The 498,669-nt window shown below is 44.9% G+C and overlaps 7 protein-coding genes and 7 long non-coding RNA genes across 30 annotated transcripts in view; 3 read left to right on the top strand and 11 right to left on the bottom strand.

Annotated features, from left to right (window-relative positions):
• LOC123353247 overlaps positions 1-1,243 on the bottom strand; it is a 1,771-nt gene extending 528 nt beyond the window's left edge. Inside the window, exons 1-3 of the long non-coding RNA XR_006574442.1 lie at positions 1,122-1,243; positions 571-643; positions 156-279 (exon numbers count right to left, since the gene is read on the bottom strand). This is a non-coding gene — a long non-coding RNA (uncharacterized LOC123353247). The remainder of the gene's footprint in view (positions 1-155; positions 280-570; positions 644-1,121) is intronic.
• Positions 1,244-41,070: 39,827 nt separating this feature from the next.
• Positions 41,071-43,063, bottom strand: LOC123353062. Of its 2 annotated transcripts, none has more exons than XR_006574372.1 (3): positions 42,765-43,063; positions 41,610-42,466; positions 41,071-41,429 (listed from the first exon to the last, which is right to left on the bottom strand). It is a non-coding gene; the product is annotated as an uncharacterized LOC123353062 (long non-coding RNA). The 2 variants fall into 2 exon arrangements; XR_006574371.1 differs by having other exon boundaries at positions 41,071-41,324.
• Positions 43,064-43,242: 179 nt separating this feature from the next.
• On the bottom strand, positions 43,243-45,872 carry LOC123353063. The gene is made up of 3 exons (XR_006574373.1): positions 45,414-45,872; positions 44,986-45,097; positions 43,243-43,665 (listed from the first exon to the last, which is right to left on the bottom strand). It is a non-coding gene; the product is annotated as an uncharacterized LOC123353063 (long non-coding RNA).
• A 3,349-nt stretch (positions 45,873-49,221) lies between these two features.
• On the bottom strand, positions 49,222-50,846 carry LOC123353064. Its single transcript, XR_006574374.1, has 3 exons — positions 50,666-50,846; positions 50,363-50,571; positions 49,222-49,563 (listed from the first exon to the last, which is right to left on the bottom strand). It is a non-coding gene; the product is annotated as an uncharacterized LOC123353064 (long non-coding RNA).
• A 1,277-nt stretch (positions 50,847-52,123) lies between these two features.
• Positions 52,124-59,415, bottom strand: LOC123353061. 4 transcript variants are annotated; one of them, XR_006574369.1, is made up of 6 exons: positions 59,282-59,415; positions 55,382-55,574; positions 55,215-55,268; positions 54,780-54,911; positions 53,003-53,561; positions 52,124-52,453 (listed from the first exon to the last, which is right to left on the bottom strand). XR_006574369.1 is itself a non-coding variant. In XM_044993824.1 (3 exons), the coding sequence occupies exons 1-3, from the start codon at positions 55,340-55,342 to the stop codon at positions 52,216-52,218; spliced, it is 498 nt and encodes a 165-aa protein (XP_044849759.1). In that variant the 5' UTR covers positions 55,343-55,371; the 3' UTR covers positions 52,124-52,215. The 4 variants fall into 4 exon arrangements, 2 of the variants coding, with proteins under 2 accessions (XP_044849759.1, XP_044849757.1); XR_006574370.1 differs by lacking the exon at positions 59,282-59,415 and adding an exon at positions 56,316-56,357; XM_044993824.1 differs by lacking the exons at positions 53,003-53,561; positions 55,382-55,574; positions 59,282-59,415 and having other exon boundaries at positions 55,215-55,371.
• On the top strand, positions 59,413-61,117 carry LOC123353065. The gene is made up of 2 exons (XR_006574375.1): positions 59,413-59,552; positions 59,643-61,117. It is a non-coding gene; the product is annotated as an uncharacterized LOC123353065 (long non-coding RNA).
• Positions 61,118-65,986: 4,869 nt separating this feature from the next.
• On the bottom strand, positions 65,987-128,474 carry YWHAE (tyrosine 3-monooxygenase/tryptophan 5-monooxygenase activation protein epsilon). Its single transcript, XM_044993705.1, has 6 exons — positions 128,288-128,474; positions 108,297-108,496; positions 90,208-90,314; positions 88,141-88,347; positions 80,789-80,925; positions 65,987-66,986 (listed from the first exon to the last, which is right to left on the bottom strand). The coding sequence occupies exons 1-6, from the start codon at positions 128,349-128,351 to the stop codon at positions 66,934-66,936; spliced, it is 768 nt and encodes a 255-aa protein (XP_044849640.1). The 5' UTR covers positions 128,352-128,474; the 3' UTR covers positions 65,987-66,933.
• A 10,587-nt stretch (positions 128,475-139,061) lies between these two features.
• Positions 139,062-195,940, bottom strand: CRK (CRK proto-oncogene, adaptor protein). 3 transcript variants are annotated; one of them, XM_044993947.1, is made up of 3 exons: positions 195,863-195,940; positions 159,408-159,943; positions 139,062-141,406 (listed from the first exon to the last, which is right to left on the bottom strand). In XM_044993947.1, exons 1-3 carry the CDS (start codon positions 195,921-195,923, stop codon positions 141,269-141,271), a joined length of 735 nt encoding a protein of 244 aa, XP_044849882.1. In that variant the 5' UTR covers positions 195,924-195,940; the 3' UTR covers positions 139,062-141,268. The 3 variants fall into 3 exon arrangements, with proteins under 3 accessions (XP_044849882.1, XP_044849881.1, XP_044849883.1); XM_044993946.1 differs by lacking the exon at positions 195,863-195,940 and adding an exon at positions 195,500-195,844; XM_044993948.1 differs by lacking the exon at positions 195,863-195,940 and adding an exon at positions 195,500-195,848 and having other exon boundaries at positions 141,273-141,406; positions 159,578-159,943.
• Positions 195,918-200,501, top strand: LOC123353118. The gene is made up of 3 exons (XR_006574400.1): positions 195,918-196,313; positions 197,084-197,259; positions 200,402-200,501. It is a non-coding gene; the product is annotated as an uncharacterized LOC123353118 (long non-coding RNA).
• Positions 200,502-205,561: 5,060 nt separating this feature from the next.
• Positions 205,562-294,041, bottom strand: MYO1C (myosin IC). The gene is made up of 32 exons (XM_044993945.1): positions 293,867-294,041; positions 275,964-276,119; positions 275,163-275,278; positions 272,323-272,521; positions 271,416-271,496; positions 266,062-266,241; positions 265,315-265,413; positions 264,961-265,074; positions 258,384-258,455; positions 257,972-258,091; positions 257,741-257,823; positions 256,869-256,974; positions 255,166-255,246; positions 248,618-248,709; positions 238,523-238,617; positions 238,225-238,271; positions 237,822-237,902; positions 237,501-237,606; positions 233,339-233,456; positions 232,991-233,104; positions 232,742-232,818; positions 232,534-232,602; positions 232,217-232,301; positions 231,274-231,433; positions 230,038-230,121; positions 219,183-219,276; positions 219,009-219,064; positions 217,757-217,892; positions 216,204-216,274; positions 215,321-215,418; positions 208,354-208,453; positions 205,562-207,222 (listed from the first exon to the last, which is right to left on the bottom strand). The coding sequence occupies exons 1-32, from the start codon at positions 293,882-293,884 to the stop codon at positions 207,196-207,198; spliced, it is 3,135 nt and encodes a 1,044-aa protein (XP_044849880.1). The 5' UTR covers positions 293,885-294,041; the 3' UTR covers positions 205,562-207,195.
• On the top strand, positions 241,955-275,970 carry LOC123353119. Its single transcript, XR_006574401.1, has 4 exons — positions 241,955-242,223; positions 251,458-251,701; positions 265,947-265,990; positions 275,154-275,970. It is a non-coding gene; the product is annotated as an uncharacterized LOC123353119 (long non-coding RNA).
• Positions 294,042-357,076: 63,035 nt separating the features above from the next.
• INPP5K (inositol polyphosphate-5-phosphatase K) lies at positions 357,077-387,265 on the bottom strand. Of its 6 annotated transcripts, none has more exons than XM_044993700.1 (14): positions 387,185-387,265; positions 386,382-386,456; positions 380,132-380,239; positions 379,154-379,262; positions 377,076-377,192; positions 376,511-376,686; positions 374,051-374,162; positions 373,294-373,403; positions 369,569-369,595; positions 367,425-367,617; positions 364,429-364,566; positions 363,716-363,799; positions 360,904-361,008; positions 357,077-359,279 (listed from the first exon to the last, which is right to left on the bottom strand). In XM_044993700.1, the coding sequence occupies exons 2-14, from the start codon at positions 386,435-386,437 to the stop codon at positions 359,181-359,183; spliced, it is 1,434 nt and encodes a 477-aa protein (XP_044849635.1). In that variant the 5' UTR covers positions 386,438-386,456; positions 387,185-387,265; the 3' UTR covers positions 357,077-359,180. The 6 variants fall into 6 exon arrangements, with proteins under 6 accessions (XP_044849635.1, XP_044849636.1, XP_044849634.1 ...); XM_044993701.1 differs by having other exon boundaries at positions 386,382-386,459; positions 387,185-387,252; XM_044993699.1 differs by lacking the exon at positions 387,185-387,265 and adding an exon at positions 386,985-387,158.
• Positions 387,266-388,676: 1,411 nt separating this feature from the next.
• PITPNA (phosphatidylinositol transfer protein alpha) lies at positions 388,677-434,052 on the bottom strand. Of its 5 annotated transcripts, XR_006574404.1 has the most exons (13): positions 433,887-434,052; positions 423,413-423,443; positions 413,024-413,169; positions 409,516-409,607; positions 407,661-407,668; positions 406,542-406,616; positions 406,031-406,114; positions 401,578-401,655; positions 401,206-401,316; positions 394,635-394,757; positions 393,799-393,868; positions 391,483-391,620; positions 388,677-389,062 (listed from the first exon to the last, which is right to left on the bottom strand). XR_006574404.1 is itself a non-coding variant. In XM_044993966.1 (12 exons), exons 1-11 carry the CDS (start codon positions 433,904-433,906, stop codon positions 393,821-393,823), a joined length of 816 nt encoding a protein of 271 aa, XP_044849901.1. In that variant the 5' UTR covers positions 433,907-434,052; the 3' UTR covers positions 388,677-391,620; positions 393,799-393,820. The 5 variants fall into 5 exon arrangements, 4 of the variants coding, with proteins under 4 accessions (XP_044849901.1, XP_044849903.1, XP_044849904.1 ...); XM_044993966.1 differs by having other exon boundaries at positions 388,677-391,620; XM_044993968.1 differs by lacking the exon at positions 433,887-434,052 and adding an exon at positions 433,772-433,878 and having other exon boundaries at positions 388,677-391,620.
• Positions 434,053-444,506: 10,454 nt separating this feature from the next.
• Positions 444,507-492,572, bottom strand: SLC43A2 (solute carrier family 43 member 2). Of its 2 annotated transcripts, XM_044993640.1 has the most exons (14): positions 492,524-492,572; positions 489,406-489,602; positions 478,480-478,684; positions 477,228-477,283; positions 476,106-476,182; positions 465,165-465,257; positions 462,996-463,129; positions 462,512-462,711; positions 461,811-461,957; positions 455,752-455,890; positions 455,290-455,422; positions 453,012-453,085; positions 451,474-451,597; positions 444,507-449,558 (listed from the first exon to the last, which is right to left on the bottom strand). In XM_044993640.1, exons 2-14 carry the CDS (start codon positions 489,563-489,565, stop codon positions 449,397-449,399), a joined length of 1,704 nt encoding a protein of 567 aa, XP_044849575.1. In that variant the 5' UTR covers positions 489,566-489,602; positions 492,524-492,572; the 3' UTR covers positions 444,507-449,396. The 2 variants fall into 2 exon arrangements, with proteins under 2 accessions (XP_044849575.1, XP_044849576.1); XM_044993641.1 differs by lacking the exons at positions 478,480-478,684; positions 489,406-489,602; positions 492,524-492,572 and adding an exon at positions 477,758-477,800.
• Positions 492,573-498,669: the final 6,097 nt, after the last annotated feature.

Below are 498,669 nucleotides of genomic sequence, written 5' to 3'. Positions count from 1 at the left end.
AGAATGAGAAAACAATTCACAAATTCAATGACCTTAGATAAAATGCTAAACATCTCAGTTTCTAAAACAAAAGTACCTGTGATGCCCAGTGACGTGCACCCAGTGACAGACATTTCCCATCTCCAACATCACACAGAACAACAAATGACACATACTTAACTTGCAAAGTTGACATCAAATCCCCTTCCATTTTGGGAAATAAGTACTTCATGTCCCCCACAGGCATACTTCTACTTCACTTGTTCTTTGCCCAACTGGATCCCCATCTTCACACAAAACCTACAATGATAAAAACATTTCATGACACTCACAGTACACACTGACTGACACCGTGAAGACCATCTCAAACCATCTGTGATTACACACCCGGCACCTATTTCTGCATCACTCTTTTCCATTCCCCCACAAGCAAATGCAACACCAACTGCATACACCGTGACACCTTCTTTTACAGATTATCGATACTAGTATCCCAACATGTACATCCACATACATGCATCAGAAAGCGAACAAGACTTTAAAAGAACAGCACACGATACAAAACACAGAAAAATATAACCAGATACTCACTCTTTTTCCACCAGATGGGGCTTCACATCTATCCTTCTTTCACAAACTGCACCTCTTGAAGCCTCTTAAGGATCTGCAAACACAAAATAAGAATCCAACAAGGACTCAAAGTCAAACCCACAGATGATGCAACAAATCCCACCCTATTTCTTCAAACAAACCATCTATGGGAACACAGGAATCACCAGTCATGAAATTCCCTCACCCTTCCCTTGAACTGCAACTCTCAGTCCCATTACATATTTTCCACACGCACCTCCCCACCGATACCCCTTCCCTGAGGAATATCAACACATCACACAATATATTCAAGGAAAACTACTCAACATTTTAGGGCAAACACGACAACACTCTCACTAACCACCCACCTAGGTCCAACCTTCTTCTACAGAACAAGCAACAACTTAACCCAAATATTGTCTTCTCCATCTGTTGTCTCACACACAAAACTGGTGATGAACCCATTCATCATAAACCCACCTTATCTAACACAGAAAAAAAACACACTCCCATCAACAGGACTGCACTAAATGCTCTAACTTAACACTTACCTCATGGATGCAAACAGCTCCTCTGTGCCCACTGGCACCATATTTACAAGAACCCATGTAAACCAAACGGGGCACACTTGCTACAGCCCATTCCCTCAGTTCTGGACTCAAATACCCCTGTGGCACACAAACAATAAACACCAGATTATTGCTAATGCTCACAATACCACACTCCCTTTGCTAAACTAACCTATTTGACACCCTGAAAGAGCCCCAGCACATTCCTACCTACAATGAAGCAGCAACCAACTACTTCTATACATTTAAAATCAACATGCAAAATACTCACATTTACACAGTACTCATGGCCCTTTCCCAACACTGACAGGGGCCCATCGGTAACTAGGATGCTCACATCCTCCTCAGAAAACCAACACCCAATAGAGGACAGACAAACAGGATAGTGGTGATCAGTGATGCAAACCCAGTGCCATTTATGAGAGAAGAAGGGAGAATGGAGCATCTCTAGTTACAGACAGGTCACTCTTCCATCAGTCAACTTCCTCCACAGAAAACTCCCACTCCCATTCAATGAGCTGCCTCATGAACCCATTACAAACAGGCAGGCTTCGGAGGACTCCCATCCCTACAGCCTCAACAGCACACATACTTTTTGACCATCAAATCCTCCAGCAGATACTTAACTTTGACAGCCACTCCCGATCGCCTTTTCCTTTGTACATGGGCCTTCACTCCCATACATCGACATCTATACAGCAATGCAGTGACAGTCAAACAGATGTAGTCACAACCCTCCACAGAATGACACGACACGATACCAGATCTGCATGCGTCTGCAAATACAAACAAAGCTCAACTGCAAACCTACTCACAACATGCACAGCTACACAATTCAAAAGAGGACCTCAACTACATACTGCTTCCTGAAGAAAAGGAATATCTACTACAAATTACACCCCACACACACAGACAAGCACCCACCCACCCCAGACAGACACTCATCCACATATTACTGGCCCTCCCCACATCCCACCACAACAGCAGCCCTTCGCTAACTAGGATGCTCACATCCTCCTCAGAAAACCACAACCATGTAGAAGATGTATAAAGGATGAAGTGGTGAACTGCCATGCAAACCCAGTACCACGTGAGAAAAAAGAACTGAGAACAGAGCATCTCTAGTTACAGATGGGTCACTCTCCCAGCAATCAACCTTCATCCATGGAAAACACAAACTCCCTCCCTCCATACAACAAGCTCCCACCAACCCCTTACATGCCCATTAAGAACAGACACAGTTTAGAGGACTCCCATCCATAAGCCTCAACATCTCAAATACTTCTGACCATAAAAGCCGTCAGCAAATACTTAACTTTGACAGCCACTCCCAATCTCAATATCTTCTTTTCCTTGCTACAGAGGCCTTCCCTCCCATACGTCAACATCTGTACAGCAGTGCAGTGACAGTCAAACAGATGTAGTCACAATCCTCCACAGAATGACACAACACGATACCAGATCTGGAGGCATCTGCAAATACAAACAAAGCTTAACTGAAAAACCAACTCACAAAAGCACCCAACTACACGTTATGAAAGATGACCTCACCTCCATACTGCTTCCTGAAGATAAGGAATATCTACTACACATTACACTCTACTCAGAGAAGCACCCACCCACCCTACACACTCTCATCCACATATTGCTGGCCCTCCCCACGTCCCACCACGACAGGGGACCGTCACTAACTAGGATGCTCACATCCTCCTCGGAAAACCACAACCATGTAGAAGATGGAGAAAAGATGAAGTGGTGACCTATCATGCAAACCCAGTGCCGTGTAAGAATAAAGAACTGAGAACGGAGCATCGCTAGTTACTGACAGGTCACTCTCGCAGCAATCGACTTTCCTCCAAGGAAAGTGCACACTCCCTCCATACAGTAAACTCCCTAATGCACCCATTAAGAATGGCCAGGGTGTAGAGGACTCCCATCCCTAAACAAGGCTCCTCAACGGCTCAAATACTTCTGACTATCAAACCATTCAGGAGATACTTAACTTTGACGGCCACTCCTGCTCTCAAGAAGGTCTTTTCCTTTCTCCAAGGGCCTTCGCTGCCATACATCAATAGCCATACAGCAATGTCATGACTGTCAAGGAGACGTAGTCACAACCCTCCATGGAATCAGATCCTGTACCAAGTAGTCTTGACACATCTGCAAATAAAAACAAATTTTGACAGCAAACCTCAGTTATAAACTCGACTCACAAAGCTCCTAACTGCACAATATGAAAAATGACCGCACCTACATACAGCTTCCTTGAGAAGGAACACCTACTATTAATTGCACCCCACCCCTCAGAGCACCCCACCCCAAACACTCATCCACACAGAAAATAGCTACACCTCTACACACTCATGCCCCTTCCCCTTTCCCTACACCACAGGGGCCTGTCACTAACTAGGATGCTCACATCCTCCTCAGAAAACCACAACCATGTAGAAGATGGAGAAAAGATGAAGTGGTGACCTATCATGCAAACCCAGTGCCGTGTAAGAATAAAGAACTGAGAACGGAGCATCGCTAGTTACTGACAGGTCACTCTCGCAGCAATCGACTTTCCTCCAAGGAAAGTGCACACTCCCTCCATACAGTAAACTCCCTAATGCACCCATTAAGAATGGCCAGGGTGTAGAGGACTCCCATCCCTAAACAAGGCTCCTCAACGGCTCAAATACTTCTGACTATCAAACCATTCAGGAGATACTTAACTTTGACGGCCACTCCTGCTCTCAAGAAGGTCTTTTCCTTTCTCCAAGGGCCTTCGCTGCCATACATCAATAGCCATACAGCAATGTCATGACTGTCAAGGAGACGTAGTCACAACCCTCCATGGAATCAGATCCTGTACCAAGTAGTCTTGACACATCTGCAAATAAAAACAAATTTTGACAGCAAACCTCAGTTATAAACTCGACTCACAAAGCTCCTAACTGCACAATATGAAAAATGACCGCACCTACATACAGCTTCCTTGAGAAGGAACACCTACTATTAATTGCACCCCACCCCTCAGAGCACCCCACCCCAAACACTCATCCACACAGAAAATAGCTACACCTCTACACACTCATGCCCCTCCCCCTTTCCCTGCACCACAGGGGCCTGTCGCTAACTAGGATGCTCACATCCTCCTCGGAAAACCACACCCATGTAGAGGAGAACACAATGATGAATTGGTGACCTGTCATGCAAACCCACTGCTGTGTAAGAGAGAGGAATTGAGAATGGAGCATCTCTAGTTACAGACAGATCAAGCTGCCAGCAATCAATCAATCTCAATACAACAAGCAACCCACCCACCACTCACAGGCCCATTAAGAATGGACAAACTTTAGGTAACTCCCATAACTAATGAAAGCGCCTCAACATCACAAACGCTTCTGACCATCAAACCCTTTCGCATATACTGATGCTTGGAAATTGGACAGGAGCTCCCCCTCTCAACATCCCCTTTGCCTCGGTAGACAGGCCTTCACTCCCATATGTTGAAATCACTCACAAACATACAGCACCAGCATGACAGTCAAAAATAAAAATATTCACAACCTTTAATGTCACAATGCACCTTGGTACCAGATCTGGATATAGCTGCAAATATGAAGAAGGCTTATGACAAAATACACAAGGTTAAGACACAAAACTCTTACTAAATATTACAGTTTCCTCAGACCGGTCCCCACCTAACCCAAACAGAATACTTCAATTCTTCTACAACAGTCCAACACCACAGATGTGCCACTGGTACTGGATACAGGTGTTTAACAGATGCTCTATCAGAAACAACCCCCAATGTATTCCCTCCCAATGAAAATAAAAATCATAAATCAAACACACTATGAACAACCTGAAATGAAATAAAAACACATTACACAGCAATAAGACAAGGAAAACAGTACATTAACATGTCATCATTACCCTGTATCAATACTCACCATGACTAAAAACACCCATAGAAGCACCTATGCACATCTCTTTGGACCACCACAAAGCTGAATGACTTCAGGTGACAATACACCAGCTTATATACTGCCTAAGCTCCACCCCCTCCATTTCCCAGCATGCCTTAGAAGCCAAAGGCAGCTATAAATACAGACTCACGTGCCACAGAAACTCTTTAGTTCATTTCTAGCTTGACAGCAGGAAGCACTGTTCCTCTTGATGTAGTGATCAACCTTTCATCTTACAATGCGAATCTATAGAAGATTCAAACTCTATCACCAGGTAACACTATAATTACCATATTTCAGATTCCTAAAAAGAAAATGCTACCTGCAGAGAGTATGTGACTCCACGGTAGGTGCACTTGGGGGGTTGCTGAAAGAGGTATCTCAATTCCCCGAAATCAGACCCCCACACCTAAGAGAGCCCCATGCCCTAAAGAAGAGCACCTAAGTTACATACCTTTTGAATTTTTTTACTCATCCTACAGTGGGCCAGATCTTTGGCAGCATTTCAGTGGCAGCTCCTTCACTCGCTATCAGTCTTCGGCGGCATTTCAGTGATGGGTCCTTCAGTACCACGGAAGACCAGGAGCAAGTGAACAGCCCGCCGCCAAAGTGCCGCCAAACACCCAGACCACCGCTGGGTATTCAAATTGAGCCCCAAACTTCCTAAAGCTGGCCCTGCTTGCCACCCATAGCATTGCACCACCAACAGGGCAAACTGAGGCTGCACAGCAGTAGGGACAGCAGGGGACAGCCAGAGGCTAGTTTCCCAAGCCAGGAGCTCAGGGGCTGGACAGGAGGGATCCACGGACCAGATGTGGCCAGCGGGCCGTAGTTTGCCTTAAGACAGAGATGGACAATGTCACCACCCTCAGCAGCATCACAGACATAAGGGTCGCATAGCATATTGCCACCCTTGCACCTCCACTGCTGCTGCAGCTTGTGCTGCCTGGCACTCGTCATACAGCTCAAGGCCGACTTCATGCTGTCAAACAGGGGGCTGGAACTTGCCATAGCCCACAGCCCTCTGGCCGCTCATGGCTCACCAGAGGCAACATTTCATATTGAGGCAGTGAGGCAATTTTAATGATGATTCCAGGGGCTAGTTGAGCACCTGAAAACTCCAGGTTTCTTCCACATAATAATTTAAATAAATAATGTGGCTTTAACTGGACTTTAATTGAAACAGATACAATACTCCTGCCAGCTAAATCCTTATTCTTTGTATCTATGTAAGTTTACACCAATCAGGAGATAAGACAGTCCCACTTCCAAGCATCAGGTTGTCAGTTCTGGAGCTTTAACAATTATATACAAAGCTAGTGTACAAAATATGAAAATTGTGTTTCTGATATATCTGTATTAAATTGAAAAAATAAACAAACTCTGCTTAATATCCACTTAACACACACTCTGCATTTACTGCCATTATCTAGTCAAAATTAAATAAATACTCTTTAATAATGTTTTTTTTAGTGAATGGTTTTTCACTGTGCTAGTGTGTTGTTTTCTCTTTTATTAAGAAAGGAAATTAATGTCTCTAAATATTTTTGCATTTATGTTTACTTATCAAAATCACGTACATGACTCACTAACATTTGATTCCATCATGGCTATTAGTATCATACATGGAACTACATTTATTTTCATACAAGTGTTAAGGTCTTTTGCAGATATCACTAAAAATACGATTTGAAAATAAGCAACCTTCATTTGCAGTGTCTAAAGTTGTGCGTTGAAGCAAAATTTATGCTCTAGCAGGATACTATTATTTGATTGCCAGACTTTTATCATATTGTGCTCTATCGTTGTTTTAAATCATGAATTACAATTATGCCAGCCATGGCCAGGTGAGGCATTTTAGAACTCACTTCTACCTTAACTTTAATTCTTAGAGTAGTAAAATTATGAAATGCACAGACCACAGAAACAAATAAACGAAGAGTACTATAATCCTTCAAATGCACTGTACACATATAGTCTCTACTATTTTATTCTTTCAACAGAAGTAATAAAATAGTAGAGACTATAACAGTCCAACCATGTATGTGAAAGAGAGAGGCTGTGTGTGTTCAGGGAATGGGAGAAACAGCACACTCTCACTTTAAGCAGAGACCTCACTAAACAGAACGTTTGTTGAGTTCATCAGCAGCACTCAGCATCTGCTACTCATAACCCAGAGCCAACATCACAGATGCCTGGAACACCCCCACACACACCCCGAAACATCAACCCCTGCCCTCTGCACAGCAGACAAGAGGTTCCCATGACCAGCTTTGCATGGAGCTGCGCCAAGCACAGGGGCACTGATACAGAGGGCACCAGGGAGCCATGCCCCATTGCTTCTAATATCACTTTTTACAAGCCATAAGGGCAAGAAACATCCCTGTTTCTCAACAGGACAGGATTCAGGACACACCTCGTGTTCCCAGGAGGACTACTATTGATGACACCTCTCTTGTTTCTGGGGGTGGCAGTATTCAGGATACACCTCTTGTTTCTGGGGAGACAATATTTAGGAAACACCTCTTGTTTCTGGGGAGACATTATTCAGGATACACCTCTTGTTTCTGGGGAGACAATATTTAGGAAACACCTCTTGTTTCTGGGGGAGACAGTATTCAGGATACACCTCTTGTTTCTGGGGAGACATTATTCAGGATACACCTCTTGTTTCTGGGGGGACTGCAATTCACGATACATCCTTTGTTTCTGGAGGGGACATTATTCAGGATACACCTCTTGTTTCTGGGGGGACTACAATTCAGGTCACATCCTTTGTTTCTGGAGGGGACATTATTCAGGATACACCTCTTGTTTCTGGGGAGACAATATTTAGGAAACACCTTGTTTCTGGAGGGGACATTATTCAGGATACACCTCTTGTTTCTGGGGAGACAATATTTAGGAAACACCTCTTGTTTCTGGGGGAGACAGTATTCAGGATTAAACCCTTTGTCTCCCCCAGAAACAAGAGGTGTATCCTGAATAATGTCCTCTCCAGAAACAAAGGATGTGACCTGAATTCTAGTTCCCCAGAACAGAATGTGTCGTGAATTGGAGTCCCACCAGAAACAGTATTCAGGATAAACCCTTTGTTTCTGGTGGGACTCCAATTCACGACTCGCCCCTTGTTTCTGGAGGGCAGAAGTACTCATAATACATCTCACGTGCCCAGCAGGGACAGTACGCAGGCCACACCGCTTCTTCTCACAAGGAGTACTATTGATCACACGTCCCTGCTTTCTGGAGGGAACGTTATTCAAGACACACCTCTTGTTTCCAGAGGGGACAGTATTCAGAACTCACCCCTTGTTCCCAGGACGAGTAATACTGATAAAACACATGTTTCGGACCCTCTGCCCCTCCCCCACCCCCGACTCCGGGAGTCTCGGTCCGCCCCACGCGCGCGGCTGCCCCCGGGGTCTCTCCGCCAATCAGCGAGTGGGCCGGGACCCCACGCGCACCGCGACCCCCTCCGCCCGGCGCTGGGTCACGTCACTTCCGGCCCGAGGTGCGCCAGGATCGGGGCGCGACCGCTCGCTCGAGCCAAGCCTGGCCCCGCCCTGCGGACGCGGCGTCACCGGCTCACACCCAGGAAGCGGATTCGGCGGCGGCCGCCTGGGCTGGGAGTGCACAGGCGCGTGGACCACGCCCGGCGCATGCTCAGTGGCACCCGCTGAAGCCGCTGCCCCCTCACGCTGCCCTGACTAGGCCAGAAACTCCCCTGGGGGGGGGTCGCTGCCCAAATACTGGAGACCCCCCCCCCCGGGGGTCACTGCGGCAGCTGGGGGCGTGACACCCGTCACTGCCCCAGGGGGCTGCCAGAGCTCATTTTCCCCCCCCCCACGTGTGGGGCTGAGGGACACACAGAAGTCACTGGCCGATGTGACTACAATGGTCCTTCTCCTCTAGGGGGGGCAGAGCCCCCGCAGTCACTGCACCAATGGAAGAAGGAGACACACAGGGCAGCGGGTCACGGCCCGGGCCCAGGCCCAGCAGGGCGACACAGCCCGGCCTTACTGCTCCCCACAGCTGCCCAGCTTTGGGTAGAGAAGCCCAGCGGGGCAGGGCGGATCCCTGCCATATGGGGCTCAAGGTTACCCCTGACCAGGGCAGCCATAGAGAGGCTACTGACCTTGTCCATGGCTCCTGCTCAGCCGATTCCCAGTCTGGAAGCCCAGGGGGATGATTTATTGCCCTCATCACCCCTGGCAGTTAATGTTCAGCCTCAGCTGTGCCCAGCCACATGCTTTTGCCCCTGCATTTTCTATCCAGAGACCTTAATGAGCCCCATCACCATCATACCTGGGAGCAGCCATCTCCTCCCCTGGCTTGTCAGCTCTGAAACCCTCTAGGTCCCTCTCACAATGTACCATCCTTTTTCTCGTTCATCCCACTAAGTCATGGAGCCAGTACCTGGAGCATGTGTGGGGAGAGGTGGCGATGATACGCGTTCAGCTCCAGCTAGTGCAGCCCTTTTTATAGTAACTTACAATAGCACCCGTAAGTAATTGTCGTCTGGCTTTGACCAAACTGTTGCCGGCACTCAGTGCCTGAGATGGCAATGGTTGAGTTTATTGCCCGGTGTGCGCCGCTCCAAAAGGACACACCAGGATGGAGAAGCAAACAGAACTTTGTGTGGCTTTTGACGCCTATTTGATATCTCAAATAGAGCTCAAATCAAAAGCGTGCAAAACAAACAACTCGCATACCTTTTATACTTAAAACAGTAACTTGTTACAATGTTTGGTTAATGACGTGAACATTACCCACCCAGAACCAAGTCTGCCTAGCTACTAACCGGTTCATACTAGTTTCTTTCTTCTAGAAGGAGTAGCCCCTTTCACAAGAGCAACTCAGGGTCAAACATGGAGTCTGGAGGAGAGTTGGTAGACTATGGCTCAGAGCAAGAGGACTTCATCGGCTCTCATGGCCTTCCATCCTTTTAAGTTACCTGGTTTATGCCAACTGCGTCCCCAACAACCATATCTACATTTTGTCTATTTTAATTAAAATAACTTCAATCAAAATTTTAAATACACAAATTACCTTCTACACTCTCATTGCCTAAGTATGATTTTAAACATTAAGAAGGAAGGCACTGTACAGCTGCGGTCAAGCTTAGGTTCTGAGGGATTACAAATGTCGGTTACAAGGTTCATAAGATACATACATAACACAACCACCATAGACCCAGATTGGGGTGCGGGCATTTTTAAAACCACAGTGGATAAGTGATCTCAGGTACACCACCCATAGAATGTATCCAGAGTCCAAGTCATTGATTATACCTGGGGTAGGCAACCTTTCAGCACTGGTGTGCTGAGTCTTCATTTTAATTTAAGGTTTCAAGTGCAGGTAATACTTTTTCATGTTTTTTAGAAGGTCTCTCTATAAGTCTGTCTTTTACAATACAACAATTAGTTTATTTAAATAAACTAACAAGGTTTTCAAAATGTTTAAGAAGCTTAATTTTAAATTAAAATAAAATGTTGATCTTACGCCGCTGGCCCGCTCAACCCACTGCTGGTCTGGTGTTCCTTTCACCTAGGCCAGCAATGGGCAGAGCGAGGCCTGCAGTCAGGACCCCAGCTGGCAATAGTCAGGCAGCCAGAATCCCAGACTAGCAGCTTTCTGGGTGGGGCCACTGGCCGGGACACTAGATGCGGCAGTGGGCTGAACCGCTCAGCCCACTGCCGCTCAGCGGTTCCATCTGTGGGCTCCTGCCAGCTGACATCCCTGCTGCCAGACCCGCTCAGCTTGCTACCAGTCTGGAGTCCTGGCCCTCCCCACATACAGCGGGTAGCTACCTTCTCCCTGATTCTGGCCCATTCTCTTCCTCTCTCTGCACTAAGCTGAGAGTGGGAATGCACTTGGCCAGATCGTTCACCCTCATCCTGTGCTAGGAGATACAATGAGGGAGGGGGCTCAGGATTGGGGCAGGAGGTTTGGGTGTGGGGCACTTACCTGGGCAGCTTCCATTTGGTGTGAGGGGTACAGGCGGGAATGTGTGTAGGGGTGTGTGCAGGAGCTCCCATTTGGTGCTGAGGGTGGGGGTTGAATGGGGATGTGGGAGGGTGCCGGAGTCAGGGCTGGGGTCATGGGTGGGGGTGAAGCAGTCAAGCAGAAGGCTGGGTGTGTATGAGGGGGGCTCAGGGGAGGGGCCTGGGGGTGCGTGCAGAGCACAGGCCTGGTGTGTGGGGGGGGTCAGGGCAGGGGGCTGGGTGGGTGTGGGGGGGGAATCAGGGAAGAGGGCTCCCCCCACTCCTGCAGCCTCCAACCAGCTCACCCACTCAGAGCCCCATAGCACACTGCACAACCCTAACCCTAACCCTTCTGGCTGTGTCTGGAGGAGCTGCCCCTGGCGGCACATAACCCCACAGTATGCGAGCTCCTCACCCCAGGGCTCTCTGGCCACCACCAATTCCCACTCACCCGCACCTACTACATGTTCAGCGCCACCGGGCCACTGAGCTCTCTGCTCCTCCCAGCTCATGAATAGCAGGTACCGAGCCATGGCCACAGCTGGGCACCTCCTCCCGGGGACGCTCAGCAGCTGCTGCCGCTGCTGCTGCTGCTGCCAGCCTCTCCTGCCTCCATCATCCCTGCTCCCCCTTCCTGCCGCCAGGAGTCGGGTCCGGGTCCAGCAGCAAACCTGCTCCCCCGGAACGCTGCCAATCCACTATGGCCAACTATACCAAGGTGACCCAGGTGAGCTGGCCCCTCCACACCCCTGGGGCAGGGCTCCTCGCCGGGTGAGGGGACGCAGGAGCCCATGGCCAGGCCGCTGAGGTGGCACCTCTCTCGGGGGGGCGCAGGCTCTGCCTCTCATTGGCTTTATGTCCTTGGGACTCCAGCGGGCAGCAGTGTGCCATTAAAAATCCGCTCACATGCCACAGGTTGCTGACCCTTGCACTATACCAATACTAAGTACACGGGTGGGCTGAGTCCCTTGGTTTGTCAAGGAAAGAAGGAAGTGGGTTATTTCCCTGACCGGTGTTCTCAATTACTCTACCTGGTACTGACAGTGTCAAACAGCACCATGACGTCCACCATGAGAATCATCTTCTTTTCCGTATCCATCACGATGTTGGGTCACAGTTGGCTGTCCAGTACGAGGATGGCGGGGTCGATGGTGAGCTTCCCCAGGGATGGCAGGATGGCTTTCACCACCCCGTTCTGGATGGTGCTGTGGCATTACCGGCAGGCTCCGGAGTAGTGCTGACATCCACACTGGATGTGGGACAGGGTCTCATTGGAGTGGCCCCACTTCCTGCAGCACTTGTCCCGGTTGCCACAGCAGACGGCGCCGTTGACCGGTAAGTGTGTGACAAAGTGGGGGACTTTCTTGTTTGGTTCCTTGTTTTTTCCAATGGTTTGCATGCAGAGGGCGTGGACTCAGTTTCCCTAGGTGTTACTGCGTTAACAAGGTGAGGCCAGAGGGAGTTTGTTGTTACAGAGGACCAGCAAGGGAACTTGAGTCCCCAACTGATGGCCTGGAGAATGGATACCCCAGCGACTGGCAACCCAGAGGCCCAGCTCAGGAGTCCCAACCAGTTCTAGCCAGTGAGAAGACAATGGGCTGTGGAGAGAGGACCCCGGTGACGTAACAGCCAGTTCCAGCCAGAGGGGGCTGGAGGAGAGGAGAGGAGGCCCAGGTGACCCTGTTTACCTAGAGAGAAGACAATGGACAGAGGCAGGGCTTGGGGCCCATGATATCAGATGCCCAGCTGGGAAGCAGGGGGGTTCAGGACTGGAGAGACAGAGAGCAGGCAGAGCCCCCCTGGATGCAGGGTAGACTTGGATGTGCTGTGCTGAGGGAGGCCAGACCTAAGGCTCTGAGAGTTTCCTATGCTGGGTTCAAAAGCTCAATAAACCCTCCTGTGTTACGCTGGCTGAATGTCACTCTGGGCTAGAGAACAGGGTTACATCAACCCCTTCGGGGGTGAGGAGGCCCTGGCGGTCCAGAGCAAGTGGACTCCCTGAGGGGGCCCATAGCAAGAGACAGGTGTGCTAAGGCTCAGAGTGGTGCAGTTCCAGGAGATGGAGGAGCTGAACACCCAAGAGAGAGTGGACCCCTGAGAAAGGCTGTCTCACTGAAGGAGGTTCCCCCCAGAGACAAGAGTGGCCAGGACAGATAAGCATTTCCTAATGGAGCAACAGTGATACCAGATGGGGGAATGCAGAAGGCATGTTCCTCGTAGAGCGACAGTGACACTGGGTGGGCACTCCAAGTAATACACAAACCTTTTTCCTTATGAAGGGACACTGATAACAAAGCATTTCCCTCAGGCCAACTGTGGCACTCATGGTGACCTGTCACAGTAATGCACAAAGCATCAGACACACCAAACACTTGGGAAAAACAGAGAAATTGGGAATGATTTTGGCTTAATTGGCTGAGAATTGCCTGTTGGCAAGTGTTTAGCTGCTGGCTTCCTGCTTGTTTACCTTGCAGCTTGCTGCTTCTTTTTAATGCACAGAGCATTTCCTCCGTGGAGCTACAGTGACACCGTGTGGCCACGCAGGGTAATGCACAGAGCATTTCCGCCATGGAACTACAGTGACACCTTGTGCCCACGCAGGGTAATGCACAGAGCATTTCTCTCAGACCAACAGTGACACCGTGTGGCCACGCAGGGTAATGCACAGAGCATTTTTCTCAGCAGAACAGTGACACCGTGTGGCCATGCAGGGTAATGCACAGGCAAGTTCCTCCGTGGTGCTACAGTGACACCGTGTGGCCACGCAGGGTAATGCACAGAGCATTTCCGCCATGGAGCTACAGTGACACCGTGTGCCCACACAGGGTAATGCACAGACAAGTTCCTCCGTGGAGCTACAGTGACACCGTGTGGCCACGCAGGGTAATGCACGGACAAGTTCCTCCGTGGTGCTACAGTGACACCTTGTGGCCATGCAGGGTAATGCACAGAGCATTTCTCTCAGACGAACAGTGACACCGTGTGGCCACACAGGGTAATGCACAGACAAGTTCCTCCGTGGTGCTACAGTGACACAGTGTGGCCACGCAGGGTAATGCACAGACAAGATCCTCCGTGGTGCTACAGTGACACCGTGTGGCCACACAGGGTAATGCACCAAGCATTTCTCTCAGCGGAACAGTGACACTGTGTGGCCACGCAGGGTAATGCACAGAGCATTTCTGCCATGGAACTACAGTGACACCGTGTGCCCACGCAGGGTAATGCACAGAGCATTTCTCTCAGAGGAACAGTGACACCGTGTGGCCACGCAGGGTAATACACAGAGCATTTCTCTCAGACGAACAGTGACACTGTGTGGCCACGCAGGGTAATGCACACAGCATTTCCTCCGTGGAGCTACAGTGACACCATGTGCCCACGCAGGGTAATGCACAGAGCATTTCTCTCAGACGAACAGTCACACCGTGTGGCCATGCAGGGTAATGCACAGACAAGTTCCTCCGTGGTGCTACAGTGACACCGTGTGGCCACACAGGGTAATGCACCGAGCATTTCTCTCAGCGGAACAGTGACACCATGTGGCCACGCAGGGTAATGCACCGAGCATTTCTCTCAGACGAACAGTGACACCGTGTGGCCACGCAGGGTAATCACAAAATATTTCCCTCATGGAGCAAGAGTGACATGGGTGCTGTGATACAGCAGGGCCAGAGAGCAGCAGGAGGGTTGTAGGTGGGAGGTATAAAAGCCCTACAATTATCGAGGCTTTATTCCCTGTGGACTAGGGAAAGGTTACTACAGTGTAATTGGAGAACCTAGACCCAATTAAGGCCCCAACAAAGACCTAATACAATTCCCTTTCTGACTGAAGCAGGGGTGAGGAAAGTAGAGCTGAGTAGAGTTTGGAGGAGTTTTACTATTCTCTAGAGGACCAGAGGAAAGAAACCCTGCCCAAGCAGAGCACAGAGACTCCCCTGGCACATAGGACTGAGCGAAACGCTACCCAAGGGGGAGACGCTAAGCTGCCTGGAAAGCAGAAGGGGCTAGAGACACTATCCCTGCTCATCCTGACTAACAGACATTGATGGACCGACCCTCCATGGATTTGCCTAGTTCTTTTTTTAACCCCATTTTTGTCTTGGCCTTCTCAACATTTTCTGGTGAGGAGTTCCAGCCCTAATCCAACAGAGCCCCGTACCCAACGACGAAGCACACGGCCTGTGAAGAGAACTACATCGAGTACAGATGAGGAATTCCAAGCACTGACGGCTTACTCACAGCCAGTTTGGTGAGAGGCAGAATGCTGAGGACTGTTAACGTCTCCTTACAAGGATGCTCAGGTCCACTTATGACACCTTCTCCTCTGGCTAGGGCTCCTGGACAATTCCTCTGCACACTAATGAAGCCAAGCAAGAACTATCACTACACAGACCTCTATTAATGTCCCCATCCCTGCCTCCCTCCCCCAACCCATCTACATCTGCCCAACTCAATGAACAGAGACTCAGTCAACACAGAGTGACTCTAAACTCTCGCACCCACTGCCTTGCAGGATTTTCATCCCCTCCTACTTCATCCTGGCTCCTGAGACGTAGCTTGTGGGGATACACACCGAACCCGCCTGTCCGTGTCCTACAAAGTTAGACAGCACCAGGAAAGGGAAGGACAGAGCGAGAGAATGTGCTGGCCAACACAGTAGAGAAGAGAGAGAAGCACAGAAGGAAGGCAAGCAACTCACCACCTGGAGTCATCCTCTGCTCCTGGCCACAGAAATGAGCAGCCCCTGAAAATGGGGACCTTGTCTCCCTTATAATCACAGCTAGTCAGGAACCTTTTCTTACAAATTCAGCCACAGCTGACAGGGTCTCTCTACCTGGAGTCAGAGGGGCCATGAGCAGAACCCTCAGCAAAACAGACACTTATCTCACTGACAGTGGTGTCTGCTCAGCTCCCAGCTGAACAGCTCTTGCCTGGCATGAACAATGCTCACAGGCTCGCTGCTCTCACTAACTTTCCATCGCATGAGGGCAGTGGACTCCGACGTGTGACTTCATTTTCCTTGGTACTAAACCCAGCAGAGGAGAGAAAAACAAATAAAATTAGCATCTCCATCTGCAATGTCCAAAATAGTCACTTTGTGGTATTAAGGCTGGGGAAGGGACAGGAGTCTCCTGAGCAGTGTCCTGTACCCAGCGAGGAAGCACAAGGCCTGTGAAGAAAACTACAGTGAGTACAGATAAGGAATTCAAAGCACTGACTGCTTACTCACATGCAAAATTCAGAAAGCTGAGAACTATTCATGTCCAAGCTGCTCAGATCCCCTTCTGCCAGTTTCTCCTCTGTCTGGGGCTCCTAGACAATTCCTCTGCAAGGGAAGTTGCAAAAGTCATTACTACACAGCTCTAATGGTCCTTGAAATCTTGCCCTCAATCCTGCCTCCCTCTCCCACCCCATCTACATCAGCCCCACTCAATGAACAGAGATGGAGTTAGCACCAACAATCACCGCTCCACTCTACCGCTCACTACCCTGCATGATTTTCATCCCCTCCTACTTCTGCATGGCTCCCAAGACCTAGCCTGTGGGGATGCACACCTAGCACTCCTGCCCGTGTGCTATGAAAGGAGACAGCACGAGGAGAGGAGAGACAGAGTTGGCCAACACACTAGAATAGAGAGGGGGGGAGGGAGAGAGAGAGAAAAACACGTGAGGAAGGCAAGCAACTCGCCACCTGGAGTCATTCTCCTAGATGCAACTTTATGATGTGGAGCACACACTGCTCCTGGCCACAGAAATGACCAGCCCCTGAAAATGGGGACCTTGTCTCGTAACCACAGCTGGTCAGGAACATTTTCTTAGAAAGCCAGCTGCAACTATTGGGGTGTCCCTACTGGGAGCCAGAAGGGCCATGACCAGGGCCCTCACCACAACAGACACTTGTCTCACTAATAATAGCGACTGCTCCACTGCCCGCTGGACGGCTCCTGCCTTGCATCAACAATGCTCACTGTCTTGTCGCTCTCGCTCACTTTCCATCGCATGAGGACAGTAGACTCTAATATGTAACTTCTTTTCCCTTGGTACTAAATGCAGCACAAGGAGGAAAGCCAAACAAGTTACCATCCCAGTAGACAACGTCACATAGGTTATTCTTTTCACCTCTTCAACACGTCAGGGCTCCGCCTCCCCCCCATTACACCTTTAGTATTACAACTAAAATGCACCCCTTGTTACGGCACAAGAAATAATCCCTCTGCACAGCAGACTCTGGCCCCTCCCAAGACATAATCTCAGAGCCCCATACCCAACGAGGAAGAACACAGCCTGTGAAGAATAATACAGCGAGTACAGATAAGGAATTGAAAGCACTGACCTCTTACTCAAACCCAGTTATGGAGGAGGCAGAAAGCTAAGGATTGCTCATGTCTGCTTAAAAGGATGTTCAGGTTGATCAGCCTCTCCTCTGGGTAGAAGTCCTGGACAATTCCTCTGCCAGCGCAGCTGCAAAAGCCATGCATGAGCCAGCATTACACACAGCTGTGAAGGTGCGTAAAATCTCCCGTCACCTCTGCCTCCCTCTCCCATCCCATCTACATCAGCCTCAGTCAATGAACAGTGACAGTCAACAGTCTCCACTCCACTCTCACGCCCACTACCCCGCATGATTTTCATCCCCTCCTACTTCTCCATGGCTCCCAAGACCGAGCCTGTGTGGATGCACACCTAGCACGCCTGCCTGTGCGTGCTGAAGGGAGACAGCACAAAAAGAGGCAAGGACAGATTGACAGGGAGAGTGTTGGCCAACACACAAGAGGGGAGAGAGAGAGAGATGGAAACACGTGAGGAAAGCAAGCAACTCACCACCTGGAATCATCCTCCTGGATCCAACCTTTTCTGCAGAGTACACACCACTTGTGAACAGAGAAATGAGCAGCCCCTGAAAATGGGGACCTTGTCTCCCTCATAACCACAGCTAGTCAGGAACATTTTGTTACAAACCCAGCCCCAGCTAATGTGGCATCCCTACCAGGAGCAGGGAGGGCCGTGAGCAGAGCAATCACCAAAACAGACACTTATCTCATTGAGAGTGGCCGTTGTTCCGCTCCCAGTTGGATGGCTTTTGCATGGCATCGACAATACTCACAGTCTCATTGCTTTCCATAGCATGAGGGCAGTAGATTCTGGCGCGTGACTTATTTTCCCTTAGTACTAAACCCAGCACAAGGGAGGAAAACACATCAGTTACCACCTTACTCGACGATGTCTTCCAGGCTCTTCCCTTCGCCTCTCCCACATGGCGGGGCTGCGCTCTCAACCCTCTTCCCATCACACCTTTAGCATTTCAGCCAGAAAGCAGCCCTTGCAATAGCATCTGACTGTCACTCTGCACAGCAGACTCTGGCCCCTCCCCAATGTTACTCCCACAGAGCCCCATACCCAACAAGGAAGCACAAGACCTGTGAAGAAAATTACAGTGAGTACAGATGAGAAATTTCAAGCACTGACCGCTTACTCACAGCCAGTTATGCGAGAGGCAGAAAGGTGAAGACTGTTCATGTCTGCTTAGAAGGATGTCCAGACTCCTCAGCTCCATGTCTGCCACCCTCTCCTTGACGATTCCTATGCAAGCACAGAAAAAAGCCAAGCAAAAGCCATCACTACACAAAATTCAATTGGTCCAAGTAATCTTGCCCTCATCCCTGCCTCCCTCTCCCGTCCCGTCTACATCAGGCCAACTCGATGAACCATGACCGAGTCAACACCGACAGTCACTGCTCCACTGTAGCGCCCACTGCCCCGCATGATTTTCTCCACTTCTACTTCTCCATGGCTCCCAAGACCTAGCCTGGGGATGCACACCTAGCACCTCGCCCGTGTCCTGTGAAGGAAGACAGCACAAAGAAAGGCAAGAACAGAGAGACAGAAGAGGGTGTTTGTTGGCCAACGTACCAGAGGAGAGAGAGAGATCCAGAAAGTTGATTCCAGGTGGCAAGTTGCTTGCCTTCCTCCTGTGTTTTTCTCTCTAACGATTTCTGCAGAGGACACAGCGCTTGTGAACAAAGAAGTGAGCAGCCCCTGAAAATGGGGACCTTGTCTCCCTCAGAACCATAGCTAGTCAGGAACGTTTTCTTACAAACACAGACCTAGCTAACAGGATGTGCCTACCTGGAGCGAAGCGGGCCGTGAGCAGAGCAATCATCAAAACAGACACTTTTCTCATTGAGAGTGGTGGCTGCTCCACTCCCAGCTGGACAGCTCTTACCTGGCATCAGTAATGCTTGCTATCTCATCGTTCTCACTCGCTTTCCATCGCATGAGGGAAGTGGACGCTGACCCTCCACTTCTTTTCTATTGGTACTAACCCAGCACAAAGGGGGGAAACAAACAGATTAGCATCTCAGTCAGCAACGTTACATAGGTTCTTCTCTCATTTTCCGTACCCCAGACCTCCACCCATAACCCTTCTTCCGTTACACCTTCAGGACCACAACTAGAAAGAAGCCTGTTGCAACTACACCCAAAACAGCCACTCTGAGCAGGAGACTTGTGCCTTTCCCTTGTCTGAATCCCACAGAGCCACATACCCAACGAGGAACAAAACTGGAGTGACAACAGAGGAGGAATTCCAAGCACTGACCACTTACTCACACCCCGTTATGTGGAAGGTAGAAAGTGGAGGTCTGTTAATCTCTGCTTAGAAGAATGTCCAGGCTGCTCAGGTCCATGTCTGCCAATTTCTCCTCTGGCTGCTGCTCCTGGATGATTCCTCTGCAAATGCAGCAAGTAACCCTAGCAAAAGCCATCACTACACAAAATTCAATTGGTGCACGAAATCTTGCCCTCATCCCTGCCTCCCTCTCCCATCCGCTTCAGCTCCACTAGAGCAGAGATTCAGTCAACACCCACAGTCACCGTTGCAATCTAGTGTCCACTACCCTGCATGATTTCGGTCCCTTCCTACTTGTTCATAGCTCCCAAGACCAAGCCTGTGGGGATCCACACCTGCCCATGTCCTAAGAAAGGAGACAGCACAAGGAAAAGGCAAAGACAGAGAGAGAGTGACAGACAGAGTGTCTGTTGGCCAACACATTAGAGGAGAGAGACAGAAAAACGTGGGAGGAAGTCAAGAAACTCACTAGCTGGAGTCATCCCCCTGGGTCCAACCCTCTGCTGTGTAGGACACACTGCTTGTGGACAGAGAAACGACCGGCCCCTGAAAACGAGGACCTTGTCTCCCTCGTAACCACAGCTAGTCAGGAATCTTTTCCTACAAACCGAGCCACAGCTAATGACCAGTCCAACCCTGGAGGCAGGCGGGCCGTTACCAGAGACTTCAGCAAACTAGACACTTATCTCACTGGTGGTGATGGCTGCTTTGCTCCCAGCTCAACGGCATCGCCATAGCCTGGCATCAACAACGCTCGCTGTCTCATGGCTCTTGTGTGCTTTCCATCTCACAACGGGGACCTTGACTTCTCTCCCTGTGGTACTAAGCACAACACAAGAGGGAAAAACAGAAGTTATCATCGGAATCTGCAGTGTTGTGTAGGTGGTTCATCTCTCATTACACCTTTATAGATACAATTAAAAAGCACACAACCAACACTCAACATGTGGAGCTCCTTGCCAGAGAATGCTGTGAAAGCCAAGACTATAACAGGGTTCAAAAAAGAACTAGGTAAATTCATGGAGGACACGTGCATCAATGGCTATTGGTGAGGATGGGCAGGGATGGTGCCCTTAACCTCTGTTTGCCAGAAGCTGGGAATGGGCGACACAGGATGGATCACTTCTCGATTCCCTGTTCTGTTCATTCCCTCTGAAGCACCTGGCGTTAGCCAGTCAGAAGACCATATGAACGTAAGAATGGCAGTGCTTGGTCAGTCTATTGCACCTGCACCCAATACAGCAGGGGTCCCCAACCTTTTAGTGTGGCGGGCACCGGACAACTAGCCACCGAGGAGCGTGGTCACCAAACAAGCAGCCACCAAGAACCAGCGTTATTGAGAGGCACCGCGGCCGAAAATCAGCAACATTTTGGCAACAACGCTTCTTGATGACGCTGGTTCCGGGTGGTATTTCAGCCACTGCTTGTTTGGCAATTAGTAGGCAGGTGCACATAGCTGTCTCGGCAGGCACCACGGCACCCACAGGCACCGCATTGGGGACTCCTGCAATAGAGTCACACTAAAGGAGACTATTGTCTCTTCCCCTCATCATAATCCCACAGCTACTCCCACAATAGCAAAATTCTCCTCCCACACCCAGAACAAGGAGGAGAACTTTTATGAGAAACCAAACCCACCTAAAGGGAAGCAGCTGCCTGTACTCAGCCTCTACCATGCATTTACCTTAGGCTTCAAAAGTCATGAAGTGTATTTATGCAGGAGGCAGAAAGTGAGGACTGTTCATGTCTGCTTAGAACGATGGTCAAGCTGCTCAGATGCAGTTTCTCCTCCAGCTACGGCTCCAGAACAACAATTCCTCTGTAAGAACAGCTAAAAAAGCCAGGCATGAGCCGTCATTACACAGAGCACTTGCCCTCATCCCTGCCTCCCTCTTCCATCCTACCTTCATCGGCCCCCCACGATGAGACCAAGCTAACACTGACAGTCACCGCTCCACTCGCACCGACAGCCCTCCATGATTTTCGTCCCCTCCTACTCCTCTATGGCTCACGAGACATGCAATACTCACGTGCCAGTGTTCTATAAAAGGAGATGACACAAGAAGGGGGGGCGAAGAGAGAGAGTGTGTTGGCCAACACACTAGAGTAGAGAGCGAGAGAGAAACATGGGAGGAAGTCAAGCAACTCATCACCTGAAGTCATCCTCCTCGATACAAGCTTCTGCTGCGGTGGAGAAACTGTTCCTGACCAGAGAAGTGAGCCACCTCTGAAAATGGGACCTTTTGTCCCTCATAACCCACAGCTAGTGGGGAACCTTTTCCTACACACCCAGCCCTACATTACCGGGCTTCCCAACTTCAACTCAGGCAGGGTGTGAGCAGAGCCCTCCCCAAACCAGACACTTATGTCACTGACAGTAGCCTCTACTCAGCTTCCAGATGGATGGTGCTTGTCTGGGCTCAACAATGATCGCAGTCTCGCTGCTCTCACTCACTTTCCGCCATGTCATGGCAGTAGACTGACACTTGACTTCTTTTCTCTTGGTACTAAACCCAGGACAAAGGGGAAAAACCCAAAAAATTAGCATCACCGCCTGCAATGTGTTGTTGTCTTTTCATTTCACATCTCCCATATCCCACGGCTCCGCTCGCAACCCGTCTCCCATTACTACTATAGAACCCATTGTAACGGCATGCAAAATAGTCACTTTGTTCAGGAGATTCTTGTCCCTTCCCCAGCCTTAATACCAGAGCCTCTTGCCCAGTCAGAAACATGAGGATTATTCATGTATCTTTAGAAGGATGCCCAAGCTGCTCAGATCCACTTCTGATATATTCTCATCCAGCTAAGTCTCCTAGATAGTTCTTGTTTGGCTTCATTAGTTTGCAGAGGAATCATCACTATACACAGCACTACTGGTGCTTGCAATCTTGAACTCATCCCTTCCTCCCTCTTCCATCCCATCTACATCAGCCCCACTCGATGAACAGAGACCAAGTTAACACCAACAGTCATTGCTCCACTTTAGCACCCACAGCCCCACATGACTTTCGTCCCCTCCTACTACTCCAGGGCTCCCAAGACCTAACCCTGTGGCGATGCACACCTAGCATGCCTGCCCATGTCCTACAAAGGCAGATAGTGCAAAGATAGAGAACAGGTGTGTGTTGGCCAATATAGTAGGGAACAGAGAGAGAGAGACACACACACACGGGAAGAAGGCAAGCAACTCTCCACCTGCAGTCATCCTCCTGGATCTAACCTTCTGCTGCAGAGGACACAGCGCTACTGGCCAGAGAACTGAGCAGACCCTGAAAATGGGGACCCTGTCTCCCTCATAAGCACAGCTACTCAAAAAACAGAGCAATCACCAAGACAGACACACTTATCTCATTGAGAGGGGCGACTGTTCTCCCAGTTGGACGGCTTCTTCGTGGCAGCAATAATTCTCGTGGTCCCATTGTTCTCGCTTGATTTCCATCGCATGAGGGCAGTAGACTCTGATGCGAGCTCTTTTTTCCCTTGGTACTAAATCCAGCAGAAGGGGAAAAAACAAACAAGTTACCATCTCTGTTGACAATGTTGGGGAGGCTCTTCTTTCTGCATCTCCCACACAGTGGTGATCTGCCCTGAACCCTCCTCCCATCACATCTTTAGCATTACAACCAAAAAGCATCCCTTGAAACAACACCTGAAATACTCACTCTGCACAGCAGACGCTGGTCAGACGCATCAAAACTTATGAAAGGAGGAGAGCGGACTCTGACCCTCCACTTCTTTTCCCCTGGTACTGAACCCAGCACAAGGGGGGAAACAAATCAGTTACCATCTCAGTCTGCAACATGCATAGGTTCTTCTCGCATCTACCGCACCTCAGGGCTCCACCCTCAACCGTTCCTCCCATTACAGCTTTAGCACTACAACTAAAAAGCAGCCCACTGCACCTACATCCAAAATACTCACTCTGCACAGGAGACTTGTGCCTTTCCCTAGTCTGAATCCCACACAGCACTATGTTCAACGAGGAAGTTCACAGTCTCTGAACAAAACCGAAGCGAGTAGAGATGAGGAATTCCAAACACTGACCCCCTTACTCACAGCCAGAAAGCTGAGGACTGTTCATGTCTGCTTAGGATGTCCAGGCTGCTCAGGTTCCCTTCTGCAACTTTCTCCTCTGGCTGGGGCTCCTGGACAGCTCCTCTGGAAGCGCAGCTGCAAAAGCCAAGCATGAGCCATCACTACACAAAGCTCTATTGGTGGTTGAAATCTTGCCCTCATCCCTGCCTCCTTCTCCCATCCCATCTACATCGGCGCCACTCAATGAATAGAGACCAAGTTAACACCAACAGTCACCGCTCCACTCTTGCGCCCACTGCCCCGCATGATTTTTGTCACCTCCTACTTCTTCCTAGCTCCCGAGACACAGCCTGTGGGGATGCAAAGTAGCATGCCTACCCGTGTCCTGTGAAGGGAGACAGCACAAGGAGAGAGAGAGAGTGTGTTGGCCAACACACTACAGTACAGAGAAAGAGAGAGAGAAAAACCATGGGAGGAAGGCAAGAAACTCATGAGCAGGAGTCATCCCCCTGGATCCAACCTTCTGCTGCAGAGGAGACACACTCCTAGCCACAGAAATAACCAGATCTTGAAAATCTTGTCTCCCGAGTCAGGACTCTTTTCCAACAAACTGAGCTCCAGCTAATGTTAATTCCCAGCCTGGAGGCACGCAGGCAGTTACCAGAGTCCTCCCCAAACCAGACACTTATCTCACTGATGGTGACAGCTGCTCCACTCCCAGCTCGACGTCATCTGCATAGCCTGGAATCAACAATGCTCGCTGTTTCATGGCTCTTGCGCGCTTTCCATCTCACAACGGGGGTGGGCTCTTAACCTTTGATTTTCCCTCCTGGTTGTGCTTTGTAGCAACAAGAAAGAAGTCAAGGGTATCATCAGAATCTGCAGTGTTGTGTAGGTTCTTCTTCTCTCATCTCCCATTACACCTTTACAGATACAATTAAAAGCACACAACGCACACTCAGCCTGTGGAACTCCTCGCCAGAGAATTATGTGAAGGTCAAGCTTAATGGAGTTCAAATAATAACTAGAGAAGTTCATGGAGATCCATCAGCTATTTGTCAAGATGAGCAGGGGTGGTGCCTTTATCCTCTGTTTGCCAGGAGCTGGGAATGAGTGACAGCAGATGGATCACTTGCTTATTCCCTGTTCTGTTTGTTCCCTCTGGGGCACCTGGCATTAGCCACTGTCTGAAGAAAGTAGCCCGTTGCACCTGCATCCAAGAGAGAGAGACTGTGCAGAGGAGACTATTGTCCCTTCTACTGGTCATAATGCCACAGAGCTCCGTGCCCAACGAGGAGGCTCACAACCTCTGAAGAAATCTAGAGTTGTACGGATGAGGAATAGGGTGCCGTAATTGTTCACTCACAGCCAGTCATGGAGAAGAGAGAACGTAAGAACGGCCATAGTGGGTCAGACCAAAGGTCCATCCAGCCCAGTATCCTGCCTACTGACAGTGACCAATGCCAGGTGCCTGAGGGAGTGAACTTAACAGGTATATGATCAAGTGATCTCTCTCCTGCCATCCATTCCACCCTCTGACAAACAGAGGCTAGGGACACCATTCCTTACCCATCCTGGCTAATGGACTTAACCTGCATGAATTGATCCAGTTCTCTTTTAAATGCTGTTAGTCCTAGCCTTCACAACCTCCTCAGGCAAGGAGTTCCACAGGTTGACTGTGTGCTGTGTGAAGAACTTCCTTGTATTTATTTTAAACCAGTTGCCCATTAATTTCATTTGGTGGCCCCTAGTTCTTATATTATGGGAACAAAGTAAATACATTTTTCCTAATTCACTTTCTCCACACTGCTAGTGATTTTATATACTTTAAGGGGGGATATGATAAATCTCCTCTTTTCCAAGATGAAAAGTCCTAGCCTCTTTCAGCTCTCCTCATATGGGCAACGTTCCAAACTCCTAATCATTTGAGTTGTCCATCTCTGAACTTTTTCTAGTACCAGTATATCTTTTTTTTAGATGAGGAGACCACATCTGTACAAGGTATTCGAGATGTGGGTGGGTCATGGATTTATATAAGGGCAATAAGATATTCTCTGCCTTATTCTCTATCACTTTTTTAATGATTCCAAACATCCTGTCTGCTTTTTTGACTGCCGCTGCACACTGCGTGGACATCTTCAGAAAACTATCCATGACGACTTCAATATGTCTTTCCTGATTAGCTGTAGTTAAATTAGCCCCCATCATAGTGTGGGTATAGTTGGGGATATTTTTTCCAATATGCATTACTTTACATTTATCCCCATTACATTTCATTTGCCATTTTGCTGACCAAACACTTAGTTAAACCCAAAGAAGACTGTGAGATGTTTTTGAAGTTCTTCACAAACTATCTTGAGCAGTTTAGTATCATCTGCAATCTTTGCCACCTCACCTTTCTCCAGATTATTTATGAATAAATTGAATAGGAGTGGTCCTAGGATTGACCCTTGGGGAACACAACTAGTTACTCCTCTCCATTCTGAAAATTTACCATTTATTCCTACCTTTTGTTCCCTGTCTTTCATCCAGTTCTTAATCCATGAAAGGATCTTCCCTCTTTTCCAATGGCTATTTTATTTACCTAGGGTCCTTCACCAAAGGCTCTTATCAAAGGCTTTCTGGAAATCTAAATACACTATGTCCCAAAATAGTCACTTTGTTCAGGAGACTCTTATCCCTTTCCCAGCCTTAATCCCAGAGCCTCGTACCAAACGAGGAAGCACACAGCCTGTGAAGAAAACTACAGCGAATACAAGAGAGGAATTTAAAGCACTCACCTCTTACTCACAGCCAGTTGTGCAGAAGGAAGAAATCTGAGGACTATTCAAGTCTCCTTAGAAGGATATCCAGGCTGCTCAGGTCCAGTTCTGCATATTCTCGTCCGGCGAGGGCTCCTAGATGATTCCTCTGCAAACTAATAAAGGCAAGCAAGTACCATCACTACACAGACCTCTATTGGTGCTTGAAAGCTTGCCCTCATCCCTGCCTCCCTCTTCCATCCCATCTACATCAGCCCCACTCGATGAACAGAGACCAAGTTAACATCGACAGTCACCACTCCGCTCCTGTGCCCATTACTCTGCATTCTTTTCATCCCCTTCTACTTCTTCATGGCTCCTAATACATAGGCCGTGGGGATGCAATCCGAGCACGCCTGCCTGTGTGCTACGAAGGAAGACAGCACAAGGAAAGGCAAGGACAGACAGACAGACAGAGAGAGAATATTGGCCAACACAGTAGAAAAGAAAGAGAGAAACATGAGAAGATGGCAAGCAACTTTCCACCTGCAGTCATCCTCCCGGATCTAACTTCCGCTGCAGAGGACACACTGCTACTGGCCAGAGAACTGACCAGCCCCTGAAAATGGGGACCTTGTCTCCCTCATAACGACAGCTACTCAGGAACCTTTTCTTACAAACCCAGCCCCAGCTAACGGGGTGTCCCTACCTGGAGGAGCAGAACCCTCAGCAAAAGAGATACTTATCTCAGTGATAGTAGTGGCTGTTCTGCTCCCAGATGGACGGCTGCTGCCTGGCACCAACAACGCTCGCCGTCTCGTCACTCTCACTCGTTTTCCATCACAAGGGCTGTAGACTCTCACGCATGAAGTCTTTTTCCTTCGCACTAAAACCAGGGGATAAAACAAGTAAGTTACCAGCTCAGTTGGCAACGTCTCGTAGGCTCTTCTTTTCGCCTCTCCTGCACAGCGGGGCTCCACCCCCAACCCTCTTCCCATTACACCTTTAGGACTACAAGTAGAAAGCACACCTTGCAACTACACCCGACAGAGTCGCTCTGCACAGCAAACTCTGGCCCCTCCCCAGCCTTAATCCCACAGAGCCCCGTACCCAACAAGGAACCACATGGTCTGTGAAGAAAACTACAACAAGTACAGATGAGGAATTACTCACTGCCATTTAAGCGGGAGGCAGAAAGCTGGGAACTATTCATGTCTCCTTAGAAGGCTGTCCAGGCTTCTCAGGTCCACTTCTGCCATATTCTCGACTGGTGAGGGCTCCTGGATGATTCCTCTGCAAACTAATAAAGCCAAGCAAGAACTATCACTACACAGAGCTCTATTGCTGTGTTTAATCTTACCCTCATCCCTGCCTCCCTCTGCAGTCCCATCTACATCTGCCCCACTCGATGAACAGAGACTGAGTCAACGCCAACAGACACCGCTCTACTCCACTATCCACTACCCTGCAGAATTTTTGTCCCCTCCTACTTCTTCACAGCTCCCGATACACAGCTTTTGGGGCTGCACACCTAGCACGCCTGCCCGTGTCCTAGGAAGGGAGACAGCACAAGGAGAGGAAAGGAGAGAGAGAGAGTCCATAGGGCTGATCAATGGATATGTTCAGTAGGCAATTTGGGGTCTGTGCATCAGTGGCTTAGTTGTATGATATCTGGGGGTTGCAAGGCCCCAGTGTGGCTGGGAAGGGTAACAGGAATTGGAGAGGGAAGCCTGGCTGGCTGTGGGTGGCATGGGGAAATGTGGTGCGGGGGAAGTGGGGCCCAGCAAAGGAGAAATAGGTTGGAGCCAATTGGGGTTGAGATGTAGGGATTGGGTGTCATGGAGGATGTTGGGGTGCCCTGAGATGGGGAACAGATAGGGTTGATTGGAGGGCCACATGCAGGGGGCAGACTGGGGTTGGGTGAGTGGAGTGCTGGCAAGTCTGGGGATGCCGGAGCAGGTTGGAGGAGGTTGAATGGGTCCCGGTGGGGGGCAGGCTGGAATGCACTGAAGCAGATGCTGGGTGCATTACCTCGAGTGGCCACCTGGTGTCACTAAGTATTTTCCTCCCAGAGCAAGAGTGAAACCTGGTGGCCAATCCAGATAACTCACAAACCATTTCCCCTCATCAAGGGACAGTGACAACGAGGGGCCACTCGGGGTGAATGCACAAAGTATTTCCCTCATGGAGCAGCAGTGTCAGTGGGTGGCCTCTTGGGAGAATGCAGAGAGCATTTATCTTATGGAGCAAGACACACACCGGGTGGGCCAGGGCTGGCTCCAGACCCCAGTGTGCCAAGCGCATGCTTGGGGAGGCATGCCGCGGGGGGTGCTCTGCCTGTCGCTGGGAGGGCAGCAGGCAACTCTGGTGGACCTCCTGCAGGCATGCCTGCGGATGCTCCACCGGAGCCGCGGGACCGGTGACTGCCAGCGCGCCCCCCGCGGCATGCCACCATGCTTGGGGCAGCTAAATTGTTAGAGCCGCCCCTGGGGTGGGCACTCTGACTACTGGACAAAGCATTTCCTTCATGGAGCAACTGTGCATCACCCTGCGTGGCCACACAGTATCACTGTTGCTCCAGGCGTGAAACGCTCTGTGCATTACCCTGCGTGGCCACACGGTGTCACTGTTGCTCCACGCAGGAGCTGCTATGTGCAATACCCTGCGTGGCCACACGGTGTCACTGTTGCTCCATGAGCGAAATGCTCTGTGCATTACCCCACATGGCCACACGGTGTCACTGTTGCTCCATGAGCGAAATGCTCTGTGCATTACCCTGCGTGGCCACACGGTGTCACTGTAGTTCCACGCCGGAACTGCTCTGTGCATTACCCCATATGGCCACACGGTGTCACTAGTTATTTCCCTCATGGAGCCACAGAGACACTAGGTCAGGGGTCAGCAACCTCCGGCAGCCGCGTGCCAAAGACCTCACGGGAGCCGATTTTCAATGGCACGCGGCTGCCTGCCGGGAGTCCAGGGTGCCATTAACAATCCTGCCAGCACGGCAAGCCGCAGGGTCCGCGCTCCCAGGCTGGAGCACCGGGCCGAGCGCAGCAAGGCGCTGGCCCCTCCCCCACCTTCTCCCCTCCCCCAGATCCCTGCTCCCGCACGCAGAGCTCTAGGGCTGGAGCTGCATGCTCCTGTGGGGCAGCATAGGCTGGCCCTGCTTGGAGGCTCATGGTAAGGGGATTTGGGGCCCGGCCGGTTGGGTAAGGGGAGGGCAGTCAGGGGACAGGGAGCAGGGTTGGTTGGATGGGGGTGGGATCCCGGGGAGTAGCTAGGGGCTGGGGTCTCTCGAGGCGGCAGACAGGGAACAGGGGGGTGGATGGGGCATGGGAATTCTGGGGTCTGTCGGGGTGGGGGCTGGATAGGGGTCAGGGGACAGTTAGGGTGGGGGGGTGTCTCTGGAGGAGGTGGTCAGGGGACAAGGAGCTGGGGCGGTTGGATGTGTCAGGAGGCAGGGGTGTGGAGGGGGTTCCGGCAGGCAGAGAGCAGGGGGAGGGTTGTACCGATCAGGAGTTCTGGGGGTCCTGTCAGGGGTGGGGAATGGTTGGATGGGGCATGGGAGTCCGGGGGTCTGTCTCGGAGTGTGGATAAGGGTTGGGGCAGTCAGGGGACAGGTAGGGGGTAGGCTCCTAGGGGGGTAGTCAGGGGACAAGGAGCAGGGAAGCTTAGATAGGGGATAGGGTTCTGGGAGGCAGTTAGGGGCAGGGGTCCCAGGAGGAGGTAGGCAGGGGACAAGGAGCGGGGGGGGTTGGGGGTGGAGCGGGGGGCAGTCACCCAGCCCTCTGCCCTGAGCCCTGACCCCCCCACACACACATGCACACACCCAGGCCCCTGCCCTGAGCCCTGTACCTCCCTCATACACACCCAGCCCTCTGTTGACTCCTTCATCACCACCCCCAACCCCAGCCCTGACTGTGGCACCCCCACACATACCCCACCCCCCGGGCCCTGACACCTGCACGCCCCTCACATGGCCCCAGTCCTCTGCCCCGACTCTTGCACCCCTGCACATCCCCACCCCGAGCAACAAACGGGAGCTCCTGCACCTCCACTCACATTCGCACCTGCACCCCTCACACCAAATGGGAGCTGCCCAGGTAAGTGCCCCCACACTCAGACCACCTGCCCCAACCCTGAGCCCCCTCCCTCATTCTAGCTCCTGGCAAGACCCTTCAACCCCAGCCTTGTGCTCGGTCCACTCCCACCCTCAGCTCTGTGCAGAGAGAGGAAGAGAATGGGGCAGACCCAGGGAGAAGGTAGCTACCCACTGTATGTGGGCAGGGCCCCACCACCTGCTGGCGGCCTAGTGGAACAGACCCCCAGACCAGCAGCGGGTTGAGCAGGCCAACGGTGTAAGATCAACATTTTAATTTAATTTTAAATGATGCTATTTAACAAGGTTTTCAAAATGTTTATTTTACAATACAACACATTAGTTATATATATATATATAATAGACATAGAAACTAAAGAGACCTTCTGAAAAACATTAAAATGGATTACTGGCACGCGAAACCTTAGAGTGAATAAATGAGGACTCAGCACACCGCTTGTGAAAGGTTGCCAACCCCGATGTAGACAATAACGCTATTTCACTCCAGTGTCTTCCTAAATGTTAATATTGCTTTTTTGATCTTTGAATCACAGCTATAGCAATAGACAAGACCCGAGCTAACATTTACCCTTCTATCTCTAACAATGCAGGCTGCATTTCAAACCTCTATTCCTTTACAGATCTTCCTAACCAGTCTTTAAAGTTCGGCCATGGGTCAAGGTCAGTTTGTGAGTTAATTAACTCTTGCTGGCCCCGTCACCTTACAATGAGATATTACATTACACGCAGATCACCACAAGGTCTCTGTGGCTTTGAGCTCCTTAGGACCTAGCCTTTAAAATGCTCTTTGCCACTGACCAATCCCTGTGAGAAGGGTGCAGGTCTCCCCTTTCTAGCTCCTCTTGGGCCGCTGCCACTTGCTGGGCAATGAGACCACGCTCTCCTGAGGGAACGGAGGTCTCTCCTTTACAGCGCTTTTCTCTCTGCCCCATTCGAACGCCCCTGGCTTAACGACCACCCTGTAAGGAAGGTTTGGGTCTCCTTTGCCAAGCAAATTAAACCACAGGTCACTTTGACCCGGCCGGCAAAATGACTGCCCTGTAACCAGGGTGTAAGGTCTTATCCCTCGCACGCTTAAACTAGAGGAGCCTTTTTGTGCCTGTGGCTGAGCGACACCCCACCCCTTGAGAAGGCTTGAGCTTCCGTTTCTCTTAGGCTGTGGCTACACTTAGCACTTCAAAGCGCTGCCGCGGCTGGGAGAGCTCTCCCAGCGCTGTCTGTACTCTACCTCCCTGTGGGGAATAACGGACAGCGCTGGGAGCCGCGCTCCCAGCGCTGGGGCTTTGACCACACTGGCGCTTTGCAGCGCCGCAATTTGCAGCGCTGGAGAGGGTGTGTTTTCACACCCTGCTGCAGCGCTGCAAATTTGTAAGTGTAGCCAAGCCCTTAGTGACAGGAAATTCCCCCACAATTATTTCTACTGGACTTTTTTGAGATTTGAAGTGAAATCTTACTTGCGACCTATCCAGGTCAGATGCAACATGGTGTGGCGAAGGGGCAGCTGTAAGGGGATGGGGGAGGCCGTGGAAAATTCGCCCCTTTTCTCAAAAAAGCCAAGAAATGGCCCAACCATGTAAACGTCACAAAGTCTGGAAATGAACAGGTGAGGTGGGGGGCTCCTTTCAGACCCTCACTTCCACCTCATCCTTCCTCAAGTCCTTTTGCCCTGCCCAATTTACACCGCTCAACCAACCACAACTTTGACCCTTTGTTTTCTTGTGCACAAGAAAGACACCGTCGCACTGATGAGTGTTCAAATGTAGACATTCGGACAGCTCCCTCAGCTGTGTCCAAAGTCCAGGCCTTGTGTCTCTTTGGAGATAGACAGAGGAGATTCCTAGGGCTACGTCTGAAGGGATTGATGTGGCTATCCTTTCTGAAATATGTTGATGTTCAGGTATTGTAAGCACATGCGGTGGTATTCAGAGCCAGCTCGTGTGTGCACCTAACCCTACTAACAGGACTGTGTCACAAGGAAGAGGGGTCTTTTCTGGTAAAGGTTAGGGAGCACAAAGTTATTTTCTTGGTGAGGTAGGAAGGTAAGTCCGGAAGGGTGTCGCTGAGAGATGGAGGATTGATCGGAAAGGAGACACTCAGCAGGATCCCTCCCTTACCTGTTCATTTCCAGATCTTTTCACATTGGGGACTTCCCCCTGCCCCCACCGAGTTTAAAGGAGGCGTATTTTACTAAAGAAAGGGTGACCGCCCTGTAAATAGGATTCAAGCCCCTTTTCTCCTGTCTACATTGGCCCTCATAATGGCACCCAACACAGTCACTCTGCAGAGCAGATTCTTGCCCCTCCCCAGCCACAGAGACCCGTACCCAAGGAGGAAGCACACGGCCTATGAAGAAAACTACAGCAATTACAGATGAGGAACAGCCAGTTATGCAGAAACCCGAGGACTATTCATGTCTCCTTAGAAGGATGTCCAGGCTTCTCAGATCCACTTCTGCATATTCTCCTCCGGCGAGGGCTCCTGGATGATTCCTCAGCAAACTAATAAAGCCAAGCAAGGACCATCACTACACAGAGCTCTATTAATGTCCTCATCCCTGCCTCCCTCTCCCATTCCATCTACATCCCCCGGACTCAATGAACAGAGACTGAGTCAACATCCACAGACACTGCTCCACTCTAGCGCCCACTATCCTGCATGATTTTCATCCCCTCTTACTTGTTCATAGCTCCCGAGACCAAGCCTGTGGGGATGCACACCTAGCACTCCTGCCCCTGTTCTATGAAGGGAGACGGCACAAGGAGAGGCAAGAACAGAGACAGAGAGAGAAAGAGAGAGTGTTGGCCAACACACTAGAGAAGAGAGAGAAACACAGGAGAAAGGCAAGTAACTCACCATCTGGAGTCATCCTCCTGGATCCAACCTTCTCCTGCGGAGGACACACTGCTTGTGAACAGAGAAATGACAAGCCCCTGAAAATGGGGACCTTGTCTCCCTTGTATCCCCAGCTAGTCAGGAAACTCTTCTGACAAACCAGCCCCAGCTAACAGGGTGTCTGTACTTGGAGTCAGATGGGCTGTTAACAGAAACCTCAGCAAAACAGACACTTATCTCACTGACAGTGGCATCTGCTTGGCTCCCAAATGAACGGCTCTTGCCTGGCATGAACAATGCTCACAGCCTCGCTGCTCTCACTCACTTTCCATTGCATGAGGGCAGTAGACTCTGACATGTGACTTATTTTTCCTTGGTACTAAACCCAGCAGAGGAGAGAAAAAACAAACAAATTACGTGACATTGCAGATGGAGATGCTAGTCTCTTCATCTCACATCTCCCACGGCTCCGCCATCAAACCATCTCCTATTAGTACTTTACATCTGCAACTAGAAGGGATCCATTGTAACTGCACCCAAAATAGTCACTTTGCTCAGGAGACTCTTGTCCCTTCCCCAGCCTTAATACCACAGTGTCCTGTACCCAGCGAGGAAGCACAAGGCCTGTGAAGTCAACTACAGTGAGTACAGATAAGGAATTGAAAGCACTGACCTCTTACTCACAGCCAGTTGTTCAGAATGCAGAAAGCTGAGGACTGTTCCTGTCTGGTTAGAACCATGTCCAAGCTGCTCAGATCCACCTCTGCCAGTTTCTCCTCCGGCTCGAGCTCCTGGACAATTCCTCTGGAAGTGCAGCTGCAAAAGCCAAGCATGTGCCATCTCTACACACAGCTCTAATGGTACTTGAAACGTTGCCCTCAATCCTGCCTCCCTCTTCCACCCCATCTACATCAGCTCCACTTGAACAGAGACCGATTCAACACTGACAGTCACTGCTCCATTCTCGCACCCACTACCCCGCATGGTTTTCATCCCCTCCTACTACTCCAGGGCTTTCAAGACCTAACCTGTGGAGATGCACACCTCGCAGGCCTGCTTGTGTCCTAAGAAGAGAGATGGCACAAGGAAAGGAAAGGACAGATTAAGAGAGCGTTGGCCAACACACTAGAGAGACAGAGAGCAAGAAAATGAGAAACACAGGAGGAAGGCAAGCAACTTGTCACCTGGAGTCATCCTCCTGGATCCAACCTTCCGCTGCAGAGGACACACCGGTACTCGCCAGAGGACTGAGCAGCCCCTGAAAATAGGGACCTTGTCTCCCTCGTAACCACAGCAGAGCCTTCACCTAACAAGACACTTATCTCATGGACAGTGGTCCTTGCTCCACTCCCAGCTGGATGGCTCTTCCCTGGCATCAACAATGCTTAGAATCTCCCAGCTCTCGCTCCCTTTCCATGGGATGTGCGGAGTGGACTCTGACTCTGCACTTGGTACTAAACCCAGCACTAGGGGAAAAAACCAATCAGTTAGCATCTCAGTCTGCAATGTGCATAGGCTCTTCTTCCCCCCATCTACCACACCTCAGGGCTCCGCCCTCAACCCTCCTCCCATTACAGCTTTAGCACTGCAACTAAAATACTCACTCTGCACAGGAGACTTGTGCCTTTGCCTCGTCTGAATCCCACAGAGCACTGTGTCCAATGAGGAAATTCAGAGCCTCTGAACAAAACCGGAGCCAGTACAGATGAGGGATTCCAAGCACTGACCGCTTACTCACAGCCAGTTGTGCGGGAGGCAGAAATCTGAGGACCATTCATGTCTGCTTAGAAGGATGTCCAGGCTCCTCAGGTCCGCGTCTGCCACTTTCTCCTTGAGCTGCTGCTCCTGGACAATTCCTCTGCAAGCGCAGGAAATGAGCGAAGCAAGAGCCATCACTACACAAAATTCAATTGGTGCAGGTAATCTTGCCCCTCATCCCTGCCTCCCTCTCCCATCCTATCTACATCAGGCCCACTTGAAGAGTGACAGTCAACATGCACAGTCACCCCTCCACTCTAGCGCCCACTACGATGCATGATTTTCGTCCCCTCCTACTTGTTCATAGCTCCCGAGACCTAGCCTGAGGGGATGCACACATAGCACTCCTGCCCATGCCCTATGAAGCGAGACAGCAAAGAGAGAGAGTGAGAGAGAGAGAGAGAGAGTGTGAGTGTGAGTGTGAGTGTTGGCCAACACAGTAGAGTAGAGTAGAGAAGACAGAGAGAGAGAAACAGAGGAGGAAGGCAAGCAACTCACCACCTGGAGTCATCCTCATGGATCTAACCTTCTCCTGCCGAGGACACACCGATCCTGGCCAGAGAAATCATCAGCCCCTGAAAATGGGGACCGTGTCTCCCTCAAAACCACAGCTAGTCAGGAACCTTTTCTTACAAACCCACCCCACCTAACGGGGTGTCTCTACCTGTAGCCAGGTGGGCCATGAGCAGAACCCTCAGCAAAACAGATACTTATCTCAGTGATAGTAGCAGCTGTTCTGCTCCCAGATGGACGGCTCCTGCCTGGCACCAACAACGCTCGCAGTCTCGTCACTCTCACTCGTAAGGGCAGTAGACTTTGACATGTGACGTCTTTTTGCTTGGTACTAAAACCAGGGGATAAAACAAGTAAGCTACCGTCTCACTCAGAAATGTCTTAGGCTCTTCTTTTCCCCTCTCACGCACAGCAGGGTTCCGCCTTCTACCCATTACACCTTTAGGACTAAAAGTAGAAAGCACCTCTTACAACAACACCCAACAGAGTCACTCTGCACAGCTGACTCTGGCCCCTCCTCACCCTTAATCCCACAGAGCCCTGTACCCAACAAGAAACCACACGGTCAATGAAGAATACTACAGTGAGTACAGATGACTCTGAGTTCAAAGCACTGAGCCCTTACTCACAGCCAGTTATGCAGAAGGCAGAAACCTGAGGACTATTCTTGTTTCCTTAGCAGGATGTCCAGGCTGCTCAGGTCCACTTCTGACATTCTCATCCGGCTGGGGCTCCTGGACAATTCCTCTGCAAACTAATAAAGCCAAGCAAGAACTGTCACTACACAGAGCTCTATGAATGCCCTCATCCCTGCCTCCCTCTCCCATCTCATCTACATCAGCCCGACTCGATGAACAGAGACTGAGTCAACACTGACGGTCACCGCTCCACTCTAGCGCCCACTACCCTGCATGATTTTCATCCCCTCCTACTTCTTCATAGCTCTTGAGACCTAGCCTGTGGGGATGCACACCTAGCACTCCTGCCCGTGTCCTATGAAGGGAGACAGCACAAGGAGAGGCAAGGACAGAGACAGATTGTTGGCCAACACACTAGAGAAGAGAGTGAGAGAGAGAAACACAGAGAAAGGCAAGAAACTGATATGGGCCATGAGCAGAACCCTCAGCAAAACAGACACTTATCTCACTGGCAGTGGCGTCTGCTCGACCCCCACATTGACGGCTGTTGCCTGGCATGAACAATGCTCACAGGCTCGCTGCTCTCACTCACTTTCCATCGCATGAGGACAGTAGACTCTGATGTGTGACTGCTGGGTTTAGTACCAAGGAAGAAGTAAAAGGAAGAAAAAAAATATATAATTACCATCTCCGTCTGCAATATCACGTAGTCTCTTCATTTCACATCTCCCGTATCCCACAGCTCCGCCCTCAACCCATCTCCCATTACTACTTTACAGCTGCAACTAGAAGGGACCCATTTTAACTGCACCCAAAATAGTCACTTTGCTCAGGAGACTCTTGTCCCTTCCCCAGCCTTAATCCCAAAGAGCCTCGTACCCAACGAGGAAGCACACGGCCTATGAAGGAAACAAGAGTGAGTACCGATAAGGAATTGAAAACACTGACTTCTTACTCATAGCCAGTTATCCAGAATGCAGAAAGCTGAGGACTGTTCATGTCTCCTTAGAAGGATGTCCAGGCAGTTCAGGTCCACTTCTGCCAGCTTCTTCTCCAGCTGAGACTCCTGTACAATTCCTCTGCAAACTAATAGAGGCAAGCAAGCAAGAACTATCACTACACCAGTGGTTCTCAACCTTTTGTACTGATGATCCCTTTTACATAGAAAGCTTCTGAGCGTGACCCTCCCCTTATAAATTAAAAACACTTTTTGTATATTCAACACCATTATAAATGCTGGAAGCAAGGTGATGTTTAGGATGGAGGATGACATTTCACAACCCCCCAAATAACAACCTTGCGGCCCCCTGACAGGACCAAAACCCCAGTTTGAGAACTCCTGCACTACATAGAGCCCAATTAAGGCACTCTTCCCTGCGTCGCTTTTGATCTGTCTTAGCCCCACAACACCAACAGTCATCGCTCCAGTCTCGCACCGACTGCCCCGCATGATTTTTGTCCCCTCCTACTTCTTTATGGCTCCCGAGACACAACCTGTGGGGGTGCACACCTAGCTCGCCTGCCGATATCCTAAGAAGGGAGACAGCACAAGGAAAAGCAAGGACAGATTGAGAAAGAGTGTTGGCCAACACACTAGAGGAGGGAGAGAGAGAGAGAAACACGAGGGAAAGGCAAGCAATTCACCACCTGGAATCATTCTCCTAGATGCAACCTTCTGCTGCGTAGGACACACTGCTCCTGGCCAGAAAACTGAGCAGACCCTAAAAATGGGGAATCTTCTTTCTCTCTCAAAACCACAGCTAGTCAGGAACCTTTTCTTACAAACACAGCCTCAGCAAACGGGGCATCCCTTTCAGGAGCAAGGTGGGCCGTGAGCAGAGCAATCACCAAAACAGACACTTATCTCATTGACAGTGATGACTGTTCCATTCCCAGTTGGGCAGCTTTTTCAAGGCATCAATAATTCTCGCAGTCCCATCACTCTCGCTCGCTTTCCATCACATGAGGGCAGTAGACTCTGACTTGTCACTTCTTTTCCCTTGGTACTAAATCCAGCGGAAAAACAAGTCAGTCACCATCTCAATTGGCAATATTGGGTAGCCGCTTCTTTTTGCCTCTCCCACATGGTGGGGTTCTGCCCTGAACCCTCCTCCCATCACGCCTTTATGACTACAAGTAGAAAGCACCCCTTGCGACGACACCTGAAATAGTCACTCTGCACAGATGACTCTGGTCAGACACACCAAACCTGTGGGGAAAGCACGTAGAAATTGTGCTTCTTTTTGGCTTGTAACTTATTGCTTCTTGTAGCTTTTTGCTTCCAGCAAGCACGGACAAGGAGGAGCAAAGGGGACGGCTAGTTGAGGTGCACAGCGGGCCCACCACAGTCCCAGACTGCACGCCAGGGGAGATCTAGTCATTGAGTGTTGGGGTTCTTAGGGATTGGCTTGTTTTGGCCTTGTTTTCAAACGGGTTTATCTTGATTTTTGGCTTATTGTCAAAGTCGGGGTGCTTATTTCCCCAGTGAAAGTTAGCAATTGTGACTCTGGTCCCTTCCCCAGCCTTAATCCCAAAGAGCCCCACACCCAACAAGGAAGCAAACAAAGTGTGAAGAAAATCACAGCAAGTACAGATGAGGAATTCCAAGCACTGACCACTTACCCACAGCCAGTTATGCACGAGGCAGAAAGCTGAGGACTGTTCATGTCTCCTTAGAAGAATGTCCAGGCTCCTCAGGCCCATGTCTGCCAATTTCTCCTCCGGCTGCTGCTCCAGGACAATTCCTCTCCAAGTGCAGCAAATAAGCCAACCAAGAGCCCTCACTACAAAAAATTCAATTGGTGCGTGAAATCTTGCCCTCATCCCTGCCTCCCACATCAGCCCCACTAGAGCAGAGACTCAGTCAACACCCACAGTCACCGCTTCACTCTAGCGCCCACTGCCCTGCATCATTTCGGTCCCGTACATGTTCATAGCTCACAAGACCTAGCCTGTGGGGATGCACACCTAACACACCTGCCCGTGTCCTACGAAGGAAGACAGCACAAGAAGAGGCAAGGACAGATAGAGAGAGAGAAAGAGACAGAGAGAGTGTGTGTTGGCCAACACATTAGAGGAGAGAGAGAGAAAACGGTGGGATAAAATCAAGAAACTCACCAGCTGGAGTCATCCCCCTGGATCTAATATGCTGCGGAGGACACACTGGTCCTGGCCAGAGACATGAGCAGCCCCTGAAAATGGGGACGTCGTCTCCCTTGTAACCACAACTAGTCAGGAACCTTTTCTTACAAACCCAGCCCCAGCTAACGGGGCGTCCCTACCAGGAGCAAGATGGGCTTTGAGCAGAGCAATCACCAAAGAAGACACTTATCTCATTGAGAGTGGTGGCGGTTCCGCTCCCAGATGGACGCCTTCTGCGTCGCATCAACAAAGCTTGCAGACTCATCGCTCTTGCTCTCTTTCCATTGCACGAGGGCAGTAGACTCTGGCCTGTGACTTCTTTTCTCTTGCTACTAAACCCAGCACAAGGGGGAAAATCAAATCAGTTACCCTGTCAGTCAGCAACTTTGGGTAGGCTCTTATTTTCCCCTCCCGCACACAGTGGGGCTCCGCCCTCAACCCTATTCCCATTACACCGGTAGGACTACAAGTAGAAAGCACCCCTTGCAACGACAACCGAAATAGTCACTTTGCACAGCAGACTCTGGTCACACACACACCAAATCTCAAGGGGGAAAATAAAACATAGAAATTGGGCTTGTTTTTGGCCTGTAGCTTATTGCTCGTTGTAGCTTGCTGCTTCTGGCAAGCAGGGGCAAAGGGGGGAGAGAGTCAGGGGTGCACAGTGGACCCACCACAGTCCCAGATTGCACGCCAGGAGAGATCTAGTCATTGAGTGTTGGGGTTCTTAGGAATTGGCTTGTTTTGGCCTTATTTGAAATAGGATTAGCTTGATTTTTGGAATATTGTGAATTCAGGGTTCTTATCTACCCAGTGAAAGTTGGCAAGTATGACTCTGGGATTAAGGCTGGGGAAGAGACCACAGTGCCCCATACCAAACAAGGAAGGAAACGGCTTATGAAGAAAATTACAGTGAGTACAGATGAGGAATTCCAAGCACTCACTGCTTACTCACAGCCAGTTAGGCAGAAAGCAGATACCTGAGGACTGTTGAGGTCTCCTTAGAAGGATGTCCAGGCTGCTCACATCCACTTCTGCATATTCTTGTCCGGCGAGGGCTCCTGGATGATTCCTCTGCAAACTAATAAAGTCAAGTAAGTACCATCACTACACACAGCACTACTGGTGCATTTAATCTTGCCCTCATCCCTGCCTCCCTCTCCCATCCCATCTACATCCGCTCGACTCGATGAACAGAGACTGAGTCAACATCCACAGACACCGCTCCACTCTAGCGCCCACTGCCCCGCATGATTTTCATCTCCTCCTATTTGTTCATAGCTCCCGAGATCTAGCCTGTGGGGATGCACACCTAGCACTCCTATCCGTGTCCTATGAAGGGAGACAGCACAAGAAGAAGCAAGGACAGAGACAGAGTGAGAGACAGACAGACAGAGTGTGTGTTGGCCAACTCATTAGAGGACAGAGAGAGAGAGAGAGAGAGAAAAAAAACATGGGAGGGAGTCAAGAAACTCACGAGCTGGAGTCATCCCCCTGGATCCAACCTTCTGCTGCAGAGGACACACCCCTCCTGGCCAGAGAAATTACCAGCCCCTGAAAATGGGGATCTTGTCTCCTTCATAACCACTAGTTAGGAACCTTTTCTTACAAACCCAGACCTTGCTAATGGGGTGTCCCTACCAGGAGCTGAACCGTGAGCAGAGCAATCACCAAACCAGACACTTATCTCAGTGATAGTGGCCTCTGCTCAACTCCCAGATGGACTGCTCTTGCCTGGCATGAACAATGCTCACAGGCTCGCTGCTCTCACTCACTTGCCATCGCACAAGGACAGTAGACTCTGACGTGTGACTTCTTTTTCCTTGGTACTAAACCCAGCAGAGGGGAGAAAAGCAAAAAAAGAAAATAGCATCTCTGTCTGCAATGTCGCGTAGTCTCTTCATTTTACAGCTCCTGTATCCCACGGTTTACACCTGCAACTAGAAGGGACCCATTGTAACTGCACCCAAAATAGTCACTTTGCTCAGGAGACTCTTGGCCCTTCCCCCACCTTAATGCCAAAGAGCCTCATGCCCAACGAGGAAGCACACGGCATGTGAAGAAAATTACAGCAAGAACAGATGAGGAATTCAAAGCACCGACAGCTAACTCACAGCCAGTTATGCGGGAAGCAGAAAGCCGAGGACTGATCGTGTCTGCTCAGAAGGATGTTCAGTTTCCTCATGTCCACATCTGCCAACTTCTCCTCTGGCTATGGCTCCTGGGAAATTCCTCTGGAAATGGATCTGCAAAAGCCAAGCATGAGCCATCACTACACACATCTCTATTGATGCTTGAAATCTTGCCCTCATCCCTGCCTCCCTCTTCCAGCCCACCTACATCTACCCCACTTGATGAACAGAGACCAAGTTAACACTGACAGTCACCCTTCCACTCCTGCGCCCGCTACCTTGCACAATTTTCGTCCCCTCCTACTTCATCATGGCTCCCGAGACCTACCCTGTGGGGGTGCACACCAAGCACACGTGCTCGTGTCGTACGAAGGGAGACAGCACTAGGAAAAGCAAGGACAGAAAGAGAAAGGATGTGTGTTGGCCAACGTACTGGAGAAGAAAGAGAAAAAAAACACAGGAGGAAGGCAAGCAACTCGCCACCTGGAATCAACCTCCTGGATCCAACTTTTTCTGCAGAGAACACAGCGCTTGTGAACAAAGAAATGAGCAGCCCCTGAAAATGGGGACCTTGTCTCCTTCAGAACCCACACCTAGTCAGGAATATTTTGTTACAAACCCAGTCCCAGCTAATGGGGCGTTTGTATCTGGATTCAGGTGGGCAGTGAGCAGAGCAATCACCAAAACAGATACTTATCTCATTGATAGTGGCGGCTGCTCCGCTCCCAGCTGGACGGCTGTTGCCTGGCATCCAAAATGCTTGCAATCTCGTCGCTCTCACTCGCTTTCCGTATCATGAGATGAGCCGACGCTGACCCTCCACTTCTTTTCTCTTGGCCCTAAACCCAGCACAAGGGGGTGGAGGAGAAACAAACGAGTTAGCATCTCAGTTGGCAACATCACATAAGTTCTTCTCCCATTTACCGCACCCCAGACCTCCACCCATAACCCTTCTTCCGTTACGCCGTCAGGACCACAACTAGAAAGCAGCCTGTTGCACCTACACTCAAAATAGCCACTCTGCACAGGAGACTTGTGCCTTTCCCTCCTCTTAACCCCACAGAGCCATGTGCCCAACCAGGAACAAAACTGGAGCAAGAACAGATGAGGAATTCGAAGCACTGACCACTTACTCACAGGCAGTTATGTGGAAGGCAGAAAGCTGAAGACTGTTAATCTGTGCTTAGAAGGATGTCCAGGCTGCTCAGGTCCGCATCTGCTAGTTTCTCCTCCTGCTGCTGCTCCCCGATGATTTCTCTGCAAGTGCAGCAAATAAGCCAAGCAAGAGCCATCGCTACACAAAATACAATTGATGCGTGAAATCTTGCCCTCATCCCTGCCTCCCTCTCCCATCCCATCCACGTCAGCCCCACTAGAGCAGAGACTCAGTCAACACCCACAGTCACCGCTCCACTCTAGCGCCCACTGCCCTGCATCATTTCGGTCCCCTACTTGTTCATAGCTCACAAGACCTAGCCTGTGGGGATGCACACCTAACACACCTGCCCGTATCCTACTAAGGGAGACAGCACAAGGAGAGGCAAGGACAGAGAGAGAGAGAGAGAGAGAGACACACACACACACACACACACACACACACAGACAGAGAGTGTGTTGGCCAACACATTAGAGGAGAGAGAGAGAAAAATGTGGGATGGAGTCAAGAAACTCAACAGCTGGAGTCATCCTCCTCGATCCAACCTTCTGCTGCGTAGGACACACTGTTTGTGGACAGAGAAAAGACCAGCCCCAGAAAATGGGGACCTTGTCTCCCTCGTAACCACAGCAGGTCAGGAATCTTTTCCTACAAACCGAGCCCCAGCTAATGACAAGTCTCAGCCTGGAGGCAGGTGGGCCGTTACTGGAGTCCTCCCCAAACCAGACAGACACTTATCTTACTGATGGTGACGGCTGCTCCACTCCCAGATTGACGGCATCGCCATAGCCTGGCATCAACAACGCTTGTGGTCTCACAGCTCTTGGTGCTTTCCATCTCACAACGGAGGTGGGCTCTTACCCTTCACTTTTCTCCATGGTACTAAGCACAACAGAAGAGGGAAAAACAGAAGTTATCATCGGAATCTGCAGTGTTGTGTAGGTGGTTGTTCTCCCATCACACCTTTATAGCTCCATGGAGTCATGAAGAATCCCCTAGCTACCACCTGAGCTGGAACAAGAGCTGTACCAGGGAAAGAATTGTGCCCAAGCCTGGATGGGGTCCAGTCTGAGGAAAAAAAACTTACTGAAGCATCTCTGAGGGCGAGATTATCTGTGTTCAGTTTGATTAGACATAGATTTGCGCTTTTTAATTCGCTTGGTGACTCACTTTGTTCTGTCTGTTACTCTTTGGAACCACTTAAATCCTACTTTCCGTATTGATAAAAATCACTTTTTATTTATTAATTAACCCAGAGTTAACCTGGAGGGGGGGCAAACAGCTGTGCATCTCTATCAGTGTTATAGAGGATGAACTATTTATGAGTTTACTCCGTATAAGCTTTATGCAGGGTAAAACGGATTTATTTGTGTTTGTACACCATTGGGAGTTGGGCATCTGAGTGCTAAAGACAAGCACACTTCTGTGAGCTGTTTTCAGGTAAACCTGCAGCTTTGGGGCAAGTAATTCAGACCCTGGGTCTATGTTGGAGCAGATGGGAGTATCTGGCTCAGCAAGAGAGGGTGCTAGAGTCCTAAGCTAGCAGGGAAAGCAGGGGCAGAGGTAGACTTGGCACATCAGTTGGCAGCTCCCCGGGGGGGGGGGGGGGTGTGTCTGTGATCCAACCCATCACAGGGGCCGTCACTGCCCAAAGTTCTATTGGTGTGAGAGATGCTGCCCTCCCTCTCCCACCCACCGTACATCAGCCCCACTTGATGAACAGAGTCAGAGTCAACTCCCACAGTCACCCCCACCACTACCAATGGAGGATCTAGTACCCATCATGCTTCTCTTCCTCCTGCCAATGCCCCAGTGGGATGCAGGCTCTCCAGCCCTAGACTGTGAGCATCCACCATTGCCCATGTTCTATGCAAGGAGACAAGGAGAGAGACAGAAATAGAGCGCGCACATGTTAGCCAACATATGAGAGCAGAGATACACGTACAGGAAGGAGGCAAACCCAGCACCTGTAGTCACCTTCCTGGCTCTCCACAAAGAGTTATCGCACTTTGGGAAGACTCCATAGCACCTGACAATTCCTTGAGAGGGCACAAAGGATTCCCCCGAGCTTATCGTGCCCCCGTGAGATTCTGAGACCTTTCCTCAGGGGCCCTCCCCATACTCACAAATTCTCTCCACTGACAAGAGTATTTGCAGCCCTCCCTCAATACTGAACTTCAGCAAGTTTCCATTTGCTCTTACTCTGCAGATCATTGTCCGGCTTCCATCCCTAGGGATGGGCTCTGGGTGGCTGCTCCTTCTTTGGTCTCTGCCACAGGTTGGCCGATCTTTCATCTGACCAATCTCAGTACGACTGAAAAGAGAAAGAGAGAACACTTGTAAGCTAGGTCACCACTTGTGCATGGAAGAACAATGGACACACGTCACTGGCTGCTGCTCCCTCCTTCTCTATTCTTCTTCAGCTTACCCAGGGCCTAAAATACTCACCACTCCTAAGGAGCTACAGCCCTCCAGGAAAGGGACAATCCCAGACCACTGCCAGCCACAGGCAGAGCTGGACCTTCCCCAGGACCCATCCCATGGATAGGAGAAGCATCTCTCTGCTCTCCATGAGGCACCTCACTCTGCAGATACTGGATACAGAAATATCATTTCACAAAAACAAGCACCTGCTCCTCGAATATCACGAGAGCACTCCTTAGCTCCACTGCCAAGTGAAACATCTAGATTGTGCAGGTCTCGTTCCTCCAGATGCTTCTCCTCTGTCTGGGGCGGCTCCATTGGCCTTGAGCGGGCCTCTGCAAGAACAGCAAACTACCTATGGAAGAGCCATCACTGTCCAACATGCTACCGTGCTAGATATTTTACAATACCTGCCTCCACTCTCGCACCCACTACCTCACATGATTTTCATCCCCTCCTACTTCTTCCTGGCTCCCGAGACCTAGCCTGTGGAGATCCACACCTACCCGTGTCCTATAAAAGGGAGAAAGCACAGGGAGAGGCAAGGACACAGACAGAGAGAAAGAGTGTGTGTTGGCCAACACAGTAGAGAAGAGAGAGAGAAAGAGAGAGAGAGGGAGGGAGAGAAACGCAGGAGGAGGGGAAAGAACTCGCCAGCTCGAGGCATCCCCCTGGATCCAACCTTCTCTTGCGGAGGACACACTGCTTGTGGATGGAAAAATGAGCAGCCCCTGAAAACGGGGACCTTGTCTCCCTCGTATGCACAGCTAGTCAGGAACCTTTTCTTACAAACCCAGCCCCAGCTAACAGGGTGTCTCTACCTGGAGTCAGATAGGCCATGAGCAGAACCCTCAGCAAAACAGACACTTATCTCAGTGACAGTGGCATCTCCTCGGCTCCCAGATGTACGGCTCTTGCCTAGCCTGAACAATGCTCACAGGCTCGCTGCTCTCACTCACTTGCCAGCGCATGAGGGCAGTAGACTCTGACGTGTGACTTCTTTTTCTTTGGTACTAAACCCAGCAGAAGGGAGAAAAAGAAAAAAAAATAGCATCTCGGTCTGCAATGTCGCGTAGTCTCTTCATTTCACATCTCCTGTATCCCACAGCTCCGCCCTCAAACCATCTCCCATTACTACTTTACACCTGCAACTAGACAGGACCCATTTTAACTGCACCCAAAATAGTCACTTTGCTCAGGAGACTCCTGTCCCTTCCCCAGCCTTAATACCACTGTGCCCTGTACCCAACGAGGAAGCACATGGCCTGTGAAGAAAACTATAGCAAGTACAGATAAGGAATTGAAAGCACTGACCGCTTACTCACAGGCAGTTGTTCAGAAGGCAGAAAGCTGAGGACTGTTCATGTCTCCTTAGAAGGATGTCCAAGCTGCTCAGATCCACTTCTGCCAGTTTCTCCTTGGGCTGGGGTTCCTGGACAATTCCTTTGCAAGGGCAGCTGCAAAAGCCAAGCATGAGCCATAACTACACAGCTCGATTGGTGCTTGAAATCTTGGCCTCATCCCTGCCTCCCTCTTCCATCCCATCTACATCGGCCCCACTTGACAAACAGAGACCGAGTTAACACCAACAGTCACCGCTCCACTTTAGCACCTACTGCCCAACATGGTTTTCGTCCCCTCCTGCTACTCCAGGGCTTCCAAGACCTAACCTGTGGGGATGCACACCTAGCACACCATGTCCTAAGAAGGGAGACAGCATAAGGAAAGGCAAGGATAGAGAGAGGGTGTGTGTTGGCCAACATACTAGAGAACAGAGAACAGAGAGAGAGAGAGGAGGAAGGCAAGCAACTCTCCACCTGCAGCCATTCTCCTGGATCTAACCTTCTGCTGCAGAGGACACACTGCTCCTGGCCAGAGAACTGAGAGTCCCTGAAAATGGGGACCTTGTCTCCCTCATAACTACTAGTCGGGAACATTTTCTTACAAACCCAGCCCCAGCTAACGGAGCATCACTACCAGAAGCGAGGGGGCCATGAGCAGAGCAATCACCAAAATAGACACTTATCATTGAGAGTAGCAGCTGTTCCACTCCCAGTTGGACGGCTTTTCCGTAGCATCAATAGTTCTCGCGGTCCGATCACTTTTGCTCACTTTCCAACGTATGAAGGGAGTAGACTCTGACGCCTGATCTCTTTTCCCTTGGTACTAAAGCCAGCACAAGGGGAAAAAATAAGTTACCATCTAAGCAGGCAACGTCGCATTAGCTCTTCTTTTCACCTCTCCCACCCGGCGGCACTCCGCCCTCAACACTCTTCCCATGACACCTTTAGCATTTCAGCCAAAAAGCAGCCCTTGCAACAGCACCTGACAGTCACTCTGAACAGCAGACTCTGGCCACTCCCCAGCTTTAATACCACAGAGTCCTGTACCCAATGAGGAAGCACACGGCCTGTGAACAATACTAGAGCAAGTAAAGATGAGGAATTAAAAGTATCAGTTTTAAACAAACAATTTAATACTGTAACCAGTAATGATGGTTGTGAAGCTTGGTTGAGGTGGGATATTTCCCAGGGAATGCCTTACTGCTAAATGATGAACTAGCACTCAGCTGAGCCCTCAAGGGTTAACGCATTGTTGTTAATGTAACCTCACACTCTACAAGGCAGCACAAATGGAGAGAGGGAGGGAGGGGAGACAGCATGGCAGAGAGAGACAGAGACACACCCTGTGTGTGTGGGGCGGGGGGGGCGGGAGACTGAGAGATGCACATTGCCCCTTCAAGTGCGCTGACACCACTTTAAGGACATTGCCTTTTTAAGTAGTTCAGGAAGTTGAGACAGCAGCTGCAGGCAGCAGGCTCTCTCCACCCTGAGCCCTGTCCTGTCCCCACCCTGCTCTAGATGGAGAAGGGGACGGGGTAAGTGGGGGGCAGGATTAGGGAGAGGGGGACACCCTGACATTAGCCCCCCTTTCCCCTCTCCCCTGCACAGCAAGCAGGAGGCTCCAGGGAGCAGCTCCAAGGCAGAGGGCAGGAGCAGCACATGGCAGAGGCGGGGAGGACAGCTGAACTACCGGCAATTGATAGCCTGCTGGGTGGCTGCCGCTCAGGGAACTTAGGGGGGCGGGGAGCTGATGGGGGGCTACCGGTCCACCCTGGTTCCAAGCCCCCACCAGCTAGCTGAAACGGGCTGCTCTTCCTGCAAGGACTGGATAAACCAGGCAGCTACCAAGCAACGTTATAAGGGAGCATTGCGCAATGTTAAACGAGCTTGTTCCCTAATTGATCAGCAACGTAACAACGTTAACCGGGGCGACTTTAAGTGAGGAGTTCAGTGCTTTGAACACAGTATCGCTTACTCACAGCCAGTTATATGCAAGGCAGAAAGCTGAGGACTGTTAATCTCTGCTTAAAAGAATGTCCAAGCTGCTCAGGTCCACATCTGCCACCTTCTCCTTCGGCTGCTGCTCCTCCATGATTCCTCTAGAAGCGCAGCTGCAAAAGCCAAGCATGAGACATCACTACATACAGCTCTATTGGTGCGTGAAATCCACTCAATGAATACAGACCGAGTAAACACTGACAGTCACCGCTCCACTCTCGCACCCACTGTCCAGCATGCTTTTCATCCCCTCCTACTTCTTCATGGCTCCTGAGACCTAGCCTGTGGGTATGCACAGCTAGCACCACTGCCCGTGTCCTATGAAGGGAAACAGCACAAGGAGAGGCAAGGGGGGGGAGGAGAGAGAGAGAGAGTTGGCCAACACATTAGAAGAGAGAGAGAAAAAAAACACAGGAGGAAGGCAAGAAACTCACCAGCTGGAGTCATCCCCTTGGATTGAACCTACTGCTAGCAGGGCCGGCTCCAGGGGTTTTGCCACCACAAGCAGCCAAAAAAAAAAAAAAAAAGCCGCGATCACAATCTGTGGCAATTCAGCAGGAGGTCTTTCGCTCCTAGTGAGGGACCCTCTGCCGAACTGCCGCCAAATACCTGAAAGTGCCGCCCTGCTCAGGAGTTGCCACCCCAAGCACCTGCTTGATAAGCTGGTGCCTGGAGCCAGCCCTGACTGCTAGAGAGAAAACACCATTTATGGTCAGAGAAATGAGCAGCCCCTGAAATGGGGACCTTGTCTCCCTCCTAACCACAGCTACTCAGGAACCTTTTCCTACAAACCAAGCCCCAGCTAACGACAATTCTCATCCTGGAGGCAGGTGGGCCGTTAACAGAGTCCTCCCCAAACCAGACACTTCTCACTGATGGTGATGGGTGCTCCACTTCCAGCTCGACGGTATCTGCATATCCTGGCATCAACAATGCTTGCTGTCTCATGGCTCTTGTGCGCTTTCCATCTCACAACAGGGGTGGGCTCTTACCCTTGACTTCTTTGTCTGTGGTACTAAGCACAACACAAGGAGGGAAAAACAAAAGTTATCATCAGAATCTGCAATATTGTGTATGTTCTTCTTCTCCCATCTCCCATTACACCTTTATAGATACAATTAAAAAGCACACAATGCACATTCAATTTCTGTATCAGAGGGGTAGCCGTGTTAGTCTGGTTCTGTAGAAGCAGCAAAGAATCCTGTGGCACCTTATAGACTAACAGACGTTTTGCAGCATGAGCTTTCGTGGGTGATGCCAAGGCATCTGAAGAAGTGGGTATTCACCCACGAAAGCTCATGCTGCAAAACGTCTGTTAGTCTATAAGGTGCCACAGGATTCTTTGCTGATTCAATTTCTGGAATTCCTGGCCAGAGAACGCTGTGAAAGCCAAGGCTATAACAGGTTTCAAAAAAGAACTACGTAAATTCATGGAGGATCGGTCTACCAATGGCTATTGGTCAGGATGGGCAGGGATGGTGCCATTATCCTGTTTGCCAGAAACTGGGAATGGGCGACACAGGATGGATCACGTCTCGATTCCCTGTTCCATTCCTTCCCTCTGAAGCACCTGGCATTAGCCACTGTCAGAAGACAGGACACTGGGCTAGATGGATCCTTGATCTGACCAAGTACTGCCCTTCTAATGTTTGTATGTTGAGCAGCCTGTTGCACCTGCACCCAAGAGAGTCACTATGCAGAAGAGACTATTGTCTCTTCCCCTGGATGTAACCCCACAGCTACTCCCAAAATAGGGAAATTCTCCTCCCACACCCAGAACGAGGAGGAAAACTTTTATAAGAAACCAAACCCACCTAAAGTGAAGCAGCCGCCTGTCCTCAGCCTCTACCATGCATTTATCTTAAGCTTCAGCCGTGCTGCTAAAAGTCGTGAAGTGTTATGTGCGAGGCAGAAAGCTAAGGACTGCTCATGTCTGCTTAGAAGGATGTTCAGGCTGATCAGATCCACTTCTGCCAGCTTCTCCTCGGGCTGGGGCTCCTGGACAGTTCCTCTGGAAGTGCACCTGCAAAACCCATGCATGAACCATCAGTACAAAAAGTTCTATTCATGCATGAAATCTTGCCCTCATCCCTGCCTTCCTCTCCCTTCTCATCTACCTGAGCCCGACTCGATGAACAGAGATGAGTAATCAGAGTCACCGCACCACCTCAGCACCCACTGCCCCTCATGATTTTTCTCTGGTCTTCCTTCTCCATGGCTCCCAAGACCTAGCCTGTGAGGATGCACACCTAGCACCCTGCCTGTGTCCTATGAAGGGAGATGGCACAAGGAAAGGTAAGGAGAGAGAGAGAGAGACAGAGAGTGTGTGTGTTGGCCAACATACTAGAGGACAGACAGAGAGAGAGAAAAACACGGGTGGAAGGCAAGCAACTCACCACCTGCAGTCATCCTCCTGGATCCAACCTTCTACTGCAGAGAACTCGCCGCTCCTGGCCAGAGAACTGAGCAGCCTCTGAAAATGGGGACCTTGTGCCCTTCGTAACTACAGCTAGTCAAGAACATTTTCTTACAAACCCAGCCCCAGCTAATGTGGCATCCCTACTAGGAGCAAGGAGGGCCGTGAGCAGAGCAATCACCAAAACAGACACTTATCTCATTGAGAGTGGCGGCTGTTCCGCTCCCAGTTGGACGGCTTTTGCACGGCATCGACAATACTCACAGTGTCATCGCTCTCCTTCGCTTTCCATCGCATGAGGGCAGTAGATTCTGGCACGTGACTTATTTTCACTTGGTACTAAACCCAGTACAAGGGGAGAAAACAGATCAGTTACCACCTTAGTTCATAATGTCTTCTAGGCTCTTCCCTTCAACTCTCCCACATGGCAGGGCTCCGCCCTCAACCCTCTTCCCATTACACCTTTAGCATTGCAACCAAAAGCACCCCTTGCAACGGCACCCGACAGTCACTCTGCACAGCAGACTCTGGCCCCTCCCCAGCCTTAATACCACAGGGCCCCATACTCAACGAGGAAGCACACAGGCTGTGAAAAATACTACAGTGAGTACAGATGAGGATTTCAAAGCACTGACCTCTTACTCACAGCCAGTTAAGCAGGAAGCGGAGGACTGTTCATGTCTCCTTAGAAGAATGTCCAGGCTGCTCATGTCCACTTCTGCATATTCTCACCCAGCTAGGGCTCCTGGATGATTCCTCTGGAAACTAATAAAGCCAAGCAAGTACCATCACTACACAGAGTTCTATTGGTGTATTTAATCTTGTCCTCATCCCTGCCTCCCTCTCTCATCCCATCTCTATCCGCCCGACTCGATAAACAGAGACTGAGTCAACATTGACAGACACCCATCCACTCTAGCGCCCACTGTCCTGCATGATTTTCATCCCCTCCTACTTGTACATAGCTCCTGAGACCTAGCCTGTGAGGATGCACACCTAGCACTCCTGCCTGTGTCCTACGAAGGGAGACAGCACAAGAGGAGGCAAGGACAGAGAGAGACAGACAGACAGAGAGTGTGTGTTGGCCAACACAGAGGAGAGAGAGAGAAAAACATGGGAGGGAGTCAAGAAACTCACGAGCTGGAGTCATCCCCCGGGATCCAACCTTCTGCTGCAGAGGACACACTGCTTGTGGACAGAAAAATGACCAGCCCCTGAAAATGGGGACCTTGTCTCCCTCGTAACCACTAGTTAGGAACCTTTTCTTACAAACCCAGCCCTAGCTAACGGGGTGTCCCTACCAGGAGGTGGGCCGTGAGCAGAGCAACCACCAAACCAGACACTTATCTCACAGGGAGTGGTGGCGGTTCCACTCACAGATGGACGGCTTTTGCATCGCATCAACAATGCTCGTGGTCTCGTCACTCTTGCTCGCTTTCCATTGTGTGAGGACAGTAGACTCTGACACGTGACTTCTTTTCTCTTGGTACTAAAACCAGCACAAAGGAGGTAAATAATTAAGTTACCCTCTCAGTCGGCAATGTCGGGTAGGCTTTTTTCGCCTCTCCCACACAGTGGGACTCCGCCCTCAACCCTTTTCCCATTACACATTTAGGACAAAAAGTAGAAAGGACCCTGTAATCGTTCGCACCAGGGCTCGACCCTCCTGAGGGCAGGTGGGGAGCCACACCGACTCACTACACGTTCTCTGTTAGAAGGGCTGAGCAATAGTACACAGTTCAAGGGAGCTCAGGCCCTCTGGTGCAGGGGCTGAGCAGCAACAGGTTGGTATATAGGACCAGGTCCTTACACCTGAGCGTTGGGTGAGGGGGAAAACTGCCACCCGTGAGTGGGGTGGCAGAGGGGACGCAGGCCCACCCACTCCACTGCGTCTCAGCCCGGGGCCCTAGCAGCGGCTATCACCGCTGCACGTCAGTGGGTCCTGACCGCAACACACTGACATAGGCTCGTATGTGTCTGCAGCCTGACTGGGGTCGGCTACCCCCGGGCTACTTCCAGTTCCCCCCTCAGGGCCTACCTCGTCCATGGTATCAGTCCCAGGCCAGTCCACCAGCATAGGTTCCTCTCGACTGGGGCTTGGTGGCAGGTCCGGCAGCTCCTCAGGGAAGTCCAGCCAGGCGGGCTCAGGCGGCTCCTCCGGGTAACAGCAGGGACAGGGAGGCTCCAGCGGCTCCTCCTCGTAGTGGGCGTGGGGAAGCTCCAACGGCTCCTCCCAGTAACGGGCGCAGGGAGGCTCCGGCGGCTCCTCCTCATAGCGGGCGCGGGGAAGCTCCGGCCAGTCCGGGCAACTGCCTCGGGTCCCAGAGGTTTCCTAGTCGCGAGCTCCTGGCGGCATGTCTGCTCCCTGTGGTGGCTGGGCCCTGACTGAGCTCCGGCTGCCAGCTTTTCTACTTCCTGTCCCGCCCCTTGACTTCCGGGGGCGGGAACAGGCGGTGGTGGCTCCGCCCACTTGGGTGTCTGCAAGGGCACTCCCTCTGCTGGGGAGGAGGGGAGCCACACCAAGTCACTACAGACCCCTTGCAACAACCTCCGAAAAAGCCACTCTGCACTGCAGACTTGGCACAGAAATGCCAAACCTGCAGAAAAATATGCAGCAATTGGGCTAGTTTTTGGCTTAATTGGCTCGTGAGTTGCTTGTTGGCTAGTTTTTGGCTTGTAGGTTGTTCCTTGTTGTAGCTTCTTGCCTTTTTTTTTTTTGATCGGCTCCCAGCAGTCGGGGGCAAGCAGGAGGAAAGAGGGGAAGAGAGTCCACAGCGGGCCCACCGCAGTCCCAGACTGCACACCAGGCAAGATCTAGTCACAGAGCTTTGGGGTTCTTAGGGATTGGCATGTTTTGAAATGGAATTAGCTTGATTTTTCGCTTAGACTCATAGACTTTAAGGTCAGAAGGGACCATTATGATCATCTAGTCTGACCTCCTGCACAATGCAGGCCACAGAATCTCACCCATCCACTTCTATAACAAACCCCTAACCTATGTCTGAGTTACTCAAGACCTCAAATTGTGGTTTGAAGACCTCAAGTTGCAGAGAATCCTCCAGCAAGTAACCCGTGCCCCATGCTGCAAAGGAAGGCGAAAAACCTCCAGGGCCTCTGCCAATCTGCCCTGGGGGGAAAATTCCTTCCCGACCCCAAATATGGCGATCAGTTAAACCCAGAGCATGTGGGCAAGACTCACCAGCCAGCATCCAGGAAAAAATTCTCTGTAGTCACTCAGATCCCACCCCATCTAACATCCCATCGGGCATATTTACCTGCTAATAATCAAAGATCAATTAGTTGCCAAAGTTAGGCTAGCTCATCATACCATCCCCTCCATAAACTTATCAAGCTTAGTCTTGAAGCCAGATATGTCTTTTGCGCCCACTACTCCCCTTTGAAGGCTGTTCCAGAACTTCACTCCTCTAATGGTTAGAAACCTTTGTCTAATTTCAAGTCTAAACTTCCTAGTGTCCAGTTTATATCCATTTGTTCTTGTGTCCACATTGGTACTAAGCTTAAATAATTCCTCTCCCTCCCTAATATTTATCCCTCTGATATATTTATAAAGAGCAATCATATCCCCCCTCAACGTTCTTTTGGTTAGGCTCAACAAGCCAAGCACTTTGAGTCTCCTTTCATAAGACAGGTTTTCCATTCCTCTGATCATCCTAGTAGCCCAGGAAACTGCTAATCTGGTCCCTTCCCCAGCCTTAATCCCACAGAGCCCTGTACCCAACGAGGATGCACATGGTGTCTGAAGAAAAGTATAGCAAGTACAGATAAGGAATTCCAAGCACTGACCATTTACTCACAGCCAATTATGCAGGAGGGAGAAAGCTGAGGACTGTTCATGTCTGCTTAGAAGGATGTTCAGGGTGATCAGGTCCACTTCTGAGAGTCTCTCCTCCGAGTAGGGCTCCTGGACAATTCCTCTGCCAGCGCAGCTGCAAAAGCCATGCATCAGCCAGCATTACACACTCAAACAGATAGTCAACATCAAGAGTATCCACTCCACTCTTGCGCCCGCTACCCTGCATGATTTTGGGCCCCTACTTGTTCATAGCTCACAAGACCTAGCCTGTGGGGATGCACACCTACACCCCTGCCCATGTCCTACGAAGGGAGACAGCACAAGGAGAGGCAAGGACAAAGAGAGAGAGGGACAGAGAGACAGAGTGTGTGTGTTGGCCAATACATTAGAGGAGAGAGAGAGAGAAAAACGTGGGAGGAAGTAAAAAAAAACTCACCACCTGGAGTCATCCTCCTGGATGCAACCTTCTGCTGCGGAGGAGACACTGTTTCTGATGACAGAAATGAGCAACCTCTGAAAATGAGGACCTTTTCTCCCTTGTAAGCACAGCTGGTCGGGAACCATTTCTTACAAACCCATCCCCAGCTAATGGGGCTTCCCTACCTGGAGCTAGGGGGGCCCCGACACAGAGCTTTCACCAAACCAGACATTTATCTCACTGACAGCGGCATCTCCTCGGCTCCCAGGTGGACGGCTTTTGCGTGCCATCAACAATGCTCAGAGTCTCGATGCTCTCACTCCCTTTCTATCGCCTGAAGGCAGTAGCCTCTGACGCATGATGTCGTTTTCCTTGGTACTAAATCCAGCAGAAGGGTGTGGGGGGGGGGGGAGAAAAAAAAAACGTTAGCATCTCTGTCTGCTATGTTGCGTGATAGTTCTTGGTTGGCTTTATTAATTTGCAGATTAATCATCCAGGAGCCCTAATTGGACAAGAATATGGCAGAAGTAGACCTGAGCAGCCTGGACATAGCCGCATGAGCCCTGCCACTTCCCCAGGGCTCTGGCGGCTATTTACAGGGCCGGGGTGGTGGAAGCAGGGGAGACCTGGGCCCTTTAAATAGCCTCTGAGCCTCAGGCTGCTGCTGCTATCCCGGTGGGGGAGGGAGCACTTACCATACAGGGTGGGCTGTACCCCCTGTACCCGCACCCCCTGCCCACGCCAGCCCCTGCTGCACCCCCTGCCCTGCTCACTGCCAGCTCCTGTCTGCAGCCAGCCCCGCACCCACTGCCCTGCCCACTCCAGGCCCTGTCTGCAGCCAGCCCCGCACCCCCTGCCCTGCCCGCACCAGGCCCTGTCTGCAGCCAGCCCTGCACTCCCTGCCCGCAGCCAGCCCTGCACCCCCTGCCCTGTCTCCAGCCAACCCCTGCCGCACCCCCCGCCTGAAGCCAGACAGTCCCTCACTGCTCTGTCTCCAGCCCTGCCAACCCATGCTGCACCCCCCCCGCGGCCCTGCCTGAAGCCAGCCAGCCAGCCCACCCCACACCCCCGCCTCCAGCCAGCTCCACATCCCTTGCCCTGCCTGCAGCCAGACCCTACCTCCAGCCAGCCTCATGTCCACTGGTGTCCTGCAGTTCCCAGGGCAGCAACCCTGCACACCTGCTTCAATGAGGGGGGACAGGGAGCAGTTGGGACCCACACATGTGCACAGCTTAGGGTGACCAGACAGCAAGTGGAGGGTAATAAGATCCTATATAAGAAAAATACTCCAAAATCGGGACTGTCCCTATAAAATTGGGATAGCTAGTCACCCTAGCACACCCCCCAGGGAGCAGCAGGGACCCACACATGTGAAACAGAGCTCATTTCTAGTTCAGGCCCATCTTTTTAAAAAAGAACTTTAGGTAGGGTTAACATACATCCATATTTTCCCAGAGATGTCAGGCTTTTTGGTTCTTAAACTGCAGTCCAGGAGGAATTTTTAAATTTAAAATTAAATTTTAAATTTGATTCCTGGAGCTCTGTCTGCGGGCAGCTCAGGGAGGAGGAGCCAAGGCAAACTCAGAGTCTGCCCGGCAACCAATAGGGAGTGAGATGCCCTCCCAGGGGGTTCAGGAAGGGGGAGAAGCCATTTGGAAGAGGCTGGAGCCAGCGAGGGCCAGGGCAGGACTGGCTGTGTGGGGAGCTGGGGAGTCCCAGGCCTGCAGGCAGGTTCCCCCTGAGAACTGGCCTCTTGGGACCCAACCACAGATCCCCCAGCTGGGTTTTCCTTCCCCATGGATGATTCCCAATTTGTAGCGTTTGCTGGGAAATTTCCCTAGCCAGGCTGGGTTCACCTCCAGCTCCCTGGTGAGACCAGTCCCCACATGGTCAGCGCTGCTAGTCCAGGGAAGCTGCCCACTGAGTGTGTGACTGGAGGCTGGGCAGGAGGCTACAGCTTGGATGTGAGGGTAGTTGTATAACCTACACCTTGAGCCCTGCACCCCTTTGTGGTGAGGGGAGATCCTGGGACCAACGCAGCCTGACTCCTGTCTGAGGAGGATCCCTGCCAGCAGACCGCAACCCCTCTGCAGTGACTGAGGAGTCCAGAGTCATCTTCAAACCTGAAGGTCATTCATGGAGTTCGTGAGTGCACTGTCTTTAGTTAGTTAGTCAGGGAATTTGCTTTGGGGAAACCTCTACTCCCTGAATTGTGTCCTCAAGCCAGGGAGTAAGGGTTTGAGGATTTTATAACCTGCTGCTTATTACACCCTTGGAGGGATTCACCACCCCCTCCCGCTTGTGGGTCCTTTGGGCTGTACTGAACCCTGTCAGCCACACTGCTAAACCACTGCAGAGAATTGTATAGGTCATCAGCAAAGTACGTGTACCAACAGGACACTGATCTTACACTTGTTACATCAAGTCACGCGTATTTTAAGTGTGGGCACCGGCGACCCTAAAAATAGTGTTTCGCCCTGTTATGTTGTATTTGTTGCCTATTTAATATAATTGTTGTGTTGAATATATTTGTGTGTGTTGTGTTATTTCCTGGAAGTCTCCAACTATCTGGCAAGTAAGTGGGGATTCCTCTGTAGTTAGAATTTTCCGCCCAAGCTGCCCTGGTGACCCTGCCAGGCTCCAGGAGCGAGGGGGGTGGAAGCACTGCCAAATATTTTCATCTAAAAAAAGAAAAAAAGATTCACCCTGCTGAGTGGGTGGCGGGATCCAAAAGAACCATCAAAACCTGTAAGCGGATTGCCATTAAAGGAGGTAATCAAGGGCACTACATAGGGTCAGGCTTTTTGGTTCTTAACTTGCTGTCCGGGATTCCTCCCAGGAAAATACGGATGTATGGTAACCCTATTGGTACAAAAAATACATACTGTGGCACATCCCTTAAATCAGAACTTTTTAGGAACCAGTTGCTAAGAAATGAAAGGCTTGGTTTTTTTTGTTGGTTTCTTTACATTTAAAGTCATCCCTGCCAGCCTGCAGAAAATGTTGGAATTGGGCCCCACACTTCCTAAAGCCTGCGTTGGGTGGGAGGGAAGTCGCGGAGCACTGGGTGTGCGGGGGGAGGGGACAGGGGCAGGCTTGGGGTGCAGGGAAAGTCGCAGCGGGCTGGGGGTGTGCCGGTTACAGAAGGTGACGGTGGGCGGGGAGGGGGGGGGGAGTCACGGCGGGCTGGGGTTGCGGCGGGCCGGTGGAGGGGAAGTCGCGGCGGGTTGGGGGTGACGGGGGGAATCGCGGAGGGCTAGGGGGCAGGTTAGAGAAAGTCGCAGCGCGTTGGGGGTGCAGGGGCCGGTCTGGGGGTGTGGCGAAGGTCGCAGTGGGCTGCAGGTGCAGCGGGCGGGCTGTGAGTGTGGGTTAGAGAAAGTCGCGGCGAGCTGGGGGTGCGGGGGGGCGAGGAAAGTCACGGTGGGCTGGGGGTGCCGGCTGGGGTGCGGGTTAGAGAAAGTCGCGGCGAGCTGGGGGTGCGGGGGGTCGGGGAAGCGTTGGGAGGGAAGGTTGCGGCGTGCTGGGGCGGGCAGGTTATAGAAAGTCGCGGCGCGCTGAGGGTGCGGGGGGACGGGGAAGGTCGGGGGGCTGGGGGTGCGGGGGGGGACGGGGAAGGTCGGGGGGCTGGGGGTGCGGGGGGGGGACGGGAAAGGTCGCGGCGCGCTGAGGGTGCGGGGGGGGGGGACGGGGAAGGTCGCGGCGCGCCGGGGGTGCGGGGGGGACGGGGAAGGTCGCGGCGCGCTGGGGGTGCGGGGGGGACGGGGAAAGTCGCAGCGACCTGGGGGTGCGGGAGACGGGGAAGATAGCGGCGCGCCGGGGGGACGGGGAAGGTCGCGGCGCGCCGGGGGTGCGGGAGGGACGGGGAAGGTCGCGGCGCGCCGGGGGTGCGGGGGGGACGGGGAAGGTCGCGGCGGCCTGGGGGGGCGGGGGGGGACGGGGAAGGTTGGGGGGGTGTTGGGAGGGAAGGTTGCGGCGCGCTGGGGTCACTGGCTGAGACGTGCCGGTACCAAACATGCCGAAGGCGGAGGCAGCACTTTGAAAACTACAACTCCCAGGGCAGGTCGCTCATAATGGCAGCGACTCACGCAGAACGAAGCCGAGTTCCCTGGTTACCGCGGTCGGTGATCAGACCGCTGATATCACTTCCTTTTCCAAAAACTTCCGTTTCCGGCCCCGCTCTGCAACCGGAAGCTGTATTGCCGAGAGCGCCGGGTCCCGCCCTGGCCGCTGCGAGTAGCGAGCAACGGACCCCGCCTCTCTACGGTGCCGCTGATTCCGCGGTGGCTGATGGGAGTTGTAGGCCGAGGCACACTACAACTGAGGACAGCTTCTTACTTATTCTGCATCCCGTACAGGGTAACACTATTCCAGTCCAGATTTTGGTATCTTCATGGGCTAATTGTTAATATTTACAGTATCTTTGTTTCCATTCCACTTTCTCCTCAGGTTGCTCCTCGTTTGAATTCTCGATGATAAAATTTGTCAGCACGAAAGGATCTGTTCCTCCGTCAGTCTGGATTGCCTTTTATATCAGTGGCTGGAAGTACTTCCCTGCAGTTTTTTTTGCTGCTTTGCTCATTTCCTTTAATAGTTACCAAAGAACTGCACTTCCATAAAACAAAGTGAAAACAAAATATAATCTGAAATGACCAAAAAAAGAGGAGGGAAAAAAAAAGCACCTTCTCTTACTGGCAACTGCCAGGGTCTGAGTTTGTTTTTACAGCTGGGGCTCATAAAAGTCATGAACATGGCTCTGTTCAGTAGGAGTCAAGGTTGTTGTTCATGCAGAGACCAAGCCCTGAAGTGAAATTACAAACTTTTTCTGAGCTGTCATATGATGTACAAAAGCATGATCCTAAGAAATACAAAGTAGCAGATCTGTATTGTCCAACTCAAAAGTGCCATACTTTATCAGAGAACAATTTATGCACAATTTTGCTTTGTTGCTTTCTGAAGCTTTGTATAAAAATAGTAAGAAGCCATATGTAAATGAGTAAAATTCTGTAAATATTTTTTTAGCTCAGTGAGTGAGTTGCACTAAGAAAAGCGGAGCTTCTACGGGAACTTTTGAGACTTTTAAAAAACAATTATGGAAGGTAATGTAGCAAATGTACTCTTTTAAAGCACCTATCTTTCCTCATATGGATCCTGCTTCCAAACGTGGTGCACCCCCCAATGCTGTAGTGCCTGTTTCTTATGCCCACCTTCCCAACATGTGCATGCATGTGTGGAAAAGACTGCAGACACACACAGCTCTCTTCCCCCCCCCTCCCCCCATGCCTGAAAGAACCCTCAGGTGTTTATTGGCTCTGGCTACATGCCTTAGTAGTACTAGTGAAGGATTCACAAGTGACCTGTTCTGCTATAAAATTATACCTCCCCTAAAGCCCCTGGTCTCTCTGCCCAAGTTGCTATGTGCTGCAGTTATTCAGCAGTGCCATAGGTAAAATCCCTACACATCAGCAGGGGTAGTTATGGGTTTGCATTCTCAAAATAAACACAGACCTTAGAAATAGCCTTCCACAAACACAGTTTTAAATGGAACCAGCTTGGCCACATGGTGGCTGCACTTTGTGGAATCCTTGCCATTAAATTCCATGCTATATCATTTTACTCTATAGCTAAGAGTGAACTGTGTATGTTAAAATATTCACCAAAACTGCACAGGGGGTAGGGGAAGGAAGAGTGCTACTGAGGCAAATAGAGCTAAATATGAAAAGGTTGGTTTTTTTTTAAATACATAAATTTAGGAGGAAAAAGCTTGGAGGTGAACTGCTTTCTAATAAACAGCTGCATCACAGTAAGCTGCAACTGCCACAGTTAAAAGTCTACTGGTAGTGCAAAGCACCATGTACTTGCCTTCTGTGGGGCAGGGTCTACCAGCTGTAATCAGGGGGCAGTGGCACGCACCCCTTTAAGCTCAAAAAAACCCCAAACATGCTGCCACTGGTATGCAATGAGCTCACACTAATACTTTGTTTTTTTTCCCCTACTTCTGTGTGTTATCAAACACTGCATCAAGCCTGGAATGCTGTACACCCTGTAGGGTATATACTATATTAATGCTGTATACACTGATAGAATCCCTAAAGTCTGCTAAATAATTTTTTTTTATAACCAAAAAAGATGAGGGTTTATTTTAGTTGTTTTATTTTTTAGAAATATAAAGGATATTCAACAGGTGAACAACTGTGTTTATTGTTAGCAGCTACCCTAAAAACCAATACAATTCTTACCTTCTAATGAATGCTGTGCTTCTAAAAGTATCATCATCGGGCAAGCTTGTGCCTGAAGCTTAAGTTTGGTCATTAGTGGCAGTTATTTGACTGGTGAAGGCAGAAGTTTAGTAGAACACCAATGAGCCAAGTCCTGCTGTTGGCCATTGCATACCAATACTGCACAAATATAAATGCTGTCTCCGACCCAGTCCCATCAGGCCTTTGACTGCTGGAGGCAAAGCACCCAAGAAGAGATGTCAATTTGAGCTAAGTGCAGATGATTAAGGTGTGGTCTATACTAAAAACTTAAGGCAGTATAAATATGTGACTGAGGGGTGTATTAAGTAAGTCCACATGCCTCAGCACTAGTTATACTGATCTAACCCCTCAGCTGTAGACAGTGGTACGTCAATCAGAAGGCATCTCTTATCATGCAGCTACTGCCACTTGGGCAGGTGGTGGACCTCTGCCAACGGGAGAAGCTCTCCAAGCACCGTAAGTAGCATCTTCAGTAAATACTGCAGTGCAGACAAACACTAAACTGTAACTGAGGCAAGGTCAGATGAGGAATGAAAAATGTGTAAGATCACTTTTCTAAAAATGCTAAAACTACATATTGGAAATTCTGCTTAACTAAAGGTATATCCAACATCAGTGCTTTTAACTCTGAATATAAACAAGCTCATAATAGCTTGCAAAAGCAAGCTTCTCATAGGAGAAAGAATTTAGTCTCCCATCCCTTGGAAACAAGGACTGAGACACAATCCCTTTTAGATGATAAAAAGGGATTGTGCTGACATAAGACTTACTCATACAAGACAGAATGCTAAAAGTTCAAACTCAAAAAAAACCACAAAAAAACAAAAAACGAAACATAGCCCCTTGTTCCATAGCTTACACTTTGGGTAACTGATCATTCTTAGAGTTGTGAACTGATAATTGTTTTCTCACAGACATATTTCTCATACAGTCCTGCAATGAACTGAGAATACTAGTCACTAGCTTTAACTGGGAAAAAGACCTAAAATAATTTCTAATAAAATTTGCATGTAACAAAAATTTATGTCAGGGTATTTATGACCTGACCCATTCGATAAAGTGGACTCATCTGACCAACATACATATTTTAGTACAACCAATACCAACATTACACATCCAGACTATTCCAACTTACATGATGAAGCACTACAGGCTGCCAAACCATAACTTAGGCCTTGTCTACAATTCAGTTTTGTTGACAAAAGTGGCAGTGTACACACTGAAGTGCTCCTCCTGATATAACTCCACTGCTCCACCAACATCATAAAACCCCCTCAATGAGCAGTATAGTCTTTTTGCAACTATGACCACGTCTACACTAAGTCAAGCTAGTTTGTGGAAAATTAAAGGTAACAAGATGGAGTTAGTTTGGCATGAGATGGGCAAACCAAATGTCCATGGCTGCTTCACTTAGTCAGAACAGAGGCCATTACCCATACTCTAGTTAGAACATATTCAGTATGTACATTAGATGTAGATAAGCTTCTTCCAGGTCCACTGTGTTAGTTGATGAGCTATCAGCTTGAATACTTCATTCACAATGTGCTGACTTAATACCTTGTAAGTGTTACCACAGGAGCAAACATTTGAAATACAGGTAATTAATAAACTTCAGATTTAAATAAAAATGATGAATACATGCAAGTAGCAATCATTCAACAAATCATAACTTTTCCATAGACAACTTACATGCCATACTTTTGTTGCAATTATGTAACAGTGGTAGCAACAACGATCTACATTGTCATATTTTAATCATATAATGTCACTGTCAGTCCACACTGCTTTGGATCATTATCGAGCAGAACCAGTCATCAGCAGTGGATGCATGTCCCCTGGAAGGGTAGTTGAAGCATGAAGGAACATATGAATCTTTAATGCATCTGGCACATAAATATCTCGTGAGGCCAACTACAACAGTGCCATGCAAATGCCTGTTCTCACCCCTTCAGGTGACATTTTAAACACGATGCAGGTAACATTATTTCCCACAAATGTAAACAAACTTGTTTGAGAAATTGGCTAAACAAGAAGCAGGGCTCACTGGACATATAGGCTCTAAAGTTTTACATTGAGTGCACTTTTTTTTTAAACTACACAATTGTAAGTTCATGGTAAAGAGACTGCGCTACAGTACTTGCATTAGGTGAAATGAAAAATACTATCTCTTTTCCTTTATTTACAGTGCAAATTTGTAAAAGTGAGCACTCTACACTTTGAATTCTGGGTTATAACTGAAATCAATATATTTGAAAATGTAGAAAACATGGACAAATATTTGGTATTATTGTTTTACAGCGTGATTAATCGCACGCTTAATTTTTAATCGCTTGACAGCCTTTGCATAGGAATGTTCTAACTCTGGAAAGGGCTGGTGGGAGACCTGCAGATAGTTCTGAGGCCACCGAGCAGCTACTGACCCTGCACTTCTTGTTCTAGGAAACACTTGCAAGGAGGTATTTTCTCCCCCTGTACTTCATGGGCTGCTTCAATTTGCCATTTGACCTGTATTTCTTTCTATAGCATCTGGCAGGATCCAGGTTTGTTAGTTTATTTTTCTGACAGAAAAACTTCAGCTTCTTTTCATATAGTTACCATCATATCACTAAGATGGCCAGGAACCTGCATCATCTGATCCAAAAACTGTCATACAACGGCCCTGTGCCCCCTGCCCCGCCTTAGAAAGGTTGAGGAACCATACTTGCAATTCTGTCTTCCCATGTAAGCATTGCTTGTGAAAGCATTCAGGGGAAACCTAGGCTGTCAGATGACAGATCGTGGTTGTTTTTATGAAGGAGGGGGCTGACAATATCTGGCTAGACATGGCTGCCTGGAAAGGGCCTATAGAGTGAGGAGACCACTCCTTCAGGTAAAAATCTCCCCCACTTAGAACCACTGAGGCCCTGACCACCAGGGATATTTTCACTACTGAAGATAAATGTGGCTATCAGGTTAAATTCTGACTGGTGCCCACTAAGGAACTGTCTGGCCTCATAATATGGAGGTCGGGGCAGACCAGTAGAAATAAATAAGAGATGGGCTGAGGCCCCTTAGTACCTGCCAGTTCTTCCACAGCTGGAGCTGCTGTCCCTTTCATCACTCCGTAGTCAGCTGCTGGGGGTAGAAGGTGGTGGAGACAACACCCTGCAACAGAATCTGGGAACATTGGCATTAGGACATGGTGATCAGCAGCTGCTGCTGGTCCCAACCAGATATTTTCCCAGTTCTTTCAGGGTGGTATAAAATCCCTATCCCATTATTCAGTCTTTTCAGCATGAATGATATTGGATACATAGCTATAACCTTTGTCTGGGGCAGCTGCAGACCTCCTAAGCATAGTTTCACAATACACAGTTCACTCTTCTGAGTCTAGCTCACCTTTTTAAAATATATATATTTTACGATTTGATTCTCTGTGGAGGTGAGCAGGGTAAACTACGCTATTTATTTCCCCTTTGGCAGTTTGCCTTCTCATCCTGCTTCAGCAGAAGGAGCAAAAATGGACTCCAATGCTCTGAAAATGTTTCAAGTGGCTAATGCTCTCCCTGTTCTCTTTTCCAATCCCCTGCCTCTTTTCCTGCCTGAAGTGAAACCCTACCCAAACTGGGCTGCTTCTTACCCAGTGGAGCTACCCTCTCCCAACCTGCCTGGCAGGAGGGAGAAAGGGCATGCGGAGGCCATCCACTTGGGCTGGGCTGAGGAAAAATTACATCCTATCTGCAGAACCAGCTAAGCTCCCAACAAGGGGAGACCATGAAAAGACCCTTCCTTTTGCCTCTGGCTTTTCTCGCTTTACTCCATCCTCAGAAGGGGAAGTGCAGCTGAGGGGACAGTCTCACCCAGAAAAAGCAAACAGCCCTGGGACACAGCTGGTTAACATTACTGAACCACATTTTAGTTTAAACATCTGAAATACAGTTTGGAATTTTTCTCAGAACACTGTGGCAGCAGAGAGGTATGGCTGAGCCTGCCTGCTGCTGCTGCGACAGCAGAAAAAAATGGAGAGAACTTCTGGAGGCAGGGCAATACCCCACAGCCAGTGACTGACAGGTCTGGTTCTGCCTCCAAGCTGCACGTAGGCTGAAGAACCCCATTGTAACAGATCTGGCAGAAACAATGAGCACTTTAACATACAGCCTGTGTTAGATACACTAATGGCTCCAGTTCTTTAGAAAGGGGGACTAAGTTTCAAAAGTGATCAGCAATTTTGGGTATTCAACCACAGACACCTTAAAGGGGACCTGATTTCAAAAGGGTCAAGTTGGGCACCCAAAATCTAGTAACTTGTGAAAATCTGTCACATAGTATAGAAACAAGCTCCTTAAAAACTCAGTGAGAACTTCGCTCCTGTCTGAATTTCTTTACCAAATACTTCTGTTACTAGTGTTTAAATGTAAGCTATCCTGCATATATATTTTTATTCCTATTACCCTTCCCGCTCCTTTGATATATTCAAATTTTCCTGCTACTTGTAACGTATGAACGTCTAACTCTAGCTAAATTCTGATCCAAGTATAAAAGAGGAACTCACAGTAATATTTGGCATTTTTTAATTTAGGTTTGTTTTATTTAAGTTTAATGTTAATTCCATGCTGTGTTTCAGTAAGAACAATACAGATTCTGTATCTGTGGCTCCAGTCAGATATCCAGTAGTACAAATTAGCTTCAAGTTACACATACTGAACAAAAGAGGTTGAGCGAGCGAAGGGGGGAATAGGGATGGGGAAGGGGAAAAAAATATTGAACACACATGCAGGCTTTTCAATGCCACCTTCAATGCTAACCTGCTTTGAGGAAAAGTAAAAAGTAGGCAAGAATGAGCAGCCACGGATTGTTGAACTGTTACCAGCACCAAATTTTTCAGCAACATTTCAGCAGTTTGGAAACTTTTTTTTTTTAAAACAGTAAAATCACTACAATAAACGTTCCAATGCAACCTGAAACTTCAAGCTAAACACCCAATTAAGTTTAAACACTGGTATAAAATTCAGTTTAAACAATTATAAAAAAGGAAAAATGCCATCACATGCGCCCTACAGTGCGATAACAAATCTCTCCCCTAGAAGTCTAATGGCTTTCAGATGTAATATTCACTTATAATAATAATTGTCACATCTGGCAGAAGACAATACAGTAATGCTGAAAAAATCTTTATGCAGTCCTGTTAGTGTCTTAAAGAACCTAAAAGCTGGCACCAGTAAAATCCACAGAAATTCACTCTTGCCTTTAAGAACTTTTAAACTGTGTAAAAACAAAAAAAACCCCAAACCCCCCCAAAAACAAAAAAACAAAAAAACACCCCCAAAAAAATAAAATTAAATTAAAAAAAAAAAGGAAAAAAAGAAACCCAAGAGGGCAGGAACCTAAAGTCTGAGACCCAATGTAAAAGTCAGATTTGGTGGTTCTCAGAGTGACACTGAGGGATTTGTTGGGGAGGGTGGGTGTGGTCAGAGATGGGTTCTCTTGTTGGCCATGGTGTCTCACTGGTTTTCATCTTCCACATCCTGCAGCGCTTCTTTATTCTGTTCTTCACCTACAAAAGGTGTAAAAATGTAGTCAGCTGCTTCATCATTTCTATACAGGAAACCTACAAAGTTGCTAACATCTTGACATTGACTATTTTCATGCAGTTTAATCATATATAGAACATATTTATAAAACCAGTTTTAATGCAAAGTCCTTCCAAAGAAAAAGTTCTGCACTCCAAGCTTGCCACGTTTTTTAAACACTGAATTATGCCACAGGCTATTAGTACATGTTCCCAGCTAGGACAGAGCCATCCAAGAACCAATAAACTGACAATGAAAAGATGCACATATCAAACTAGATGCTCTCTAAAAAGGCACAGCCAAGTCAAAATTATGGAATAACTGAAAATCAACACAAACCTAGCGACGACTACAACCACACAACAGATCAAATCATACTTCCCTAATAATCTAACTTTTACTGTTAAAAAATGAACAATGTTGACTTAAATGAAGAAATGGTATTTAAAAAATGAAACATCTGCCACTCATTTTGCTTAGGCCTGATCTACATTTGGAAGTTTAGTTGGCATAGCTCTCATTTAGGTGTGTGGAAAAAAATCCACCATCCCCAATCAACATAGCTACGTTGGCAAAAGCCCAAGTGTAGATGCATTTCCTCTGGCAAAGTGTCCTTTTGCTGATATAGCTTATTTTGTTCAAGGAACTAGTATAAGCTATTCTGACAAAAGAACTGTTGCCTGTAATGGCAGCATCTCCACTGGGAGAGTTTATGAGGATAGCTATACCAGGCAAGCCCCTTCTAGTGATGAGAAGGCCACCTCAGTCTCAGTGCTACAGTCAATTTTGCAAAAGAGCTCCACTGAAGTTGCACTGTATATTAGTGTTACCAATCAAAACTGGTATGAATACAGTTTCCAACTTTGCAACTCTAATGCAGAAAAACAAGCCAAGAATCCTGGACCTGAAGTTATTAAAGACGACATTTTAGGCAGATTCTCTCTCATGCTTCTTGTTTGATGTCAATTAGTTTGGAGCTATTTACCTGGGCTGCAACATGCAGTGAAAAACCAGCTTTTTCATCTGAACTGTTGCCTCAATGAGGTCTAAACAAGTTGTCCCTTCCCACTCCCCCAACTAGAAGCATGCTTGCCATTTGTCTATGCCTTTTCCTGAAATCCAATGGAACTACATAAAGTGAACAATTCTTAACATACGAAAGCTAGTCCTGCAACATGTGCATGGGTCAAATCAATTGAAGTAATTCAGGTACATTTTTTCTATACTACTCTTAACCACAATGAAATAGTTCTGCCTCCAGGAGACAACATATAAACAGGACTGTCCATTCAAACAATTTGCTGTAAAAACCAATCAAATCAGTCAAATGACTTTTAGCTTCCAATCAAAATGCCTGCAAAGGGCATCTCCAGGATTAGCACTAGGTACAATGTAAGGGAGATTTTGGAAGATATAATTTATGGCGAACAAAAAACCTACCTGTACAAAAAACACCACACAAAATTATATGACAGATCAACTCAATTTAAAGAGCAAAACAGTAGAAGACCTAGCCCAGGAAGATGGTTAATATGTACAGAAGATCTGAGCATGCTCTCACAGGCACACTTAAGCAAATACTATATAACAGACTAAAGTGAACGTACTTTTCATGCCCACGTATTCTTAATATCTATCCAGTCCAGTTACAAAAATGCCTAGGTCTATTCAGGTCAGTTACAGCTGATGCTGCGTAGCGGAGACAGGTCATGAATGGGTAGAAAAGTGCTTAGCCCTGGACTGGAGTCAGATACAAGCAATTTATCAGCTGCAGGATAATAGTATGCAAAGCATTATTAGTGACAAGAGGAAAACTGAAGGTGAAAAACTTCACTGAGCCATGATGAGGACTTACAAAGTAGAGTTTTTAGGAAATGAACAGTTGGACTTTCCTTTAGGAATCTACATAGCAGGAAAGAAGGGGAAAACAGAAATCATATGAAAGACAAGATTACAAGCATGAAAATAAATTAACAGCTTGGATATGACACGTGGTTAAAAGATACGAGATGGAGAGCTGTAGAAGCCCAGTGACAGCAAATTTGTTAAGGAACAGGGATACAGAACCTACAGAATTCAATCAAAAGTGAACAGAATTAGTTAAAGCCAAACTAGAACTACAGTTTTATTGGGTCACTGATTTACCAGATAAATTAGTAGTTATATAGTAAAATAAAGTCCTCCCTTTCATTTTTTTAAGGCAATTTCTCACATGTACACAAACAGGTGCATATACATTATGCTTTTTGTATACATCAGTACACATCAGTGCCCATATTAAATGGGTTCACAAGCAATAGGGCCATACCACATTCATGGCCATGAAAAACACATCATGAACCGTGAAATCTGGTCTTTTTGTGCTTTTACCCTGTACTATACAGATTTTACAGTGGAGACCAGCATTTCTCAAAATTGGGAGTGCTGACCCAAAAGGGAGTTGGAGTTGCAAGGTTATTTTAGGGTGGCAATGCCATACTATGCCACTCTTACTCCCACTACTCCTGGGGGGATTCTGCACCAAAACATTTAAAATTCTGCAAATTTTATTTGTCAAAATAATGCAATATAATCACACCAGTTTCAACTGTTTTGGTAAGTTATTTAAACTACAATACAGAAAAAAGTCACAATAACTATTCAGCATTTCCTAACACATGAAAGTTCCAAATACTTGGTAACTAATACCCTGCATTCCAGTTACAATCCCGGATTTTCATTTAAATCACATAACAGAACACCAAAGAGAGGAGAGAAAAAAAAAGTAGAATGTCATTTTAAATTGCTCAGACTTTCACACATGAAAGTCATACAGTTTCGCTGATCATTCTCCTGTACCTAGCTGGGTAGTTTGGAAAGTGCTTGTTTCTGATTGTCCTGACATCTTATTGACTACTTGGTAAATATTTTATTTTGCCCTCAAAAGTCTTTTATTAAAAAAAGGGTAAGTAAAAATCTAACCCCATTGTGCCACTTTGGCACAGGAAAAAAGTGAGAAAGTGCATAGATCTTCCTAGCGGATTCCCTTGCTGACATTTATAAGGCTTTACATCACCCTGGCAATGTAGGGGCCTTAACTTTTACAGGTTTTATGCTCCTGGGTGAATTGACTGAGAATGGGAACAGTTAACTAACCCTAGGATAATTAATGTTACTATGCAGAAAGGCTGCTACATTTCTGCCACAGAGACTGGAGATAAATTAACCATCAACAGCAACATTAACAAAAAGTGTTGGTGGGTATTTGTTTTGTTTTTCTCAACACACATGCTATTTTCTTTACTGAAAATTGATTGTTTTTAAGTTAACATGATAGTAATATTAAGTGTTTTTTTCAATTCTCAAGAAGTGACATTTTACTAGGCAGGCTGCTACATTTCTGCCTGGGGAGAGAGTTTTCCTCCTGCCTAAGAAAAAATCCTACCTTCCTTCACGCCCCTCGAGCCGCATTATCAAGCGAGAGGCACAGAGTCTCTCTCGCTTGTTGGCCAGCCCCTCCCCGAAGGTGATCAATGTCTCCCCACAGGCACGCACACCCAGACCTCCTCCCCCTGCAGTGATCTGCATCTCTGCAGCTGCTCCAGGCACGCTGGAACAGATATGCTGCCTGGGCGGATAGGGAAGAGACGTGTGTCTCCCCTGCAGATTTCTTTTACATTTTTCTGCATGGGAGGCACAGAAATATGTGGGCCATATGAACTGAATTCTGTCAGTAGTATCCTGTGCTGCTGCCTTCAGAGCTGGGTGGCCAGAGAGTGGTGGCTGATTACTGAGGGCCCAGCTCTGCAGGCAGCAGCGCCTCTGCCTACAGAGCTGGGCTCCTGGTCAGCAGCTGCCGCTCTCCAGCTCTGAAGGCAGTGCTACCGCCAGCAGCAGCACAGAAGTAAAGGTAGCAGTACTGCAACACCCACCCCCAAATAACCTTGAGACCCTTGCCCCCCACTCCTTTTTGGGTCAGGACCCCTACAATTACAACACTGTGAAATTTCAGATTTAAATAGCTGAAATAATGAAATTTACAATTTTTAAATTCATGTGACTGTGAAATTGATCAAAATGAAGTGTGAATTTGGTAGGGCCCTAATAATCAGATACTACCAGTCCAAACCCCCCCCCCCCCGATTTTACAGAAGTTCTAAATTTAGCATAGTTACTAAAAATTGCATTAATATTAGAAAAATCAAAGTCAAAGAAAGAGACCTTTATCAATAACAATATTTCACATTAAACTGGGCTCTAGGGGGAGGAGGGAGGCCCCACAGCTGGGCTCTGGGGAGTTGGGGGACTGCAGGTGTCTGGGCTCCAGGGGCCCCATGAAGCTCCCTCCAGAACCCCCCAACTGGAACTGGGTTGTCATGGGGATTTCTTTAACTCTCTACTCCTGGGGGAATCTTTTTTGATGCTATGGGTGTTGACATACTTGTTAACATATTTTGAAATAAATTACCAAAATAATTGAAACTGGAGTGATTATATTGTGTTATTTTGACAAAACATATGCATAATTTTGAAATGTGTGCAGATTTTTTAATTTTTTGGCACAGAATTCCCCCAGGAGTATCCTGTTTGAGAGTACCATTTATGCATCCCAGGATCATATTAGCTCTTTTGGTCACAGCATCACATTCAGCTGATTATCTACCATGACACGCTCATCTTTTTCAGAGTCACTGCTTCCCAGGAGAGAGTCCCCCATCCTGTAAGTATGGCCTACATTCTTTGTTGTAGAACACATACATTTAGCCATGTTAAAACACACTGTTTGCTTGTGCCCAGCTTACCAAGCAATCCACTGAATCAGTGACCTGTCCTGTTCATTATTTACCACTCCCCCAAATTTTTGGATCATCTGCAAACTATCACTGATGATTTGATGTTTGCATCTAGGTTATCAGTAAGTGTTTAATAGCCTAGGGCCAAGAACCAATGCCTGTTGGACCTCACTAGAAACATCCCTTTGATGATTCCCCATTTATAATTACATTTTGAGACCTATCAGCCAGTTTTTAATCTGTTTACTGTATCCAAAATTAATCTGATATTCTAGTTTTTAAACAAAATGTTGGGCAGTATCAAGTCAAACATCTTACACAAATCGAAGTCTATAATATCCATAGCAAGCCTAATTTTCAGGAGGTGATTAATGTAACATTTTTCTCCCATGCGGTTCTGAGTAGCAACCTCACATCCCAATGATATCTATTGCTCTGCTCACCAAGATGATCAAAAAAGTGAAGGTGTATTGACTGATAAGGCATGATCTCAAGAAGCATCCAGTGTGGTTGTTACTTGCCTATGGGGGAAGGTGGGGGGGGGCCGCACATACTAGTAACTGTATTGTTACATATTCTAACATACTAGCTATCATCACTACAGTGTTATTTCTTTTTACAAAGATTAATCAGTCCACTAGTCAAATTCCAATTTTGTAAATATAGTTTGCTGACCTGAAATTTCCCATTATTTTAGTTAGAATTGTGAAGATAATTTTTCAATAGTTTATGAGCAGACAAGTGGTTTTCAGATATCCTGTTTAATAATAAACACCAGGAAAGCAATGAGATTAAGTTGAAAAAGGGAAAAAAAGTCAGTTGGAACATCAGGAAAAGCCAACTCTACTAGGGCATGGAGCCAAGGAAGCAGAAGCCCAATACTTGATTAGGACAACAAAAAATGAATGCTTGAATGAATAATTTGCATTGGCAGGGAGAGGAACAAAGTGACCTACGATAAATAGTTTTTCCTATCTAATTTCTATGGATTCTACTGAACACATTTTAATGAACTTGCATTCAACTAAGCACAGCTACTCAGAATGAGACACAATGCACTGGTACCTCACGGTAGCAAGGCAAACTTCAGTGCATCACTGACACTAATCCCACTTGGTTTCATCAAAGGGCAACCACCATACTAAAGGAACAATGATTTTGAGCATCTAATCAAAGGGATGACTGCATTTACCACTAAGTGTAGTATACTATCTGTACAGATCCATAAACTTGAACATGGAACTTTCTGCACCAGTTGAAATGCTGTCTAGAACAGTGGCTTTCAACCTTTTCTCATTTGCTAGACTCCTAAAAATTTCAAATGGAGGTGCGGACCTCTTTGGAAAGGTTACAGGTTGAAAACCACTGCTCTAGAAACACATAGGAGCACCATGTGTGCTCCCTTGTGAAACCTGAAGTTTGGACCGAGGGTTACATTTGGGGGGGTGGGAGGGAAGAGTCTGTGGTTCCTTTCACTTACTCAGAAAATGTCAGACTTCAAGGAAGTAGGAACAGAAGGTGAGTAGTCTAGATCTCTATTAATGATCTAGCCCAATAAATTAAGGTTACCTACCTGTAATTTGAGGTTCTTTGAGATGTGTGGTCCCTATCTGTATTCCACATGTGGGTATGCATGAACACCACGCACTTGAGACTGGTAAAGTCTTCCAAGTAGCATCCTTTGGTCCACACCTGTGCCCTGGTTCTCCTCGTGCTCTACACTGAGGGCATAAGGGAAAGCATGAACTGGTCACCTCTAATGTTCCTTCTCTACCAAAAATCTAGGTATGATCCAAAGCAGAGGGGAAGGAGAACAGGTAGTGGAATACAGATAGGGACCACACATCTCAAAGAACCTCTAGTTACAAGTAAGTGCTGTTTATTTCCTCAAGTCCTGGTTCCTATGTGTATTCCACACACAGATGAATGGCAAGCAGTACTCGGAAAGGGGTGCAAGGATGCAGGCAGTATAGACGCCTGTAACAATGGAAACCCCAAGGTTGCATCAGCAGAAGAGGCCTGGACCAAAGCATAATGTCTTGTGAAAAATACAGCTGTTACTCCTGGTTGCCCCCTTAAAAATGTCCAGCATAGGCACATCTCAGAGAGATGGTACTGATCCTGCCTGTGCTCTAGTGAAATGCTCCCAGGTAGGGATATCCATCAACTGATAGCAAAGGAGAATATAGCCAGAAATCGATTTAAGAGTTTGAGCAGTAAGAGTCTGAACAGCCAGTGGTTGGTCTGCTACAGCAACAAATAGTCTAGGTGATTTCTGAACAGGTTTTGTTCTTTGCAGGTTGAACACTAGTGCTTGTTCTGACACTGAAAGAATGAAGCCTCCTCTCCTCTCTAAAAGCACGAGGCTTCAATAAGAATATTGGTAAGTGAATTGATTTGTTTATGTGTAACTCAGAAATTACCTTCAGGATCAATTTTGGGTGGAGGCCAAGGGGTAACGTCTCTTTATGAAATGTAGTGACTGGGGCAGGTTGGCCCCAATTGACTCCAAGCTCACCTCTCCCTCCTTGGCTGACAATGGCAACCTGGAAGGCAACTTTCATAGACAGATGGGACATCAAGCACAGGGTCAACCAACAGTTCAAAAGATGGTCCAGTAAGTGATGAAAGTAGGAGACTGAAGTAGTAAGTTCCCAGTCACACCCTTTAGAAAACTGGTGGTTAACACATGAGTAAAAAATAGAATAGCCATTACCAGAGGATGAAATGGACTAATTCAGCTAGGTTGATATCCAGTGAGCTAACAGAGAAACCAGATGTCTTTAGAGTGAGAAGGTAGTCTAAAACTGCAGAAATACCTGCTGACCCTGATACTGATTCTGTTGCACCCACATAGAGAAGGGTGATTTTAAGGTGTTGCTGCTTTGATCTTTCCATGGCTGCTTGTTCTACTAGGAATTGGGGACAGGGTGCGAGAACAAGAATACTACCCCTTTTACAGACACAAAATAATATTTTTTAGCCCTTTTAGGGGTAGGAGTACATATTGTCAGTGTATGCCTAGCTGGTTCCATAACAGCTTCATTCACCAGGAGAGCTACCCTGTTGGGTTCTGTGGACTGCAGGATATCCAAAAGCTTATACTGTGTATCTTGGACTTCTAATGGAATGTGAAGTTCTGCAACCACCCTCTGCAAGAGCTTGATAGTACCTATGGTAATCTGGTGGGGATGGTGAAGCTCCTCAAATAAGGAGGGGGGTATGCCTATTGGTACCAGCTCATCATCTTCCTCTTCCATGTACTCCTATAGAGTTGGGTGCCATTGTCTAGGAGGAGAGGGATTATGTGACTATCTAGTAGAGCACATGTATCTAAGGAGTTGTGCATAAGGATCCTCTGGACACCAACAGGGCCAGTAAGAAGGATCAAAGGCTAGTTGAGGGGGCCCCAAGGCATTGGGTACCAGCAATCTCCTGGAGGGTGACCCTGCCTGGGCAGAGGACAGGTCCAAGAAATACCTAGGCGGGGGGGAGGCAGAAGGATGTTTTATCTTGACATCCGTTTCAGCCAATGGGAAGGCTGGATCCTGCTTCATTCAATACCACCATCAGAGCTGGTGAGGAAGCCCTGGCTCACAAATGGATTAGGAAAGTAATTCTTTCTCCTTGAGGTTGTATCCTCTTCTGGGGTTTCCCTGAGAAGGACTGGGCACAAAAGTAGAAGAGATTGTGGGTCCAGGAGTGCAAAGATATATATACTATCCCAGAGGATCTCAGCCAATCCAGGGGTACAAGGGTCCCAGTTGTTGGTTCTGTCAGATCCCATGCCATGTCAGACTTAGTGGTCAGTGGGTCTTTACAGGGTCAGTCCAGTACCAAGGAGAAAGAAAGAGCACCTCAGTTGGAGCTTTTGGTTGTTACAGTTGTCAGTCCTTCAGCTAGTTAGAGGTCACGGCCAGCACTGGTGTTTGTTACCAAGGTTAGTACCACTGGAGCTTTACTCCTGCACATTTTCCCTTCATGGTTGGGACCTGTGTGCAAAGGCTCATCCAACTTGTAAGAAGTTAGAGAGGGATCCTTCTCTTCAAGCAGGCTTATGGGGGAAATCTGATTTTATGCCTGTGAAAGGACTCCCTAGTTTCATGAGGAGCCCAAGAGACAGTCTGTAGATCAATCTGATCCAGTCTTTGCTCCAAAGCTCATGTTCGGAGGGTGTGCTGTTTGAGGACCACAGCTGAGGTAAATGGGGAATCTCCGCCAACTGTATGTCACTGACAGTCTCGTGGCTTTCTCCCTGAGGAACTTCTTCACTCAGAGCTCTCGTCCATCTCTGCTCCGGAATGGAAAGGAGTGACAGAAACTGTGCCTGACTGAGGTATGAGCAAGCTGAAGGCACCAAAGGTAGTCACTAACAAAGAGCAAGGGCAGGTGCCAGTTACTGAACTCCAGAATTTTGTGCATAGTGGTACGCCCAAAAGTGGGTACAGAAGGTCCCCAGGGTGAGGACAAACGCAGCTACAGTAAAATAATATAAAAACAGTAAAACTATACACAATTATATTTACAGGAATGAAGACAATGAGAGGATAGTTCCAGATACAGAATTCCAGCTCAGGCCATGCGGTGGTGGTAAGGAGGAACTGAAGAGGGAGCCAGTCCACACCTCCCCTTATAGCCTCCGTGCAGAGCATGAGAAGAACCAGAGCACAGGGATGGACCAACAGATGCTACTTGCATGATTTTCCAGCCCCATGCACACGGAGGCAAGTACTCTGAGGAAAAAAGATTACTATCAATAGAACAACCTTACAAAGTTCAATATTAGAAGCAAGTTCGCCACATACCAAGAGACAACTCAAAGTGGCATTGAACCCTGCTACAACAGATGCAAAACCTGCAGATATCTCTATAGTTACAATGATCAATACTGCCCCACAATACACCTTTCAATATTAACGGGTCCTACACATGCTTATCACAACATGTGGTATACCTCATCCAGTGCATCAAATGCCCCAACAACTATATGGGTGAAACCAGACAATCACTATGCTCTAGAATGATCTCACACAGAAAAATTATAGAAGACAAAAACCACTATCACTGGTGAGTGAACACTTTTCAAAGCGATCACTCCATACCTAACCTTTCAATACTTCTCCTCAGGGGAAACCTGCAGAACACCTTTCAAAAAAACAAGCCTGGGACTTGAATTCATAGCTCTGCTAGACACAAGAAAACATGGATTTAAGAGGGACATTGGTCTTATGGCTCATTACAACAATTTAACAGACCACACCAACTACTACCCCTTAATTATCCACTTCAAACCCTTTATGGATAACAATCTAACCCCTGATTGCCCACTTCATTTCAAGTGACCAACTCCAACACATTACGCTTTCAGTTTATCAATCTGTCCCAACCTGTATTTAGCTCAGACATACTGCTTCCTTCCCTTGATCTAAAAAAAAAAAAAAAAAAAAAGCCCTGTGGCTCAAAAGATTGTACCCTCCAACAAACACTTGAAAATAGGAATCTGGCTAGGATACCAAGATAAACCTCTTTAATCCTTGTGAAAAGAACAACTAATCAATGCTCTACACCCAAGCACAATGCTGTTGGGGCACTCAATTTTTTATTTTTAAGGGAATACCACCACCAAATTAATCACTACCACCACTGCTAGTAAATAAGACCGTCAAATCAATTGCAATTAAGTCACACGATTAACTCAAAAAAATTAATCGTGATTAATTGCAGGTTTTAATAGCCCTGTTAAACAGAATACCAATTGAAATGTAATAAATATTTTTGGATGTTTCCTACATTTTCAAATATACTGATTTCAATTACAACAGAATAAAAAAAGTACAGTGCTCAATTTATATTTTTATCACAATTATTTGCACTGTACAGATGATAAACAAAAGAAATCGTATTTTTCAATTCACTTCATACCAATCTCTATCGTGAAAGTGCAACTTACAGATTTTTTTTTTTTTAATTGCACTCAAAACCAAAATAAGGCAAAATTTAGAGAGCCGACAAGTCCACTCAGTCCTACTTCTTGTTCAGCCAATCGCTAAGAAAAACAACTCTGCATTTATGGGAGATATGCTGTTCGCTTCTTATTTACAATGTCACCTGAAAAGTGAGAACAGATGCATGGTACTTTTGGAGCCAACATTGCAAGGAATTTACATGCCAGATATGCTAAACATTCATATGCCCCATCATGCTTCAGCCATCATTCCAAAGGACATGCTTCCATGCTGATGACACTCATTAAAAAAATAATACATTAATTAAATTTGTGACTGAACTCCTTGGGGGAGAACTGTAGGTCTCCTGTTTTACCCGCATTTTGCCATATATTTCATGTTATATGAGTCTCGGGTGATGACCCAGCCATGTTGTTCATTTCAAGAACACTTTCACTGCAGATTTAACAAAATGCAAAGAAGGTACCAATGTGAGATTTCTAAAGATAGCTAAAGATGCCAGTAACAGAAGCTTGATTTTCTTTTTTGGTGGTTCGGGTTCTGCAGTTTCCGCATCAGAGTGTTACTCTTTTAAGACTTCTGAAAGCATGCTCCACACCTCATCCCTCTCAAATTTTGGAAGGCACTTCAGAATTCTTAAATCTTGGGTCGAGTGCTGTACCTATCTTTATAAATCTGACATTGGTACCGTAACATTGCACCCCATAATGTTTTATAGAAACATGCTTATGAGTGTAAATATGACATAACTGGAATATGTTTTACGCTAGATATGCCATGTAACGTATCTTTGCAAAGGTTACGTTCCACTGAATGTATTCATCCTATTCGTATGCATGTATCATTTTTATATCTGAAGTTATGAGTGTTGGCTCTATGTTTGTATTTAAAGTGTTTGCTGTAGGAAGTACCTAAGGCAGATTTGGTCAACATAGTGTGAAGGGGTTATTCAAGGAATTGGGAGTACTTAACTAACAATGGACCTTGAGACACACCAATCCACATCTGAGCTTTCTTGGGAACTTTCAAACTAGCATATGGGCAATGGCATCAGCCTGTAAAGAACTGAGTCATGCATAGACATGTGACTTGACCATATGACTCCAAAACTCCATCTTGTAGCTGTGTTTCTACACAGGGAAGAGGGGGGTTTCCACCCACAAAAGAGATACTATGTAAGCCCCTGCAAACATCTCCATTTTGTCTTCAGCTGGCTCAAGAGATGGCCTCTCTACCCTAAAGAGATGCCTGAAAGAAACTGGAACAAAGGACAATAACTACAGGGGTGAGAGTGATTGCTGAACCCAGACTAGGAGGAAGTCTAGTCTGTCAAAGAAGCTTATTGGAACATCTCTGAGGGTGAGATTTACCTGCATTTAGTTTCCTACTGTATTAGGCTTAGACCTGCATGTTTTATTTTATTTTGCTTGGTAACTTCCTTGGTTTGGTTATTACCTAGAACCACTTAAATCCTACTTTTTATACTTAATAAAATCACTTTTTGCTTATTAATCCAGAGCAAGCAATTAATTCCTGGGGAAGAAAACAGCAGTGCATCTCTCTCTATCAGTGTTAGAGGGTGAACAATTTATGAGTTTACCTTGTATAAGCTTTATACAGAGTAAAATGGATTTATTTGGGGTTTGGATCCCATTGGGAGCGGGGTATCTGGGTGTTGGAGACAGGAGTACTTCGTAAGCTGTTTTCAGTTAAGCCTGCAGCTTGTGGAGGACGTGGTTCAGACCTGGATCTATGTTTGTAGCCAGCTAGCGTGTCTGGCACAACCAGGCAAGGTACTGAAGTCCCAAGATGCCAGAGAAAACAGGCTTAGAAGTAGTCCCAGCACATCAGGTGGCAGTCCCAAGGGGGTTTCTGTGACCCAACCCGTCACAGGTACCTTCTTTGCATTTTGTCAAATCTGCAGTGAACGCATTCTTAAAACATGTGCTGAGTCATCATCCAAGACTACTATAAACTTGAAATCTATAGCAGAATGTGGGTAAAACAGAGCAGGAGACATACAATTCTCCCCCCAAGGAGTTCAGTTGCAAATGTAATTAACACCCTTTTTTAATGAGACTCATCAGCATGGAAGCATGTCCTCTGGAATGATGGCCGAGGCATGAAGAGGTATATGGATCTTTAGCACATCTGCCACATAAATATCTTGCAGACACCAGCTACAACAGTTATACATTGTTTTGTTTGAGTGCAGTTATGTAACAAAACTAAATTTGTAAGTTGCACTTTCACTAGAGATTGCACTACAGTACTTGTATGAGGTAAATTGAAAAATACTATTTATTTTGTTTTTATAGCATAAATCTTTGTAATAAAAATATAAAGTGAGCACTGTACACTTCGTATTGTGTTGTAATTAAAAACATCTGAAAATGTAGAAAACATCTAAAAATATTTCAATAAATGGTATTCTATTAACAGCGCAATTAATTGTGCGATTAATCGCAATTATTTTTTTAATTGCTTGACAGTCCTACTAGGAACATTTACTCATTCCTCCATGAATCCAAATGCCTATGGAGATATTAACGCTGACCTGAAGAGGAAAAATAGGAGGCTTGTGTTTTGAGGTTGGTTGGTTTGTTTTAAAGTGTAGAAAAACCCTGAATAATGGTGATAGTAGGGAACTTAAGGGGGAAGGGAAAGAAGACTGGTCTTCCTGCTAGACTTACTTATTAGAAGTTCAGGTTTATGGACTATGGACAACTGGAAAGATGACAAGCACCAAGGAAATTAAACCTGATTAAATGAAAAATAACTTCTGTCCTCAAAAGGGTTATTGCTGAAACCAAATATTTTAATTTAACAGGGAGAAAACCTCTTTTAAGGATCCAACATATCATCCAACATAAGAAGGGAAGATAGAAATTCGCTATTGTAAGCTGTAAGGAAAACACAATCAAACAAAAAAGTTCACAAGTCCAAATCCACCCCACACCTACATGCTTGCAGGTCCCCTTTAGCTTAACTTGCATTTTTTTGGGAGATAAAGGGTGGAGCAGCATTTTAGAGCAGATGTCTACTTACCATCACCCTGCATATCTGAAGTCCATAGTGTCAGGTTATCACGTAACAACTGCATGATAAGTGTAGAGTCTTTATAACTTTCTTCACTCAGTGTATCCAGTTCTGCAATAGCATCATCAAAAGCTGCTTTTGCCAACCTACAAATATCAGATTAATATGTAAGATGTCATAAAACAAACACCTATAAAGGTATCTAGCTTAACTTGTTTCATTGAACAAACAAGATTTTTTTAGTTCAGTAATGAGACCACAGCTACCAGTTTTGGGTAAAATTTTCAAGAGCACCTAAATACTTAAGAGCTTACGTCCCATTGACTTCAAAGTCACTTGGATTCTATGTCACAGGATGACACTGGGCCTTTAATAAGGTAAGAGCCAATGCTCCTGTGCCTCATCAGCTAACTCCAATTGAGCTTAAAAGAGGGTACCTAGGACCTAAGGAGAAGAGACCTAGTCAGTGAGGGCTCACTTAAGAGCACCCACTGAGTCAGCTGGGAAAGGGACAGGTGAGCTGCCAGACCCAGAAGACTGTATGTGGTTCCTGGGAGAAGACTCAAGGCAGGCACGCAGCAAGAGAGGTTTGTTGGTTAGCATCCCTGATCCAGGGCTAGATGCAAGACAGCAGCAGAGGGAGGTGCTTGCTGGCTCTAAGAGAGCCAAAGGCAAGGGTTGAAGACAGGGGAGCAGCAGAGAAGCTTACTTATTGACATCTCCACACCAGAAAGCTGGATCCAAGGGAACAATGGGAGGGCCGGAGGAGTGAAGGATGCTCCTAAGGTAAAGGTGAGCTATCAGCAGAGAGGTTGTGGGCATTCCCACTGAGAACAGTGGGGTTGCCCTCTAGCTGGAAGGGCTGATGTGGCTGTCCTGGCAGAGGGGCAGAAGAGAACTGAGAGTCCAGGTGTGGCTGAAGACATTGGTGTAGGATATACAAGACATTGAGGGAGAAGGTGTCTTGGGATTTTAGTGACTACTTGCACTGGGGTGATAAGTGGACTATGGGTTGGGATATTCTGGACCATTTGTACAATGTTATCATCATAAACTGGTTCCAAGGAGGGCTGTTGAAGCAGGACAGCATGAAATGGAGTTACTCGGGATTCTGAAAGGGGAACTGAGGCAGGCACACAGGTTGTGCCATGGCCTGACACACAAGGGAGCTCCAGCCGGGGCCACCCTCTTACACACTATACCCTGCAGTTTACTGAAAATAAAGATACTGCTTCCTTCTTCATTAGATTTAATGGCCTTTAATTAAAATTGTAACTGCTTTAAGTTAGGGATGTCAATTAATCGCAGTTAACTCATTCGATTAATTCAAAAAATTAATCCGCTGATTAATTTTTTTAAATCGCACTGTTAAACAATAGAATACCGACTGAAATGTATTAAATGTTTTTGGATGTTTTTCTATATTTTCAAATAGACTAATTTCAATTACAATACAGAATACAAAGTGTACACTGCTCACTTTATATTATTTGTTACAAATATTTTCACTGTAAAAATAAAAAAGACAGTATGAGGAGAATTGAAAAATACGCCTGTAGTGCCACCTTTTATCGTGAAAGTGTAATTTACAAATGTAGATTTTTTTTTGTTACATAACTGCACTCAAAAACAAAAAGAACGCAAAACTTTAGAGTCTACAAGTCCACTCAGTCCTACTTCTCTTTCAGCCAATCGCTAAGACAAGCAAGTTTTTTTTTTTATGTTTACGGGAGATGATGCTGCCAACTTCTTATTTGCAATGTCATCAGAAAGTGAGAAAAGGTGTTTGCATGGGACTTTAGTAGCCCGCATTTCAAATAGGGATGTAAATACCATTCATAAAGTTAACTATTTAAACGATTAAAAAAATTTCCTTTAAACAGTTAACCAATTAAAGGGCCAGCTGGCCAGGGCTGCGAGGGTCAGGCAGCACTGCTCCAGCCAGGTGGTGCAGCTGTGGCCCCTCTGGCCGGCCCAGAGGTTAATGGTTAAGACAGGTTAACCAGTAGACTAATGCTTACTGGTTAACATTTTACATCCCTAATTGTAAGGTATTTACATGCCAGATATGCTAAACATTTGTATGCCCCTTCATACTTCGGCCACCATTCCAGAGGACATGCTTCCATGCTGATGATATTCGGACGAGGTATGGAGGAGCATGCTTTCAGAAGTCTTAAAATAGCAACTCTCCGATGAGAAAACTACAGCACCTGAACCACCAAAAAAAGAGAATCAACCTTCTGCTGGTGGCATCTGACTCAGATGATGAAAATGAATGTGTCAGTCCGCACTGCTTTGGATTGTTATCTACCAGAACCCGCCATCAGCATGGACGCATGTCCTCTGGAATGGTGGTTGAAGCATCAAGGGACATATGAAACATTAGCACATCTACCACGTAATTATCTTGTGAAGCCAGCTACAACAGTGCCTGCAAACACCTGTTCTCACTTTCAGGTGATACTGAACAAGAAGCGGGCAGCATTATCTCCTGCAAATGTCAACAAACTTGTCTGTCTGAGCAACTGGCTGAACAAAAAATAGGATTGAGTGGACTTGTAGGCCTCTAAAGTTTTATTTTTAAATGCAGGGGGTTTTGTACATAATTCTGCATTTGTAAGTTAAACTTTCACAATAAAGAGACTGCACTACAGTACTTGTATTAGGTGAACTGAAAAATACTATTTTTTGTTTTTTACAGTGGAAATATTTGTAAAAAAATATGAAGTGAGCACTGTACACTTTGTATTCTGTGTTATAATTTAAATCAATATTTGAAAATGTTGAAATCATCCAAAAATATTTAAATAAATGGTATTCTATTAACAGCGTGATTGTGATTAATTTTTTTAATCGCTTGACAGTCCTACTTGAAGTATTTATCCCTGAAAAGTTCAGATTTTTACAAATTAGTTTACCACTCTCTGCTTTGTCACTTTTGTTTCTCCCAAATAAATTAAATGAATCTGGACTCCTTGAATGCTCGCCAACTCTTGAATGACTTAAAAGATGCATAAGGCAGAGCCCTAACACTGGGTGAAGTTTCAAAGCTTCTCTTCTGCGCCTATGTGGTTAATTTATTAGAAAGCTTTTCAACTTATATACAGCAGAAAACAAGGAAACCCAGCATATTGCTCATAAGAACGGCCATACTGGGTCAGACCCCAAAGGTCCATCTAGCCCAGTATCCTGTCTACCGACAGTGGCCAATGCCAGGTGCCCCAGAGGGAGTGGACCTAACAGGTAATTGATCTCCCTCCTGCCATCCATCTCCACCCTCTGACAAACAGGCTAGGGACACCATTCCTTACCCATCCTGGCTAATAGCCATTAATGGACTTAATCTCCATGAATTTATCCAGTTCTCTTTTAAACGCTGTTATAGTCCTAGCCTTCACAACCGCCTCAGGCAAGGAGTTCCACAAGTTGACTGTGTGCTGTGTGAAGAACTTCCTTGCATTTGTATCAAACCTGCTGCCCATTCATTTCATTTGGTGGGCCCTAGTTCTTGTATTATGGAAATAAATAACTAACTTTTCCTTATCTACTTTCTCCACATCACTCATGATTTTATATACCTCTATCATATCCCACCTTAGTCTCCTCTTTTCCAAGCTGAAAAGTCTTAGCCTCTTTAATCTCTCCTCATATGGGACCCGTTCCAAACCCCTAATCATTTTAGTTGCCCGTTTCTGAACCTTTTCTAGTGCCAGTATATCTTTTTTGAGATGAGACCACATCTGTACACAGTATTCAAGATGTGGGCGTACCATTGATTTACATAAGGGCAATATATTCTCCATCTTATTCTCTATCCCCTTTTTAATGATTCCTAACGTCCTGTTTGCTTTTTTGACCGCCTCTGCACACTGCAAAGATCTTTTTCCTGATTCGTTGTAGCTAAAATTAGCCCCCACCATAATGTATAGTTGGGGTTATTTTTTCCAACGTGCATTACTTTACATTTATCCACATTAAATTTTATTTGCCATTTTGTTGCCCAATCACTTAGTTTTGTGAGCTCTTTTTCAAGTTTTTCACAGTCTGCTTTGGTCCTAACTATCTTGAGCAGTTTAGTATCATCTGCAAATGTTGCCACCTCACTTTTTACCCCTTTCTCCAGATCATTTAAGTTGAATAGGACTGGTCTTAGGACTGGCTCTTGGGGAACACCACTAGTTACACCGCTCTCCATTCTGAGAATTTACCATTTATTCCTACCCTTTGTTCCCTGTCTTTTAACCAGTTCTCAGTCCATGAAAGGACCTTCCCTTTTATCCCATGACAACTTAATTTACCTAAGAACCTTTGGTGAGGGACCTTGTCAATGGCTTTCTGGAAATCCAAGTACACTATGTCCACCGGATCCCCCTTGTCCACATGTTTGTTGACTTCTTCAAAGAACTCTAATAGATTAGTAAGACACGATTTCCTTTTACAGAAATCATGTTGACTTTTGCCCAACAATTTATGTTCTTCTAGGTGTCTGACAATTTTATTCTTTACTATTATTTCAACTAATTTGCCCGGTACAGACGTTAGACTTACCAGTCTGTAATTGCTGGGATCACCTCTAGAGCCCTTTTTAAATATTGGCGTTACATTAGCTATCTTCCAGTCATTGGGTACAGAAGCCAATTTTAAGGACAGGTTACAAACCATAGTTAATAGTTCCGCAACTTCACATTTGAATTTTCAGAACTCTTGGGTGAATGCCATCTGGTCCCAATGACTTGTTAATGTTAAGTTTATCAATTAATTCCAAAACCTCCTCCAGTGACACTTCAATCTGTGACAGTTCCTCAGATTTGTCACCTACAAAAGCCGGCTCAGGTTTGGGAATCTCCCTAACATCCTCAGCCGTGAAAACTGAAGCAAAGAATCCTTTTAGTTTCTCCACAATGACTTTATCATCTTTAAGTACTCCTTTTGTATCTTGATCATCCAGGGTCCCTACTGGTTGTTTAGCAGACTTTCTGCTTCTCATATACTTAAAGAACATTTTCTTATTACCTTTTGAGTTTTTGGCTAGCCGTTCTTCAAACTCCTCTTTGGCTTTTCTTATTAAATTTTTACACTTAATTTGGCAGTGTTTATGCTCCTTTCTATTTACCTCGCTAGGATTTGACTTCCACTTTTTAAAAGATGCCTTTTTCTCTCTCACTGCTTCTTTTACCTGGTTAAGCCATGGTAGCTCTTTTTTTAGTTCTTTTACTGTGTTTCTTAATGGGGATCGGGGGGGAAGGAGGGAAATACATTTAAGTTGGGTTCTAATTTCTGTTTAACCCCCTCAATTTTGCATAGTTCCCCTTTTTTAAATTAAATGCCACAGTGTTGGGCTGTTGAGATGTTCTTCCCACCACAGGGATATTAAATGTTGTTATATTATGGTCACTATTTCCAAGCGGTCCTGTTATAGTTACCTCTTGGACCAGCTCCTGTGCTCCACTCAGGACTAAATCGAGAGTTACCTCTCCCCTTGTGGGAACCCGTACCAGCTGCTCCAACAAGCAGTCATTTAAAGTATCGAGAAATTTTGTATCTGCATTTCGTCCTGAGGTGACATGTTCCCAGTCAATATGGGGATAACTGAAATCCCTCACTGTTATTGAGTTCTTTATTTTGATAGCCTCTCTAATTTCCCTTAGCATTTCATCATCACTATCACTGTCCTGGTCAGGTGGTCGATAAGAATATAACATTAGGGATCTATTATTAGAGCATGAAAGTACTATCCATGGAGATTCTATGGAACATGTGGATTCACTTAAGATTTTTACTTCATTTGATTCTACATTTTCTTTCACATATAGTGCCACTCCGCTCACTGTATGACCTGTTCTGTCCTCCTGATATATTTTGCACCCCGGAATGATTGTGTCCCATTGACTGTCCTCAGTCCACCAGGTTTCTGTGATGCCTGTTATATCAATATCCTCCCTTTATCACAAGGCACTCTAGTTCACCCATCTTATTATTTAGACTTGTAGCATTTGTGTACAAGCACTTTAAAAACTTGTCACTGTTTACTGATGTGTCCGATTCTTTATGTGAATGTTTCTCGGCTGATCTGGCCCTTACATTTTCCTCTTCCATTCTCTGCTCCTGACTATAACCTAGAAAATCTCTATCAATAGACTCTCCTCTAAGAGAAGTCTCTGTCCGATCCACGGGCTCCTCTGCAGCAGTCGGCTTTCCCCCATTTCCTAGTTTAAAAACTGCTCTGCAACCTTTTTAATGTTAAGTGTCAGTAGTCTGGTTCCACTTTGGTTTAGGTGGAGTACATCTCTCCTGTATAGGCTCCCCCCATCCCAAAAGTTTCCCCAGTTTCTAATGAATCTAAACCCCTCCTCTCTACACCATCGTCTCATCCATGCATTGGGATTCTGAAGCTTTGACTGCCTACCTGGCCCTGCGCATGGAACTGGGAGCATTTCTGAGAACGCCACCATAGAGGTCCTGGATTTCAGTCTCTTCCCTATCAGCCTAAATTTGGCCTCTATGACATCTCTCCAACCCCTCCCTATGTCATTGGTACCTACATGTACCACTACCACCGGCTCCTCTCCAGCACTACACAAGTCTGTCCAGATGCCTCGAGAGATCTGCAACCTTCAGGCAGGCAAGTCACCATACAGTTCTCCCAGTCATCACAAACACAGCTATCTATGTTTCTAATGATCGAAATCTCCCATTACTAACACCTGCCTTTTCCTAGTGACTGGAGATCCCTCCCCCAGAGAGGTAACGTCAGTGCAAGAGGATACCCTAACACCATCTGGAAGGAGGGTCCCAACTATGGGAAGGTTTCCTTCTGCTCCTGTTGACTGTTCTGCTTCCCTGGGCCTTTCATCCTCCTCAACAGCGCAGGGGCTGTCTGACTGAAGGTGGGACAATTCTACAGTGTCCTGGAAAACCTCATCAACATACCTCTCTGCCTCCCTTAGCTCCTCCAGTTCCGCCACCCTGGCCTCCAAAGCCTGTACGTGGACTCTGAGGGCCAGGAGCTCCTTACACCAAATACACACATACACCATCCGCCCACAGGGCGGGTAATCCATGCTGCACTCAGCGCAATAAACTGGATAGCCCCCACTCTGCTGCTGGGCTTCTGCCTGCATTGTCTCCTGCAGCTACCTAGCTCATGAAAGGGCTTTATTTAAATCAAGAAGTTTTGAATGTAGTTTAGTTTACAGGTTTTAAAGAACAAGTGAACCTTGCCCCCTTCCAAACTCCCTTGCAAAACTCCCTGTTAGCAGTCCCTAGTGTAGTTATTCAAATTTACAAGCTATATGTGCTACACTGTAGCTGGTTTTATATTTTAAAGAAGCCTTCCAGTCTTCTCAGACATTACTTACCTGCAGGCACGGTCAGGGGAATTAAGAATTTCATAGTAGAATACAGAGAAGTTGAGAGCAAGACCTAAGCGTATGGGATGTGTTGGCGGAAGTTCTGTCATTGCAATATCACTAGCTGCTTTATAAGCCACCAGGCTATTCTCTGCAGCCTCCTTCCTGTCATTTCCTGTGGCAAACTCAGCCAGGTACCTGTGGTAGTCCCCTTTCCTGAAAGAATAAAGAGCACAGATTCAGGATTCCTTGATTTCACATTAGCTGTTGAAAAAAACAGTTAATGTTGATAATAATTGTACATTAATAAATTGGTATAGCATGGGCATTTGCTATAGATATATGTCTAGAAAATACAACGTACGTGCTTTTTAAGAACGTAAGACAATCAGCCATGAAAAAAAATGTAAATAAGCAAGTCCTGTGTCACTTTTTGAAGTAACTAAAACCACACTACTCCTAAAAAACACTGAATATGTTTCACTGAAGTTCAAGTTACTGAGAGAATTTTCGAGTCCAGAAAGAAGAGAATTCCACCATTAGAGAAGCCACCCTGGACCTTTTTACAAGTAGCAGGAAATGCTTGATAACACGAAATGGGAGACTCACCCACTGGTCAGTATCATACACAGAGGCCTGATCAACACCCTATGTGATACAGTTAGGTCAACCTAGCCCCTACTGTAGATGCAACTAGATCAATGAAAAATTCTTGTGTTGACCTAGCTGCCACCTCTCCATGGAATGGATTTATTACAGCAATGGAAAAACCCTCCCTCCCATCACTTTAGCAGAAGTCTACACTACAGTGCTCAATTCCTTCTCGGTGATGGATAAAGATTCAGGTGTCCATGCTGACATTAGCTACCTCTGATGTCACAAATGTTCTGATCTATCTACATATTCTATTAGGAGTGGATGGGTCTGCCCTTAAGTGGTTTCATTCCTCAAGCTCAGAGGGTAGTAGGAGGCTATCCCTGGGGCTTACTTTGTCATACTTCCTAGTCAACATAAATGAGGCCATTAGGACGGTTAGTAAAGAGATCAGGCTAAAAGTTCCTTCACAATATGCTGATGACACTCTTATCTAGCTCCATCTCATTCAGTTCAGATTACCTCAGATACATATGTAACATGATATACTACTGAGTATTCCAGACAGTCCATGAAGATATATGAAAACTATAAGTATAAAACACAAATAAATACAGTAATAATGAACTTCCCTAATTTTTGCAATCCACTTAAGCTTGTAGCAAGATGCCTCCACCCCAGAAATGCACCTCAGAAAGGCTATGTGGATGGGTAAAAAGAAAATGGATAGTGAATGAACACTGGAAAAATTAAAATTAATTTAAAAACTAAGTGAAAGTTTACAACAATTAAATTACTTACAACTATAATAGAAAAATACCACACAATTCTATACATCTATATTTAAGAAAGTTTGCATGGTATTATATAGTTTTTAAGAAAAAAGTATATCAGAATTAGCAACTATCATGATGGGTATGCACAAGGGGCTGAACTTAAGTTAGACATGCAATTTTAATGTTGGCATTCCTTGATTTAAATATTTAGGTGTGTTCTATTAACCTAGTTTTTATATATTACACACATTTTACACAGAAAGCACTGAATGGTTCAATGGGTTGCTAATGGGGGTAAATAGCCTTTCATTCTGTATCACTTGTTCAAGACCAATTACAAGTGTATAGTAATTAAAATTTGTTTCCACTTGAGTGCTATTTGGTTATCTGAATACATTTCCTCTAGTTGGCAGGCATCCATGAGAAAATGTACCATCACAATTAGTCACTGAGCCTCTTGGTGTTCAACACAAGGACTGACTGGGCACAATGACCAAACCATCATCTTATTTCTTGAAGTAGGCAAAAATGGTAGGACAGTGTGGAGAGAACTACGTTTCCACTCTATATGCAGTACCTATTCCATGGCTGTAAAATTTTCATCTCCATAACTGTTAATCTGGCACATTTACCAGTACTGATTTCACTTCAATATTTTATGCAAACTATAAGGATAGCACTTGCCCAAACCCCACAAGTCACCTACATTTTATAATAGAAAACCTTGGACTCGCCCGTGTTAGCTGCTGGAATGAGGTGTTTGTCCAGTACATCCAGAATGTCGCAACAGATTAATTTCAGCTCGGTCTCAACCTGGGGTGGAGGGTGGGGAAGGAGGAGGGAAAAAATAAAAGCAAAGATTAGCAAAGAAGATGTAATAGTATAAAGGGATACAAGAAATATTTAATCCCAAATGCTAAAAAATAGGAAGAATAATCCAAGTTAGATAGGAACTAGCATGTGTGTATGAGAGTCCAACTTCTTGCTGCTTTTACAGATCCAGACTAACACGGCTACCCCTCATACTCAACTTCTTTTGGACAGTATCAAAAGACCGTAACGTCACCAAACAGTCAAAATGAAAAAAGAGGGGAAAGAAGATGCAGAAGTTCTTAACTACAGCAAAGTCATTTTCCCCAATATACTTTATCTTATTTTTCAGTTTTTAAAACTACCTCAGGGCTGGTCTTCTCTGGGCACAGGTATGCATTTTAAAAGTTGTAAATAAATATTAACTAGATTCAGGGAGACTCATCACATAATGCAGTAGTTCTCAACCAGGAGTCCGGGGCCCTCTGGGGGGCCACGAGCAGATTTCAGGGGATCCGCCAAGCAGGGTTGGCATTAGACTTGCTGGGGTCCAGAGCAGAAAGCTGAAGCCCCACCGACTGGGGTTGAAGCCCAGAGGCCTGAGCCCCTCCACCCAGGCCTGAAGCTGAAGCCTAAGCAACTTAGCTTCATGGGACCCCATGTGGCATGGGGCTCCAGGAAGTTGTCCTGCTTGCTGCCCCTTAACGCTGGTCTTTGCTTTTATATGCAGAAAAACAGTTCTTGTGGCATAAGGTGGCCGTGAGTTTTTAATAGGATATTGGGGGGCCTCAGAAAGAACAAGGTTGAGAATCCCTATCGTGACAAACAGTAACTAGGCAGTTAGAAGGCTGAACTCTGACTATATTGGACCAAGGCAGGAAGTAAATTCTAGAGTCAAGGTCCCTGCCACCAACACTAGGGGTATGGCTACACTTGCGAGTTAGAGTGCATTAAAGCAGCCCAGTGCGCTCCAACTCACAACGCGTCCATACTGGCAAGGCACGTAGAGCGCTCCTAGTACTCCACCTCAGTGAGTGGAATAACATTTGATGTGCCCCTGCTGGAGCACCACGGCGCCAGTGTGGATGCCCTGATCTGTTAATGTGCTCTGATTGGCCTCCAGAAGCATCCCACAATGCCTGTTCTAGCCACTCTGGTCATCAGTTTGAACTCTACTGCCCTGCCTTCGCCCTCAGGTGACCAACCGTCAGACCTGCCCTTTAAATTCTCTGGGAATTTTGAAAATCCCCTTCCTGTTTGCTCAGCCAGGCGTGGAGTGCTCTCAGCAAGTCTTTCCAGGTGACCATGCCTCCACGTCCCAGGCAATCCCCAGTATGGAGCAATGGCAAGGTGCTGGGCCTCAGCAGTGTTTGAGGGGGAAGAAGCTGTCCAGTCCCAGCTCCAGCCATAGGGTTCAGTATAGGGGCCCCCTGCACCTCTTGGCTCTCCCCAAGGCACAGAAACCCAGAGGACAGTACAGCCATGAAACAAAGAGTCCCCCTTGACCCAGTGCTTACTCACCATTTTGGGGATCCTATGGGTTGTGTGTGCTCGGGTTGGGACAGGCAAATTATGCTATTGTGTAGACTGTGCTTGCTTTCCTTAAGTACAGGGGAAGCACTGCTCTGTCTGGTGTGAACAATGCTGCCTCTAAGTGTTGCATTTTGCCTTTACAGATGCAACCGTCAGATCTCAGCCGTCTGTGTTATCACTGGCCGAGAGACTGCAAAGAATCAGGAAGAGGCCAAACAGAAGCAAAGATGACATGCTGCATGAAGTAATGCAGCAGTCACTTAACGAGAATCTAAAAGCACAGGAGTGGAGGGAGAGTGAAAGGAGGATCTGCCAGCAGAATGCGGATCGCTGGCACAAAACCGTGGAGCTCCAGCAGCAAAGCACAGATTGACTGATAAGCATAATGGAGCACCAAGCAGACTTGATCCAGGTGCTCGTAGCCATGCAGGCGGAGGACTACTATGCCCACTCCCCTCTGCAGCCCTTGTCCCAAAACTCTTTCCCTTGTGCCCCCATGTCACCTCCAACCCACTTTCCCCAACATCCAGGTTCTTATCGCCACCAGCTGCCTCCAACACCTGTAGCTTCACCACCCAGCCCTGCAAACTATGACCCTTACCCACTGCACTCAATCCCCATCACCATGCAGTATAGCCATCCTGAAGTGCAGCACTCATTGCACAGCACTCCAGATAGGAAGGCTGAGTATGATAATAGGACATATGCAAATCTGTGATTGTACCGTTCCGCACCCCATCCCCTTGCCTTGTTTCCCAAGCAATTGGGTTTCTTTTCAATAAATGGATTTTTTTGGCTTTGAAAACATTCTTTATTGTTGCATAAAGTAAAAGATACCTTAGCCCAGGAAAGCAACAGGCACTGCAATTCAGCGTAGCAAACACAGATTCCTACTAACATTGGATCCACTGCACTTCACTCCCATGCAGGGCACCAGATTACTGTTAGCTTTCAGCCTCAAATTGCTCCCTCAAGGCATCCATAATCCCTGCAGCCCCACACTGGGCCCCTCTAACAGCCCTCCTCTCTGGCTGTTCAAATTCAGCCTCCAGGTGTTGAACCTCCAAAGTTCATGCCTGAGAGCAGCTTTCACCCTTCCCTTCACAAATGTTATGGAGGGTACAGCACGCGGATATAACCGCAGGGATGCTATCATTGGCCTGGTCCAGCTTCCTATACAGAGAGTGCCAGCGGCCCTTTAAATGGCCAAAAGCACACTCCACAGTCATTCTGCACCAGCTCAGCCAGTTGAACCGCTCCTTGCTGCTGTCAAGGCTCCCTGTGTAGGGTTTCATGAGTCATGGCATTAAAGGGTAAACAGCATCTCCAAGGATCACAATGGGCATTTTGACTTTACCCATGGTGATTTTCTGGTCTGGGGAAAAAAGTCCTGGCTTGCAGCTTCCTGAACAGGCCAGTGTTCCGAAAGACGTGTGAATCATGCACCTTTCCGGGCCAGCCTGCGTTAATGTCAATGAAACACCCACAGTGATCCACAAGTGCCTGGAGAACCATAGAGAAATACCCCTTCCGATTAATGTACTTTGAGGCTAGGTGGGCTGGTGCCAGAATTGGAATATGCATCCCATCTATCACCCCTCCAAAGTTAGAGAAACCCATTTGTGCAAAGCCAGCCACGTCATGCATGTTACGCAGAGTCACGGTTCTTCTTAGCAGGATGCGATTAATGACCCTGCAAACTTGCATCAACACAAATCTAATGGTAGACTTTCCACTCCAAACTGGTTAGCGACCAATCAGTAGCTGTCTGGAGTTGCCAGCTTCCAGAATGCAATAGCCACTTGCTTCTCCACCGTCAGGGCAGCTCTCAATCGTGTGTCATTGTGCCGCAGGGTGCAGGCGAACTCATCACACAGTCCCATGAAAATGGCTTTTCTCATCTGAAAATTCTGCAGCCAATGCGCATAATCCTAGACTTGCATGACCACTACTCAGTGCTTGTTTCCCGAGCCCAAAAGCGGCGTTCCACGGTGGTGAGCATGTCCGTGAATGCCACAAGCAATCTTGTGTCGTATGCGTTACTCGTGTCAGTATCATCGGAGTCCTCACTGTCAGTTTGGATCTTAAGGAGTAACTCTACTGCCAAACATGATGTGCTGGCGAGACTCGTCAGCATATTCCTCAGCAATTCGGGCTCCATTCCCGCAGACCAAAAGGGAAGACACAGCGCACAGAACAAAGAATGTTGAAAGATGGTGCCAAATGTGGATGGAAGCAGAGGGATTGCTGGGATGTTAACCAATGCATCACAGGGCATTGGGACAGGACCTAGAATGCCCCGCACCCTCTGCCCCCTTCCCACAAGCCACAGCACCGTGGGATAGCTGCCCATAATGCCGCTGCAAGTGCTGCAAACGTGGCCATGCCAGTGCGCTTGCAGCTGTCAGTGTGGACAGACTGCAGCGCTTTCCCTACTGCGCTCCCCGAAGGCTGGTTTAGCTCAAAGCGCTCTACATCTGCAAGTGTAGCCATACCCTAAGATGTTCAAGTCTACCAAGTACTTTGAGAGAATCAAAATTCAACTTTTCACAGGTACATGAGGGAAGAGATGGTAACAAGTAGCTAGTACCCACATCATACATGCAAAAGTCTTTAAAAAGTCTTTTTAAAAAGTCTGCAAAAAGGACGTTACACCAGTAATTGTGTCTCTGGAAATATTTTGCAAGATCATCTAGACTGGTCTTAGAGATGCCTTTTGCGAGACTGGCACAACTCCCCTAGCTCTTCCCCCTTTTTTAAAAAAAAAAAACCTTTATTTTATTAAAACCACAAACTGGCAGATAGCTGTAATGAGGAATAGCACAAGCCAGCTACCCTACTGGTCATCTCATGGCACCCTTTTAGGTTATAAACACCTCCCTCAAAGGATTCAATAAATTTCTACAGATTCTTGGAGCTTTGCCTTATAAAGAAAAGCCAACTGAAGAGGAACAAGATAAAAAAAATATGCCAAAGGGCAGAACCAGATGCAAGAGAAAAACAAAGCCAAAAAAGGTAACCTGTGAGGCATGTGACTATTAAGAGACATCCCAAAAGAAAAGAATAAAGCAGCAACAGGCAGCACTAACAAAGCAAAGACCAGCAGTGAGAGCACAAGCTACCAAAAGTTACTGTATTTAAACTAATTATTCAAATGTAATAGTTACAAGACAGTCTGCTATGACCACACCATCTACAATTCTTCTGAATTAGAACAGATCTGTAAGGTATTTTCTTTGTGATTATATACAAATCAATTACAAACATCACAAAGCAAAGACTATATTTTCTTTATTTTGTGATGTATTTATTGGGCCGATTGCAGGGCTGGGTGGCCTTGCAATATGATTTTACTCCTGGGGGAATTCTGCGCCACTGCGCAATGCGGAAATTAATGTGCACGCAGAATTTCCTTTCCCCCAGAGAAATGGGCTGCAGTGCTGCTAGCCACCACTAGGGGCCACTGGACCTGGCAGAGCCCAGCTCGCACATAGAAGACACTGCCTGGGGGAAGGGGAGGGAGCTAGAGGGTTCCTGGCAGCTGCAGGAAGACGACACTGCCTGAGGGAAGGAGAGGGCAGCACACAGGAAACTCCATACAAGCCTGGGAACAGGCTGTTTCTCCCTCTTGATACCTAGGGGAGGAGGGGCAGAGAAACAGGAACTGGGTTGTCATAAGAATCTGTTACTCTACTCCTGGGGGAATTTGTGTGTGTCTCTGTATTGTTACAGACATACTTGCTGACAGGTATTTTGAAATAAATTACCAGAATAATTGAAACTGGCATGATTATGCAGTGTTATTTTGACAAATAAAATTTGCAGAACTTTAAAATATGTGCAGAATTAAATTTTTTGCCACAGAATGTCCCCAGGAGTAATGATTTGAAGGTTGACAAAGCTAGGCTGTGGAAGTCCAAGGAGGAAAGAAACTCTAAAAGCTAGGGAATCCTTGCAGAATCCAGCCTACTTTGAGCCCAGTGCTGCTTATACTATGAACGCCCTTCCCCGCCCCACCCCCTGAAGCAGCTCAAACATGAGCAAAATAAGGGAAGTATTGGTTGCAAATCTGAAGGTAGAACACAATTTAGGTGAAAGTGATCATGAAATGATGATTTCATAATTCTAAGGAAAGGATGGAGGTGAGAGCAGCTGAACAGAAACAATGGACTTAAAGAACGGTTACCTACATTTCGTAACTGTTGTTCTTTGAGATGTGTTGCTCATGTCCACTCCATTCTAGGTGTGCATGCCCACATGCACAGTTGTCAGAGACTTCTGGCTTTAGCAGTATCCGTAGGGCTGGCTGTGGCGCCCTCTAGAGTGCCGCACTCATGCGGCAATATATCAGGCACCACCAGCCCTATGCCCTCTCGGTTCCTTTTTGCCAGCAACTCTGACAGAGGGGTAGGAGGGTGGTTAATGGAATGGACATGAGCAACACACCTCAAAGAGAACGGTTACCTACCTGTCGTAACCGTTTTCTTCCAGTGCTTGCTCATGTCGATTCCATTCTAGGTGACTCACAAGCCGTATCTATGGAGGTGGGCTCCAACTTTATCATTTGGCAGCTTGCAGTACTGCTCTACCAAAGCATCCTCCTGGGCCTGCTGGGTAAGCGCATAATAGGACGTGAAGGTACGGACCAACTACCAGGTGGCCGGCATACAGATGTCCTGAATAGGCACGTGGGCCAAAAAGGCCACCAAAGAGGCCTGCGCCCTGGTAGAGTGGGCGGTGACAATCGCCAGGGGCGGGACCTTTGCTAGATCATAGCAAAAGCGAATGCAGGCAGTTATCCAGGAAGAAATTCTTTGAGCGGAAACAGGTTGACCTTTCTTCCTGTCGGCCACAGTGACAAACAATTCCATCAACCTGCAGAATGGCTTGGTCCTTTCCATGTAGAAGGCCAGAGCCCTCCTGATATCTTTCTGAAGCTGCATAAGTAAATGTCTCGGCTCGAATAAAACAGACTACTTTAGGAAGGAAGACAGGGTGTAGAAGACTGTGCAAGCGGTTCTGAGGTGAGCGCCTGAATCTCAGATACCTGGCAGGCTGACACCTCTGTGATCAGGAGTGCAACCTTCTAGGAGAGCAACAGGAGAAGGAGAGAGCAGGAAGCCAGAGGTTCGATGGGGGGCGGGGAATACCGGTGAGCCATGATAGCACCAGATTCGAGTCCCATGGAGGAACAGGATCCCAGACATGCTGGTAGAGGCGCTCCAGGCCCAAAAGGAATCTGGCTGGGATATCTGGAGAGAAAACTGACCTGCCTTCAAGCAGTGGGTGGAAGGCCAAAATGGCCGTTAGATGGACCCTGGTGGATGAGAGTGATAAGTCCTGAAGTCTGAGGTGCAGAAGATAGTCTAGAATGAGCTGCAATGGGGCTCTCTAAGGACAGACCCCCTTATTCGCCTCCAACGGCTTCTCCGATGCCGCCTGGGAGGAGTATGGTGCCAGCCTAACAGGCACCCCCTATAGGTTCCAATACTGTCACTGGGCAAGCCATTGCCCTTCACCCAATGCCAGTGCTGCAGACGCCTTGGCGAGCTCTTGGCTGGGAGATGATTCGCCTCATACAGAGGAAGGGCTTGAACTGTCCCTCTGACCCAGACCACTGCCCTTCTGGTGGCCAAGGCGGGGCCATGGAAGCCTGAGTCTGTAGACTGAATCTTGTGGGTGACCGGTATGGGGAAGGCGAGGACCGGTGCCTGCCCAAAGAACTGTACCAGGGCCCCAGCCACCGGTGCCGCAACCAGGAACAATCTCCAGTTGGAGGGGACCAACCCCTAGGAGACCTGCAAGGTGATGGTGACCAGCGCATTAGCGATCTCTGACAGGAAGACCGCTGAATAGAGAATTAGGGGATCAGCGTCACGACTCTGGAGTCCGGTGTCTTGTAGGCGGAGACTGCAGTATCTGAGATCTGGGCCTCCTGACTGGAGACTGGTGTTGCAGTACTGGGGTCCTTGGCAGTGGCGAAGGGGAATGACGCCTGTGGTCCGGGGATGTTCAACTGCCTTTAGGGGCGGACCCATCACCAGCTTGGTCGTCTGAGCTGGTATCTTGCCGGGATCCACCATATAGCCAGGTGTCTAGGGTGCCGGTCGGCCTAATTGTTCTTTGGCCGACAGACCCCCACCTCAGGTGCAGATAGACCTGCAATGGGCCCCTACCGCTCCTGGGAGTCAGGTCCCTGGCTGGGCTAGAGGGTTCCACCAAAGCAGTAATCCCCCTCCCCCCAAAGAGCCTCCGTTGCAGGTATGAGGCCTAGCTCAGGTCCTTTGCCCGAAATTTCCTTGCGTGGTGCCTGCAGACCAGACTTAGACTGCTTCTTCAATACTGGTGAGGGGGAATGGTGCCGGGTGGATCCTGGTGACACCGGAGTACTGTGCGTGGAGTCCAAGGGCTCCCATGTTGGGCGCAGAACAGTCTCCATGAGGAGGGCCATTAGCCAAATGTCCCGCTCTTTTTTAGTCCAGGGATCAATGTTTTTGCAGATCCGGCACTCGTCTTTTCGATGGGACTTCCCCAAGCACTTCAGACAACTCTCGTGAGGGTCACTGATGGGCATCGGCCAGCTGCACTTAGAACACAGCTTAAAGCCTCGTGTGCCAAAGTACCTGCTTCTCGTCAGCTGGCTCAGTCCCTTTTTGCCTTGGAGACACAGGCTTGGGCAAAGTAAAAGCCTTCACGCAGGGTCTGGCTGATCCTCCTCTCAGTCAGCCCCTTGCTGTTTTACTCCCCTTCTGAGGACAGAGTGCAGTCTTCCTTGCTGGAAGAGGGCAGAGCCTTGCTGCACCTATTTGCTGGCAGCTTCTCTGCTTCTCTCACTCCCCCCCTGTTTCCCTGCCAGGGAGGGTTTAAAAAGGTCACCAGCAATTGGGGCCAGCTGAACCAAATTAGTTCCCTGGTAACCCCTGTTCCAGCTGAACCTAATTTCTCACAGCTGTCTCTCCTCAATGGATAGGGACAAGCCTTTTAATCCCCCTGGGACTAATTCCTACCCCCCCCCCTTTGTAGCCATTTGGCCTGGGTTTGCCACACTGGGGAGAGGGGCATGCCCCACTCCAGGACTCTAACTACTAAACTACTACTAAAACACTTAACAGCTAACTAATCACTGACTAAATAACAAAGGAGAACAATCAGAACAGTGAAGAACTGCTAATGCTCTGGGTAAGCAAGACCAGGCGCTCCAACCAACCGTCACAGGTGGTAAGAAAGAACTGACAGGGCATAGGGCCGGTGGTGCCCGATATACTGCCCCATGAACACAGCACTCCAGAGGGCACCACAGGGGGCCCTACAGATACAACTAAGGCAAATATCTCCGATATATCTGTGCACGTGGGTGAGCACACCTAGAATGGAATCGACATGGGCAAGCACTCGAAGAATAGATGTAACTCAGAACAAGGTCCTATGGGAAGAAAACCTAAGGAAAATAGGAGTTCAGAACAGCTGGCAGTTTCTCAGAGAGACAATATAAAGGTACAATAGCAAAGACAGAAAGAACTGTAATAAGAAGCCAATATGGCTCTATCGGGAGCTCTGTAGTACCCTGAGGAATCTTATAAAAAAGTGGAATCTTATAAAAAGTGGAAACATGGCCAAATTGCTAAAGATGAATACTACAGAATAGCGCAAGCATGAAGGGACAAAATCAGAAAGGATAAGGCAACAAGAGGAGTTACATCTAGCAAAAATAAAGGGAAGTGCAGGCTTCCGTGAGCAGTAAATACATCTGAAGAGGCTTTTAGAGGAAAGACAATATGGATAGCAAGCGATCAGCTGTTGTGACCTGCACAGGATATGCCATGTGTGTTTCTCTCCCAGAGGACAGAAGCAACTTCGTCTGTACAAGTGCAAGCAGGTCTCCATATTTGAAGAGAAGGTTAAAGGACTAGAGACCCAAGTACCAACCCCACATTACATCAGAGAAAACGAAGACTGTCTGGATAGAAATCAGCAATTGATACTGCAGGCATAGCATGCTGAAGAATCAGAGAGGGCAGTGCAGACCAGGGAAGAAATTTGGCAGCACGTGACCTTCAGAAGAAGGAAGAGGAGAACCCATGTACCACCAATGCAGATAGAGGTAAGAAACCGTTTTCAGGCGCTCTGCACTGGTACTACGGTGGAGAATGGTTTGGAAGAGTCATCTGAGGGAAGGGATCAGAAGGAGACCCCATCGACCGAAAGGCATGAGAAGCACTGTCCTAGGGCGGGGGTTCCATGACCACCCCTCCCAAGAGGAGGAGATGGGTGGTGGTGGTCAGGGACTCCCTTCTAAGAGGGACAGAGTCATCCATCTGCCATCCAGACTGGGAAACTCAAGAAGTGTGCTGCTTGCCTAGAGCTAGAACTCAGGATGTGACTGAGTGTCTGCCCTTAGACTGAGATGACTTAGACCAAGGATGACCTTGAGCATTGCAGACAACGTGGCTCTGGGAAGAAGGATAAAGGAGTTTGAGGTGCAAGTCATGTTCTCATCCATCCTCCTTGTTGAAGGAAAAGGCCTACGTAGGGACCACTGAATTGTGGAGGTAAATGCGTGGGTGCGCAGGTAGAGAGGGCTTTGGATTCTTCGACCATGGGATGTTGTTCCAGGAAGGATCACTAGGAAGAGATAACATTTACCTCACAAAGAGAGGAAATAGCATCTTCGCTGGCAGGCTTGCTAACCTAGTGAGGAGGAGAGCTTTAAACTAGGTTCGCCAGGGAATGGAGACCTAAGCCCTGAGGTAAGTACAATACCGGGAGGAAACACAAGGAGGAGAGTGCAACAGGGGAGGCCTCCTGATTCATACTGAGAAAGCAGGGCAATCGACTAGTTATCGTAGGTGCCTGTACACGAATCCAAGAAGCCTGGGAAACAAGCAGGAAGAATTGGAAGTCCTGGCACAGTCAAGGAACTATGATGTGATTGGAACAGAGACTTGGCGGGGCAACTCACATGACTGGAGCAATGTCGTGGATGTGTATAAACTGTTCAGGAAGGACAGCAGGGGACAAAAGGTGGAGGAGTTGCACTGTACATGAGAGAGCAGTACAGTTGCTCAGAGCTCCAGTATGAAACTGGAGAAAAGCCTGTTGAGAGTCTTAGGATTAAGTTTAGATGCAAGAGCAACAAGGGTGATGTTCTGGTGGCATCTGCTATAGAGCACCAGACCAGGAGGATGAGGTAGATGAGGTTTTCTTCGGACAACAGAAGTTTCCAGATCACAGGCCTTAGTTCTCAAGGAGGACTTAAATCAGCCTGACATCTGCTGGGAGAGCAATACAACAGTGCACAGACAATCCAGGAAGTTTTTGAAGTGTGTTGGGGACAACTTCCTGGTGCAAGACCTGGAGGTACCAACTAGTGCTCCTCTGCTCACAAACAGGGAAGAATTGGTAGAAGTAGAAGTGGGTGGCAAGCTGGGCAGCAATGACCATGAGATAGTTGAGTTCAGGATCCTGACAAAAGAAAGAAAGGCGAGCAGCAGAATGCGGACCCTGGAATTCAGAAAAGCAGACTGACTCCCTCAGGGAACTGTTGGGCAGGATCCCCTGGGAGGCTAATATGAGGGGGAAAGGAGTCCAGGAGAACTGGGTGTATTTTTAAAAAGCCTTATTGAGGGTACAGGAACAACCATCCCAATGTGCAGAAAGAATAGCAAATATGGCAGGCAACCAGCTTGGCTTAACAGAGAAATCTTCAGTGAGCTTAAACACTGAAAGGAAACTTATAAGAAGTGGAAATCTGGACAGATGATTAGGGAGGAGTATAAAAATATTGCTCGAGCATGCAGGAGTGAAATCAGGAAGGCCAAAGCACAACTGGAGTTGCCGCTAGCAAGGGATGTGAAGGGTTACAAGAAGGGTTTCTACAGCTATGGTAGCAACAAGAAGGTGGTCAGAGAAGGACCCTTACTGAATGGGGGAGGCAACCTAGTGACAGAAAATGTGGAAAAAGCTGAAGTACTCAATGCCTTTTTTGCCTCAGTCTTTACAGACAAGGTCAGCTCCCAGATGGCTGCACTGGGCAGCACAGTATGGGAAGGAGGTGAGTAGCCCTCAGTGGTGAAAGTACAGCTTACGGACTATTTAGAAAAGCTGGACATGCACAACTCCATGGGGCCGGATGCAATGCATCCGAGGGTGCTGAGAGAGTTGGCTGATGTGATTGCAGAGCCATTATCTTTGAAAACTTGTGGCAATTGGGGGAGATCCCAGACGATTGGAAAAAGGCAAATATAGTGCCCATCTTTAAAGAAGGGAAGGAGAATCCAGAGAACTACAGCCTCATCTCAGTCCCTGGAAAAATCATGCAGCAGGTTCTCAAGAAATCCATTTTGAAGCACCTGGAGAAGAGGAAGGTGATCAGGAACAGTCAACATGGATTCACCAAGGGCAAGTCATGCCTGACCAACCTGACTGTCTTCTATGAGATAACTGTCTCTGCTAATATGGGGAAGCGTGGACATGATATACCTTGACTTTAGCAAAGCTTTTGATATGGTCTCCCCCAGTATGCTTGTCAGCAAGTTAAAGTATGGATTAGATAATGGACTATAAAGATGGACAGAAAGCTGGCTAGATCGTTGTGATCAATGGCTCGTGATCAACAGCTCAGTGTCTAGTTGGCAGCCAGTATCAAGCGGAGTGGGAACTGGGCCTATTTAGTCTGCAGAAGAGGAGAATGAGGGAGGATTTGATGGCAGCCTTCAACTACCTGAAAGGGGGTTCCAAAGAGCATGGAGATAGGCTGTTCTCATTGGTGGCAGATGACAGAACAAGGAGCAATGGTCTCAAGTTGCAGTGGGGGAGGTCTAGGTTGGATATTAGGAAAAACTATTTCACTAGGAGGGTGGTGAAGCACTGGAATAGGTTACCTAGGGAGGTGGTGGAATCTCTATCCTTAGAGGTTAAGGCCTAGCTTGACAAAGCCCTGGCTGGGATAATTTAGTTGGGGGTGGCCCTGCTTTGAGCAGGGGGTTGGATTAGATGACCTCCTAAGGTCTCTTCCAACCCTAATCTATGATTCTATGACAGTCCACTACTTAGTGGAGAAGAATAGCTAATTGCAGAAGACATCACAAAGACAGAGGTGTTTAGTGCCTATTTTGCTTCAGTCTTTACTAAAAAGCTTAATTATGACCCAGTGCTTACACCGGGGTCCCCAACCCGGTGCCTGCGGGGGCATCTAAATGCACCCATGTCCTGGCTGGCAGTCGAGCATCCACCGAAATGCCGCCAAAATTCGGCGGCAACGCCTCTGGATGACGCCGCTTACCGCCGACAAGTGACGTCATCCAGAGGCGTCAATGCCGAAATATCGCTGAAATTTGGCATTTCCGCAGATGCTCGACCGCTGCCACGGTCCTTCGTCTGGCACCTGCCAGACGAAAAGGTTGGGGACCACTGGCTTACACAATTAATATTAATAATGGGGAAGGAGCACACATCAGAATAGAAGAACAGATTAAAGCCTATTCAGATAAATTATATGGATTCAAGTCAGCAGGACCTCTAGGAAACTTAAGGTACTAGCTGAATTGATCTCTGAACTCTTAAAGATTATCTTTGAGAATGCATGGAGGATGGTTGAGGACTGAAAGGCCCAGTAAAGGCCAAATGTAGTACCTATCTCTAAAGAGAAACAAAGAGGATCAGGGAAATTATAGTCCAGTCAGCCTAACTTCAATACCTGGAAAGATATTGGAACAAAATATCAAAATCAATTTGCAAGGATCTAGAGCAGGGGTGAGTAAACTTTTTGGCCTGAGGGCCACATCGGGGAATAGAAATTGCATGGCGGGCCATGAATGCTCACAAAATTGGGGTTGGGGTGCGGGAGGAGGTGAGAGCTCTGGTTAGGAGTGCAGGCTCTGTGATGGGGCTGGGGAGTTTGTGGTGTAGGAAGGTGCTGGGATCGAGGGGTTTGGAGAGCAGGAGGGGGATCAAGGCTGAGTTGGGGAGAGGCTCGTGGTAGAGGCTCTGAGCAGAGGCTCTGAGCGGCGCTTACCTCAAGCAGCTGCCGGCAGCAGTGGCCTGTCCCCTCTCCAGCTCCTATGTGTGGAGCGGCCCCTGACCCTTGGAGCGGGGCCATGCGGCCCCATGACCCGGCGCCAAGCCGACATAGTTTGCCCACCCCTGACCTAAAGGGTAATTGGGTAATAAGTAATAGCCAAAATGGATCTGTCAAGAATGAAATCACCTCAAGCAATCTAATTTTCTGCTCTGACATGGTTACAGGCCAAGCGGATAGAGGAAGCAGCGAACATGACATATTTTGATTTTAGTAAGGCTTCTGACAGCGTACCTAATGACATTCTCATAAGCAAACTAGGGAAATGTGGTCCAGAAGACATCACAGTAAGGTGGGTACACAACAACTGGTTGAAAAAACCATACCAAAAGAGGAGTTAGTAATCCACTGTCAAACTGGGAGGACATATTTAGTGAGGTCCTGCACTATTCAATATTTTCACTAACAACTGGGATAATGGAAAGGAGAGTATGCTTATAAAATTTGTATACGATACCAAGCTGGGAGGGACTGCAATCACATTAGAGGACAGGATTTGAATTCAAAGTGACCGTGATAAACTGAAGAATTAGTTTGAAATCAACAATATGAAATTCAATAACAACTGCAAAGTACTACACTTAGGAAGGAAAAAAAAAGCACAAATAGAAAATGGGGAATAACTGGGCAGGCAGTAATACTGCTAAGGATCTCAGGGTTACAGAAGAACACAAATTGAATGAGAGCCAAAAATGTTACTCAGCCACAGGGGTATCTCATGTAAGACACAGGAGGTAACTGTCCTGCTGTACTCAGCATAGTGGGGTCTCAGCTGGAGTACTGCATCCAATTTTGGGTTCCACCCTAAGACAGACTGACAAACTGAAGAGTCTAGAGGAGAGCTACAAAATGATTAAAAGCGTAGAAAACTTGTCCTATGAGGAAAGACTAAAAAAATTGGGCATGTTTAGTCTTGAGAAACGACACTTAAGGGGGAACCTGACAACCGGCTTCAAATATGTTAAGGGTTGTTATAAAGAGGACTGAGCAAATGTCCTCCATGTCCACTGAAGGTAGGACATGAAATAGACAGTCTGCAGAAGGTTAGATAGGGGGTGGGGAGAGGAGGAGGAAAGGAAGGGAATGTCAACTAACTGTACAGGTAGCTCTGGAATAGGCTTCCAAGGGAGGTTGTGGAATCTGCAACAAAGGTTTTTAACAACAGGTTAGACCAGGGGCGGGCAAACTTTTTGGCCTGAGGGCCGCATCGGGTTTTGGAAATTATATGGAGGGCCAGTTAGGTGAGGGGGTCGTGGACTGGCCCCCACCTCCTATATGCCCCCCCTGATTCCTGCCCCATCCAACCCCCCATTTCCTGTCCCTGACCGCCCCCACAACCCCTGTCCCATCCAACCACCCCTTCTCCCTGTCCCCTGACTGCCCCCCGCCATCCCACCTACTTCCTGACTGCCCCCCAGGGACCCCGCTCCAAGCAACCACCAGGGATGGTTTAAGTACATTTGATCCCATCTCACAGCAGCAGGATGATAAAGGTGACCTCTCAAGGTCCCTTCCAGACCTACGTTTGGATTCTATAAGAATTTGCTATATTATGGAAGAGCAGTGGGGTCTTTCTATAGTTAAGACTGAACAAAGCTTTCTGTTTAATGACCAATTTTAAAATGCGCTCTAAAATTCACATGCACATTCAGATTATTTTGAATCTTGCTATACCAGCTGAGAGGTCAAGGCACATTTAGTGGAGCAAATTTGGGTCACTTGGGACCCACTTGGCAAACCCTATAGCATGTTTTTTGGGGTTTTTTTTAAACTGTTTTGACCACAATTGGGAACACACTGAATGGCAGCTACAAATTCATCACTGGACAGCTCCTAAGCTCATCTGGTATCCCACACCAAGATCCAGCTTCAAAAGCAGAATAATAAAGTTTACAGATCCATAAAGAAGATCCAAAGTAACACGCATGCTGATCTTAGGGTACGTCCAGACTACCCGCCAAATCGGCAGGTAGCGATCGATTTTGCGGGGATCGATATATCGCGTCTCATCTAGACACGATATATCGATCCCCGAACGCGCTCCCGTCGACTCCGGAACTCCACCGGAGCGAGTGGCGGTAGCGGAGTCGACGGGGGAGCTGCGGACGTCGATCCCAAGCGATGAGGACGGGAGGTAAGTCGAGATAAGATACTTCGACTTCAGCTACGGTATTCCCGTAGCTGAAGTTGCGTATCTTACCTCGACACTGCCCCCCAGTGTGGACCAGGCCTAAGTAACAAAATTTAGTACACATGTAGGAGCTCGCATGGAAGAGGAGAGAGGCAGTAGCAAAAATTTCAAATAAAAGGCAACATTTCAGAGCACTCTGAATTCACAGGAAGAGTTAGACTTCAAGGTCATTTGGTCAAGGGAGTTCCTGAGATGCAGTCCCTCCTAAATGTGCTGCCTTAAAAATTGCATTTTTTTTTTTAAATTAAATACAAAGTTATGGAAAAAACACTGATCTTCATAAAAATTACATTGCTGAAATGACACTGGTCCCAGTCATTCAATGGTATCAAGAACCAGTTTAGAAACCCAATATTTCAAAGGTTATTTCACTTCAGTGGTTGTAGTAACTTTGCTTACAAACAGTCCACATCACTCACTGCAAGCTACTGTTTGTTCAGGAACTCTTTTGAAAGGCATTCTGAGAATTTATCTACAAAAGAAAGTTGCAGTTTCATTTAAATCAGTTTCTAAACCTATTTAGTTACATGGGGCTCCAATGTGGCATATGGCCTTTGGGGCTCCCCTCACAACTCCCTTGCTGCATCTAGCTGGTAAACGCATTCCTCACAACCACTCAGCACTAATTTCCCTCCCTCCACCCAATACTCCCTTCCAGCCCAAACAGGAGGCATGGAGAGACCAGGAAAAGGGTGGAGCTGGTAGTTGAGCCTAGGCTAGGCTAGGACTTTTCAGCTTGGAGGAGACTAAGGGGGGATATGATAGAGGTATATAAAATCATGAGTGATGTGGAGAAAGTAGATAAGGAAAAGTTATTTACTTATTCCCATAATACAAGAACTAGGGGTCACCAAATGAAATTAATAGGCAGCAGGTTTAAAACAAATAAAAGGAAGTTCTTCTTCACGCAGCGCACAGTCAACTTGTGAACTCCTTACCTGAGGAGGTTGTGAAGGCTAGGACTATAACAATGTTTAAAAGGGAACTGGATAAATTCATGGTGGCTAGGTCCATAAATGGCTATTAGCTAGGATGGGTAAGAATGGGGTCCCTAGCCTCTGTTCGTCAGAGGATGGAGATGGATGGCAGGAGAGAGATCACTTGATCATTGCCTGTTAGGTTCACTCCCTCTGGGGCACCTGGCATTGGCCACTGTCGGTAGACAGATACTGGGCTAGATGGACCTTTGGTCTGATCCGGTACGGCCGTTCTTATGTTATGTTCTTATGTACATAATGCCATGCCATCAACAGCTCTAAATATATGCTGGACAAAACGTCACGCTGTGGAACCTCACATGCAAGTGTCTTCAAAGTAGATAAGCCTGGCACTATTGTCTAGGACCTTTCAGACAGAAGAGTCACCCAAGAGCGGCCCTTGTCAATTCATACAATTACAGAACAGACACCTGCAGTATTAAATACAAGAGAGACTAGGAGATCCAGAATGTCTCATTAATCCCAGCAGATCAAACATCACAGTTGACAACTTTCGCTGTACAAGACCTGATCAAACCAGTACCTTGCTTTCCCTTGCGTTGCAATGCCAAATTACTAAAATGGCCTCAACATTTCCCCACTAGTAGTCAATAAACTACCCCACCAAGTCTAAAGCTCCTTTAAGTGTCAGACTGAAATTCATGTAGAAAAACTTTCTCCCAGAGAAGAAAATTCAAATTCACAGAGACAAGAGTATCCTTAAAGCAATTGTATCTATGAAATAATTGGAAAAGTCACAGGGAAAAAAAAACACCACTTCACTGTCACCAGGTGCAAATCAACTGGATTAGCGAGTCATCACAGTTCTGCTTTGTTTACAGCACACCAACAGCAGAAGACCTCAAGAAAGCTAACTGAAACAGATCCACAATTTGGAACACAACATCTGACAAGAGTACTCTAAACAGTCTTCTCTTCTGCTTCTGTCATGTGTCACCTGTATATCACAGCAATTTGGAGGAGGAAGAGGGTGTTTAGGCATCACAATATTGAGGGAGCAAGACAACATGCATTTGATTAAACCATCAGTAAAATGTTTTTGTCAGCCAAGTATTCTCCCCGGGAACCCATTGGAACTCAACGAGGATTCATTAGCCCTCAAGGCCAGACAGTCAAATGGTATTTTGCCTTAGCAGAAGAAATTTTTTTAAATCAAGTACATAATTATCTCACTAACTAGATCTTACCATTTGTCGATATTCCCGAATCATTTTTAGTTTATCTTCTCCACCTTTGTTTTCTTCTTTCTGTTCAATGCTGCTGATTATTCTCCATGAAGCTCTTCTAGCTCCAATCACATTTTTATATGCAACAGATAGAAGGTTTCTTTCTTCCACTGTCAACTCCACATCCATTCCAGCCACTTTCTTCATTGATTCAACCATTTCTGGGAGGAAAAGGTTACTAAATTAGGCATATTAAATAGTTTCCCCACAGACTTCTGAATTGCTTATTTACTTTATTCCTTCTCACAACCAAGATTTTCAGGCCATTCAGTAAAAGATTAAATTTTCAGAATTATGCACTGATCTTCATTTTTAACAAACTGGACTCAGTCCTACCCCTCCACCTGTGATTCCTCATCTTTCAGCTGACAGCTGCGAACTTAAGACAAGCAACTCTAAAAATATTAGACAAATTCCCATGGTAACACCAGACCACATTAAACCACTGAAATCTTCTGGGCAGGGATCAGGTCCACCTCTTTGTATAGTGCCATGATCCTCATTGGTGCCTGAGCACTAGTACAATATAAATATTAAAATGAATTAAAACATTCTCTTATAATGTTAAAGCTTCAAAATCAAACCCTCAAAAGTTAGGACATGCCAAAACTAATGTCTATGCAACCATATTCTTCCTGTTTGTACGTATTAGGATCTAGTTATTACAGGATCACATAGTATTTTTTCCACAGAATACCTACCTCATTCAGTGCATGGAATGTACAGTGTCCACTGGACAGCTAGTTATTCAATATTTCTTTGTAGCCTTGTGATTCATTGTATGGCTACATCCTTTCCTTACTGAACACCATTTAAACCCTACACAGAATACAATACAGAAATATGGATTTTCCTATGATGCTCATTTTGGAGTGTGAATGCTTTAAAAATATGTGAATTTATCTTTACAACACTCCTTAGACAAGAGGATATTATCCCAGTTTTACAGTTGAGAAGCCAAGAGAAGGCTGAGGTTGTCAAGCATCCACTAATTTTGGCTGCCCAACTTGAAACATCTAGTGCCTAGTTATTTTTGAACAACTTCCAATTTCTGCAATAAATGAGGCTGGGTCAGCCGTAGTTCTCAAACTCGTATAATAATAATAATAATAATAGGAGATATACCTATCTCCTAGAACTAGAAGGGACCTTGAAAGGTCATTGAGTCCAGCCCCCTGCCTTCACTAGCAGGACCAAGTACTGATTTTTGCCCCAGCTCCCTAAGTGGCCCCCTCAAGGACTGAACTCAACCCTGGGTTTAGCAGGACAATGCTTGAACCACTGAGCTATCCCCCCGCCCCCCTCCTTTTTGATTGGGATTGCCTTTTGTGTCTGTAGTAGTTTACACCCCCAACTGCCGGTACATATACCAGCACCCAGCTCTAGAATAGAAGGGTGGCAATGTTAAAAGTGATATTGATCAATATCAAGTTTTGCAGCAGACTTGGCGTCCTATTGCCACTTTTACTTCTGCACTACTACGGCCATCTCAGGGCTGACAGCTGGAGCCCCGCTACTTTCCAGTGCCGGATGGGGGGGGAAGACACCCACGCCTAGGTGGCAGTGCTCCAGCTGTCCTCTTTATCCCAACCTAACACATGTGCACGTCCCTTCCGCATGAGCCCCAGACACCCAGAGCTCTTAAAAAAGCACAAAGTTCGCACCTCCCTTGGGAGGCCCTCCCCATAGTTTGAGAACAGCTGATATACAGAGACCTCAGCCTGCTTAATACCATAGAGTATGTCTACACTACGAAATTAGGTCAAATTTATAGAAGTCAATTTTTTAGGAAGCGATTTTATACAGTCGATTCTGTGCGTCCCCACTAAGCACATTAAGTCAGCCGAGTGCGTCCACAATACTGAGGCTAGCGTCAACTTTCAGAGCGTTGCACTGTGGGTAGCTATCCCACAGTTCCCGCCACCCATTGGAATTCTGGGTTGAGCTCCCACTGCCTGATAGGGCAAAAACATTGTCATGGATGGTTTTCAGTACATGTCAGTCGCACCTCCCTCCGTGAGAGTAACGGCAGACAATCATTTCGCGCCTTTTTTCCCTGCACAGATGCCATACCATGGCAAACATGCAGCCCACTCAGCTCAGCCGCAGTTGTGTCCTGGGTGCTGCTGGCAGCAGATGGTACAATAGGGCTGCAAACCATCATCACACTTCTGCTGCCACTCTGCTCTCCTGCAGACGCCATACCATGGCAAGCATGGAGCCCGCTCAGATCACCGCGACAGTTATGAGCACTGTAAACACCTCACACATTATCCTGCAGTATATGCAGCACCAGAACCTACAAAAGCAGGTAAGGCGGCAACAGCAGCACAGTGACGAGAGTGATGAGGACACGGACACAAACTTCTCTCAAAGCACAGGCCTTGGCAATTTGGACATCATGGTGGTAACGGGGCAGATTCATGCCATGGAACACCGATTCTGGGCCTGGGAAACAAGCACAGACTGGTGGGACCGCATAGTGTTGCGGGTCTGGGATGATTCCCAGTGGCTGCGAAACTTTCGCATGTGTAAGGGCACTTTCATGGAACTTTGTGACTTGCTTTCCCCCTCCCTGAAGCACAAGAATACCAAGATGAGAGCAGCCCTCAGTTCACAAATGAGTGGCGATAGCCCTCTGGAAGCCTGCAACGCCAGACAGCTACCGGTCAGTTGGGAATCAATTTGGAGGGGGAAAATCTACTGTGGGGGCTGCTGTGATCCAAATAGCCAACGTGATCACTGAGCTGCTGCTATCAAGGGTAGTGACTCTGGGAAATGTGCAGGTCATAGTGGATGGTTTTGCTGCAATTAGATTCCCTAACTGTGGTGGGATGAGAGATGGAATGCATATCCCTATCTTGGGACCGGACAACAAAAGGGGTACTTTTCAATGGTGCTGCAAGCACTGGTAGGTCACAAGGGACGTTTCACCAACATCAACGTGGGATAGCCGGGAAAGGTACAGGACGCTCACATCTTTAGGAACTCTGGTCTGTGTGAACCGCTACAGCAAGGGACTTACTTTCCAGACCAGAAAATAACTGTTGGGGATGTTGAAATGCCTACAGGTATCCTTGGGGACCCAGCCTACCCCTTAATGCCATGGCTCATGAAGCCCTACACAGGCACCCTGGAGAGTAGTCAGGAGCTGTTCAACTATAGGCTAAGCAAGGGCAGAATGGTGGTAGAACGTGCATTTGGATGTTTAAAGGGACGCTGGTGCAGTTTACTGACTCCATTAGACCTCAGCAAAACCAATATTCCCATCCTTATTACTGCTTGCTGTGTGCTCCACAATATCTATGAGAGCAAGGGGGAGACGTTTATGGTGGGGTGGGAGGTTGAGGCAAATCACCTGGCCGCTGATTACACGCAGCCAGACACCAGGGCGGTTAGAAGAGGACAGCAGGGCGCGCTGCACATCACAGAAGCTTTGAAAGCCAGTTGCATGACTGGCCAGGCTACAGTGTGAAAGTTCTGTTTGTTTCTCCTTGATGAAAACCCGCCCCCTTGGTTCACTCTACTTCCCTGTAAGCCAACCGCCCTCCCCTCCCCAATTTGATCTCCGCTTGTAGAGGTAATAAAGTCATTGTTTCAAATTCATGGATTCTTTATTAATTCGTCACACAAATGGGGGGATAACTGCCAAGGTAGCCTGGGAGGGGTCAGGGAGGAGGGAAGCACCGGGTGGGGTGGCGGAAGAGGGGAGGAGGAAAGGACAAGGCCACACTGCACTTCAAAAACTTATTGAATGCCAGCTTTCTGTTGCTTGGGCAGTCCTCTGGGGTGGAGTGGTTGGGTGGCCGGAGGCCTCCCCCCCACCACGTTCTTGGGCATCTGGGTGAGGAGGCCATGGAACTTGGGGAGGAGGGTGGTTAGTTACACAGGCGCTGCAGCGGCGGTCTGTGCTCCTGCTGCCTTTCCTGCACCTCAAAATACAATGGAGTGTATCAGTTTGATCCTCCAGTAGCCTCAGTATTGCCTCCTGCCTCCTCTCATCATGCTGCTGCCACCGCTCCTCTTGATCCCGCCTCCTGTCCTCGCGTTCATTTTGTGTTTCCCTGGACTACGATATTGTTTGCCGCCACACATCTACTGAGCTCTTTCAGTGCGGGAGAACTGCATGAGCTCAGAGAACATTTCATCGCGAGTGCATTTTTTTCGCCTTCTCATCTGCGCTACCCTTTGGGACGGAGATGATAGTGGTAGCATTGAAACATTTGCAACTGCAGGAGGAAAAAAGGGAGAGTTGGGTTGACCATTTAAAATGGGTTGGCCATTTAAAAGGAGGGGATACGGTTTTCAGGTTAACATGCAGCACACCACCACCACCCCCACCCCCGTATGGCTAACAGCGGGAATGATTTCTTTTCAGCCACGGGCACACAGCCCAGCAGGCGCAGGCACGGCCACTTCTGAATGTCTCCTTAATAATATTCCCCTATTTCCACCAGGTGACCGTGAATGATACCACTCTCCTGAGGATCACAGAGAGAGATAAACGGATGTTGCCTGACGGCATTCCAGTAGCTTTACTGGCTGAGAATTCATCCCAAGTCTTCAGGGCAAATTAATCATTAAACATGCTTGCTTTTAAACCATGTATTATATTTACAAAGGTACACTCACCAGAGGGGCCTTCTCCACCTTCGAGGTCCAGGAGCCTGGGTTTGGAGGGTAATGTCTCCAGGGTGATAAACAGTTCCTGGCTATCGGAGAGAACGTTTTTTCCGTTTGCCTGCTGTGCGTTATCATCATCTTCCTCGTCCCCAAAATCCTCATCCCTGTTGCATGAGACTCCCTTGCAGGAGTCCATGTACAGGGGTGGGGTAGTTGTAGGGGCACACCCTAGAATTGCATGCAGCTCATGATAGAAGCGGCATGTCTGGGGGTCTGACCCGGAGTAGCCATTTGCCTCTTTGATAGGCTTGCCTGAGCTCCTTAAGTTTCATGCAGCACTGCTGCGAGTCCCTGTTACAGCCTCTGTTCTTGGTGCCCTTGGAGATTTTTTCAAATATTTTGGCACTTCGTCTTTTGGAACAGAGTTCTGATAGCATGGATTCATCTCCCCATACAGCAATCAGATCCAGTACCTCCTGTTTGGTCCATGCTGGAGCTCTTTTGTGATTCTGCGTCTCCATGGTCACTTCTCCTGACGAGCTCTGCATGGTTACCTGTGCTGATCAGCTTGCCAGGCTGGCCAAACAGGAAATGAAAAGCCCCACGAACTTTTGAATTTTCTGTGTACCTGGCCAGTGCATCTGAGTTGAGAGTGCTGTCCAGAGCGGTCACAATGGTCACACTCTGGGATAGCTCCTGGAGGCCAATACAGTCAAATTGTGTTCACACTACCCCAAATTTGACCCGGTGATGTCAATTTCAGCGCTAATCCCCTCATTGGGAAGGAGTACAGAATCTGATTTTAAGACCGCTTTAAGTTGACAAAAATGGCTTCGTGTGAAAGGATGCAGGGTTAAATCGATCTAGCACTGCAAAATTCAACCTAAACTCGTAGTGTAGACCACAGCATAGTAAACATACCATTAAAATCCTTTAAAACTTTTGTTTAAAAAAATAGTTAAAGCATTTAAAACGTAGCATTAAATAAGGCTCTCATTTTAACAATATCCCTTATTCTCTCTCCTTTTAGCTGGAGAGAGTTTTTAGAAGGAGAACCCCCGTTTTACAGTCTTAGGCTATGTCTACACAGCACACCTTACAACGGTGCGGCTGTGCCACTGCAGCCGCACCATTGTAAGGTGCTTGCGTGGCTGTTCTTTATCACCAACAACAAAATAAAACCCCAACGAGGGGCAGTAGCTTTGTCAATGGGAGCATGGCTCCGGACAATGAAGCACTGTCCACACCAATGCTTTTCGTCGCTAAAGTTTTGTCGTTCAGGTGGGTCTTTTTTCCCCCCCCACACCCCAAGCAACAAAAGTGCCAGTGTAGACATAGCCTTAAATCAGGGGTTGGCAACCTACAGCACACATGCCAAACAAGGCATGCAAGCCGATTTTGAGTGGCACGCTGCTGCCTGCCATGGTCCCGCCCACCGCTCTCCCCTGTGGGGGCAGGAGGCAGAAGCTTGGTCCTGCAGCAGCCAAGCTTCCCCCCTCCCTCACTTCTTCCCCAGGGTGCTGCTTTCCTGCCCCTCCTCCTCTCTTGCTCTGTGCCAATCAGCTGATGGCCCTTGCGAGGGGGAGGAGGAAGAGTGGCAGCATGCTCGCTGCTCCATAGAGGCAGAAAAGAGGTAGGGACGGGGCCTTGGGGAAGGGGGTAAAACAGGGCATATCCCTTCCAGCCCCTGCCATGAGCCGCTCAGGGCAGGGGGCTGGAAACACCCCCACGAGCCGAACACCCCAGCCCTCTGCCCTGACCCCCCCACACATCCCCCCAGCCCTCTGCCCTGACCCGACCCCCCACACACACCCAGCCTTCTTCCCTACACCCCCCCAACACACAGCCCTACACCCCCCACACCTCCACCGCCCTGACCCCCACACACACCCATCCCTCTGCCCTGACCCCTAAACCCCCCACGCCCCCAGCCTTTTGCCCTGCACCCCTCACACCCCCAGCCCTCTGCCCTGACCCTTGAACCCCCCCACACACCCCAGTCCTCTGCCCTGCACCCCTGAATCCCCCCACCTCCACTGCCCTGACCCCTGAATCCCCCACCCCACACACACAGCCTTCTGCCCTGACCCCTGAACCCACCCCCAGCCTTCTGCCCTGCACTCCCCACAGCCCCCTGCTCTGACCTCTGAACTCCCACACACCCCCAGCCTTCTGCCCTACACATACACCCCCAGGTCAGGCATCCCAGCCGCCGGCCCTGCGCCAGCCGGCCTAGGTGAACAGAACTCCAGGCTGGTGGCGTAAGATCAGCATTTTAAATTTAATTTTAAATGAAGCTTCTTGAACATTTTGAAAACCTTGTTTACTTTACATACAACAATAGTTTAGTTATATAATATAGACTTATAGAAAGACCGTCTAAAAACGTTAAAATGTACTACTGGCATGCGAAACCTTAAATTAGGCGTGAATAAATGAAGACTCGGCACAGCACTTCTGAAAGGTAGCCGACCCCTGCCTTAGATAGTAACAAGATGGTAATAACTGTCCTTTTGTGGAAAAAAAGTTAGCTAAGATGAGCTGGAGTTGCTGCTAATTTTAAAGTCCAATCCCATTTCATCTCAGGTGGTGTTTGGGATTCAGCTGGAGCTGGTAGGGGATAGCAAAGTCATCTGGATTCCTCTCTGGGGTCCAGTCTGGTCAGGACATCACTTAGGATTAGGACAAAAAAAAGTCCAGGAGATGGTAGAGGTGGCAGCCATGATGAAGCTCACTTCAGTAGTCTTCATCTGTTCTCACCCTTCTGCCTTTCCCCCCAAAATCTCTCTTTAAAAACCCAACAAAGGAGTGATGGACAAAATAATGAGGGGACGAGCTATTCTATCCATCAGTTAGGTTTAATATCTGACACCAATTTTGGTTAATTAATTTTTGGTTCCACATATTCTGTTTTTACCAAACATGATTTCAACATAATCCTTGAATTTTATCAACATGGCCTTTTTCTATTAACTAATTTAGTCTGTCTGGTTTTCTTGCACCAGTTTATAACATGCATTGTTGAAAGCAACAAGACATTTTCCATCAATATTTATTATTACAGGTTATTGTAGCAACTTATGAACTTGCACATACAATTTTTACAATTGAGTTTACAATTATGGTAAATTTGTAGGCTCAATAATCACAAGAGGTTCCACAAACAGCCTCATTCACTATATAACCCTGATTCGTTCCCTGAGCACCATCTACCTGTGCACTTAAGGAGAAAGGATTCCGTGGAAAAATAGAATGTAATCATAAATTAACTACTGCACTACAACACTTATGCACAAGAGGGCCAAATTAAGGTTGCACAGAAATCTGACATTTTCTAGCTTTTGATTGCTTGACTTTGCAATCAAAGATACTTTAAAATTGGGGGGGGGGGGAGGGTAAATATAAATTCCTACTTTTAAAAAAAGGCAAAACAAATTCCATCACATGGAACCACACTGATTCCCATGCAAGCCTACATCATGGTTGGTACCTTTTAGAACCACAGCCCAGACAGTTAACAGGGTAACTGATAACAGGAACAGACTTATCTTGTATGTGGACTTCAGTCACTATGGTTATGTCTACACTGCAATTAGACACCTGCCGCTGGCCCGTACAGACTCGGGATCACGGGGCTTGGGCTAAGGGGTTGTTTAATTGTGGTTTAGACCTCAAGGTTCAGGCTGAGTTCTGGGACCCTCCCACCTCGCAGAGTCCTAGAGCCCAGGCTCTAGCCCAAACACAAACATCTACACCACAATTGAACAGCCCCTTACCCTGAGCCAGGTGCCACAGGCCAGCCAGAGGTGTCTATCTGCAGCATAAACATAAATCCTAGGAGGGGGATAAGAGACTTTGCCACTGGCTTTCATAGCTATCTGCCAACAGCAAAGGACTGTTGGGACTCAAGAGTCCTGGGTTCTAAATCTAGGTTCTGCAGGGAAGTGTATTCTAGTGGCTAGACTTCTGCTGTCTCCTGCAGATGCATCCCCAGCCTGTTCCATCCTGTCTCCATACCCCTGCTCCCATTGCCACCACCAGCAGCCTGCCCCAGTGTTACCCTCCCCACCTCCCCTTTCTACAATCAAGCAAGACAGACTATCTACTCATTCTCCATGCCAACCTGTCACCAGCTAGGGGAGCACAAACCATAGCAGCATTGTCTCCTTCCGGTCAGTTACCAGAGCAGCCCCAAGCTGGAACATGCTCAGATGCGCCATAAGGATGATGAATGTTCAGTCCAGTCTGCATGCAGAAATTGTGTTGATATGGCACATGCTCAGTGCAGACAGAATCCTTGGAGACTAATGCTACCAGTCCCGAACAAACCTCTACTAAGGATGTGTGCACTGAGATTTTCAGAGGCTTACAATTTAACCAAATTTGGGCAGATTGTCACCTGGATAGCAAAGGCATTTTCCTAGCAGTAAGGTGACCCCCGTCAAACTTCAAATCCCTACCTGAAAGTATGGAGGGACTTGTGCTTTTAAATTAATCCACTGTAAGAATTTAACATAGGAAAAATATATTTTTCTGTGACCCCTTTCTCAGAAATAGCTTAACCGTTTTGTTGAAACGTCATATAGTATGGAACATTCTGGCCCAAAGAGCTGAAATTCAGCAAAATTATAAACTACAAACAGGGTCTTCAAACAAACATTTGACAACCTTAACTAGTGGCAGTATTACGAAACTATGATTATAATATGTAGTTTTTGTAGCTTGTGTGAGAGATAGGTTCCATAAATTATTTTGCTTTTGATTAAAGAGTGGCTTTAACTCTGACCAAACAGTTGATTTCTAAGCTTGTAAAAAAGGCATCCTAAAATATTTCTATATTCACTTCTAAGTAGAATCATCCAATATGCCTTAGTATTTCTGACCACTATAGGTACATAACTATGCAAGGCATTCTGCCCTCCAAAACACTGGGTCTTGTGGACAGAGACCACTACTGGGGTTCAGCCCTGCATTCTAATCCCAGCTCTACCATAAACTTGCTGTGCGATCTTGGGCAAAGTTAGCTAACATTGTTGTGTCTCAGTTTCCTTATCTGTAAAATGGAAATGCTACGTGACACCCCATAAGCGTGATGAAACTTTAATTTTTAAAATATGGCTTTTAAGATCCTCAGATGGAAGGAACTAGAGAAATGTTAAGTGAAACTTTTTTACAACCTTGTCTAGTGCACATACCTGCGACTGTTGCGGGGCTCCTGCGCTTTACAACACTTCAGCCAACTTGCAATAAGATTTGTCAGCTGTTCACTGATATGGTATTGTCACCCATTTGCTGCACTTTATCTATGATTAGGTATCAACACTGACAGTCAAGCCTGCTATCCCCAGGTTAGCATGATCAGCATCAACTTGGTTCTGTCCTAGCAAATTTTCTTCAGAGTCTTAGGGGGCCAAAAGAAACTGACAAAGGCATATAGGAGAGATCTTTCCTCCAATTCAAAAGAATGGCATTCAATACACAATGCAGGTCCCTGTCTGTTCTTGAGCATGACATCACATTTACCAGTTGTGAGAAATAAACTTACAGCCAGAGTTGATTCCACATGACGAATAACTGACGACACACTAAAGGTTTTATCAGCCACTAATGGTGGCCTGTACTTTTCCAATGGGATCAACTATAGTGCTTTTTAGCACAGTTAGGTGAAAAGTGAATAGGGTCTTAACATTGAACCTGTCCCACAAATGATCCTCCCCCCCTCTGTCCAGATTTCCAGGACCAGGCATAAGAAATGACATGTCATGCCAAAATAAGTTGGGACAAATTAAACAGAAAGAACTGGTTTTTATAAATCATGATGCAGGTTCTCTTACCTTCAAATCTGTTGCCTGGATGCAGCTCTGCCTGACACTGAGACCACTAAAGGGAATTATGACATTTTGTTCTCTGACAGAGGAGACACTGATTTTCAGAATGTGCTTCTGTGAATAACTGCTATAAAAAAACAACAACTTAACTTTACTCTGTTTTCAGGTTCCTCAGGGACCCATCCATCTTTGGACTGAAGAGGCCTGAAAAGCCTTGAAAGGGAGATCACAAGCCTTTGCATGGGCCATGAAGGACAAATCCAAATTCCTAACCCAAATGGGTCTTCATAAAAGCCATGGCCAAAGCAAAGGAGCTGGATACAGTTTGGTCCTTTATAAGATGCACCCAGCATATGCCCCGACACCACCTTCTAACCTACTCCAAGAGGGATTCACTAACTTTCTTCCCCATTCTCCCCCAGAATGAGTATGGCCCAGGAAACAGCCTTTATCCACAAAAGTTAAAAGGTTCATGAGAACTCAGTAATTGGGCACATTCTGAGTCTGATATGCAGAGGACTAGACCGTGTGCCCCATTATATCCAGCTGTTTTGATTCTGTTGAGGATAAATCAAACCTGGATTACCTGAATTACCAACATTCTGGTAAGAGATCAAACCCTTCTTTGGAAACTTGTACAAAGGGTATAAGAGTCACCAAGCCCCAAACTTCCTTTAGTTCCTAATTCCAAGCACATCCTTTGAATCTCAAATGCAGAGGAGGAGGGGAGAGGGACGAGAGAGAGACATCATTTCTTTAGGCTCTCCAAACCTTAAAAAACTATTAATACTGCTTAAACAACCAGCCACCTAGTGGGAAGTTTCTGTGATTTTACAAATATAGATGTGTCTTACCAAGAGAAATACAAAGATTTAACGACCTAGCAACCTGACAATCAGATTAAGCAATTCTGGTCCGGGTAAAAAACCTGATCTTTATAGCTGATACAAATAGTCTGGGCTCAGTGAAAAACAGAAGATTTATTTTCTTCAAAGTGGCTAAAAAACTGAGAAATGTACATGGGTGAACCCAAGTTGGCATAACCAGAATCCCTCACCTCCCGGGGCTCTAAAACTACCAGATTTTCCTAAGAACTTCTAGTTAGGCAAGGGGGGCAGGGAGGAGATGACTATATGTCCTGTTGAAGCTGTTCCACTTGGGTTAAATATCTGAAAAGTCACTAGGCCAGAGAGAGAATTATTCTACTGCCTGGTGGTTAGGGAACCCACTTCAGAGGGTCAGAGACCCAGAATCTAGTCCCCCACCACTCCAAGGACTCTACACAAAGAGTAACAGCTTCAAAAGGAGAGAATGAGGGAGAGTCCCACATCAGAATATCCCATAGCTCAGCAGCTGGAAGAAATTACTTATTCCCTAACAACAGGTTACAGCAGACAAAATCTAGACCGCCCCCCAAACACAAGAAAAAATTCTTAGACAGTCAATGAATTCTGCAAATTCAAAAAGGTACAAATCTATTACATTAATAGCAAACGTGAATGGTTCAGCTGCAGCCCTACTAGAGTTGTTAGGGTTGCGAAAAAAAATTACACCTCCCCTTCCCCCCGCCCCTCCCTCAAGACCCACTATGGAAAAGTTGGAAATTTTGGGGAAAAATTGCAAAGCAATTTATGAAATATTCTCTCAGAATTAATAAGGAAAAAATTAGGGTAATTTTTAAAATGATGTTATTGCAGCCCTTCAAAATCCTATTAACAACTGAAATATTTAAAATTAATAAACTGTTTCTCGAGAGACAGTTTTTTCTGGGGTCCCCTCCCCCCATTATTGTGTCAGGTCAAGTCTTTTATTATATTTCTGAACCCAAAATATATAACTTTCATTTTAGTTTACAATATTGAGGATTTTTTTTGGTCAATATTTTGTATTTTTCCCCATTGTTAACAGCAAAAAAATACACCTAAGTACCTTAGTATCAAATGTAAAGAACAAGCAGAAATTAAAAACAGCCACCTGGGTGAATTTGGTTCTATCCCTACTTCTGCCAGACTTCCTATGTGATAATGGACAAGACACCTCAACAGAAAGTTTGCATATTCACTACTGATTATGAAAGCAATGAAAACTCAATATGCCCAGCTCTGGCAGTAAGACTGAAGAAATGTCCACAGGGGTATCAGGTAGGGGGTGGTCCTGCCTCCTAACCCCACCCCTCTGCTGATTCAGTATATGGTCCTGGACAAGTTACTTTGCCTCTCCATCACAGTTTCTCAATCCATAAAATAGATACAACATTTACTCACATACATTTCAAGTGTTTTGTAATAATGAGTTAATGTCTGTATGGTGCTTTGTATATATGAAGTCCTATGAAGATGCTAACTATTCTGAAAAATAAGGTCCTAGGTGTCCCAAATTGGGAAATAATTAGCAAGGAATGCAAACTTAGTAAAGACCAAGTTATGGCCTTATGTATCCCTGTGGCTCAAGTCCCACCCTGTTAAATGGGAATAAATACTCTGCTATCTCGCAAGAGAGTTGAGAAGAAATATTCACTGATGTTTGTGAGGCTCAGATCTGTGAGGATCACAGACTAGCCACGAATAAATAAATAACTGTATTTTCACTGTAGCATTTGGATGCTGTGAATAAGGTATTGGCCTAACCACTGAACAAGGATTCAAGGAAATACTGAAGAGCTGCCTTATTCCCTGAGCACCATCCATCTTGTAAGAGAATGAGGCAACGATCCTGTGGGAAAAAAACAGTCTGTGATCACATAATTAAACAATTTTATCATAATGCATATGCAGAAGGGGGCAGATTTAAGCTTGCACAGGCAACGGTAAATCTGGCATTTCCTAAGATTACAGTACTTGGCTATGCAAACTAAACATGCTTCCAGAGTAGACTCTAACTTTACATACAAATTGATTTTTAAGGCCAGACTGGATCATTATTTTCATCTAGTCAGAGTTCATGCATAACAAAGATTGTAGAATCTCACTAGTGAGTCCTGCATCACCACCATAACTACTGGGTAAGCTACAGCATATTTTTTAGAAAGACATATTGATTTAACGATTTCAAGTGATAGCAAATCAACCCTCCACACATTGTTCCTTTGGTTAATTCCTTTCACTGTTACAAGATTTTCACCTCATTTCTAGTCTGAATTAGTCTAGTTTCAAGCTCCTGGATCTTATTATGACGTCTTTGTTTGCTAGATTAAAGAGCACACTATCAGAAATCTTTTCCACATGTAGGTACTTACAGACCAAGATCAAGTTACCTCTTAACCCGAAAAGGGCATTAGCCCATTTTACACAGAAAACACCAAAACTGCCATACCAGATCAGACTAGAAGTTCATCTAGTCCAGTGGTTCTCAACCAAGAGTCTGGGGCTCTCTGGGAGACTGCAGATTTCAGGGGGTCTGTCAAGCAAGGCCAGTGTTAGACTCGCTGGGGCCCAGGGAAGAAAGCCAAAGCCCCACCACGCGGGGCTGAAGCCCGGGGCCCTGAACCCTGCCACCTTGGGCTGAAATTGAAACCTGAGCAATTTAGCTTTGCAAGGCCCCCTGTGGTGTGGGGTCCTGGGCACCAGTCCTGCTTGCTACCTCCTAATGCCAGCTCTAGCTTTTATAGGCAGAAAAAAGTTGTCGTAGCACAGGTGGGCTGTGGAGTTTTTAATAACATGTCAGGGGGGGCCTCAGAAAGAAAAAGGCTAAGAACCTCTGATCTAGCCATCTCAGAAAAGGGAATTAGGGAACAAGTACAGTTGCCTAATTAGGGAAGAAGGAAAGTTATTTTTCTGACGTCCCTTAAATAGGAATCAAGAACACAACATAAGTATGGCCATACTGGGTCAGACCAAAGGTTCATCTAGCCCAGTATCATGTCTTCAACGCTGGCCAATATCAGGTGCCCCAGAGGGAATGAACAGAACAGGTAATCATCAGCACTGATCCACCCCCACCCCCACCCCCCATTCCCAGCTTCTGGCAAACAGAGGCTAGCGACACCACCCTTGCCCATCCTGGCTAATAGCCATTGATGGACCTATACTCCGTGAACTTATCTAGTTCTTTTTTGAACTCTGTTATAGTTTTGGCCTTCACAACATCCTCTGGCAAAGAGTTCCACAGCTTGACTGTGTTCTGCGAAGAACTTCCTTTTGGTTGTTTTAAACCTGCTGCCTATTAATTTCATTTGGTGACCCCCTAATTCACATGTTACGAGGAGTAAACACCACTTCCTCATTGACTTTCTCCACACCAATCGTGATTTTATAAACCTCTATCATATCCCCCCCTTAGTCATCTCTTTTCCAAGCTGAAGTCAGTCTTATTACTCTGTCCTCATATGGCAGCTGTTCCATACCTCTGATAATTTTTGTTGCCCTTTTCTGTACCTTTTCCAATTCCAATATATCTTCTTTGAGATGGGGCAGCTACATCTGCACTTAGTATTCAAGATGTAGGCGTACCATGGATTTATATAGAGGCAATATGAGATTTTCTGTCTTATCTATCCCTTTAATGATTCCCAATATTGTTAGCTTTTTTGACTGATGCTGCACATTGAGTAGATGTTTTCAGGGAACTCTCCAAAATAACTCAAAGATCTTTTTTGAGTGGTAACAGCTAATTTAGACTCCACCATTTTATATGTATAGTTGGGATGTTTTCTAATGTGCATTATTTTGCATTTATCAACATTGATTTTCATCTGTCATTTTGTTGCCCAGTCACCCAGTTTTGTGCGATCCTTATGTAACTCTTCGCAGTCTGCTTGGGACTGAACTATCTTGAGTAGTTTTGTAACATCTGCAAATTCTGCCACCTCACTGTTTATCCCTTTTTCCAGATCATTTATGAATACGTTGAATAGGACTGGTCCCAGGACAGACTCCTGGGAGACACCACTATTTACTTCTCTCCATTCTGAAAACTGACAGATTTATTCCTACCTTTTGTTTCCTATCTTTTAACCAGTTACCAATCCATGAGAGAACCTTCCCTCCTATCCTATGACAGCTTACTTTGCTTAAGAGCCTTTGGTGAGGGACCTTGTCAACGGCTTTCTGAAAATCTAAGCACACTATATCCACTGGATCCCCCTTGTCCACATGCCTGTTGATGCCCTCAAACAATTCTAGCAGATAGGGTGATTCTCCTTTACAAAAAACATGCTGACTCACCCCCAAGAAATTATGTTCATCTGTGTGTCTGATAATTCTGTTCTGATGGAAGGTTTTTAAATGGACAACCTACCCTAAATTCTCAATTATTGAGGGACAATCTTCACTCATTGATATATTTTGCTTTCCACAACCAAATCTCTGTATAAACTTTTCATGAGTGATGTACTCAAATACTTGGATGCCAATATCTAAACTGTATTGTTAATTTTATTCACCTAAATTTGGGTTATTGCTGATTATGCACTACATGTATGTTATGACTTTTAAAACATGCTTTGTATTTGTGGATAATCTAAGCCCTATACTCAGATGTACAGTCTTTTCTTACCCTGTGTACTATATAATTTTTTAACATTAGTTTTAACCAGTTTGCCCAACACTCAAGTCAGGCTTACTGGCCTATAATTGCCAGGATCATTTCTGGAGCCCTTTTTAAAAATTTGGCATCACATTAGCTATCCTACAGTCATTTGGTACAGAAGCTGATTTAAATGATTGGTTACAAACCACAGTTAGTAGTTCTGCAATTTCACATCTGAGTGCCTTCAGAACTCTTGGGTGAATAGCATCTGGTCCTGCTGACTTATTACTGTTTATCAGTTTGTTTCAAAAGCCCCTCTAAGGACATCTCAATCGGGGACAGTTCCTCAGATTTGTCACCTAATGGGATGGCTCAGGTTTGGGAATCCCCTCACATCCTCAGCCATGAAGACTGATGCAAAGAATTCATTTAGTTTCTCCACAATGGCCTTATTATCCTTGAGTGCTCCTTTATCATCTCCACTGTCCAGTGACCCCACTGGTTGTTTAGCAGGCTTCCTGCTTGTAATATACTCCAAAAAAAATTTTGCTATTACTTTTTGAGTCTTTGGCTAGCTGGTTTATACAGTAATACATGATAGTTTATATTGCTTCCTTTTTTTTTTTAAATTCTTGCTATTATCTCTCTGTATGATGTTCTTACCCATATATTCCATTCATTTTTTAATCCTCCTAAGGTCTTTGCTTCAGTGATATTCTTAAATATTTATTATCTTCACAGGACACTTATGTTCAACCAATATTGAACATTTAAGAATGGTCTTAGTGTAACACAATAAAGCTTCAGTTTGACACACAACTAAACAAAGTTAATATGTAAAATGAAGAAACAGCATTACGTTAGACAAAGCAATCTCATTGCCTGAACAAGGTGTGTCTATTACAATGACAATTAAAATTTAACAAAAACTACAACTTCTGATTTTAATAAATCCACCTTGATTGTGGCTAAGTCAGCCAGATCTCATTTACAAGCTGTTTCCCAAACAATGTTTTGTATAAACAATGTCACTTCAAGTAGGTTATTCTTTACTTTGAGGCAACAGCTTTAGACCAGCGAGAGCATCCAAGGTATGCAAGGACTGGCCCACGTTGTGTTTTACTATTTACATTACAAGATGCATTGTTTGGTAAGCAGTTTATAAAAATAGCAGGGGACAGCATGCTTTAGTAGAAAGGGCACAAGACTTGGGAGTCAGGAAACCTGAGGTCTCTTCCCAAGTTTGACACTGATCTACTGTGTGATCTTGTACAAACCATTTTCAAATCCTTATGCCTCAGTTTCCCCATCTGTAAAACTGAAAAGATACTTACATTTCAAGATCTATAGATAAAAAGTGCTATAGAGATCTAAATATTTTAGAAGTCATTGCATTTGTCCTCATGACAAATCAAAAAGACTGTCTACTTATTTCATCATCTTTTTGCATTGTTGATATCACCACAATACTTGATATTGCAATGCAGGTGCATGTGTTCCCAACATATGCAATGAATATGCCAAGGTAAGCACAGATACAAAAATGCATTTCTAACGATGATTTTAACCTGACATCGTTCCTTTAATTTATTTTACAAAGCCATTCCAACAAACTGCTTTGGACTCTACAAATGTTGCATTCTAGCAAAGCCTGATTAACAGAAAAATCTCATTACCAGTCATACCACTGCGTGCGTAACCCTTCACCTCTTGAAGTAACCAGTTCTGCTTCCTTTTTCCTGAACAGATATTCACAGAGGCACAAAAAGTAGATGGTGAATCTTCTCACCAAAAGGCAAATCCTACAAATTAATATTCTAATTGTCAGGAGGGCTGGTTACTTTGCACTGCAAATGCCTATAGCAGAATTTGAAACGTTACCAGACACTAAGAGGAAAGATGTACCACCAGGGAAATGCCATGCAGAGATGCATACCTCAAAAAGCCACTGAGAAGGATGGAGAAATACCTACCAGGGTGCTGTTCACAGACCCTGCTTGGGGCTCCAAATTGGGCCTGAGCTACACAAGTTTTCCCAGCATAGCTAGATTGTTTAGGATCATGAAAGGGAAAATAAAAAAATAAAATAAAAAAAATCACACCCCTAACATACCTAGCAAAAACCCTAGTGTTGCCAGTAAAAGCCCTAGTGTTGATTTAGTTACCAGCAAAGAGTGCTTTTGTCGATATATGCTACATCTACACTGTGATTTGCCAATATAACAGGTAACCTAGTATTGTCAACTAGGCCTTATGTAGACAATGTTTTTTAAACCCTTCTCTAGCTACTGGAAAGAAGAAATATCTTAATTCTGAATTACTCTAGCACAGTGGCTCTCAACCTTTCCAGATTTCTGTACCCCTTCCAGGATTCTGATCTGCCTCACTAACAGCCAAGTTTCACCTCACTTAAAAATTACTTGCTTACAAACTGAGACATCAAAATACAAAAGTGTCACAGCACACGATTACTGAGAAATTGCCTACATTCTCATTTCTACACACAATAATAAATCAAATTGAATATTTTATTTACATTTCACTGTATAGCATATAGAGCAGTATAAACAAGTCAGTGTATGAAATATTAGTTTACACTGACTTTGCTAGTGCTTTTTATGTCGCCTGTTGTAAAACTAGGTAAGTATCTATGAGTTGATCTAGCCCCTGGAAGACCGCTGCTACCCCCAAGGATACACAGAGCCCTGCCTGAGAGCCACTGTTCTAGCACTCCCCCAAGCCTCATGGCTATTCCAAAAGGTAAACATTTCCTTGACTTATCACTTCTTATGGCTCCATTTTGTGTCCTCCCCTGTCGCCCCAAATATATCCTTCAGTGCTATTGCTAATAGTAGTAGCTCCAGAGAGAACCTGACCTAGTGCTTGTCAGTTTTACTGCCCCTCCTTCTGAACAGCAGTAAGAGTAGGAAAGATCCTGATCAATTTTTGTCCTGTCACTTGAGAAAGCTATGAGCAACAACTAAGGCAACAGAGCCAACTGATCAGAAAACCTGTATTCTTTAGGTTTACACTACTTTCACATTCAGATTGTTTTTACTCATAAGTGACAAATTAATTTAGTTTTAAATTAGAGGCAAGGGTTTAAAGCAAGCATGACAAGCAGATTTTTCAAATGATGCCAACAGCATATATTACCTAAGTGTAGGTTCAGGAAGAATAGCCTTAGTGCTCAGAGATATTTAACACCTTACAAATATTTAAATCAGCACAGCCCATGAACTTTAAAGAAAAAAAAAACACAAGGCTTAGGAATTTTCCCCACCTAAAATACAGTAATTTTAAGCATAAGGCGACAGACTAATAAGATTTACATTTACTTCAGGCAGGGAGAAGTACACTGTATTTAATAAACTCCATGGCGTATGCCGGGGGAGTAGAGAGGGTAACAAAAAATCAATCTAAAAAGACACATCGTCAAACTATGGTGGGCAAAAAAGGGCGAGGCACCTTCGAGGGCCAGGTCTGGGAAGGAGGAATGAAGGTAAAGAAGGGCCCACCAAGGGCCAGAAACCCCGATCACGAGGGGGAAGGGGTGTCCTGGACGTTGACTGCGACGAAGTGACCTGGCCCCGACTCCACAGGACTCAACCACTCCGAACCGGCCCTCTTTAGCCCACTGCTCAGCAGGGCTCCAGTAAGAGGAACCACCTCTGCCCGCGCTAGTGACGGCACAAGAAAGGACACAGGGTCTCTTTGTCGGGCTCCATCGAGCCGAGAAGGGGACGGGTCCCCACCCCCCCGACTCGCCCTTCCCAGCCACCATTTTATTCCCCGTTATTGTCGCCGCCGACCCCCGCCACAACCGAGCCGAGACACCACCCACCAGGACTAGGCCGCCCGTCCACCCTAGTCCCTTACTCCTGGCCCCTCCAATCCCGCGGGGTAATCCCAGTCGCCATTTTGTTCGTGCCCCCCTCCACCGCCTCTGCCCCCCTGCCCAGCCGCCGCCATTTTGTGGCCGCTCCCTCCCTTTCCCCCGGCACTACCCGGCCCGCCCGTCCTCCCGGCTCTCACCATCATAGCGCTCAGCCTGCTCAGCTAGCTTAGCTTGGTACACAAGGTCCTCCCGATCGTCCATGTCCACGAGACGGGGCGGCGACGGGGACTACACGGGGTGGATGGAGGCTGATGAGTCCGGGATGCTCAGCCACTACCAGCTCACTGTTCTCCTGGCAAAGATGGCGGCGGTAGCACCGCCTCCTGCTATATCCGGGTACTTCCGCCAGCTAACGCATGCGCATCGCGCATCCACCATGGCAACAGCGGCTCCCTGGCAACCGGCGGGAGGAGAGAGACTCAGGGGTGGGGTCCGACGTGACGTCACGTCTCCTGCGGCTGCCAGGCCCCGGAAGCGTGCGGGAAGGGACCTGTGGCTGGGCTATGAGGGGTAGGGCCCTTGGCACTGTGATGGCGGTGTGAGGGTGAGGGGCTGCTGGCACTCTGAGGATATAGCGGTTGAGGATCCCCTGGAACTGATATATGGCGGAGGGGGTGATGAGGGGCCTCTGGTGCTCCTGGGAAATGAGGGAGAGAGGGGGTCCTGAGGTGTTAAATGGGAGTTTAGGGGCCCCTGCACTAGGATATAGTGGGTGAAGGGCCCTTGGCAAGGATAATGGCGAGTGAGGGGGCCTGTGGCACTAATGAGAAATGGGAGGGACAGGGGCCTGTGGCACCCAGATATGCGGGGGGCTGAAAGGCCCCTGGCACTGAGCGGGTGGGTAAGGAGGGGTAAGGATTCCTTGGCAGTGGGTTGTGGGTTTACGTGATACATACCTGTAACTACAGTGACCACTGAGACTACTGATTTATACCAACACCCTCATTTTTACTAGAAGCAGCAAAGAATCCTGTGGCACCTTATAGACTAACAGACGTCTTCGGATGCAAGAAGTGGGTATTCACCCACGAAAGCTCATGCTGCAAAACGTCTGTTAGTCTATAAGGTGCCACAGGATTCTTTGCTGCTTCTACAGAACCAGACTAACACGGCTACCCCTCTGATACTCATTTTTACTGTTCCCTTGTCCCCTTGCACCCATTGTGTGTTCATTCACGCATCATCAGGGATCTACAACCCATCCTGGACAATGATCCCACACTTTCACAGATCCTGGGAGGCAGGCCGGTCCTCGCTCACAGACAACCTGCCAACCTGAAGCATATTCTAACCAGTAACTGCACACCATACCATAGTAACTCTAGCTCAGGAACCAATCCATGCAACAAACCTCGATGCCAACTCTGCCCACATATCTACACCAGCGACACCATCACAGGACCTAACCAGATCAGCCACACCATCACCGGTTCATTCACCTCCACGTCCACCAATGTAATATACGCCATCATATGCCAGCAATGCCCCTCTGCTATGTACATCAGCCAAACTGGACAGTCTCTATGGAAAAGGATAAATGGACACAAATCAGATATTAGGAATGGCAATATACAAAAACTTGTAGGAGAACACTTCAACCTCCCTGGACACACAATAGCAGATCTTAAGGTGGCCATCCTGCAGCAAAAAAAATTCAGGACCAGACAGACTTCAAAGAGAAACTGCTGAGCTTCAGTTCATCTGCAAATCTGACACCATCAGCTCAGGATTAAACAAAGACTGTGAATGACTTGCCAACTACAGAACCAGTTTCTCCTCCCTTGGCTTTCACACCTCAACTGCTAGAACAGGGCCTCATCCTCCCTGATTGAACTAACCTCATTATCTCTAGCTTGCTTCTTGCTTGCATATATATATATATATACCTGCCCCTGGAAATTTCCACTACTTGCATCCGACGAAGTGGGTATTCACCCACGAAAGCTCATGCTACAAAACGTCTGTTAGTCTATAAGGTGCCACAGGATTCTTTGCTGCTTTTACAGATCCAGACTAACACGGCTACCCCTCTGATACCATTCACCTAATTCTAGGCATTTCGTCATAGCCCTGGAGCTCTGTGGGCCGACAGGGAATGTGTGTCTGTGTTACTCATTTACAATTAGAGAGACAAGGTGGGTGAAGTAATATAGTTTAGTGGACCAATTTCTGTTGGTGGCTATGTCTACACTAGCACCTTTGTCAGTATAACTTATGTTGTAAGATAAGTTACACTGACAGAAACACCAGTGTGGACAGAACTTTGTTATCCAGAGATGCTCTCCTGCTGAAAAAGCTATTGGCGATCATTGGAGGTGGTTTAATTATGTCAATGGGAGAGTTCTCTGCATCAGTTCAGCTGTGCTGCTGTAAGCTCACTAATGTAGACATGGCTGGTGAGAGAGACAAATTTTCAAGCTTACCAGAGGCACAGCTAGGCATTTTAGTGCCTGGGGCATGCAAGCATATTTGTGCCCCTTTCCAGTTTTTTTTCATAATTTCTGCCCCCCGTAGATTTGTGCCCTGGATGGCTGCCCAGTTTACCCTACCCTGGTTATGGCCCTGCAGCTTACATAGAGCTCTTCTTCAGGTCTGAGGAAAAAAATTCCCAGCATCTCTTCACAGCTAAATGCAAGGTGGAACAAATTGTTTTGCATAAGTAGGTAGCACATATTGTAAGGGGTCATTCAAAGAAAGCAGAGTAGTCTGTTCATATCTTTGGAGTCATAGGACAAAAAAGGGGGGTTAGTGTGTTACAGATTGTTGTAATAATCCAGAGTCTCTGTCCACTACATTATTTTTAGTATATAGAAAAGTAATTAATTTTAGATCCCAAGCTCATATTTTGAAAGTGTTCAGGTTTCTGTGAGGATGAAAACTGATAGGACTGCCCTCATAGTTGTGAAGAAAACCTTGAAAATGTGACCCAGGGGTCACATAAGGTTTCAACCCTAGAATGCAAATAAAAAATTCCAAATTTATTATTTGTTTTTAATATAATGATTTTGGAGGGCCTGACTCATGATTTTTCAATGCTCAGTGTTCGCAATGCTAAGGTTTTGAGAAGGAAACTTATAGCACTGATCAATTTAAAGCAAACGCAATAATTTTTTACTTTTTCATAGCCATATCTTAAAAAGACTTTCTCATGGACATCTCCCCTCTAATTTGTAATTAATATCCCTGTGGCAACTACAACAATTGTTTCCATGAAGAAATAATATTAGAAAAGTATGTACAGTTTTGTTTTTATTAATAGATTATAAGGGCAAAAAGAGACCACTGTGATCATCTAGTCTGACTTCCCACACAACACAGGCAATATGACTTCCTTGAATTAATTTCTGTTTGAATCACAGCATATCTTTTAGAATAATTTCTAATCTTGATTTAAATATTTCCAGTGATAGAGATTCCACCACAAATGTTGCTAAGTTGTTCTAATGATTCTGTTACAAATTTGTGCCTAATTTCTAGACCAAATATATCTAACTTAAACTTTCGGTAATTGGTTTTTGTTATGCCTTTCTCTGCTAGATTGAAGAGCCTTCTATTATAAAATTTCTGTTCACTATATAGGTATTTATACATTGTATCACATCACCCCTTCACCTTCTCTGTCATAAGATAAATGGGTTGATCTCTTTTAGTTTTTCACTAGGAAGTATGTTTTCCAGCGCTTTAATCATTCTCATAGTTCTTCTCTGAATTCTCTCCAATTTGTCAACATCCTTCTTGAATTGTGGGCATGAGAATTAGACATGGTTTTCAAGTCAACTACAGTAACTCCTCACTTAAAGTTGTCCTGGTTAATGTTGTTATGTTGCTGATCAATTAGGGAACATGCTTGTTTAAAATTGTGAAATGCTCCCTTCTAATGTCGTTTGGCAGCCGCCTGCTTGCAGGAAGAGCAGCCCATTGCAGCTAGCTGGTGGGGGCTTGGAACCAGGGTGGACCGGCACCTCCCCTATCAGCTCCCCACTCCCTTAAGTTCCCTGTGCAGCATCTGCCCAGCAGACTAGCAATTGCAGATATCCCTCCCCGCAGTGCCATGTGCTGCTCCTGACCTCTGCCTTGGGGCTGCTCCCCAAGACTGCTGCTTGCTGTGGCAGGGGGAGGAAGAGGAGGACTGTCAAGGTGTCCCCCTCCCCCCTGCTCCTGCACCCTGCTTACCCCATCTTCCACAGAGCAGGGGGGACACAAGACAGGGATCAGGACAGAGGGAACTTGCTGGCAGCAGCGGCTGAGGTCTCAGCAAGCTGATCTAATTAACACGGCAGTGTACTTCAAGGTGAAATGCGCAGTTCTCTCTCACACACACACAGTGTGTGTCTCTGTCTGTGATGCTCTCTCCTCCCTCCATTCCTGCTGCCTTGTAGACTGTGAGAGTTAACCCTTGAGGGCTCAGACAATTGCTAGTTGATCATTTAGCAGTAAGGTGTTCCCTGGAAAATATCCCACCCTCTGACTCCTCCACTTCAACCAAGCTTCACAATCATCATCACTGTGTACCAGTATTAAATTGTTTGTTTAAAACTTATACTCTGTTTGTGTGTATGTATATGTGTATATATATATATATATATATAGTCTTGTGTCTGGTGAAAAAAAATTCCCTGGAACCTAACCCCCTCATTTACATTAATTCTTATGGGGAAATTGGATTAACTTAACATTGTTTCACTTAAAGTCAAATTTTTCTGGAACATAACTACAACGTTAAGCGAGGAGTTGCTGTACCTTACAGAAGTCTAAGTATATTACAGCACCTCTATTACCTAAATTAACCAAATTGTAATCTTGTAAAAAAATATATATTAAATTCATCTGACAGGATCTATTTTCCATAATCCATTATTGATTGACCTAAATTATATGACTTTCCTTTAAGTCTTTATTAACCGAATTCCGCATCTGCTGCATCATTATTTCACCTGGAAGCAATGTCAGGCTGACAGGCCTATAATTACCCAAGCATTCTGTTTACCCTTTTAAATATTGGCACAACATGAGCTTTCTTTCAGTCTTCTGGAACTTCCCCAGCGCTCCCAGACTTACTGAAAATCAACATTAATGGTCCAGCAAACTCATCAGTCAGATCTTTTAAAACTGTTGGCTACAAGTTAGATCTGATGATTTTAAAATGTCTAGCTTTAGTAGCTGCTGTTTAACATCCTCCTGAGTTACTGCTAGAATGGAAAATGTTTGATTCTCATTTTATGATATGGCTATATCATTTTTTTCCAACACATATAGAACAAATATTTATTGAACACTTCTGCCTTTTGTGCATTATTGACAATTCTACCATTTTTCATCGCGTAATGGACCAATGCTATTGTTAGGAGTCTTTCTGTTCTTAATATACTTTAAAATACTCCTTATTGTCTGTAACTCTGATGGCTATTGCTTCCCTTATACATTTTCTACAATTCCTAGCTTTGAATTTCTATTAATGACTATCAACTTTCCCTTTGTTCCATTTTTTTTAGATGGAGAGAGTGCGCAGCTGTCACTTCCCCACTAAGCCAGATGCTTTTTGTAACCAATGCTGCCTTCTTTCTTGTGTGGGTTTTGAGACATTTAGTAAAATATTAATAAATGATTTCCAATTATAACATTTTTCTTTTTAAATTCTCTCACCCAGCTGATTTGTATCATAATTGTTTTGAGCTTTTTGCAACTGGCCTTTCAAACCACTATGTGTGTGTAGTTATTCATATATATATATATATATACACACACACACACACACTAGGTGTCACCAAATGAAATTAATAGGCAGCAGGTTTAAAACAAATAAAGGGAAGTATTTCTTCACACAACGCACAGTCAACCTGTGAAACTCCTTGCCAGAAGATATTGTAAAGGCCAAGACCACAACAGGGTTAAAAAAATAACTAGATACATTCATGGAGGATAGATCCATCAATGGTTATTAGCCAGGATGGGCAGGAATGGTGTCCCTAGCCTCTGTTTGCCAGAAGCTGGGAATGAGCGACAGGGGATGGATCACTTGATGATTACGTTCTGTTCATTCCCTCTGGGGCAATGGCACTGGCTGCTGTCGGAAAACAGGATACTGGGCAAGATGGACCTTTGGTCTGACCCAGTAGGGCCATTATGTTTACATATATAAAGCTACCACTAACTTTTCAAAATTCTTAGTCTGTTTTAGTACCGGCTGCATGAGACCCCCGTGGAATCCCCTATGGTTACTGAGCTTTTTTTTAGTACTTGTTAGTTGTTATAGATAGGTGATTAAGGAGCTGGTCATCCTGTTTCCACATGTGATTTGGTGGTCTGTAAAAGACACCAAGTAGTACCATATCTTGTGCTTTAATCTTGTAGTGATGCAGAAATAGGTAATATTTTTAACATAGTGCCACTCCCCTCATCCCTATATGCTCATTGCATCATTCTTAAATAGGTTATAACTATTGATTTTTTTATTTTGCATTCATATGGATCATCCCATCATGCTGATATATAGGCTGAGAATGCTGGTAGCAAAGAAATGTAGGCTGAACTTTTTGCTGAGGCTTCCACATATGTGGATATTTGCTTGCTCAGATGAGTTTGTGGTATGGACTAGCCTGGTTTACTCCACTGATAAAGGAAAACAGTGGTGGTGTGAGTAAGTAGCAGGCGACACTAACATTCCTGGTGAAGGAGTTGGAAGGGAGGCAGACTTCGCACACAGAATCCTTAATCTGTCCTAATAGGAAAAGTCACCAGTTTTCAGTTACTGACCATCCAGTTAATTTGAAGTCGCCAGCCATTTGTGAAATACATTATCATACTCAAGCTATCTATTATGGAGAACAGTGAGCCTCCGTCATTATTATTAATTATTATTATTAGATGGAGGTAGAGAATCAGGAACGCAGTGCTGCTGTAGTCCAGCAGATGGAGGCAAAACTCAAGAGGAAGGGGAAAAAAAATTAAACTCCCTTCTTTACCTCTTTCAGGAGTCTGATTTGTCTTGTGTACTCCCAAGTTTCACTTCACTTAAAAATGACTTACTTACAAAATCAGACATAAAAATACAAAAGTGTCACAGCACACTGTTAACTGAAAAATTGCTTTATCATTTTTACCATATAATTATAAAATAAATCAATTGGAATAAAATATGTTTACATTTCAGAGTATAGTGTATATAGAGCAGTATAAACAAGTCATTGTGTGAAATTGAAGTTTGTACTGACTTTGCTAGTGCTTTTTATGTAGCCTATTGTAAAACTAGGGAAATATCTAGATGAGTTGATGTACCCCCTGGAAGACCTCTGCGTACCCCAGGGGTACGTGTACCCCTGGCTGAGAATCACTGCCCTAGGATATGCTTGCAAGATTTTTAAACAAGGGGCTCTCTTAAAATATTCTACTGCACTTGTTGATACACAAAACACTCCCTGGGTAAGATACTCTCCCTCTCCCATAAACAAACAAACCCTAGTTCCACTCTTCTCCTTCCCATATTGATCAATCTTTTCACCACTTTCCTCTCTAGTTCAGTCTGCTTGGTAGCTGCTTCTCACAGGCAGTAATAAGTAAATGTTCCTGCAGTTTGTAGTTGTAGGGTTGGCATCAGATCCCTTAGGTGGTGGGCTGAGAGGGCCCTTTTAGCGATTTAAAGACCAGAAAAGACCATTACATTAATTTACATTAATCTGCCAGTCGTCATGTCATAGAATTTCAGCCAACAAATCCTGCATCAAGCCCATAGCTTCTGGTTGACCTACAGGATATGTTTTAGAAAGACATCAAATTCTGGCTTAAGGATTTCAAGTGATATATGCTACTACATTCCTCATTAATTACTCTTTAAAAATTGTGTTTTATTTCCATTCTGAATTTGTCAATCTTCACCTTCAAGCCACTGGATCTTGTTATGCCTTTGTTTGCTAGATTAAAGAGCCCTGCCCTCTGCTATCAGAAATCTGCTCCCCATGTAAGTATTTATAGTCTGTAATCAAGTTCCCTCTTAACCACAAAACCTTAAGATCCATATATTTAAGCTTACAAAAAAGGTTAAGATACTAGACTGGTATTTGAGATCTGGACTGTGATTTTGGTTCTGCCCTAGGCTTCCTAGGTAACCTTAGACAAGTTAGATTTTGTGCCTCAGTTTCCCCATTTGAAAAAAGGGCTAATATTTCCCTAAATTCAGGAGCATTTTGAGAAGAGCCATTAATGTGCACACATTTCTCAGTGAAGCTTCCATGCAAAATCTGTAATTACAATAGTGGGGTGGACTCCCTTCAACAATATGCATTTTACTTTAGCTAGATGCTACAGCATCTAGAAACCAAGAGTATAGGTCACACGTATAGGATAAAGGACCGTATGTTGGAACCTATTGATTCAGAAAAGGACTTATAAACCAGCTAAACATAAGCTCTCTGTGTGACATGGAGGCGAAGAGAACAAATACTGTCCTTAGATGTATAGGCAAGGGAATAAGAAGAAGAATAATCAGGAATGGCTTATTACTACTGTATACAACATTAGTGATGCCATTCTTTGTGCACTTCTGGAAGTACCTGGTGGAGGGGTGGATGTATTTGTGGGGAATATTTGGTATGTCCTCCATATACACTCAGAGAAGTGGTGGGCATCCTGCAGCCCGCCAGGGTAATCCGCTGGCAGGTCGTGAGACAGTTTGTTTACACTGACGGCAAGCACGGCTGCCGGCAAGTCCCAGTGGCTGCAGCTTGCCATTCCCAGCCAATGGGAGCTGCGGGAAGCAGCGACCAGTGCAGCTCGCGCCGCTTCCCACAGCTCCCATTGTCTGGGAAGGGCGAACCACGGCCACTGGGAGCTGCAGGTGGCCGTGCCTGCGGATGGTCAATGTAAACAAACTGTCCTGTGGCCCGCCAGCGGATTACCCTGAGGGGCCACAGGTTCCCACCACTGCTCCAGAGGCACTGATTGGAAAGCTCTCCATGCAATAGTGGTGTGGTAATAAATGAGTATACTCAGAGGGTTGAAAATATCAAACACTAGCCATAGGCATACATTGAGCGGGGGGGGGGGGGAGTTTTCTGCCACCTCCCCTCAAATATAGCCAGTTTGTGCCCATGCCTTGTCACATTGCTATATACAGGGCTAGCCTAAGGATTCGAGGGGTAAGAAGATTAGTAAAATTATTCTTTAGTATACCCCCTATATTTGTTTCATAATTTCTAAAAGTAAATTAAAGAGTCTGAATTTTCCTAGTGAGCCTATTCAGATTGCTAAATTATTTATGTGCAAGACTGAGAATTATTGCTAGAATATTATATCTAAGAATTGTAAAAGTTTTTTTTTATTATGGGAGAAATTTTGCATGTGATTTTAATTTCTGCATGGAAAATAAGCATTAATATTTTTCAGTAAGAGTTAAGACTACATTCAGGGTTTTTTAAATGAATCAATCACCTTTTTTTCAGAGGCCTAAGTATTACTTTTCTTGTTAATTAAGTTTACTCAAAGCTGACGTTTATCAACTTCTCCCAAATGTAATGTTGAATAGCCTCTTTTGGGTGAGGACATAATTGAGTAAACTATTACTGTAGAGACAATCATATTGTCCCCTTGCAAATTTATATTTACACCATTAGAAAATAAATGAAAAACTTGCAAAGACAGCTGCTCCAAAATTATACCAACCCAATTTTTTGACTATATTTTTTTATTTATTTCACATACTATGAACATATACATTACATGCTACAAAAAATAAAAAAGTAGATTTTAACTGTCAAGAAAGTGTATAGTGTTATAATACAATGGCACGTTCATATATTTTTACTTCAAATTGGTTTGTTTAGCATCTTTCCCCCAAAACCATTAAGAACCTGAAGTGTTTTTACTCAAATGATTAGAAATATTTGCATTAACAAATACAATTGAAACAGATTAACCAGATCATATATTAGTATAAAAGTCTGGGTTTTACAGAAATGAAATATACATTAAAAAAACATAGCAGCCAAGTTGTACTTCGTTTAGTGTGATATAACGTGTAAATGCACTAGGAGAACACAGTGTAGTTGAGCGTTCTACTTTTCATGGTGTATTTCTAGAAACCATTAGTATTCTCGTTCTAGCACCTGCCTATGCACAATAAACCCAAACACTGACAGAGACAACTAAAACTTGTATGACTTCTAACATTCTTACTAATGAGTTTGGGTTTTTGGAGGGTAGGGGGGTGTGCAAAAGAGGGAACAAAGGCCACAAGACGATTCCATCTACATATTTATGAATTATTTAGTTTTATCTATCCTGCTTTAAGACATTGGTGAGATAGGTTTAATCAGTATCTTGTACAAATGCCATCTTATCCTGTAGGCCTGTATCTGATGAACAAACATATTTAATCTGAAAACTTAGTAATTAGTATAGTGGGGGCTGAGAAAATCTGTTTCACAAGAACTTATGCTTCTAGAATAACAGCAGGTATTAAGACTTTTGTAGGGATGATTGTTTTTCTGCTCTGCCAAAGTCTATAATAAAAGTAAAGTATTTGCAATTATATGGTCTTCACAAAAACATAGCTACATAATAATACATTTGTATTTTTAGTTTAAATGAATGTATAGGGCATTTATTTAGCAATTACAATTTCCTTATATCCCCTCCATATTAAAAAATAACCTGCATACCAAAATCACATTTTCTTAAAGACACTTTACCTACAAAAAGTTGGGGAATGGAATCTTGTAGACATGACTATGGATATGCAGGATGATTAAATTATGATTGGAAGAATCAGCTGAAGTTGACTAAATTGTATTGCCTTACTGAGAATATTGAACGTCTTTCCTTTATTTGCAGCAAAGAATCCTGTGGCACCTTATAGACTAACAGACGTTTTGCAGCATGAGCTTTCGTGGGTGAATGCCCACTTCGTCGGATGCATCCGACGAAGTGGGCATTCACCCACGAAAGCTCATGCTGCAAAACGTCTGTTAGTCTATAAGGTGCCACAGGATTCTTTGCTGCTTTTACAGAACCAGACTAACACAGCTACCTCTCTGATACTTTCCTTTATTTATGCTTCTTTTGTGATATGTGAAGAAAAATATATGCATCTATCAGCAATTAATCTATATGTATAGATATCGTATTTAGAGACTGCCTGTATCAAGTATTCAATTCCTGTAGGTAGCAAGGTCGGGGAAAAAAGTATGACTTAGATGTAAAGAAACGAACATTTTACCAGCCCATTATTAGTTTATCTTTAAGCATTTTTAAGCACATTCAGCACTAACTTAGAAGCACAGTATCAATTCAAATTAGATTAGAAATGCCGTCACTTAATTACTTCTGTCCGTCAAGTAATTAGCACAAAAATAGATGAGTTGTAAGTTTTCTACAGAGGGTTTAGTAGTACTTTTTAAAAAAATCAGTTAGGATTTCTCTATGGTAATCTGTCCCCACTACCTGAAAATTGAACAGACATACTGATCAATTAGTTCTAACATAAAGCAACTATGTAACAGATAAAGGAAAAGTATTACTGTTTCCAGTATGTAATAGTTTTTAGGTAAAATTTAATAGTATTCTATTTTATGGGAACCATGCCTCTCAGCAGTAGCCTCTGTGGTGGGAACTAGCCCTTGAAGCATTTACAACTGTTCAGAGACATTCTAGTGGTATTTAACTACTTGTACATGTCCAAGGTGTTTCAATTTTATACCATTTAGAAAAATCCTGTTTACAATGTAGCCACAAAAGATACAAAATAACTTTGAATATATTGGTCACTAGATTGCTGTATTTGGAGAACTTAATTTAAGATACAGGCAATGGATAGTTACCTCATTGTTTTAATTTACAAACCTTACTGTATCCATTCTGATTTTAATGTTAAAGAAAATCAGATAAGGATTAGTAGAAAAAGTTGAATATTCAAGTAGTGCATAATATAACCTAGCCAATGCACTGATTTTTATCATTTGCTATGAAGTAGTATACTCTATTATGCCTTTTTATAATCAGTCCAGAAGCACACAAGTATTTCTATTAGTTTATTACAAATAAAATCTTCTCATGAATTCACTATCAAATGCTTTACAGATGGAAACAAGCAGAGCAGTCCAAAAAGTTATTTTAAAATAAAGGTAATGTTTAGTTTTGTTAGTTCAAGATATTTGACACTGATTTACTCTAGCCAATGACTAAGACTATTCACTAAGGATAAAGGAGTTATGAAATTGTCCCAATGTAATTTAATTTTCTCTCTTACAACTGGCTAATGTGCTCTGTGTCACTTTTTCAGAGCAATGCTGCATATTTTATTACACTTATGAATCAAATACTACCTTGAAGCTATGTATTAATGAGTAAAGTGCTATGCACACATTTGTCAGCACTGGTATGGAGGTCTACAATTCCTTAAAACACGTATTTGTCGGTAAAAAATATCAGGATGTGTTAATATAACATCTCAACTTGAAGTTAAATTAGCTACTAGCAAAGTTTGAAGCAACAGTACTGAAGAAACCAATCTCTAGTGTCCTCAAACTCATCTGAAGACGTGGAGGAAGATTTGATTTCTTATTTACTATTGAAGTGTTAGATATCTGTAAGTCACAAAGCTATCCCAATGTATGTTCTACATCTAAAAAGATTATTTGCATGGTGCAAAACATTATGTAGACTTGTTAGGGCAAAGAAAGTTAGAACGAAAACAAAGGCAAAAGCTCCAGAATTAACTGTTTGTGAAATTCCTACCCATATGTTGAATTTTCTAAGGTTGATTTGCATTGCCCGTGGAAGCAGCAACATAAGCAATGGGACTTGAGAAACCTAAAAACTCTAATCAACAGATGTATTGCTGCTTTCTCCACCTGCTGCTGCAGGTAAGGTACGGTATGCTCTGTACATGAACATATGCAGGCATTACAACCTACAATCATGTACTAGTTCTGCCACTTGACACACAGGTTATCTAGTTTCGTACCCTGAATAAGGAAAGGTGGTGTTCTGTCCCGGGGGTTGCAGGTATCAGAATGCTTGTATAAGTAATACTCCTTTCGACATCTGTAGGAACACAGTCTAAATGGCAGCTGCAGTGAAACACAGACAGATTGTTCCCATCTGTAAGCAAAACTGTTGAGCCACACTCAGCTGAAGTCCTCATCAGGATTCTGTTGGTCCAGCAAGCGGACATGCGTGAATGGAAAGTGACCACGTTTACCATTACACTCTCCTTCCCATTGACCACTCACATTAATCTTTGTGACCTTGACCAGCTCACCGACCTGCAGGACAGGAACAAGTAAATGGTTATTACATAGTGCAGAAGAGTATTTAATTCCTTGTTAACCTCATTTTGGTAATGTTTACACTTGTACTCTTCAATTAAAAATGCTTACTTGCTGTCTCAAATAGTCAATCTTTGGCAGAACAGCCTAATCCAAATTATTAAACTCTTGAAGAAAGCAGAAGAGCAGAGAGAGAAATGCAGCAATGTGTGGATAGAACACTACCTACAATATAGAGTCTGCAACCCTGCACCAGTCTCTTTCAGTGTGTTCTTGTGGCTTGACAAATCAGCCCTCCTTTTGTGGTAAATTAATTATTGCTGAACTAACACTAGATGCTTGCGTTTCTCCTGGGTGGGACCAATAACTGAACATTACTATGTTGGAAACATAACAGCTGTTTAAAAGAGAGACATCTCAAATACAACTGAAAGGTTGAGCAAAATATTTAAAGAAATAATAGGTCAGATACAACAGCCCCGCTCAGTGTCAACAATTCCTCAAAGGAGTGTTGCAAGACCCTGAGCACAGAAATAAGTGATAATGGTAGCTATAAGAGTATAGTGGTGAAATTCTCTGGTTTGGGAGAGCAAGTTAAAGGTATTACATGTTAGTAATAATAGTAATAAACAGCAGCATTTAGAGCATCTTCCATATGACTGAGCACTTCACAAACATTAAGACTTGATCAGTTGTATGGCAAGCATTATCCCCATTTGACAGACAGGAAAAATACCGAGACCTATTAGGTGACTTGCCCAAAGTCATACAGTAAGTTGGTATAAATGTCAGACTACATTCTAGGTCTATATTTTACCACATTCCAAAATTAATCACACTTTAAAAAGTTCAGTGTTTGAACAAGTCATTTCCTTAGTATTTTACTTTAAGTGTTGCTCAATTAATATTAGAGAGATAAGGTGAGTGAGGTAATATCTTTAATTGGACCAACTTCCTTGTGACCTTTACCAGCTCACCAACCTGCAGGACAGAAAAGTATCTGATTCCTTGTTACGCTCGTTTTGGTACTGTTCATGCTGGTACTTTTCTATGAAAAGTACTTACTTGCAGTCTCAAACAGCTCTAAAGCGTGTCTCTCACACCAACAGAAGTTGTTCCTTGTCTCTCTAATATCCCGGGACTGACACGGCTACACCTACACTGCAGATCAATAAATATAGCAGATACTTGATTACATAGAAAAATCTATAATTAGAAGAATGTAAGTTGATTCCAAAGTTAAACCCTCAAGAGTTAGGTAACGCCAAATGTAAGGCTGCTTGTGGAACTTTATTTCTGCTCACTTGTGCATAGACATTATGACAGTCTTTTAAATTAAATGATTGCCAGCACATAATTTTTTCCTCAGTACTCACCTAATTCAGTACACTGGATGGATGATTCTCAGAGAATGGGGTAGATGTTTAAGACGAGAAGGAACCTTTAAAATTATCCAGTCTGACTGCTACATGTGGACCTATGTCCTATTTATTGCATATCATCCAAATGCCACACTGAATATGTCGTTATTAATTTACTCATGGGCTCATCTATGGTGCTTATCATCATATCTGAGTGTCACAAACAATAATTAATTTATCTTCATAACTGCTCTGTAAGACAGAATATCAATATTCCCAATTGACAGACAGGAAATCAAGGTACAGGGAGATAAAGACAAGAATTTGCAAGTCTCCACTAATTTTGTGTGTCCTGGTAATTAGGGATAATTTTTTAGAGCAATTGGAATTGTTATAACAGCTTATATGTTCAGAACACTGTACAGATATTAACTAATTAATAGGGCTGTCAAGCGATTAAAAAAATCTCAATTGTACTGTTAAACAATAATAGAATACCATTTATTTAAATGTTTTTGGATGTTTCTACATTTTCAAATATATTAATTTCAATTACAACACAGAAAACAGTGTATAGTGCTCACTTTATATTTATTTTTATTACAAATATTTGCACTGTAAAAAACAAAAGAAATAGTACATTTCAATTCATCTGATACAAATACTGTAGTGCAATCTCTTTATCATGGAAGTTGAACTTACAAATGTAGAATTATGTACAAAAAATAAACTGCATTCAAAAATAAAACAACGTAAAACTTTAGAACCTACAAGTCCACTCAGTCCTACTTCAGCAAATAGCTCAGACAAACAGGTTTGGTTACAATTTGCAGGAGATAATGCTGCATACGTCTTGTTTACAATGTCACCTGAAAGTGAGAACAGGTGTTCGCATGGCATTGTTATAGCCAGCAACGCAAGATATATATGTGCCAGATGCGCTAAAGATTCATATGTCCCTTCATGCTTCAACCACCATTCCAGAAGACATGCGTCCGTACTGATGACAGGTTCTGCTTGATAACCATCCACAGCAGAGTGGACTGACACCTATTAATTTTCATCATCTGAATCAGATGCCACCAGCAGAAGGTTGATTTTCTTTTTTGGTGATTCAGGTTCTGTAGTTTCCGCATCGGAGTGTTGCTCCTTTAAGACATCTGAAAGCATTCTCCACACCTCGTCCCTCTCAGATTCTGGAAGGCACTTCAGATTCTTAAATCTTGGGTACAGTGCTGTAGCTATCTTTAGAAATCCCACATTGGTACCTTTGTGTTTTGTCAGATCTGCAGCAAAAGTAGTCTTAACATGAACAACATGTGCTGAGTCGTCATCTGAGACTGCTATAACACGAAATATATGGCAGAATGTGGGTAAAACAGAACAGGACACATACAATTCTCCCCCAAGGAATTCAGTCACAAATTTAATTAATGCATTATTTTTTTTAACAAAAGCAAAGAATCCTGTGGCACCTTATAGACAAACAGACGTTTTGCAGCATGAGCTTTCGTGGGTGAATACCCACTTCTTCGGATGTATTCACCCACGAAAGCTCATGCTGCAAAACGTCTGTTAGTCTATAAGGTGCCACAGGATTCTTTGCTGCTTTTACAGATCCAGACTAACACAGCTATCCCTCTGATATTTTTTTTAACAAGCATCATCAGCATGGAAGCATGTCCTCTGGAATGGAGGCCAAAGCATGAAGGGACATATGAATGGCAAGTAAATACCTTGCAATGCCAGCTACAAAAGTGTCATGCAAATGCCTGTTCTCACTTTCAGGTGACATTGTAAATAAGAAGCAGGCAGCAGTATCTCCCGTAAATGTCAACAAACTTGTTTGTCTTAGCAACTGGCTGAACAAGAAGTAGGACTGGGGACTTGTAGGCTCTAAGTTTTACATTGTTTTGTTTTTGCGTGCAGTTATGTAACAATAAAAAAATCTACATTTGTAAGTTACACTTTCACGGTAAAGAGATTGCACTATAGTACTTGTATAAGGTGAATTGAAAAATACTATTTATTTTGTTTTATCTTTTTACAGTGGAAAATATTTGTAATAAAAATATAAAGTGAGCCCTGTACACTTTGTATTCTGTGTTGTAACAGAAATCAATATATTTGAAAATATAGAAAAACATCCAAAATATTTAATAAATTTCAGTTGGTATTCTATTGTTTAACAGTGCAATTAATCACGATTTTTTAAATTGCGGGGTTTTTTTTTGTTAATTGTGAGTTAACTGCGATCAACTGACAGCCCTATTAATTAATCTTCTACAACCCTGAGTATCAGATGCGCAAGCATATTTATCCCCATTTTACAGATGGGAAAATAGAAAGAAAAAGACAGACAACCTTGACCAAGGTGTCACAGTGATATCAGTGGCAGAGACTCAGGACCTCCTGACTTTCAACTCTGTGCTCACGTCTCCAAATCAATTTACTACCAGAGTTTTTGAGTATCTAGAGCTTCCATGTATTTCAGCTGCAGTTGTTGAGCATTCAGCCATTCTGAAAATCACTGTGTAAGTGTCTCCAGTTAGACTCAGAAAATGAGTAATACACTCCGTCCAAAAAATTCTGGTAAATTGACTTGACCACCATCACAGTGGAAGTCTGTGGCTGAGGGAGCAATAGAACTATGTTCTCCTGGGTGGCATTAATCTACCTTGTATCATTCTTCCTGCAGTCCCCTGCATCAAACTTTTTTAGAGCAAGTGAAACTGGGAGCCATGTGCCACAGGCTACACAACTCTAATTAATTCCCTCAGCACTGCCCAGACAACCTGAAGTCTGGCATTTCCTAGTAACACTGCTTGACTTTGCAACCTAAACAATTTTAATCTGATTTTTTGTATGTGATTTCTTAGATTTTTGTTTTGGCCATTCTTCTCTTTTTAAAAAGGGCATAACCAAGTTCTATTATATGCAACTCACAAATCCTACCCCCCAATCCCCAAAAAATATCATGCATCAGCAGTAGGGTTTGAGCACAAAGACTACAGCACTGTTGAACATGCTTTACAAATGCTAGATTAGTGCTATTTAACACTTTAGCCAAGCACTAATATTTGGCACACTGACAGACAGTGTCAGTAAATGGCCGAAATTTGGGTCTGGTTTCTACTTGCACTTGTGTAGTCTGTGGGTATGTCTACACAGCATTTTGGAGCCTGCCCACACAACAAAGTCTCACAACCTGGGTTGACAGATTTGGGTGAGCAGGGCTCATGACAGCACTCTGAAACTAGCTTTATAGACAGCACTCTGAAGTTGCAGCTCAGGCTCTGAACCCTAGGGAGAGAATGGGCTGAAGAGACCAACCCACAATTAAAAAGTGCTGTCTATATAGCTAGTTTTAGAGCACTAGTCAACCCAGACTGAGAGGCTCACTCTCATGGGCAGGGTTCCAGAATGCTATGTAGACATACCCTGTAAGGGTTTGCTCAATAAAAAAGGTTGTGAAGGACACAGCATTGTTACTACCAGTTGGTAAAATTAGATTAGCATTAATGGTCTTCTGATTCCCTGTACAGTTTGTTTTCCTGTGAGCCAGAGGTAATTTGACTGTGTAAGTACAGAAGCCATGGCAGTATGTAGATAGACATGGATGATCCACTTGGCTGTGTTCTATCCAGAGTTTTTAGTCTGTGTGTGCACTACTAATGTGAAAAACCAGGACAGTGCATGCACAGTGACATGTGAGTTGAAGGGGTTTAGCAGCAAACCAAAAACAAGCTGTACCTTGAGAAGCACAGACAGGCAATGGCCAGTTTTCAACAGCTTATAAGTCTGTCTAATGTGAACAGATTTTCATGAGGCCAACAAAAGCCATCTCCTTACCCCCAAGACTATCTTCCTGCCAAATTTAAGTTTGCTCCAACCCATGGTTGTATTAGAGTTCTTTAGATAAAAACTGTAAGATTATTATTTTGAAATAATGGAAAGCTTTAGGTACCCTACAAAAAGGGTTGCTGTTGCTTCCCCTATAACCAACCCTGGATATTTTTCTACTTCATATAATTAGTGACAGAATACCTATGTTTGGGAGTTCAAATACTCCTGAACAGCCAAAGGTGGTTAATATTTTTTTCCTTCAATCTTTCATCAATTATCTGCTAATAAATTATTAAGCTATGAATACTTAACTAACACAGCTTACAAATTTTTTGACCTAGAGGAATATATCTTGGCCAAGTTTACTAGCTCTGTAGCTAAGCCAAAATTCAGTGAGCCAGGCACTCTGAATCTATGAGAACAGATTTGGACTCATGATATCTGCAAAAGTTCTCTACCAATAAGGCTGCTTTAAAGTGATGCTTTGTCATCACAGCCTTGACAAAGGGGATTGAATTCTCCATTGAAATTACCTTGCCATGGGTACTTTTTATTTAAGGCAAGTTTATTTAAGCTCTCCTAATGGCAATCCTTATCAAAATTAGTCCCAGGACTAACAGTAAATAGGAAGTTGTTTCTAGACCAAGCCAATTTTGAAATAGTACTTATTCATTTTTTTTTATAAAAAAGTCAGAAATTAAACTATCCCCTTTTTCAAAGTCCAGCTTCTACAAATTTCCTTGTCTGATTGAACTGTCTACAGGACAACTGAACCATCAAATAAGTCAGACAAAATTTATTGCTCTTTAGGGAATGCCGAGGGCACAGCAGATGCAACAGTGCTAGATTTTGTATTACTTAATGTTGTGCCACATATGCACATGGTGGTTTATAGAAGAGAGAAAGATGGAATTCATGCCTCCCCTGGAGATTACAATCTATATTTAAATTAAAATGAGATCAGAGGAAAAAGGACTAGGAGTGCATGAACAGAAATAATATGACCATTTGGCCACAGAGGCACCTTGAGGATTTTGTTGTTGTTTTATTTTTGTAATGTGACTAATAAAGAAGTTTCCATGAAAAGCACATTTGGAAAAAAATCCACTGATCTATTTGCCACAGGCAAACAGGAAGCTTTCCATGACCAATCAGGGCTCCTAACTCAATTGCTGTAGAATTTAAGTTTAAGAATTATATATGTCTCTTTGCTGCTTCTATAGCAGTCAAGGCACTAGAACTGTGGCACCTGGACTTGCTGGTGGGCCACCTTCAACTCTTTAGTAGCAGCCTCTTGCTGTTCGGTATCTCATGTTTTTCAAGCCCCGGATGTAATTGTAAGGCTTTAGTTACATTGTCTTGGCTAAGAACACTCAGGTGAATTAAAATTGGCTTAAAAGACTTGACAATGAAAAGCACTGAATTGGGAAATGGGAAACAGAAGAGAGTGTGCATCTAGTGAGATGCCATACTGATCAAAATTAGAACTGGATTTATTTAACTACTTAATTAAATGATCCAGAAGAGGAGGTAAACAGCATACTGCTGCAATTTAAAGATATGAAACTGAAAGGAGTTGAACACCAGAGAGGTCAGAGAATAATAAGGGACCTAGTGATTAGAAACAGGGTAAAAGCAAAAAGATTAATTTTGGAAAAATGCAGTTAGGGAAAAAAAATCTGAACCCCCTAATTAGCAGGAATCTAGAAAAACAATAATATTGACCAACACCTAGAAATGACAGTGCATAGCAAATTGCACAAGGGTTTACAGTGTAATATGGCTGGGAGAGGGGGCAAGAGTCCAGAGGAATGAGCCAAAGCTATTGAGCATGTGGAAACATTGATCCAATTTGCTTGCCCTCCACATAGATCAACACAGTTCACTTACAACTTTTGTCAGATGAAGTGCATACGCAGGCAAACAGAGTACTGATACTAAGAAATCCACTTTGAGTCCATCCATTAACAGCACAAAGACTTCTCACAATAAAAGCAGAGAACATATTCCTCCATCATCACCACAGCATAAACCATGGCCAGCACAGCTATCCTGTATAGTGAATTGCCTAATTAACCCAGACTGAATAATCCCAACATCAAAGGAAAGAGCACTGATCATACTTTACAGAAAAGAGCAACCAAATATGAGAGGAATTCATTATTAAAGAAGAAAACTTTAAACCAAACCAGAGTGCATTAGTCATTTAACCATCTGTGTGGAGTATGATCAAAACCTGAGAAATATGTGAGCCACCAGTATAAAACAGATCCATGTCCTGCACTCCCATTCTGCCTAGTGAATGCAATAAAGAATGCTGCCCACTTCTAATGAAAATCAAAACACACTTTCCACAGAAAAGCAAGCCTACAAACATTGCTGAAAAATGAAATATTCTGCCTAGCCCTCAGGAAGCTAATACTATTAATATGTATTATTTGTATTGCAAAAGTGTCAAATCACAGCCTCATTGTGTTAGGTCATGTATAAACACTGAGTTTATAATCTAGGTATAAAATGAGAATAGCTGGTTCCATAATAGTAGATGAAGGAAACCTCTCAATTTCTAGTCAAAATCATGAAGAGATAAGACAACTGAACTCCAACAATATGCAATAATGTCAACATCCAGAATGCCTTGCACACATGCCATCTCTGGATCCACATGCTGAACCTGATTGTTGGTTTAGAAGTGGGCATGGTACATAAATGGTTTTGCTTTCCTGTTCTTACTGCCAGCATCTCCTAAAAAGGCAAAACAAGGCTGATGAGATGGTAGAACAATATAACCACTTGTTGACCAAAACAGATATGTTGGCCCCAATTTGGCAAGCACGAGACAACAGGTGGATGCAACAATGCCAGACACAGAAAATCTCAATTGCTAGTAAAAATCATTGATAGATTAGACACAACCAGACTCCAAGAGCATGCAACATCTGCCAACATCCTGGATTCATTGCAATTAGGCTTCAGACTAGGATACAGCCCTAATAGCATTAAATGATGACCTATGACAATGAATACAGGGGGAGATTTTCAAAGGCACAAATGGTGGTTGCTGGTCAGATTTACAAAGGTATTTAGGCACCTAACATTGCAGACAGGCATCTAGTGGGATTTATTGGAGTGTCTAGTCATATTATGCAACCAACCTCAGTATTCTAAATCCTACTAGATGCCTGTCTGCATCATTAGGTGCCTAAATACCTTTGTAAATCTGGGGTTAGGTGGCCTAACTTCAAATGACTTTGAATAGGAGTTAGGGACCTAACTTTTATTTGTGCCTTTGAAACTCTCCTCCAGTGACCATAGGTCAACATTCATATACTTAGTCTTTAATGCATCTTTCAGGACAGTTGACCATAAGGTGCTGGTGACCACCATGCATGGTGGCAGACAGTACAGAATTACATATTCTCTAACAGGACCCAGAGTAGTAATGCCAAAACCTTCACCTCATGAGGCCCACAAGGATCTTTCCTCTCCTCTCTCCCCCCAAGGATTTCTCCTCTCTTCCCACCCAATATCTACATAAGAGTTGAAGAGGCAAAATATCATGTGCCTCATTACCAGCAATATGCTGGTGACATTCAGCTGTATGTCATTTTCCATAGAAGCAGCCAATGCTATGACTAGGATATCATAACATCTTCAAGAGATCAGTTTACGTTGGTCTTACCTGAGTTTAGTTTAAGCAATAGTAGTTAGGGAAAGGGGAAAATGTTTCAGAGAACTAACCAAGACGCTGATCTTCCCCTTCCCCAGAAAGCATCTAACCCCTATTCATCAAAATGGTACAAAGCCTCAAGTCCTGATCAGCTCATCACTAGCTCAAGATACCCATGAGGTATCAGTGGTGAAATATGCCTATTTCTACCTTCAGCTGGCTAGTAGAACTTCACACCTACCTCCTAGATGATGATCTGGCCAAAATGATCCATGTATTCATCACCTCCAGACTGAAATGCCACAACACACTATGAGGCAGATACAGTACGTTAACGCTGCTTTCATTAGCAAATGACATTTTTCCAGAACAGCCGCTGAGAGCTTTAAAGCTCCTTTGCCATCTAATGCTGCCATTCCATCTGGGACATTTCAAGTTACTTTATGTATAACTTTGTCTGGGAATAGTGTTCCACCAGTTATAAGCCCTGATACCAGACAGTTCTATCAGTCTTTCACCATTCTGATTTTAGAAACCAAGTTCAAGCTTGCCCATTGCTTTATCCACTCTGTCATCATCATCCCCAATGTTGACACTAAAATCCACCATTATTAAGCAAATGTCATGCTTGGGAATATTGTCAGAGTTTGTTGGCAACTGTAGAAATGATCATTGATCTTACTGTAGTTGTCTGTTGGTGCATAACACTGTATAATTGTCATACTCGTATCATGTTTGAAACATAATCTGCTGTTAATCAGCTCCCACTCTCTCTGATTCTTCTGCTTTGGAAGTCATAGTTAATGCTATTCCTGAGCGCTAACCATCTTGCCTTCCTGATTACACTGACATTTTAAAAAATGTTTTTTATCAGCTCTTGGCCATTGAGATTAATTTGCTTCAAGAATTTCAAAATTGTGTGTCCCCATTTCTTTCATCACCTGCACAGCTTTTGTTGTTTCATCCATTGTTGTAATGTTCCAGAAACCTACTTTCAGTTTATTTTGCCTTTAATATAACAAAGGTTTTACCAATGTGTTATAACCAAGTGTTTCCATAGATTACAATATTTTCTCTGATAAGGTTAAATCTTCTGTTTTAGATGTGACAGTGTACGCAAATTTCAAAAGGGATAATTGGAAATGAAGTGAGAGTGCTGAAGAGAGACAATTCAGAGCCCACCACACTGGAACAGAGGTGGTTTGCATCTCTCCTACCCTGGGACTGCAGGTTAGGGTAGCCCAGTGGTTCTCAACCAGGAGTACGCGTACCTGGTGGGGTACACAGAGGTATTCCAGGAGAAACATCAACTCTTCTAGATATTTGCCTAGTTTTACAACAGGTTACATAAAAAGCACTAGAGAACACAGTACAAACTAAAATTTCATACAGAGAAAATGAGACAGTAAGTAATTTTTCAGTAATGGTGTGCTGTAACCCTTTCATATTGTTATATCTGCTTTTGTAACTCAGCAGTATTTAAGTGAGGTGAAACTTGGTGTGCACAAGACAAATCAGACTCCTGAAAGGGGTACAGTAGTCTGGAAAGGTTGAGAACCACTGGGGTAGCCTTGAAGACATTGCAGCATCTGGTGGTGAATGAAGGACTAGAAGCACCGGGAAACAGATGGAGCAAAGGGCCACCCTCAGCCATGCCCCCCACTTTGACCTCCTGCCACTACTAGTGCACTCTCTGCACTGGGGGAGGCATGGAGACAATGGAGCCAGCTCTGAGCTTGTCAGAGTCCCACTGCACTGGAAGTATTCTCAAGGGGCTTTATGGCTGCTTTGCAATCCCTCTGTGCTGGCATAACCTGAAAAAAGGGGCTGTGGGACACCAGTAAATACAGATCAATAATTAAATTCTAGGTAAAATATACTACAAAACAGATAATTTGGTTTGTAAGTTTTTATATTATAAATCTTGCAGAATAACTAGCAATTTATCTTGGTACTTCCCCTGCCCCCAGAAGTCTCCCCTGGCCCATTCCTCCCAAGATTGTACAATATATGAAAATGAAAAAGCCTCTTTAGTGCATTGTTATATATTTTAAAAAGCTACCAGAGTCAGTAAAGAAAGAATTATGGTTCCCAAAGCAAATTTAACTTGTCCCTCTGGCACATATGGAGTACTACTGTACACAGTTAAGAAAAATAGTTGTTCTGGTTTCGACACCTTCAATGAAGGTTATCAAAAGGGGAGATTTCTATATTTTAGTATTCTTTGTCACTGTTTCACTATCTCCATTTAGTGAATGGAGCTGTCTCATTTGGATGTGACCTATCAGTAATACTTCCAATCTCTTTAGATTGATAAAGCAAAGTAAGATTGAAAAAAATCTTCACCTCATTGGAAAACAGGCATAATCAGTTTCCAAGGTATTACAATAGCTTTTAATTTTTTTTTTTTAAGTTAAATTGTTAACTCTCAACCAATCAAAGTTAGAGCTTCTTAAATCAGTTTCAAAACTTGGCATTCCAATGCTTTGTTTCAAACATTTGACAAAGTCTGGTAATGCACAAAATAAGACAGGTTAATTTAAATGCTCTGTTTTGCTCAGACGCCCTTAAAGAACGGTTTTACAGAGAGTTTATCTATCCCATTAGTGGAGAATTGGGAAACATTTATTTTTATGAAAGAATATGTGCAACTCAGTTTTCCCTCTCACCTTGTATTGTTCACTGCTGGGTGTAAAGAGGTTAATTTCCTTCTTGAAACAAGACAAGCAATGCAGTAACTGAAGGGAAGTCACTGAACAGGAATGAACTATTAGGAACCTATGTCTCTAAGGGTAATTACTACACATCTCTAGACAGGTAAACAAGTTTGCAGAAGTACTGCACCTTGGGGGAAACTGCATATACTGGTTTTGACCCAGTTCAGGAGGCCAAGAAGACAAAGAAATGAGAACTGTATTTAGTGGTCAGTCTGCTATGAGTGGGCGGCGGGAGGTATCACTCATTGGATCCGAGATCTAACATGAAACTGTAACCAACTGGAGCAAACCTTGCTGAAATGGTTTGATGGGTTTTGAAACATACCAGGGTCCCCATGTGGCAGACTGCTGACACCTAGTAAGACTGGAATATATACAAGCTGTTTTTTGTTTTCGAGACATGTTTTCTCTAAATAAATACTTTGCTTCATGAAGTCTGGTTGGCCACTGATTAACCCTGTCACAGCCCATGGGAGGTAGCAGGAAAGTAGTTGCTGAACTTAAGTCAGACTTGCTAAAGCAGTGCTTCTCAAACTTTTATACTGGTGCAATCCTCTGAGTACGACCCCCCCTTATACATTAAAAACACTTTAATATATTTATCACCATTATAAATGCTGGAGGCAAAACAGGGTTTGGGGTGGAGGCTGACAGCTTGTGACCTCCCCATGTAATAACCTTGCGATTCCCCTGATGGGTCCCGATCCACAGTTTGAGAACCACTGTGCTAAAGTGATCATAGTGAGCTGTAGGAGGAAATTGCAGCCTAAATCTCTTGTCTGGAGGGAGAAGAATGCAGGTTCCTGCTGCAAAAAAGCTAACGACTAGAGGCCTGAGAATAGTATCCTCAAGGAGGCCACAAGGTCAGAGGTGCAGTTACCCCAGAACTTTAACACCATCTTCATTACACCAGCTGTAGCTGTTACATTTTTACAGCAAAACCCTGGCATTTACCACATAATGATCTCCACTGACCCAAATATAATGAGAGTTACACAGAGTCCCACTAGCGCTGCATACAGGATCTATACAAGGCACACCCTTTGTAACAAAGTAATGATGAAGAGGGGATGAAGGTATTTCAGGATCATTTACATCGTTAGTGAGATTCTAAACCTTCATTTCCTTAACTATGTTTGAAAGTGAACATTTATGCATATCAACATCGCTTTAATTTTACAACATCTGATACGTATACTAGATCTTTCTTCCAATATTCAGTATATGCTTTGTCAGGGTATCATTTCCTCCAGAAAGCAGCTCTTTTCTTGGGCTTTTCTAAAATACACTATTTTTAATCTTATGGAGGCAGTACAAAAGTGCTATTCATAGTCTGGATCACAAATAGAGGGCTTGAAAAAGCCACTTGCCTGGGGCAAGCAGAAAATTTTCCCAGGCAGCACTGTCAGCCTCTGCAGAATCAAAGCTTTCATTAAAAAAATTAGTCTCTTGCCCTTACGGCTATGTGGAAATTTTTCGAAACATTAATTGAATATAAGTCAATGGAGTGCACAGAGTAGGTGTATGACCAGGGTAGGGTACAGATGCACAAATAGTGTACAATGTATACTGTAGAGAAAAGAGAAAGATTTAAGGAAATGAGAGGAATATGGTACTAAGAGACAGAGGGGGGAAGAGATCAAGACAAATATTTGGGAGGAGGTAGAGTGCACAGGGTATAGGGAAAAGAAACACACAGTGGAGACAACTCAGTAAGATACACACTGATCTATTTGAGACAAAAAACATTGTATGGAGTGAAGCCAGGAAGGGGGTGGGGAGGGGGTGGGAGAGAAGATCTACCAGAGCAAAAGAAATGTAAGGGCAATTTTTTAAAAATCAGAATTGCCAATAATAGAGAAAAAACAAGAACTATACTATTTTTATTTCTTTAAATTGTGAGGGAAATGGCAGAATTGGTATTTTGCACCCTCATTGGTAGGGTCAGCCCTTGGGCTAATAGATGTTTCACAAATTTTTCAAGCCCTACATACATGATAGTTCAAATGTAAATAAAATAAACTAGATGAAGGTACTATAAAATGGATGCACAACTGGTTGAAAAACCATATTCAAAGAATAGTTATCAATGATTCGCTGTCAAACTGGGAGGATGCACAGGGGTTTGTCCTGGGTCCAGTACTATTCAGTATCCTCATTAATGACTTGGATAATGGAGTGAGAATATGCTTATAAAATTTGCCAATGACACCAAGCTGGGAGAGGTTAGAACTTGGAAGTACTTTGGAGGACAGGATTAGAATTCAAAATGACCATGACAAATTGGAGAATTGGTCTGAAATCAACATGATAATATTCCGTATAGATAAATGCAAAGTACTACACTGAGGAAGTAAAAAATTAATGCACAAATACAAAATGGGGAACAACTGGCTAGTCAACAGTATTGCTGAAAAGGATCAGGGGGTTAAAATGGATTACAAATTGAATATGAGCCAACAATCTGATGAAAATTCTGGGGTGTATTAACAAAAGAGTTGTATATAAGACATGGGAAGTATTTGTCCTACTACACTCAGCACAGGTGAGGGCTCCGACGGAGTACTGTGTCCAGTTTTAGGTACTATGTTTGAGGAAAGGTGTGCACAAACTGGAGAGAGTCTAGAGGAGAACTACAAATATAATCAAAGGTTTAAAAAACCTGACCTATGAGGAAAGGTTAAAAAAACTGGGCATGTGTTAGTCTTGAGAAAAGACAACTGAGGAAGGACCAGTCTTCAAATATGTCAAGGGCTGCTCTAAAGAGGACAGTGATCGTTTTCCATGTCCACCGAAAGGTAGTAGGACAACAAGTAACAAGCTTAATTTGCAGCAATGAAGATTTAGATCAGATATTAGGAAAAGCTTTCTAAATAAGGACAGTTAAGCATTGGACTAGGTTACCAAGGGAGGTTGTGCAATTCCCACCATTCAAGGTTTATAAGAACAGGTTAGAAAAACCCCTGTCAGGGATGGTCTAGGTATACTTGGTCCTGGCTCAGCATGTGTGCAGACTAGATGATCTCTGGAGATCCCTTCCAGCTCTACATTTCTAGGAGTCTATGAAAAAGGGAAAAGGGAATCGAATCTTAGTTAAATCCTTAACTTGTTAAGCACAATCAGTGTAATCCCCACCCCACATTTTAAACAGCTGAGTCTCTAGGGGGTACCTACTTGAATGGGGTACTCACCCATGCTTGCCTGGAAGGGGTTAATGTAGGATAAAAAGGGGGCCAATTAACCAGACAGGCCACAGCTGAGGGGAATCAGGCATTTTAGTAATTCCCTGACCCATAGGTGCTGGAACTAGGGGTGTTGGGGGTGCTGCTGCACCCCCTGGCTTGATGTAGTCTTCATTATATACAGGGTTTACAGTTTGGTTCAATGGCTCTCAGCACCCCCACTATACAAATTGTTCCAACACCCCTACATTGACTGAATAATGAGGGAGCTCAGCTGAGGAGGAACGAGTGGTCTGGATTTATAAAGTTGGCAGCCGAGGGGGGCTGCAGGGAAGTAGCCTACAGTCACTCCATGGGAGGAAGGAACTTTGGGGTTGACAAACCCAGAGGAGGAAGAGCCAGAAGGTTAGGAAAGGCCCAGGGAAGAGGCAGTAAGGTCCAGAAAGGAACAGACCTTACCTGGTGATTAGAGGATCTCTGAGCTGGAACTTGGAGTAGGGGGGCAGACCCAAGTTCCCCTACCAGCTACTGGGGAAGTGGCACTGGCTGGACAGTGAATGGGAAGACTGCCTGTGCCCGTTCACAAGAAGAGACTTTGATAATCCAGAAGGGGAGGACACATCTGACTTGGCCAGAGGGCTGAGCCATGAACACATAAGCATCTTGCCTTGCTGAGAGCCAGGAAGACAAGGCAGGGTGTGTGGTGAGAGATGGAAGAGGCACTGGACCTAGAATCAGCTAATCTCCAGAGTGACCCAGCGGAGGCACAGTAGCGATGAGCAGACCCTGTGACACTATGACTTCATGGCTTTAGTTAGGAAAGAAGATTGCAGCAGTTCTCAAACTTTAGGTCGGGACCCCAAAGTGGGTTGCAACCCCATTTTAATGGGGTTCCCAGGGCTGGTTTTAGACATGCTGGCCAAAGCCCAAGCCACACCGCCCAGGGCCAAAGCCGAAGCCCAAAGGCTTCAGCTCCAGGTGGTTGGGCTTAGGTTACATGCCCCCCCCTTGCCTGAAGCCCTTGGGCTTCAGCTTTGCCCCCTGCCCAAGGCAGTGGGGCTCAGGCGAGCTCAGGCTTCGATCCTCTCCCCTGGGGTCATTTAGTAATTTTTGTTGTCAAAAGGGAGGTCGCAGTGCAATGAAGTTTGAGAACCCCTGTGCTAGTAGTATTCTCTAAAGGCATTTGGAACAGGGGAGAAAAGGTCTCAGTGGAATTTCACTTCCTTACAAACTGTGGCAGACTGATAGGTCATTTATCATGAAGGGATGAGTGTCCAATCCCATGAATTCAACTACTGGAAGACCTGGCCAAGGCACCTGCAGGTAATTTGCCCCTTATAAATGGACTGCACAAGACAACCTACATTTCCAATGCTTTCTAAGGGAAAATAAATACGGGATTGAAAGTATTTATTTTCCCTTAGAAAGCATTGGAAATGTAGGTTGGCAATCAACACAGCAGCTTTCTGTTACCGTACATTTAATTATAACATACATTTTCTTAATTCTTTATAAAGGTTACTTACAAGCTTTAACTTTGCACTGGAATTTTCTGTTAAATGTGAACTAAACCTAAAGAGGGAAGTCCAAAAATGTGTGCCAACTGTACCCACTAATAAGGCTGCTAGAGATATTGGAGGATATGGTGTCACTCAACACATAATTTAAAATTTCACTGAACTTTGGACAAAAAACAAAAACAGCTGCTCTTTTTGGTTTGCTAGAGATGCCACAAAATCAATATCGGAGCTCGTGTACATCTGGTACCTATGATATCCTATAATGCATCATTCTGGGCCATCTCCAGTCAAGCTAGAAAAGTAAACAATTTTAGGGCTTTATGAAATTCTAAAAAATAAAAACTATGTGCTGAGTGTCCCTCAAAAGCCTGGAAAAATTGTTTGTGTGTTAATTCTAGGGCACATTTCTTGATTTACTCAGATTTTTATTTTAGCTTTCCATTTCACCTTTAAAGCATAAATGCAATAGCATATATAGTAACAAGTTACATGCGTGCACCCTGGTTACAATATCTTTAGGAAACAAAGTTTTGGATTTTCCAGGTTATACATCTATAATCTGATTAACACCACATTACTTCTGATGTTGCTATGACAGCATTATTAATAATGTTGTAATTATGTACAGCGTCCACATCACTGAGGTATTTAGGTACATTTTAACAAGATAAAACTAAATTATCACAAGAATGGGGAGCGCTTCCTCTGTGCCTCCTCACAGAAACTGTCTCAGCTTCCCTGAAAGAACCCAAGATGGTGGACACAGGAAGCAGATTAAATAAAGAAAATCCAGAGATTGTAGTTAAAGGAAAGCCTAGATAAAGAGATGCATTTTACATGCCACCCTGAGAGGAAAGCCTACCACTGAGAATGCCCTGCTCCCAATTCCCTCAAGCTTCACTTTAAGGATATCTAGTTGAAATGTGCCATAGAGTACTCCTATTTCCTTGGCATCTCATTTTAAAAGAAAAAAGAAAAGAATGCATGTATGACTATTTGAATGTACAATCAAAAAATGATTCAGCGCTTTAAGGAAAAGTGGTGATGCATCAAGAAGCATCCTGCATCCACTCGTCCCAATGCTTTCCACGTGTAGAGTTACCAGACCACATGAAACACAGGGAGGTATTGAAAGAGCAATCACCTAAAAGGTGCTCTTATTTCAGTGTGTGATGTTCCAGATAAACCACATGCATGCATGATCAGCACCATCTCAGTGTGTTATTAAAGGAGATCATACATGAATCCTGCCACAGAACCATTTGTATTATTAAATTGGAGATGTGGGAGAGAAGTCAGCATGCCCACTTAGGAATGGAAAGAGACTGTGCCCAAGTATCCAAACTAACCAGTTTATGAACTCTTAACTTTGTTATTGGAAAAAAACCTCAGAAGCATGAAGTGAATAAGAAGAATGTGGATGGGGAAGCGTTGCTATATTAGTAATGCTTTTAGTGAAATAGGTTATTTGTTCAGTGAATACAATACCCTAAACATTTTATAATATAAATTATCAGAACCTTCTCTAGTCTAATAGGTTTAAAATAAAGTCTCCACCCAAATCATTAAACTAGTTATTAGTTTTACATCAAGAGTAATATTACAATGCTTTCTCCCACTCAGCATTCCTACAAAGGCTATGTGTTTGAAAGGGAAATCCCTTGAACAAATCTCTTCTTTCTAATTTTTGCCCATTATGTACCTCCAAAGCCAAGGCTGTCTTGTCGTAGGCATTAGGGACTCGCTTCTGGATAACCCGGGCATAAATAGGGCCATTCTGAAGGTTAGGGAGCGGAGTGTTGATGCTGGGTTGGGCATAGGGCCCTGGCTCCGGCCCTCCCAGTGGCTGTGGGTGGGAACTATCCTGGTTACCTCCAATCAGAGTAGATACTGAAGCAGAGGAAGGTCTATACTTCTCCACGTAAGGAACAGGTATCATTCCCCTCTTTCCATCGCTGTCTTCTGCATTCCACCATTGCTCTTCAGGCTTATCCCGGATTCTCAGTATGTCTCCTTTCTTAAATGGAAGATCTTCCTCATCATTTCCATTAAAGTCAAAGAGAGCTCGCACATATTCAGCTTCTTCCTGCCTCAATATAACTCCACTATTCTGCTTGGATTTGGAAACAGGTTCTATCAAGGTTGTAGTGTCCAAATAATGTATTTTGTAGAATTCCAGTAAAGATGGTAATGAATCAAACTCTTGGTCACCTATTCGGAATCTGGAGGGATTCAACCCTAAAAGAAAATGGCAGCACATTATTAAAGAGAATATAATAAAAATGTGACAAGTTGAAATTTAATCTCAACGAAAATTATTGAAGTTTACAGATGAATAATTTGATGCAGAATTAGGCACTATACTTCAGGGTAATGTTGTTCATTGTATCTAACCTAGTTAGTGATTTGTATATATGCATACATGGAAGAAAACTGAAGTTTGATTTGTTAGAATAGTGAAGTGAACAGTATCCTGTAACTTCCAGAATGGGGAGGTAGAGTGTGTGGATTTTATTCAGATGGAATGGGATCTTATTTTTAGAAGTGAAGTTTGTCAAACTAGGAAGGTGGGGTTAGGCAGACTAGAACAAAATTTTAGCAGTGAGCCAGTTATGCTATAGTTAAGATTAAGACCAGCTTTCTGTCAAAGCTCAACTCTAAGTGCTTGACTCCTGTAAAATTTAATGACCACTTAACACTGTTTTATACCACCTAAACGCTTGCACGCAGGATGCCACCTAAACCTATACTTTCCCTTACCCATCTTTAAATCCACAGACTGCTCTCATATCCCTTCTTACTATTGACCAGACCCATGGAAAGTCAACCCCATAGCCCTGCCACTGACATACCCTACACACCTCTCCATTGAAATGATGCAGACTGGAATCTCAAGTTACACATTCGCCTCTTTCATTTGATCCTACGCATGGGGGCATAGAGCCAGATACCCATATATCAAAATCACACCTCTGCATTCCTCAAACAAATCCACAGATCTCCTTATATCGCAAATGCACCTCTAACAATCGGCCCCACCTATTGCTTCCACTATTCAGTACCTCTATATCTAGAACACTGAAAGCAAGTGGCCTGCACGTAGACAATTGCCAAGGGCTCTTTCCAGCTCCAGAGGGGCAGAGGTACGGTTGCATGGGCACTTACCTTAACTTCGTATTTCCTTGTTTTCACAAGTTTGAGTTTTGCTGAACTTGATGTTCTGTGTTAATGAAGATTTTTACTATTTAATAAGTATCTGATTTTCACTCCCAAGTTTATTCTGAAGGAAGTGAAGGAGTTTTGTTTCTTGTGTGTGTCTTCGACCTACCACATCTATAAACTCAGCGACATTCAGCTTTTCACTTGGGACGGTACAGGATTTTAATTTCCAAAGTATAAGACATCTGTGTATTTCATATAGAATGCATTTTAGGTACAAGCCCAAGATAAAGAAGGAACAGTGCAGTTTTTTTAGCCCTCTACTTTCACAGCATCACCGTCCTGAATGTTAAATCAAGAGAGCAACGTTGCAGTTATAGTTAGTGTGTTTTTTGACCAACTACTAGTAACTAAGGCCTTGTCTACACTGCCACTTTACAGTGCTGCAACTTTCTCGCTCAGGGGTGTGAAAAAACCCCACATCCCTGAGCGCTACAAATTTCAGCGCTGTACAGTGGCAGTGGAGACAAGGCCTTAGTGTGTTTTTTTTATAGTGCTAGGAGAGCTCTCTCCCAGCGCTGGTACCGCGACTACACAGCCACATTAAAGCACTGCCGCGGCAGCCTTTTAACATTGCTAGTGAAGACATGTGAAGATGGTGTTTGAAGACGGATACTAAACACTACAATGAGTTTTTAGCAGCTTGGCTTTGGAGCAAACACAAATGAGGCTATTCTTCCTTTAAGTGTATTTTTTTTTATCAAAGTCAAACACCTATACAAATCAATGTAGCAATATAAATTTCCAAAACATGTGCAACAAGTGCATTAATCTTTTACTTCTAATTTCTCTTAGCATAAGTCACCTTCTTCATATTTGTCAAATGGCAGGTGAGTTATAAACCATCATATCAAATGCATCAACAGATATCCCACACTACTATACATTATGAATGATATACAAGTGATGAATTGCCAATCTTGGTTTCAGTCGTCCAGCTGTCTATTTCTCTTTTTTCCTGGTTTTATGTTCTTCAATTTATTTGGAAAACAATAAGTCTGATATTCCATATATTGTATAACCAGTTGTTGTGGGAGAAATGGAGACAAAGAGATTCACACTTCAACAAGTAATGATGAGGGGTAACGAAGGAGAAACAGTCATACTTCAAGATCTTAGTCTTGTCCATTTTCCTTCTATCAAAAAAGAGTTGCTTACCTTGTAAATCTGTTTCTCCAAAGAGGATCTCTAACAGAACTCTTGCTCATGGGCCTTAGTTCTTTAGTGCAAGGCTAGAAGAACTCCCCCTAACTCTTAACACATTTTTGACCATCAAGGGCAGCATTACCAGGGTGGATCATTGGCTCAGGCTGACTTCCTGAATATTCCAAGTAGTTCCTTCAACTGAGCAGGAGATAATGCTCCCAGAAAGAAAAGCTGATTCAAGATGATCAACTAGCAAAAAATACTATCAGAGAAAAAGTATATAATAAAATACCTCTCAGAATTATGGGATGAGGTGTTTGTGATGAGAGGATTCACCTAGATAATATCTTGAGAGAAGCAAAATTATAAGGTACACTCAATCAGTCCAGGATTCACATTCCAGCAGACTAAGAAGCCCAAGAGGTGTCCACAAGGAAATGTAAGCAAATGAGCAAAAAGAACATGACCAATGCCAATAGGGCAGAGAAAGAGGAAAGAATGAATTAAGATACCTCTCAAAACGCCTACATAATATATAATCGTAAGTATAAATTAGCTAACTGAAAGTAAGGAACATCCTATAACAAAAAAAACCTTTTTTGGTGGGGTGGGTGGTGAGAGTTTAGCCTCCCTTACCTTATAACGGGGGAAAGAAGGGGACACACATGACTTTTTGGCCAGAGGGCCACATCTGGGTGCAGAAATTGTATGCAGGGCCATGAATGTAGGGCTGGGGCAGGAGGTTGGGAGGGGGTTTGTGCGGTGTGCAGGAAGGGGCTCGGGACAAGGGGTTGGGGTGCGGAAGGGGCTTGGGGTGTGGGCTCCAGCCCAGGGCACTTACCTCAAGCGGCTCCGGGGTACCAGCGGCGCGCAGCAGGGCTAAGGTAGGCTGCCTGCCCTGGCCCCATGCCGCTCCCAGAAGTGGTCAGTATGTCTGGCAGTGGCTCCTGGGGGTGGGGCGGGGCAGACGGCTCCGCCACGCACTGCCCTCACCTGCAGGAACCATCTGTGAAGCTCCCATTGGCCGTGGTTCCCCGTTCCCGGCCAATGGGAGCTGCAGGGGGTGGTGCCTGCAGGCGAGGACAGCGCAGAGCCCTCTACCCCTCTCTCCCTCAGGGGCCGCAGGGATGTGGTGCCGGCCGCTTCCGGGAGCTGCACGGGGCCAGGGCAGACAGGAAGCCTGCCTTGGCCCCACTGTGCCATGGGGCTGGCAATCCTGCGGACCAGATTGAAAACCCTGAGGGGCCAGATCCGGTACACAGGCCATAGTTTTCCCTCCCTGCCTTATAAACAAGGTCTGGAAAATAAAGAACCAAAAAAGAGGATTCCTTCTTGTGGCCACATTCAAGCAACAATGTTTTGTAAATGTGAGGAGAGAGGGCCATGTAGCTGCTTTGCAGATGTCTGTGATAATTTTTTTTAAATCTCCCTAGCAAGCTGTGATGGGAGCCCAGATATGCCGTTTTAATTTCAGGCCAACCAGGTCACAGCAGTATGAAGTACAATCAGGCATCCACTTCGACATGATCCTCTACGGTGTTGGTACCAAATGAAGCAAAAATTGTGTTGATTTTCTTATGGTTTTAGTCCTCCCAGGGACATTTTAAGATCAAACATATGGAGAAAGGTCTCTGTTGCATGGGCAGGCAGGTGTGGGAAGAATGTTGGCAGGCCAATAGGATCATTAGTGTGGAACTCCAATACCACACTGGAGAGAACTCTAACTCTGCAGCAACACCACTTTATCTCAGGAAAGACTGGTATAAGATAACTTGGCCATTAGACCAAAGTCATTGCCACCAGCAAAATGACTGCATGTAAAGAACTTAAGCTCACAGGAAATAAGTGATTCTAAAGAAACTTTGATAAGCTTTGTCAGGGCCACATTAATATCCCATGACCAAGGGCTTTTTAATGGGGGGTGGTGCTGAGAGATTTCTACTAAGGGACAATAAACTGAAATAGATGTGACAGATTGACAATATCCTAGATTATCCTGAACAAACCTTATGGAATTAAGATGAAATCTATTAATTAAGTTAAACCTCACTGAATTACAGTTAATATCTTTGGGGGACATTGTACTAAAAATGCGTTGTTAGGACATTGTACCTACCTTCTCTAGCAGGGAGTGGGGATGCTAATGTACTTTCCCTACATTATCAGCCTTGGAAGCCACCCACCCAGACAGATATGTGTATAGTAGTTTAAACTGGGACCAACAAAAAAAAGGGTGTGGAGATAAATAGTCTGTTTTTTAAATTGGCTCATGGGCTTCTTCCTGACCCAGCAAATGGACAGGACCCCTGGTCCACAGAGCGCTCCAATCCTTATGGCAGGGTTGGAAGGTCTGTGCCTGCCAGACTGCATGTTAGAGTTGTGTAGGTGTCTTTATAATTATTAATGTTTTCTCCTTAAGAATAAAGTAGGTTTGCATAGAAAGAACTGTGTAGAACTTTAAAAACTTCTGAAGTTATAAGTGTAGAACTTATAACTAAGGCTGTCAATTAATCGTAATTAACTCTCTCAACTAAAAAAATTAATCGCAATTTAAAAAAAATTAATCACGCTTAATCGCAGTTTTAATTACATTGTTAAGCAACAGAACACCAAGTTAAATTTATTACTTTTTTTGATGTTTTTCTATATTTTCAAATATATTGATTTGAATTACAACACAGAATACAAAGTGTACAATGCTCACTTTATATTATTTTTATTACTAATATTTGCACTCTAAAAATGATAAACAATTTTTTTTTAAATTCACCTCATGCAAGTACTGTAGTGCAATCTCTATTGTGAAAGTGCAAGTTACAAATGTAGAATTTTTTTGTTACATAACTTCACTCAAAAACAAAACAATGTAAAACTTTAGCACCCATGAATCCAGTCAGTCCTACTTCTCGTTCAGCCAATCATAAAGACAAAAGTTTGTTTACATATACAGGACATAATGCTGCCTGATTATTTACAATGTCATCTGAAAGTGAGAACAGGCATTCACATGGCACTTTTGTAGTCAGCATTGCAAGTTATTTACGTAAATTATTTATATGCTAAACATTCGTATTCCCCTGCATGCTTTGGCCACCATTCCAGAGGACATGCTTCCATGCTGATGATGCTCATTAAAAAAAAAAATTAATAAAATTTGTGACTGAACTCTTTCGGGGAGAATTGTATGTCTCCTGCTCTGTTTTACCTACATTCTGCCATATATTTCATGTTATAGCAGGTTCGGCTGATGACCCAGCATATGTTGTTTCTTTTAAGATAATTTTCACTGCAGATTTGACAGAACACAAAGAAGGTACCAATGTGAGATTTCTAAAGATAGTTATGGCACTCAACCCAAGGTCTAAGAATCTGAAGTGCCTTCCAAAATCTGAGAGGGACTAGGTGTGGAGCATGCTTTCAGAAGTTTTTAAAGAGCAACAGTCCAATGCGGAAACTACAGAACCCGAACCACCAAAAAAGAAAATCAACCTTCTGCTGGTGGCATCTGACTCAGACAATGAAAATGAACATGCATTGGTCCCACTGCTTTGGATTATTATCAAGCAGAACCAGTCATCAGCATGGATGCATGTTCTCTGGAATGGTGGTTGAAGCATGAACAGAGATAAATCTTTAGGGCATCTGGCACGTAAATATATTGTAATGTTAGCGACAACAGTGCCATGTGAATGCCTGTTTTCACTTTTAGGTGACACTGTAAACAAGAAGCGGGCAGCATTATTTCCTGCCAATGTAAACAAACTTGTCTGTCTGAGCAACTGGCTGAACAAGAAGTAGGACTGAGTGGATTTGTAGGCTCTAAAGTTTTACATTGTTTTATTTTTGAATGCAGTTGTTTTTTTTTTTTTACATAATTCTACATTTATAAATTCAACTTTCATGATAAAGAGATTGCACTACAGCACTTGCAATTGGGGAATTGAAAAATACTATATATTTTCTTTTATACAGTGTAAATATTTGTAATAAAAATAAATATAAAGTGAGCACTGTACACTTTGTATTCTGTGTTGTAACTGAAATAAATATATTTGAAAATGTTGAAAACATCAAAAATACTTAAATAAATGGTATTCTATTATTAACAGTGCGATTAATCGTGATTAATTTTTTTTACTCACTTGACAGCCCTATTTATAACTGTAGCTATTACACCTGTTAACAGTTTCTGAAAAGAAAGCAAACAGGTATCCTTGGGCAACTTATCTGTACTGGGAAATACACAGAGAACACAAGAAACTGTTCAGCCTAGAAATACCCTGGTCAGAAGGGAGAGGGACAGGGATCCACTCAAAACAGCCAACAGCTGGGGAGCTGGAAGCCTGAGTATGGATGTCCCTACTGGACCACTAAGCAAAAATACAAGTGCAGTTGCCCTGAACTGTCTGAACCTTATGACAAAGAGCTGCAGAGTCTAACTTCTGCTAGGGTACAATAAACTGAAATAGCTGCCAAACTTATCTGGATAGAGGTCATTTTTAAGTTGTACTCAAACAGATAAAGAGGGTAGTCAAACATTTTTGCACAGGACAAGTAAAAGGGACCAATTGGGCCTGATTGTACCACATGGCAAACCTTTTTACCTCAAGCTGTAGATGGCCTCTGAGATGCCACAACATAAGCCACCTAGAGTCCATGCTTATGGATTTCTATCCTTTCTAGCCAAACTAAACAGAAGGCTTTCAAGTTACGATAGAACAATGTGCTCTGCTGAAGTGATGATTTAAGGCCAATGGCATTAGATTTGGCCACCTGAAACACAGTTAAGAACTTTCTGTCTGTGGGCCAGTTAGAGGGGACTATCTGGATCAAACCTTTGTCACCCCTAAGGAGACACTGATTTGGAACTCAAAAGTTCTGGGTTCAATTCCTGTTTCTGCCAATCTCTTTGTGTGATCATGGACAAATCACAAACATTCTGGGTCACATTCTGGCATCCTTAGGTCACATCTACACTACAAACTTTGATTGACAAGTTATGTTGGCATAAAGCCATCACAGTTAGCATATCGCTTGCGCGTGCACATACTTGGTTCCCTGCACTGACACTTCACATATTCACCAGGTGTGTGTGTCAGTGCAGTGCATGGTACACCAGGGTAAATATCCCAATGCGAAACTTGCCATTGTCTGGCACACTGCCTTTTGGGAAATTGGTGAGGCAGAAGCAAGTTGCACAGGAGTAACTTGGAGCAAGGGGTCAAATACCCATCATGCAACTTCCTCCATCCCATAATGTCACCCGTATCCCATAATTTTTCATCTTTTTAAAAAATCCCACAAAGCCTTGCTGCATTCCCACTCTCGCCAACTCTGACAGAAGCATGAAGCCCGAACAGCTCTGCACTATTGTCATGACTGTTGCAAGCAGAGGATGAATGATCCTCTGGTATTTGGAGAGCCATACTAAGAACTTCAGCATTGGGTGACATGAAGATTTTGTGGAGGACAGTTTGCTGTGTGATATAGCAAAAACCAATTCAAGGATGGTGGTGGCATTCACAGAGCAGCTGCAGACCAGGAAGCGCTGCTTCTGTGCCCAAGAAGCAAGCACTGACTGGGATCACATCATGATGCAGGTTTGGGAAGATGAGCAGTGGCTGCATAACTGTCAAATGCAAAAGACCACATTCCTGGATCTGTAAGCCAAACTCACCCCAGCCCTCTAGCACAGGGAGACTAGAATGATAGCTGTACTGACAGCTAAGTGAGTGGTGATTGTTTTCTAAAAGCTTGCAACACCAGATTGCTACCAGTCAGTAGGACATCACTTTGGACTTGGAAAATCTACAACGGGGGCCATTAATGGCCTCCTGCTATGCAGGACTATGACTTGCAGTAATGTGCAGGACATACTGGATGGATTTTCAGCAATGGGGTTCCCAAACTGCAGTGGGCACATACATCCCTATTTTGCTAACAGCTCATCTTGCCATAGAGTACATCAACAGAACAGGCTACTTTTCTAAGATTATGCAAACATTGGAACGCTCCACTGCCCTCAGCGCTGGCTGGTCAGGGAAGGTGCATGATGCTTGCATCTTGAAGGACACAGGACTGTTCAGAAAGCTGCAAGCCGGGACATTCTTTCCTGACTGGCGGATTACTGTTAGTGATGTTGAAATACCAACAGTGATCCTGGGGTACCTGGCCTACCCCTGGCTTGTGAAGCCACACACCAGCCACCTTGACAGCACCAAGAAGAGATTCAACTACCGGCTCAGAAGGTGCAGAATAAGAGATGAATGCGCTTTTGGTAGACTGAAGGGATGCTGGGGTTGTTTACTCAAGACTGGATATGAGTGAGAAAAGTATCCCAATGGTTATAGCTGCCTGTTGCATTCTGCTGTGCATTCTGCAATATCTGTGAGGCAAAGAGGAAAAAATTGCCGCTGGGATGGAGGGCAAAGGTGGAGTGGCTGTCTGCTATGTTTGAACTGCCAGACACAAGGGCTATTACAAGAGCTCAATGTGGAACTATGCAGCTGAGGGAGGCCTTAAAAGAGCACTTTAATACTCAGCCACAGTAAGATGATATGGGCAAACGTGCTCTATCTGCCCTGGAGTTCTGGTGGCTATTAGGAATTGTGTGGTGCTTGTTGTACATGTATGAATATAACACTGTTTGTTAATGGGCCTATTAATTTTCCAGTGCTGCTTGTACATTTACAATTATTACACTGTGTTTTTGTCACTGATCCTATAAGTTTTGTCCACCTGTACAACAAGTAGTCAGTGCTTTCAGTAGTGCTAGGCATTCTGCAGCATATGATGTGAAGTAATAAAAATTAATTTACCAAAAAATATTTTTTATTGAGAACCGAAACCAGTGTAAAAAAACCCAGGGTACAATTAAAAAAACAAATACAATAAAAACTTCTGAAATAAATTAACAGAACTTAACAAGGAGACAGAAAATTCATGTCCTTTTCAGTTCATTTTGGCTACACGTGCCGTAATAGTGACTCTCATGCATCAGTTTATGTGAAGCTATGGTTCTCCTAACTGTCCACCAGCATGGAGTGGTAGGGGATATGGATGCATCCCCTGATGCTATGTGGAAAGTTGGTGGGGAGAGGTGTAGAAAGGTGCTAAAATGGAGTTCTCCACGGACTGCAAAGGGAAGTGAACTCGTGATTGTTGAACCTGTAGGTCAACAAGAGTCTGCAGCAGTGTTCTCTCTAATTTTTCCCACACATGTACAGAATAAATGTTATGTGAGACACATCACCTTCATATTGGTGCACATAACAAAATTCATGTTGTGGGGTGGGGCCAAGGGATTCGGAGTGTGGGAGGAGGCTCAGGGCTGGGGCAGAGTGGAGCAGGGCTGGGTGCAGGGGTGTGAGGGCTCCAGCTGGGGGTGCAGGCTCTGAGGTGGGGCTCAGGGCTGGGGCAGAGGATTGGGGTGTGGGGGGGATGAGGGCTTCAGCTGGGGGTGCGGGCTCTGGGGTGGGGCTGAGGAGCTCAGGGCTGGGGTGCATAGGGTGAGGGCTCCAGGATGGGGCCAGGGATGAGGGGTTTAGGGTGCAGGAGGGTGTTCTGGGGCGATGGCAGAGAGAGGATTCCCCCCAGCTCTCTCCCCCCACAGCAGCTCCTGGGTTGGGGGGGGGGGAGAGGCAGGGGAGAGGCACCTCTCCCCACCGCAGCATCTCAGGGGCTGGGGCCGTGGGATAGGCACCCTTCCCCCGGCAGGTCTGGGCTGGGGCTGAGTTGGGGGAGGGGTGCCCCGGTCATGGCAGGTCCAGGGCTCAGTTGGGACCGGGGGAGGAACACCCCTCTAGGGTGCCAAACCCATAGAGAAAATTAGCAGGTGCTGCTCAGCAGCACCCACCAGCAGCCAAGCTACCCCCACCCCCCAGCGCCTCTCACCTGCCAGAAGCCCTGCTGACCAACTCCTCCCTCCCGGCACCTCCCACCCCTGCGAACAGCTGTTTCACAGCATGTAGGAAGCTCCGGGAGGCGGAGAGAAGAGCGGGGAAGGGGCACTCTCAGGGTAGGAGACAGGGCTCCATCCTGGAGCCCTCACTCTCAGGGTAGGAGACAGGGGTTGGGACTTGGGGGAAGGGGTGGATTAGGGGCAGGGCCTGGGGCGGAAGTGGGGGTCGAGTACCCCCCACGGTTAGAAGGGAAATCGGCATCTATGGTGCACCCCTCCCCTGGCCATGGCAGGTCAGCTGGGCAGCGCTAAACAGGCTGCTGCATGGCCACGCAGCTTACAGGGAACTTAGGTCTGCAGCATTTGTGTTTGCTGATGAAGGCGGCCCATTATGTCCTGGTACATTTCCTTCTCCTATCCACTCTTTCCCTCTCCATACTGTCTGCAAAATTCACCCTCCAGGCCCTCTTTTTATGATCCGATGCAGCACTAGCTTGCAGGACCTCTCTGCACATATCCTCTTCTTTCTCCTCTTTATCATGGTCTGATGTTCCATGGGTGTGTGGGGGGGGGGGGACCTCTCAACACCACAACAGCAGCAGCTACAGACAAAACATACAGAGGTATTCTATGTATAGCACAAGGAAAAGTGAAAGTTAAGTTTCATAACTCCCTTCCCTTGGCTTCCCTAAAGTTTTAAATGAGACACGGTTATTGACACTTCAGCCTGGGAGTGCCTGTGCACAACATCACTCACCAGCCCCAGCCATGGAGAGTGTGGCCAAGCAGAGGCATTGGAGGGGAAGGGAATTCAGTTGTACAAAACAAAATTTCAGCCTCTGTTGCCCTACACTTATGCCCATGGAAAAGGCATTGAACATTGGCACTATTTTCCACAGACGGTGATAATTTTAGCTGATATCTCACTCCTGAGGGTAACATAGGCACAGACAGCACAGCTGCTGCTGGTGTACTGAAGCCACCTGGCCCCACATACACTAGCCTTTGCTGCAATGGTGATTGCCAAAGTCATCGCCGACTGGTATGAGGAAGTATCTTACCATAAAGAGTCCTGTGGCATCTTATAGACCAGGGGTCAGCAACCTTTCAGAAGTGTGCCGAGTCTTCACTTACTCACTCTAATTTAAGGTTTCGCGTGCCAGTAATACATTTTAATATTTTTAGAAGATCTCTTTCTATAAGTCTATAATATAGAACAAAACTATTGTTGTTTGTAAAGTAAAGAAGGTTTTTAAAATGTTTAGGAAGCTTAATTTAAAATTAAATTAAAATGCAGAGCCCCCACAGACTGGTGGCCAGGACCTGGGCAGCATGAGTGCCACTGGAAGTCAGCTCGCTTGCCACCTTCGGCACGCGTGCCATATGTTGCCTACCCCTGTTATAGACTAACAGATGTATTGGAGCATAGATGCATAGGCTTGCCTCATAACCTAAGACGTGCAGAATGCAATGCCATCCACAGCCTCAGAAACCATCCTGACATTATAATCCAAGAGGCTGATAAAGGAGGTGCTGTTGTCATCATGAACAGGTCTGACTACCAAAAGGAGGCTGCCAGACAACTCTCCAATACCAAATTCTACAGGCCACTTTCCTCAGATCCCACTGAGGAATATACTAAGAAAATGCAACATCTACTCAGGACACTCCCTACACTAACACAGGAACAAATCAACACACCCTTAGAGCCCCAACCGGGGTTATTCTATCTACTACCCAAGATCCACAAACCTGGAAATCCTGGACGCCCCATCATCTCTGGAATTGGCACTCTCACTGAAGGACTATCCGGATATGTGGACTCTCTATTCAGACCCTACGCCACCAGCACTCCCAGCTATCTCTGTGACATCACTGATTTCCTGAGAAAACTACAATGCATTGGTGATCTTCCAGAAAACACCATCCTAGCCACCATGGATGTGGAGGCTCTCTACACAAACATCCCACACACAGATGGAATACAAGCTGTTAGGAACAGTATACCTGACCATGACACAGCACAACTGGTTGCTGAACTCTGTGACTTGATCCTCACGCACAATTATTTCAAATTTGGTGACAATATATACCTCCAGACCAGTAGTATCACTATGGGCACCCGCATGGCCCCACAATATGCCAACATTTTTATGACTGACCTGGAACAACGCTTCCTCAGCTCTCGTCCACTCATGCCCCTTCTCTACTTACGCTACATTGAGGACATCTTCATCATCTGGGAAGGAGAGCCTGGAAGAATTCCACCACAATTTCAACAGCTTCCACCCCACCATCAACCTCAGCCTGGACCAATCTACACGGGGGGAGGCCCACTTCCTAGCCACCACAGTACAAATAAGTGACCGTCACGTTAACACCACCCTATACCGAAAACCCACCGACTGCTATGCCTACTTTCATGCCTCCAGCTTCCATCCCGGACACACCATATGATCCATCGTCTACAGCCACGCACTGAGGTACAACCGCATTTGCTCCAACCCCTCAGACAGAGACCAACACCTACAAGATCTTCTCCAAGCATTCTCAAAACTACGATACCCGCACAAGGAAATAAGGAAACAAATCAACAGAGCCAGATGTGTACCCAGAAGCCTCCTGCTGCAAGACAAAACCAAGAAAGAAACCAACAGAACTCCATTGGCCATCACCTACAGTCCTCGGCTTAAACCTCTCCAATGCATCATCAGTGATCTACAACCCATCCTGGACAATGATCCCTTGTTTTCACAGACCCTGGGAGGCAGGCCAGTCCTCGCTCACAGACAACCCGCCAACCTTAAGCATATTCTCACCAGCAACCACACACCGCACCATAGCAACTCAAACTCAGGAACCAATCCATGCAACAAACCTCGATGCCAACTCTGTTCACATATCTACACCAGCAACACCATCACAGGACCTAACCAGATCAGCTACAACATCACCGGTTCATTCACCTGCACATCCACCAATGTTATATACGCCATCATGTGCCAGCAATGCCCCTCTGCTATGTACAGCGGCCAAACTGGACAGTCCCTACGTAAAAGGATAAATGGACACAAGTCAGAAATTAGGAATGGCAATATACAAAAACCTGTAGGAGAACACTTCAACCTTCCTGGCCAAACAATAGCAGATTTTAAGGTAGCCATCCTACAGCAAAAAAACTTCAGGCCAAGACTTCAAAGAGAAACTGCTGAGCTTCAGTTCATCTGCAAATTTGACACCATCAGCTCAGGATTAAACAAAGACTGTGAATGGCTAGCCAACTACAAAAGCAGTTTCTCCTCTCTTGGTGTTCACACCTCAACTGCTAAAAGAGGGTCTCATCCTCTCTGATTGAACTAACCTCATTATCTCCAGACTGATTCTGGCCTGCATATTTACACCTGCCTCTGGAAATTTCCATTACATGCGTCTGACGAAGTGGGTATTCACCCACCAAAGCTTATGCTCCAATACATCTGTTAGTCTATAAGGTGCCACAGGACTCTGTTGCTTTTTACAGATCCAGACTAACACAGCTACCCCTCTGACGCTATCTTACCATAGAGGAAGAAATAAGGCTGACATCCCTAGAAACCTTCAGGAAAGGATTGCTGAGTACCCCCACAAAAGTTTAATCGAGATCTCTCTGGAGAATTCCAGGAATGTCTGTATACATAAACTGCTCCACATGCCATCCCCTGTTAAATCTATGGGGCAATGAACAGCAGATAACTCTACCTGTCTTTTTTTTGGACAGTTACCACTTCTAGTATGAGTAAATTAATTAAATGTCACTACTTGGGTCCTAGTAAGTTGGGATGGGGCATCATTTGTATATTTAAACACTGTAATGGGAAATGCATTCACACACTTACCTGAGGTTCCTTCCCCTGCATTAGACTCGCCTGTGCTCAGCTGCTGGGACTGACTAGACTGCAGTCGAGTCTCCTACAGATCCTGGCTTGAGGCTTAGCTCAACCTTCAGGTCACATGTCCCTCATCCCCCTCGCTGTTCACAGCAGGGGTCTGTCTCTCTGGCTCCACCAAGGAATCCACGATACTCTGCAGTGTGCTGATGAGGTCTCCACCAAGTCTGACATGAAGCTCATTGTATAAGCGGCAGATCTGCACCTTGGCACCAAATCAACCGTTGGCCTTCCTGACCTTCTGATATGCCTGTTGTAGTTTCTTGGCTTTCACGTGACACTGCTGTACCCCTTCTCTTGCATCCCCCATGCAATCTGCTCATAGATGTCCACGTTTCTACATCTGCTCCATAGCTGTGCCTGCACAGCCTCTTCTCCCCACTGGCCCAAAAGATCCAATAACTCCTGTCTACTTCAGGGAGGAACACATCTGGAGCATGTAGCCAGCGTGGTCGGTTGGGCAGCTGCACACAATAAGGGAGGGCTGCAAGGTGTGTTCGCCAAGCTGGGCAATCAGGAAAATGCATTTAAAAAATATGCCGAGTGGCTTCCATTCTCTGTATCCCCTGGGCAGTGGAGTTCACAACTGTGACCAGAGGGGGTCAGTGTCAGGCATTGTGGGACAGTTGCTGGAGGACAGTCTACACTTGCAGTACATCAACCACAGTATGTCAACCATGGCTTAATGCCATTCAGGGAAGTGGTTTTACTGCATCGCTGTACTGGGGCATATACTTTGCAGGAAACAAATTTAAGCATAGACACATGGACAGGTAGGTTGACGCTAGGCTGCTTACATTGACTTAACTTTGTAGTGTAGACCCGGCCTCTCTCACACTGAGTAACACCTAATTCCACGAGTGGCCCCTCTGAAATCAGTGCAGGAGTAGAAGGTGGAAGAACTGTATCCTCGAGAGCAGTGATTCTAAGGGTGTGTCTTCACAGCAGTTAGCTCAAATTATAAATCTAGTGTTACCCCTAACTCCTGTCCACACAAAAAAATTTCTAACTCGCGTTAAGTGGTGCTTTAAACTCCAGCTAGAAAGCCTTTGGGGATGTGTTAATGCTCTGGCGATGCTGATGCTGGAGCTAGTAATGCAGTGGGGATGCAACAGCCTCAGTTACAACAATTCATCAGCCGCTAATCCAACAACTGTGCTGCTAATTAATCACTCTGTGTAACTCCAGTATTGTTTTGAAGTGTGTCTGCAATAACTCAAATAGTACTAACTCAAGATAACTGTTGATGTGAAGACAAACCCTAGGAGGATATAAAGGTTATTGTAGATAACCAAGAGAACATTAGCTCCCAGTAAAATACGGGGCTAACATGATCTTTGGACAATTAGAAGAGAAGTGATAATACCTTTGTATACAGCACTACTGAAAAACCTACCAGAATATTGTATCCTTTTCTAGCACACATTCTTTCGAAATAATGTTGAAAAACTGGAGAAAGATCAGAGGGGAGCTACCAAAAAAAAAAAAAAAAAAAGTGACTCTGGAAAACACTCTTTGCAATGAAAAACTTAAGCTAAATAGCTTGAACTGCTTATCAAAGAATAGGAATCCTCTAGTTCAACCACAAGTTGTTGAGCTTGACAGAGTTTACTTACATGCCAGGGAAGAATAATTCCCTTCACTAATAGGTATTATTAGGTCAAGTTCTATGGCCCATTTGATACAGGAAGTCAGATTAGATTAACATATAGTCCCCTCTCTGGCCTTAAAAACCTATTAAACTTTTAAAGTGTTTACTACTCTTAAATACCTCACAGAGGTTGTACTGAGGATAAATTGATGTGTGAGGTAGTCTGATATTATCGCAAGGAACAAGAACACCAAAGGAAACATTTGTTTGGAGATGTAAAACAATTATCTTCTGGGTCTGTTCCTGCCGAAGCCAGTTCCAGTAGCACATTGCCCTCATCTTCTGGTGGAACAATACTCAGGGAGGGAATAATGTGGGGGATAGGGTGTCAAGCTACCAAGGTAAGCTTGCTGCCAAAGGAGATAGCTCTTGGGTAAAGTTCCAGCATGAGGCTACTTAGAGAATGACCCTCTCACCTTCCCCCACCACCTCCAATCCAGTGCTGAGTGCCACAGGACTCTTTGCTGCTTTTAGGGAAAGAGTAGTTCTCTAGCTTCCTCCTCTCACACCCTAATCAGCAGCACTGTCCCGCAACTCCTTCAGCTGGCTCATTTGGTCAAGACATATAAAAGGCTGAATTTTTTCTTAACTAGTTATGACGTCTCAACTTGGCCTCTGTCCTGTTCATGAGGTCAGAGCAGCAATCCAAATCTTTCCCTTTGATCAGGAAGTGGAGGCATGGGCTGAAGACAAAAAATTATCTAGAATTTAACAATTTATATTTTTTGTGGAAGGGATGAGAGATTATGTGGGCGAGATGTTCTAGTAATCTAAGCACAGGTCAGAGCCAGAGACCCTTCAACTCATCTCTCAGGTTGAGACAAATTCTCTTTCTGACAATGAACAAATCACTTCTGAGTCAGTTTCCCCAGCTGTAAAATGGGGATAATTACTCACAGGAGTAACGTTGGAAGATTTATTTATTTATTTATTTGGTAACACTTCCTAAGTCTGGAAACCCATTCTGGGGTAAAATACTTACCATTCTACTTCATTTTCAGAGTGTAGTCAGAAGGCATAACAACCCTTAAAGCAGCCCATTCTCGGTCTCTTTAGAGTTCATGTCATTCTCTTATTACAGAAGGGCCAACTCTGCTATAGATAAGATTAACAATATATTTTTGTTTAAAGAATGACAGGTTTTGATTGCTTGGACTGCCTTGAAATTTGGTGTGCCTCATGGGAGCATGGGATAGGGTTACTGATCCAAATTCAGGGTCATATGAGCAAGAGGTCCTGCGTACCCAAGGGAGCGAGGCAGGAAAGGAAGGCCAAAAGAAAAAACAAATAAAAACCCAAACCAGCTTTTCCTCAAGGTTGACAGATTCTACCTTTTTTTTTTGCCCAGATTTGGGGATCAAGCCAGGGCCCAGCTCCTGGCACAATGGTCTCAATCACTCCACCTTTACTCCAGCTAGAGCATAGCACTCACTACCCCTCTGAGAGAACAAAATTTAAAATATTCAAGAAAAGAGTTCATCTCTTTAAATAGGTACAACCCTAATTTTCCCATAGCCTCATGCATCCAATGGACTATATTGTACATATACGGACAGAGTAATCAAGAGGCTTTCTAGTCTGCCAATTTTATCTGCAGCTCAATGGCTCAAAGGAACAAACAGCAGCCAGTGAACCTGCACTACACCCGATCAGTCTCAGTTCAAATCTGACCTAGACCAGAAAGGTCTGTAGGTATGTCGTTAATATCTGCTGGCCAGGGGGTTATTTTAAGGAAATGTAGTTTGAATACAGCAGATAATTCAGAAGATGCTAAAAATATTAAATAACCAACCTAACAGCTTTGCCAATGCAGAGTTAAGTCTGTCAAGCAATAGCTCATGCCCTCCAGAATGTAGAATTCAGCAAAACCCAAAACTTGTGAAAACTAAGAAATACAGTTAAGAGTTAATGTACACCCCATACAACCATAACTCTGTCAACCTGGAAAGAACCAATGGGAATTTTCTGCACAAACTCCAGCTGCATTCACTGTGTTAGATGTAGCAGTATTGAATGGTGGAAGAATTAGCTGGACTGGCTTGGAAGAGCTGGTGACCCTCTGAGGCCTTGGCTACACTGGCGCTTTACAGCGCTGCAACTTTCTTGCTCAGGGGTGTGAAAAAACACCCCCCTGAGCACAGCAAGTTACAGCGCTGCAAAGCGCAGCTCCCAGTGCTGTATGCTAAACCCCACGGGGAGGTGGAGTACCTGCAGCGCTGGGAGAGCTCTCTCCCAGCGCTGGCGCTGCGACCACACTCGCACTTCAAAGCGCTGCCGTGGGAGCGCTCCCGCGGCAGCGCTGTACGGCTGCAAGTGTACCCATACCCTACATGTGTGAGAGAAAGCTTCTCTCCCTGACCCCACTGTGTGTGATCGAAGGAAAGAGGTGCATGTGTACATTGAGAGATCCAGTATCCTTCATTTCAACACTGTATTGTGTAGGTTGTGTCAGCAGTGGGGCACAGAAATCTTCTTGCTTTGCCATGGGGATTTGTCAGCAGTTCAGTGGGAGATGAGTATGGTGTGTGGGTTTAATGAAAGGTTAGTGTGTGTGTATAAGGATGAAGGGGTTGAGAGAACTGTAAGATTTAGTAGACGTGGTGTTCTTTCTGTATATGAGTGTGGGGAGCGCCTGTTCAGCACAGGACAAAGGTGTATGGGCATGTACCTTAACTCTTTATTTATTTGTTTTCACAAGTTTGAGTTTTGCTGAACTTGATGTTCTGAAAGGGCACACAGTACTGCCAAACCACCATAAATCTGTGTTAATGAAGTTTACCATTTAAATATCCTTAAAAAAAAGGGGTGGGGTGGGGAATGACAGTGGTCATAGACACTTTTAGTTTTCATGTAGGTGTGCAGTTCTCTGAGATATTCCTGTGGACAAGTAATGAGAACACCTAGCTCTTACAAAGCATTTTTTAATCAGTAAATCTCAAAGAGATTGCAGAGATGGGGAAACTGAAGCACCAAGCCGGGTGAAGTGACTTGGCCAAAATCACCCAACAAGCCAGTGGCAAAGCCAGGAATACAGCTCAGGTTTCTGAGTCCCAGACCACTATTCTTTTCACTAGGTTACACAAATGCTATGTGATTAATAAGAGCCACCCCCCCCCACACCTGTGCAATTTTTTTGTAGTAGAATGGGGATAACAGTCATGCTTTCAAATGTCTGTAGTGAGTAGTTGCTAATGAAACCGGTGAGAAAAAACTCAAACATCTGTGAGGAAGTGGGACTGTTCTTTTCTCTGAATACTGTGGGGGAGGAGGGGGGGGCCTCAGTTCCTGGCAGACCCTCTGTCGCCTGGCAACTAATGGCCAGGCCCTTCCCCCCCTGCAAGGGGATGCTAAAGATGTGGGAGAACAAAGAGGTCAGGTGACCTCCTGGCCCAGGAAAGGAACTCAACAGAGGAGGAGGGGCTGGAGGGGTTTTCAGTCTGGAGCTGGCTGGGGACGAGGAGTGAAGTGCAGATGTGGGGGTCTGGCTCACTGCCCCCCAGAATGGACCTGGCCGAGAGGTCCGGTTCACAGTACCTACAAGCTCTGTTTTAGACCGTGTTCCTGTCATCTAATAAACCTCTGTTTTACTGGCTGGCTGAGAGTCACATCTGACTGCAAAGTGGGGGTGCAGGACCCTGTGGCTTCCCCAGGACCCCGCTGGGGCGGGCTTGCTGTGGGAAGCGCATGGAGGGGCAGAGGATGCTGAATGCTCCAAGGAGAGACCCAGGAGGTGAAGACGTGTGAGCTTCTTGCCCTGAAAAAGTCTGCTCCAAGGGAGAGGAGGCTGGACTTGTGGGGAGCAGTTCCAGAGCATCGCCCAGGGACTCCGTGACATTATCCATGTCCCAAGAACTTGACAATTTTATTATGTGGTGGTTATAGTAACTTTAAGAATAGGAGAAAAAAAAACTGGTGTTTCTCTCTGCCCCCCCCCCACCCACTATTCCCCCACAACATATAGCCCGCCTGCCACCGTTTCCAGTTCACCCTCCCCTTTCCATCCCATTAAGCTATCAGTGTTTTAGAAGCCTGGTGTACACAAAAAAAGTTGTGGGGGAAGGCCTTTGTTTAAGGAACACTGCACAAATGACCCCCAAATTTGGATCACTAATTCTACCCTACATCCCAAAAAGCACAGCAGATGTCAAGACAGATCAGCTCACATGCAGATTTTGGAACATTTAGAAATGCTGTTCTTTAAAAAACTCACTCTTACCACTCTGTTATAATATTTATGAAACTAGTCATCAGTGACTGCTTTTCTATATGCATATCTCCACCACAGGATAATCCTGAAGGCATAGGAGGCTCAGAGACATCTGACATAGCCCATTGATCTTAATGTGATAGTCTCAGTTGAATGAGACCTGGTCTACATCAAAAACTTAAGTCAACCTACTATGTTGCTCAGGGGTATGAAAAATCCACAACCCTGAGCAACGTAGTTAAGTGGATCTAACCCCCAGTGTAGATGAGACCCTGCCGCACGTCCTGTGTAGATGCAAGCAGCACTCCGGAGCCTGGCGGCACCGCCACAACGCCATCCAGAACCGACTAGTGAAAGCCATCCCACCGTCCCTGGGGAAGATCACCGTCGACTCCACCATCCCCGGGACAGACTGCCGACTGCGACCCGACATCGTCATGACGGACGCAGAAAAGAAGAAGGTCCTCCTGGTAGACGTCACGGTCCCTTTTGAAAACTGGTCACCTGCCTTCCACGAGGCCTGAGCACAGAAGGAGTCGAAGTATGCCCCGCTGGCCGAGACTCTGAGAGCCCAGGGCTACGAAGTCCAGGTACACGCCCTGATCGTGGGAGCCTTGGGGTCATGGGACCCCCGCAACGAGCCGGTTCTGAGAGCGTGTGGGATCGGTCGACGCTACGCCCGGCTCATGAGACAGCTCATGGTGTCCGACACCATCAGGTGGTCCAGAGACATTTATACCGAACACATCACCGGACACCGCCAATACCACACTGAGTAACTGAGACAGCCGACCAGGGAAATAACCCACTTCCTTCCCTGAGGGACCAAGGGACGCACCCCACCCATATACCTATCCGCTCCACCGATACTGACTTGGACTCCTTATTCATTCCATGGGTGGCGAACCCAAGCCCACTTATTCACTGACACTTTACAAACCCTTGCACCCCAATCTGGGTCTATGCCGGTTATGTGATATGTATGTATCTTTTCATCCTTGCAAACGATATCTGTAACCCGCCATAACCCAAGCCTGACCCCAGATGTACAGTACCTTCCCTCTCAACCTGTGTATATTTCACTTTAAACATTTACTTTAATAAAATTTTTAAATCCCTAGGTCAATGGAAGATTTCTTCCATCGACCTAGCTACTGCCTCTCGGAGAGATGGATTACATATACTAGCAGGAAAATCCCTTGCACTGGTGTAGGTAGCATCTACACTGAAGTGCAGCTGTGTCACTGTAGTGTTTCAAATGTAGACAAGCCTTGAGAAAACACCCCATGAGATATCTGAACTACTCCATTAATCTCAGTGGGTGTTCTGATTCCCAGATATGCATCAAGCATGTTCATTCTCGCCTCAGTGTCAGCAGTCTGTTTTTGGCCCATGCACCCACTATGCCAGTTGTTAGCTCCCCACCCAGAAGGAGAGGGCTTCCCCAGATCTTGGATCACTTGGGGAGCAGGGAGATGGGCTCAGACACCCCCAGAAGGGCAGGGACTGCCCTGACTCCAGGTCAAATGAGGGGGCAGGTGGAGGATCACCCCCCCCCCCGAGGGGCAGCAAGTCCCCATATCCTGGCGCACGCGCGCGCACACACACACACACACACACACACACACACACAGGGTGAGGAGCTCAACCTCCCTCTCTCCCCCGCCCCGCCCCCACAAGTCCTGGCACACACACAGACAGTGAGAAGATGGGGCTGACAGGAGTTCCTGACTCTATTCTCCCTGGTACTCATCCCCATATGCTCCCTTCTCTCTCTCTGTGTGTGTGTCTCTCTCTCCCTCCCCATCACCTGAGCCCCCGAACCCTACTCATCTCCCCTACCACTCATCCCCAAAATCCCTGTCCCCTTTATGTAGTGCTAAACCCCTTTCACCTCTATTCCTCCCAGTTCTCCACTCTAAAATGCCACTCCCCTGCCAGTAACCATTTTGCATATATAATTTAAAAATATATACATACTTTTATTACTGCCACCAAAAATACCCCACCCCCTCCAACCAAGAGACAGATTTTAGCAATATGCCCTCTGAGCGTTTCCAGACTTTTGCCTGCAGCGAGACTCCAACAGACAGTGGCTAGCTGGGTCTGGGTCAAAGGACTACTGCTTATTCTCAAGCCATCCAGCTGGTGTGAAACTTTCAAGGCTAAAAACCTTGTCTGCCCACACATGCTCAGTGGAATCTGTTTGATGCAATGCCACACACTTCAAATGCTGATGTGCCTCACTAAAGAACTACTCTTTGGCTAATAACGTAATTTGATTTCCCCCAGAAGGCTAGTGGGTGGCATGTACTCTGTTGGGGTAACTTCCAAGCATTTGAGACCCTGGTATAATAGTCTCAGCCCTGGTTTAAGCTCTAGCTATGCACAAAACTCACTGCCAAACATGTCCGCTTTAAGAGCAGCTGTTTTTTCCCCCGGGGGCTGAATCTCAGGAACCACTTGTTCGAATGGCCCCAAATTTGGTTCACCGACCAAGCTCCATGCCTCCATGAGGCAGACAAAATTTCAAAGCAATCTGAGAAAGTGTGTGGATTTTAGAGCATTTAGAAGAGTCTAGTTTTAAACAGACTGCTTGGTCTTCATCTTACCTATACTGGAGCTGGTGCTCTACTATAATTTTTTAAAAGAAAATAAATACACATGCAAATGTGTGCTGCAAGGGGGATTAGGGGGCTGAAGAGTGTTGAGAATAAGGAGCAGAGATTTGAGGTTGCAGTGAGGAGAGGGAGATAAACAGGTATGGGTGGTAGGCCTGGGAAAGGGGTTGAGGGCTCAAATCAGGGGAGTGAAAAAGGTGACATGGAGATGGGTGGCAGTGTGAATAGGAAGAATTAGGGTACAGGGCATGTGGCAGCCCCACATTCTCCCCCCTCATGTGCGATCTGCAAGGTCCTTGCCCTTCGGGGGGCGGAGGGGGGAGCCCCTCTCCCTGCCTCTTGTGCTAGGTTTGGTCATTTTACGGGTCCAAAAGTAATTGGTCAATTGACTGGTCAAACACTGGTCAATATTTAAAGCACTAATTTATTAGAACAGTTTTAAAAAAAGGGTGTAAGACTTCATGGTCTCCAATAGGCTTTACCTTAGAAAGATATTTATTCCTAATTACAACCAAAAAGTTACTTAAGTGAGTTATTTTAACTCCAAAAATAAGAAAAAACCAATAAAATTAAGTTCTAAATAATGAACGAATGCAACATGATGCAATCAAAACAGTTGGCCTCCGCTTACATTAGGGCATTCTTGCTGAACTACTTGATGGTGCTCAAATAGCTGGTCAACAGATATTAATTGATCAGCTTGCCAAGTTAGTTTTATCCTTGTGTCAGGAACTGAAGACTGTCCCTCTCTGGGCTCTGAGCTCCTCTCCCAGCCCCACATGGGGAAGCCAGGATCTGGGGGGACCACAATGCCATCTAATGCTATACTTTCACGTATCCTTCTTGAAATCCACGGGCTACACATTTCCCACTTAACTGCTGACCACCCCCGTGACAGGGCTAGCCCTGTGCCTCACTGCTGACACAACCTACATAATGCAGCACTAAAATGAGGCCTACTGATTCTCTCTTCCACCTCTTTCCTTTGATCACACATACAGAGGTGGGGGGATGCCCCCCTCCAAGAGAAGTACACCCCCCCCCATATTGCCTCATATCACAATCACAGCTCTGTCAAGCTGCTCCAAATAATCCTTCTACTACTCACTACAGCTATAACTATTACAGTAAATGCAGCAGGAGTGCATGCAGATAATTCCCAGTGGCTCTTGCCAGCTGCATGGAAGGAGAGTTAAGGTTGTGCCGGCATATACCTTATCTCTGTATTTCCTGAAGTTAAGAATATTTCTACTAGAAGCTCTGTCCTCTGTCCCATTGCTTCCGTCCCTTCATCTACATTGATGAGCATTTTTTGAGACGGAAAGGAAAGTCCTTTTGGGACCCCAATTTTTCAGTTTCACTTCCTGTCCCATTCCAAAAATGCCACCACATTCTAGTGACCTTGCCTCAGGCAAAGAAGGCTGTTTTCAGTTCCCTTCATGTTCCAACAGCCACCTTGCTATCATCCAGAAGGGATAATTGAGAGTGATGAAATACACTTTCCTGCTGCAGGACTTGTAACCCTCGCCTGCCTAGAATCTGAGTGTTCCACAAGAATATGCATTGCAATCAAATCATGTACAGTAAGCCCTTATATAACACAGCTGTTACATTCCTAGAAAACCGTGTGTTATATAAACTGAAGAATAAATGGGAAAAATAGGGCTTACGTTCCCAGGCATGACAAAGCTGATTTTTTTTTATTTATTACCCTAAAAACTATGAATTGGTGACTTGCTGAAGACAATGATCTAGGTGATGGCTGGGGAATGTTGTTACTGTGGTGAGGATGCAGCAGTAGTGGTATTTTCTGGTTCCTGCTCAGCTGATGATTGGGATGCTGAAGTTGATGTGTCTGTTGACTGGTGTGTAGAGGGCATGATGTAGTCAGTGATGAGACTCTGCTTTGCCTGACTCAGCAATGACTTGGTACAGCTCATGATAGGGCCATTTGCACGTTAGGCTCTTGTTCGTATTTGGATCTTCATCAAATTACTTATGACTTTTTCTATGATTTGTAAATTTTCCCTTAAATATCCTGCTGTGAGTTTTTGTTCCTTTTGCTCGTCTTCACTTTCATTGTCGGTGGCCTCATGCATCTCCACTAACTCCTCCTCAGTTAGCTCCTCCTGGTGTGTGTTTATCAATTCTTCCACTTGAGTTTCCTCCAGAACTGAGAATCTCTCACCCCCAACATTCCCGCCATCTGCATTGTCTCCCTTACCTCCTTTTGTACTGTAGAGAAGCCAGTGAAATTATTCACCATTGATGGCCACAACTTGTTCCAACAGGCGTTGATGGTAGGAACAGTGACCTCATCCCAGGACTCCTAGATCCCTTCAATTGTGTGTGTGATGTTATATGAACACCAGAAGTCTGGTATGCCCATTTCTGAGTTTTCCTCCAACGCCTCTAGCATCTTCTTGACAGTTCAGCTTGTATAACATTTAAATGTCTTGATTACGCCTCGATCTAAGGGCTGCAACAATTAGGTGGTGTTTTGGTGGAAGGAAAACAACCCTGACATTTTCATTTGCACCCTGTAGAGCTTCAGCAGAGTGACCTGGGGCACTGTCCACTAACAAAAAAATCTCGAAAGATGGTTTTGTGACTTTAAATAAAGTTCTACCAGAGGCATAAAGTAAACCATTCTGTAAACAGTTTAGATCTTACCCAGGCTTTTTTGTTAAACCAGCAAACCAACAAGAGAGACTTCCACTTGCCTTTTGAGGCACAGGGTTCTCAGCACGGTAAACAAGCATTGGTTTCAGGGTAGATAAAAATCAAGATTTTTTTATTTAAATCAGATTTTTTGATAAAATGCTTTTTGAAGAAAAAACCTATCTAAAGATAGTTTTATTAAGATACATTATAGTTCAAAGATATCTCATCATGGAATAGGGATTATTAATTCTAATTCTATAGTATGAGACAATATATTCATGTAATGTTTAAGAAAACTTTTGTAAATGAGGTCCAATAGTTCATGGATTAGGGAACCCAGTTAGTTTTGCAGTTCTCAAACTGTGGGTTTGCATCTCCAGAGATAACATGCTTGTTAACGGCAAAAATGTTTTTAAATAAATAATAGAGGTGAGAAATAACAGACCTCAACCCTATTGTCCCTCTGCAAATTTGTGTACACAGAGTCAAACCCTTACCTCTCTCTAAAAGTGCAAAGTTTCAAGAAGTTCAATGAACAGAAGATTGTTGAGGGCAGAACAGATCTGGACAAGGAGAAGAAGTCTGGAGATAAATGTGAGAAGGGAGGGACAGGCAGGAGAAACAAAAGTGAAACTGTTTGAGCAGCATATTCCAGAAGTCTTGAGATCTTTCTGAGTGTAGCCTTCATTGATTTGAGATCTACCATACCATTCTCTCACTAGAAGGGAAAACCTATAATGGCAGCAGGCCTAAAAGAGACTCAGTTTGGGAATAAGTACCATTCAAGAAATATGTTTGCTGATGATGTTTTAAAGAAAGTCAAGCCAGCGAACTGGCGGAAGTCACTTAAGCATGTGGAGTCAGACTGTTGAAGTGATAATCTCACTTTTAACAGAAGTAGCTTCTTCTGCTGGTGTAGAAAGAATATTTTCTTCCTTTGGACTAATTCATTCCAAATTGAGAAATCATTTGGGACCTGAAAAAGCAGGAAAGCTTGTTTTTCTTTGCCAGATTATGAACAGGAAAACGAATCACAGAATCATAGACTTTAAGGTCAGAAGGGACCATTATGATCATCTAGTCTGACCTTCTGCACAATGAAGGCCACAGAATCTCACCCACCCACTCCTGTATCAAACCTGTGTCTGAGCCATTGAAGTCCTCAAATCATGGTTTAAAGACTTCAAGGTGCACAGAATCTTCCAGCAAGTGACCCGTGCCCCATGCTGCAGAGGAAGGCGAAAACCCCCCAGGGCTTCTGCCAATCTGCCCTAGAGGAAAATTCCTTCCCAACCGCAAATATGGCAATCAGTTAAACCCTGAGCATGTGGGCAAGACTCACTAGCCAGACACCCAGAAAAGAATTCTCTGTAGTAACTCAGATCCCACCCCATCTAACATCCCCTCACAAACCATTGTGCATATTTACTGCTAGTAGTCAAAGATGAATTAATTGCCAAAATTAGGCTATTCCATCATACCATCCCCTCAATAAACTTATCAAGATTAGTCTTGAAGCCAGATACGTATTTTGCCCCAACTACTCCCCTTGGAAGGCTGTTCCAGAACTTCACTCCTCTGATAGTTAGAAACCTTCATCTAATTTCAAGTCTAAAACTTCCTGATGGCCAGTTTATATCCATTTGTTCTTGTGTCCACACTGGTACTGAGCTTAAATAATTCCTCTCCCTCCCTGATATTTAGCCCTCTGCTATATTTATAAAGAGCAATCATATCTCCTCTCAGCCTTCTTTTGGTTAGGCTAAACAAGCCAAGCTCTCTGAGTCTCCTTTCATATGACAGGTTTTCCATTCCTCGGATTATCCTAGTAGCCCTTCTCTGAACCTGTTCCAGTTTGAATTCATCCTTCTTAAACATGGGAGATCAGAACTGCACACAGTATTCCAGCTGAGGTCTCACCAGTGCCTTGTATAACGGTACTAACACCTCCTTATCTCTACTGGAAATACCTTGCCTGATGCATCCCAAGACCGTTTTTTCACAGACATATCACATTGGCGGCTCATAGTCATCCTGTGATCAACCAATACTCCGAGGTCCTTCTCCTCCTCTGTTACTGCCAACTGATGCGTCCCCAGCTTATAACAATAGTTCTTGTTATTAATCCCTAAATGCATGATCTTGCACTTTTCACTATTAAATTTCATCCTATTACTATTACTTCAGTTTACAAGGTCATCCAGATCTTCCTGTATGATATGAAGGTAAGACAACTGAGTTAGTTGCAGAAGCCAGTATTTTAAGTTTCTCATGTTGACTTGGCTGACAGGCAATTTAACTTCTGGTATTTTTTTTTTTTAAATATTTCATGTAACTATTTTAGTTAAAAACAATTTTAACAAAAACAAACCTGATTTTAAAAAACTTGAATGTTTAACTACATTCAAAAATTCATATGCTTGTTTTGTTAAAATATTATATGTTTGCTGTTGAAGAAAAAAAATCCAGAAAATGTAACATTGTTTTAGTTAAATAAAACAATTAAAATGTCTGTCTGGTGATATTCTCCTCCTAATACAGCATGGAAAGAAAATCTTCCAAATATTAATGATTAACCTGTTGAATTGGAGATATTTATGAAGTCAGTGGGAGGTGAACTATCTGATTCAATTACCTTTGGTAAATGAAATAACCAAACAATCATTCATTTTCTGATATAGCTGTAAAACTAATCTGAAAAGTTTTCAAAATAAATCACTTTAAAAATGTATAGTGTGTACCTTCTAAAAATGAAACCTACATCTATCTCTGAGTTGTGAAGAATATGTACTAAGGTATAACAACCAACAAGAATGCACTTTTATGTAGAAAACCATGATTAAATCGAGTCTTCCTGACTAGTGATTTAACTCAAATCCGCCCTGATTGCTTCACACTTACAATCCCCTGACGCATTGGCACAGATCAGCTTTAAATCCTGGTGCTGAATGCTCCTTCTGGGTGATGTAGGATGGCATTTGTTTCCAGAACAAACTTGTTTCATCAGCATTAAAAGCCTGCTGGGGCTTATAATAATGGTCCTCAATAATTTTTGCTAACTCAGCAGGGAAGAGTTCTGCTGCTTGGTGGTCAGCTGATGCAGATTCCCCCGTAAACATCACATTATGGATGTTAAAGCGCTTTCTACAAATTATCAAGCCAGCCACTACTAAATGACATTCCTTTGAATGGTTCACCTTCCTTCTCACACATGGCTGCATACAATTTCCATGCCTTCTCATGAATGACTGTCCCACAGAGTGGTGCCCATTTCTGAGTCAGATCTTCAATCCATGTGTTCAACAAAGTCTCTTTTTTATTTAGCTGAACATGTGCCCTCGTCATCCTCTTGATGGTAAGAATAGCATTACCTGCAGCCATAACATGCGTTCTAATGCCATCTTCGCCTTCCTAATGGTGCGAATAGTAGATTAATTCACACCATACTCGTGACCAACCGCATTGACTCGGGCACCAACACAGGGCTCGTCCAGTATCTCTATTTTCTTAGCTAAAATCATTGTTTCCTGTTTCTTATCATTCTCTTCTCCTCACTTTCTTTAGGACTGCTACTCCTCTTAGGTGGCATGATGAATGCAAATGATAAAGGTGGTCATGATAGAATATCCAAAAATTTGGTAAAATGCAGCGTCAACAACACAAAGGCCGCGGGTACAGCTGGACCGAGGAGGGAGCAGAGTCGATGGTTTTCTCACCTGACCTGGTGGACAGGTCCATGGGAGCACGTGCTATATAAAAATAGGGCGCGCAACATAAAAATGAATCACTAAATGAAAAACGTGTTATATCAAAAACACGCTGAATAAACGCACGTTATATAAGGGTTTACTATAGGTATATTTTGCTTCCTTCTACTCTCCCACGTGCTTCTTCTCTATTACCTTCTATAGCACTTCCCTATGGGTGCCAGGAGCTCAAGCAAAGCAAACTCATGCAATCTTACATACAAAACAAAGATACATACAATTAAATTAAGCGCTTCTTGGCTTGTCTCTTGTATTCATTAAATGGAGCATCTCTTGTCACTGTCCAGCAATAGTCTGCAAGCATTGATGGGCTCCATTTGCCCTAATAGCGTTTCTCCATTGTTGCAATGTCCTGGTGAAATCGCTCGCTGTGCTCATCACTCACTGCTCCGCAGTTCGGTGGAAAAAAATCTAGATTAGAGTGCAAAAAATGTCTCTTTAGTGACATGTTGCAACCAAGGCTTTTGTATGCCTTGAGGAGGTTTTCCACCAACAACCTGTAGTTGTCTGTCTTGTTGTTTCTGAGAAAATTTATTGTCACTAACTGGAAGGCTTTCCATGCCGTCTTTTCCTTGCCACGCAGTGCATGGTCATATGCATCATCTCGAAGAAGTTCACGAATCTGAGGACCAACAAAGACACCTTCCTTTATCTTAGCTTCACTTAACCTTGGAAATTTTCCACGGAGGTACATGAAAGCTGCTTGTGTTTTGTCAATGGCCTTGACAAAGTTCTTCATCAGCCCCAGCTTGATGTGTAAGGGTGGTAACAAAATCTTCCTTGATTCAACAAGTGGTGGATGCAGAAGTAACAATTGCTGGTATGATCTGTTGGCTCTCTCCACATCATTGGCACTGCAAAAGGCATAGATTTCCTTTCCTGAAGCAGTGAGAGATAAAAAGACTTCCTTTAAAAAGTGGAAGTCAAATCCTAGTGAGGCAAACAGAAAGGAGCACAAACACTGCCAACTTAAGTGCAAGAGTGTAATAAGAAAAGCCAAAGAGGAGTTTGAAGAACGGCTAGCCAAAAACTCCAAAGGTAATAAAATGTTTTTTAAGTACATCAGAAGCAGGAAGCCTGCTAAACAACCAGTGGGGCTCCTTGACGATCGAAATACAAAAGGAGCGCTTAAAGACGATAAAGTCATTGCGGAGAAACTAAATGGATTCTTTGCTTCAGTCTTCACGGCTGAGGATGTTAGGGAGATTCCCAAACCTGAGCTGTCTTTTGTAGGTGACAAATCTGAGGAACTGTCACAGATTGAAGTGTCACTAGAGGAGGTTTTGGAATTAACTGATAAACTCAACATTAACAAGTCACCGGGACCAGATGGCATTCACCCAAGAGTTCTGAAAGAACTCAAATGTGAAGTTGCGGAACTATTAACTAAGGTTTGTAACCTGTCCTTTAAATCGGCTTCGGTACCCAATGACTGGAAGTTAGCTAATGTAACGCCAATATTTAAAAAGGGCTCTAGAGGTGATCCCAGCAATTACAGACCGGTAAGTCTAACGTCGGTACCAAGCAAGTTAGTTGAAACAATAGTTAAGAATAAAATTGTCAGACACATAGAAAAACATAAACTGTTGAGCAATAGTCAACATGGTTTCTGTAAAGGGAAATCGTGTCTTACTAATCTATTAGAGTTCTTTGAAGGGGTCAACAAACATGTGGACAAGGGGGATCCGGTGGACATAGTGTACTTAGATTTCCAGAAAGCCTTTGACAAGGTCCCTCACCAAAGGCTCTTATGTAAATTAAGCTGTCATGGGATAAAAGGGAAGGTCCTTTCATGGATTGAGAACTGGTTAAAGGACAGGGAACAAAGGGTAGGAATTAATGGTAAATTCTCAGAATGGAGAGGGGTAACTAGTGGTGTTCCCCAAGGGTCAGTCCTAGGACCAATCCTATTCAATTTATTCATAAATGATCTGGAGAAAGGGGTAAACAGTGAGGTGGCAAAGTTTGCAGATGATACTAAACTGCTCAAGATAGTTAAGATCAAAGCAGATTGTGAAGAACTTCAAAAAGATCTCACAAAACTAAGTGATTGGGCAACAAAATGGCAAATGAAATTTAATGTGGATAAATGTAAAGTAATGCACATTGGAAAAAATAACCCCAACTATACATACAATATGATGGGGGCTAATTTAGCTACAACGAGTCAGGAAAAAGATCTTGGAGTCATCGTGGATAGTTCTCTGAAGATGTCCACGCAGTATGCAGAGGCGGTCAAAAAAGCAAACAGGATGTTAGGAATCATTAAAAAGGGGATAGAGAAGAAGACGGAGAATATAGTATTGCCCTTATATAAATCCATAGTACGCCCACATCTCGAATACTGTGTACAGATGTGGTCTCCTCACCTCAAAAAAGATATTCTAGCACTAGAAAAGGTTCAGAAAAGGGCAACTAAAATGATTAGGGGGTTAGAGAGGGTCCCATACGAGGAAAGATTAAAGAGGCTAGGACTCTTCAGCTTGGAAAAGAGGAGACTAAGGGGGGATATGATAGAGGTATATAAAATCATGAGTGATGTTGAGAAAGTGGATAAGGAAAAGTTATTTACTTATTCCCATAATACAAGAACTAGGGGTCACCAAAAGAAATTAATAGGCAGCAGGTTTAAAACAAATAAAAGGAAGTTCTTCTTCACACAGCGCACAGTCAACTCGTGGAACTCCTTACCTGAGGAGGTTGTGAAGGCTAGGACTATAACAATGTTTAAAAGGGGACTGGATAAATTCATGGTGGCTAAGTCCATAAATGGCTATTAGCTAGGATGGGTAAGAATGGTGTCCCTAGCCTCTGTTCGTCAGAGGATGGAGATGGATGGCAGGAGAGAGATCACTTGATCATTGCCTGTTAGGTTCACTCCCTCTGGGGCACCTGGCATTGGCCACTGTCGGTAGACAGATACTGGGCTAGATGGACCTTTGGTCTGACCCGGTACGGCCGTTCTTATGTTCCTTTTCCTGTGCAACAAATCTTCGCCAGTGGTTGAACAAGTGTTGCAGCATATGTGTGGGGCCCACCTCTTGTCCTGATCTCCAATTCTGCAGCCAAAATAAAGGTGATAGGCTTTCTTAACCATAGTGGTTATACTGCGCTTTTGTGATGCAAAAGTCACTTCACCACAAACATAGCAGAAGTTATCTGCACTGTTCACACAAGTACGAGGCATCTCCGCTCACTTTGGCTAAACAGAAATGTGTCCCTTTGCAAAATCAAACACTGACAAATAAGAGAGCACGACACTGTATGATTTCTAGAGCTGATATAGGGCAATTTGTTCAGCAGAGTGATGTAAGCTTCGTTATGATTGCATCATCCATGACTTCTAGGAATAACATGATGCAATTCATATCATGTATGATGCAATACCAGCTTCATTACCTTTATTACCTTTATTAATGAGTTCTTTACTAGTTTTTGCAATACCATTCGCTCTGTCTCAGCACATGACCCTTCTGATCCCAGTGACTCCAACAAATCAGGTTTTTGTTCTCCAGGCCTGTTTTAGATAGGTCTTAAGATGAGGTAAACAAAATAATGTGGTATAAGAGATTTGCATCTATTGATATAAAAATATTCTCTCCACTTTTCAAAGACATCCAAGCATGTAATGTTTGCTAAAAAAATCTCTATTATTTAAGTTAGAAGTACAGCTATTGCAACATCAGAACCATTACAGCTAAAAAGAAAAGGATCAGAAATATTGGTAGCATAATCCTATTTTCTTACTCAGAAGAGATTAGTAGTCCTGAACAGTGTTCTAATTACACACGAATTTGCTGGGGCAGGAGAGAGGAAAGACTTAGGATATGTCTACACGACAATCAGAGGTGTAACTGCAGTACACGTAGACACCGATCATAGCTAGATCACGTATGACTAAATGTGCTGCGGTCATAACTCTGACCACGATGTAGACATAAGTGTCTGACCTCCAAGACCCCAATCTTGCAAATTCCTACAAATGCATGTAGTGTCATCGAGTCAAAAGAAATTGCTCACGTGTAATGTCATAAGTTCCAGGCAGTGTTGTGCATGGATCTCTCTATGTAAAGGTTACTTGATTCCTGAAATTATGGTCTGGATTTTCAAAAACACCTAAGTGATTTGGGAGCACACACTGGCATCCATGTGCCTAAATCACTTGGACATAATGGAAAATCCCAACCTATACTCTGTACCCTATCATACTCTGCCTCTTTAGAGACAGAGAGAATCTTTGTGAAATGGGTACATTTGCTTCCCACACTGATGAGTAACACCAGAATGGATCATTATGATAATCTATTCTGTCCTACATAACACCAGCCATAACATTTCACTCATTAATTCCTGAAACAAATCCAAACCTCGTATTCAAATTAGGGCACATCTTTTAGACTTGACATCTTCCAATTTTGACTGAACACTATCAAGTTATGGAGAATCCACCACATCCTTTGTTAAATTGTTCCCAAAATTAACTATCAGCGCACACAAAAAATTGCACATTATTTCCAGTTGAATTTGACTAACTTTCATCCGCTAGCACTTATTATGCCTTTGGACGTGTCTACAAAGGGAAACATTCCGCTAGATCTAAGCCAGGGATGGACAAACTATGGCCCCATGGTACTCCTGGAAGCAGCCGGCACCACGTCCATGCAGGCCCAGGGAGGGGGAGAGGAGGGGCGGGGACGGAGACACACGGACGACGGACAGAGTGCTCCGTGCGCTGCCCCCCGCAGCCCCCTTTGACCAGGAATGGGGAACCACAGCCAATGAGAGCTTCGGGGGAGGTACCCACAGGTGAGGGCAGCACGCGGAGCTCTTTGCCCCCCCACCCCCCAAGGGGCCACAGGGACATGGTGCCGTCTGCTTCTGACAGCAGCGCAGGGCCAAGGCAGGCAGGGAGCACGCCACCGCCACCCCGGAGCCACTCCAGGTAAGCAGTGCCGGGCCAGAGCCCACACCCCGAATCCCTCCTGCACCCCAACCCCTTGCCAAGTCCTCTGCCACACCCAACACCCTTCCTGTACCCCAAACCTCTGCTCTGAGCCCCCTGCTGCACCTCACATCCCTTCTGCACCCCAACCCCCTGCCCTGAGCCCTCTCCTGCACTCCCCCCTGCACCCCTGACCTGAGCCCCCTCCGGCACTCCACACCCCAACGCCCTTCCCTGAGCTCCCTTGTACACCCCTGAGCCCTCCTCTGCCCCAAACCCTTGCCCTGAGCCCCTTCCGGCACACCGCACCCCCTCCCACACTCCCGCCCTACATTCATGGCCTTGCATGCAATTTCCCTACCCAGATGTGGCCCTTGGGCCAAAAAGTTTGCCCAGCCTGATCTATGCTGATGTAACTCCCCCACATGGACACTCTGCTCTGGAAAAAAGGAATTATTACCCCGCTTCCAAAGGTACTTAAATACCAGGTTCAATTCATCTTGTAACCTTTTTCTTAAAATTAATTAAGAGACTTCTGAAGTCTCTTGCTGGATTTCACGTTTACCAGACTTCAAAATATCCCAATTTTTTGACTGTTTCTAATTTTTCAATATCCTTTTTGGAGTGTAGCCACCAGAACTGGATGCATTCTAATAATGGTTTCAGTGATGCTCCATACAAAAGTAATATCGTATTGCTCAATATTTCCATTTATACATCCAAGGATCACATTATCCCTCTTAGCAACTGCGCTGCATGCTCATGACTCCTAAATTCAGAAGCACTGCTTTTGGATACAGTCCTCCATCCTGTAAGTATGACCAATGTCCTTTGATTCTAGATGTCTGATATTGTTTAACTGTATTAAAATACAGTTTAACATTTATATTTTCATACAGCAGATTTTAATCCATTCTAGAATTCATAACATCTACATATTCTCCAAGTATGAAAGGATAAAATAAGGGTATTTGTGCTTAGTATCCACTTTTAACATCTCACTTAAGAGAAATTACTCATTTATTTAAACAGTGGGAGCACTTAAGTTACTAAATTAACATATTTCATTTTCAGACTAATCAGTCACTTGAGATTTGAAATTAAATAATGGAAATCTTGGGTTTTCCCTTATTCAAGAGAGAATTTTAAAATGTCATTATTCAAATCCTCCAAGTCTCTAATGTGCCAATTGTTCCCAACTGTTTCATGCAAATCCAAAACGTAAAACAACAATAAAATTTCAACTTCCTCTGAATAGGTGGTGGCAGTTTACTCTTACATACCTGGCTTATACATAATGATTGGAAACCTGGATGGAAGTCTAGACGCCCCCCATCTTGGTCAGTGTCCATATATGCACTATTTTAGTCCTCCAAATACCGTCCATCCCGATTTTAACGCTAGGAATACTGCAGGTCATGTGTCGGGGGATGGGAGTCCTGGAGCCGCTCCCCAGTAACGAAGGACCCCAAAATTAGAGGTTCCCAGTACGGAACCAAAAGACAAACACGAACGCCACAGCCGGGCCTCAGGAGACTGAACGCCACTCCGGAGTGGGCGGGGGTAGGGGCAATGGGGCTCTTTGGCTGGTGCCCGCGGGCTGCCCGCTGTTTCGGGAGAAACTGAGGCCGCGCTTTCCCCAGCGCAAAACAAAGTCGGATACAGGGCCAGGCTGCAGCAACAACCCCCGAGTCAGACAATCAAAGCAGCCCCTCTCCCTAGCCCGGCCCGGCCCGGCTCCGCTCACTCACCTGGGGCCCCGGGGCCCTCGCCGCCAGGTCTTCGGCCTCCCGCCGGCCCCAGGCTGTTCACGATGTAGTGCGAGACCCGGGAGCTCTCGGACACCGACAGCACGAAGTCCCCGGGGATGGTGCCCGAGTCCCTCACTAGGAAGGTCCCGTGGCGCTGCCCCTGCAGTAGCGACACCGCCTCGGCCCTGCTCAGCCTCCCCCAGTACCAGCTCGCCCGGTCCTCGGAGTCGAACTGCCCGGCCATGGGGGCCGCTACCCCGTGGGCAGCACTAACTCCCCCTGCGGGCCACAACCACCCAAGGCCCCCACTCCGATCCCAGCCCCGCCACCCAAAATGGCGGCCCCTGTGCTGACCTCACCTACCAGACGTGACGACACGAGCTGAGCCACTGCGAGGCAAAAGTCGACAATCCGGAGACGTCATATTTCTGCGCGGACGGCACGGCCATTGGGGGTCATGAGGGGGCAAAAAGGACGCGTTTCGTATTTTCACATGCCCCGTGGAGACAGAAATGCCAGGTTCCCCTGAGATGAGCGCGCGCACTGAGCAGCCATTGGCCGAAGGTCATGGAATAGGCAGAATAGCGCTCCCGAGGAGCCGCCATAATGGGACGGTCAGGGATGGGGAAAATACAGCGCTGCACAACCGCCATTACAAGAAGGTCAGAGGCAATCGGTGGCAGTTGAAGGCAGGTACTGAGATGTGGGTGGAGGCGTGCCCCAGTGCGGGCTAAACCGCCACTGAACAAGGAGAGGGCCTCCCTCGGCTTCTCGACATACCTAATTGGGCTGGCGGCACCGCCATTTGGAGAAGGTCAGAAACATGACATAGTTTCAAGTATCAGAGGGGTAGCCGTGTTAGTCTGGTTCTGTAGAAGCAGCAAAGAATCCTGTGGCACCTTATAGACTAACAGACGTTTTGCAGCATGAGCTTTCGTGGGTGAATACCCACTTCTTGCATCTGAAGAAGTGGGTATTCACCCACGAAAGCTCATGCTGCAAAACGTCTGTTAGTCTATAAGGTGCCACAGGACTCTTTGCTGCTTATGACATAGTTTGTATAAGCTGATTTGCCATTGGCTGCAAGGAAAGCGCCACGCCTGCGTGGAAGCTTGCGTTTGCGCCCCTCCCCCTCACTTTTATAGTTATCACCCTTTGAAAAGTGTTTGCTCAAGCTTGACCCTTAGGTGAAGTTCTTTCTTTCTGAGAGCAAGGAGACATGGAGTCTGGTGTAGGAAGGAGGCTTTGTGCTGTTTCTTTGCCCCTGGGGATGCTGAAATTCTTCTTTCTTCCCCATCTTGTCCTCTGTGGCCTTTGTTTACAGATGATATGTAATTTGAGGAAACATGACAGGCCTGCTTGGCCAGTGCTACCTAATCAGGGCTATATGAATTGGAACATGTGCCTTTAACACCCTACAGGGGGATTTCATAACTTTACACAGAATGTTGCTATGTACATTTCAACATGATAGTGTTGATCAGTGAATTATTACTTTTCAGCAGTTCCCTCACAAAGCATATCTGTCTGTGTTGCACACAGCAGTGGTGGCCTAGCTTATAGGTGTTCTCTTTCTTTTTTCAGTTCCTATTAACTTTGGGTAGATGAGAGAAAGGCCAGCCTTCTGGCAGAGACCAAAAGGAGCTGCCACCCTGAGACCATCCAGGGAAATGAAAACCAGACAGTTACCTGTGGAGTAAGAGCAAATAGAAGTTTGCTGAGTATTGAGGGAGGACTGCAAAGACTCTTGTCAGCATGAGGTGGGTCTCTGAGAACAGTCCGTTGAGTCTATGTGAGGCATGATAAGCTTGGGGGAGTCCTTTGTCCCCTCTCAAAAAGTCTATGGAGTCTTCCTGAAGTATGGTAACTATGTGAAGAGCAACTTGACTAACCAGACATGCCTCAGTCCTCAACTCTTTTCCTTCTACATCACTGGGTGAGCATCCCTGGTCACACCACTCTAGTCCTCCTCTCTACCATCTCTGGCTTGCTTCAGAGGATGTGAGCAGGGGGACCCGAGAGTAGCCCTTGGCCCGTGTGTCTGCCCACCAGGGTGCACCACTCAGGGCAGGTGGAGGGTCCAGGGCTGATGTGCTCTGTCCTGGGTCCTGCTCCCTGTGGTCTGTGCTGGCTTCATACCTGGGCCCCGCAACCTGGGAGGCTCTTATGGACTGTGAACAGTCAAAGGGAAGTAGGGAGCTGAGGAGCAGCTGCAGACCTGGGACCCCAAGCAGCAGGAAGACAAGATGCAGAAGCTCTGTGGCTGCCTGTACTATGACATCAGCTAGTGCAGCAACTGCTTCACCCTGCCCAACTCTGGCTTCTGGCCTCTGACATGACCATGGGCCAGGGCCTTGGAGGAGAGGAGGCAGGGCTGGCACTTCACTGAGGAGGAGTAGGGGGTAGAGCCACAGCAAGGGGCAGGGCCTCATGGCAAGGGGGGTTGCAGCTGGCATCATTTTCTGTCTCACCCCCCCACACATCAGAAATGGCTGGCTGTGCCCACTGCTGACCACGTGATGTTACTGATTTTTTTCTGAGAAACACCCTGTGCATTACTTTGACTGGCCACTTGGTGTCACCGCTGCTCCATGGAAGAGACAGTTAATGCATTACCCCAGACTAGCCTACAGTGTCACCGCTGCTCCTGAGTAAACAGTCTGTACATGACTCTGACTGGCCACCCACTGGGTGTGTCTGCTGCTCCAGGGCAGATGCAGTCTGTGATTTACCCTGACTGGCCACTGGGTGTCACTGCTGCTCCAGGGAACACCACCAGTGTAGTATCTTGACTGGCCTCTAAGATAAATGTCTGGTAAAGGCTGAGTACAGACTCCTGCTTCCCTCTAGCTGCAGCTTGGTTTCTAATAAAAGGTTTCCTGCTCATTCTGGGTGCAGGGGGAGAATTTCCCCATCTTGGGAGTAGCTGATTTCCCAGGGCAGGGTGGAGCATGTTCTCCTGAGCAGAAGCCTGGAACTAGGAAGGTGACTACAGGTGTTGAGTTTGTTCTTCCTTTATGACTTCTAAGGTGTTGGCCGATGTGTGCGCTCTCTCTCTTTGCCTGTTGGGCTACAGCCTCCCTTCCTAGACATGGTCACCTGCATGTGTCCAGTGGTGATTGAGACATAGATGTGTACAGCTCTCTGTGCAGATCTACTGGGAGGGGCGGGGGACGACAAAGTTTCCAAACTGCTGAAATGTTGCTGAAAAATTTGGTGCTGGTAACAGTTCAACAATCCGTGGCTGCTCATTCTTGCCTACTTTTTACTTTTCCTCAAAGCAGGTTAGCATTGAAGGTAGCATTGAAAAGCCTGCATGTGTGTTCAATATTTTTTTCCCCATCCCTATTCCCCCCTTCGCTCGCTCAACCTTTTTTGTTCAGTATGTGTAACTTGAAGCTAATTTGTACTACTGGATATCTGACTGGAGCCACAGATACAGAATCTGTATTGTTCTTACTGAAACACAGCATGGAATTAACATTAAACGTAAATAAAACAAACCTAAATTAAAAAATGCCAAATATTACTGAGAGTTCCTCTTTTATACTTGGATTAGAATTTAGCTAGAGTAGACGTTCATACGTTACAAGTAGCAGGAAAATGTAATATATCAAAGGAGCTGGAAGGATAATAGGAATAAAAATATATGCAGGATAGCTTACATTTAAACACTAGTAACAGAAGTATTTGGTAAAGAAATTCAGACAGGAGCGAAGTTCTCACTGAGTTTTTAAGGAGCTTGTTTCTATACTATGTGACAGATTTTCACAAGTTACTAGATTTTGGGTGCCCAACTTGACCCTTTTGAAATCAGGTCCCCTTTAAGGTGTCTGTGGTTGAATACCCAAAATTGCTGATCACTTTTGAAACTTAGTCCCCCTTTCTAAAGAACTGGAGCCATTAGTGTATCTAACACAGGCTGTATGTTAAAGTGCTCATTGTTTCTGCCAGATCTGTTACAATGGGGTTCTTCAGCCTACGTGCAGCTTGGAGGCAGAACCAGACCTGTCAGTCACTGGCTGTGGGGTATTGCCCTGCCTCCAGAAGTTCTCTCCATTTTTTTCTGCTGTCGCAGCAGCAGCAGGCAGGCTCAGCCATACCTCTCTGCTGCCACAGTGTTCTGAGAAAAATTCCAAACTGTATTTCAGATGTTTAAACTAAAATGTGGTTCAGTAATGTTAACCAGCTGTGTCCCAGGGCTGTTTGCTTTTTCTGGGTGAGACTGTCCCCTCAGCTGCACTTCCCCTTCTGAGGATGGAGTAAGGCGAGAAAAGCCAGAGGCAAAAGGAAGGGTCTTTTCATGGTCTCCCCTTGTTGGGAGCTTAGCTGGTTCTGCAGATAGGATGTAATTTTTCCTCAGCCCAGCCCAAGTGGATGGCCTCCGCATGCCCTTTCTCCCTCCTGCCAGGCAGGTTGGGAGAGGGTAGCTCCACTGGGTAAGAAGCAGCCCAGTTTGGGTAGGGTTTCACTTCAGGCAGGAAAAGAGGCAGGGGATTGGAAAAGAGAACAGGGAGAGCATTAGCCACTTGAAACATTTTCAGAGCATTGGAGTCCATTTTTGCTCCTTCTGCTGAAGCAGGATGAGAAGGCAAACTGCCAAAGGGGAAATAAATAGCGTAGTTTACCCTGCTCACCTCCACAGAGAATCAAATCGTAAAATATATATATTTTTAAAAGGTGAGCTAGACTCAGAAGAGTGAACTGTGTATTGTGAAACTATGCTTAGGAGGTCTGCAGCTGCCCCAGACAAAGGTTATAGCTATGTATCCAATATCATTCATGCTAGAAAGACTGAATAATGGGATAGGGATTTTATACCACCCTTAAAGAACTGGGAAAATATCAGGTTGTGACCAGCAACAACTGCTGATCACCATGTCCTAATGCCAATGTTCCCAGATTCTGTTGCAGGGTGTTGTCTCCACCACCTTCTGCCCCCAGCAGCTGACTACGGAGTGATGAGAGGGACAGCAGCTCCAGCTGTGGAAGAACGGGCAGGTACTAAGGGGCCTCAGCCCATCTCTTATTTATTTCTACTGGTCTGCCCTGACCTCCATATTATGAGGCCAGACAGTTCCTTAGTGGGCACCAGTCAGAATTTAACCTGATAGCCACATTTATCTTCAGTAGTGAAAATATCCCTGGTGGTCAGGGCCTCAGTGGTTCTAAGTGGGGGAGATTTTTACCTGAAGGAGTGGTCTCCTCACTCTATAGGCCCTTTCCAGGCAGCCATGTCTAGCCAGATATTGTCAGCCCCCTCCTTCATAAAAACAACCATGATCTGTCATCTGACAGCCTAGGTTCCCCCTGAATGCTTTCACAAGCAATGCTTACATGGGAAGACAGAATTGCAAGTATGGTTCCTCAACCTTTCTAAGGCGGGGCAGGGGGCACAGGGCCGTTGTATGACGGTTTTTGGATCAGATGATGCAGGTTCCTGGCCATCTTAGTGATATGATGGTAACTATATGAAAAGAAGCTGAAGTTTTTCTGTCAGAAAAATAAACTAACAAACCTGGATCCTGCCAGATGCTATAAAAAGAAATACAGGTCAAATGGCAAATTGAAGCAGCCCATGAAGTACAGGGGGAGAAAATACCTCCTTGCAAGTGTTTCCTAGAACAAGAAGTGCAGGGTCAGTAGCTGCTCGGTGGCCTCAGAACTATCTGCAGGTCTCCCACCAGCCCTTTCCAGAGTTAGAACATTCCTATGCAAAGGCTGTCAAGCGATTAAAAATTAAGCGTGCGATTAATCACGCTGTAAAACAATAATACCAAATATTTGTCCATGTTTTCTACATTTTCAAATATATTGATTTCAGTTATAACCCAGAATTCAAAGTGTAGAGTGCTCACTTTTACAAATTTGCACTGTAAATAAAGGAAAAGAGATAGTATTTTTCATTTCACCTAATGCAAGTACTGTAGCGCAGTCTCTTTACCATGAACTTACAATTGTGTAGTTTTAAAAAAAAAGTGCACTCAATGTAAAACTTTAGAGCCTATATGTCCAGTGAGCCCTGCTTCTTATTTAGCCAATTTCTCAAACAAGTTTGTTTACATTTGTGGGAAATAATGTTACCTGCATCGTGTTTAAAATGTCACCTGAAGGGGTGAGAACAGGCATTTGCATGGCACTGTTGTAGTTGGCCTCACGAGATATTTATGTGTCAGATGCATTAAAGATTCATATGTTCCTTCGTGCTTCAACTACCCTTCCAGGGGACATGCATCCACTGATGACGACTGGTTCTGCTCGATAATGATCCAAAGCAGTGTGGACTGACTGTGACATTATATGATTAAAATATGACAATGTAGATCAGGGGTCTCAAACTCAAATGACCCCGAGGGCCGCATGAGGACTAGTGCATTGGCCCGAGGGCCGCATCACTGACACGCCCCCTTGCTGCCCCTGGCCCCACCCCCAATCCACCCCTTCCATGAGGCCCCGCCCCTGCCCTGTCTCTTCTCCACCTCCTCCCCTAAGCGCGCGCAGTTTTAATAAATATATACACTCAGTAATGCACCTCACTCAAAGGACAAAACACGCACTTAGATTTACTGCCTAAGGCTCTGGGAGGGAGTTTGGGTGGGGGAGGGGGTCTGGATGCAGGCTCTGTGCTCGATGCAGGCTCCAGGCTGCGGCAGGGGGTGGGGGTGCAGGCTTTGGGACGGAGTTTGGGGATAGGAGGGCTGTGGGGCTGAGAGCGAGGGGTACATGATGCAGGAGGGGGCTCAGGGCTAGGGAAGAGGGTTGGGCTGTGGGGTGAGGGCTGTGGATGAGGGGTTCATGATGCGAGGGGGCTCAGGGCTAGGGAAGAGGGTTGGGCTGTGGGGTGAGGGCTGTGGGTGAGGGGTTCATGATGCGAGGGGGCTCAGGGCTAGGGAAGAGGTTTGGAGTGTGGGGTGAGGGCTGTGGATGAGGGGTTCATGATGTGGGGGCGCTCAGGGCTGGGGCAGAGGATTAGGGTGCGGGGGGATGAGGGGTTCATGATGTGGGGGCGCTCAGGGCTGGGGCAGAGGATTAGGGTGCGGGGGGATGAGGGGTTCATGATGTGGGGGTGCTCAGGGCTGGGTCAGAGGAGTAGGGTGCAGGGGATGAGGGGTTCATGATGTGGGGGTGCTCAGGGCTGGGCTGAGGATTAGGGTGCGGGGGGAATGAGGGCTCTGGCTGGGGCTGAGGGTTTGGGGTTGGAGAGGCTCAGGGTAAGGGAAGCCTGCCTTGCCAGTACTGGCGGAGGGCAGGCACTAGGACCCTGCACCCTAATCCTCAGCCCCAGCCAGAGCCCTCATCCCCCCGCACCCTAATCCTCTGCCCCAGCCCTGAGCGCCCCCACATCATGAACCCCTCATCCCCCCGCACCCTAATCCTCTGCCCCAGCCAGAGCCCTCATCCCCCCGCACCCTAATCCTCTGCCCCAGCCCTGAGCGCCCCCACATCATGAACCCTCATCCCCCCGCACCCTAATCCTCTGCCCCAGCCAGAGCCCTCATCCCCCCGCACCCTAATCCTCTGCCCCAGCCCTGAGCGCCCCCACATCATGAACCCCTCATCCCCCCGCACCCTAATCCTCTGCCCCAGCCAGAGCCCTCATCCCCCCGCACCCTAATCCTCTGCCCCAGCCCTGAGCGCCCCCACATCATGAACCCCTCATCCCCCCGCACCCTAATCCTCTGCCCCAGCCAGAGCCCTCATCCCCCCGCACCCTAATCCTCTGCCCCAGCCAGAGCCCTCATCCCCCCGCACCCTAATCCTCTGCCCCAGCCCTGAGCGCTTCCCTTCCCCCCCCCCAGCCCGGCCCCGGCGGGTCCCGCTTCCCTTCCCCCGGCCCGGCCCCGGCGGGTCCCGCTTTCCCCCCCCCCTTACCCGAGCGCGTCTCCGGCGGTCCCGCTCAGAGCCGCGTGGCGAGGGGGCGGGGCTTGGAGCTCCACGCCGAGCGCAGCGCTCAGCCCAGAGCTCCCAGCCCCGCCCCCTCCCCACGCGGCTCGGATCGGGGCGGGGCTCAGGGGCTCAGCCGGAGACTCGGCGCTCTATGCGCCGAGGCTCCAGGAGAGGGGCGGAGGCGGGAGCCTCCGCTTTTCTCTTGGGGGCCCCTGCGGAGCTCCCCTGGGGAGCTCCGCGGGCCGCAGGGAAGAGCTCCGCGGGCCGCATGCGGCCCGCGGGCCGCATGTTTGAGACCCCTGATGTAGATCGTTGTTGCTACCACTGTTACATAATTGCAACAAAAGTATGGCATGTAAGTTGTCTATGGAAAAGTTATGATTTGTTGAATGATTGCTACTTGCATGTATTCATCATTTTTATTTAAATCTGAAGTTTATTAATTACCTGTATTTCAAATGTTTGCTCCTGTGGTAACACTTACAAGGTATTAAGTCAGCACATTGTGAATGAAGTATTCAAGCTGATAGCTCATCAACTAACACAGTGGACCTGGAAGAAGCTTATCTACATCTAATGTACATACTGAATATGTTCTAACTAGAGTATGGGTAATGGCCTCTGTTCTGACTAAGTGAAGCAGCCATGGACATTTGGTTTGCCCATCTCATGCCAAACTAACTCCATCTTGTTACCTTTAATTTTCCACAAACTAGCTTGACTTAGTGTAGACGTGGTCATAGTTGCAAAAAGACTATACTGCTCATTGAGGGGGTTTTATGATGTTGGTGGAGCAGTGGAGTTATATCAGGAGGAGCACTTCAGTGTGTACACTGCCACTTTTGTCAACAAAACTGAATTGTAGACAAGGCCTAAGTTATGGTTTGGCAGCCTGTAGTGCTTCATCATGTAAGTTGGAATAGTCTGGATGTGTAATGTTGGTATTGGTTGTACTAAAATATGTATGTTGGTCAGATGAGTCCACTTTATCGAATGGGTCAGGTCATAAATACCCTGGCATAAATTTTTGTTACATGCAAATTTTATTAGAAATTATTTTAGGTCTTTTTCCCAGTTAAAGCTAGTGACTAGTATTCTCAGTTCATTCCAGGACTGTATGAGAAATATGTCAGTGAGAAAACAATCATCAGTTCACAACTCTAAGAATGATCAGTTACCCAAAGTGTAAGCTATGGAACAAGGGGCTATGTTTCGTTTTTTATTTTTTTATCTTTTTTTTGAGTTTGAACTTTTAGCATTCTGTCTTGTATGAGTAAGTCTTATGTCAGCACAATCCCTTTTTATCATCTAAAAGGGATTGTGTCTCAGTCCTTGTTTCCAAGGGATGGGAGACTAAATTCTTTCTCCTATGAGAAGCTTGCTTTTGCAAGCTATTATGAGCTTGTTTATATTCAGAGTTAAAAGCACTGATGTTGGATATACCTTTAGTTGAGCAGAATTTCCAATATGTAGTTTTAGCATTTTTAGAAAAGTGATCTTACACATTTTTCATTCCTCATCTGACCTTGCCTCAGTTACAGTTTAGTGTTTGTCTGCACTGCAGTATTTACTGAAGATGCTACTTATGGTGCTTGGAGAGCTTCTCCCGTTGGCAGAGGTCCACCACCTGCCCAAGTGGCAGTAGCTGCATGATAAGAGATGCCTTCTGATTGACGTACCACTGTCTACAGCTGAGGGGTTAGATCAGTATAACTAGTGCTGAGGCATGTGGACTTACTTAATACATCCCTCAGTCACATATTTATACTGCCTTAAGTTTTTAGTATAGACCACACCTTAATCATCTGCACTTAGCTCAAATTGACATCTCTTCTTGAGTGCTTTGCCTCCAGCAGTCAAAGGCCTGATGGGACTGGGTCGGAGACAGCATTTATATTTGTGCAGTATTGGTATGCAATGGCCAACAGCAGGACTTGGCTCATTGGTGTTCTACTAAACTTCTGCCTTCACCAATCAAATAACTGCCACTAATGACCAAACTTAAGTTTCAGGCACAAGCTTGCCCGATGATGATACTTTTAGAAGCACAGCATTCATTAGAAGGTAAGAATTGTATTGGTTTTTAGGGTAGCTGCTAACAATAAACACAGTTGTTCACCTGTTGAATATCCTTTATATTTCTAAAAAATAAAACAACTAAAATAAACCCTCATCTTTTTTGGTTATAAAAAAAATTTATTTAGCAGACTTTAGGGATTCTATCAGTGTATACAGCATTAATATAGTATATACCCTACAGGGTGTACAGCATTCCAGGCTTGATGCAGTGTTTGATAACACACAGAAGTAGGGGGAAAAAACCAAAGTATTAGTGTGAGCTCATTGCATACCAGTGGCAGCATGTTTGGGGTTTTTTTGAGCTTAAAGGGTGCGTGCCACTGCCCCCTGATTACAGCTGGTAGACCCTGCCCCACAGAAGGCAAGTACATGGTGCTTTGCACTACCAGTAGACTTTTAACTGTGGCAGTTGCAGCTTACTGTGATGCAGCTGTTTATTGGAAAGCAGTTCACCTCCAAGCTTTTTCCTCCTAAATTTATGTATTTAAAAAAAACAAAAACTTCTTCATATTTAGCTCTATTTGCCTCAGTAGCACTCTTCCTTCCCCTACCCCCTGTGCAGTTTTGGTGAATATTTTAACATACACAGTTCACTCTTAGCTATAGAGTAAAATGATATAGCATGGAATTTAATGGCAAGGATTCCACAAAGTGCAGCCACCATGTGGCCAAGCTGGTTCCATTTAAAACTGTGTTTGTGGAAGGCTGTTTCTAAGGTCTGTGTTTATTTTGAGAATGCAAACCCCTAACTATCCCTGCTGATGTGTAGGGATTTTAACTGCAGCACATAGCAACTTGGGCAGAGAGACCAGGGGCTTTAGGGGAGGTATAATTTTATAGCAGAACAGGTCACTTGTGAATCCTTCACTAGTACTACTAAGGCATGTAGCCAGAGCCAATAAACACCTGAGGGTTCTTTCAGGCATCCGGGGGGGGGAGGGAAGAGAGCTGGGTGTGTCTGCAGTCTTTTCCACACATGCATGCACATGTTGGGAAGGTGGGCATAAGAAACAGGCACTACAGCATTGGGGGGTGCACCACGTTTGGAAGCAGGATCCATATGAGGAAAGATAGGTGCTTTAAAAGAGTACATTTGCTACATTACCTTCCATAATTGTTTTTTAAAAGTCTCAAAAGTTCCCGTAGAAGCTCCGCTTTTCTTAGTGCAACTCACCCACTGAGCTAAAAAAATATTTACAGAATTTTACTCATTTATATATGGCTTCTTACTATTTTTATACAAAGCTTCAGAAAGCAACAAAGCAAAATTGTGCATAAATTGTTCTCTGATAAAGTATGGCACTTGTGAGTTGGACAATACAGATCTGCTACTTTGTATTTCTTAGGATCATGCTTTTGTACATCATATGACAGCTCAGAAAAAGTTTGTAATTTCACTTCAGGGCTTGGTCTCTGCATGAACAACAACCTTGACTCCTACTGAACAGAGCCATGTTCATGACTTTTATGAGCCCCAGCTGTAAAAACAAACTCAGACCCGGGCAGTTGCCAGTAAGAGAAGGTGCTTTTTTTTTCCCTCTTCTCTTTTTTTGGTCATTTCAGATTATATTTTGTTTTCACTTTGTTTTATGGAAGTGCAGTTCTTTGGTAACTATTAAAGGAAATGAGCAAAGCAGCAAAAAAAAAAACTGCAGGGAAGTACTTCCAGCCACTGGTATAAAAGGCAATCCAGACTGACGGAGGAACAGATCCTTTTGTGCTGACAATTATCATCGAGAATTCAAACGAGGGGCAACCTGAGGAGAAAGTGGAATGGAAACAAAGATACTGTAAATATTAACAATTAGCCCATGAAGATACCAAAGTCTGGACTGGAATAGTGTTACCCTGTACGGGATGCAGAATAAGTAAGAACTTGTCCTGATCTAACAAACTCAGCCAGATTCTGTAAATCAGAAAGCAAACGCAACAATTTGCCCATGGAGAAAGTCAGGATTTCTTAAATCTCAGCCAGACTCCCAAAAGTTTAACTCAGCAGTCTGGCACGTCACTGGAGGAAGATTTGCTTTGCTTGTTCCATGTGGTAGAAACCGAGTCCACAAAGTTGTTCTAATGGGCAAATGCTAGTGGACAGTCCCATAGGGTTGAAAATCATAAAATATTTTGGGATATAGCATAATGTAGGCATAAGAGCAAATGGGGTCTCGAGGGGACTATGGAAGATGTCCGTAGCCCTGAAAAGGGATGCTGGTTTCAGTGGCCTGGCCAAATTCCAACCAGTCTTCTGTTTTATGTGAATAAGTAACTCCCCTTTCGCTTGCCCTTCTCAAACCTCGATCTGTAAGGCTGCTAGCTTAGATAGTTCCACCTTAGGACTTATTTCCCTTCTAGGACTGACCTCTTGGCCAGTCTGAAAGTGAGATGGAGACTTTGGAACTTTTCCCTTTTAGATTCAGTGTGTTTGGACTTATCTGTGACATGGTAGCACAGGGGAACAAATCTGGAGGAGTATGACAAGAGGTCTTGTTCAAGCAGCAATATGGCTATTTCAGTCCCAGAGAGGAGCTGAGATTGGGTTAAAGGATTGTTTCTTACTTCTGCTCTAAAATCAACAGTTTCTAATGTGGGTTTGGAACAGATAAGGTGGGAATAGTAAACTGCACCACTGTAGCTAGAGACGCAGCCTAGCCAAGTCTGAACAGTTTCTGGTAATTGCAGGAAAAGAGGTGTGCAGCCCTCAAACGACTCAGAATGGGAGAGAGGTTGCAATGCAAATGCTTCCCGCATTGTGTAGAGAACTTGACGCACATCAGGGGTGCTATATAAAACAAAGACGATCATAATTTAAAACCCACTTTTCTAAACACATTTAGATTAATTACTTTCCTTCTCAAGCTGTGCAAACTCTTACACCCGAAGACACTTACCACAGCAAGGTGGCCATTTTTGGCTTTGGCTATGAGCAGTTCAGATCCTGAAGTAAAGTCAATTATTCCTTCTTTGCCTTGCCCAGTTGTAAATTTTATGCTGAAAGAAACAGGAAGAGTCCTCACATGGTACCTTAGCTAAGGGGAGGTCTACACTTACCACGCAGGTCGACGCGGAGAGTTCGACTTCTCGGAGTTCGAACTATCGCGTCTAATCTAGACGCGATAGTTCAAACTCCCCGCGCGCTCCGGTCGACTCCGGAACTCCACCACTGCAAATGGCGGTGGCGGAGTCGACCTTGGAGCCGTGGACTTCGATCCCATGGCGTCTGGACGGGTGAGTAGTTCGAACTAGGGTACTTCGAATTCAGCTACGCTATTCGCGTAGCTGAATTTGCGTACCCTAGTTCGACCCCCCTTCTTAGTGTAGACCAGGCCTAAGTCCCAACTTGTTCATGAACAGTATAATTGTGGCTATTTTACTGGAAATGTTTATCTGTCTCTGAGCACAGCAACACTTGGCTAATGCTACAGTACAATGCAAATACTTCACAAAAAACAGTTACCTGCCTCTCATAACTGTTGATGTGTTGCTCATGTCCGTTCCATGTCAGGTGTATATGCTCATCACATGCACTGGTGCCTGAAGTTTTTCCCCCAGTGGTATCTGGAGTCGCGCATGTATGCGCTGGTATAAGACACTGCTGTGCCCCTCTCCTCAGGTCTTTCTTGCTGAAACTCCGACAGAGGGGAAGGAGAATACTCATGTCCATTCCATGACCCAACACATCTCAAAGAAAAACCAGGTGCCTACTTTCATAACTGTTGTTCCAAGTAGGTGTGTGCATGATGGGCAGAAGGTTTTTCCCAAGCAGTACTCATCGGGTCGGCTGTGGAGCACCCAGGGGCGTATATAGGGCCCTGCTGACCTGCCGCTTCTTCAGTTCCTTCTTGCCGGATTACACTGACAGAGGGGAAGCGGGTGGGTCTTGGAACGGACGTGAGCAACACATCTTGAAGAGCAATAGTTACAAAAGGCAGGTAACCGTTTTTTCTTCTTCGAGTGATTGCTCATGTCAATTCCAAGTAGGTGACTCCCAAGCAGTCACCAGGAGGAGGGGCCAGAGTTCGGACTTGTAGACTGAAGCACTGGTCTACCAAACATGGCAGCATCTCTAGCCTGCTGTCTGGTGGCATACTGCGATGAAAAGATGTCCTGACTGGGGGCCTGCGCTAGGAAGAGGGCAGGAGTAACAGGAGGCACCCATCTCAGTCCTCCGGTCAGGGCCAGGGCTCAGCTAAGCAGCCTTCAAGCTCAGCGCCAAACTTTTGAAGGTGCGCCCAAGGATGGAGCACCAGTTCAATGCCCGGATCCTGCTCCTCCCTTTGTGAACCGTCTATCCCATTTCTACCATGCCTGAGCTCAAATAACCTCTGACCACTGGGTCCTGAGCTCAGTAGAATTGGAATATTCTCTCCAATTCTGTTCCCTGCGTCCCTCCCACCCACCCTCCCCCGTGTACAGGCCGAACCGGGACCATATAGATAGTCTGGTCACACTCTCTCCTCAGGTTCTCAAATTCCTCCAGTGGTGGTTCGATCCACAAGCAGGCAGTGATCTAGGACAAAATTCTCTGAGATGACACCGGGAAACCCTTCATCCTGTCAGCCACCACAATGAAAAGTTGAATAAACCTGCAGAAGGACTTGGTTCATTCAAAGTAGGCCAGGGCACATCTTATGTTCAGAGTATGCAAATGCCTCTCCTCATTGGAATTTTGTGGCTTTGGGAAGAACACTGGCAGGAAGATACCCTGACTGACATGGAACTGCAATACCACCTTTTGCATGAAGTCTGGGTTGGGGCGCAGTTGGACTTTGTCCTTGTAGAACACCGTAGAAGGGGGTTCTGAGGTCAGGGCCTTAATCTTGGAGATTCATCTCGCCAAAGTGATGGCTACGTGGAAGGTGACCTTCCACAAAAGATGTAAGAGAACAGGATGCAAGGGGCTTGAAGGCAGGACCAGTGAGCTTGGTGAGGACCAGGCTGAGATCCCATTAAGTAATCCGATCATGGACCTGCAGAAAGAGTCTTTCAAGGCATTTAAGGAATCTGATCATCCTTGCATGTAAGAAGACTGATCTACCTTGGATGTGAGAGTGGAAAGCCGATATGGCTGCCAGGTGCACCTTGACTGAGTGCCAGACCTTGGTGCTTTAAATGGAGCCGGTATTCCAGAATGGATTGTAAAGAAGACTGAGTTGTAGAAAAGTTCCATTCAGATGCCCAGCAGGTGAACTTTTTCTGCTTATCCAGCTAAGTCACTCTGGTGAAGGGTTTTCTGTTTCATAAGAGACCCTGCTGGGCCTGCGTGGAGCAGGCCTGTTCCTTGAAGCTTAGCCATACAGCATCCATGCTGTCAGGTGCAGGGAGGCAAGGTTAGGGTGTAGTAATTGCCTGTGGTCCCACAAGAACAAATCTGGGTGGTTGCCAAACATCCAAGGGGCTGCTACCGCTAAATCCATGAATGCTGGCGAGACCATGCCGGGGCTATCATAATGACTCGTGCTGTGTCCGTCGTGATCTTCAGGAGGACCTTGCTGATAAGTGGATTGGTGGGAAGGTATACATTCTGCCCATGACAGAAGAAAGGCATCAGATAGTGAACCGCTGTCAAGACCTGGCAAGAAGCTAAACTGGTGGCATTTTCTGTTTTGCCTCCATTTGAGGAGTTCCCCACCTCTGGAAGATGGTCCTGATGACCTCTGGGTGAGGGACCACTTATGGTGAGAGAAGAAGGACCTGTTGAGGCGAGGTGCAAGGCTTCCAGATGGATAGCGTGTTGGATACAGAAGTCTCACAGGCGAAGGGCTTCTGGGCAGAGGGCCAATGATCGCACTCCCCCATGCTTGTTGACGTAGAACATTGAAGCTGTGTTGTCTGTCAACGCTTGCACTACCTTGCCCGAGCACTAGGGAAGGAATATTTCACAAGCCAGATGGATGGTCCTGAGCTCTATAACATTTATATTTAACAGCAGCTCCTGTTGGGACCATAAGCCTCGAGTCCCAAGAGACCAAAATGGACTCCCCACCCCAAGTCCGAGGCAACTGACACCATAGGCCGTGGGGTTACAAACAGAACTCCTCTGGTTACATTGTGCAGGTTCGATCACCATGCAAAGGAGGTAAAGTATTTGCGGTGGAATTGTGAGGACCTTGTCCAAGTGATGCCTGACTGGGGAGCAGATGGACGTCAGCCACATCTGCAGTGGTCTGAGATGCAGTCTTGAATGTTGAACCACATAGGTGCATGCTGCCATGTGGCTTAGCAGTCTGAGGCATACCTGGGCTGTGGTGAGCGGATGGGTTGTGACTTGGGCAATCAGATCCGACATTGCTCAGAATCTGGCTTCCAGTAAGAAGGCTCTGGTGTGAGTAGAGTCGAAGACTTCTGTAAACTCTGTCCTTTTCACTGGCAACAGTGTTGATTTTTGTTCATTTATCAACTGGCCCAGCGCTTGGCAGGAGGCTTGGACTACGGACCTGTGCTCTTGTAACCCTTGATGAGCCAACTGTCAAGGTACGGGTAAATTTGAACACCCTGAGGTCCGAATGAGAGCACTGCAAACTTGTAATGCAGGGGTTCTCAAATTGGGGGTCGGAACCCCTCAGGGGGTCACGAGGCTATTACACGCGGGGGGGGGGGGTCGCAAGCTGTCAACCTCTACCCCAAACCCTGCTTTGCCTCCAGCATTTATAATGGTGTTAAATATATATAAAAGTATTTTTAATTCATAAGGGGGGGTCGCACTCAGAGTCTTATGTCAAAGGGGTCACCAGTACAAAAGTTTGAGAGCCACTGTGGTAGTGAATCTGCCCGACTACGAATCGTAGGAGCTTTCTGTTCCCATGGAAAATAGAAAAGTTCACATCTGTTAAGTTGAGACGTACACGTCTCCAGGATCCAGGGAGAGGATGATGGAGGCCAAAGAGACCATGCAGAACGTCAACTTCTTGAGATATTTGTTGAGACCTCGCAGGGCCAAGATTGGTTGTAGACCCCCTTTGGCCTTCCGTATCAGAAAGTAGCAGGAGTAAAACCCTTTCCCTGTCAGTTCTTTTGAAACTTCCCATACAGCCCCCACCTACAGGAGGGTTTGTACCTCCTGGGCAAGAAATTGCTCATAAGAAGGGTCCCTGAAGAGGGAAGGGGAAGGGTGGGAGGAAGAAGGGTTGGAAAAAAATTGGAGGGTGTACCTCACTGCTATGGTTCTGATCACAAATTGATCCACCGTTATAGTGGCCCAAGCAGGGAGGTAGGGCAAGAGACCATTTGAAAAGAAAAGGGTGCTTGGATCCTGGGTTGTAGACTGGGAGGTCGCCCTTGGGGGCACACACAAAATATCTGCTTATTTCCCGGTGTGTATTGGGGAGAGCCTCACTGGGTGAATGCGGCCAGTGCTTCTTTCGGTAGGGCTCTGACCTGGTCTGGCCTACAAATCTCAGACTGCCGGGTTTAAATCGCTTCCTTGCAGGCACAGGAGTATAAAGGCCCAGAGAGCGTAATGTAGCCCTAGAGTCTTTCAGACCATGCAACCTGCTGTCCATCTGTTAAGAAAACAGGCTCAATCCATCAAAAGGGAGATCCAGAATGGACTGCTGGACCTCTGCAGAAAGGCCTGAGGCTGCAGTCACGATGCCCATCTCGTTGAAATGGCCAACACCACTGTTCTGGCTATGGAGTTGGCTTTGTCAGAGGCCTCCTGGAGGGAAGCCCTCACCTCAGTCTTGCCCTCTTCATGTATGGCCAGAAACTCCTGCCTGGATTCCTGTGGCAATGAGTCCACAAACTTGGCCATGGATTGCCACACATTGAAATCATACCTCCTGAGCAGGACTTGGTGATTCGTGACACATAACTGGAGGCTGGCGGTTGAATAAACTTCTTTGCGGAAAAGATCGAGCCTCTTTGTGTCATTTTTGGGGGTCAAACTGGTTTGACCCTATCTTGCTCATTGGCAGCAGACAACCAAGGAACTCAGGGAGGGGTGGAAATCAAGATACTCAAAGCTCTTAGCAGGGACATAGTATTTTCTCTCTGCATGCTTTGCAACGGGACAGCGAGGCTAGGGTTTGCCACAAGACCTTGACCAGTTTTACGACATCCTCGTGGACAGGCAGGGTGTCCCTCGATAGGGCCACTGCAGCCAAGATGTCAAACATGTCAGCTGGTTCTGACACTCCTCCGCTTCCCGTCCAAGATTAGTGGCCACATGCTTAAGTAGTTCTTGGTGTGTCTTAAAATCATCCTGTGGCACCACATATGATTGGCCCATCACTGCCTCATTGGGTGAGGAAGATGAGGAGGCTAGAACTGGGGAAGGGACTGACTCTGCTTTCCTGGCTGGCGCAGCCTCATCCAAAGCTAGTGGAGGCTCCTGAGTACCCTGAAGCAACCCCTTGTCTGAGTCAGGCAGGAGACAGTTGTCGACTGTCCTTCTGATGCCCCAGGCAGTGAGCATTGTACCTGGGACTCTGCAATGGGGGGAATCCCCCCCCCCCCCAGATGCAGAACTGCCAGGGTGCAGACCACTGGCTCTGGGGCCATGTGCTTGTTGGCAGCCCCAGGGGAAAACCTGGTGGCACTGCAGAGTGTGCCTGGCTGCTGTGACTTCCTCATCCTCGGAGCCCAAGGAGAAAGGGTCTTCCCTCGGTAAGCAGGTCAGTGCCATTGCTGCTTCCATTTCCCCACCATACCAGATGGTCCAGTGCTTCACACTTGGGGAGCGGTATCGCAGCCCCATATCAGGGTGCCAACATGTCTGGCGATGGTGCTCGGGGGAATCAGCAACAGTATTCTGGAGATTGACGCCTCAAGCTTGGGGACTGGTGCCAGGGCTCCGGTGACCGAGAGTGGGACAGTGAGGACCGGCACTGTGGCTTCAGGGACTGGTGGCGAGTTTCTGGGGACTGATGGTATGCCTCGGGAAGCTGGCACTGATTGGTGATTGTCGCCATGAGTCTGGGGACCAGCGCCGAGAGTCCAGAGATTGGTGCCGAGGACTTGGGTGGGTCTCTGAAGACCGGTAGCACAGCTCCAGAAACCGCTGGCGTGAGTGATGCTGAGTGTCGCGGTGCAGGGGAGCAATGCCGTGACTATGGGGATTGTCGCAGTGCCCCTAGTGCTGGCTTTCCTCTAGAGAGGACACTTATTTCAAGGTGGTGGTGGCACGGGCACTCTCATCCTTATGTCCCACTCCTTAGTGTACGGCTTGAATCCTTTTCAGATTCTACACCTGTCGTGCATGTTGGTCTCCCCCAGGCACTTAAAGCAGCTCTGGAGGGGATCGCTGATTGGCATGGGCTTCTCTCACCGCTCACACAGTTCGAAGTCCGGGGACATGGGGCACACCCTGTCCCTAAGCTAAGCTCCTTCCAGCACTGTCACTGGCAGCAAGAAGGAATTGAAAGGATGGGGAGGAGGGCAAGGGCGACTGGCGGTGTTCCTTACACTGACGCATATGTGCACAACACCAGAGGGTGCTGGAGCTGGCCCTATGGATTCCACTGGGGGGGAAATTTCCGGCACCGGTGCATGTGGCGAGCACACACACCTGACATGGAATGGACCTGAGCCAGCACTCGAACTGTGCTCCTTATTGTAACTTATTTTACTTAGATGTATCTAGCTAATATTACAGGCTGCATGTTACCACAGTGACTCATCACTCTGTCAGTGACAGAAAAGTAATGATGTCATAGCTACCATGATAGTCAGTACAGCTACAGTTGCATCATGCAGCAGTGACAAGTGATCTGTTACTTCAGTGAGAAAGTAATTAGTAACATACAGTTAGTTAAGGAGGTTTTGAAGTCAATTATTTGTTTAGATTAACTGTAACTCTTTTCACTTCCCAACAAGGCTTGAACAGAATACCGTATTCAGAACAAAAAAGGAACTCACCTGCCTTGACTGACGTTGACATTATCAATTTTGTCAGCACTCATGGCAGTTTTGGTTAGTGTCTCAATGACATGATCACTTTGTAGTACAACATCTCCCTGAAAAAAGCCATAAAAGATCTTTGTAATCACTAATTTTCAACATTTTATTTCAGTGTATAAGAGCCCAGAATTATCCCCAAGGGCCTGCAGGATATAGTCTGTATTTGTATGAGCTTCACTTGCTGGAGAAGTCCAGGACATGTATATCATAATATAAATCTCCTGATACGGACTTAAACGCTTATTTCTGCTGCTGTTAGTAATAAGGCCAAGACATAGAACCAATCCATCCAGCAGGGAACCCATAGGCACCGACTCCATGGCAGCCAAGCTCCCCCACTCCTCCTCCCTCCCCCCCCCAAGCGCACCACATCCCCGCTCCTGTCTGCCCCCCCTCCAACAGGTGTTTGGCAGTGCTTAGGACTTTCTGGAAGGGAGGGAGAGGAGTGAAGACATGATGTGCTCAGGGAAGGAGGCAGGAGTGGGGACTTGGGGATGGGGGGTGGAATTCGGGCACGGTGAGGGTGGTGCAGGGGTGGAGCCAGGGGTCAAGCACCCATAGGGCAGAGGGGAAGTCAGCATCTATGAGGGAACCCATCTCCCTAGTAAAGGACACTGACAAAAAAAACAACCCAACCCAATTAGAAAGCAGTGCTAAATCAAAAGTAAGGTAGATCTAGGTACCACCCTGCATTCTGTCTATTTATATCTTCTCTATAGCGCTTCTGAATACTCCCTCTCTCCTTCTCCCCGAAACTCAGGACCTGCAGCTGTTTCATACAGTTTGGGATGTTCAACACTTATGGATAGTGAGACAGTGAATGACACAGATGAGGTTCTACCTTCTGTTTGTTATCCTCACAGCGCACATGAAGCACAAACAAACTGTCACTCAAGCTGCTCACTGAGATTCCTGCAAAACAGAAATGCTGTTTGACTCCAACATATTTTGATGCCTACACAGTCTGAATACTAGTTGTCCTTGTGAAGCCTGAACTGAGTACAAAGGACTCCATCAATTTTCCAAGCATTTTAGAAATTTGTCATGAGTGTGACAAACAAGTTATATGGTGCCCCAACTGGAAGAGAACGAAACAGCCGCTTATTGTTCTGTCCCTATCTCCCAATAATCACTCAGAAACTAAGGCTTGGCCCAAAATGTAAACTTACATTAAATATAAAAATATATTAATGGCGTTGCTAAGTTTGAGAATATAAAACAAAAGTCAGGAAATGCCAAAGTTATCCCTGTGAATGAGGACTTCACTGAGGACATATGCCCCAGAGAATGTTACAAGAGAACAGACCTGCCATCCTCTCCTTAAGATGGAGATGAAAGGGAGACTGAATCTAACCGTCTTTCCTCTGAACACACCCTAATGGGCCCACCCAGATAACTTGAAGTATGCAGAAATTCTATTGTACGTAGGTTTTTATACTGTTTTCATCACCATAGTATCTGATCACCTTCCAGTTGTGCATTAACATCTCATGTATGATTCATTCTCTTCCAGGTGTAGAACTGTGTGCGGTATAGCATTTTGTTTTAAAAGGATTTGGGTGTGTTTGGTTTTTAATAATGATGGGGGTTAGAAGTGTTTCAGATTAAAATCTAAGATGCAAACATTTTGCAGCCTGAGATTAGGACATTCAAATTAAAATAACCTAACTTTCACTGAAGCATGCTCAGCCCTGGAATGATAGGGTCTTGTGGGACCCAACCCCCTGAATTGGTGTTGCCCTTGAAAACTTTTTAAAAATGTTGACAACTCTGTGACTCTGTGAGGTCAGGACTGGAGCAATGCAGTGGTGACTTCCTGAACTGGATGAGAAAGGAGGAAAGGGGACTTGCAATAATGCTGCAGACTGCAGTGTCTGGGACTGTAGGGAGTTTTGGAACTAAGAGGGGGAAGGGGAGTGGGAGTAAGTAGGTCTGAAGAGATTTCACAGACAAGGTAAAGTAAAGTGGTGACCACAGTACATCAGCCAAGGGCTGACCTGGGTACAAATTATTTCTGAGTAATATTTGTTAGCATTTTTCTAGAGTATTCTCACCAATAAACTTTAAACGCCTGAGGCCTGAAAAACTAAGCAATGTCCCAAAGAGCTGAGGGACTAGCACTGCGCTGGCTGGCGTTTGGAGACCGTGACACTCCCATGTAGCAAGTGTACGTAGTTGATCAATTCTGGAATCATCCCAAAAATCACACTTGTACAAAGAATATTTACAGTGCACACTAGTAGGGGCTCCATTTTGGCAAATCCCAATTTTAGGATATTAAAGTTAAAAAGCTACTCTATTAACACTGTCTTCTTATGTACAGACATCTGGAGTCTTCGCCCCCACCTATAATCATTAAGTGAGCAAAAATCATGTGTCCTGCAATTGCCTTACCTGTCAGATTGGCATAGTCAATTCGTTGTTTGATTTTGGCTTCTTCAACTATGAAGATGGCATTCTGAGTGAGAAGTAGCTGCCGCACTCTTGCCTTGTATCCTTTCCGGTCATACTTGACCACAGGAACTGCATACTGAAACAAGTGTTATGATTGCCAAAAGTAACGTCTTGCCCTCCAATGTAGAAAGCACTGACTAATCAGTTTATGGGAGTCAGAGCCCTGGTCTACACTAAGGTCGGGGGTCGAACTAGGGTACGCGAATTCAGCTACGTGAATAACGTAGCTGAATTCGAACTACCCTAGTTCGACTGACTTACCCGTCCAGACGCCGTGGAAGCGAACTCCGCGGCTCCAAGGTCGACTCCGGCAACTCCTCCTGCCGCGGTGGAGTACCGGAGTCGACCGCGGCGCTTCCGGGGTTCGAACTATCGCGTCTAGATCAGACGCGATAGTTCGAACTCCGAGCAGTCGAACTCGCCGCGTCGACCCGGCAGGTAAGTGTAAACGTGGCCAGAGAGACAAGGGTGGTGGTGATGGTGAGGTAATACCTTGTATTGGACCAACTTCTGTTGGTGAGAGAGAGAAATGCTTTTGAGCTCATACAGAGGTCGTCGTCTTCAGGTCTGGAATTTGATATCTTTCATTGTTATATATAATCCCAGGCCTGAAGATGAGCTCTAAACTCAAAAATTTGACTCATCAACAGAAGTTGGTCCAATAAAAGATATTACCTCACCCACCTTGCCTCTCTAATATCATGGGACCATCACGGCTATAACAACACTGCATACAGTTTATGGGGGAGGCAGACAAGCATTCTGGCTTCTATTTTCAGGACTGCCTATGTGATTTAAGCTGGTCCTAACCCATACCTCAATTTCTCCACCAACAAGAAGATAATACCACCCAGTTCACAGTGGTGTTGAAAGGCCAAATTTAACTCATGGTTATAATGCATTTTGGCCTACTCTAGCCCCTTTCACCTAGTGGATCATCTCCACCAACAGGAAAACACTCTTTTCAATTCCAAATTCTCCACCATAATCCAAATTTACACACACCTCAAAACTACAATTTTTCCAGTTGGAACATTACCACCTCAGCACAGAGTTATCATCATAGATACCCCCTAATTTAATGTAGAATTCTTAATACATCATGCCAGGAAATCCAGACACTTGGTAAAGAGTTCACTTCCACTGAATCATTGCAGAAGCTTCACAGTAATCACAGGACACAAAGTCTCACCTTGATTGTTTCATTTCCTAAAACCTGAAGGACTTTAGGGTTTATCTCTTCGGTGCCTAAAAGAGAAATCAAAGAGAAGGTCAGGAGTAACACTATGGCAGGAAGAGAAATGAGTAGAAAAGAGAGAGGAAAAAGTACAAGTATTCCCTGTTCAGGTTTCTGAGTGCTACTCACCAAGTCGAGTGTTGATGAAGAGTCTGGGAACACTCTGAGGATAATTGTCTTTTTTACCCTTAAACATCTCACTTGCAACCACTTTCTGATCTAACTGCAAGGAGAAAAAACAAACAACAACAAAAAAACAGACGTTTTCTGGATCTGTGTAACAGAATAAAATTCTCTTTAAATATAGACCAATAGCTATCTCCAGAAGCTCCGTAAAGGAGAGCGTCTTAGATTTTAATGCCAGAAGGGGCCGTTATGATCATATAGTCCGATCTCCTGCATAATATAGGTCATAGAATTGCAACAAGTACTGCTTGTAGTAAGCCCATAACTTCTGGTGGTGATGCAGCATATCTTTTAAAAAGACATCCAAGCTTGATAGAAAGCCTTCAAGTGAAGGAGAATACCGTATCCCTAAGTAAATTATTCCAACAGTTAATTAATCTTAATATTAAAAATCTGTGCCTTATATCTAGTGAGAAATTATTTGGCTTCAGTTTATAGCCATTGGATCTTTTATGCCTTTGTCTGTTAGATTACAAAAATCCTCTTGTATTGGCAATTTTTCCCCATGCAGGTACAGTACTTAGATGCTGATCAGGTCACCTCTTAACCTGCTCTTTGTTAAGCTAAACAGTTTGAGCTTCATTCTCTCATTGTAAGGCACATTTTCCAGACTTCATTCTTCTATTTTGTCCTCATCCTTTTTTAAGCTTGGCCACCAGAACTGAGCAGAGTATTCCAGTAACGATCCAGTTAATGTTGTATACAGTGATAACAAGAACTCCCTACTTCCGCTCAATAGTCCCCTGCTTATATAGCTAAGGATAGCAAGTCTTCTCTTATCCACCACACCACAGTGTGAGCTCATGTTCAGCTGGTTATGCACCATGACACCTACGTGTCTTTCAGAGGCACTGCTTTCCTGGACAGTCCCCAGTCATATAAACATAACCCACATTTTTAGTTCTTAGATGTATGACCTTGCAAAGTAACAGCTTTTGCCATATAAGGACTGTAGCAGGGTGGACCTCTGCTCCTGCCATGAAGGGGTTAAAAACAGCCCTGGGAAAGGGCAGTGGCTAGAGAAAGCAGCCTTTAGGCTGGGCTGATTGGGGAAGTGGCTGCAGCTAGGGCCATGCCCCAAACTGAGCAACAGGGCCTTATAAGAAGGCCTGGGAAGCCAGAAGCCCAGATAGTCTCTCTCTAGCTATAGAGGGAGATGGGCCTGGCTGCAGGGAGCTAGACCGGGTACCTGAGTGGAGCAGGGCTGGGGAAAGGCAGAGGAGCTGGGGAGCTCCAGCCTGGAAAGCCCCAGGATGCGGCCTAGCATTGGGCTAACGGGTACTGGGGGTTGCAGAGGGCAGCCCAGGGGCAGGCCAAAGCAGCAGGTCCAAACCCTCCTTGCCAGTGATGAATAGGCTGATATTGCAGTCTGCCCCAGTGCGTGGGGCTAGACAATGACTGGCAGTAGCCATATACTGAGGCATACACTGAGGGGATAGTGGGTGGGGGTTCCCTGGGGAGGGGAGACCCTGAGAGAAAGGGGTTACTGCCAGGGGGCAGCACCCCATGTAAAAGGGCACCAGGGTCCTGGGAGGGACACAGGGCCAGAAGACAGGTGGATCACTGGCCTGCAGAGGGCACTCTGGATACTGGACTGAGCTAATTCCCCAGAGTTACCGGTAGGAGGCGCTGCAGGGGTGAGCCCGACCTGTTACACGGACAAATAGAACATTACAAACTATTATTTGTACAGCACCCAATGGGTATGTGTACACTGCAATAAAAGATTTGCAGCACGGCCATGGCTGGCCCAGGTTAGCTGACTCAGGCACGTGAGGCTCAGGCTGCAGAGCTAAAAGTTGCATCACAGCCATTTGGGCTGGGGTTGGGGCCTGGGCTCTGAAACCCTGAGGGGGAAGGGTCTCTGAGCTCAGGCTCAGGCCCAAGCCTGACCGGTGACACTGCAATTTTTAGCCCTGCAGCCTGAAACTTGCAAGCCCAAATCAACTGACCCAGGCTCTGTGACTCAGTAATACATATGTTTTGTTGCAATGTGTGTATACCTTAAGTATACTAAATACTTTATAGATGAAAAAGATGAAAGTGTCAGTCCTGAGGGATAGCCATTGCTAACTAGTTGGCAAAAAACCAGCATTCCGTTCAGCTTGCCAAGGCCCAAGTGGGAGATCTAGCACAGAACAAGGAACAAAAACAGCCACGCAGAGACTTTTAAATGATGTGGCAATAATTTAATGCAGGCAACAGCATTGTCAATAACCTAACTTTCCTGATGCAGCATTTTTGCTGCAAATCATTTAGAGGGCTAACTGTTAAAAAAACATTGTAGATAAGCCATGTTGCCTAACTCTCATAGTTCAAAAGCACATCTATAAATAGAGCCCTACCACATTCACAGTCCATTTGGGTCAATTTCACGGTCATAAATTTAATGATTTCAGCTATTTAAACCTGAAATATCATAGTGTTGTAATTGTAGGGGTCCTGACCCAGTAAAGGAGTTGGGGGGGGGTCACAAGGTTATTTTTTGGGGGGGAGGGATTGTGGTAATGCTACCCTGACTTCTACATTGCCGTTGGTGGGGGGCACTGCCTTCAGAGCTGGGCAGCTGGAGAGTGGCAGCTGCTGGCATGGAGCCCAGCTCCAAAGGCAAAGCCTCTGCCAACAGCAGTGCAAAAGTAAGGATGGCATGGTATGGTGTTGCCACTCCTACTTCTGTGCTGCTGCTGGCAGAGGCACTCCCTTCAGGGCTGGCAACTGGCCAACAGCCACCAGTCTCTGGCCACCCAGCTCTGAATGCAGTGCAAAAGTAAGGGTGGCAATTCCGCGACCCCTCCCCCCTCCCCGAAATAACCTTGTGACACCCCACCCCCCTGCAACTCCCTTTTGGGTCAGGACCCCCAATTTGAGAAACACTGGTTTCCCCATGAAATCTGTATAGTATAGGAGAAAGGCAAACGACCAGATTTCACAGTCTGTGACGTGTTTTCCATGGCCGTGAATTTGGTAGGGTCCTATCTATAGTCTCCAAGACAAAGATGCCTTTTTTTTTTTTTTTTTAAATAAAGCAAGCTACTGAGAACAATATTTTGAAGATCTGTGCAAACTGGCACAGCCATATTTACAATAACCAGCCATTCCCTGCACAATTCGGTAGTCAGATGTTTTCAGAGATTTGTAGCCAGCAATTTTAGTCGCAGTCTCCTCCTCTAGGAATTTGCCTCCTGTCATGTTTTACTAGGTGTGCTTAGTGTTTTAAGGGCCTTTGTAAGGTATGTAACTAGAGCTATGTAAATATAAACAAACTGTATTTAAATTAAAATATAACATATTTAGGAGATATTCTAGCAATGTCTCACATGTTTAATATAATTATCATTATCTGCTTTCACAGAGCTATTGCATGCTATTATTCTCAGTGACTCAATATATCAATATGAATTTACATAGATCTTTTCATGCAATCTGGAGAGCTGTTGGACTGGAATATTGCTCATTCACACATCTGATTTGCATAGCTTTAGGAGTATTGTGGAAAGGGAAAATGACTAGCCTTGCTATTCTGCATCTCTTGTAAGATTATCACTCCTGAGTTGTGTGTGTGCGCGCGCGCACACGTGTGTGAGAGAAAATACAATGCTACCAGACACTTAGAAGAGCCATTCCTTTTCTTCTATCCCTACAGCTTCATCCATTTTCTCAAATCCATTCAAAATGATTCTATCATCTTCCTACAGAATTGTTTTGACTATATTGTACCCCCCTAATCCTCTGGTCCCTTGTGCTTCCCTCCCCATGATGCTGGGGGACACTTGAGGATATTATGGATACTAATATTGTAAAATTGCAATGAGTTGTTCCAGATGCCATTTAAGATATCTGCAAAAATGTTATAATTTGCCAGATATGATAATCTCATTTGTATGTTTATATCACCTTTGTATTATGAGTTATAGATATGTCTGTCTGTCTGTCTTCCAAACCTGTTCTATGCTTCTGGGTGACACCTCCAGACAGTTTGGCATCTGCAGCACTGCCTAGCCTGCTTGATGGCCCATTAAGGACCATTAGCTGACCCACTGAGAGAAGGCAGATCCATGTTATGACTCAGACAGACATGCCTATGGACAGAATTCTAAGGTTTTGAAGCCATGTGCTGGGCAGCTTGCGTTTGAAACAGAGGAAGCACAGGCTGCATGGCAAAAGACTATAAAAGGTAGCTGCATCTTCTCCATTTTGTCTTCAATCTTGCTTACCTCACCTCTGGAGGAACTTTGCTACAAACTGATGCTCTGAACACAGAACTGAATGACCTGTCCAAGCTGTGGATGTGATCCAGGGGGACTTTCAAGCCAGACTCACCTAGGAACTTTATATATGGACTTTGAAGTCATTATATGTATGTAACTGCTTTACCATTTAACATCTCTTTTCTTGTTCTTTCCCTTTTCTTTATAATAAAACTTTAGTTTTGGACACTAAACTGGCTGGCAGTGTGGTATTTTGGGTAAGAGCCAAACCTATACTGACCTGGTAATGTGGCTGACCCTTTGGGGTTAGAAGAATGTTTTTGTATATGTAAGCAGAGTTTAAAGTAACTTCTCACTGTACTGGATCTAGGTACTGACTGGGAAACAGAGAACTGGAACGCAATACAGGGGACTGTGTGATTTCTTCTTTGCTTCTTGATAACCAGTGTGGGAGATCAGAAGCATAGTTTCATAGAATATCAGGGTTGGAAGGGACCTCAGGAGGTCATCTAGTCCAACCCCCTGCTCAAAGCAGGACCAATTCCCAACTAAATCATCCCAGCCAGGGCTTTGTCAAGCTGGGCCTTAAAAACCTCTAAGAATGGAGATTCCACCACCTCCCTAGGGAACCCATTCCAGTGATTCCCCACCCTCCTAGTGAAAAAGTTTTTCCTAATATCCAACCTAAACCTACCCCACTGCAACTTGAGACCATTACTCCTTGTTCTGTCATCAGGTACCACTGAGAATAGTCTAGATCCATCCTCTTTGGAACCCTCTTTCAGGTAGTTAAATGCAGCTATCAAATCCCCCCTCATTCTTCTCTTCTGCAGACTAAACAATCCCAGTTCCCTCAGCCTCTCCTCATATGTCATGTGCTCCAGACCCCTAATCATTTTTGTTGCCCTCCGCTGGGCTCGTTCCAATTTTTCCACATCTTTCTTGTAGTGTGGGGCCCAAAACTGGACACAGTACTCCAGATGAGGCCTCACCAATGTCGAATAGAGGGGAACGATCACGTCCCTTGATCTGCTGGCAATGCCCCTACTTATAGAGCCCAAAATGCCGTTAGCCTTCTTGGCAACAAGGGCACGCTGTTGACTCATATCCAGCTTCTCATCCACTATAACCCCTAGGTCCTTTTCTGCAGAACAGCTTCCTAGCCATTTGGTCCCTAGTCTGTAACAGTGAATGGGATTCTTCCATTCTAAGTGCAGGACTCTGCAGTTGTCCTTGTTGAACCTCATCAGGTTTCTTTTGGCCCAAGCCTCTAATTTGTCTAGGTCCTTCTGTATCCTATCTCTACCCTCCAGCGTATCAACCACTCCTCCCAGTTTAGTGTCATCTGCAAACTTGCTGAGAGTGCAGTCCACGCCATCCTCCAGATCATTAATGAAGATATTGAACAAAACCGCCCCAGGACCAACCCTTGGGGCACTCCACTTGAAACCGGCTGCCAACAAGACATGGAGCCGTTGATCTCTACCCGTTGAGCCCAACCATCTAGCCAGCTCTCTATCCACCGTATAGTCCATTCATCCAGCCCATACTTCTTTAACTTGCTGGCAAGAATACTGTGGGAGACCGTATCAAAAGCTTTGCTAAATTCAAGGAACAACACATCCACTGCTTTCCCCTCATCCACAGACCCAGTTATCTCCTCATAGAAGGCAATTAGGTTAGTCAGGCATGACTTGCCCTTGGTGAATCCATGCTGACTGTTCCTGATCACTTTCCTCTCCTCTAAGTGCTTCAGAATTGATTCCTTGAGGACCTGCTCCATGATGATTTTTCCGGGGACTGAGGTGAGGCTGACTGGCCTGTAGTTCCCCGGATCCTCCTCCTTCCCTTTTTTAAAGATGGGCACTACGTTTGCCTTTTTCCAGTCATCCGGGACCTCCCCGGATCGCCATGAATTTTCAAAGCTAATGGCCAATGGCTCTACAATCACATCCACCAACTCCTTTAGCATCCAAGTCTCTGTTATTCCAATCACATCATAGTTCCTTGACTGTGCCAAGACTTCCAGTTCTCCCAGGCTTCTTGCATTTGTGTCTAGGCACTTAAGATAACTCGCTGATTGTCCCGCTTTCTCAGTCCGAGACAGGAGTCCTCCCATCTTGAGCTCTCCTGCTCGTGTTTCCTCCCGGTATCCCATTTCCCCACTTACCTCAGGGCTTTGGCCTCCTTCCCCTGGTGAACCTAGTTTAAAGCCCTCCTCACTAGGTTAGCCAGCCTGCTTGTGAAGATGCTCTTCCCTCTCTTCGTTAGGTGGAGCCTGTCTCTACCTAGCACTCCTCCTTCTTGGAACACCATCCCATGGTCGAAGAATCCAAAGCCTTCTATCCGACACCACCTGCGTAGCCATTTGTTGACTTCCACAATTTGACGATCTCTACCCAGGCCTTTTCCCTGCACAGGCAGGATGGACGAGAACACCACTTGTGCCTCAAACTCCTTTATCTGTCTTCCCAGAGCCACGTAGTCTGCAGTGATCCACTCAAGGTCATTCTTGGCAGTATCATTGGTGCCCACGTGGAGAAGCAGGAAGGGGTAGTGATCCGAGGGCCTGATGAGTCTCGGCAGTCTCTCTGTCATATTGTGAATCCTAGCTCCTCGCAAGCAGCAGACCTCTTGGTTTTCTCGGTCGGGGCGGCAGATAGATGAGACAGTCCCCCTGAGGAGGGAGTCCCCAACCACCACCACCCTCCTCCTTCTCTTGGGAGTGGTGGTCGTGGAACCCCCATTCCTAGGACAGTGCATCTCACGCCTTCCAATTGGTGGAGTCTCCTTCTGCTCCCTTCCCTCAGATGCATCATCTAGTCCATTCTCCGCATTAGTACCTGTGGAGAGAACATGAAAACGGTTGCTCATCTGTATGTCCACTGCTGGTACATGGACGCTCCTTTTTTCTTCTGGAGGTGACATGCTGCCAAACTTCTTCACCGTCCCTCAGTCCCCTCCGTGCAGCCTGCTCCGATTGACCGATTGGGGAGTTTAACTTCAGTGTTACCCACCAGTCTTGGGATTATCTGTTCTCCCTTTTGTAGCCTCCCCTGGCACCCCTGTTCAGAGCTGGTTTATCACTGGCCTTTAGCTTTAAGGTCCTCTACAGCCTAACTCACCTCAATTATCAATCCTTATGCATTATTGAGCCGTTGACTCCCAGCTCTCATCTGCTCATGACGTCATCCTTTACCCCAATTTTCTTTTTTCAGTTCTTGAGATCTGCTCTTGAAGCCCAAATGAGGAAAAAAATTGAGTCCATTTTCACTGACAGTGCCCTCAGTGCAGATGAAACAGATGGGATAGGGGATGAACTTCTCTTCCAATAGTCTGCTTTGTCTGTTGGAGTCAGAATCTTCATGGTAAAGACTGGTTCCATCAGTAAGGGAAACTGCTGGTTTGGGAGGACCAAAATATCCTCTGGTGAGATACATCTCTCTACCCTTCTTGAAGGGCATGGAGTCTTGACTCCCCATATTTCTGGAACTGGTGTGGGAAGGGTTTTAGTTATCAGTGATTCCTTATGGGACTGAGGTGGTACCGATGATGCACTGGGCTTCCACAAAATAGTCGTTAACCAATACCAACAGTTCCAGTGCTTTGGATCCCCGTGTTTACTTGTGGTTGGTACCAGAGCTGGTGCCATTGTTAATGCTGAGGCTGGTATCTAGGCAGTCTTGGTTTTATGAGCTTTCTGGCCAGGGCCATGAGGCTCAGGAACTAAGTCTTTAAGACCTGGTCAGACAACATGGATGTGTTGCTAGGATGTGTGCTCCTGGATGTCTGGCAGGGTCTCTCATTGCACACTCCATTATATGTTTCTTAAACCAGAGTTCCCACACTTGCCGAGTTTGGTTGGATAAGGAGTGGCAAATACTGCACTTTGCAGAGATGTAGCATTCTCCTAGGCAATAAAGACATTGGTGGTGCTTGTCATTGACCGAAGAGGAGTGAGGGCAGAAGAGACAGATTTAAAAAACCTAGGCATAATCCAAATTCCATACTGAGGAGGCAGGGGAGGCTTCCTGGGGTGGGGAAGGTATTAACTATCTACATTAAGGTCTGGTCTACACTTGGGGGGGGGAGGTCGAACTAAGGTACGCGACTTCAGCTACGCGAATAGCGTAGCTGAAGTCGAACTACCTTAGTTCGAACTTCTTACCTGTCCAGACGCCGCGGGATCGAAGTCCGTGGCTTCCCCGTCGACTCCGCCACCGCCGTTCGCGGTGGTGGAGTTCCGGAGTCGACAGGAGCGCGTTCGGAGTTCGAACTATCGCGTCTAGATTAGACGCGATAGTTCGAACTCCGAGAAGTCGAACGCTACCTGTCGACCCGGCCGGTAAGTATGGACGTACCCTAAGTAAACTAACACTAAAACACATTTTTAACACTGTATTTACAGGTTGAAACCAAGGATCCGTTCTGGACACAAGGGTTCTGACTCAGATCATGTGGTGGTAAGAAGGAACTGGAGAGGCAGTTGGGTTGCATAACCCCTTGTTCCCTTAACGCAGAGCATGATGAAAGCAATGGTGACAGTGTCGAGCAATGGATACTGCTGGAAAGAATCCTATCTCAGATTTGTAGAGCACATGTATATCCCACAGTGGAATACACATAGGGACCAGCACTTGGAATGAAACTAAAGGTTTGTGTAGACAAGTCCAAAGTCAGGAAATGCAAATGCTAAGGTGCTAACAGCAGTGGTCATTCAGTTATATTGCACCTATTTAATATTTTCTGCGCTTTATTTATTTGGGTTATATATGGCTGTTTCTACCCTAGGACTCTCTTCCCTAATTGACCTGAGTTACCATACCTCAAATTGCTCCTCAAAACAAACTTCTTCCATGAAAGCATAAACTTCCCAATGAAAGACTATATCAAAATACACATGCATCAGGGCAACCTAAATTTTGAGTACTTCACTTTGCAACCACAATGTTCTTTTAATGTAGTTTTTGGGAATTGATTTCCTAATTGTTTTTAAAAGCAAACTGAAAACCCCACCAGAAATTACAGCACATGGAACTGTATTAACCTCCAGCTTCATCAGCAGCAGGATTTGGGACCCTTAGATCCATAGCACAAAACTCTACCACTTGAGCTGATGAACTAACTAGTAGCAGCAGTAGGCTGTTATCCTCTAGGTGGACTAGCCACTAAAAGATGATGAGACAGTTGTGAAACTGACTCTCAGTGGGCATTTGATGACAGCTTCTTCTTCACAAGATGCCCTCTTTCCCTGCTGCTTCTAGCTACCCTCTTGGGACTCCTGCCCTCTCCTCCTCTGATCTTATCTGCCTCCGCCCCCCATTCAACTGCTCTCCAATGCCTCATCTCCTTTCTCCTCTATCAATCCCCCAGCCCCTGCTTCACCTTAATAAATAATGTTAATTAAGAAAAACTGCTAGGCCCCAGATCTGCAAACGTACTTAGGCACCTAAAACCCAGATTGGGTTCCAAAATACCAGGTTTAGGCACCTAAATCCCAGTTTTAGCGCCAGTGCAATCCACAAAACTACCACCAAACTGTGTACGTGCCTAAACTCACTCAGCACTTAGGTACCTAGGGAACCTGGTTCCCTAGGTACCCATGTTTCTGCCTCTGGGATGCTCACTGCTGCCTCCCTCTAAGTGCCCAGACATCTAAGCCCCAAAGTGATTCATAAACTGGGGGAAGATAAGCGTTTGGCTGCCTAAGTCACTTGTGAGGCCCGATCTGGTAGGTGTGCTCACAGGCTGTCTACCAGATCAGGTTTCATTCAAAATCTGGCTGCCGGGGAAGGAGGTGATGGCGGAGGAAGCTGCAGCAGCACCTACCTTATAACATCTAGCCCAGTGGTTAGTAAATAGTCATTTGGACAAAGAAAGGGAGAATACCTCTGTAGTCCAGTGGCTAGGGCACGCACTGGGGGTATGGGGGTGGGATACCCAGGATCCCGTTCTGCTGCTCCAATCACTTGTTCATCACTTGTTAACAGTGAAACAGCTTCAACAGAAGAGGTTGAAGGAGCCTCACATCACAATATCCCATAGGTCAGAGCACCCTCCTGAGAGCCTGGAGACCCCTGTTCAAATCCTTTCTTTCTCTCTGGCAGGAAAGGAAGACTTGACCCTGGGTCTCCCATATCTCAAGCAAATCTGCTAGCCATTGGGCTAAAACTTATAAGGTGGGCACCACCAATCCTCCCCACTTCCCCCTTTTGTGTGGAGCACAACAGGTGCCTAACTCATTCCCACAAGACACTTTAGGTGCCTAAGCCACCTGACTCCAGGCAGTTTGTGGATCACTGATCACTAAGCAGAAATAGGTCCCTAAATCTGCTTAGGACTCCTCGCCCCTGCCCCCAGTTTGTATTGCCCATTGGCTAGTTTATGTGGCTCCCTACCTAGTGTGGTAGATCACATTCTAAGGTACCCATCTCTACCCGTTCATTATATAGGGAGCCTAGGTTTCTAACTTGGCTTTGTGGATCACAGTGCTGTGTGATTTTTCTGGGCATCTAAGTGCCTGTGTGGATCCCACCTCTTGTTCTTAGCAATACTTGAGAGATCTGGTAAGTATCGTAAGTGTCCTGCACCTGCTGTTTCCATTCTGGGCTGATTCTCTTGCAGTAGCTCCACACCATGTTTTGCATACACAGTTGTCTCAAGAGCTGAGATACCTGAAGAAATAAATGGTAAGTGAAGATGGCTTTCAGTTGAACAAAGGCAAAACAATTCTAACAGAGCAGAAGGAGAGAACAGAGAAGAGATATGAATGCAGAATATGCAAGGCTGAATTTGGACAATTCATCTTCAACACTGTATGTTATTGCAGAAATATTTTTAAAATTAAAAACAACAAGTAATCTATTGCCCTGTGCTGAGACAGTTTGTCACGCATTGTACTCCAACCAGATTGTTTGGGCTTGGGGTTGGGAATTTTCCTCCTCACATCCTCCAGCCTATTTTGGAGGTACCTATGAGCCAAACAAGGCACACACAAGAATCTTAAGGGGCCAAGAAGATCCACTCCCAGGAACAAATTTTTTGGAAAATGTCATGAAAATGGGGCCTTTAGATAAGATTTTATGGGATTATATTGCAGCTCAGTGAACTTTCAGGTGGAGAAAGCATGTATCCACGGCACTGTTACCTTTCTGGGTTAGAGGCCACTCTTCAAAACATAAAATAATATACTGGACAGGAAAACAAAGTTTAATTACTTTCTTTATGGGTAATCAAATACCATTCCATTGCTTTTCAGCCCAGTTTAACCATTCAGGCAAAAGCCATTTAACTCAGAACAAAATGGGTAAAATTGTCAAAAATGCCTACAGAAGTCCCTGAGGTGTTTTTGAAAATTTTATTCTGAGCTAAATGATATCTGTCCAACACTTAAAATATTAAGACACTTAGGCATTTCTGAAAATCATACCCAATGTGTTAAAGTGCAGTTCTACTTTGAAAAGTTGCTTTTTAACAATGTCATAATTGGATTCCATTTTTAGTGTCACTTACTGACCTCAGTAATAATTATACGTAAAATAAATTAAATAATCAACAGTCATTTCATTTTTGTAATTTCACAAAGATGCTCAGTATACACGTTAACTTATGTTTTGGTTGTTTTTGCTGCCAGTTCTGCTAATTCAGTGTAGAATGAGAGTCAGACATAGTTCTTTCTTTCTCACACATCACCGCTACTAATGAAGGTTCTACAGGTTTCACTCTCTCAGTGACGTGTGTGACCCAGGGCCTTCAATAACTAAAACTACAGTGCAGGACTCTGTCTATGCAAAGTAGTCAACTCCTCCTCTTTTTCTTCTGCCTACCTCGCAGAGTGATGGAGGGGGAGTTGGCCATGATTTGTCCAAAACATTCTTTGGTAAATTGCGTTTGAGGTTCATCAAAAAGGAGTAGCGAATGTAATCTAGGAAGTATTCATTCTCTGAGCAGCGAGGGTAGTTCCGGTAAATAAAACCTTTAATAAACCTGAATGGGCAGAAGAAGGGAGATCAGTAACCATTATGGATGGGTTTGATACAGATTATTCAACTAAAGAATCTAAGTGTCTTCCACTCTAATCATCTATGGTTCTACAACAAACCTGTTTAACACCAAGACTTCCTATGCCCCCATTACTGAAGGCAATTGACTATAAACAAGAAATTTAGCATCTGCAGGGAAAAAAAACAAATTAATTGGAAACCGTCAGACAAACAGAAGACACACTTTGCAAAGGAATGGGAACTGGGCAGGGATCTGCGAAGAACTGAGAACATGTGCTCTATAAGCAACTCCCAGGGCATATAAGGTTGAGAGCGGATAGTACAAGGAAACTGTCCATAGGGATAGAGGATTCAACATATATAAAAAATGCAGGGGTAATGTTTCAGTTCCCCTGTTGCACTGGAACCCAGTTTTAGAGGTTTGTATTAGAGATCTGTAATCAGTGCTGTCATATAGGAAAAACAGTGCTTGTTTTCAGCCACCATACTCAAACTTCACATCATAGTCCTGAGTGTATGAAAATAACTACAGATCCACCAACTTCTCCATTCCACTGAGGAACCAGAATCCTTGTGTTATTGAAAACAGGCAAATTCCCACATTTCTTGAGCTTTGTTCAACAAATGTGTTTTTTTTTAAAAAGTCACAGAAACTACACTGAGAAGACAGTTTATCTTCATCTGTTCATTTTTAGAAAATAGGTTTTGAGAATCTCCGTCTACATTACAATCTATGTGACAATTTTTTCTTTTTTTAAAAACATACCGTCTAATTGTCTCCACTGCCCACTTTTTCTTGGCGGCTTTTCGGCGTCCCTGGGTTCCACGCCACCATGACTGGATAGTTATTGCTGAAGACAATAAAAACAAAAGGCATTACATTGGACAGAACTCCTTAATTCCATATAATCCAAAATATTCCCCTGTACTCTATGCTTTCTGGCTTTTTATTTTTGCATCTCAAACTCAGATCAATTTCTGTTCCCCTTTCCATCCATCCCCTTGCTAGAAACAGAATACAGGCTTCGAACTATACATGTAATTAGCCATAAGCTTATTCAGTTTCCCCATGCCCTCACATACCTGAATGTTTCATGTGCAGGAATTTCTGTCGCCAATAGAAGCCTCTCCATGTGGCCTGGATTTTTGTGGCTGAAATTGTAAAAGAGACGAGCTCTCTCTTAGAAATAGTGGCCAAGGTTGGGATTCTGACCGAGAATAGGTAAATTCAAAAAACAAAGCACACTGATAGCTGTCTCCTAAACCAGCTGGTTAAATGTGTATGACTTACCAAGACTCTGCTTCCGTATCTCCAAAGCATCTTCTGTTGCAAACAAAGTCTTGGGAAAACGAATAAAAATCTTTGTTCTGGAAATGGAAATGTACGATTATGTGTAAGAGGCCAGAGGGACCTACTTCCTGCCCTCACTGTCCCCTTGGGGCTTCTGCTCTCTCCTCCACCCTCTAGACATAGGGGCCATATTTAAACCCAGACTCCCTATGACTCACAACCAAATTAGGGAAGAAAGAAATAACTGACCGGCCCATCTTATACTCTTCCTGTTTGTAGCCTAGATGTTTCACAAGCACAGCCACTCCATCATGGGGCCGCCCTTCCCACGTGGGCCATGTTTCTGAACAGAGTGATTTGTACCTGGAAATAAACAGGTGAGAGACTTTATAATGAGAAGTAAATTGGAGTACTTCTGCAGGGTACAAAGCGGGAGTCACAGTGCCTCTCCCTCTGACAGAGATTCATTTTGGTAACCAAGGCCTTTTAGTTAAACAGACTACATGTTGTTTGCTGTAGAGAAGCTTCCTGTTCTGAACACATCAGTGCAGAGATAGTGAGGGAGAACAGATTTGAGACAATTACTGTAAATCCTACCTCTGCAGGAATATTTCATATTTCCGGCGATAAGCAAAACCAGCTCTGCGCACTCTCAGGTTCTCCATCAGTCCTAAGTACTTCACTTGATGTCGGATTAGAACTTCATCAAACCGACCTAGAAATCACATTAATGGTGGAAAATTATCACATTACACTGTCTTTCAATCTGGAAAAGGGTCCTTCAGTCTGGAAAAGGAACTGTTCTGGTATCAGCTCTTCGTAATCACTCTGCCAACTAACCCACTAGATAATGACTAACTTTGCCATCAGGAACTCAGCCAAGGTATCAACTAAGTGAACATTCCATTTGCCATGCAAAGTCAGCCTTCCTCACTCATACAGTACTAAGAAGTTCTCCTCATATATAATGGCTGAATCCAAGGCTGAAAAGCTCAGTACCAGTTGGGTAGTGTCATTCTTAAGAACTCCAGGGACCAGGAGGAGACTTGAAGGCTGGTTATGTAGGATTGCCAGGTATGTGGTTTTCAACCGGAATGCCTGGTCGAAAATGGACCCTGGTGGCCCTGGACCGGGCCGTTAAAAGTCTGGTTGGTGGTGCAGCAGGGCTAAGGCAGGCTCCCTGCGGCTCCCAGAAGCAGCGGCATGTCCCGCCTCCGGCCCCTATGTGTAGGGGCACCCAGGGGGCTCCAACACACTGCCCCGACCCCAAGTGCTGGTTCTGCAGCTCCAATTGGCGGGGAAAGGCGGCCAATGGGAGCTTCAGGAGCAGCACCTGCTGATGGGGCAGCACGCAGAGCCACCTGGCCACACCACCGTGTAGTAGCCAGAGAGGAGACATGCTGCTGCTTCTGGGAGCTGCCTGAGGTAAGTGCCTCCCATAGCCTGCAATCCCTCCAGTGCCTCAACCCTCTGTCCCAGCCCTGACCCTCCTCCTGCCCTCCGAACCCTTTGGTCCCAGCCCGGGGCACCCTTCTACACCCCAAACCCTTCATCCCCAGTCCCACCACAGAGCCCGCACCCCATCCCCTTGCCCCAGTGCCCTGATCCCCCTCCTGCACTCCAAACCCCTCAGCCCCAGCCTGGAGCTCCTTCTTGCACCCCAAATCCCCCAGCCCCACACCAGAGCCCACATCCCCAGCTGGAGCCCTCACCCCTCACCACAATGCCCTGCCCCAGCCCAGAGCCCCCTCCCGCACCCTGAACCCCTCATTTCTAGCCCCACACTGGAACCTGCACCCCAGAGCCTGTACCCCCTCCTACACCCCAACCCCCTGCCTCAGCCTGGAGCCCCCTCCCATACTCTGAACCCCTCGGCCCCACCCCTCAGCATCCTCCCACACCCCGACCCCCTGAGTTGGCCCAGTGAAAATGAGCAAGTGAGTGAGGGTGGGGAGAGTGAGCGACGGGGGCGAATGGAGGGAGTGGGGGTGGGGCCTCATTTGGAGGGGAGGAGCCTCACTGGAGGGAACTGGGAGGGGGCAGGGCAAGGGTGTTCGGTTTTGTGAGAGTAAAAAGTTGGCAACCCTATGGTTATGTTGAGCTTTATTATAGGTTGTTCAGTAAAATTGTTGAAAGAAAGCACAAAACAGATTCAAAGAAATATAAACAGCTTGTTGGAGCTAAAAGAGCTGCTAAATAGGTGGTTTCAAGGCTTCTGGTAAGATTACAGATTTGTTACAGCAACACATTCAAACCTTTCTATGGGGACAAACATATTCACATATGAATCATGTGGAAATCTGACAATGGACAAGGCTTCGATTTCTTTGGACTTTTCTCAGGAGCACTGGGCAACTTACACAGCTCAGCATGACAGCAATCCTTTTAGTGTGACAAAGACTGGCGTAACATAATCATCACCACCACCACCACCACCACATTACCCAACCAAGGTGGACTGATTTAAATCACCAATTTTAATCATTTAAACCAGCAAGCAGGTAACCATGATTGATATATTTGATTTTAATAATGTTTTGTATTTGTACTTTTTAGTTATTGATTCTCATTAGCTGGTAACCATTAAAAAATGTTATTTTCAATAAACATTAATTTTGGTGCTTTTTTGTTGTTGTTTTTTTTTTGCTAGTCCCAAGGATACAATCTATACACACACATTATTTAATCAGTTACATAGCTTAACTTATATTTATTTACATTCTTAATTTTTACATTTTTAAAATTATGTTAGAAAATGGTAAATGATGCATTTCCTATCTATTAAATGCTTAATGTTTTACCTGTGATTTGTGTCAAGCTCAGTTTGGATGGCAATTCAAATTCAACGGAAAAATGCACAAAAAACAGCATTTTAATTTTTTTAACAAAATTACCTTTGGATATATACAAAAAAACATTTTTATTTTATTTTATTTTTTTAGCAAAAACAAGTTTTGCATTTTAAATTACCTGATTTATTAAACAAAGGAAGTATTATTTGTAGTGAGTGAAATGAACTGATTGTTTCTGGTCACCACGTCCTTCAAGATGTTAGAACTAGATGATCTCATTCTCTTTCACCTAGTTTTATTCATAGATTGGAAGAGGAAAACATGCTTTCCTGCTTTTTTCTATTCCCGATTGGTTTCTTAATTTTTAATCAACTAGTCATTGAACTGAACTAGCTGAATAAACTGAATGAAGAAAATATTTTCTCTTCACCTTCAGAAGAGGCTACTGCTGTCCAAAACTGCTTTAGCAATTCAACAAACCCTGGTTCCAGGGGCTTAACCAGTGACTTCCTGTAGTTCAGTGGTTGAACCCTCTTTAAAACTTGGTAGCAATCATGTATTGCTTAATAACATTTTTTGTATTTAATTTAAATTTTAATTTATCATAAATTATGCTTTGATATAGGTTACCAGTTTTAAATTTTATTTTAAATAGATTTAGTTTTAATAAACAAACCTGTATGATTTAAATAAAAAATAATCAATTTTTATCCACTATCTCACCAGCACTGGCATCCCCATCATCACCACCACCACCACACATGGAGGTTTGAGGATTTATCATCACATCATTGGGTCTTCTATTTCCTAGACATTCTGACAAGACTACACAAGAAGGGGAAACTGGATAACATCAACATCTCTCTAGCTATATCCTGAATAATTGTTGCAAAGAGTCACATCTCAGAACTTAGCTTATTGAACTGGTCACAGCAAACAGCAATTCTTGCCTGCCAACAGTACCTAACTGGGCCACAGGCCATGTGCTGTGCCTATGATCTTCCTGTAACTGAACTGCAAGCACCAAGAATAGAAGTTGCATTTTCCTATCTGTTGCTATTCTTTTCTCTCTTCCCCTTTGTGTTTTTGACATGTTTTGTCTTAAAAAGAAACAGCTTCAATGACAAAATATCAGAGATACCACCTGAGATGGATTCTCTCCTCAACAAGGATACTTGATGCCATTTAAGACTTCTAAGCAAGAGTTTCCCTTTAAAAGATGCTATGACAATGGGAGAAGGGAAAGAGGGAGAATAAGAAAGCTTGTTAAAAATGAAGAATTTAATTATGTTTCAATTTTTCAACTCTGACAAGTTTTAATGGTTTTCCCTTTTATTTTTATATATGTTTAATACATTTTATTGAGCATTTCTTGCTTGGCACCAAGCAAAATAAAGTCCCTGGAAATAACACCCAAACTCAAATTACTATTAATATGATGACAATAAACAGGCAGCAACAAACAGCAAAGCTTAAAAAACAGATTAATAGATTTTAAGGCCAGAAGGGGGACCATTAGATCATCTTGTTTGACCTCCTGTATAACACAGGCCATAAAGCAACCTAATAACTATTTAGGATTCTTATGAGACAGGAACTAGGTACAGAATCAGAATGGAGAGGCTGGGAACGTTGATGATGGTCATTCTACATCCTGATAGCACTTCTCCAGTGACTAAGTCATGGGTACGATGAGGGCAAGAAAAGAACTGATCATGAATACAGAATAGACACAAGCTTGTCTCTTTCACCAACAAAAGTTGGTCCAGTAAAAGATACTACCTCACCCATCTTGACGCTCTACAAATTAATTATTTTATCTTAGCGGAATTTGGACAGCATCTTTACCTGATCTCTGCTCCCAAGTTATAACTCTTGGTGTGAATTTCCTACACATTCCTAAAGACTGGAAATTTCCTGAAGCAGCATACAACAGAGAGAGAGAGAGAGAGTCACTAAAACCTTACCAGCTTGTTTAGCATCATTAGGTTTAATGCAACGAATGTATGATGGCTCCTTGGACATCAGAATTTCCATTAGTTTGGACAGACTGTTCTTAAACTGAGTTGCCGCCTAGAAGAAAGAAGAAAGACTCAGATATGTAGTGACTGATTATGACTAGTTTTTGTGACACTGCACCACACGCATAAGGCTAAGAACAAACTTTTCAGTATCAAAGCTTTAAACATCATGGAAGTCCTATTTTATACCACAATCTTAGAGAGAATGAGACATTATCTTCAGCATTTGGAAACGACTATGCTTCAGTCCAACTCTTGTGTTCTTACCGTTTCAGGTCTCTTTTTATCTGTCAACTCAGTCCTCTCAAAACAATTATTTATGATGGGATTCTCTGAGCTGCACATGGTCTAGAAAGAAACAGCAGAGGACAAATGCATTAAAAAATTTTAAAGGCAGACTGGACAAAGTACTAGAATGTATATTTTTGGGAATTGGCAGGGGAACAGATGAGACCCAGTTTGTCTTTTATATCTCTAATTTCTATGATAAACACCAAAGATAAAACAAATTCTGAGACCTCAGGTTTTTTTGCATAGTGTAGCCATGTGAACAATACATCCTGAAGACTGAAAGGTCCAAGACAGAGATACCACCTTCACAGCCCTCTCCATTCTCAACTTGATCCTTTACAATGCTCCACAAAACAGGCAGTTCTCAATCGACACTCACCTCCTTCAGGTTCCGAAATAGAAGGTCATTGTTTTTATCCAGAAAACCTAGAGAAAAACAAACAACTCAATCTGCTGTGGCTGTTTCATGGGAAGTCCTCCTCCGTAAGGCAGGACCTTGAACTGGAAAAGTAATTTGATTAATCAAATTACATATTTAGATATTGTGTGAATGTATTAATCTAAACAACAGGAGATAGGAGGAGAAAAAGGAAGTGTAACTGTCTGAAGTGGGGGAAAATGGGGATGAAAAGTGACCCTGGTGTCAGGCAATGGTGTAGTTGTTGTGTAACATTTACCTGTGACACTGTAGGTGACCTCTCCAGCATAGTGCAAGAGACGGAACTCTTCTCGGCCTAGAGACTTCCGAGTCTTCTGGTCAGCCAGCTTATGTCTGGGGAGAAAGCAAAAAGGCTTAATGGGGAGAAGATACTAGCCTCAAATAGGATTCATCTACATGTACTACTGATGCTAAGTACAGAACCATCACAGCTCTTGGCAGAGGGATGGGACCGGAGGAAAAAAGGTAATCCGACACTGTTTCTCTCTCTAGGAACAGCAATACTAAGGTAAATGGGAGCCACAGACCAGCAACTATCACTCCAGTACCAGAAAAAATATTTGGACTTGTTCCAAAGGGATAAGTGATTAACTTTTTAGAAGAAAGGGGATCAACTCTGTGTGCATGTGAAATCGCACTGGAGACAGCAGGCCAGAGACCTGAAGGTTTCTGGCAACAGAGATTAAGTTATCAGGGAACCCACCCTGGGAGGTTGTCACAAGGATGATGCCATTCAGACCTTGAATTGAGAATATGAAAAGGTTCAGGGATGACTGAAAAGACCTGGCTTATTGGTGTTGCAGTTTTTTAAATTACCATTCTAAAAATTTTAAGCACGGGTTAGACAAACACTGTCAGGGATGGTCTAGATAATACTTAGTTCTGTCATGAATGCAGGGGACTGGACTAGATGACCTCTCAAGGTCCCTTCCATTCCTATGATTCTATGAAATGGAGATAAAGCAACCTGAAGGGCAAAATTAGGGACTGCAAACCCACAAAATTTGTGTGGAGGCCGTAGAGATACTTTATTAGAGTCAAAGAAGGGGCAATATCCCAGAATGTCAACTAGAAAGCAGAAAGCCACGGTGAATGGTGCTATATAAAAAAACCTAAGGAAGATTCATTACAATAGCAGCAGCATTGTTTAAATCTCACTAAAAATCATACATTTCCAGTCCATGCTCTACTTATTCCTAGTCTGGACTCTTGCAAGAGTTTTCTGGCTGATCGTCCTGAACTGTTTCTCTGGTTTGCAAACTATTTAACATTCATCGGTTTGTCTGGATATTTATGCTCTCCTGACTCCTGTGTTAAGACTTTATTTAGTGATTGCATTGTCTATTTTTGAAATAGAGGATTAAGTTAAAAACTTCTTTAAAGTTCTTCAGATTTCTTGTTATCTGAGGAACCTGACTAACAATGACCTTTAGTGTCTGATTTCTCTTGTACCTACTCTGTTTTTGTAGGCCTCTCTCCTGTATGAAATGTGTACGGATGATTATCTCAGTTCTTTCTACATTTCTGTGTTATAAGTAATTTTATTTCTTGTATTTGTTTACTGTATTTATGCTGCTTGTTTTTTTATTGTTGTGTTATAAAGGGAAAGAACAAGCTGAAGACTATTTAGATAAGTTAGATCTATTCAAGTTGGCAGGGCCTGATGAAGTATGTAGGGTATTTAAGGAAGTACCTTAATCAATCTCGGAACAGTTAGTGATTATTACTGAGAACTCATGAAGGATGGGTGAGGTCCCAGAGAAGTTCAGAAGTGCCTATCTTCAAAACTGAGAACAAAGAGGAACAGGGAATTATAGCCCAGTCAGCCTAACTTCAATACCTGGAAAGATACTGGAACACATTATTAAACAATCAATTTATAAGCACTTAGAGGATAATAGGGTGATAAGTAATAGTCAACATGGATTTGGAGAAGTCCTGCTAATCAATCTAATTTTCTTCTTTGACATGATTTCTGGTCTAGTGCATAGAAGAGAAGCTGTAGTTGTGATATATTTTGATTTTAGCAAGGCTTCTGACACAGCTGCACATAACATTCTCATAAGCAAACTAGGGAAATAGGTTTAGATGAAATTACTATAAGGTGGTTGCACAACTGGTTGAAAGACTGTTTTCAAAGAGTAGTTATCAATAGCTCTTTGTCAAACTCAGAGGATGTATCTAGTGAGGTCCCACAGGAGTCTGTCCTTCGTATGGAACTATTCAACATTTTCAATAATGATTCATTAATTATTTGGATGTAGACTATGCTTATAAAATTTCTGGATGACCCCAAACTGGGAGGGGTTGCTAGCTCTTTGGAGGGCAGGATTAGAATTAAAAACTAATACAAAATGGGGAATAACTGGGCAGGCAGTGGTATTGATGAAAACAATGAAAAGGTGCAGCAACTGTGGTTCTTTGAGATGTGTCCCCCTGTGGGTTATCCACTTCAGGTATACATGTGCCTCTTGAGCCTTTGATTGGAGATTTTTCATTAGCAGTGTCCATTCAGCCTGTGCATGCGCTCTATATAACCTTATGCCATGCTGCAACAGTATATAGTGCTGCACGGGCGAACTGCCCTCAGTTCCTTCTCTATCCGAATGTCCAACAAAAACAGTCTGAAGCAGAGGAGATAGTGAAGCACCCGGCAGGGGACACATCTCAAAGAGCCACAGTTACTACACAAGGCGAGTAACCTTTTCTTCTTCTTGAGTAGCATCCCTATGGGTGCTCCACTTCAGGTGATTCCTGAACAGTATACTCACAAGGAGGAAGCTTTAGAATCAAGTCCAAGACTGAAGACAGTACAGCAGAACCAAGTGCTGCATCAGATCTACAGCATGGACCGAGGCATAGTGTTTAGAAAAAGTACCCACTGAAGTCATATAGCAGCTCTGGATATCTCACACACTGGAATGTTTTTGAATAAAGCTGAAGAAGTTGATTGCGATCTGGTAAAGTGTGCTATAATCCTCTGGGGAGACAAACCACTGGCAGCACCACAGCAAGAAATAATACACTCAGAGATCCATCTCAACAGTCTCTGTGAAGAGATCATGGACCCCTCTGATCCATCTACAATGGAGACAGAATCTAGGTGATATCAAAAATTGTTTGGCCTTGTCCTGTTAAAAGGCCAATGCCCATCGTACATCAACATATGAAGGGAAGTCTCCCACTGAGATTTATGTGGTTTAGGAAAAAATACCGGTAGATGAATAGACTAAGATGTAAATTTGACAGCAACCTAGATAAGAACTCTGGGTGCAGTCATAGGGAGACCTTGTCCTTGAAAAATACAGTAAGTGGGAGATCTGCGATCAAGACTACAATTTCTCCAATCCTGTGGGCTGGTGTGATAACTACTAGAAAGGATGTCTTAACAGATAAGTGAAGCAAGCAGCAAGCTGCCACAGGTTCAAACGGAGGTCTGATAAGGTATCCAAGTACCAGATTGAGATCCCATGTCAGAGTAGGATCCTTAACCTGGGAATAAAGATTCCCCAGACCCTTAATAAACCTCAAGAACAGAGGGGGAGAAAAAATAAAAAAAAACCTCTAGTGGAGAATGAAATGCTGGTATTGTGGCAAGATTAACAGAGATAATTGATAAAACCAAATTTTTAAATCCGCCAGATAATTCAAGTTGGCTGAGAACAAAGAAGATTCAAGCACAAGGTAGTGACGGTGACACTAGTGGTTGAACATTTTCCAAATCTGAAGGCAAGTAATATGAGTTGGCTCCCTTCTACTGTTTAGTAATACTTGTTGTAATGCTGTTGAGCAGGTGGATTCTAATCCTGTGAGCCATCTAGGAGCCATGCTTGGAGACAGAGGACCTCTAGGTTGGGGTGAAGCACGACTCACATCCTGGGAGAGAAGATGAAGAATGGTCAGAAGCTTGAGCACCAGTTGGACACAGAGATGAAGCAGGTAAGGCTAACAACCTTGCCTTGGCCAGGTCAGTATTACGTGGATAACCTTGGCCATGTCCTTGCCTGATCTTGTTCATCACGCTTAGAATTAGTGGTGTCGGAAGGAATGCACAGAACAGGCCCTTTGTCCAAGGAAGCAGAAAGGCATCTTCCAAAGAGAGGTGACCAAGGTCTTGTCTTGTGCAGAATTAGGGACACTTCCTGTCACTGAATGTAGTGAATAGTTTCCGTGGAAGTCCCACATCTGGAATATCCCATGAAGGATTTGAGAGTCCAACTCCCATTTATAGTGTGGTGAGAAGCGCCTCCTGAGCACATTGGCTGTGACTTTCTGGACTACAGGAAGGTAAATGGCTGAGATCTAAATTTGATGGCCTACACATGAGTACCATAACTTTATAGCTTCAGCACACAGGGAAGCGGTCTTGTTCCTCTCTGTTTGATGATACAGAACATGGAAGCCGCATTGTCCATAATGATTCTGACTGATTTGCTCTTGATGAGGGCTAGGAACTGAAAGCAGTCATTTCTGACTGCCCTGAGTTATAACAAGTTGATATGGAGGCTGGTTTCCTGAGGTGGCTGTACTGCCAAGTTGTGAGTGTGCTGAGGTGTGCTCCTAACCCTAAACAGTATTGTGCCCATTGTCGTAGTTAAACCTGGGCAGAAGAAAGGGATGCCCATGCAGACATTAAATTGATCTTTCCACCAATACAAGGAGTTCCCAGTCAGTTGGGAAGTTTTCCCTATGATTTAATCTAAATATGCTATGCTGTAGTTTGAACCCATTGCCTCTTATCCTGCCCTGTGTAGCTCGAGAGAACAATTTTCCTCCATCCTTTTTTATGGCAGCCTTTCAAGCATTTGAAGACTGCTATCATGTCTCCCCCATCTCCTCTTTTCCAAACTAAACATGTGTCTTGTATTCAATCCCTTTGATCATCTTTGTTGCTTGACTCAGGATGTAGAGAAACTGGAAAGGATCCATTCTATAAAGTGATGACTAAATTGGACACAGTACTCCAGCTGAGGCCTAACCAGCAGCATTGAGTAGAGCGATACTATCACCTCCAATTACTTGCATTTGCTTTTTTGTAACAGCATCACATTGTTGACTCATGTTGAGCTTGTGATCCACCACAACTCCCATATCCTTCTTAGTAGTGCTGCTGCTGCCGCCAAGCCAGTTATCCCCCATTCTGTATTTGGTTTTTCCTTCCCTAAATGTAGCACCTTACATGTGTCTTTGTTGAATTTCATTTTTTATCTGCAGCCCAGTTCTCTAAATTTTATCAAGATCCCTTTTGATTTTTAGTTCTATCCTCCAAAGTGTTTACAATCCTCCCACTCCCAAGCTTTTTGTCATCTGTAAATCTGATCAGTAGCATACTCATTCCTGCATCCAGATCATTAATAAAGATGTTAAACAACACGGGACCCAGAACAGATCCCCGGGGAACCCCACTTGAGACATCCTTCTAATCTGATATCATTAATAGTTATTCTTTGTGGTTGTTTAACCAGTTATGTATCCACTTAATGGTAGTTCCCCTGAAAAAACGGTTATTCACCTTCTTGTAACTGTTTTTCTTTGAGATGTATTGTTCATTCCAATCAGGTGTTTACGTGCCGCGTGCATGACAGCTGGGAGATTTTTTGACCAGGGGAGGAGTGGAGCCTCGGTGCTGGGGATCGGTGCCAGCTTGGGGACTGGAGCAGCTCCCCTGCAGAGACCCCATTGTTGGTGGTCGATGCAGAGGGGATGGCCTTATGGCAGACATTATCCCCAGCTTGCCTACAGAACGTACTGGGCCTGGGATCAGTGCTGGCAACCTCTCCCTCCTAGGATGTGAGGGTGGTGCCCTGAGTGCCAACAGGTCCACTGCTGAATCGAACATTTCCAGCATGGAGAGGAGCTGTATGTCCTTGCAGTTGCGGCCCGGTGAATGGCGCAGGTCCAGACTCGACTGCACCCCTCCTGGGGCAGGAGTCAACGGGAGGTGACTGAGTGCCTGATGGGGGTTTGCTGGTTAAATGATCCTTAGACCTAGCTGGGGAGTGCACTCTATCTGCCTTTTTCTTCTGATGGGGCACTGGGGAGTGAGAGCAGTGCCTCACCAATGCCTCCCCGTGGGCGGAGCCGTGGCCGAGGGTCTCTGCACCCTTCCTCGGCACCAGTTCTCTCAGTGACGGTGCCAGCGCATTGCGCACCAAGGATGCGGCGCTCGAGGCTGAGTCAGGCGCAGCGTGCTCAGACTGGAGCCGAAGAGCTGCCTCCGTAAGTAGGACAGAGAGGTGCTGCTCTCTGCCCTTAAGGGTCTTGGGGCGAAAACCCTTATAGATTTTGCAGCAGTCTCTGAGATGCCCCTTGCCTAGACACTTAAGGCATGACGAGTGCGGATCACTTCTTGGCATAAACCTGCCACAATCCGATCACAGTTTAAAGCCCGGGGACCGAGGCATACCACGGTGCCAGGGAAAAACGTCAGGGGGAAAGACCCCCAAAGGAAACTTGTAAGAAAACCTACACTAAACTATAAAACTACTATGCTGCTAAATCTAACTATGTACACGAGGACAGAGATACTGCAAAGCATGCACTTGTTGAGGCAAGAGCAGTAGGGAGTTCCAGATAGCCGTCACAAGAAGGAACCGGGTGGGGGTAGGGTCAGCGGGGCCCTATATTGGGTGCCATGAAGGCGTGACTCCAGGGGGCACCCAGGCCGACCCTCTGTATACTGGTAGGGGGAAAAATCTTCCGGCTGTCATGCACACAGCGCGCACGCACCTGATTGGAATTGACATGAACGAGTACTCAAAGAAGAACCTGTATTTCTCCAGTTTATTTACGAGCATGTCATGTGGGATTGTGTCAAAAGCCTTGCTGAAGTCCACTTGTACTATGTCCACCGCATTCCTCCTATCCACCAAACCAATTACCTTGGCAAAGAATGAAATCAAGCTTGCTTGGCAAGATTTGTTCTTAGCAAATCTATGCTGGTTGCTAGTGATCACCCCTTCATCTTCCATATATTTGCAAATTGAATGTTTTATATATTGCTCTAGTTAGCTTCCCAGGTAGTGAGGTGAGGCTGACTGGTCTATAGTTCCCTGGCTCCTCCTTTGTCCCCTTTTTAATGTGGGCACCACATTAGCTTTCTCCAGCCTTCAAGGACCTCTACTGTCATCCATGAGATTGTAAATACTATTGCCAGTGGCTCTGAGATTTCTTCAGCTAATTCCTTCAGCACCCTGTTTGTGTGAAGACTGAAGCAAAGTAGGCACTGAGCAGCCACGCCTTATCATCATCTTTGGTTACCAGTTCACCTTCTCCATTAAGCAGCAGACCCACGCCATCCCTGATCTTTCTTTTTTGTCTAATATTTGTAGAAGCCTTTCTTGTTATCTCTAACATTTCTTTCCAGTTGCAACTCATTCCTTGCCTGGGTTTTCCTGATTTTATTCCTACACGCTCATGTTATTCTCATGTCCACTTCCTTAGTGACATTCCCCTCCTTCCATTTCCTATATGTATCCAACTGGGTTTTTAGATATCAAACTCTTTTCTCTGCATAGGAATTACTTGATGCTGAACTTCTAGTATTACATCTTTTAGGAACTGCCAACCCCCTTCAATTCCTTTTCTTCCTAACTGGTCTCTCTGTGGAGCCATGCCTACTATTTCTCAGAGTTGGTTGAAGTCTGCCTTTCTGAAGTCCAGTGTCCTTGTTTTGTTGTTCACATGTCCTCCTTTCCTTAGCATCTTGAATCCTGTCAGATTATGGTCACTTCCTCCCAAGCTCCCAGCCACCTTCGCATTTGCAACTAATTCATCCCTGTTGGTCAAAACCAGATCCAAAATGGATAACCTCCTAGTTGTTTCCTCAACTTTCAGATATCCCCTACACATACTAAGAACTTACAGGATATATCCTATAAGTATGGCCTACATTCTTTCTTCCCAGTTTTACACATTTACGCATAATAAAACACACATTGTTTGCTTGCACCCCGTTTACCAAGTGATCCAGATTATTTTGAATCAGTGACCTGCCCTCTTCTTTAATTACCACTCCCCCAATTTTTGTGTCATCTGCAAACTCAGTGATGATTTTATGTTTTCTTCCAAATAATTGATAAAGATATTAAACAGTATTGGGCTAAGATTCAATCCCTGCAGGACAGCACTAGAAACAGACATGCTTCATTACAATTTCCTGTTGACTGTTACATTTTGAGACTTATCAGTTAACCAGTTTTTAATTTATTTAACGTGTGCCATGGTAATTTAATATCGTTCTATTTTTTAATCATAATGTCACACTGCACCAACTCAAAAGCTGTACAGAAGTCTAACACTATTACTTTTATCAGTCAAATTTGTAACCTCATCAAGAAAAGATATCAAAGTAGTTTGACAAGATCTATTTTCCATTAATCCATGTTGATTTGTATTAATTCATTACCTCTCTTTAGATCATTATTAATTGAGTCCCATATCAATCACTCCATTATCTTGCCTGGGAGCGATGTCAGACCAACAGGACTATAATTACCCGGGTCACCCAGTTTATCCTTTTTAAAAATTGGAACAACATTAGCTATCTTCCAGTATTCTGGAACTTAACCAGACATATTGAAAATCAATATTAATGGTCCAGTGAACTTCTCGGCTACCTCTTTTAAAGCTCTTGATGCAAGTTATCTGGACCATCTGATTTTAAAACATCTGAATTTAATAGCTTCCGTTTAACACCCTCCCAAAATACTAGTGGAATGGAAAGACTTATCACTGTGTGAGATTGCATCAGTTGTTTCTTCCCCCAAATACAGAAAAGAAACATTTATTTAACATTTCTACCACTTCCGTCTAGTAAAGGACCAAAATCATTATCAGAATTTAAAAACACCTTCTTATTGTTCTTTATTATGCTGGCATGTGTTCTCCTTGTGTCCCTTGGCTTCCCTTATCAACCGTCTACAATTCTTAATTTCTGATTTATAGTCATTACTACCAACTGTGTGCGCATGTGTGTGCGCATTTACAGCTACCCTCACTTCCCTTCTAATCCAGGTTCTATTTTTAACCACTATAGCCTTCACCCTTGATCATGGGATTGTGGTTTTGGGGCATCTAGTAAGGTGTTCTTAAATTATTCTCAATCATCATTCATATTTTCCTGATTAAATTCTTCCTCCTAGTTGATTTGGTCCATAATTGTTTTCAGCTTTGTGAAATAGTCTAGATAATACTTAGTCCGGCCTCAGTGCAGGGGACTGGACTAGGTGACCTACTGAGTTGTCTTTCAGTCCTACATTTCTATGGATTCCATTACCACCTTTGGCTGTATTAGTCTTCCAACAGATATCAAGGAAATTAAAAGCCCCCATTAATACTAGCTCATGTGTGTTAGCTAATCTTGTTACCTATTTGAAGAATATCAGAGGCGTAGCCGTGTTAGTCTGTATCCACAAAAACAACGAGGAGTCTGGTGGCACCATTTATTTGGGCATAAGCTTCCGTGGGTAAAATACCCACTTCTTCAGATGCATGGAGTGAAAATTACGGATGCCAGGATAAATATACTGGTACAAGAAGAGGAGAGAATGTGTCAGTAAATTTATGCCTGCATCTGTAATTTTCACTCCATGCATCTGAAGAAGTGGATTTTTTACCCACGAAAGCTTATGCCTAAATAAATCTGTTAGTCATTAAGGTGCTACTGGGCTCCTTGTTATTTGAAGAATGTCTCATCCACTTCCTCTTCTTGATTTGGTGGTCTATAACAGACTTCCACCATAACATCACTACTATTCTTTTCTCTTTTTAGCCTTATTTTTGTTAGTTATACCCACTTATTCTGTTATCTTAACTGAGGTTATGTCTACACTACCATGGTAAGTTGACCTACACTACGCAACTCCAGCTACATGAATAACGTAGCTGGAGCCGACATATCTTAGGTCAAGTTACCGCAGAGCCTACACCGCAGGGGGTCGACGACAGAAACGCTCCTGTTGACTTACCTTACTCTTCTTGTCGGGGGTAGAGTACAGGGGTTGACTGGAGAGTGATCTGCTGTTGATTTGGTAGGTCTTCACTAGACCCGCTAAATCTACCACTGGTGGATCAATCTCAGAGAGTCAATCCCAGCTGTAGTATAAACCTAGCCTTAGAATCTAAGCTCTTTGGGACAACAAATATCTTTTGCTTTTATGCACTTCCCAGCACAACGGGGCCCCACTATGACTGGGACCTCTGGGTGCTACTGTAATACAAATACAGCAATAGGTACAGCAGAGACTGGGTATATTTAAAACCCATTAGCTTTATTCTGTATTTTGTCCCTCCTCATAAAGACAAAACTAGCAACAGCTACTTGAACACTCACGTGAGAAAATGAGGATGGTCCTTCACCGTTTCCTCCAGCTTCTCCAAAAATGTCATGTCTGTGGCATCCCCAGGTCTCAGACACTCCTCATCCTGTATAGCAGGGAATCAACACACACAGCAATACAACAAAATGCACATGTTCAACATTTCCTTCTACACATGTCAGCATGCAAGCCAGATCCACCCCCATCGGACTAAAATGGTGCCCTCCATTTGGTTTCTCTAGCAGTTTTCTGTCTTGTACTAGAGAGGCTGCCTAACTCACTCACATAATAAAGAACTGCTGTGCTGAAAAGGAGAAGTTTTTTCTTCTTGGAGACTAGTTAGACTTTTAGATTCTTTCCAGCCAGCAGATGAAGACAAGTACACTTTGACTTTTGGTGAGAGGTCGTCTCCCTGTATACAAAGAACATGCCTACTCCCACAGCTCAGTTGAGTTTTCAAGAGCAGCACTATTCAAATATGACCATAAAATGAAATCAGATCAAGCCCTGTAACTCTAATCTATGCACAGAATTGATTCTAAAAAAGAAAGGAATTTAGACTGGGTTAGGAAGTCTCACAGATAGAAACTGATTAGGTTTGCCCTTCAATTTTCTGTGCTAGTTAAGCAAGAATATATGATATTATTATTTAGAGCTAGTATTACAGCAGTGCCCATAACTGTAATAAGTGCCCCATTTTGCTGAGTGTTGTAAAAATACACAAAAAGACATGCTTCCTGCTTCAATTGCTGACAACCTAAGAATACAAATGACCTCCAAAGGGAGAAGAGTAAAACAGTTAAATATATACAGTTTCTATACACATTTACATTTTTTTTTTGTTTTTATAAATAGATAACGCAAGATCTACTTATCCTCAACTGCCCCTAACCTACCTATCACTAGTTCGCTGGTTGCTTTGCATTCACAACAGCAATACAGGAGGGGGTTTAGCATCCAACAACAGCCTGCAAGATGCTCCTACTGAGCCCTGCTTAACTGGCATGAATACATTATTTATAGTGTTTAGAGAATATATCTGCAGCAAAGCCCTGATAGTTGCTTCACAAGTTTGCAGTGCAGGGTGATGCCACTGAACTAGTAGAGCACCCTAAGGCAGCTCAGAAGTGCTCTAGGATTGAAAATACTGGGTACAAGGATGCCACCTGAAGCAAGCCTGTTGTCTTGTTTGTTTCCTTTTTGGGGATGGAAAATACAGACCCAGTGAACACACATTTGCCCTGGGGTCTTCTAAAAAAAATGGAGGGTCTTGTTCATTTTAGAATTAAGAAGTTCACTGCCCTCAAAGGAAAGATCTGTGATTGTTATTTGTTCCTCCCTGGGGATTCCCTAGGACTAGAGCCAGGGAGACCACATCATTGTCACCAGTATAGCCACAGTACACCCTGTGCTGTCAGACACATCCAGTGACACCTATAGGGAAGTGTGGGCTATCAAATGCCCCTCAGTCATGATGGCTCTCAGCTCCTCTCAATGGTCCTGAGGTAGCTTGTCCGGAACTAAGACAGCTTATCCCAGCTCCAGTGGAGAGGAGAGGGTGATAATTAGCCACACACACATCTGGTACCTGACTAATGAGTAAACCTTGCACAAGATACGGTCTAGTTTCTTTGTGTCCGTCTCTAGGAGGTATTTGTTATTTTTGACCTTTCCTTGACAGCAGCCACTACAGGCAAATGTGGTACTGGGAGGGAATAAAAGTATTCAAATCCCTTGTAAGGGACATGGTACCTTCTTTCTGCTAGCTTGGGTGTGACCAGTATCATGGCTGGTGTATGCCATACGTCACCTGTGGGCTCCAATGGTCTTTCATTAATTGGCATGGGGAGCCTGTTGGGCAAGGAAGGGTGCAAGATATCCAGGAGCTCGTGGGACTGCTGCTGCATTACTTCTAGAGGTATCTCCACTATCTCTGCCATGTGTCTAATGAGCTCTTGGAATAATTTAAGACTATCCACTGAGGAAGACTTAGAGGGGCTTACTGCCTCATCAGGGGAGGATGAGCTCACAGCAGGAACAAGTTGTTCTTCCCCTTGTGGTGGTTGTTCCTCATCATTTTCCTCCTCCTCACTTCTTTCCAGGATCCGGGTCTTCACTAATTGGCCTGGCTGGGATGGTCCATATTGTGTCTTTGAAGGGGGGGGGGGGGTGTCTAACCCTGCAAGGCGCAGATGATGCAGGCTTACACAAATACGACTGTACACCCCAGTGTGTCCAGTAAGGACAGTGTTGATAGAGTTATAAGTACTGAGGTGGGAGACACACAGGAGGGTACCAAGATAAATGTTTCTTATGAGTCCAAGTCTTCCCCTACTTTCCTTTGTAGACTCCTCCCTCAAGTACCTTCCTGATTCCCAGTATGGTACCCCAGGGGGAAGGCGAGTGGGTGGGAGATGTGTCTAGATGGGGATGAGGAGAAAGAGTACACTTCCTCCAAGTGAGGGACCATTCTATCCAGAGTGCCCTGCATATAAAGGGAGAAGTTGGTACTGGAGATACCTCCCTGACTTGCTGTACCAACAGTGCAGTAGTTGGTGGCTTAGATATCACCATCCTCAGCCTCTCTAGGAGACACAGCTGTAATATCAGGCCCAAAGTCACTTGGTACTCTGTATGCTTTGGGTACCAAGACAGTAAGTATTGCTGGGTACTGAAGAACACGGTTCTGGGTACTGAGAGAAAGAACAGTCTGCAGATATGGTAGGTACAACTGGGACTCTCTTAGTAATCTGTACTGGGGCACTTCACGGGACCTTTTCAGACTTTTGGCTCTTAGGAGGTCGAGCCTGAGATGAGTCAGAAGTCTGATGATGCTTGTGTCTTGACTTGCCAGGCATCTGAGAAGGAGACATTGGCTCATCCCTTCTCCCATCATTCCTGCCCATCGGAAGACAGATGCCAGAATGAAGATGGATAACTGGGGTCTCTTAATAGATATGACCCAAGAGCTCAGGGTGGAATCTCAGCTCACCAGGCCACTAATGGAGAGGAACTGATCAGAGGACCATAGACTGTTTTTTAGCTATGTCTCAGTGTTTGAGAAGGCGTTTTGAACTCTTGAAGAGGAACAACTTCAGGTGGGCTTCTCTAGCATTCTGATTGTGCTTAGAGAAAGACGATATAGGGAATATTGCTTGGGGATATGACCCTTTCCTAGGCAGAGCAGGCACTGGGAATACCAGTTTTTATGCAGCACTGAAACTTAATGAGAGGCGGGTTTTGAACCCTGATGATTTAGCTTCTGCCATATTGCTAGCACCTTTTTTTTGGGGGGGGGGGGTAGGAGGGTTGGTATATGTCTACCTACACTGCAACTTATTTTATATATAATTTTTCTTAGATATTAGCCAACAGGCAATAACTATATGAACTAACAAACAACTAAAGTTGCTAACTAACACCAGCACAGTGCATAGGAAAATGGACACTGCAGAAGTTCTATCTCATTGCCACAAGCGGTAAAAAGGAACTGAGGAATAGTTGGGCCTGCTCTTCCCTTTATGCCTTTGGGCTGGGGGGGACAATCCAGGACATCTAGGGTGCAGGTACTGCCCAAGTGGATATTACTGACCTAAAGTATCAGAGGGGGAGCCGTGTTAGTCTGGATCTGTAAAAGCAGCAAAGAATCCTGTGGCACCTTATAGACTAACAGACGTTTTGCAGCATGAGCTTCCGTGGGTGAATACTCACTTCGTCGGATGCAAGCTCATGAAAGCTCATGCTGCAAAACGTCTGTTAGTCTATAAGGTGCCACAGGATTCTTTGCTGCTTTTACTGACCTAAATAATCTAATCTTCCATTTATGGGACACGTGCACCAAGAGTGGAACCCATGTGGAAAATCACTCGAACCTGCAGCAGGAGCTCAGCAATGTTGTAGCCTGGGTTTCCTTGGCTCCCCTCTCCCATCCCAGCTGCTTCGGTGGGAGAATTCCTCTCCCATCTTCACAGAAGGAACAACAGCTAGGTTTGGGGAGCAGAGCCAGGCAAATTCATTTTGCCACTTAGTTAAGCTGCCACAGTGGCTGCTCTCTCTCACTGCTGCTGGAAGCAGGAGATCAAAGGTCAGGTGGCTACTTTGGTGGTGGCTCATTTTGCTTCTTCGGAACTACAGAGACTCATAAACTTTAAGGTCAGAAGGGACCATTATGATCATCTAGTCTGACCTCCTGCACAATGCAGGCCACAGAATCTCACCTATCCTCTCCTGTAACAAACCCCTAAGCTATATCTGAGTTATTGGAGGTCTTCAAATCACGATTTGAGGACCTCAAGGTGCAGAGAATCTTCCAGCAAGTGACCTGTGCCCCACGCTGCAGAGGAAGGCGAAAAAAGTCCAGAGCCTCTGCCAATCTTCCCTGGAGGAAAATTCCTTCCTGACCCCAAATAGGGCGATCAGTTAAACCCTGAGCATGTGGGCAAGACTCACCAGCCAGCACCCAGGAAAGAATTCTCTGTAGTAACTCAGATCCAACCCCATCTAACATCCCATCTACACACTGCTATGGCTGTATTATTTTTACAACCTGAGAGTCGGGATAGAGAAATTAAAATTAGGGCTGTCAAGTGATTAAAAAAATGAATCATGATAAAAAATAAATTGCAATTAATCGCACAGTTAAACAATAATAGAATACCATTTATTTAAAATATTTTTGGATATTCTCTACATTTTCAAATATATTGATTTCAATTACAACACAGAAAACAGTGTACAGTGCTCACTATTTTTTATTACAAATATTTGTACTGTAAGAAAGAACCAAAAGAAATAGTATTTTTCAATCCACCTAAGTACTGTAGTAGAATCTCTTTATTCATAGATTCATAGATTCTAAGACTGGAAGAGACCTCGAGGTCCCTTATAATTAAAGTTGGACTTACAAATGTAGAATTATGTACAAAAAACTGTATTCAAAAACAAAACAATGTAAAATCTTAGAGCCTGCAAGTCCACACAGTCCTACTTCTTGTTCAGCCAATTGCTCGGACAAACAAGTTTGTTTACATTTGCAGGAGATAATGCTGCCCGCTTCTTGTTTACAATGTCACCTGAAAGTGAGAACAGGTGTTTGTATGGCACTACTCATATGTTCCTTCATGCTTCAATCACCATTCCAGAGGACATGCGTCGATGCTGATGACGGGTTCTGCTCAATAACGATCCAAAGCAGAGAGAACTGACGCATGTTCATTTTCATCATCTGAGTCAGATGCCACCAGCAGAAGGTTGATTTTCTATTTTGGTGGTTAGGGTTCTGTAGTTTCTGCATCAGAGTATTACTCTTTTAAGACTTCTGAAAGCATGTTTCACACCTCATCCCTCTCAGATTTTGGACAGCACTTCAGATTCTGACACCTTGGGTCGAGTGCTGTAGCTATTTTTTAGAAATCTCACATCACTCCAATTCTCCCCCAAGGAGTTCAGTCCCAAATTTAATTAATGCATAATTTTTTTAATGAGCATCATCAGCATGAAAGCATGAAGGGGCATACAAATATTTAGCATATCTGGCACGTAAATAACCTGCAACGCTGACTACAAAAGTGCCATGCAAATGCCTGTTCTTGCTTTCAGGTGACATTGTAAATGAGAAGCAGGCAGCAGTATTGCCTGTAAATGTAAACAAACTTGTTTGTCTTAGCGACTGGCTGAACAAGAAGTAGGACTGAGTGGTCTTGTAGGCTCTAAAGTTTTACACTGTACTCAAAAATAAAACAGTATATAAAAAAAATTATCTACATTTGTAAGTTACACTTTCATGATAAAGAGATTGCATTACAGTACTTGTATAAGGTGAATTGAAAAATACTATTTATTTTATCATTTTTACAGTGCAAATATTTGAAATAAAAAAATATAAAGTGAGCACTGCACACTTTGTATTCTGTGTTGCAATAGAAATCAATATCTTTGAAAATGTAGAAAAACATCCAAAAAAGAGTGCTCTTGACTATAGGTGCTCTGCTCAGAATCCCCCTCCCCCCCAACAAACAGACTCTCTGCAGGACACTCTTAGACAGCCAGTTTAAAGGTGTGTGGGGGGGTGGAGCTTTGGTGCATTCAGACATTTGTTTTCTGTTGATTTTTTTTTTCTTGAAGATTCTTGCTTCTTCTATACTCTCAGATGTGGTTAATGAGAAATTTATTTGTGCATATGCATTGTATGGCATTATAGCTATACAGGTCTCAGTATTACCCCAATCAAAATATAAGTTACAACATTTTTGCTTCAAAAGCAACTTCTATCTTATTCAGTGTAAAGCTCTTAAACAGTATTGTGTGGTTAGAAATGCCAACAAATGCAAAAACATGCATGGAAGACCGTTATCCTCTGGGTCTACCACACATGGTTCATACTTAACACTGGGCTCTACTCACTTCTCTACCTTCCTCCGCAATCCTCAGACTCCCCACTCCCACAAACAACCTGTACACCAGCCTCCACTTCCTTTTCACCTACGACTAGTCACTTCCCATTATGCTCCTAAATATCTTCAATTAAAAATATATATAAATAAATACAGGTTTGTCAACTCACCAAAATAGAAATTATGCCTTTGAATTTCTCTTCCACCAGATCACAAATGATTTTGTTATTGAAATACTGGACAGGTTCCCACTGCCATTCACAAAGAGACACACAATTAAAGACTGATTAAAAGGTCTTGATTCTGCACTGGAAGGAAATAGTCTTAGTGATCAGTGTATATCAGAGAATAGAAAATATTTAAAACACAGTCTTCCTGAGGCCCACATGTCAAATATGAAAGATATATTTCTTTCATAAATATACATTTATTTTTCCGATCCCTGGGTTTGTTTGCTTTGCCAGAGAGAGGGTGAACATCTTTGTCCCATCACAGTCAAAAGGAAAGGGGAAACCTATGCAACCACGCTCTTTATTCTGAAATATGGCTGGAGTGGACAGTGTCCCTCTCTAGAAGAAGTCTATCTTAAATACACTAGGCAGTCGCAACTAGAAATATAAAAGCTTATATTATGGAACTAAACTAATACAGAGCTGGGATTGTTGCTCCTGCTGTGCATATGCCACACAAAAAGACTGACTATTCCTGAAACCAAACCCCCTAAAATGAAATATTTATCTTTGTTCCAGGGCGTCACTGAGTCACGTCATCACAGTTTCTCATCTTTCATTCAGATTTGTGAAAGGTAGTCTCCCTAACTCAAAGGGCAGCCGATCTCTGTGGTTGCTGCTCTGAAAAAGGTCTCCAAATTCTGAACGCAAGATTCAAGGGAAAGAACCTCTTCAGAAACTGGGAACCAGGCCATTCACAAAATATATTTAGTTGGTGGTAGCAACAAAAAGGTGAGGGAGGAGCAAAGAAATTTCTAAAGGGCTGTCTTACAGCATCCCTATTCTCCTATCCATCTGGGTTCTTCTATAGCACCCATCAGTGAAGCATCTGAGTGCCTTTTAGCCAGCACCAGGTACCTGCACTGAATCTCCAGACAGTAAGTAAGCAGAGAATCCACCACAGACGCTTCTGCTATTTCTTGATTATATGACTGCAAGGATCCCAACAGTAGCACATAAAGGATCAAACACAACTCAATCACCATTCTGCCCCTCTTACAAGTCTGGCTTGGAAGTCTGAAAGGCAGGAGTTTGGGTTTTTCTGAAGCAAGGCAAGAAGAAAACAGTAATTTTCCAAAAATAAATTGGTAGGATCTACATTTTCTGGCAGCAAAATGCCAAAGGGCCACAATGTCACATCACATTCTTGACAGGACAATAATTTATGGACTAATTTTGATGTTTGATAGCCTCAAAGTTACAAATATCATAGCTGTGAGCAAAACTGCAGGACTTTCAGTGCCAAACACACAGCTTCTAACCTAGCAAGCTAGAAGACAACTTTCCTTAGCTGAGAGCAGCATTAAGATTTTTATGCATTGTCTAGACAAAGGACTACAGAACAAGATAATCACTAATACTGGAACAGGACTAGTTCTAATCTGAATGGGTTTTGTTTGAATAAATGCTTTCACCTGTGGGCAGGTGATTGCATGTGCAGAAACAGAGCCCAGTTTGAAGCCCCTTTGGTATGAACCAGTTCTGGTGGATCACACACAGACAAATAAGGTAAAAATAAATATTTACTTCCAAATTCTTGGTATACATACTGTAAGTTATTTTCAGCTCCCTTTAATTAACTGGCCTCTCCCAATAGGAGATGCTACAGAGGAAACAATACAAAAGGAGGTCTTAGCTCTTACCGCTATGCCTTCTGACTCGTACTCCTCTTGTTCTGATTTTAGTGTGAGTTCTATGAAGAGCTGCTGCAGTTTTTCATTACAATAATTAATACAAAACTGCTCAAAGCTGTAAACAATCAGAAAGAATTAGTTACTCCCACACTGTATTGTCAGTAAAACAAAGTCTGCACCATTTTGGTCAGGCACCATGCATAATCTGGGTACAAATCAAGAGATCTAGAGACTCATATGAACTCTACAGAGATGAACCAATTAATAGTCAGATTTGCCCCAGAAGAGAGAAAGAGCCATCAGAGGTAAGCAAGGAGGAAGGTGGGTATAGTATATATAAATAAGAGCCTATCTACACTAAAAATCCAACAATGGATATCTGCCATAGTTAGGTTACAGGCTCCAATATAATTCCATAAAATAATTCTATATAGTGCTCTCTTATTCACACTACAACAAAAATGAGTTAGGAGGACACCCCAGACCCATACCACATAACTGCATGCAGGTGTGATTACAGCTATCGTGTAGATAGGTTCCAAGATGGGCAAAAATCAGTTTTGCATCCTTGAAACATTAAGATGATAAATAGTAGTGAATGCTGCGTTCTAGCAGGGTTCCAACTTGGCACAGAGGTCCCTATGTAGAGAAGTTAAGACTAGGCCTCTCGCTCAGAAGGTGTTTGCCTACTACTAGCAGCTATTTTGTTGATTTCCTAAAGTTGACATCTAATCTCATGTTACATAAATCTCTCCTATTAAAGAAGTGTCAGGCATGGGGAAGCCTATTATTCTAATGTTGAGGGAACGAAACAAAATAACAGGATTAAATCAAAGGAAACAAGGTTATTCAAAGTTCAAAGACACTGAAGTGAAACAAACCTATTGTGCTGGAAAACCTCAAATCCATAAATGTCAAGCAGCCCTAGAACTGTTGCACTCCTCCAACCTGGGCATTCTGCCCCCTGTAACAAAGACACAGAATACTCTGTCACATTTGGGGTAGCTTTAATCATTAGGTTCAAAGCAGTCGTGAACCTCCACTGCTATCTTCCACTTAGTAGCACAGTCGTATAGCATGATCACGGGAGTGCAAGTGAGAGATAAATGTACCTTGTAGGCAAGAGACTTGTTAATCTTATTCACTAGCCAGGAGAAGGTGCGCCCATATACTGCCTTAGCTAGAGCATCCCGTGCATAGGCTGCCTGCTCCAGATTCAGAGGACTGACCAACTGTATGTGGAAGGAGAAGAGACAAATTCAAATAATAAGTCCACTGACTGATGCAATCTTCATAACACAATACTAATAACTAGCTGTGCACACATCACAATCTCCCAGAGGTACTGATTACTAGTCAGTCACAAGTAGGTTACATGAGACCAAGAAATACAGAGACAGTTTCCTCTCAGACCTGTGAGAAATCTGCAGCCGGAAGGAGAACCGTTTCACCTGGTTACAAAGAAGACCATATTAGTTGGCTGCAGTTCTGGATGTCTCCCAGTTTGCCAGCTCATGTTCTCACCTCTTCCCCTTTTGCTATGATCGTCTTGTGGATCAGTGCTTCCCGGAGCACAGAGCCCTCAACCCCCAGGAGCTGCAAACCACCAAAAGAAAAACTCAGTTAGAGAAAGTATTATTAATTTCACATCTGTTTGAGAGACATTAGAAACTTTAGACCCCATAGCTAATCAAGTCCTGCTCTTCACTGATTAACACATCCTGTCCACTGCTGAGATTCACTCCTCATTCCTGGCACATGCACTCAACAGTAAGATAGGGTGACTGGCCATTACTGGTTTACTAGGACCATTCCAGCAGAGTGCACAGAAAAAAATCTGTTACACATGTTTCGTAACTGTTCTTTGAGATGTGTTGCTCATGTCCATTCCATTCTAGGTGTGTGCGTACCCACGTGCACAGTCAAGAGACTTCTGCCTTAGCAGTATCCATACGGTCAGCTCTGGCACCCTTTAGAGTGCCATGCTCATGCATCGGTATATTAGGTGTCGTCAGCCCTATGCCCTCTCAGTTCCTTGAACAATCTTGCCCTGCAATTGGGACCGAAAACCTTGGCAGGCCAGGTGAACTGCCCTGAGCTCCTTGGCTTTTATGTGAAAGGAGAAATCAACCCCTGACCAGCAGCCTTGAGTACTGAGATTCTCCCAGTGGGCTCCCCATCTGAGGTCCAAAGCGTCGGTCACCAGAGTCAGCAACGTGGATGAGCCCGTAAAGGGAACTCCCTGCAAGACCAACACAGGGTCCAACCACCATGCCAGAGATGCCCGAATGTGGTTCAGCCACTTTGACTACCAAGTCTAGGTTGTGTCTGTTGGGGATGTACTCTGATGCCAACCACGCCTGCAACAGCCGGAGATGGAGTTGGGCACATCAAACCACGTAGGTGCAGGCCACCATATGACCTAACAGCCATAGACAGGTATGGGCGGTGGTAAGGGATCATCCCTTACACAGGATATTACAGCCGACATGGCTTGGAAGCAGGACTCCGGAAGGAATGCCCTTGCGGGGTGCAGAACTGCCTCAATGAACTCTATCCATTACACTAGTACAAGGGTTGACTTTTGCGTGTTGGCTAACAGGCCCAAGTCACGGTATGTGGCTCACACCAGATCAAGGCTGCTCTGCACTTGATCCTGTGATCTGCTCATGATGAGCCAGTCATTGAGATAAGGGTATACCTGAACCCCCCAGCATCTCAGGTAAGTGGCTACTGGGGCCATGCACTTTGTAAAGACCTGCGGGGTCGAGATGAGGCCAAAGGGAAGCACCGTAAATTGGAAATGGCACTGGCCTAAAGCGTAGGAACCATCTGTGTCCCAGGAAGATCGAGACATGGAAATAATCATCTTTCAAATTGAGAGTGGCATACCAGTAGCCCAGATCTAGGGAGGGTATCATGGAGACCACGGACACCATGTGAAACTTCAACTTTTTGAGGAATATCTGGAGCCGTAGCAGGTCCAGAATGGGACGTAGACTCCCTTTTATCTTTGGTATCAGGAAATAACGGGAGTAGAACCTCTTTCCCCTTCATTTCCTGAGGGACCTCCTCCACTGCCTCCAGTTGCAGTAGGTTGTTTACCTCCTGAACAAGGAGTTAATCGTGAGAAGGTTCCCTGAAGAGGGATAGGGAAGAGGGGGGGGTGGGAGGGAAGGGCGGCTGTAAACCGGAGGGTGTAGCCTGATAACACTATGTCCAACACCCAGTGGTCCAAGGTGACCTTCGACCAAGCTAAACAGAAGGGGCAGAGGCAGTTTAGGAAAAGGGAAGGGCAGATCCGATGCGCTGACTAGTGCGTTGCTCCTGAGCACACCCTCAAAACAAGTGCTTTTGGCCCCCACAATGTTTCACTGGGCCAGGCTGCACAGGAGAGCAGGAAGAGGAAGGTCAGCGGCAGGTAAACCCTGTATCTTTCCTTCTTGCAGGCCCCTGCCAAGACAGCCACTGCCTTGGCAGCAGAGGAGGCTGGAACGGCGGCCTGGAAGCCTGAGGCGTATGCATCCCCAGTGAGCGGAGGGTAGCCTGAGTGTCCTTCAGGCCATGCAACCTCACATCCATCTGGTCAGAGACTAGTCCGACACCGTCAAATGGGTGGTCCTGAATTGAGGCCTGCATCTCCTGGGACAGGCCAGCAGTCTAGAGCAAGGAGCTGCACCTCGTGACCACCACCAAGGCCACCACCCGAGCAGCTAAGTTGGTTGCATCCCAGGCCATCTAGAGGGAGCACCGGCTTGCCACAGTGTCTTCCCTCCACCAGAGACCCAAACTCTTAGGCTGCCTCCTGGGACATGGAGTCCTTGAATTTTGAGGAGGGAGTCACACAAGTTAAAACTGTAACACCCCAAGAGGGCCTGGTGGTTTGTCACCTGAAACTAGAGGCTGGTCATGGAATAAATTTTGCGACCAAACAAGTCCAGTTTCTTTCCCTCTTTATTCCTGAGAGTAGAACTGACCGTCCCCTGCTTATCCTTTTCATTGGCTGCCAACATGACCAATGACACCAGGGCAGGTGAGTGTACAGATATTCAAACCCCTTTGTGAGACAAAATATTTTTTTTCTGCCCTCTTGGAACTGGGTGGAATGGAGGATGGGGTTTGCCAGAGGGTCTTGGCAATGTTCAGGACCCCCTCGTACACCAGGAATGCCACGCAAGCAGGGGTGGATGTGGAAAGCACGTTAAACAATGTGTCCTCTTGCTTCACCATTTCCTCCTCCTTGAGGCCCAAGTTCTCAGCCACCCTGCGGAGCAGCACCTGATGCTCCCTGAAGTCATCAGGTGGACTAGCCCAGGAGACTCCTGCCACTGCCTTGTCTGGGGAGGAAGAGGACTACCAAGGGAGGTCCCGGGGTGTCATCACCCACCAGGGAGAGAAGTCTTGGGGTAGGCACTGGTTCTTCGCCCGCAGCGCCCCCCAGTGCATCCTGCACCGATCCCAGTGTTGTTGGTGCCGCTGGTGCCGATCTGGGCTTGTCCGATGAAGCGATCAAGGAGCTTCTAGCAGCTTCCTCCAGCTGGCCAGGGAGCGTCACCCACCGTGGACATCCTCCCAAACCGCCTCATTCCACCTGCATTGGCATAATTGGTACCCGCAAGGCGTTCCAATAAGGCCATTGCCTCAGCCACTGGCCTTGCTGCCAGGTTGGCATTGCCGCAGCTGATGCACTCTCCAGAGCCCAATTGCACTACTATCTAGGCGAGGGGCTGAACTGCTTCTCTGAGCCGGAGAAGTCCTCTGTCTCTGGTGACCAGGTCTTTGAAGCCTGGGTATGGGGTCTAACTGTCTCCGCGGAGGACAGGTGCCAGGAGTAGGGAGAGCGGCACCATGCTGTGGAGCGTCCCCAGGGTCTTGGTGACTATGACTGATGGCGCGATGATGACCGGTGCAGACTGTGGGATGATAGTCTGTCCCTGGGTGAACTCCAGCGTGAAGGCGGAGACCAGAAGTGCAGGGCAGATGACTCGTATCGGCGAGCCGGAGACCTGGGTTGATGTGGAGACCAAGAACGTGGCAACATAGGGCTCTCCCTTGGTTCCGGAGACTGGCAGCGCTCGCTTGACTAGTGCAAGGCCTTTCCGGCGGGCTTGCACTTGTAGGGAGACTTAGTCAGATCCAACGCCACATGCGGGGCCAGTTGCAGCAGGAACACTCTATGCTCTTCTGGTGCCAGGAGCTGAGCGGGTGTTGACTGCACCGTCAGTCTGGGTTCCCTACCCCTCCCCAAAGTTGGTAGTGGGTCCCTTTTGGGGGAGGAATTCCCCGAGGCGGAGCCTCCTTGCGGGTCCAGATTTGGCAGGTGGCCCAAGCTTGGTCCTTTGCCCAACAGCCCCTGATTAGGTTTGCTCAGTGTCATCTTCTTAACCTTCTTCTTCGGAACCGGCGATGGGGGCCAGTACCGGGAGCAGCCTGGTGCTTGGAGGTGCACTACACTCCGAAGCACTGGGTGCTGGGTGCTGCGTTGGGCTGGGCCGGCTCACAATCTGGATGAAGGGCAGTCTCCATCAGAAAGGCCCTTAATAGAATGTTGCACTCTGTGTGTCCTGGGACGAAAGTTCTTACAGATGCGACACCTTTCTTTTATGTGGGATTCCCCCAGGCACTTTAAACAGCTACTGTGCGGGTCACTAACAGGCGTAGGCCTGTTGCAGTCAGAACAGGGCTTAAAACCTGGAGACGGGGCATGCCCCACTTGGGGCAAAGTCCTGTGCCCCTTCCATCCCCCCTCAACTGACTGACAGACACTTACCAGGCACTTACTAACAACCAATGGAACTATTTACAGTTGGAATAGGAGGTTTAGAGAGAGAAAAAAAAATGCTGACAACTTGGGAAGCAAGTAAGAGAATGCTCCAACTGACCACTACGGGCAGTAAGAAGGAACTGAGAGGGCATAGGGCCGGCAGCGCCTGATATACCGACGCATGAGCGTGGCACTCCAGAGGGCACCACAGCCGACTCTACGGGTACCGCTAAGGCAGAAGTCTCCGACAATTGTGCACGTGGTGCGCGCACCTAGAATGGAATCGACGTGAACAAGCACTCGAAGAAGAACTAATGTCACCATCCTTTTCTCTCAGTCCAGATAGTCAAAACACTCACCCAGACTTCATTATTTCACAATAACCACATCCTCTCTAGCTGTGAGATCATCTTCCTCACCTATTGCTATGGCCACATCACTCCCACACTCTGAATCTTTTCACTGGTTTCCCATCTTCACCATCAATACCTTTCACAACTTGCTCCTCCCTCTTCTCCTCCTCTCATCTGTTACTGCATCACCCTTTAGTCTTTCTGCCTCCTCTGCTCTAGCAATGATATCAGCCTTATCTGCCTGTTTGTCAGTTTTTCACACAAACACCTCTGTGCCCTCTTCCTGGCCATCCCTTACACATGGATCATACTCTCTGATCTGATCAGTAAGGCCACTATCCTCTCCTCCAAATCCCTCTCTGCTGCAACGCCTACAAGAAATAATCTAATCAATGTGGACCAAGAAGCAAATGGGGAACGTTGACAACTTATAAATGTTTTAATGCAAATACATATAAATATTGTTTGTCATTGACTGTATCCCGTTTTTTCCCCCACTCTCCACATGTCAGTTATCTTAAATTGTAAGCTCTTTGGGGAAGGAGGGTATTTGTATTGCACCCAGCACAGACACAACAATCCTAATCAGATCATCAGGACACTACAACAGCAGGAGCAGGCATGCCATCTATTTAGTGGGGGGAAGGGTAGAGTAAGAGAAAGCTGAGGGGGTGTTACAATAGGGGGAGAAAGCCTTATCACAGCAGCTAGGAGGTTGGGAGCAGGGTTATGTAGCTCAAACACCCACCCACACTGCAAATAGGTGTCTCTGGGGCTGAAAGGGGGAAGAGAAAGAGAGATTGCTTCTCTCTCTCCCAGCAGCCAAAAGAGGGTTTCTGGAGAGAAGGTATGTTCCAAATTTAATGAGAAGCCTACTATAGCCTAAGGTTGACATGAAAAATGAAGCCCCTGAGTGGGATCTAGGAACAGAATACTGTCAGGAACCCCTGAACTTGGGAGTGTATATTAGGTTCTCAACTGGGCAATGCTCCAAGACAGTAGAATATCTGTTTATGGGTATCAGGACTATGGTAAAATTCCAAGGCCGTGCATATGGATGCATAGATAGGCATGGGGTGGGCAGCAGAAAAACAGTGAATAAGCTAGAAAAGAAAAGCAAGATATTTAGGCCAGGTTTACACTACAAAGTTTTGCCAGCATAGCTATGCTGGCAAATCCCCGCATGCAGACACAGTTTACACTGGGGAAAGGAAAAAAAAAAGAGTCCTCCTTATTTATATAGCTTATGTCATTCGGATAGCTATACCAGCAAAACAAATCCTTTTGCTGGTATATACTGAGCCCCCACTAAAAGGCATTACCAGGATAACTATACCAGCAACAGCTCTGTACTGTAGACTAGCCATTATAAAGGGGAGAAGAGTCAGAAAATAAAGGGAGGAGGTAGAGAGCACAATAGGGGAGGGGAGGGGAGAGGAGGAAATATCTAACATAAGCAAGAAATATAGTGCAAGTAGGGCTGGTCAAATGGTACTTGAGGAATGTTCATGTAATGAATGGGAAAGGAGTCATGAAACTATTTATTCAGCAAGAAATATTTTGCTGTACTGCTGCAGCTCACAATAGGTCAAATACTACTCAGCAAATATGTTAATCAACAAACAAGATAAAATATGATGAATAATATATTCAGAGAATATTTATTTTGCATTTACTAACAAAATATATGACTATTAAGGATTATACACAAACATTACATAATTATGTTATTTCTATAATGGCAGAGAGGCATAAACTTGGAGAAAGCGCATGGAAGGTATTTTTCACACAGGCTAATAGGAATTGGGTAAAATTTTAAACCTCTGACCTTAATTATTTCATATAGAAAAGTGACTTTCAATTGATTGCGTCCCTTTAATAGTGTCAAGATCTAATAACTACTAAATCTTGCCCTGGAGTAATACAACAGCAACAGAACCAAGTACATTAGTATATGGGAATGTCTCCAAGGGATTATACTCACCCTGGCCAGATATTTAATCTGGTTCTCTGTGGTCACCTGAGCATTGCCCTGTTCATTGGCAGCAAACTGCACATTCCCCAGGTGTAACACACTAGCTACAATGCTCAGCAAATCCTAGTACAAGAGAAAGAAGAAATAATGGTCAAGAAGATGGGAATCAATATGGATTAAAGCTTAGTTGCGATGGGGGGGAAGAGGGCAGTTTCTTTACATGTCCATCAGTAGGAGATATTTTTACATTTAGCTTTCTGCAGGGCACTCATTCAAAGGCTGCCTCCTGGCAGAAAGAACTAACTGAAGTAGGACAGTCCTCTAAGGGGAGAAGACTCAGATGCACTTCAAGGCATTTCTTACCTCTACCTCATTGTCGTTGAAGTTGATGACTGACAGGGCCCTTCGCACAACCTTCCAGTCGTTTTTATCATTGATGGAACTGACCCTCGCACACTGACCCTAAAAACACAGATTTTGAGATACAGTAATCCTTACAGCCTGACACATTGTACATACAGCCCACATAGTTCTATCATGTGTTGATTGTTACAGAAGGGGCCATCTCACCAATATCTTTATAACTCTGTGAAGTAAGGGAAAGATACTGAGAAGTAATAAACCAGGGGTCGGCAACCTTTCAGAAGAGTCTTCAGTTATTCACTCTAATGTAAGGTTTCGCATGCCAGTAATACATTTTAACGTTTTTAGAAGGTCTCTTTCTATAACTAAACTATTGTTGTATGTAAAGTAAATAAGGTTTTAAAAATGTTTAAGAAGCTTCATTTAAAATGAAATTAAAATACAGAGCCCCCCGGACTGGTGTCCAGGACCTGGGCAGTGTGAGTGCCGCTGAAAATCAAGCTCGCATGCTGCCTTCGCCACACGTGCCATAGGTTGCCTACCCCTGTAATAAACTAAGAATTACATCTATCCTATAATACAGGATAGATAGAAACTTTCTGGGTGAAACTAATGATCCTATCTCCTTACAGATCAACACTCTGATCTCTCCTTCAACATCAACAAAGTCTATCAGGTAAGGAGAGTTTTTCCCTTTACTGAACATGCAAACCAAGAAATTAGCAAACTGCAGGACCCTGTTCACACCTTCACTAGATAATGGTACTGTTGTGGGTTCTTCTCAAGGCCCAGACGCCTCAGTAGGTCATCTTCCCCTCCCTCTAGCAGCTGGTAGAAGATGTGAAAGTTCCTCTCGCCATGATTCTGATGGACAACACGAGATTTCTCCAGTAGGTAGTTCAGGATGTGACCCCCCACAGGTGCCCCCTAAACCAAAGAAGATAAGCTGAAACATCCTACTTCTTAGATGGCAGAATATCAAAGACAAAGAGTTTGGAATAATGGGTCACAAAAAGTAGAAGTAATCTTTGTCATGTAATAGCATAAACTAACAAATACTGAGTGTGAGTTTGAGCTCTTGGATTTCCACAGAGTAGATCAAACACAAAGTATTAGAGAATAAAACTCAAAATATAAAACCATTACACAGATCAATATTACAGCTCACCTTGAATGTTGTAAAAGCAACAAAGAATCCTGTGGCACCTTATAGACTAACAGACGTTTTGCAGCATGAGCTTTCGTGGGAGAATACCCACTTCTTCGGATGCAAGTGGTGGAAATTTCCAGGGCAGGTTTATATATGCAAGCAAGAAGCAAGCTAGAGATAACGAGGTTAGTTCAATCAGGGAGGATGAGGCCCTGTTCTAGCAGTTGAGGTGTGAAAACCAAGGGAGGAGAAACTGGTTCTGTAATTGGCAAGCCATTCACAGTCTTTGTTTAATCCTGAGCTGATGGTGTCAAATTTGCAGATGAACTGGAGCTCAGCAGTTTCTCTTTGAAGTCTGGTCCTGAAGTTTTTTTGCTGCAGGATGGCCACCTTAAGATCTGCTATTGTGTGGCCAGGGAGGTTGAAGTGTTCTCCTACAGGTTTTTGTATATTGCCATTCCTAATATCTGATTTGTGTCCATTTATCCTTTTCCTTAGAGACTGTCCAGTTTGGCCGATGTACATAGCAGAGGGGCATTGCTGGCATATGATGGCATATATTACACTGGTGGATGTGCAGGTGAATGAACCGGTGATGGTGTGGCTGATCTGGTTAGGTCCTGTGATGGTGTTGCTGGTGTAGATATGTGGGCAGAGTTGGCATCGAGGTTTGTTGCATGGGTTGGTTCCTGAGCTAGAGTTACTATGGTGCGGTGTGCAGTTACTGGTGAGAATATGCTTCAGGTTGGCAGGTTGTCTGTGGGCGAGGACTGGCCTGCCACCCAAGGCCTGTGAAAGTGTGGGATCATTCTCCAGGATGGGTTGTAGATCCCTGATGATGCGCTGGAGGGGTTTTAGCTGGGGACTGTATGTGATGGCCAGTGGAGTCCTGTTGGTTTCTTTCTTGGGTTTGTCTTGCAGTAGGAGGCTTCTGGGTACACGTCTGGCTCTGTTGATCTGTCTCCTTATTTCCTCGTGCGGGTACTGTAGTTTTGAGAATGCTTGGTGGAGATTTTGTAGGTGTTGGTCTCTGTCTGTGGGGTTAGAGCAGATGCGGTTGTACCTCAGTGCTTGGCTGTAGACAATGGATCTTGTGGTGTGCCCGGGATGGAAGCTGGAGGCATGAAGGTAGGCATAGCGGTCGGTAGGTTTTCGGTATAGGGTGGTGTTAATGTGACCATCAATTATTTGCACCGTAGTGTCTAGGAAGTGGACCTCCCGTGTAGATTGGTCCAGGCTGAGGTTGATGGTGGGGTGGAAGCTGTTGAAATCGTGGTGGAATTTTTCCAGAGTCTCCTTCCCATGGGTCCAGATGATGAAGATGTCATCAATGTAGCGTAGGTAGAGAAGGGGCGTGAGTGGACAGGAGCTGAGGAAGCGTTGTTCCAGGTCAGCCATAAAAATATTGGCATATTGTGGGGCCATGCGGGTGCCCATAGCGGTGCCACTGATCTGGAGATATATATTGTCATCAAATTTGAAATAGTTGTGTCTGAGGATAAAGGCACAGAGCTCAGCAACCAGTTGTGCTGTGGCATCATCAGGGATACTGTTCCTGGCAGCTTGTATTCCATCAGCGTGTGGGATGTTGGTGTAGAGAGCCTCTACATCCATGGTGGCCAGGATGGTGTTTTCTGGAAGGTCACCAATGCATTGTAGTTTCCTCAGGAAATCAGTGGTGTCACGGAGATAGCTGGGAGTGTTGGTGGCATAGGGTCTGAGTAGAGAGTCCACATATCCAGACAGTCCTTCAGTGAGAGTTCCAATGCCCGAGATGATGGGGCGTCCAGGATTTCCAGGTTTGTGGATTTTGGGCAGTAGATAGAAAGCCCTGGCCGGGGCTCTAAGGGTATGTTGATTTGTTCCGGTGTTAGTGTAGGGAGTGTCCTGAGTAGATGGTTCAGTTCCTTAGTGTATTCCTCAGTGGGAACTGAGGGCAGTGGCCTGTAGAATTTGGTGTTGGAGAGTTGTCTGGCGGCCTCCTTTTGGTAGTCAGACCTGTTCATGATGACAACAGCACCTCCTTTATCAGCCTCTTTGATTATAATGTCAGGATGGTTTCTGAGGCTGTGGATGGCATTGCGTTCTGCACGACTTAGGTTATGAGGCAAGCGATGTTGTTTTTCCACAATTTCTGCCTGTGCACGTCCAACAGGACTCCACTGGCCATCACATACAGTCCCCAGCTAAAACCCCTCCAGCGCATCATCAGGGATCTACAACCCATCCTGGAGAATGATCCCACACTTTCACAGGCCTTGGGTGGCAGGCCAGTCCTCGCCCACAGACAACCTGCCAACCTGAAGCATATTCTCACCAGTAACTGCACACCGCACCATAGTAACTCTAGCTCAGGAACCAACCCATGCAACAAACCTCGATGCCAACTCTGCCCACATATCTACACCAGCAACACCATCACAGGACCTAACCAGATCAGCCACACCATCACCGGTTCATTCACCTGCACATCCACCAATGTAATATATGCCATCATATGCCAGCAATGCCCCTCTGCTATGTACATCGGCCAAACTGGACAGTCTCTAAGGAAAAGGATAAATGGACACAAATCAGATATTAGGAATGGCAATATACAAAAACCTGTAGGAGAACACTTCAACCTCCCTGGCCACACAATAGCAGATCTTAAGGTGGCCATCCTGCAGCAAAAAAACTTCAGGACCAGACTTCAAAGAGAAACTGCTGAGCTCCAGTTCATCTGCAAATTTGACACCATCAGCTCAGGATTAAACAAAGACTGTGAATGGCTTGCCAATTACAGAACCAGTTTCTCCTCCCTTGGTTTTCACACCTCAACTGCTAGAACAGGGCCTCATCCTCCCTGATTGAACTAACCTCGTTATCTCTAGCTTGCTTCTTGCTTGCATATATAAACCTGCCCCTGGAAATTTCCACCACTTGCATCCGAAGAAGTGGGTATTCACCCACGAAAGCTCATGCTGCAAAACGTCTGTTAGTCTATAAGGTGCCACAGGATTCTTTGTTGCTTTTACAGATCCAGACTAACACGGCTACCCCTCTGATACTTGAATGTTGTGTTCACTTCTGGTCACCCCACCATAAAAAAATTATACATGTCTCTTGACATGGATTCCATCCTTGCCTCTAATAATGTTGTTACTTTTCTCTGGACCTTTCCATTTCTGCTATATTAGAGACAAGGATGGAGTCCATGGTCCAGAGATATTTAAAAGCTTAGGATGATTTCTGTCTATCTAGGTTTTACACTATGTTAATTCTCATGGCATTGTGGTATTTAGTTTAGAAATGAAACAAACAAAATACACAAGATGAAGCTATATACATTAACTCTACACAGAAAACTAAGGCTGCCTCTACAATCTTAATTCTGTCTCTTTGTGCATATTCATAGTCTTTAATTTCAGGATCAAATGCTTTCCCCCCCTACCCCCTCCCACAGGACCCCAGCATCCTCCATATTTTTTTATATATCTGTATATATAAAAATGGAGGTGATTTAGTTAATGCCATGTTCTAACATAGGCTAAAATGGAGCAGAGATCTTATTTTTCTCTAAAAGTAGGTGGTTCTCTGTGGTAAGATTTTTCACTGGATTAATTTTTATGCCATTTAAACTGTCTATGTAGTTTTGATTTGGTTTCTCTTAATATATATTTGTAGTAGGAAAACTTTGAATCTGGGCCCTGGCTGAAATCTTGCCTGGGCTGTCCTACTTTTCACTATGGACATATTTCCTACAAAACACTGATTAGCTATTCATAGCTTGGTAGAGAGGTGGCCCTGAAGAGAAAGGATGCAATGGGAGGGTTTTCTAAAATGTTTCGGTTAGGGTCATCTTTAGCTCTTATTTGCATTATAACTGAAAGTTTGTGAGCTATGCCCACAAGTATGATTCGTTGTGGATGGGACACACACAAAACCGATAGATAGCACACCAAACCTTCCACATAACAAGCTACACTTTTCTGTCAGAGTTTACCCTACAACAGAGAACGGTTCATGCACAGCTGCTGGCGGATAAAATATTCTCCTGCCACACTTCTACCTTGTCTCTCTAGTATCTCAGGATCACCACAATACAACAACACTGCAAACACACTTCTACCTCCACAGGTCTTCCTCTCTTTCCTCTCTGCCAGTAATACCCACCACCAATTAAACTTTAAAAAACTCCATGGTATTAATACATACACAAAAATTTGCTGGAAGCTATGAGGGTTGCTGCACACACCACATACTTGAAACAAACCCACAAAGGCAAGGGAAGGAGAAGTTCAAAACCCTAACAGTAAATACCCTCTACTACTCCACTCACAAGCACTCACCTTACCACTGCCACTACAACCATACACTGCAATCTTAACTCTTCCCCCCTAGGGATACAAGCCTTTCATCACCTCCTTTAATAACCATTGTGCACACAACCCTTTATTAAACTACCCTCTCCTCAGCGCAACCAACTACTGCACTACACATCCACAATCACTAGGGTTGGGAAAAAATAGCTGGTAAAAGTGTTTGTGAACCAGGATGAAAACAGGGCAGTGTTATGGTCATGGTGCATCGTCTGTGGTGCACAATAGTTGTGGTAGTGGTAAGGTGAGTGCCTGTAGGTGGAAGAACAGAGTCTCTGTAACTTTTGGTTTGACTTTTCACTTTAACTTTTATGTTTGTGTCAGGCATGCTGTGCCTGTAGCAATTCTAGCTGCTTCACAATGAAATGTGTGTATCTATCTATCTATCTATAGAGAGAGAGAGAGATACACAATTATAAATCTGAACAACTCTAGAAAACATTTTGTACCCAAACTTTTCTGAAACAGTAGACTCCATTCACAAGAGGCTAGGGTTTTTACTAAACCTGAACTGTTGATGCAGATCTCAATATCTATGTGCTTGGGCATCCGAGCAAGGCTACAATGAAGTATATAAAACAGATTTTCACCTTGTAATCAAACTGCACATCCATGTATTTCCCAAATCGGCTGGAGTTATCATTCCGAAGGGTTTTTGCATTTCCAAATGCCTAAATTAAAAAGATACCAGATAAAAAAGTAAACAAGCTTCAAAAACAAGGAAACCACAAAATAGGGCATTTTAAAATATTTTTCACAAACCTGCCAGTGGCTCATTTACTGGCTTACAGACACAGGTCTGTCTACCCCTGAGTGACATATATGTTTTGCCAGCATAAGTGGTAGAGTGCACAGCGCTATGTCAGCGGGAGAAGCTCTCCCGCCAAAATGGCTATTGCTGCTCTTTGGGGGTGGTTTAATTACGTTAACAGGAGCGCTCTCTCCCATCAGCATAGAGCAGCTACATGAGAGATCTTACAGTGGTACAGCTACCCCACTGTAAGCTCTCTAGGGTAGATATCTCCTAAGAAGAAAGTAAGCAGCTACCTGAGTTCTGATTGTTTGAGCTGTATGCATACTGCAAATGTAAGATTACCACCTTGCATGGGGCTGTTAAACCACTCCTCTCCTCCTTGCATAGATTTATCCTAATCCCACTCCATTAGGAAAATGTGCCACTCGAAGGTGTCTTGTTAAAGCTTCTTCCCTCATCACCAGTATGACTTCATAGGAACTCATTAGCCTGCACACAATGGTCACAGACATCCTAGCCTTGCCCAAACCTGCCAAACTTCTCCCTCCCACAGGCCCACACCCAGAACGTTGTTTTGAACGGATGGTGGAAACAGTAAAGGGAACTGTAAGGATTGTACAGAACTTGACACTAGAGGTCACTATAACACCAGAAAAATGCAACACCAAATACGCATCTGTGGTAAATCAGGGGACTGAGTTGCCTACACAATGCCAAGTTTCATATCCTGGACTTCAAATTACCTCTAAGACCGGATTGGACTGTAGGAGGCGATCTTTCACTGTTTCAACTTGGTCACTGGCTGGACATGTCACTGCATAGTACTGCAGGATTTTCTTGGTGGCTTCAGTTTTTCCAGCTCCACTCTCCCCAGATATCAAGATACACTGATCCTTCCTCTCAATGCGAAGGGAACGGTATGAGTTGTCAGCAATAGCATAACTAAGGAACAATGATAATTGGAAATTAAGTCTGCTTTCACAAACATGAAAGGCAGAGAATCCTCAGTTAGGCTTTTAGAGTATCCATACTGTCACAATCACAACCAGAAGATATGCCAATTCCAGCCCAATATTCTAACAGTACAAAATCCTAGAAAAGATGGTTCTTTGAGAATAGCGTTTATATGGATTGAGAAACGACTGATCCAAAGCTTCTATAATTATTGCTCACACCAGTTTTCTGGAGTACCTTCAAGTCTTGTTTAAATCAAGATGGATCATAGAATTTCAAAACACATTCCTTGCAAAGAAAGGAGCATTAGCGAGCAACAATTTCTTCTTTTGCTACTTAAGGTTTTGCTTTGTAAAAATGTAATTTATTATAGTTTATCAAATTCCTCTCCCTTCTCTATCCAAATTCCACTTCTGGGGCATTTCCCAAATCAAAACAGTTGAATAAATGTAAACTGTATTTTAGTTTTAGAGTTTGCCTCTGGACTGCATATTCTTATGTATGGGGTTTATAACCCCCTTAAGTGCAAGGGAAAGGCTAAGAGTACTGCATACCTATTTTGTGATGCATCTCATTTATTTAGGGATGACTGCTGTCCACATCATTATTCACAGTCTCTGTGAATCCATGAACAATATAATAGGTATCACAACTTCAGTTTCAAGTCTCCTCTCTCCCCCCGCCCCTTTGCATGGTGCCTCATTCTTATTTTGGATGGGGAAATTCTAGCCAGGATGCCTCAAGTGTTTTCCCATTAACTCCGATAGCCCATAATTTGTCTTTTCCTGGGTAGTACAATGGTAGGTGCTTGGAATGGTAGTACAATGGTAGGTCTGGTTGGGGAGGCGTCCCTCCCTGCTTGGCTGACCACTGCCCTACTGTGAGGTAGAGGTAAAGCTTTACAAACCCAGCTCTCTATATACATAAATTCATAAACACAGCGTGTATACCTATCTCATAATGATTATTAAGTTCAGAACATTACAAGCCTTCATAGAAGACCTTATCCAAAAATTTTATACACAATAACATTGTACACAACCAGCTGATTAAATTGTTTACTCTTGGGAGATCAGACCCCCCATTCTCTCTTTGGGCCTGGACCCTGATTGTCACAGAGACATGCAGCATTTCAAGTTCATTGAGATAAACCTTTTTTTCTTTTCAATGACTAGGTACTACAGACTCCACAGATAATCTGACTCTCAAGTGTTCCCACTAGCTTTAAAGTATTTTGATATTTGGATAGCAAGGTAGAATTGTTTTCATTTTATAGAGCCCATTTAAAAAAAAAGCCTCGGAAAAATGGTCTGAATTGCTGCTAACAGTAATCGATGAAACAGCACACAGTCCAATGCTTAAAATGAGTGTTTCCCACAACATTCAAAAATATTCAAATTATTTTCTGTGCAACAAAAACACCCCTAAAGGAGTTGGTTTGGAAATACTGTCTCGTATATCAGAATAGTGTTGGCAGTCCCTGCACTTAGGATTTACTGAGCTGTACAGTTACAATTTCTCATGAACTGGTTGCAATGAGGGCGAGAACTTTTTTTATTCTTGGACTGTTTGAAAGAGTAGTACTTTGCAGGGCACATCTTCCCTGGTACAATGTATAACTGAATAGAAGCAGAACAGGATAATGCTCCAATATTTAAAGGATTTGTTTAGTGCTGACAGAATCCTCAATGTTGTACACTGCAAACAAATAAACAGCCCCTGTCCCAGAAATGTTACATTCTAATTAACATATGTATAGACAGGATTCTGGATCTTCCCAAACAACCATGTTTCTAGCACCACCTCATCATGCTTGTAACATACTCCCATCTCACTTGAACTGTTGAGTCACCTGCCAACAACAGGAAACAGCCCAAATAGTTCTCCCTGTCTCTTCAAAGGTCTTTGGAAGAAAGAGTCTTCAAGAGGTATCTCAGGATTGGGCCCCGGCTCGGCGAGCACTTTGGTTAGCTAGGCTCACTCAGCTGTGTCCTCTCTCTCTCTTTTGGTCTGACAGAAAAATTCAGTTACGTTCAAAAATAACTTTCAAGCTTCAAAAATCTTTTATTTTAAGTAGGAAATTGGGAATGTTCACCAGGCCATGTAAATAAATACATTTCTTGTTCCAACGGGCTCATGGTATCTTAGCAACAAGGGAAATACCAGATTAATATTGGTCAAGCAGTGACAGAGGAGGTAGGAAAAAACCCATCACACACACACACACTTTCCCCCAGTTTAGTCATAAGCTGAATAAGCTGCTTAGCAGCAAGGGAAACTTAGAACCAGATCATCTAGACACTGAATAACCCTGGAACAATGAGGTCTGTGATCCTGCCTAGGCTTGATCAGCAGCTCAGATTCCTCTGAGTCTCAAATCATTTGGCCAGGAAGGAATTAAACTCCCTTTCCAAATAACACTGTCAAAGGTAACTCACTCTCTCTCTCTGGAAAGAGAAGCAGGAATAAAACAGCCAGACCCCACCCTTTCTAAAGGTCTCTTTTGCCCCCACTCCAGTACTCTGTTTGGAAGATGGAAGGGAAAAAAAGTCTTGCTTTCTGTATTCCAGTATTAAACAAGCCAGGTGGGAATAGCACAAACCGTATTGTTTACCCACAGGCCACTCACAGGTGAGGAGAGACTTCGTAGAAACTGACGCCACGGTATCGCTCCATGTGTTGTCTGCTGTAGATTTCCAGATCCTTGTATGGATTTACTGACACCAGAACTGAGCCAATGTATGTCTGAAAAGAGCCGAAAGGAAAAGCATTACATGAAGGCTAGCATCTGTTTCTACAAGAGCCTTCAGAATTACTTTGGAACCCCAGATATTGTTACAGGGCCAGCTTGCAACAAGGGCATTTGGCATGCTGCTTACCGCTTTGAAGAGAGTGACTTGGGAGTCTGAAGAAACAACCTCACAGCTAGTAAATGTGGGAATACAGAACTTGTATTGGATGGGTCCCTTTTACTGAAAATGCTGCACTTACATCCTTTAGTGACTGCTTTAGTGCTTTTGGACATCCCAGCAATGCAACTTCAGTTCTGGGTTATTTTTGACCATTCATTAGAATATTTGGGATCAGAGCTAAGCCTGGGTTTGTTACGACCACAACAGAATAGCTTTATGAAGTCAGAAGAATACAGTATGTGCTGGATTTTCAGTGGTGCCGGGCACTCAGAATTTCAGTTGAAGTTAACTGGAGCTGCAGATGCTCAGCAACCTGAAAATCAGGCCCTATCTATGCCAACATGTCAGTACACAGAACGGGTCTGAGAAACAGGATCAAGGGCTATAAAAGGGGAGCTGGTGGACACCACCACATGCAGATCCCACACCTGCAGAACAAAATCACTATGTCCAGTTTTCAGAGCAAATATCCAAATTCTAGTCAAAGATCAGCACTCTGGCTGCTCTCTGCTACTCACATAGATCAGATTCTCCTTGAATCGTTTACGTAGGTTTTCAATAAAGGCTGCTTCGCTAGTGAAGTTCTCTAGCAGGACAAAATCCTGAACCCCCACACGGTCACGGGCTGTCAGAGCACTCTCCATTGTCAACCGGATACCGTCACTCCCTGCTGCCTGCAACCAAAACCAGTGAAATCAAAAGGCTGAGACTTTCACGACACACTGAGCACTTTGCCCACAAACCACAGACACAGGACCAGCATACAAACAAGGGAAATAAAGCAACCCCCATTAATAAAGCAACCCCCCATCCACTTCACACTAGCAATGGCCAGTTTTCCAGAAGACCAGGCAGCTTTGGGAGAAAAAGTTATTGCCAAAATTCCAATCAGTAATAAAGCAGGATCAAATAAACGTCACAAGAACAATGATTGATACTTTGTTCATTCTTGAAAATATTTATACTGGTTGATACACCACTTCCAGGAACTAGTAAACAGTGCTGAGATTAAGTATTCTTGTCAAAGAATTAAACTGAATCCAGATCTCCCCAAGGATCTTTCAGTAAGACTGAGTCTGAACTGCTTTCCTATTTCCATACCCTGTGGTAAAGGACCTGCCTTGAGGTAAACAGCCTTTCATGGAGCAGTAAATGCCCAAAGTGCTAACACGTTGGCAGCTCTAGTCCAGGCACCTTTTCCTGATTTCTGACAACAGCACAACTGAAATTATAACAAAGATCTATAAACAATAATAAATATGAGAAAAGGGATTTCTTTTGCCTCTTTTCACATCATTAAGCTAGTAAGACCGCTCCTTCAAACTCACTTACATATTACTTCTCTCTCCTCAACTGCACTTACCTCTTCTTCTTCATGCTGGCGTAGAAAGTACCCATCAGGAATCAGAGCCCTTTTCTCCTGCATAAATAACCTCATGCCCTGGACATCTATATCATACGGAATGGAAGAGACCTCAGTGCAGTGCCCTAACCTGACTACAGTTTGATGTACACAATAACATCTCACCAATACAGTAGAAACCCTTAGAGAACACCCCCTTCATCAATAAAATTGCATCCCTCCCTTTCAGATTCCCCAAAAGAGGGAAAAATTAAGGAGAAGCACATATGGTTCTCAGATTTTCAACCTGCTTTCTGCTCTGAGTCTCTCCCTTTCCTGTTTCTGCCATTTCAGTAAGAGCTGTGGAGGGTAAATCTGTGTTTTGGACGAGCAATAAATATTGTGAAAGCCAACACACACCAGTTTAATTTTGGTAGCATCCTTCACATCAATTGTACCACAAAGCGCTCTAGAGCTCTACAATATAGATACACAATGAGAGACTTACAGGCAGCCAAGGCACATTTTCTGTTGAGGTTGAATGAGATGGAGGGCTCAGGAAACAGATATAGGGAGGATGTTCCAAGTGCCAGGACACAGAGAAGAAAACTCTCACACTAACAGTGGCCAGATTGTGTGAGGAAAAACAGGCAATCAGGACTAAATAAGTAGAGGGAGCAGCACAGAGACAAGTTCAGTAACTCATCATTAATGAGCACTACACAGGCACAATCAACTGAACTCTTTCACATGGGAAGGGACCACTTTTAATGGGGGGTGGCCTCAAATCTCAAAACTGACTCTCCTGGGCAACTGTGTTAAGAAGAAACTTATATTGGATTATGAATTGAAAACATTTCCCTATCTATGGTATTTATGTGGCTACCATCTCTGTAGTAACTGTGGACCTTACAATCTTTAACGTATTTATCTTCACAACACCCAGGAGAGCAGGGGAACTTAAGCAGAGAGAAGCTAAGTAACTTGCCCAAGGTTATATAGGAAGTTTGTGCGCTCTGTGCCCCCTTACTGCACTGCCTGGAGCACAGGTGGCTGGTGGTGCTACAGCCACGCTGCCCAGCTGGAGTTGGGCCATGCCACCACCGCCACCACGCAGCACAGAGCACCAGGTCAGGCCGGGCTCTGCAGCTGCGTTGCCCCAGGAGCTCACAGGACCGCCGCCCAGAGCATTGTGCCGGCAGTAGAGCGAGCGGGGGAGTGGGGACAGCAGGGGAGGGGCCAGGGGCGAGCCTCCTGGGCCAGGAGCTCAGGGGCCAGGCAGGATGGTCCCGTGGGCCGGATGTGGGCCGTGGACTGTAGTTTGCCCACCCCTGCTCTAGAGTAATACCTTGCAATTTTTAAACTGAAGTGTCACTACAGGGAGGAAGTAGTGGGCATCACCTCCACAACTACATCCCATTGCTTCACTTGCAGCCCCAGCAACAGCTGTAGTGTGAGCAAAGCTCTGAGCACCCTTTGATCATTATTAAATAATATAGAAAAGAAGAGCTGGAATGGACTGAAAGAGGTCATCTCGTCCAGCCTGCTACATCTGCAGAGCCCCCTAGTGCAGATGCAGCACATACCAACAGGAGTTGTCTCCCCAATGATATTCACAGTGCCAACAGAGGAACTCTGTAGGCATAGATGCATCCACACTGTGGTTTTTGCCAGCACAGAAGTGTCAGGTAAGGGATGTGGGTTTTTTTCCCCCCACACTCCTGACTGACAGCTGTGGCACCAAAAACTGTGTGACAGAGAGAAACTAGAGAAATTCAAACTGTAAATAAGGCATAACATATTTAGCAGTGACTGCAATTAAGCATTGGAACAATTTACCAAAGGTGGTGGTAGATTCTCTATCACTAACCATTTTAAAATCAAAATTGGATGTTTTTCTAAAAGTTCTGCTCTAGGAATTATTTCGGGGAAATTCTATGCCCTGTGCTACACAGGAGATCAAACTAGATGATCACTATGGTCCCTTTGGCCCTTGGAATCTATGAAACTCTTAGCATATCATAGGTTCTACTTTAATACAAATAGATAAGTATATAAATAATGATACTATAAATATCTAATGTAGGAAACAATCCTATATTGGCCCTTGCAAAATCAAATAGATCGTACCCCCACTGTTTTTTTTTCCAATCTCCAATGCCCATTAATTTATTATATTTTAATTTGATCTACTTCATTAAATGTATTCCCTTCAATCGCTTTCTATCTGACCTCAAGGATGTGACCCCAACTCCAGTTCTGCCAAATTCGTATTTCCATTACTTCTAAACTTCCTTTTATTTGCATTTTAGGCTGTTACTATTAGGGAATAGGAGAACGGAGATAATCTCCTAGGACAGCTCAAGACACACCTAGCTTAACAAAGAGAAGGATAAGGGATGATTTGCTCAGTCTGTAAGTACCTACACGAGGAACAAATGTTTAATAATGGGCTCTTCAATCTAGCAGACAAAGGTATAAACACAGTCCAGTGGCTGGAAGTTGAAGCTAGACAAATTCAGACAGGAAATAAGGTAAATTTTTAACAGTGAGGATAATTAACCACTGGAACAATTTATCAAGGGTCATAGTGGGTTCTCCGTCACTGACAATTTTTAAAATAAAGATGGGATTTCTTTTTTTAAGATATACTCTTGTTCGACAGAAATTATTTTGGGGGAGTTGTCAGTGTTGTACAGAAGGTCAGACTAGAAAATCACAATGTTCCTTTTTGGCCACGGAATCTACAAATACCCAAATCCACTTTGCTATCTGACCAATACTTAAACGAAGTATTTGGGAAAATAACTACGAAGTTAGTGGCTAGTCTGAAAAAAGTCACACCAGCTGGCTTCCATTCTGCTTATATACCCCAGAATTCATCAGTCACTTGTATCACCACTACCGGGAACTACCCTGGAGCAGATTCCTAAGGGGACCCAAGCAAGTCACAGCAGCCCCTGGGTCACTCTCTGCAGTAATAATGCAACAAGCCAGGAATGCAGGGCTTTCCCGCTGAGCCAACCTTACCATCAGGTGCTACAGCCCTGGACAAAGATGCAGAGCTATTTTTGTTGACTCACACTGCCAGATGGGTCCTATTACCTCCATCCCAAGATATAAGAGGGTCTGGAGTACACCTCTGGGACAGGGACTAATGTCCTGCAGGGGAAAACCCTCGCAGCAGCAAAACTCAGCAGAAAGTTTAGGTTAAGGTTTGTGTTTTGTTATTTACGTTAACAAAGACAATCCCTCACAAAGAGAAAAGTTTGGCCCAAATCCACTATGTGCGGCCTCAGTATGCAGCACAACACATACACTGCTGCCAACTCATGTGATTTTATTGAGTCTTATGATATTTGGTGTCCCTCTTGAAGCTCCTGCCCTTTGAGACAAGTGATTCTGAGAGACTTTCAGCTTTCATTAAGAAAAATAAAAGTTTCTATCCTTCCTGGCTGTGGAGAAAGACTCTGAAGCCAGAGGGCAAATGTAAAGAATCTCACCAAAAAAAATTTTTTTTGGTTAATTCTTGTGATTTTTAAGTTGATTTCATGATTTTTGGGAGCTTGACTCTTGAGTTTTGAAAAGCTGGGGGTTGGCAATTCTGCAATCAACCTTCAAATCCATTCCTCCTGACCAATCCTCTATTGCAAAATGCCTGAGTCACATAAACCAATTCCTCCACTCTCCCCAGCACATTGAGCAGCTTCTTTCAAGCTGGTGGGAGGAGGACAAAGGAATCGGCCACAGACTCCAGCTCCTATGAGCAGCTGTCAAAACAGGGACTGCTGCATTGGGGCAGGGGGAGGGGGTAAAATAGGCCCCAGTCAAGGCCACCCCTTCCCCATTACCCCTCTACCCACCCATTCAGAGCTATGCAAGAGACCCCCCCACACACACACACACAACTCTGGGTGCACTAGGACCCAGGTGGTGCCTCCCCTACTTTCCTCCCCCCTGGGCTTTGGGGGGGGGTGTGTGTATGTGTAGGGGGGGGAAATGTTGGGAGAAGCCAGCCAGTAAGAGCAGCTGCAGAAGCAGCCAAGCAGGGAGGTTCAGAGAAATTTCTGTAGTTTTGATTGGATCTTCTCTGACCTGTACTGATTAACTGTTTGCACCAACCCTCCGGTTCCTCTACAGTCTTTTCATCTTAACTTAAGGGGATCTGCCCCCCTTCTCCCCTATCCTGACCCCTTGGTGCCCTTTCAGTGTTCCCTCTTCCTTCCCTTTTCTTTCAATTTACCTAATTCACTTCTTACTAAACCCATCAAAAAAATTTGTGGAATTAACACACTGTTTGCTACCATCACATTCTCCGTGCTGCTTGTGTGTTCTCCCCCCTTTTCCCTCCCTGAGTCTATCTGGTCTATTTCAACTGTAACCTCTTTGGGGAACAGGGCTGTGGTAGATTCTCCATCAGTGGAAATTTTTAAATCAAAATGGCATGTTTTTCTGAAAGATAGGCTCTAGCTCAAACACAGCTATGGGACTTGAGGCTGGAATTAATACAGGGAAATCCTATGGCCTGCGTTATGCAGGAGGTCACCTAGATGTCCTTTCTGGCCTTAACATCTGTGTCTTTCCTCTATGGCAGGGGTAGGCAACTTATGCCATGCGTGTGAAAGGCGGCATGCGAGCTGATTTTCAGTGGCACTCACACTGCCCAGTTCCTGATCACTGGGCCGGGGGGGCTCTGCATTTTAATTTCATTTTAAATGAAGCTTCTTGAACATTTTAAAAACTTTATTTACTTTACATACAACAATAGTTTAGTTATATATTATAGACTCATAGAAAGAGACCTTCTAAAAAGGTTAAAATGTATTACTGGCACGCAAAACCTTAAATTAGAGTGAATAAATGAAGACTCGGCACACCACTTCTGAAAGGTTGCCGACCCCTGCTCTATCGTATCATCTCACCTACTGACAAAGCAAAACAATGGAATTCAAAGCAAAGACTGATTCTAAATCTGAAGCTACCTTTGATGAAAGTCCTGTTCTCTGGTTGCCTGCTTTCTTCTGAAAATCACTGTTTACCCCTTGTAACTTCCTATATACACCTCTACCCCGATAGAACGCTGTCCTCGGGAGCCAAAAAATCTTACCACGTTATAGGTGGAACCGCGTTACACTGAACTTGCTTTGATCCGCTGGAGTGCGCAGCCCCCCCCCCCCCACACACACTCCCCGGAGCGCTGCTTTACCGCATTATATCCGAATTTGTGTTATATTGGGTTGTGTTATATTGGGGTAAAGGTGTATTAGAAAAAAAATAATTGGGACACTGTTGGAAACGGTATGTTAAAGCCACGTGTCAACATCAGGTGAAAAAACAGTCTGTATGGACATGTAGTTCAAGTGCCTTTCCATTGTAATTACAACTTTGGTGCTGAGTGTCCATCACATGGTTCCCATCCACACTGGCTTCACTAACAGCATCCTTGCAACATGGCGCAAGCAGAAACATTGTCCAGGCTTGCTCTGAAGTGGCGCAAGTATACTGGATATCACTTGTTCAACAATGAGAGCATTTCTGGGAGCGGCCAATACATATTTTTCAGGCATTGCTAGTTTTTACTACCACCACCTTAGGTAGCAACAATTCCCTAGTTCAAAGATCCCAAGCATCTAGAAAGCTCTGCTTCAGCACTTTCACTGCCCAAAGATTATACTTGAGCTGAAGTGACAACTGTTTCCACAAGCCTGGTTCTTGTAAGGATAGATATCGTGTTACAAGTATGGCAGTGACTATGCTATTGAGATGTCTTCTGGGTATGGGAGGGACTATGCTAATCTCGATTCTGGGCCTCTCAGTTTGCCCTGTGTGAACTAGAGGAGGGTTTCCCCAGAAATCCAAGCAGTCTCAGTCTGATTTTACTGCCTGTCCAACTAATAGAGCACTCTGTGCCTTCTTTCTCAAACTTGCCTCCTGAGTGCTTACTGGAGATTACAGGTGTTTGTTACCATCCTTTTGTGGAGTTGCAGAGCTCACAGTTGTAGAATTAACTTTCTTTTGAATTGATGATTGTGTATGATCATAGAGGAGCCATTCCCACCTTATTTTAACCCACTCTATGCTTCTAATCTCTTCTCCAGAACAGTCAGTACAACAGTGGCTCAGAGCCAGAAAAGCAAAGCAGTTACTATTGAAAGATGGGACTGAGCCAATGCAATTAGCAAAGCAGCCTACTTCCACAGGCCTTTTCTTCTCCATAATTATACTTTGGGAGACTCTGAGCTGGTGTCAATTGGTGTAGTTTCATAGAGCTATGACTCCTTTACACCAGCTGCGACTAAATGATGGACTATAATGGATCAGAATTTGTCTCCTTAGAACTTAGTTCCTTTGAATACAATATAACTTGAACACATGGTACTGCCTGGCATGGGCTGATAAAACATCCATTTAGGTTGGCTCACTAAATCCTTATATAGTGTTTTGGGGCAGAACCATTTTATTTTTAACTAATTTTAAATGTTGACGTGTGGTAGACCTCCCACAACTCAAATGAAAAACAGGGCCTTCCAAGCGCTGCATGACAAATTCACAGAGCATTTTTTTCAGTGACCTTTTTTAAAAAATAGTTTGAGCTTCCCCCGTTTGACATTTTTCCCTGTGAGGGAAGAGGATGAGATTCTCTTTTAAATGGGTAAATGTAAGGATGATATGATCTGGTGAACATCCAGTCACTAACTGCCTGAGGGCAGGGGCTGTACAATGCACTAATACCTTGCCCTGGGTACAAGAGTCTTTTCTTTTATACCAAAATTTCCAAACAATCCCATTTTCGAGTTTACACAAAAGGGTAAATGAGCTAGAAATCATAATGAAGCATTTTCAGTGTCACCCCAGTGCCTTGGCCAACCCTCTGAGTTTGTGAATCACTTGGGAACCCTCACAATAAATGGTGTTATATAATGTAGAAGAGACTTTAAAATCACCAGTCTCACTCAAAGCTCAACAGGATTTGTGCTCCTAAATCTCTTAGGCACTTCTGAAAATCTCCCCTGTAATATATTATTACCTCACACCTCTTGGCTGTCTTTTGCTTGTAGTTTTTAAACTATCTTTAAAAATGTAGTGTGGTTTGAAGCAGAGCTTCTCAACCTGCTGGGCACAACTGCCCAAGGAAGTCACAAGGCGAATGGAGGCTAGGGGTATTGCAGGTGGGCAGAAAAGTGTTGGTCTTTAAGCTCTCCAGTCCCAGTACACCCTGGCTGCTTCTTTTAGTTGTCTCCTCCATTGCACCAAAAAAATCACTCTTTTTCTTGCTGTTTGGGTGGGAGTCAGCTTCTGGAACTCCCTTTTCTGTCTCGGGCTTTTATGACTAGTAGTACGGTAGTATCTGAGCACCTCACAATGGCTATGAATTTTATCCTCCCAATGCTTCTGTAAAGTGGGAGAGTGCTATTCCCATTTTTACAGATGAGGAACTGCAGCCAAGCCCCCTCCCCTGAGCTACACATCCTGGGGACTGCAGCAGGGGTCGTGCCTGCCCTGCACTCACCAGCAGCAGGAAGTGGCACGGGGGGGAAGCTGGAGCCCAGCATGCAGCATCCCCTTGGCAGAAGCTGGGGCTCCCCTGTTAAGCAGACACATCAATCCCTCACCCTGACAAGCCCTACCTCCCTTGCATCTGTACCAACCCAATGAGCCCCCCCCAGACACCCTCCCCACTAAGCCCCAACCACCTGCACCTGGACCCCCACCCAAATGAACCCCACCTACCCTGCACCTTGACCCCTCTGCTGAGCCCAAAACACCTTCACCTGGATCCCTGCAGAGTCCCATTACCCCTGCACCTGGAAACCCCCAATGAGCTTCTGTGCATCCAGATCTCTCACTGGGCCACCCGCACCCAGACTGCCCCACAGAGAACTCTCCTACCCCCACCTGGATCCCCCCCCACTAAGTCCCTCTGCACTGGGATCCTGCTGCCGGGCTGAGCCTGCTCACCCCACCAGCTGCGCCTGGCACAGGGGGGCAGGGCCCCAGGGTGTTTCTGGGGCAGGCCTGGCCCTTGCACTGTGTCAGGGTCAGGTGCAGCCTCATTGCCGAGTCCCTGTCCCGTGGTGGGCTGGGGGGGGGAGGAGGCTGCAGGGTAATCTCCCACCCCGTGCAGCCAGTGGCCTGTGCTCCCCACTGCCGTGTTGGAGCCTCCACATTTATTTGACAAATAAAATTTGCAGAGTTTTAAAATACTGTGCACAGAATTTTTAATTTTTTGGTGCAGAATCCCCTCAGGAATATGGGGTGCTGTGCAGTTGTGATGGTGGGTCTGTGAGGAAGATGGTGGACAGTGGGGAGGTCTATGGATGGGGAGCACTGGGCAAGCAGTGTGGTGTGCAGGGTGCTGTGCAATTGTGGTGGGAGGCCAGTGAGGGAGGTCTCTGGGAGGGGTGGGGACTGGGCATAGAGATCTGTGGTGGAGGTCTCTGGGCAAGGGGGCACTGGGCATAAGGGGGGGGGTGCAGGCCTTCCCTCCAGGGGAAGGGACATGCTGGCAGCACAGGACTGGGCAGGCCAGTGTGCGTCTGGCAGCTGCAGGGTTGTAAACAGTGCCCTCCTGCTGGGCTGCGTGGAGCGGGGCTGCTCCCGCTGCGCCGCTCCCGCCATGCCGTGCCTCATTGCCCCCAGCCCGCCCTTCACTCTGGAGACTGACCATCCTGCCCCCCTGCACCTTGACCCAGGGGGGCCCACAAATATGTTTGGTGCCAGGCCCACAACAAATTAATCCAACCCTGACTTGGGTGACAGCTGCATTGTAATTGGGCACCCCAACATGACTATTTATAATGTAGGTAATGCGGCCTAATTGTGCTTGTTGTGTCTTTGTACCAAACTCCTGAATCCAAGGAACCAACATGGCTACAACATTGCAAAAAGCAAAAGCCAGTGTGTTACTAATTAGATGGTCAGTGGCTGGTATGGGAGAGAGGGCTCTCTGACAAGACAACATGTTAATGTCTTATATAACAGTACCCTGCTACTGAACATGTGAGTAGTAGCTGAACTGCCCTGAAGCTAACTGTGCACAAATAATTATTTTTACGATAATAAATCTCATTCTATATATGTATTGTTTGACATTTAAGCAGAGAGAAAAAACTAAATGAATATTCAATTCTACATTTGAATATCAGGGTCTGGAAGGGACATTTAGAACAATGCTACCCCTAACATGGGTAAGCCACTTTAAGCAAAGGACAAGAGAAAAATCAGAATTTTAACAAAAACAGCAAAGAATCACTACTAGCACAGTACAACTGTGTAACCTTTAACTCACAGAGAAGTGAGTATGTCAGTGGCTGCCTCACTCAAGGATTGTTTATAAAATAATTTTCTCTTTTTGATTGCTTTATAGTAAATATTACAGGAAAGGTAACTCTTGGAGCTGGTGTTCTAGAGGTTATTGCTGGGAGTTTGGGGAACAGTGGCTCATGCTCAGAATATGGTCTTCTCTCCCTGATGTTGCCCTCCTGATTCACTCACCATTTCTTTAGAATTTACTTCCACACTATGCTATTGTTCTGAAAAATGTTTGAGGGGGAGAGGAATGCCACTCCTTTGACTGACGCCTTTAAGCAGTTTAATTTCAAGGGCCCTTCATATTTTGACTATTAAATAATAAAGGACCATAAGCTGGAACAGTTTAGAAATACTAATGACACAGTAGAGGGAAAAAGAGCCTTACTTTTGTCCTAGTAAAGTTTGCTGTAACATCTCTCCTGGCAGCTTTTGCTTTTAAAACTGAAGATGTGGAATTCCTGTTATTCCAGCTATCTAAACTTCAGATTCATTCAATCCCCTAAAATGCAAAGTAGAACAGGAAATGCTGGCAATTAAATCATGCTGTGTGCATTTTAAATATATATTACATGTTTGTCACAGGGACTTGAAGCAGGGAGAAGGGAGAATCAGAAGCGTAGAGAGAAAGGTATGTCATTGAATAATTCTGCTGGAGTTTGAACGTTGCAATTTATTACTACTCATACAGTACCAGAGATGTATTTGAAACTTCTTGTGTTTGACAATAAGGTTCCTGCCCCAAGTAGTTCATAATCTAAATGAGAGATAACAAAAAAGCAAGGTAATGCTGATTTTACAAAGGAAGTGGATCATATACTTTGTTCCATGTTTTGTATGTTGCTTTATTTTCTTTTTTTAAATGTCAGAGAGCAAGTGTAGATAAACATGGAGCAAAGATTAACAATGGAAAGTAAAGCAGTTTTAAGAAAGAATTTTAAGGATGAGAATGAGTCTGTTTATTGCATAGAAGGGATACTCATATTTCAGTCAGCAAGCTAAACAGAAAATATCTGTGAGAAAAATGAAATGGGCAAACCAGAAAGAGATCAGGGAAACTTACAGAGCCAACACAGTGGATTTCTATATTTAGGGAGCTGGCATTTTTGCTCTTTACCAAGTGGCACCAGCTGTGTAAATCAGTTAAAAAGATGCTGCTAGTTCCAGTATCCACGATGATTCCAGTATCCAGCATCTCTGGGAACGGTTTTCCAACCAGTTAACAGTTATCAGCTGTTCACAGTCAAGCTGGAAAGGCATAATGAGTGGGATCGGTCCTGGGTCCGGTTCTGTTCAATATCTTTCTAAATGATTTAGATAATGGCAGAGAGTAGACTTATAAAGTTTGCGGACAATACCAAGGTGGGGGGAGTTGCAAATAGGTTTAAAATTCAAAATGATCTGGATAAACTGAAGAAATGGTCTGAAGAAAATAGGATGAAATTCAATAAGGACAAATGCAAAGTACACCACTTAGGAAGGAACAATGAGTTGGACACATACAATATAGGAAATGACTGCCTAGGAAGGAGTACGTGGAAAGGGATCTCGGGGTTACTGCAGATCACAAGCTAAATGAGTCAACAGTGTAACTGTTGCAAAAAAAGAAAATATCATTCTGGGATGCATTAGCAGGAGTGTTGTAAGCAAGACACAAGAATTCTTCCACTCTACTCCAGACTGATTAGGCCTCAACTGGAGAGTTGTGTCCAGTTCTGGGCACCACATTCAGGAAAGCTGTGGACAAAGTCCAGAGGAGAGCAAAAAAAAATTATGAAAAGGTCTAGAACATATGACCTATGAGGAAAGATTGAAAAAAAAATGGGTTTCTTTAGACCTACTTCTATGATTTTATGGTGTTACACAAAGCTCAAGCCATGGGTCTGTGGATCCCATGGCAACTTCACAGAGTTCTTATGACAAACATGAGAAAGCCAGAACATCCCCTTTCACATCACTTTTATATGAGCTTTGTAGTAGCTTCCAGGTCAGGCAGGGAGGAAGGAATAAGAGGAAGACCCTGCTCTAGTGAAACTTTTACTGAGGATTATACACACTAACTTCATGGCATCCATTCTCATCCCTTCCTACCATATCAACTCGCCACCACCAAAGCATCCTGATCTAATGCTCTGCTGTACCTTTTGATTACTGGCCTCCAAACATTGCTCTGTTCCCCTCTATAAACAACAATGCCCTTTCACCCCAAACGCTGTTGCATCACATTTCATTATAACTACTGCCCTATGCCCTCTCTCATATGGACATCACTAACCTCCTAGCTGGACACTGCCCCAATTCTCCAGCCCTACACAATGATCTAACACTATTATGTCCTTCAGAGATAGCAATACATTCCATAATAGAACCAGCATTATAGCACACCTTCCAGTGGATATGAAAAGCTCCTCTACATCTCCTTTCTTCTTATGGAGAACATCAAACAACATCCTGACAAGCATTAGATTAGCGAGTATCAGCTTCCTCACTGCACACTCATTGCTATGAATAGCCTTTTACATCGTACCTCTGGGAATCCTGCCCTGTGTGTCTACTGGTGGGGACATGCCTTCTGTCACTCAAATTGCCCCTCTGCAAGAAGAATCCCAAAACCAAACCTCTAGAGCTCAGTCTTCAGATGCCCAGTTCATACGCATGGGGAGGGATTAGGAAGGCACTACCAGGATTCAGCACACCTTCACTTAAGAGCCCACTTTGGTCTCAGAGGTCTTATCTACACAAGAAAAATCAGTATCCAAATTACAATAAATGCCACCAAGACTGCAGATGTATTGATGATAGCAACAAAATAAGTTCTAGTGTAGATGAGACTCAAGTGGTTTTATCACCATATCACAAAATCTGCTCTGAGCTGTGTCAGAATGATGGTTAGAACACCAAGGGCCTATTTATGCTGTTGCTCCCAACAATGGGCCTGCACTGGGGCTAAAGAAAAATAGGAAGATAGGAATTGCCTTTCTAGATCTGACCTGGATCCTATCCAATCCAGTATCCTGCCTCAAGCCTGGTCTACACTAGGCGTTTAAATCGGTTTTAGGAGCGTAAAACCGATTTAACACCACAACCGTCCACACTAGGAGGCACATTATATCAATTTTAATGGCTCTTTAAACCGGTTTCTGTACTCCTCCCTAACGAGAGGAGTAGCGCTAGTATCGGTATTACCATATCGGATTAGGGTTAGTGTGGCCGCTGATCGACGGTATTGGCCTCCGGGCGGTATCCCACAGTGCACCACTGACCGCTCTGGACAGCAATCTGAACTCGGATGCAGTGACCAGGTAGACAGGAAAAGCCCCGCGAAGTTTTGAATATTTCCTGTTTGCCCCGCATGGAGCTCCGATCAGCACGTGTGGCGATGCAGTTAAAAATCAAAATAAAGAAAGAGCTCCCGCATGGACCATGCGGACGTGATCGCTGTAAGGGCAGGCAAATCGGTTCTATCAGCGCTCCGTTACAGAAGACGAAATTCAAAATCATTTTTTTAAAATCTCCAAACAGACGCCATAGCAGGGGCTCAGCGCACTGCTGCGTGACAAGCGTAACGGAAAGCCAAAGAATCAAATGGACGCTCATGGACTGGAGGACTCAAGCTATCCCACAGTTCCTGCAGTCTCCGAAAAGCATTTGCATTCTTGGCTGAGCTCCAAATGCTTCTAGGGTCAAACACCGTGTCCACGGTGGGTCAGGGCATAGCTAGGCAATTTACGCACCCCCCCACCCACCCCCAGAAATGAAAGGGAAAACAATCCTCTCTTGACTCTTTTACATGTCACCCTATCTTTACTGAATGCTGCAGATAGACGCGATGCTGCAGCCGTCAACACTAACATCCTCACTCCCCCCCCCGCCATGGGTGGCTGATGGTGCAATACGACTGATACCCGTCCTCGTCATCAGTCTATTGGCACATGGGGCAGTGCAAAAGGGCTGGTAACCATGCCGACTAGCATCAGTGAGGTCAATCAAGGGCGCCTGGCCCTAATTTTTCCTTGTAGATGGTGCAGTATGGCTGGTAACCATCCTCATAATAGCAACAGGGGGCTGAGCTCCATCAGCCCCCACACTTCATGTGTAAAGAAAAGATTCAATTGCCCCTGGACTAGCAGAGGGATGCTGGGCTCCTCTTCTCCACACTCCTTACTGTCCTGTCTGGACTATCATAGCAGCTGGAAGCTGCCTTCCACTCATTTCTCACTAATAAGTCACTGTGTCTTATTCCTGCATTCTTTATTAATTCATCACACAAGTGGGGGTGCAATGCTATGGTAGCCCAGGAAGGCTGGGGGAAGAACGGAATCAACAGGTGGGGTTGTTGCAGGAGCACCCCCTGTGAATAGCATACAGCTCATAATTTCTGTGGGATCTGACACAGAGCAGCTGTGCTCTCTGGCTCTATGATACAGTGGTTCTCTAGTACACTTGCCCATATTCTAGGCAGGACTGATTCTATTTTTAGATACCAAAAAGGAGGGATTGACTCAGGGAGTCATTCCCAATTTTGGCTTTTGCGCCCCTGGCTGATCGGCCAGGGGCACTTATGACAGCAGCAAATGGCACAGTGCAAAAGGACTGGTAACCATGACCATCTTATTACCAATTTATGGTATGGTAGATGGTGCAGTATGGCTAGTAACCATCTCTGCTATCATGCAAAAGCAAAAACATGCTTCTGTGTAGCGCTGCTAAATCGCCTCTGTGAGCGGCATCTATTACACATACGGTGACAGTCACAAAAGGCAAAACAGGCTCCATGGTTGCCATGCTATGGCATCTGCCAGGGCAATCCAGGGAAAAAAGCCGCGAAATGCTTGTCTGCCGTTGCTTTCCCAGAGGAAGGAGTGACTGACGACATTTACCCAGAACCACCCGCGACAATGATTTTTGCCCCATCAGGCACTGGGATCTCAACCCGGAAGTTCCAAGGGGCGGGGAGGCTGCGGGAACTATGGGATAGCTACGGAATAGCTACCCACAGTGCAACGCTGCAGAAATCGACACTAGCCTCGAACCGTGGACGCACACCACCGATTTAATGTGTTTAGTGTGGCCGCGCGCACTCGATTTTATAAAATCTGTTTTACAAAACCGGTTTATGCAAATTCGGAATAGTCCCGTAGTGTAGACGTACCCTCAGACAGTGGCCAGTAACAAATGCCTCAGGGGAAGATGCCTAACATTATGCAGATGTTAGGATAATCTGCCCCCACATTAGGTCTCCTCCAAATCCCTAACAGTTAGGGATTGGTGTAAAATCAAAACCATGAAGTTTTTAATACCACTTTCAACATCTGTTAGCATTAAATATGACTACTTTGAACATTCTTATCCATGTAAATATCCAATCACTTTTTCAATCTTGCTATGTTCTTGTCTTCAACAACTTCCTGTGGCAATGAGTTCCACAATCTAATTATGTATTGCATGAAAAAGTATTTCCTTATATCAATTTTGTATTTGCCACCTTTTAATTTAATTGACCGTCACCTTTTTCTTGTGTTATGAAACAGGGAGAAAAGAAGTTCCCAATGGCCATTAATTATGTTATATATTTTTGTCATGACTCCCCTTATTTGTCTCCTGTTTAAGGTAACAATCCTCGTCTTTTCAATCTCTCTTCATATGCGAGTTTTCCAGGACCTTGATCATTTTCACCAACCTTCTCTGAACCGCCTCTAATTCTGCAAATACTGAGAATAGACTGAGTTTGGCTGGCTGCTGCTTCTCCAATACAAATGCTAATTTTAAACATAAGAACAGCCCTACTGGATCAGCCCAACTGCCCATCTATCTTGCCCAATATCTTGGCTTCTGACAATGGCTAGTACCATATGCTTCAGAGGGAATAAACAGAACAGGGCAGTTTTGAGTGATCGATCCTTGTCATCCAGACCCAGCTTCTGGCAGTTGGAAGTTTAGTGGCATCCAAATAACTCGCCATCTTGGCTAATAGCCACTGATAGATCAACCTATCCTCCATTAACATATCTAATTATTTTTTGAACTCAGTTCTATTTTTGGCCTTCACAACATTCCATGGCAACGAGCTCCACAGGTTGACTGTGCATTGTGTGAAGAAGTATTTCCCTTTGTTTGTTTTTAAAAGGCTGCCAATTAATTTGTGTCACATTCCCTCTCTCCTCCATCACCACTGCCTCTGCCAGCTTCTCCTCCCCCCCAGACTGTGCAGGGAGAGTCTGACAGGAGGCAAGCTGTAGAGATTGTCAGTGGGGAATTGTATTCATTGCCCATGCCACAGACTGCATACTGTGCGTGAACTTTCCCCATCTAGATACCTAGAGCAGTGGTTCTCAACCAGGGATACGTGTACCCCTGGGGGTATGCAGAGGTTTTCCGGGGGATACATCAACTCAACTAGATCAGGAGTACTTAAGGTCCCCTTAAAGACTAACAAATTTATTTTAGCATGAGCTTTCGAGAGTCTTTAAGGTGCCACAAGTACTCCTGTTCTTTTTGCGGATACAGACTAACACGGCTGCTACTCTGAAACCTGTCAACTAGATCAGTGGTTCTCAAACTTCTGTATTGGTGACCCCTTTCAAACAGCAAGTCTATGAGTGCAACCCCCTATAATAATTAAAACCTTTTTTATATTTAACATTATAAATGCTGGAGATGAAGCAAGGTTTGGAGTGGAGGCTGACAGCTGACAGTAATAATCTTGCAACTACTGGAGGGGTCACGACCGCTAGTTTGAGAACCCCTGATCTAGATACTTGCCTAGTTTTACAATAGGCTACATAAAAAGCATTACCAAAGTCAGTACAAACTAAAATTTCATACAAAGACTTGTTTATACTGTTCTATATACCATACACTGAAATGTAAATACAATATTTATATTCCAATTGATTTATTTTATAATTATGTGGTAAAAATAAGAAAGTAAGCAATTTTTCAGTAATAGTGTCCTGTGACACTTTTGTATTTTTGTGTCTGATTTTGTCAGCAAGTAGTTTTTAAGTGAGGTGAAACTTGGGGGTTTGCAAGACAAATCAGACTCCTAAAAGGGGTACAGTCGTCTGGAAAGGTTGAGAGCCACTGACCTGGAACATTCTAACAGAGTCCTGCAGCACCCACAAGGGGCAGTTCAAGTGCAACACACAGCCTGTGGCTTTGGTGGTGCCCCAACCCATTCAAAACCACTCTGACTTGCCTCCTATCAGAACCTCGCTGCATAGTATGCACTTGTGCCATGGGGGTTGTGAAGAATGCACCAGGGGCGCCCCTCCCCCCCGTGCTATTTGCTGTGTTCGTAAGACCCGAGTGGTGACACACACACTTTATATACATTACATGTGTGTGATTGTAAAATTACTTGATTTAAACCTAAATTAGTAATTTCATAATTACATCTTTAAAAAAAACCAAGTATTACTGAAAGTTAGTAAGGGTTGGCATCTCTGGGACATCACACAAACAGCACTCCAGAACATGATGCATATGCCCTTCCCAGAACCCCAGCACATTCCTGTCTCAGTCTCTTCCCACCCTCTGTACCCCCACATACACTCACCTGCTTAAAATATAAGCCCCCAACCTGCCTTGCTTTTCTTCTCCTCATCTCAAGCACTCACACTTAACTTTCCAAGAAGAAGTTTTCCATTTTAAAGTGTGTAAAAACACAGGAACTTCCTGCTGAAACCCTGAAGAATTCTCTCCATTCCTCTCAGGCTGGACACACATTAGCAAGACTGCAGAAGAACACAGCAGTTAAACAAATCTTACCGCAGCCCTGAACTTCATTTCTGATCCTTTTCAGCTCACAAGTCACTGTCAGAGAGTCAGTTACGCTGTCTCAAAGCGAGAAATCTGAGGACAACTCTCTTCAATCAGCTGCCTTTTTTATTTTTAATGACATTTTTGGTACTGTCAGGAACCACTCCTGTCTACCCAACTCCTACTGGAGCCTGCTAAAGAAGGCGTTGTATAAGAAGGAGAGTGAGCAAAAAAAAACTCTCCTCCCCTTCTAAACAGAAAGAGAGAGAGCCACATAGATCACAAGCTGAAGCTCAAGATAAAAAAAGCCTGCTGCCTGTATGTAAAGCACAAGCTGTCTAATGACAGAGAAAACGGAAAGAAAAGGAATCAAAGAGGCTGGAAACCTTGGGCCAGAGCCTACAACCGAACACCACAGGAAAAAAGCAAAGACAGCAGCCATATGTTCTGCTGTGGCAAAATTTGCACAAAAAGGCAGCTACAAACAGGAACATCAAGTGGGCTACACTGAATCAAACTCAGGGCTTGGCTACACTTACAAATTTGCAGCGCTGCAGCAGGGTGTGAAAACACACCCTCTCCAGCACTGCAAATTGCGGCGCTGCAAAGCGCCAGTGTGGTCAAAGCCCCAGCGCTGGGAGCGCGGCTCCCAGCGCTGTCCGTTATTCCCCACAGGGAGGTGGAGTACGGACAGTGCTGGGAGAGCTCTCTCCCAGCGCTGGCGCTTTGACTACACTTAGCGCTTCAAAGCTCTGCCGCGGCAGCGCTTTGAAGTGCTAAGTGTAGCCACAGCCTCAAATACACTGACCTGCAAGTCCACAGCAAAGTTCCAGTGCCTCAAGCTGTAGCTCCTCTCATGACTCCAGCAAACCAAAGGAACCATTACAGGAACTTGGTGGTAGGAAATGGTTGATTTTCTTGTTTGTCCTTGCAACAGTTTAGCACATGTACCCAGAAACATTCGGTTCCAGAACAGGTGTGAAGCATCCACACCTGAAGCTCCTTACAACCAGAGTTGCACCAGTGTATGCTAGCACACCTGCAGCACTTATCCCATAATGCCCAGTATTACTGCTGGCAGCAGGGGCTTTTGGATAACTTCCCAACACGAGGCACTTCATTATAGCATGGAGTTATGAGTCCCCCTACATTGGGGCAGTTGCAAAGCTCTACATTTCCTGGCCATGCTGGGGAGAAGTCACAAGATGGCAACAATTCAGCACGATCAGAGCGTGAAATGGTCTCAGGTATTGCAGCCTTCTGCACTGTGCTGGCATGGATGAAACACACTGCACTCCAGCTATTCTGGGCCCCAGGTAGTCATACAAAGCTGCTGTAATTTAGGGCAGACTTGGAGCTATCGTAAGCTGTGTTGGAGGAGGCCAAGCAGTCTCTTGAAGGGGATCAACTCCACACTGAGTCAGGAGAGTTGATGTCCCTTCTATCTAGTCTTCCATAACCAAAAGTATTTAAAGGCAATACAATTTTCCAGCCATACAATTTGATTCACAGCAACAATGCCAGGAACTACAGGAGTTTCTCAAAAAGTGATGAGTACTGGGCGGTATGTCTCAGAATCCAGATAACTGCAATCTACACAAACCATACTGCCGTGAATTTCCCTTTTTTATTGTTTCATGACTATCCCTCTCTTCAAAGAGCTCACAACATGGGGTGCTGCAGCTATACACTATCTGGGCAAATTATTAAAACTGAAGGAGCACTTGCACATGCCAGGTGCTATCCACGCACAGAGGAAGACAAAGTCCTTGTCCTGAAATCTATAGCATGTCAACCTACTAGACTGACAAGACAGCCTTCATTGACTGAGCCGTTGTTCAGAGTCCCAATTGAAGAGATGTGTGCTTCAAATGTCTTGTATGCATCTACACAGAGGGACTTCTACTCTGACCCAAATGAGAACCAGTTTGGATTCCCTGGTATTCTGCAGAAACCACACCCTTCTTTGCACCTTCAGGTCTGATAAACTGAGGCTATTCCTGGTGCCCTGTGTTGTCTATTAAAACTTCTCCGAGATTAGCCACCAGTACTGGCCAGTTTCCAGGGATTTAGGGAGGCCAACAGGGGTACCCAGTCAAAGCCCCTCACTATTCAGTGACTGTAAAGCTTGGGAGGAGAGTTGGCAGGCAGAGCTCAGTGCAGGATAGAGGGGAGACAGTAGTAAAGATAAGTTGGTTCCCTTCCCTGAGGATACTCTTAGGAATAGAAGTGAAGATATGTTCATTCTTCAGTCATTAGGCTGGTGATTCTCATACATCTGAGGATCTAAGGTCATATTCTAGCATTACTGTTCAAACCACATTGTATTTTTCATCTGTGAAGTACTGGCATGTGTGTCTAGGAGCTGCTGAGAGACCATTAAGGTTTATAGCTTGTTAATAGGCAGTGATCAAATGCCCTTACTAGCAGGCTCCTCATGGAGAGGAGCAGAACCTGGGGGGAAAAAAATCTAAAGACTTAAAGTTTCTTACCCAGTGGTTAGTCCACCTTAAACTTCCATGTACTCCAAGCATTTCAGCTCCAAAAGGTAAAGGAAATTCCCCATTTCAAGTCTTCATTGCTGCTGGCATCACCTCAAGTCAACCCATGTAAAGGTTTTCTTCCCCCCCATCTTCCCAGTAGCAATATGTACACCTTAGATTTCCATTATAAGCTCATCTTGTCTTATATGAAATAGGGTTGGACACGGATAATACTTGGATAGGGGACATCTTAAAACCCAGATAATTGTGGAAGAGGTGTTAGCTGTTTGGTGTGGCACTATGATCATACTGACCCAATCCCACAGTCTGCAGCTAGGAGGCGTTGTACTGTTGCAAGTGCCGTCTTTTAGAGGAAACAGAATACCAAGGCCCTGAACATTTGTGACAAGGATCCTATGGCACTTTTGAAAAGAGTTGGGGCATCAGCCCTGGTGTCCTGGCCAGATTCTAGTTTGAATAATTACACTGTCTCCCTTATTTCCCCCTACAGTTCTAACTGGCTGCAAGTTCTCTTTTCACTTCTTGTCCTCAACTTCTATGGAGTTATGGTGAACTGTTAAACAACTGCTGCATCCCACTAAAAAGCAAGCTGTGTTTCAGCAGTGGGTGAAAGTATTCCTATAGATCAGAAAAGCTTTGTGATCCTGGCTGAGAGGCACTATTTAAAATATGCCATTCTAAGTCTCATGTTTATTGTACTCTGGCTTCAGAAAACACTGAAGTACACTATGCTATACTGACATGTTGACACAACCAACATCCTGGCTCCTAAGCAGCCCCCTGCTTGAAAGGGCCTGGTATGTTTACAATTGGAGTACTGTAGTTAACCTCCCTCAATATGGAAAGTGACTTGGCCTTTAAAATAAGGCTCAAAACTAGAGAGCGAGTGTATTAGGAATTTGTTTAAAAGAGCTGCCCAGTTAATTAAGGCTGCTTCTTCAGATCACTTCTGCACTATACCAAATTTGTGTCTGGTGTGTGTGTGGGAAGGAGCATGGTTACAATAGCCTGGATCCCTGAAAAAAATGTAGAAACATTGATCAGTTCTGCAGCATAGAAGAGACCAAACCATACACAAAAATTTTGCTGAAGCTTTGGACTTTTGGTGCTGTAGCTCAACTCAGGAACACAGTTAAAACCCAGTTGAGTTCAACTTACATTCCAAGAATAAACCATGTTTTAACCATGTCAGGTGACCCCTGCATTATAACAGCATACTCTGACAAGATTTATAGGGTGGCTGGCACCTGAGCCTTTCAGCTTTTCTATGGACCTTTCAGAAGAGAGTTAATTCCCATTAGCATTTTTCTAAAAATGTGTAATTCTAGCCTGGATTCCAACCATGGAAGGAAAGAGACATGCAATACATGTGGGGAATTACACATCTGCACCACAGGTTATTAGGTTATCGGGCACCTCACACATAACAGCTTCCCTCTCTTCAGAAAAATCCCACTTTATGAACAAAATTCTGCCTCAATCTCACCAAGATACTTGTGCCACACCTCAGGACTAGACCATCATTATCACTCTTTATTATAGTCGCATTAGAGGCCCCAACCAAAATCAGGATCATATTGTGCTAGGTGCTTTTCATACACATACCAAGGCACAATCTCTGCTTATTGATTCAGAGATTCCAAGGCCAGAAGGGACCACTGTTGTCATCTAGTCCGATGTAGCACAGGCCACAGAACTTCCCAAAAATAATTTCTAGATAATACCTTTTAGAAAAACATCTAATCTTGATTTTAAAATTACCAGTGATGAGAAGAGCTTACAGTCTAAATAGACAAGACAGACAAAGAGAGAATGGTAGTTTAATCACCATTTTACAGATCATCAACTTGAAGGCTAGAAAGATCGATTAACCCTCTCAAGGACAAAAATGGAAGTCTGGCAGAGACAATAACTGAACCCAGTTTTCCACACATCCCAGTGTAGTGTCTTAACCACACGACCATCCTTCCATCAGCAAGTGTATTGTGCTTCTGGGTGAGATGTGGATTATAAACTCTGTGAGCAGGAAGACTGCATTTTTCTTTATGTTTGGACTGTGCCCAGAACACTGATGGCACTAAAATAATTAACAACCATCACCATACCTTCAGTGCAATTCACCTTCTGGCTTTAAAAGCACTGACAATGGATGGAAGAACAGCAACTAGGTGCTAGCAGGCATATTACTGAAAGGAAAAGAGTCCAGTACAGACCATAGACTACAGGTTGATTTGAGACAGTGCAAGATAAATCAATAAAAGTGATCTGAGCAGTGTTAAGCCACATTGAACCATGTTCCACATTCTTCAGACTAACATCCTCCCCTTCCTACTGCTCTGCATCTGCCTCTAGTTCACACAAGCAAGCTCTCAAAACATCTCTCCACAGTTGCCAAAGCCCTGATCAGGACAGAACAGGCAACATTCCTGTTTTGAGGCTAGAAGACTGCAAAGGATATGATCAACTCCTATGGGAGGGGAACATAATCCTATCTTTGGGGAAGTTGGAGTTAGGAGAGAACCAACTGAGGGTAGATAGGAGGGGTCAGAAAGCCATACAGGTAAAATGCCTTCTGTTTAAAACATGCTGACCCTTGAGCAATGTGGCTCAAAGGCAATCCAAGAAGTTTCTTCCTTGCCAGCTAGGTGGAGGTCAATGACAATCTGTGCCTGGTGCTAAGGCTAGATGGAGGTTCCATTGCTACTAAAGGCAGAGATGTGAATCAACTTTTCCAAGCCCCTTCACTCAGTAGTGATTCATTGAAGCCTTGGATGAGAGCACTGGGACTGTTCTGCTCACTACTGATAAGCAGTGAATTCCCTGCACGCAAATTCACATTCAAAACAAGGGAACAGGAAACTCTTCCTGTGAGCCCTGTACTGAAAGGCTCAGAAAGCAGAACATGAACTGCCTAGCTGCCCCAGCAACTGCTGGCTCTAGAACTGCCTAGCTGCCCCAGCAACTGATGGCTCTATTTAAATTAAATAAATAAATGAATCTGAACCCAGTCCCATTAAACTGGCTTTGGCAAAGCATTCATCTTCTCCTACATTCAGGATTCCAGGTTTTGCTATACAATATGAATCTGGGAGTCTAAGATAATGCCTTTAGTATATTCTGTACACAATACTTCATTAGCAGAGTGATGGGTTTCATGGTTAAAGTACTCAAAAAAGTAAGGAGATGCCAAGTACAGGACACAGTTATAGGTTCATGTACCATTTCTGACATAATACAATTTTTTCAATATTTTTTGCTACAAGTTCTGCTGCCTTAAAAATGCAAATACATGTAAATTCCACAGTCTGAAAGTATTTGGCTAGATGCTATCAGAACCAACCCATCCAACACAGGCTAGGAGGGCTCCAAAAGGAAGGCTCCCTCCAGCATGTCATAGGAATTCTTTAGCTGGAGAAGATAATAGGTCTCTTCATCAACCAAAAACATTCTTAAGGTGCCCTGTGCTGCATACTTTAGGTGATCCAGAGTGGTAACAGCACCTTGACTTTCTAAAGTAACCCAAAATAGGGCCCAGATGCTGTGAAGGACATCTAACTCACCACTTACAAAAACTACTCCTGTCCTCATGTATGGTTGAAACTAGCAAGAACACCTGACCTCCATGATAAATGAAATCACCAATGCCTCCTTCACAGAAGGCAACTGAACACCAGTTGTTGGCATTACTGATGTGCGTTTCTAATAGCGCTTTCCACAACCAACCCCTGAGAATCCCATTCTTCCACAAATAAATATGCATACTCCAGGAATCCTAGGCTCAGAGATATACATCTTTAGACCTTTTCCTCTTTCTCCTGTTAGGGGATCAACAAGCATGTGGACAAGGGGGATCCAGTGGATATAGTGTACTTAGATTTTCAGAAAGCCTTTGACAAGGTCCCTCACCAAAGGCTCTTATACAAAGTAAGCTGTCATGGGATAGGAGGGAAGGTTCTCTCGTGGACTGGTAACTGGTTAAAAGATAGGAAACGAAAGGCAGGCATAAATGGTCAGTTTTCAGAATGGAGAGAGGTAAATAGTGGTGTCCCCCCCAACGGTCTGTACTGGGACCAGTCCTATTCAACATATTCAGAAATGATCTGGAAAAAGGGATAAACAGTGAGGTGGCAAAATTTGCAGATGTTACAAAACTACTCAAGATAGTTAAGTCCCAAGCAGACTGTGAAGAGTTACATAAGGATCTCACAAAACTGGATGATTGGGCAACCAAATGGCAGATTAAATTCAATGATGATAAATGCAAAAGTAATGCACACTGGAAAACAATCTCAACTATACATATAAAATGATGGGGTCTAAATTATCTGTTACCACTCAAGAAAGAGATCTTGGAGTTATTGTGGATAGTTCTCTCAAAACATCCATTCAATGTGCAGCGGCAGTCAAAAAAGCAAACAGAATGTTGGGAATCATTAAGAAAAGGATAGATAAGAAGACAGAAAATATCATATTGCTTCTATATAAATCCATGGTACGCCCACATCTTGAATACTGTGTGCAGATGTGGTTGCCCCATCTCAAAAAGGATATACTGGAATTGGAAAAGGTTCAGAAAAGGGCAACAAAAATGATTAGAGGGTATGGAACGACCGCCATATGAGGAGAGATTAAGAAGACTGGGACTTTTCAGCTTGGAAAAAAGACAACTAAGCGGGGGATATGATAGAGGTTTATGAAATCATGACTGGTGAGGAGAAAGTAAATAAGGAAGTGTTATTTACTCCTTCTCATAACACAAGAGCTAGGAGTCACCAAATGAAATTAATAGACAGCAGGTTTAAAACAAATACAAGGAAGGTTTTTTTCCCCACACAACACATAGTCCATGGAAATCTTTGCCAGAGGATGTTGTGAAGGCCAAGACTATAACAGGGTTCAAAAAAAGAAAAGTTCATGGAGGATAGGTCCATCAATGGCTATTAGCCAGGATGGGCAGGGATGGTGTCCCTAGCCTCTGTTGCCAGAAGCTGGGAATAGGCAACAGGGGATGGATCACTTGATGATTACCTGTTCTATTCATTCCCTCTGGGGCACCCGGCATTGGCCACTGCTGAAAGACGGGATAGTGGGCTGGATGGAGCTTTGGTCTGACCCAGTATAACCGTTCTTATGTTCCTTACGTGCTGTTCAGCATTCAGATACCAAGACACTACGCGCCTTCGAGAAAAAGGCACAGATAAAACAAGACAATTGTTACACTGAGATTTAAATCTGGCTACTGCACATACAGAGCAATTGTGTCCCTACGATACTTCGGTTGGAAAACAGAAGCTGGTCTGACCTAATAAACCTGAAGAACTCGGTACATCCTTGCTTCCTACTGAATCAATAAAACAGGAGTTGCATGACAGGCACTAATCATGTCTATCAAAACAAAAGTTCCACTCCTTTATAAATTGTCTCCATACAAAATTACAGGGCTGAACAGTACATCTCCCATGTAATCCATCACTACTAGAATGTGACTATTCTATCCCATGTATCACCAACTCTTGCTTAAATGTCACCACACTTGTGGTTCAGGGGATTGCTACCAAACTGCAGCCAAATCTGATGCCTGTTCAAATAACTTAATAGAATGTCCCAGTAGCACCACTCATTTTGAACCCTGCAGTAATTGCTGCACCAGTCTCAATAATAAAGAGCCTAAAAATAATTCAGTGTTTTCTTTACCCTACTTTATTGCAATGTTGGGTGGCTCCCCTGCTTAATCTGAGGCATTATTAGAAGAATTATTTAAAAAAAAATCATTAATACGAACAGTCTGACCCAGTTCAGCTGATGTGCATTCCTCACAAGTGACTTTTCTCAACAGTCCCTCCCAGTGGCAGGACCTAATCTTCCTTTTATGGGGAAAAAATGTTTTCACAGGAAAAGTTAAGTGTCCAAGGTTTGTGCATATGTCAGTACTTTCAGCAGCCAATTGCTTCTCTAAAAACACATTCTGTCTGCACACACAAAACAGAATCCATTCCCTCCTCATTATGAAGCAGCTCCTCTCTTTCTCCAAATGCTCTTATAATCATCACTCGCTTCCTGCACAGGCTCCATTCTGACACAGGCAAGGGTGGAACAGGCCCATCTTGCCATGTCATCTGTGGCAACAAAGAGGTGAGTCAGTTTTCCAAATCGTTAGGAAAAGACTTTGATACCCAGAGAAAGACAATAGTTGGCTGAGAAAAACCGGGCACATTTTACAGGGTGCACACACAATGCTTTAAGTTTCAGCATATGTGACTGAGTGGAAGAAACCTGCAAGAATAGGAGCTCTATCTTTCTAGAAACGGTAATAGTTTTTAAAGGGACTGGGGCCAGAAACTGAATTACAATGAAACCCCCCTATCCCATGGACATTAGACATGGAGTGTATGAAAAGTGCTGCTAGCCCTGCATTTCAGATGAAGGAAACAGGATTTCCCTCTGCTACTCCCCCAACAAGATCCCAGGGAGATGTTTCTAATAATAGGAAATGACTATATAAGGCCAGATCAGCACTAAAACTCTTTGCAATTTGAAAAGAAGAACAAACAAAACAGCGGTGAGGAGGGAAGCAATTCTCAGAATGGGGTTCTTCACACTTCGCTATCCTCCAAGAGTAATATAGGGTATTCTGGCAACTCCCCTCACCACAGCCAGGAGAGGGTGGCATTGGAGCAATACTCAACTTGTGGCTATTCTAGATGTCTCAAATTCAATCAGCTCTCCTCTCCAGAGCAAGAAACACTACTCCCACAGCCCAAATGTATGCATAGCAGCACAGGGAAACTAGAATAAACTGACAAGAGCTGCTGTGCTTCCTCCCTGGATAATAAGGAAAGAGAAAGGGCACACATGCAAAATGGAATCTCAAAGCCGTAAAATAATCCTTAGATGATGGCCTTACACTGCATTGTGTGTTTGAATTGTGCTGTAACATTTGCTTTATACACACTGGCAGGACCACTCCACAATTATTTTTCTCCCTGGGACCCCAAGGAGAGAGTCCTTGTTGGCTCTGAAAGGTACCAACGTCCTGCAGACCTCCCAATGGGAGGAGCTGGCATTAGAATAGCTGAGAACTTCGCTCACTCAGTGCTTCCACATAATTGAATGATTTGTAGGCTCATGCTAAGCAGGTTAACAGTTCAGCAATTACATAGTCATCGTCTATATAAAGAGTTATGTAAATTTCACAAAGATGTCAAAACCAAGTTGTTCTCTGACGCTGTAATTGTAGCTGAAGCAACATACATCTCACACAGACTGTCTGAGATGCAAAACCCACAAGCCCAGTTAAAGAAAGACTGTCCTTTGGCTCATGCAAATTAAAGGGAGTTTCTACAATAAATGCCACAAAGCACTGCTTTGCAGGATGCGATCGAACAGGAATGTTCCACTATAGTTCCTGGCGATGGGTTTTAAGTTCCATACTTGCTCTTGTCTTGGGATAAGGCCATAGACTTTCCATTGTAGCCAAGGCCTGCTGAAATAACACAAGCTGATGTAGTACCTCAGATACCACGATAATAAACAAAATATAAACACCAAGACAAGATAGGCACACATCCCTGAGCTGAAGCAGTCAGCTGCACCTAAGCATAGTTAGGTTCAGAGACTTAAGAGGATGGGCGACTCTAGTAAGAGAAACAGGAGTACTTGTGGCACCTTAAAGACTAACAAATTTATTATAGCATGAGCTTTTGTGAGCTAAAGCTCACTTCAGAGAGCTTTGCTGACCAGAAGCCAGAATAGAGTTCTGCAGATAGAAGTGCTGCTTTATGTCATGTTTCTAGTTTACAGATTCTCTTCCAGCAGCTGAACAATGTGACCATGCTTTGCTGGTCTATATTCCTTTGGTTGATCAAGTCAGAATCCCCAGAAAGGATTGTTTTTTGTTTCCATTTAACCTGGCCCACTGTTGGAATCTTCACCTGCTGCTCAAACCTTAGCCCGAACACAATCCTACACATCTAAGAAAGGGTCTGCTCTTAAAAGTGTCTTATGCCTTTCCACTCATCTAGCATTTCCTTCCTGATGTTTCATATTCAGCTTATAATTGAGGACTCTATGAGTCCTTAAAGAGTTCTAAACTGCACTTGAGTGCTTGTCTTATTATATATTTGTTTTTGGGAAGAGTTTCATATCTGTTCTGAATGACATACTTTGTCATGAAACTTGAGCAAAACTCACTCCAACCAGATTTCTGAAGATAATAACCTGGACTTAATTTTTCCTAGCCAATCTAGATGCTTGATTGAGCAACACCCACTGTATGATTATTAAGAAATGGTTCAGAAAAGCAACCCAGGCTGGTGCTGTTTGCAGTCATTAGCATATGAAAGCTAATTTATTTAAGAACAAAATAGTCTTGGGACATTGACAATGAACAGAGAGTGTAGATAAGCAGCTTCTTGTGTACACAGTGACAGATTGGTACAAAGTCCCAGCTCTAGTCCTAATCCCTAAAATTGTTGCCTTCCCTACTGATGTTTGGTACCGAGTCTCAAGAGACAGTTAATAAGTTGTTTGTTCAGTTCCAGAAAGTCTATTCCTGGAGAAATGATAGATTTGTGCTGTGCCTATATCAAGAGAGATCATCAACATGAGAACAGCAGATGAGAAAGCAGAGATTAACTTCAACTGCCCCAACCAAATGTCACAGAGGCAAGGCCTTGTGCATCCTGCAATTTCTTGGACACACAATTTGCTGAGGACGCTGTCCCTTGATGCAAAGTTGTGCAGCAGAATCTCAGTTTTTGCTTTTTTTTTTTTTTTTAATGTTTCTATCCCCTTCTGATTCCAAAGAAAACATGAACTGAGAGTAACTTATAAACTTATATAGCATTGTCTGCCTAAGTCTGTAGCCAGTCTGAAACACTAGATCTGAGTTGTGAGCTGCCTCATTCATTTCAGTGGGTTAATCCTGAAATCTAGAGAGCCGTATTTAAAATGTCAGCACTATTAACCATTTTGTCGTGGATCACTGTGAGACAACCAGCTGCTGGGTTTATTCCAGAATTTCAAGCTGTCGTCTGCACCTTTCCAGGTATCAAAAGACATAACTGGCCACTACCCAGCTGCTCAGCCTCCAGCTTCTCCCTGACAGCTTCATTAATCCCGTTGTGCATTGTCTATTACAAAATTCTTTGATACAATGAACAAATGGGGGCAGCATAAAACAAACTGAATTTGATATAAAAATAAATAACAGAGGCCGCAGAACTAACTTCTTTCCATTTAATAATTAAAATTGTTGGGTTTTTTTTTTTTTTTTTGTTACTTTGGATTAAGTTGCTGCTGAATTTCCAGTTTGGAACATTTTTGTCATATGAAAATGAAAGCTCAAAGCCCTGAATCAGAACCAGGTCTAGTGATGAATACTGGGAGACCAAGATTCAGATAAGGGTGGAACTCAGAACCATGTCTGGTACAAATTTGCTATGAGGACACTATCCCTGTGGAAGATAGTTAAGTCTCAGGGAGCACATCTGTTAGCGTTGTCAGTATCAGATTTCAAGTATCAGAGGGGTAGTAGCCGTGTTAGTCTGGATCTGTAAAAGCAGCAAAGAATCCTGTGGCACCTTATAGACTAACAGACGTTTTGGAGCATGAGCTTTCGTGGGTGAATACATGCATCCGACGAAGTGGTTATTCACCCACGAAAGATCATGCTCCAAAACGTCTGTTAGTCTATACAGTATCAGGTTTAGATCCCACATTTGAGGATAGCCCGTTTTGATGTACTGCAGTACTTTTAGTGCACAGCACACTGTAGATTTATACCCTGGTTTACTGCGCAGAAAATGCTCATGTAGACATGCCTTTATGCTAGCATAAAGGTGCTTATATAGGTACAATTTATACTCCTAAATCTTGGGGAGGGGGCAAATATACATTACATGCATCTTTATACCAGTATAGTGGCATGCATACTAGGGATCTGTGCCACTTTCGCTAGAAACCAATATAGTTAAGAGACAAAAACTGTGGCCAGGTCTACACTCAAAAGTTACAGTTGACCCAGAGATGTCACTCAGGGATGTGAAAAATCCACACCCCTGAGTGATATAGTTAACCCGACTTAAACACCAGTACAAACAGGGAGAAAAACCCCTCCCTTCGCTGCAGAGAGTGTCTATGCCAAAGTACTAGCATGACACAGTGCTGTGCAGCAGCTGTGCTGCTGTAGCATTTCAAATGTAGACAAGCCCTGTGTGTATATCAGTCTTATGAAAGGGAGATTTGCAAATTTTACTGCGACTTCTCATTTTGATGCCACAAGTGGGTGGCTTTTGGAAATACTACACCTTATATTTATCCCCAATCAAAATGGGGCCAAGCCTAGCAGAGACCATGAGGATAATGAGGGGGAGCCACGCTCCGGGAGCCCAGAGAACATGAACTAACATAGTCTGAACATCTGCACAATCTACTAAGCAACACCTCATTTTGTTGATTCATATGGGCAGAACTTATAAGTATACCACCACCTTTCTTCCCAACCCCAACTCAACTCTTACTAGCCCAAAGTGGAACAATTGTTATGACCTGATTCTGTTTTGTTACATCCTTCTGACTGCTTGCAGAATTATTGGGATCAGTGAAAAGGCATACAGAAGCCCTTTGCTCCAGTCTATTAGGAATACATCTTTCACTGAGATTCTGTTTACCACTCCGGAACAAAACCGAAGGCAGTTTGCATTGGTGCTGGTTGCAAAGGAGCCCCTGACTCTTGAAAAAGTAAGTCCATTATAAAAAAGTAAGGGCGCTTGTATGGTGACACAGAGGAGAACTGGATTGTGTACCCAAAATGAATCTCGAGCATCCAATAATCTGTGGTAATTCCACACTATGCACTAAAGAAATGGCCCAGTCAATCACCAAAAGGAGGAGAGGAAAGGAAAATAGAGAAGAAAGTAAAGACTGACACTCTGGCAGGTGAGGAGAGCATGTAGGTAGCAGATATTGCAGTTAGGCTCTCTGAAGTGCCTTCTTTTACCCTGTTTCTTCTGCTGTTTCTGGAGGTTCTAGACAGGAGGGTAGAAGCAATGACATGAAAGTGTTGTCTGAGGTAACACTACTTCTTCTGATCAGGCTGAATAAGCCCCAGAGATCTCAACAGTGGATCTGGGTCCTTCAGTTTCTCATAGGCCTCAACCATCTTTCATACTGTCCAGGCCACCAACATGTAGGTGGCAGTCCCTGACAATAGTGACCTCTTCCCCAGGGCTACAGAATCTCCTCATAGAGCTATATGGAGAATGAGCACTCATGAATGTCTGGGCTCTAATACTATGCAGGTGAACCTCACAGCCCATCACAGACAGCAGCAGAGATAACAAAGGGAGTCCTCAGAACCCTCACTACAAGAGCAAAGAGGTGGCATCACTTCCCAGACCTGAAGATGCACAGATTACCAGATCCCTTTGGGGAAGAATGATAGGTCAAGAGAGTGTAGCACATCAGTGTTTAGGGGACCTACATTATACCACCCCCCCACCCCCACCCCAAGGAAGAGACACCTTGGGAGTCCTAGAGGCTAGAATGATCACCCAAGTGCTCCCTGGATCAGTGACGGTGTCTTTTCTTCTTATGGGCAGCGCTTTGGCTCCAGCATGAGATCACTACATGCTTTTTTTCTTCTTGCCATTGTTCTCAAGTACAGAGGAGAACAGGACTGAATATCTCTTTTTAAAGGAAAAAAAGTGAGACTGATAGATGCCCAGGAGATGGACATGATAAGACTCAGAACAAACAGCCTCATGGTTTCTTCAGTGCTACGGGAAGTCCTAGCACAAACCGGGTTCTCTCACCAACTAATTTCTGCCAGAGAGAAGGATTTTTCTGACAGAATTTGTGGCACCAAAGATGGCTCCATGTTAGCTTGTATCTTCTCTGAAGCAGGTCTCTTCAGTGCCAAGGAAATCTCCAACCTCAGAGGGCCCTGCACTGGCCTGCTCCTGTCTGAAGCAGGGTTTGTTTGGTTTTTTTAAGCCAAGGAAGTTTTTGGAACCAGTGGGGTCCCAGAACTGAACTCCTTTCCTGAAATGGCTCTCTCCCATGTGCCTGTCAGACTGCAAAGGGTCCAGTACATTTGTTTTTGTGCCATAGGTGCCCCATTTCCCCAACGTGAACATCTTCAAAACCAGAGGAAAACAGAACTGCTGCTGATCTGAAGGCAGATTTGGGATCCTAGCATATAGTCTCTGTTGTAGGCAGTGATAGGTTTTTCTCATAAGAGTGAATCTCCCTAAGGCAAATTAAGTTTTGGATGTGTGCCTATGACTCCTGGAACACAGAGGGGCAAGAAACAGTCTACTTACAACTGGTCTTTTTCCTCTGGATCTTTGAGACCTGCATTAGCCATGATATTGCTGGTGCCAAGATCTGGGTCAACCCAAGTCTAGTAGTGCTGCAGTCCAAAAACCAGAAAGTCTAACTAAAGACACTAAATACAGAAATTTTCAGGGAGGGGGGAGTAAATCCTACCAGCCCTAGAGAGAGGGTCCCTGCACACACAGCTAATGGTAGAAAGGAAGAAGCTGAATTAGAAGGGACCATGTGCCTCTTTTTAACCTCATCTCTTAAGTTTCAGTGCTGTACGAGGGTGCTCATGTGGAAAACTAATTTCTAAACAGTTCCCAAAGCTCAGATGTACATGTACCATAAGCAGTGCCCTGGGTATTCTGCAGAATTCATTCCTTGCTTCAGAATTTTAGACCAGAAACTCAGCTTTCATTATTAAAAAATTATGCTTCTCGCCCTTATGGTTGCAGAGATAACCTTGAAAAATATGACCAAGTGTAACCAATCCAGTATTACCTGCTTGAGTCTGCAGACAACCTGAAACAATAGCTACAAGTGGTAGAAACGCCCCATGCATCACAACCAGGGACCCATAGACTCAGATTTTGCAAATGTGGAATTTGGCATTTTTCCAAAATGTAATGGTTTTTACTATTTTGCTGTAGCCAAGAACCCTATTTTTTTTGTTGTTCTTTTTTCAGTCTCCCTGAACTATTACCAAGACCTGCCTGCAGCTGCCCATTATGCTCCAGGTTTTCCCACAAGGGGAAGTTTTAATAGGATTTCAAAGCATGCTCACTGAACTATGGAACTAGGCACCATGGGGATGGAGAGCCAGACCTGCAGTCCAGCTTGCAGTCAGGGAGCTATGGGAGCCAATAGCACAAGCTGGTGAACTGCGCTGCCTGCAGAAGAGTACAGCAGTTGAGGCCTGGGGAGCAAGAGAGATGAAATGCTGAAGCTGCCCATAAGTTCCCCTCTTCCCTGGCATACAACAGGGGGAGAGAGGAAAGAGGTCTGAGCTCAGTCGCCTGGACAATATTAAGGGAGCCAAGGCTTGGGGAGAGGATCTAGCTCCCTGGAAAACAGGAAAAATAAATCTTTGAATACAGTTACTGTTGAAAATAATCAGACAAAATTTTACATCAATGAGTATTTTCAACCATAAGTCATGGCTGTGTGTGTCTATGTAGGGGTATGGGGGATGGGAATCATGAGTATTTCATGACAAATAGGATAAATTAATGCTGCCATGGAATACAGGGCTGTTGCAGTGGAATTTATTCCACTTGTGCCACGACTACATAGGGCTCTGGGTGTAAGTGTGAGAATTGCCTCTGCATGTTCCCAACCCCCGCCCCCTGTTGTTTTTGGAACACAGTATCTCTGAAATATCTCCAGATTTCCAGCACAATAGCGCAGTGTATCAGATACTTAGTCACTTGCTGCAAAAAAAATACCTGGTGAAAATATGATTTTTATATTAAAAACTCTGCTTCATGCTGGACAGAATACAAGGTGCAAAATGTGCTAGTGCTGTATTAAGTATACAACAGGTATCAGAACACACAAAAGATATGAGCAGTTCTGAAGACAATCCTTTAATTACATAGGAAAATGTCTTCTTCTAGACTTCATATTAAATCCATAAATAAGCACTCCAGGATAGAGACAGCTTTACTATTTGCTTGTAGTACAGGTGTGGGCACTCTACGGCCTGGGGGCCACATCCAGCCCTTCAGACGTTTTAATTTGGCCCTCAAGCTCCAGCCAGGGAGCAGGGTCTGGGGCTTGCCCCGCTCCATGAACACTGGGGCTAGGAACCGTGGCCAATGGGAGCTGCAGGGGCGGCACCTGCAGACGAGAAAGCGCCCAGAGAGGCCTGGTCGCACCTCCATGAAGGAATGGGGGGGGGGAGAGAATGCCGCTGCTTCTGGAAGCTGCTTGAGGTAAGCGCCGCCCAGAGCCTGCACAAAAGAATAAATGGACACAAATCTGACATCAGGAATCACAACATTCAAAACCCAGTGGGAGACACTTCAGCCTTTCTGGCCACTCAGTGACAGACTTGAAGGTGGCAATTTTGCAACAAAAAAACTTCAAAAACAGACTCCAAAGAGAGACTGCTGAACTTGAATTAATATGCAAATTAGATACAATTAACTCAGGCTTAGACAGAGACTGGGAATGGTTGGGTCATTACACTAATTGAATCTATTTCCCTATGTTAAGTTCTCCTCACACCTTCTATGGGTCATCTCGATTATCACTTCAAAAGGGTGTTTTTTTTTCTCCTGCTGATGATAGCTCATCTCAATTGATTAGACTCTTCCTGTTGGTATGCATACTTCCACCTTTTCATGTTCTCTGTATGTATCAATATCCCCGTCTGTGTCCCATTCTATGCATCCGAAGAAGTGAGCTGTAGCCCACGAAAGCTCATGCTGAAATAAATGTGTTAGTCTCTAAGGTGCCACAAGTACTCCTGTTCTTTTTGCGGATACAGACTAACATGGTTGCTACTCTAAAACCTATCAGAAGACAGAATACTGGGCTAGATGTTCTCATGTTCCTAATTGGAGTTTTTCCATTTACTTCAATTAGGCAAGACTAAGCACTGGACTCACCTCACCCCTTTAACCTACTCAGGGAGAAAAGGAAAGAATGAGAAATCTGAGGGTTTGGTTCAGTTGGAACAAAATTTCCTATATGGCTAGAGGTAAAAACAAAAATGAATACATTAAATTAAATTTTAAAAAAGGACAATAGAAAGCTCTAATAGTTTATGTTACCTGGATCATTGAAGTTCATCACTGTGAATTGTGATAATGTCACTGGTAATTAAAACAAATGGCAAAGAGAAGCCTCATCAATTATGGGGGTGCCACTTGGAGTTACACATGCTGCATAATAAATGAGCCACACAGGTGAAACATGACAGCTGCTCTTCATAGTGCCAGTCTCCCCTTCAGAATTCTCAGTTATAGCACTGGCAGCACATTCTCTCACTTCAATGCTTCCAGACTGCACTTTCCCCCCAAATATTAGCAGGGTAAAAGGGAAGTATGTTTTTTCTTATACACAATGTCATGAGGAGAGGCTGAGGGAACTGGGCTTATTTAGTCTGCAGAAGACGGTGGTAGATGACAGGACAAGGAGTAATGGTCTCAAGTTGCAGTGGGGGAGGTCTAGGTTGGATATTAGGAAAAACTATTTCACTAGGAGGGTGGTAAAGCGCTGTCACGTGATGGAATCTCCATCCTTAGAGGTTTTTACGGCCCGGCTTGACAGAGCCCTGACTGGGATGATTTAGTTGCGGTTGGTCCTGCTTTGAAACCTCCTGAGGTCTCTTCCAACCCTAATCTTCTATGATTCTATGGTAGTACAGTCTATGGTCAGAACAGAGGACTAAGTTAGGACTCCTGGGTTCTCCTCCCTGATCTGTTACTGACCTGCTGCGATATCTTGGGTTAAATCACTTAACCTCTGTGCATCTATCCCTCCCTTAAAATAGGGAAAATATTGCTTGTCTACTACAGGGCTATTGTGAGACTTACATATTTGTAAAGTACTTTGTAGATACTTGATACTGGTAGGTTTTCCTATGGTTCTACAGAAGAATAAATGTATTCATGTAGACATCCGCTGCAATCCTAACATAGTACTGGCAAGGCACTGCTGAGAGGAAGCTCAATACTAGAGATACTGCTGGGGGGGGGCGGAGGGAGGAATAGTCCACAGGTACACTCAGTCAATTTCTGCTTGTTACAGTTTCCTATGTCTGGATGAACTATTTATAGTTCATCATTAAATTTATGATGGCAGCAAACAGGCTAATGTGTTAAAATGTAACAACTGTGTTACACACATGAAAATATACCTCATCCATTTAATATCAAATATTTATAGTACAGTATCAGTCAAAGGCCTCAAATAGACTCAGGACCCCACTGTGCCGGGTGCTATACAGACACTTATGGAAACATGTTCCCTTCCGCAACTAGCTCACAATCCAAGGGGGGGGGGGGAGAACCACCTACTGTGAAGGGTGGGATGGTAAGAATAAAGTTACCATTAAACATACACAATTTTTAGATAAATAAACAACACTGTGCAATTCCTCTTCCAATAACTATAAACAAAATACCAGTTATTCCCCATTACCCCTCACAGCATCATTAATTGGCAGAAATGGGACTGGAGGAGAAGCTAAAGGACTGAGTACTGTACATATTAGTGGGTTTCTGAGGTCCTGTAGATCCTCCCCTTAGGCTGGGGGGGTGGGGAGGAGATCCTTTAGCATTGGCCAGGCTTCCACCCGCCCGGTTCCCAGAAACCCAATAGAACCTGTACATAATGGGCTGCCTAAAAGAAGGTGCGGAGAGGTTTGTATGACAAACTAACATGATGAAGCGGGCATCATTTGCAAAGCGGGGGAGACAGGGAAGGTGTTGCGATAAGAGACAAGAGTGAACACGCAAGGAGGGGCAGAGATATGAAAGGCCTTGAAGGGAAGGAAATGATGCTTGTACTTGATGTCTTGAAATGGGGAGACAGTGGAAGGATTCAAAGGGTGGGTGGCGAGGGGGGAGTTCAGAGTCCCTGTGTGACAGGCAAGGAAGAGGATCTCAGCAGCTGCACTTTATATGGATGGGAGAGAGGCAATGTGGGTGTCAGGGAGTTACGGATGCCTAGAAAGAAACAAAACAAAACACAAATTGTAAACATTTTGTGAAGGAAGCAGCAGCAAGATTTGGGCACCACCCGGAAGTTGGGGCAAGAGAGTCAGAAGTGACCCTCCCCACCCCCCAACTAGGGGCCTGATTGACAGGAAGAGTAGATACAGATATCATGGCAGTGGCTACTGACATTTTTACTACCCTCAGTGGTCCCCAACCTTTTAGTCTGGTGGGCGCCAGATGAAGGACCGTGGCGGCGGTGGAGCATCCGCCGAATTTCTGTGGCGACGCCTCTCGATGACGTCACTTGTCAGCGGCAAGAAGCATCATCGAGAGGTGTCACCGCCGAAATGCTGCAGAAATTCAGCGGCATTTCAGCGGATGCTCCACCGCCAGCCAGGACACGGGCGCATTTAGATGCCCCTGTGGGCGCCATGGAGCCCGCGGGCACCGTGTTGGGGACCCCTGATCTAGACAGTCCTGAAAGGGTTACACAAAATGGTGCCTAACATACCAGTGGCTGCTGGCGTCTTATCGACACTAGAGCTCCTACCAGTAGAACAGCAGGAGTGGGAAATTTTAGGGTAAAGGTCTGGCACAGATGTAGCCTTTGGGTTACAGACGGAGCCGACAGCCCCCATTTCCAGCTTGTCACAGCAAGCCTTTCTTGAAGTCAGCAGCATGGAATGAAGGGAATCTGGCATCAGCGTCTGTGTGTGCATGGTTCATGCACTCAGGGGTGGAGGGCTGACTTTAATCATACTTTCCACAAAGGGGGAGGAGTGGCAAAGCACAGTAAGCTGATGGGCGTTTTCTGTGTGTTCAGAAATTCCTCCTGTTTGACTTTATCCCAGCCGGCTCTGGTTCCCCTCCAACAATATATATTGGAGGGGGAAGGGAAGAAACAGCACACAGAGATGAAAAGTCAGACAGGGAGTCCTTCACATTCCCAGGATTCCTTTCATATGTAACAGGCAATCGGAGGAGACCACAGGTGTCTGATGGTCTTACAAATTCCACATTCTGGGGAATTATTGGGATAGAAAATGGATCACAAGATCAACCACATACAAACTCTAAACCTTCTGCACAGTTTAATCCAGAAAACCTACTGACTACTGTATGATCAGTAACCTTCTAAAGAGCACAAATAAAACAGCCTCAGTGCCTTCTACATAGGTGTGGGGGCTGCAGAGTCAAACACTTCAGCAAACTGAACTTGGGCTCTGTGTAGAAGTAGCCACTTGGAGGCTTTATTTTATGAGATGGAATAAACAAAACCTAAATCTTGCACATCTTAAACAATACAGTCAAAGTCTAGAAAATACCTAAATCAGAACTTGCTTTCCAAACAGATGGCCAAGCTCAGTGATCACTAGTTAAGGGGCTCTAAACCATGTGTCCACCCATGCGACTCCAGGCCCTTGAGTTGTCTTACCCCTCCCTACTCCTAGGGTTGCAAACTGTCTAATCCAGGGGTGGGCCAACCTGAGCTTGAGAAGCCAGAATTTACATTGCCAAAGAGCCACAGTAACACATCAGCAGCTCCTCATCAGTTCCCCCATACCCAGCGCCCCCCCCCCACACCAGCAGCCCTGCGAGTAGCGCCTCCCCCTCCCTTCCCACACCTCCCGATCAGCTGTTTTGTGGAGTGCAGGAGGCTCTGGGAGGGAGGTGGAGGAGCAAGGGCACTGCAGGCTCAGGGGAGAGGGCAGGACCTGTGGTAGAGCCAGGTCTCAGCACATTGGAAAGTTGGCACCTGTAGCTCCAGCCCCCGAATTGGAGCCTATACAAGGAGCTGCATATTAACTTCTGAAGAGCCGCATGTGGCTCTGGAGCCACAGGTTGGCCACCCCTGTTCTAATCAAACCCAAACACCCTTGCTCCGCAGTGCTCACACCATCCTCACTCCCTCCATCGCTCGCTTTCCCCCACCCTCACTCACTTTCACAGGGGCTAGAGCAGAGAGTTGGGGTGCGGGTGGGGGCTCTGGGCTGGGGCTGAGGGGCTCGGAGTGTGGGAGGGGGCTCCAGGCTGAGCCTGGGGCAAGGGTTTGGGGTGCAGGAGGTGTGGGGTGCAAGCTCTGGGAGGGAGTTTGGGGGATGGAGAGGGCTCAGGGCTGGGGCAGGGGATTGGGGTGTGGGAGGGGGTGAGGAGGGAGTTTTGGTGGGGGAGGCGGCTCCAGGGTAGGACAGGGGGTTGGGGTGCGGGGTGCAGGCTCCAGCCAGAAGGCGTTTTATCTCGGGCAGCTCCCAGTCAGTGATGCAGTGGGCCTAAGGCAGGGTCCCTGCCTGCCCCGGCCCAGCTCCACTCCCAGAAGCAGCTGGCACAACTCTGCAGCCCTGGAGGGTGGGGGCTCAGGGGGCTCCACGTGCTGCTCGTGCCCGCAAGCGCCGCCCCCACAGCTCCCATTGGCTGCAGTTCCCAGCCAATGGGAACTGCAGAGGTGGTGCTGGGGGCAGGGGCAACGTGCGGAGCCACCTTCGCCCCTCCCAAGAGCCACACAGGGACATGTGAGCTGCTTCTGTAAGCGACGTGGGGCCAGTGCAGGCAGGGAGCCTGCTTTAGCTCCTCTGCGCGGCCGGACTTTCAATGCTAGCCACACCCTTAGACAAGCCCTTAGAAAATACAATCCATCCAGGAAGTATTTGAATTACTTTCCCATCTGCGCTTCTCATCGGCACTCCAGCTCATCCCTCCTGGTATTTACTACAAGCAGAACTGATCTTTCCAAAGTAATGTCCAGGTTGTGCAAATATTTCTTTCCACTGATATGCCCTAAATAGCAGCGCCCCTCCTTGATCTACACCAATGAGATATTTTTAGAGATGCTGCTTATCTCAGATGGCAGACAATTAGTATTTTAGGCAAAAATTCACTTGATGACACAAAGCCAACTTAGCTGAAGCCTCGGGGGGGGGGGGGGGGAAACAGGCACACAAAAGCATCTTCTGAATTCTCATTGCTTTAGCTTGAGCACACAGCACATTCTTTGTCCCACATTGTACCAAGCAGAAAAATCCTAAGTGCGGCTCACTCTGAGCTGAAAAAGGTTGAATAGCACTAACTGCCAGGTAAACATGGTCAACAACTGAGATTTGGAAGGAGCCTCTCACATAATCCAGTTGGACATAGAATACCATAAGCATACACTGACACTTGGCAGGTGGTCTGGTTTAGTTTAAATGGGATAGACCCATTATCCTCTTTTCTCTGCTCTGTTAATTTTCAAGTAGGGAAGAAAACAGGGAAGGGGCACTACGCTTCCATTCTGCAGTGCACCCACATTCTGGTAACTGCAACTGGTCTCTCCAATCACATTTAACTATGCTCTCTCCAATTTGTTCTCACTTCCTTCATTACTCTCCTCATATCAGGACACTACTCCCCAGCTCAGGCCTGATCCACACTCAAAACTTAAAAATCAACCTACCTATGTTGCTCACAGATGTGAAAAATTTTGCCCCTGAGCACCACAATAAACCACTCCCTCTTAACCTTCACAGCTTCTAGAAAACAAAACAAAAGAGTGGTCTGCCTTGCCATCCAAATTCTTAGCGAGAGACATAACTTCTGGGCAGGAGGATCTGTAGGCATTTCTTCCCCTCCCAGTACACAGAAGAAGCAATTCTGAACTATTTGCAAGGTGCTTGGAACAGAAGACAACCTGCTATTGAACACTGGAGATAGCAGACAGAACAAGGTTTTTCTCTTTCTAAGGGCAATTAACAGCACTGCAACTTTCTCGCTCGGGGCGGGGAGGTGAAAAAACACGTCCCTGAATGCAGCAAGTTGCAGCTCTGTAAATCGCCAGTGTAGACAAGGCACCAGCACTGGGAGCTATGCCCTTCGCTGAAGTGGGTTTTTTAGAGCTCTCTCCCAGCGCTGCGCTGCGACCACACAAGGCATGTTAAAGCACTGCTGTGGCAGCGCTTTAGCGTTGCCAGTGTAGATTAGCCCTGATTTATAGGATTCTATGGAAATTCTCTAATAACCTTTAATACCTCTGACTGTACAATAATATTTTGTTTTTTAAAACTGCATTGTTGGTCACAGCAACAATTGCTACAACTAGAAACTTCCACTGCAGAAATATAGGTTGTAAGGTCCACTGTTTAGTGTTTTAAATATGTATCAGTTACTTTTATTTTAAACAGAAAGTTGATTACAGAATGGTGCTCTGTCATTTTTGAAATTGCTCATTTTAGTTATGAAAATTAAACATCTCGCTGTTGAAAGTTACTTCCTTGAGTAAACACTGATTCAGTGCAGAATGTACAATATAAGATTAATTAGTAACCATTAGCAAGTTTAAAAAAACCCCAACTCATTGCACTACAGAGAGAAATATTTCAAAATGGAAAAGAATTTCCCCCTATTTCTATGGTTTGCAGCTATTCTATTTCAATGAAATAGAACTTCTTAGAGGTTAAACAGAACAGGGTCTCACTATTATGCTATAGGAAACTGATTTATCTAAATTTTTAAACTTTGAATGACAATCATACTAGTAAAGGTCAAACACCTGACTTTTCATACTTTACTGTTCTCTACTCCTGTCAGGCGCTCTGGTGTTGAAATGCGTCAGTACGTATACTTCCTTTTTTGACAGAAATGTCCTGTTTAAGTTAAATAGAAGGTAGTCATGAAAACTCCAAAGACAACTGTTAAATTCTTAGTTAATGGAAATAAAGAGTAAAATTGATTTTTAAAGTGAGGTAAAGCCGTGGGACACTTGCTGCTTTCAAGCTCTGTTGTGTTTGTTTAGATAACTCTGCTCTTTTTACCTAAATGGCCAAATACACTTAGGCCTGGTCTACACTAGGCGTTTAAATCGGTTTTAGGAGCCTAAAACCGATTTAACGCCACAACCGTCCACACTAGGAGGCACCTTATATCGATTTTAATGGCTCTTTAAATCGGTTTCTGTACTCCTGCCCGACGAGAGGAGTAGCGCTAATATCGGTATTAACATATCGGAATAGGGTTAGTGTGGCCGCAATCGACGGTATTGGCCTCCGGGAGCTATCCCACAGTGCACCACTGACCGCTCTGGACAGCATTCTCAACTCGGATGCACTGGCCAGGTAAACAGGAAAAGCCCCGCGAACTTTTGAATATTTCCTGTTTGCCCAGCGTGGAGCTCCGATCAGCACGGGTGGCGATGCAGTCCGAAATCAAAATAAAAAAAAGAGCTCCCGCATGGACCATGCGGATGTGATCGCTGTAAGGGCAGGCAAATCCGTTCTATCCGTTCTATCAGCGCTCCGTTACAGAAGATGAAATTCAGAATCCTTTTTTAAAAATCTCCAGACAGACGCCATAGCAGGGACTCAGCGCACTGCAGCGTGACAAGCGTAACGGAAAGCCAAAGAATCAAATGGATGCGCATGGACTGGAGGACTGAAGCTATCCCACAGTTCCTGCAGCCTCCTAAAATTATTTGCATTCTTGGCTGAGCTCCAAATGCTTCTAGGGTCAAACACAGTGCCCGCGGGTCAGGGCATAGCTTGGCAATCTACTCACCCACCCCCACCCACCCCCAGAAGCGAAAGGTAAAACAATCCTCTGACTCTTTTACATGTCACCCTATCTTTACTGAATGCTGCAGATAGACGCGATAGTGCAGCACTCAACACCAACATCCTTGCTCCCCCCCCCCGCCATGGGCGGCTGATGGTACAAAAGGATGGAAATCCATCTTCATCATCAGCATAAGCTGATCGTACAAAATGATGGAAATCCATCCTCATCATCAGCCTCAGCTGATGGTACAAAAGGACTGGTAACCGTCCTCGTCATCAGCCTATTGGCCCTAATTTTTTCTGGTGGATGGATGGTGCAATATGGCTGGTAACCATCCTCATCATAGCAACAGGGGGCTGAGCTCCATCAGCCCCCACCCTTCATGTGTAAAGAAAAGATTCAGTTGCCCCTGGACTAGCAGTGGGATGCTGGGCTTCTCTCCTACACACTGCTTAATGTCCTGTCTGGACTATCATAGCAGCTGGAGGCTGCCTTCCACTCATTTCTCACTAACAAGTCAGTGTGTCTTATTCCTGCATTCTTTATTAATTCATCACACAAGTGGGGGGGACAATGCTACGGTAGCCAAGAAAGGCTGGGGGAAGAACGGAATCAACAGGTGGGGTTGTTACAGGAGCACCCCCTGTGAATAGCATACAGATAATAATTTCTGCGGGCTCTGACACAGAGCAGGTGGTTCTCTAGCACACTTGCCTATATTAGGCAGCACTGATTCTATTTTTAGATACCAAAAAGGAGGGATTGACTCAGGGAGTCATTCCCAATTTTTGCTTTTGCGCCCCTGGCTGATCGGCCAGGGGCACTTATGACAGCAGCCAATGGTACAAAATGATGGAAGGTACAATATGGCTAGTAACCACTCTTGGCTTTTGCGCCCCTGGCTGATTGACCAGGGGCACTAGCAGCAAATGGTACAAAAGGACTGGTAGCCATGATCATCCTCAGTTCCAATTTATGGAAGGGTTTGGATGGTGCAATATGGCTAGTAACCATCTCTGCTGTCATGCAAAAGCAAAAGCATGCTTCTGTGTAGCGCTGCTGAATCGCCTGTGTGAGCGGCATCTAGTACACATACGGTGAGAGTCACAAACGGCAAAAAAAGCTCCATGATTGCCATGCTATGGCATCTGCCAGGGCAATCCAGGGGAAAAAGGCGCGAAATGCTTGTCTGCCGTTGCTTTCCCAGACGAAGGAGTGACTGACGACATTTACCCAGAACCACCCGCGACAATGATTTTTGCCCCATCAGGCACTGGGATCTCAACCCGGAAGTTCCAAGGGGCGGGGGAGGCTGCGGGAACTATGGGATAGCTAGGGAATAGCTACCCACAGTGCAACGCTCCAGAAATCGACGCTAGTCTCGGACCATGGACGCACACCACCGATTTAATGTGTTTAGTGTGGCCGCGCGCACTCGATTTTATAAAATCTGTTTTACAAAACCGGTTTATGCAAATTCGGAATAGTCCCGTAGTGTAGACGTACCCTTAGGGGCAGATCTTCAGCTGGTGCAAAGTGCGATAGCTCCATAAAAGTCACAGCAACTCAGTATTTGTGAAACAATGGCCTTCCTGGACTCTTACTATCTCTGCAGCTGTTCAGCTGTTCCAAACACACCTTATCGTAAAACAACAGATCTATACCCAGTGTTGCCCTTTATAAGGGTCAAGCCTTGGGCTAGATGCAAGAATACTGTTGCTAAATGAAGACACTCAAATACCTTTGGTAAACTGGTGACAGAAAGGTCTCATCCACACTATGGCCGAAATAATAATTTTATGACCAGTTAGAGGCATGGTCTCTTTAATCAGCTGCAATTTGCAATATTCAGCATGCATCCAAACAACAGGTTGTCTGCCATCATAATTGTGTTTTTGTGTTCACTCCTAGCATTCTGTCTGTCTTCCTAGGAAAATCTTTTGCAGTGTCTTGGCAGCAGCTGCCCATGCCAATACTATGCAGGTTTTGTTTTTTTTCCAGACAACCTCCACTTTCTGCCTAAGATTAGGGGATTTCTTAGGCAAAACTCATAATTCCTTTGCCACAGAAGTCTTAGCATCTAGGTCTTCCAGTCACTGCAAGCTGCTGCTTTTTCCACCTCCTTCATTTTAGTGCCTAGAAGCCAAGTAGGGCAGAAAGCAGCACCCCAGATGCATCCCAAGGTGCCATCTGACAAGAAGGCAGAGACAAGTACAGCTCTACCCCGACATAACACTGTCCTTGGGAGCCAAAAAATCTTACCACGTTATCGGTGAAACCGCGTTATATCGAACTTACTTTGACCCACCGGAGCGCTGCTTTACTGCGTTATATCCGAATTTGCGTTATATCGGGTCGCGTTATGTCTGGGTAGAGGTGTACTAAAGTTTGTGTTCATACATTGCTGATTTGAACTACAGGGAGGGCAGAAAATTAGCCAGACTGAGCTCTATCTGCTGGTGGGCCAGTGTTGTGAAGTCCAAACTGATAGTGACCAGCCAAGTGCACTTTATGAATGGGTGTGTGAAATGAGCAGCTGTCGCACAGAAGAAAAGCTACCTATGACAGCCGTCCTTAGTGGAAGTGTTCCCAAGCACTCTAGAGACCAGCACTCTCTGGCAGATGATTTTGGTATGGGGAAGACCACAGTGAGCCAGAGCGTATGGACTGTGTAAACTGCAATAGAGCAAGTGTTATTGACCGGAGTGACCAAGGTAACTAATGCCCCTGAAATAATGGAGGGCAGCCTTGGAAGAATACAGAAGCTTTTTTTTGCCACCAGAACATGATACAGGTGACATAATGACAACAAAGACTGCTGGAGTTCTGTCCACCAGTAGCTTCTGTCATAACACAAACTTTGTCAGTGTAACACCTAACTTTGCTGTCTCAGCATGTCTGTGTCAGTACATTCTGGAAAATCTGGGAAGCTATCCCACACTGCCTCAACAAAGGAAAGAGTGCCCAGAGGACATAGCCAATGCATTCCGGAATGTCCTACAGCAGACAGAGCCAGAAGGCTCAATCAATCCAGTTACTGAGGCACAGTGAGGGTGGTCCCAACACTCCATAACATAAGAGTGTTACGCTTTGTTACACAAAGAATCACATATGAACCTAGACCACTGGAAAGGGTGAGACAAGATTAGCTGCCGTGGTTACTATCACCATACTAACTATGTTTGTGATTAGACACAAATCATGTTTAGAGCCTACCATGTCACTAGTTGGTTACAAACAGTTAAAAACCACAGTGTGGACAGGACTTAAAGAAAAGAAGACTAACCAGATGCAATGCAACAAACCTGGAGAAAGACACTTTGCTTGACTTCAGTCTACATGTCCAGGTTTGTTGTAGAATGCAGATACACCACATTGTGAAGAAGGTCCAGTCCCAAATGACTGTACATAAACAGTAATTCTGCATAGTCTCAAACACAGGTTTCCAAACATGAAATTAACATAATTTGAGTAAGGCACAAGGTGGGTGAGGTAATATCTTTAATTGGACCAACTTCTGTTGGTAAGCGAGAGAAGTTTACAGAGAGCTGTTCTTTAGGTGATTTGAGTGAGTGAAGCCATGTTATAAACTGGTTTCACTGCAACTACATTTCAGCTGTATATAAATATGGTTTTAACTGTGATTGTCTGCCACGTGAAAACAGGATCTCAGAGTGCCAATCCCACTGCTCACACCAGCATGGAAAGTTTCCTCATTTGCTGTCATCTACTGAGAGGGATATTAAAGCAAGTGCCTCTACTTCTTTCTTGTCGGTGACATACTGGAATTTCTATCCCAGATATCAGGCTATCCTAAAGGAGGCATTGGCTGTTTTGAAAAGTGCCAATTATCTTCTCATTCTTCCAAATGGGGAGGCAAGGTGCACTAGGTTTTCAAAATTTTCCATGCTGTGACCCCATGTTCCAACAGAGCAAAAAAAATTCAGAACCTCCCATCTAGCCATAAAAGCAGGGATATGGTTGTGACCTCTCTGGATCAGTTCACAATTCCCAGGTTGAGAAACCATGAATGGACTGGAACTCACAAGACTTGGGTTCTATCCCTGGCTCTGCTATGGACCTACTGGGTGACCCAGACTTCACGTTTCCCATCTCCACTGAGCACACTAGCGCTTATGCTGGCGTAATTCATGTCACTTGGGCGGTGGAATATTCACACCACTGAGCGACATAAGTTTTGCAGACATAAGTGGTAGTTTAGACATCGCCTGTGCAGAGTAAGGCTATCACAAAAACATAGGGCTGTACCCAAGTATCTAACACTGAGGGGGGGAGGGGGGGGAGAAATAGCCAAACACTAGATGTGAGAACAATCCACTCTCTCCAGACTGCTGTGGTGCTATGTTTACCTCTAGACCAGGGGCAGGCAACCTGCGGCACACGAGCTGATTTTCAGCGGCACTCACACTGCCCGGGTCCTGGCCACCGGCCCGGGGGGGCTCTGCATTTTAATTTAATTTTAAATGAAGCTTCTTAAACATTTTCAAAACCTTATTTACTTTACTTACAACAATAGTTTAGTTATATATTATAGACTCATAGAAAGAGACCTTCTCAAGAGGTTAAAATGTGTTACTGGCACGCGAAACCTTAAATTAGAGTGAATAAATGAAGACTCGGCACAGCACTTGTGAAAGGTTGCCGACCCCTGCTCTAGACACACTGCTTGCCACATCAATCTGAGGCTTTGGCTACACTTGCATTTCAAAGCGCTGCCGCGGCAGCGCTTTGAAGCGCTAAGTGTAGTCAAAGCGCCAGCGCTGGGAGAAAACTCTCCCAGCGCTGTCCGTACTCCACCTCCCTGTGGGGAATAACGGACAGCACTGGGAGCGCGGCTCCCAGCGCTGGGGCTTTGACTACACTGGCGCTTTGTAGCGCCGCAATTTGCAGCGCTGCAGAGGGTGTGTTTTCACACCCTGCTGCAGCGCTGCAAATTTGTAAGTGTAGCCAAGCCCTGAGAACTTTACTGAGTCAGTCCAAAGACACTGAAAACTAAAAGCATGTGTCATCGATCTGTAGTGATGGAGGGAGTTGCCCAACCAAAGCCTCCTTAACTATAATAGCGCAACACTGTCCATACCAGTTCCCAGGTTCATTGTCTTTTTGCAAACTCATAAAAATACAAAGTAACTGCAGTCACATTACAGGAGAGAAGATTAAAATCATTAAAATAAGATGCACCCTTTCTGCAGACTAGTCAGATATTTTCCTTAAATTACTGTTATTTACAAATAATCATATCCACTTATGTTGGATTACGACTAGGGCCCTAACAAATTCATGACCATGAAAAATGTGTCACGGACCATGAAATCTGGTCTCTTGTGCGCTTTTACCCTATACCGGGGTAGTCTATTATTTTTTGTCAAGGTCCAAATTTCTTGGTCAAGGTATAATCAAGTTCCAGACTCCAGAGAAAAATAATTAAAAAATATAAATAATAAATAATAATAATAATTACATTAAAAGATTTTGGGGTCCATTCAAAAGCATCAGGTAGTCCAGATGTAGCCCATGGTCCGCCTATTGACTACCCCTGCCCTATACAATACAGATTTCATTGGAGAGATCAGTGTGTCTCTAATTTGGGGTCCTGACCCAAAAAGGGGTTGCAGAGGGTCACAAGGTTATTTTAGGAGGGCTGCAGTATTGCCACCCTTACTTCTGCCCTGCCTTCAGAGCTGGGCAGCCAGAGAGAGGCGGCGGCTGTTGGCCGGGCATCAAGTTCTGAAGGCAGTGCCTTGCCAGCAGCAGCACAGAAGTAAGCGGGGCAATACCACACCATGCCATCCTTCTGCGCTGCTGCTGGCAGCAGCTCTGCCTTCAGAGCTGAGCTCAGGGACAGAAGCAGCTGCTCTCCAGCTACCCAGCTCTGAAGGCAGCACTGCTGGCAGCAGTGCAGAAGTAAAGGTGGCAGTACTGCAAACCCCACCAGTGCTTTTATGGGTCAGGATCCCTACAATTACAACACAGTGAAATTTCAGATTTAAATAGCTGAAATCATTAAAATTTACGGTTTTTTAAATCCTATGACCATGTAATTGACCAACCTGGATCATGAATTTGGTAGGGTCCTAATTATGACTGTGAAGTGGGCAGGCAGCATTGTGCAGCAGCTAAGGCTCTGAACTGGGAGCCAGGACCATGGATCCTATTCTTAGCTCTGACACTAACCTGTTGTCAAGTTTCAGAGGGGTAGCCGTGTTAGTCTGGTTCTGTAAAAGCAGCAAAGAATCCTGTGGCACCTTATAGACTAACAGACGTTTTACAGCATGAGCTTTCGTGGGTGAATACCCACTTCTTCGGATGCAAGAAATCTTGTTGTGTAAATCTTGGACAAGACGTGCCTCAGTTTCCCCATCTATAAAATAGGGCTAATGATACCAACCCTCAAAGCACTGTACAAAGAAGATGTGTATACAAACTGCTAAACAAGAGCAAAGTATTATTATTCCAACATAGTTTAAGACCCTTCCAGAAAAGCACATTTTGTCACCAAGGCACACAATGGGAGCCATATAATTACCTAAAATCACACACACACACACTCTCTCTCTCTCTCTAGGATAATAAGGAATAAAACAAAGCTTTTAAAGTTACATGGCATTACCACCTTTGTTACAGCAAATGCAAAATCAGCTTCTTTCTTCTGCACTCAGCCACACCCATCTCTTAATCATCCCTCTAGATGATTTTATTAACAGGCTATCTAAGACTCACACCAGGCTCCTGAAGAACAGGTCCTCTTGGGGACTTCACTTTGTTTTAATTAAAACAATTTAGGGTGTTACAATATAAACAGAATAATAATGCAATCTGTAAAACCAGGTGCCACAAGTACTCCTGTTCTTTTTGCGGATGCAGACTAACAGGGCTGCTACTCTGAAATGCAATTTGTAACATTTTGGAGTGAATTTTTTTGCTGATTATCTGAGAAACATACCATGAGGTTATTATTATTATTTTTTTAATTCTACACTGGAATTTTAAAGAATTAACCAAAACATTCTCAATTTAGGAAATGGTAGACTGGCAATTTTGCCTGTTGCCTTCAGCTCCATACCACTCAGAGAGTTTAACGGTCTGAGGAACAATATCTTTCATGTTTCAGAGCAGCAGCCGTGTTAGTCTGTATCTGCAAAAAGAACAGGAGTACTTGTGGCACCTTAGAGACTAACACATTTATTTGAGCATAAGCTTTCATCTACAGAAGTTCACTCTCAGCTTTCATGTCTATTACCCAGGACGCCTCTCTCTGAAGCAGCACAAAACTCAATCAAAGAAGGCGTTACCTCGACACCACACAGGCATCAGGTGAATACACACACACTTCTTTTGAGAGTAAATGGGACACACTGGCTGGCTCTCCGAGGCTGGGGGCTTCTCGCACAGTACATTCCCCTCCTCCTCAGGGCGACTGGGGCGGGTGAAGTTACGCACACCAGGGACTCGCTCGGTGTAAGGGGCTCACACACACACACACACACCCTGCCCCGCTTATTCCCTCGCCTGCAAACGCAGAAAGTGAAACTTGGTCGCTAGGTCCCGCCTTTCCCTGGAGCCTCCCAGGATCACTAGCGAGGGGCCTGCAAGAAGCGCTGCTGACTTCACGCCCGCCCAGGGCCGGGCGATGGGGTCTCTGCGGGCAGGACAGCCCGCCCGCCCGTCTCACCTGTAGGGTCGGGATCGGGCCCGCCCCGCGCGGGAAGCAGGCGCCTGGCCCGGCGGCAGCGGAGGGTCTCGCGAAGAGCGTGTCACGGCCAGCTCCCCTCGGAGCCTGCGCCCGTCTCGCTCCGGAGCATGCGGAGAGCGCGCGGTGAAGCCGCTGCCCTCACTCCGCCCTCAGCGGCGCTGGGCGGGGCCCGAGCCGGAGCCGGAGCCGGGGCCGCGCGGCCCTCAGCCCGGAAACGTGGGCAGCAGCGATTCACGGGGGCGGGCGGCCCCGTGCAGCCAAACCAGCTCCAAGTGCTTCACTTACCCGCCGAGCCTAGCCCAGGCGGCCTCCCGCCGGGCAGCGCTGAGTCTCCGCCCTCCAGCGCGCCGGGTCGCTGCTGCTTTCCTAAAGCGGCTGGAATGTCAGAGGGCAGAAGTCAGGCGCGAGAAGGAAATACCTGCCTGAGCCCCACCCCTCCACCGCCTCACACACCTTCCTGCGCGGACTAGAGCCTGCCAAACGATGGAGCCCCTGCCAGCCCGCCTTCCCCCCAACCTGCCAGTTCTAGCTCTTGCCTCCTTAGTAGCAAGGAAAGAGCTTGTTTACACTGGACAGACTATATAAAAATCGGGCCAACACGGGGTTCTTCTACAAAGTTTAGTTCAATTAATCAAAATAACCTCTACTGACCAATCAGACTTATCCTAAACTGGGCTACATTTTACACATCTTACACTGTAAAAATGATAAATAGTATTTTTCAGTTCACCTTATATAAGGACTAGAGTGCAATCACTTTATCCTGTACATGCAACTTACCAATTTAGATTGTCCACTCAGTCCTACTTCTTGTTCAGCCAAGCGTGAAGACAAACAACATTGTTTATATTTACGGGAGATAATTGTGCCTGTTTATTTACAATGTCAGCTGAAAGTGAGAAGCCTTCCCATGGCACTTTTGTAGCCAGCATTGCAAGGTACCTATGTGCCAGATATGCTAAACATTCATATGCCCCTTCATGCTTTGGCCACCATTCCAGAGGACATGCTTCCATGCAGATTATGTTAATGAAAAAAATGCATTAATTAAATTTGTGACTGAACTCCTTGGGGAAGAATTGTATGTGTCCTGCTCTCTGTTTTACCTGCATTCTGCCATATATTTCAAGTTATGGCAGTCTCAGAGGATGAGCCAGCACGTTACTCATTTTAAGAACACTTTCACTGCAGATTTGACAAAACACAAAGAAGGTACCAATGTGAGATTTCTAAAGATAGCTACATCATTGGACCCAAGGTTTAAGAATCTGAAATACCTTCCAAAATCTGAGAGGGACGAGGTGTGGAGCATGCTTTTAGAAATGTTAAGAGTAACACTCCAATGTGGAAATACAGAACCCAAACCACCAAAAAAGAAAATCAACCTTCTGCTGGTGGCATCGGACTCAGATGATGAAAATGAACGTGCTTCGGTCTGCACTGCCTTGGACCGTTATCGAGCAGAACCTGTTATCAGCATAGACGCATGTCCTCTGGAATGGTGGTTGAAGCATGAAGGGACATATGAATCTTTAGTGCATCTGGCACATAAATATCTTTTGATGCCAGCTACAACTAGGGTGACCAGACCGCAAGTGTGAAAAATCGGGACAGGGGGCGGGGGTGTGTTTGTAATAGGAGCCTATATAAGAAAAAGACCCAAAAATCAGGACTGTCCCTATAAAATCAGGACATCTGGTAACCCTTTCTCCAACAGTGCCATGTGAACACCTGTTCTCACTTTCAAGTGATATTGTAAACAAGAAGCAGGCAGCATTACCTCCTGCAAATGTAAACAAACTTGTTTGTCTGAGCAACTGGCTGAACAAGGAGGAGGACTGAATGGATCTGTAGGCTCCAAAGTTTTACATTGTTTAATTTTTGTGCAGTTATTTTTTTTGTACATAATTCTACATTTGTAAATTCAACTTTCATGATAAAGAGACTGCATTACAATACTTGTAATAGATGAATTGAAAAATACTATTTCTTTTGTTTCTTTTTGACAGTGCAAATATTTTTAATAAAAAACAATATAAAGTGAGCACTGTACACTTTGTAGTGTGTTGTAATTGAAATATATTTGAAAATGTAGAAAACAAATATTTAAATGGCATATTAACAGAGCAATTAACCATGAGATTAATCACAATTACATTTTTTTAATCACTTGACAGCCCTAATTTTCAGTAAATTTCTTATCTGTTCTGCAATGAAGATCATACAGTACAGGGTTTATATATGAGAACTTTGAGAACAGAAGCCTGGGTGAAAGGGGAGGTGCTGACCATGCTTCTTTTGCTTGGTTTGTTTAAAAGGAGAAAAAGGATCATTTTAAAATTTTCTTCTCACAGAACCTAGCAAAGAGCTACACAAACTGGCTGCCTGTTGATGATGTTGCTGTACCTACCATAATCTAGCCTCCATAGCCACCATCAGGCTGTTTTTCCTACCAGTCTTGGGCACTTCACTTATTTCGCATACATAAGAGACAAGCAGTGAAGCAGCATCACTGGTCCAGCAGATACCAGACAGGACTGGGAGTCAGGAGACTTGGATTCTATTCCCAGATCTGACACTGACCTACAGTGTGATCTCAGATAAGTCACTTCACTTCTCTGTACTTCTGGTTTTCCCTCCATCCCTTTGTATTGTCTATTAGGCTGTAAACTCTTTGGGACAGGATCAGTTTCCCATTCTGCATTTACAGAGCATCTAGCACAATGGGGACCCACTCTGAGTTGGGACTGATGACACTACTATAATATAAACAACATGAGCTTATTTATTAAAAAAGACTCTGTTGGGGAGTGCTCTCATTCTTAAGTGTACAGACAAAATTTCTAAGGAGATGGAAAAGATAGTTTTACCTCTTCTCCCCAGTATCAGAGGGGTAGCCGTGTTATTCTGGATCTGTAAAAGCAGCAAAGAATCCTGTGGCACCTTATAGACTAACAGACGTTTTGCAGCATGAGCTTTCGTGGGTGAAAGGCATCCGAAGAAGTGGGTATTCACCCACGAAAGCTCATGCTGCAAAACGTCTGTTAGTCTATAAGGTGCCACAGGATTCTTTGCTGCTTTTCTCCCCAGTGATTCGTTACTGGGCATGAAGCATCATCAGGATAAACTTATGGTAAGCCCCCTGGGCCAAATCAAGCTTTAGTGTAACTTCACTGAAGTCAATGGGAGGAATCATCCCCTTACATTTAGGTGGCCATCAGCTGTTTGGAGCAATAGGGATCTTCACTCACCTCCCCAGCACGTTACATACACACACAGATGTGAAGTGCACATAAATCTTAGTGGGGGAAAGAAATATCTTCAAATTCCATTCACAAACCAAGCTCCACCTACTTGAGATGCCACATACAAATGTATTTTGAACATTGTAATCTATTGTACATTCTGCTGAGCTCCTCAGGCACAATGCCCCCCTAAGGAGCTTAGATGCCCTGCTGGGCCCTGTTAGGCACCGGGGCTTGAGTCCTTCTTGATTAGGGGAAAAAAAATAAGCAGTGGCAACTTCCAAGCAGGGCTGGCTTTAGGAAGTGTGGGGCCCAATTCGAACAGTTTTGACAGGGCCCTGGCAAGGATGACTTAAAAAAAAAAAAAAAAAGTAAAAAAAACACATGGGGCTTGTACTCACCGGGTGGTGCTCAGAGTCTTCAGCGGCACTTCAGCGGTGGGTCCTTCACTCGCTCCGGGTCTTCGGCGGCAGGTTCTTCACTCGCTCTGGGTCTTTGGGGGCACTGAAGGACCTATTGCCGAAGTGCGGCCGAAGACCCGGAGCGAGTGAAGGACCCACCGCCGAAGTGCCGCTGAAGACCCGGAGCGCCGCTGGGTGAGTAAAAATTAAAAAGGCACCTCTAGCCAGGGAAGGGATTCTCACTGGGCGCGGGGCCCTCTTAGGCGCAGGGCCCGATTCGGGGGAATTGGTGGAATAGGCATAAAGCCAGCCCTGCTTCCAAGGACCTGAAGAGGTCTGTGGAAGCTTGAAAGTGTCTCTCTTTCACCAACAGAAGTTGTTCCAATAAGAGATTTTAACCTCATCAACCTTGTGTCTCTAATAGCCTGGGACCAACATGGCAACAACACATCACTGCAAAGCAGCACACACTCCTTTTGCTCAAGTGAGCTGTCGTCCATAGATTGTGCACATCTTCATAGATATACCTCTTTTCCTCCATGATTTGATCAGCAGTGAAAGAGTTAGTATTGGGCATTTAAATTAACACCTAATTGAAATTAATTGTGCAATTTATCCCTTTCAGAGCTTTTGCTTCAGAATCTCTGCCCACTGAGGCAGACATCACTGCATCAGTTACACCAGTGGTTCCCAAACTGTGGGTAAAAGACGGTTACTCACCGTAGGAGGCACTTAGAAGATCTCTTGTCGGCAGCGGCTTGTGGCCGGCCGAGCATTAGAACACGCTGTGGACCGGGCATCGGACCCGGCACCGAGTGAGGGGAAGGGGATAAACCCCGACCCCTGTAAAATAAATACACTATACTATTCTACAAACAAACAGAGTTAACTACTCCTATAAACAGAACGAGAGAAAACTACGAGTAGCTAGGGAAGTGGAGGTCAGCTAAGCTGTGCTCCACTGTTCCAACGGCCGTCACGGGCGGAAAGAAGGAACTGAGGAGCGGACGGGCCGGCTGGGGTATATATCCTGCGCTATAGCGGCGCCACTCCAGGGGGCGCCCAGCTGGCCCGCCGGAGTTGCTAGGGTAAAAATCTTCCGAAGAGCCGTGCACGCGCGGCGCGCACACCTAACTGGAATGGATAGGAGCAACACATCTCGAAGAACAACCCCATTTCAGCAGAAGGGGTCACAGCAATCCCTAGTGTGTGGAGGATGCCATTTTGCTCTGGACAGTGTGACCTTGCATGTAGAGTGTGGGGGATGACATGATGCATGGACAACGCCATTTTACTTTACAAAATGGCACCCTCTGCCCAACACAACCTTGTATGCACCATATGTACAAGGTCACACTGTGCAGAGGACATCATTTTGTTGAGGAAAATAGCATAATTCATGCAGTGAATTGTACATATGGAGCATGCAATATCATGTGTGAATGGCGCCATTCTGTAGAGCAAAATGGCATCTTCCACGCTGTCTGAGGTCCCGGCTGGAAATACTTCTTTAAAATGGGGATGTGCTGGCAAAAAGTTTGGAAACCTGCAAGTTAACCTACAAAATGTGACTTGAGTGTTTCTTCACAATCAGAGCAGATAAAGGCTAAAGGTCAAATCACTGGTACATTCCATATGGTCAAACAAGCCAGTTAAACTGGTTTTATATCTGATTTGCTTCACTGGAAAGTGGGAAACAGTGTACATATGAATCTGGCCCTTCTTAAAGTTAAAGTTTAATTTCTGGAGCATGAGATGAACAAATTAGCATCCAGGAGCCGCTGCTCCCAGTCCCCTCCTCCCCCCGTTTTAGCAATTTAACCCATCCCACTCAAAGCCAAAAAGAGAAGCCAGAAATACTGATCCCCAACGTTCCACCGTTGTCTAGCACTTAATTACGGAACTTGCTTGCAAATGATGCATTGTATCCCCTTCTAGCAGCTGATGCAGAGACAGAATAACTGACCGCTATTGTTAATCGGCTAACGATTACTCTTAAAACAAGTGGTAGCAGTATGTGCAGAGAATCTGAAGAGCCCAGAGGTTCAAACTCTGCTACAGCCCTATGAAAAAGATAAGTTTGCTGTGGTATGTGCTAGAATTTGGGATTGTGTTTGGGTTTGTTTTTTTTAATTATCTAGATCTAAAATAAAAGCAGCAAAAAAACCCTACAAACCCACTGAATTTGAATAACATTAGCTTGCAAAGTCAAACACTCAAATTGCAAGAAAATGCCAGAATTAAGATTGTCAATGCAACCTTAATTCTATCTTCTTGTGTGTATACATTATGATACAATCTGCTTCAATTAGTGCACAACATGGACAACAAGTGATGTAGGATTATTCAGTGGGTGAGGGTATCAGATGTGAGACTCCTGTTCAAGGATGTGTAGTGAATTAGGTAGGGGATGAAAAGAGAAAACAAATTTCAATTTTAAACATCAATGCTCTTGCACATAAATTTCTGGCCTGGGACCCAGAAGAATTGGCTCTATTCCTATGTCTACCACAGACTTCATGAAAGTAGGCAAGCTGCTTAAACCCAAATTTTAAAAAGTGGCCACTAACTACGTACATTTTTCTGTGTCCAACTTTAGATACCTATGGCCTGATTTTTAGAAGCACTGAACACTCATCACTCCAATTTAAGTCAATCAACGGGAACTCTGGCTGCTCAGCATCTCCGAAAAAAATCAGGATCTACAAGTTGGGAGCACTCCTACATTAGTACACACTTGAAAATTTACCTTTAATTTTTCTGTTTCAGTTCTTTCATAGTGGTGTCATGAAGATTAATTCATTAGTGACTGTGAGAGACACTTACTAGGATGAGCGGCATAGCAAAGCTGGTGAAGAAATTTAAAAAAATCTTATTCAGTGCAGGGTTTGGGTGATGTGCAGTAAATACAACATGGGACCACATACTGAATAAGGGTAAAAGAAAATATTGAAGAGCTGCCTTGTTCACTGAGAACTTCCCATTCTTTGCATTGAATGGGGCAATGGTCCTTTGGAAAAGATCAGAGAAGAATCATAGAAGATGAGGGTTGGAAGAGACCTCAGAAAGTCATCTAGTCCAACTCCCTTGTGACGTTATCTAATTAAAATATGACCATGCAAAGCATTCTTGCTACCACTGTTATATAACAATAAATCTTATACAAAGTGTGATGTATGGCCAGAAAGCGTTAAGCATCCTTCAACCATTAGAGAGATGTCAGAACAGTATGTAAATATTAATTAAGGCCATTCTATGGTAGATAGGCTAGAACTTTGAAATGCAAACCTATATTGTTAGAAACTAGAGGTAATACTAATTGTATGTGTGTACTCATATCTTGTTCAATACTAGTCATGTAAACAGACAGTTCCTGTCTGTCACTATAGATATTGATTCAGAGATGAAAAGGACACATTAACATTTAGATGAACTTAAATATAGTAACATCACTGTGTTCATCTCTTTGAATTGTACAGCAAATCACCTGAGAATCATGAAAAATGGGTAAGTACCTTATGTTAATCTGTGTAGATAATTACAAAAGCCCCGACTTACGCAAGTGTTCCATTCCATTCCATTCTTAGAGAACTCCATGCTAGGAGCTCCCTACTCCCTCCCCAACATTCCATATGGCATAATGGGCCACATCCTTACTCCACACGGGGCGGTGGGGGGGACAGCAAGGAAAACCACAGCTTCACATACGCCAGATATGGTTCTCACAGGTCAGTGTGTGTGTAGGCACACAGGACTATATTTATGCACCAAAATGGACAGAAGCATTTTCTGCCTTTCCAATTTCAAAGTCCCATTCCATTAAGTTATGCTTAAAGTTTGTATTGCATTGCAGAAAAACAATATACAAAAAAACAGGCACTGATTTTGGCACTCAAATTCCTATTTTTGGAGAATAAAATTACCTTTATTAGTTCACAACACACACTGCAGAATGCATAGCCATACTCAAAGTACACAGTATGTGTAAATGTACAAGTGCCACACAATTCCTAGCGGAACCCAAAGCATCAGGCCTAGAGAACAGAACAGTACCATCGCTGATTGCTAAAGTGCTCTATCAAAGCCTCTGTCAACCACAAGACTTAATGTTGAGCTCTTGTAGTGGCTATTATGTCAAACTCAGCAGAGAGCCACTCCACCTCTGCACTCTATCATGGCAGTAACTTTCCCCCCTTTTGCCTCACATATATTATGCAGGACCCAACAGTCAGCTATAACCATGGGGACATTGTTCTTACTGAAATCCAATCTAATGAATAACCACAGCCAATGCCCCTTCAATCTACCAAAAGCATAGGGATTTCTGGGAGACACTAGGGGGATGATGGCTGCACAGTTTACAGCTCTCTTCACAACCTTCTAAAATCCATCAGCAGCTGAATCACTTTCTCCATCTAATTTTCATCAGATATTATTCTACAACTATTTTCTTTTAGTTTAATGCCATTACAGTTGCTTCTCAATCTCCAGACTTTCTACAAAATCCTAAAAAGCAGAAGCTATTGGAAAGCCATCTTTCAGCCAAGACAGCTGATAAGGGAGAGGCTGCCCCTCTGAGACTAGATGAAATTATGGACTGGCTAAAATAAATCTCAAGTGAACAAATTACCTTGACAAGAATATCTGAAGATATAACAAATCAAAAGTATTACCAATACACATCAAGTTAATTTGCAAGGCTTGGCATCAAGACTAGACGAAGTTGAGAACAGAATCTCCTTGCAGTGCGTACAATGAATATAAACAGGAAAGGACTATTCAACCCTGAAAAAAAAGGTTAATGATCTTGAGGGAAGATCAAGGAGAACTATCTGAGAATTGTGGGTCTCCCAGAGGGTCTGGAAAAAGGAAGGTCTGTGAAATTTTTCTGCACCATGCTGCTCGCGCTTTTTTTTCTGCACCCAGATCAGAACTTAGACATTGAAAGAGCCAATCACTCACTTGCACCAAATCTCCTCACCATAATTATAATATTTAAAAAATATAATACTGGTGGATTCAGTACTTAATAATGAAATCAGGTCTATCAATCTCTGATAATACACAAGCGACATGAGAATTTTTCCCTCCCGAGACACACTGCTAACCAATGGAAACAAATTTAGCCAGTGCACTGAACTGTTCCTTGAACCTCCATTTAAGATTAATCCAACAGAAAGTCATATGGAGGATGCATTGTATCCCTCTCCAACTGTTCAAAACAGGTCCAACTAGTCAGACAAATGTTGACATAGTGATTCAGCAGGTGCAAACTTAATGCATATGCTCTGGGAATGCTCTTATACCCAGATATTTTGGGCAGAACTTAACTGCAAAGTTCATTTTTTCCTATCAGATGCAATTGTATTACAAGCTAAACATGTACTTTTAAATCTAATGGACGTTAATTGGAATAAATCTGAAAAAAATGTGGCTAAGCAGAGTCCTGGTTCACGACTGGGGCTCCTAGATACTACAATAATGCAAATAAATAACAGTCCTGCCCTGAAGAGCTTACAGCTGTAGAAGAAAAGTGACATACAAAAGGTGAAAAGATACTGTCAAATGTACAATTTTATATACACATACAAACATTTAAAATTATTTAAAATTAAAGTGCCAACTATCCTGATCTACCCCCAAAGTCGTCATTAAATCAGCTGATTTATTAAGTATTGTGGCAGAGTGAGTCTTGAGGAAGAATATGTAGAAGGAAAAGGTTTGGGCTTATGAATCGATTCAGAGAAGGTGTTCCATGCATATAAGTAGCTTGGAAGAGAGTACAGAAAATTTTGTGAGAGCCAGATAGCACTGTGCTGTGTCACTCACATGTCAGAGGCGACATCACTATATCCCACCCTGTGTCAAAAATAGCATTATGTTCCCCATGTCCTGACTGCACTATACCACATGCTGGAGGCAGCATCAACTACTTGTGTGCACCATGCAGGATTAATCCTTCACGCCAACAGAAGTGGCACCTTGTTGGCAAGTTGGACCTTCTTTTAAAAGGGTAAATAGACATTCTCGTGTAAAAAAAATGCAAACAAACCATGGGTTGAAAATTAGTTCAGATCTTGGCAGGTAAATTTTCATTTATTTTGTTATAAAACAATTTTATTTTGCCATTTAAAAGTCATAGTGATTTAGGAGCTCTAGTCTAAAGGCTTTCCTTTTCTCTTCTAGCTAAACTCATAGCTTTAGTTTAAAAGGATCTGTATTTCTTCCTTAAAAACAGTAGGAATTGTTTATGATGTAGACTAGAGTGAAGATCTGGTTCCAACTGCAATTCCATGTGTTCTAAAAAAAATGAGCCTCTTTTTCAATTGTTGGCACACACAAATTTCCACACTTTAGGGTCAGGTGATGACAATTTCTGTGTGTGGCTACCTGGTTCTCATCTCGTCCCTTTTTATTAATTCCTAGTTTGCCCTATGGTTCTCTTCCAAGGTTGATTTTAGTTGCATATCTCCAGGCTGCCATTCATGGAAAGGCCACTTCAATTTTTCATTACTTGGCATTTCTCCCTTCAATATGGAATCTTGTTTTATAGGGATGGGGAATGAAGGGACATAAGACAAGGAACTACATAAGAGTAATTGTGTTTTTTGTATTCATCCTACTCCCATTCCCTAATATATTATTTGTATTATCACAGCACTAGGAGCTCTAGTCCTGGCCCAGGACCCCATTTTACTAGGCACTTTCTACACACGCATCTCATTCTTGTGATTTCAGTCTTTTTTTGGAACGACTGAGGAGAAAGACAGAGCTTTACAACACACTTCCTGTGAGTGAAAGTCTTTTTTGCTTTTGTTTCTTTGTAGATGGCGCTATAAATGTGTTGTCACAAATCTTGTTTTGTATGATGAAGAAACAGAACAATGACAAGTAAATGGATTAGTGTGGGGTTTTTTTTTTTTTTTTTTATTACTTAAGACTAAGGACAGGTTCTTCATAGCACACTAAATCCCTCTTCTCTTACCTCACAATGAGAGCATGTTCCCCATAACATCTACACCTGTATTCCCAAACAATGAGAACAGATTCCCAATCTATAATGAAGGCAGATTCTGATACCCCAAACCACAAAGTCTTCGTGATTCTCTCAATCCCTGTTCTTTAAAACCAAGATCAGATTTTCCAGAATGCTTTCAAATGCTGAATACCCTTGTAAGAGTGTGTTCTCCAAAATACTTATACCACAAAAACAGAAATCATAACTTCACCAGCTTTTAGATCATGAGTTTCCCACATATTTCTAAATTGATTATTTCATCTCCAACTAAAAGAATTCAAGGCAAGCAAAATAATGTAGACAAGAAAACCAAGACAACAAAACTGGGTACTTACATGATCAGCTTTGTTTACATGTAGGACCTACCACACCCCATATTTGTGTTTTCTTTTTAAATGCTTATGTATATTTTGTAATGGTGAAAGTGTTAGACAGACAACCATAGAGAGTAACCACAGAACCAGTACAGTGCTGGTCCAAGTTGATCCATACTGTCTGCCAACAGGCCTCATCCTTATTATGGAAGGACCTCCATCTCTCTTACTGAGAAGCAAGTTCAGTCGCCATGACAACAGAATCTTTTGCAACTGCCAGAAAGAATGACATCAACCAATCAGCCATCAGATTGTAAGACAGGGTGTAAAGGCCCTACCTGATCACTAGCAAGCAATGAGTTAACTCCAGCCCAGCTTCACTTTCTCCATGTACAGATACTAGGGGAAAGGTAAGGAGGCAGAGCTGACTGCAGGCCAATGACGAGGCTACAAGAAACTCTATAGACCTATAAACTCTAGCAGCCTACATCATTTCATGGTGAAATAGTGAAGCTAAACACTGTGAGAACCATTTTATTTCCACAACCGTTCAGCATAGCCATGCTAACAAGTCTGGGTTTTGTAGAAAAGAATATCATGCCACTCACAGCACCCTCTTCAACTGTTGCTGTACAAGACTGCCGAGGCACCTATTCTATAATTCCTGGCACAAAAGTTTCTCCATAACAGATGCTTTTCTCAAGTTAGCAAATTATTGTTTTATGCAGTTTTAATTAATATTTTAAACTTTTTTTAAATAGCTGAACTAACAGCTTTTCTTTTGTATCCTCTCCCAAGATGTAGGTACGTACCTATCATTCAGGCGAAGGCCTGAGTGAACCTCTCTCTTTGGGAGAGACCATCCAGTCCAGCCAACATCCTCTGCTGTCACACAGATGGTAATCAAGTATCAGAAGGGTAGCCATGTTAGTGTGGATCTGTAAAAGCAGCAAAGAGTCCAGTGGCACCTTATAGACTAACAGATGTATTGGAGCATGAGCTTTCGTGGGAAAATACCCACTTTGTCCGTAATGCAATTTGCAGGCCATTTAAAAGGAGGATGGGAAAGACTAATGGTGTCTGCACTGCAGCATGACGTTCTGGCAAGCCAGAGGTATAGGATTTCTTATGGGGGTCAGGGAAGTTTTACTCAATGAATGTTTGTGCAATCTGTAAGGCAGTTATGCTCACCAGTTTTCATATGGAAGTTTTAAATTGCTCAGTAAAATGGTAGTGAAAGGAAACTGGAGTAACAGACTATGCTTGCTTCAGAATGCAACTGCTTAGCACAAAGCACTTGTGCAATCAGTATTGCAAAGATATTTAATAACTGCAACACCAATCACAGAAATTTAGAGTAAAATCAAGACCTGGGTAAAATAAAGTTTGAATACTACACGTAGGGAAATGGAAAGTTATTTTTACATATTACTGCATACAGAGAGGTATTAAGACAGAAAGGATGGTCCAGCGGTTAGGGCATTAGCCTGGGATATGAGAGACGGGTTCAGTTCTCTGCTCCACCAAAGGCTTCCTGTGTTACCTTGGGCAAGTCACTTATCCTCTTTGTGCCTCAATTTCATCTCTGTAAAATGGGGATAATTGTATAGAATCATAGACTCTCAGGGTTGGAAGGGACCTCAGGAGGTCATCTAGTCCAACCCCCTGCTCAAAGCAGGACCAACCCCAACTAAATCATCCCAGTCAGGGCTTTGTCAAGCTGGGCCTTAAAAACCTCTAAGGATGGAGATTCGACCACCTCCCCAGGTAACCCATTCCAGTCTTCACCACCCTCCTAGTGAAATAGCTTTTCCTAATATCCAACCTAAACCTCCCCCACTGCAACTTGAGACCATTGCTTCTTGTTCTGTCATCTGCCACCACTGAGAACAGCCTAGCTCCATCCTCTTTGGTAGTTCCCTACCTCACAGGGTTGCTAAAATCTTTAATGTATTTATTCTCATAAGGCACTCAGATACTATGGTAATGGGAGCCATACAAGCACCTAAAATAGACAGGGACATATGTACGTAGCTGCATTTAGGTATGAAATTATTTGGCTTAAATGACTAGAAATAATTCAAATCATTCACAATTGTGTCCTGAGTAGCTCTAGACTGTACAAACAAAAACTAATACAGAATTGTAAAGGAGTGAAATGTCAATTTATTTTAGAAGCGAGATTTATTCACTTGAAAGAAAAACACCCTATAACTAGGTGCAGTGTATTCTTAATCCAGTAAAACTGACAACTGCAATTTCCTACTCAGGGCATACCTTGACAGTAAAGGAAAAACAACAATTTGTTACTTGACCTTCAGAAATCAAGATAAAATTATGCTGTAGGCTTTAACCTTCCTGAACTGCCCATTTTATTTTAGGTCCTTTTGTGAAATTTACACAGATATTAGAAAACTGAATACTTTGAATACAGTCTAAATACAACAAAGATGTTCTGTTCACATGGAAGCCTAAAGAATGAGAGAGAAAATATATTTTGTAACTTTTTTAAAAACAATGCAGAGTTTAAATGCTCTCAGGAACATTTAACTCTACTTGTGTGTTGAGCTATAGGTAAAAACCCACCCAACACTGACTCTCCATTAGCAATGCACATATACACAGGATTCTAAACATAATTAAATGAAGTGGTCATGAAGTAACTAGATCGGAAACCCAGTTCACCAAGATGCTGACAATTTTCATCTTATTTTTCTTGATACATTGTTCTACCTCTATCAGGAGGTAGCCCTGTTAGTCTGTATCCAAAAAAACAACAAGGAGTCCGGTGGCAACTGAAAGACTAACAGATTTATTTGGGCATAAGCTTTTGTGGGTAAAAGTGAGGTTTTTTTACCCACGAAAGCTTATGCCCAAATAAATCTGTTCGCCTTTAAGGTGCCAACGGACTCCTTGTTGTTTTTGTGTTCTACCTCTATTTTCCACTCTTTAGTATTTACTAATTTTTGGATTAAATTTCTGACATTAATCCAGTGGCAAGATGGGCAATGAATATCTAAGAGGCTGGACAGTATTCTTTTTAAAACTGGTTTTCTTCCTTTCAGTTATTTTATAAATCCATTCCCAAATTCTAATGCACCAACTAAGTGCTCCTGGGCCATACCAATTACAAATCATGCTAAGTGTGGTGTACTCATACAACACTGTTTTGAACACTTCTGCCATTTCCTTAATTCTCAATTACACTCTTCTTTTATACTGCTGCCGAGTTTAAAAAAATTCTATTTAAAAGATGGTCACAATCATTCTAATTAGGAGTCTTTGCAGTAGCCTCATTAGCCTTCTGACATTAACTTTTCTCCTGAACTCAGAACAGTGGTGACTAGATTGCTCATTTTGAAAATAACTAACTCCAAAGCAAGAAGTGAAAAGAGAACAATAAGAAACACAGGCTTACAGTCTTGCACTCTCCATTCTGACTGACCACACGGATGATTTCTCCTGTGGGAATGTACTCAATTTGCAGTTCCATCTTTCCAGAACTAAGTTAGTAGATTTCTCTGTCCTTTAGAAGAGGGTGCTGACATCAAGGAACAGCAACAATATTCTATGAAACAACGGACTGAGTAGGTTCTTTGGTCCAGAAGTCCTACTGTGAGCGGAAGAGCTGAATCCTTGTATTTACACTAAATGTAGGTGTGAGCTCAAACTACAATTAAGTTCAAGCACTAGTTTCCACTAAATTCTGGATTGTTACAGTGAGTCAAGACAGTTCCAGGAATCATTAATTTATGTCCTTGCTTGTTGCTGTTAACTCTAGATGTTCCATTTCAGACCCAGAGGACATAGAAAAGTCAGGTTGCTATGGCTGGAATTTGACAGATATTGGCACAAAAGTACTGTATAGTAGACTTTGTAAGCACTGCCCTGAGATTTTATGCAGGAAAGATTCTCTGTGTTGGACTGTGAGATATTGGATTTAAAGAGATGGTGCAACAGAAAATACCAACTATTCCCACTGTAACTCCAGCAAGTCCTTCAAATTACTATAGAACTAAATTGTTATTAAGCTCTTCATTGTTAACTAGTTCTGACAAAATCAAACATAGCAGTCACCATTAAAAAAAAAAAGAAAAGAAAAGTTACCCCACAGCATTTCTTACTCTAAGTACAAGGTAAAACTGTTGGCAACCATCATATATACCGTTGAGGCATCTATCACTGTTGCACCTGGCTGTACTTTACTCCCTATTTTGGGGATAACGTTTAGAAATACTGCAAATGACCCCTCACCTTTTAAGCCTCTAAACAGATATCCTGAGCAGACCAAAGAAAGAATACCAACCAATAGGCTAAACGCTGGATATTTCAAAACCTGCTGTTGGTAGATGTATCGACTCTCAGTAGCCATATTTGAGCCCAAACACTTGTTTTCAGAGGAAGGTCATTCCAGATGAGGAGGATTGCTACTGAGAATACTTGAATCCTAGAACATTTATAAATATATAACACCTTAAATGTCACCCACAAATGAAAGGATTAACAAGAAAAGAATGGCACAGATGATCATTCCATTGCCGGTCTGAGAACAAATAGTTTGTTGCTTGCATTGGTATTTCTTGCCCTTGGAATTATTATTCTATCTGTAGGTATTATGTGACAGGAAAGATTGTTCTAGGCCAAGAGGCATTTCCCTGGTCATGCATTTTTCATTCTACCTTCAAGGTTGTTTCAAAGGATAGAAATTATTGGTTCCTTTTCCAGAGCTATTTCCTAGGATAAAAATCATTGCTTCATCATGTCTCCAGCTGGGGACTGTCCTATTCCCACAACCATAAAGCAGTGTCTAATCTATCCTTCCTATCTAGGTACTTAAATATTCATATATTTGTATGTGAAATCTAGTTTGTTTCTCAGATCTTCAAAGGAATAATTTCAATTATATGCATAAAACTTCTGGATCTCAGTAGCAAACAAGAAAGGGTAAACAGAAAAACAGAAGAGGAAAGTGAAAAAGTTAGAAGAGGACTGAGAACAAGGAAATACAAATAGGCAAGAGGAGAGACTCATAAAAAAGGTAAAATGTCAAACAGAGGAGAAAGGGGAGGCCATGCATTAGACCTTAAAGGAGAAGCCAAGGTTGTAGCGAAGCAATTGTTTACTACACTGAAGTCCTCACCACTACTTGTGTGGGACTGGCATAGTCAGATGCATGCACTGTTGTAGCCATGTCAGTCCCAGGATATTGAAGAGTCAAGGTGGATGAGGTAATATCTTTCACTGGACCAACTTCTGTTGGTGAGAAAGACAAGCTGTTGAGCTTACATAGAGAGTGTAATCAATCACAAATAGTCAGATGCAGTCAGTCAATTTCAGGTCAGAGGAATGGCCGGCAATTAAAATTATCTTAAATTTTTATTCTTGTGGAATGTCTCTCTTTCTTCCTGAAATTTCCTTGTGACTTCATATTTTTATTCTTCCGGCATCTCCCTGTTTCCTTCCCCTCTTTGCTTCTCTCCCGTTTTTATCTCTATGTCTGAGATTTCCTCTATGACTTCAACGTTTTCCTCCAGTACCATATAAGCTAGAGAGAGGAGCCAAGTTTCCCTAAACCAGTTTTCCTGCTTTTTCCTCTGTTTTCTGGTTTCACTATATACATTACCTGACATTAAGTTGTAGTAGACCTTGTGGTAGAAAGAAGGCAGGACTCTGTTACAATCAATGTACATGGGATTTTTTTTTTTTCAAACTGAGGCTTCTGGACAGACAAAACCTACAGAGTTCTCCCTGGCAAACTAGCTTTTACTGTAACTAAACACTGCTCGTGTTATCAGACAGGATATCCCTAAGCATCGGGATGGACAAAGCAGTTACTGAAAGACTGGGGACAACTCTACGGTACTCTGTACTACATTCTGATTTCTAAGGTTTGGACCTTTCCCCAAAATGGCAAGATCCAAGAATGTGGAGGGAGAGGGAAGATGAACTATATCTAAATAACTAGCCTCAATTACTTACTTTAAATCCTACTTTCCACAGAACACAATGGACATCATTCTTCTCCAAGAGAGAGAGCTGGAGAGAATGAGAAGTTGAGGAAACAGAAACAAGAACATGAAGTAGTACTCTATGTTAATGCATAGAGTGTGAGCTACAAGTCTGTTAAAAGCAAAGTAATCACTCACTGATGAAAGAACAGGAGTACTTGTGGCACCTTAGAGACTAACAAATTTATTTCAGCATAAGCTTTCGTGGGCTACAGCTCACTTCTTCGGATGCATAGAATGGAACACAGACAGGAGATATTTATACATACAGAGAACATGAAAAGGTGGAAGTATGCATACCAACTGGAAGAGAACTCACTGATGAGTTCTTCTGTGACCTTCATATACTGTTATTCTGAAAACAATTGCCTCATTTCATTCACTGTAAGGTAGAAAATCTGCCATTGCCAGGGTACAAAAGGATGATTTGAAATATTCCTGGTAGTCATGCAGTTCTGTGTCTCAAAAAAAGCCACCACGGAGTAATTTCTCCCTCAAGGAAAACATAATAATTCAAGCTTTCTTGAACTGGCCCTTCCACTGCAGCATATTAATTAAGGGCAGGTTCATCCGAGTGTCACTGCTGCAGGAGCAGAGAAGGAAATAGTGGTGGTGCAGACAATAGCCCTTATCAGAGTGTATTTTTAGGATATAGAAAACACACAATACATCTCAGAAGTATTTCCTGTTTACACACAGCTGTACTATGTATGTCCAGAGATACATTGTTTATCCTGAAGTCAGCTGAGAATTAGAAATTTCCAATGTGGATGCTAAACAAGGATAAGCTTGCTGAAGTTCCATGGTAAACATCCTTCCTATTTTAATAGAAAACAAAAAGTGTTCTCTGACAACGCTGACCCATGAAGAGCTGCCCACCTTATGGACAGAAGTAGTAAGTGGCAATTTAAATTTAACATGCAATAAATTAATTTACTTTAAAATATATGTCAAGATACAACTGCTTCTTTGCAGGGAGAAGACAAAATATTCTTACCTCTTAAATCAGTGGCTCTCAACCTTTCCAGACTACTGTACCCCTTTCAGGAGTCTGATTTGTCTTGCAAACCCTCAAGTTTCACCTCACTTAAAAACTACTTGCTGACAAAATCAGACAAAAAAAAACAAAAAAGTGTCACAGCACACTATTACTGAAAAATGGCTTACTTTCTCATTTTTACCATATTATAAATCAATTGGAATACAACTATTGTACTAATTTCAGTGTATATTATATAGAGCAGTATAAACAAGTCATTGTCTGTATTCAATTTTAGTTTGTACTGACTTCGCTAGTGCTTTCTATGTAGCCTGTTGTAAAACTAGGCAACTATCTAGAGGAGTTGATGTACCCCCAGGAAGACCTCTGCGTAAGAGAACTGTTTTTATAACAATCTGGTTTAACTTTGTGATTTAAGACAGTGGTTCTCAACGTGGGATACACGTATAGAATACATTTATTCTAAAGTTAATTCAACAACTTAAATGGCTTAAGCATTTTTACAAAGAACATGCCAAGAAACATGGCTGGAGTCAAAATCTCAATTATTTAACAAATAAAAGGTAATTGTGGTAAAGTGCTTTGGGCAAGGATCTAAGTAATCAAACCCTCCCTCCTCCTACTCTTTCTCCTCTTTTGAAATGAACTGCATCTGACTCTTTTCTCCATCACCCCTCCATGTTATTGTCATCTACCATCCACGCAACTCCTCCATCAGCCGTCTTCTCTGATTTTGACTCCTGACTCTCTCTCTCTTCCTCTCATCAATCTCCCATGCTCATCTTTGGTGACTTCAGCTTCCATGTTGATGATCCATCGGATGTCTTAGCTGCACATTTCCTCACCCTAACCTGGTCATTAGACCAGCAGCCTGGTTCAACTCTCCCACTCACAAAGTTAAGTTTCCCCTCTCTGATTACCTGGTCTCTTTCAATATCACCCATCAACTTCCCACTCCACCCCCAAAAAACACACTGCCTTTCTGTGACTTCCACTCCCATCAGTGTTGATGATGTCTCATCTGCTCTCAGCCCTCTCCTCCCATCTTCCATTGATATGGTTGTTGATTCTGTCCATGCTTCACTCTCCTTCACCCTTAATTCTTTTCCTACTTTCCCTCATTGCAATTTCTGCACTGCCAACATGCAGCTCAACCCCAACATCCACTTCCCCCACTCCTGCTCTCACACTGCAGAACCTTTCTAGCAGAGATCCCATGATCAGGTTGACTTCCTGCACTACAAATACATTCTGACATCTTCCTAGCTGAACAATTCCACCCTCACAATCCCAACACCTTTTCACCACTTTTGACTCACTCCTCAAACCTTACCCCCATTCCTCCCTTCATTTGTCTCTCCACATAAGATCTTGACAATTTTTTCCAAGAGAAAATTGACAATACACAGCATTGACCTCCCTCTCTTTCTCTCCTTCTCCCATCACAGATGCAGTTTTTTTGAGAGCTTTCCTCTTCTTGCTGACCCCTTCCCAAACCATCTCCTGATCTCCCTCATGCCCACTCTGATCGCCTCCCTAACTGCACTTAACCTCCCCGCTCTCCTTTGGCTCTTTCCCCTTACAATACAAACATGTTTTAGGCCAGGGGTAGGCAACCTGTGGCACGCGAGCTGATTTTCAGAGGCACTCACACTACCTGGGTCCTGGTCACCGGTCCGGAGGACTCTGCATTTTAATTTAATTTTAAATGAAGCTTCTTAAACATTTTTAAAACCTTATTTACTTTACATACAACAACAGTTTAGCTATACATTACAGACTTATAGAAAGAGACCTTCTAAAAACGTTAAAATGTGTTACTGGCATGCGAAACCTTAAATTAGAGTGAATAAATGAAGACTCAGCACACCACTTCTGAAAGGTTGCTGACCCGTTTTAGGCTTTGTCTACACTACATAGCTTTTAGCAACACGGCTGCATCGCCACATCTGCTAAAAGTTGTGCGGTGTAGCCGCTGTTTGTTGTCTCTCCCGCCGACAAAAAACTTCCATCCCCAATGAGCAGGCTTAGCTTTGTCAGCAGGAACACACTCCTGCTGACAATGCACTGTTCACACTGGCACTTGTTGCCGCAAAACTTGTGTTTTTCCGGGGAGAGGGGAGGGGTTTAACACCTCTGAAAGACAAAAGTTGTGTCATTCAATTGCCAGTATAGGCATAGCCTAAGTCTCTCCCAGCTTTTAACAAACAAACAAACCACACCCTTGACCCAGCTTGCCTCTCCCAACCACCTTCCTCTTTTCACTTCTAAGGGCTTGGCTACACTGGAGAGTTGCAGCACTGGTGGTGGCTTTACAGCGCTGCAACTCACTCACCGTCCACACTTGCAAGGCACTTACAGCACTGTATCTCCCTGGCTACAGCACTGGCTGTACTCCACGTCTGCCTGGTGCTGCAGCGCTGGAGTGCCAGTGTAAACAGTGATTAATCTTACTACGCTGTAACTGACCTCCGGAATTTTCCCATAATGCTTTTAACTAAATAACTCTTTGTTTTGTTATGATGCCTCTCTTTGTTTTGTTGTGAACTCAGGGCTCCCGGAGCTGCTTATCTAAAAAACAAACACAGCTACTGTTTGCTGTGAATGAGGCAGGCAGGGGGATGAATGTCCACAGCCTAGTGTTTGCTTGAGGAGAGAAACAGCACGGCGGGGGGGGGGGGGGAGGGAGGAAGGGAGTCAGCTGGAGCAGCTGCTTATCTGGTCTGCAGGCTATTTGAATTTAAGAGTGAATGAGGGGTCGGGGAAGTGGTCAGAATTTGCAAGGCAGGGAGCATGAACGAGGAGGTGAGAGGAGCCGAGGGCTGCACTGATATCGCCTTGGGCAAACTTAAAAGAAAGGAAGGGATCGGAACTTGCAAGGCAGGGAGCTGACACACAGTGTCAGCTCCAAAAATCCACTCTCTCCCCCACACGCTCCGTCACACTCCACCCCACCCCGCTCTTTTGAAAAGCACGTTGCAGCCACTTGAACGCTGGGATAGCTGCCCATAATGCACCACTCCCAACACCGCTGCAAATGCGGCCACACTGCAGCGCTGGTAGCTGTCAGTGTGGCCACACTCCAGTGCTTTCCCTACACAGCTGTACGAAGACAGCTGTAACTCCCAGCGCTGCACACCTGCAAGTGTGGCCAAACCCTAAGATCATTGAAGGTGCTGTTTACAATCACTGTCTGGAGTGTTTCTCTCCTCCAAGTACATGCTAGACCCTCAGGCTTCCTCCCTTTGTACTCCATCGAAGCCACTCTTGCCAAAGTCTTTACCTCTTTCTAGCAAAACTCAGAAATAGTTTACCATCGTCCCCACAACCTGACAGCCATCTTCCACACTGCCGCCCATGCTCCTTTTCTGGAAACCTTGTGTCTCTGGCCTCCATTACTGGGTCCCTTTCTGATTTTTCTCCTACCTTTCTAATCACTTCTTCAGCATGTACTTCAGAGGATCCTCCTCACCGGCCCCTCCAGCTTTCTATGCAGGTTCCACAGAGCTCTGTCCTTTATCTCTGGGTTCTCGCATCCACAAACACAAATTCAGCTATCAACTCTATGCTTACCACTCACAAATCTACTTCTCTACTCCAGACTTCTCTTTTCCTGTCCAAACTGAAATCTCAGTCTGTCTCTGACATCTCCTTGTGGATATGCCATCAGTTCAAATTCAAGAAGGCTAAAACAGAACTAATTTTAGCTTCCTCTCCAGCCACCCAAGTCCTCTCAGTTACTTATTTTCTTAACCACCATTCTGCCCGTAATCTGGGTGTTATCTTCAACTTGGACCCCTCTATAGCTCCTCACATTGAGACTACATCTAAATCTTGCAAATTCTTTCTGCAGAACATCTCTAAGATAAAGGTAATAACAAAATGTTTTTTAAGTACATCAGAAGCAGGAAGCCTGCTAAACAACCAGTGGGGCCCCTGGATGATCGAGATACAAAAGGAGTGCTTAAAGACAATAAAGTCATTGCGGAGAAACTAAACGAATTCTTTGCTTCAGTCTTCACAGCTGAGGATGTTAGGGAGATTCCCAAACCTGAGCCGGCTTTTGTAGGTGACAAATCTGAGGAACTGTCACAGATTGAAGTGTCACTAGAGGAGGTTTTGGAATTAATTGATAAACTTAACATTAACAAGTCACCGGGACCAGATGACATTCACCCAAGAGTTCTGAAAGAACTCAAATGTGAAGTTGCAGAACTATTAACTAGGGTTTGTAACCTGTCCTTTAAATCGGCTTCTGTACCCAATGACTGGAAGATAGCTAATGTAATGCCAATATTTAAAAAGGGGTCTAGAGGTGATCCCAGCAATTACAGACCGATAAGTCTAACGTCAGTACCGGGCAAATTAGTTGAAACAATAGTAAAGAATAAAATTGTCAAACACCTAGAAGAACATAAGTTGTTGGGAGGGGCAGGGGGGAACACGAGGGGGACGGGGATGACAACCCAACAGCTATCACAAGACTTGAAATAAAATAATGAAAGTTGGTAACACTGAAAAGCAAAGGAAAAAATTAAGCTCATACAGCACTGCAAGGCCCACTGCCTGTCAGATGGGGATCTCCCCTTGATCTTCAAGTTTGGGCTACTACAAATAGGCTCTGAAACTACTTGTAAACCCCAACCCCTAGATATTCCACAGTGCAACCACCAGCCTTCCAAGTAGGGTGGGCCAATAGCAGCACAGCTGCATGTGCTCTGCTCTCTGCACTAGCTGCCAGTAAACTGCAGGGTGTAAAAATCAAGGTACTGGTTTCTGTATATACAAAGCCGTAAGTCCAGATTTCCTGAGATCTTATCTCCACCTCTGACCTCTCATACAATCTAAATACAATCTAAAGAACACCAATGCAAAGTCCCAAGGGTATTCTTGAAAGCAGGCTCTATGCCTCTTGAATCTGTTTCTTAGGGAAACAATCTTAAACAGGAAACTGGCCACTTTTGGAAAAGCTAGAGGATGCATCTATTTGACCAAGCTTTCCTGATCCATCACAATATGGAAAGGAGGGTGGCTCTTTATCTCTCCTAATAAGATTAACATCTCAATTTAAGATTTATAAAGGTACTCATACTGCAGTGATAGGCACACTATGAATGTATTATAACAAAATAGTGTTGGGCTTTGCAGGAGCTCATAGCTATGGTACCTGTCACTCATTTATAAACAATAAACATCCTCTATACCTACATACACCTCTACTTCGATATAACGCTGTCCTCGGGAGCCAAAAAGTCTTACCGCATAAAAGGTGAAACCACATTATATCAAACTTGCTTTGATCCACCGGAGTGCGCAGCCCCGCCCCTCCAGAGCACTGCTTTACCACATTATATCCGAATTCATGTTATATCGGGTCGCGTTATATCGAGGTAGAGGTGTATTGTGCATATAGTTAGGCTATGAAAAACATACTCTATTACTTTAACCTTATCCTCCTGGCCCCTTTGCTGGTCTCTCTACCTGTTATGTCTGCTCTTTAACAAAGATAGTCCCTGTCCCCAAGAGTCATTTACTATACATCTGTATAGCATCACTGCACAACAGAACTCTTACCTGACTTGGGTCTCTACATGCTATTCCAATACAAACAATTTTACCACCACCTTTTAAAAATGCTCCTGTATTTATTAAATATAAGAATTGTTGTAATGTCCATCTAGCCTGGTATGTGTCTCCAACAGTGGCCAATTTTTCTTCTGAAAAGTAATACTGTACTTTATTGTGCAATGCTGTACCATAACGAGAAGCTTTCTTACCTCAGCCAGTGATCAATTTATGCCCTACTGTATGATTGCTCAGTTTTAAAATTCTAAGAATTATCTGGTGTGCAGATACTTTGTTATCTTTCATTTTGTTGGGTGGTGTGTGGTGGAGGGGAAGAGGAAGAGGAAGAGCAGCTCATAAAAACTGTCAGAAAGGTATAAAAGCTTCCTTATACTCCGAAACCCATACACATTTTTGGGTCAGCTGAGCTTGCTCATGAAACCTTATTGTTGCCCCGTTTCGACCTGATTAGGTAGGCAAAGTTTGGGGCCCTGGGTGTGTTCCAACTGGGAACAGAAATTGGTGATAGTAAATAAACAAAACTGCATCAAAGAATGTACAATGTCCTGTGTTTGAACATGGAGGGAATCAAAGAGCAAGAAACAGCTTGTTGTGGTCACACCACCAAGAGCACTCTTTTAGCCTGCACCACAACACAAAAACTGCTTCCCAGGTTTCTTCCAGGGTCAACCATTTGCTGTCAGCTGCTTGTTTAGGCTCTCTCTCTCTCTCTCTCTCAGGCTATGTCTACACTACAGACTTTACAGCAGCAGTCTTCTGTGTAGCCACTCAGTGCCAACAGGAGAGCTCTCTTTGGCATAATTACACCACCCCCAATGAGCAGTGGTAACTACATTGGTAGGAGAGTGTCTTCTGCTGACACAGCGCTGTCCATACCGGCACTTTTGTTGGTGAAACTTATGTCGGTTGGGGAGTGGTTTTTTTCCCAGACCTGACTGACAAAAGTTTTACTGACAATAGTGCTAGTGTAGACACAGCCTCAGTCTGTTCTTATCTGACCCTCGTTTCTGATCTCTCTTCCACCACCCTCCCTACACCTGTACCCAAAACAGTCAGTCAAAATCTCCTGGGCAAGTTCACAAATCTCTTTTGTTTCAGGTGGAGCTTATGGTTATGTTACTAAAAGGGGGAGTTCACATCTAACAATTGCCATGGGTTTTAACTCAACCCATTACAAGATTTCACCCAGCTCAAACATTATTTTTGGCGTTTCCTAATTTGAATGCTTAACAATGCAAACAATATTCACAACAGGTGGGTTTTGTTTTTAAAGAAAAAAATCCATAATTTTGTTTTCTGGCTTGACACCATTGGGACCATATATCCTCTGCAAGGTACAATGAAAACTGAAACAAGGGATTCCTGTGGAGCCCTTGCTTTATTCAATACGTGTCTTATGCAACTGAAACATTATGTCAAGTGCATAGTTTTTTTATCAGGTAAGCCAGTATGCACTGAATGAAGCAAAGCTTCTATGTGCTCTTTACTACAAAGAGAATGAGACTGTTCTTTAACTGCATGTCATATTGCTCAGTTAGCCATGTATCCACATACACCCTTCCTTTGCTTAGAAGAAAGTAAACAGTGTTTAAAAAATTGGACCCTGGGTGCAAAGAATGCATGAAATTAAATTGTCAACTCTTCTCATAAGTCAAGCAAATAAACCAGTTTTCAGCTGAACACTCAGCATTTCTGACTAAAGGCTATTTCACTGCCAGCTTTCTAACACCAGCTTATTCAGTATTAGAGCTGCTAAAAATAAAATATTTTTTTAAAATGGAAAGTGAATTTTTGTTTTGCTACTACTCACTCAGGTGAACTGTTTTTGCTTGGGAAAGTTAGAGATTAAATTCTGGGTAGTGACCAGACCTGGAAAAGTTCTGCCTGAAAAATGAAAACTAAGTTGTAGGCACATGACATTAAGTCACCCATGCCCTTCAAGGAATCTTAGCAAACTTCTCCAACAAAGCAAAGCAAAACAAAACAATAGTGGACAGAGAGTTCATAGTCACAGGAAGGTGAGTGAAAACTGATGCTTATAAATGAAAGGCTTAGGCAAACTTAACTGTAGCTGTCACTAGCATTCTGACTATATTTACCATGCAATCTGGAGAAAAAATATGAAAACTAGGGCCCGTTGGCTGTGCGGCACGTACAAAACATTACTAGAGCTTGCCACTAGCATGGTTAGAACATTGTTGCATAAAAACGTGTGTCTGTCTGTACAACTTCTGAGATGAAAAAAGCTTCTTTGATAATTTAGTTTTTCAAGGAAGGACATTCCCTCGCTGCAACTTTTTTTTTTTAAAACCACACACTTCCATCAAACACATTTCTCCTTCTTGTTCAAGTCTAAGAGCATGTCTACACTTACGAGTGCTACAGCTGCAGCACAAGTGGTGAAAATGCTCTCTGCTGACAGGAGAGAGATCTCCCGTTAGCATAAAAATCCACTCTCGCAAGAGGCAGACACTACATCGCCAGAAGAAGCTCTCCTACCAGCATAGGGCTGTGCACACTAGCGCTTACGCCAGCGTAATTTATGTTGCTCAAGGGGGTGGTTTATTCACACTCCTGCGTGACAGAAATTATGTCAGCATAAGATGTAATGTAGACAGCTCTGTAGTCTAAATGTTACCATGGATGGGGACTAAGGGAAAAGACACCATCCCTTCTATCTCTAATATCAATAATTTATTAGCATTCATATAGGGACTCATCTTCAAGGTGCTTTTACAAACATTTATTCAAACTTCTTCCTCTCCTTGAGCCAAAGGAGAGCCTCCTGCTCTCCATTGACAGTACCTCCCCCAGCAGTGAGCCTGGAAGCCAATGGCCCCCAAACTTTTCATGGTCATGCCCCCATGCACCCCCCTGGAAGTCAGGGCTGCAGCTTCAGGGGTGTGTGTGTGTGGACATGGACAAGTGGGCTGAGGCTGGGCCGGGAGCAGATCCACAGCTCGGAATTGAGGCCAAAGTAGCGATGGGAGCGGAGCATGAAAGGGCGGTGCTCCCTCCCCACCGCCCTGTGGGGCTGGCCTGAGCCTGCTATGCCCCCCCATAGGGGGTGTGCCCCAGTTTGGAGAGCACTGCTAAGCAAAAAGCAACTTCCTGCCCCCATGTGCATCCTGCTCCACTCCCAGCTGTTCACTCTCCATTAAGCTGCCCACTCCCTTCTAGGGGTTTCCCAGCCAGAGAAAAGGACAAACTTCCGATATACAACGGACAGAGGGCTCAAATCCAGAGGAAGGTGAGGACTGACTGTCTCTGGAGCGCTGATCTATCGCCACCTTCCCCTAGCCACAAATCTGCCCCCCGTCTGCCACTCTAACCCATACTACTCATGAAAGTGTGGGTAATTTTTTTTAAATCAGGCCCTAAATGTTAGTCCTGGAGTGGTATTTGTAGCAATTTGGCTCTAAAACAGCTGTATCCTGCATTAGAGACCACACTAAAGTACTTTCCTCATTTAAAAAAACCCCCTGAAACTTCAAATCAAAGACTTCTCTTCTACAGTCTGAAACAATTTTTCTGCCTATTTAAGGAGCAGAACAAATGAGCTCAGTGATGCCACCTTGTGGCTTACTTCTCTTGTTGATCATTAATAAATGCTAGAAATTGAAAATGAAAATTGTATTGGTTTGCAGTCAATTGACCTCAACAAATCTGGTGTATGGCAGAGATGGAAACACTTATCAGAGATTGGATTACATTCACAATTCTAATATGCACTTATACTATATTAAGTACAAGTGGTCTGTTTTACAGACTCTTGCCAGGTTCTATTAAAAGAGTAATTTTATTATAAGGCACACAGTAATTCATGTTACATCACATCTTTATAAAATCCTAGAGATTATGGAGATTTTCTTGTTAAATAGGAACAAAATATTAAAACAAGATCGGATCAAACTTTATAGACTAACCAAATAATATATATGTTGCATATTGGTCTATCTACACTCAACTTCCTGTAACTTCAATAGGATTCCAACCATATGTACATTTTAATACTTTTAGAATTGTAGTAATTCTGAAAATCTCAGAAAGAGAATGCAACTATAAAACAATCCTAGCACAACATTAAGTAGACTTTAAACTACTGTAACACATTGATCAATTCTGCATTAGGAATCAGAGCTAGGTTTCATGATGGGCAGCTAAATGTATAGCAGTGGTAAAATAAGATGTTATACAACATATAAAATATGGGAGGTGAAGATGCAGAAACTGTCATTATATGAAATGACATTAGATCCTCATCTTGTATTACACTTAGTTGGCCAACTTATCTCAAACAAGACATACCAGAAATAGAAAAGAGCCAATGGGAATGGAACGAGGAGACAGCAGGGTTGGAGATTTTTATATGAAACAAAATTAAAATGATTGGGACTAAAGTTTGGAAAAGTAAGGAAATATGTTGTCTGCCAGTTGGGCTCCTATTGATCATGTATAAGAGGAGGGCAGTATGAAATCAGAAAGGCAAAAAAGCACCGAGAGTATTTGGAAAAAAAACCCAAACACAACCAAACTTGTAACTAATGAGCCATGTGCCATTTGTATTAGCCAGTTTTGGATAAACAAAATACCACAACAGGCTATATATTCCAGCAATTTCTGAGAGTTAGGGTCACCTTATTTTCATCAGATAGAATTATGAGGTAAGCAATGTATCTTTCCCCAAAGAACTGTGAATTATCCAGGTTTTTTATTATGTTTGAACTTACATTTAAGATCTGAAAATCTTAAATGTGCTTTCATCTTCTCCCATACTAGCTAAGAAGGTATTTTACTCCAGGTTTGCAAGATGTTGTCTACAGAGCGTGAAAGACTTAAGTAAGCCTCATCCATGGGCCATTTCTTCTCATACTTACTGATCAGAAGTTACATCTAAAGTCATCAATCAGCAAAGTTCCGAAATCTGTTAGGAAATCTGTTCAAATCTGAATGTATTACTTAGGGCTTGTCAACACTTAAAACTTGTAAATCCTGTAACACTGTAATGCTTAGTGAAGACGCTACATAGGCTGACTGGAGAACTTTTCCCGTTGGCGGCAGTAGCTATGTTGACAGGAAAAGCCGTTCTGTCGACATAGCACTATCTACACCTGGGGTTAGGTTTGTATAACTACGTTGATCAGGGGTGTGGATTTTCCATACCCCTGAGTGACGTAGTTACAGCAACATAAGTTGGTAGTGTAGATGAAGCCTAAGACTTCTATTTCACTAATTTATAAAGTTTTGGAAGGGGATTAAAACAGCTGCACAGTATACGGAAGCCCTTTATGATGCTATTTAAAGAAAAGTTTCCTGAAAACTACCCTATTTCCTTCAGGGATTCAGAAAATTCAAACACCACCACCACACCAGGTCAAATGTATTCCTGATATAACCAGGGATAAATCCAGTGAAGTAAATGGACCTGTCCTTGGGTTAACTAGGGCTGAATTTGCACATACTTGCCACCCACATGGAGTATATACTTTTTCTGTTGAACTACCAGAGACCTTCTTGCTGACTGGACTTATCCAGAACTTCGAAGTGCTACAAAACCAATGACACTAATGTGTGTAAAAAACACCTTTCCCCTAACTCAAGGTTTCTGATAGAAGAACGCTTCAGCCTTATGTGGAAGACCAGATTAAAATAGTTTCCTTCTGCCTACAACTTGCAGTCTGAAATTCAATACTACTCAACAGACCCAACCCACTCCAGGCAAGCGCCTCTTGCTTTTGCTCTATATATCCAGCATTCTAAACATTTTAAAGTTTCATATGATTTTTGTACTCAGACACCCTTATAGTTGAAGGACTTTCTGGCCCTTTAGGATCCAGTTCAGAGGGAGGGACATTAAATACAGAACTCCTTCAAAGGGGAGAATTTTATTTCAAGATGAATCCACTTTCTCCAAAGGAGAATTACATTACCCCTTGGGCCCTTCTTTGGAATGATTCAGTCCCTTACAGTGTATTTATTACTACCCCTCTGCAGCATAATCTCTTAAAATACAAGTATCCAACTGCACACCAAAAATGGTTATCAAAGGTTTGTGTGAAAATCATTACAATACAGGGGAGAATTTCCCCCAGGTTCCCCCCCAAAAAATCAATCTTCAATTGTTTAAAATACAAGAAGTGATTAATGCACTTCATGGACTCTTCATTACCAAGACTCATTTCAGACAGACACGTGCAGTGCATTAAAGTAAGTGGATTTAAAAGCCATTTCTAAATATTATACAAGTAAAATTAGTATTTAAGAAAAAATTAAATTCCACCAAGAAGCTGCATGACACTGGTCACAAAATATTCTTTAAAAATCCTTTAGGGATCAAGGTAACAGACAAAATTTAGAATTAATTTGCTACTGTATGTACAGTGCCTAACAAAGGAATCTATAAAAGTGATACAAAGCTCCTCACCAAGATCCCAGCATATTCAAGTCTTATGTAGTTAGTGGATAAAGATCTTACTGTTGGAAAAGCCCACAACAGATGTGATTTCAATCAGAGTCTTGTGACATGAAGCCCTAAATTTATAAGGAGCACCTTCCAACTCCAATAATTGATCAACGGTCAGCCCTCAAGTGGTGTTAAGAAGCAGGGGGTGTTGGGAGCCGTGTAAACTTACCTGTGTCAGTGTTCAGCTCCTAAAATATCCACAAAGATGCCCACAAATTGAATGTGTGTCTGAGCAGCAGAAACTGGATTTTGGTCCCTGCCCTATCACCAGCTGTGGTCGGGAATTTGAAGAACTCAGTTCCCTAGTTTTTTATTTTCCCCATGAACCTCCTCATGGAAAGCATGAAAACAGATTTATACAATCAATTTCAAATTCAGAAAAAAAGAGCTTAAAAACTACAGTTAGTTTTGTGATGCAGTAGGGGCATTTAGTATATTTCTATTGAAAACGAAAATTTTGAAAAAAGTTCTCTTTAGTGTAAAGCAATTTTCACACAACAATTGTACAAATAGGACAATACAACATACTCTCATCTTATAGCAGACGATCAACATTATTACATTTTTCATGTTTTATCCTTAAGAGCTGTATTAATTCTTGTGCTGGCATACAATATCTTCCACCCCCACACTTGCTGCTGGCAAGTGAACAGTTCCCAGTGCCAAAGCATTAAGTTCCAACACCTGAAACCTCAAAAACTAGGTGGTCTTTAATCCAAAAAGCTCTTGACAAGCTAACCAGAGCATTCTACATGCTGCTGTTTCCAAAGCTTAAAGCTAAGGCCTTCTTAACCCAGAACATCTTATACACCAGCCATAACTACAGCACCTTAAGACAGATTCAATTACCAGGGAATTCACTTTCTAATTCCAAAGGCCATGTCTACACTAGCGAGCTTACAGCGGCACAGCTCTACCGATACAACTGTGCCGCTGCAAGATCGCTCATGTAGCCCTCTATGCCAACGGAAGAGAGCCCTCTCATCAACGTAATAAAGCCACCTCCATGAGCGGGGGTAGCTATGTTGGTGGGAGCAGCTCTCCTGCCAACATAGCACTGTCCACACCAGCATGTCTGTCATTGTAATTATGTAATTCAGGGGTGTGTTTTATACAAATTTAAATAAATTATACCAACAAAAGTGGTAGTGTAGACAAGCCCTAAGATAGCTAGCCAAGGCTTCAAGACTATGAGCAGGAAGGAATCCATCCTGTTTCCCCCACCCAGTCTCCAAAAATATATACACCAATGTCTTTTGGTTCTACAGCTCCTTTTCCTGATCTGAGTTTTGTATTTTCACTATTGCCATTATATACAATGCACTGAGAGATAACTAACATCAATTACTTATCACAAGTTTGTATGTTGCTGAAGTTGTGTACCCCCTGTAGAAAGCAGAGAATGGCAGCAAGGAATCACAACAAGTACCCTTTACTGGCTCTGCGATCTAAGGGTCTATGGAGATTTATGAATGGCCTCCAAAAGTTTCATATAACTTTCATACCCCTTCCTCCCCAACAAATTAATTGCAATAAGATAACAAACCATCTATTTTTTTTAAGCTTCTTTTAATATAATTTAACAGCTGGAAAGGAGGAGTTAGCATCATGTGACCAGTCAGCTCTTTGCCAATAAGTGCTCCATGGACCACAATTTGAGAACTATTTTAATGTCATTAAGCAACAGCATTTAAAAACAAATTTATTTCTGAAACCACATGATACTGGATTGACTCCAAGTTGCCGGCTGGTACAAAAAGGTCTTTCTTGTCCATGGGGGTAATAGGCAAATTCCTCTATGATTTTCATTACCAATGAAAGAGGCATCAGAAATCAAGTAAAAGTTTGGTTTGCTGGATATGTACTTGTCTTTAACATTTCGAGCAGGAAAATTATTCAGAAAGATTATTATTGAAATGTGAGGCAGAACGTAAAAGGGGTCAAAAGTCAAAGGAAAAATCCATGTGACCCATATACGTTGTTTTCATATTACTTCTGTTGCCCCATAGTTGGTTGCTTCCAAAGATGATATTTGCTAACATTTATTCATCAAATTTAAAAAATACTTTAAAATAAACTCAATCATTGTATATCTAATAAATAACACTTTGTTTTAAAAATAATTTCACTTAAATTCTAAAACACTAAAAAAAAAAAAAAATCAGTCAACTGCATGGTTCCTAAAATATCTCCTACAAAAAGCAGGAAAGCAGCAGACTTGGAAGCTGCTGCAGAATGCAACTACTTCAGATTAAATCACTGTAATAGAGAGATTTCCACTATGATCTCATGTTGGCCAGCACTGATCAGGAGCTGTCATTAGTGGTCCTGCATGGAACCAGGGCTCTAGAGAGTTACCTCCTATGGTGACAACAGAAAGAGTCATTTCCACAAGAAATTACTTTCTATAAAGCTTTAAGTCTATGATCTGAACAGCCCTACCTGTGGGACCCTTTGCACTGCCTGACTCCATCTCCTACAGAGGAAGGTCTATAATTGCTAAGACACAGGGAAGGTAAGCATCTCTGACACCTGAATCAATATCACTAAGTTCTGACTTCAGAACTCATCATATGGCTTGGGACTGTGAGGTTTCTCTATGCCATTGATGTTTTCCTGTGCCAGTTCCTTCTCTGCTGATCTCCTGCTTGGCTGAATCTAAAAGAAAAGGAACATGTTTTTAAAAGTTTACATTTGACACACATTTAGGAACAGTGTTACTCTAACAGTCAATATACAATTAAATGAATTAGATGTCCCACACAGACTTCCTCAGAACTGAGACAAGTAGTACAAATAGATTCTATTTGGTGATGAATGTTTCATTGACGTAACTATTTGAAAGTATAGGGAAAACTTTAAACTTGCGCACTAAGGCTCTGACTATATAACATGAAAAAAGCAAAGGCATGCCAAACAACATTCTTGCTTGAGTTTGCCAGACCTATACAGTATGTTGTGCCTACACACAACTGAGAGCCACACTGCAAAAGCAGATTGTATTGGTTGGTTGGAACCCATAGGAAATCTTTAGCTCACATCCAGCTGATGTTGCTGCAGTCTGCAACATTTTCTCCCTGATATGGGCAGGAAGCCACAAATGTTGCAGATTCCCCAATTCAGGCAGTCCTCTTCACTAGAGCCCTGCGCGGATACAAAATCTGTATCCGCATCTGATCCGCAAACATGGTCCACGGATATAAAGCGGATATCTTCAGATCTGCAGGGCTCTACTCTTCACTCCATCCCACAATGTAGTACTTTGAGTTTGAAAACCTCCCAAAAGCCCCTGCTCCCAAGAATAGTGCTGACACTGATGTTTCAAGCATCCCAGAGTACACAGCCCCAGCTGAAAGACAGATTACATATGGATATGTCAAAATGATTCTGGCAAAGAACACTGGTTTAGGGACAAGCAAGAAACAGCCATTTCATGTAGTCTACACACTTGCAACATTTTCCTCAGATAGATAGCCTGCTGTTTATGTTTCAGTGTACCTGTATTTCTACAGTCTGTGAGGATGGGCCACCTCCTCCGAGATGAACAAAAGAAAGGTCAGAGGTACAATGAATGCCTGGAGATGCAACTAAAAAGACCAGTCATCTGGAAAACACTGCTGTAGAAATGTCCTATAGGAGTAGTTAAGGGGAGCTGAGTGATGACCCGGCAGTCAGAAACCAGGTAAGTCTTTGAAAATCAGGTTAAATTCCCATCTTTCTGTGGGCCAGGCATCTAGGTGACAGAAGGCCTGAGGTTTCATGAACTGGAGCCTGTGTGTGTGAACCAGTTGTGCCTTATTTTGCTATGACATTCAGATAGAATAGATACTCAGATTGCTTCTAGGCATTAGTACCTTTCTTTGCTTGAGGTTTACCACTACATTTCCCTTTTACATCTCACACAATGCACAATTAACCTGTGGAACTCATTGTCATGAGGATGTTGTGATGGCCAAAGGTATAACTGGGCTTAAAAAAAAAGAACTAGGTAAGTTCATGGAGGACAGGTCCATCAATGGTATTAACCAAGATGGTAGAGGATGTAACCCCATGCTCAGGGCAATCCTAAACATCTGATTGCCAGAAACCAGGAAGGGAAGACGGGTGGATCGCTCCAAAATTGCCCTGTTCTGTATACTCCCCCTGAAGCTTTGTTGGAGACAGGACCATTGGTCTGATCCAATATGGCAGTTCATATGTTTTCCACAAACATCCAGCTGCACATACTAGGAAAGGCACACAAAACTCCTTCAGCATTATCCAAAACTCCAGAACATTTTACCTGGAAGGGCTGGCTCATACCAGCTATAGACTGCATATTATGGCTATAATAACAAAGGAGAAACTCTCCTCCTGCATGGGGGATCTCATCAGCACTGATGTAAACCTGTCAATATGAAAGAAGGAAGATAACCATCAGCAATTCCACTGACAAAGCAATTAATAAAAAGCAGCCTTTACCATCCACTAGAACTAGATCATAAAGCCTTTACAACAGATCCACTGTATACATGTAAATGAGGGAGGGAGAAAAGGCAGTTCTTAACACTTCATTCAGGGGCTAGAACTTTCTCTCTTCCAGGAAAGCACAAAAATGCTCAGTCTTATTATGCTGCAGGTTTCCGCAAAGGCTTCTCTCTCCGCTCATGATATGCCAGAGAGATGAAGTCATGGGCTGCCACTCATTACCTCACAATCTGTATTTTGGCTCAACTTTTTGTACGCTGACAATCTCCCACTCAGTAAGACAAGGTGGGTGAGGTAATATCTTCTATTGGACCAACTTCTGTTGGTGAGAGAGACCAACTTTCAAGCCACACAGAGCTCTTCTTCAGTACTCCAAGCATCACAGCTAAATGCAAGGTGGAACAGGTTGCTTAGCTTAAGTAGTTAGCACATATTTTAAGGGACCATTCAAGGTAGAGTGGCCTGTTAACAACTTTTGTCCTACAACTGCAGAGGACTGGGGTAGTAGGTTACAGATTGTTGTAATAAATCATAAATCCAGGGTCTCTGTTCAGCCCATGATTTTTAGCCCTGGTCTACACGGGGGGTGGGGGGGTGGAGAAGAGAGAAATCGATCTAAGTTACACACTTAGATTGACTTACCAGGGTGTCTTCACTGCAGTGAGTCGACTGCTGCCGCTCCCCCATCGACTCTGCCTGCGCCTCTTGTGGCGCTGGCGTACAGGAGTCAACGGGAGAGCTCTCAGAGGTCGAATTATAAATATAAACTGACCCCCGCTGGATCGATCGCTGCCTGCTGATCCAGCGGGCAGTGAAGACATACCCTTAGTGTCTAGCAGAGTTATAACTTTAAGCTCCCAGGCTCATCTTTTGAAAGTGTTGCACTGGTTTCTTTTGAGGATGAGCACTGATAGGTTATAGAGCGATCACGTTGTGAAAAGGGTTTACCCACAGAATAGGATGTTTTTGCCTTTTATCATTTTCCTCTAAGAGTTCATTCAAAAAGTGTAGAGATTGTCTGGTTTCACACACGTCATGTGTGCACTGGATGAGGTATGCCACATGTTATGACAGGTATTTTTAGGATCCATGGGTCTTGAAAGGTGTGGTTTGCATTGGTTGTTCTGGCATGGTATGGTGAGGCTTGGAGTTGGTGTGTCCTGATCTGTGGGGAGTTTGCTTCCGATTATGAGCTTGGAGAGGCTGGCGGACTGTCTGAAGGCCTGAAGAGTGGGTGAACACTTTTCACAAAGCAATCGAGACCTATCAGTCTTCATCCACAAGGAAATCTGCATAATACTTTCAAAAGATGAGCCTGGGAGCTTACTCTGCTAGACACTAAAAATCATGGACTGAACAGAGACCCTGGGTATATGGTTTATTATTACAACAATCTGTAACCCACTAACCCCCTGCTTTTGTCCTACAATTGCAGAAGTGTTAACAGGCCACTCAACCTTGAATGTCCCCTTAGAATATATGCTAACTACTTGCAGCTAAATGCAAGGCAGAACAGATTGTTTAGCACAACACTTGGAGTACCTTTCCCAGACCTGAAGAAGAGCTCTCTGTGGCTTCAAAGCTTGTCTCTCTCACCAGCAGAAGTTGGTCTAATCAAAGATATTAACTCACCCACCTTGTGTCTCTAATATCCTGGGACTGACATAGCTACAACTACACTGCATATCTGTAAAAGCTATATAACTATCCTCACATTTCACAGATCTTGAAACTATCAGTGACCAGGGACACCAGAAAGTAACTGATCAAGACCTGCCTTGGCACTGTCACCTAAGCAGCTCCTTCTTTTCAGAGGTTCTGAGTATCTACTGGAGTGTTGGACTGGAAAATCTGATCAATCCGTCCACTAATCCTGCACCCTCAAGATTGAGAATAAAAGGAGGTCTACTTTATTTGCAATTAATTTGAACCTCTATTTAATCTGACAAAACCTCTGGAACTAAATAATTTGCATGAAAAAATAATACAGCTTTCACCCTTATTTTGATCACTTTTAGAACAGTATTACTAGATAGCTTTTATGAAACAGTGATTAAATTATCTAATAAGAGGCCAAAATTCTCAATGAGAAAAAAGGACCAAAGAAGACTACAACAATAAGCAACATTAGTGGGACATTTATTGATGCGCTATGACTAAACCATATGATATCTATACTGTAATGAGCAAACCTAGCAGTCATGGAGGTAAAGAGAGTCAGCCATTTATTCAGAGATAGAAGCAGATTTATCAAAATAAAACCACAGTACAGACAACAGTTCTCTATGCAATGAAGAGTCATTTCAGTAGAGAGGGGAAGAAATAAAATAAAACACTGTCTTGGCAGCACACTCAGTCCTGGGAGAGAAGTAGGAACAGAGAAAATGTGTTGCATCACTTTGCAAAAACCCTAATAAAACTAAGTTGGAGTGGTTCAGATGGGCTACAAAGACCTACTCCATTACCAGCTAGCATTCCTTCAGTTGAAGAAAGATTACTCTTACAACAGAGCCTTGAAAATGAGCATGGGGGAAAACAACAGAGGCAGGAGCCCTTGAACCCAAAGGTATTAGAAGCCCACACTAAAAAAAAAAAAAAAAAAAAAAAAAAAAAGGTAATTCCCTCACTTGAGTAACATCTTCACTGGATGAAATTTCATCATCTTTTACCCAGGCATAGGTCACATAGTCATTCACATGCCTGAATGTCACCTGCAGGGGAAGACAGAAGTCATCAGCTCTCTAAAATGTAAAGCAAGACAAACTGGGGCGACATGGAACACCTGAGAGTAAGGTATCTGCTCTTCTTAGTATATATTACTATAATTCTAACCAAAAGCCATTCATTTTAAAAATTAAACTACTTTCAAAACATGCGCTGAGCATTAGTTAGCAATTTATCATGTGAGAGAGAGAGAGATTTCTGTACCCTAATCTCTCTACCTTCTTCCTTCCATTTCTGTTCTCCTTTGCTACATTATACCAGCAGGCAGGGGCACTTTGGGGAAGGGATCATTCTTCACTATGTCTCATACCTAGAACATTTTGCATAAATAATAATTTATCACACTTTACAAAATATTATTTCTAGAGATGTTAAAAATCATTATTTTTCTGTCCACCTAGGCATGTTACCAAATAAATAATAATTCAAGAGTTGGTTCCAGGCATACTGAAACTATCAGCAACCAGTGACACTAGAGAGTAACTTGCATTTTAGGTCTCTAATCAACAGAAGCATGCAATGCCAAATGAACTACTTCCCCATATCCAACCCCCATCTGCATTACTGCAAAGGCATTTTCCTTCTGCAGAGAGGCATGATAGTCTGGTAATGTCACCTGGTAGAGCCCAATCCAGTCCCAGGTACTGCTTGGAAATTCAGATACTGTGGAATAGCTGATTAGAACATCCTGCGCAGCATTCCACTCACCCTCAGGATTCAGAGTGACCAATGGAGTGGAAAAAAGAGGTTTTATCTAGACAAAAAGGAAGATTGTTTTAAATAATGCATCTCTTTATATCCATCAGTTAGGCCTGGTCTACACTGAAAAATGATATTTACCTAGTTACATTCCTTAGGGGTATGAAAAATGAGTTAGGTCGACCTACCCCCAGCATAGACTCAGCTAGGTTGACAACAGAATTCTTCTGTTGACTTAGTTACCACTTCTTGGAGAGGTGGATTAATTACAGAAAAAAGCCTGTACGAAGTGTCTATGTTGGCACAGCTGTGCCACTGTAGCATCTGTAGTGCAGACCAGGGGTTCTCAACTTTTTTCTTTCTGAGGCCCCTCCAATATGCTATAAAAACACCAGGCCCAGGGAACAGAGGGGAAGGTGGACGGGCTCTGGCATATTTTGACTTCTACTGGGGGAGAGGGAGGAGAAGGGTCTGGCGGGGCTCGAGCCAGCTCTGCCCCATGGGGCCAGAGGAGGGAGCCCCACCTCCACTCCCAACTCACCTCAGTGGGCCATGTCTGGGTTGGGGAGGCGCAACCAAATATTATAACTCAAAGGTGGGGGGAGAGGATCAGCATAAAGTTTGAAAACTATTCAAGGTGCAGGCAGGGGTAGCTAGGAGCTGTGTGCAGTGAGGAGGTAGCTCAAGGAGCAGGGAGATGGATAGCTAGAGGCTGTATGAAGGCAGGGGGGGTGGCTCAGGGTGCAGGGAGAGGGGTAGCTAGAAGTTGTGTGCCAGGAGGGCCCCCCTGCAGTCACTGCTCCCCAAAAGCTCTCCAGGCCACAGAGCTAGGTCCCTCCTCTCAGGCAGCTCTTACCGGCTGTGCAAGAAGTCAAAGGGGGCTGGAAGCTGAGGAGCAGCCACAGCCCTGGGCACCAGCAGCAGGAGATAGTGGAGCACCATGGCTGCCTACTCCATGGCACCAGCCAGAACAGCAGCTGCCTCACTGTCCAGCTTCAGCTTCCCACCTGCAACCTGGCCAGGGGGCGGGGCCTTGAGGGGTGCTGAGCTTTCCCCGAGACTGTCCCACTCTGATTAAAGCACTGCAGTTTTGGAAGGGGTGGGGGCAATGTCCCCTCATGCCTGCCCCAACTCCTCCCACGGGACTATGGGACCCCCTGAAACTGGCTTGCAGCCCCCCAGTTGAGAACTGCTGGTGTAGACTAGCCCCCAATATTTTGCCTTTAGTTCTCAGCAACATCTGTTGTGGGCCCTTAGTTGCTTAAAGGTAAGGAGAACATTTGACAGGGTAACCAGATTGGGGGGGGAGGGGCAGAAACAGTAGACATCATATAGCTGGACTTCAGTAAGGCTTCCGATAGTCTCATGTGACAGTCTCATAAGCAAACTACGCAAATATGGTCTAAATAAAGTTACTATAAGCTGGGTTCACAACTAAATGAAACACTGTTCTCAAAGAGTAATCATCAATTGTTTGCTGTCAAATGGGAAAGACATATCAAGTGGGGTCCCGCAGAGATTTATCCTGGGTCCAACACTGTTCAGTATTTTAATTTACAATGTAGATGATGGAGTGAGAGTGTGCTTATAAAACCTGGAGATGCGACCAAGTTGGGGGAGAGGGGGGAGGGAGGAACCTGCAAACACTCTGGAGGACAGGATTAAAATTCAAAATTATTTTGATGAATTGGAGAATTGGTCTGAAATCAACAAGATGAAATTCAATAAAGACGAGTGCAAGTACTATACATAGGAAAGGAAAATTAAACATACTTATAAAGAAAAAGGGGAAATAACTGGCTATGCGGCAGTATGGCAGAAAAGGATCTGGGGGTTATAGCAGACCACAAATTGAATATGAGCCAATAGTGTGATGCTGATATAAAAAAGGAAAATGTCATTTTGGGATGTATTAACGGGAGTTTCATATGTAAGAACAAGAAATAACTGTTCAGCACTATTCAGCAGTGAGGAGGCCTCAGCTAGAATTCTGTGCCCTTTAACAAAAAAGTGAACAAACTGGAGTGAGTCCAGAGGAGAGCTACAAAAATAAGAGGTTTAGAAAGAATGACCTGTGAAGAAAGGGAGAAAGAATTGGGCATGTTAGGTTAGAGAAGAGACAGCTGGAGGGGAGGAGGAGGAAGGATGATAACAGTCTTCAAATATGTAAAAAGTTGTTATAAAAAGGACAGTAATCCATTGTTCTCCATACCAGGGCAAAACAGGAAGTAATTTGCTTCGTTTGCAGCAAGGGAGATTTAGGATGGATATTAGGAAAAGCTTTCTAACTAAAAGGATAGTTAAGCATTCAAACAGGTTACCTGTTAGAGGTTGTAGAACCCCCATCACTGTTGAGACCAGGATAGACAAAATTAACTAGGACCTCAAGTGGTCATCTAGTCCATCACTCCACAGTCAGGGTTGGTCTAGGTATACTTAATCCTGCCTGACTGTGGAGTGATGGACTAGATGACCACTTGAGGTCCTTCTCAGCTCTACATTTCTATGATTATATTCAGGAGCAAAGGCTTAATAAAAGTTCTAGAATCCCTGAAATACCTACCTCACTCTGTGTGATTTGCCTCTCAGGAAGAGGAAGCCATTAAGGAAGAGAAATTCTCAACCTGAGTCATGAACCTAAAAGTCTGAGGATGAAGAAATCTTTGCTCATTTGTAAAAAAAAAAAAAAAAAGCCAATGCAAACAAATTCTGTAATCCATAAGAAAATATCTGTGTGACTGCAACCAGCAGGGCTTCATCTTGTTGTGTTTGTCTCATTTCTGCTTATGACTTACATAAAAAGATTCAGAGAATTAAATTTAATCAATTAGGATTAATTTTAGTTTTGCCTTTAAGATGACCATTTGTTAATGGGGAGATATTGGCTCCAGAATTATAAAAATGGAACAATACCTGAAGCCCAAAGGTTCCTGTAACAGGTTTGTGATCACTGATGCCATAGCTCATGTGACTGATATAGTTATTCAGGGTCACAGAGATTGTCTGCTCTCCTTCAGACAAATCTCCATCCTCTGATGAATGCTGGGAGAGATTCTTCACCCTCCAAAGAATTCGATCTGTCCATGCTGGCTTCCGTTTCTTCCCACTACAAGAGTATAAGCAGAGTGGATGAAAGGAGAAGAAAAAACAGTGGCCAGAAGCTACAATGTTATGTAACTATATAACATCTATTCAAAGTTGATCCAAAATTGTCAAAAATTATTACAACATTCAAAGCAATCACATCTCAACTTCATTTTACAACTCTGCTCTAGCATGCACTACAGCCAGACCCATGATTTATTTTATTTCAACTGAACTCCACTGTAAGATCAGCTTTCATGGGTCCCTCTAACTGGAAAGAAATAAAATGAAGGAGTGTGGGATTGGATTAGTCAGTCAGTTTCATACAGGAAATGATGCTTTCTCCTAGAACTCACTCCAAGAACATGCAAGAATCTACAGTTAATGCAGAAACTGTCCTGACCTCAAGCCAATGGCCATCCTTGGGGAGGGTACAGCACCCGTCAGAGACTTCCTGCCTTTTGCTGAGCTGTGTCACACGTCGAGTATTTTTTATATATTCTTGGTTCCAATATTTTTAAAAGAACAGGAATAATTTTGTATTAATAGCCATCTGGAGAACTTCACTGATGCTAATTATGTAGCTAGTAGCTTTTCCATACTATTATCACCTGTTATGTAGAAGAGAGACAGCAATGGATTCTGGCAAGCTACTCCAGTGTGTTATAATGATAGCATAATTTCTGTAGTTGGTATACAAGCTTTTCCCTAATAAAATGCTTTATAACATCAAGTAGAGGAAAGTTTGTCTACAGGCAGCAGATTCTTGCATCTAAGTAGCTTGCAACCACATGTCATGTCAAAACTGCAACCACTATGGTTTGGAGTTTCCTTTAATACCATATATCAACAACAAGAGAAGACACGAGCCTTTCCGGATTCTCACTGTGATGGGAAGACGACTTTAAAGCAACAGGCCTCTGTATGGATATATCACTTCACAGTGAAATGGAGAAAAGATCATATCCTATGGAAGAGGAATTAGAATGCATTGCATTGAACTGAATTGAATTACAAGGGTTAAAGTAGCATGATGCGTAAGGAAAACTGTCAGTTTGACAACTTTCGACAAACTACCATAAACCAGAGGTACTGCTCAGATTAAAATTCAGCACCCTTTCCCCTCCCTACATGCAGGTCTGACTCACCTTAAATGAGAAATGGAAGGATTTTAAGTGATTAAGTAACTGTACATGAGGGAACCAATCCCATGTATTCCAGTAATAATACAAACTGACAGAAATCTTTAAAAGCTGCAGTATGTCTGCTCTGCTGTGCAAGGCAATACCAAAATGAAGAGCCTAAATACAAAAAGTTAATACACGGTCTCCTTTATCTGATGATATGGAATAACCACATAGAGAAGGGAAGCTCAGAACATTTCCACCACTATCCAGAACAATATAAAATATATCAATCCATTGAAAGATAGTGGTTGGCTGGTTTAAAGCATCCTTTGAGAACATACTCAGAATGCAAAAATGTCTGCCTGTCCCCGACCTTAGGTGAATCAAAAAATCTCAATTAATATTAACAGAAATTGAATGCACACATTAGAGGTGTTTAAGTGAAGTAACTTGAGTTACAAAGAGAGAGTTTATGATATTCATATTTAACAAACTAATGCCACATTAATTACTGTGTCAAGATTTCTCAAGTTGCATAATTACTTATATTTGTTGGTTACTGAATTTTACAGCGGCTTACACTACTGCTATCTGTTCATGCTCAGATAAAGAGCCTAGTGCTTTCAGTCCAGACTAATAAATTAAGATTAGTCTGAGTGATTCTCTTGAAGTGCTACAGCAGAGAAGATGATACTACAACTTTCAATTAGATTCAGGAAATTCCTGCAGAAAGTCAGAAGAAATCTGATTTTCAAATATTTCACAAGAATCAAATCAAAATCTCTGAGCTTTGTTTTGATTCTGCAATATCTACAATCTAAGAAAGCCAGAGAGTTTTCTTCTTACTTAAACCAAAACAGTGTCTTCTGCCCCCTGAAAATAAAGATAAAGATAAGTATAAGACTCCTGATGGTCAGGAGCTAATTTCTCCATTGCAATGTGCCCTGCAGATCTTGTAAATATTAAAGCAATTGGGAAACAAATTAAATTCACAGATTAAATATTTTACAATCTTAATTTAAAAAGCTGTTTCAAACATACCTTTATGGACGATTTAAAGCAGTGGTTCTCAACCAGGGGTACGAAGGCAGTACACTAGCGAAGGCACTAGCGAAGGCAGTACAAACTAAAATTTCATACAGCCAATGACTTGTTTATACTGCTCTATATACTATACACTGAAATAAGCAACACAGAGTCCTGTGGCACCTTACAGACTAACAGACGTATTGGAGCATAAGCTTTCATGGGTGAATACAGTCTATAAGGTGCCACAAGACTCTGTTACTTTTTACAGATCCAGACTAACACAGCTACCCCTCTGATCCTATACACTGAAATGCAAGTACAATATTATATTCCAATTGATTTATTTTATAATTATATGGTAAAAATGAGGAAGTAAGCAATTTTTCAGTTAACAGTGTGCTGTCACACTTTTGTAATTTTTATGTCTGATTTTGCAAGCAAGTAGTTTTTAAGTTAGATGAAACTTGGGGGTATGCAAGACAAATCAGACTCCTGAAAGAGGTACAATAGTCTGGAAAGGTTGAGTGCCACTGATTTAAAGCAACTGAAAACTTCCCTGCAGTGTCCCAGCAGTCCAGGAAAATAATGGACTGCAAATGTGAAGTATCATAGATTAATTTATTAAAAGCATCAGGCCATTTGTTTCTCCCCAGAACTTTGCAAGGCAACATTAGTCTCTGATGACAATTTATAGGCCTAGTTTGGGCTTTAACAAAGTTAAGTGATCAGACTTTTTGGCATGCTGAACAAAGATAGAAACTGGCTAAGAAAAGGAAAATAGGATTTCAACTGTGGAAAGTCCCAATGTTCTCCGCTATGTCCAGTGTTTGATATATTAATCTGGAAAAGTGGGTAAACAGTGGTGTCAAAACATGCTGATGACAATTATTTTGGTTAGTCAAAACTAGAGACGGGTAATGAACTATAAAAAGATCTAACCAAGCTAGATGAACAGGCAACAAAAAGGCATTTGTTAACATTAAATTTTACCTGCAGGGTAATGTACATTTCAAGGAATAATATAAACTACTCATACACCTTAATGGGTTCTAAAAGACCTGGGGAAAAACTTGGGCATCATAGTGTGGCAAAAGTCAAACAGCAAAAAAAGAGTTTTCATGTATAAAAAATGAGTGAGAAAAATACCACAAATATTACAAAGCCATTACATAAATCAGTGTAATGCCCTCAAAGGTACAACAAGATCCAGTGGCTAGCAACTGATGCTACAAAAATTCAAACAGGAAAGTATGTGTAAATTTATTTTAAGTGTAGCTGTGTGTAATTAACCATTAGAATAGCTCACCAAGGGATGTGATCAACTTGAAGTCTTTTAATCAAGAGTTGATGTCTTTCTAGAAGTTATACTGTAGTTCAACCATAAATTACGTGTCTCTATTCAGGAATTACTAGTTGGATGGAGTTCTACGGCATGTCATATGAAGATCAGATTAAATGATCACAGTGACTCTCTTCTGAACTTAAAAATTGTATCTGTGAATGCCATATTGAGCTCTGATAACTATCTCACAAAGCATAGTAGAAACAAAAGAGGGGCAGAGAAAGGCAACAGATGATTACAGGTATGGAGAGAATTCTGATGGAGAGGGTAAAAAAATTGGGATTGTTTAGTTTAGAGAGGAGACGAAGACAACAGGACATGACAGAAATACACAGACTGAATGGTGATATATCAGGAGGTCCTATTTATCTTCTCATTATAGAAATGCAAAGGGACATCCAATTAAATTGAAAGGCAGAAAATTTAAAACGCATAAAAGGAACACACACATAATTAACCTGTGGAACTTAGCCACAGGATACCACTGAAGCCAAGATCTTAAAAGGGCTTCATGAAAGGATTAGAGATTTCTAAAATCATGATTGGTGTAAAGGAAGTAGATAAGTAAGTGTTGTTTACTACTTCTCGTAACACAAAAGCTAGGGGTCACCAAAAGAAATTAATAGGCAGCAGGTTTAAAACAAATAAAAGGAAGTATTTCTTCACACAATGTACAATCAACCTGTGGAACTCCTTGCCAGAGGATGTTGTGAAGACCAAGACCATAACAGGGTTAAAAAAAGAACTAGATAAATTCATGGAGGATATGTCCATCAACCCAGGATGGGCAGGAATGGTGTCCCTAGCCTCTGTCTGCCAGAAGCTGGGAATGAGCAACAGGGGATGGATCACTTGATGATTACCTGTTTTGTTCATTCCCTCTGGGGCACCTGGCCCTGGGCCACTGTTGGAAGACAGGATACTGGGCTAGATGGACCTTTGGTCTGACCCAGTAGGGCCATTCTTATGTTCTTATATGGATAACAGAAACATTCACAGTTGTATTAGATAAGGCACTTCTTGTTTTTTTTAATGGGATATAAATTCATGTTTTAGCAAGTGTCGGCCACTAAATTATGGGGTTTAGGAAGATAACCTGCCCACAGAGAAAGCATTTCATAGCTTTGTGCTCTGAGGTTTCTTGACTCTTCCTCTGAAGTATCTGGTATAGGCCTTTCCAAGAGACAGGATGATGACAGTAATGTTATGTTCTTATGAAGTAATGAAAATCAGTTCTCACATTCAGATAAGAAAAAAAAGCTAAACACATTTTGTTTTAAGAAGTAAGAAAATGGGTTCAAAATAGGAGTGTCTCAACCGAAAGGATATTCTTTTATTAAAGAACAAAGTTGGGCCCCTGAAGACAACGCTTTTGAATAAAAAGATTTGGTGCCTACATTGTCCATCTAGCCCAGGGGTTCTCAAACTGGGGGTCAGGACACCTCAGAGGGTCATGAGGTTATTATATGGGGTGTCACCAGCTGTCAGCCTGCACCCCAAACCCCGCTTTGCATCCAGCGTTTATAATGGTGTTAAATATATTAAAAAGTTTTTAATTTATAAGGGTGGTCGCACTCAGAGGCTTGCTATGTGAAAGGGTCACCAGTACAAAAGTTTGAGAACCTCTGATCTAGTCCTTCCAAATGCAAGCCCAGGCCCACGTTGCCACTCCCATTCCCCTCATGTGACATGGAAACACAGCTCTCTTCAGTCAGAAGAGTTCATTTATTCAGCATTGCCCATTAAATAAACCAGATAAACGAAGGGGTCTAATAGCCTCATAGTCAACATGGGCGGCAGATATTGAAGACCATGGAAGGCTGAGCTTCCACAAACAGCCTTGCATGGCCCCACCCACCCGGTGCTCTAGGGCTGGAGGGGGCGCACCACCTGCCCACCCACTCGGTGCTCCAGTGCTGGGGCCACAACACCCGCCTGGCACTCTGGGGCTTGGGGCGCTCAGGCAGCCCAGGGCTGGCTGGGGAGGGAGGTCGTCGCTCTGGACTCGGGCAGGAGGGGTGGAGCCTCTGGCAGAAGCAGTGGGGCCTCCCCGAGCCTAGGGTTCACCCACTGCCCATGATAGTCAACAAGCAATTTGGGACAAATCTAAGACTGTTTAGTTGATCAGACTGATATTTACTGAGGCACAAGGCTTATCTCAGACTGTTCCCTGCCTGAAACAATATATTGTGCTTTTTACCTTGTGTCATACACATCAGAGTGAAGGTCAAACTTGTAAGTGGGTTTAAACTGCAAGGGACCCTCTATAAATTCCTGGAGAAAAGCTTCCTTCTTCTTTGCCATATTTAACTGTAGAAATAAAACAAATGTTATAAACAATGTGTTATAAAGAGCAACTTGTAAAGATTATGTTTAAAATCAGAGATTAAAGAATCATTCATGAAGGAGATGACAAAGCATCTTCTAAAAAGGATTCAAAATTTTACACAGTGCAACACATCTTCCAAAGAAAAGGCAGAGGGGCTCCTTTGCAACTGATAGAGCCTTTAAAGTAATCTTTCTAGAAATACTGAAGTAGTTATTCTGAACTGCAGATATGCTAGGGCCAGCCCACTAATATTTTAAATGACCTCTTGGGGTGCAGGGAGAGGGAGACAGACAGAGACAATAGGACAATTTACAAGCCAGTAAAGTTCACTGAAATCTTCAGTCACCACTGCACCAGAGTCAGAATGAAACAGCAACAAATATATACAAGTTAAGTAGGTAATATTTAGGACTGAAATGCAAGACTTCACAGCTGTACCAGTCCCAGTAGGGAATAAGTTAGGAATAGTAGTGGGAACTCAAAGCTACTCTAACTTGGCCTCTCTGAAGGGACCCTGTAGTCCCTGTAGGAACTTTGACAGAAGATGTGAGAGCAGAAGCACCAGTGTAAGCTATTTTTTAGCACATGTCAGCACTAGAACCAGCAGAACATTAAAAGGGGACCATACCTGGTCCTTTTCCCATAGTAGATTGTACCGGCTATTGCTTATTGACTCTCGGACAAAATGTATCCCATAATCTGCTATCCGGAAGTTTAGATCTCCAAACCAGAAAAGAATGCTATTAAAAAAAAAAAAAAAGTAGTAAGCGTTCATGGTTTCCTATAAACTTTTTTTTTTTTTTTTGGAGGGGGGGAAGGGGAATCATGACTATAGGGAGATTACAATAGAATGTTGAAAAATATGCGTTATTCCATTGCTTAGATACTTTTCTTTATTTCTAATCTAAACACCACAAACAAAATCTTCATTTAGTAACAGTTAAGGTTACAGAATGTCAAATCCACCAGTCCAAAACTTTAAAGGGATGGTAATCAAAATTAAAGGGAAAGTTTCCTACATTCCTTGCCATTTTCAACACTGCCTACTACACAACAAACTCCAGCACTCCACAAGGCCTATACTTCCAATTTCAACAGGTACCAATACTCATGGGCAGTGGGTATCAAAGGCAGGGGAAGGCTCAGCCTACCCAAACTGCCTCTGTGGCCCCGCCCACACTCCACCCCCAGGTCCCCTCCTGCTTCCCACTGGGCCCATGTCTCTTCTTTCTCATGTGGTCAAGCCCCAGGCCAGTGGCACTGGAACTGTGTGGTGTGGGGCCATAGCCCCCACCTCTCCACCCTGGTCAGACCAGCATGGAGCACAGCTGGGGAGCCCAGGTCGCTGTGGAGTGCCGCAGCAGCCCCTCCACCTGCCCAGGCAGCCCCAGGCCGAGTCCCCGTCCCCAGATCCGCCCCAGGCAGGCAGAGGGTCCACAACTCCACACCAGCAGCTCTCCCCAACCCAGCTTCAGCTGGGGGGGCTCGGAGCTGCAGCCCGGCCATGGTAAGAGCCACATGTGGAAAGCTGTGAGGAGCCGCAGACCCTCCATCTGTCCCGGAGGGGCAGGGGCGGCGACAAGAAGCCCAGGGGCAGAAACACAGGCCAGGGGTTGCTCTCAGCCCGCTACACCTCAGGCTGGCGGAGGGTCAGCTGCAGTTCCCCACATCTTCCTGCCCAGCTCTTATCATGGCTGGGCTGTAGCTCCGAGGCCCGCCTCCCCCAGCCAGAGCTCCAGACAGGGGCCTGCCTTTGCCTCCACCTCGGGCTGGGGCCCCTCCCCCCTGCTCACTTTTGGGAGGGCTCCAGCACCCTTGCCCCAGGCTGAGGCTAGTGGAGGCAGGCCTGTAGCTAGGGACCCTGGGCGGCTGGAGCCAGTGCTCGCGCTGCCCACCCACCCAGCGCTCGTGGCTGTGCTGCCCGCTCACCCAGGACTCCAGGGTGGGAATGGGGTGCACTCAGCTGCCTGCCTGCCCACTTGCTGGGCGCTCCAAAGCTGGGGGGGCCATTCTGGGCTCCGGCAGGGGAAGGGCAGTGGGCCACGGGCAGAAGGGGCGGGCCAGCTGGGGGCTAGCCTACCCAAGCCCATCGGTCACTCACCACCTGTGCCAATACTCCAGTTTCATCAACATTTTGTGCTAGACTGCAAGTTTAATGGCACCTTCAACAACACTGAGGCAGAGTAACTTCCAAATGTCCGGTATATGTGATAATAAGCTACATCTATCTGTTGATACCAGAACATCTTCAGGCACTGTTAAGGTTTTGCACTATAGCGCAAGTTTGATGAACCTGGAGTACATATTGCTTTTTTTAATTTGTTGGAGATGAGAAATGAAATCCTCATGGAGTAGATTATTGACAATGTTGAACACAATACAAAAGAAGCACGGAAATGAGCCTTTTCTTTTCATTTCTGAAATTCCTGTAAAATTAAAAAATAAAAACCAGGACTAGTGGCCTGAAACAGATAGTGGAATATTTGCCATTTGGGGATTGGTCCTGCTTTGAGCAGCGGCTTAGACTAGATGATCTCCTGAGGTCCCTTCTAACCCATATAATCTATGATTTAGATTAGAAATCTGAGAGACAGTATAACACCCAGGGCAATTAAGTAATAAAATAACTTGCCAAGAACTGGTGGATGGAGGCTCCATCAGTAGATGTTCTAACAAATCCATTTAGGTAGATAAAATGGCAAAAATAGAGCAAAATAGAAAAAAAAAAACCTCTACTCAGAGAGAAAGGAGAATCTCAGCATATATGGGTTTATCTTCTAAAGGCCTCCAACCACTAGAAAACTATATTACTCAGACTAGCTAACTAAATACTATTTGAGATTAGCAGAGAGTACAATCCTGCACTACAAGCCTCAGATCTCCAGGAGATCTTTTCCAGCTCTTTCCGTTTGAATTCAAGGAACACATCCACTGAAGAGACATTTAAAGTAAAAGTGTGACACGTGGAAGAAGTCCTCAGACAAATCCCTACTTAAGAGAATGTTGTGGAATGAACCTATGACAGACACAATTATCTCAGAAATGGGGAAGAAATAATACTGTTCTAGAACTTGGGTGTAACACTCACTCATGGTCTAGAATATTTGGCACATTCTCATCTTCAAACTGCTGCATTTCCAGAATTTTCTCAAAGTCATCCAGTCGTTGCTCAGCATTCTCAATGTGAGCAGGCAAATGGCAATTCATGAAGCAGATCATATGACCATAGAGGGACATGCGAATGGTGACGCCTCCTTTGTTCCCCTGAAGTGGAAAAATAACAGCGCTCTTTGAAGTTATGGTCAACAGCTGCAAATTTATCCATTGCTACAACATTTGTAATTTCAAACAGTGCTATTAAGGAATAAATATTTGGGTTTTGTTTTAAATTTACAAAAGCAATATTCAGTAGCCATCATTCAGAAATCTCTCAGCCAATAGACTGGTGAAATTCTGTGGCCTGTGTTATGCCGGTCATACTACGTGATCATAACTATCCCTTCTGGCCTTGGGGGTGAGGAAGGGGGAAAGGGGGAAGAACCTATACAAGTCTCTAGTACATTTATTGCCAAAAAACCCAAAAAACTCCCTAAGAAATCCACATCATGTAGTCATGCAATAATCCATGCCATCAGCTCTCAGATATCCTTTACCCAATATCCATAAAGGCCTGTGCGCGTGTAGTGAGTGTGAATGTCCCGTATGAAGGGGATATGAGCATGCTTCACAAAGACCAGCAGAAGGAGTCCCTGCATTCGAACGGATGAGAGCTGCAAAAGATGAGAAAAAGGCCACAGTCAGGTTATATGGAGTACTTGGGATACCACAAATACTGGAGTCTGCTCCTCGGGCCTTTAGTTGGAGAATGCCACACCCAAGGTCGCATATTTCCTACAGCAAGTCTGACCTAAAGTTTATGGTAAAGCACACACTGAAGAGCTTCTGAAAGTGCCATTGACTGGAAATTCTAAGGTAATCTCAAATTAAAAAGGGAGTTCTTTTGCTGAATTAAATATTAAACTGATCAGTACAGTATTCCTTGTTACTTAAACTGAAAGTAAATACAATGCTGTCCCTAAAATTTTAATTTTCAAATGTATTGTAGAATTTTGTGCTGAAAATGCCTAATTGTATTGTAGAACGTATCAGAGGGAAACTGGATGTTTGGACAACTGAGGGTTGGAGCTTTTGGCACCTACGAAGGTGTGAACATTTAACTAGATATTTCTGCTGAAATAATCAGAGAAATTAGTTCATGTGAACCTTTAAAAAGATTGGGTGCTCAGCACTTTCTAAAAGGCAGGACCCATAAGTGCTTCTCAAGATGGACACCAAAAATTGACACTCCCAGTATCACTAGTCACTTTTGAAATCTCCATTCCAAAGAGATTCAGACAGACAACTCTAAAGGACAAAATCTTTTTCTTGAGCTGGTATTTTTCGTGAGTCCACGTCGAGTGTTTCATATTACTAAACTCTGTGAATATCTAATCCCTGCATCCTGACCCCCCAATGTTTCCACTTTCCACACCATTTCCAAGTGTGAAACTGGAGCTGTCTATTAGAAGTGCTGTCATATTATAGTAACACAACACTTGCAAAGATTTCCTAAAGCTGGGTTTACACTGCCACTTTCAGCAATAAAACCTCAGTCATTCAGGAGTGTGAAAAAACACACCCCTGAGCGACAAAAGTTTTAGCGCTGAAAAGTGCCAGTAGTGCTTTATCGCCAGGAGCCGCACTCCCGTCAATAAAGCTACCACCCCTCATTCGGGGCGGGGTTTTTGTTGTTTTTTTTAAAATCACCGGGAGAGCTCTCCCCTGGCGATAAAGTGTGTCTACACTGCCCACGTCACAGAGCTGCTGCAGCAGTGCTGTGGCGTCCATGCTGTAACATGGGCAGTGTAGACACAGCTTTCACCAGCAAAGCTGCGCTTAAAACTATTCCCTCAAGCAAAACAAGCTATACTAACAAAAGAAGTTTTGCTGAAATAACTGCCCCTGCACTAGGTTTTTCTACCAACACAGCTATATTGGTCAGGGATCAGACCCCTTCAGACCTGACTAATACAGCTATACTTGCAGAAGCCCCTAGTATAGGCATAGCCTGATCTCAGAATACTGAAAACTGTCATATTTTTCATACAATTAAAGACCAAATATTAATCTTTTTCTGCCTCACTAGCCTACAGCTACTATCTGTAACAGTACTCATGCTTAGAAGGAACAAATCATGTCATTTCACTCAAAATCTGAGGCCACACACGGCTGGAGTTTTTAAGTCAAGAATAAGTTTTGCCAACTGCCCCCGCATCCCAGCGTTGCCGGATGGTTACAAATGCTATTTTAAAAGCTCAACCTCTAACCGACAGGTGTGTAATGCTAGGCATCTGCAGAACTGACTATGAGCAGTGCAAATACCCTTCCTCTTGCAAGGAAGGTTTAGTTTACTGAATGTTACTAAAGCTATGATGCCCACGAGGCAAATAAGGCACTGTTTCTACTTTAAGATGTGTTGAGATTCCATTGACTTCAGAAAGCGCCTGTGCCAACAAGCCAGTAGGTTACAAGTCTAATGGAAAGACTTGTGTATACAGATAACTATCAGCATCTGTACAAAAATACTCAGTACCAGTTGCCAAGGTGTCTCCTTACTACCCACAGTAATCAGAGTTTGGAGAGAAAAATAATGAATGGAGGGTGCTAACCATTTATAGAATTGAGAAGTTACCTTGATATAACCCAAAGGAGAGAATACAGTCATGAAGAAAATGCTCCACGGATCATCAAATGCCAAGTCAGAAAGGAAATTTATGATCTTGGAGTTCACCTCCTGTAAACTGAATACAACAGGGTTACTCATATATTCTGGGCTCAATCTAATCCATACTTTTGGCAGAGTCCTCATAAGTTTTAGGAGCAAACAGGTAAGACTAATACCATGACATCCTAACAGACTTTCCTAAAAGCAGTTATAATGTTTCTTATTCTTACCCATGCATGATACAATAGGCAGTGTAATCTATCGGTGGTGCTAACTTTTAAAACAGGAAAGTTACAGGGTCTTAACCAGAGCCCTGACTTATGCTCAATGTCAAAATTCATGACAAATACAGGGTGACAGAAGGTGAAGTGATAAACGATACCATTACAAGGTGTTGCTGCAATTTAGCTGAAGGACAGAGAAGTGGGTGAGTTGACTACAGGGTGATCTGACAGATCAGAACCCCACTGGCACTGCCATGGGGTGACTGATGCAAGGACAGAAACACCTTGACTGACACAGTAGGCAAGGAAGATTCTGCTCAAACACTTGGCTCGCCTTGATTTCTTTAAAAACTCTGCCCTGTAAAGTGTTGTCAACAACTGCCAGTGAGGTAAGAATTTTTAAAATCTGTAGATGTTTGAGTAAGTGAGCTTGTATCAAGGGACATAAGGCCTGTAGTTCTGCTACATAAAAAGATTCAAGATGCGAGTCGGGGAAACAAGCAGACAGTTCATCACAATATGCTCCTAATTTCTATTCACAGTCACTAGCCCCCAGCCTTTAGACTTCTGCATTTAGTGATATTATGATCCAACGCTTCACCTTTCACAACCGTCACAGTAATTATGGCTGTTCAAAAGAATTGGGCAGTTATTGAAAAAAACAAATTTTGGCAGTAAACGTGCAGAGAACTGACCATGGTGTCCTTTATCACATACCTACCCGATAACATACATATCCATACTCGGTCCCTGTGAACTGAGCTGAAGTAAGCTAGTGACATCAGGAGGAGGAGAAGCTGTGCCCACATTCCAGGTTACCAAGTGTAGTCTACATATTAAAGAAAAAAAAAAAAAGAAGAAGACAAAATTGAAGTCTAAACAGGTGAGCACTTTTCCACTGCAAACCTCCCATATGTGGGGGAAAAAAACAAGATTTACAAATAATGACAAATTGAAAAGTATCAGAAAAGCTATTTACTAGCTACACAAAAATTTAACAACTCGCCAATCAGAGAATGAAACCTGAACTCTTGACACTTGTCTTTCAGCTTTTTCCCCCAAATCAGAAAAGCCTCATCTAGCGTGCGAGAGACTTCCTCATGAATCTCATCATCTGAGCTGATGTCCTCCACACAAGCCATGAGTTGTGCCACTCGTTGTCGAAGCTGTAAGCGACCACTGGACCCTGTACTGCTGAAACTTGCAGAACGGCTGCGGAAGGGGTGCAGGCTTTCTAAATCAAACAGGGAGAGGGATGATGAATCCTGAAGCGCATCTTCACTATTCAAGGACGCCATCTGGGCAAAAGAGCAGCACAACTATACTCCAAAGTGCCAGCCACATTACCCTTCAAATCCTGAGTACAGGAAAACCCTCAGTGGCACACTCACAGGGTTCTTCAGCTCAAGTTTTAACTCATGTGAAATTCAGCATTATTCCTAGCAAAAACGTATAGGTGCATTCTTTCAGTAAAGCTGAAAGAAATACAGCATTAAGATCAGTCACACACTACTGCTTCTGACAAAAGCTGATGAGTCCTGCCCCACCTCACATACTAACTCACATTTCTTCCTAACAGATTTAACTCTGTTAAGAGCTTGAGGTTTAAGAGAATTTATTGCTGATGTGATTTGAATCACATGTTTCTTTCGGCAGTTAGAAGAAATGTAATCTCCAACTTCCAGGCATGTGCACTACTCAATTCTATCTGAGTAAAGCATAAAAAGCCACAAAGATCCTAGAGCTTCTGATGAGGGATTCCAAAAGCACAGACCTGCCACCTAACTTTTCAAACAGTATCTAATACTGTACACAGTTTTCTGAGAAAGGATTTTCCATTATTATTATATTGTAGGTGGTCTTTAAAACACTAAGCTGCTAATTTCCACCTACCTTACATTCTTATACAGTATCCATTACAAAAGTATCTGAATAACTTACAATCTTTAATGTAATTATCCTCACAACATCTCTGTGATACAAGGCAGTACAGTAGAACCTCAGAGTTATGAACACCTCAGGAATGAAGGTTGTTCGTAACTCTGAACAAAACGTTATGGTTGTTCTTTCAAAAATTTACAACTGCACATTGACTTAATATAGCTTTGAAAGTTCACTATTCACAAGAAAAATGCTGCTTTCCCTTTTTTTTTTTTTTTTTAAGTAGTTTAGTTCTGTATTGTATTTGCCTTTCTTTTTTTTTTGGTCTCTGCTGCTGCTGATTGCGTACTTCTGATTCCAAATGAGGTGTGTGGTTGACTGGTCAGTTCGTAACTCTGGTGTTCATAATTCTGAGATTCTACTGTATTATTCTTCCCACTTTGCAACTGGAGCACAGAAAGACTGAGGTCGCACAGGAAGTCTTCGGAAAAAGCAGGGAATTGAACCTGTATCTCCTCACTCTTAGGGTAGTGCCCTAACCACTGGAATATCTTTCCTCAATGAAAATTTCCCTTTGAAATGTTATACTGAAGTTAGCCAGAAGCTACAGTAGAATAAGCTGATACCGCAGTAAGTGATGGGCCTTTCATATATACTACAGTTCACCCTCTACTAGGGAAGAGATGGATTACCTGAGAAAACTCTCCAAATTAGCATTCAGAAGGAAAGCCAGATGGCAGTGAAGATACAGAGCCAAAAAACTATTGAATACAAAAGTTCAAGGAGAAAATATCAGCAAATATTGAGGAAAATTTAATTAGATGATGTCACTAGACAAGAGAAGAAAAGGGCTGACAGCCTGAGGATCCACACCAAAAAATGAGAAAATATGAGGTAAAATAAAATCAAACAATTCGAGGATTAAGCATTCTGGTGAGCTATCACTGTAGGACAAATTTCAGAGTAGTGAAAATGTAGCTGTAGAAACGGAATGCAAAAGGCATACCACCACAGGGCATTAGGCAATCCCAGTGGACTGGGTATAATTCTCTATAAACGCTTAGCACTTTATAACTCTCTATCAGCATTAACTGATCCTCAACAATCACAGTGAGTAGGTATGATAAGATCTTCACCTGACTGACATCACAAGTAAGTTCTCTTGCAAAATAAAGAAGCTACTCAAGGTACTCTGTTGATCCAAGCACCTAGTGATGTGTCAGAACACTGTTCAAGCCAGGAGAACCCTATTTTAGACATTTGGATCACGGGGCACGGTATTCCCCAGAAATGAGCCCTTCCCAAGCATGCTTTCTGCTTGACACTGATTTACAATAAGTTCCAGAAGACTGGAAGAAAGCTAATGTTGTGCCAATATTTAAAAAGGGTAAATAGGAGGATCTCAGAAATATAGGGCTGTCAACTTGACATCAATCCCAGGCAAAAAAATTGAATGGATGAGATGAGACTTGGTTAATAAAGAATTAAAGAAGGGTAAATATAATTAATGTCAATCAACATGGTTTATGGAAAATAAGTCTAGGCAAACTACTTGATATTTTTTGATGAGATACAAGTTTGGTTTATAAAGGTAATAAAGTTGCTGTAATATATTTAGACTTCTGTAATGCATTTACTTGGGACTGAACAACATCTTGATTAATAAACTAGAATGATACAAAAATCAACATGGCACACATTACATTGATTAAAAACTAGATAACTGACAGATCTTAGAACGTAATTATGAAAGGGGAATCATCAAGCAGCTGATGTATTTCTAGTGGAGTCTTGCAGGGACTGGTCCTTGGCCCTAGTTAACATCTTTATTAATGACTTGGAAAAAAGCAAAATAATTTCTGATAATGTCTGCAGATGACATGAAGTGGTTATAATGAAGAGAATAGGTCACTGATATAGAGTGATCTGCATCACTTGGCAAACTACATGAAGGCAAACAATGTACATTTTAATATTGCCAAATGTAAGGTTATATATCTAGAATGAAGAATGTAGGCCATACTTGCAGGAAGGGGGTCTCTATCCTGAGAAGCAGTGACTGTGAAACAGACTTGAGGGGTCATAGTGGACAATCAGCTAAACATGAGCTTTCAGGGCAACACCGTAGCAAAAGGCTAATACAATTGTTGGATGTATAAACAGGGAACTATTGAGTAGAGTAGGGAGGTTATATTACCTCTGTATTTGACACTGGTTCTGATGTCCACAAGGATGACGAAAAATTGAAGAGGGTCCAGAGAAGAGCCACAAGCACCATTAAAGGTTTGGAAAACATGCCTTATAGCAACAAATTCAAGGAGTTATATCTTAGTTTGCCAAAGAGAAGGAGAAGGAGTGCCTTGATCACAGTCTATCAGTACCTATATTGGGAACAGAAATTTGATAATAGAGGGCTCTTCAATCTTGCAAATAAAGGTATAACAAGACTCAATACCTGGAAGATGAAGACAAATTCAGACTAGAAATAAGGTGCAAATTTTTAACAGTGAGGGTATCTAATCATTGGAACAACTTAACAAGGGCAATGGTGGATTCTCCATCACTGGTAAGTTTTAAATCAAGATTGGATTCTTTTTCTAAAAGATCTGCTCTAATTCAAACACAGCTGTTAGATTTGAAACAGGAATTAATACAGGGAAGTTCTCTGTCCAGGGTTATGCAGGTGGTCAGACTAGACCAGTGGTTTTTAACCTGGGATCCACAGACTATGTCCAAGATTTTCAAAGGGATCCACATCTCCATTCGAAATTTTTTAAGGATCTGCAAATGAAAAAAGCTTGAAAACCACTGGAGTAGATGATCACAATGGTCCTTTCTAGCCTTAAAAAAAAAACCAAAAAAAAACCAAAACATATGAATCTATATGAACTTCCAAGACTGAACAATGCTGCTTTTTTTTTTTTTTTTTTTTTTTTTTTTTTAGAGAGCACCCAGTCCTATAAATTCTTGTTAACTACCTGACAGCAGAGAAACTGAGTTAGAAATATTTATTGCTATAGTGCCTTCCTCATAGCTCTAGACAAATAGAGCACTCTGGCAAAACTTTTCCACAATCTATGATGCCTTATCGTCATTTGATTTATTTCTAGTAACTAGAATTTCCTTTATTTCCCCTTAATATGTCTACAGAAATCAAACTGTGAGGGTTTTTTAAAAAACAATTATTTAACTTATATATTAATAGATTTACTCTAAGATCACATAAGCAGTCATTGGTGCCCTAGCTTTTCTCCTGAAAAGACTGGCAAATGGAAATCCTACACGTCCTCAAAATGCCTCAGTTGCTTGGTTCAGAGGGAAGAGGACATATCTGGGAAACTTCACAAAGGGCTTAATATCTTAGTCAAATCCCAGTTTAAGTTTTACACCCATTTTCTGTATTTCTTTGTCTATTACTGACAATTACCCATAGTGGTTTGTAAACAGAAGCTTTCTCCATTCACTGTCAAGTCCATAGTCCAGTGCTTGAGACATCACAATTCAACCCCCCAGAAGCCATTATGTTAAAAGCACTGGCCTGTAGCAAAAATAAAGTCAGAGACTCATTTAACTCCTTCCCTTTGTATTTGCCAGTGAAGGGAAGAATTTTGGTTTCTGGTATGTTGTTCTGAATCTAAACAAGTACAGCAGATTTCACTCTCTACATTAAAAATTAAGAAGTGGGCCTTTTTTAATTAGAAAAAAACCTGTTAAATAGTCAAACAATGTTCAGTTCTCCTGTCTGAAATTACTCAAGTTCCAAAAGTTTAAAAAGTAGAAAATCAGCTTTTCTTCTTTACTCTATGTGACTATGCAAAGTTGGTAATTAGTATAACTCCTTGCTAATGAGCTGGGACAGTCATCACATGCTTCAGTAATTACAAGCCATTATATAAACTTTCAAGGGCTTTTATTTAAAAAAAAAAAAAGATCTAATCAGGGATTTCAGCAGGTCATGAGATCTTCTAATCTCTTCTTTAAGAAGGGGAATAGTCCATATATTACTACAGCTGTAAGGTTAATTCTCACTGCTGACACAAACCACTAAGCTCCATTAGTAATAGCCACTAATATTGCAGCTGCTGCATAAAATTAAGCAGTTTTCTGCACTGAAGCAGCAACTAGTATGAACGAGGGAGGTCTTCAGAACACAAACATATACCAGCCCCTGAACCCTGGAAGAGCTGGCTCAACAAAGTGCATGAAGACAGATGAAGATAATGGGTGAAAGAATGAAGATGACCCCTGTCACAGATCTACAGTTTTTAAACAGTCTCTTGGAGGAGCCCCTTTAGGGTGTCAGACCCCCAAGTGGTCTCACTCTTCCTTCAAGGTAGGCCACACAGACTCACCACGTCCTAGATTGAGCTACTGGGTTCCAGCATTCCTGCTGTATACTGTAAGCTCTGCTCAGCAAATCTAACCAAGACAGACTCCTGGTAGAGAAGACTTGTATACTCTTTTGAGACTAATGCAACCCAACCAGTATTTGCAGTCACAACCAGAACAGAACACAGCATTCAAAGTCCTTAGGTTAATACAAAGAAATAAAAGTTATAGCACAGTCCACTCTGGTCAAGTCACAATTCACCAGTCAAGCTGTAGTGAACTCCATTTTCAGGCTCTGGTTCCCTCTGACTTCCTTCCTCAGGGTATGCCTAAACTTAAACCACAGCAGCTGGGCCACTGTAGCGCTTCAATATAGACACTACCAATGCCAACCGGAGAGGTTTCCAGTGGTGCAGGTAATCCATCTCCCAAGAGGTGGTAACTAAGTCAACTGGAGAATTCTCCCATTAATCGAGAGCTGTGTATACTGGGGGTTAGGTAGGTTTGACTGCACTGCTCATGGGGATGTGGATTTTTAACGCCCCTGAGCAATGTAGTTATCCCGACCTAATTTTGTTCTGGCTACCCCAGCTTAGTCTACCCAGAGAGCAAACAATTCTCTTCCTCTTCCCCCCGGGAAGCAATATAAAGTAGGAGGAAACTCGGGCACAAATAGACTTCACAAACACATTACAAAAAAATTCCCACTTCTTCATCAAAACCCCCAAGTTTTGATGGAGCTCAATCCAAAACTCGCTTACCTGAGATTCTTCATGATCTCTAAATCAATTGGCTGGGCCAGGCCCCTGGGTTCCATCCTTGCCCTCCTCAAAGACCTGCTGGGAAAGTAGGAGCTCTTGTCAGGAAATGGGTATGTCAGCAGGCTGAGTGCCAGGAACCAACAGCCCAGTGGGATCCCAGGGTGCCCTCTCACCAAAAAGAGTTTGGTCCCCTTCCTTCCACATACCTATACCAGAGGTGTGTCCCTGGGCCCCTACTCCCCTCATCAGTAAACCAGACAGGAGCCCCGAGGTACTGCAACCCCCTGAAAACCCAAATATATTTATTTACTTACATGGGGGTGTCCCCGAGTTCCCCCCCGAGGGTATCCCTCCCCCCAAGGTATATATGCACCCAGGGGGACAGTTGTCCCCAAGCCACCTGCGTGCAGGGGAGATGGAGGGTCATCCCCAGTCCACACACAAGTACATGGGGGAGGGAGTGAGGGTCATTCCCAGGTCGCCGCCACCACACCACACCACACCCCTACATGGTCGGACAGGGGTGTTCCCTAGCCTCTCCACGCCCCCCCGCCCACACGCCCGACCGAGGGGGGGTCCGGAGCCCGCTCCCCCCGCGCGCACATCCTCCGAGGGGGGTCCCGACTCCGTAGGCCCTTCTCGAGAGGCGGGGCAGGTTCCTTGGGGGGCGGGGGCCCGCCCCAAGGCCGGGCCTATCCGGGCGCCTGGGCCCCCGGGCAGCGGGACCCGAGCGCGGCGCAGCGGGGGCCGCAGCCGCCCCAGACAGGCGCTTTCAGGCCAGCTCGGACTCTAACCCGCCGCACCTGTGGGCGGAGCTCCCGCCGCTGCTCTCCTCAGGCCGGCGGCGCTCGCGGCAATGCGTCCCGGCCTGCGACGGGTCCCGCTCGCACCCTCCACCCACAGCCCACGTGAGGAGGGGGAGGCCGCTGCCTGCCAATGGGAAGATGGGGGCGGGCTTCCCTGCAGGCTGGAGGAGAGGGAGCGCAGATCACGTGACACAAACAGAGGCCAACGTGGGCGTAGGGTGACCCGATAGCAATAAATCGGGACGGGGGGCGGGGGGTTTAGAAATAGGCGCCTATAGAATAAATATCCCCAAATATCAGGACTGTACCTATAAAATTGGGACAGCTGGTCACCCTACATGGGCATGACCGGGGAGTAACCTATGGAGCTCTTTGCCACTTGACAGCAAGGATTGCAAGCTAGGGTGACCAGCTGTCCTAATTTTATAGGGACAGTCCCAATATTTGGGGCTTTTTCTTATATAGGCACTTATTACCCCCCACCCCATCATGATTTTTCACACTTGCTCTTTGGACTCCCTGTTGCAAGCCACTCCACTCCCACTATGGCCAGCAGGTATTGGCACAAGAGTCCAGGGGCTCATGCTGCCCCCTTCCTCTGCCACAACTCGCAACAGCCCCATCCACAGAGTGCGGGCTAGATGGGCCACTGGTCTCCAGGAGTCCATAGGTAGATTAGAGAGGAAGGGCTTTAGTCCCCACCCCCACCAAGAGCCTCCACCCCAAGTAGGAATCCTGGCTTGACAGCAATGATATTTCACCATTTAAAATAGACAGGAAGAGCTTGCTCTGCCCTCCTTTTTCCAGAATTTTTTTCCCCTTGAGTAAGTAATCTTTAAACCCCAACAAGACACCCACCATAAACTTGTCTCCCTTTTCCAAAGACCCCAGCTCTAGTCTGAGGATAGAGCTGCCACACCTGCAGGGGTAGGGCTAGAACACCCAGAACATTCACAGAAAAGAGTGGCCCAGGCCCAACCACAGCAAGAAAATAGGCCTGTGAAAAATAACATAAATAATGCCCAAGTGACATATGGTCACTCTAGAACTGACAGAACCCCTACTTTAATCTAATTTTTATGCTGCCCTTACTCCCTCTCAAATACCCACTACACCAAGATTAATATTAAAGACCAGCAAGTTGTTCACATAATGGACTTAAGTAACCATTTAATATTTTTACCTATGTCTTCTCTCTCCACTTGTTTGCTGCATTACAGCTATTAGATTGTAAATACAGGTAACATGGTCAGATTCTTATTTTACATCAGTTTTACAACAGAGTAATTCCATTGACTTCAGTGGAGTTACTCCTGATTTACATTAGTGTGAGATCAGAATCAAGCCTTGTTTGTTCTGTAAGGAATCCAGCAAACTGTAGGTCCTCTGTACATAATTCTATAATCATTAGATTTTACACAATAGCATATGCATGTGGAATATTAGACCCACATAATAAGGTATAAAATAGACAACGGACTCCAAAAAGCTCTGTCTAAGATTTTATTCGATTTGTTTCCAATATGCCTGTATTGGAAGATTAGGAGACAAAAAGGCACAAACTCACATTAAAGAAACAAGATAATCTAATTAATTCTACAAAGTGTATGTTGTAAAAGGAATAGCACTATGAACCAATCAAAACTTGTCAGGGAGTCCCAGCAGGGGCTGTAGGAGGATAAACCCAGAAAGGTGCAAGTGTGCTGGGAGTACAGAGTGTCACTGTGGCCTCCATCAGGTAAACTCCAGCTAAAACATCCCAGCCCATGGGCCTCTCCACCAAGGCACCTGCTTCCGATCAGAACTGCAGTGTTTAAAATCCAACCAGGGCACCCGGTTTGGATCTGAAGAGAATGTGACAGCACAACGATCCCCCTAGAACAAACAAACATCCAATCATTAACCCCTCCGGGAGTCATCAGGTTTTGGGTTCTTGCCAAAGCCAATGCAAGAGATATACAGCACACGAATACAATCAGTGAAGATTGTTACATTTCGCTATGCTCTCACTAGTGGGAACCAAGGATCAAGACTGCCCTTGAGAGAGGTGTCTACAGGATCTCTCTATCCCAACTTTGAGGAAAACTTTCACTCTGGATAAACGTGAATTTTTTTTTTTAAATCATGTATTTAGCTTGCAGTTTCCTGCATTTTTTCCTGGTAATTACTGCTAATCAGGAAAGCTTTGTGTTTAAATACAAGCTTTCACCCTCATACACAATCTTTTTCTGATCCCGTCTTTATAATGTCACAATCTGTTTCCATGGAGATGAAATGTCAGCTAGAAAACCTCTTGAATATAATATATATATATATTAAAAAAAAGTATCTAAGAACAATCATGTTATATATTCTCAAGTTTTCCCCAAGTGTAAGAATCCCTCCTTAAACTCTGCTACTGACAAGATGTTAACAAGTCAATGCGTTAATTCTCAATTAAAATATTCTAGATTGAGGGAACTCTAGTAAGGGGCGTACACTCCTGGACTCTGCTTCTCAAACCCCTAGAGAAATAGTGCCACAAAAACAACTTTCCTGGTCCCAAATAGTCTTGAAGATTAAGGTTTAATATCTTAGACTATTATTTAATAATGAGCTGGTTTTACTTCTACTTTGTGAGTATGCTAAAATCCACGTCCCAAAAACCCTCTGAGGTCACTGAGAAGGATCAGCCAGAGTCACCAGTACGATTCAACAGAGCTTATTGCACTTAGACATCTGTAAGGCAAAAGAACAGACTCACCCAAAAAAAAAAAAAAGGGGGGGGCATGGAGAGAGGGGGAATAAACTGCCTCTTGACTGAAAACCAGCCTCTTCCTCTAGAGCAAGCCCTGTGCATCTTTCTCCTACACCGAAAACAATTCATCCCCGCACTTTCATTCAGCATGGCATGGGACTGATTCAGAATCTACTATCTGATGGAGGTTTGTAAGAGGCTGAGTACAAGTCAGGCATAACTGCATGAAGCCAGCATTATTTAAAAAAAAAAAAAAAAGTGGGGAGGTGGAGGTGAAAGTGGAAATGGTATCATCACAGCTGCCTTTGGCATTTACATTTCACTTTACTTCAACCCAATACAGATAAAGGGAATGAAGTTTGATTACATAGCTGCTGGCAGAAGCAAGCCAAACACTGGCCTCTACCAATCAGCCAGGAAAGCCCTTGTTTCTCCTAGTCATGTTTCCTCATGTATTTAATAAAGTAATGTTTGTTTGATTCTGTCCAGCTTATTTGTCTAAAACTGAGATACCACCATAAGGACACAGACTAAGAATGAGTCCTGGAGCTGTTTTCTGCCATTTAGCAACATCCTTTGCAACCCTGGGAAATTGCAATTATTTTGTGCAGAGATTGCTTGGCCTTACATCTTGTCTTTTCGCAGCACAGAAAGGCAAACTAAGTTCTAGCAATTTCATAATGGGGAGTATGCAGAGAAGTATTATTGCTGAACAGCAGCACAAATCCAGACATCTGAGCGTGATTGGATATGGAGATTATTTATGCCTATCAGCATCACAAAATTCTGCTTGTCCTGGGACACTCATTTTCTTTTGATGGGCGATCAAAATAGCGCTAGTTTTACAAATTATGAGCAATCATAATAAAGGGCAGTCCAGTAGATTGTGAGATTCATCAGGTAAGTTATCATAACAATTTTAAAAGGCTGATTTATACACACAACTATAGAACACCAACATAGTTCCAAGGGCCAAAGGAAAGACACCTATCTAGACAAAAGATGGATTCAAGGTCTCAGCATTCACACATAAAGGGACTGAACAGAAGGTATCCTTTAAGTTGTGTGTGTTTAGACATACCAAGTAATGCTGTTGCAGTGGCCACATATGGTGGTCTCTTAACAGCAGACTTGACCTTAGCAACACAGGTGCGTGTTGGAGCCTGTATGCCAGTAATATCGTGACCTTCGGAGCAAAAGTCAGAGTCTAGAATTCTGTGGAATAGTTTTGCACTCTAAAATAAATACTGACAATTCCCTCTCCATAAATGGACACTCAAAGAATGGTGAAGGGCTGGGACTGGACAAAGGCAGCAGTTTATCCCAGTTTTGAAAACAAACTAAATAAATCTAAATCACCACATCACAAGACTAATTCAGCTAAAAATGCCACTTGGAAATCAAACAGGGCCACATGGAAATTGGTCTGAACACAATGAAAAAAGGAGGGAGGAGTCATAAATACAGCAATCTATAAGTCACACGTCTTCAAGGAGCTGCCTCCTTCACATACGTGCTAACATTGGAGTGCTTAGTACCAGACTGTCTATTTGCTCACAATATTAAAGGGCATCTAGAATTAGCTATGGGAGATTTAAAATCGCCTGCCGACTGGATATAGAAAGGCTTGATCCAGAGATGGTCCATTGGTCAAGAGGGTGGAGTCTCTGGGCCTTCCTGCTGACTGTCTTGCAAACTAGGAGAAAGAGACAACAGTAAAACATTTTAAAACCATGTCTGAAATTAAATGTGCCAGTAAAGGTGCAATATTGACAGCCCTGAAGGAAAAGTCCTTCATTTAGTCACAGACTGAATCCAGCATAAGCAGTGGCAGGACAGGCTACTCCATTCTGTCCCATCAACAAGCCTCGGATCCAACCTAGCGCAGAGTTCAATCCAGAGTCTATCTGCAGAGACTGCCAAAGAGGACAATTTATAATATATTTATCTAGCACCTTTCATCCCAAATAACCTATCGGACAAGGCTACCAACTCATTTCCAGATGGAAGGAGAAGCTGAGTATGGGGTTAGGTAACGGACAGGAACTGAATTTAACTAGCAACTCAATCAGGGGCTAGTGGAAGGGAAGAGGGAGATGAAAGTTGAAGCTGAACCAGAAGCCCAGAGACTGAGCCTGCAACTCCCAGATCAGCCAACAGGTAGTATGGCAAGGGAATAGGAGAACATTCAGGCAGACACAGCAGAAAAGGGAACACAGGGCCACCAGGGCCCAGTGCCATATCCCTCCATGGGTAACCCTTTGAAACAGCCAGAATAAGGGAGCCACACTGCACCGGAAATTCCTCCGATGTTAGTGCCTTTAAATTTCTGATCTTTCTACAGAATGGGAACCTTTCCTTCCTTCCCCTCACTAACTCCCACCGTAGAAAAAGTGTACAAAACAAAAACCTACCCAAAACTTTTTTATTAAAAGTGAACAAAGAAAAGATTGTGGAATTAATATGATGCTGGAGAATATTCTCTTCAGTTTGCTTTTACATTCTTATCCCTTTCCCTGAACCTGGGTCTGTCTTGTCTATTTTGATTGTTTGCTCATCAAGGCACAGACTGTTTTCTACTCTACATGTGTATGGTACCCAGAACAACGTTGAGCAAAGGGAGGTAGAAGATTTTCAGGAGAGGTATCAAGGAGGTAGGGTAGGAGGTTAGGTTCATTATTTTAAGGAAGGAAGGGGGAGGGCTCATAGGAAAAAGAATGGCAAAGCTATGATTTTAGCTGGCTTGAATTTTTAAAATTTAAATTAAGATGATTTGTAGCTATGGGTTGGAACAAAACTAATACGTCTCCAAAGAAATCAGGAACAATTTAAATATTAACAAAAAGAGTGAGATTAAGAAGATATGCCTATCATCTTCCTGGCCATTTGGCTTGCATGTTGAACATCTTTCCCTTTGTCTATCTTACCTTTTTAGACTGTATGCTCTTTGGGGAAGGTACTGCATCTTGCTCTGTTTACAAAGCACAGAGCACACTGTGGGAGCTACTGCCATCTAGATAAATAATGTACAGGCAGCTTGTATAACCTTCTACACTTTTTCCTCTTGATCAGTAGTGCCTTTCAGACATTTAGCTTCCACCATTTTCCCACTAATATTGCTACAGTCATGGATAAAAACATCGCTTCCTATCCCACAGCCACTCAAGTTTGCTTCATGTCAGCAGTTCAGAAGTATAAAAAAAAATTGTCCCCATCACCTGTACATTTCCTAGAGCACTGGCACAAAGTTTGGCCAACAAGGGAAAATTGAAATATGCAAATGCTTGCGTCTCCAAGGATCAAAGCACTACAGTCAGCGTGTCCACAGTGATGCACACAGACAAGACAAAAACAGAAGCTTCAAGAAACATCTACATCTTCCTTCTCTGACCTGTGACTATGGATGCTGCCCCAGGCCTTTGTCCATTGATGAACATTGTTCCTGGGCACAATCCAGGCCAATACACCCTCAAATGTCCAAAAGGGCAGGGCTGCTGGACTCAAGCTCATTTATTAATTATTTGGGACTCTTGAAAAGGCCTGTAACAGGGTATGCAAAGTGATGGGTACATTGCACAGAAATGAGGCACCAGTGTAACTTTGTGTTTGCTGTTCTAATACTTAATAAAGTGATGCTTTCCTTAACACTTTCCTTATGCTCACAAACAGTTTAAAATAATTCTGAAACAGTACAGTAAACTCAGCTGGCATAGTGAAAAGTGTATTCATTATCAGGCAAAGTGAGCAGCTCTACAGATTTCTGACTCGCACAATTTCTGTACTGACTCCTTGCTGACCTGAATTGATTTGATTTTTCCTCTAAATGGCATTGAATGTCACAACAAAATGTGTGACAGATACTCTGGGTACATACAGTGCACAAGGAGGAAGCCACGTTAGTCATCTGCAGCTGTCATTCCTTTCACGGGGTCTTTTTCTCTCATCTGAAAGAAAATAAGCATCTTTAGCTATTTGTTCCAACATATGCTGGTAATCGGCTTCCCTGTCAGCTCCACATCAAAAACGGGTGTGAGAGTGAGAGTTTCTCGGCCTCAGAGGTGAAGTCTCACATCCCTGAAAACTGTCCTAATTTAAAGCAGTGTGTAAACACAAGTTGTGCAGGTCCTGAAACCATTTCTGGCAAAGCTACAGCCCCTTTTAGGGCTCTATTATCCAAAGGGCAAAAGGCACATGGTACTACAATTAAGTAAATTTTGAAGTGTGAAAAAATTAAAAGGAATATTCATTATAAGTGTAGGTTTGGTGCTGGAGTTTTCATACATTTCTCAAAGCACCCCTCCCTTTAAAAAAACAACCAAAAAAAACCCAACACACCCCGTACCCAGAGACTGATTTTGCCGATAACTTACTGAGACTCATTGAGCTGAACATTCATTAGGGTAACAAGTAAGAAGATATCTTCATTTATTTTAAAATAGTCAGTAACAGATCTTCTAAATTACCAATGAAACCAATAAAAGAAGTTGTCCCATAGCAATACAAGGAGTCTGTGCTAACCAGGAAGCCAGAACTCAAAGAAGCTGACTCTACAAGTCAGATCCAACTACCTAAACCACCATAAGCAGCATGACCTGTGTGGTAAGTGAGCGCATTGCATACCATGGCAGGGCCTTCTTTTCCCACCCCATAGTGGGCTCAGAATACACAGATACTGCCTCACAGCCCACACCTGCTCTCTTCCCCACTTACCTCATCCAGCTGTTTCTTGGTCTCCTCCTCCATCCTGCGAATGTCCTCCATAGTCAGATCAACCCACTTATCAAGCCAGCAAAACAACTGCCGGTGGAAATTTGTGAAAAGACGTTTCTCTTGCTGCAAAAACAAAGATGAGGGAACAAACGACTTAAAAAGCTCAGCAAAAAGAATCCTACACAATTCAGCATGCAGCACAATATGTTTACAGTCAGTTAATGTGCATTGTCATAAAGATGTGTGCACTGGGAATTGCTACAGGTCTAACCTCAGAGCTTGCCATTTTGTTTTATAAGGGAATGGGATCATTTTGCCTAGCATAGGAAAGTTACAGGGGGAAAAAGAAAAAATCCAACTATTTCTGGTTCATTATAATCGAAATGCCCCTGTTAGAGAAGCCATGGATGTTGTGATTTAGTGTTCTAGATTTTTAAAATGTCCATAACTGGATCTTTTTGTGTTCTTGCATACAGCCAGGGGTTATGCAATAAGGTTTACAGTGGAATTGACTCAGTCTCTTGAGACTACATAATAGGCTTAAAAGAGAAGGAATTAATAATTAGTGTTAGTGATTTGCCATGCAGTTATGGACTCTGATTCCTCTTGTTTAATTTGGAAGTCCATCAGCAGTGTCAGATTAAAGAATTTTGGGGCCCTGTGCATTATGAGAACTGCCCACCCCCCACACCTTACCGGCCCCCAGCACGGCCCCCTCTGAGGGTGGGAGGCCCTGGTGGGATGGATTGTTGGGTCCTTCCCCCTGCGGGGTGTGTATGTGTGTGTGTTGGAGAGCAAGCCCACCCCACACACACCCCGCAGCAGTGCCAGTCCAGTGGGGCTGGCTTGGCTCCCTCCTCTGATCCATTAGCTCCCGCTACTGCATCCAGACAGGGCCCTCCACCTACAATGCCCCGCCTCCTTCCTGGCCCTGGGTTGGTGGGGGTTTTTTTGGGGGGGGGGGGAGGAGGGGTGCCCTGCACAAGATGGGGACTGTGCACATCTGCACCAAGTATACATTGACTAATCCAGGTCTGCCCATCAGATCACTTCCATTCCTGGTGTAAGAGGCATCTGTTCAGTCATTTTGCCTTTATGTTCCATTCCTTCCCTCATTCTCTGCTGTGTCTACTTAGATTATAAACTCTTCTGGACAGGGATGTTGTTATTGAGTTTGTTAGGTATCACACCCACTCTGGGTTCTTGATAAAAAAGCAGCACTGAAGAACTGCATTGACTCGCCCTCATCTACCTTCCTGCATAGCTGCTGCAACTGGAGACTTGACAATTCCTGCCAAAGTCAATGGAAACATAACGGAATCACCCAATGTCTTGAATCCCCAAAGAAATGCATCTTTTCCAAGTGCCCCATCCAGTGACCTGCAGCTGAATTTTCATTCATGAGGGTAGGAGAGTGCAATCCATTGATCGCACGTGTGTGTGTGTGTGTGTGTGTGTGTGTGTGTGTGTGTGTGTGTGTGTGTGTGTGTGTGTGTGTGTGTGTGTGTGTGTGTGTGTGTGTGTGTGTGTGTGTGAGATTAAGTAAGCATTCCAGGTTTGTTTTTTGAACAACATTGGTTCCAAAGAAAAAGTTATGGCCTGGGCTTCAGGACTAACAGGGCAGGACAGGAGAATCATACTAAACACACTATTGAAGTAAGAGTGTGGGATTTTTTAACTCATCCTTGACCAGTTACAAGCACCTGAGGTTAATTTTAACTGCGCCACGGGGCTGTCAATCCCACGGGCTGGACTGAAAGCCATGAGGGGCCAGATCCGGCCCGTGGGCCGTAGTTTGCCCTCCCCTGCACTAAGGCAATGGAGACACTAATGCCTTACAAACATATATTATGTTTCTAGTCAATTTCACAATTTGGTTCCTATGCTTAGCCCAATTGCAATGTGTAGTTTATAAACAGGGCAAGGGAAGACTTCTTGAAAATATCTTTTTTTTTTAATTTAATAGGCATTTCCTTGATCTTAGGTTTTATAAAAGTAAGCTTTTTACAGGAACCTAAATAATACATCAAATTTGGCCTGACTTTCATTTAAAGCTGCATTTTGTACAGATGATTCTTTTGGGAGTATTAAACACTTCCTGCTTTTTTAGATGTGAGCAATGTGCCTCTTAGAGCCAGGCTAGCATCTAGACTGGGGTGTGAGTCAAAACAAGGAGATGGCTTAAAAACCAAAGAGCAATATATGTTTCCATTAAATACTATTTTCTGCTGCTCATTAAAATTACAGAATTTTGATTTTTTTTAATAGAGGAAGTGATTTATTTACATTTAATAGTGAAGATCCACATTGTAATCATGATAAGAGACTCCAATTTCACATGCAATTGTTGGAGGAGAAGTCTCTTGGCTTTGTAATTCATGGCATGTGAAGCTTGCATAGATAGCCCATTAATGGCAGGTCCTAGAGACACAGTGCTTAATTGGTTTAGTTTTCAGACATATAACCAGGATCATAGAAGGTGTTCCTGGGTACTCTGCCTAGAAGGGCTATCATATATGGCATCATAAAGAACTTAGTCACACCTACTAATTCACTCAAAAAGAAGTGGGCAGTTGAAGTTTCTTTTAAAGGGCCACAGTTAACTGAAAAAAGAAAAACAAAAACGGTTACCTACCTCTCATAACTGTTGTTCTTCAAGATGTGTTGCTCATGTCCATTCCAATTACGTGTGTGTGCACCACATGCATGGTCGTCAGAACGCTTTTCCCCTAGCAGTATCTGTCGGGTCAGCGGTGGAGCCCCCTGGAGTCACATCTTCATGGTGTCGCATATAGGACCCTGCTGATCCATTGACTCTCCAGTTCCTTCTTGCCGGATTACTCCGACAGAGGGGAAGGCATGGGTTTGGAATTGATATGAGCAACACATCTCAAAGAACAACAGTTATGAGAGGTAGCTAACCATTTTCTCTTCTTCTAGTGCTTGCTCATGTCAATTCCAATTAGGTAACTCCCAAGCCTTACCTAGAAGGTGGGGTCAAAGTTCATGGAATCAATGATTGAAGCACCACTTTCTCAAATGCTGCACCATCCCTGGCATGCTGGGCAATAACATAAAGGGAAGTGAATGTGTGGACCAAGGACCACGTTGCTGCTCTACACATCTCCTGGATTGGGACTTGGGCCAATAAGGCCGCCCAGGACACCTGGGCTCTGGTGGAATGCGCTGGTCAGTGCGGAAGCTGGGGCCTTCGCTAGGTCGTAGCATGCCCGTATACAGGACGTGATTCATGATGATATCCTGTGGGATAGGGCAACCAGATGTCCCGTTTTTAAAGGGATAACCCTGGTTTTGGAGACTTTTTCTTATATAGGCGCCTATTATCCCCCACCCCCATCCCGTTTTTTCACAGTTGCTATCTGATAACCCTACTTTGGGAGGACACTGGGAGACCCTTCATCCTGTCCGCCACAAAGACAAACAGCTGGTTTGACTTGCAAAACAGCATTGTCCATTCAAAATAAAAAGCCAATGCCTGCCAAACATCCAGGGAGTGGAGCCTCTGCTTGCAGCTGTTACCGTGTGTCTTCGGGAAAAAGACTGGGAGAAATATGTCCTGGTTGGGGGTGGAAATTTAATACCACCTTTGGGAAGAATATCAGGTGTGGTCAAAGCTGCACTTTGTCCTTGTAAAAGATGGTATAAAGCGGGTCAGATATGAGGGCCTTGAGCTCGGACACTCCTGGCTGAAGTTATCGTGACCAGGAAAGCCACTTTCATGACAGATAGAACAGTGAGCATGTCAGTACGGGCTCGAACAGAGGCCCCATCAGCCTTGAGAGTACCAGGTTAAGAGCCCAAGCAGTGGCTGGCTGCCAGGATTTGAGGATATAGCCTGTCTAGTCCTTTAAGGGGCCAGCAATGCCCCTCTGCTATGTACATCGGCCAAACTGGACAGTCTCTAAGGAAAAGGATAATGGACACAAATCAGACATTAGGAATGGCAATATACAAAACCCTGTAGGAGAACACTTCAGCCTCCCTGGCCACACAATAGCAGATCTTAAGGTGGCCATCCTGCAGCAAAAAAAATTCAGGACCAGACTTCAAAGAGAAACTGCTGAGCTCCAGTTCATCTGCAAATTTGACACCATCAGCTCAGGATTAAACAAAGACTGTGAATGGCTTGCCAATTACAGAACCAGTTTCTCCTCCCTTGGTTTTCACACCTCAACTGCTAGAACAGGGCCTCATCCTCCCTGATTGATCTAACCTCGTTATCTCTAGCTTGCTTCTTGCTTGCTTATATATACCTGCCCCTGGAAATTTCCACTACTTGCATCCGAAGAAGTGGGTATTCACCCACGAAAGCTCATGCTGCAAAACGTCTGTTAGTCTATAAGGTGCCACAGGATTCTTTGCTGCTTCTACAGAACCAGACTAACACGGCTACCCCTCTGATACTTTAAGAAAACGTTGCACCATCGGGCTAGCAAAGACGGAGTGGCTCGCCTCTCCTGGGTGAAAAGCCAAGATGGCGGCCAGATGAATCTTTATCGATGAGCGTGACAAGCCCTGCAGTTTCAGCTTTAGCAGGTAGTCCAAGATAAAGGGAATTGAAGATTGCGTTGGAGGGATGCGGTTCTCTGAGCGTGCCACTGTCCACAGTGCTGTCTCCTCCAGGACACATAGGAGTCCACCTCAGAGTCGGACTCTGAGGAATCCAAGCATGGTGACCAAGGCAGCACGGTGCACAGGATCAGTGCCGGGGAGAGGGACAGCGGTGACACATCATTTCCGGTTTATCCCTGGACAGCATGGGTGGTCTCTGCGGCACCCGAGGCTTCAGGTCGGCGATCTCTCACGCTGGTCGGGAGTGTGTGGCCCCATCAGGGCTATGAGATCCGTGGCTGCCTTGAAGGTCTCTGGTGTGGAGGGAAGGTCTAAATCCTCCACTTGGCCCTCCGCCAGACGCACTGGACTTAGCAGGCCCCTCTTTGGGCCCGGAGTCAACGGTGGTGGCTGCTGGACCAGTGGGAAGCAGTGGCCCAGCACAGGTCGCACTCCTTTAGTTGGTTCACACTCAAGTGCTGTAGAGGGGGAGTGCCCCCTGTCCATCTTCCTGTGCTTCTTATGTGGCACAGGCAACAGAGTGGTGCCGCGATTCTGCCCACAAGGCAGCCTTCAACGCCGGGGAGTGCCAATCCTGAGAGTCTCTGACCCCAGAGTCCTTCCTCTGCACCGCATCTCTAAGAGAAGCCAGTGCACTGCACCCTGATGCCAGGTCCATGGGGCTCAACTCCGACTGCAGCTGCAGGGTTGCTTTCATCAGCAGCAGCTTCAACCTGTGGTCCCTTTCCTTCTTGGCGCAGGGGCAGAATCCCCTACAGATCTTGCACCTGTCCGTTTGATGGGACTCCCCCCAAGCACTTTAGACAGGTTGTGTGCAGATCTCCACTTGGCATTGGCTTCTGGAAGACCCCGTCTGGTTTAAATCCCTGGGGCCGGGGCATGCCCCGGCCCCAGAAAAGGGAAGGAAAATGGGGTAGAAAACTCCCGGTAACAAGGGTTCAAACTACGCTAACACTAAAACTATTATATTAACTATTTGCAGGTAAATATACAAAAACAACTACTAGAAGATCACTCGAGACAAGAAAAAAAGAGAACGCTCCAACGACCGTCACTGGTGGTAAAAAGGAACTGGAGAGGCAGAGGGTCAGCAGGGCCCTATATACAGCGCCATGAAGGCGCGACTTCAGGGGGCTCCACAGCCAACCCAACAGGTACTGCTAGGGGAAAACCTGCCGACAATTGTGCACGCGGCGCGCACACACCTAATTGGAATCGACATGAGCAAGCACTCTAAGAACAACAAAATAAATCACAATGATCTGAAAGATTTCCCCCTCACCATTGTTACAGTAACACTTGGTGTCACAACTAAAACACAGAAAGTTATTTTTCAGTTGGTTTGCTTTGTACATTTGACATGAGTTTGCATATAGTCAGATTCACTGGGTCGCTGATGTATCTGGTAAGTTTCTCCTTTAGTTTGCTGTATGAAAGCGCCACACAGCAATAAGGGAAGAAACTAATCTTACGAATTCAGAAAATGTATCTGTAAAAAACACAAGAGCTGCCGGGGGACTCAATCAGGTGTAGTATTAGAATCAATTTAACTCATTTTTTTAAATGAACAAGATTTCAAGTGAAGGGTGTCTTTCAGGTGAGAAGTGGGATCAGGTAAAATGATGTGCTGAACTGACAGGAAGTGGGTTTCCACAAGACTTGTTGCAGACAGAGATGAATTTCTCCATTTTCCTTGCCACCCCACATCAGCACCAGGTTCAGGGCCGGATTAAACTTTTGTGGGCCCCAGCATCCGGACTGTGGCTCTGCCCCCCGCTCAGTCCTGAGGCCCTGCTTGCGCTGCGCCTGGAGGCCCCTCCTCTACTTGGTCTCTTCCCTCCAAGGCCCTGCCCACTGCTCACACAGGGGGAGAGGAGGTGGAGAGGAGAGGACCGAGCAGCGAGTGGGGCCTTGGGGTGGGGTTGGAGAGTGGGGCCGCAGTGCCATTAAAAACCCAGTACTGATCCGTTTCACTTACCTTCTGTATAAAGTTCTCAACTTTATTTTGCAGACCCCACCACTTGAACTTGACTGTTACCAGTTTGTAAGCACACATGTACGGACAATCTGTCTGTTTCCCCAGCTCTTTCTGCAAAGATACAAGGATGTTCATATGACAAGCTGAAATCAGAAACTCTGGAGGAAGCTTTTTCTGGGACAGGACCCTCAGAACTAGTAGCCCACTCATTCAGTACACATTCATAAGACCCTCCACTGACACAGATGAAGACAATACCTCCTCCTTTGTTTATACAAATTAACACCCCGAGCTCCACACGCCTGACCGACCCCGACAACCACACTCCAGTCACAAAAACAGACATGATGTGCTGAGGTCTGTGATCCACACCTTCCAGTTGGGGCCCAGAGGCCCACGTCCAGTCTTGACAGATTTAAATTTGGCTGGGTCTTCTTCCTGCTTGTAATCCTGTTGTAAATATAAACATGTTTAGCCATAAGAAACAAATCTTGGAGGAGAGGTTAATGTCTAGAGTAACTCTAAGCCCTTCTCAAGACCCACTTTTTCCATGAAGCCTTTAAGAAATTGGCAAAGGGAAAAAAAAAAAAAAAGCACTCCCCCATGCTGTACATTAGCCCTAGCTGAGTAAGAGTACTATAAAATTGATGTTACCTTTGTTACCCCTACCAAATCCACTAGTACATTGTGTCTGATACTAGTTTCTAAAGTTTTCAAGACAGGGTTCACGTTATCACCTATAACGTGAGGCGACTAGAACACATGGCTGTTGTAAGAAATAACGTACATAGCACTCTGATGCAGAGATACCTTGTGTATTTCTAAGCATCAGTATCAGTCAGTGCTATACAAACAGCATCACCACTGTACTCATGTCAGAATGCACTCCTTCTCTATGATGCAGGGAAGTGTAGATGAAGACACTTTGTTTAAATCCCTATTTTCAAGGTCAATCTTCCAAACCAATTGCTTTGGGATTCAAGTTCCTTATTACCCAGCCAAGAGATTAATTTAGAAACTAACTCCAAATTTTTTTATTTTTAAATCCCATGATTTTTTGGGGGACCAATTAATTATTTTAAAACACTTGGTGTTGGCAATACTCCCAATGAGACAAACTGCAAAAAAACCAGGAAATTCAAATTTTAAGTATATTTAGGAGCAGAAGAGCAATTGAGATGTGGCACCTTCTTACTGAGACTTGCTCTTTGTGCATATTACAAGTAATAGCTACAGACTTTGGTGACCAAAAGAGCCTTTACTCCTGGCATCACTGCAGAGCCAATACAGCCTGAGAGAGCAAGCTGAATTGTTCTGGAGCAACAGACTAGTCCAGTTCTATTCAGAGATCCAAACTGTGCCCTGATTTACACAAATGTAACCCCATTGGAGATATGGAATTAAACCAATATCACTCAAATCAGAGTTTTGCAGTAGGTTTATTACTAGAAATAATGCACAAACCACAATGAAACTTCAGTTGCATTCTGATGCCAGTCTAAATTAGAGAAAATACCTTTCTTTACTCCAGTTGAGTCACTAAATGGGGAACCACACCATGCCATCTTTACAGATACTTTTCATTGCAGAACTGAACCTTAGGTTCCTACAGTGACTAAGGGTAGGTTTACACTTACCGGCCGGGTCGACGCGGTGAGTTCGACTTCTCGGAGTTCGAACTATCGTGTCTGATCTAGACGCGATAGTTCGAACTCCGGAAGCGCTGCGGTCGACTCCAGTACTCCACCACGGCAAACGGCGGTGGCGGAGTCGACAGGGGAGCCGCGGAGTTCGACCCCGCCGCGTCTGGACAGGTGAGTAGTTCGAACTAGGGTACTTCGAATTCGCTATGCTATTCACGTAGCTGAATTTGCGTACCCTAATTCGAACCCCCTTTTTAGTGTAGACCAGGCCTAACTCTTCCTACAATTGGATATTAATTACATGATTACACAGTACAAATGTAGTAACATAACATGGTATGTCTGTGCATCTAAGTTACAGAAAGAAGGCCGTTTAAACAAGGTAATGCAACTTATTTACAGTCTTACTGATGCAGCATAGAAAAAAGTGCAGTTATTTTGTATTCTATTGCTTTCTGAATAGCATGTCACCAACAGTGTTGGAACCTTATAGTACACTAGATTTAATCAGCATATTAGTAAAACTTTAGGCTGGATATTGAGGTGGAGCATTATCTATGGATTCAGATATTGAGTTTCCTTATTTATACAATCACAGAGACCTGTTAAAGTGGAGTTAGTTTAAAAGTGAGGGTCAGGAAATGTTGCGGTAAGCATTGCACATGATTTGGATTCTTGTCTTTCTGGATTTATTTGACATACCATATTATACATATGGTATATACCATCAGAAAGCAAATGAGAGAAAGGAAATTAATGGAAATGATTTAAAGTGCATAAAACTTGGGAAACATTTTGAAAAATGTTAATTTAATGTTCACAACCATAAATTAATGGCCGTGATGCCAACGGGTGGTAAACAAATCACTAGCTGCCACAGTATTTGGGCTAGTTTAGACCCCTTCCCACGCCAACATACATTTCTGGGGGAAAAAAAAAAGGAGTACATGGGTCAAAGTGTTTAACAGTCTCCTCCTCCCCCCCACCCCACCCCCATCTTCCCTAATGCCCATGCAGTCCTCTTCTCTTGCTCAATATCACTCGTATTTCAAAATACCCAGATAAATGTCCCTCAAACACCTGTTCAAAGAATGCTTTGCATGTGTAATTTCAAGCCTCGGATGTGACAAGTCATTTCTGTGAATTACACTTGGAAGGTATGTGGGTGAGAATTATGAATTTTTTTTGTGCATGGTACCAGAATGTGTGTACACACACACACCCCTCTGATACGTAGATACAAGCTATAATTCCATGGAAGGGTTCTGGTGACTAGACAAGCCATGAAGGCAGAGCTCATGGAGATTTGCTGCAAGAACCCTGAGATGGAATTGATTTGTTATTACTGTAATTTAAAGGCCCTAAAGATCTGAATATTGTCCATTTCAGAATACTGCATTTGTTATACTGAAACAAAAACAACTTAATTCTCTTTAAAAGGTGAAGATACTGAAAAAAAGTTAATGTGAGGCATATAGCACCAGCCAACCAACCCCATAACCTTATTTTGTGAATTTCTTCCGGTCTCGCCTGTTCTCTTCTCCATTGTCTATTTTGTGCTGCTTTGAAATCCAAGCTCTTCAAGACAAGGACAATGTCAGTCCTTGCTAAGCAAAGTGCTATGGCCAACTACAATGCTATATACAGAGGAAGAACACTTAACTAGGCATTTCTACCAAGCCCACCCTTGTAGTATCAAGGCACTGGATACAAAATTAAGAGTTACATCAAAATTGTCCATAAAGGACTCAACTGTTCTCCACAGTTTGCTTTAGCCCTCTGCCACGCTGAGCCAGCAAAAGTTAAGTGACAAGCAAGCCTTGTGACCTGAAAACAACCCACAAAGACATATTAGAAGAGTACTGAAATGGTAAACAGGGCTATTCCTTGTAGATAGTTAGCAAAGGCATGTTAAATAGACTGGAGCCCTTGATATGTAGGCCTGTATTGTTAGAGAATTAGAAGTAGGTACTAATTGTATTTGCTTGTGTTTACCTATATCTTGTTAGAAGTTTGACAATTATCTAATTAGCTTATAAATGCTAAACTTCTGTTCCTGTCTATGATATTTCATTACTATATTCCATTGATTCAGAGATCAAAAGGGGATACTGACCGTAGACAGAACTTGTGGTGTAATAATATCATTGTCTTTATTGCTCCTTGAAGTTTGTAGTAAGCTACCTATGAACTGTTTGAACAGTTAATTGCCTTATGCTAATGAATACAACTAGTTATAGAAATAGAGATTTACTTCAAAGCAACAATGTACATTACTTATTCTTGATCCACAGAATGCCTGCTGTGATTATTTGCTGCCAAGAGGCTTATCAGCTGAACTTCAGTTATAAAGGAACTTTCGGGCCTGATCCTTACTATCTCAGATCTGCTTAACACTTCATCAGGGAAAGTCTAAGTCTAAATCACAAGACTGGGGTCTCCAGGTCTCTTCTGGATTAGCACTGCAATTCTCATGGAAGAATTTGAACAAAACTATGCACACGGACTGCCTATTGGACTATAACCTATTGAACGGGTTCTAAAAGGATTTTTAGAAATCAGCAGCCTCACCATCTCTGCTATGAAACTGACACAAGAACATTATTCATATCTGTATATATAATGATCTTTTACCCACAGTAACTTTTCTTTTTAAATAAATCTTAGATTTAGTTAATAAGGATTGGCTTTAAGCATGCATTTGGGTAAGATCTGAAATATTCATTGACCTGGTGGGTAATTTGTCCGATCTCACAGGATTGGTAGAACTTAAAACTTTATTTACCATATGTAAAGTAACTCTCACTATATCAGACTGGGCTGTCTGGGTGGGAGCCAAAGGATGAATTGGTTAAACGGAACTGTGTTTTAACTTCTTGGTAACCATTAAGGTGTTACAGAAGCTGCTTAGTTACTGGCTTGGTGAAATCTAATTATAGAATAAACCACCAGTTTTGGGGATCATCTGCCCTATGCTTTCCAGTTTGCCCTGATCAAGCATTCTGAGTATAGCCCCTCCAGCAACCATGGTCATGCCCCCATTAAAATAAGTCTCTCCTTCCCTTCTCACTCCTTGTCCAATTATCTGCAGGGTCATGCTAATTTTCAGAAATGAGGTTTGCATCAATCTTCCTTTTGTAATATTAATGCCATCACATGAAATACTTTATCCACCAGCATACCTTGGAGAGCACTTGGTTCCGATCTGCAATGTCTATATAAACTGCTTCTACATTCTTCCATACGTCTGGCTCTAGTTTATGAACCTGCAGTAGAAGTGGGAGTCAGATTTGTAATTCAAACCATCTACACATCATTCCCACTCCAAGCTAGAATGGAGAACAGAGATAAAAGATCTGAGCACCAAGCACCCACTACCAGGGGTCAGAGTTGAGGGCTTCATCAGTTAATGCTGAAACATAAAATCAACTAAAGAAAAGAGTAATTCAGAAGTGAAGATTCAAAACCCAACAAATTTCTGCACAAGAGTACAGTTTTAATAAGCATCCATTCCCACCCAGAGCAAGCAAAAGGGAGTCTAATCATAAGGGGCATAGTCTCCTTGCTAACCTGACACGAGGTATGTTAATCCCAGGAATGCGAAGAGAACAACAACAACACTGAATTCAAAAACAGGACAAGCAACAGATCTAGCCATTTAATGCCACAAAGTTCCTCACTGAAAGCACTTACATTCTCCTGCATTCCAAGGTCTGGTTTGTGCCAGGTTTCAATTTTGATCAGAAAGTCATCTTTCATGTATTCATTCTGCCATAAAGAAAAATTTTGGTTACCTGTTGGGATCCAAGAGACTAACATGATCTTATTGCTGATTGACCGATGTATAGCATCAAAGTTATCAAACAGCTGGTCCCAGGTCTAGGACCAAGGTTAGAATGCAGTGACAATGGGATTTCCGATTTCTATTTGTATGTACATTTCTGAAAGCGCCCATCACTGGTGGCCAGGTACAAGATTAGGTCAAAGCATAAGTTGTCCATACAATACACTTAAGTCTGATACCCAGAGCATTGGAGCTTGCTATCTATTTGATTTACAGGGTGTTTTTTTTTTTTTTTTTTAAAGAATGGAATGAAGACTCAAGGGAGGAAGCCTGTTTAACAGAAGTAAACCAGACACTGCCAAGTACAGCTTTGACTAGATGGTAGATGTGGAAGAAACAGGGCAGAAGTTGGCTTTTCAAAGACAAAATGTGGATCCAGAACTGGATTCAAACTGTCCTTGGAAACATGCACCTTAGTCTGCAGGTAAGCACTGAAACCAGACAGTCCAGTGTGCAGAGCTTTCATCACAGCTACTTGAATTTCTCCACCCTTAGGAGCAAGAGACGTCAGTTTCAAACAATGACTGATATGATAGGAAAAGAGGAGCCACTATATAACTTTGGTGGTTGGGGTGGGGTGAGTAAAGACTAGTGAAGCACTTGGTATATAAAAGGAGCTAAGGAATTCAGAGGGCAGGTTACTCATGGGATCATGTTGCCCAAAGGCAGCAGGACTGGATAGACGTGCTCTATGTTTGCTCCACCTATCTGCCACAATGGTTTGTTCTGAAAGATGCAACGTCAAATGCCACTTCAGTAAATAAAGAATCATCTGTGTCATTTAATGCATCAGTTTGTGAGGAGATGTTGAGACTCAGTTCCTCATCCATGTAACCAGCTAACTGAGAAAGTAGCAACTCCACTAGCTCAGGTCAGAGACTTCCCTATACATATACACAGTGCCTTGTTCCAGACAGATTTACACACACTTCCAAGCACAACAGATCACTGATAAAAGCAATACTTACTGTAATAACTGCTCCAAGAAACCAAACACATGAAAAAGAAAGAGATACATTACATTAATGAGAAAGAAAAGTTAATAGTTGCAAACCACTTCCACCCAATATCAGCAAGAAGGGGACAAATAGTTTGAGCACTGGCCTGCTAAACCCAGGGTTGTGAGTTCAATCCTTGAGGGGGCAATTTAGGGATCTGGGCCAAAAATCTGTCTGGGGATTGGTCCTGCTTTGAGCAGGGGGTTGGACTAGATACCTCCTGAGGTCCCTTCCAACCCTGATAGTCTATGATTCTATGAATTCTGGAGAGTGCTCCTAGGCAGCTGCCAGCTTCATTGAAGGAAGACATCCATTTTTCCTGTCAGTGTCTATAGTCTATCAAAAATAAACTTGCTCCACTCAACTCAAAACCTTCTATAAATTCTCACACATGGTGAAAGCCAGAGCACTACTAATTATGTGCTGCGACTGTTTGCTCCTGGATTTCATCCAGCTAGATGAGAAAATGGAATAAGTTTGATCAGCTGACTGCATTTTACCAATCATTCTTCACCTTGCAGATAAGCCTCTCTCCAGTTCTGCAACTGAATGAATGCCAGATTTTAAGCCAATGCAGACCTCATCACTCCTGCATGTGGTAACTAGAGTCTTTGCCCTCTGCATCTCTCCTGCTTGTGGTAATCAGACTCCTTGGATAGCAAAGCTCAATTATTCATCAGAGAAAAATCAACTAAAGATCTTGTAACAGCCATAGACAATTCTATCTTGTGCCCGCAGGGTCTGTCAGTATTTCCATTATAAAAATAATGATTTCCACTGAGTTAGAACAAGGCTCTAAAATTTGACACTAAAATGTGATTCACAAGGTCTCCACTAAGGAGAACATTTAGTAAACCCAATACTTTAGAAAAAAAATAGCATAAAGAGTAACCCCAAATATTACATAAACACAAGGAGATCAAGTTACTGTGGGAACAATAAATGAAGAATAGATGATTTGTCCATTAAAGTTCTCAACCATAATGTTGCAGCAATACTTTTTCCACATGGATTTAAAATATTCTATCGCATAAGAGTAAAAAGGGATGGTGTCATCTTCACGATCCACCTCAAGTAGATTCCAGGGCACCATCCCGAAGTTCAGTAGTAGATTAACTCTGCATTTGCTGGCTGAGATTTTGTATTAAAAGTTGCACATTATTGCTTTTGCAAGGAGACCCATAAAACATGCTGCTCTAGTGGCAATACACCAGTATCTAGCTGTACTTTCAGTTCCAGCTTCACCACCTTTGATCTATCCTTACTACTGGAGGGACCACTGGGACAATGATGATACTGTTCCCTTCAAACTGCACTAAGCAAAAGATAACTATGTCCTCTCCAGCTCCTCTCTTATACCATCTCCTTCAAACATCTGCACCAAAGTACTTCCATTGCACTGGAGCACATAACAGTTTCTCTGTCATGCATTTGCTGCCAAGCCACTTGAATGACCTCTCACAGTTCTAGTCATACTGTGGTTCTCCCACTACCAAGTTTATTTCTCCAAACCTGCAGTATTAGGATCACATCCATTTCTTACTTCTGCCCCTTCTCACACCCTGCCCCTAACCAATCCCCAGGCTACTTAGGATTCCCTGTTTATTAGCAGGAACTCTGTACTGCCACTGTACTGCTCTGCCACTGTCAGGTAGGGACATTTCTTTTAACAGTCCCTTAGCTCTAAATTCTCATTTTCCCAAACCACAGGAAGGGGTTCTGGACTACAGACTGCAGACAGCAGCCAAATCAAACTAACTGCCCCTCTTTGGGTTTAAAAAAAAAAAAAATCATCCCCATGGTCCAGAACTTCCCCAGTACTCACCAGTCCTGCAGTATGGATAGGCATTCCATGCTTTCTCATGTATGTTCAGGGCTCCTTCTGGGGCCAGCATTCTCACAAATGACGGCACTTTGCTGCAGTTTGTGGGGAGAAGGGGAGAGAAGCAAGATAAAGAGTTTTTATATCCATATTCAATTGACTGTGACTCAGACACTGCTTGAGACATGCAACACACCCATCCTGAAATACAGACCCCCATGCCCTGCATGTGTTTCCGTTTTCAAAATTATCGTCACTAGGTTTGTTCATTGTTCTGTTAGTAGGATGCTCAGACAATGGATAAATGCATATGGGCTAGGTGCCAACCCTTCCCTGCCTTGTACAGGGGAGCAAGGGCACACCTGATGTTGAAAGCAGGCTGACAACTTGGAAACATTTTTCTACCCAAGCTTCACCACCACAATGCTGGATAACAGGGTTATAATTAATGATCAAAACCACTATGGGTTCTAGATTTCCCAAGACAGCAGCAGGGCGCAGAAAATGTCTGAGTTTGTCCACCACACTTTGGCCACAGCAGGGTCTACAGGCTGCTGCAGGAAAAGATTTTACACCTGAGAGTCTCAAACTTTCACAGTATGGCCCACATCCTAATAAAGAGTCCTGTGGATGCCTCTCCTCACAACATTTCAGTCACAATCTCATTTTCTGTAAGGAAACATCCCAGTGACAACTAAGGATAGTAAAAAGTGTTTTATCACTGTTTTGCCTGTTTTGAAAAGAACAGAAAGACAGCATTATGTAATTTAATTTCAAAGCCCTCTTCCTATCTGCCTGTGACACAGAGGCCCATTTGTGGTTCACTGCGTTCTCAGGCCAGACAGACAGACAGACAGACAGACATACTCACTACACCTAATACACGGCTGTCAATCTGTAAATGAAAAAAGGTGATATGTAAGATATCACTGGAAAATTAATAACTCACTTAATATTCTTGTATGAGGTACGCACATAGTGTGTACAAAAAGCTACGAATATGTACTAGAATTATATTCTTAACATATGTTTGGCAAGCAATGCATAAGCTCAGTATGCCCTAGACAAAGATGTGTGTATGTGTCTGTCTGCCCACCCTGGTCGTCAGGCAGAGACAGTGAAGGTCTATCTAGAGAGTACACTTACAAAGTTTGCGGATGATACCAAGCTGGGAGGGGTTGCAAGTGCTTTGGAGGATAGGATTATAATTCAAAATGATCTGGATAAACTGAAGAAATGGTCTGAAGAAAATAGGATGAAATTCAATAAGGACAAACGCTAAGTACTCCACTTAGGAAGGAACAATCAGTTGCACACATACAAAATGGGAAATGACTGCCTGGGATGGAGTACTGCGGAAAGATCTGGGGGTGATGGGATCACAAGTTAAATATGAGTCAACAGGGTAACACTGTTGCAAAAAGAGCAAACATCATTCTGGGATGTATTAGCAGGAGTGTTGTAAGCAAGACACGAGAAGTACTTCTTCACCCACGCTGATTAGGCCTCAACTGGAGTATTGTGTCCACTTCTGGGCATCACATTTCAAGAAAGATGTGGACAAACTGGAGAAAGTCCAGAGAAGAACAACAAAAATGAGGAAAGACTGAAAAAATTTGGTTTGTTTAGTCTGGAAAAGAGAAGACTGGGGACATGAGAATAGTTTTCAAGTACATAAAAGATTATTACAAGGAAGAGGAGAAAAATTATTCTCCTTAACCTCTGAGAATAGGACAAGAAGCAATGGCCTTAAACTGCAGAAAGGGCAGTTTAGGATGGACATTAGGAAAAAATTCCTGTCAGAATGGTTAAGCACATTGGAGACTTTTAAGAGCAAGTTAGACAAACACTTGTCAGGGATAATGATTATCCTGCCATGTGTGCAAGGAACTGGACTAGATGACCTCTCAAAGTCCCTTCCAGTCCTACAATTTTATGATTCTATCTACATATAAGCTAAACAAAGCTATCAAGCAGGGGAGAAGACAACATGGCATCTACACCTCAGTAGGCAAGAGAAATTTTATCTGGGCTACAAAGATGGGGGTCTGAACCTCAAATAAGTAATTGAATCTACTGATTGTAAACAATATTACTATATTAAAAAAAATCAAGTAAGGTCTTTTCTCAAAGCTAATGACACACTGGTGATTAATATTATTGTGAAATGTATGTATTAACAAGATAGGAGGAAATATGAATTCTTAAGAGGTTCCCTCCCAGACAGAAAGGAATGTAGTTGTCTACTTGTCTCCAATTAAACTAAGCAAGGTATGACCAAAAACAATGGATGCCTTATTTCCATACAAATCAGCAAAGGGATCGGAAGTCCACAGGAAAGGAAGAATAACATGAGGTCATCCTGAGTCTGGGGACAAAACAGTAAGTTTAGGAAGCTATAAGTATTTAAGAGAAGCCATCTTGGCATCCATCTCTGGACAGACACTGAGACCACAGCTGTAGCAAGCTAAGAAAGATGGGTCCTTCAACCAAAGGGGCTGAAGGAATTGAAAATTAGTAAGGACTCTGAACAAAGACTGTAACTTGTTAAGTTAAGTCTTAGCCATTAGAAAGCTTATTTCTACTTTTGTTTGTTTGTAAAGCTAACTTTATTTCTTCTACAGTACTTGGTATCATTTAACCTTCAGTCCGCTTGTTGATACACTTGTTTTATTTTTACAATAAACCAACTCCATGTTGTGCTTGAATGAAAGGATGTATTTATCCCCAGTTAAATTACTAAGCTGTAATGTTTTTTCTTCTCTTTAAAGGAGCAAACAAATTTAATATATCTCTGAATGCTCCCAGAGACAGCTGATCATAGCAGAGCACAAGGTTTTGGGAAAATTTGGGACTGGGAGTATGTTGGGGTCACCTCTGCAAGAAGTAACCAAGGAGTAAGGCTATTGTGTTATAGGCAGGCTGATGGGGTCAGAGCGGTGAACCAGGGCTGCATAGCACACACTCCGGATACTGCATGCTTGTATGCAGTCTGGAAGCATTCTTACACGAGAACCACACCACACAACTCCTCACTGGTCTGGATTTCAGCCCTGAGAGTGACACCTCTAGCCCCATCTCTTCTGTTCCTTTCCACCACCTTGGTCCTCTGAAGTGTTTGTCAATCTCATGCTGATACCCTGGTACATGTTGCTCCATCACCAAGTCCTCCTCTCCCCTGACTCATGCTACATGACTGCCTATTTTCTTTTTCTCCCTTTGGCGTTACTCCCCTGCTCAAGAGCCCAAGGCCCAGTGATAGCTCTGAACTTCTCTTGTGATGGTGGGCGAGTTTTAGTCCCACTAGTAACTCTTCCAGTCCAGGAAGCAGTTCCTAGGTTCTTCTCTTTCACTACAACTGCAAGCCCTAGCAGTTGCTGTGAATCTATGAAAACCTGCATGATCTCTAACCTGTGTAGTAGTTTTCTAAATTGTATCCTATTTATACAGTTCTCCTTACCCTTTGATCCCACTCACAGCTGAAAATAGGCCATTTCTCCATCCCACATACCTCTGTAAGTGGTAGATCTTGTGTGTGTACTGACCACGTTCTCCATCTCTCTCGTAGGGTTCATTCATCAGAACCTCCACTCCTTCACCTCCACCAGTTTCATTTTTACTGGCTTCTGCCACAGAATACAGCTGTCCCACTTGATACTGAAGGAGTTAAAGACACATTATTGCAATAGTCATAATTTAGATGGTGTCAACATAATTAAACTGCAAGAAGCTGGGGACAAAATAAATGAGATTTGTGTCCCACTCCTAACATACAACCATGTCAAGTATCAACCAAAATATAAGCATTTGGAGAATGGGTACCACTTTTATATCCATTTCCATCTAAGCATAATTTCACTCATGACTTCTCTTAGGAACTTAACAGATCGCTCTCAAGTGTACAAGAAGGAGAATGCATACAACAACAGTGATGTTATCCTCCAACCTCTGCCTCAAACTCAAAGAAACCCAATATGTGGAGAAATTTACAGAGGAAACCAGAAGTGGAAGATGAATGGGTGTTTGGCTGCCATTTACAAAATGTCAGGAAGACAACAGCTCTGCAGTAGTCAAACCCACTCATTTCTATTCACTGTGTATAAAACCAGATAAGATGTGTCTGCTGTTCAGGTGACATGCATAACACACACTCCACTAGTTCCCAATAGGCTCTGACATGTATACAGCACTTCGTTGTGAAGGATCCCAAGGCATCCTACAAAGGAATTTTCATTATGTGTTTACCAATTAAAGCCAGCCTTCTGTGGGTGGCTTCACTATTGCAGTCTCTATATCGCTGGCATTCCTGACACCCATCTCACTCCTCCCAATGTATCCAAACCTCTGCTGTAAAAACCTTCTCTCCTGCCAGCATCATAGCCATTTTCAGAACACCCTTTAGATCCATTCACTGAATGTCTATTTGCCTGCTGAACCCAACCCAAGCTCCCTGCTCTCACCTTCCAGGTCCTCCACAACCTAGCTCCTCCCCTCCTCTGCTCAGTTTACTCCCACCCACATTTTCTCCTTCAGACCACTTCAGTTCTTTCCCAAAACTCACTTCAAAGAAAGCCTCACTCATGTTTAATTGAACAAGTTTTAGCTTCCCAAATGACCATATGATTCATATTGCCCTTGTTCTCTTCCCCACCACGCATATCATCATCTTTTGGCTAGAGGGTTATAGTTCAAAATGGTTGAATTTACCCCAATTACATGGGCCCATTCCTTATTACACCTTCTATAGGCAGGCTCTTTCTGCACAACACCCTCCTCCTGGCCTTTGGCATTACACTATCATGTAGGACACAGAGCCTTAAACATCCAGCAACATTCCTGCCCAGATCTTTGAGCCTCTTGCAGACACTCAAAATGTTATAGCCTTAGCCCTCTTTCTCCATCAGTACTGGCAACTAAATTCAACACTACTTTACACTATACAGCTTTTCATATAAAGTGTCTCCCAAATGCTTTAAAAAGAATAGCAAAAGGAAATTCAGAAGGATAGGGGAAGTAGAACAGAGGTTAAATACGATGGAGTCATAAGAGGGGGGATGTTCTGGGTGACAGGAGCCATAAAGGGATAGGCTCTCTCACCATCAGTGGCATGACTATATACAGAAATGGAGAAGATGGAATGATCAGACTTGTCAAGAGAGATGTGATCAGGTGAAGCAAATCCATGAAGGATTTTCCAAACTTGATCCTGAAGTGGATCTGGGAACCAGTGGAGAGGTCTGAAGATTAGGAAATAAGAGTATATAGTCTGAAAGGGGATATTTAAGATGTGGATGGAAAGTATCAGAAGCAAAGGAGTGGTTGACCAAAGCAGTAAATGTAGAGAGCCTATTTGAAAGGGAACAAAAGGTAGTCAGCAAAATGCTAGGTAGACCAAAAAACATTAGCATCATAGCTGACGTGCGCATTAAAAAAATAAATCTAAATGCAATGAAACAGAGGGATCCACCCTGCCCACTCTTCCCTCACCTAGACAGAGCACTGTGTAGCAAGTAAGGAAAAATTAAATTCTGAAGAAAAAGGAATAGGCATTAGTCATCACTCTGTATGCCTAAACTAAGGCCTAGTCTACTGTAGAGCACTGTAGTTGGGTCAACTTAACCCCTGGTGTAGACACAGCTACGTCAACAGAAGGTATCTTCTATTGACTTAGCTACTGCCTCTCAGAGGTAAATTAACTACATGTCAAATTAACTTCTGTCAATGCAGGAAGTGTCTACACCATGGCACAGCGCCAGAGCTGTGCTGCTGTGGGTATACATACCCTCACACAAAATAAGCAGGGTGCTGATCAAAAAGCCTACAAAACCAAACTAGTAGTGAGAGTGTAGCATTCTTGCTTCCAGGTCCAGCAACAGCTGTTTGAAAAGAAGTATTTCCATACCTGCTAAGTTCTGTTACCACAGCATCTAACATAAAATGCAGCCCATATGCATTGCAGGCTTTTTCCATCGAGTATTAACAGAACAAGAACAAATTTAGAAAATAACAGCAAAGATCTGTTCCCAGCAAGTGAAAGCTGATGGTGTGCCAAGGGCAGCGGCGGCTCCAGGCACCAGTGCTCCAAGCACATGCCTGGGGAGGCAAGCTGCCGGGGGGCGCCCTGCTGGTCCCTGAGAGGGTGGCAGTCAGGCAGCCTTCGGTGGCTTGCCTGTGGGAGGTCCGCCGGTCCTGCGATTCGGCGGCAGGTACGCCAAAGCCGCAGGACCGGCGGACCTCCTGCAGGCATGACGCTGAATCCGTGGGACCGGGGACCTCTCGCAGGCAAGCCGCTGAAGGCTGCCTGTCTGCCGCGCTTGAGGCAGCAAAAAAGCTAGAGCCACCCCTAGCCAAGGGTATGTCTAGGTCTCCATCCCTTGGGTAGCTGGGGACGAGTCAGAGAGCACACCAGAGCGGATCTGCTCAGGTTCAGGCTCACTTCCCAATCCCTTTCAGCAGCACATTTAGCAGAATCATTTGACTTTTTAGAAAGCCTCTGCATAGAAGTGTGCCAGAATAAAAACATTTCTGTAATGATTTCTCTCCCCACTCAATCAAATGGGAAGTTCAGTCAGAGCACTGCTGCATATGCACAAGATGTTGCACTGAGTTGTGCGAACACTTTACTTCTGAAGTAATTCTGGGCTGCTCCCTCACTGCCACCAACAAACTGAGTCTCATCGCATATCAAAATGCTCCATCTCCTGTCTTTTCACACACTGCATTCCTTGTGGTTTCCTATGGCTGACCCATACAAGCAGAACACAGTTCTCTCCAACGGAGAACTCAGTGGAGTTATGAATCAGGAGTTTATTTCAGAGAAGAAGAAGAATATTGTATTTCCTTTGCAAGAGAAAGTGTCATCAACTCAGTGACCCCAGCACTAGAAAAAGGAGCAAACAGAATGGCTTTGTCCACTCTGCAGTGGGTCTCTGGGAGGTACAAACTAATCCCTTTTAGTAACAGTCTCTCATTCATTCATTCATTCATTCATTCCACCTTAGGTATACAAGACAAAGTGCAGGCCCTAAGAGGATCGGCCCACTAGGCTGGCATCTTCACCCTTTAATCTTCCCTGATATTCCTGATCCTTTAGTCCCATTCATACAAGGGTAGGACTTCCACATAAATTTGTCTGTTAAATAAGGGGAATGTTAATAGAAAGACAGGCTGTGTCCTCCGAAAGTCTGAATCCTAGAACTGCTGGGAAGAGTAGACATGACATACAAACTTGCTTTTGGAACTCCTGAGAGCTCTCTCTTGACTTCCACAGCCACCCCACCACAGGGTCTGTGTTGTAAGGCCTCTCACACAGAGATCAGAGTCCACTCTATTAGCAGAATTTCATGGATGAGATAGGAATTCAACACAGCAATCCCTCTGGGGAAAAAAGCTGTTCCCTAGAAGCAGCTTAGAACTCAATACAGAAATAAAAGAATCCTTTGTGTTTGGCAAGCTCTTTCCCATGTGAGAAGAACAAGGAGGCGGTAGAGAACTTGTATACACACCGCTCTAATCCATAACAACGCTTTAAAAGCAGCAGCTGGTCAGACACCCACACACAGCTGGCCAAGTCCATGCACCCAATATTGCAAATCTCAGAAATTGAAAGAGCTCAAACAGCTAGACAGATGCTGGTCTGAGGTGCCCAAACCAAGGGGAAGGATTCATAGAAAGACGTGATAGGATAGCTTGTCCGCTCCCTGATAATGAAATACTGTTCCTACCATCCAGATTTTTTTTTCCAGTCTACATTCAGCAGGCTCATGGTCCAATAGATCCACAATCTGAAAGCTTTTCCTGATATTCAGCCTAAATTCTCGCACTTTATTCATACTTATAGTCCTTGAATCATCCTAAGTTCTTCACCACAATTGGGACTGCTCTCTCTTCAGTATTTGTAGGTTGTCACATTCTCACCTTAGTGTTCACCTGGCCAAGTTATTTGGTATTCAGCCGTTATTCTTTCCTCAGAAGCTACAATTCCTCTGGCCTCCCTGATCATTTGTTGTTTTCTCTCAACTCCCTCCAGTTTGTCAAGATCTTCCTAATAATGAGGTACCCTGAGGAACACAATATCCCAAGTGTATCACATCAGAACCATATAGACAGAAACTCTCTCTTCCCTAGCCCAGGCCACAATGCCTCAACATCACATCAGCTTTTTTACTGCTATATCACATACACTGACACCGGCCCTCAAGAAGCAGTTAACACACTGGGTGTCCAGCTGCCAGGTGTTCCAGGATAGATTTCCATCTATTAAACTGAAGTTGGAATTAAGTTCTCATCTCATTAGTCCATTTCTGCTTCAGAACTGACATAATCACAAAACCCATAAACAGTATCATGTGTGTCTAGTCAGAGCTTTGTGTATAAAAGTGAATCTACAATAGCAATAAAGGTGTAGTAGTTAATATACCCTACTTCCTGCAGCCTGGAAACTGAATCCTAAGAGCAGCAAACAGCCCACCCAGCATCCTCTCCCCCAGGATTGGAGTGGGTAGTCCACCGACCTTGTCAGGCATGAAAGACAGGGTGCATTCCTTCACCTGGGATTTTCAGAGGCATGGTAATCATGTTCACTCTTCTGTGGCTTTGAACATCAAGTTCTTGTAAGCAACAAGCATAAAATGGGCCCAGATCCCATGCCTTATCAGCTGGGCTAGATTACAGGAAACAGTTCCTGCCAATGGTGTCAGAATGTGACACTCATTGTGAAGGGGCTCCCTCACAAGGGATAGGATAGTGGAGGTCTATCCCAAACCAACATTTAACTGGGCAATCCAAAGACTCACCAACTTTATATTGTCTGAGACTTCCTATTCTCCTTTAGGGCAGCAAGGAGCCAATGGGGAGAGCACCCCTTCTGCTCCTCACATTACAGGCTTCTAAACAGCTTTATAACTGAACTCTTTGGAATTCTGGATTCCTTCACTCCAAATCAACAAGGCCATTCAAGAGTTGACTGCAGGGCATCCTCAGGCTCAGACGACAACCTTCTCAGACACAAAGGGTGCCCAAAAGATACAAGTCTTTACATTGCCTGGGGTCTCTACTTTCTACACATATACAACCTACATTTCTAAACATTCATAGCACTGAATAAATCAGCAAGGGGAGGAATAAAACACCAACAACAGATTCACTTTACCCTGATGAAGCTGAATTCCAGTATCAGAGAACTTAGAGAAGCAGAAGCCTGTTAGGTTCCAGCCAGTCCAGTCTCCTGGGGGCAAGGGTCAGAGAGCATATTCTAGTGCTTTGGCCCATCTACTTTGGGATGATCTGGCTCCCCCCAGACAATTCCAGGGCTGGAGTCACCTCACTGTCAGGAAGGGTTTCCTCACATTCAGACTACATTTTCCTTTCATTGATTAAATTCCTTTGCTCCTAGTTATAGCCCCTTGGATGCTCCTAAATGACTCCCCTTCCATCTGGATGTTTACATGTTTTGGACACCTGCAGAATTGTATCTCCTGCCACTCATTGCTGATTCAAGATATATTGCATAATTAACTCTTTTCATCTCCCCTATAACTCATTCTCTCTGCCCCTGACTACTTCTGTTGCTTTTCTGAGTGCTCTTCAGTTTGGGAATAAGATGCCAAATGTTGAGGCAAAATTCTAGATGCAGTCACATGCCAACTGCCTTTCACAGAGGCAGGATTTCAAAGACTTCAACAGCTTTACCTTGCACAGATGTCACCCCGGAAGAGAACAGAGGACGATTCTGCTCACCATTTATTAGTTCAGACAAACAGACTTTTTTCTTTCTTTTGTAAACTGCTTGAAATACTTTCGCCTGCTGTGATCAGCTCTCAACTGCAGGACCAGAAAACACTCAGCATCACCCCATTTGACCACATGGCCAAAATGTGCATATGGGGGAGGGAAGAGAAATGTGTGCCCTCTTGGGCTGGCCTTTAGGGAGAAGAGACTAACATGATGCTGCTTTAGCCTGGAGGGGAGAAAAAAGCTACTAGAGGGCAACAATTCTGTTTTTACTACCAGCCATGTTTTCAAAGGAATGTGCTACATTCAGCCCCAGAGAGTTATGGTCAAGATTAGAGAGGAGCACAAGAGCACCAAAAGGGTTGGATTTATTACAGTAGTGACCAAATGGATGGGGCTGCTGCAGTGAGCCAGTTCTTCATTGGTTATTCAAGCAAAACTCAAAGCATGTGTCTCTCCAAACCTGTAGGTGTTTCATTCAGAGAAAGGAAACATACAAAGAGCATGGTGCTCACAGCTCTCTCATCAAAAGGCATTAGAAAGTAAAGTAAACCCTGGACCTTGATATTTCAAATGAAAGGTTTCTAGTGAGGCAGCAACAGAGAAATATATCCCAAGAGGGGTCCAGGCCTGGTGAAGCATCTGCTACTGACATGCTTTGGGGCTAGAATTTTCACTCCAACTCCTTGGCCACTTTGTGAATGTGAAGGTAGGTCTCTGGAAAAGCATTTATTCCCTGGCAGAATTTCTCTACAAAGAAGTGGTGCTGAGAGCACAAGGAGGGAGGGAAGATAAAAGAGGGGTGCAGTCTCAGAAGCAGGGGCGGCTCTAGATATTTTGCCGCCCCAAGCACGGCATGCAGGCTGCCTTCTGCGGCTTGCCTGCGGGAGGTCCCCGGTCCCGCGGATTCGGTGGCACGCCTGCGGGAGGTCTGCGGGACCAGCGGACCCTCCACAGGCATGCTGCCGAAGGCAACCTGCCTGCCGCCCTCGCGACGACCAGCAGAGCGCCCCCCGTGGCTTGCCGCCCCAGGCACGCGCTTGGCGTGCTGGTGCCTGGAGCCGCCCCTGCTCAGAAGACAAAAGTCCAGGGAGCAGTAACAGTTAGTTCTCCACAGCTGTCTAACGGCCAGTGAAGAAATAATCAGATCAGCATATCCATTATAAACACCTATTCTCAGAATTCCATCTCCCTCACCCGTTAAAACTTAATATAAACAAAGCCAAAAATTGGGATGTAATTTTTACAAGATCTGGAAAAGACCTGCTCAGCTGCAAGTTCCATGAAGTGTAGATTCAGTGATCACTCTATGAGTTGGATTAAATGAGAGGGGGACTTCTTCAAATTTTCACTGCTATTGGTCTATAACATGGATGCAGTGCTTTAGGAATTTTAGGGTTTGTTTTTTTTTAAATGTAACCTAGCTATTTTGTTTAGAAATATGGTTTACATCCAAAGGGAGTTCCCTATGCAGACTTGCAGTCTTCCAAGAAAAAGCGAAGTACATGTTGGGCCCAGGAAATATATTTGAAAATAATTAGATAAGAATTTTCAAAACCAAGATACTACAAGTACTGCCTAGATACTACTACTACTGCCTAGATACTATAAGTTCATAGCAATAATTGTTTAAAATGCAAGTTATTCCTTCCCAATGAGAAGTGTCTTCTCTAGGTCCATTAGACTATTAATGTTTTTGGTGTAGAGACAGCCTAACTGTGAGAGCACAATGTCAGGACTAAACATTAACATACTACTCTTAGGTAGACATGTATCAACCACATATCTTGTGCATTTCACCATGCACACAGCCCCAAAATCTACATTGGGAGCATAACAAATTTTTGACAATGGATGTCTCAGTGGGTCGCTTTAGCTAGTGCTGACAGTGATTTAACTGCTAGAACAGACAGGACAAAACTGCATTCAGGACTGTTCCAGTAATCATGTTCTTGGAGAAGGGATTTGTCTCAACTACAATTAAGCCATTTTCAACATTACTGTGGGGCCGTGAGGGCAGGCGAAGGGAATGAAAAACAGAAGGACCCACTCAGACAATCATTGTCAGCAAAGGGCCATTTTTCACAGTGTGAATAGAGCCATAATACTATGCTGCTGTATACCTGAGAGCCAGTTCACGGCTTCAGCATTTACCTGAGCGACTCATGAGCTGCCACTCAGTGCTTGTCTACTAACATGATGTTAAATGCCGATACCCTGTCTAGACTAGGATTTAAGATGTAGTAGCACACATTTATGCTAACATCACACCTAAAATCCTAAACTAGACAAGGCCTGAGGCTTTGTCTACCTGGGCAAAAAGGTGTGTTTTTCAGTTAAGGGTACGTCTACATTTAAAGCGCTACAGACACACAGCTGCGCCACTGTGTCACTTCAATGTAGACACTCACTACAGCAATGAGAGGGGATCTCTCATTGCTGTGGTTAATCCACCTCCCTGAAAATCTTCTTTTGACCTAGCACTGTCTACACTGGAGGTTAGGTTATGTAGCTACATCTCTCAGGGGGGTGGATTTTTCCTAAATTAACTCAATTGATTTGGATTAACATGACTGAAAATCCTTTTAACACCTACACAAACACAGTTTAATACTTCGTTTGAACTCAGCAAGTTGTAGTCTAGCGTCTGGTCTACACTACAAAGTTAGGTCAATATAAGGTAGCTTATGTTGACCTAACTGTAAGCATCTACACTAAAACTTAGGTCCCACTGATGTAACTCACCCACCTAAGTGAGAGGCATAGCGCTTAAATCGATGTAGTTAGGGTTGATGCAGTGTCAGTGTAGACACTGCATTACTTAAGTTGACTGTTGCTGCCTTTCAGAAGCCATCCCACAATGCCTCACACTGGCAGTTAAATCAGTGCAAGCACTCCTGGTGAGGATGCACACTGCCGACACAAAGAGCATAGTGTGGATGTGTAAAACCACTTCAATTACTGTATCAGAGGGGTGGCCGTGTTAGTCTGGTTCTGTAGAAGCAGCAAAGAGTCCTGTGGCACCTTATAGACTAACAGACGTTTTGCAGCATGAGCTTTCGTGGGTGAATACCCACTTCTTCGGATTCAATTACTGTGGCAGCTGTATGTCGATGCAACTTAGGTCAACGTAATTTTGTAGTGTAGATTTGCCCTAGGTGGAAAACTTACGGATTGTCTACACAGGAAAGTTATACTGGTATAAACTAAGGTGTGAAATTAAACTGATATACACTATTATTTCAGACTAACTTAACTAAACTTTTTTTGGGTTAACTTAAACCCCTTCCAAAGCGACATAAGGTAAACCAGCAAGCAAGCTACTGTTATTCCAGAATAAAAATGTCCACCCAGGGAGTTATACCAGTATAATCCCCCTATTAGTTTAAATTCACCCATGAGTTTATGTAGATTTAACTGGAAAAATTTTCCCATGTAGACATGCCCTTAATCTGAAATGTGTTACACTGTGTCTACAAAGATGGTAAGTGTGTTTTCAATCAAATTAAACTAATCTGACTGAACATTTCTTGTACTGTGAGGTTTAAAAATCACAACAGTTGGTCATGGTTGTCTACCATATGGTAGACAACAAGATTGACCATAACAAACTGACAATTTTAAACACAACAGTCCGCAACTAAACTGAATTTTTAACATTGTTAGGTAACACATTTTAACACAATTAAATTTTCTACTGTAGACAAACCCAGATTAAAAGGAACCTCAGAGATTTATTAAAGTTTCCTCACCTTAAAAGAAAAATGATTATATTAGACAAAGAAGGAATCTGTGCTTTGGAACAATCTGGCAAATCTAAGTTATCATTAACTTCTCTAGGAGTTGTAATTCATGGATCTGAAAGCACTTTACAGGAGGAGGGACAATATCATTAGCTTCATTTTAGATAAGATGGGAAAACCCAGGTACAGATAAGTTAAATTATTTGCCTAAAAATCACAGACTGTCAGCAGAAGAGTTTGGTACACAAAACTGACTCCCAGCCCTCAGTCTTAATCATTGGATCATACTGTTTCAAGATAATCCTGAAGGTGGATGCATTTCTTTCTTGCATTTCCTGACTTTTGTTGGCTGGTCAATCATAAGCTTAAACACTGTTTTGTTTAAACAAAAGGCCTGAAAAGGAAGCGGCAGGAAAAGGACTTACCTCCTCCACAGACACAGGCAGAATGACACGACTGCAAGAGAACACAAAACAGGAAATGAACTGCAGCCCTTGTAACCTGCACCACTTAGAACACACAAACATTTCACACTGCAGACATAGCAACACTTGTTCCTGGCTGCCTCCAGAACTCTGCTAGCTTGGGTTTATCTGTGTGATATACCAGTTTCCTTCTAACCTACCACAGTGTCTTTCCCAGAGCTTGCTGCCTTCCATTGGTTAGGTAACTCAAAACATGGCCTTATACCAAACCCATAAATGTAAGTGAAATAGCCTAATAGTGATCTTTGTATAAGCATAAGGGCTATCTTCTCAGAGTACTTCATCCACCACTGAATTCCAACAGCTGGTTAACAGTGTACAGTAAGACTAGACAGTAGGTTGCCAAGAAGCAAATAAAGGTTCTAGGTATAGCAGGCTATACTGGGGAGAGGTATTTAGAGAGACAGTGTAATTATCTACATACACTCCAGCCCCTTAACCTTGCAAGACATTTCACAGGCTTTCTAATAAAGCAGCAAGGACCCTGGTTTTGTCTCATCCAGTAGACAGCTACTCCAGTACAGCACACCATGTGTCACTGCTAGAGCACTGTTTCAGTGCTGAAGGAAGAGTGACCATTATGATCACAAACACCACTTCCTGTTGTACCCTCTGGTTTCCTTGGAGGTCTCCTATGAAAAAACTGATCAGGCTCAACTCTAATTGGGTTGTAAGATCTGATAAATGTGGTAATAAAAGCGTAGTAAGTGAACAAGCCTCACAGAGAGCTGGCTTCCCAATTCCTCCCCCATAGTCCCTCTCTTAATAGGTGATGAGCAAGTATCACAATAACTAATAAATAAAATAATCAGAATAAGCTCTTAGGGCTGGTCCACACTAAGAAGGGGGGTCGAACTAGGGTACGCAAATTCAGCTACGTGAATAACGTAGCTGAATTCGAAGTACCCTAGTTCGACCTACTCACCTGTCCAGACGCCGTGGGGTCGAACTCCGCGGCTCCCCCGTCGACTCCACCACCGCTGTTTGCAGTGGTGGAGTACCGGAGTCGACCGCGGCGCTTCCGGAGTTCGAACTATCGCGTCTAGATCAGACGCGATAGTTCGAACTCCGTGAAGTCGAACTCACCACATCGACGGGGAAGGTAAGTGTAAACCTACCCTTATATAGCACTTTTCATCAGTAGATCTCAAAAAGCTTTACAAAAGAGGTCAGCCAGTATCTTCATCCTCATTTTACAGATGGGGAAACTGAGGCAAGGTAAGATTAAAGCGACTTGCCCAAGGTCACCCAGCAGTCTGGTAGCACAGTTAAGATTAGGACCCAGGTCTTTTGAGCCCCAGTCCAGTGCTCTATCCCCTAGACCTCACAGCCTCCTTATTAGTTCTTCTGTTCCCTCTATACCAGGGGTCGGCAACCTATGGCACGCATGCCACAGACGGCACGTGAGCCAATTTTTAATGGCACGCGACTGCCTGCTTGGACTTGGCGTGCCATTAAAAATCCTGCCCGGCGCAGCAAGCCACGGGGTCCGCGGTCCCAGGCTGGAGCACCAGGCTGAGTGCAGCAAGCCGCCGGCCCCTCTCCAGCCTTCTCCCCTCCCCTGGAGCCCTGCCACCGTGCACACAGAGCTCTGGGGGCCGGGGCTGCGCGCTCCCGCAGGGCAGCGTTAGCTCCACGGGGAGAGAAAGACGCTCTCCGCTCACCTGGAGTCCTGCCACTGCGCGCGCAGCGCTCTGAGAGGCAGGGCTGTGCGCTCCCGTGGGGTAGTGTATCTGGCTCTGCTTGGAGCCTCAAGGTAAGGGGTCTGGGTCTGGGGGGGGGGGTGGATAAGGGGTGGGGGCAGTCGAGACAGGGAGCAGGGTGGGTTGGATAGGGGGTGGGATCCTGGGGGTGTGTGTGGCTAGGGGCGGGGGTCTCTGGAGAGGGGAAGTCAGGGAGCGGGGAGGGAGTGGATGATGCATGGGAGTTCCGGGGTCTGTTAGAGGACAGGGGGTGGATAGGAGTCAGGGGACAGGGAGCAAGGAGGCTCCTGGGGGGCAGTTAGGGTGGGGGGGTCTCTGGAGGGAGTGGTCAGGGGGCAAGGACCTGGGGGGGTTGGATGAGTCGGAAGTTCAGGGTGGGGGGGCTGTCAGGAGGCAGGGATGTGAAGAGGGGTTGTGGCAGGCAGGGAGCAGGGGAGGGTTGTATGGGTCGGGAGTTCTGGGGTCCTGTCAGGGGGCGGGGAGCGGTTGGATGGGGCATGGGAGTCCCAGGAGTCTGCCTGGGGTTGGGGGTGTGGATAAGGGTTGGGGCAGTCAGGGGACAGGTAGGGGGAAGGATCCTGGGGGGCAATCAGGGGCAAGGAGCAGGGAGGCTTAGATAGGGGATGGGGTCCTGGGGGGGCAGTTAGGGGCAGGGGTCCCAGGAGGGGGTAGTCAGGGGACAAGGAGTGAGGGGGTTGGAGGTTCTGAGGGGGGCAGTCACCCAGCCATCTGCCCTGAGCCCCGCCCCCCACCCCCACCCCAGGCCCCTGCCCCTGTACCTCCTTCATACACACCTAGACCTCTGCTTGACTCTTTCATCTCCCCCCACAACCCCAGCCCTGACTCTGGCACCCCCACACATCCCCAGCCCCCCCCTCTGCCCTGACACCTGCACGCCCCACATCCCCAGCCCCCCACACCCGATGCACACCCCACATCCCCACCCTCACCCTGAGCACCAAATGGGAGCTCCTGCACCCCCCACCCCCCCCCACATTCCAGCCTGCACTCCTCGCATCATATGGAAGCTGCCCAGGTAAGTGTCCCACACCCAAACCTCCTGCCCCAACTCTGAGCCCCCTCCCTCATTCTAGCTCCTGGCCAGACCCTTCACCCCAGAGCTGTGCTCAGTGCACTCCCACCCTCAGCTCAGTGCATAGAGAGGAAGAGAATGGGCCAGAACCAGGGAGAAGGTAGGTACCCACTGTATGTGGGCAGGGCTGGGACCCCAGACTGGCAGCGGGGTGAGTGGTCTGGCAGCCAGGATCCTGGCTGGCAGGAGCTGGCGGATGGAATCCCTGAGCGGCAGTGGGCTGAGCCACTCAGCCCACTGCCGGTCTGGGGTCCCAGCAGCCAGCCCCGCACAGCCCGCTGCCGGTCTGGGGTTCTGGCTGCTGGACCCTTGCCAGCTGGGATCCCGGCTGCAGGCCCCGCTCAGCCCACTGCTGGTCTAGGTGAACAGAACCCCAGACCAGCAGTGGGCTGAGCGGGCTGGCAGCGTAAGATCAACATTTTAATTTAATTTTAAATGAAGCTTCTTAAACATTTTGAAAACCTTGTTTATTTTACAATACAACAATAGTTTAGTTATATAATATATAGACTTATAGAAAGAGACCTTCTAAAAAATATTAAAATGTATTACTAGCACGCAAAACCTTAAATTAGAGTGAATAAATGAAGACTCGGCACACCACTTGTGAAAGGTTGCCAACCCCTGCTCTATACTAATAAATATTCAACTCAATCATTGGGGAGCTGGCAAATGTATTCAGGTTGGTGAGAACAACACTTAAGGGATCTAGAGCAAAGAACAGAATAACCTGCAAAAAGCATAAAGAGACCAGTAATCAAGAGAAATTTGAAGGGGGTCTGAGGTTTCCTGCTGTGGTCACAATTTCCACAGAACTGCTGACTACACCTGGAATTCCCTCCCTTGCCCACCCACTCTTCATTCCAATTCCTCCTTCCAGGATGCCCACCAATACCAGCTCGCTTCAGTAAAAGCACAGTCACCTATACATTAGGTGCTTAAAGAAAAAGGGGTGTGCTCTAAATTCAGACCATCCTCTGGGTCTCCTAATGCACTCTCTCTCTAGCCTGAGTGGTCTTTCTATTCAGATTGTAAAATCTTTTGGGTAGTGACTAATATAAAGGTAACTCTGCATTCAGTAAAGGATAAAACAGAAATGACAGCTGACCTGAAGCACGGACAGATTAAGGTCACATAAATATTTTCCAGAATATAATAAAGCACCAAATTAAGGAGTTAAATACAAATAGGGATATGGTCAAAAATAGTAACTACAGATATCTATATAGGAATGAAAGACGCTTCAAAACAAAGATAGATGAACTAGAATTGCCTGGTAATGGAATAGGAGCTTGACAGAATAAGCATTACTGAAATACGATGAGATGACCACAAAACAAAAGCCCACCACCCTTAATTATGACCTGGGACAATCATATCTGATTATAAACTATACAGGAAGCCAGATTAGGTCAAAGGTGGAGGAATAGCTTTATACCTAAAATATTCCAAAGAATCTAGAAATCTGACTGGAGAAGACCTGTACAGTAAAAAATATAATGTATAAAAATCAAAAGTCATAAATATACTAGCAAGGTAATACCACCAGCCTCCGGATCAGGAAAAGAATATTGAGTGCACAGTGTTGAAGGACACCAAAGAGGCAACCAAATCCAATAAAGTAGGAATAGTGTATTATTCCAGCTACTCATATAGAGAAGCAATTTCTTATTACCTTAAAAGTGTGCTTCTTGGAACATAACAGACTATCCTTGACTAAGTCTTAAATTGCATGCAGGAGTTAATCCAAGTTGTAACCACAGTTTAACCACTAAGTAATTATATTGTGGTCACTATTAAGTGTAACATCATTGGGGGAGGCATTGTACCAAAAATTAGCACAGTGACAAAACTCCAAAAGGGTTTCTAAAAAGTGATGATACTAGTCAAAAAGATCCAAAAGGTCAAAACAAATTAAGCTAAAATCCTTAGATTGATCAACCATAACAGTCAAAGAGCATACATTCCCCGCCTCTCAAAAAGGAATCAGGAATGAAGAAACCCACCACACCATGATTGAATAGCAAGGTTCAAGAGGTTTTTCAAGCCAAATGTGTATTCTTTACTAAACAGAAATCCAACTTCAGTGAAACCAACAGAAAGGAGCACACTATGGCAGGTAAAAGTAGAGAGGAAATTTGAAGTGGTAAGAGGAAATTTGAAGAGCTAATAGTCAAAGACATAAGAAAGACCAACAAGAAATTATTTTATAGCTCTAGCAGAAAGCTTGTGAGAGTCTGTGAATCTGCTGTTTTGTCAGGGAGAGAAGGGAACAATTAAGGAGAAGAGGACATTGTAGAGAAGTAAAGTGATTTCTTGGCATTACTCCTCACTACAAAGGATGGTGAGGAGCTATCTGTTCCAACCTACTCTTTTCAGGTAATAGAGAAGTGCTGTCAAAGACTGAGGTATCAAAAAAAAAAGTACTGAGACAAACTGATCAATTAAAGCACAAGGCCCTAGACCCAGATGGTACATACCCAAGAGGTCAGGAAAATGTTAAGAATTAAATAATGACTGAATATTTTTATTAGCAGTGCAATCTCTTTAAAATCAGTTATTACATCAGAGGAGTGGAAGGAAGTAAATGTTGTACTTATCTTTAAAATACCTACTGGGGTAATGGTGGGACGATAGACAGATGAGCTTCACTTCAGTACAAAGTAAATTGACTGAAATAACTAAGCAGAACTATGAAACATATAGAAGCACATAAATAGGGATAAGCCAGTGCAGCTTATGTAAGAGAAAAACTTGTCTTTCAAACCAAATAAAATTCTGTGAGCATGTCAACAAAATAGTGTCTAAAGAAAAACTGATTATCTGGCCTTCCAAAAAAATTGTGGATAAAGCCACTCATGACATCTATTAAGGAAATTAGTATAAGGCATGAGGTAAAGTACTATGATAAATTAGAAACTGGCTAAGTGATAAAAAACAAAGTAGAGTAAATGGTCAGTTTTAAACATGGCAAAGAGCTGACACCAGAGTATCCCAACATTCCTTAACAAGACAAGTGTTGCACATATTTGTTATCCAGATATGGGGGGGAAGTGGTGAGCAGGCAAAAATTTGCAGTGACACAAATTAAGCTTAGTCAAAACTAAAAATGACTGCAAGGACCATCAGAAGAACTTAAAGATAATTGAATAGGCAGGACAGTGACAGATTGAATTTAGTGTTGAAAATGCAAAGTAATGTATATTGAAAGAAATAATTTGAACAATTCAGTCACATTACTAGCTTCTAAGGGCTTGGCTACACTTGCAAGTTGCAGCGCTGGTAGAGGCTTTCCAGCGCTGCAATTACACCCTGTCCACACTTGCAGGGCACAACCAGCGCTGCAACTCCCTGGCTGCAGCGCTGGCTGTACACCCAGGTCTGCTTGGGGTATAAGGGTTGCAGCGCTGGTTCTGCAGCGCTGGTCATCAAGTGTGGACACTCACCAGCGCTGTTATTGGCCTCCAGGGTATAAGGAGTATCCCAGAATGCTTTTAACTAAATTATTCCCTTTGTTTTGTTATGCAGCCTCTCTTTGTTTTGTTGTCAATTCGAGCTCCGGGCTCCGTGCACCTGGAGCTGCTTCAAACATAGCTCCTGTTTGCTGTCATTAATCTGTAGCCTGGTCTACACTAGGCGTTTAAATCGGTTTTAGGAGCGTAAAACCGATTTAATGCCCAACCCATCCACACCAAGAGGCCCTTAATATCGATATAAAGGGCTCTTTAAACCGGTTTCTGTACTCCTCCCTAACGAGAGGAGTAGCGCCAATATCGGTATTAACATATCGGATTAGGGTTAGTGTGGCCGCTGATCGACGGTATTGGCCTCCGGGAGCTATCCCACAGTGCACCACTGACCGCTCTGGACTGCAATCTGAACTCGGATGCAGTGGTCAGGTAGACAGGAAAAGCCCCGCGAACTTTTGAATATTTCCTGTTTGCCTAGCGTGGAGCTCCGATCAGCACGGGTTGCGATGCAGTCCGAAATCAAAATAAAAAAAGAGCTCCAGCATGGACCATGCGGACGTGATCGCTGTAAGGGCAGGCAAATCCATTCTATCAGCGCTCCGTTATTCTGAAATTCAGAATCATTTTTAAAAATTCTCCAGACAGAACCCGGAAGTTCCAAGGGGCGGGGGAGGCTGCGGGAACTATGGGATAGCTAGGGAATAGCTACCCACAGTGCAACGCTCCAGAAACCGACGCTAGCCTCGGACCGCGGACGCACACCACCGAATTAATGTGCTTAGTGTGGCCGCGCGCACTCGATTTTATAAAATCTGTTTTACAAAACCGGTTTATGCAAATTCGGAATAGTCCCGTAGTGTAGACGTACCCTGTAACTACTGTCAACAATGAAATGAGATAACCCCCTGCAGGGGTTGAGTGTTTGCTTTGCTTGAGAGAAACGGGGGAGGGGGCAGAGGGGGGAAAGGGAGTATGTTGGATGCAGGCTGTTTGCAGTTAACAGTAAGGGGGTGGGAAAATTCTGATTTTGCACAGTGTCGGTTCCAAAAATCCACTCTCTCTTTCCCCCCCCCCCGGTCCCTGTCACACTGCCCCACACCCCCCTCTTTTGAAAAGCACGTTGCTGCCACTTGAATGCTGGGATAGCTGCCCATAATTCATCACTCCCAACAGCACTGCAAATGCTGCAAATGTGGCCACACTGCAGCGCTGGTAGCTGTGAGTGTGGCCACACACCAGCGCTGGCCCTGCACAGCTGGACAACCAGCGCTGCAACTACCAGCGCTGCAGATTTGTAAGTGTAGCCATACCCTTAGGTAGTTGTAACTACTCAAGGAAGAGATGTGAGCATTACAGTGGATCGTCAACATGTAGCAGCAGTCAAAAGAGTACTCAACATTTTAGGATGTATAAGGAATGGGACGGAAAAATGCTACGTTTGGTCCCAGTCACCCTATCTCAAAAAGGATGTCACAGAAAACAGGTGGTACCGATGGGCAGCAAAAGCTAGAGGGGCCAGGGAAAGTTCCACATGATGAGAGATTGAAAAGATTGCTTGTTTGGTTTATAGAGCAAACAAATAACAGGTATGATTGGGGTATACAAAACAATTAATGGACTGAAGAAGGTAAACTGGGTGCTCCATTTCCCCTCTCTAATGATACAAAAAGAAGGGCCATTGAATTAAACTGAAAGGCAGGATTTAACAAAAGACAGGAAAGTATAAGTAGTCTGCTGAATTCATTGCCACAAGACAGAAGCCAAGACCTTAGCTGGATTCTAAAACGGATTAGTTATTTATATGGATAATGGCCCAGATCCTCAAAGATATTTAAGCACCTAACTCCCACTGACTTCTGAGGATCTGGGCTAATGAGGAATATCTACACTTACAAGATTAAAAAGAGAAGGCTTGTAAACCCTCATACTTCAGGTATAAGCCAACCTTTGATAGTGGATAAAAAAGAAACTGTCCCTATAAGCAGTTTATTTTTTTGAGTCCAGTACATGGATTCTTTTTCTTACACTTCCACTGAAGCATCTGGTTGCAACCACTATCAGAGACAGGATAGAGGACAAGATGGTACACTGGCCTGACCATAAGTCTTCCTTTGTGTCTTGGACAGAACAGAGTTCACTAATAGCATTTTAATAGAGCTATCCAAATAGCAATGACAGTCATCTGTACTGTGGGAAATCACAACTCAGTTCAGGAACACTCAACCATATCTAATTAAGAAAAGCTAAAGATGGTGCAGAGAGGTTACCAGTTCTTGAGGGGAAACTTACATCATAAGGAGAAACATACTAGAAACAATTAGCTTGACATATTCAATACCAAAAGGGGAAAAAACAATTCAAAGTTTCCAGAGTTAATCCAAAAAGTATTGGAAAGGTAGAAGCTCTCCTAATGACAGAGAAATGGTCAAATCAGAGTCACTGTAGGGAGAGGAGTCCTTGTGGCACCTTGGAGACTAAGCCCTGGTCTACAATGGGGGCGGGGGGGGTGTCGATGTAAGATACGCAATGGGAATACTGTAGCTGAAGTCAATATATCTTATTCCAACTTACCTCCTGTCCTCATGGTGCAGGATCGACGGCCGCAGCTCCCCCATCGACTCCAGTACCGCCGCTCGCTCTGGTGGAGTTCTGGAGTCAATGGGGAGCACGTTCAAGGATCAATATATCGTGTCTAGATGAGACACGATATATCGATCCCTGATAAATCGATCACTACCCGCCGATCCAGTGGGTAGTCTGGACGTACCCTAAGGTGCCACAAGGACTCTTTGTTGTTTTTGCTGATACAGACTAACATGCAGTGATGAGCTGGAGCAGGTTCTCACAGGTTCCCAAGAACCAGTTGCTAAAATTAGACCTCCATGGAGAACCGGTTGTTAAAGGGCCAGGGGGTGGGCAAAGAACTCCGGTCTGCGGGCTGGACCATCCTGTTGCTCCCAGGATTCCCAGCTGGGGAGGCTGAGGCTCCCCCGGCCCTTCCCCCGCTTCCCCCCAGCTGCAGCGGGGCCAGCCACCGGAACCAGCTGGGCAGCTCACCTGAGCTCCTGAGTCGTCCTGCTGCTTTGAGCTGCCGGCAAGGTAAGGGGGGAGGGGGCTGCAAGCTCTAGGGCTGCCGGGGGGGGGGGGGCAAGTGTGGCAATTTGCCCCAGGCCCTGCAGGGGCCCCCGGCCCCATGGGTATGTCTCCCCCCACCCCGGCCCCTCCCCCACTCCCCCCCCTTAAATCAGAACTTTTTATAGGGAACCGGTTGTTAAGATTTTGGCAGCTCGTCACTGCTAACATGGCTACTACTCTGAAACCTGTAGGGAGAGGGGCTCTCTCAACAGGCCAATGCTGGATCCCTCATTCTGCTGCTTATATTACAGCTGCAGGACCTGTCTATTGTCTTCAACAGTCTCATGAATTTAAGCTACCCTCAGCTCTACAGCATATATCTCAAAGGGACTTATAGTGTTATAGACTCAAATATCCACACAGCAAGAACACAAACTCTGTACTGATTTAGTGACCTTCCCCTTACCCCGCTCCCCAAGAGGGGCAGCAGCATGCCGTTATAGTGAGCTGCTGTCCCCAGATCCACACTCACACTCACACACACACACGCGGGTACGTGTGACGGGTCCGCGTCACGTAGGTGTATTACATCACCGGGGCTCCCTGAAGCTTCCGTGCCAGTGTCATGAGCGCAGCAAAGCGCTGAGCAGCGTCCACAGGCATTTCCCCCTCAGAGCCCCCTCTCGGCTCCATCCACAGGGCCCCGCGCCCCGGAAGCCACCATTCGCTACGAGGCGAGCGGGCGAGGAAAGGCCACGTAACGGGAGAGAAACGGAGCCTCCCGCGGGTTGCCGGAGCGATCCGCGACTCAGCGAGCGCCGGCAGACAGGCCCGGCACTGCCCCCGGCTGCGGCAGGGACCCCGACGCGCTGCCGGGCCAGCCAGAAGGGACGCGCCAACCCGGGGTCGCCGAGCACAGCGCCCCTCACCCTGCCCCGGCCTCGCCGCTAACCGGCACCTGGACTCGCGGACATGGGGGAAGGGACCTGAGCGCGGCCCCCGGGCTCCCTACAGCCCGCGCTAGGGACGCGTGTGCAGCGCAGCGCCCGCCCGGCTCCGCGGCCCGCACTCACTACTCCTTGATTAGCACCATGGCGGCCCCGCCGCCGCAGCGTCTCCCGCCCGCTCCGGCTCGCGCTGAAGGTGACAGGCGCCTCCCGGCAACTCCACTGCGAACCGCACCGCGCGGGGGGAGCGGAGCGTTTCTGCGGCAACCACTGCGTCACGGCGGCACGCAAAGGTGCTGCCTTCGTCATCGCGTAGGGGCGCGATCCTCCGCATTGCCCCGCCCACTCACAGCCCACCTTAAAGGGGCAGTCGTGGGCGGGGGTCCAACGCGCATGTGCGCGGGGCGGTGCCTGGGTAGGCGGGAAGGCAGGCGGGTAACCGTCTCGCGCTTGGGCGCGGGAGTCGAAGCTCGAGCGCTAGCTGTACCCAGGGTGTCGCTTTGCCCTGATGGGCCCCTAGCCTGGCCGGGCGTGAGGAGAGCCGGCCTCACCCCTCATGGCTGCGTCGCTCAGCCCAGAAGGACGCGCGGAGGCTACGGACAGAGATGGGAGCCGGAGTCCGAGGTCAGGATCAACTCTAGGTTAACCAGGGACCGGTTGCTCCCCTCAGGGCCGGGCTGGCCCCGCCCAGCTTCCCTGGGGCGAGGTGGCTGTGCTGGGACATGTGCCAGGGCACTCCCATGTAGCCTGGGTAGCCCAGTTTTCTGCTCCTCCGAGGGGGCAGCCCTATTGACAAGTATGGACCTTCCCTCTCCTGCCTCCCCTCCCAGCTCAGCTGGCGCACAGGCTGGCTCCTGGCTCCCTGGTCATTAAGTAAACAGCAATTAGGATAACTTTGGAAAGAGTAACTGTATTTAATATTTTAGTATCATGTTAGCTGCAGTATCAGTAACCCCAAGCATTCAACCAAAAAAAAGCCCAAGAAATCATCACACTTGGGTCGGGGGAAGCCAAACTCGGGGTATTATTTGCTTGCTGGGTTTTGAGCTTTTAGGTTACACTTGGGGTCATGCTTTTCCAGCATGTCTCCACAACCAAGAGGGCTAGAAACTTTTTTTTATTTAAATGAATGCTGAGATTCTCACATTCCCAATAGCTGGTGTGTTAAGAAAAACAGCAAATATCAGTAGAGTTGTCAGCACTGTAGTAGTCACTGTGAAAACTCCATGTTAAGCAACCACGTACCAACTGCCAGATCCACAAAGGGAGTTAGGTGCCTAACTGCCATTTTAAGCACCTGAGGCCAAAAGTTTACTTCTCCAAACTGTCCACTCATCTTGCCCAACTCTATAGGTGCCTGAATTCTCCAGCTGCCTAAGTTTTCACTGGTAAAGTCCCCTCAGTGCCTAGGGTCCAATATGGTAGGTGAGGTCAGAGCATGGCTAACTTGCACAAAACACAGAGGAAGTGCTGGTAGTGCTCTCTTTATACCCAGTAGCCTAGTGCAGTGTTCTTCAAAGTAAGGCATTGGGTCGCTCTGGTCAACACTGCCGACCAGGATGCTAAAAAGTTCCGTCAGCAGTGCTGTCCATCTAAGGCAGGCTAGTGCCTACCTGTTTCCACACTGCTGCTCCCTGGAAGCAGCCAGCACCAGGTCCAGCTTCTAGGTGGGGGGCCATGGGGCTCTGTGTGCTGCCCAAGCACTGGCTCTGCACTCCCATTGGCTGGAAACCGGCCAATAGGAACTGGAGGGGGTGGTGCCTGCAGGCAAGAGTCATGTGCCTCTGCCTAGGAGCCAGACCTGCTGCTAGCCACTTCTGGGGTGCAGCAAGGTCTGCAGTGCTAGGATAGGCAGGAAGCCTGCCTCTGAACCCCAGCTGTGCCGCTGACCAGATTCACCAGAGGTAAGTCCATGCTCCACCCCATGCTCCAATCCCCTGTCCCACCCCAGAGCCTGCATCCCTAGTTCAGAGCCCTGACCTCCTGCATCTCCACCCCAGTCCTGAGCCCCCAAAACCCAGAATCCCTTATTGCACACCAAACCCCTCATCTCTGGCCCCACCCTAGAGCCTGCACCCGAGCCCTGACCCCTTCCTGCACTCCAACCCCCTGCCCCAGCCCAGAGCCCCCTCCCACACCCTGAACCCTTCATTCCTGGCCCCAGCCTGCAGCCCTGACCCCCTCCCACATCCCAAACTCCTCATCCCCAGCTCCGTTGGGTTGCGGGCATCAACAATTTTCTTCAACTGAGTCCCCAGAAAAAAAGTTTGAAAACCACTGGCCTAGTGGTTAGTATTCATGTGAGAGATCCAGGTTCAGAGCTCTACTGTGCCTGATTTGGCACAGAGACTGGAATCTGAGTCTTCTACCTAAATGTACTAACCACTAGGCTGTAGAGTCATTCTTACTCACTCTGGCCCCATGACTATCTAAATGTTTATACAAAATGAAACCACTTCAACAGGAACGAGTCTCACTATACAATACCCTATGTGCCCGTACTTAAGACACTCGTGGGAGTTGTGAAACCTGGGTTCAAGTCCTGTTCCAAATCATAAATGGTAAGGATTTGAACCTGGGTCTTCCACCTTTAGGAGTGTTTTATTGAATGCAAGGGGGTGAGCACCACTTCCTTGTCTCTCTCGCACACTTTAATTTTTGTTTGTTTTTTTTGTTTGCAAGAAGGGGGTAACTTGGCTTAGGCGTGGAACTCCACAAGAGGATTCACAGCTATGAATCCTGAGCAGAGATGGATACCCCCCTCTGTCCGAGAGTTAGGCATTTAAGTCCTTTTGAAGCATTTCCTACTGATTATCTTAAATAGCTGCCTGCTCAGCTTGCTGGCTTCTGTGAATCCCAGTCTTAGGTGTCTAACTTTCCCTCTGCATTACATGGGGAGCCTGGGTGCCTAACTCAGGGCTGTGAGTTCCATTGGGCAGCAGGGCACCTAAATCCAAGTATTGCAATGCTAAGCCTAAATCCGCTTTGTGAATCTAGCCCGCACATGCACAGTTCTTTGAGCGCAGCCTTCTCTCCCTGCATGTCCACAAGAATCCTTTTATCAGGAATACTTTCTGTGTTTGTGAAAATCTTCAAAATGGAAGTAATGCAGTAGAGTGTCTTTGCAACACTGTTTAGAGTACAAAGTATCCTGAGCATTATTCATAATGCGGGAGCTAACTATGGCAACTTGGCATAAAAATCCAGAGTATAAATCCATAGTAATGTATATACAAATAGAACTTTCTGGTTTGTCAGTACCCATTTTCTTCCTCACAATAAGATAAATCCTTGTGGGAAGACAAGAACTGCCATATTCGATCATACCAATAGTTCATCTGTTAGGGTATCCTGTCTTCAGCAGCAGCCAGTACTAGCTGTTTCAGAGGAAGGGGTGGGAAAAAAAAACTTCTCAGAATAATTTCCCCCCACACACCTTGTCTCCTGATATCTGAAACATGAGGTTAAATATAGTTTCCAAAATTTGTTAGCATTAAGTATTATAACTCTGATGGTGTTTGTTAACCATATAACTTCTAAGAGGAAGAATTAAATCAGAAAAATATGAAAGATAATTGGGAATCATTTAAGAACACCTTACTAGATGCCTAAGAAGGCCATACTGTTTAAAAAAACTGAATTAAATTGGGGATTTGAAAGTGGATTACATATAACAAATGGAAACAAGGAGAAGCTGATAGAAATGAATATAAATCAGATGTTAGGAATTGTAGAAAATTGATGAAGGAAGCAAAAGGATGCAAGAAAAAATCTATGACCAGTAGTTAAAGACAATAAGGAGGGTTGTTTTAAAGATATTGGAAACAAAAAGAATCCTGATAATGTTATTGGTCCATTACTAGCTGGGAATATAGAATTATCAATAATAATGCAGAAAAGGCAGAAGTTTTCAATAAATATTTGTTCTCTATTTGAAGAAAAAACATGATAGTCTCATCATATGGTGATAACACACTTTCCCTTTCACTAGTACCTCTGAAGGATATTAAACAGCAACTGCTGAAGTCAGACATTTTTTAAATAGCTAGTACATGTAAGTTGCATTCAGGTGTTTTAAAAGAGCTGCCTGGCCCAGTCTAAAAAAAACCAACTATATTTTGTAACCAGTTTAGGAGACATCTTTCTCAGCATAACAAATACTGTTTGAGATGTCTCCATGCTGTCAAGCTGCCTACAGTGAATCAAGAGCATGATTTCTAATCTCAGGGCAGATTGTTAAGAATCAGGACACAAATCCAAATGTGATGTGAGTTCTATATTTAGATTTCACTCCACAATGATCAGGTGTAAACTCAGGCACTATAAGAGCCTTAACGTGAAGTTGCTGACAGTCCCCTGGAGTACTCCAATCTGTCTTGCCTCCCAGGCGAGTCTACCTTTGTGATAGATGGTCCCTCACCAAGAATCACAATAATAATTTGGTTACGCCCAGTAAGGCTTTTGATACTGTCTTGCATGACCATCTCATAAACAAACCAGGGAAATACAACCTAGATGGAGCTACTATAAGGTGGGTTCATAACTGGTTGGAAAAATCATGCCCAGAGAGTAATCAGTGGTTCACAGTCATGCTGGAATGGCATAACGAGTGGGGTCCTGCAAGGATCAGGGCTGGGTCTGGTTCTGTTCAATATCTTCATCAATGATTTAGATAATGGCATAGAGCGTACACTTATAAAGCTTGCGGATGATACCAAGATGGGATGGGATGCAAGTGCTTTGGAGGATAGGATTAAAATTCAAAATGATCTGGACAAACTGGAGAAATGGTCTGAAGTAAATAGGATGAAATTCAATAAGGACAAATGCAAAGTACTCCACTTAGGAAGGAACAATCAGTTGCACCCATATAAAATGGAAAATGCCTGGGAAGGAGTACTGCAGAAACGGATCTGGGGGTCATAGTGGATCACAAGCTAAATACAGTAACTCACTTTAAAGTCATCCCAGTTAATGTTGTTAAGTTGCTGATCAATTAGAGAACATGCTCATTTAAAGTTGCACAACGCTCCCTTATACCATTGTTTGGCAGCCGCCTGCTTTGTCCAGTGCTTGCAGAAAGAGTAGCCCATTGGAGCTAGCTGGTGGGAGCTTGGAACCAGGGTGGACTGGCAGCCCCCCATATCAGCTCCCCGCTCCCCAAAGTTCCCTACGTGGCAGCCGCCCAGCAGGCTATCAGTTGCTGCAGTTCAGCTGTCCCTCCCTACCACTGCAATGTGCTGCTCCTGGGAGCCTCCTGCTTGCTGCATGGGGGGAAAGAGGGGTGCTAATGTCAGGGTGTCTCCCTCCCCCCTGCTCCTGCCCCCCAGTTACCCCTCTCCATAGAGTGGGGGGGGGAGGGGAGGAGAGACAACAGGGCTTGGGATAGCAGGAGCTTGCTGGCAGCAGCTGCTTTCTCAACTTGCTGATCTACTTAAAGGGGCTACTTAAACTGTGTACTTAAAGGGGCTATTCACATCTCTCTCACACACAGGATGTGTTTGCCTCCTACCATTCTGTCTCCACTCCCTCCATTTGTGCTGCCTTGTAGAATGTGAGGCTACATTAACAACCTGTTAACCCTTGAGGGCTCAGCCAAATGCTAGTTCATCATTTAGCATGGGAAATATCCCACCCTCTGACTTCACCACCTCAACCAAGCTTCACAATCATCATTACTGTGTGCAGTATTAAATTTTTTGTTTAAAACTTAGTGTGATATATATGGAGTCTTTTGTCTGGTGAAAAAAATGTCCCTGGAACCTAACCCCCCTCCCCATTTACATTAATTCTTATGGGAAAATTGGATTTGCTTAATAGTTTTGTTTAAAGTCACATTTTTCAGGAACATAACTACAACATTAAGCGAGGAGTTACTGTATAAGTCAACAGTATAACACTGTTGGGGAAAAAAAAGCAAATATCATTCTGGGATGTATTAGCAGAAGTATTGTAATCAAGACACAAGAAGTAATTCTTCCACTCTAATCCATGCTGATTAGGCCTCAGTTGGAGCATTGTGTCCAGGTCTGGGAACCACATTTCAGGAAAGATGTGGACAAATTGTAGAAAGGCCAGAGAAGAGCAACAAAAATGATTAAAGGTCTAGAAAACATGACCTATGAGGGAAGATTAAAAAAAAGGGGGGGGGGTTGTTTAATCTGGAGAATTCAAAGCAGAGGGGACATAACAGTTTTAAAGTACATAAAAGTTTGTTACAAGGAGGGGGGAGAAAAAGTCTTCCTCTTAAACTCTGAGGATAGGACAAGCAATGGGCTTAAATTGCAGCAAGGGCAGTTTATGTTGGCCATTAGAAAAAACTTCCTGTCAGCATAGTTAAGCACTAGAATAAATTGCCTAGGGAGGTTGTGGAATCTCCCTCATTGGAGATTTTTAGGAACAGGTTGGAAAAACACCTGTCAGGGATGATCTAGATAATACTTAATCCTGCCTTGAGTGCAGGGGACTGGACTAATGTCCTCTCAAGGTCCCTTCCAGTTTTATGATTAGAACCACAGTCTTTCAGGGTGAAAGAGTTTGGCCTGAAAAAGGGAGTCCTAGCCCCTGTCACTCCTCAAGTGGCCAGAGGGATCATTGTTGAGGCAGCAAAGCCCTCTCACAGGGGCTAACCTTTTATGGAAGTTAGGGGTGTAGTAGAAGGACTTATTACTTCAGACATCTAGGCTGGAGGGAAGCAAAAACCTTATCTTGGAGTCTTATAGGCAGGGGTGGTGTTTTAAGGTTAGCAAATTGGGCCTTAAGGACAATTTACCAAATTGATTAATCTTGGAGTGTCTACACTAAAAATTAGGTCAATTTTTAGAAATTGATTTTATACAGTCGATTTTGTATGTCCACACTAAGTGCATTAAGTCAGTGGAGTGTGTCCTCACTACTGGGGCTAGCATTGACTTACAGAGCAGTGCACTGGGGGTAGCCACAGTCTCCGCCACCCATTGGAATTCCGGGTTAAGCTCCCCATGCCTGATGGGGCAAAAACATTTTCATGGGTGGTTTTGGGTACATGTTATCAATCGCCCCTCCCTCTGTGAAAGCAATGGCAGACAATCGTTTCACGCAAGCCACCAGGGCGATTAGAAGAGCACAGCAAGGCACGCTGCACATCAGAGAGGCTTTGAAAACCAGTTTCATGACTGGCCAGGCTTTGGTGTGACAGTTGTGTTTCTCCTTGATGCAAACCCACCCCCTTTGTTGATTTTAATTCCCTATAAGCCAACCACCCTCCCCCCTTCAAAATAAAGTAACTAGTGTTTTGAAACCATGCATTCTTTCTTTATTAATTAAAAAAAAAAAACAGACAAGGTAGGTGGGGTTGGGGAGGAGGGAAGGACAAGGCCACACTGATTTTTAGTGTGGCTGCAATAAGCAAACTTTGAATGACAGCCTTCTGTTCCTTGGGCCATCCTCTGCAGTGGAATGGCTGGGTGCCCAGAGCCTCCCCCCCGCGTTCTTGGGCATCTGGGTGAGGAGGCTATGGAACATGAGAGGGAGAGGAGGTGGTTATATAGTGGATGCAGCGGGGGTCTGTGCTCTTGTTGGCTTTCCTGCAGTTCCAAGAGATGCTTGATCATGTCCGTTTGCTTCCCCATTAGCCTCAGCATCGCATCCTGCCTCTGCAGTTTTTGTGCTCACAATTCTTTCCTGGCCTCTGCCACTGAATGCCTCCATGCATTAAACTGTGCCCTATCAGTGCAGGAGGACTGCATGAGCTCAGACATCATGTCATCGTGAGTTTGTTTTTTCAACCTTCTAATCTGCAATAACTTCAGGGATGACGATGACAGGGGGAGCATAGAAACATTCTATGCTCTAGGATTCTGGGGGGGGGGGGTGGACTGTATGGTCACCTGCGCTGCTGAGTTCGCCATGCCGACCAAACATGAAATGAAATTCAAAAGTTCTTGGGGCTTTTCCTGTGTACTTGGCTAGTGCATCGGAGTTCAAAGAGCTGTCCAGAGCAGTCACACCTGAGCACTCCAAGATAGCTCTCGGAGGCTAATACCATCGATACTATCCCAAATTCAACCCAGCAAAGTCAATTTTAGCGCTACTTCTCTCAACAGGGAGGAGTACAGAAGTCGATTTTAAGAGCCCTTTAGGTTGACTGAATGGGGTTGGTTGTGTGGATGCGTTCATTTTTAAATTGACCTAACATGGCTAAATTCAACTTAACCCTGTAGTGTAGGCCAGGCCTCTGGACCTTTCAAAGGGCCTGCAACAGCAGTGATACCTTCAAACTATGAAGCAAAACTTCAACTACTACAGGGAAGATCATTGCATTCCTCTCATCCAGTCACCACACAGCTGCTACATTAAAATGAACTGGTAAATATCTAAAGTCTAGTTGGGGGGGGGGGGGGAGAGTATATGGTAACAGGCCACACCTTTCTTCCAAACGAAATCATGCTTTCCTCTCCCTTCAGATGAAATAGGGTCATCTTATTTCAGCCTGGTGGGGAAATTTATTACCTACCATAGTCTTAGTTGGATGTTACCTAGAAGAAACTCAACATAAAACCAGCCTCCTGTGTTCTCAAAACTTGTATGTACTAACCCCGGCCTTTTGTGAAGCCCACGCTCGTAAGCTGGAAAATATGCTCCCCTGGCTGACACCCTGAGAGCGAAGGGCTATGAGGTGCAGATGGATGCCCTGCTTATCGGAGCCCTGGGCGCCTGGGATCCCTGCAATGAGCATGTGCTTCGGGATCAGTCGCCACTACGCACGGCTCATTTGGCGCCTCATGGTCTCAGACACCATCCAATGGTCCAGGGACATCTACACCGAACACATCACTGGCCACTGACAGTACCAGGAGGCATGAGCCAGAACGACATCGTGCATCACCTACGAGAAAGGGACCAAGAGACTTTTTTCTGTTGGACCATATGAACTAGAACCATAAACTCACTGAACATTAAATCTCACCAAATGAGGGTCAATCCATCCTCACTATCGTATCCACTCATACTCCACACATGAACATAGCCATTATATGAACATCATACCCTCATATCTCAATGTCTGTACTTTGACCTGTTAACCTTTTACCCCCAATCAGGGATATTGTAGATTATGTATTCCTTACACCAGCTGATCTTAAACTGAACTTCGCACCCCTTGATAATCTGTACGTTATTCCCTGATAACCAGAAACTTCTACACTTAAACTCTGTACCGTTCACTTTTTTAAACATCTTAATAAAGACTACAAGAACCACACACAACTTACACTAATTTACCTAACCACATTAGCCTTCCAAAGTAGTGATACAGATTTACAAAAGCTTCAAGTAAACAATGAATGTGTGGGGGGTGATTTTGGCAGTTAAAAAGCTGGGATCAAAGCAGTGCTAAGAATTTTTTTTGTTTGTTTGTTTTAAAACACACAAGAACGTGGGGAAAGCAGTACTAGAGCAAAGTCAGAGCATGGGGTGAGGCAAACAAAGTTCTGGCCACTCTAAAGCCCAGATGGATTCTGCTACTTGGCAGTTGAGATTCTAGTTCCTACAAACTCAAGATACTGCTGCAGATTAGTCTGCACGAGATATCCTCACACCCTCCAAAGCCAGCACACAACACTTTAACCCAACACTCAGCCATTAGCTCTGGAATCATCTCAACAACAGCAACCTTCTATACCACAGTCACAAATGGTAGAAGGCCAGGATCCCATTTAAAAAAAAAAAAAAAAAAAAAAAGATACTTACACATCCCTCAGATTATTCTATTTTTGATCCCAGTCTTCTCACTAAAGAAAGTTACTGTGCTAAAGTCTGCAAGCTGGGGCATGTAGCTGACTATCAGTAACTATTCTCAAAGTCTATCTGTTTATGCAAAAACCATGACCTCATCCTGCAGCCAGACCCAGTGAAATAAAGCTATGATTTAGAATATCTTCTATAGAAGCCAAGTTTATGATGTTAAATTAAAAAAAAAAAATGCATGCAGACTTATTTATGAAGGTACCAGCCTTCTAAAGTACAGGGCTCTGTTACGTCAGCTACACAGAAAATTGTCCCACACAGTAATGATTTTTTTATTTTAATTAAAAAGTACCCAAATACTTATTCTTTTTAAGAACATATAGCAGTAAAGGTATGAACTACATTTCCCATTTCCTTCAAGAAGGCATTAGTTCCAATAAGGATTTGGCATTCAATGAGAGAAAACACAAAACAATTGGGGGTGCGTATGTATTTAACCTGTATCCTATTTCAGCATAGGGGAATACAGACAAAGAATTGCCAGAGCTAGAATTTTGCAGAAATACTGGGGTTAACAATGCATACTCTTGCAAAAGTTGTCATCTCACTTACACGGAGGTCAGGACCAAGTCTGCGTCTGATCTGAAAAATGGTACCTTGAGCAGAAATGTACCCAACAGCACCAGGCTCAGTCTGATGCAAACCTGACAAATTATTGCTAAACAAGAATCTCTCATGTTTCTGGGTGGGGAAAGAAATTGGGGCCCTAATTCCCATGTGTTTTTGTGGTTTTTAAGCTTAATTTTCTGTTGGCTTTGGGGTGGGGCTTTTTGCATTTGAAGTCTGGTGTTTTTTCATTAGCTTGACAAAGGATGGACAAGTGGCTCTTTGGTTAAACTGCAGTACAATCCATTTGTCAGAAGGTATTGTGTAATGTCCTATGCTTACATCTCCCGCCTCTCCCCCCAAGAGATCAAGGTGTTACCTTTATGATGCTCAGCCTCAAAAAGACTATAGTGATTAGTTTAATACCATAATTTATTATTTAGAGTACTGTAATAATACACATCACTTTACAAACACATAAGATGACACAGACCCTGCCCCAAGGAACATATGGTATAACTCAGACAAATACAAAAGGCAAAGAGGAATGATCACAGCACTGGGAGGGGATTAATGCTTCAAGGTGAAGAGAAGAAGTAAGTTTAGAGGAAGTAAAGGAAGGTTTGCTTGGCACATGGGAAGTTGTTCCAAGGGGAGGGGGGGGGAGGACAACAGAAAATGATTGGGTGGAGTGCAGGACAGTGGGGGTTGAAGTGTGCACAGAGATGGGGTAGATAAGAATATGTATCTATAAAAGCAGTCACTGTTTCAATTAGTTCCACAGAAGCGAATGTTGTGAAGTTTTCATTGAAAGGTGCTATTTTACTGCCACTTCCCAGCAGAAGCACCTAGTGATGTAGAATAATAAATTCATATTAACTCTGCACTTCTAGATTGGAATACAGATTCATGTGGATACAGGCAGCCAAGAAAGTATCACTGAAAGGTGTAGCTACAAAAATATTGTAAATATCTGCTTTGTCCTGCATTCCAATGTTTGTCTCTGTATTCTGTCTCCTAAACTAGTCAGCTTGTCAAAATGGAAGCTTTCTACTTTACTGATGTTGTTTTAATTATAATCTCATTATTTTGCAGTTTTCCTCTAAAAGACCTGTGGAGTAGAGGCCACTCTCACTATGCTGGGGGCGGTTATATTAATTACTGCAAAAGTGTTTAGGTCAGAATGAATCTTTCAGCAAAGTTTGCCTTTGTTTTCTGCAAATATCCACTGGCCAACCAGTTATATATTAAGGCCTGTTTTCCATACAGCTTTTGGATTTTTAGAATCCTAAATAAAAAGGCCAATCATATGCAAAAAAGTACCCATATCAATGCCGGAACCACCCCAAAATGCATGCACACTTTCTATACAGGCACCCCTTAAACACAGACTCTCAGAGACAGCCACATCATTGAAACAAGCATTTGCAGACCAGCTGTGGGCCAGTCTTCTGGTTGCAGACATACAGGGGACATACACTGATGAGATGAGCTGTCTCTTTTTGGATTGGAAGTGCGTGGAGTTGTGAGTGATGCACAGAAAGCATCTGAATGCTAGAAAACTTTTCTAGCAATTGGAGATTATGAAATTGATGCAACTCATTTGCCAGAATTTCAACATTAATGCATTTAAAGGACCTGTGCACATGTATTAGGGGTTCTTCTCTGGATCATGCCTCTGGACACACTGAGGACAAATACCTCATTAAACTCACTCTGCTGTTAAGGAAACATGTTCATGGGCAGCTTTATTTATGATAGCAAGACATGTTAAGTAGGAAGTGTCCTTGCAGAATACACATGATATACAGGAAAGGACTATATTCACCATTGTAGGGGTGGGAATATTTTGGTTGTCCGGTTAGACCTTTACATAGACACAGAAGTCTCTTGTTTCTCAGCACTTATACCACTCATCACCATGGCATCTTAGCCCTTTACAATATTAAATATTATAAAGCATCTTATAAAGCCAGGTTATCAAACAGTTGGGGCCAGATCTGGTCCAGGTAACTAATTAATGAGAGCCCCATAACTAGGTTCTCCACAATCTCAGTTTAATTTTTTGGTAAGTTATGTTTCTAACCTACATGAGGGCAGAAGTAACCTTTCACCTATGAACCAATTGTAAGGCATCACCACAATGCCTGCCTGAGGCTGCAGAGACTATGAAACAATGACTCTGGCATTAATTCCTCTGCCTTCTATTCAAGTGAATAGGGTATCAGTTCTAAAGCCTAGAGATCACACATCTATGTCAACATTAATGATTGCATTGCTGGAATAGGAGGGAATTAGGAGTTGCAATTAGGGGATGTAAATGCAGGAATAAATGTTTAGTTATTCCATAAATGCTGTATTGTCCCAATTTCTGTGTGAGCCTCCCACAAACATCAGTGTGGTCTCTGCTGCGGAACAAGGGGAACATGCCCCCTGAATTTATATCCTAGTCCCCTTACCATGATTAAACATAGAATCTTGGGCTCTCCTAATGAGTTTGAGACCCCAGTTAATAAGGTTTCCATGCAACTAAGCTGTAAGGTCATGCAGCTGGCAGGCTGTGATTCTCAGACTGTCTGCAATCATAAGGCATGGAACTAAGGATTCTGCTTGCAATTTTCAAAAGCACCTACTGACTTTGGATGCTCAGAGCCAGTTTAAAAGGGCCTGTTTTAGGGAGGGTGGGTGTTCAACACTTTCTGAAAATTAGGCCCCTTTAAACTCTCTCATATTGGGCATCTAAAATCACTAGTCAGTCACTTTTGAAAATTAGGTCTCTGTCTTTACCACATTATTCTCTAAAGCTGATGGAGTAAGCTGACTGCAGTTCATGCCACAATTCGGACTCAAAGATTTTACTAAAATTCTGATGCATTATGTGAGCTGATCTTTCCTTGTTGCGTAAACAGTCCGGGAGTGAGCAGGTGTGCAATATCAGAGCAGTTAGGTGTAGCAACACTTGGCAATACAGAATGCAGAAATCTACAGAAAACCATCCAGAAATACTCTCATTACAAGGAAATTAAATTATTGCTGGTGTGTCTTCCAAGCATGTATGTACTTCAGATTTTTCTCTACCGTTTAATGCCTAAATTGCCAAGTTGAGCTGTACTCCCTAGTTGTTGCTCGACACAAGGAAAAGAAGCTGAGAAGGGCAGTAAAATATCTCCAAAGCTCCTCAAACTTGTAAGAAGCCACCAGAATAGAATAAAGTAATTTTGCATTGATGCAGTATTACAGCATAAGACATGGTTGCTTTTGAAGTGTGACAACTGATAAAGGCAACAGGTAAAAACCCACAAATGTTTAAAATATACTCTTTAAGTGGCAGGAATCTATTCAAAACAAGCAAGCAGCTCTGAAATAAATGTTTTGTCATTGTTTTGTAAACAGCTTATGGGATTTTACAATACAGTAACACCAGAGGGCGCCGCTGCTCAATCATTATGCACAGGCAACCTAACTAGCGGATGAGTCTGTTAAGGATTCTAACAGTGATTCTTTTCCATGGTGCCATTTAGAATGCCTGCAGAGCTTCATCTTTAAATGGAAAGGGCTTGGGTAGTCTGCTCACCTGAATGTTTTAATTTTGTATAGCAAAGATGTTGGCTTTCACTCTGACAAACTCCCCTTCTTCCCCCTAGTTCCAAAGTCACTTCCGACAGAGCATTCAGACGCACCATTGTTTCTTAATCCCAGTTTGGAGTTACTGGACAGTGACAGCAGAGTCTTGTGCTTTTCCTGCCTGGTTTAGAGGTGAAGTTCAAGAAATTCTCTCCCCTGTCCCAGGCATTGGAGATACTGTAAGACTGAGAAAGCACCACTACTGCATTTGCCGTAGAACACCAGACTCAGGGTTTTCCATAATCTCCCCACTATCACAATCACTAGCTCAGCTCTGCCACTAGGAGTGTTAATGCATACCAGCCAGTGGCATTTAACCAGTGTTGTGTAACCCTGCTCAGAGCAGGTTGAGATGGAACACAGGCAGCCTGTCTGCACTAGTGCTCCCACCATAGAGCTGAGTCACTGATAGCAATAGCAGGAAGGTTATGGAAAAACAAAGTCCAGTGTAGACAAGGCCTAGGAAAGACATGGCTAGAAGAGATAAGGAGGCCAAAAATTCCCTTTGTATTCTCTTCATTTCTGAGCAGTGACCTCCTCAGGTACCCCCAGTCCACTTTTCTGTGAAGTCTACCCAACCCACAGTCAGTGATCTCCATCTGTCCTGTCCAGAAAGAGCACAGACATCCTAGGAGGCTCCTCTCACACTGCCAACCAGCAACTTTTTGGTCAGTTACAGTTAAGCTGGTGTTCAGCAGTTCAGAGCGATGGATTCTCTCAAAGGGGGCTGTTCTCTGAGCACAGGATGTTAAGAGGCTACTGCTGTGAGGTACTGCTGAGATTTAGTGAAATTTTCTCACCATGTCAATCTTCCATGTGGTCACAGGATCCAGTTACTACATGCAAGTCCACTTCTGCACTGTTGATTCTTTTCAACAATAAGACAAATCAACAAAACCAGCACCTAGAAACAAAGTTGTTTTGCACCATAGGACCCAGTTTTGAAAAAGCCTTTCAGCTCTACTCAAAGATTATCTCCACACTACCAGCTGCTGCTCCTCTCCCAGGGTCACTGCAGGGAGAGGAGAAGAAAGGCAACACTTCTTAAAGCACTTCAGACAAGGTCCAATTTCCAGCTGAATGGTTCAAGACAGCAGGCATCTTACCATATAGAGAAAGCTTACAGGCAGGGGTAGAGGACTCTCCGGCTGCTGGAGTGTGAGGAGGGGGAAGAGCAGTCAGCTGGACCCTTCGTTCTGGCACATGTGGCAGAATCCATTGCTCACTAACCATCTCTTTACATTATATGGAGAAAAAGTTTGAGTTCAGCCTCAGAGATTAGTGTTTAGCAATGAACTGAAAATCTACTTCTGCAAGACACAGCAGGAAGTCCCCTTTCCAGTGTGCACAGCACAGGGATTTCAAGCAAGGGACTAGTGTCCTGTAGCCAAGCTTGGTAATGGTGAGTAAAATATTCTCCTGCAGCCAAGACAGTGCCAGTTAGGGCAGGCTTCAGCTCATTCAATTTGTGATCTGTGTAGCTTTTAGAAAAGGAAAGAAGAGGGAGGCCTCCTCCTGGCATGTGTCTCAGAAACATACTCAGTCTTCACTCTAAGCCAGCAGACCATGCTGTGTGAAGCTGGCAGAGCATGGAGATAAGGATCATGACTTGGGCCAGAGGTAGACCCATTGAAGTGGCAGGGGAACTCGTGAAGAGGAGGCTCTGTTTGAAGCACTGGCTTAAACAAAGGCTTCCTCATTGGGAGTGCCATTGATTTTGAGGAAGAGTTTGGCATCATCACTTTTCTGCTGTTTCTCTCTTTCTAGCCTGTGTTTATAGCAGATCAGATAGACCGGCAGGCAGAAGCCCAGCATACTCACTCCAAGAAGCCCCACGTTCACCTACAAGGGCAGAGACAAGCAGCATTAGATAGGTAGGAAAGAAACAATCCAGTCGCGCGCACACACGCGTGCCCCCCCTCCCCCAAAAGCTAGCCCCAGGGCCTCATTATTTCACTCACTCATGTTGGACGTGAGAGATGCCCTGCTCAATACATCTGCAACAGCTTACATTTTAGTTATACAGCATTACTAGCAGACTCTGCATAGAGAGCTACTGGCAAATGCTGCAAAAGCATGTCAGTCAGTGCCATGTTTGAAGAATTTCTTGCTAGACAGAAAAGGCAAGGCAGAGCAGTCACAGCCATGGCTATGACAGACTTCAGCCAGTCTATAACACTGACATTTTCTCAGTCTCTCATGCTCATGGGAAGGAGAAGGGGAAGAGGCAGAACAGAGACTGGGGCTATTCTATGCCAACACTGCTGGCCCTGCAGTTGAGTTAAGTACTACTGGAGTACACACAGCATCTGTAGTGGTGGTTTTCCTAAGAGCTGGCTGTCATACTCAGGAATTAAGCTTCGTCCTGTCTAGTTTGACTCCAACTCACTCATGAGACTGCTTGCAGGCTTCTTCTTCATTCCTGCACCTCCAACAGAGCCATGTAATCCTTCTGATGCAATCTATCCTTGCCCCTTCTAAGCAGCTCTGCTTCAGGGCTTTAAGCAAGTTGCCTGATACAGGGTTGGTGAGAGAGACCACACACAGCCCCCATCCTGGACAGGCACCTGACCTTCACAACTCAAGATTAGTACAAGCAGCAACCCAAAACTCAGTGCTCACTGGAAATACTGAGGCTTGCAGCTCACTGGCGAGAAGTTCTGCTGCACTCGCTATCAAAGGGGGAGAGAGAGAGAGAGATTCCCACCTAACAAACGATCTCACTACACCTGCTGCACATGAACTGGTAACAGAAACTAATGCTGCAGCTTCCCTTCCCTTCCCCTTCTTAGGTCCTTTCCATTCATACTGGTGGCTGTGGTGTTTCAGTGCATAAATAAATAATGAACTTCTAGAAAGAAAAAAAAAATACAGCCTGTCTTCTTGAAGGCATTTAGGGCAGCCAAAGACAAAACGGACAGGTCCAAAAGCATACAGAATTCGTAACACATCTGAGAGCTGCTGAATAGCCTCTAGAATACCTCCATCTGCACAGGAAAGGAACATCTCCTGGAGGGCCCATCATCACTGCCAGCACTCCCAAAGGAAAGACATCTGATTCCTCACCTTTATTGAGCAGAACCCCTTTCTGCAGACTTACTCCTGACCTCTCAAGGAGAACATGAGCCCTATGGCCCTACAACCAGGTTTCCTAAGGCTAATGACAGACCCCAGCAGAGCTGGGTCAGCAACCCACACCAGTCTCATACTGCTGGAAGTATGAACTGGATTCTCCTCATCCCCATTTCCCATATCTTCACTGGTCAGATTCCAGCACTCACCGCTACTCGTATAAAGAATCATCTACCCTGGAATGCCCAGGCACATGGCATCAGCCAAAACGATGGCTAGATTTAACACAGGGCTCATTAACTTTAACCACACATCTTACTAAAGATAATGTGAGTTAAGAGAAGTTTAATAAGGCATAGTCTGGTCTGTGCAGGCATTAATGAGGAAGGAATCTATAAAACATACCCCAGAAATAAACAGCATTGCACTTGGGTGGGCAGGTTGCCTTCCTCTAGGGCAGTTATTGGTCACAGTCTGAGGCGACCAGTGTACTTCAGGACCCACAGTCAAACATCAGTGCCCACCCCTAGATAGCTGATCACAGCATAGGTCTGTGCGTAGAATCCCCTTCATTTTGGTTGGTTCTGTTGAAAAGGAATCCCCTCCCCACAAATGAAAGTGGACCCCACCACCAACCCTTCATGCTAAGTTTGGGGCAAACTATATTTACTCTTTCCTCCCTTACCCAAAGAGGGTCTCCTTTCAATGGTCCCATCATTGCCAGGAACAAGGGCTGCTGCAGAAGAGCAAAGAGGGCACTGACCAAAGACTGCAGTCCCGTCAAGCTGCCAAACTGCGTTGAGGGGTATCTGTCGACGCAGAAAGCAACATAATTACCATACCCCACCTTGAATCTTTTGTGCTGCTCAGGGGACCAGACTGGGCATCTCTCCCAGCTCAGCTGTACAGAACTCAGGAATTTCTCCTTGTGTATGAATATTATGTGTTTTAAGATTGGCATTTAAGGCGATGCGATTCAGGGGCCAAGTGTCTCTTCTCTGGATTATTCTCTACCTGAATTTTCAAATTTAGGGGGTTTTGTTTGTTTTTTAAACACACAAAATTGCAGATTAAACATAGTGCCATAATCAGCACAGGCCAGTTGTATTCTGTAACTCTTTGGAGTGCTTCTCAGTACCCAAAGGAAACAAAAAAGAGGGAAAACAATAGTTTTTTGTAGGGGCTTCTTCAAATTGTACATCCATCTGAGCCAGCATCTGAGGCTAGGCCATCAGTTTCATTCCCACAGCTCATCTGGGCACAACAACTAACTCACTCTGGAAATCACCAAAACCCTGTACAACGGGTTAGCATGTGCCAGACATGTTTTCCTATTTAGAAAAAAAGTCTGATCCTCTGCCAAGTTCAACTATGTTGTTGATTGGAAAGTTGCTGAGTAGTAGATATTACTTATGAAAAGCAAGTCTTAGGACAGGTTAATGTCTTTGTTTTTCCATGGTTGTGCAACTTTTAAATTTGACACTTAGGAAAAAAAGAGGTGGGGTTGGACAAAACTAACATCTTAAAAAAAGTTATCTACAGCAAAGGTTATTGATCTGTTTGTCCATTAGTCCAAGAGTTCAGGTCAGAGGAAATGGATCTTCCCATTGCTCAGAAAGTTTTTTTAGTTTTGGAAGAGAACACTGATGTATATATATTGAGAACTTGTATATGTTGGATACAGAATGGATGGTCCACTCTACTGGATAAAGGTGCGTAGGCCTCATTAACTATGTGTTTATTTTGAGCAATGCTCTGACAAGCTGATAAATGTCTAGAAACAGCTCCATTCTCAGAGCAGACTAGCTATGTGCCTCAGAAGTCAGAGTGCCCTGACCAATATTGAATCAAGACATGTACCTGTACTTACACGTACTCATAATTAGGGAAAGTTAGCTAAACATTTCAAGCTTTTTAACCCATATGGTGGTGAAGCCAGTTTAGGATGAATTGCACCTGAGGGCCACATTAAGCATATCTGTGCTTGTTTCACTGCAATAAGTAACTACAGGTCAGCATTAGGCACAAGCAAGGAAAGTAATCACCTGGGACACTGCAGTCCTGCTGCCAAGTCCTATGGTGACACAGAGTAAGCCATAAGTGGACTCGGTTGTTCCCTCTGACAGCAGGATCTCACCATCATGTGTCCCTTCCACCCTGGGTCTTTGGGTAATCAAACCCTCAGGCCAGTCACATGCTGTATATGAGCAAGGTTAGACTTACACAGCTGCATAGAGGCCTCCCACCGCTGAGTGGATGAATCCTCTCACTATCGTGTGCAAAATGAAGGAAAGGATCTGAAAGAAGCAGAAAAAATGCTGAATAGCAGTCTAAAACCACCACTCCACCTCTGTCCCTGCTGCTCCTCCAGTTCCAGGAGAGGCTTAAGCAGCTCCAGAAACAAAGCCCCCTTCACATACTAGGGTCAGCACAAGGACACAGACTGTCTGAGACGATGGCACATTGTGCTTTCTGAACCTGACTTATCTTTTTCTCCTGAAAATTGTTACGTCAGCTGAGATGTTGACAATTGCAGCAGAAGAGCAATCTCTTTTAGAGGTTCCATATAATAGGAGCATATGGATTACACTCGTGGATCTAGCTAGCTAACATGGCCTGATCTGATCTACTTCAATGTGCTTTAGATCAGGCCCCTGGTACCCACATGGCTGAGTGGCACCTAAAATTAAGCTCTCTCTCTTCCCCCTCTATTCAGTCAGAGCTGTGGTCCAGCTAGTCAATACCTTCTTCCCCAATGCTAAGAAACAGGACACCATGCAGTTAATCTTCTGTTAACATCATCATGTTTGTACCCTAGAATGTACCCTTTCACCCCAAGTTCCTAACGCTGCCTGGAATTTGTTCCCAGTTACAGTTCCCCTTTCTGCCAAGGAGTATATCCCACACTTCAGTCTGTCTGCAGAAGGGAGGTTGCTGTTCTGAAAGCGTATCCTCGGGTTTTAAAATGGTTCAGGCACTTGAACCATTACTGGAAATGCCAAAGTTGAAGACAGATCTGCATGCCTGCTCTCTCCTTAGCTTTATTCACTCACTTCCAGCTTGATCCTCTCTAACAGCTTTGAGAGAAAAATGAAAAAAAAAAACATTCAGTGTGTGCAGGGGGGGTGAGGAGAGGAAAAGCTGGCATCCTCCCAGTGCATTTTGTGCTATAGAAATGTGGGGCTGGATGGAAACTCGAGAGGTCATCAAGTCCTGTCCCCTGATGTCTCATACCTCTGCCAGGTGCATACCACAGGCCAAACATTTACATATGTATAACCCCACAGACACTAAAGGGCGTAACGGAGGACAACATTTGGCCCACGACTTGAACTGTGGAGTCTGTGCAGGTATCATGCTGTTCTGCTTTACAGATTTTCTAGGAATCTCCTGCTTATCTGTAGCTCAGGCCTGGATTAACAAAGGCACTACTGACAAGAGCTGGTGCTCTAGGCCTAAATCTCAGGGTTTATTTATTTATTTTACATGAAAGTGTGTGTGTTTATAGTCCTCATACTTGTAAAGGCCTGAAAACAGGAACACAGTGCAGACCAACTCAGTGGCATCTGCCTGAGCCTGCAGAGTGCCCAAAGCAACAGCTCTAAAAAGGTGTTAACTGCCCCCATACCTTTAACTGGATTATCTCTGAAACTCACTGGACTGGGGGGCCCTGCCAAGACTAGCCCAGCAGAGGACTCTGCTTGGAGATGCATCTCTGCCATTAGCCCCCTCAGTGTTGCCAACTCTAGTGATTTTTCCTAAAGCTCCAGCTTCTGGACTCAGATGATTACAGGGAGTCTCAAATTTAATTTAAATATAAAAGTAAGTTTCTAGCTTTTGTGGTTAATGAGAAAAGCTAGTAGAGTGGTTTAAAACAGAGTTACAAGTAGTAAACACTGGGGGTCTCTTTATTTTCCTTCTAGTTTTTGGAGTCTCTGACTCAGGATTTTTGAATGTGGTGTCCAATGCTGCATCATGGCTCTACTGGAAGAGCCCACCCACCCACCACATAAACGTAGAGCCATGCTGTAGCCATGGCATGGGGAGTCTGGCCACAGCAGTGGGGCAGAGCCAAGGGAGACCCAGTTGTCTTAGCCTGTCCTTATTCTATATTATGTTCTAATTTATCCAAGACAGTTTCATTGCACATTTAGCCCAGGAACCATAGGCACCGACTTCCCCTCTGCCCTAGACCCCACCCCCACTCTACCCCTTTCCCCAAGCCCCTACTCCACCCCACCTCTTCTCCTCCCCCAAGCATGCTCCATCCCCACTTCCAGCCCCTGCATTCTGTTTTCGGTGAGCAGGAGACACTGGGAGGGAGGGGGAGGAGTGATCAGCAGGGCCAGCGGCAGGGGAGAGGTGCTGGGGAAGACAGGGGAGCTTGGCTGCCGATGGGTGCTAAGCACCCACTAATTTTTCTCCAGCCCTGGAGCACCCACAGAGTCGGCACCTATGCGAGGAACCTTGCAGTACACCACTCCTTTTGTGAAATACTCACCTGCAAAGGCAGGTTAGGAATGAGACAGGTAATTCCAAATCCAACTAGTAGTATGTTGGTGAACACAAAAGCTCTTGTGGCATTCAAAATCTTCTGAATCTGGCGATCACGTTTTTTCTTTTTTTTACCATCTCTGGCGGGAAAGCAAGGAATATATAACAAAGGCAGTGCAGCAGCTACTAGAACTCACAACTAGGAACCTGAGAAGTCAGAGGATACAAGAAACCAAAATCCCCACATTGGCATACCCAAGTCTTGGCCTGTACCTGAGACTCCAGCCTCATCTACAAACAGAAGTTGCATCATTTAACTAAAATAGTTTATGGCAATCAATCAGTTTAGTTAAATTGGTGCAAATCCCTATATGGACTCATAGTCATCAATTTACTACAGAATTAGATCTTTTAGTTTAATTGGGTCAGTTAAAGATATCAGATTGGACCTGCAATGTGTGCTACCTACTGATTAGCATCATTCTCATCAGCCTGTTCTGAACCATCATCACATTCCTTCAGCTTCCAGTCCATGATGTATCCAATCATGGGGGCAGTCATCAGGCAGAGCAGCTGCAACACCCCAAAAACAGAGGTGTAGAGACTCACTGCAGAGAAAAAAAGACAAGATGTCAAAGTCCCCCAATGGGACTCAGCAGTAACAGAAAACAGCAGCAGGTCCCATTTCATAACAATTGGTCATTTTATCCACTCAGGCCAGATCATTGGTAGCCTCAGACTAGGGGGATGAGGGTGTTGTCTTATTTATTGCTCGGAGTCCCAGATCAACTGTAGCCCAGCAGGCAAAAGTGTGTTACACTGGATTTGCCACACCTGTCCACTCTAGCCAGGGATATATATCATCATTTCCAAGAAGAAGTAAAAACTCTAGCGGTGGCTAGTTCCCAGGAAGATGGCACCTGGAAGCTGGCTAATTTACAGGATAGAGCAGTGGCCAAAGAGTGGCACTATATGCAGCAGAGAGGCTTCTGACTGCGAAGAGTCTGCTGACCCTGGTCTGAGAAGGAGTAAGTCCCTGCCTGCCAACCTCCAGCCAGGAATCTTCTCCCCTCCCTTGCCCTGTGATTCTAGCTGTGCCTCCCTCAGCTGCTGGTTTCCAATTCTGCCCTAGGGCTAAGAACTAGTAGGGGAAGTCATCAGGGCAGGTAGGACCCACTGTGGGAAGGTAATCATGTTTTTTTGGAAGACAGGCCAGGATGAAAAAGCTAGCTGCCTGCTGCATGCTTAGGGAGGGGGCTTGTTTTGGTGAGGGAGAGGAAGGTGGGAGGAGCAGGGGAGGAAGTAGGATTCCTAGCAAGGGAAGGGCCCAAGGGTATCTTCTCCCTAAGGGCTAACTGTCAGAAGAGTAATTAGCAGAGACTGGTAATTACCTCCCTGCCTATCACTGTTTGTTAGCCACAGAAAGACCAGGATCAGGGATGGGTTTAGAGAAGGGAAGAGTTTTAATAGCCAGTGGTCAGCAGTCACAGGAGCCAGGACCCTCAGTACTGTTACTGCAAGGTTCCCCCAAAGAAACACTTAACAGCACTGTATCTACATGTTTGTTAGACACACCATGCAGCCAAGCATCACCGAAATACAGGAAGGAAGGGAACGTTAGAAATGTGCTTAAAACACCCAGCTTACCTGTATCCATCACTGCATCAGCAAAGCAACAAAGCAGCAGCAACAAGAGAGCAAATGTGGAAAAGCAAAAAGAGATTAGCAGCAGAAACCCCAGAAGCCTACTATACCCACCAGGACAGACAGAGAGGCACAGATAGGAAATGAGCTCACAGAGCAATTGCTTCATGCCACAGCAGAACCTAAAATATAAAGAGCTCCCCAGCTAACCGAGAAGAGTTTACAAGCAGCATTGTGCAACAGCTAGTGTAGGCTCAGGAGGAAACGCTGCTGCGTCCAGTTCTGGTGAGTCACTGGGGAATATTCTCCACAATGCTCTCCCTACCCCTCCTCGCCACATATCATGTGATTGCGGACTTGTGCATGACACAGAGGGGCTGATAAATCAGAGCCAGTGCAGTTCTGGAATAAGGATGAAGAATCTGAAACTGCCCACTTCAGCACTAAGTGCCCACAACTGCAAGCAGAACAGGACTAAGTTCAGTACCCTCCTCCCTACATGTCTCCATCACAAAGAAATACAAACATGTGCAATGCCCATGAGGCATGCTGGAGGCATTGGAGCGGAGAACTTAAACCCTTCTTCTACCCTGTGTAAAAAGAGCAGAACTCCAGCTGCCCCTCATCTCCACCATGCTCAGGAATGTTTGTAGGTGGGGTCAGCACCTGGCACACTGTCTCCAGGGATCTGCCTAGGATGCCAGGAGTCACTGCATTTGTCATCATTAGGACAAAGTAAGGAATCTGCAGCTCCAGTCTCAAGCAGACACACTGCTAGCCCTCTAGCACAGGGGTTCTCAAACTGGGGGTCGTGAGATTACTACATGGGGGGTCGCGAGCTGTCAGCCTCCACTCCAAACCCTGCTTTGCCTCCAGCATTTATAATTGTGTGAAATATTTTTTTAAAAAAGTGTTTTTAATGTACAAGGCGGGGTCGCACTCAGAGGCTTGCTGTGTGAAAGGGGTCACCAGTACAAAAGTCTGAGAACCACTGCTCTAGCAGATGTGTCCTTACTGGATCCACAGGCACTTTCACACCACAGCATCCTCCTCCAGCTAAGACAACAGGGTTTGAAGGAGTATCACCCTCCCAAAAGACTGAGCCATCTAGCAAGGGTTTTAATAAGAGGCCAAGAAGTTCACCCCATGGCCAAGAGCATTTCCCCCATATCACGCCTAACCCTCTCCAGCCTTGGCATCTAGAGACGAACTGTGGGGACTGGTTAGGAGAGGGGAGAGAGAGGGAGAGACTGTTCTCTTTGGTCCTGCAGTTGCTCCAGACAGGATAATAAATTAAAACTGGGAGCCCTCTCTCAAAACCCACTTCTACTCAATACCTACAAGAAAAGGCTCAGCAAACGATGGCAAGCCTTTGAGGGGAGGCAGAGCTGCATATAATTGTACATACATGGGAATTGTCACACACACACTTTCATAAATCATAGTCTTAGACTGTGAGCTCCTCAGGGCAGGAACTATGTGCACCTCTGTCCTTTTGCAGTACTCAACGCAACGAGCCCCCTGACGAGCTTTGGGGTGTTACCACAATATAGTTAATATTACTTCTATACCACCATGGAAAAAGATGGCACTTTTCGACACAGACAGGCAAATTTCCTGCCTCAGACACCACAGGTGTGGAGAGAAGTGGACAAGAGGACCGTGCAAGTCACTTAGGAGGTTACTGCACTCATGTTTGCTCTCTTATCTCTTAGAACATAAGAAGCTTTGAACCCACTGCTCTGTCCAGCTGCAGGGAGGTTTCAGTCAGGTCTGAGTCAGCAATAAATATATGCAGGAAGTATCAGTGTCAGACTGTAGCTTACTGATTTTACCCTCTATCTCTAACCATCACTGCCTACACTACACTCGGTCCTGTTCAGGGCATCCTCTTGAATCTGAAAACATTTGGAACCACCATTGTTACAGGGTCTGTTCTGTGAACAGACCACAGTATGTAAAAGCAGCAGGAAAGGGTAAGTAATTAATAAGTGTATTTGTCCAGCCCTTCCCCTAACCCACATGACAAACTAGGGAAATGTGGTCTAGATGAAATTAAGGTGAGTGCACAACTGGCTGAAAGACCATCCTGAAAAAGTAGTTATCAGCAGTTCACTGTCAAACTGGGAGGGCATATCTAGGGGAGTCCTGCAGAGGTCAGTCCTGGGTCCAGTAGTAGTCAATATTTTCATTCAATCACTTGGAATAATGGAGTGGAGAATTGCTTATAACATCAGCAAATGACACCAAGCTGGGAGGAGTTGCAAGCACTTTGAAGGACAGTGTTAGAATTCAAAATGACCTTGACAAATTGGAGAATTGGTCTGAATTCAACAAGATGAAATTCAATAGAAACAAGTGCAAAGTACTCCACTTAGGAAGGAAAAAAAAATTCAAATGCACAATTACAAAATGGGGAATAACCAGCTAGGTGGTAGTACTGCTGAAGGGGATCTGAGGGTTAGAGTGGATCACAAATTGAACATGAATCAACAATGCGATGTAGCTGTGGAACAAAGGTTAATATTCTTGGGCGTATCAACAGGATGCAAGACAGACACAGGAGCTAACTGTTCCACTCTACTCAGCACTGAGTACTGTGTCCAATTCTGGGTGCCACACTTTAGGAAAGATGTGAACAAATTGGATAGAGTCCAGAGGCGAGGAACACTTCCACTCTACTCAGCACTGAGTACTGTGTCCAATTCTGGGTGCCACACTTTAGGAAAGATGTGAACAAATTGGATAGAGTCCAGAGGCGAGGAACACAAATGATATAAAAGGTTTAGAAAACCTGACCTATGAAGAAAAGATTTTTAAAAATTGTGCCGGATTAGTCTTGAGAAAATAAGATGGAGGGGGGACCTGATAACATAGTTGAAAACTGTAAAGGGCTGTTATAAAGAGGACTGCGATACATTTTTCTCCATGTCCAGGGAAGGTAGGACAGGAAGTAATGGCCTTAATCTGTAGCAAGACAGATTTAGGTTAGCTATTAGGAAAAGGTTTCTAACTCTAAGGCCTGGTCTATGCTAAGGGGGGGGTCGAACTAGGGTACGCAAGTTCAGCTACGCGAATAGCGTAGCTGAACTCGAAGTACCCTAGTTCGACTGACTTACCCGTCCAGATGCGGCGGGGTCGAACTCCGCGGCTCCAAGGTCGACTCTGCCACCGCCGTTCGCGGTGGTGGAGTTCTGGAGTCGACCGGAGCGCGCAGGGAGTTCGAACTATCGCGTCTTGATTAGACGCGATAGTTCGAACTCCGAGAAGTCGAACTCACCGCGTCGACCCGGACAGTGAGTATAGACCTACCCTTAGGGTAGTTAAGCTCTGGAACAGGCTTCTAAGGGAGGTTGTGGAATCCCCATCACTGGAAGTTTTTAAGAACAGGTTGGACAAAGTCCTGTCAGGAACCGTCTACATTTACTTAGTTTTGCCACTGTGCAGGGGGTTGGACTTGATGACTTCTCCAAATCCCTGTCAGCCCTACATTTCTGATTCTAAAGCACATTTCTACACCTCTGCATCCTTCTCAGAGCTCTTCGTGTGAACCAAGCAGACACAACTCAGACAATGCTAAGACTTCGGACCATCCTACTGTTTTCCTGATACTATGGAAACTCTAAAGACAGCAACTAGCACGCTGGGTCCAGGCTACACCACAGGAGAAATCCAGAGGGTGGCACAGAAACAGATACCAGGTCTATAGGACACAACCCATTTCTCAGCATTTTAGAGTTTTATCTGTTCACTTGAACCATTACAGGGTCCAAATAAGAGTTGTACCAAGAGAATAAATCAGAAATTGTCACAAAAACTAACACTCATGCTTTAAAAAAAAAAAAAAAAAAAAAAAAAAAAGTTGGGACTAAACATAAAACCCAAACTAACCTCAAGCAGTAAAACAAGCAAAATGGAGGAGAGTAACAGTGAAAGAAGAAATGTTAAGTGAGTGAGAAGCATGGAGCCCATTTTGGGAAAGGCATCCAACCCTGGGAATTCTCCTATTTAGTGTTTAATGTCTATGTTGCCTCTTGAGCCAGAGGAGAGAGCGAGCCAAATGCTACAGTCTGTCAAGCACTGGACTAAAGAAACAAAGCAATTCATGGAATGCTGGGGCATTCTGAGTTTCTTGCATTTATTCTCCTCTCCTCCCCTAGTGCCTCATGACTGTTTTGAAAGAGTGCCTCTTGATTTATCAGCTTCACAAAATTCCAGATTTAACAAGTTCAAACCAGATCTTACTGCACAAGACAAAATTGGGCTATATTTTGTTTTGCAATTCTGGGTACTTTCAGTAAGTAAACTCTAAACTAATGTACTCTTTCCTGTTGGCTTTCTTCACTGAAATCAGGCACAAACAAATCCCAGAACAGAAGCTGCCAGTCAGCCTCCCAGACACACAACAGTATGCACAAGGCTATCATGACATCATTTCCCCTCAGTGCTTTGGATTGAGTCACAGGAGAGAAGTATCTGCAGTTGAACTCAGCTGCTCTGTATTTTGTGCTTGCTCGTGATAAAAAATACCCAGTGGAGCAGGTTTTTATGATGGCCCTCCCCTGACCTGCCAAACTTGGTAACCCCTGCTTAAGGACACAACATGGAAAGTATTTAATACAAGCTTGGCTAAAAATAACTTGATATTTGAGCGTTCACCTTGTTATTTGACATCTTGTTGCCCCTCTGCTTTTAGCAGGTTCCAGCCACCCATCAGACCATGACAGCAGCTGTCAGTTACACTCTGACCACTGAGCTGGTGACAGGCAGATAAACAGAATGGCATCTGGTGACTAATATGAAACTATCATCCCCGGTAGGTGAATGGTCAGGATCATTTCCCTGTTTCAAGGGAAGAGGTGAGAATTCTGGGCGTTACTCTACCTGTCTCCAGGTCTCCCTCCACAAGGAATCCCAGGATATTGTTCATGGCCCCCATGTAGAAAATGAGCCGCAGCTGAGTGACGCACATGGTGATGAGGCTGAGTAGCAAAATTGGGCTGAAGACACTGTGCATAAAGGACGGAGATGCTGCAGAGGAAACATGAGAGAGTCTCTAAAGAAGGCAGCCTCTGGTAACAGTTATTAAACAGACATGACATCAGAACAGACTGGATTGTTTAGATCAGTAGTCTTCTACTGGCTACATTACATAAACACAATACTCTAGGGACAGTCCAATGGGGAGTTCACACCAGTGACTAACTTGTGCAGAAGGGACTCCCTAAAAAAGGGATCATGTGGGGAGGACAATGATGAGTAGGTATAAGAATTTAGCACGTCAGTCTTTAGCTATAGCAGTTCACACATTATGTACTATGTAATGTTCACCAGCACCCAGACATCTGCCAGGGTGGCAACATATGCCATCAAGGTACGTGCATGCATCTGGGGTGGGGGAGGGGGCTATATGTGCCTGAACATACACTTATCTGGACACATTGGTTAAATTCACCACATGCAAGGCCCTGCACAAGGCTGAAATATTGCTTAGCTCCTATTTTGAGGAGTTAAGTGGTGCACTCACCTTGTGCTGGCCCTTTGCACTAGGGTGAATGTCACATGCACCAATCCAGAGACAATACCTGCATCGTCTGCTTGACATTTCACTTCCAGGTCCACTGTTGACAGACAGAGTTTGTTTCCCTCTTGAGCTACCAGCTCCTTGGGGTTCTTCATTGAGCTCCCCACACTCAGACGACGTCCCACTGTGGTCACCTGCTTGTAAAACTGTTTCCCTGTAATTTTGTGGTCAAATCCCAGCCAGCTGAACTTGATCTTCACTCTGTGTGGGCAGAAGGAAAAAAAAAAAAAAGAGTGAGAGCTGCAAAGCAGGGCTGAGATTCGTGGACTGATCTAAGGATACTGGAATCACAGGATGCAGGAAGGCTGACTATGGATTTCCAGATGTTGATTTTAACCAATAAAGAGCCTGGGACCCACTTACCAAAGAGAAACCTCCCTCTCCCTCTCTGAAGCAGCTGATGCGAGCCTCTCTCAGAGATTGTACCCCATGACTGATCCAGTCCAGCAATGTCTACATTCCTAAGAGCAGAAGGAGACACTTACGTGTAGTCCATGTCTTCTGGTCCTGGGAACGGCTCCAGTGGCCAGTTGAAGAAACAGTTGAAGAAAACTAGTCCTGCACAGGATGCCCAGACAATCAGAATGAGGATGAAAGAGACACCAAAGTCATATATAACCTGGAATTCACAACAGAATAATATCATTAGCACGTAAAATATCATATGCTCTAGTGTTTGCTGAAGTAGATTTGGGAGTAAGGTGGAGGGGAAAGCATGTGGCATTTAAAAACAGGGTTGCACAGTGACATCTAAGGAAGGAAGGAATTCTGCGACATCATGTAAGCACAAAAGTTTTGCACAAATTTATGCACACATCTTTATACAAGACATCAGTACAAGAAAACAAGGAGCTTCTACTGAAATTGAAACCCAGCTCTGTCAGAAACAATACAGTAACTCCTCACTTAAAATCATCCTGGTTAAGGTTGTTTTGTTGCCTATCAATTAGAGAACATGCTCGTTTAAAGTTGCGCAATGCTCCCTTATACCGTTGTTTGGCAGCCGCCTGCTTTGTCCAGTGTTTGCAGAAAAAGCAGCCCTTTGAAGCTAGATGGTGGGGGCTTAGAACCAGGGTGGCAGCCCCCCTATCAGCTCTCCGCTCCCCTAAGTTCCCTGTGTGGCAGCCACCCAGCAGGCTAGAAACTGCTGGGCAGTTCAGCTGTCCCTCCCCACACTGCTGTGTGTTGCTCCTGCCCTCTGCCTTGGAGCTGCTCCTGGGAGCATCCTGCTTGCTGCATGGAGGGTGGGGTAGGGGGGAGAGGAGAAGGAATGTCAGGGTGTCACCCTACCCCCCTGCTCCTATACCCTATCATGACAGGGCTCAGGACCGAGGGAGCCTGCTGGCAGCAGCAGCTATCTCAACTTGCTGATCTACTTAAAAAGGCAATATATTTAGAGTGAGGTCAGAGTACTTAAAAAGGCAATGCGCGACTCTCTCCCACACACACACACACACACACACACACTGGGTGTGTGTGAGAAAGAGAGAGTCTCTCTCTCTGCCATGCTGTCTCCCCTCTCTCTATTCGTACTGCCTTGTAAGAGTGTGAGGCTACATTAACAACAACTTGTTAACCATTGAGAGCTCAGCCAAGTGCTAGTTCATCATTTAGCAGCAAGGCATTCCCTGGGAAATATCCCACCCTCTAACTTCACCGCCTCAACCAAGCTTCACAATCATCATTGCTGTGTACAGTATTAAATTGTTTGTTTAAAACTTATACTCTGTATGTAAAATACAGTCTTGTCTGGCAACAAAAATTTCCCTGGAAATTAACCCCCCCTATTTACATTAATTTGCTTAACAATTGGATTTGTTTAAAGTAGCATTTTTCAGGAATATAACTACAATGTTAAAAGAGGAGTTACTATACAGTCATTTGAGAAGTTACATCTAGATCTTCTTAGGAAACCCATTAGGAACTTTGCTGCATGGCTGGTATAACTTGATCTGACCTACTGTCCGGACCCATCAGAGTCTTGGATTTATATAAGCTAAACCGTATTAATTTTGCCTCTGTGGATGAAGCTATGTATTAAATAGCACAGATTTATTGGCTCTCCTTCCCTTTCAGAGCTCTCCACAAAACTCTATAATTAGTCTTATCACTATCTGAAGGTAGACAGACACCTCCAGATAATAATCAAAAGCTGATATTTTATTACAATTGGTCCCATGGATTCCAGGATTTAAAATTTATATTTTTCAACTCTAGAGATTGCTTATATCACTAAAGGTGGAAAAACGTTTGTTTCTTTAACACCACTATAATCCTATGACTTGTGCACTTTTCACTGAAAACCATCTCAGAACTTCTAAAAACCATCCTGCCCAGTTTATAGCCCTATCTGAGGTACTATCTGGCCTCCATTATCATAGTATCTGAGCACCTCAAAATCTTTAATGTATTTATCCTCCCAACACTCCTGTCAGGTAGGGTAGGGATATTGTCCCTATTTAAAATACTTGCTCAAGGTCACACAGGAAGTCTGTGGCAGTAGGGAAATGAACGCAGGTCTCACATATCCCAGGTTAGTACTCTGTCCACTGGACCATCCTTTCTAATGACCATCATGCAACATGGAGTCCTAAGACAGCAACATCAGAATTGCTGAGACAAATTTGTCAGAGCTCAGGATTCCACATCCTCACCTTGATTCCAGGAAAAGTGACAGCTGAGGAAGCGTAGGAGCCAATCATCAGAGCAATGAACGTGGAACGAAGGTCACCAAACATGTTGGGCAGCTGAAGGGGGAGTAGGAGGAGAAAAAAAACAAAACAAACTTGTTGAAACTGTAATATGGAAGAAGGAAGAAAGTTGCCTTGAGAAGCCCCTAGCACCAAAAATTTTGCCTCTGGATCTAGGAAACAGAAGAAATGTTAATTATTCAAGAATTTATCTGGCTTTCCACAACAGTACACTGGGATGCAATGACGCTGTGGAAGTGCTCATCTGCTCTGCTGCCTTTAGTGTTCCCCCATCAGGGCTTGCCTACACAGGACAGTTTACCAGTATGATTATACCAGTATGTCACACAAACTGGAAAAGCACTTTAATTCCAGAATAAGAGTGTCCATACAGGGAGTTATACGTATATCACTAGTTATACCAGTAAATTTCCCCGTGTAGAAAAGCCCTCAGTAACCAGCTTGTAAACCAAAAGAGACATGGCCATGGCTGCAGCTTTTCTTGCTGCCTTTGGCCTGGCCGAGAATCTCTTCCCTGGCTAGAGGTGCCTTTTTAATTTTTACTCACCCGGCGGCAGTCCGGGTCTTCAGCAACACTTCAGCGGCGGGCCCTTCAGTGCTGCCGAAGACGCAGAGCGAGTGAAGGACCCGCTGCCGCTGAAGACTCGGAGCACCACCTGGTGAGTACAAACGCCGCAGCAGGTGGTGCCTTTCCCCCGCCCCCCATGTCCACTCCCCGGCTTTGCCCCAGGCCCCCTGAATCCTCTGGGCGGCCCTGATTAATAATACCCCCAACCTCTAACAAACAACCCACAGGATACTGATCTCCACTGCTCACTTCCCTATTTCTCATTCTTCTGCATCCTACCTGCATCACGGTCCCTCCAACTCTACACTTTCTACAATGCCACAAATGTTCATAGATCATAAAGCTAGAAGGGACCACTGCTCATCTATTCTGATCTCCTGTATACACTGGCTGTAGGACTTCACTTAATTCCTGCTTGAATTAGAGGATATCTTTTAGAAAGATATGCTATCTTGAGTTAAAAATTGACAGTGATGGAGAACCCACCACAATCCTTGGTAAATTGTTAATTATCACTACTTTAAAAAAAATGCACTTAATGACAGAAAAGCAAAGAAAATGCAGATGCAAATGCTGCAACACCTTATGCTGATGGGTTTAAGATTCTGCCCACCCTCATCCCAAATCCTACCCTGGATCAGTGTCGTCTAATGTTTTTAGGTTGCTTAGGTACCCAGGTAAAAGGGCATGACTGGGTTATAATTTTTCAGACCTATTTTCTTCAGCAAGTTGCACTGAAGCCCAAGCTCCCATATCTAACCAGGCCCCAATCTTCCTCTTTGATGGTTCCTGCAAATTCATACATTGCTACAGGTCCTCTTCCATGTCATTAACATACAGCAAATAGCAGCTGGGACAAAGCTCAGCATCTTAGCACACAACTGGGCAGGACAAGTATCCAGATACAATTTACTTTTTTTAGAATCTACTTCACAAAATGTGTCCCACTCCAGGAACAGCAGGAGAGCTATGGAGAAGAAACACCACCAATATTTTCAATATCCAGAAAGGGATGAGTCCCCATACCTGTGAGCTTGGATTAAAAAAAATAAATCACTCAAATCAGAGGGGTGCTGGGAAGTCTCTAAAATTGGTTCTTTCCTGCAGCTTATAAACAGGCAGAACTTCTGCTCCAAGTAGAGCAGCTTTTCCAATTTTCATCTCAAAATGAGTTCAGGGATTAAAATGGCATCATTAGCATGTTAAACAGAGGCCTTAGTTGACATCCACAGACACATACAGTTGTCCACTTCTAAAACTGATAAATAAAGCAATATTATTATTTTATTTGCTGTTTAGGGACCTTGCTGAGCTGGGAAAAATTTGACTGAACCTGAAGAGACCAGTTCTCACAAACACGTGCTACAATAGGAAAACAAATCAATTTTTCCCAGTAATAAGGCAGGTATGCCAGTCTGTGTAAAAGCAGGATCTCCTGCCTGTTTACATTTTAAAGTACTCCTAAAGGTAGTAAAAGGTAATAATTGGAGATATACCAATCTCCTAGAACTGGAAAGGACCTTGAAAGGTCATTGAGTCCAGCTCCCTGCCTTCACTAGCAGGACCAATTTTTGCCCCAGATCCCTAAGTGGCCTCCTCAAGGATTGAACTCACAACCCTGGGTTTAGCAGGCCAGTGCTCAAACCACTGAGCTATCCCTCCTCCTTCCTGTAAGTGTTTCTCAGGTAGGAACACTCTGGAAGTTCCATCTGGCTCAGTTATTTGTCATGGTTATTTCTCATTACAAACTTTCGTATGGAATTCATCTCCAGGTCCTTGAATCATCCCAGAGCAGAAGCAGCAGTTATGATGTTTAGAGATTTAGGCCAGGCCTACATTACCACTTACTTTGGTATAACTTATGTTGCTCAGGGGTGCGAATAAGCCATTTCCCTGACCAACGTAAATTACACCGACCTAAGCACCTGTGGGAATAGTGCTATGTTGGTAGGAGAAGCTGCCACCTCTCATGGAGGTGGATTTATTATGTTGATGGAAGAGCTCTCCCATCAGCATAGAGCAGTAGTCTCCCACCTTTTTATGCACAAGATCACTTTTAATTTAAGTGCAACCCAGGATCTACCCCACCCCTTCCTCCAGGCCCCACCCTGTTCACTCTATCCCCCCCACCCTCCATCTCTTGCTCTCCCCTACCCTCACTCACTTTCACGGGGTTGGGGTTCGGGAGGGGGTACAGGCTCTGGGCTGAGGTCAAGGGGTTCGGAGTGTGGGAGGGAGTTCTAGGTGAAGCCTGGGGCAGGGGGTTGGGGTGGAGGAAGGGGGTTGGGGTGCTGGCTCTGGGAAAGGGCTCAGGATTGGAGGTTTGGGGTGCAGGAGGGGGCTCAGGGCTGGGGGTTGGAGTGTGAGAGGGGTGCAGGCTCTGGGCTCCCACCAGGAAGCACTTACCTTGGGCAGCTACCGGTTGCTGGCGCAGCGGAGCTAAGGCAGACTCCCTGCCTGCCCCGGCCCCACACTGCTCCCGGAAGCAGCCAGCATGTCCCTGTGGCCCCTGGCAGCACTGCCCCCAAAGATCCTATTGGCCGCAGTTCCCAGCCAATGGGAGCTGTGGGGACGGTGCTTGCAGGCAGGAGCAGTGCATGGAGACTCTTGCCGCCTCCCAGGGGCATGCTGGCCACTTCCAGGAGCAGTGAGAGGCCAGGGCAGGCAGGGAGCCTGCCTTAGCCCTGCTGCACCGTCAGACTTAGCGACTGGAGATTGCGATGGACTGTCAGAGGCTCCAGGACTGACCAGTTGATCACGATCTATGGGTTGGTGACCACTGGCAAAGAGCATCATCACCAGACGTGCTGCAGGGCACCACGTAGCACTTCTAGTGTGGACTAGCCCTTACTGTACTTTTGGGGAATCCTGAGAAAACAACTCGGCGGCAGCAGGGTATGCTGCAATGTTCTACAGTAGGACATGCCCACACCCAGATACCTGCATCCAGAACAGCTGTCAACCTACTGTCTTAGAGAGGCGTGCATTGGAAACATAAAGCGATCTCTTCCCTGGCATGAAATTGCAACTCTGGGTGTGGTGGCCTAAATCTGCACCACAACACACTTGTCACACTGTAACCTCTCTGTCTTACTCTTACAGTGGTTCCCAAACTGGGGTTCGTGAACCCCTGGGGGTTCACAAAATGTTACAGGGGGTTCTCAGGGAAAAAATCCCTAATGGTGGACAGAGCTGTCCCTAGGGACCCCGGGCAGCATGGGGCCAGCAGCCCGGAGCCCCTGGACTTCCACAAGCTAAGCAGATCAAAGCAAACATCTCTATCACACTGAGGAGATTTAAACTTCAAGACTCCTTATAAGAAATGGAAAGGGAGGTGGATATTTTTTGCTGTTTTTTTAAATTAAATAGGCAGCTAGTGTTGTTTTTTAAATTATTATGAAGAACAAGTTGAAGCTTTGTTGTAACGTGCGTTGTTTGCCTGGACTGCTCAAGACCTGAATGCCTGTGTAGGAGGAACTCTTTGAGTTGGCTTCTTAAATACCTTCCTGCTGTTTCACATCTGATACTCCTTGATGAAACATAGAAACCTTGTCTTATAACAGGCTTATTCAAAGCGATACAAGCTACAAAAGTGAGATCTTGGAAGAGTGTTGCCGTTTTCATAATGTAATAAAAATACTGTAATGATAAATAATAAATAAATAATGTGTAATAAGCATGTCATAAAAAACAAAACTGTATTTCCAAGCTCACTGCTTTTATAATTTATACTCAAGTAAAGGAGAAAATCCCTGGAAATATTCATTTTTAGGAGGGGGTTCGCCAGACTTGACATTTTCGTGAAAGGGGTTCCCAGGTTGTTAAAGTTCAGGAACCACTGCTCTAGAAAGAGGCTGGTCCTTATCACCAGGCAGGGAATTCAGCTTCTACTTATTTAAACTCAGTAATACCCTAAACCTAAATAAGCCTACAGAATTACAACAGCTGCTGCGGGAAGGGCTTGGAGCAGGGCAAGGACTCCACAAACACAGCTGCTTCATGGCTTGGTTTTCTTTCAGAGCCACAGAGATCACACAAAGAGCCTTTTTTACACAGCATAGAAGCAAGACCAAGCCTAGGTGACACTTCAGCCATAGTGGTTGGTGGCAACTTTTAGTAATGTGCCTGAAGATGCAAAACAGCCTTTGCCATCCTATCCAAGTCTTTTTATGGCAAGGAGGGAAGGCAGAACCTGTGCTCCTCTCTGCATTAAGGCAGAATTTTGAGAGACTCACTTTCCAAAGCAGCAAAGAGTCCTGTGGCACCTTATAGGCTAACAGACGTTTTGGAGCATGAGCTTTCGTGGGTGAATACCGACTTCGTTGGATGCATGCAGGACATGCATCCGACGAAGTGGGTATTCACCCACGAAAGCTCATGCTCCAAAACGTCTGTTAGCCTATAAGGTGCCACAGGACTCTTTGCTGCTTTTTACAGATCCAGACTAACACAGCTACCCCTCTGATACTTCACTTTCCAAAGAGCACAGCTCCCATTTAGGTACTAAAATAAATAGCTGGATTTTCAAAAGAGTACAGCATATTTGGATGAACTCTGTAGAAAACCTGGCCCTAACTGTTGGCCCTGACCACTTGATTATCTGAACCTGAGATTTTTTTGTGGGGAGGGGAAGGAAGAACTGGTCCTAGAAGGAAAACCTTCAAAATAGACCAGGAAAAGGGCACTGGTGCTATCCTCCTTCCATATCCTGTTTCCCCATCAGTGTTGCCAACTCTTGATGTTAGGAGTTTCTCTTAAAACTCCAGCTACTAGGGACAGGCAGTTACACAATCATGAGCTTTCATTATTTAAAAGAAATAAAATTAATTTTCTAGCTCTCATGGTTGCAGAAGAGACTTGAAAAAGTGAACCATAAAAAGGCAGACAGACCCAAAATTTTATTATTTTTCATATATTTTCAAGGCTATAAAAGGGACAGTTTCATACAGTCTGATCTCCTGAATAACAGGCCAGAAAATTTCATCCAGCACTTTCTGCATCAAGCCCTAAATTCTGGCTGAGCTACAGCACGTCTTTTAGAAAAAAAGGCAATCTTGATTTAAAGATTCCAAGTGACAGAGAATCCACCACATTGCAAGGTAAACTGTTCCAGTGGCTAATCACCCTCACCATTAAAATTTTGCACCTTATTTCTAATCTGAATTTGTGTAGCTTCTCAACTTCCAGCCACTGGATTTTGTTATGCATTTTTCTGCAAGATTGAAGAGCCCTCCACTATCAGAAATATTTTCCTCACATAGATACTAATGACAGCGATCATGTCACCTCTTTACCGTCTCTTGGATAAACTAAATATATTGATTTTTTTCCATCATACAAGAGATTTTCCAGATCCAGAATCATTCTTGTACCTCATTTCTAAACCCTTTCTAATCTTGACGTGTGGATACCAATACTGGGCATGGTATTCCAGTAATGGTCTCACTGATGCTATAGGCAGTGGGAAAAACACCTACCTACTCCTATATTACATTCCTCTGCTTATGCAACCAAGGATTGTGCCTCTTAACACCGAGAGCCCATATTCAGCCAGTTGCCACCACGACCCCTATGTCCCTTTAAGAGTAACCACTCTTCAAGATGTAGTGAGTCCCCATTCTGTACATGTGACCTTATGATTAAAGGCCTGACACATGTTTTGAATGCTTAGGGTTGCAATACTGAGACTTCTCCATGTAAAAATTACCTACAAAATAAGAAAGAAAGAAAAAGCATGTTTGGGACTTCTTGCTTCCTCATAGTATATGAATGTGGCAGGAAAGGGTTGTGTGTGCTTGGGTTTTGGGGTCATCTTTTCTTTTCTGTTTTTAACATTAGAAATAAAAGTTCTGACTTCCTGCTTTTGCTGGGACGACTGGAGAGAATTAATGGGAAATCCCAAGAGACTGAAATCTGAGCATCTGGGAGAAAGCATTTTTAGTCAATGTCTAAACTTGGTTTTCTGTTAATAGCTATTTAATTTGAACTCCTTCCAAGCCCTAGGGAAATGTTCACTATGAACATATCATTCCATCAAGGCCAGTGGAAGTTCCAGTTCCACTTCTCCAGAAAAACCCCAACAACTTGATATTCTGAATACTGCTTAGTAATAAAGACACACTACAAGGCTGCCCTTCCCCATTACAGAACAGCAACAAAGGGCACAAGCTTGTTTTATACCCTATTCTCATTTTAAAATTCAGCTTTTTTTTCCTTCTTGATGCTCCCTGCTAGAATCTATAAAAGGCCCTCTATGGTCATTTATCACCTGTTTATCTCTGTGCAGTGTTGTTTGGCTTGAGCTCCCTGTGCTCTTAGATTCCTGTGTTGTGGTCAGCCACCAGCACACATTGCTCTTTGTCCATTTACAAATGCCTGCTCATGATGGCTAAGTCCAAGTCACTCCCTAGGGATCTCTGCATTGCACTGTAACAGGCAGAGTCTGTCTGACCACCTTCCCAGAACTGGGAACACCATCACCAGCCATTGTTGCCCTCCCACTCTCTGCCCCAACCTGTCAGCCCTGCACCTCAGGACATCCAGGAAACACAGATTGAGCAGGCTCAGACATTAGCTTATCAAAGACACTATACAGCCTGCCATTTGTTTATTACATCCCAAGGATCTGGCAAATTTCATACACAGGGTCCCACATCTTATCCTCCTTTGCCCTGACACAGCTGTTCATATGCACCATCCTTCCTCAAGCATCATGGACAAGCTTCACCCTCTACCACAGCTGACAGGCAGGACCAACTCACTTTTCCAGGACTAAGGGCAGCAAGGAGGGTGCCTGACCTACACACATTTGAGGACAGATAGTATCTTTATGCACCCAGGTGGGGTTCCACCTATTGGCTGGAGTAGATAAGGATGGAGCCACAACCCGAGCAAACAAGCAACTCATAGCTCAATACCTGTGACCCATCTTGTAAGGGTTGGAAATCTCATCAGCATCACCCACAAAGGAGCCACTCCTTTGAGCAGTTAGAGTCTGAATAAAAACTCATCTTGCTGAGTTTCAATGTGTGCTGCCTTTTTATATCTATATCCACACACACACACACACACCCCTTCACCAGAACTATGGCTGCACAGAATTCACTCTTGCAGCAGAGGGCGAGTCCCCTAGAATTTGCACTCCCAACCTGAGCAGCACTACAGGTCATTGCAATTGGAGGAGGTGGTGAAGTCACTTTGGTTTTTTCCTCAGGACTTACATACACAAACATCAGCACACTCAGCAGTTAGTTCCTGTACCAGCCAGAATGGGCTCCTCACACCACATTACACTCATTAGGACTGGAGACATTAGTGCAGCAGCATCTGGACTTTGGGCAATGAATGTCAAGCTCTTCAGGTCTCCTTACCTAAAGCTCATTTCAGTCTCATTGTTTCCAGCTCACCTCTAAATTCCCTTCTCATTATACAGAGTATCTACACTGCGTATGTAACATCCACACTGCCCCAGAGCAGGAGGCATCCCCTGGTAACTGCAATAGCTATACGCACAGGATTAATGCTCTGATTTTTTCTCCTTTTCTCACCTTTCTACATACAGCTCACGGGTCACAGCTAGAAAGGGCCATCACACTAGTTCCCACATGTACATGCGTAACTATTACATGCCCAAAAGAAAATTTACGCTGGCAAATCAGCCTGATGTCTTTATGCCCGCAAACTTGCATTTCCATGCATAGATTGGGAAGTTAGACACTGGTACAAAGTTAGAGACAAGTTTTGAAATGCTGGACCTGTGGCCACAACATGGGTCTCCTGCTGAGATAAACTGTTATACAAAAGAACTTTGAAGACCACTGCCCCACAGCCCAAGTCACAACTCTGGGTGCAAGCTCAGTCCAGACGGGTACTGGCAGTCACAAAGGTTTACTAACAGTTACTTTTAGAACTGTTTCAGACTCTAACCTTTATTCTTATAAGGCTTTACCTTCACCTCTGAGGACCAGTTTCCTTATTGCTTCTGTTATCATTTGCAGTGATGAAGGTATTAATAAGCTGCTGTATTTCTCTTTCTATGAAAAGCTATAGATACATGAAATGCTCACTTGCTGTATTATAGAGTGGCAACACCGAGCAGAAAAGTATCCTATTACCTGCAATTCATAAGTGTCAGAGTACATCCACTTGCAACCAATGACATTCGTATCTAAGCCCCCATACCATTCCAGAATGCTCTGACATTGCATCAACAGACCAAGCCCCACTTACGAGTGAAAGTGGATTCTGCTCTAGAGCTGCAGACCACTGTCACGCACCCTGTAAGAGTACTTTGAATTTGGCCATGTGGGGAGGAACTTGAAAGATGCAGAGGAGTGCATAAGGGAGGCCTGCTGTCAGTCTACCTGTGTGGCAGCTCAGTTTATTATTACCAAAGTGCACTGCAATAAGTCTGAGCTGCCAGAGAGGAGCACAGCTCCTGCAGTTCTCCCCAGGCCTCACCCAGTTGCATTATTTCAGTATAAGAGGGGCCATATGTGGAATTTTCATTGCTAGTCAGACAGAACATCAGGAAAGAGATAGTTAAAGATGCCTGCCTACTGGGACTCTGGCTTCTCCACACACACAGCCCCTCCCATATAGTATGCAACCTCCATCTCCTGCTTCGGATCCTACAATCTCTCCAATAGCGACCCAGATAAACACAAAGTTAGAAAGCACCACCCTTGACACAAACATGACATGAGTCACCTTAGTAGCCCCACAGGCTTATTCATGGGCCCCTCCTAGCTGTTTGTCTCCTTATGTTCTGCCTGTGTCATACTCCATTTACCCTGCACACTCTTTGGGTCCAGGACCACGGGCAGGGTTTTCAGATGAATTTAGAAGCCTGGTTTTATACATTTTTTTTTAAACTTTTGGACTATAAAACTTTACTTGCTATCTAAAGCAGCTGCCACAATTCTGACATTACAATACATACAACAGCCTCCAAACTCAGCCTCTGCCCATGACAATTCACAGGAACTCAGTCTGTGTGTAACCCACAGGTTAGAGAGAAATTTAGAAACAAGGTGAAAGTGAGTTGGGTCCAAACCTTTGAGACATTATTGATCAAAACAGGTAATAGAAAACTGCTTGTGAACCAGTTATGAGAGATTTTCAGCTCAGAACACCTAGTTCCAGCCACACTAACAAGGGTAAGACTAATGAGGTGAAAAATTTATTCTCAAATGGGTTGCTGCATCTGCTCCCATCTCTAAGCAACAAGAGCCCCAAAATGCAGAGAGGCAGCAGACTTAGTCACTGGTCGATGTTTGTGCTCCAGTCAATGGACTGAGTAAACAGACATAAGTATGCGGCACAGATGGAGCTGGGCCGGGCCGGGCATATTTCAACAGCTCAGCACTTTTGAGAAAGAGTCTGTCAGCACCTTGGAGTAATTCTCATCCATATAAAAGGGCAAAGCCTGTTGTGCCAAGGAACTCTCCTTCCCTATCCAAGGAGAAAAAAGTCACACAGCCATGCCCAAAAGGAACTGGTTTGTACTAGTACTGTCCCGCACCTCAGAACAACTCCCTATGCTGTTAATTGCTTTATTGCTGGTCAATGCAGCACTACAAACAACAGTATCTGCCATTTACAAAAGAACAGTACTTCCTACCCAAGATTTCACTACATCCTTCAGATTTCAAGAGCCTTGTGCCCCTCCACCTTCTCCTAAGAGTAAACTAGAGCTAAATTCAACACATTACATGTGGGCCCTGCTTCAGTCAGCTGCATTGCACATGTGTAAGTGAACGCAGAATCTGGCTCAAAGGACGGAAAAGAGCCTTCTCTTCCCTCTCACCAACTATCTCTACTGGTAAGGGACAGGTGAGCCCTGGGCTAACCATCCAATATCAAGCTTTTCAAATAGAAGAGTCATAGGCCAACTACCCTATTTGTATCAAAACACATGTGAGCATGAAACTGTTCAACTCAGCAAATGAAGGATCCACTTGGCACCTTCCTGCCAGTTCAGCTCACCAGCTAGCACAGGGATTCTCAAACTGGGGTCGTAAGGTTATTACATAGGGGTCACAAGCGGCTACCCACCCTTCACCTCCAAACCCCGTTTTGCCTCCAGCTTAAATGTGTTTAATTTATAAGGGGGGGGGTGTCACACTCAGAGGCTCTCTGTGTGAAAGCAGTCACCAATACAAAAGTCTGAGAACCACTGAACTAGATAAGGGGGAAATAATATCTCCCTATTCCCTATAGGTGGGGCCTTGCGAAGAGCTGTGGGGTGGAGGCCAAAGAGGATAAATGAAGGGAGGGCAGATTCACAATTGTTCACGTAATAACTCTTCACTTACCGTAAGTGAGGTAAAGGTCATGCACATTCCACCAAAGCCATTCAGAGCCAGTGAGATGAAGATCAGCACTGACAGTGCTGCAGTGGAAAAACAAGAGCATTTACTGGATAGAATCACAGTGTCCCCAAAAATCCTGGTTCCAGCAAGGACTGAGCCAGTGCCCTGCACAGAGTGAAAGATTCCTTCCAAACTGGCTCATTCTAGCTCCACACTGTTCATTCTAAGCCAAAGTCACAGGGAAAGAAGGTCAGGTACTAGGAGAATCAGAATTCAGTGTGGGCATCAGTTTGCAGAGCTGTGGACACTAGTTTTTCCTCTGGGATGTGTGGGAACCCAAGGTCTCTTCTCCTCCTGCCCCTCTGAACTGTCTCACTGGTCAGCATTGGTCTCAAAAGAAAAAATTACTTTTTAGAACTGGGCTCCAGGGACTACCTCACTATCTCAGCTAGAGGCTGTGGCTACATTTATCCTGGGGCGGGGGAAGACTTGAACATTCAGCATTGGTTACTGCCCACCTCTTAATTCTGGAGGAACCTTTCAACTTTTTTTCTTAAATTTCTCACTGTGAGCTCACCACTGCTGAGGCACCTTCACCCTGGCAAAAGAGTGAAGTTGGGAAAGACAGCTGCCTCAGAGCCACCTTTAATACTGCTAAGCAAGGGACCGTACAAGCAGCACCCCCAAAATCTTCCCTCTGGAGACCAAGCTTAATGCCCCCTCAACACACCATGGGGCTCTGTATCTCACTTGTCACTGGCAGGCCTGGCCTGCAGTGCAAGGTTATTAAACTTTATACAGGATACAAAGCAGACGGCAGGTTTTTTGAACTTTTTGCTCACAGGATTCTTGCGGTATGGGACTCCAGCTGCATTCCCATCAGTGCTTACAAGAGGAGCTGGGCCTGCCTTTGAGCCACTGCACCCTCCCAGTAGGCAATACACAAAGTTTATGCTGTACTTCTTTGGGGTGATCTCTTTAGCTCGCTGAGGACACTATAATCAGAGTATGTGCCCTTATTTTAGTGTTCTCTGCACACTACAGCCCCCAGTTACTCGCTAAACCTCTCAAAAGTGTAACAACCCCAAGGCCCTTTCAATAGAGTCCACAGAGCTCAGTACTTACAATTTGGGTTACTAGCTCCATATGCAATCATCACACAGGACACAGCAAAGCAGGCACTGAAACAGAATTGAAGCCTTTAACCACATGTCAGAAAGCCTACTATAGAGAAGTTACACTGTCTCCGCAGTCTCAGTGCCTGGCTAAGGCTGAGACTTTGAGAGTTAATTGGCTGAAGCAAAATCTGGATAAGATGGAAGGGATGGTGATGGGTTGGAGACAAAAATCTAGAGTAATGGGTGAAAGTTCTTCATGCACCTTCTATGGGTATTGAAGAGTCAACCTTTCCCAATGCAAAACTCAAACTTGAGGTCCTAACAGATTCTGAATTTTCAGGCAGCGTCAGTGTCCCATCATCTGCACATGACAAGGAGACTGCAACAACCTTCCCCTACGACATGGCCCTACTAACATCTATCCAGACTTCAGTCACCTCCAGGCTGGTTTACTGTAAAGCAGCAGTTTGTATGAAGAGCATTCAGAGCCTTCACCTGCCTACCTCCCAAGTGAGGCAGGTCAATGAGCACAAATACCTGGCCTCAGTGCTTAGCACATGGTACTGGCTCAGTTCCAGGTGCAATTCACAGAGTTAGAATATTTACAGATCTAGACAGTCTGGAACCCAGTTACCCAACAAACCACTTCTCCCCTGCATTCTATCACAGCAACTGTAAATACCTACTCCACATGATAATTTGAGACAGGAAGTGAGGATATTCCTTTGCCACTTGAAAGCACAAGGGAAGCTTTAGACAGGTAATACGCAATTAACTCTGGAGTAAATGGGGTAACATTCAGTTCTTGCAAGTCATGTGGGATGGGATAATTTAGTAACCACAAGCAAGACAGACCTTGTTTTCTTGTGTGATATAGCACCCCCAGCAGCACTGTGCCACTAGCACCATGGTGGGGCACTCACTTAGTATCAGCTTGACTCCCATCCCTACTGACACAGTGGAATAGTTCTTCTCTCCCCCTAGAACCTTGTTCCCAAGGAATTCAGAAGTCAGAGACTCTAGGAACATGGATGTAAGTCCCATCCCCTTCTCCTTATAGGGAAATTTAAAATGCTAAATGACAAAAATAGTGGTCAGATACCATGGAAATGATGAGATCCCCTGGTGATAGGCATGATACAAGAACCTGAGTGGAATGAGCTGCTTGCCATAAACTATTGAACTGAGGACTAAGCATAACCTCTGGCTCAAAATTAACTTCTAGTTTTGAAACAGTTGGTAAGTTTCATAACACCAACCTGCCAAGCAGACGCAGTTTGCGAGGGCCATATTTGTCCATGACAATCCCAAGAGGCAGAGTGATTGCACTCAGCAAGAAGGATCCAACTGTAAAAGCCAGGTTCAGCATTTCATCCTGCTCCGGGCAGATGAGCCACCCATTGATCCGAATCACAGCTTCCTGCTCTGTCGTGTTTCCATGCGCAGAGCTGGTGGTAAAATTCTCTATATGGGATAAAAGAAACATTGTTATAGTGTAGTGAGGAAGACAGCACACTAAACCCAGTTACAAGAAGCGGGGCAGGTAGAACAGCCCTGCACACAAAAAGGCACAGATCGCAATTGCCTAGATACACAGACAATTTACCAATCTTAATCCAGAATAAAGGTGTGCACACACAGATTTGCACCAAGATTACCAGAGGTGTGAATTACACCCCATACAATTATTTCTGTTCTAGTCACCGTGTAGACAAGCCCTTAGTCTAGAACAATCATTTGAAAGCCTGACATTCAGATGAGCTCTGTCACCTCAACTCCCTGCACTGGGATAGGAGCAGTTTAAGAACAGCTAGTCCTAGGGTGACCAGATGTCCCGATTTTATAGGGACAGTCCTGATATTTGGGGCTTTGTCTTGTATAGATGTCAATTACCCCCCACTCCCTGTCCCAATTTTTCACCCTTGCTATCTGGTCACTCTAGCTAGTCCCAATAGATGAGTCTCTAGTTTTAGGCCTGACTCTCCAAGATGGTGATTCAACAGCCTCCCAGGTCACTTATTTCATTGCCCCAATTGTTCTTCTAGTTATGAACCTTCCAAGCTCCCTGGATGGCAGGGAAGGATGGTTCATCTGAAGTCTCTATATACCTGTAGACAGCTCTCCTTTCCCCAGACTTTACAATTTGGGAGTTAAGAGAATTGAAAATGTTTTGTCCAAAACATTGATCGTATTTCTTCCTTGCCTTTTTTTTTTTTTTGCGCCTTCAGGTGAAGAACGCCAGCTGCAAACTCCCCTATAGAATGAAGTTTGTTATTTATCTTACACAAAATGGCAACTATGGAATCAGGGCAGTTTGAAAAGGAGGAGTTCTACATAAGCTCATCTCAGTTTACATAAGTAGTTTTCACTGCCTCTTGTCAGCTCTTTCATTCTCTTGCAACAACTTCCCAGAAAGTTCTAAAAAGAAAGCATGCTGCATTCATTTTCATTAACATAAATTGATGATGCACGCCTTCTATATATTTCTATTTTCTGGCAGAATCAATTTTCAAGTCAAGTAAGCTTTGTTGGCATGATAAGGGACTTGGTCTTTCCCCAGCTGGAGAAAATCAATGTCATATAGAACTTTTCTATGGTACTTAATAACAAACTGTTTTCACAATAGTAAATATTGCCAAATACAGCTGACAAAGTTTAACATTTACAAGTTTAGACATTTTTTTATGCATGAGTATATATGAGAATGGTGCCCAAAACTGAACTCATTACTTAAGTGAGATCTAATCAGCACCAAGAAAAAAGGAATCATCTTGCGAGAGACAGCTGAATAGGACATTTGCCTTTTGGTTCAGCATTACCAAATCTATGGCTTTCATTACTCTCTCTAATCCTAGTGGTCCCACAGCGCAGCAACCCTGCAAGTCAGGCTTCAGAATATTTCCCTCTTACCAGAGCCTCTATACCTTTAGAGAATGTAGTTATTGAGTTCAAACTAGTTCTACAGGGCTGAGCTCTGGTTTTAGTTCCATCTGCCAGCCTGATTACTCCCAGCTTTGTATCAACTGGAAATAAACTCTGCTCTACCCTCCAGGTTTCAAATACCTACAGATACTCAGTGACACCAATATTTGGTGACTGGGAAGGTGCCTTCTACATGCACATACCTAATATACAAGCACAGGTACTCCACATACCCCCCAGAAGTACTGGAGTCTCTCTACCTTATTTCATCTAGGTTCTCGTTAGCACAAGGAACAACAAGTTTTGACCTATTCTTCTCCTTTGTTATTCATGCCAATATTTATAAACCTTTATCCTGTCCCCTCTGTTGCCTGTTTTCCATGTCATCATGTCCAGTCCCTTTGTCCATGTGACCCATTTTGTGTTTTTGGCCTATCAGCATCCATTCTACAAGTGCAGAATGGGTAATCACAGTGCCCCAGCAGCAATCTCACCACATCTGATGCAGAGAAATCACCCCCGCATTTGAGGTGTTCTTCACAAAAGAATTTCAGATTCACTGCAAATACTGCAGACTGGCTCCAAGTCCTACCAGACTCCCATCTCACAGTACTTTATAAACTGCAAGCCTTACAACACTCCTGTCAGGGAGGCAGGGATACAAAGGGGTCACTTCACCCACAGCCTCAATGCTTTGGGCTAATCGCAGAGATAAGGCCATAGGAAAGAGCGGGTGAAAGGTTAAACTCAGACAAACAAGAATTAGACAAAACAGAAATGAATTCCCCGTGTTAGCCCTCTATTAAGATAGCTGCAGTGCTTAGTTGTGGGCTAGGAGGGAGGGTGGGAGAACACTGGCAATGCAGTGATCTTATAACTTTTGATTGTGTGTGTCAAACAGGGAGCTCTCTTCAGGAGAAAAGGAAAACAGAACAGGCAATACTTTAAGGATGGCTCATTCATTGTTGTTGTAATGTTATTAGTGTTTACCCTTACAACAGGGATCCTCATCATGCACTCCAATGAGAGGGACACAAGCGTGAAGGGCAGACACAAAGAGGGCAGCAACGTGGGGCACAGTCTTGGAAGCAGCAGCCAGATTCCCACTGAGATTAAACGGACTCTGTGCAGGTCACTTGTCCAGAAATGTTTGGGAGCAGGGGTGCTTCACTTCAATTTGTGCCTCAGTAAATCATCTGGTTTTGTGTCCGTCTCAAAGGAAGACCCTGCTGATGGTATCACATAGAAACTAAGACACCACCTTATTGCAGAAAAATAGGAATTGCCCAGAGCAATGAAAGAAAACCCAACAAGGGGCTCTGCACCTTGTTATTCCCTGCCCCTTACAATGGTTTCTACACAAAAACCAGACCAGTGTATACAATACATGCACGTCAGAAGATTAATCTGAAGGCTTTCCATTTGGGAGAGTAAATTGAATAATGAGAGCCCCAGATGCACTGTACCCCTGAGAACTCTCACACTCAGTCAACAGATAGGAATTAGCAACATCACATGACAAGGAGCTAGGATGAGATTACCCTGAATAGAACCTGGATATCTACAGAAAAGACTCCAATTCTCACTCATACACAGCTCACATCCTGCTGTAGACCATTGTGTGGCACTATCACAGTGCTAGTCTCGATCTCTTGTGAGCCTCTACAGAGAGGAAGGGTCCTCTGGTCTGACAGCACCATCCTTTCTGAATTCTTCAGCCAGATCCCATTTGTAACAAACATTTTAGACTGTTCCTGAGCATGAAGTTCAGGAAGCTACAGTTTGAGTAAATCAGAACAGAGATGTGGCCTGAACTCTGCTACACACTAGAGCAGTTTCAGATCCTTGTTAAACAGAAACAACTAGCTAGTATCAGCAGTATTAAGATGACTCATTGCAGCCAACAGTTATTCCACTTACAGACCCTCCAATACCAGCTGCAGAACAACAGTTAGCAGCCTCACAGCCTAAGAACCAGCTCAAATTATTTAAACTCTTTAAGGATGAGGGAACTCAGGTGCAACAAAAGCCCCGCAGTGCCCATCAGAATTTGGTCGTTTCTGGATCTGCATTCCCCTCCCCACCACAAAAAAAACACTAGCATGTGGTTCCCTTGACCAAAAGTTAAGTATTCCATAAGAAGGTCATTCATTAACTGCCCTTTGCTGACTTCTATGCATCCTAAGCAAACAGTACACCAGGGATGACCTTGGCCCTCCTAACAATGGTAACTGCCATCTCAAATCTTTTGGGTCAGGAAAGCTTCAAGCAACCTAATCTAGAATTCGGGGTGGGGGGGGGAAGGGGGAGGAGAGGAGAGAGCCGGGAGAAAAGACAAGAACAGCTGGGAGATGGAGGGTTCCAACACATGCAGACTTTCTAATCTGAGATTTCTTTTGCAACGCATACTTATAAACACGTGAGGTGCCCAACTGTCTCTCATTTCCGTTTTTGCTTCCCATATTTTCTTTGATTTCTCAGACATCGCATATAGAAAACTAGAGTGAAGGGGCTGTGTATGGGTGAACAACTGACTTGCAGTACACGGGTTTCCTATGCCCAAAAAGAAAAGCCAATTTCTTATATGCATTACACCCTAAATTTAGTTTGTGTTCCAACCCATACCGTGCACTCTGTCTGCTTATACCATTATGATGAACTTCCAGTTGATGGAATTTCCCTCCATCTGGACAGTCAGACTTTCAAAGTTAATTTTAAAAACTCCCTCCCCTCCCCACCCCCCCAGTATGATCTTGTGTTGCTGAGACAGTTACATGGTACCAACACCTTCTCCACAGCACTGTGATTTCAGTAACAAGTGCTTTAACAATAAAAACAGAACACTGCCACACAAATCGAACATTTACCAGGTTTATTCGATTAATGATCGCAGAGTCACGTGTCTGGCCTTTCCACAAATAAGTCACTTCAAAGTGTGTGATTTGTAAGAGCCACTCATGGCTGCAGATTGTGGGTTTGCATACACAGCAACTAGAGACCTGAGGCTGACCTGTGCTGGCTCCTGGGGGCTGAACAGACTGTGGGGCTGTTTCATTGTTGTGTAGATGTCCAGGCTCTGGGCTGAAGCCTGAGCTCTGGCACCCTCCCACCTTGCAGGTCCCATAGCCAAAGCTTCAGTCCAAGCCTGGAAGCCAACACAGCAATAAAACAACCCTGTAGCCTGAGCTCAAGTTGGCTGTCACAGGCCAGCCGCAGGTTTTCCTTTGCGGTGTAGACATACCTTCACTGTCATGGTTTAGTGCTAAATTCTAAACATGAGTTAACAGGCAACCTTTTCCTTCTACTTTTTTGTATTACAGACCCATCAAGCCGTAATTCAATTACTACTTTTTAAAAATCAGCTTTTTGGTATCCTGCAACCCTACCTCAGCAACCCTTTGTCTAACTAGCTCTTTATCTCTGCCAACTTCAAGGTCTTTTCAAGGTATATTATAAAGTCCTTGAACATCAGCCTCCCAACTCATTTCAGAAAAAAAAAAAATGCAGCAACTTATGGCCCTGAACACATCAGGCTTCAGAGTCCCCAGTAATTACCAATAAAGGCTGCACATCCAGATAAAGTGTGCAGAATCAGCAGTCACTCAATGGAAAAAAGTTCAAGTTCAAACAGTTTTGAAGGGCAATTAATAGTAAAATTAAAAGTGGAGCAAAGTGTCACTATCAGATTCCCAGCCAGTTTAGTCTAAATGCACCTCCCAGAAAGTGCCCAAGGATGGCATCTAGCCCAGGACAGGAGTCCTCCACTCACCAACCTCATCACAGAACTCACTCTTTCCTAAGGCAGTTCTACACTTAAAATGCTGCACCAGCACAGCTGCATCACTGTAGTGCTTCAGTGAAGATGCTACTCCTCTGACAGGAGAGTTTCTCCCATCTGGGAGAAGCCCCCCTGTTGACATAGTGATGTCTACACTGGTCTGGTATAACTGTGATACTCAGGGGTGTGGATTATTCACAGCCTTGAGTGACAGTTATACTGATGCAAGTTTATAGTCTAGACCTGGCCTAAATAGTTTGTTACTTTGATTCTCTTACTTTTTCAGGAATTCCTCCCCATTTTCCTTTAAATAAGGCTACCAAGGAATCCGTAGTCTCGCCCTTGGCAGAGCATCTGGATGGAGATCCATAACATAGCTGGAAGGATTTCTGCTATGAAAAACACCAGCCTTTTTCTGAATTACAGCCCCTTTCAGGACTGATGTTGAAATCTCCAGAAACGAGGCTGCAAAGGGGACAATGTCTAACTCTCTTTTAGTCTGAAGGGATCACAAGGAACAGTTTTTGCTGATGAGAGGGAAAGCCCTGCTAGTAATCTTTAACTAATTAGGAAATCTTCTATGCAATAGTCATGTGTGAGCAGCCGAGTCTGAATGACAAATGTTCAAAGGTTAAAAGTTATAAAATTTCATTCCCCTGCCAATCTTTAGCTAGAAATCCCTCTCCTATTTATCTCTAACTATCCTGGTAAGGGCTACTGGTTATAAATATTGCTGGGGAAAGGGGTCACCTACACTGCATAACTCCAGTTAAATCAATCAATGAGCTTAGACTAGAATTCAGCCCACCTCTCTCATCTGCCTATCTACTGAGGCTCTTATAACAGTATCCATCACTGTAGCACAGGTCCCATCACACAGGGAAACTGAAGGAAAATTATAAGGGAGTCTCAGAGTGACCAAAAACCAAACAAGATCTTTGGGAACCTACTTGCCTTTGAGCTTATACATCTTTCCCCCCATTTAGCAGTTGTGATTATAGGCATCAGAATAGAGAATTCCTAGGACAGAAGAGGGTGGGGAGAGGGAGAGAGAACACGGATCATAACTGGTCTATGGAACTCACTGCCGCGATATTGAGGCCAAGAATTTAGCAGAATTCTAAATGGATTAGACATTTTACACAGATAAAGAGAACAACTAGTTATATTAGATAGTAGTTATATAAAAGATATGGCTTATACACTGAGGCAGGAGTTAACTACTGACAAGGTGAGGAAAAAAAAACTTCCCCTGTGAGCAAGCTATTTCATCATTGTCCAGGATGGAGGTTAAATACCTTCCTCTGAAACATCTGGCATTGGCCACTCTTGGAGACACGACTAGGTGGACCATTGTTTTAAACTGGTCTGGCAATTTCTATGGTATGGAAAACTGTCAGGACAGAAAGTATGTTAGAATATCACTGAGCTGGGAGGAGTTGGGGGGGAGGAAGGGCAGGATGGGCAGAAGATGGCAAAAAAACAAAACAAAACCACAATCAAAAAGGATTACTTGGGGCTCACAATAAAGTTGGGTCCTGGCTAATTTGGGGAAGGGTTGGAGAGTGGCTACATCCCAAGTACATCCAAAGTACATCCCATCCCAGCTCCAGCTGGTGAGGAGCCTATGCAGGGGAAAGGATAAAAATCCGATGTTTCTGTTTAAAGAGGTGGAACTCTGGAGAAGTTAACTAGGTTATTCTATGTAGAGCTGCTGAGCCTCAACTCACCAGCACAGACAGCTGAGAGAATACTTGCAATACCACCTGCTGTCTTTCACAATCGTATAAAATGGAATTTTCTAGAATAGTTAACTCAACCCAGGAAGCTTAGAAGAACTGGATGGTGGATTAAAAAAAAAAAAAAAAAAAAGGTGAATGGCTATCTAATTGGCAATCAATTATTTATACCTTGTGCACAGGGAAGTACCATAGAAAACATAGAATGTCAGAGTTGGAAGGGACCTCAGGAGGTCATCTACTCCAACCAATCCCCACACAGATTTTTGCCCCAGATCCCTAACAGGCCAATGCTCAAACCACTGAGCTATCCCTCTGTAAATAACAAAAGGGCTCATGTCTACACCACAACTAAACACCCACAGCTGGCCCATGTCAGCTGAAGGAGCCTGAATGCAATTAAACAGCCCCATAGCTCTAGTCCTGCAAATCTGAGTCAGCTGATACAAGCCAGCCATGGGTATTTAATTGTAGTGTAGACACACCCTTAGTGGTGTCACCTAACAAATGGAGGTAGGAACATAAATATCCCAGATAAGCAACAGCTGGGGTGAGAAGCATGAATAAACAGAGATTTATTCGCACAGCATCCCATACTATCACAAAACTGTGATAACCACCTAACAGCACATGAAAGAGGGAGATACACGTTATGGCCCTGACTGAAACAGTTTAAGTATCGGATGTGATGGATCAGACCATGGGCTAGATCAGTACCCTGCCTCTTGAACTGGCAAATGCTAGATACTCCAAAAGAAGTCAGTCAAGCTATTCTTAATGAGCCTAACCAACTGTGCATGCCAATTCCTTCCCACCCACCACAAGTAATCAGATCGTCATGCAGGATGGTATTTTACTACCTTTGTTCTTTTAATCTGCAGTTACAGAGGTTATTAATGGTTATAAATTTTAGACTAGATGGCAAGAAAAATGCAACATACAAAACTGTAAGACTAGGACATCTTGCAGCATTCTACAATCATAATGTATATAGTACGTGAAATGAAACACTTAGCCAGCACTGTAGTGCAACCAAGCTAGGGTGAAAGAGGCAGATGTTTAGGGTGCAACATTGCTGTATGTTGCTAGTTTAGGACAGGAGGGTCCTTCATCCATCCACTCTCAGTCACCTCTTCCCTAAGTTTTGTTCACTCCCCCCGGGCCATGTTCCTTCCACAGCCACCAGTCAACCAGCTCAGACTTCTCTGCTGCTCTCAGCCCCGATCCTGATAGAGACTCTCTCCTCTCCGTACTCACCTCCACCTCCTCTCTTCTCCCCCCCCGTTCACTACTCCATCCATCCCAACAACCCCCAGCCCTGACTCTTCCCCACATCAGCTTCCCTGACTCATGCATGGCCAATCACGACTCCAGGGATGCTGCTCAACTTGCTGCACTAAAAGTTTGTTCTTTCCTCTTTCAGTTCTGCCATTTGCCTCATCAACTCTCCCCTCCCTGACTGGCTCCACACATCTACAACCCCTATCACAGCACTGCTGCTCCTCAAACTTGTGCCACCTCCTTCGCCCATTTCTCTTTCAGCTCAGATCTTGTCAAGTTTCTCAGAAGAGAACTCTCCAAGGCGAAGGTCGTCCTCCCATTCCCTCTGCTGATCCTCAGCTCACAAACCCCTCTTTGCTCAGACTAGGTGCACCTCTCCTCTCCACTCCCAATCCCATCTCCCATACTCTGCCATCACAAGTGATAATCCAGCTAGCATCCTCCGCATAGAACAGAGGCAGTCACAGGGTAGTTCTTGGCTCATCACTTCCCTTCACCAGAGATTGGCACTCCTGGCGGAGCAGATGATGCTATACAAGACAAGAGAGAAGTAGCAGCAAGCAGAATTGTGAAGTACTCAGAGGTGAGGATAACAGACATGAACTTGATGCAGTGAAGCAGGGGGAGCCAGTAGAAGGATCAAAGGTGTGTGTACAAAATGGTCAGAGTGATGGGTAAGGAAAATGGTCTCAGTAGCAGCATTCTGAACGGACTGTAGGGGGTGGCATCAGCATTTTGGGATACATGAACACAGTGAGTGGCAGCCGACAGCAGAAAGTCTCAGAGCCCAGGTTGACAGACTCAAGCTTGTGGGGCTCGGGCTGACACACTAAAAATAGCTGTGTAGAGGTTGCAGCTTGGGTTGGAGCTCCGGCTCTGAAGCCTAGGGAGCAGGGTGATCTTAAGAGTCGAGCCACAATGTCTACACAGCTATTTTTAGCACGGTAACCCAAACCCATCGACCAGGACTCTAAGACTCACTGTCATGGGCTGTGTAGATGCACCCAGGGAGACCAGTGGTGAGGTTACAGTAACTATGGGGAGAGGCGGAGGTGGTCTAGATGAACGTTCCTACTAGCTGGACAGAAAGAAATAGGGCAGATCTCAGAAACATCGTGGAGGGAGAAGTAGCAGGATTTGGCCAAAGCCTGGATGTGTGGGCAAGAGAGGGTGGAGTTAAAGGTAGGCCCAATGACTTTTCCCCAGACTCTCCTGCTCATGTGCTGCACCCCACTGGCTGCTTTCCTCCATCCCCTTTTGTCTCATACCATGAGCAGCCCTGAGCATCTCTTGTACACCTAGAACATCTTCCCTGTTTTGTCACACTTTCCCCACACCCACCTCTTTCCATAAACTCCAATCAAACAGCATATCAGAATGTTCTCTTTGAAAGATCAGCAAGACCCCAGCTAGAGAGGCAAGGTAGAGGAAAGACAGTAAAGGAAGGCTTAGGAGTCTTGTGTTTGCCTAGACCAGGGGTGGGCAAACTTTTTGGGGCGAGGGCCACATCTGGGTGAGGAAATTGTATGCAGGGCCGGGGCAGGGGGGGTGGAGTGCGGGATGTGGAGGAAGGGGCTCAGGACAAGGGATTGGGGCAGAGAAGGGGTGCAGAGTGTAAGAGGGGGCTCAGGGAAGGGGGTTGGGACACAGGAGGAGTGCAGAGTGCAGGATGGGGCTCAGGGCAGGGAGTTGGGGTGCACGGGGTGCAGGGTGCAGCAGGGAGCTCAGGGCAGGTGGTTGGAATGCACAGGAGTGCAGAAAGGGGCTCAGGGCAGGGAGTTGGGTGCAGGAGGGGTGCGAGGTACAGGCAGAGGGCTTAGGGCAGGAAGTTGGGGGGCGGGGGGCAGGAGGGGTTTGAGCTCCAGCCCGGTGCCGCTTACCTAAAGTGGCTCCGGGGTGGCAGTGGCGCACACCAGGGCCAGGGCAGGCTCCCTGCATGCCTGCCCTGTCCCCACGCCACTCCAGGAAGTGCTGCGGCCCCTGGGGGGGGGGGGGCAGAGGGCTCTGCGTGCACACATGGAGCCCTTTGCCTCCCGGCCCGGGGGCTGCTTCTGAGAGCAGCGCCGGGCCCACAGCACCACCAGGGGTAATCCCGCGGGCCGGATCCAAAGCCCTGAAGGGCCGGATCCGGCCCGCAGGCCATAGTTTACCCATCCCTGGCCTAGACTGTAAGATCCTCAGGACAAGGCCCAATCTTCACTCTCACTGCAAAGCACATGACACACCAAGGATGTTATATACAAGTGTTATGTCAGCAAGTCTCCAAGAGAATCTAGGGAGGGAGAATGCATTCCTCCAGGTCTGATCAGTGCATCAACCCTAATCATGTAGGCGCTCTTCATACCAGCACATACAGACTGCGAGCTGCTTTGCCATGCCCCAGCCCTGACATACAACACGGTCAAATCTCCAGAACAACAGACTCAGCTGAATTCATGTGAACAGCCCCCAGACTTCTTCCTTACCTGGTTCATGACAGAGGTAGGAGTAAAATCCTTCGGATTTCAGCATGATGAGCAGTGATGCCCAGCCCAGAAGAACAGCAGAGAAGAGAAGATTCTCTACAACAGCCGTGCATGCCATCCACCAGCGCCGCCGATGCGCAGTAGCAAGTGTGGGAGCCATTGCACCACGGGAGGACTTATTTCTCTAGAATCTAAACCTGTAACAAATTGAAAACAGGACTCTTAAGTTCATCCCCATGTGTCAGTATTTATAGAATTAGATATTCGTTGCTACTTGCAGGTAGGTGCTACATGGAACATAATTCAAGTACAGATATCTGCTCTGACAGATGTGCAAAACTACACGCAAAATAGAAGCCATTGGGGTGTAAAACTAAGCTCTGCAGAATGAAATTTGAAGAGTCAATGTCAAGCAGTCCAGGAGGGAAGGGAGCACAGGTTGACTTGAACCTGGCCTTATTATGGTCTCTCTGCTGCATATACTGAACAGCAGGTATGAAAGCACAGCCTGGGTGAAACCACAGTAGGAGATGTCTCCCACTGCCTGCTCAGAGCCCATGTTTATGGCAACCCCAGTGCCCTGCCGACACCTGTAGCGAGATGGAGAGAGAGGACAAGGCAGACCTTTTTAAGGTGGCTCCAATAAGAAATACAGCAGCTTGCAGAATGGAGAATCATTCAACATATCAGTCTATCTGCAGCACTGAAGGCAGGAGAGGTTTGGGCCCCTGCAAGGGCGCCGATATGGTTATCTATGCCTGTTGCGTCTCAGCCATTCTTGATCATTTTGCGTCCATCAAGCTTGAGCAAATGATGGATTCCCCCTACACTGGAGTGCAGATCTGCTCTGAAGAGCAACTGTGAAAGTGGTGTTTTAGAAGCAGCCACTGATTTTGGCTTCCCTATTTGAGACAGTCTGGGCCTGGTTTTCAAGAACTTTGGAACTCCAAAATCAGTGGCCATTTTGGAAAACCTGGACTTTATTTCAGTTCCTAAGCTCAGGGTCTCTACCTCAAATATCTGTGGGAAGATTCGTTGGTCTGGCTAGATCAGTGGTTCTCAACATTTCCAGAGTACTGTGCCTCTTTTGCAATCTGATTTGTCTTTCGTATCCCAAGTTCCACCTCACATAAAAACCTCTCCGGCTGCCCAGCTCTGAAGGCAGTGCCACCAGCAGCAGCAGCACAGAAGTAAGGGTGGCAATACCATACCACCGCTGCTGGCAGTAGCGCTGCCTTCAGAGCTGAGCAGCTGGAGTGTGGTGGCTTTTGGCCAGGGTGTTCATGTTGTTTGCAGCACAGGAGGGCTATTTTTTAAATCCTGTGCCTGTCCCACCCTGCAGTATCCACACCCACATTGTTTGTTGAATTCTTATCCTTCTCCCACTGTTATGGCAGTGGGTCCTGCAGGGCTCTAGAGTCTGTTGTAAACTTGACAAATAAGATTAATTGACCTACTCCCTGGAAGACCTCTACATACCCCCAGGGAGTATAAGTACCTCTGGTTGAGAGCCACTGGTCTAGATGAGACTCATAGCCCCATTTGAAGAAGCCACTTCTATAAGGGGGAAGAATAGCTCACTGGTTTGAGCATTGGCCTGCTAACCCCAGGGTTGTGAGCTCAATCCTTGACGGGGCCACTTAGGGATCTGGGGCAAAAATCAGTACTTGGTCCTGCTAGTGAAGGCAGGGGGCTGGACTCGATGACCTTTCAAGGTCCCTTCCAGTTCTAGGAGATTGGTATATCTCCAATTATTATTAGTCACTTTTCAGAGAAGAATCCACTTTAATTATGATGAGGGAGAGAAGGCCATGAGGAAAAGTCAGGAACACCAGGGCTGCCTGTGATTATTGGATCTAGAGCAAGCCCCAACTTATAAGGTCCCTTCCTCATGGCTCACCCCCAGCATGGAGGGTCTGACCCAATTTACTAAGAAGCTTGAGCCATGAGTGTGGAGTAGGTCTCACCCCTAATGCTACAACGAGAGGCAGAACACAACCCCTGGCCGCCACATGTACTTCCCCACTCACAGAACCCCCGTGTCACCCAGCACAAGGGGCAGTCCTGCCCCATCCACATGTGCTACCATGATGCTTCTTCACCCCCCACAACAGCCAAAACCAGTCTGAACTGGCCACAGCACTGAAAAGAGAGGGAAGAACAGGCGCCAGGGCAACCATGCCAGCCACAGAATATGCAGGGACTGACCCCCACATTGGGAATCCCAGGGTCTGACACGGAGCCCCCCAGCTGTCCCCATACACACCCCCCACTTGGCTCCAGAATATGCTTCCAAACCTCAGCACCCCCTGCTTCCCCTTCTCCATCAGTCCCCCCCTCCCACCACTTCCCCCTCCAGTTACCCCCTCCTGTCCATCAGTCCCCCCCTCCCACCACTTCCCCCAACTCCCCCCTCCGGGTACCCCAACCCCCCTCCGGGTACCCCCTCCTCTCCATCAGTCCCCTCCCCCAGAGTGCCCCCAACTCCCCCCGCCCGGTACCCCAACCCCCCTCCGGGTACCCCCTCCTCTCCATCAGTCCCCTCCCCCAGAGTGCCCCCAACTCCCCCACCGGGTACCCCAACCCCCTCCGGGTACCCCCTCCTCTCCATCAGTCCCTCCCCCAGAGTGCCCCAACTCCCCCCACCGGGTACCCCAACCCCCCTCCGGCGACCCCCTCCTCTCCCTCAGTCCCCTCCCCCAGAGTGCCCCCAACTCCCCCCGCCCGGTACCCCAACCCCCCTCTGGGTACCCCCTCCTCTCCATCAGTCCCCTCCCCCAGAGTGCCCCCAACTCCCCCCACCGGGTACCCCAACCCCCCTCCGGGTACCCCCTCCTCTCCATCAGTCCCCTCCCCCAGAGTGCCCCCAACTCCCCCCTCCGGGTACCCCAACCCCCCTCCGGGTACCCCCTCCTCTCCATCAGTCCCCTCCCCCAGAGTGCCCCCAACTCCCCCCACCGGGTACCCCAACCCCCCTCCGGGTACCCCCTCCTCTCCATCAGTCCCCTCCCCCAGAGTGCCCCCAACTCCCCCCTCCGGGTACCCCCTGCTCCCCCTTCTCCCCCACTCCGTGCGCCCCGCTCCCCTCAGCGTCTCCCCGGCCCCGGCCCCGGCTCACCCGCCCAGCGCGCGCTCCGCTCTCGTTCGCTCCGGTTCCACCCGGTGTTTTTTATTCGGCTCCTTAGACAAAACAGCGGCGGCAGGTGATTGGCGGCGAAGGGGCTGGAAACAGGCGGTGGCCAATCAGCGCCCACCCGGCATGGGAGGGGGCGGCCTCGAGGCCGCACCGCCGCTGAGGTCCCGAAGCGGAGCGTGGGGGGTCGCTGCGCCCCCCGCCCCCGTCACCCCCACTGCGCAAGCTGCGCCCCCCGCCTGCTCTGCCCCCCGCCCGCGGTGCCCCTTCCCCCACTGCCCGCTGCACCCCTCGCACGGGCCCCTCGCCCCCACTGCACCATCGCCCCCACTGCCCGCTGCACCCCTCGCCCCCGGTGCCCGCTGCACCCCTCGCACGCACCCCTCGCCCCCACTGCCCGCTGCACCCCTCGCCCCCGGTGTCCGCTGCATCCCCGCCTGCTCTGGCCGCTGTGCCCCTTCCCCCACTGCCCGCTGCACCCCTCGCACGGGCCCCTCGCCCCCACTGCCCGCTGCACCCCTCGCACGGGCCCCTCGCCCCCACTGCCCGCTGAGCCCCTCGCACGGGCCCCTCGCCCCCACTGCATCATCACCCCCACTGCCCGCTGCACCCCTCGCCTGGGCCCCTCGCCCCCACTGCCCGCTGCACCCCTCGCCCCCGGTGTCCGCTGCATCCCCGCCTGCTCTGGCCGCTGTGCCCCTTCCCCCACTGCCCGCTGCACCCCTCGCACGCACCCCTCGCCCCCACTGCCCGCTGCACCCCTCGCACGGGCCCCTCGCCCCCACTGCCCGCTGAGCCCCTCGCACGGGCCCCTCGCCCCCACTGCACCATCGCCCCCACTGCCCGCTGCACCCCTCGCCCCCGGTGTCCGCTGCATCCCCACCTGCTCTGGCCGCTGTGCCCCTTCCCCCACTGCCCGCTGCACCCCTCGCCTGCACCCCTCACCCCCACTGCCCGCTGAGCCCCTCGCACGGGCCCCTCGCCCCCACTGCACCCATCGACCGGGTCCTTTGCCCCCACTGCACCCATCGCTCACTGCACCCATCGCACGGGCCCCTCGCCCCCACTGCATCATCACCCCCACTGCCCACTGCATCCATCGCCTGGGCCCCTCGCCCCCACTGCCCGCTGAGCCCCTCGCCTGGGCCCCTCACCCCCACTGCACCCATCGACCGGGTCCTTTGCCCCCACTGCCCCCATCGCCTGGGCCCCTCGCCCCCACTGCACCCATCGACCGGGTCCTTTGCCCCCACTGCACCCATCGCACGGGCCCCTCGCCCCCGCTGCACCCCTCACCCCCACTGCCCGCTGCACCCATCGACCGGGTCCTTTGCCCCCACTGCACCCATCGACCGGGTCCTTTGCCCCCACTGCACCCATCGCTCACTGCACCCATCGCCTGGGCCCCTAGCCCCCACTGCCCGCTGCACCCATCGCACGGGCCCCTCGCCCCCACTGCCCGCTGCACCCCTCGCCTGGGCCCTTTGCCCCCAACTGCACCCATCGACCGGGTCCTTTGCCCCCACTGCACCCATCGCATGGGCCCCTCGCCCCCGCTGCACCCCTCACCCCCACTGCCCGCTGCACCCATCGCACGGGCCCCTCGCCCCCACTGCACCCATCGACCGGGTCCTTTGCCCCCACTGCACCCATCGCTCACTGCACCCATCGCACGGGCCCCTCGCCCCCACTGCCCGCTGCACCCCTCGCCTGGGCCCTTTGCCCCCAACTGCACCCATCGACCGGGTCTTTTGCCCCATTGTCCCCATCGCTCACTGCACCCCTCGCCTGGGCCCCTCGCCCCCACTGCCCGCTGCACCCATCGCACGGGCCCCTCACCCCCACTGCCCGCTGCACCCCTCGCCTGGGCCCCTCGCCCCCACTGCATCATCACCCCCACTGCCCGCTGCACCCCTCGCCTGGGCCCCTCGCCCCCACTGCATCATCACCCCCACTGCCCGCTGCACCCCTCGCCTGGGCCCCTCGCCCCACTGCATCATCACCCCCACTGCCCGCTGCACCCCTCCCCTGGGCCCCTCGCCCCCACTGCATCATCATCCCCACTGCCCGCTGCACCCCTCGCCTGGGCCCCTCGCCCCCGGTGTACCATTGCCCCCACTGCACCCATCGCTCAGGCCCCTCGTCCCACCTCACCATCGCCCGGGCCCCTCACCCCCACTGCACTATTGCCCCCACTGGCTGGTGCACCATCACCTGGGACCCTCACCCCCATTGCCCAGGCTACTCGCCCCCATTGCCTGGTGCGCCATCTCCTGGGCCTGTCACCCATTGCCTGGGCCCATCCCAGCATCCCCATCGCCTGGGCCCTTCCATGCACCCATTGCCAGGGCATGGAGTACCCAGGCATTCCTTGCCAGGATGTAGCTAATTTCCTGTTACTACAGGATCTAGGTATCCAAAACTGTGAGGTATCTGGGCCCCCTTGAAAGCTCACTCCATTGCTTTATTGTTCTTATAGTCACAAAAATGTCACTACTATTTCACTGTTGTCTCCTGTAGCCTTCTCCATCCCATCCTGAGTCACTAATGAGAACTACCACCCCCTTTCCTTTCTGTAACATCCTTTCCCCTACCTGTAGGCCTCCCGCTTTTCCCAGTACTCTACTTTTTGATGGACTGACCTTGGCCCATATTCATGGCCATTTATGACTGGTCTCATTTTCCAAACTTTGGGGCATTTCCCTTGGCCCTGTAGCCCATGTAACAATGATAAGATACAGGATAGGAAGATATTGGAGAAATGCAAGAGATTGATAGGCCTAGGCCTACACAGATCAGCTTAAGCACTTAGATTGGGCAAGGCCCAACAGTCTTAGAAGTTGCTTAATAGAGTTAGCACAAGTAAATAAACTAGCAGTGACCTTAAGTCATAAAATGGCATAAAACTTTATGTTTGTTTTGCAATATTCAAAATGCTGAGATTACGCATAAAATTGCTGACAGCTGATGGCAAGAAGTCAGTTGGTACCAGTTTAGGGTATTTTTGGAAGAAAACATTATCAGATGTCCAACTGCACATAGCCATAGTAACCAATTGATATATATGCTAATGAGCCTAAACTAATTAATATAATAACCTATAGAATAAGAACACCCCAACATTATGAGGGTGAAGAAGTTGAGATGTGGTAAAGGAGGGAGGAGATGCTTATACATATGTATGAGAAGAATTGGCTTATACATATATATGAGGCCTATCAAATATCCGGCCATGGGTTAAGCCATAGGAGTTCTCCACTGGCATGCTGGAGCCAGACTAGGATCTGCCTCAACCTTTTGAGTCCTCCCCAAGGATAGAGGGAGTATACATATGTAATGGTGCTGGACATGATGACAGGACTGTATTACTTCACCTTACTTGTATTGGTTTACTTATAGGACTAATCGTCATGAAAATAAAGATTTTACAACTCCAAAGTCTTCCTTCAGTGTGAGTGGTGTTGTGATTGTCATGCACATCAGAGCATCCAACTGAGCAGTAATTCCAATACTAGTGAGCCTGGTCTTGGGGCAAGAATTTCAGTGTTAATTGGGGATTCAAAGTAATCAGTATAATTAAAACATAATCAATAGATTTGGCAACACCCCCCTCTCAACTCTCCTGAACATCTTTTGATCTTTTTAAATTGTGGAGTCCAAACTGAAGTCATTATTCAATTTCAGGGCTGCCAAGTGAGCCAGTCTGTCAGCCTTCCTTTTGCTCAGGAGACTCCTATTGCTATAGTCACATATAGCCTTCATGTCACCTTTGCGGCAGCTTCACCTCATTGTCTCTTACTGAATTTATCATTGGCAATAACCCTTACACCCTCCTCAGTCATCCCATTTTCCCTACTCTGTACATGTGTGAGATTACATATCCTTCCTAAGTAAAGCATGCTACAGTTGTCATTATTAGTTCTTAGTTTACTGATTTGGGGTCATTTGAGGCTTGTACCATATGTATTCACTATTTCAGACCTGCCTTCCGATGTATCTGTGATACAGTTTTGGGTATGGAACCAGGGAGTTGGCACAGTTCAGAGAGAGAGAAAGGACCCTGAAAGGGGTGGGGGAGAGGAGCAGCATTGTACTGGGTTCCAGTCTGAATCCACTGACTAAGCCTTTGTAGATACCAAACATGCTGAAAACAAGATATAGAAAAGTGTCAGTGGCAGCAGATTTAAAGTGCAAGTAAGGCTTGTGGGAAGGGGCAGAGCCCTGTTAGAACCGGTTTGGGGAACTAGTCTTGCGTGAGCTGACGTGGAAGGCTCAGCTGCTCCACCTGCTGGATCTCATCAGCACAGCCTGGCTTCCTGCTCACAGAAACATTACCCAGGGACTGGCAGAGATTGCATTTCTGCAGCTGTGTGAGACAGGCAGGTGTAAATACCGATCTCGTTCCATAAGGATTTCCACAGAATAGTCCAGTTTCTTGCACCATCTCCAGGTAATCTTCCTGCATGGTAGCACAGTTAACTGACCAGGCACATCAAACACATATAAACATTATACTGAGTAACTGCAGACTTCCAAAGCCTCACTCAGTGTAAGAAACTCTCTCAATAGGGATTGGTTTTAAGGCAGTTTATAAAAATCTCTCCTTAATAATAAACATAGTAATAACAAACACCGTTAGCAGGAATAGTGAATAACACTAATTACTCTTAGGAGGTTTTTTTTCCTTTTTCAACATCCTCACTTCAATTCCCATATTGATCTATCCAATTCCTTAGTCCACCATGCCCTGCCCTGCCCTCAACATTTGACTGTAGTCTTGTTCAACCCTCCAACTCAGAAATGAGTAATTCTCTTGACTTGGTCTTCACCAAGCACACTCTTTGATCTCTCTGTTGCTGAGTTCTCCCTCTCTGGTCACCTGGTCTCTTTGAGCAGTGCTTTATCAGTGCTCACCCTGATCCAGCTTTTCTGTGACTTCCAATCCATCAGCACTAAGGACTTCTCTGCTCGCAGCCCTCTCCTCTCTTCCTTTTCTTCCACTGACATGGTTGTTGATTTTCTCAGGCCTTCATTCTCCTCCACCCACATCACTTTTGCTCCTCTTCCATCATAAGGTCCACCCTGCCAGCCCCCATAACTCACTCACCATGACATTGGCTTCCTCTGTTCCTGCTCTCACACTGTGGGATGTAACTAGCGGAAACCCTGTGATCAGGCTGACTTCCTCCCTTACAAATTAATTCTCTGGTGTCTTACTTGTTAAACAACTCTACTTCTCCAACTTAAATGGATCCCACGCTAACAATCCCAGACACCTTTCCACCACCTTTGACTCACTCCTCAAGCCCTCCCCTTCTCCTTCCTTCACTTTTCTCTCCCCACAGGATCTCACCAATTTCTTCCAGGAGAAACTGGCAAAAGATGACATGTCCTTCACCCTGCCCTCCCCTTCTTACAACTTTTGCCTCCCATCACAGGCACAAAGTTTCTTGTGTGCTCTCCTCCTCTAATGCCTGTACTTGCCCCAGTGACTCCATTCCAAACCATTTTGGGTCTACCTTGTGCTCACTCTCATCTCCCCTTACTCTTCTTAACTTCTCACTCTCCTCTGGTTCTTTCCTTTCACAATGCAAGTGTGCTTTAGTTTTTCCTATCTTAAAAAAATCACCTTGGCCCTGCTTGCCTCTCCAACTACCACCCCCTTCTCCGTCGTCTCTAAGCTCATTGAATACGCAGTCTACAATCACTGTCCAGAGTTCCTCTCCTCAAATTCCATCCTAGACCCTCTCCAAATTTGGCTTCTGCCTCTTGCACTCCAATGAAACTGCCCTTGACAAAGTCACTAATGACCTCTTTTTAGTTAAAGTTAAAACCAGTACTGCATCCTCATCCTCCCTGACCCATCAGCTGCCTTCAACACAATCAACCATGCTCTTCTTCTTGAAATCTTAGCTTCCGTGACTCTGTCCTCTCCTGGTTTTTCTCCTCTCTAATCACTCCTTCAGTGTGTCCTTTGAAGATTCTTCTCACCCCCCGCCAGTGTTCTGTGGGATTCCACAGGTCTCTATCCTTGGTCCCCTTCTCTTCTCCCTTGACAGTTTACCTCTGGGTAATCTCACCTGTAAACACAAATTCAGCTATCATCTCTGTGCTGACGGCTCACAGACCTG

The sequence above is a fragment of the Mauremys mutica genome, chromosome 19 (assembly GCF_020497125.1).
Source record: "Mauremys mutica isolate MM-2020 ecotype Southern chromosome 19, ASM2049712v1, whole genome shotgun sequence".
NCBI lineage: Eukaryota > Metazoa > Chordata > Testudines > Geoemydidae > Mauremys > Mauremys mutica.
Note: the sequence above shows the minus strand (reverse complement) of the source record. Positions and strands in the feature narration are given on the sequence as shown.

What these genes read in the sequence shown, in the direction of transcription:
- YWHAE (XM_044993705.1), bottom strand. Translation starts at nt 128,351, where the DNA reads ATGGACGATCGGGAGGACCTTGTGTACCAAGCTAAGCTAGCTGAGCAG. An exon ending in TTCGGGAATATCGACAAATG is followed by an intron (nt 90,315 to 108,296) that starts GTAAGATCTAGT and finishes CCTCCACCCCAG; the next exon opens with GTTGAGACCGAGCTGAAATT. An exon ending in TCCCCTGACCGTGCCTGCAG is followed by an intron (nt 80,926 to 88,140) that starts GTAAGTAATGTC and finishes TGATATTTGTAG; the next exon opens with GTTGGCAAAAGCAGCTTTTG.
- MYO1C (XM_044993945.1), bottom strand. An exon ending in GAGGTTTTCCAGCACAATAG is followed by an intron (nt 256,975 to 257,740) that starts GTTTGTTTCACT and finishes GATTGTTTACAG; the next exon opens with CTTTGAGCAGTTTTGTATTA. An exon ending in ACGAGTCAGAAGGCATAGCG is followed by an intron (nt 255,247 to 256,868) that starts GTAAGAGCTAAG and finishes TGTGAATGGCAG; the next exon opens with TGGGAACCTGTCCAGTATTT.
- LOC123353061 (XM_044993822.1), bottom strand. Translation starts at nt 54,819, where the DNA reads ATGAACAGTCCTCAGCTTTCTCCCTCCTGCATAATTGGCT. An exon ending in TCCCTCCTGCATAATTGGCT is followed by an intron (nt 53,562 to 54,779) that starts GTGAGTAAATGG and finishes ATTTTTCTGCAG; the next exon opens with GTTTGGCATTTCTGTGCCAA. An exon ending in GGACTGATACCATGGACGAG is followed by an intron (nt 52,454 to 53,002) that starts GTAGGCCCTGAG and finishes TGCTGGTTTTAG; the next exon opens with TACCAAGAGAAAAGAAGTCA.
- SLC43A2 (XM_044993640.1), bottom strand. Translation starts at nt 489,565, where the DNA reads ATGGCTCCCACACTTGCTACTGCGCATCGGCGGCGCTGGTGGATGGCA. An exon ending in TGACCTTTACCTCACTTACG is followed by an intron (nt 465,258 to 476,105) that starts GTAAGTGAAGAG and finishes CTCCCCCTTCAG; the next exon opens with CTGCCCAACATGTTTGGTGA. An exon ending in TCACTTTTCCTGGAATCAAG is followed by an intron (nt 463,130 to 465,164) that starts GTGAGGATGTGG and finishes TGTGAATTCCAG; the next exon opens with GTTATATATGACTTTGGTGT.
- CRK (XM_044993946.1), bottom strand. Translation starts at nt 195,743, where the DNA reads ATGGCCGGGCAGTTCGACTCCGAGGACCGGGCGAGCTGGTACTGGGGG. An exon ending in CGAGGGCCCCGGGGCCCCAG is followed by an intron (nt 159,944 to 195,499) that starts GTGAGTGAGCGG and finishes ATTTTCTTTTAG; the next exon opens with GGTTGAATCCCTCCAGATTC. An exon ending in AGACAGCCTTGGCTTTGGAG is followed by an intron (nt 141,407 to 159,407) that starts GTACATAATGGG and finishes CCTGTCCTGCAG; the next exon opens with GTCGGTGAGCTGGTCAAGGT.
- INPP5K (XM_044993699.1), bottom strand. An exon ending in CCAAATATTCTAGACCATGA is followed by an intron (nt 374,163 to 376,510) that starts GTGAGTGTTACA and finishes TTTTTTTAATAG; the next exon opens with CATTCTTTTCTGGTTTGGAG. An exon ending in TACTATGGGAAAAGGACCAG is followed by an intron (nt 373,404 to 374,050) that starts GTATGGTCCCCT and finishes TTATTTCTACAG; the next exon opens with TTAAATATGGCAAAGAAGAA.
- PITPNA (XM_044993966.1), bottom strand. Translation starts at nt 433,906, where the DNA reads ATGGTGCTAATCAAGGAGTA. An exon ending in ACCTTGGAATGCAGGAGAAT is followed by an intron (nt 406,115 to 406,541) that starts GTAAGTGCTTTC and finishes CTTCTACTGCAG; the next exon opens with GTTCATAAACTAGAGCCAGA. An exon ending in CCAAGAAACAGCTGGATGAG is followed by an intron (nt 393,869 to 394,634) that starts GTAAGTGGGGAA and finishes ATTTTCTTTCAG; the next exon opens with ATGAGAGAAAAAGACCCCGT.